The sequence below is a fragment of the Plectrocnemia conspersa genome, unplaced genomic scaffold (assembly GCF_051122295.1).
Source record: "Plectrocnemia conspersa isolate PC_06_02 unplaced genomic scaffold, ASM5112229v1 ptg000004l, whole genome shotgun sequence".
In the NCBI taxonomy this organism is placed as follows: Eukaryota; Metazoa; Arthropoda; class Insecta; order Trichoptera; family Polycentropodidae; genus Plectrocnemia; species Plectrocnemia conspersa.
Window position 1 is genome coordinate 2,608,283 of NW_028277168.1, and position 576,716 is coordinate 3,184,998.

The 576,716-nt window shown below is 32.2% G+C and overlaps 23 protein-coding genes, 5 long non-coding RNA genes and 4 other non-coding genes across 66 annotated transcripts; 17 read left to right on the top strand and 15 right to left on the bottom strand.

Annotated features, from left to right (window-relative positions):
- Positions 1 to 2,473: 2,473 nt before the first annotated feature.
- Positions 2,474 to 4,739, top strand: LOC148235627 (uncharacterized). The gene is made up of 4 exons (XM_088184741.1): positions 2,474 to 2,556; positions 2,698 to 2,753; positions 2,829 to 2,904; positions 3,511 to 4,739. The coding sequence occupies exons 1-4, from the start codon at positions 2,529 to 2,531 to the stop codon at positions 4,518 to 4,520; spliced, it is 1,170 nt and encodes a 389-aa protein (XP_088040867.1). The 5' UTR covers positions 2,474 to 2,528; the 3' UTR covers positions 4,521 to 4,739.
- Positions 4,740 to 5,511: 772 nt separating this feature from the next.
- LOC148235628 (solute carrier family 41 member 1-like) lies at positions 5,512 to 63,736 on the bottom strand. Its single transcript, XM_088184593.1, has 12 exons — positions 63,649 to 63,736; positions 33,315 to 33,440; positions 17,169 to 17,296; positions 14,603 to 14,707; positions 14,469 to 14,535; positions 14,260 to 14,372; positions 11,513 to 11,657; positions 11,294 to 11,440; positions 11,068 to 11,221; positions 8,084 to 8,289; positions 7,860 to 8,008; positions 5,512 to 7,276 (listed from the first exon to the last, which is right to left on the bottom strand). The coding sequence occupies exons 2-12, from the start codon at positions 33,436 to 33,438 to the stop codon at positions 7,109 to 7,111; spliced, it is 1,506 nt and encodes a 501-aa protein (XP_088040719.1). The 5' UTR covers positions 33,439 to 33,440; positions 63,649 to 63,736; the 3' UTR covers positions 5,512 to 7,108.
- Positions 63,737 to 68,333: 4,597 nt separating this feature from the next.
- On the bottom strand, positions 68,334 to 81,950 carry LOC148235629 (uncharacterized). Its single transcript, XM_088184688.1, has 15 exons — positions 81,893 to 81,950; positions 76,174 to 76,331; positions 72,457 to 72,635; positions 72,291 to 72,391; positions 72,143 to 72,214; positions 71,627 to 71,786; positions 71,470 to 71,558; positions 70,609 to 70,787; positions 70,405 to 70,462; positions 70,185 to 70,340; positions 70,012 to 70,121; positions 69,743 to 69,901; positions 69,187 to 69,677; positions 69,030 to 69,111; positions 68,334 to 68,953 (listed from the first exon to the last, which is right to left on the bottom strand). The coding sequence occupies exons 2-15, from the start codon at positions 76,312 to 76,314 to the stop codon at positions 68,951 to 68,953; spliced, it is 1,980 nt and encodes a 659-aa protein (XP_088040814.1). The 5' UTR covers positions 76,315 to 76,331; positions 81,893 to 81,950; the 3' UTR covers positions 68,334 to 68,950.
- A 17,537-nt stretch (positions 81,951 to 99,487) lies between these two features.
- LOC148235630 (uncharacterized) lies at positions 99,488 to 109,323 on the top strand. 2 transcript variants are annotated; one of them, XM_088184689.1, is made up of 9 exons: positions 99,488 to 99,677; positions 99,743 to 99,907; positions 100,672 to 100,836; positions 100,905 to 101,078; positions 102,524 to 102,822; positions 105,327 to 105,459; positions 105,528 to 105,647; positions 108,116 to 108,688; positions 109,025 to 109,323. In XM_088184689.1, the coding sequence occupies exons 1-9, from the start codon at positions 99,596 to 99,598 to the stop codon at positions 109,276 to 109,278; spliced, it is 1,965 nt and encodes a 654-aa protein (XP_088040815.1). In that variant the 5' UTR covers positions 99,488 to 99,595; the 3' UTR covers positions 109,279 to 109,323. The 2 variants fall into 2 exon arrangements, with proteins under 2 accessions (XP_088040815.1, XP_088040818.1); XM_088184692.1 differs by lacking the exons at positions 99,488 to 99,677; positions 99,743 to 99,907; positions 100,672 to 100,836; positions 100,905 to 101,078; positions 102,524 to 102,822 and adding an exon at positions 104,450 to 104,525.
- LOC148235631 (uncharacterized) lies at positions 104,971 to 106,249 on the bottom strand. Its single transcript, XR_015809371.1, has 3 exons — positions 106,118 to 106,249; positions 105,887 to 106,048; positions 104,971 to 105,104 (listed from the first exon to the last, which is right to left on the bottom strand). It is a non-coding gene; the product is annotated as an uncharacterized LOC148235631 (long non-coding RNA).
- On the bottom strand, positions 109,269 to 112,987 carry P5cr-2 (Pyrroline-5-carboxylate reductase-like 2). Of its 2 annotated transcripts, XM_088184693.1 has the most exons (8): positions 112,830 to 112,987; positions 112,507 to 112,756; positions 111,904 to 111,982; positions 111,325 to 111,395; positions 111,079 to 111,261; positions 110,804 to 111,013; positions 109,510 to 109,714; positions 109,269 to 109,409 (listed from the first exon to the last, which is right to left on the bottom strand). In XM_088184693.1, the coding sequence occupies exons 3-8, from the start codon at positions 111,971 to 111,973 to the stop codon at positions 109,333 to 109,335; spliced, it is 816 nt and encodes a 271-aa protein (XP_088040819.1). In that variant the 5' UTR covers positions 111,974 to 111,982; positions 112,507 to 112,756; positions 112,830 to 112,987; the 3' UTR covers positions 109,269 to 109,332. The 2 variants fall into 2 exon arrangements, with proteins under 2 accessions (XP_088040819.1, XP_088040820.1); XM_088184694.1 differs by having other exon boundaries at positions 112,507 to 112,987.
- A 1,553-nt stretch (positions 112,988 to 114,540) lies between these two features.
- On the bottom strand, positions 114,541 to 116,204 carry Uch-L5 (ubiquitin carboxy-terminal hydrolase L5). Its single transcript, XM_088184301.1, has 2 exons — positions 116,008 to 116,204; positions 114,541 to 115,914 (listed from the first exon to the last, which is right to left on the bottom strand). The coding sequence occupies exons 1-2, from the start codon at positions 116,101 to 116,103 to the stop codon at positions 115,030 to 115,032; spliced, it is 981 nt and encodes a 326-aa protein (XP_088040427.1). The 5' UTR covers positions 116,104 to 116,204; the 3' UTR covers positions 114,541 to 115,029.
- A 2,384-nt stretch (positions 116,205 to 118,588) lies between these two features.
- Positions 118,589 to 142,360, top strand: LOC148235634 (uncharacterized). 7 transcript variants are annotated; one of them, XM_088184209.1, is made up of 27 exons: positions 118,589 to 118,795; positions 122,754 to 123,852; positions 123,925 to 124,014; positions 125,162 to 125,347; positions 125,424 to 125,564; positions 128,545 to 128,677; positions 128,738 to 128,852; positions 128,917 to 129,019; positions 129,088 to 129,260; positions 129,331 to 129,551; positions 129,625 to 129,782; positions 129,854 to 129,942; positions 130,211 to 130,354; positions 130,414 to 132,299; positions 132,362 to 132,549; positions 134,240 to 134,383; positions 134,454 to 135,922; positions 135,988 to 136,064; positions 136,133 to 136,216; positions 137,752 to 137,834; positions 137,904 to 138,002; positions 138,097 to 138,285; positions 138,372 to 138,449; positions 138,519 to 138,567; positions 141,399 to 141,500; positions 141,564 to 142,094; positions 142,158 to 142,360. In XM_088184209.1, the coding sequence occupies exons 2-27, from the start codon at positions 123,547 to 123,549 to the stop codon at positions 142,205 to 142,207; spliced, it is 6,888 nt and encodes a 2,295-aa protein (XP_088040335.1). In that variant the 5' UTR covers positions 118,589 to 118,795; positions 122,754 to 123,546; the 3' UTR covers positions 142,208 to 142,360. The 7 variants fall into 7 exon arrangements, with proteins under 7 accessions (XP_088040335.1, XP_088040332.1, XP_088040336.1 ...); XM_088184206.1 differs by having other exon boundaries at positions 118,589 to 118,738; XM_088184210.1 differs by having other exon boundaries at positions 118,589 to 118,738; positions 134,457 to 135,922.
- Positions 142,361 to 144,895: 2,535 nt separating this feature from the next.
- On the top strand, positions 144,896 to 178,585 carry LOC148235635 (membrane-associated guanylate kinase, WW and PDZ domain-containing protein 2-like). 8 transcript variants are annotated; one of them, XR_015809395.1, is made up of 20 exons: positions 144,896 to 145,254; positions 165,622 to 165,830; positions 169,842 to 170,037; positions 170,220 to 170,428; positions 170,501 to 170,622; positions 170,691 to 170,826; positions 170,946 to 171,192; positions 171,260 to 171,400; positions 172,481 to 172,680; positions 172,754 to 172,848; positions 172,915 to 173,016; positions 173,093 to 173,234; positions 173,306 to 174,018; positions 174,079 to 174,295; positions 174,359 to 174,489; positions 176,696 to 176,871; positions 176,942 to 177,037; positions 177,275 to 177,467; positions 177,541 to 177,660; positions 177,728 to 178,585. XR_015809395.1 is itself a non-coding variant. In XM_088184809.1 (20 exons), exons 2-20 carry the CDS (start codon positions 165,722 to 165,724, stop codon positions 177,898 to 177,900), a joined length of 3,504 nt encoding a protein of 1,167 aa, XP_088040935.1. In that variant the 5' UTR covers positions 144,896 to 145,254; positions 165,622 to 165,721; the 3' UTR covers positions 177,901 to 178,585. The 8 variants fall into 8 exon arrangements, 4 of the variants coding, with proteins under 4 accessions (XP_088040935.1, XP_088040936.1, XP_088040937.1 ...); XR_015809396.1 differs by having other exon boundaries at positions 176,696 to 176,865; XR_015809397.1 differs by having other exon boundaries at positions 172,754 to 172,839.
- A 55-nt stretch (positions 178,586 to 178,640) lies between these two features.
- Positions 178,641 to 209,000, top strand: LOC148235636 (trehalase-like). 3 transcript variants are annotated; one of them, XM_088184988.1, is made up of 11 exons: positions 178,641 to 178,775; positions 185,943 to 186,064; positions 196,114 to 196,678; positions 201,261 to 201,511; positions 201,575 to 201,730; positions 202,430 to 202,595; positions 202,775 to 203,285; positions 203,348 to 203,518; positions 206,751 to 206,966; positions 207,035 to 207,300; positions 208,517 to 209,000. In XM_088184988.1, exons 3-11 carry the CDS (start codon positions 196,527 to 196,529, stop codon positions 208,629 to 208,631), a joined length of 2,004 nt encoding a protein of 667 aa, XP_088041114.1. In that variant the 5' UTR covers positions 178,641 to 178,775; positions 185,943 to 186,064; positions 196,114 to 196,526; the 3' UTR covers positions 208,632 to 209,000. The 3 variants fall into 3 exon arrangements, with proteins under 3 accessions (XP_088041114.1, XP_088041116.1, XP_088041115.1); XM_088184990.1 differs by lacking the exons at positions 178,641 to 178,775; positions 185,943 to 186,064 and having other exon boundaries at positions 196,384 to 196,678; positions 207,035 to 207,305; positions 207,851 to 209,000; XM_088184989.1 differs by lacking the exons at positions 178,641 to 178,775; positions 185,943 to 186,064; positions 208,517 to 209,000 and adding an exon at positions 208,174 to 208,429 and having other exon boundaries at positions 196,384 to 196,678.
- Positions 209,001 to 211,267: 2,267 nt separating this feature from the next.
- LOC148235637 (uncharacterized) lies at positions 211,268 to 360,617 on the bottom strand. 2 transcript variants are annotated; one of them, XM_088184987.1, is made up of 8 exons: positions 360,452 to 360,617; positions 329,714 to 330,377; positions 225,073 to 225,208; positions 217,450 to 217,589; positions 214,414 to 214,511; positions 214,242 to 214,331; positions 211,735 to 214,168; positions 211,458 to 211,651 (listed from the first exon to the last, which is right to left on the bottom strand). In XM_088184987.1, exons 2-8 carry the CDS (start codon positions 330,075 to 330,077, stop codon positions 211,605 to 211,607), a joined length of 3,309 nt encoding a protein of 1,102 aa, XP_088041113.1. In that variant the 5' UTR covers positions 330,078 to 330,377; positions 360,452 to 360,617; the 3' UTR covers positions 211,458 to 211,604. The 2 variants fall into 2 exon arrangements, with proteins under 2 accessions (XP_088041112.1, XP_088041113.1); XM_088184986.1 differs by having other exon boundaries at positions 211,268 to 214,168.
- On the top strand, positions 259,843 to 265,783 carry LOC148235638 (uncharacterized). Its single transcript, XR_015809369.1, has 2 exons — positions 259,843 to 261,558; positions 261,659 to 265,783. It is a non-coding gene; the product is annotated as an uncharacterized LOC148235638 (long non-coding RNA).
- LOC148235639 (uncharacterized) lies at positions 277,856 to 279,924 on the top strand. The gene is made up of 2 exons (XR_015809423.1): positions 277,856 to 278,073; positions 278,829 to 279,924. It is a non-coding gene; the product is annotated as an uncharacterized LOC148235639 (long non-coding RNA).
- LOC148235640 (uncharacterized) lies at positions 299,967 to 309,345 on the top strand. The gene is made up of 2 exons (XR_015809421.1): positions 299,967 to 305,864; positions 306,528 to 309,345. It is a non-coding gene; the product is annotated as an uncharacterized LOC148235640 (long non-coding RNA).
- On the top strand, positions 327,983 to 329,358 carry LOC148235641 (uncharacterized). The gene is made up of 2 exons (XR_015809422.1): positions 327,983 to 328,795; positions 329,013 to 329,358. It is a non-coding gene; the product is annotated as an uncharacterized LOC148235641 (long non-coding RNA).
- A 2,231-nt stretch (positions 360,618 to 362,848) lies between the features above and the next one.
- On the top strand, positions 362,849 to 389,443 carry ClC-a (chloride channel protein 2). Of its 7 annotated transcripts, none has more exons than XM_088184993.1 (20): positions 362,849 to 362,949; positions 380,701 to 380,851; positions 380,921 to 381,043; positions 381,612 to 381,740; positions 381,894 to 382,027; positions 382,087 to 382,243; positions 382,905 to 382,993; positions 383,090 to 383,211; positions 383,284 to 383,385; positions 383,453 to 383,555; positions 383,621 to 383,752; positions 383,821 to 383,983; positions 384,049 to 384,279; positions 384,339 to 384,442; positions 384,514 to 384,633; positions 384,707 to 384,787; positions 386,410 to 386,506; positions 386,656 to 386,984; positions 388,384 to 388,650; positions 388,722 to 389,443. In XM_088184993.1, the coding sequence occupies exons 1-20, from the start codon at positions 362,893 to 362,895 to the stop codon at positions 388,890 to 388,892; spliced, it is 2,862 nt and encodes a 953-aa protein (XP_088041119.1). In that variant the 5' UTR covers positions 362,849 to 362,892; the 3' UTR covers positions 388,893 to 389,443. The 7 variants fall into 7 exon arrangements, 4 of the variants coding, with proteins under 4 accessions (XP_088041119.1, XP_088041121.1, XP_088041118.1 ...); XM_088184995.1 differs by having other exon boundaries at positions 383,512 to 383,555; XR_015809425.1 differs by lacking the exon at positions 386,410 to 386,506.
- On the top strand, positions 372,179 to 372,295 carry LOC148235643 (U5 spliceosomal RNA). The gene has a single exon (XR_015809472.1). It is a non-coding gene; the product is annotated as a U5 spliceosomal RNA (small nuclear RNA).
- A 1,652-nt stretch (positions 389,444 to 391,095) lies between the features above and the next one.
- Gadd45 (Growth arrest and DNA damage-inducible 45) lies at positions 391,096 to 393,606 on the bottom strand. The gene is made up of 3 exons (XM_088184996.1): positions 393,305 to 393,606; positions 391,972 to 392,191; positions 391,096 to 391,889 (listed from the first exon to the last, which is right to left on the bottom strand). The coding sequence occupies exons 1-3, from the start codon at positions 393,370 to 393,372 to the stop codon at positions 391,671 to 391,673; spliced, it is 507 nt and encodes a 168-aa protein (XP_088041122.1). The 5' UTR covers positions 393,373 to 393,606; the 3' UTR covers positions 391,096 to 391,670.
- Positions 393,607 to 413,512: 19,906 nt separating this feature from the next.
- On the bottom strand, positions 413,513 to 413,584 carry TRNAA-UGC (transfer RNA alanine (anticodon UGC)). The gene has a single exon. It is a non-coding gene; the product is annotated as a tRNA-Ala (tRNA).
- Positions 413,585 to 414,316: 732 nt separating this feature from the next.
- On the bottom strand, positions 414,317 to 414,388 carry TRNAC-GCA (transfer RNA cysteine (anticodon GCA)). Its single transcript has one exon. It is a non-coding gene; the product is annotated as a tRNA-Cys (tRNA).
- Positions 414,389 to 414,734: 346 nt separating this feature from the next.
- TRNAN-GUU (transfer RNA asparagine (anticodon GUU)) lies at positions 414,735 to 414,808 on the top strand. The gene has a single exon. It is a non-coding gene; the product is annotated as a tRNA-Asn (tRNA).
- A 7,672-nt stretch (positions 414,809 to 422,480) lies between these two features.
- On the top strand, positions 422,481 to 499,986 carry LOC148235648 (protein Fe65 homolog). 3 transcript variants are annotated; one of them, XM_088184267.1, is made up of 15 exons: positions 422,481 to 422,631; positions 425,273 to 425,716; positions 458,005 to 458,062; positions 458,488 to 458,677; positions 484,437 to 484,608; positions 486,529 to 486,585; positions 489,788 to 490,032; positions 490,105 to 490,312; positions 490,383 to 490,575; positions 490,835 to 490,962; positions 491,174 to 491,373; positions 492,833 to 493,035; positions 493,105 to 493,281; positions 493,344 to 493,568; positions 496,808 to 497,247. In XM_088184267.1, the coding sequence occupies exons 4-14, from the start codon at positions 458,527 to 458,529 to the stop codon at positions 493,530 to 493,532; spliced, it is 1,923 nt and encodes a 640-aa protein (XP_088040393.1). In that variant the 5' UTR covers positions 422,481 to 422,631; positions 425,273 to 425,716; positions 458,005 to 458,062; positions 458,488 to 458,526; the 3' UTR covers positions 493,533 to 493,568; positions 496,808 to 497,247. The 3 variants fall into 3 exon arrangements, with proteins under 3 accessions (XP_088040393.1, XP_088040394.1, XP_088040395.1); XM_088184268.1 differs by lacking the exons at positions 422,481 to 422,631; positions 425,273 to 425,716; positions 458,005 to 458,062; positions 458,488 to 458,677 and adding exons at positions 467,200 to 467,329; positions 481,573 to 481,789 and having other exon boundaries at positions 496,808 to 499,986; XM_088184269.1 differs by lacking the exons at positions 422,481 to 422,631; positions 425,273 to 425,716; positions 458,005 to 458,062; positions 458,488 to 458,677 and adding an exon at positions 467,200 to 467,329.
- A 6,324-nt stretch (positions 499,987 to 506,310) lies between these two features.
- On the top strand, positions 506,311 to 517,450 carry yem (yemanuclein). Of its 2 annotated transcripts, none has more exons than XM_088184547.1 (14): positions 506,311 to 506,464; positions 510,024 to 510,143; positions 510,223 to 510,333; positions 510,680 to 510,835; positions 510,908 to 511,063; positions 511,122 to 511,254; positions 511,331 to 511,439; positions 511,506 to 511,682; positions 511,759 to 511,926; positions 512,000 to 512,080; positions 513,157 to 513,255; positions 513,334 to 513,474; positions 513,537 to 515,202; positions 517,172 to 517,450. In XM_088184547.1, exons 1-14 carry the CDS (start codon positions 506,348 to 506,350, stop codon positions 517,226 to 517,228), a joined length of 3,291 nt encoding a protein of 1,096 aa, XP_088040673.1. In that variant the 5' UTR covers positions 506,311 to 506,347; the 3' UTR covers positions 517,229 to 517,450. The 2 variants fall into 2 exon arrangements, with proteins under 2 accessions (XP_088040673.1, XP_088040674.1); XM_088184548.1 differs by having other exon boundaries at positions 511,334 to 511,439.
- A 1,445-nt stretch (positions 517,451 to 518,895) lies between these two features.
- Positions 518,896 to 519,756, bottom strand: LOC148235650 (uncharacterized). The gene is made up of 4 exons (XM_088184549.1): positions 519,618 to 519,756; positions 519,390 to 519,544; positions 519,206 to 519,331; positions 518,896 to 519,134 (listed from the first exon to the last, which is right to left on the bottom strand). The coding sequence occupies exons 1-4, from the start codon at positions 519,685 to 519,687 to the stop codon at positions 519,039 to 519,041; spliced, it is 447 nt and encodes a 148-aa protein (XP_088040675.1). The 5' UTR covers positions 519,688 to 519,756; the 3' UTR covers positions 518,896 to 519,038.
- A 1,356-nt stretch (positions 519,757 to 521,112) lies between these two features.
- Positions 521,113 to 528,854, bottom strand: LOC148235651 (uncharacterized). 2 transcript variants are annotated; one of them, XM_088184550.1, is made up of 11 exons: positions 528,248 to 528,854; positions 527,048 to 528,181; positions 524,058 to 524,147; positions 523,258 to 523,393; positions 523,101 to 523,195; positions 522,918 to 523,042; positions 522,448 to 522,850; positions 522,228 to 522,381; positions 522,024 to 522,146; positions 521,778 to 521,963; positions 521,113 to 521,718 (listed from the first exon to the last, which is right to left on the bottom strand). In XM_088184550.1, exons 1-11 carry the CDS (start codon positions 528,752 to 528,754, stop codon positions 521,534 to 521,536), a joined length of 3,138 nt encoding a protein of 1,045 aa, XP_088040676.1. In that variant the 5' UTR covers positions 528,755 to 528,854; the 3' UTR covers positions 521,113 to 521,533. The 2 variants fall into 2 exon arrangements, with proteins under 2 accessions (XP_088040676.1, XP_088040677.1); XM_088184551.1 differs by lacking the exon at positions 524,058 to 524,147.
- Positions 528,855 to 529,488: 634 nt separating this feature from the next.
- LOC148235652 (dnaJ homolog l(2)tid, mitochondrial) lies at positions 529,489 to 536,743 on the top strand. 2 transcript variants are annotated; one of them, XM_088184753.1, is made up of 10 exons: positions 529,489 to 529,674; positions 529,755 to 529,966; positions 530,037 to 530,276; positions 530,347 to 530,515; positions 533,202 to 533,296; positions 533,431 to 533,589; positions 533,685 to 533,756; positions 533,831 to 534,044; positions 536,312 to 536,455; positions 536,524 to 536,743. In XM_088184753.1, exons 1-9 carry the CDS (start codon positions 529,563 to 529,565, stop codon positions 536,449 to 536,451), a joined length of 1,413 nt encoding a protein of 470 aa, XP_088040879.1. In that variant the 5' UTR covers positions 529,489 to 529,562; the 3' UTR covers positions 536,452 to 536,455; positions 536,524 to 536,743. The 2 variants fall into 2 exon arrangements, with proteins under 2 accessions (XP_088040879.1, XP_088040878.1); XM_088184752.1 differs by lacking the exon at positions 536,312 to 536,455.
- Positions 536,744 to 538,075: 1,332 nt separating this feature from the next.
- Positions 538,076 to 539,588, bottom strand: RfC4 (replication factor C subunit RfC4). The gene is made up of 5 exons (XM_088184754.1): positions 539,462 to 539,588; positions 539,019 to 539,404; positions 538,741 to 538,962; positions 538,442 to 538,678; positions 538,076 to 538,366 (listed from the first exon to the last, which is right to left on the bottom strand). The coding sequence occupies exons 2-5, from the start codon at positions 539,385 to 539,387 to the stop codon at positions 538,136 to 538,138; spliced, it is 1,059 nt and encodes a 352-aa protein (XP_088040880.1). The 5' UTR covers positions 539,388 to 539,404; positions 539,462 to 539,588; the 3' UTR covers positions 538,076 to 538,135.
- Positions 539,589 to 541,858: 2,270 nt separating this feature from the next.
- Positions 541,859 to 545,591, top strand: Hinfp (Histone H4 transcription factor). Its single transcript, XM_088183876.1, has 6 exons — positions 541,859 to 542,103; positions 542,177 to 542,351; positions 542,490 to 542,743; positions 542,822 to 543,040; positions 543,758 to 543,966; positions 544,746 to 545,591. The coding sequence occupies exons 1-6, from the start codon at positions 541,921 to 541,923 to the stop codon at positions 545,464 to 545,466; spliced, it is 1,761 nt and encodes a 586-aa protein (XP_088040002.1). The 5' UTR covers positions 541,859 to 541,920; the 3' UTR covers positions 545,467 to 545,591.
- A 5,735-nt stretch (positions 545,592 to 551,326) lies between these two features.
- Positions 551,327 to 553,922, bottom strand: LOC148235655 (uncharacterized). 2 transcript variants are annotated; one of them, XM_088183878.1, is made up of 7 exons: positions 553,693 to 553,922; positions 553,480 to 553,613; positions 553,316 to 553,401; positions 553,187 to 553,233; positions 552,967 to 553,123; positions 551,924 to 552,631; positions 551,327 to 551,858 (listed from the first exon to the last, which is right to left on the bottom strand). In XM_088183878.1, the coding sequence occupies exons 1-7, from the start codon at positions 553,786 to 553,788 to the stop codon at positions 551,602 to 551,604; spliced, it is 1,485 nt and encodes a 494-aa protein (XP_088040004.1). In that variant the 5' UTR covers positions 553,789 to 553,922; the 3' UTR covers positions 551,327 to 551,601. The 2 variants fall into 2 exon arrangements, with proteins under 2 accessions (XP_088040004.1, XP_088040003.1); XM_088183877.1 differs by having other exon boundaries at positions 553,190 to 553,233; positions 553,693 to 553,921.
- A 2,200-nt stretch (positions 553,923 to 556,122) lies between these two features.
- Positions 556,123 to 558,186, bottom strand: LOC148235656 (uncharacterized). Its single transcript, XM_088183879.1, has 8 exons — positions 558,134 to 558,186; positions 557,948 to 558,037; positions 557,732 to 557,872; positions 557,222 to 557,353; positions 556,929 to 557,152; positions 556,636 to 556,817; positions 556,398 to 556,569; positions 556,123 to 556,337 (listed from the first exon to the last, which is right to left on the bottom strand). The coding sequence occupies exons 2-8, from the start codon at positions 558,023 to 558,025 to the stop codon at positions 556,223 to 556,225; spliced, it is 1,044 nt and encodes a 347-aa protein (XP_088040005.1). The 5' UTR covers positions 558,026 to 558,037; positions 558,134 to 558,186; the 3' UTR covers positions 556,123 to 556,222.
- A 2,058-nt stretch (positions 558,187 to 560,244) lies between these two features.
- On the bottom strand, positions 560,245 to 565,301 carry LOC148235657 (putative RNA-binding protein EEED8.10). 5 transcript variants are annotated; one of them, XM_088184774.1, is made up of 12 exons: positions 565,227 to 565,301; positions 565,098 to 565,149; positions 564,935 to 565,023; positions 564,718 to 564,854; positions 564,560 to 564,645; positions 564,459 to 564,502; positions 564,236 to 564,392; positions 562,712 to 563,422; positions 562,438 to 562,643; positions 560,954 to 561,094; positions 560,756 to 560,885; positions 560,245 to 560,680 (listed from the first exon to the last, which is right to left on the bottom strand). In XM_088184774.1, the coding sequence occupies exons 2-12, from the start codon at positions 565,138 to 565,140 to the stop codon at positions 560,655 to 560,657; spliced, it is 1,770 nt and encodes a 589-aa protein (XP_088040900.1). In that variant the 5' UTR covers positions 565,141 to 565,149; positions 565,227 to 565,301; the 3' UTR covers positions 560,245 to 560,654. The 5 variants fall into 5 exon arrangements, with proteins under 5 accessions (XP_088040900.1, XP_088040903.1, XP_088040901.1 ...); XM_088184777.1 differs by having other exon boundaries at positions 565,086 to 565,149; XM_088184775.1 differs by having other exon boundaries at positions 565,211 to 565,301.
- Positions 565,302 to 568,158: 2,857 nt separating this feature from the next.
- Prps (phosphoribosyl pyrophosphate synthetase) lies at positions 568,159 to 569,237 on the top strand. The gene has a single exon (XM_088183857.1). It carries the CDS (start codon positions 568,161 to 568,163, stop codon positions 569,193 to 569,195), a length of 1,035 nt encoding a protein of 344 aa, XP_088039983.1. The 5' UTR covers positions 568,159 to 568,160; the 3' UTR covers positions 569,196 to 569,237.
- The last annotated feature ends 7,479 nt before the right edge of the window (positions 569,238 to 576,716 follow it).

Below are 576,716 nucleotides of genomic sequence, written 5' to 3' on the forward strand. Positions count from 1 at the left end.
GCGGCATATTCAAACTCACAACGACTTTTATAACTTTAAGTGTAACAAATGTGATAAGGCGTTTAATTCTGAACGCAATCTTTCACTGCATATGAATTATCATAGCGATTCTGCCGAACATAAATGTGACGAATGTGGTAAAGCGTTCAAGATTAAAAGTCGCCTTTTGCGGCACATGATGATTCATGTCAACTCTTACAACTACGAATGCGACAAATGCAGTAAAGCGTTTAAAATTAAATGGCATCTTACGCGACATATGAATGAAGTTCATGGCGACTATCACAACTTTGAGTGTGACAAATGTGAAAAATCGTTCAGGACTAAACGTAATCTTATGCAGCATATGAATTATCATATCGATTCCGGAGAATACGAATGCGACAAGTGCAGTAAGGTGTATAAATTTAAAAGTCGTCTTCTAAAGCACATTATGATTCACATGAATTGCTATAATTTTGAATGCAAGAAATGTGGTAAATTGTTTAAAATTAAATCTAGTCTTACGCGCCATTTAAATGAAATTCATCATGAATCTTATGATTTTGAATGTATCAAGTGTAAAAAATTGTTTAAATCCAAACGTAGTCTTGTGCGTCATAAAAACGAGGTTATCTGTGATTCTTACAAACAATGACTTCCCTAAATTAATTTCGCAATGATTTTTATCTGTAAATTGTTATGTACCTGTACTAGTACTAATCTATAAATGGTTTTCCAGAATCCCATTTAAAATATGTTGCTTCTAAGAATGAATATCTAAAAAAAAATGTTGTTAATGTTTGCCATATTTCAGAGTTTATTTATACATACATATGTGCATTTCTGTTAATTGTTATTTGCTTAAACTAATGTGTTGAATTTTTATATATTTTTTATATTATCTATAACCCTCAGGGTTTCCACAGTAATAAATGATTTTTTGTATATAAAACATGATACTTGTAAATAAAATTAAGAATCTAAATAAAAAAATACATAATAATTATGTTATGTCTAAGATGACGCTTTTTTATTTGGTGTGGGCCGATTCAATCCCTTAATTCGTCCCTGATGGTAACCCTAGAGCTTCAACAGAAAGTAGATGTTGTGATTTATTTGGAACATTGTTAACAACACCTCTTGCGACAGTCGAAGCGAATGGTAGTGGAGTTGTGATTCCATTAAACGTTGATGCCGGTGTATGGGGCCTTTTTATATGTTTATTATGACCAAATCTTGGCGACACTCTAGTAACATTAGCGTGACGAACTCTCTTCAGCTGGCAAATTTTGCCAGGCTCGCAACAGCCGGTTGCGAGCCTGGCCTATTTCCTCGTTCACCGAATATCATTTCATACTCAACATGTAACTGTAATAACTTTTCAAAATAAAACACTACTGCAGCGGCTCAATCTGTGTCCAATTGCCACCCTTCGTCTCCCGTCACCAAAACATCAAGCGGCCATTGTGTAAATAAACGTTTACTTTCATTAGTCTCAAAGATCTGTTGAGATGGCCATCCCAAAAGGGTCAAGGTAATTAACCCATCGTATTAAAATAAATGTTTGCTATTTTTATAAGCATTTGATTTTACGTATTAGTCGTGTTGCATCAAGGATCAAGAGAGGACGTCATTCACATTTGTATTTAATCTGAGCTATATATTTTTTCAGGTATTTAATTGTTATTTACTTTTTTGGCGAACGGATGGCAATTACACACAGATTTAGCCACTGCAGTAACATTTTTATTAAAAAGTTTATAATGCGAGTGAACGGTGAACGAGGCACCACCGGCAGTTGTCTTTCCGTCGAGGTTAACCAAAATAATGTGTAGCCCTCCGCCGCCATCACGTTAATGTTACCAGAGTGCCGCCAAGTTTTAGCCATAATAAATGAATATATAAATAAGCTCCAGCACTTTATTTATCATTATTATTCTTAACTTTCACGTGTATATGCTATACCGATTTGTCAGAGAATTTCGCCAAAGAGAAATAGGTGAATATATCGGCCGGTGAGTATATCCAGGCCTGCTGAAGGGGGGGGGGAGAAAGACAAATTCCCAGAGCCCGTTCTCTTTGAGGGGCTCGACTGGAAAAATCATAGCAAGAATATATGTATAAAAAAAATAAAAACCGACCTCAAATAAGGAATCTGAACTAAACTACAGTTGTTTGAGATGTACCTATGTACTGATGTATTACAGGTATAAGTTCCTTCAGCCCTTTTTATACATAAAAAATACGTAAAATGAATTTACAACTAAATTAATTAGCAAATGTTTATAAATTAACTCACTACTCAAAGTATTAACCTGTCTCATTGCCACAAAAAATATATAATATAGTAAATCAAATGTAATTATAATTAATAAAAAGTAACTCACGGTAATATTTATATTTATATATTTTTTAAATCAATGAATATAAATATGTATTTATTTTACATCTATATTTTTTCCGCATGCTCGAAATTAAAAACGTTTTGGCCAAAGTTTGAGCGATTTGTTGTTTGACGTTTGACAGTAGTAGACGAAGTCTTCACAATGTCATTCCCGATTTTTATAAAAACCGGTATATTAATAATCATCATTCCTATTTACTTGTACAAATTATCTAGTTTTACTATTTATTGTATATGAACATAAAAATATGTTTATAATATTTTTATTATTAAATTTCTTATAAGATACCATTAACTCGCTAACTTTATAGAACCGCACATACAAGATGACGATGAAGCGTGTAATCTCATAGACTGTAAAATTAAGGTAAATTAAATTTATGTAATTTAAATTATGAAAAAGTTGAAAATATCAAATTTTTTATTTCTTGTATTTTTGTAGCTTGAAGATATAAAGATAGAGCACGATAGCGCTGAAGAATGGAACGTTAACGAATTAGACGATACGATCGAAACAGGTTATAAATTTGACTCCGATTACCCTGTACAAAAAAGATAACTCGATTTATTTTAGATAAAAAATTACATGCTTTTTTCAGCTTTTCATTGAGCAAGTTCTCGTTTTTTTGAAAAAACATATTTTTTATTTGAACTAATCGTTTAAAACATTTATTTTGACTAAACTCTAAACATTCATTATTTATTAGTTAATTCTTTAATTTGCATTTTTTGCATTATCAAATTTCAGTACGGGTATAGTTTATAAATTCACTTTAAAGTTTGTTGTAGTCACCTAGAAAGTAGATGAAAATACTTTCTGGTAATTATTACATCCTCATTTGTAAGAATTACCCCTTAATAAGATTAAAATTATTTAAAAAAAAATTGTTGATATTAAAAAAAAATAACCATACAGTTTAAATCAGTTTTTATATCTACAATAAAACTGGGTTGAATATTTTGTTGTATAGTTTTATTATATCTAATAAAATAGCCATATGTTAGAATATTTTATAGTCCCCCAACTACACGCACCCAAATAGCACGTTCTCAATTTACCGTGTTATTGGGGGGGCTACTGTACTTTTTTCTATACTTATGTTTATTTAAATTTATTGTTTCAGAAATACATGATGTTAAAGATATACTTAACAGTAATAATATCAACCTGAATATTGTATCTAATCGACATTCAAAAAATATTAATGTTAATCATGTTAATAATAATAATACTAGTGCCAATGCAAACAATGATTCAAATAATTTTGAATGTGCCGAATGTGGAAAAACTTTCTTATTTAAATATCGTCTTATTCTACACACAATGATCCATGATGATTTCAAATGCAACAAATGTGGTGCAGCGTTCAATATTAAATCTCATCTTACTCATCATATAAACGAAATACACGGAAATTCTCATAAATTTCAATGTGATAAATGCAAGAAATTCTTTAAATATAAATATACTCTTTCAAAACACATCAAAAGTCATATCGGCAAATACGAATGCGATAAATGCAAGAAGGCGTTCAGTACTTTAATTGACCTTTCACAGCACAAATGCAATCCTATCGATTCCTATAATTTTGTATGCAATAAATGTGATAAAACGTTCATACGTCAATCTAGTCTCAGACGTCATATGAACGAATCTCACCGAGATTATTGTAACTTTGTATGCGAAAAATGTAAAAAATCGTTCAAGTCTAAACGTACTTTTTCAAAGCATATGAGTTATCATATTGGAGAATACATGTGTGATAAATGCTATAAGGCGTTCATGAATGAACGTGATCTTTCACAACATAAGTGCGTTAGTAGTACATCTTATAATTTTATATGTAAAACGTGCGATAAAGCATACAAAAATAAATCTAGTCTTAACCGCCATATGGAGCAAATTCACCAAAATTGTTACCATTCCGATTATGAACTTTCACAGCATATAGATTCCTATAATTTTAAATGCGATAAATGCGGTAAAGCGTACAAAACTAATATTAGCCTTAAGCGCCATAAAGAGCAAGTTAACTGTGACTCTTACAACTTTGAATGTTACAAATGTAGAATATTATTCAAAACTAAACATAGTCTTTCACTCCACATGATTAGTCATATTAAGAAATATTAATGTTTTAATTGCGGTGAGGCCTCGATAACATTCTGAGGCATGTGTATGCTTATAATTTTAAGTTACAGATTCCTATATTTTTTAATAAAATAATGGTAAAGCCTTCGAAATTAAATCTAGCCTTATAAGGTTCACATATTTGTATCAGGGTTATAAAAGATGTAATAATTTACTATTCCAATGTATTGTTTTTATTATAAATAAAATTATTTATCATTATTTTGCGTTTTGTCTCTGCACATTAAATATTATCTAATATAATCAAGAACTAATTAAAAAAATATTTACTAATTAATTGTCAAGACTACCCATAATTGTTGCATGAAATTAGTTAAAACGGTTATGAATTTGTGTTTCGAATTCTCTAATGTAAAATTCTCCAAATTTTACATTAAATAATTCATTATTTTATTATACTAATTTATTGAACTGGTAATTGAATTCACAATCTCTTAATGTTGTAATAAATTATTTTTTCTGCTATCTGCTATATTTCCATATTTATTGTGTAGATATTTTGAGTAAGATTAATTAATGTTAGACGGTACCGTCGAAACAAAAAGCATTTGTTTAGCTCAACAAAGGTTTCGTTTATAGAGGCTCACACGGAAACTATTTTTCTCATATTTTTTACGTACCTAATTATAACAAAATTGTCATATTAGCCATATAATAAATAAAATAAAATAAAACTGCAGGTTTCATTCATCTCCAAATTTATTTAAAAATATATTTATTTACATTACAATTTGTCTAGTATTGCAACTAAGCTAATAATTTTCACTTCACACTCTTATGTATCACAATTTTTCACTATTATTTGTTTATTTTTTGTTATTAGTACAATCTTTATAATTAACATCTAGTTTGTTCATATTGCACCATACCATTCCAAATACATTATAACATTTCTCAGGTGTATATATTTAATAATATATTATTTTCAGTAGTCAAGTTTCGTATTGATTGACTATAACTATTTTTCCTTCTCGATTCTATGGTATACGCATAAATTACATTTACAAAATAATGGAACGTGATTATAGTTTTTCATTTTAATTTATTAATTTTATTTTATTCAATGCGTTGTACATGTATCAACATACGAATGGCCATCTTTGCCTTTAAATCCTAAGGCTGTTATTTATTTAGTGACTATTTAGGCGGCTTATATATACGTTTATAATACTGTAACGACGCGTACTATTATATTATACGCTTATTCTTATCAATCTAAAGTTAAAATAATATTTTTTTATATATTGACAATGACTATAACACAATTTGACTTGATTCATTTTGCTTCTCGATCTATTTTTATCATATTTTAAATAATAACAGGCACGAAAGAGGTAGTTAATGAAAACAATGCAACTGTGAAGATTCTAAAGAATAATAAAAAAGATCAACACTAACATTTATAGAGAGTGTAGTTTTAGATTTACGGCCTGCGTTTCATTACAAATATATTTTTTTGTAAAAATACATATTATCTACGCTCATAGGAAGTCTTTTCTTTAAGAATATATATATCTTTAAAAATATTGTCTTTCAACTCACATTAAGTACTTTTATTTAATTTTGTGTTAAGTTAAAATCAGAGTCTGATTTTACGATATGTCATTTAGATGTATTTATCAAAACTGATTGACTCTGATTCAAACTTATGAGTATCATCAAAGACTTAATATCATTACAAAAAATATTAATTAGTGCATTGTCATCAATTTTATGTAATACACAAAAATCATTAAAAGCCACGCTTAATAAATGAATACAAAAATGACATAAAAAAACTGATGACAGCCGAAATTTTTCAGACTGTTAATTAAATTTTTCACTTGGTGAGATTCAACTAAAAACTAAACAATAAAAAGCTCATAGTTAAAATTAAAGATAATCGTTAAATTTAATAAAAACATTGATAAAAAAAATCAATTTATACATTATTAAAGACTTAAGGACTATAAAATAAATTATTATATAAAGAAAACAACGTTCTTAATTAATTTAAGCAAAGTTCAAATTAACAGCACAACCTTTTTTTAATAAAAAATATTTAGTAGCAAATTTTAAAAGGAAAATACATGCACAATTTTGTAACAAAATAAATTATCACAAACAAACGTATTGTAACATTTCTTTCTAAAGTGTCAAAGACCAGCTTCGACGTAGCAAAAAAAAATATATAACCCCAGTTGAATTTTTTCAATATGATTGTATCCATACACTATAAGGCTCAATCAAGACTACAACTATACGACATGTAATTAAACAATAAATAAATAATTAAAAAATACAGTAACTATATAATACACAATAAAAAAAGTATATAACATTAATATACATATGATAATAATAAAAAATGATAAAGCTGATACTCTTCTTTATATTGACTATGTGTAGACACAAAACGAAAGGCCATCCCTTATATTTGTATATATAATTTTTGATAATTGGCATATACGATCCTCAAAATCAGCACCAAGGTTATCCAATAGTTTTAAAAAATATATATCCACTGTCTGAATATATCATTTTGTTTAGATTATTATCTTATTGAATTATTATCGTTGAATCTGCGCGTTTTATTCTTCGCTAGATGCATCCACTAATATGAATGCAACTCCGAGGAAAATTGAACCGAGGAGATCACCTAAGGATGTCAGGTAAGGAATGGCAGAATTGTCTGGATCCATCTGGCACTTCCACATCTGATGGACGATCACGTGAGCTATGTAGAGTAGAACCATAACCTTAAAAGATATTTTTTTGATTATTACTGCATATAAATGAGGTACTTTATATTTCATATCACATAAAATAACATGAAAAACCTAGGAAATAATAATATTAATTATTTACTCTAGATAGAAAATAAAGAAATCATTGTTCCATGTGAGATTTTAACCCACTACCTTAAATTTATAAACAATGGCTTTCACCACTGTAATTTAATTAATTGATTATTTTTTTTGTTATAGTCGCTTTTATTATTAAAACAGTTAATTTACTGTACTATAAATTGTGTAATATAATCAAATTGTTCATAACAAAAATACTACATACATATATATACTTTATATAATAATATTTTAAAATGTACGAAACACAATGCCCGACATCTATTCTTATTTGTTTATAATGATTATTTTTGGATAAATATTTATATTTTTTAAAACGCATAAAAGTAATTTATTGTAGTTAAATAATGAGTTGTAAGTTACACTAATATAGCTAGTATATTAACCCTTTCAACGCAAAGCCTAACATATGATGAGCAACATATTATACTCGTAAGCATTTTTTAAACATGAAAAATATAAATAAATATTTTACCTGCAATGTAGCGCACACCACGTAAGCAATTCCAAAGCCAGCTGAGATAGTAACGACCGAATTAGCCATATAATCGGCGGCGAACAAGAATATGATTTGACCGATAAATGCTAACGCTATGAGCATCCTTGCAGTTTTGGCAGACGGTGCTACAATAAATTACAATAGTGTTAAAATCAGATTGATTAGTACAAGAACAGCATTTTTTTAATGCATGTACTTACTTTCGAGTAGCAGAACTTTCCACGGCCATTCCCAAACTTTGGATTTCTCCGGCAGCAAGCCGGGAATAGATCCCCTGTGCAAGTTGGTGGATATCCTCGAGGATTGTACAGATACCAAGTTTCCCCCTATACCGTTTATGATCGGTTGAAATACAACAAACTGTTCGAACCTGTCGACAGCTTGATCGAGGACCATACCACCTAACCTGTTAACAAAAAAATAAATAAGTTGAAGCATGAAAAACAATAACAATGTGTATTGAGATTTTTGCTTGCTCTATTCAGTTTCTTTTAAAAATATAAATAATTGTTTTTGTTGCACAAGCAATTTCTGGGTTAACAACGCTGGTGAAACCGGCGTATGCAAATACCTTTAACCCTTTGTTTGCCGAAATCCAAAATATCAGTTTTTGCTATGTTAGCATCATTGAAGAATCGAATACATCTCAGTGGGTTTAATGGTATATGCTTCAGATTTATTTTTATTATTTTTTAATACTGATCTTATAAGGCTCAGCAACCAAAGGGTTACAGCAGTGCTACTCAGATTTTCTCATATAACAAACTGGTATTTTTTTCACTTCTAGTCAGGGACCTTAATATATATGCATTAATTTTTAAAAGTTATTTTATTCCAAGAAAATTACAGAAAAATTCTTGCATTTAGTTGGTCCGACTTAACCTTTTAAACGCCGCAGACTATTAATACAGGCTGCGAATTTTCTAGCAAAAACAAAATCTATTGAAACCATTTTTTTCGAAAATGTATCGATGGTTATATTATGATAACATATAAAATAAATATACAATTTTACATGTGTGTGTCGAATTCAAGCCAAGGTTGTCACATATCTAATAAAAAAATCAAATAATAATAAAATATTGTAAAATATATATTTGAAAAAGAATTTTATTTGTTTTTTTAAATACAGACATTTAAAACCTAATAAAGGTCATCTAAATAAAATCGGCTTGTTTTCAATACACGGACAAAACGTTTTTAGAAATTGCTCTCTTGAGGCATATTTGTTTAATATATCTATTGGCCAGTGATTCCCAGCCATTTTGTGTTACTTAGTTTTTTAGGCTACTTACTCCCAGCGGAAGTTTTAAAACCTAAAATGCGTCTGCACCGAATTTCCGGCGGATGTGTAAAATATATTTTAACGAAATACTAAATAGCCCGTGAATCGTAAATATATTGGCTAATTGTGTTAGTCAACTTGTTTCAAAATGGTAGATATTGAAAAAATATTAAAAAAAACTGTATAAAATAAAACTATGTTTAAAAAAATTTAGAGAAAAAATAGAGGTATTTAAAAATGAATTAAAAACTCCAAGAAAAGAGTAAGGGGATAAAAATGTCTTATAATCGAATTTTTTTTACATACACCGAAATCTACTTAATTCTTGCGGACTTTTTCGGATGGATTTTTTATTTATTGGTTAGCTTTTAGCTTCTGTTTTGACGAATTTTAACAAAATTAACATTTTAGTTGAAGTTTTAACATCTGGTTTGGATTAAAAAAAAAACAGACTTGCTTGTTGATCAGAAACAGTGAACACCCCATGAACTCCTCGACACATTTACATTCAAACAACCTATTTTAGTATATAATGATGTAACACAATAATTAGCAGTTACAGAAAAAAATGACCTCTTAATTCAAATTGTTCGAAAGATATTCTCTGTAAAATTTCAAATATCCAAGATGAGCTCTTTTCAAAACTCCGTTTGTCAATAAAAATATGATTGGTTTGTTTATAAACCAACTTTTAAATATACAATTCTTGAAAGATTAAGAATCGCTGGTACATTTTTACTAATATTTTAGAATATAGGTCTATAATTATGTTTAGTGTTTCAGTCAAATCGAGAATTTTCATTTCTCAAGAAATTTTATAGAGCATTTTTTAATACATAAAATTTAATTTATACGAATATTTTTAAAAGGTTTACAACCATTGCTCTTTTTATAACGCTGCATGAGTGAAGGCAGGTTCATGCCTAATATGCATACTTCTAGGAAGGTCTGAGAATGACAAAAAATTGTCAATTCATTTGCATATTCTTATTAAATTGCCTATTGATGTTTCTCACAATGTGCTCAACACTTCAAGAAACTGTTCTCACCGAAAGCCTGATGGATTGAAATAAGGTTTCAACTAGTGTTTCTTCTCGAGAGAAATTTAAAATCGAGAATACTTATATCTCGAGAAATTTTATAAAGCATTTTTTATTATATAAAATTTAATTTGTACGAATATTTTCAAAAGGTTTGCAACCACTGCCCTTTTTATAACGCTGAATAAGTGGTTCATGTCTAATAGGAATACTTCTTGGAAGGTTTTAAGAAAAACTAAAAATGACAAAATATTTGTAGCAAATTTTTATCACTTGAACTCGCCTTATTTTTGCTTAAGTAATAAAGACACTCAGATAAGAAAACTTTCCGAAGGTGTTCAAGGTGACCAACATTTTTTTTTACGTTTTTCATTACTTTAACCGGCCGGCGGCTTTATCTTTGCTTTGGTGATCTAAGAACACGTTCCGATAAGAAGAAATTATGCATGGGGATCAGCAGAATGCAAAACGATTTCGGGCTATTTTTCTTTTTCGTTAATCCAAAAAGGTTTTTTTTATATTGTTTTTGTAAAGTACCAACAGCTGTTATTGACAATTCAGCTGTTATTGAAAATTCAAGAGAAATTATTTAATGAAAGAAACCAGACATTGATGTCATTAATTAAATATTTGCTAAATCCAGAAACTATCTCCAGTCAAAAAAATTATTCTTCAAAAGCAGAAATATGTAAAATAGATTATTTAATGGCTCGACTTATTTTAAGAACCCTCGCGATTAAATCATTAGAATCCATTAAAGAAATTGAAAATTTATATTGTATAGCAAGAGTGATCCTCAAATCAAAGTCCATACTTGTAGAAAAGTATAACATAAAATATGATTATAAATTAGACTCACCCGCTAATGAACAGGGCGCTAATCACAGGCGTCCAACCGGTGTATAACACCGACCTGGTGTATTTATTATGAAGCACAACATACACCCACACGGGCAAAATCATCAAATATAACGCTAGCACTACGCACGGTAGCCATATATTATTGTCGAACACTGAAACAAATAGAACATGCATAAATTTAATAATATTATATAAAATATTTTATATAGTCGATTTATACTCACTTAATACTTTATGTAAATAGGAAGCCGTGATGGAGAGTACCGAGATTGAGACGACGTCTCCGATGGAAGCGGCCAATGGAGTGGCTAAATTATCGGGGTTCATCTTGAACCTGTGCGACAGTATGATAACGGTGACAAGAACGAAATCTGGAATCAAAGATGGGCAATGAATCGGATACAAAGATGCCGATAGGCGATTCAGCATGACTAAAAAATCACCTAAAACGAAACAGGTAGTTGTGGCCGTAAAAACGGCCGACGCCGTCAGCAAAAGAGCGTTGTTTATGCTGAACTCTTGATCGACTATAGCGTTCACGGCTATGGCGAACATGGCTACTATAATTGCGGCTACTATGGCTTGAACCTGATTGAAAAAAATAAAATAAACAATTAAAATTATGCATGTAATCATATAGAGGTTTAAGAACATTCATCGTTGATATAATTCAATAGTATTAAGTTTAAAAAAAATGAGTCAAGGACGTCAGGTATGGGAATTTATCTCCCCTTGAATTTGACTAGAAAAATGCATGTCATTTAATTAAATACTATGAATCTTAATGAAATCGTTAGAAAAAGCTGCGATGATTCTAAACCAGAAATCCTCGGAAAATCTAAAAAAAATATTTTTAATTTTAAATATGTCATTTCAGTGAAATCATATCGGAATACATTTTCACCGGTAGATATATATTTTTACCAGTGAAAATATAATTTATCTGGCAGGTGCTAGTAAATAGTAAAATATACATTTACATACTTATCATTATGAATTTTTCAATGAAGTTATATTTTCACTAGTGAAGTCCAAATATATTTTTACCAGTAGATACATATTTCTACTAGCGAAAATATAATTTACTGATAGGCGCTAATATGCTGCTCTAAAATGTCTATTAAACTAAATTTGACAGTTGCGAAACGTCTATTTTCTGTTCAAACCCAAATCTAACGTAATGAAAGTTTTAAAACTAATTATAATTTTAGATCTTTCATTAGGTCAAGACCAAAATACAAACTAAGCCAACTCATCTCAGGGAAAATAATTACAGACAGACATTGCATCTCACATATTGCTCTATAGTTTGTCTGCATTTCAATATTACACTGTTTTAAAAATATTATAGCTATCCTTACCGATATTACTATGGACTTCTAATATAAGAGGGCCGATCAAAGTATATACAAACCGAATTTTGGTCAATAGGAGGGCACAAAAACAATTATCACTTCGCAGAAGTCAAAAATTCACGGCAAAAGCAATAAAATCGTGTCGGCGCCGTCGCAGTAGGAACGCTCGTTACTGAGCGTTCCCTCTGCGATGGCGACGGCACGATTTTATTGCTTTTTTTTTTTGACTTCTGAGAAGGGATAATTGTTTTTTGCGCTCTCCTATTGGGTAAAATTCGGTTTATATGTTCCTCATTAAATTTGTGATATTATTATAAAAGTCGTAGTGTGAACGCCAGATTACTAAGCGTTCCCACTGTGACGGCACCACCGGCACGATTTATTACTTTTCACGTGAATTTTTGACTTCTGAGAAATGATCATTTTTTTGCGTTCTCCTATTGGTCAAAATTTGCTTAAGATATGCTTCATTGGTTGTAATATTGTTATAAAAATGTATCTGACAGGTGCTAGTAAATATTAATATATACATTTACATATTTATCATTATTTATTTACGTGCGATCTATAAATATTACAGGGAATGTGTATTTTTTAGTAAATAAGTCCAAATACATTTTAACCAGTAGATATATATTTCTACTAGCGAGAATAAAATTCAGCTGATAGGTGCAAGTGAAATTATACACTGCTCTATAATGTTCATGGAACTCAATTTGACAGTTGCAAAACGTCCATTTGCTGTTCAAACCAAAACCTAACCTACACAAATTAACCAAATCCAACTTGTTCTCAAATTAATTATAGTTTTAGAACTTTCATTAGGTCAAGTCAAAAATACAAACTAAACCAACTCATCTCTCAGGGGAGTATAAACGGAAGAAGAAGTACACAGATGGAACAATATTTATAGGAATATTGCAGAATTTAAAATATAAAGTCAATATAATTTTAAAACAGAATATCGATACAATTCAAAACCGAGGTTTAATGATGATGTTAAAAAAGAGATGAATCATATAAAATATTTCAAATAAAAAAAAAAAAAAATGAGTAGAATATAAAGTCTAATGAAAAATGTAAAACATACCAACAATGTAGAAATATGGCAGTCAAAGCATTAAGAATAGCTAAAAAATGGTATAAAAAGTCGATAAATGAAATAAAAAAATGTCCCAAATAAAATATGGAAAACAATAAAAAAATTAATTAATCCTACTCAGAAAAACGACATAATAAATATGGAGATTGATGGAAATATACATAAAAATCCTCCTAAAATAGCATAAAAATAAATACATACTACATTGAGAGTATAGAAAAGATGAATTCAATAGTTTAATAATTTAGTAGAATACAACAATGAAACATTGAATGTAAAATTTAGTAAATTTAAATCAATATCTTTGAAGAAGTTCACAACATAATTTATAAATTAAAACAAGGAACCAGTACTGATGTATTTAAGATGTGCTTGGAAAATACTTAGAACTAAATTGCATTATTTAGTAAATAAAGCACACTCCGAAGGAGAAATACCTGATAATTTTAAGATTGCTACTATTATACCTATACCTAAAATAAATAATAATAAAAAGGTTGAGGAAATGAGAACAATTAACATGTTGCTATGTATAGAAAAGGTGATGGAAGAAGTAGTAATGAAACATTTAAAGGATTTCATTATTTCTCAAAATATTCTATGTGAACAACAGTCGGGATTCAGATAAAAACATTCCAGAACATTACAGAACAAGCGGTTATTATAAACAAATCCATAAATACAATTCTATTTAATTTTCTTTATACGTCAAGGTTTCTAAAATAATGTATACCTGAACTAGAGATATATTTCCGATGACCATTGTAGTAATTTCTTTAATGCACGACATATTTCCAAGGTTCGCTTGCGTTGAAAGCCGCGACGCTAAGCACATATCCAGATTACCTGAAAAATAAATAAAATTGTTTTCATTATGTGCGGAAATTCCCAAATGAACTAAGGTATTCGATATAAAAATTAATAAAGAATGGCATGTTGTACCTTTTAGGCCTGATAACGATGGCACTAACACAAAAATGGCAGACACAGCCTGAAACACCGGCCATGACTGAAAGAAATAAACACTATTATTAATAATTCCCAATATACTATATTAAGTGTAAATGGATGATCACCTTCGCCTGATTCAATACGAGACCTGCGCCAATTGTGCCTATACCCGCAATGAAAAACGGCACCCCCACCTGAATCAGAGTGCTCCACCATTTTTCTTCCTTACCCTGAAACGAAAATAAATAATAAATAATAATAAGCGCACATAGTTCACATTCAGAGTGTAGAAGGAATAAATCCAAAGACAAACACTTAACCGTAAACGGTAGATTTTTATATTACTGGTCGTAAAAAAAAGTATTGCCGTCATAAACTTCCATTTTGAGACATCTACGAGGGATGTTCAATAAGATTTTACTTATAATAATCACTTAATTAGGTTAAACGTGCAATTTAATTGTGGCATAACCTATTTATTTATTTGATATAAAATCGTAAAAATCAATATCTTACATAAATTAAAAAATAAATGGGAAATTTAGAATGAAAAACCCATAGTCTCTCATTTTTTGTATTTTCTTGCAGTGTCTTTATTCTAATTCATAGTAATGCATTTAATAAAATAAAAAAACTTATTTGTTTAATTTATATAAAATAGTAGAAAATCAATATCATACATCAAATTAAAAGATAAATGGGAAATTCAGAATAAAATACCCAGTCTCTTAATTTTTTTGTATTTTTTGCGGTGTCTTTATTCTGATTCATAATAATGCATATTAAAAGTAGAAGCACAACTTCATATAATAAATAAGTGGCGGCTAACATGTGTTACACAGACGAAAAATAACGGAATTTCAATGGTGCGTCAAATCAGCAAGATACGAGATGATTAATTAATAAAAAAAATCATATAAATCTCGGAACTCTGTTTATCTTAAAAAAAGTTACAAGTTTCTAAAAACATATCATTTGGTATTTACTTTCTCAAACAAACACAGTAAATTGTTTACAAAGCATAACTTTCTCATCAATAAAATGGGGGTAAAGTCCTAAAAGTATTTCGCGCTGCTGTTTACCTATTATAAGTTCAGCGTACAATAAAAAAGATTTTCTGTAAGAAATGTATTCTGGGTAAACAAAGTATATTCAATTATTAACTGCTATAAAAAAAACGGTGATTCATATTTATCTGCTATAAAATCGTAAAAAAATAAAAGTCCACATTGAAAAAAGTAAGAGGAAAACTCAGTATGAAAAACCCCATAAGTCTTTCAAACATGTTTGGTTCAACGCCATTAATATTTTTGTATATTCTCATCAATAGACGGCAAAATCTTAACCCTAAAATAATTTTGCGCAGCTGTTTTTTGTTATATGTTTCACGTGCCAGAAAAACGATATTTAACGCATACAAAATTGCGAATGTGGGTGTATGTTGTAATGAATATGTGTTACTAGAAAAAATATATTTTCACTGGCATCTCAGTGAAATCATATCTCCGGTAGATACATAATATATTTCTACTAGTGAAAATATAATTATTTTGAGAGGTGCTAGTGAAATTATATGCTGCTCTCAACTGTCATTTAACAGGCTCTAAATATTATGAAAAAGAGTTTTAAATTTCGTTTAAAAAATAGTTATAGGACGACACATCACACGTTAAGGTCAAAATGTTTCGAATGTACGCGTACCAGATCATCCGCGCATTGAATAAATACAGTTTCACCAGTGAATTTATAAATCAATTGTTTCATACATTTTAACTGGCCTAATTAATAAAATTATATTCATATATTTAAAATATGACAGTTTCGAAACTTCAATTTGTTGTTCAAACCCAAACCTAACCTAAACGAATTAACCAAACCCAACTTAACAAAATGTTAATTAATTCGTTTAGATTAGATTTGCGTTTGAACAGAAAATGGACGCTTCGCAACTGTCAAATTGAGCACCTATCTGTTAAAATATGTTTTCGCTGGTATAAATATACTGGTGAAAATGTATCCGGATATGATTTTACTAATACAGTTTATGAAAATATATTTATACGAATACCTGTATATAAATTGCTTCATTCTATAAATAAAAACTCGAAGAGTAAGTTGCAAAAATCAATCTCTCAAACGTTTATACTTCAGAGCCCTTAACATGTATGAAGTTTCTCATCAATTGGTGAAAAAATCCTAATCTTAAAAGGGCTACGCGCAACTGTTTACTTAACGTATGGTAACGCATACCGAAAAACGATTGTAGTTGTATATAGAACATAGATATTCTTAATTATATCAATATTCATGTGTTTTTTATGACTCGTATTTTACGGGTCAGAATTTTAATACAGTTGTGGTCAGAATTTACATTAAAATGTCAGGATATAATATATATATCAGGATTTTTAATTATTAATTATTATAGTATATTGATTGGTATTTGTAAAGAATAGCCAGTATTTGTATTATATGATCTATACTTCAAGGTCAGTTTTATGTTGACCGATGGTCAGCATAATAGAGTTTTAGGGCAAACTTGTTTGGTTGGGCTCGCAACATTGTTAGATATCAGCACAACAAACCAAGCGTGCTCTTCGACGCCGCTCTGTCGTTATTCCCGCTTCGTTCGTCGTTCTAAATATCGATCACTGACACAAGATGTGCTTAACAATGTGTCATTACAATTACCTGTTGTGGATTATGGTCTATTGGTAATTTGTTGTTTTCTATGTCACCGTTGCCGCTGACTCCCGTAGCGCTGGTGGTCGCTGAGCTTAGCGACACCATGTCCAGAGTGGAGTTGCTGCCCTTCTCATCTGAAATGCATAATAAATAAAATTAATTTTTTTATAGTAGTAGGAAGTCTCGAAATGGCGTGAGTTCCGTGACAGACTCTCGCGTATTGAGTCAGCGTCAGACCTCGCCCCTATCGATCCAAAACGTTGCATTGTTATGTAAATTCGGATGTGAGACTATATAGGCTCGAGGTTATTATAAAAGGACGTTAGACAGATAAATCCTAATTAGAAAAGATTAAATATCAACATTACTTCCTGTATTAATTAACAATACACGTGTGTTTAAAACTAGGCAAGTACATTTATGATTCATAAGTTAATTAAGATACATATTTAACTGAACTTTTTATCAATGAATTTCCAGTGAATCATACTTTGTCTCTTGAATGACGTCGATGAAATGTAATGGCACGTTTAATCAAGGTCATTGATATCAGTATTGATAGAAAATTAAGAGTGCCAATTGGAAACGTATTCATTTATATATCATATTAAAATCACAACATGACAATTTAAAATATAATATAAATAATTTACAATTTGGAGTATTGTTACACACTGTGACGCTTTGGACTAACGCCTGTCAAGTTAAATCATAAAATAAAATACTCTCGGTTTTAATTGACTATCACAAATCGGCCATTAATCAACCGAAGCAAAACAGTAGTATTAAATGACAAAATCGACTACATCGACTAAATCGATTGCAATAATACCGGTATTAACAATATAAAAAACAGACCATACCGGTATTAACATTATTATTATTATTTGAATTATTTTATCGAAAATTTTATTTTAATTATTGCATATTTATTATTCATTTTAGATTTATCTCTCGTATACACCGTCAGTGATTTATGATTATTAGAGTTTTGCTCGCTATCCATCGGTTGATGGTTAGCATCGCTAGCAAGAGATGTGAACAGATTTGATTAGATGATTAATTTTTATTATCGATTTAGAAATAGCAAAAAATATTTATTTTTTACTTTTGAAAATATTAAAAAAACAAATTCTGCATGTACAATTAGCTAATTCATTAATAGGAAATTATAAAAAAATTATTTAAAATTTTATGATGCTTTCAAGTTTATAATCCACGGGAGTTGGACAATTGTCAGCACATTATAAACTTTCTGTTAATCCCTAGACTCATAGTAGAAACACATTTTTGCTGTCAACATTATATTGGGACGGGTGAGTCGTTTTACGTGTTTTTACGAAAAGCAAATTTATATATTAAAATTATCTCACCCTCACGGACAAAAGGCGAAACAGGAGTGATTCAGATATATTTCTTTGCCTTTTTTTCTATCTTACTTTGGTTTCATGACAAAATTTATTCTTGACTGTGGACTTTAAAATTTATATATTATGACTAAAATTAAATCTTTCTTAGCTACATCTTTAAAAAATTACATTAGTTTAATCTGCTGTGTAACATCAGACTGCTAATCCGTTTTTTTACGAATATTTTTAGCCACCGTTGTAATTAATTTTGTTAAAAAAAAATATTTTACGGTTGAAGTTTAGTACGTTTTTTATCTTTATTCTGAAAAATAAAATTCATTTAAACTAAGAATCAAAAAATATTATAATATAATTATACATATTGTTATATAATATATTTCATTTCTATTATAGTAAATTTCCAAGTTTCGTTTAAATATTTGCACTAACAAACCTTTAATCTTTTAATTTATAAATGTATTACTTAAAGAATTATTCTTAATAAAATTTAATTTTAATCATAAAATTATATTTATAAAACTTTCAGTGTCCACAGTCAGTACAAAATTTTCTAGAATATACATAAATACATTAATGTTTTAATGAATAAATATATACAATATATACATAAACTGTTTATAACAATTACACATAAACAGTTATTTTATTAGGTAATTAATATTTATTATATATTAAATTTATTAATAATTTTTCTATAAAATATGAAACAATGGATGCATTGATATTTTTAAAATATTACTTTAAAAAAAAATAACAGCAATGATGAATTATCTTTTTATTATTCATGGGGTTTTCACTGTTATGACTAACGCTCGGTCGCACCGAACCTGTCCAGCAGTTACACGACTTATTATAATTTATAATTATTTTATTGGAATATCAGATTGTCACATTTGTCTTTGCGTTTTTTCCTTACATTTACAAAAATATATAACTTTTTATAAATTAACGGTAATTTTACCATTATTTCAGTGTTTTTTTTATAAATAATCGTATTAATGCTGCTATTTAGTGACAGGATATTTTTTATTTCGATATTTTCAACCTTAACTCAACTATGGCAGTGGAGATAATATAATCTCAGTTAGGCTATATTATGCTTATGAGTTTCAACTCGGTAATAATGCAGTAATAGTTGTTAAAAACACCTGTAATGCAATGGGCAAGTGTCTAATGCAGTTCTAAAAATTTCGTTTTGGGAATTTTGACATTGAATATCTACGCAAAAGCGGGTAGTCCCTACGGGTTGTTAGTGAGGATATTAGGGCTGCCATCAAAGCAGGTCCCAGATTAACGTTTGGCAATTTTCAAAAATTACATTTGGCTTAGTTCTAAAAAAACACTACCGGATCGCTAATGCACGCATTCGGTAGATAATTTGCCTAATTCGTGGATAAAGCAACGGGCTTGCACTTTTCATGAATTGGGCTGTTTTTTTGGCTATTTCACACAATAAGCGATTTCATATATAATAAATATTTTTACCATTGTAACTAACATACATTCAAGAATATTTTACAAAATTTCATCAGCTTGATTATTTCTATAATCTAAAATATGAATTAGATAGATACAACTATATGTGATACAATAATCTCTACGGTTAATAAATCAATTGGTTGCAACAAATTAAAATAAGGTTAGTAAAGGTGGAAAACAGTTAGAAAACATGGAGCTATAATGGTAACACCGAGGAGGAGCGGCAGTGTAGTACTCATAAACGTTTTGCCGTATAAATATGCAATTATTTGCCTAATTAATTCATGAACTAGACAAATTATCTTCCGGATGCATTAATTGGCAATTTTTTGCTTATTTCACGCAATAAGCGATTTCACCCATTCGGTTCAACATACATATATGTATATCACATGTAGTTTAAATTTCCATTGCTATTTGATTTATAAATAAAACATGAATGTATATATTACATATGTAATCGATTTTTTTTATTACATTACTAATAAAAAATTCTGTACGGTTCAATCAATCACAGTTATTCATATAAAAAAGTTGCTTAAGTAATCAAAAAATCTTTATTGACATAATGACATTGCATTATAATATGAAAATCGAGTTAAATTACAAACTTGCACATCTTTAATTACCGCAAAGTCGTTATCTAACTGTTTTTTAAAGAAAACACACTAACTCGATATTTAATAACAAAATTGCGTAAATTAAATTTTAATTATGACAATTATTAATAATAAACATAAACACGCTGGCTTATCAGTGACGTACTATTGTTAAATTGCAATCTATTACTATATCCTGTTAATCTGAACATTTTTATAAAAATATTAATTTAATATTTTTAATAACAATCGATTTGAGAGTGAGTTTTATTGTCAAGAACTAAACATTGTAGTGTGATTACGGAATTATATGCTACACGATTTATCGTTCCACAAAAGCTAGTAAAACAATGGCTTCGGTCTATACATTTTGAGATTAAGTCTCAATTCCCAACAATTGAGATAAGATAATAACTCAGTAATCCGAGGCGCAGTAGTTTATTCATAGAAGAAAGGCGAAAGTTTAATATAAAATTGAGTAATAAAGAATGTTGACGATCGCTGGCTTGATAAAAAAACAGAACTGAGGTTCGCTTCACGAAAGATACATTGTCTTTTAAGTTTAAAGCATAAATTATGCCTTTAACAATATGGTGTGGAGTAAATTTCATTGTATCACAATTTAGTTATGAGGTAGTGTGACAGAATTTTAAAAAATCGGTAGAATTTGAAACAAATATTTTGCTAAAATTACATAAAAATATGTATACAAGTATATAAATTATTCCTTGACAAAATTAATTATTGTAGAAACTAAGTTATGCATTAAATTAACTTTTAAGAAAATTTAATATAAATTTAATAATACGGTATGTATCACAAAATAATAATATTGTAATTAAAGTTTGCAAATATTTGTTATTTTTAACTATAATAAGAATATAAACACACAGTTTTAATAATGAATATAAATTCATACACACCTAAATCTATGTTATAAAAAATCAGTAAAAAGTATCAATACAATTTATTTTTATTTTAATAAAAATAGTAGCTTTAAATCAGTACTAATTTTAATAACACCTGCTGCTCAAAAAATACAACTCGATATGGTAAAAAAAATATTACCACAATAAATAAACATTCATATGATTTAAAAGATAAAAAATGAAAAATCCACAGCTGCACAATAACTAGGAAATATGAGTAATTTTTGGAATTTCGTATCTTAAAAAGATTTTTTATTATTATTATTTTTGCTTGTCGGTTTATAATTGTTTTAAATAACATAGAATTTTCGCAAAACACAAATGGACTACCTGCATTGTTAAAAACAGAAAGAAATCTAGGTATTAAAAATATCAAAATCAATATAAATATAAAGAAATAATTGTACGACCAAATTTATTCGGTATTTGCGTCTCTAATTAATAAATACATATTTATAATATAAAGATATATTTTGAAAGTAAAATTAAATACGTTACTTTTTATAGACACGTCAAATAAAAAATCTTCATTAAAAACGTATTACGGATATGTTATAAAAGCATGACATTTAAAATGTCATATGTCAATTACGTAAGTATTTCCTACGTTATGTGCAAAGAAATATTTTACAATTATATTATTACAAACACATTATACAATAACCCGTTGAAATAACAATGCTACAACAAAGTTTATTTATACCACAGTTAGATCATATTTTCTAGTAAGTCACTTTAAAAAATATTTTAAATAATCTACGTCACTAATTAATTTATCCAGGGCTATTCAAATTGCATCTTGCGGCTGTTTTAAGAGGCACACCTCATTACTTAGTAACAAAAAATAATTTCAAAATATATATGTTTAAAGAAATTATAGAGTTGTGTCGGGACCACCCGTAATCATTGCATCGATTGTTTAAAAGCTTGTAATACTTTTTGTTTTATTTTTGAGTCCTCTGGACTATCTATGAATAAGCTTTTTTGTCGTCAGATTTATATATGCGTCAGCGGTATCCATGAACAGTTTCAAAACAATTGTTAAAAAATCGTGAATCAAAAACTTGGCTACCAAGCATTCCCGGATTCACATTAATTTAAATAACAATGATTTTAAAATCACAATATCAAATAGTCTGATTCTGTCCCGTAGCTCGCATTGGTAGCATATAATTCTCAATATAAACGTGAACACGACTCTCATAAGGAATATTCTTCTTTTAAAAACTTTAGCTAGAAAATTGCTCTACTTTTAAATAGCACGAAAATCACTTCGCTTCTGATTTGGAATAAACTATTTTATTTTAATAAAAACATTTTGATAATGATTTCAGTAATAACCAGAAATATTTTTAAGTGTATATATAAATATATACAATAGGTTGAGAATAGATGACGTAAAAAAAGTGTCAGGACCACTCGTAATTGTCGCGAAGGACTTGTTAAAAGCTTGCAATATTTATTGCTTTATTTGTCTCTTAGACTTTCTAATAAATATTTTTTTTCTCCTTGGCGTTTTATGAATGATACTACATATCTGAACTAACAACCATTTAACGATATATATTAACAGTTTCAAAGCAACTGAAAAAAACAAGGGTCAGTACGTATCTTCGTTAGCAAAACATATTTTTAAGCATACCCAGATTCACATTATATTTAATGATGATGTTGCCATAGAGAATCAACGTTAATTAGTAATACAGTCTAATAATAAATGTATTAGATCAGGGGTTAGCAACCTTATCAGATCCGTGGGCCATATTCAGTTATTAGTTATGTTTACCGAGATGCAGTGAGGTTATCGCAATTAATTAGTAAATCGCAATCTGATCAATTCCATTGGATGATTTAAAATATTTTAAAACTAAAAATGGCAATAGATTTTTTTTTATAAACTGCTAATTTTTCTGAATAAAATTAGTCATGAAGTAAAAATTTTTTGCAGAAGAAAATAAGATATGGAAAAAAATTTTCATTTAATTATTTTATAACAAAAAACATTTTTTTTAAAAACTTAAATTTTATGATTTGTCTGATTACTACTGCGTAATTGTCGATAACTAGCACCTATTTTTTTTATTAATATTAATTTATTAAATGTATGATAACAATAATTTGCGAAAAAAATCATGCATGTAAATTTTAATAAATATATATGCCTCACTTTATAAAGTTGTCATAAATTTACGTTAGTTTGTAATATTATATTTTATAAAAGTAATTAGTAGCATAACCCTTAATGGGTTCAAACAATAGAACCGTTTCTCATACATATCATGCATTGATATTATTTTATATTTAACATAAGATATATGGTCTTAACACTAGTGAATGCACTGTAATTAAAATTAAACGAGACACTAAAACGCACTTAATGTCATCTATCACACACAATTGTGACGTTCAACTTTCAACAATAAAAAAACGGTAAACTATTGTTACAACATGTTGACACTTCTTCATCATTTAGAATTATAATTTAATTTACCGCAATGTGTTGTTAGTACAGCTTTAGCGAGAAAGCACGCGTCATCGCACCAAGATACCACATTGTTCCCTTCAATGGTTCAATGATAGCCAAAAGTGGAAGATACGGAAACTTCGAGATGAGCCATGAGCATGATGAAGTACGAGACTGTCACTGGACGCATCTTTCAGACGGTCTGACATTGAATCTTGCCACTGACACACGATCCCAACTTTGACCTCCAGATCAAAACAGGCGATACCCAACGCCTCGTGTACTTTATACAACGATATACGTAAATGAACTTATGATAATGTACTTTCTTTGAAATTGAAGCATACTTTTGAATGCTTCAATTTCAAAGAAACAAGCCGGACAAGAGAAGTCTCGCGCCTGCTCTTGTCCGGCACCCAACGCACGCAGTTATCTATAACCATTTCTTAAAACATTTTTTTTTATTTATTTTATTGATTTCATTTATTGATTTTGTGGCCTTATATTTTCACATTTTTATTGATATAAATAAAAATAATTTTGCAATGTTACTTTTTATATGACATTTTTAAGGCGCACTCTATTTTCTAAATGAGATAATCGCAATATCCCTTATCTGTAAAATTTAATGGATTGATGAAGCTAAAGACATTGTTTACCCGACCGCAAATATCACTCGCGACAGCCTAGGTAGGAAGTCGGCTCTAGGCTTTACTTTAAATAAAATTTGCTATGCGCGGTAAATGCATATATATATAATGTTAATGTAGTTTAAATAAAGTCAAGCTAGGTCGTACATAGTGACATATTAATTATAAGTTGTAATAAAAGTTATAATTTATAAAATTTATGTCACTAATTTACAGACTGATTTTAGTCTGGTGTCTCACTTTCTTCCTTATAGGCGTTGCTTATATTTACTTCATCTTAATGCATTGGGCTAACACTTGTTATGTTTCAACGAAAAATTTACAATAAATAAATAAGTTATTAATTAAATATAAAAACTAAATATGTATAGTATTATTAACAACAAACCACGAAAGCAAAATTAAATTTTGTTACTTTTAATTAATTAGAAGTAACAAAATACATATAAAAAGTATGTGTTTATTTTCGCTAGTGTTTTGAAAGCAAAATAAGATCCTGCATTTATACACACAGGAAACGGGCCAGACATTACATAAATAAAATTATATAATTACAAAATAGTGTTACAGTGAATTTTTTTATTTATTATTATTTTACATTATTTAAATATAATGTTTATCGGTGGTTTCTACTATGACCGAAATTCACAGAATTCGTTTGTTGAACGAAACAAATTGTTGGAAAGACCCACCCTTTATTATAGTGTAAACGTTTATCCCAAAAACAGGTGTGCGTAGCTATGATTTTATTTCAATCAATTCAATAATTCGATCGCAGTTAATTTATTTCTAGTTATTTAATTTACATGCAAATCCACACAAAACAAACGCCGATACGGATCCGATTTTTATGTATATCAAATTCGTTCCATATATTATTAGCTATTGTATATAATTATACAATAAATTCGATAAATTAAATATTTATAATGTTATGCAATAAAATTATGCATTTGCCTTTTGACGCCATCACTGTTCAGTAATTCGCACAGAATTGTCTAATGCAATTTAACGATTATGAAAGAAATTATTAATTAATTAAATAATATTTTACAGAAAAATAATCGATTTTTTTGTACTTATTGATTAAATAAATTAATATCGGTAAAAATGAATACTTTAACCATTTTTATAAATAAAACATTTTTTTTGAACATGATTTTTAAAAACAAACACTGTTTTTAAAAATCATCTTTTAATTTATCGACAGATAAAATTCTAATCTGTTTACATTCAAGAGTCAGCGAATATAAGCAATGTTCAACGCGTGATCGCCGAAGTGAAAAGATAGTCATTGGTATCTTGTTTATATTATAGTTGTTCACGTGATTTCTACGTGTATTTTTTATGTCCATCGACTATTTAAATTTAACAGGCCGAATTACTACGCTACTTTTTAATGTTACATGAAATTAAAATATAGACTAAATTAATCTGATGGTAAATATTATTTTGTTTCATAATACACTAGTTAGACATAGTTTTCAAAGATCATCTTATCTCACTTTGTGCGAATCTGCACTAATAATTGCTCTCTAGATAAATAATATTATTGCATTCAGCCATGTGAGCATCATAATCAGTTTTTAAAGTGTGATTTCAAATACAAACACTGTTAACCTCTGCCAATCGATTGATCGGAGTTTATCGACATACTAAGACGTATAGCATATAAATGTATGATAAGCTATGTATCCATCGCATTTTGCGTGTTTCAAGTGCGATTATTGAAAAAAATGTGCTATTAAGGTGTACGTGAAAATATTATAAAACAGACCTTGTCCTTAAATGATAACGATTAAGTGTGGGTATGAAATGCAAAAAATCAATAACGTTAACAGCGACGATTAGTGAAAAATGCTAGAAATGTATATGTAACATGCGTTTTACCATTTCAATGCAATTTTAATCTTATCTCTAGTTGAGTGAGTAAGCCTCAAATCTCGTGTAAAGTCTGAGAAGAATTGCATACCGTGACGGTATTATAGTATTAATGGGATTTTTGTGGTTAGACGTGGAAATTAAAATTAATGATTTTTTTAACAAAGAGTTTAATCAACCGCATTTAATTTTACAATTGATTAGACATAAAATTCATTATACTTTATATACTAAATTATTGAAGAGGTGTATCTGTCGAATGATTATTTCATCTCAACTGGAGTTTCACAAGGTTGCAACAAAATGACAATGTTGATCGATGATATAAAATTAAAACCAGTAACTCAATTAATAACTAACTATTTGTATAATCCTTTAAAAATTGTTAATTACTGTTACAATTTTCACTTAACCATTTAATTAAGCAAAATATGCGCACTTTTTATAATTTGACATGGATTTGGCAAGTGAGTCAAAAACGTTTGGAAACAACTGGGTGAAGGCAAAAAATCTTTCCAATTTTATTTTTTTATTAAATTGCCTATTGGTGTTACTCTCAATGTGCTCAACATTTATAGCAACTGTTTCAACCGAAAGTCTAATATATTGAAATAAAGCTGCAACAATATACACGATTTTATTAATTCACAATCGCTGAATGCCGTAATTACACAAAATATTCGCTATTTTTAAAATTGCACTTGTTATAATTTGGCATAATGCGTCTTGGAAAAACACGGATTAAGCAAAAGTGCCGAGAGTCGAAAGAATTATAGAACCACTGGGTGAAGCCAAAAAACTATTTCCAATTCATTTGATTTTTTTTATTATTAAATTGCCTATTGATGTTTCTCACAATGTGCTCAACACTTCTAGAAACTGTTCTCACCGAAAACCTGATAGATTGAAATAAGGCTGAAACTAATGTTTTTTCTTGAGAAAAATGTCAAATTGAGAATTCTCACTTCTCGAAAAATTTTATTTAAAAAAAATTAAATTTGAACGAATATTTTTACAAGGTTTGCAACCGCTGTCTTTTTTATAGCGCTGCATAAGTAAAGGCGGGTTCATGCCTTAAGATCTGAGAATGACAAAAATTTGTTTACAAATTTTGAACACTCGAAAACACTTTATTTTTGCTTAAATAATAAAAGAATACACTCAAATAAGAAATTTTTCCGAAGGTTTTCTTGCCAGATGTTTGAAAATATGCATACTTTCTCGGAAGATCGGAAGTATTTGAATGGCCAACAATTTTTAGCGATTTTTTATTACTCTAACCGGCCGTCGGCTTTATCTTTGCTTTGGTGATCTAAGAACCCGCTCCGATAAGATGAAATTACGTGTAGAAATCGGCAGAATCCAAAATCATTCAAGGCTATTTTTATTTTTCTATAATATAAAAAGAACTATCGAAATTAGAAATTAGAGAAAGAAATTTCTTTTAGATTTACAGAGTAGTGTAAGAAAACCAACATCTTAGAGATGAATGGAGAATTCAAAATATTTAAATTGACGAGCAAGAAAACAAATAATTAATATTGCCTGTTTGTAGCCTTGTTATCGATTAAACCAACATTAACACAAAACTAGAGAAATTTTATCACTGCCGAATTTTTTAACATAAAAAGAACGAGGATGTTTACTTCTACTTTAGATGGCATATGTTTTTTAAAGGGTTATTTAAATAATAATATGTAATAATGTATCTGCAATACTTGACTGTATTACATACATTTTTTGATTCATAAAAATAGACTCGAAGATAATTCTCGACTTCATAAAAGTGAAGTCAAGAATTTTCATTTCTCGAGAAATGAAAGTCATCAAGAAACCATAATACCTATCTGCAACAACATACACGACTTTATTAATTCACCATCATTTTATTTTCATTAAAAAAATCAGTTTTAAGCTTTTCTGATCATTGCTTTTATGCAAATAGTAAATAACGTGTCGAGTGCTTAATCTAGTAATGACGACGTATATTGTATTATTTTAGTACAGACATAGTGTCATCGCGCAATAAACATAATGCTTTGTCATCTAATTCGATAACAAAATAATTTACATTTCACTTTGCTTTAAAAGCATGATGTTTGAAGTTTACTAGTCTTTTTTTCTGGCTTTGACAATGACACGACAAATATACGCAGGTAATAAAATGAGAACAAAATAACGCAAAAAGCTGAAGACGCTCTCGAACTGCTTAACGTCACAACAGAATGCGAAGCAATAGGAGCACCACATACGATCATATCTCGCAACTCCTTAACTTAACGGTTGACCGTTTCGTTATAGCGCATAATTTTTAATTTTAAAGAGTGAAAATGTTAAATCTATTTTCAGCTCGCGAGCCGGATTTGGCCCACGGCCCGTAGTTTGCTGAACTTTATGCATATTTATACTAATATGCGTTTCATATTTTAAATATAAATCTTTAGATACGTAAAAAAATTAATGAATCAAAATTTAAAATAAGATACCCATCTCGCGGGGCGGATTAAAATTGATTGCCGATCATTAGTGCTAGTGGTGTTTTCTTATTAAACTTTGAAATATGTTTATTATCAGTAGACAATAGGGAAAATATCTTGAATAAAAGAAAAAAAAACTTTGAAGTCTGATTTGATAATTTATAAATTATCATAAGATATATTCAGGTAGGATACGGTATAGTAATAAAATTGCAGTTAACAGATTATTTGATATCTTAGGTATCTTATTGAACATGTGATTATACAGCATGATAAGCCAGTAGCTAGTGAAAAAGGTTAATGTACTATCAAACATGCAGATGATATTCCGTGTTTCGAATAACACGAAGCAATTATTTGCATCTTTGTGGCTTTTTGTTTAGTTATACATTATTTACAACACAGATACTTATAAAATGTACTAGATAGGAGCTTTTCCTAAATAATACAGAAGTAACTTTTTCCCATTCATATATTCAAAGTTCTCCAGAAATTCTGTATATGATCGCATTTCAATTTCGTTACTCAACGTATATGTAAATTTTCTTTGACAAAGAAGAATGCATTATGGCACGCTCTTCAAACTCCGTAAACTGTTTAAAAATATACCGAAAGAGACATTTTCCGCATTTTCAAAATGTTTGTAAACTAGTAAAATCTCGTTTTTCTCAAATGTGTCGAATCGTATTTTTCCTTTTATTATTAAATATTGTGCCCGTCAATCAAATGGCAATGTGTTTATGGAAGATGCGCTCTAGCAGTCATTGACAGAATCACATGTCGCGTGCGGTTCAATTGTTCCAGCTAAAAACTACAGTGCGGTTACTAAGTAAGTTGTCCGTATCAAATTGGCCTTGCACGCGAGAACCGTCCGGCACGTAATTAACGAAAATTATGTGCACTCGTGTGACGCAAAGACAATAAGTGCTCCTTTTATATAAACTTCCGCAAGGACTGGAACATATTAGTTCATCGGGTCATTGAGAGGAATCCTAGTAAGACGGCAGTTACAATTATTATTTTTTTATATTACAAATTATGGCTAAATATGACATATTTCCATTGCATCCTTCAAAGACTTAATCACTAAATTTTATTAATTTAAATATTTTGGGTAAGAATTTATTATTTAAATATTACTAGTAGAGTACTTCAAATATCTCATCTAGGTCCCATATTAATTTTATTATTTATAATTATATAATAATTATAAATAATAAAATTTATGCTTTAGTGTTGATGGTGCTTATATAGCAAAATTTTATTTGTATAAAATTATAGCAATAAAAATGTTTTATTTTAAGAATTAATATGTCTCTTTAATAAGAAGTCAAGAATCGTCTTTCGATCTTGTCACCAATACAATAAGTGAATTTTGAAAAGGCCTTTGACAAGGTTTGTCATGTGTTATTATTAAAATAATTGTCAGACCTCGGTTACTCGGATGATTTAATTCGGTTATTCTCTAAGTAGACAGTTTGTAACATATGGCGGCCGATTGTCGAAAGAATATTTCCTCAAGGACATTATTAATGACATAAAAACGGCAATTACAATATGCAGATAATTTAAAATTGTTTAAATGCATTCGATCTGTTGCGTGTCTTTCTCTCTACTTTTACATATTTAATTTAATTAATCGTAAAATTGCTTTAACCTGTTAAAAAGTGTTGTAATGAATGTCTAAAAATTATAAATTTCTAACATAACATTTCACAGTATTTATTTAAATAACACTAGCTTATCACTTTCTAAGGATAATTAATTATAGATATGACAACAAATTAAATGGGCAATAATATGATTATGAATATATGTTAAGTATAACTTTATCATAAAAGGTCAGTAAAACTCCGATTAACGCTATTAACTGGTCATAGCGAGAATATGAAAAGTAGTTCATATTTTTATTTATTTTTACAAAATTTCATCATATAAATATTTAATAGTAATTTTATATTTTTTTATAATTAAAATAAACGCATATTATTGCTCATAAAATATCAATATGCAATTGAAATATTGTATTTAAAATCATAATATATTTAAAAAGAAATTAATGACATTTTGATAATTAAACATTTTTTCTCTATGATTTTTAATTTGTTTTGAATAGTATTTGCCATTTTGAAACAAGATGGTGGTTTAGGCTTGCCACCGAATTGAGCCTAAATACTTTAAAGAAATGTTTGAAACCACAGAAGTTTACGGGTCCTCAAAAACTTTTATATCCCATATAAATGACACATTAAATCTGTATTATATAATATTTTAATTTCTATTATAACACATGATTATCCTCCGCACTCTTTTATTTAGGATATTTTTAATTCCGTTAAAAATATATTAAACAAAATGGAGCAAAATTAGTTGATATATTTATGATTATTTTAAGAAATGTTTTGCTTCGTTAAATTTCATTATATCCCATATAAAAGATAATTTTTATACATAAAATAAATATATCTTTATACAAAAACAATTCTATTATAGAACCGATATATCCCGTACATAATTAAAAATATCAGTAAAAAGTAATTTTTTTACGAAGTTTTTATTTTTTTTAATAGTACTGACCATTTTTAAACAATATTAATAATTTAAAAAAAAATTCAATGTGATACTATTAAAACTACAGTGTCCTCAAAAACTATTTATAAGTTTTATTTTTAAGAAAAGTTTCATGACGATTTGATTAAAACTACGCCTGTTATCATTTTGTCAAAAACCGTTGTATACCATATAAAAGACAATAATTAAAAAAACATTTTCTTTTTATCGTTTATACAATATAATTTTTTATATATATATATATATATATATATATATATATATATATATATATATATATATATATATATATATATATATATATATATATATATATATATGTATATAGTACACACCCTCGATTAACGCGGTAGATGCGTCCCAGGAAATATCGCGTAAATCGAGGTATAGAACGCAGTAAAATAATAAGTGAATTATAACCACGTGTACATTTTACCGCTTTTTTACTCATAAAGTAAACGAGAAAAATCTGCACTCTAAAAATCAACACTGCATTAGCATTGGAAGCCTTTTTTTATTAAATTGGCTATTGATGTTTCGCACAATGTGCTCAACACTTAGAGAAACTGTTCTCACAAAAATCATGATTGATTAAAATAAGACTGCAACTATTGTTTCTTCTCGAGAAAAATGACAAATCGAAAATTTTTCTAAAAATTTTATAAAGCATTTTTATTAATTAAATTAAATTTGTAGGAATATTTTTAAAAGGTTTACAACCACTGACCTTTTTATAACGCTGTATAAGTTAAGGCGGGTTTATGCCTAATATTTTAATAGGGGTCTGAGAATGACAAAAAAATTGCTTACAAATTTTTAACACTCGAACTCGCCTTATTTTTGCTTAAATAATATTTCTTTTTAAATAATTCCCATATATACTAACATTCTGAAGACATATTTTAGATCAAAAAAAGTAAATCATTAAGACGGCGAACTAACGGCACAATTACAATTCATCTCTGCACAAGAATTTAGCGGAACCAAAGCCAAAGTAATATTTACAAGAAAAAATATGCACTGCTAGTTAATTCACAGGTATATTTCTAAACAGTATAAATAATAATAATTAAATAAATATTTTATCAATATCCAATAGATTTGCTGCTGCTTAAAACAATATGATATAAAAACATATACGATGTATTAAAGAAAATATTTTTATATTAAAATCATATGCCATAACTAGAATATTTTACTAATCAATGTTAATGTTTTAAATAATTATTTACACATTAATCGATCAACCAGATTATTATAACTTGAATTAAAGTTGCGATTTGTTGAAATTTAAACCTATTAAAATGTATCTGTTTATATTGTCTTATGACAGTTGCGCCACAGTTGGTACCGAGCACCGGCAAAAATAGCATGCAAGATCGTCTAAACTAATTTACTTCAATAATGCAACGATAACAATAGTATGTGTATTATTCTTGGCAATTCGTATGGTACTAAAGTAGTATTAATCATTGAAGTTCAAAGTCGCAAAAAGTATATAGAACAACATGCACTCGCAATAGTCGATCGAAATGAAAATGCATTCAGAATTAATAATTCAGCGAGCAGCGTTGCATCTGTATATAATTAGCATATCAAATATTGATCCATCCAATTTAATAATAATAAGATCTATATTCACATAAAAGCGTGTTAGAGCGACATTTATTTAATATAGAATTATACCTTTTTGCGACCTTCAACTTAAAAAAATTGTATAATAATTACTCACCGCTGATGGTATAAATGCTTATTCTGTTATCAGCCGGGCAATTGTTCTCCTTTTCTTCCCCGGTAGTTATGGGTAGTTGCTGGTCCAAATCTGGCAACTTAGGGACGTTCGAGTCTCCAACCATTCCTGTGGAAAAACAGTAAAAAAATTAGAAAGTGTTAACCTCAGAATCGATCGTGTGACATATCTGGCAAATGGCCATGTTCTATGATAGTATAACAGGCCAGGGAGGCAATATGTCCAAATCTTGATCGATTGGGAACGGATTAGGTTTTGAATTGTAAATTGAATAGTAATCACATGTTGAGTCTGTAATTGTATTGAAATAAATCATGTCCTTTGATTAGAATAAAAGCAAATAAAATTGATTAGAATCTTCTCAGGTAAATAATTTTTAAATTGACTATTTTCATACATATGTACATATCTAGCATTTAAGATGCAAAACAGTTTCCAATTTAAAAATTGCTTATAAAATAAATATTTTCTTAATAATATCGTCGGGACCACCCGTAATCGTTGTAATTAATTTGCTATTATAAAATTAATTGATTTATTTGTGTTCGTTGGACTTTTTTTCTATGTGGGCGTAAACCAAACGATTTTGTATCTAAGACATACATTAACAGTTTCAATATCACTTACTTGAACAAAGGCACTAAAATATCGGTGCATATTTCCGCCGAACATGTATTAAGCATTTTATAAATTCACATTCCATAGAATGATGACTGATTTTACTATCACCGTTACGTAGTAATACAATACAAGCAATAACAAAGAGTCTAGTTCTACCCTGAATCATCTAGATTGGACAGAAGATTAAAAATTTAAAGAAGCGTTTGATCCCCCCATTTTGAAAGGTATATAATAACCCGAACATGACCGCACTCAATCACTTTTTTCCGGAACTTCCTTCAGTCATTTTCTCAAATTTGTTATTATAAATCATGATGGTCAGATTTATAATAACAAATTAAATAATACCAGTAATCATTATTAGTGCCAAATTTTGCCACCGAGCAGGTACTAAATACAACATTCAAAGTTGCACATTCTATAGGATAATGTTTAAAATTATATGTATTTTAGTTCTTTAAAAATTTAATTGGGTTTTATTATTATATAATATTTTATTAAGAAAAATTTTGGTTAACTTATACTAATTCGTTGATTTTTCAACGGGCACAACATAAGTACTAATATAATGAAGAACACTTAGCTTCGCTCAAGGCTTATTTAAAACATTAATATTCGCTACAATAAATCAGCTGTGCATTGAAACATTAAAAAAATAATATAGTTTGTATGCACTTGTATTTGATTTAAATAGACACACTCATAATCTCGCGCTACTCGCTCACAATCTATAGCACAATTAATATTTATAAGATACGTCCGCTCGTTATTGAATCAAATTTGATTCGAATCATTTCTATATTGATTCATAAAAATAAATTGATTACGCAGTGTCAAAATATATAGAACCATAAAAAAAAACGTTCTTTTGGATATGAAAATATAAAATGAGTTGTGACCGCGCAGCGAGAAATTTATTAGAAAAATATCAACACCACTCTCATAACATATCAAAAAAACAGATTCGTCACTACCAAAGTATGTGTCCGTGAAAAATCTGACTTCGTAAGTTTTTCGCAAACCGTTTCTGTCAGTCACCAGCTGCGATGCAAATCTGACGCAAAACCTCAAATTAAAAATAGCGTATATGCACAAAACTCACGTGGCGAATTTGGTTTGATTTATTTTTTTACGCCAAAATAACCGTCGCTTTTTAGCACAATAGCACAACATATTTGTGTAATATGTACTACGAATATATCCATACATATACTATGACATATATTAAGTCAGGAAAACTAATCAGAAGAAATATAATAAGACAATTGCTCTGTCGGGCCATTAATCACGAGACAGATTGCCGTTAAATACCAATAGCGAATAATTAAATAATATATGTATGTATATAAATCTATAAACATTTGTGGACTCAGTTGGTATGATTTTTAAATAAATCAAAAGTATGCCAATAAGTTTAATCAGTATTGAATCAAAGAGAAGCTATATTATGCGTGTAAAAATAATATAATATAACAGCTAACTTAAATAGCAATATAGTTAGTATTACATAGAGTTTGAGAAACTGATGAATGCACTGTCTCTGAAGCAATATGTTTTGATTTGCTATAAATGAAGCACAGCTATATCCATTATCAATTAATGTGTAAGAACAAACGTTCATGAACACCTGGAATAGTATTGCATTTTAAAATATGTAAGTAAATATTTGAAAAACAACGAACTTTTAAGAATATATTTAAAGAGTTAGTAATCATTGCAACGAAATAAGTCGCTAAATGGGTAATAAAACAAATAGATTTGTGTCTCAAATGTAGTAAAAATCAAAGCACAACAAAGAGCTATGCATTATAGTGTATTATTATTATTAATTATATTATTAAAATTATATGCGGATGTCAATTAATAGTATTTAATAATAGTTCCGAAGCAATTTGCACTAAAACAGAATTTTAAATATACCGTTATACACGCCAATAAGTTTGAACATATATGCATTAGACAAAAACAGAGAGTCTGGTTCCGCCCTAAATTATCTACATTGATCAAAAGATCAAGGACTGAATTTCCCACTATTCATAGATGGTATATAATAATATTATCTCAAATAAATTTTGAAAAAATTACTTGAGCAACACAGGCATTTATTTTTTTTCTCAATATACCCGAGTGCTGTATCAAAATCCATGATGCTTTATGCGCCTTTTTGTTTCGAAATGCAAGACAATAAGACGCTTCAACAAAAAATTGCTTTTACGCATTCGAAAAACATTCACGAATATAATGTTCATCGGCGGTATCTACTAAGACGGAAATTCAAAGAATTCGTTCATTAAACGAAACAAAATGTTGGAAAGAGCATTTATAGACAAAATTAAAAGAAAGCGCTGCCCATCACAATTGCAAACCCAAAATTAAGCTGCGAGTAAAATTGCAGATGGAATGGAGAAAATTGTATCCGTCAACCCGCAAGTCATTAGTTGGCAATATGCCAAAAAGGGTTGCAGCTGTAATTATAGCTAAGGGTGGCCTACTAAATATTAAAAATAATCTTAAAATAAACACGCTAAGCAACCTTAGTCGGTTTTTATTTATATTTTTATGATTTTTTAAGATATCACACATTTATTGGGGTGCTCCATTATTATGGCCAAGCCGACTTGATAAGGAGCACAATTCTAATCTATTAATATTACTTCTACAACTAGTAAATCTATTTTTACTTAAGACTACTATCATTTCCCTATTTTGTAATTTTGCAACATTTGTTTATCTAATTTATTAATCATATATAATATTGTCGCACAATAAGTAAAATGGGGCTTAATACTTAATAATTAACATATTTTTCATTTTAGATATTATACTTTTTTCTTTTTTGATAATATATTACTATTTTTCTACTATTTTTTTTGTATATGTAATTACAATGATCCTTAAAATTTAATTTTGTATCTACAATTACACCTAAATATTTTATATTAGCAACTATTTCTATAATAGAGTTATCTATAACATTTATTTATCATTATTAAACCTTCCGTTGTAACCTGACAGGCGTAAGCCCAATGTCTTACAACGGGGTAAATCTGTACAAACTGAGTAACTCAATCATATATAATGAATACATACAAGTAAGTATTAATCACCATAATATATAAATAATTATAAATGATTATGTATAATATTATTAATGAACAATAGATGTCACTGCAGCTGGGGCCGAGTCTTTTATAATAGCGCATTTTTTTTAAATAAAAATATGAGTGCCGCTGCTGTGGCTCGAACCCGCAACCTCAGAGACGTTACGGATTACGCTATTCCGTCTTTAATAACAAAAAAAATCATAAAAATATGCCAATATTATAGTGTCTCAAAAAATATTTAATGATATTAGATCAGATCTTACAAATCTTGCAAAAATAATATTCGACAGTCGGAGTCTGAAGCAAACTCTGCGAATACGCATTGCAAACAATATGTCTGATAATGATTTATGTATCACATCACTCAAAATGTAGCAGTAATATTATGTTTTTAAATAATTAAAATATTTAATATTTCTAGTAAAAATCATATGGTGAATTAAGTAGTCGGCAAAACAAAATTATCTAAAAATATGTTAGAAAGATAAAAGTAAATATGGAACATTTATCACAGCTAAACAAAGCAGAATATGCGGCACTTAGAAGGTTAACTAAGCAATTGACAATGCATTCATTATATATCCGCAAACGGTATTATTACTTAAACAATGCAATTTATGAATAATCGTTAAGTTTCAGTGAATCCCTTGACATTTTTAAGTATACTACTAAAATTTTTTATATAGATTAAATAAAGAGAAACAATAATAATTTCGTGTTACATACTCAAATTATATATTATAAATAGTCAATGAATTTAATCACTTGCCTGGTATTTATTTTAAATGTTATAATATAAATAGTAATGTTTTTATGGCAAAAAAAAATTTTGACGAAGGTGTTGCGTAAATTTACAAGTGGTCCGGAAATAAACACAGGTTCTTTATCAATAAATATAAAGGCGTGGGTATTTTCGGTAACTTCATTATTAACTACATATAATATGTGTTTAATTATATTTAGCATCAATAAATAAATATAAGGCAAAGTTAAATTAAAAAAATATAAATATGTATGTTTATGCAATACGTGTGAATAATTTATACAATAATATAAAAATAAATAATATTGTTTCAAATGGCAAACTTAATGTTCGCACATATTTGTAAAATATTGTGTAATCTGTCACAACAGTGTCAAAATATTGAAATTTTACTTACTTGCGATTTTTTTGGATCCGTCGGTGAAAAAATATTAAATTTCTATTATTTTTGAAAATAATAAAAATAATTAGCACTAAGTATCACAGCCACTTATAATTTATACTATATACGTATATAAAAAAATCTCCTATATTATTAAATAATATTTCTATCCCAAAACTAACACAAGAATCGGATAGCTTCGAGCGGCTCCGACAAAGCAAAAACCGAACCAAAATTCTCTCTTCACATATCTAAAAATAAAAATAAAACAAAACTTAATGAAAAATCACTTCATTTTTATCAAATAAAGAAATTCTTTATGGATTATTAATGTTTGTTTGTTTATTTATATGATTTGTACCGGCGAATGTGAAATTGCTACTCTCGCGACAGTTCTTCGCAAACGTTTCTTATGCACTACCAATCGGAAAATGAGCCGACTAAAGATATACCAATGGGTTATCTTGCCGATATGACACGACAGGCGTTCTCAACACGTGGGCTGTGCGATTAACATCTAAGAGAATTGGCACTTCTTACTAATATATTTTTTTTTATTTTTATTCAAAATTTTATGAACTTCATGAAACTCAAGTATTTTATAAACCATTAAACAAAAAAATTGTGAAATCAAAATATTAACTAGACAAAAGGATATACAATATAATATTATAATAATTAAATAAGTATAAATCTCGCTTTCAGATATTATCTAAAACAATATGAATTGATAAGATATTTAATTCAATTTTGCTAGGAAAATAATTAGCTAATTTAAAATAAGCACCATTACAAGTATATGTTCCGGAGCTGATAAAATCTAGGAATGCGCATTGTCGTGCAAGAGAACTGCACCTTTTTTAATTTCCCAGATGTGAATTTTGTCGGTATTTAAGCAATAACTCTCAGTTGTAATTGTATCGTTACGATTAATAAAAACATTTGTATAATTTCATTACAATAAGCCAGATAAACGCCAGAATAACTGTCCAGAGAGTCCAGATTCGGGATCGATTATTTTGATCAGATTTGGGTGTCGGTGTGAGCAAGCCTATATACAAATAATTTGTCTACCGGGCTACTCTTTATAAGCGAAACCATTGTGGTCACTTTCGATGATGATAAAATGGAGGTTGTAACTGCATACACAATTAATTAAGAGATCACTCTAACTACCATTTCGAGCAAAAAATAGATATATGTATCAACTCGTCTCGAAAATAAGGCCTTACAAATAAATATATTTCATTGTTAGACCTTATTTTCAATATACGTTAATAATTGCTAAAAATTTACGGACCATATATTAGCACATCCATCCCAAGACGTTAATCACCTGAAAAAACTACTATTTTACCCCTCACAAAAAGTTCACCCCTTTGTTAACGATCGCTAAAAGTGACCAGCTAGCAGTTTCACTTTTGATATATAAACATATTTCTTGTGTGTTCTAAAAGCGATGCAATTGGCCCACCACATCCACATCTGTGATTCAGCAACATAACATATGGCACACATGATCACAGAGGCAGACGGAGGAAGCCGCTTCTTGGACTCAACACCAAATAAGTATTAAACCAGCAACGTAAATCTATATAATTAATTATAAATTATTATGTGTATTATAATCTATAATAAATATATGTCGCTCTGCAGTTGGAGCCTGATTTGATTAATAGCGCATTTTTATAAATAAAAATAGGCTCGAACCCGCAGCCTCTGGGTTAGTATTCAGGACCTTACGGATTACGCTATTCCGACCTTATGTTGCTTTTTTATGAATAATGGCTTCTGAAATTCTTGGGTGTTCTATAATGTATAAATCTTGGTAAAATATTGTATATTTAACATCAAATACTATTGCGATAATTTAACCGTTACATGAATAAATCATCTCAACGTTTAAAAGATATTTTATCAAACAAAGTATTAAAGATGTATTTGACAAAAAATCTCTATATAAAATAAAATTCTCCACGAGATTAAAAATTCGCTTATATATAAGCATATCGAATTCATTGGAATACGGTTTTTAAGATCTGAAAAAACATAATTTTTAAAAATTGTTTCGGTGCGATTTAGTAGGAAATTATTTTAATAGATGCATATAAAATAAATAGAGAGATAAAGGCGTGCGTTTTGTACGCCCTTGTAAACTCACTCACTTAACACGCGAGTGGGCGAAAGGGAAAGTATCTCACCGTACGCGCAAGACATCACTAATAGCACAAAAACAACCATTAAGAATCTCCAGAATTAGCTGCAAAAAATCTGCGCGATACGGTGATGTACACTTAGTGTACATGGCTTAAAATATGTATACATTAGTGATTTAAAATGAGAAAAATATAAATATTATCAATTATTACAATAATTATTATATACTCAAATTTGAAAAGTTAAAATTATTTTAATAGTAAAGTGCTGAAAACGAGTTTTTTAGACATATTTATAGATATATTCAAGTATTAATACGACATGTATACTCAGTATACACTAATAAAAAAAAATACGCATACTACGGTGATGTACACTAAGTGTACATTATGTAAAAATGTATAGAAATTGGTGATTTTAAATTAGAAAATATTATCATTATTATCACGTAGTCCTGTGCATGCGGTTTTATCAACAAGGAATCGAAAATGAAGCAAAAAGCTTGTAGAAAATTAATAAAAATGAAAAAGATTATAATTAAATTGCTTTATAAATAAAATTTTAAAATCGCCAAAATCTCAAATACATGACATTTGATTTTTACAGTAAATTGCATAAAAACGCATTTAACAAGTTCTTTATTTGTTGATTCTACATAGTTTTCAAGTTTATTTGGAAGAGTGCAAATAAATTAGTCTAGTGAATACTTTCTCTCTTTGGACAAAAATGTTTATTAATATGCCTTAAAATAATTGAATGTTTGATAAAAAATAAAAACTATATTTAAATGCATTTTTTTGCTGCTCCTGCCAGTTACGTAGATTGTCGGTAACATATTTATAATTTATCTCAAACGTACGTACGTCGATGAAATGATGAATAAACCGAAAAATTTCTAATACATAAACATTAACGCGGACAAACAGAAGTATTGCATTATTCATATTTTTGTATTTAGAACAGTTTAAGAAGATAACACAAAAGAAGAATGCGCCGCGAATCGAAATGTCCAGACACATTTAAGGAAAATAAAATAATAATAATCACTCGACTAATTTAATGATTATAAAAATTCGGGTTAAGTGAACTGCTACAGGTTGAAAAACAACTGTGTGTTTATTCTGAATTTAAACGGCAAAAATAAAAAGGAAGTGTATACAGTGAGCAATGTATTGATACAGATTGTAATGATTTTATAATTATTTAATAATAAATTTGGTTATTATTAGAATCAAACAATAATTGTTTTAAAGTGAACTTCGTATTGTGTCACTTTGTCGTATTGACAGTTGTTGGACAAAAATATTTTTCAATTGAGTCGTCCAGTTTCAAAGCAGCACATTTGTATCAATTAGTGCTTGATGAAAATTGTTGAATACAAAATTAAAATAATAATCAAACTTTTATTGCTGCATTGTAATGAAAATATATTCAAAATACAAATAATCATAACTAAGTGTAAAAATGTTAGAGATAAAACTAGGGCTAAGAAACGAAAACACTTATATAGTCAGATTTTTATTGTTTAGTTTATATGTTTAGTTCATAATAAAATAATATCAGCAATATTCAATTTAAGGTAAATAACAAGGGGGAAGTAAAATATACATTATTTTAGAGGAAATCAGATCTTTCTTTAAAAACATATAAAATTAAAGCTGTACAGCGATTATTTTCTTAAAATGTGTATAAATAGCTTTGTGACGTTTTTCAATGGCCGATCTATCGGCTTCAGATTTTCTAACTATTTTTATGATAATCGTAATTTGTCGTGCATTTATTATATATTAAACAACTGAAGTAGGTTATTTTACAAGTATTGTATTATGTGTGTGCCCAATAAAAGTGTACACGAGCAACCGCCCGGCCAAATGAGCGAAAACAAGAGAAGGTGCACAGTCGGGAATGTTCATTAAATTTTCATATATTTTAATACATATAAGATATTCTCTACAAGCTGAAATAACTCATTATTAGAGAATTTTCAATACATAATATGTACAACCTAGCTCGATTTTAATTAATCATCACCATGTTCATCCATGAGATTAGTAAAATTTAGCTAAACCTAATCTGTGATGATCGATCGGAATTATATTTATATTATAATCACTAATTCCGATCTTCCAGGCACGATAGAAATTTATAAAACACTATGATCCATATGGGATTTGAACACAGATCTTATTTTTTTGAATAGATAACTATATTTTAATAAAATGTATATTTTTATTTTTCATTAATAGCGTATTTTTATAAATAAAAATTCCCGCAAAAGAGCCCGCAAATTCATAGTTACTAGTCTGAGACGTTACGGACTACGCTATTTCATCCCATTATTAATATGTAAACTTTAGCATAACAAAAGAATAGTAAAAATCGGCATTTTGGATCGGTCACGTGGATCTTCGAAATCTACTAACTATCACAAAAAATATTTTAACCCTTGTCTTGTCTATATATTATTAAAATACTGCAGCATTATCCTTTGTAATTATTTGCCTACGCGTGCAACTTGAATTTTCACAAGGAATCGATAGAGGTGGAGCTAAATTTTAACTTGATTGTCTCCCAATTAACCTTGTTTCCATTCGTCCAAGCTTCCGCGAAGGACCAGTATAAATGACACTTGGTTCGTTCATTATCCCTGAACTAATTCACACCAATTACTGACAATTTTCACAACTGCATTTATTCATACATATCATTTATTAAATATTCTCTAATAATGTGACGAAGATTTGTCTTCCACAAATTTACTATGAATATAAGTTTACGTCAGCATAATAATTACGCCTATCAATCAATAAACAGTTTAACCGTCAGACCGCACTTTAACACAAAAAATTGTCGGAAAGGCATTATTACTGAATTACACATTCCTGGGGTTAACTACGTTACCAGATACAGAATTTTTAATATATCGTTACACATATCATACAGTGTCTATTAATAAATTCGAATTTACTGGTACAATATATTTGAATTGCACATTCCAGAGAATAGCTACGTTGACTAATCTATCGTTACGTTGTTACTCAAGACAAAGAGTTCAATAAAATCGTTATTGAACAAAAACAAAGAGTCTGGTTTCACCCCCAAATCATTGCCATTTGGAAGAACGGTAGACTTTCCTATATTCCTCGATGGTATATAAGTTATAACACTACCAGATCATCAATCAATCTTTGATCACACTATCACTATTACATCCGATTTGGAATAACGAGAGTTAATCCGAACACGCACCAAGTAAAACTAAGCCGAATCGACGTGCGATATATACTAAAGTGAGTTATACATATAAAGAACTTTCAATAAATTATTACTACTTGCTAATTTTTCAACAGGTGAGATTATAGTTTATAGTATTTGTACTTTTATCGCGCATTCGTCGTTTGATTAAATATAATCCGTTAATGATTGCTAATGCGTCTAGTGATATTACCGTCTCGTAAAATTATTATTATCAAAATTATTATAAATTTAATTAGATCACAGTCTGTCGCTGATTTTTGTCGTCGAGTGCGTTCAGGGTTCGAGGGTTGTTCGATAAGTCTTATGAAATACATATTTGACATGTCGAAGCGTTTCTTCCTTTTCTGGCATTCCGATCACGCGCGTGTGACGATTTTCCGGATCAACAAAGACATTAAACACGCGCGCGTGTCGATAAACCGAAAAAGCACGTTTTCTTTATCCGCGGGTCCGGTAGGCCAGACCACGATCTGAAAACTACCACCGAAACGTCAGATGGCCAGTTGGACGCATTTCACGCAGAAGACCGTCATACATGATACGAAGATTAGGGCACAATTAGGTCACTTGATTTAGTCTAAATCAGAGCTACATTAGTTTTTGACCAATACAAGTCAGACTTCGAATAAATCAATTCGATTATCACAGATAATGTTTTCTAAGATTTTCCTAATCTTACTGATGAATTTCGTGATGATGATAATGATGTAATGAAAAAATATTTTCACCTGAAATCGCTTCGAGTAGATCGTTTTAATGTACTAAGACAAATAGAGAAGTTGAGTCTTAAGTTCAATATCCAAAAGTGTGCAATCTAATAAGGTATTAATTAAACAATAACAAAGAGTCTGGTTCCGCCCTGAATCGAAAACTAACAATGACATTTAAATATCGGTGCCAAATGCAATGCATATCTATCTATATTTGCTAAATATTCATTCAAGACATTTTTTTGGCTCGTATTTTTCGGGTCAGAATTTATATTAAGTGGGCCAGAATATAAGCAGTCAGAATAAATATAAGATGGCCAGAATTTAAATTGGAATGATCAGAATATTTTTTTTTAGTCAGTATTTATAAATAATAGCTAGTATTTATATTATACGATCTGTAATTTTAACCTCAAGGTCAGTTTTATATTGACAGATGGTCAGCATAATAATACATGATCATTATAAATGTGTTTTAGAGCCAACTTATTTTATTGGATTCGCAACATTGTCAGATTACAGCAAAACAAGTCAAGCATGCTCTCTGTCCATACGTACATACAATTAAATAGATTCATGGGGTGCTCACTGTTCTGAACCGCACCTAACCTATCCATCAGTTTAGGTTCCAGATATTTTGTAATATATATTTAAAATTAATTTATTGCCCATTTATTTATGTTTATAAGTGTTCTATTAGATTTTTATTTTGATCCAAAATTGATTTAAATTCTGACCATTTAATCTGTTGCCATTTTTTATTTAATTATAATATCTTTATAAGACAATAACAAAGACTAGAATTAGCATTTGTCTTACCCTATATAAGCCAGAATTAATTTCACTAGAGCTTGAGTTAAACAGAACAGAACTACCACTTCGCTTCCAGCTTGGAATAAACGATATTTTAGCCGCACTAACGATCATTTAGACGATTTGAAAAATAACCTCTTATTATTGCACGAATTATACGGCAAATTAAAAAATAAGTTATAATCAAAATACCTTGTATTTATAAAACTAAACACGTGTACTGTAAGATACGGTAAGAATTTCAATAATCCAATTAAAAATATGCAAATTTAGCATAATAAAGAGCATATGGACGATTGACGAATCTAGGTCGGCAATAATGCTGGCTCCGGGGAATTTGGTGGGCGATCGACGAGGCATGAAGGGCAATGGAGAAGTAGGCAAAACTTTTTTGTTCCAAAAATAATGTTGTGCGAAAATGTTTTACGTGTATTATTTTCATAATAATGTTTTGCATAAAATATAATGTGTTTTAGGATATTTTTAAAGTGGCCGCTGTAATCGTTTTAATTACTTACAAATTTTGATTATTTTTAAATTGCGAATACTATTTTTATAAATAGCAATTCTAAGTCGCATTTAATATTTTATAAATAGCAAATATTTTAAACTTTTTCTTTATAAGCTTAGGGGTATGTCTAAGAAATACTAAAATACTGCATCAAATAAGTACTGTTTGAACTATCGTTTGTAATTATTCGACGGTAACCTAACATGTGGTCACCATGAAACTTGAGCTTTTACAAGGAACGGATAGAAGTGGAGCGAAATTCTAACTTGATTGTCTCTTAATTAACCTCGCTCCCATTCGTCCACTTGCTTACATCGTTCATCACTACCGAATTACTCGGCGAACTGATTCAACTTAACTGACAGATGAGAAACCAAAGATCAAAGGCACTCGATTTTTACAACTGCAAGGCTCTACGACTCTTCTCATATTGCATTTATTCGATGATATATGTATATAATGAGCTATTTAAGCTCATAAAGAATATATTATATATATTAAAATAAAAATAAAAAATTGCGTTGAAATTTGGTTTCTACAAATTTACTAATAATATGAGTTTACGTCAGCATAAAAATCAAATAGTTACTAATCTGCAATTATCAATTGATTAATAGTTAAATTGTTGGACCGCACTTTAAAAAAATATTTGTACATACATATTTCGGTAAATTAAATGAAAATGATTACAGTGATTTGAGTGTATTTTATATTTATTTACTTGAGTGTACTTCGAATTTACCTTATCGATTTTAAATGAAATTTTCATGAAAATAGCCTTAAACTAGCATTTATTTTCCATCCATGGCCACAAAGAGCATTATATAACACAAACTACAGCGCCGTACGGTAGTTATGCATTTTAATTCATTGCCTTATTATCTAAAATATTTGTAATGCAAATCCGGAATTTAAATTGAACCAAATAAAATTCAAAGCTACGGATTAACAACAACAAAAAGTTCGAGCTAATCTATTTGCGATAAAGTAATAAATAACATTCTAAAAGACAATTGCTTTACTCAACGTTTTGTAATTGTCACTGTTCTATTTGTAATGAACATTGATTACCAGATAACAATTTAACTTAACGATTTAGAATAATAATTATTATAAACGATGAGAAATAATGATGATCGTTTTATAATAAATATAATTAATCGACGCCGTGTAATACCGACTTTCATGTGACAAAATGATCTTGTATATAAAAATGTAAACATTTATACGAACACAGAACAGTTTCAATGAATATATTAACTACTATAAACCACTACATATTTATTTTAACGAAAAAAGACGATGACAAATATTTTGGAACAATAAAACTGTGTTCTTTTGTATAGTATTGAGCACGCAATTGACGCACTTTGTCCGTGAAGTTTACATTGTAAATAAAAAACAGTAACATGCTACTGTAAAATGTTGACAATAATTAGCTGATACCATAGTAAAAAGCAAATAGCCCTTCAATTCAATGACTATTGTTAGCAATTAACTATTGTCATATGTCAAATAATTAGTAAAGACATTCATTATATTAGTAGAATATAAATTCCAGTATGACTGATATATTGTCAATTAAATTCCAGTATGACTGTTCTATTGTTCTATTGTATCAATATTTTTTTTAATAATTTTCGTGAATTACTACAAGACTATGATATAAATGTAATTACACTTCATAGTACAATTTTTAAGAAACTAACCTCAGCTTAGAAAATAACAGTAACGGTATTAATAACAAAATCCAGAAAGGTTATTTAGAATCATACAATATTATATCAAAGATAATATATTTTTTTCTATTTAAATAATTATTTTTGCTATTTATACAGTGCTACTAAAATTGAATATAATTTATAATTAATATTTACTATTTCTATTCTAAATATACACTCCGATTCAAACTACGACAGTTATCGTGTCTTCAAACACCTTTATATCCGACATACATACTTAAGAATAATACGTATGTATTATATATGAAAATAAAATAAAAAACACTTTTTTTCAACGAAATTTATTTTTTTATTTTTTATTTGAAACATATTAAGCTGGCTTTGTCGAGATATTTTTAATAAAAGTAAATTCAAATGTACAGGGTCGGTCATTTGTTTTTGAACTTTTAAAATAACTTCTGGGCGGAAACCGCGTGCAGGAGAGGCGCGCGGAGAATTGGTCCTTAGAAATTTAGTCGCAATGGATCGCTTAACGGGGGGAACAAAGCATAAAATAATTTTACAAAAACAACGATTCTAATATAATTGTTCGGCGTCTTGATATTGACACTCAAATATTGATTAAACAGAGTGAATCAATATCCGAGTGTTAATTTACTTAAAGTTTTTTTTGCTTTGAAATTTGAAAAACTACAGTTTAAAAGAATAACATATCGTTAATAAGTATGTCTATGAGATGTAACGGTTTTTAAGAACACAATAACTACTGAAGTTTTATTCAGATCGAAATTAAATATATATTTATTTTTATTTTTTATTCTTTATTACAGATATGACTATTATGACTTGACGGGTTTCCCTAATACGTCATGCTACTCATTATACAAACAATAATGAACATAAGCACTATCCCACATATTTTTTCCAGCTCCTGATAGCTATCGTCGAAAACATATTTGGGTTTGGAAAGCTCGTAAAGAAGCTGGATGGCTCGTGCAAGAGGAGCGTTCTCAAACGCCGATGCAAAAATAGAACGCGATCGCGCATTGCGGTTTGTATCCTTAGTAATTATCGGACGGTCACCCACAAATGACCATCTTTCAATAAGTAATGTGACGGAGGCAGAGCTAAACAATAATATGATTTATATAATAATACAATTTCATGCTCTTTCATTCGCAAAAGGCAAATATTTATTCAACAACGCCATATTTATTTTATATCAATAAATTCTATATTTTGTACAATATTATTAAACAGTTCTTTCAGCTTTTAACTAACTGTATATCTCATCACACGACTCAGCCAATATTCTAGAAAATACTAAATAAATTTGAGTTACAGTGTTGCAAATATTTGATATAAAAACTCAATAAGCATAGGAACAACATACATTCCAAATTATATGAGAAGATATTTTCCTTTAGTATTTTGTATTATTTCACAGAAAAAGTTTGGATTTTAACAGAAGAGGAATAACTTTCAATATGCGAAAAAACTACCTCATGTGTAAAAAGATTTATATTTACAAAAGCTGACTTTTTTGAGATTTTATTTAAATAGCTGATACGTACTAAACCTATGTTTTAATTTTTATTTAGGCACAGGGAAAATTTTCACGAAATTAACCATGGGTCACGCAGTGAGAAGCTTATTTTTTTCCAAATGCTTATAGTACAGGTTTGCACTTTTTAAATCGCTTTTGAGCGGGAACCGAGCGATGAAGCGCGGGAGTATGGCTCTTGGAAATTTAGTCGCAATGGATCGCTTCATGGGGGATTCGTTAGCCTGTTATTAAAAAAATGTAATCCCAATCAAAAATCCTTACACTATAACTATTAACATATTTATTTACTAAAAATAAATAAATTTTCAGGTTTTCTATTAGACCGTGCAGGTTTAATTAACGATCTGGTCTCCTGATTACAAGTATTTAAAACTTTTTCATTCTAATTTTAATGCACGTATTCATTACATACTGTAAGTTCATATTTGTTTTAAGCAATAGTAAAAAAATCAATGACAAAGAATAATTTACTCACACAAAATACAACACATTATGATTATCAAGTATTTTTCCAGGACAATTATTATAATGCGGGACAATACTATAATCCGGACATAGTCTAACTTTGTATTTTATGACTGATTTCTATTTTTTTAAACATATGAAAATATATATATATGTATATTTTGTTCGTTTTTAATTAATTTTAAATTAGTAATATGAATGTTATTTTAGTTATAAATGAAAAAAGTGTATAATAATAAAAAAGCGCAATTCACGCGTTGTCACTGGTTCATTAACCAGTTCTTAGACTCAGTAGTATTTTTTGACGCTACCATCCAGATTTCAAACATCAAACAGTCCACTATTATCCAACATGACGTATAAGTCAATGGCATTTTCAGAAATAATAATAGGCCAAAGTCTGAAGTTAAATGTGTGAAAATTCCAATTTTCCACTAGATACGTATGTAAAACAGCTTCATGCGTGACATTTTTCTGTAACATTGGTATGTTATCTCAATAGATTGTATTCCACACGTAAAGGCGATTAATTGACAGGATATGCAAAGATATGTGTACTATACTCAAATATCTAAGGTGAAGATCGTCACGTATCTGACAAAATGATAATAATATGGCACGAGCTGATATAAACTTTAATTAGATGAATCTTTGGCGTTTTGTTACACTTTGAATATAATATCTTTTAATTGATATGATTGACCTTTTTATTCACAGGAACACAACGAGCAATTGCACACGTCGATCAGATTGTGTAATATAAAATTAGCAACATTTTTTACATTTTAAAATCAAGATTAAAATTGACTATGTGGTTGACCAGATAATTCAGTTTAATTTCATTTATTTAATAACCAAATAAATGAGAAAATACCATGTCTTTAATTTACAGACCTCCCTCCACATCCATAAAAACTAAATTACATAATGTTGTATTATATGTAAATAATGAAATCTTTGGGTTGTCGGGATCACCCTAAATAGTTTAAAATATTTTTTTGAAGTAAAAGACACTTTTAAATATCCACTACTCGTATCCGTTATTAATTGGATCGTTGAACCGTACTTTAACAACAACAAAAAATATCGAGCTATAAACTACTTTATTAGATTAACAGGATTTCGAATGTCTTATTTGACCGGTACATATTCCAAATAGTTGGATAAAATCTGTATTAGTTAAAAACACTAAATAAATAAATGTATATAAAAATAAAATATGAATCTAATTCAAAGATACTTTAATTGTTAAATGCACTGCTAAATCAAACTCACTTTGTGAATTTTTTTAAATATTTTTAAAATTTATCCCTTAAAATATAACAGTTTTATCAACACCTTTCAAATGCGTGTCAAATTAAGCTAAAGTTTTTTTTATATCAGCAATATAATAATTTTTTTTATTAAAATATCCTAAGTCTTCGCTTTGATATCGTCACAAAAAGGGCTAAAAGGGTGTCTTAAATCTGATCTATTTACTATATTTTAAGAATCATTCCGTTGTAACCTGACAGGCGTAAGCCCAATGCGTTACAACGGGATAAATCTGTACCAACTGAGTAAGTCAATCAAATCTACAAGTAAGTATAATAATAACCACATCTATATCAATAATTATAAATTATTTCGTGTAATATAATTTATAACCAGTAGACGTCACTGCAACTGGGGCCAATTTTTTTTATAATAGTGCATTTTTTATAAATAAAAATTCGAGCGTCACTGCCGGGGCTCGAACCCGCAACCTACGAACCTCGAAGCCTGCGAAAAATAACTGCATATACTTTAATTGTTTAATCTGATCCAACCATCAATAACACTAAAACTATAATAGTTCAACTCTATAGAGATACAATGATAAACTTCTATTTACTTTAAAAAAATTAATATTACTTATTAACTGTTTTATTTATATAAATAATGTAACATGTTATTATCGTAAAAAAATTGAAATATAATTGTAAAAATATTTTTTTATCAAAATGATCTTCAGATGTAAGGCATCTCTAAAAACGATGAATTTAGACGAAATTATAAAAATAGACAAGAAAGGTTTAATGGAAAAAATACTGCTTAAATCAGACTCCTAAAGTTGCACTGTGTATATAGTTAGTATTGCTCTGCAGATGCGAAAATATAAATAAAAAAATAAATATTATAATATATAATACACCAAATAATTTACACTAAAGAAAACTGCTAGAAATATTATACTTTAGTCACATAATCCAAGGCTTAATCACAGCAATCTTTGACATGTAAGTTAATCGTTTTATAATTTACAATGAAATCAATAAAGGGCCTAGGTACATTAAAGAAATCTTAATTGCCAATTATTCAAATCAATTTTTCGATAAGATATAGTATGTGGCAGATAATGTAATACAGTGATGTATTTTTTATAACGCCAAATTTCAATAAAGGGCTACTGGTACTACAAATGTATTTATATAAAAAAATCATATAATACTGTTGCAATACCTATGAAAATAATATAATATATAATTATGTAACGTAAAGTTGTTACATGATTTTATTCATTGGTTAAGGACATTTAAGATAATAATAAATCCATTTAGATTTATTGTAATATATTAAATAATATTAATAATAATCCTACCGTAACAATAAAACATAAAAATCTAGATTTTTTCATATTAAATGATATTAAAATACACACATAAATAATGCAGGATAAAAAACATATTGGGATGTATTAATAGTTATCATACTGTAAGATTAAATTTTATTGTAATTTTAAAGCATAAAAATGTATTTACTGATTAAAGCGATGACAAAGGATAAAGCGATTAGAACGTCAACGATATTAATCAATAAAGGGGTATCGGACTAATCAAGGTGACAAAGTGAGTAACAATTAACCTTTTACAATATCTAAGTAGTTCAATTGATAACTAAGAGATTAATAAAGAGTTCGTATGTGATTCGAATTAACCTTTCAGATACCGTGCTAAATATATAGTAGCAACAAAGGCGTATCAGTAAATACCAGGATATAAAAAATGTTTTGGATTATCTTCAGTATCAGTATCGTTGCATCAATCACGTGTTTACATTGATTTTATGAATTGTATTCTTTAGCAACTTAATAGGGCTACTAAATTGAGGTGAAATTGTTCTGTGAATTTAAAAATTGAATTTGGTAGCATATTACTTATTTTCAATAAAAAACATAATGGATTTAAAAAAGTGTAAAAGTCGATAAAATTAATTCCTCGTTTCAAAGGATGTTGTCAGTTGTAGCACGTTCATTTAATATACTTAAACATTTTGCACGCCGTTAGAATAGATCGTAGATAAAGCTTGGCCTGAAGTTTAGTTAGAAACATGAGCTTGGAAGTGGAAGAGTTAATAGTGAAGGAGTTAAAAGTGCAACTGAGAGATCTACATAAGAAGAGAGAAATATAAAGATTCTTTAGGAATGTAAAAAACTTCACAATAGTAGGCGCGTACGGTGAGCTACATTCCCTTTCACTCGCTCGCGCATTAAGTGACGAGAGTGAGTGAGAAGTGGGCGTGCGGAACGCATGTAACGCACGCCCATATCTCTCACGCGAATGAGCGAAAGGTATTGTATCTCACCGTACGCATCTGGTTAGTATTACTTCAAAAAGAAACTTCTCCAATGTTAAAAAATTAGTCTAAGGTTAATTAGGAAGATTTATGTATATAAAAGTATAAAAAAAAAAATTTTAATATCTATTTAACTTAGAACATTTTTTCAAACACATTTATGGTTTTTTTAATTTTTAATATACCATAAAGACTTTTTAACTAAGTTACAAAATTTTTAATTTTTTTACGTTAGTTACGATTTTTTAATAGACGCCATTTTGAAACAAGAAAGCGGATTTGAGTGACTACGAAATATTTGTAAGAGCTACTCTTAGAACAAATAATAGGTCGATATGATAAAAAATACGGCAGTTATTTTGTCTTCATTTGTATCTAAGGCAAAAAAATAATGGTGATTTGATTTTTTTGTGTTCTGAATAGCCGCCATGTTGTAAACAGATGGCGGATCAGACTAGCTAACAAACTTTGCTTTAAGAATATATTTTATGACAATATTATCATTTTTTAATTTTTAATTTTTTTGAATAGTCGCCATTTTGAAATAAGATGACAGATTAGGTTAGTTTCCTAATGATAGAATTATAATTATAGTGACGATATTTATCTATCATAATCCAGTAACCGTTGCAACAATTAAGTGGCAAAAGACTTGCTAAAAGAGTTTCATACAACTAAATGATTTGTGTCCCTTGATTTTTTTAAGAAACGACGCTTTTTTTCGTCGGTGTTATATAAACGATACTGCGTATTTTAGTGGACATCCATCAAACAATATTAACAGTTTCAAATCAGGTGAACTTTACTTAAACAATTGCACTATATGATGAGAACAAGTACCAAACATGACGGCGTAGCAAATAATTTTATTATAGTATGTATTTGACAGCAACAAATAGTCTAGTTCTGCCCCGAATTACCGCATTGAAATGGAAGGGAAGTTGAACTTATTTATTTAGGCTGAAACTCTGCCGTACTGAATTACTTTATTTTATACTTCAAACAATAGCTTCATTCAATATAACACGATGAAGCAGCTGTTTCACATCGTTAGGTTTCGCAAGCCTACTTAAGAACAATAATATTTGATTGTGCTGCGGGTATAAATAATATATAATTTAGTATGTAGTATTGAAATACTACCAAACAAGTTCATTGTTAAGACCAAGTTGTAAAAAATATAGTTAAGGCCAAGAAAAACGGTTAACGACTAATAAGCGCGCGATTTGAATTGGCATCTAACACATATTTAAATAATAAATCAAATTAAATCCATGCAGATTGGCAAGCATTATATGTTCAATATAGATATTCTAATAAATTGCTTGATTAACTAAGTCAGTTTGAATCAAGCCTTGAAAGATGCATAAGACATCGAACTCTTATCAAAAATACAATCACTGCAGTTTGTCACGCGTGCAATCAATTCATAAAGCAGGAAAAATCTGACAAAACACAGGGGGTTTCTTCTCAGATAAACAGGTGACCGATTCGGTATGCAAGATTGATTCTCTTCGATTGGCAGTTGCAGCACGATCACAAAGCCGACGGTATTTCCCCGGATTTTATGATATTCCGGATTGGAAAATAAAGTGCATCCTTTATCCGCAATGTCCTCAAAGAATGGCAATATGGTTTATTGTGCGATCGGTTGAAAAACTGCTAAAACGAATCGAGCATTGATATTTGCACTTTTGTTTTGACACATCTACATAACTTCAAAAGTGCAATCGCTCATTGAAAAGTATATACAACTGAGTTGAGTGTACTGTTGGGGTTTGAGTCAATTGCACAATAATTAATGTTGATTAATGTTAATTGCATAATCAGTTAAGTACAAAGAGGCGGGATGAATGATGTGACGTCTAGAATCAATATCAGACATGTAACTTACTTGTAAAAAAACATTGTATTTTATCGGTCATTAAAGTAATATTTATCTTTTTCAAGTTGAAAATATTACGTCATAAAAATTGCTTTATTACAAAATAAAATAATATTATATTGTAATGTGTTTTTTTTTTTATAAATTCGTGCGTTTTATATTTAAAAAATATTTTCTAATATAATAGCAACAATTGCTAAATAACAAATTTTCCACATATTTAAAAAAAAACAATAAAATTTTCGCTGCAATGTATTAAAACAATTTGTTTATTAAATATATATTTAATAAACAAATAAAAAAATGGTCTGTTGATTTTCAAATATAAAAATGGGTGTTGATGCAACATTAGTATTATTTGTTGTCAACGAAGTTAAATATTATATAATAATATGTATACACTAAGTGGTCAAGGCCACCACGTGCTTAGAAACAGCATTATGTATGATTGTAATGAAAAAATACCGTATCTAAATAATTCGAGATATGGTAAAAATGAAACTTTTCTTTGTATTTCATTGATTTTAATTTGAGATTTATTGTAAACAATAAAATCATTTTTTATTTATTTAATACACATACTTTTTTAATTATGTGTTCTTGTAAAATTACTGATTTATTATTATTTTATCAGCTTCTAAACAATGAGACAAATTTTCTTGCATTTTCATTGTTTGATATATCAATTAATGATAATATAATGCAGAAGTATTTTCCACTATAATAATAATATATTAAATATTTTAAGCTATTTTTAATTCTCATAAACGGATTTATAACATTAAATTGTTCATTTGTATATAATTTAACTATTACTCAAAAGATCTATAAATAATCGATCTTGAAATTAAAAACGATAAGACGCTTTATCAAAAGATTATTTTCGGTAAAGTTCTAATTTTAAAACTCGAAATGGTTTAATCTACATTTTATTAAAAATAGTAAACAATGTTCATTGAACACATCTGTAGTATTAAATTAATCTAATGATTAATACAATATCTGTTTGATAATCGGAAAACCCAACAGATAATTTTCTTAGAATATATCTTGAAACGTTGATTAATGGAAATAATAACGTTAATAAATACCTGCATTATTAAATTTATCCTAAAGTTAATTTATCGATTCGAGAGATGATGCTAGTTAATTTATAATATTAACACAGCAGAAACTTTAAGGAATTAGCCATTTTTCGTCAATACTCCGTCATGCCAATAATAAATCATTCAGCCCTTAGATTATGTACATCTTGCACTTAAGCCTACAATTACATTTTTAAGCGACCTCAGATATAGGAAAAAAATAATTAACGATGCGATAAGATACGTTGATTTTAATCCAAAGTACTTACTACGCGTCAATTTTAAGTATTGATTACATTTCAGATAGATCTGATGACAAAATCAATTTCGCATATAGATTAATAAAATACGCATACATGTACATAGTATCTAATTTTTAAATATCAGAATAAAACAGGAAGCTTAATCGTTAAACTATTTGGGAAATCTGATATCGGCTTGTAATAAATAAATTACGGTTCAGTTGTGTTTATCGATTAAACAATGTGTGGTGAATTAAATTTGTACTGTGTCACGTCATGACGTCTGTAAATATTGTTTAGCAGAAAAGAACATCGATAAAGATGATTAAACGTGGTTTGTTGCTTATGCAATGCACGTGTCTCGTCTATAGTGTAATTGACTTGCTCGCCGATTTAACAATTGAACCATTTTCATACTTTATATTGTACTAACTTGCTACGCCCAATTTTGTTATATACAAAAAATATTAAAAATACACAGCGCGCTCATCATGCTACTCAATCATAAGGAGGCAACCATAATAAACAAATTTTGATATTGCGTCACACATGAAAATTAGTTGTCTAATATTTAAACTATGCAGATTTATAAAATATTAAAAAAAACGAGGAAAACGATTAAATATATTATACCCCCCCCCCTAAATAAACATAGACATACACACAGAAAAGAAGCTAAATTACTATTATATATAAAAAATATTTATTTTTAAATCTCTGTCCTGCGATTGGACAGTCGCCTTGAGGGACAGTAACGGTATATGTAAGTACACAGGGCATTATTATTTTTTTTGTAATGAAATTATTACATCATCGCTCTAATCAATATTCTGTATTAGTTTTATGAATAATGATTTACATACGTAACCGTGTAGTAAGATTTTTTTAACATTCCTCAAAAAACTGTTGTAAAGCAAAATTTAATTAATGCAAATAGTCGCTTAAATATATTTTTTTTATTATTAGAAACTGAGTACTACTAAAAATGAACAAAAAGTTTATATTAGATTAAAATATATAGTCACATAAATTATTATAATGCAACAAAAACAATGCACATTAAAAATCTCAGGAATACCATTGATCGTTGCAATTATTTTTTTGCAAGAGCTTACTAAAATCATATCGTATAAGCGTCAAATTTTAAAATCATATTCGAGAGAATATAAATTAAATAGTTCAAAAGCACTTTCAAAAATAGCCTGAACCAATAATATGGTCGGTGTCAAATACAAATAAGGGTGTTTCTTTATTCCATTGAGGAAACCAGCAATATTTTTATTTTTGCCGACTGTCCTAGGAATGCAAATTCACACCTCCGTACAATATTCCCCTGGCCGTACTCGTTTTCTATTTCTAGTATTAAATCTATTAACTATCTCTATATCTAGTATTAAATCTATTATATATATATAAGATTATGATTTTTTTATAAATTTATTACAACATGTAAGAGTTACTAAGATATATCTTAGTGATTTTCGTTCATCTTTACAAAGAAACGAGTTATAAAATTATTTGCGAAATATATGCAATTTTATATTGCATGAATATTTAAGTAATAATTTAAAAATCTATATATATCAATGAAAATATTGTGTAACGATATCGACATTGAATAATTAGTAAAGCTGTCAACAACAACAACAACCAGCAGATAACAATTAAAGAATCTAGAAGTTTCCAGAGTCGACTTTAGATTACATATGAGTCCGGAAAATTTTGACATGTGGTTCGCGTGGTTACTTTTCATGTTTTTCTCTTTCTTCTGGAACTGACTGACAACACAAAACGAGGTTTATATAATTACACGTATATTGTTTACTTATCGAAAACTGCTTACGTGCCGAAAAGATTAGTTTTTCAATGCCGATCACGCATAACGCACCATTGAGTCTGTCAATCAAGAGGTGTAACTCTGCATACAGAATGTTCTAAATTTCTTTGCTTCTATTTTTCTATTTATATACATTTGAAGGCCATGTCTAATTTTAAATATTATAAATTTTGGATTATAAAAGAAAATGAGCGCATATCTTTAAAATATTTTTTTAAAGGAGTGTGAAAAATTTTTTCACTACGCGACTAATTCACATTTTCTTTAGAAAATCAATATTAAAAAAAGCATTTCAAAATTTATATTAAGCATAGTGCAGAGTGCACTGAAAATGCTATCATAAACATATTAATACTTTACAGGCCGGTGACTCAAATATGCGTTATTATAAAACTAATGTGTCATTTAATATCGGTAAAATCACCATGAATATTTTTTTATAATTAGCCTCGTAAAAATCATTATTTAAAACCTCTATTGAAACTTTTAAAGTTATAAAATAAAATGTATGTATATATTAATATATAAAAAACAGATTCAGCTGAAACACACTGAAGTCAGTGCTTTAAGAAATATTTTATTTTATAAATAAAAATATTTTTTTAATTGAATCTAAATCTATAAAATATCATAATCGATCGAGACGATTAAAAATAATTTAAAAAAATGCTGTGTTATGAAATATATAGATCTACTATCAATATATTTGTACATATACTTAAATGCATATGTACACTTCGATTATTTTAAGAATGTATTACCAGCCGAGAACGGTAATACGCATAATTTTGAATTTAGCTAAAATTATTTACTGGCATAATAATGGGTAATATAAGTGACTCGTAACGTGTATGTGATCAATACAAGTCATGCGCATGTCTTGAAATATTTTTGTCTCAATCGATAGATTCTTAGATATAATATAGCATAGATATATAAATCAAATTAATTATTGTTTCGCAACGCAGATATATATCATATATTTTCTATTAATCTAATAGTGCGTTCTATTTTAAAAAATACACGATTATTTGAATTTCATTGTGTTTTATATTTTTGCAATGCATTATGAATATTACCATTCCAATTTGTATAGCTTTCGACAAACTTTTTTAAACTTTCTTAAAAAAAATAGTTTTAAATACACTCGCTATTTATATTAAGCATCAGAGCACATAAACATTTTTTAAGAGAACAGAGCTGAATAATAACAAAAAAAATATTTTTAAATTATTGTATGTACACAGAGAAATGATTATTATACATTAATATATATAATTATAGCATAGTAAAAGAGGCGATAATCGTACCTTAAAATTACAATGACAATTTTATAAATATAATTTTATGATTTAAATTAAATTCTTTAGAAGTTTAAAGAATAAAGGTGTATCAACCAATGACTCATGAATCACTGGTTGTGAATAATAACAATATAATTAAATGCCATTTTTTGTGTACAACCGTCCTCCGAACATGCCGTGTGTATTTTTTGCAAATACTCGCATTTTATTTTTTGTTTAACGGTAAATGATTGAGTGAAACAATACTTTCGGACTGTTAAATAATGATATAATGTCCCTTTTCGATAATCTTTAATTGCGTTTTGAGAAATAGAAGAATAGCTGGAGAATTTTGCATATTGAAAATTGTATTTGATATGAAAAAATCAAATATTATATTGAAATAACAGGTTCTGCCCAGGTCGGAAGCCCTAGTCTAAGCTTAGCCAAAGGATCCCATTATTGCTAGCATCTATAAATATTATACTTTTGCTAATAAAGATAATCTTTCGAACCATCCTGTACTCGTAACAATGTTTATATGCGTGTGATACAGATTTCATTGATCTGGTAACAAAAAGCATGTTTCTTTTATTCATTTTTTTAACAAAACGTCTCCAGAATGTTAATATTTATGTATGTGACCAAAGTATCAATTATTGCTTCCGTGCTGTAAAGGTTAGGCGGAACAAAGTGCAAAAGTTTCGATTCCGTGACGTCACGGGGATTTGAAATTGGCGTTGTGCGTCACATACTAATTCAGTGACGTTCAACGTGCCAGGAACGTACCAGGCGCAATACTTTTTGGAATTATCTGAATCTAATTAAAGAAATAAGACAAGAGGCGATAAACTAAATTCAGAAAGTACAGCAATACACTAAATAAAGCCTTGACATCAATACACTAGGCTGGAAGTCGCTGTTATAATGTGTACTACTTTTAAAATTTGCCTATTTTAAATATGTTTTCGCACTTTTGTCGTTTTGCAGTAGTTGGCCCAATTTGTTTAAGACGACAGGATGCTAAAATTTTTCTAATCTTGGATAATTTGGCACAAATTGATATTAGGGATAAGCGTGCGGACGAAATGATAAGAATGTGTTTGTGCAATTAATGAATAAAAAGCCCATCTATTTTACAATTTAATCCAATACGAAGTTAATTTACTTTTTTAAGTCGTAGAAACTTTTAAGTGAAGTTTACAGTTGGAGAATGTTATATGATATTTTTGGTAATTGAATCGCTAAATGTATAAAACATATGTATGATTTGATATTTAAATAAGTTATTATTGAATCAGTAGAAAAAAATAATTTATGTCAAATGTTTCATCTGTATTTTTTACAATTTTTCTATAAAAACACTTAGTAAATCAATAAAAAAATAATCTCTACTATACTAGATCATATATAATATTTCCTAATAAAAATCAGATTTTGGCGTGGCACGGAATTCCAGCTCATTAACAGGCTGTCAAACAAAGACAATTAAATATTAATTAAATCATCATACTTCGCTAAATCATCACGTGGCAGAGCCTCACGTTTTACACCTATAATACTAATTTTAACATTATTTCTCACCTTCACTATAAAATAAACCGTGGAAGCCTCACATGTGCGCTTATCCGACGGATCTAACAATCAAGAAGTGTAGTACTATTATATTTAACTAAACAGGTTCTCAACCCTCCATATGTAAAACTGCAATGAATATAAACCAGTATATTTTACTGTTATAAACTTGAATCTGGACCGACAATGGTGCGAATTTTGCAGCCCATTAAAAGTCGACGCTTACAGAGCGACATTTACATTACAATACAAATATGTTTTAAAGCATATTCCAAGAAAATTGAATCAAGTCGTAACGTATTGAGTGAAGGTAATTTAAGCTTTAACAAGAACAATATCTAAACATCTGGAAAACACGCAGATTCTGTGTTCATTTTTCGTGCAATTTTATGTCGTCACGTATTACTAGAATAATAGGACTAATGTATGAGCATTTTCACAATATTGTTAATAACTCTTAAGTTTCTTATCGTTTTATAATTTCCATTGTTATTTCTAGTTATATAAAATCAAAGTCATTATTATCACCTTCTGTTAAAAATAAACACTCCATAGATCTATGTAACATTAATTTTCTGTTATAATTATAAAAATTAATATATATGTATATATATTAAATTTATTCACCGATTCTCAATATGCGATTCTTGAGACATAAAATTGCTTACGAAATATATATAAAGATCATCACTATTTGAAGCAGAAATACCCGATAATTTAAGGATTGCTTCAATTATACCTATAGCTAAAATAAAAAATAGTAAAAAGGTTGAGGAAATAAGACCAATTAATTTATTGCCTTGTATGGAAAAGTGATGAAAAAAGTAGTAATCAAATAATTGAAGGGTTTCATTATTTCACAAAATATTCTGTGTGAACAATAATGGGTATTCAGAGAAAAACATTCCACCGAGACTGCATTACAAGTAGTGATAAATGATTGGTTATTGGCCAATGATTCAAATTATTAAAGCAGTTTTCTTGAATTTCAAGAGAGCTTTCGAAACAATAGACAGAATATAATGTTAAATAAATTAGATATTTTTAATATGGTTTAATAATTATGTAAAAAAGAAAAAGTAAAAATTTTAAATAAATTATTCCTACTCCAAAGAGAAAATAATCACGGTGTACTACAAGGGTTCAAATTAGGACCATTGCCATTTATAATATATATAAAAAATAAATAATCAGTAATATAGAAAAATGTAAATCTGCTTACATGTAATAATGTTAAATAATTGTAGATAACTTAAATTATGAATTAAATCTATTAGAAAAATGGCTATAAATAATGTACCTTAACTAAATGAAAATAAAATTAAATAATTGATAATATAAAATATTTAGGAGTAATTATAAATAAAAAAACAAATTTTATGGAGCATTGTAATAACACAATCAAAAATGGAATATATAGTATATTAATTAGGATGAGAAATATGTTAAGTATAAATACAAAAAAAAATAATCTACAATAGTATTATATTGCCCCACTTCAATTATTGTGCAACAATAGTATACAATATGTGCTTAATAAATTAGATAAGACGATGTTGTAAAAATTAAAAAATAGTAAAATGATAGTAGTTTTAAATAATAATAGATTTATTAGTTGTAAAAGTATGATTGAAAGTTTGGAATTCTTGGATATTCAAGAAATGTTTTAGTATTTATAAATACATAAGTTAGAAAATAATATGTTACCACGGTGTTTTAATAAGAATTCAATAATAAATAATGCTGTACTTAGATTTATTACTAGATAATTTAAGGATAGTGTATGGAGGTGGGAATTTGTATAATAATATTCCTAGGACAATCCGCAAAAATAAAAATGTAGCGGATTTCCTCAATGGAACAAAAAAATACATTCTTGCATTAAGAAATAAATTATTTATTTAAGAGTTCAAACAATGTTTCTTAATTTTAAAATACGTGTCTCATTTTATTATTTAATTTTAGTAAGGTACATATAATTATACATTACACACAGAAAATTCTCTGAGTCTTGCTTTTTAGAAAATGTTATGGTATGACATTTATTAATGCTTAATGTAAATTTATTTACCTAAAAGATGAATACTCTGATGTATTTGAATATTTAAAATCGTTTTGAGTGAACAATTGTTGTGTGTATGTCATTTATAAATATAATAGAAGAAACAGCAACAATAGTGGATCAAGATTTGACCTCCACAGAATTTTAAGTATTGTTTTTGGCGAACGACTCTCGAATAAGTATGGAATTATTCATTTACTAGAATTCTATATAATACATATATTTGCCTATTCATTTCGAGATATTGTATCATCTATGTTAAAGATCATTGACATACAACTTGTCAGTTTATATTTTGTAGTATAATAAATAATATAGAAAAACAAATTAATTAAAGGTACACAACCGGATTATTTTAATTACACTTAAACACTATTGCATAAGCTGCTTATACGCAGTTTAGTGTCAGTTAACTAAAAAAGTACAATTAAAAAATAGTTTAACATGAAAAGTCGGCCATAACCCCGAACATGAAAATTGCGCAATTATCGATATTTAACTTAAACTGACATAATTCGTTCAACATTTTCATTATTTAATTTAATTACAATTATTAAATCGCATTTTATGTGTGAATCGATTCAAATAATTTGAGCTGTCACCTTTGACATTTAACTCGGGCTGGTGACATAACCTCAAAATGATACGTCTCCAGGGATGAAACTCTTAAGGGTGGTCCGTCAAAGGGTTGAAGGTAGGATTAAATTAAAGAAAACTGACCACATGTTCGGCTCGTGTCGTCGCTCTGCCGCCCTCCGGTCACGTGCGGCTCTCGGGGGCGGCTGACAGACGAGTCGGGCGCGCATGCGCATCGTCAACCCTGTTGAAGGGATGATGGCACACAGCACGGCGAAAAGCGGCCATGCACTTTTTGCGATCGATGCGCAATTAAATCAATAAAAACTCAACGTACAAATATTTTAAAATATTATAGTTTCTTTGTTTCAAAACAAAACTGTTCGAATAAAAATATATATTTGAAATGTATGATTCTTTTATTCACACGTAAGTTCCCTAAACTTTAATTAGAATATATGCTATTTTTTATTGAAGTTTATATGTTTACATGTTTTATTGACAACTTTTATATATTGTATGTATATACAATATATAAAAGACATGGCCATATTAATAAGGCACTGCAACAAATGTGTTGCAAAACCGTTAAAATATAAATAAAAAAAATCATCGAGGTTGTTTAAAGTGCTTATTTTTAATATTTAGTAAGCCCACTCTTAGCTTTAATTACAGCTGCAACCCTTTTTAGCACAGTGTCAGCTAATGACTTGCAGGTGGACGGAGACAATTTTTTCCATTCCATCTGTAATTTTTCTCACAGCTAAATTATGGATTTGCAATTGTGTTGGGCAAGCTTTGCTTTTAATTTTGACCATAATTTCTGTATAGAATTTAGGTCTGGTAACTGTGCTGGCAATTCTAAATGCGTCAAACTTTTTGACGCGAGCCAACCCCTGCTTTTTCGCGAAGTATGGCATGAAGCGTTGCCTTGCAGTAATCGGATGATAGCGGGGTCTGTGCTTGGAAATATTTTCCTGTAGGAATCCTTAAAAGTGAATTCCAACATGAAATATAAATGTCACTTCATACTACTCTCACAAATGTACAGGTTTCCTACCCCTGCTGCTGCCATACAACTCCAAACCATAACGCTTCCGCCACAATATTTAACTTTGGGTACTACGCAATCAGCAAGATATTATTCTCCAACTCTTCGACTACAAAAGGATCCCAATAAACCTAAAAAAAGTATTAAAAATGATGATTGTTTAAAAAAATTACAGATTTAGAAATTTTAGTTCATCAATAACTATTTAATCGCAATAACCACATTATTGCCGTAAATCTCTAAAACGTATTTAGCATGTTATTCTTTGCCTGATTCTAGATTCCCCAGCCGTTTTCAAACAATAATAGTATTTGTTATTATGTTATATCATTATAGTAATAAATTAACTGCATGCGCTAAGAGCCACATGTGGCTCGAGGGCCGTACTTCACCGAGATCTAGATTAACTGATGCAACAAAATTATTACCGTTAATTTACACACTTGAAGGATTCTAACTAGATTTTTAAGTTTTAAAAAACAACAATGTAAATTTCAATAGGCAACTAAATATTATGCACATTTTCACAAATGCTATAGTGCGTTTTATATATTTAACTTCTTAATTCTCTTCAACATCAAAAAATCATTCCTTCTTAAATTCCATGGAAATTTAAAAGATACAGACTAAAAATTAGTTATGCATATCAGAGAATTATTCATACATAAATATATTAAAATTACAATAAAAATAATATGTATATGTCACAAAAATATTATAAAAAACATCTGTACGCAGTGTGTTTTTTTTTGGAAGCACTTGCTCGTTTAAAACGTTTTAATTGGGTAAAGTAAATATAAATAATACGGAAGTTGAATAAATACTACTCATTTCATAATGACATAAAATGAAGAACGTATTTTATTGTTTACAATCTGCTTAAAGAATAATCTGATTCACGTGAAATAGCTTGTAGACAAAATACAACGCATTTTTAAGACCGTAATAATCGTAAACTTAATTATGATTTATGAATAATAAATAAGTTATTAATGTTTTCAATTAGAATTATCACTTATGTGACATAAAAAATAAAATGTGCGAGTATTTGTAATTATTATTAACATATTTTCCGACAAGCTACAACCACTGCTTGTGTCAACGACCGTTTTATACTTATTATATGCGCATGATTTAAATATTATAAACCTACCAATTGATTTGTTGATCGATAAGCTGAGGAGCAAGAGTGATCAATAAGAATTCGCTAAAAAAAAGTTGACGCTAAATGTATTCACTTATGCATTGTGATTTATCAACAACATTTAGTTGCAAAAATTTTTAGTGATCGCCTGCATCGCTCATCGCAATACATAATTACAACAGTTAACAAAATCAGAGCCTGTTGTTAGGATCGCTTTGCATTTAAAGCGACAAAGACAAGTTTGCGATTCCCTACAGAAGTAAGTTGGCTGTCAATAAGTTCATGTTGCAATCGATTGCATTTTGTTTAAAAACAAAGTTGATTCATTGCGAAAAAACTTGAATGTGCACCCATAAACTTGCGCTATACGCTTATAAGATAAATAATACATTAAAGTAAATTTAAATAAAACGATCATAGTTTGGCAGACATAATTTATACGTTTGTTATTAAAATATATGTTAATGAGCAATGGACGAGGCACCACCGCCCGCTGTCTTCCCGTCGAAGTCCACCAAAAGAACGTGTTGCTTTCTACCGTCGTCACTCCAGTGTTACCAAAATGCCGCCAAGTTTTTTCCGTAATTAATGAATAAATAAATAGATAAATATTCCACCACAGTAGTATTTTAATTCATCCCTTCCTTGCTATGATTACTTACCGTTATATAACTACATTATTCTTACATTTTTTAAAAGCCTAAATCTGTGCTAAAATTTGCCACAAAGATCATAAAACTAATTAATTTATGTTCCTCGAATTTACTAAGAGTCGGAGTCGGATAAAACAAGCAATACGTAGTTATGCATTTATAGTTCCCAAGAAGATTCACTTAAAACCGATTAACCTTACTTTAATAATAAAAAAACAAGTGTAGTGCAGAATATATTCACCGAGCAGGTACCGCAGCACCAAATTGCACTTACCAAACTACGTTGTTAAATATGCTGATTTCAAACCTATCGTAACGCCGTTAAACATGATTAGATATGTATTTGACAAAAGCAAAGAGTCTGGTTCCGCCCCGGATTATCGGTACACCGCCACTCAGAATAACAAAAGTTTAACCGAACTGACAAAAAATATAGATACGCCGAATCGACCGATAAACTATTAGACGCCTGAGAACATCATCTACTCGTTTTTACCGTTAATTTATATAAAAACTTTGTTCTTTTAAAAATAAAGGAGCGCGCCATCCAGTTTTTTAAATGCAATTAAATAATAGCAAAAGTGTTCAATAATATTTATTTCCCTATTATACAATTTCTTTGGAGGAAAAATACAATTTTATTTACACGATTTACCATTAACCCTTTCTTATACACTAGGCTTATCGTCTATGCCCAACCTCTTACATGGGTTGTTGCGAGTGGCAGTGTTCCGGTTAGGTAATCCGACGAAACTATCGATAGTCTCCAGCATCACTAATAAATTTAAGGTAATTTTCAACTATTTATATAACTTATAATACAACCATATGAGCAAACGATTTATTTTCAACCAAATATTTAATTAAATGAATGCATAAACACAGTTCATGTATTATTTCTAAATAACTTTTAATTTTTATTAGTTATTACCGCAGGCTACTTAAAATAACTTTATATTATAAAGACAGCAAAGTCGATATTGAGATATATCTAATTTACAGACGAACTGTACGTTAAAATACATTTGAACATACTTTTATATCGCCTTTTTTACCTATGTAGAATTGCAGGAAAATATTTACATTTTCATCTCTATCACGTTGAAGAAGTGCATATTTTTTATGCGCAGTTTTCTGATATCAATCAAATTAGTCCATGGACAAAACGCATTGACTATTGTTATCTTGTTTTTATTATTTTTTTAAGATAAGTTTAACGTTCGGCATCAACACAAAGCATTCCTAACCAATTCTAAATATTTGGCCTTCCGATGGTTGCGTGTCCGTGACCATCGCATTAATTCTATTCTTAGATTTTCAATCTAAAACAAACTTAATTCCCCATTCCTATTTTTTTGTTTCAATTGCTTCTATTAAAGTAATGTTGATTTTTTACGTTTACTCTATTCTTAGATTTTCAATCTAAATCATACTTAATTTCCCCCTCTTCCTTCTTTGTTACAATTGCTCATACTTTCTACTGCTCAATTACTGTTTCAACTAAAATTTACATAAAAGTGAAAATTTAAAAAAGATAAATTGCTAGAACACGGTTTTTAAATAATGGTGTCGCATTATCATATATTATTTGCGACATTTTAGAAGAATTGTAAAATTTCACACTTCATTATAAGTTGGCACACCTGCATCACTCACACCACTATAATCAATATTATTATATTTTAAATCATATTGGTGGAAAATCTATATGTATTTATTGTTTAAAATTATTTTATTTTAAACTTTTGATCATTAGCAACATATTTATCAAAATAAAATACTGGTCCAAAATGTTTGTCTTTAGACTACTGAACATTATTTTTAAATTGCATATTAGGTTACTTTCAGCAACAAAGCTATGTACATACATTTGAAATTGTTGCGACCATAAACTTTTCATTTTTAATAATTATGTAAATTTAGCCTCAAAACTGACCATAACCAGAATCTCAACTTCAAATAAATAAAATAAAAAAACTCATTATCATTTCCAACTTTATTGTTCATAATTGCTCTTTTAAAAAAATACAAACTGTATACAAAAAGGATCACTCTTAATCTATGGTTAAAAATCATACTTAAACCTACATAAAAATGCAAATTAAAAAAACAATTATTAAAATTTCATAATTAAAAACTCATTTATAAACTTAATATTGTGATAATTCCAGCGTAAACGACAATAAAAGCGAATTCAAGAATACGTCCCTTTTTGTATTGGAATATAAACAGGAATCTAACGATAATGAAATGAATCCTCCCCCTCTTTTAATGAGTCAGTCGTTATTTTCTTGGTATACCTTCATTGGAAACAAATTACAAACACCTCACGTTAAAGCCTTTCCAAAGCGACGACTACAAAGTCACATAATAATCCTTTTACATAGTAATAACATCATAAATATATTTCTCCCCTATTACATCTAATGTGTCATTAAAAATAACAAAAATGTACTAATATTCTGTATATTTAATTAATAAATTTGATAAAAACATATTCAACATAATCATCTTTGAAGTATTGTATTATTCTTCATTCCTTCCATTATGCAAATCAGCGTTGAGAAATTCTATTATATATAATTCCATTAATTGAAGTTACTGAAAAAATAAATTAATTTATAAAAATATTATGTTTATATATTAGTACAATATTTTAATGTTATATTACACTTACAACAAATCTATTAACTCTAGCCGTTGAACTGGTTTTAACGATGCTGTTTGTACTCCTCATAGACTCAAATTTGTTACGGATACTAAAAAATCACATTATATAACATATTAGACATGGTTTGATTAAAATGATTAAAGTAAAACTTTATTATATTTACCTCTTAGCAGTCTCTGTCTGCGATTCATCTTGCCCGTCCATATTGGTGTACTCAAAGATCACAGAAGCCGACTGATTCAACTTTGGTTCGTGATCCACCCAATTTTCAAATCTATTCCTGAGATTCTTAGCTTTGGCTAACACTTGCGCCTGCTTCAATACTTCATCTTCATTGCTGTATTTCTTAACATTTTCCTCTTCCTCCTCTTCTTCCTCTTCATAATCAGAATATTCTTCATCTGTGTAATCTTCTCCTTCGGAAGAAGACGGCGCGTGATAATCTGCACCTGGCGGTGGAGGCGTAAAGCGTTTTAGCGGCTTAGGACCGTTTCTCTGATCCTTTTTGAGATCTTCTTCCATCTGTTTAAATACGTTGATCATCTTGGAAGCTGTGTGACGCTGTTGAGCGAGTTGAGAGTCGGTAACTCCATTTGTGTCTACTTCTCTCACGATTGTCGGATCGCGGTATACCTCTTGCTCGGGAGAATCTCTCTAAAAGTATGACAAGGTACAAATTATCAATTGTCGGTATTTGATATTTGTTGTCTTTAACTTACTTTGCCTAATTCTTTCGGCGGTGTCATTCTAAATTGTTTGCGCACTGCTTGTGGCTGATACGTCTCAAAGAACTTGAACTTGTTTGAAATATCGCTAGTTTCAATTTTAACGTCTTCCATCCTGTCGTCAGCTCTAACCACGTCTTTGGGAATGAATTGCTGAAAAAATAATTTGCATACTATTATTTTCTAAATCATATACAACTTGGTTAAATATAATATATAAATAAATACACCAATCACTCTGCTTTTCTTCATTAAATAATTACCTTTTCCTTTCTTCGAGGTTCTACCGCCTTTGGTGGCGGTGAAAGTGGACCGGAACTCATGATATTAGCATCTATTTCTTTGAATATAGACCGTGATTTTTTACTGATTCCTGCAAAACATTTTATAAGAATCTTTCTCCATAGCCATAATCATACTTTAAAACAATACGTACCAGCATTGAAAACAGCACTATCATCAAACTCCTTCTTTGGCTGTTCTTCATCGTTATAGAACGCTTCACCTTTCTCGAACTTTTCTTTTATTGAACTAGTACCTTTATCAGTGTCCAATTGCAATTCCTTAGCGATCTTTTCAGCGGACGTAACACCTAAAATTCATTTACTAATATAAACTAATTTTTGATACAATAACAATATTTAATTTACACTAACTTTGTTCGCTTTGCAGTACAGACTGTTGATACATTTCCTTTATTTTAGCTTGTTTGCCCTAAAAATTGATTATATTATATAGTACACATTTAAAGAATGAATTTATTAGCATCAAAGCCGAGCTTAGGTTAGGTTAAGTTAAATATATTACAGTGAAAAGTAACCCAACCTAACCTTAAATCCAGCTATGAATGATTCTATTACCATAAATAGCCTACTCCTTATAGATTGGATTTCTTGTTTGCGCTCCTCGTGCCTCTCGTGGCTGTTTGCATCGCCTGACTCAAATTTTCCTAATATCTCAGACATGTTGCAGAACGATACGGGTTGTTCTCGTTTTGCGGTCTGCTTGTAAGACTTTCGCAAAGCCGCATCAGGATCATCTTAAATCAATAATATATTAATATTATTTTATACAACAACATTGAAATGACCGAAAGATAGTCAACTTGCGCCATAAAAAATATTATATCATAGTGTAAGTGAATGAAAAATTACAAGCTAAGTTTAGCTGTATCATTTATTTTTCACTATAAGGTCTTGTTGGTATTTTACCAGAAAAAAGCATGTGATTATATGTAATACCATGAATCATAATGAAACCGTAATATTAAAAAAGACCACTGATTGGCCAATTTTTTCTTTAGCACATTCTTATTGAAACTATTTTTATAAATAATAAAATTTAGAATCATACAGCAAAAAAATATGACCATTTGTTAGAAATATTAACCAATAAATTAAATTACGTAATTTTGTTTCGTTTTAGTAAATTATTTATTTAATATGGTTTAAAAAATTGCCCAATAAAAATTGACTATAAAATATTTGTGTAATAAAATAATACATACACATAATATTATACATTTAATGAAAAAAAATAATAGTTTTGTTATTGTTGCTATGTCTGGTTAATAGTTGTAATCTTTTAAGAGCTTTACTGATCATTTGTCAAAAAGTTACTGACTGTTTATTATTAAAAGAACTGAACATATAAATTGTCGCCTTAAAAAATGCGCTTGTAATTTTATATGTAAATTAAGTTATATTACTAATGAAACTCACCATCATCTTCTTCACTTGAGCTTGGTTCAATCGGAATACCGTTGAGATAGTCATCCGATATACCAATATCCATACCTTTTGACTTGAACCTAAATAAAAGTATATTATTAGTAATTTTTATAGAAGATGTACAATTTATTAGTGAAATGATACAGACTTGGCTAGTTTTGAAAGCAAAGTCGAGCTCTTGTCTCTAGCCAGTGGATGCTCCAGCGGTTTTTGTTCCCGCTCTTGTGGTCCTTGCTCGAACATTTGAAACCTTGATTTGACATCCAACGAAGACAACTCTTCCAAGCCTAAGTCCGATTTACTAGAAGCTGAAACGTATTAACTATATTACTGCACTTAATTTATACATTAAGTCACTGCGAGACAGACTTTCCAAATTCAACAAAAATATATAATGTCATTTATACATAGATAGCGCAAATACATAACATATTCTACTTCGTGGTCATGAATGTCATAAGTACACCGACATACACATTTTATAAAATATGGATTAATTCATGGATAAAGATATTCATATTTTAATTAAATACAAAAATGCGTAGTTAAAAATATTGATTCACTTTTATATTTATTTACATAATGTTCCGATTTCAATATCAAGAAACATTGAAAATGTGTGATTTTCAAGTCTGTCCCCACAGTATTTGTTCAAATGATTTACCTCTGACTACATCTGGTGGTAATTCTTGCGGATTACTTTCGCAGATGATTAATTGTAGTTTTTTTGGTTTTTCTGAAATTAATAATTATTGTAATTTAATTTCCAATTAGAATACTAGCGCCACATAATATTTGAATAAGGAACTGACTTTTTTCTTGTTCGTCTTCCTCGACGACCTTCGGTGCAAAGATAGATTTGAAATGTGGCTTGCAATATACATTACTAAGATGACTTTGGAAGTTCTCTAGACTGTAAAATAAATAGAAATATATTAATCTCTTTTTAAAATATGTATAATAATAGTAAATACTTACGTTAGTAATTTGTTGCATTCTTTGCAACGGAAGCACTCCTTATGCCAAGACAACTTCTCAGTTTTGATTCTTTCCATGGCGTAAACGGTTTTGCCGCATGACTGACAACTTGGATTTGCCTCCGTAGTAAGAACTCCTTCATGCTTTATCTTCTTTTGTACTTTTTGAGAACTACTTTTCTGAAAAATTAAGTCAGAATCATTAAAGTTATGCAATCTTATATAATTTGTATTTAAAAATATTTAAAAGTTAAACATAATGTGTCTTCAAAATACATATTATGATATACAAAATCAGAGTTTCCGCATTTATAACATCTTTCGTTTTTTAGTAGTGAAGGGATGAAACATTGAAATTTATCGACAAATAAAAAGGAAGTACAGTGACGCATGTTTGCTACTACAGCAAGTGTATGAGTAGATTAAAAAGTTATTAAACCACTTAAATTGGCTCAAGTTTGACGAAGAGGTGTACCAGGTGGTGCACCACATGCACTTACTATTAAGAAAATTGTATTGAATACAATGGAGACTTTTGCGTTTTATAAATTACTAGATAGAAAATATTTAAGGCTTCTCATTTAATTCACAATCATATATACATATATAAGGTGCTTAGATTTTGAAAATATCAAAGGACACTAAAAATAAAAAGTTCATCTCGTAAAGTTTTGTTCAAGGAGGACAAAGAACAAATTGCTATGAAACCTAAAAAAAGGAAATAAATGTCATAACGAAAAGTTTTGTTAAAAAACATCTCGAAATTTTTTGTTTGAGAAAGACAAATTGCTACGGGGGAAAAAATGCCATTTGGAAAATTTTGCTTAAAGGGCATCGCTTATAAGGTAATAATATCATTCGCCTTAGATTCGCTATTAATATTATGGATTTTAAACAAAAATTTCCGTGACTTTTTTTAGCTCTCATTAAAAAAATACCAAATGACCTTTGTTTTTTTAGAGCCCGGGTCACCGAACATTCTCGAACCGGCCCTGCCCCCGTTATTCATAGTTTCCCGAGTTTCTATTTATATAAAAATCAGCTTTTTAGATAGTGCGGTGGATACTATCCGAAAATAGATGATTTGCTCTTTCTCAGAAAGCGTTGTTTATGGCATAAAACGCACGTTTTAACAAACTTAGAGAGTAGCGTAAAATGTTTATTTATGATAAATTATATTGAACATTTATAATAAGATTACAATATGGCGACAAGACGTCCTCTACTGTCCTTTATTCTCCTCGAATAAAAATGTCTGAGGGGACCTTTTTGTGCTTTCGCAACATTCTTAATTGAACAACAATTTCCTAAATAACCTTTTTTGTAGTGTACTTTTTTGATATTTTCAAAATTTGACACCTTACAAAACAGTGTAATGACGTTGGCCTTAATACACATGTTGTTGGCCATGACCCACATATTAAACTTGTGTCTTTTTCCATTCATAAATATATATATATTTTATTGTATTTTAAGAGCTTTGAGAGGATGAAAAAATAATTATAGCTTAACTTTACAATAATATCCAGGGCAATTCCAATTTTACTGAACACTCTTTTGCGAATTTCTAAGTCAATAGTTTTTTTAAATATTGCGTGGGAAGAAATTGTCGGACTTATCCATTATTTAAGTCCGGTTAAAAGGGGACTAATGGGCTAGATTTAATTAGAATCAGAGCGGTTATTGACTTTCAATGCAGGACAGCAACAAATGAACGAAATCAATAGTGCTGACGCAAATAACGAAAGAATATGCACTGAACCCTATAGATGCTAAACAACGATATATCGTAGTTTGTCGAAAAACTAAATTAATTTGTAAACTTGCTACCCCGTTAGTATGACAATGATATGAAACAGTTTTTGAATGAAATTAATCATAAAAATGATAGGAAGAACCGATGAATGTGTGAAAAAAAAATAGTTTTTAAAAGCACCGTAGCATACCGTAGTAAACAAAAGAGTTTAAATGCTATAAAAAGAGCCAGCGGATAGCTAGCAAACATTTTTAAAATATTGTCACAAAATATTCCCAATTATAAATTGAAAAACATTTCAGATCACATACGAATAAAAGAGACGTTGGTCTCCTCCCATTTAATTAATTCCACATCCTAACTTCACTGAGAACTTCCACTTCAACGCTGAGAAACGTTACTGATCCATGAATCAGTGAAAGTGTTTAACCAGATATTCGATACGACATGGAGACTACGACGTAAACGACATAACACGTTTATATACATAGTATATCGATAATAATTTACTAATACCTGAAAGACCTGAATTTGAACAGTAGCGGATCTAGGAAATTGGCTGGGCAGAGGGCATTCATAATTCATTCCCAAAAAATAAATAACATTTGTTTCAACACGTGTTTCATATGAACAAATATTTCTTAGAAAGAGATTTTACAGAGCGTCTCCACTGCGATTTTATTGCTTTTGACGTGGATTTTTGACTTCTGAGAAGGGATAATTGTTTTTTGCGCTCTTCTATTGGTCAAAATTCGGTTTAGATATGTTTATTTGATTCTCACTTATTTAAAAAGTCTTAATATGAACTGAACATTTTCACTGCGATAGTGACGTGAATTCTAATTTGGGAGGGGGGGGGGCAGCTGAGGGCATTTGCCCCTCCCTTTAAATTTGACTAGAAAATGGATGTCATTTAATGAAATACTATGAATATTAATTAAATGGAATTATTTTAAAAACTACCACTGACTCGCTAAATTTTGCCCTCACCCCCTGGAAGAAACTAAAATAACGTCCCTGTCCGCCAGTGGGTTTGAATACTATATTTTTTTAATTTTTATTACATAAAAGATATTCTATATGAGCTGAAAATAACTCATTGTTAGAGAATTTTCAATATTAGAATTGTACGACCTAGCTCGATATTCATCCGTGAGATTAGGAAAATCTAGGTAAACCTAATCTGTGATGATCGATCGGAATTAGTATACTTATGTAATAATAACTAATTCTGATCTCCCTGACACGATAGAAATTTAAAAACATCCATATATGATTCGAACATAGGTATTTCAGGTCAATAGTCAGAGACTCTAATATTTTTAAATTTCTATACCAACGATTCTAGAACATAAATTCCGATCTTTTAAATTAAAAAGATAAGAATTAGATATTGTTATATACTTATAATTCCGATAAATCATCTCGAATCTGGATTTCCTAGATTTTCCTTATTCCACGAATGAAATAGCATTATGTCGTGCATAGTTACATCTACTGATCAGTTAGTTGTCTCACTGCTTATTTGTAAGTGTTGATTTTTTGATAAACACCATTGTAACGCATTGGGCTAAGCTCCTGTCATCTCAAAACGGAATTTATAAATACACGAATAACGATATAAAAATTCTCTAATAATGAGCTAATTCAGCTTGTAAAGAATCTATGTATAATATAATCACCTAAACTGTGAAATGTAATTAATACATGATTAAGGCAACGATCCGGACTGGCAAAAAAGCGTTTTATATCAATGATTCGCCTTTTAGCTTCCAGTAGCTTTGATCTCCTGGGTTCAAATGTTGAATATGATATAACTAGGTAGTAGCAAAACCAAATCTAGTAAGCCACAAATATTGTATTTTGAAGCAATTCCTTAATGTATTTAACTCTTCTTTCAATTTAAGTTATAAATATTTATGACTTTGATATGTATTAAAAATCTTATAATAAATTTCTTACCACTGTATTCTTCTCTTCCTTCTTAGACTTCTTCCTGTGCAACGAATGTGACTTCTTGACGGACACCGTCGATGAAGACTTCACCTCGGTGAACGTTTCCGTGTGCATCGTAGCCGTTTCCATAACCTGAGACGACTGCATCTTGATGCTTTCACAAACTATCCGACAAGAAATATCTTTCATCAGCCATCGTCAAATAGGAGTACATACTTCCATATCAAATGTTAGGGATGTTAATTAAAAATATGGTTAATTTTTTAATACATTTATTATAAGATATGAGTTTCATCTTTATATAGTTAGTCAAAACATTCATTATTATACAGTTATATTTGGTTATTTTATACTAAAATACAAAATTGGTTGGATTATAGCGACGGACGAGTGAAACATTGTCTTAGATTAGATTAGATTATCATAGATGTTTCATTTGTCTTACACTATTATTAGTACATATTAGTCTTAAGTTAAATATATATTTGTTACATCGAAAATAAAACGCGCTCCGTCAAAGCGTCTGCAGATAACGTCCGACTTCAACAGCCGTACGTAACATAAATAAAAATGAAAGGAAGATGCGTCTAAAACACACTCCTCGTTACTGTGCCACAACTGATGGGTGTAAAAAGAGAAACACTGAAAAGCACAGACTAAATAAATATATATATACGCTCGTTCGCAGAGCCGTTGATATGTTGCAGTTACTCGATTCACGGAACACCCTGTAAGAATTTAACGACCCGAAAAATTATATCGAATACTCTGGCGAAGGAGCGTGTACAGAAAATAGATTGATTCCATTGGCAGACCACCGTGACTAAACTATTCTCAATTTGCAAATGTTTTCAATACCCAATCCTCTACCTACAAGGTCACAGCTTCTTCCAATCACAATTTTTCTATCACAATGGATAATATATCCGAACATTTATATATGTTTTCATTACAAACATCAATATAGTTTAAGATAAACAATAATAGAAAAATACATATATAAATATGTATATATATATATATTACACATATAGATTACATTTTTCATTCAAATTATACAATTATTGATCCCAAATATTAAAGTCAGAGGGCAAACATTCAAAAAGATCTTTATATATTATATAAAAGACTAATGAGATATTTAAAAAATTAAAAATTGGACTACTACGGCTCTCAATTTTTTTAGATTTAAAGATATGTGTATCATTGAAACTTAAATTCAGATCGCTTTCAATAAAAATAATGCAATTCTAACAAAAAATGTCTACACATGAAAATCATGATATTTATCGCTGTGTGGGCAAATATTTTTGACTCGTATTTTTCGGGTCAGAATTTATACTACATGGGTCAGAATTTTTATTAAAAGGTCAGAATATAAGCGGCCAAAAAAATAAAAGATGGTTAGAGTTGATATTACATGGTTAGAATTTAAATAGGACTGATCAGAGTATATATTCAATGGTAAAAAATATTTTGACAGATGGTCAGAATCATTTTTTTCAGTTGGCGATAATGTTGTTATTGCTGTAACGCTGAAGATTATTACAACTGGCCAATTTGTCATTGGGCAAAATATTTTTTTATTAAAAAAATTATATACGATTATTTTTGTTTTTTGTTAAATTAAATAGCTTCATTGAGAGTTATTCATGGGGTGTTCAATGTTCTGACTAACATTCGCTCGCACACAGCATGTCCAACAGTTGCGAGCGAAATATTTTATAGGATATTTATAAAATAAATAATTTATTGCCCATCTATATTTATAAATGTTAAAATATTTTTAATAATTTACATGATCGTCCTATATTTTTTTTGACCATATGCTATTTTTATTCTAACCATTTTATATATATCCTGACCTTGAATAATTATGATCATTCATTGTTTTAATTATGATTGTCTTCAAACTTTATTTTAATTTAATATTTATTCTGACGTTAAATAATATAATTATGACCAGACGGTTAATAAAATTCTGACTGAGATTTGCTTATTATTCTAACCATTTAATTTATTGCCCATATTTTTTCGCTTTGCAAAATATTTTAAACGCGAATTTCCAACCATTTTATCATTAACAAAAATAAAAAATAAAAAATTGGAAATTATAGTACCTCCGCATCACAAAGGCATTATTAAATCTGTGTGATACTGAAATTCTATAATTTTTTAGCTTAATATATTTTTTTAATAAATAGTCTGAAAAATATTTAGAAATATTTTTTCAGACCACTTTTAATAATAAAAAATGTGCTTTCACTTTATGTGATTTCTACATCGAAGCGCAAATTATAGATACGCAAAATTAGTTAATGACGGATAAACATGTCGCGACATGTTTAATCTTCGCTAAAAAACACTATTACATTAACCCGCAATTCCGAACCTATTTTTTTTCATTTTGAAAAAAATATTTTCTGATTTTCTAGTCATGTGTGTTATTTTAGTCAAATTTATGAACTTAGAACCTAATTCTCAGTTAACCACGAGGCGATTCCATAAAGAGCTTAACCGCTTCAGATCAAATCGTTCACAGACATCATATCAAACGGACGAGTTATAAAAGAAAAACACACGAACTATTCGGAATATTCTTGTGTCTTCTGTTTCAACTCATCTGCCTCATACTTTAATTGCCTGTCGAAGCGACGGACTACTAAGGAGAAACTCTCTACGAAATCGTTTCTTGGTAACCAAAGTATTTCTAGTAAATAATATACAATTCCGCAATTCTCACCGCGTATAAGCAATAAGATCTACATTCCACGGAAACGATCATGATATTCAAAGGATCAAACTCGCTTAGGTCTTGAAAAGTCAATTTCTTATTTTAGTCCGTCTGTAACTGAAGCAACACCATTTGCCCTATTCCATTTTTTTTGCTTTTTAAAATCTAAGATGCATCATGTTTTATATTTACAACGGTTCATGATGAATGTCAGATTTCAAAAGCAAAAGAGCCACTATTAATAAAAATAAGACAATTAATCAAACTCCATTAAAATCTACAACATATCACAAAATATAGATTTTCGCCATTTCCTTGATAACTGCCATTTCAAGACCTAGAACGAGACTGATCCTCTAAATAGATCATAGACAACTATCTTAAGAACGAAGATCTTAACACTACGCCTCAAACATATATATACACAAAACCTGAGATTGCTGAAAATTGTATGAAAAATACCAAAAACACGACCCCCAACTGACGAGCGTTGGTCCCGAAAAGAATCTTTGAATCGACCACTTTCTAGTTTTAACAAAAAAATCATCAACAGCTTCGACAAGATAGACCGAAACGAATTTATAGAACATCGTCCTGAAACGCTGCATATCATTAACTAATATAAAAGTCTTCAAAAAATAAGAGAGCGCCTCAAGAAAATTTCTACAAAACCCATCAACTAGGCTTACTGTATCTTAGGCGTAAATACTTTTTTTAAATAACTAGAAAATAAATCGATGTCAATGATTCTCCGCGAAATCGACGCTCGACAGTCGAGGGTTTCATATCGTAAACTACATATTTCGAGGAGTCATTCAACGCAGCGCCTAACTGACCATTCAACGCCCACCTTGAAATCAAATGTAAATAAATCTGAAAATAGTTCGATAACAGCTATTAAAATCAACACCAACCCATTAACAAGGATCGTCTCTATCCAAATCAACTATAAATATTGTATTTTTAACGTCGCTTCGGCGTTTTTGTTCACGCATTTAATGAACATATGCGTAAAATGTGAGTGGCCATCTTGAGCTTGAAAAATAAATACATCTTAAAATCGTCCATCAACAACATCGAAAAATAACATCAATATATAGATCCAAAACCACTCTGTCTAAGTCGGCTATAAAAGTTGCGCTTTTAACTCTGTTTCGAAGAGAAACGAAGCATTTTTTGTGCGAGTTTTTGAACGGAATTGCAAAACAATACAAAATATGTATACATCGAATCTCAATCAAAATGAATGTTAACTCATAGTTTGTTCAAGATTTTTCCAGAAGGAATTTTTTGACCGCACTCTGCGCAAACTCATCTTTGTCTCTATTTCCATACATTTCCGCATACTCGACAATGTCCCGAAAAATAAGATGATTGGGTGCGTAAGTCGGGCACGTGCTTATTTATAACGCGCACTGCTACCAGCAGGATGATTCCCACTGAGTGATTCACTGGATCTATTTTGGACGCCGGTTTGCGGAATTGAAAACAAGTACGGTGACCGAAACGACTTGGACAAAAAATCCAAAACATTGGATTCATAATCTGGTTTGAAAATTCAAATCACTTAAGAGTTGATCTAGTGATTGAAAAAACAAATCTCTAAAAAGAGGAGCTACCGCTGAAGTGGCACTTTATGAAATCAATTGTTTGTTCAAATGATGGTCTGATTTTTAGTAAAATTATATGAAACGGAATTAAAACGTTGCATTAGAATCATTGGCGTTCAGTACCATTTGGATCGATTATCTAGCAATTGAAAAACCGAATCACTAAAAAGAGGAGCTACCGCTGAAGTGGCGCATCAAATGTTGCGACGCTTCAGTATATGCAATTGGTTGTTCAAATGATCTGATTTTTAATAGCCGAATCATAAAAAATGGAGTTGAAGTGTCACGTTAGAATCACTAGCATTGAGTATATACACTGACTCTCTTTTACAGTTATTGGTTGATAATTTCACGAACTTCGTTCTTATATGATTAATTAAAATACATAAATTTATATTGATAATCTAAATCACTTAAAAGAGGAGCAATTGTCTAAGCGCCGCATTTTAATATAAATGAATGTGAAAATGTATCTAAAACAACACAATGCGCAGGCGCTTCGGAATACCCCTCTTTTATATTTATTAAAGTTAATTTACCCTAAATAAATATTACTGTTACAATTTTTAGGTCGACGATCAAGAATCGAATACCTAGACCGATTATATTTATTGGTTGATCACATCGAACACATAGGATTTATTACATACTATAAATATTAGAATGAAGTGCATGCAGCTGAAACGCCGCATTCGACCGAATGCGGCGTTTCACAAATATAAAGCCGCGCATGGAGATGTTTCGTCGGGTGAAATGCGCGCGTGTTGAACATAAATTTTCCGCGAGTGAATAATGAACGTATTTCGAGCAAATCTATATTAATTTTGGGCGAAAGCCAGTCGTCGCCATTGTGTGTTGTAAAAAGACATGGCCGTCGTCGACCGGCGTTGTGACCAATCGATCCGGGGGGTACGGGGGTGCATGTGCAGTGTGCCAGTGCGCATCGGAAGTGCGCGCCGCATCGATCGGAAGTCCGGGAGGCGGCCATGTTTTTTTTTCAGCGAGCGCAGTCGACGACGTGTCTGAGATAATAGTACACGAAGCACAACGCGAGGAGCGACAGGGCGACGATCAGACGCGAAGGCGGTGATCCGCGTGCGGTATCGGCGCCTTTATGGCGACCAACTGCAAGTAGTAAATGCAGCATATCAGAGCGAAATACATGTCGGCGTTCTGAAACACGCGGCTCCGCAGCAACGAAACGTAAAAGCAGTACATGCATAAGAATACGCAGACGATTTTCATGTCGTTAACACTTCACAGCACATGGCCGCGAACGCAGCGCTTCGGTCCACTCGGCGGCCATTGATTTTCGACGTTCGCGAGCGGATGTTATGCGTTTTTATTGTGTTAGTAAGACGGGGCAGGGGCGTCGACCCACCGTTGCGGAGCGGCGGGGTCGCCGGCCGGCGGCGGCGGAGTCTTCTGCGCGAATGCCCGGATGAAACAGGATCCAACGCTCAACCCAGGGAACTCTGGAACTGTTCCAAGCCTCACTCGGCGCGAGACGTTTTCCTTTTGCCACTCTGAGTAATGCATTTTCGAATTAGATCGATTGCTATAGAATCGACTGTTAATCTATAACAAATATGCGATTCTGCGGTTCAGAGGTGAATCGTCGCAAGTTAACATTTTACATATACTGACATTTTAATAATTAGGGTTGCCAGAAATTGAATTTTTTTATAGAAATTTATTATTTAGTTATCGCCAAGGGCGGCTTTCGTTGAGTTTACTTTTTTAAGTTGTTTTAATAAAGAATAAACTTTTACTACATGATTTATTTATAACAAATCAGACCGTCGTGAACATACAGGTTTATCCAATGCGTCAAACATTATACATACATATTCACACACACTTTAACAAATATATTCTTATTGCAAATGCACGCAAAATGTTTTTATAAAATAAAAAGTGGCTCACACGCACAAAAGAGATGTGCAGCATCCCAAATTAATTATTTCAACTCCTCGTAGCCAGTGGTGTAGTGGGACCGAAACGCACTTTTTTCATGACTGGAATTCGAGCTTCCTACGTTGGTAACGCTGTAAATCAGACAACTGGCAATAATCACGCGTGTTCAAAGTAACTAATAGCTAGACTTTTTTCTAATTAAAATAAATTTAAAATAAAGTGTGTCCCAAGTTAGAAGCGAAGCAGTAAAAATATCAAGTTCTGACGAGTGGACTTAATCAACAAAGCTCAGCTATTTTCTGCGTATTATCAGAAGTTTAGAAATAATGTTTATAATTTGTATTTACATATTTATAATTTTAGAAATAAGTAAAAGTATACTTAAATCATTATAAATATGCATTTTAGATATTTCAAGATTTACTTTAAAGCTTTTCATTACTGTAATTATTAAAAAAAAAGTTAGAGACTAGTTGGACGAATTAAATTCTGGTTGCCTTCTTATTAAAGAGATATATAATATATTTAAATAGTTGGCAAGTTCTTCGGACTGTAATGCTTCTTTTACATTAGTTTTATATGCATTCAGAATAAACATAAATATTCTTGCTACGCGGCTAAATTAATTAGGGTAAATTTGCAACTTTAAAAGTGATTTTTATTTTATAAATAGTACTAAATTTGTGTGCATTTGTTGAATGTTGTTTAGTAACATGTAAACATAAATGTTTAAAATAAAACCTTAATTATCAACTTATTCAATTTTTACCACAAACTGTTCGGTCAGATTGTACGATTTTGCGGTTGTATATTTAGAAAATTCTAGTTTCAAAATGTTAAAACGTAAGTCATGTATCAAAAATATTTGTTGCAGCTTATAGCAAAATTTGCCACTGGACTGTCTTTCTATAAAACACTAGTGAGTCTTGAGACAAAACCCCCAACCTAATAATAAAATAATAAAGAGACATTTTATATATTTCCTGGTAGCTGCTTTGACGAATGTTGAAAGTGTTTATTTCGACCAATCAGTCGTATTGTCAATCTCCGCCCCCTAATTAGCGTCATAATTAATAAATGAATGTTGATCAATAATTGTCTTAAGTATGCCAATTCCACAGAGAAGTTCTAGAACTTTTCCAATGAAAAATGTGTATTATAACGTCTTTTGAAAGGTACTTGTAAACGTCTCTAATTTATATTTTCGAAAATCTATGACGATTTCTCTTAATGATTGATTCATAAAGCGCTTTTGTTTAAATTACGCTTTTTAATACAAAATTACATATGATCGCCACTGAAAGTTTCACTCTTATAATTTTTAGACGAGATGCCTTTTAAGTTCGTCATCTTCTACGTACGTATTTTTTTCTTTACAGCTGAAGTTAATGATTCATTTTCGCTCGTAAACCGTTTATAACTCTTTATATGATTTTTTCATTTACATACATTAAAAAATATATTGTGATACATCGCAATTTCTTCTGTAATATATTTTTTAATATTCCATTGTAATGGTATTATCGTTCGCATTTAAACCAAATTAACCGCAAATGATTTGCAATTTAACACGTGTATGTATATTGTTTTTAACTACACAAATATCATACTTAAGGATGTGAAATGCACATATGTACATACATATTATGCGCGCAATTGAAACTAACTAAAGTTCAATAATAATATTTTTAGTAATATGGTAAATGTCATTTTGATTGATAATTCTAATTATGGATGAAACGCAAATATAAAATATATTATTTATACATGTGTGCTTCTTAATCTAATGAAAATAAGATAAATATTTAAATTTTATCTATTTTATCCAATATATTAACCTTGAACAGTATAATACAATTATGTTGAAAGTATGTGCCAAAAAGATTAGTTAAAAATATTTTCACTGCTATTCAGATCAACACCCGTAACATAATTAGTCATTTTCTATTTTTTTAGATGAAGGTCAGAATAAAAAAAGTTCATTCAACATTAAATGAGACCTTCACCTTAAACTACATACATACTTTTTTTCTACTGCTTATTTTTACCCAAAAATAGATTGATTCTATTAATGTTATGAGATTTGTTTAGAATCACCTATATTGTATTGTGCGATACCTATGTCTAATTTTACAATTGCAAAGATCTTGTGTATTTTTTTAAATCATAACAGCTCGATATATGTATATACAATTTTTGTAATAGTGATATACATATACATAGACAAATCGTATCAAAGATCAAGTTAAACTCTTAAATTAAAGATCCACTTAGCTAAAATCTCGTTATTTCAAGTAAGAAGCTAAGTGTTAGTTCTGTACTATGGCTTATATATCTTTACGAAATGGGGAGAAATCCAACCAAAGCATCGTCATCTTTTGAACAATGTCGATGTTTCGGAGCGGAATCAGACTCTTTGTTTTTGTCTACCAGATCCAAAATTGGATTATTTAATAATAAGTATTAGGGTGAATAGTCCGGTGCATTTCGGTACTATTAATGTATACCAATAAAGGACATCCGTCTCATTGTCTCGCATTTCGAAACAAAATAAAGGCGAATAAAGGACCATAGATTTTGGATCGGCACTAGTCACTCGGTATATTCAGAGAAAAAACGAGTGTTGCTCAAGTATACAAATTAATTCATTATAAGATTTCTTAAATTTTATTTAAGCGAATATTTGATCAATTATTCGAATATTCATATATTGTAGTTGAAAATCGGGCGAATAATTCGAATAATCGAATATTCGAATACTTGATTACTCAATCATCAAAAGGATCGTAGATACAAATACTACATGAGTAAATCAACTAATATAAATTTATCTATCACATCAAAGTTGATTATAAACTAATAAATTTTACATTATAATTTAGATATAATATTGCGTTTATTTAAATCTCGCGCATAAATGGGTAAAATAAAGTGAAATAAAAATTTAACTCCTTAGATCTTTGTTATCTAATAAATTAATAAATGTAACATTAAGTTTATGCATAAGAGGTGTTTTGAGTTAGGTTTTACTGTAATTTGGTTTAAATTTTAGAAGACGAAAGGTAGAAAAAATGATCTCTATACGAACAGGGGTACGGCTGGACCCCAGATCGGGCCGTCCAGATGCTAACTGATGATATTCGCGATAAAAATAAAAAGCATTAAAAACGAAACGTGGTTGCGACAACTTGAAAAGCTAAAACCAGCAAATAATTTAATATAAAAATTAACTAAATTGCTTAAAAGTAAATACACAGAAATTCAACAGTTAAAAACTAGAAATATCATAGCTGATACGGATCAGTGTAAGGTAGAGATGTTAGCTGACACTTTTTTGTGTCGTACGAACATACTCAAAATTTTAAATACTCTTAAACTGAAACCAAAGTAAATATAGCGATGAGAAAAGTATAATTATGCTGTAGATAAGGATTTAATTCGCAAAATAATTTCACGGGAAATTTTAAATGTTGTTAAAAACTTGAAAAATAAAAAAGTCTTGGAATTACCAGATTTAAGCGTTGATTAAAACCTTCCTAAAATTTGCATTCATTGATAAGCAGACATGATTAACGCCTACTTATTTTTTGGGTATTTTCCAACCGGTTGGAAAACCGCTAAAATTCATCTGATAAAATATCGATAAGAAACGCCCTCAGTTTACCACTTTATAAAATATTTAAAAAAAAAACTATACTGACACATTAATCTTATCTTTATATCGGTATACTCTATATTTGTGTAATATATTATAAATTAAACCGCTCTTCTGACTAAATAAGTCACATTAAAATCCGAAAAAACTAAACACACTTTAAATTTTATACATATGGATAGGTAATTCGGAATATTAATAATATAAAATAATATTTAATATAAGAACAAATATAAATAAATTCTAGAATAATTGTATTACAACTTTTAATCTTTCTTAACTTTTTTAAATATTTTTCAGTTCACGTATTAATAGATTACATTTCCTAGAAAGACCCGAGGCAAACGGAGTGTACCGACCATTGCATCCCCTAACCGCTTTCATTCTGATTATTCATCAGGAAACCATAAATAACTTGGCGCTAGGTTTTTCCAACCAAAGTTAACAGCTCAGATATGAAGGCAAGCGGGTCATCGATTTGAATCTTAGCCATCTACATTTTGTAGTTGCAACTCCAGTCTTACTCATTATAAAATGCTCATGCATTTTAATCTCGCACAAGATTTCGACATATTCTCGAAATCAAACACACTGCTTAATTCGCATTTAGCGAGAATGAAGGTTCTATCTTCATAGATAGATATATTTTATATTTCATACATGAAAATAGGAAGCTTTTTAATCAGATGTCATTTTTTATTATAGTTCGATAGATTTTGACGTCATATGTTTACAAATATATAATGGCTTCGATACCGTTTGTTTCGATAAAATAAATTCTAAAATCGCATTTGTAGAATGCAATACACCACTGCACTGCACTGTAACATAAAATCAATACCATTTTCCTATTGAAAAGCGCTTTCCCGTTGCAACCGAGTGCATTTCCGTCCATTGAGCTTTGGAGCAAAGCGACATTCCCGTTACATTCCTGTCGAGCAGCGGTTCACGTTACCTTTCCAATTATTAATAGGTGGCGCTCTATAAATAGGGCGAATATTCACGAATCGTCACAGCGGCGACTCCCGTGCCACGCGTCCCGGAACACTTTCACATTTATTCCCATTTATTATCAGGAATTTCCACTGGCGCCGATGAAAATATGATAGAAACAACATCGCCCGACAGAACGTCGGCGTTCAAACGGCAAAAGGGGGGAAATCCATTTTCGTCAGGTTGGTAGCACTGCGAACACCTTTGCATACCAAACGCGAATAATATGGGATAAGTTATAAATAGTTTCATTATGCACGCCGCTCGTGTAGAAGGAAACGAATATTGAATGACATAACAGCCATATTTGATCCAAATATAATATACAAACACTGTACTCTGATTATTCATGCATTAATAATTTCAATATTTTTAATAAATTACCGCTGCGTTGAAATCAGTTGTGAAAGAACTGTTAAAGGGGTCATAAAACTACTGAATTTATGTATCTAGAATTTACTAAAAATACGGGTTTTTGTCAGCTTACAAACAAAAGAGAAGTATTGCATATGCACGCCGAGGTCCATAACGGTTATAATAGTAAGCTGCACTAAAATCGCTGAACCGTACATTAACAAGAAAGGCAGATAAAATATGTATTTGACCAAAACAAAGATTCTGTTGCCGCTCCGAATCATCTGCATTGATAAAATGATTAAGCACTGAAAGGGGCGCTGAACTTTCCCCCATTCTTCGATAAAATAAATCACGTTTAGATATGTTTGTATATAATATTTAAGAACCACTGAAAATAATATATATTTTTTTTAAATAATATAAAAAAATAGCTATAAATATTATTTTCCTACTCAACAAATATGTCTAATCTATACACGTTAAAGACACTTTATTTGTGCATTTAATTCTGAACACTGTTCTTAAAATTTCAATAAAATTAGTCAGTATAGCGCTATGTTTTACTTTGACAATCATTTATGACGCATTGGGAACATCTGTCATGATGGCCAACTTTGTAATAAAAAATAATAATGTGCAGCAAAGAGAAATTAATAACAAGCTAAGTTGTTAACTGAAAGTTGTCATATGACAACTTACTAAATTGTCTTCGTCCATTTTCTTGTCAATTAAATAAAACGAACGTGCTTCAAATGACATCATATCTTAAATCTATAAATTGATTATATTGATTTTTACATTAAAATCAGTGTTTTGAAAATCCATTTTAATAATGGATTTTCTACTCATATTCCAAAATCGATCAGATGCATCACATCACTGATTTTATAAAAAGTTGTTAAAGCTTATGGCATAGAGGTTTTATTCAAAAACTAAGCAGCATACTACATTTACAACAAATTATTCATAGTGAAACAAAATAATGAATATACTGAATAAAAATAAATAAGAGCTGGAGTGCTATAAGGAAGTGTCCTAGGGCTGATACTCTGTTGTACACATATGATTTGAAATCATACATCAGTCCTGGCAGTATGAAAATAAACTACGGCAACATTTAGAATCATTTGTAAATGCAGCTAAATACTTTGACATTTGACCTTGGACACAAAAATGCGGTGAGAAGAATATACAAAAAATAAGAAAAGAAGAACTTGAAATAAAATATAGAAACCTATTGACTTATGAGAGAAACTCCAAACTATCAATATACAGCAAAATCAAGATATATACGGGAATAAGGGATTTGCTAAACAGTGTCACATTAAAAATAATCAAAATAAAGGGTTACGAAACATTGTGAATGCTCCGTGGTATGTTCGCGATAGAAACATACATCGTGACTTAATTGTCAAAGACGTCGCTAGTTCTATAAAACGTTTTGCTGCTAAATATGAAACGTGGCTCCAACACCACGTCAACATCTAGGCAGCAAGCTCCTCAATGTGGACAACTTGAAATGTTAGCTGAAGAGGTCAAAGCCCTTTTTTCTCACTTAATCCAGATCGATATAGTCTATTCCACTACCAAAAATCAATTGACATTTATCATAAGCTAAGGTTTTTTATAGCTACTTGAATAGCCAGCTGTCTCATCTGGAGTACCACAGGGATTCAATCTAGATCATTCGCTCTTTTTGCTCTTTATCAACAACATTCATCCGGCTATAATAACTCGAAATATGTATTATATGCTGTTGAACTAAAAGTGTTTCAGAGTATTCGCACAAATTCCGATTCACTATCTTTACAGAAAACCCGAGAGTCACTGTGGAGGTAGTCAATCGGCAATCGATTACCTATAAAACAATCAATTTAACAGGTTCGCTATCTGTTAATAATTTTACATAATTTTTGGGTTTAATACATTTTTATGGTACTAAGTTATTACATTAATCGACAACATTTTCAGTTTCTTAAAATTATTATCTTAAACTAGATTATTAGGCTAATTATTTATAAAGGAAAAGTTGATAAAAACCTCTTTAAATCGACTACTTTTTAGCATCGTAAAGTCCCTTACCCGGTGAAATGCTCTGAGTTTAGATGGAGGTGTTTTAAACAGAAATACGTCCGTCGATGATTTGGTAGTGACGTTCAATGATTTTCAATGCACAACGACAAAGTCTGCGATAAGGCGTCGATGATGCTCAGTTTCGTTATGCGGAGCGCGTTCCACTTTAATAATTTATTGCCTCAAGTATTGCTCCATTGTATGTAATTAAAGTGAAGCGAAGTACTTATTTTTGTTGGATTGAATTCAAAGAAAACTTTGAGCTGTGGGGTTTAGAGTGCCCTAAAGAGTCGCGATCGCATCCCTTATCCTTACCCGTAAAGCTATTATTGTTTTTTTCTTAAATGTTCAAATGTTTAATTATTATTTATATAATGTTCATCATGACGCATTGGGTAAGCCTGACAAGACAAGTCATGATGGTCAGATTTGTAATAAAAAATAAATATAAAATAGTAACCCTCGATGTGTGATGTGTGGGTAAAGTGTTAATCTAATGTCAGTCGTTGGAATAGCTATAAAATACACAATTGCTATTAAACAATCACAAACATGATATTTGACATTCTGGTTATTTATTAGTCGTAGTATATGTCAATTTCACTGTTACCCATCTAACACTGAATTTAATGTGTCTCAAAAATCGTTTCCAACGACTGGCATTATGTAAGTCGCTGGAAACGCAATTAAATGGCTTAGAATAACACTCGAGTTAAAAGGTAAAAAAAGAAACATCACGAAAAAACAGTTGACACGCTGCAGCGCTAAAAGAAGCTGTTATCCCACGCTATAACAACACGAAACTGTGAACAATTTCAGGAATTTCAGATTGTTGCTTTTAGAGTTCTATCACTGCTTAAAGTGGTTATAAAAAACGATCTAGTGTATTTGGAACTAAAGTAAACATTAAATAGAATTGATTTTTTTTATTCTGATTTTTTGCTTCTACAAAATTTTGTACTCCTTATTTATCACATATAGACTTAAGCATGACCAAAACATAAATATATCTTAATGACGAGAGCAAGGGACATTTATAATTGAAACCACTAAGGACCAATGGGGTTATTCAGCAAAACCAGCTATAGTATTAGTATATTTAAAAGTCCTTAACAGTAAAATTAGGCTACCAATCTTCGGTATAAGCTGTGCTATGGCAATCCAAAATTAAATAATTCCTTATATCATTAGAAGCTTTTTTTACGTCCATATCATGGTTCTTAAATAAAATGAATGTGCTGCAACTAATAATATCTCTTAAATCAAAAAAATGATTTCATCGACATTTATATTAATTAAAGTAATATTTTGATAACCCGTTACTGAATACATATTTTATAATTAACCGATCTTGTATTCCAGAGCTTTTATTTTAGGAGCGTTATTGCAAAAAATATATTAAAATATGCTAGTGTAATATAATGAATGACATGTGTAGAAACACTGAAATATCATAGCGCACGGGCGTGTTCTTAGACAAAAATCTGTATCTAGTACTATAAAAATATAATTATATAAACATTTATTCAATAACCATGATATTTTTACTGATTAATAACATATGTTTAAGACATATGGAAGATACTACATCTTCCAGCTAATTTATCACAAACACGTTCCCCCTAGTTTGACTCTCCGAGACATTTTTTCTAGCTCTTGTGCCAAATAAACAAAATTCTTACCTCTGGTCCACTCCAAAATACCATATTTATGATTTCCATGTACATTAGATGAGAATATAGACGATATCCTAATTATAACTTAATCGCTTAAATCCTTTGTGCCAAAAATACTACACTACGTGAATGACGCTGCATTTCTGAAGGAAAAAACTTTTCTAAAATACCCAAGACCGAGTCAGCGTTGTTTGTTTTTATTTGTTTTTTTTTTATGCGTTCGACACGTCTCTTATTTAAGAATATAGGACGCTTCCGAATCGCATGACCTAGATATAATGACGAATTTTCACCTAGAGATCGCAGTAAAATAGAAAACTGGGACAAGGTAGAAAATATAAAAATACAATGTAAAAAGTACAAAAATAATCTAATACACACAGTGCAATTATTGTGTGCTATATTTGTAATGAAAAGCTTAGATCATTCCAGATGTGCTTTTGAACTATATTGTTTTCCATTGTCATCCAAAACTGTGTTGATAGTTTTTTTTTTTTAGGTCATCGAGATAAATGAACTTTCTTCACGTATCACTGTTTACATTGTAAATCTAACCCTTCGTTTAGATATTTATTATTTTTTTATTATTAGGCGAACCTATCCATTATTATATCAAATTTATTTATACAACGATAATTGTACACTTTCTGACCACACGATATGATTGTGATAAATCTATGTAGCGCAACACTAGCAAACGTGTTTTAGAATACACATGGTTGCTACTTTACCACTCAATTTAGATAAATGTTTTATATAACAATCAGGTAATGCTAAATACGCTGCTATTTTAATATTTATTAAACTTTCTCTTTGATCCTAGTTTTTATACTAATTATTGTAACATTTTGTAGAGACTTCGCGAATACGTGTTAAAAGCGCAATAAGGCAAAATTATGTTCCGACGTTCGAGTCAGGGGGTATATTATTGTAAATACAAAGTTTGCTGTTATTGGTATCATTTAAGGTGACCAGATTTTAAAAATATCAAAGGATGACACTAAAAATAAAAAAGACATCTCCGAAATTTTGTTTAAAATCCATTTTGGAATATTTGTTTGAAGAAAACAAATTTCTGCGGAAGCTAAAAACGTTCATTTCGAAAACGTTTGTTCAAAGCCTATCTCCGAATTTTTTGTGGGAAAGATATTGTCACAAGGACTCAAAAAATTATTTTTAGAAATGTTTGTTCAACGAGGATAAATGAGGATGTCAATATTTAACTTATATTATTTAAAACCTTGTGCAACAATAAAGAAATGTTTCCGTGGATGCGACATTATACTTTAGGTGTCTCAGAAGTGGATTTGATCTGGAAATGGACCAGTAGATGCGAAGAGAGAAGTGGCTTCTTCGATCTTCACTAGTATGAAGCTGAGTCGGTCTCATTTTGGCTGTAGTCCAAATTGAAGAGCTCCTGAAGTTTGAATGCCTTGAGCTCTGAAGTGAAAGTTCAAAAGAAGTCTATGTATGAAGTTATTCTCCATAGGGCATTTTTCAGTAGGACGATCAATTACAGTTTTTTTTTGAAAAAAATCCGTTGCTCGCTATAGCAGATTAGGAACGGCCGCTTCGAGGGCAAACCCGAAAGAGCACATTTTGTCGCAACAGATTTATTTATGGTGGATACTTTGTGGCTTTGTTTGATTTGAATTTGCCGTCATTTGTGCAGTAAATGTTGACAGCTGAGAGCTTAGGGTTAGTAAAAATAAATAATAATCATAAATAATCCTATCCTATGTAATATATGATTCAATAAATAAAAATAACAATCTAAAGACTAAAAAATGTGTTTTCTATTTAAATCAATTCTTGCGTTAATTTTGGGACACATTAAATAAACGTAAGTTTTGAGAAAAAGACCCTTTCACACGTGGACACCTGTGTGTGGTCGCCACACCATTTATCATTTTTATGTCAGACAGTGCGGACTGTACGTGACAATAGACGGAATAAAATAAAAGTATCACAATAGTAATTCGACATTTTATGCAAGTGTTATCATCATATAACAATTAACATCACTTTAGTATAAACAATCTCTCAGTGATCATAAAAGTCCAGTAAGTGAACAAGCTAATATTATTAGTCGAATTGCGATAATAAAATGTGGGTGGCATCTGTGTGGTTTATTGTTTTCCGTGGTCGTTTCGCAACAAATAAATATTCTTTTAATGACGTAGAACATTTACAATAAGATCACTTGCGTGTTTTTTTTCTGGTCGTAACGAAGACTTGTGTGTGGTCGCCACAAGATAATTGGTTCAATTGTCTAGACTTAATGACTCGCCGATATATGCATATTTTATGCTTATCGTGACGATAGGAGATTCTGAGGGATTTGCGGCCTCATGTGGATTATAAACAACAGTCCCTCGATGCCTTTACACAGAAGAAGATTTGTGTAAATGTGCAATTTTTGCTAAAACTTCAATGGTTAAAAATTCACCTACAACAGGAACGTTTATCAGAAACTTTCACCAGCCTTGGAACTAGGGTTTCTTATAACCCAGAATTTTTAAATTTTAATTCCTGTGTACCTGTTATATATTAAACCACATAAACCCCAGTGACTAACTGGTGATTAACTTGTTGATTATTTTTTTAAAACAATTTTTTAAGCAAATTATATTTTTAAAACAAAATAGTTAATTACTTACATTTTTTTCAAATCATCATTTATCAGTAAACCAAGTATTTTATAATTATTCTCAGAAAGAGATACTAGCGCGTGAAGATAAATAACAGGTAACTCACTAATCAGTCGTTGGTTTTTAAAGGGTTAAGATGGTTAAAGTTATTTGAAGTAAAAAATACACATTTGTTACATTATATCAAAGGGGTTTTTTAGTAATTCATAGCCTTTATCAGAGAATGCTTTTCTAATACACGTACTCTTTTTTTCTTCACCAGCCAGATAAGCTACAATTTTTATAAATAGACTGAGTGATTTTCTATTAGTTAAAAAACAAAAGAAAACTATTTTAAGGCGAAATATCAGAAAGAAACACAGAGCACTACAATATTCGTCCAGTCGACTATCACGAATGATATTACTGAATTAAAATTATCACTAAAAGTTCAAATCGGTTCATTGTTCATAAGCTTTTAAATTATGATGTGGCTATTTACACTTACTGTAAGTACGAAACGCCCATTAACTGTACAAACCCTAACCTAACCTAACAAAAGCTCTAAGACTAATTATAATTTTTGTACTTCCGTTAGATGAATTCGTTTAGGTTAGATTTGGGTTGGAACAGTAGATGCAATTATCCAGTAATTCGTACATACATTAGGTGCAAATATCCACATCCTTTAAATTGTGTTGTTTCAATTTTCGAACCACTTTTTTCAATTTTTAAAGACATCTTATCTGTCAGTAATCAAGTAAATAATCACCTACGTGTCGAAGCAAAAGAATTTTTAATCCCTACTTATCAATTAAAATATTAAATTATCGCGTATAGAGACATAAAAAACTATAGGAAATACTCGGGAATCATATCCCAGAACAAGCGAGACAAAAACTTACTTGAAATGCACGATAGTTGATACGAATCTCACTTGAAAAAACAGACTCACAGATTTGAAAAGCTAAGGAAGCAGCCGCTTCCCTCTTCACGTCAACGCTGGTCCAGCTACAAGACAATTGTACGTGATTAACATAGTGATTTCACATTAAATAATAATTTAAAAACTAATTACCTTTGCATATAGATTTTTTATCAGAATTATTCCTATAATATTTTCTAGCTATGGTGACGGTTGTCTGATACATAATTGATTTGAATAATCCGACCTTATGTTTCCTCTTTTCCCGTTCTAAAAATGTCATAATCAAAATAAAGTAATTGAATAAAATTAAATAACAAGTTATACTTGGGTTTAGAATATTGTTAAGCGATAAAGCATTTCCTTTTTGTGATAAATACATCATTATCGACTAGCAGTGAAGTCCGGAAGTCCGGTACAGTGTTAATACGAAAATTTTGACGACGGATTGATAATATCGTCTAACGATATAGAAAACGAAAACAACTTGGACCAGTGAAACAGTTGTGACTTTATTTATAACTGTCTTAATTAGTATTGCGTTTCTAGAAAATCATGATGTATTGAAAAAGCGATAAAATAAATCAATACCAGCCATTGAAAAAGTCCACAGCAGCTAATATTAACTCAGAATTATGAGTAATTTCTGGAGTTTTAGCAATTACAAAGTGTTTTTCCTGTTATATCAATGGCTGCTGTGAATGACATGAGAATAAAAAGACTAATTTTGCAAAACAAAAAAGGCACAATGAAGCGATAAGTCAGGTTAAAAAATATAGCGCACACTTTTGGAATGACAATATTTAATTTGAAAATAAAAAATATTTCACTACAGATATAAGCGAATATCAAGACAAATTTTGGAATAACGAATAGTTGGAAAAAGAGGAATATATTCGGGGACTATTTTTTCGTTTTCTCTATGTAATCAAAATCTAGAGTAATAAAAATATGGTGAGAAATAGAATTGCAACCTTTAATAAGTAGAGAAAAATGCTCTGACAAAATAAAAATGTGTCTCTATTTTATTATAATTTATATTTTTTTAACTTACTTTAAATGGTTTTTCAGACACATTTATTTTTCACACAGTTTTTAACGCTACAGTTAAATCTCGATAGCTAAGTGTATTTTCTGTAAATAATTGATATGAATCTGTATTAAAACGTATATTTTTTTTATTTTTCTTACTCTAATTTTAAGGACAAATTTTACATAAAATATGTTGTAACCTAAGAGACGTTTTATTGTTAAACTAATAAGCAAATTATTTGCTTACCTTTACAAGACATAATAAAAATACTGGAGAAGAATGTTTGTTTATAGAAAAAAAACAAAGCAAATATTATATAAATAACTTACTTGGAAACAAAAAAATAGAATTTTGAATGTTGTTTTAATCTATATATAAAATGTTTAAAAAAAAACATATTTTTCTAACTTAAATCAACGACCCTGTAAAATTTATGCGTAGATTCCTAATCCAGACAACTGCGCAATAGTGACTTTTTCTGAACAGAAAATACGTTAACTATGCGGTTTTATTACAAATATTGTCTATGCATAGATCGAACATTTATTAGTTGATGTTAGTTTCAAACAAACTATACATCTCAAACAGGACAGTGTTTTAAACTCTACAAATTTGTATCAATACGGAATAAAACATATATAAATACTACATGCCAAACTTCAATTAGCTTTAGTGTCCGCTCTCCAGAGAGGCGCTGTGCTGGCGGAATCCAGGAAACGGCTATGTCATCTGGTGTAGTGAGATCGAGCGACGACCTGGTGAGCATTTCCCGCACCTCTTCTAGCATAGCGTTAGCAATGCAAGCGCCATCCTGGCGATATTTGAAGGTTGCATTGTCAAATTACCATTTCTGCACCGTCCTAGTATTCCTTCAATCACGTTGGGAGTCACCACTTTTGCGTCCACTCGTCTTGCGACTCTTTAAATTTGATCCCAACATAGCTAATGCGTTGCTTTGCCATATAATATAATATTTTTTAAGCCTTCGTGAGATGTCAGGTCTTGCGAATGAAATTTTCTGACCAGTCAAAACCAATCATATCTGTTAAGTCTATCCAAAACAATGCTGTCTTTACTGCTATACATGACACATATCCTTCATATGATAATAAGTGATGCTACTCTTGATCAGGGCCGCCAAAAGCGAATGATTCCGAACCTAATGTCAAAAATAGCATTTATATATTTTTTAACATTGTAATATAATTTCTTGAATAAATAATAATAGATACGAGTTAACCCTTTCAATGCTACAAATAAATATAAAAATTAGACATATAATATTTGTCTGATAATTAGTCGTGTTTTCTTTGCTGCTCAGTGTTGCCATATAGTGAATTTCCAGTCCAGGTCAAAAGCAATAAAATGGTGCCATCGCGGTGAAAACGCTTGATTATTAAGCGTTAATAATAAGACTTTTAATATTAATATTACGAGTGAGAATCGAATAAAGCACATCTAAACCGAATATTGACCAATATGAGAGCGCAAAAAACAATTATCACTTCTCAGAAGTCAAAAATTCACGTCAAAAGCAATAAAATCGTGCCGTCGCCGTCGCAGTGGGAACGCTCGTTACCGAGAGTTCCCACTGCGACGACGCCGATACGATTTTATTTGCTTTTGACGTGAATTTTTGCCTTCTGAGAAGTGATAATTGTTTTTGCGCTCTCCTATTGAGCAAAATTCGGTTTGACTATACTTTGATCAGCCCTCTTATATAAGAAGTCCATAAAAGATTGGCAAATTACCATTTTTGCACCGTCCTGGTATTCCTTCAATCACGTAGGGAGTCACCACTTTTGCGTCCACTCGTATAAAATATTATATTTTAAAAATATAGTGTAATATCAAAACGCAGACAAAGTATGGAGCAATATGTGAGGTGCGATGTCTGTTTTTACTTATTCTTTAGCTTATTTCTGAAACTATAATTAGTTTTAAAATTTTAGAACTTTCATTATATAGCAATCTCAAACAAAAAAATTAAGTAAAATGTCTGTTTATAAACATTGCTTACAATTATTATTTATTATTACTTTAAAAAATAATTATATATTAACTTGTATTGAATATATGTACTTGTGATATAATAGTTTAATTTTAGATAAAGCAAACATGAAGATAAAAAGTTCAGTCTTCACATCTGCATTTCTAATCTCATTAAGGCAAATCTCTTATCTCTCAGCAACCCTTAACACAAAACATACAATTAACTATGGCAGGGGTTAGAAAACTTTTTTGTGAAAATATATTTTTTTTGTAAAAATATAAAATATTTTAGGCTCGGCCTGCCAGAAAGCAAAATTGAAGTATTGAATCTAAAATTTATAATTGTAGCATCTATTTGCATATTTGTTACGATTTAATCATAAATTGCTCAAAATACGTGTTTCTCCTAATAAATCTTACTTATGAACAAATTTTTAATTGCATTTTGAGATAACATTGCATAAAACTGGGTTTAAAGTTCGTCACTTCCTATCGTCAATATGAGATTAATGGTGTTCAATCAGCGTCAGTTGTTCTTGAAATGACTACTGCAGTCTCAGCTATATATATGGTTATAAATAAATGTAAGTTATTTATATATGATTATAAAAACAATGCATCATAGTTATATATATGTTGCATTGTTTTTCTTTGTAGTTTTAACCAATTACGGTCCGTTCACGCGTTTTCGAGTGATACAAATAATGGAACATATGCTTATAAAAATATCGTGCTAACGTAAAGAAGATTAAAAAAATATCGAGAGATGGTAATACATATATATTTATAATCATTTTTATAAAAGTCACACTTCCACAAAACACTTTAAATTTGGCAAAAATTACGGACCGGAATGTATTTTAAGATAAATTTGGTAAAAAATCCTATGATATTTGCAGCAAAAAATCGAAAGCCATTTAGTATTCGATAATAGTAGGTAAGGCCGGATTTATTCTGTGATAAAAATTTCAATCGTTCCTCTAAGTTCAAAAAACTTGATTATGTCTGAGCCATCGAACTGCTGTATAGTAGAGCAAGTCCGGATGTTCAGCTTTAAACGTCATTTAGGAAGAGGCAATGTAGGGACATTTTCCCTGCCTCGAATTCGACCAGAAAAATGCGTGTCATTTAATGAAATAATATGAATTTGAATGAAATCAAAATATTAAAAAAAAACGATCACTGACTAGGCAAATTCCCCCTTCTCTCCTCCCTGAAAAAATCTGAAATGTTCTCTAAGTGTTATTTGTCTTAAAATATAATAATATATCACACGGAATATGTCATTTAAATTTTAAATGGTAATGTCACTTTTGGGCTTTTTTTGACATAAACAGGTAATAAAATAAGAACAAAATATCGCAATAAGCCTTACACTAGGCACTGAAGACAGTGTCGAATTACAACTGCATGACGTCACAGTGGAATGCAAAGCAGTAGGAACACCGCAAATAGGCACATCTCACCACTATTTATCTCTACGGTTATCCGTTGTGTTATAGCACATGCCTTGAAATTTTAAAGCGTTTTAAAATTTAAAATCTATCCCGTGCCGGATTCGGCCCGCGAGCCGTAATTTTCCGATCCCTCAACTATAGTTTGTAAATCCTTGAACCCGTTGGGACTCAATGTCATGTCAAGCCGCACAGAAAAAATATCATCTGTAATCTGTGCAGATAGCTGTAATCTGGTGCGCATTATTTTTATAAAAAAATCTCTACAATACACCACATTGAGCGGGAAGTGCTCCATCCGGTCAACAGGAATATCGGCTTAGTGCCTAACCACTGTTCTTATGGAGTAGTTGTGTTTATAATTTTAAAAAACGATAAGATGGCTGTGAAAATCAAGTGGATTCTGAAAGTGTACTTGCCCCAGTTGATCGTTTTTGTGTTAGTTTTAGATCCTAAGTGTGGTACGTACCCTGAAAAATATCAAACCCTTGTGATGCTGGATAATGATCTCAGAAATACTTTACAGTCCTCGCGAGGTGCGTCTACACTAATATCGAAAATGGAATTGTAAAGTCCAAGTTTGGGAGTAGGGTCGTTAGATATAAATGCTCTCCAGGCTATGAAATCTTCGGGAATAAGATTATCACGTGCAAAAATAGTAATTTCGATTCTCCGCATCCGGTTTGTATCAGTGAGTATTCTAAATAACTACTTTGTACCACATAAATAAGACAAAGCGTTATTTTATGACTTTATAACAAACTTCTACAAAAAGTCGCTTGGCTTTATGATTAAAAAATGACTTATTTATAGAGAAATCTTTAAAGATCATACCGTAGTGTAGTGTCATTTTTAGGCTTAATGCTTTTTTAAATTTCTTGTTATATTAAATATTTTTACAATCATAGATATTTATAGTATATTTTTATAAAGCATTAATAATACGTGAACTTTACCTAGATGTAAACTGTACTTCGATTATATAAAAATATTAATTTAAAATAAAATTATGAACTAATATGGTGTTGTTGTATTTTATAAAAACCGACAATTGACAATGTTTTTTTAAGAAAACAATATATTTCTATTAAAAATGGCTCTAATAATTAAACACTTTTTTATTACTGTCATTAATAACATTTTAGAACAGTTTTTGCCACAAAAATATGATTAGGTTATATGATATATGATTGAATTTATAACCTGCGTAAAATGTTGTGCTTTAGATAAGTACTATTTAACAACAAAATGCTATATATTTACAATATTATAATTGCAATTATGTACAAGGAAATCCATAAATTAAAAAAAAATAAAGCGATTTTCCAAGAAAAATAAAAATGCTCTGATTCATCAGAAGGATAAAGGATTATTATTAATATAAATACTGAACAACCGCAAACCAAAAACCATTAAGGTCAACGTATTGTATATTTGTACTTTTTAAATCACAAGAACCCGGATGCGAACTATTACCCAATCCAAAAAACGGAGCAACGAAATACTGGAGAAAAGAATCTATAGCCTTGTTCTTTTGCGATCCTGGTTTTAAGCGGAATGGAGAAGAATTATCCTATTGTAATGGGAAAAAATGGAATGGCACAGTACCTACTTGCTCAGGTGAGTTCATCACAAAAAAATTCTTGGCATTAAATTATTCACCGAATTCTAAAATATATCAATTTTAGCGACACTCACTGATAATGTTAAGTTGTCTTGCGACTTTGAAGACAATAGCCTATGTGGTTGGAGGAACGATCCAATCCACGATTTTAATTGGAAGTTACAAAACAAGTATACTCCTAGTTACCACATATATACAGGCCCTGCATTCGATCATACATACCAAACTGAAAAAGATGGTAAGCAAAACGCGGATTAGTTTATCTTAAAACAAGTCATTGTACCATTTAAAATTGAATTACCTTTTTTAATTTTATATTTATTATTATCCGTCTACGCTAGACCTTTAAAGCTGGTTATGTATATACGAACACTCCAGATATGTATATATATCTTATAAAAAAAAATCAGGCTCTTTGTATTGCTTAGTGATGCTAGAAACCATCAATAGTCTCTCGCGACAACTTAGGTAGGAGGTCTAGTCTAAACTCAGTCCGCGACCAAAACTCCCCAACCCTATGTAACAAAAAATCATTATTAATATTATCAATTATGCGATCTTTACTTATATGTCTTACTATATTCATGAAGCAGAACAATATTTTTATCTCATTCAAAAAAAAACATAATAAAGTTGTTACTATGTAGAGCTCAAATTATTTTTTTAAATTCAGATTAAAATGTAATTAATATCCTAGCAAAATTAAAAAAAAATCATTTACCAATGCATTTAATTGACATTTTTAAGCAGATAAATTAAAGAGTAAATCGAAAGTGAATGTATTTAGTAGTGTGAGCTACTGTTTTTCAACTAATATTTTGAATAATTTAGGGAGGAATGACTATTTGTATTCTGAGCTGAAAAGTTATTTCCTAAAGAATCACAATTGCATCCCTTATTCTTAACCATTGCGGCCAGGACGTTAGCGCTCGAGAACGCTCTACTTACATTCATTAATTTTGTATATTTGAATATGATCATAATTTGTTCAAGTTAAATTAAGATTAAAGTCAATGAAACATGTATTGGGTTTTGAGGCCAAATAGGTGTCACTTTACAGTTAAATAGACGCCGTAAAAGATAACAGTTAATTTATAAATTACCACAAGTATAGAAAAATATAGATGCCGCTATCAGGCGGTGGAGTTGAAATGGCAGGTCTTTAATATTAATAGTAATATTTTTATCAGCTGTGGTTTTGTGGTGATGATATTTTTATTGGCAATCCGCTGATGTTTCTGATGTTTACATAATGAAACTTCTCAGATCAGGATGTTTGCAAACCAGTTGCATCGCTTCTAAGACACACCCCCGAAATGTGTCACGCCTAAAAAGAAACGGTCTAAGAAGCAACTCAGGCGATCAGTAACAAAAGGGTAGAAAAACATATTTTCTAACACGCGTCCTTTCCAAACAAATAGTAGTTTTTCGACCGTACTTATTCCATGAATTTAGAGTCGATCATTTCAAAGAGCTCCTTAGTATGTTACTTGATTTTATTTTAAAATATACCTTATTATTGCTATATAAAAAATGTGAATATGTATTCCTATATATAAATATATTACTATGGTTTTGAAAGTAGTTTTTTCATGATCAAATATTTAGGATTTTTTTTAAATGGTAAAGCGACTCATGAACCACGCTTTAAATCACAATTTTATTGAATTATTTTATGATTAGGATACTACATGTACGTCGAAGGAGACGACACCAAAGAAAACGATACTGCTCGCCTTATCTCTCCTTTGTATCCACCGTCTCTGACTAACAACGGATGCTTCGTATTTTTCTATCATATGTATGGAAGATCAATCGGCACTTTGAGGGTATACCAAATACCAGAAAGCATAGAATTGAGCGATGTGGTTGATTCCGATAACAACAAGAAGAAGTATACCATGTTCGAAAAGTCTGGTAATCAAGGAGACGCGTGGTTTCGTGGGGTTGTTGATCTAGACGTATTCAAAGAAAACTTTCAGGTATCTTTAATTATTATATATGTTTAAGCCTTAAAATGATATATAACTTAAAACCTATGTAGATGTTAATTTAAATAACTAAGTCAGATTATATTTCATATCATATCTACAAATTATATAAGTTTATATAAGAGACAAGATTTATTTATTTATTATTATTTTAATTATTTATTTAGCTCAATAGCTAATTGTTTATGCATTAAGGAAATAAAATCAAATAATATGAAAAAAATATAATCATGACAAAAATGGCATTTTATATATATATTTATATATATATATATATATATATATATATATATATATATATATATATATATATATATATATATATATATATATATATTTTATGCGAAATATTTTAATTTGGCATTAAAAATTATTAAAAATATCTACTCATAATATTTACGTGATAATTAGTCGTGTTTTCTTTGTTGCTCAGTGTTGCCATTTAGTGAATTTCCAGTCCACGTCAAAAGCAATAAAATTGTGCCATCGCCGTCAGCTTGAATATACTTTTATCAGTCCTCTTATATTATAAGTTCATAATAATATCTGTAAGGATAAGCTAATATATTTTTAAGACATAGTGTAATATCGAAATGCAGACAAACTATGGAGCAATATGTGAGATGTGATGTCTGTCTGTGATTCTTCGGCTTATTTTTCCCTGAGAGATGAGCTGGTTTAGTTTGTATTTTGGACTTGACCTAATAAAAGTTCTAATAATTAGTTTTAGAACTTTCGTTAGATTTGGTTTGGGGTTGAACAGGAAATGGACGTTTCGCAACTATCAAATTGAGTTTTATAGACATTTTAGAGCAGCATATTAGCGCCTATCTACTGATGTAGAAATAATCTACTGATGAAAATGTATTTGGAATTTACTAGTGAAAATATAACTTCACCAAAAATACACATTCACTCTTACATTTATACATCAGATGTAAATAAATAATTATAATATGGATTTTTAGATTTACGCGAGTATAATTATTTTTTAAATCTCGGGATTCATCGCGATTTATGCTTACTTGTTGTATGCTATATTTCGGCCGTGATTTTCCGGCCATGATCACAGTCGCAAGCAATTCGTGATCATGGCCGGAAAATCACGGCCGAAATATGGAATACAACAAGTAAGCATAAATCGCGGTGAATCCCGAGATTTAAAAAATAAATAATTATAAATATGTATATATTACTATATATAGAATAGTTGAAATTCTATCATTTTACTAGCACCTGCCAGATAATTTATATTTTCACTGATAAAAATATATATCTACTGGTGAAAATATATTCCGATATGATTTTACTGAAATGAGATATTTTAAAAAACATTTTCGGGATAGATTCGAGACTGTTTTTTCTAGATTTTGAATAATAATGTTTATTGTGGAAGTACTATCCAGAAAGTGGGTGCTTTTGAAGGCAATGTTCCGCTCCTTTTATTTATTGTATGTATAAAAAGGGCTAAAGGAACTTATACCTCATATACTAAACATATATATTATACATCAATACATACATCTCAAACAGCTGTAATTTAGTTCAAATTCATTATTTAAGGTCGATTTAAACTTTTTTTATAAATATATTCTTGCTATGATTTTTTCCAGAATAGGGCCCTTGGAATTTGCCCCCTCTCGGCAGGCCTGGCTACTCCATGAGATATTATTTTCTCCTTCCTTGGAATATGCGTAATTTATTTTAACATTACTATTACTTTTTCATGGGTTTTGTTAAGTGAGTAATTTTTGTGTAAACTTATCTCAGAATTTACAAATTCCGTATTTTAGAAAAAAAAAATAGCAAATTATAAATATAAAGCTATTCTTGTCTAGACTAATTATTTTACAGATTCGTAAAACAGAACAACTTTTTTACTCCTCCCAAAGTAATTTAAGATACTGACTAACTATTCAATGCATTACTTTAATAACATTTTAATGCACTGATTTTCGATTTCGCCATAAAAATATAGTTTTAATTATGGGAAAAGAACTTTTTGTCTTAATATACAGGTTCTATTTTATTCTACTCGCTAATTTTCAATTGACCAGGAAATTTGTTACATTCCTCAGCATGTTGTGTTGTATTCATTCATCATTGATATATTTTCTAATCAAAAAAATGTTGGTTTACCTTTGCTTAATTAATTAAACATAATCTTTAGTCCGTAAAGAGTTAAAGACAAGTTGACTCGCGGCGATTTTGATGCTGTGTTCGGACTTAGAAGCTCTCAAGAAGATTTTAATGCCAGACACTCGCATTGAAATCTGAAATTATTTAACGTGTTACTTTGACAGTTAAAAACTTTGATATTACTTTGCAAAAATTAGATGCAACATGAACAATACAGGAAAAAGCTAAATATTAGCTAGAGCGTTTTCTTCGGTATGTGTGCTTACGGAGAATTAGATTCTTTTTTACAAAACGCAATAATCCCTCGTGCGATTCTAAAAAAACTTGTAATTGAATACTTATATTTTATCTAATAGGTCATAATAGAAGCAGTACGTGGTCCAGGAATTGTCAGTGACATTGCAATTGATGACGTTGAAATAATGCAGGGTGAACGTTGCGTTCAAAATAAGCAAGCACCAGTAGCATCTAATCAGAGTACCGCAAGAGGTATACATTAAATTATATTTCAGCACATACTATGCCAATACATTTTTTTAATTATAAATTTGTTTTAGATTCATGTTTAAATCGCTGCGGTTCAAAATATGATGCTCACTACTACGAATGCGAATGCAATATATGCTGCTTGGACGACAGTACTTGCTGCGTAGACTACAAAGAAGTATGCCTTTATGGTTAGTACAAGATCACATTTTTTCTGATTTATTTTGGACATGCCCGTTACAAATATCGTTATAAACTCTCGGTCGTTCTTATACTACTGGCTTCCGTACTGCGCGGACGTGGTGGTAAACCTACGTATTCCGCAAGAACTTTACCATCGCAGGAACATAAGAACTTCTTCGCAGTTTTTATATAGTAGGCTTTTTTACAGTGATATGAAAATTGTGAATAGCCCTTTTTATGTTTTTACCTGATGTTCTAAAAACGGTGGGAAGATCAGAATTTCTTGTATGTTTTACAATTCGTCTCACAGTGGCTTCGAAAGCATGCGTTCGGAAGCATTATCAGCTTCTTTTTTCATAAAACAGTGTACGTTATAAACTACGTTTTTCTCTTTTCTGTGTAAAACCATCTGTAAATGAAAATTTACTTATGTACATTACTGAAAATTAATTACAGTAGAATAATTAAATTTGCTTACTGTAAATCACTTTCAAGGCAGGTTGTTATTTTGGGAGCGAATGGAACATGGAGCCTACGCGGAGAGCAAGGGCCGACTGACGAACCAATAGCGTGACGGTATTGATAATCTCCCCGTCGCGCCTCACCCCTTACCATCAAATAGACCTATAAATCGTTCACTACGCAACCTTATCGCCAGCGCCCTTTTTACGTGACGGGACCTTTTTGTACTTATAATAATCTTTTTAGATTATAAAAAATTATTATTCATAACGATTGTTTTATTAATTTATTTTTTCATTAAATTAAATATATTCATTGTACGTTGATTTTTTCAATGTCAGCTATGAGGAACTGGTCCGAATCATATAATTTATATATTTTTTAATTTTATGTTTATTTTTGACCATATTTTTTTAAGTGCTATCAAACATCCACCACACAGTGGCGTAGCTATGGCGGGGTGGAGGGGGCGGGCCGCCCCGGGCGGCACTTGCTTGGGGGTGGCATATTCGTCTAATGTGGTTCTTAACTGCGAATAAACTAAAATTTATGTAAATCTACGAATAGCAAGAGCTTAACAATAATCAAATTATTATTCTAAGAAATGCTGATTTTATGACCCTGCAAAAAATGTATGGGGGGGGGGCAGCATTTTTAAGGATTGCCCCGGGCGGCACATACCCTAGCTACGCCACTGCCACCACATAGTTATAAAACCACTTATTGTGTTTTGGTTCATTTTTATGTTAAATAGAATTTCTTTAATTAAGAGGATAGGAGCAACATAAAGCATACATCATTCACCCCTTTAATTATCTTGACCCAATATTGTGGATTAATTTATTCGTTAGCCAATCTTCTCAAATATGATAATCCATTGATGAATCGCTTAATAATATATGTTTATAATCAGACATTAAGGAACTTTATTTTTTTATCTATATTAGTATTGCAGGGAGTATAACTTGGCTTTTACCCGTTTATTACATTTTATAATAAATGTTGAACTATATAAAACAATTATTAATAAGATAAGTGGTTCCATGTTAATAAAATTGACTATCATATAATAATTATTTGATTATATAATTTTAAATAATTATTTGATTATAATTTTTTTTTACTAAACTAGTTAAGAAAATAAATTTAGCAAAGTTTGAAACCATTTATATTTATAATATTATTTGGCTCGTATTTTTCGGGGCAAAATTTTAATACGGTTGTGGCCAAAATCTATACTACATGCGTCAGAATTTATATATAATACAAAGCTCAGAATACATCAGCCAGAATAAATATAAAATTCTCAGAACTTATATTAATTGCTCGTAATTTATATTTAACAGTAAGAATTATTTTGACAGATGGTCAAAATCATGTTTTCAATTGGCAATAGTGTTATCGTTATTGCTGTAACACAACAAGCCAAACATGCTTTCCGCCGCCGCCGCTCTGTCGTTATTCCCGATTCTACATATAATTAAATAAACCAGCTTTCGGTACCTCAGGTACTTCGAGTCTAACAGTTTTTGTACAAGCGAGACATTTTAAAATATATTTCTAAAATAAATAATTTATTGCCTATTTATATTGATAAATGCTATAATAATTTTTTTTAATGCGCATGATTGTCTTATATTAAAATTCTAATTGTCCTATATTTTTATTCCGGCCATATGCTATTTTTATTCAAACCATTTGATATTTATTCTGACCCTGAATAATATTTTTTTTATTTTTAATACATATAAGATATTCTCTATGAGCTGTATTAGCTCATTATTAGAGAATTTCCACAATAATCATTTAAAAACACTATGGGATTCGAACACATTGTCTATCGTGATAGAACTAGGTTGTTAATAAAATTCTGAGATTTTATTTTTATTCTAGCACAAAGTAGTTTTCAATTCTGACCATTTAATTTGTTGCCATATTATTTCATTAGCGACTAAATTCATAAATTATTTTATAATGCCACATGAAGATTTTCTAATATTTTCCTTTATTATAGACGATTCGTCGACGACAGCTTCAATAATTTGCGGGACTCCTGAGAGCGGATATTCAATATCTACAGACCATCCAATGCTACCGTCTCCTCAAATGTTGGATTGGACTACGGAATCCTCGACCAGCGTTAAAGCAAATTCATCGACAACAGAAACCTCTTCATCAACTATACAAAATACACCAATAACAAACAGTACTACAACCGCAAAGACTATACCGACTACTATAACTACTACTATGTCTACAACTAAAACTACACCTGTCAAACTATCAACGACTTCAACGATTACAAAAGTGACTACTACACCAAGACCCATCACTACAAAAACGACCACGACTGTTGTACCTTCTACTACTACAATTACTCCAAACACAACTAAACTACCTCCATTGAACAATACCACTAGTTTGTTGCCTAAGCCCAGTGATAAATCTTCAACTAATGCAACTAAAACCATCTGGACATTTGCATTTTTGAATACAACTGTCAAATATATAGATACTACTAAACCGTACAAGGAAGTCAATAGGCACGAATATGGAAAATACAATGAGAACGTCAAATACGACCAAGGTAAATATATAAATATATTTTTATAAGCTGCGCAACGAGATTTTTGTTGTTATAAAGCCCAGTGAAACACAGTAATCTTAAATAAAAGTTTCTTTGATATCTATATAAGAGTTGAGATGCAACTGATTGTATTTTCTAGGTAACGTGTATTAAATTAAGCACATTATAAATTTACTGAGAGGTGGAGATGACAATTTATAGAGTGCACTAGACAGTCACGATTGCGTCCCTTATTCTTGCCCGTTGCGGCCAGTACATGCATTTCGCTTGTCACACAATAGTCTTTACATCTATAGATAATTTATGTATGATTAAATAATCTTTTTTTTATTATAGACGCTCACGAACCTGATTCGAGTCCTGAAGTTAAGAACGAAAAATCGAATCACTCTACAATAGCCATCTCCATCTCCAGTGTAATTATAGTCATTGCAGTGGCTGTAGCTGCTGTATTTGCAGTTAAAAAACTGCGCAAAACTGCTTACAATCAAAGGACAATCTGGCGACTTCAGCCAAGAAGCCAACGCAGTCCCAGTTCTTCTGATATGAGATTCTTGGTGCAAGACGAAGAACTAGAGCATGACTACTGATGTGATTTTATTTTATTTGAGCTATAATTATATTTTTTCAATATATCATTTTATTTATTTGGATCCTGAAGCCACTTGGCGACACCTTTCAGTAGCAGCTTCCACTGCTCCAATCACAGCTCCGCGGAAAGCTAAAATATAAAATAAAATAAATATTAACGCATTGTAGTGACACTGTGCATCGTGATGGTTGATGTGCTTTAATTGTTATCAACGAGCACTTGACCCCACCGTTCTTCTCCAAGTGATGAAGACCAGCAGCTGTCGAGCCGGCGGGACTCGTCACGTTGTCCCTAAGTTGCGCTGGATGAGTTTTGCTATCGATCACCATCTTTCCAGCTCCTGCCACAGTCTGAGCGGCCAGCTTCAAAGCCAAATCTCTCGGAAGACCCATTTTGACACCACCGTCAGCCATAGCTTCTATCATCATGTACACCTTAATATTTAAAAAAATAAAAGTTAAGAAGGAACCACTGGTTAGAGGCCCGAGCTGGGAGATATTTTCCCTTTCGCTTGCTCGCGTGTTATGAGAGTGCAGCCGCACGCTCTTATCTCTCATTCACTATCATCACTTAACACGCAAGCGAGCGAAAGGGAAAACGATCTCACTGCTCGGGCTTGACTGGTTGGATCTATATTAGATGTTCACACACCTACACTAATAAGTTTAAGTAGTAGATATTTATTTACTTATTAATAACAAAAGCATATACAAAAAGTTCTCGCCACGCTGCTAACTGAGCCTCGATTATTGTATATATATGTATGTGACCATCATAAATCAATGCAAGTAAATTGTACAAGATACGATATAAATTAGTCAAAAAACATATTTTTCTTATCACCACCAGAAAAATACGAGGATAATGTAACGGCGATATGACGCTTAAATTTAAAATCGGCGCAATTAACGCTTTAAAACGAAAATTAATGTTGCCCTAAAAGGAATGCATTAAATTTAGTATCCTTTTGACCTTTACTAAAGAAAAAATATCATATTAAAATGAAGAAAAAATTCATAATCTCTATGATACACTTAGCTTTTCGTTAAAGAATATTTGATACCATGTATGCACAAACTAGCTCGATTTTTAATTTTACATTACGATATTCATACGTGAGATTAAGAGAAATTAAGGAACTAAAATAAAACTGTAATGACCGATAAGAATTAGAATTATAATTTGCACAAATTCCGATCTCCTATAAACAATAAAAATGTATAATATTAGTATTGGGATTCAAACCCAGTATTTTTGGTATTATATGACGACATATATCAATGGTAAGTAAATAAAATTGATTGATTAAAAAACGTTACTTAAGAAAAAAATGGTTTCGGATAAAATTTTGATATCGTGTGATAATCGATCTTTATAAAACGAGGAGTTTTTCTGAGTACAGTCATAGAACTATATCTATATTTTCACTAAAGAGCCGCGCGTATGAATCTCTAGAGCCGCATGCGGCTCGTGAGCCACATTTTGCAAAATCTAAATAAAAATTAATTTAAAAAAATGCTTACATAAGCTGGTCCAGATCCACTCAAAGCAGTAACAGCATCCAACATCGATTCTGGCGCTTCATCGCAAGTTCCAACAGCCGAAAACAAATCTTTTGTCAAAGTAATATCTTTAGCGATTGCTTTAGCTCCTGTCGATAGCACAGAAGCTCCTGTCCTGACCATAACAGCAGTATTTGGCATCACTCTTACTATTCTGCATCCCGGTAGTTTCTTTAAATTAAAATATACAAACATTATTCAAGTACTGATCAAAAATATTTAAATTAAAAACTCACATCTTCCAAATTTTTAAGAGTCACTCCCATAGCAATGGATATGAAGAGCTTCTCTGTGATATTCTTCACATTCTTCACTTCATCCAATATGATGGGTACAATTCCTGGTTTCACAGAAATCAGAACTACGTTTGATTTTTCAACTACTGGTATGTTTTCAAATACGGCTTCAGCTCCTAAAGCCTGAAATTTATTATATATTAAAAACATTTTGGTCCCATTTAGATGAAAATAACTTGGTACAACCTTAAAATCTGTAGCACTCTTTAGATCTGATGGATGGACACTGGCTATTATATTTTCAGCAGTTACTAGCCCTATTGAGTATAAAATATTAAATTTAGTATCTGAAATTGAGTGGAAATGAACCGTAAGTCAACTTAATCTATTTAATGTGGTTTTTTTTTTTACAAATTAGAGGCACACTCTGAGAGAAGTTAATTTCCATTTACAAAAATCAGTATTTGCAAAATCCCAAAAAAAATCCAAAAGATTTTTAATAATTTGACTTCATTAAGATTCGTTGTATTTTTCAGCCCAAATTCAAGGGTGGGCAAATACCCTCACCTGACCTGTTTAATGCCCCCCCCCCCTCCATTGAATCTTAAATGTTCAAGTACGACATAAAAATATATTAATAACTGCACAACTTGTACGACGAATTTCAAAATGATTAAAAATATTTTTTTTACATCTAATGTACATCTCACAAGTTACGAGTCGTGAATCATCATGTTTGGGGTATAAAAGAATAATTTAAAGAATAATATTAATAGCTATAAGTGACTTACGACATTTTTTATGACAAAATTCAAAAATACATACCAGCTGCCATAAATCCTTTAGCTAAAGCATTAGCCATACATCCACCTCCAAGAAAACCAATTTTCAGCATCTTGCAAGCCTTTAAAGATTGCACTTGTATTAAAAATAGTTTAATAATATTATATAAACCTAAATTGAGCACGGTTCAATGTGCAGTTGCACTGACCCATTAAATTGCTCAAGAATTGCACAGGCAATACGTTTATTTCTTAGAAAAATATAAAAAACTATCAATTTTTTCAAGATCAATTACTCGGGTAAAAAGACTAATTATTGTATTTATATTCTAGCAAAAGTAAATAAAAATAGTTACGCTCAAGTTCTCGTTGCACAGCCACATTAATTGTAATATTTTTAACGAGTTAAATAGCTGCTTTTGAGATGAAATTCTAAAATTTCTCTAATATCATACTAAAAATCCTAATTTATATTAAATTTAATAGTGTATATTATTATTATTCAAAACAAACCATTTTTGCTGTATAACCTCACTTAAATATATATTTTTTATATTACAGTTATTATTAATTATCATTTTAAAAATACATACATATAATACTAATTTTACAGATATGTTATACATAAATTATATATTATAATCACTTTTTAAGTACAACGGAATGCTCAAGAAGCAATTGATCTTCTTTCAACTCGTTGACTACTCGAACGCAACTAATCATTGAACGAGCAATATTTCTTATTAAACTCAAACGTATCTAGTTATTATCAGTGATACTTGTGTTTGTGTTTGTGTAACTTATATGTTTTATATAAACATATATCTTACTTACATACGATAATATTAAGATAACAATTTCATAATAGGTACATATGTGCAAATTTATTGACGTATCTATACCAAAAATTATTGTTAAACATAATCAAGATAGAAGAAATAAACATTAGTGAATTGTTAGTATGATAACCTTCATAAACATATTATGGCAATATAAACATAATACACAAGTAGACAACGTAAGTATCACATTTATAATTTGCTGCTTAATTATATTGTTTATGATAAAATTATAAGGTAGGTTCGGTTAAATATAGCAACTGAGAAGAATTAAAATTGCTACGTACTAAAATTTGTTCAAGCAATTGAAGATATATTACAATAGTATGTTATCAATCTGACCTTTTTCATTGATATACGAACAAACGGGGATTACTTAGATAATTGATTTATGGATATTTTTAACTCAATATAAACAATACAGTTGCTATGTAGTATTTTCTATATTACTTTGTTTTTATTAAACAAATTTTTGAATACTGTTTATCATATTCACAATTTTTAAAAATAACAATTAATTGCTATCATTTGGATATTAAAATTAAATATTTAAATATTCTTATAAAATACAGAACGGAAAACAGATAGGCTTCCAATGTATTTTCGACAGTACTAAGCTTATTGCATACAGAATACTAACATATCTATATATGGTGAAGAAACTAGTCTTAATAAGATAAGTTGAGGCAATTGTTTAAGACAGGTCCAGAAAGTATGTAAAATATTTTTCAACTCTTGATGTCATATGTATGTCATACTCCTTTTATTTTATACATTTTCAATTATTTAAGCCATCAGATCCGCTGATTACATAGTCATCTTCTGCTTAAAGTAGAGAAGGCATAAATTCACCAAAAATTATCCAAAATATACAATGATAATTAGATTAACAGACTTGCATACACCGCCATGTTGTATTTTTTATGTAATAAAATAAAATGAAAGAATCAAATATAATAAGTAGGATAGGAAATCGATTCAGCGGTATCTAAAACGAGCGTTCCCACGACTTTATTGCTTTTGACGTGAATTTTTGACTTCTGAGAAGTGATAATTGTTTTTTGCGTTCTCCTATTGGTCAAAATTTGGTTTATATATGCTTTATTTGATTCTCATTCCCTTGCGACGACATGATTTTATTGCTTTTGTCGTGGATTCTAAGCAGATACACCCTTGAATACTCTTCCTAATTCGACACTGAGGGCCCATACGCACTGTCGGCTAGCCGCCGGCGACTGTACTTTATATGGTTTTAAATGGGTGCATACGCACGCAGGCGCCGAGTCGCCGGAGCGTCAAGCGCGATCCTGTGCAGAGGTGATGCACAGGCGACTTGCCGGTCGCGGCAACCTATAAAAGCATGGGTTTAGATGAGTGCATTCGCACGAGGAGTGACTTTCGAGGCGACTTATACATCATTCACAGATAATGGCTTCGACACAGAAAAGCTCATCGTAGAAATTGAAACCCAAATTGTTTACAATAATTTTATATGAATATTGATAACGAAAAAAAAATATTGTGAAATAATATGTATAATTATATTATATTATTTCTTGCTTCTCGATTTATTTAATGAATTTAGCATCTAAAAAATTGTGTGAGATATATACATTTATATTATATTTCATACGGGGAAATTGAATATTATATTGAAGTTAAAATAATATATTTTTCTCTTTAAAATTAATATTGCAATTTCTTCGCGAATGTACTACCCGACCTTGAGTCGCTCGGCTTAGCCGCCTAGCCTAGCTACTTGCGTTTTTGAGCCGGCGGCTAGCCGACAGTGCGTATGGGCCCTGATGCTCGATACACAAATTAAATGAAAATCAAATATATTTTTAATTAAGTTTTTATTCCAAATTTTCATACAAAAAATACTTCATGTCATCAAATTAAATTAAGATTCTTGAAAATACTTTTTTTTATATTTACATCATTGATTATTGGTTTGGCTATTTCTTTTCACATAAAGCGCAATTCTTCCAAATATACATAGAAGCGCAATGAGTTATTAGATTTGTAAGCTTTGAAGCATGAGTGTATTATTTATAATATAAATATTTAATAATTCCCAACGTTGCACCAAAATTGATAAAAATAAAAATATTATACAACTTAACTCTTATTTTTTTTATTATATTTATTTTGAGATCACAAAAGTAATAACCAAATAATTTCATGATTGATACACAATTTGAGCAGAATTAGTTTGTTCGTACTTGACAAAAATATAGTTTAAGCTAAATATATATAGAATAGAATAATTTTTCAATGCGTATACAATAGCTATAGTGTGGAAATATATAAGCGTTTTAAAGTACGGTTTAAACGTCTAACTTTCTGACGACTTTTTGCATGGCTTTCTCTCTAGCTTTCTCGTACAGCGGCATCAGTTTGCCTTCTTTAGCTAAAATTTTTAATAGTTCAACAATAAACGCTAAATAGTTGTGTTTTCGCCTGGCTATCTCGGCTTTGTTTTTCCTAGACTTCTCTTCTTCGGTGCCGATTAAGTCTCTGAGCATCGCCAGCTCTTCGTGCTGTTCGCCTGTCTCCATACCCTTTTCAACGATATCTTTTTCTATGCCGGCGATCTGTCTCTCGTATAACATCTTCCGATCGGAGACCATCGCCATTAGATTGAATCGTATCTCGCCTTCGTTATACTTATCGATTCGCTTCTGGATCACGTCTGTGAATAAATCTATCCACGTTCCGCCTTGAGGGACGGCTCCGAGATCGACAGGTCCCTCTTTGAGTCCGTCCAGCTCGTACAACCGACCTTCGATGGGAACGTAGCCGACGAAATGATACGCTTCGTCATCCTTAGTTGCAGTTTTCGGATCGCATTCGAATAAAGTTTGCCTAGCGAACGAATTGTGAGCAGCTCGTATCAACGAAGAGTTGGTTAGAGCTAGACCTTTCATATGCGGATCGAAAGATTGACAGAATTCGCGCAGTTCGGACAGCGGTGCGCCTAATTCCAGATCGGGATGTTTGCAATTGAGCAATAGATTGACGACCGCTTGAGTGGCGCAAGCGTTTTCGGTGACTTGGCGAGCGAAGAAGATGGTATCTAGACGAGAGTCTCTCACTATGGAAGCCGCAGGCTCGCTCGACGTTTCGGCGCCCCACTTGAACAAAAATATCAGACCGTGGACTTCTCCGAGCTGTTCGAACGCGTCCGGAGTCAAGCTCCATAATTCTACGACCTGAAATGTACAATATGCAACAATTAATATGCGAAATACAAAATAAAAATTGTGCAAAACGGCTTTGCCAAATAATTAGTGTTTCGGTTGTACCTCGACTCCTTTAGCTCCGAATTCGCGAATCAGCTCCGAAAACACCGCCGGATCACTCTCTATCAAGCTCCACTGACCACCGCCTTCGCTCGCCATGTTTCGCGCCGGTTAACCAAACTGACGGATCAAGCAATTGAAATCGCGACCATGATCGCGACGATGAAAATACAAATTATTATAAAAGTCATCGATTTATTATTATTTTTTAAATAACGTATCTTAAAGAACATAAATATAATTTTACAAAACATAAAAATATTCTTTAAAGCATAGTTCACCCTTGATGTAAAATGATTAATAAATTAAATGTAGTATCATGAAACAAATTAAACATTAACCGTTATGATTTTATTTTTTTGCGAAGACAATTCTCTTACAGCAATTAATAACTACCCTATTTTTAAAACAAACTTTTTTTTCAATTTTGTAAACAATGACCGTATGACCTAACAATTAACGGCCTACTTAAATAATAACTTTTTACAAAAAAAAATGACTTTAAAATAAAATAAAACACATAAAAATCGTGGCAATGGCCATGGTATTGGTTTTTATGGAAAGGTAATTTTATGCCATATCGCGTCTGGTTCGAATAAAACGCAATCTGAAAGTACAATTTTCGACCACTTTTTCGAGCAGCTGTGGTCGTATATCGGCAATAACGCGGTGAATTTTGGCTTCCAAGTCGTCCATCGTCTCTGGTTTATAGGCATAGACTAACGACTTTTCATATTCTCACAGAAAATAATCCAAAGGTGCTAAATCACACGATCTTGGAAGCCAATTCACATGTCTATTATGCGAATTTATTGGCTTGTCGAATGTTTCCTTCAATAAATTGATTGTGGTGCGCGCTATGTGGCATGTTGCGCCATCTTGTTCAAACCAAAGCTCTTCTATATTATTGCCATTCGATTGTGGAACGAAAAAAATAGTAATCATGGATCTATAGCGCTCTCCATTGACTGTAACGTTCTGGCCGGCATAATTTTTCAAGAAATATGGACCAATGATTCCATTAGTTCATAAAGCACACAAAACAGTGACTGTTTGTGGGTGTAAAGACGTCTCAATAATGGCTTTTGGATGTTTTTCACTCCAAATGCGGCAATTTTGCTTGTTGACGTGGCCATTCAACAAAAAATGATCCTCATTTTCACAACAAAATTTTGTTGGGAAAATGAGGATCAAGAGCAATCTTGTTTTCGGTCTATTCACAGAATGTAAGACGCACACGATGGTCAAGCGGCATTAATTCTTACATGAGCTGGATCTTGTAAGCTTGTAAACTAAGATCTTTCTACAAAATCTTCCATAAAATGGATGGACACAGCTGCAATTGCTACGTACGATGTAAAATCTATTATTATAGGTCCTCCTTAATACTACGCTCCACAGCAGAAACAACTTCTTTGGTTCGCACTGTACGACGTCTCTGCGGATGCGTTTTATAAATTAGAGTATGAATGCTGCGAAAACGATCAATGGTTACTTTAATTACTTGCTCGAATGGACGTAGCGGATGGTAAGTTTCGCAAACTGAACCACCATTTTCGAAATATTTTTTTTATAATTTGTAAGCGTTGTTCTGGCGTAAATCTATTCATGGTGAAATGGCAAACCAAACTGATGGCAAATCAACTGTCAGCAGTCAAATTGGCTGTCGCTGGAAAAAGTGTTGCCAATTGATATACACGTCATCTTCATAATCTGGATGGTACGAGCCAGGAGAGAATCTATACGAAAAACATTTTAGCTCGCAGAAATTTGTTCTCCTCATTAATAAAACCAGAGATAATTTTTAGCGCTGAACTTCGGGTCGGTCCTGGTTATAGAGATAATTAAAACACATAATATTATTTTTTAAATATATACTAACCTATCCAATGCATAGACGACAAAAGAGTGTTGCTGTTTTTTTACTATTTTGATTTTATTAAGATTCATAGTATTTTACTAAATTAAATGCATTTTTCTAGCTAAATTTAAAAGTGACAAATGCCCCTGCCTGTTTACTTCTCCTCTAAATGACGTCACTGCCAGCCCTACTACACCACTGACTGAAATGGATTTCAGTAATGATTTATTACAAAATAGCAAAAAGTAACATTAAATTTTTAGGGTTATATACTTATATATTTTTGTTTTAAATTCTAACAATAAAAGCATGGCAAATATATAATAAAATTCAATTAAATGTATTACGAGTCAGTTGATTTAATTTAATTTTAAGCATATACGTTCCATTGACCCAGAGAGCATATATGAGTCAATATATGAAATATTCAACAGAATCAAAATCAGACATTGATTATCCTTCATCACTTTTAGAGTTGCCTGCTCGTATGTGTGTTAAAATAATAATAAGAAGCAAAAAGAGTGTAAAACATGCACATTGGCTTCCATATAGACTAACCTAACCTAACTAACGCACCGTCATTGAAAGCTTCCATTTTAATTTAAAGTGATTATATTTTGATCGGTGGTAATATGTATATTGATTGTATGCGTTTATTGAGTGGTTTGCGACGTAAGCTTATGCGCATTATCAGCGCACGGGTCGTTTCGAGCAGCTGGCAACACTCGCGCGGTCGGTTTTGGCCCTTGCGCTGGTGGTCGCGGCCAGGTGCTCCTGCGCCCGGTGGCACGGTGAGCCTAGGCCCCTGTCGCCCTTGACGAGCCTCGCCGGGCCGCGCTCGTCCGTCGTCGACCGCGCACCGGCATGCGGCAGGTGCCCCCGCGCCCCCGACTCGACGCCCCCGTCTCAGCTGTCATCTCTCAACTTGACGTTAGCCGATGCCCCCCCTCCGCCCTTCGCGCACCCCCCGCACATCACAAATTGGTCTCGCGCTCGTGCCGATCGTTAGCGGCGCGTCTGTGTGTGCGTGTGTATATATAAACATGTCTCGCCGAAATTTGTTATTGCGCCAAACGTCACTAATTGACACGCATCGAAAAAAATCGTGTGCCGTAATGCGCAAAACTGCCGTTTCGTGCCCGAAATAAACTATACAGACAAAATCTTGTTAAGTTATGAATACAAAAATCTCACTCTTTGTAACATTTAATAGATCTTCTAAGGCAAAATCTGCTTCTTTGAAATCACTGATAGATTTGAGTTTCGATTTCTGTACTGCAGACTCTTAATTAATTCTTCTTCGTCTAAAAAACAACTTGTACATAATTGATTATTTTTCACAAATTTCTAGTATTGCCAAATGCATTGAATATCGACAAAATAGTTTCCAGCCTTTTGGGACTACTATTTGAATATCGATGTATTACATAATAAAAAAATATATTATTTGCTCCTGAAGTTAATAAAAAAATAACAGCAATAATTACATACTTTTCATTCCGTAACTTGTTGCTAAATTCATAAAAAGCGGTCTAACATTGCCTCCATTGTGTTCCATCTGGTTTTCATGTCTAAAATGAGGTTCAATTTTTTTTCTCAAGTACATTCATTGGTGATTTCTTGAAACACATCTGCATCTAAATCTATATCGAAATCCTCAAATGATGCATCGCTTTCGTCGATTTCCTTACTATCTTTTTTACATATAGCACTGCAAAGTGAAGCCCGTGGTTGTAGCGTAGTTGCTGATAAGCTTACCAAATTTTAACATCCAAACGAAGATAATTTTTCACTCACTAACTTGAAAATATTTTCTACATTGCAACTTCCTTGTATTGTTATCATTCCAAGATTTTCTATCTTCTGTAAATAATAAATTTGGACATCCATGTATCTTCTATTGTTTATACCGGTCTATTTGTCAATGGAGACACTAAACTTTACATTTTTTACTAATTTTGTTTTTTATCATTGTAAATGTCCATCTTAGTTTCATAATATCTATTTATGACCTCTGTCAGATAATGCTTGTCTAACTAATAACTAACCGATTTGCTTATATATTAGTCGATAAAATTTCTCGAGAAAAAACACTACCTACAAGCCCATTAAAAATGTTCTTTCTTCAATGATAAAGTCCCATCTGGCAGTTCTCGCCTTAGTAGCAAAAGCCGATATTGAAATTTATGAAAATTCAATTTTGGGTATGGCAATGGTCAGAATTTAAATCAACAATGGGTCAAAATAAAAATCAAATCACAGTTGAAATTTTATTAAAATCCTAGTCATAATTATATCATTCAGGGTAAGAATAAATATCCAAAACGATCAGAATTAAAATAATGAATGGTCATAATTATATTATTCAGGGTCAAAATAAATATCAAATGGTATCATGTGAATAAAAAAAATATTATCACATTTATAAATATAAATGGGCAATAAATTATTTATTTTAGAAATATCTTATAAAATATCTCACTGACAAAAAGGACAGGTTAGGTGTGAGCGAGCGTTGCTTAGAACAGTGAACATCCCATGAATAACTTAACGAATCTATTTAATTGTATGTAGAACGTGAAGATATTCAAAGCGACGAACGAAGTGGGAATAACAGCGAAAAGCACCCTTGTCTTGTTGTGTTGACATCTGACAATGTCTCAAGCCCAACCAAATAAGTTTGCCCTAAAACACCTTGATAATGACCATATATTATTATGCTGACCATCTCCTAAAACTGACCTTGAGGTTAAAATACAGATCTTATGATATAAATACTGACTGTAAAAATGATTCTGACCATTTGTCAAAATAATTCTTACCGTTGAATATAAATTCTGAGCAGTCTAATTTAATTTCTAACCATTAAATATTAATTCTGACTATCTAATATTTATTCTGACATTTTAATTTAAATTCTGATGACAACCGTATTAAAATTTTGACCCGAAAAATATTAGCCTATATATATTTTAACAAGTTTCATATCAGAACTTCTGAAAAAACTTCAATACCCTCGGTTAAAAATTGTATCCATATTAATTATTTTATAAACAATTAGCTAAATAGATTATTAAAATAAATAATATAAGTTGATTCATAAGTAATGTCGTATTTATGTAAAAAAAAAATATAATATTTTTAATAAAGTTTATACATACTCATATTTTTACACGATATTCCAAAATCATGCAAATAGAATAAACAAAATAATTCACCACTTACTTTGTTTACAATATATGAATATTGTTTAAAAAATATATATTTGTCAAAATTAAAAACATGTTTATATTTCGGATCTTCATTGCTTGTTAACACTTTACAGATTGCTTCATAAGATTCCCATGTCATCTGGACGAAGTACCGTTACACGAAATAGCATGCTTTATCTCTTTCTTCGTTGCGTGCGACACCCCTCCTACTTTTATTTCTAGGGTATCGGCGTCAGTTCTGGATTGTTAAATGAATAAATTTGATTAACCTACAATACCACTAACTTCATTCCATAATTTTGCTACTTATGCATCTGATTTTTTTAATTTTGTGCAGAATTTCAAAGTTTTTTTAAATAAAATTAATTATTATAGTCATTATTAAATGTGTTCCTACTGCTGTTGTTTCTAAAAGCAATAAAATATTTTTATTTATTATAAGAAAAGAGCATTATTATATAATAAAAATAAAATGGTGAATATTTCTTTAGAAGCGCAGGGTAATACCCCCACGGTGTATGGCTGAGAGGCAAATAGTGGATTCTAATTAGAATGTAACGGTAAACCGTCGAGCTCGATAGGGAATCTTATGATGCTTACAGATTGATGACTTATTTATAAGTCATTTGTAAAAAAATTAAAGAGCCGATGACGTAAATATGCGTCATTAGTAAAACATTCAATATTGTAAAAGATACGTAGAGAATTTTATGTATATTCAAAAGTCATCAACTTATTTAAATAATTAGCTTTCAATGATCATAAGCTTATAATGGATATTTTTACTAACATTACACTAATTGCTCGATTATTAAATAAAAAAACATTTGCCTTATACACGAATTTTTTACAAAAAATCTTGAAATTATAACGATTACTTCAAATTTATATGTGAGGTTGAAGATTGATATCTTTGAAAATATCTTGATATTGAGCTAATTTTAAACTGCGATCCGTATTCTACCATAATTACTTAAAAATGAGTTATTTTCAAAAACTTTCTAATAAAGAATAAATTCTTTAAATCAAATTGATTTCGCCTGTGTGATATTTTTTAAAAATAAGTTTTATTAATATTTATAAACGTATAAGTTTATAAATATTGTTATAAAATAATTTTATATATTTTTAATAAAATTTTGCGAAAAATCTTGCGAATTTTGCGAAAAACTCAAAAGATTTAGGATTCGGAAGATTTTTTTTGAAGATGTATCTAGTGTCGTCTACATAATTTTTTTTAAATATAATAAACAGATTAAATTTTTAGTCAAGTTTATGACCAATAATCTGTCTTACTATTTATAAATATTTCTTGTTTTAAACAATTAGCGTTTAAACAATCTTCCTTACATTCAGGTACTTCTAAAAATACTTTATACGCTGTGATCCTTTATTGTGTTATATACGAGTACCAATAAAAATCAATAAGATGACTGAACAGCAACTTTTTTGTTCTATTTATTTCTTCACTTTCATTCATTCATTACATTTATTACTACTATATAAAATAAATTAACCAAATATTATAGCTTAGAATAGAATTATATTATATCTGAGTTAAGTTGATTGATGACTTTTTTAGTATACTAATGTTTTATGAACCTTTTCTGGCTTCATAGTTTATTTTGTATTATTAGTTTCATAGTAATATTAAAATACATTATTTATCGTTGCAGGTTACGTTTGCTGCAATTGAAGATATCTTGCGAGGATACGATCTCTTCTCGGGCAAATTTCCATTGATCCTCTATCTAAGCATCACTTAACCTTTATTAACAAAATAATACATATTTATAATTTACCTTTTTTCACATTAGTCAAAATTATACTTTTATTATTACATTATATAAAATAAATCACCCTATTTGATATAATTATTTAATTCAAGGACTATCATAATTTGTATCTTGTAATTTATGTACACAAACTGTGCGCCAAAAAATAGACTTCTGCTCAACTCTTCCGTATAAATAAATATATATACACATATAAATCATATATCGTACCAAAATTATATGTTCGCAAAAGACTGACAATTTCACATTATTTTATTCTTTATTTATTTACGCATACGCCAATTTTAAGTTAAAGTTTATATTTTAATTGTATCAATATTATTTAAATTAAATATTTAAAGGATCGTAAGTTGTCTTATGATATTCTTCGGTTCTAATTGTATATGTAAAATATTTATTTTGAGCTAACGTTTTTTTTTTTTAATACGTACATTTTTATTTAATCGACTACACATTCATGGAAAAAATAATAAGTGTAATTGTGCGCAATCCGATGGAGCCGATAGAACATAATATGTTTATAAAATCTCTAAGAAAAGAACATCTTCCTTTCGTTTGTGTGTTTAAAGAGTTTTTGTAAGGAGCTATAAAAAAATATTATAATTGCGTTTATTCTATTTATTTATTTTTATATTTTTCGTAATCAAAATTTTATTTCAATCTTATCTCTAAAATGGAAAACATCCCCTCGAACATATCCTATCGAAACATGAAGTCCCGTAAAGATAATCTGATCACTCGCAAACATGACAAGAGTCCCGAGAAAACCGCGCGCACCGGCGCGAAGAAGGAGCCGCCGAAGATCAGCAGCGGAACTAGGAGGCTGCAGGATGTCCAAGAAGACGAACAAACTTCGATGGACCGAATGGACAGGCCTAAGAAACTCTTGATGAGTCAAAACAAATTCGGTATGGGAAAGCGACTGGAATTTCCCAAAACGAGGAACTTGCCTATACCTTCCGGAAGATTTACACATCAGGTTTTTGTCTGACACATTAGCGTCGACCTCGGAAGTGTTTGTAGTGCTAATGTTTGAATGTGTATGTTTCAGTTAACACCCGTTAATCATCACGTGCAACATCATATTATCGAACATCACCAGAAAGAGAAGACCGTGCATGGGAAAGAGAAAACTTTTAAAGTAACTGATTGATCTTAGGTTTTAAATCGGATTGTCTTACATATATTTTGGACCTAATCTTTAATTATTAATGGTCCACATAATTTTTAAGCTTAATCCCCCAAACTTCTCTTTTTTTTCTGAAACAACTTTGTTTCGTCAACATTAAAAATGGTCTTAGAGTAATACTGTCCTATTATTTTCTTTTTTTTCGAGGAAAAAAAGAACAGTTTCTTGATTGGAACTGACTTTCAAATTCCATTATTTTCCAGGGCTATGGAGTCAGAGTCGTAAAAAATCGATCAACTCCTACTCTTTTTTTTTAACCCTTTCCACACTGACCAATAATTTTTTAATTGTTCGTCTTGCGCTATGTGTTTTAAGTCGCTAATATAAAGTATACAAAAGTTATTATGCACTTAATCAAATACCCAACAACAGCACATACAATGGCGCGGCACTAATCCTAAGAAATATTATTATAATTATTTTTTGTTCTTTCTTCTTTGTTGTTATTTACATGAAAATAAATAAATATAATAATTTTAATATTTTAAGATTATTTTATCAAAAATTTTAAATTCGGAGTCGAGAAAATTTTCCAACGACGCCAAAGCTCTGGTGTTTTCAGTAAAATATACTAAATGAAATATTATGAAATTGCTTTCAAATAATGTTAATTACTTTTTGGGCTTCTGTATTTTACCAAACCAACTGTTCTACAAGTTTCTCTCGTTCTACTCTTAAGTTTCCATCCAACGATGATTCATTGCTATGTGTATTCTTAAACGAACTGATCACTGATTTCGAAACTACTGTTTTTGAAATGGAAATGAATATTTCGAGATACTTACATACTTTTTTAGGGTTTATTTATTTATTTTAACCCAAAGAAACAGTTTATTACTATACAATACAAAACTAATGAATGGATTCGTATAGAGAATTTTATTTGTGAGAATTAGAGGTATATTTTTTTAAATCAATATATATATATATATAATAAAATTATAACTTATATAACAAAAGTTCATAAATCATATTTACTACTTTTATGTAATTCATTATCTTGTAACTAATATTCCACATTGTAAGACAACCGTATTATTATTATTATATTGGTAACTCAATCGTCGAGCGTGAGAACTAATTTTAAATTTCATCTCAGGTCTTGGTGCCACCTGCCGAACCTGTAGTTCAAATAGGTCAACTTCCCCACCTCAGAGATAAAAAATCCGTCGCCGGCACTCAATCAGGACAACCGTACAAACTGCAAGATCCGTACTCGGCGCTCTCTATCATCTGCACCAAGCAAAACAACTATGACGTTCTTAACTCTTTGTCGACGAGTGTCGTAAGATATTATCGTTATCTATTCTATACATACATGTCTTTAAAATTGGATAATATAATTGTTTCATTGCTTTCAGGCTGGACCCGTTGTGGGTGGCTACAGGCGCCGGGGCTCTGGTCAAGCGCCCCCGCCACCCCCCATGCCGGATCTCGACGCTAGTGGAAACAAATTGGTCGCTCGTCTAGAAGACGACGCCTTTATATCGGAACAAGATCTGGTGAGTAGTTAATGTTTTAATGCCATTAGATTGAAAATAAGACAAAGAATTTTTTTTAGAGGTTATGTGAACTGTGATTAGTGTCTAAAATATTTTAAATTAATTATTAAATCAACCTCATGTAGTGATTAAACACACAGTGCTCAAAGAGAACTGAATTTAAATATAGGAATAACCATTGATTTTGCTATGATATTGTCAAAGTAGATTGACAAATCAAAGTCCGAGAAGTATTAAATTCAAAAGAAAGGTTTCCAGATGTCTGAATTTCTGCTTCATTATGAAGCTTTTTTTTTATATTACCTATGAGAAGAATACGAGTTCACTGCCTCCCAAAAAATCAATGATAGATTACCTTCCAAGAGTAAAACCATAACATTCTACTTTAACTTGATGTAACAGCTTCGTTGTTCAAACAGAAAATAAGAATGAGACTTGTAACAATAGCGAAAGCTCCAGAAAAACGCTCATTAGTTTTTTTTTTTAAAAAAGATTTAGTACATATATTTTGTTTGAATTTCGGGATAGCATTTAAAACATATCATTGCATTTAGTTATCGGTTTTCAACATATGGTTCGCGGAATGAAAAAGTAAATGTTTGAACAAGTGTTTCTCGAATTTTTTTGCAGTTTTAAAACAAATTGTGTTTATATTTAACTTCGTTAAATATAAATATTTATTCTTGAAAATATGTTTTTTAAATTTAAAAAATAATCAATACCTCTCAACTTTATTTTTTAATTTTAAAATATGTACTAGTGATTTCTCAACTTTTTTTATTTTAGTATTTAAGTTTAGAAGATAAAAAAAAAAACATTTTATTATTTAACTTTACTTAACCATTTAAACACCAGCGACTAATAGTGTGTCACCTGTTATTTCTCTTCACGCATCAGTATTTCTTTCGGAAATTAAATATAAAATACTTGATTTACTAATAAATGAAGCGATTACAATAATCTTGACTAATTAAATATTTTATTTCTTTTAAAAAAATAATCAACAAGTGAGTCGCTGGCGTTTATATACATGATTAAACTTGTATTTTAGAAATTTTGGTATATAGCCGATGGCTCTCAATCTTTTTCCTCATTTTAAAATAAAAATTCAAATAAAATTTATTACCCCAACTTCTATTAACCCTATTAGTGCCAAGCTAAATTAGGTGGTGTATGCTAAAAATGCTTAGCATTTTTTTGACAAATATAAATTATTTAAAAAAATATTTCTGAATTTTTTTTTTTTGTGTACCACTATTTATTATAGGAGCAAAATTAAATCCAGTTTATACAAGTAAATACACAAAAAGTATAGAAGAAAACTATTTCATAATTTACAAAAAATAAAATACAAAACTAGAAATGGACACTCAAAGGGTTAAATATACTTGAAAATATACATATATTTGAACATTTTTGAGAAAATCACTAGTGTATATATTTTATTATATATTTTAATCTATAATAAAATTATATATTTTAATCTATTTACTAAAATTTTGTAAATGTATATTGCCATATTTTAACTATACGTTGAAATATAAATATATGATCATAATTTTTTGCCTTTAACCCTTTCAATGCTACAGACGTCAGTTGATTTCAACATAAGATGTTCCACCAGTGATATGGACATCTACTGACTTCAACCATTTTATGAAATTTAGGGATGTCATATTGAAAAAATAATTAAATAAAAAATTTTAACATTTACATATTTATTTCATTTTCGTCGTTGCGCTCCCATACAAACTTTGCACATCAGTGCTGCCATATGTGAAAAAACTCCTGGATCGCAAGGAATTGCTGAATTTCTTATCACTTATCTCATTAAATAAGTTTAGTTTTAATCACACGTGCTTGCAATAAACTTGAAGAAATTCAATGAAAAAATTAATAGATTCAGCCAGTATGTGTATTTCCTTTGTCGTGATTATTGCATTTCTATTTTTTTATTGTTTTCAATTATTATTTTTTTATAAATTTTTAGTAGTGACTTTTTATAGTATTTTACCATATGTAATAAGTGACAGCAGTTTCAGATTAAATTGGAGAAAAACAAACAAACAACAAAATAAAATGTATGATAATAAAATGCACTTTCTCAATTTTACGCATAATTGAGTGGAGAAAGTTTGATATCCAATAACGATTAGTGGAAAACTGATAACAAATACCCTATGATGGATAATAACAATCAAAATACTGATAAGTCACTACCTGCTTTCTTACCTGTGTCAGTGGCTACCCCCACTTAAATAATTAGTACAGTCTTTATTTTAACTTTGCCTTTCAACATGGTTGTATGTCTATCAGACTGATCTAAATAAATTACTATTTTATATATATATATATATATATATATATATATATATATATATATATATATATATATATATATAAAAATTTAATAGAAATATTATTTGTTTAGTAATGTTGAAATATTAATCAATTCTAATGTAAATAAACTTTAATCTTGATCGATCGAACAATTACATTTTTACATTTTTTTTTTTAAATATTTTAAATCATTTTTATATATATATATATATATTTATTACTACTTTTAAATATTAACTAAACTTTAGTTCAAAATGATTACTGTTATATCCCAATTAAAAATAGTGAATATTTTGTGTTAAAAATATTGAGACCGGAGCTTGTTATGCAAAAAGAATAATATAAAAACAATTTGACCGTCCCTGTCACTTTTTTAATACACGCCCGTGTTATTCGACTTAGCGAATTATCCAATTGAACCACCGTGTCGAGAGTAGCTTCCTTTTGCATTATTGTTATTTTGCAATCTACGTTGAAACAGTTTAGAGAGGGACTCCTGTCAATCTACTCTATTTTTAAACAGACAATTTCATCAACGAGATAATAAACTGCGTCCATAAATATATATTTCGCCCTGATCCGAACCACACGTCGATAACCTGCGAAAGGTCAGTTTTTAATATTCGAATCGCGCTTCCAGGAAGAGAACATTGAAATCGAAGAGAAGGGCCTTCAAGGTGCTCACAGTCCGGGACCTCAAGCCGTCGGCGACGTCTCCGATACGTCCATATCGACGACCGGACAGACCGACACGGCGAGCACGGATTTCAAAGGTATTCCTGATATAATTTATATGCAATATATGTGAATATTAATTTGCAATGTATCTGCAGAACTGGTTTACGGCCCAATTTACGATCTAGAAAAGCTGGAACTGCAAAAAAAGTTGGACAAAGCTCAGGGTAAAGAGGATGAAGAAGAACCAATTGGAGTTTCACCGTGTGGAAGGTTTGTGATACTCACTTTTGGATGTTCTGTATCGATTCTAGATTCAAATAACCGATATTTTTAGGTTTTTCAAGTATGACAAGGAAGTGGGTAGAGGATCTTTCAAGACGGTCTATCGTGGTCTTGATACGCAGACTGGAGTAGCAATAGCTTGGTGCGAATTATTAGTGAGTTGAATTTTTACAATTGAAATAAATATTAGACTTTATAAACTAACGTTGAATCGATACAACAGGAGAAAAAATTGAACAAAACTGAGAGGCTGAGGTTTCGAGAAGAAGCTGAGATGCTAAAAAAACTACAGCATCCAAACATAGTTAGGTTTTTCAATTATTGGGAAGTGACGGTGGCCAAGAAAAAGAATATAGTTCTTATTACCGAGCTGATGTTATCTGGAACTTTAAAATCGTAAGATAAAACTTTTTGGTCGATATGTCTTTGTGACGGTTGTGATTTAATCGTTTTTCTGTTTTCTTAGATATCTACGTCGATTCACCAAAATTAATCCGAAAGTTTTGAAATCGTGGTGTAGACAGATTTTAAAAGGACTGAATTTTCTACACTCTCGGACACCGCCTATAATCCATCGTGATCTGAAATGTGATAATATTTTCATCATCGGAACGACAGGTAGTGTTAAAATTGGAGATCTCGGTTTAGCTACACTTAAGAATAGAAGTTTTGCTAAATCTGTGATTGGTAAGTGTTTTGTTTTAAATTTTTATATACAGTTGTTTTGAATTAAAATGATTTGATTGTATGTTTTTTTTAGGTACACCGGAATTTATGGCACCCGAGATGTACGAAGAACATTATGATGAATCTGTAGATGTGTATGCTTTTGGAATGTGCATGCTAGAAATGGCAACTGGAGAATATCCGTATAGCGAATGCAGTGGACCGGCTCAAATTTATAAAAAAGTTGTTTCTGTATGTGATGTTTTTAATATAGATGAAATATCAGATTTAGTCTTGTGTGATGTATTTAATTATTTTTTTAGGGAGTTAAACCGCAGAGTTTCGAAAAAGTTCAGATACCGGAAGTGAGGAACATAATAGAGTCGTGTATCAAACCTAATCGTGCCGATAGGTGAGATGACTTTTTAATTATATTTGTAACAATAACATTACCTGTCATTTTGATACAGCCGTCTTTAAATTCAGTTTTTGCGGAGTTAACTTTTTGTATTTCTAAAATGTATATATCGATCAAAATTGGTAGGAGATTCTTAAAGTTTAGAAATAAATCTTTTAAAGGAACGTGGCGATGCATTAACATAAACATTGAAAGACGAAGCAGGTTAATGTCATATTGATAGAAGTTTCAAGTTGAATACTATTTTTTGTTGTTTCAATAGACCTGCCATGAAAGAGCTGCTCAATCACGAATTCTTCGGAGAAGATATTGGACTCCGCCTCGAGCTCGTTAACCGTGATTTAGTCATCAATTCGGACATCACTAACGTCCAGTTTAGACTGAAAATAATCGACCCTAAGAAACGGTACGTAAATTATTTAATAATATGTATGAGCGAAGTTTTTATTGCTAATTTAATTGCAGCTCTTATACTCACCGAGAGAACGAAGCTATTCAGTTTGAGTTCGACATCCTTCATGACGATTGTCAGGGCGTGGCCAACGAAATGGCTAAAGCCGGACTCATCATGGAGGAAGACACTAGGATCGTCTACAAGCTACTCAAGTCGCAACTTATAAGTTTGAACAGAGAAAGAACGGAGAAAAAAGCTCAACTCATATTCAATCAAGAGTTGGGTATGGCGCAAAAGCAGCAGCAGTTGCTCTTGGAACAGCAGCTGATTCAGGCGAAGATCCAAGCCGGCATACACGGCACGGAGATTATGCATGAACAGTCAGATATGTACGCTTCTCCGAATCATTATTTAACATCGCAGATAAGCGGCAGCGGTACGCCTTCTCAGAGTTATCCGCCAGGCCCTCAACAACCGTTGCTGCAAAATAATCAACAGCACTGGATCGATCAACAGCATCAATTTCTCCAAGCTCAACAAAACGTTCTATTACAACAGCAACTCCAACAACAGTTGTCTGTCACGGATAATAATCATTTCCAACAGCTGCTGCATCAAAATCTGATACAGCAAGCGAGAATGTCGCCGTCTTTATTAAACGACGATCCCATGCTCAATCCACAACAGCAGCTATTGCTGGAGCAAACAATACCGCAGCAGATACTTTTAGATCAAAGTATTCCGCAACAGATAGCACAAAATGTCATGTTGAAAAATCAACAGCAATTTATAAATCAACAAAGTTTAATGACAGAACAGCTCTTGCAGCAAGAATTGCAGAATCAGCGTTTCATCGTTCAGCAGCAGCAAGCGATGGAGCAACAACTATCGGCTGCGTCCGAAGAAATCCCTCAACAAATGGATCCAAACAATCAAATGCATCAACTACAAAACGTCTTGACACACATCATTCAAACTCAAGATAATACGTTGATGAATAAGAACGTGGATGAAATCGACGATAGACACATTATCCAACAAACTGTGCCGACCACCATTGATTCGAAGCAATCGACAATCCACTCGGGATCTTCAATCGGATACGGATCTCTCGATTCTCCGTGCGTCTCTCAACAAAAACTGCCTATTCTAGCTCTTCAATTATCTTCTCAAAAACAACTGCAACAACAAGCTTTAGTTCATCAACAGCTTTTAGCTCAACAAGAACTCTTGCAGCAGCAGGGACATCTCCAACAACTGAATAACTTTCAGCAACAAATCGCTCAACAAGAGCTGCAGCTCCAAGCTCAACAGCAGTATTTAGATAGGAAAAATATGTCTTGGTTGTCCAATCAAAATTCTTACGGAAAACCTCAGCAAAATCTAGTCTTTGATCAATCTCAAAATAACGTTCCGTTGATGAATACGTTGGAATTGCAACAATTAGCTCAGCAACAGCAACAGATCATCCATCAACAGCAACAACTGCTGCAGCAACAGCAGCAACTACACCAACAGACGACTTTTCCTCTCCAAAATAGTATTAACGCAAATCAAAATTATATCCCAAGCATGGACTATCAACAGCAACAGCAGCTTTTGAACATAGCTTACTCGGATCAGCAGCAACAATTATTGCAGAATTCGAAGGTGGAAGATATCAACAATCAGATAATGCCTCAGCAAATAATCGATAATCAAGTGCCTCAAATGAGTCAAACGAGTATCAAATCGAAGCCAGACAGCCTATCCTCGTCGATCGAGCATTCTTTGTCGAGAACGTCGAGTCATGAAGGAAATGCTATAGAAAATTTGCCTTTGCCCGCTTCAGAAGAGCTCGACGGCATTCCGAATCACAACAACGATTATAAAGAACAGTTCATGACACCCATGGCCGAGATGCCGGAAGAGCTTGCGAAGAATGTAGTTGAACAACCAGTCGCACCACCCGTCGAAGGTACGTGTTTACACATTATATATTATGCTGAATTTATACTTAATTTATTTTATCTTCTGCAGAAAAACGGAGAACTAGCAAAAAGCGACGTGGAGGGGAGCGGAGCGGCGGAAGTGCTGGTATTCCTCGACTGAGCGTTTTAACCGTGGCCGGAACGTTGGTGGAGTGTCAGTTAGAGTCCAAATCTAAAACAGTCACATTCAAATTCGACGTTACCGATGTCAATCCAGAAGAAATTGCCACAAATTTAGTAAGTAGTAGATTTTTTAAATTTTAATTGTAGTAGTTGCTGCCTTCACTATAAACATGATATAAAATGATGTGTGCAAAAGACATGTCATCGTGAATAATTTTTCCAAAATATATGTAGCGTATTTTTCGAAAACTTTATTTTATATAATTAAGAGATATTAATCGACACATTTAAATGGTACAGTATCTGGTTTCTATGAGTCCAAAGTCGAGAGTTGCTTCTTTCTTTAACACATTGAATACCGTGTGCACAAATTTGTGCTTTTTGTCATTTCAACTTCATATAACAAAATCACACGCTAAACTGCAAATTTACTGTAACATATTCATTTAGTGCTTAAGCCTAAAATGTTACTAAAATAATTGAAAAAAATCGATACCCGAAATTCCAGAGGCTCAAAACTCGGGGTAAAAAAATTTCGTTTCAAGGCAGTGTTCACAGATTTTTTTTATGAATATATCCCACATATCATATATTCGTAATAAGTCAGCGTTGAACCGATTTTATTGCTTTTGACTTCTGAGAAGTGATAATTGTTTTTGCGCTCTCCTATTGACCAAAATTCGGTTTGAATATACTTTGACCAAAACTCTCTAAACTATTAAAAGTCCGTGGTAATATCGCTAAGGATAGCTATCCTATTTTTTAAACATTGTGTAATATCGAAGTGCAGTCAAACTATGGAGCAATCTGTGAGATGTGCCATCTGCTTATTTTCCTCTGGAAATTGTGTCTGATTAATTCATGTAGGTTAGGTTTGGGTTTGATCAACAAATGGGTGTTTCGTAACTGTCAAATTTAGTTTCATAGACATTTTAGAGCAGTATATAATTTCTCTAGCCCCTATCAGTTGGCATAGTTTGTATTCTGGACTTGACCTAATGAAAGTTCAAATTGAGTTTCATAGACATTTTAGAGCAGCATATTAGCGCCTATTAGTTAAACTATATTTTCGCTAGTAGAAATATATTTCTACTGGTGAAAATGTATTTGAACTTCACTAGTGAAAATATAACTTCACTAACAAATACACATTCACTGTAACATTTATACATCACATGTAAATAAATAATGATAAGTATGTATATTACTACGTATGGAAAAGTTGAAAAAGCACCTGCTAAATAAATTATATTTTCACTGGTAAAAATATAAATCTACCAGTGAAAATGTATTCCGATAAAAAATCGGAAAAGATTCGAGACTGCTTTTTTTAGATTTTCTTTGAGATGTAACCCGAGAATTTTTGATTTAGAATCAGAGATATCATTCAGTTTTTTTTAATATTTCCATTTCATTAACACTAGATTTATTGCACCCATCAAATTGACTGGTTTCTGACTTGTATTCTGATTTAATTTGTATCAGACAGTATTTTTTCTGGGTTACAGTATCAAAATTGAACGGTCGTGTGAATCGACCCTAAAGTGTTAAAAATAAAGAAATTATTGTAAAGGTCATAATCTGTAACGTTTTTATTTTTTAAATATGTATATTTGGTGATTCTAAACATTTTTTTTTATTTTATTGGTACTGGTATATGATAAATACACATATACATTATTGATTTTATACATTAAAGCATTATTATAGTCTTGCACCTATTTTATATCTAAATATTATTTTAAAATATATGTTAGCTTACATTAATATAAACGTAAACTAATCGATTTAACTATTGTTTCAGATATCTAACACACTTTTACCTGAATCTCAAAGTGCTCCATTCATTGAAATGGTGAAAGATATTGCTGCACAAGTTACTGCTAAACCGGATGTTGTGCCAGTACTCTCGTGGCAACCAGCGCTACGACTCAATTTGAACGATAAGGTTAGTTAATATTCTATGAGATGAGTTCAGTTGTGTGAAACATATTTATACAATTATATTATTTTACAAGCAGACAGATTACGATTCTGAAAATACGGAGAAAGAGGAAAATCTAACGGACTCAAATCAAGATAACTCCGAATGCACCACGCCGACGGCGAGTCACGAACATATGCTGATATCTGATCTGGCATACGATCCGGTTCCCGTGATCATGAACACGGAAGATCTGATCGCGCCACTGAACTTGGACTCCACGAAAACTCCGACTAACGACGTGTTGCGAAACCAAGTAATTTCTCCGGACGATAAGTTAATTTTGGAACCTTCGCCGCCGAGCACCATCGTCTTGGAGGCGAAAGTCGACAGTTCGTCTAAAAGCAAAGTCGAAAACACTTCACCGATAAAAACCGACGGCAATACGACACAAACAATGATTCCTAACACCATTCCATTAGATTCTTCGAAAGCAACTCAACCTGCGGACGTTTTAGTTAAAGATTTAGTTAAACCGAACGATGCCGACGTAACCAGTCTAGAGTTAAGTTCAAGTTTAAATGTTCCAAAATCAGAAAGCGAAACGGAGAATAATAGTCATAACGAGCATTTATCTACAAGTAATCCTAGTCATTTTAATAATCTTCTTGAAGCAGTGATAAATTCGTCTAGTTATAGTGTAATTGTAAAAGATTCTAATCAGTATAGTAAGATTATTAATAATGTAATTGAAGATAAACCGAGTGATATACAGAATGTGCCGCCTCGAGAGCCTCTAGAAGTCAAAGATAAACAACCGCCCAGTAGCGGTGAAAACCAAATAGATTCAAAGAGTTTACACGTGGAACCGGTGAAAATATCGAGGTTCTTGGTCAGTCCTGTGATTCCGAAGGCCAGCATTGTCGATAAGGTCGACTCGATACCTGAAAAGGCTGCGGAGATTAATAGTAAAACGGAAGTTGAGAAACCACCCGAAGAGGTGAAACCGCCCGAGGTGAAGAAGTTCTCCAAATTTAAAGTCAGCAAGGTCAACGAAGACACGTTGCGAGTGTCGCACGCAAAGATGAACGGCGACTTGCACAAGCACGTCGACAGCGTGGAAAGCGGCGCTACCGAAAAAGTAAACGATCTTCTCAACACTTCCCCGAACATTATAACGTTCAGCGAAAACCAAAGACGGCCGACGCCCAGTCTGACTCCGCAGGCATCTCAAATCAACAACATCGCCAGTCAATTGCGGCAGGCCGATCTCCAGAACTATCTAAACTCGCAGAACATTTCCAACTTGAACACGCAGATGATAAACTACCAGCTGCAGGCAAACCAACTCGCCGCTGAACAACTGCAGCCAAACTACATGGCGCCCCTGCAAGTCTCCATTTCGAACCAGCTGCCGTTTCCTAATCAGATGGCCGCGTTGAACATCACGACCAATCAGCTGATGGCCGCGAGTCTCGGCACGGTGCCTTCCGATCAAAACATAGGGATCGGACAGACTCCGATGATGACTAACGAAAATATATCGCGGATGCTGCTCAGAGGGTATTGCTTTCACTCATAATTCTTGTGTTTTCATTGACGATTTTTATATTTACTTGCATTTACAGCCAACAGACTAATCAACAACTTCTGCAAGGCGTTTATCTTAGGAATCCGCAATCGCAAGGATTATTACGATCAGCGAGTGAGTATAGATTGTGTTATTGGCTGGATTGTGATTGAATTTTCACGTGCTTATGCTTGTATTTTTAGATTTATATGACTTAACGACGGCTACTGGGTCTCTTTCGGGTTCTCCTGATTTACTTCCTCCGTATCACCAAACTAATCTCGTCGGTGAGTCACTATGTAATTAACATTTTAAGTTAGTTTATAAAATATTTTATTAAAAACATTAAAGTATATTATAAAGAGTCGTAGCTCTTAAATTTTGTTAACGTAAAAAGTTCAGATATCATCAAGAATAGATATTTAACAGAAAATTATTTTAAGTGCATTTAAATAAATACTTAATTCATTACAATAATAAAAAATGAGCATTGAATAAATATATCTTATGTTCAATAAAAAATATTAGATTGAACAGCATTTTAGTGTGCACTAAAGCGAATGATTTGTGCATTAAAATAAATAAGCTGTCCATTAGCGTACCTTTGGTGTAGCCGACGACTGAAGTTAACTCCTTTCTGGTCATATCCAAGTTAACTCAGAAAATTTTTTTTGTGAATTATCTCAAAAATCAGCAAATTTTTGGAGAAAATTATTATAACATATGTTTATACCGCTGCATAGGAAAGGATGAGTCTGTGCAAGAAATTTTTGAAGCATTTTAAAAAAGTACTGTGACTTTAAAGTAGTAAAACAGCATTGGGCATGGTTAATACATTGATGAGTGACCGCTTGCTAACACACTGAGTGTCCGTTGGTCGTATTAAACCATTTGCGTAAAGTAAATCTTGTTGCCAATTTATATAATTCTTATTAATTGATTCTTTGCAGAGAATTATTCATGGGGTGTTCACTATTCTGACTAACACACTTAATCTGTCCAACAGTTAAATGAAAAACTTATAGTTAACTAACATTAATTTTTCCCATTATGGCCAATGACACTTGGGTGTGTCACCAAGCGGTCACCCATCCACGTACGACTACTCCCTGATTTATTTTACTGCATAGATCATTAATTTTAGTGCACACTACTAATAAAATATTGCTCAATCTAATATGTTTTAATTGAACATACGTAGATATATTTATTTAATGCTCATTTTTTATTGTTGTAATGCACAAACAATCTGTTTTATGGAACAAATATTTTATATATTGCTCATTTAAATTGTCCTCGTTCTTAAAAATCAATATGATGTCAATGTTTAGTGTGCCCAACTTGACCAACAAGAAAAGTGGTGCTTAGAATTTTTATTGCACCTTCAATGCGCACATTTCACTCTACCTTCTTTAGTTTATGCAACCCTAGCGATTTTTTTCTATAACTTACTGTAAATTCAATATAAAATAATAATAAATAAATATGGAAACATGTAAAATTAACTCACTACTCAAAGGGTTCAATTTATGTTTACTCGCACAAAGTATTATATAGAACACAAAGTATTCGAGTTATTTAATTTATTGTAATAACTCTAAATGTGTTTTTTTATGCTATGAAAGAATGAAATTCGAAATATCTTATATCCAATTATTTAACAACCAAACTTAGTTGATCTCTTTTAACATCTCTTGAGGTCATTGTAAGATTTATCCGATAAATTATCATTTGTGAGTCACCAGATGGTCTCAATATATATAGAGATAATGTCATAAATATATATATAAAGCTATATAAAGTGTTTAATTTGCTTTTTAAGACCAAAGAAATAGAGGACAGCAGAAAGGACAATCATACGACGCTTACCTCCTAGCGCTTCAAGCCAAACTAGCATCGATATCGGTAAATTTAATCATTTAACATATTCAATCAAGTATGTGTATGATCTATCGTTGTTTTAAAATTAAACAGGGTCCTTTATCGCCTCAATCCCCTTCTGAAGTATCTTGTAGTCCGTTGTTATCGCCGACGTCGAGGCCCACCGGCACCCAACCGCTCGAAATAGACAAAGTTAGTACGGATGCGTTAAAAAATACATGTGGTTATTAATAAATTACACGTGTAAATCCTCTAATGTTTAATCTTGTGTGTTGTTTGTATATAGCTCCATGAACACGTAGACACAGATTTACACCATCATCACCACCTCCACCACCATCACCACCATCAAAACCAACAGCAAAAGATCAGGAGAAACGTTGCACACCTTGCGGACCTTGAACACGAACTAGCAAAGATCAATCAAAACTATCGCTCCCACCATCACAAACCGGGCCTCTCGCTAGTCGACAAGGTAAAGTGTAGTTCCGCCGCGGCGTTTTTGTCGACGCAGCTCGGCGGCACTTCGCTCAAATTGAAACGTGTTGTATTAATCGGCAGGTCGGCGGAGTAGGAGTGCATGCCGGAGTCGCCGATAGCGATCTTCTCACCCCGCCGCCGCTCCCTTCGGATCATCATGTAAATATATGCCGCTGGAGATAAAGTTAATCGTTAAACGTGCTAATGAATGAAATGTTTTGTTTCTAGGAGGAAATATTGCATGACAACAGTGTGGGTTCGTTGCATCATAATAATGGCAAGCTTTGTTTTGTTTTTATTTATTTCATATTATTAACCTTTCTAATTGAACGCATATTCGGTGGGTTAATCGGATACCATTTGTATGTGACGCTTATCAGTCGAAGCATAATCATCAATGATTATGATGTAAAATACTCTTACCAAACTTAAGTTGGTTTCTATTTCATTTGGTCTCCATTTCAAAAACTACTATTTAAAATATAGTAATTAAATAGTCAATACAATACACTTTCAAATATAGACATAAAGTCAAATAAATGGCTTTATGTCGTCTGCGTTAGTTCGACTAAAGCCAATTAATTGACTTCCGCCAGTGATGTGTTATAATTAATTGTACCAGACTGTTCCACTTTTACTTTAACTGTAATTTTACTTAGTTATAATTGTATTTAAGTAAGCAACCGAATTAGTAAGATTTTTTTATAATATTATCTATAAAAGAAGAAGTTATTCTGAAAAGTCAATGGATTAAATGTAAGAAACTTTCAGATAAATTGAGATGTAAAGCCAAAATATTGGGTTTGAGTCGTCCGGGTTAGTATAATTATTTAACTTTCCACCGGTAATGTTCCATATGTATTTTACCAGTTTTTCTTCAAACGAAACTTTTTTTTAGTAATTGAATTTGTATGATTCTCACTCCAAATTGCACACTTTTTTAAATTATAGTATAGTTAACCCTTTGGAGTTTTTTGTCTGCACATGTATTGAACTACTGTTTTTACTGGCGCTTTTATGTCCATAACGTCTGGACATTTTTTCTAGTGTTATTTAAAATTATATCCTAAAATTAATAATAATATAAATAAAACGTGTTTTAAATATTTCATTTATTACATAAATATCTCTATATAATATAATAAAAAAAGAAATTAATTAAACATATATTATAAATTATAAACTTTTATAATCTAATTTGATTATTATTAGTACATTTCTTGAATTAATATCAATTAAATTCCGCTCAATTATAAAAATTATATTTCAATAAATAAAAAAATTCTAGTAATAAATAAATACAATTTAAAAAAAATATCTTAAATAAATATATAATTTATCTTCTAAAGTTAATTCTGCCAAAATATATTTTATTCCATATAAAATAATTGAAATAGTTTTTTTTTAATTATATTTTAATGATCATTAAATATATTCATTCAAAATGACTTGGACTCGGCAACATTTTGGACTTCAAAGGGTTAAAGTATTATCGTATGATGCATAAAATGAGTATAAAATAACCAAAAGCTCTCTATATTTATTACCGGGGTTGTGGAGTCGTTTCAAATTTTACCGACTCCGACATATTCTTGTGGTCTGGCTCCAATTTCAACAATTTAAATAAGATTTTTTGCCAGCATATAATTAACCTGTTCAACGCCAAGCAAATTTTTATATTTATAATTATCCACCATATATCAAAATGGCCGCTACTTAAAATATTAAAAAATTTGCAACTTCGTCAAAAAATCCTAGAGAAGAAAGTAAATATATCAAAATCGTTTTATAATATAAATAAAATTAAAATTAAAAAAAATCTTTTTTTAATAAAAAAAAAACCTTTTTTTTAATAATTTTTATGCGATATAATGGTTTTTGACAACACGATAACTGCTATAGTTTAAATCCTATCGCTATAAAACTTTTTTTTTACATAGACCTTGTAAATATCTCAGCTAAGTTTGTTATCTTGTTTCAAGAGGCAACTATTCAAAAAAATAAAAAAAATTCACTCTGTTAAACAAAATCCTACAGTAAAAAGTAAAGAGCACAAAAAAATTATTTAATAGGAAATAAAATAAAATAATAACACAAAAGTGTTAAAATAAATTATTACAATATACTAATACAAAAAAGTAGTAAAATAAATCAAAGCAATAAAACGTTGAGAATCACTGATTTTTTCTATAATATACTATAAATGCAATATAAAATAAAAACAAATAACAATAGAAATAATTATGGAAAAATATATAAAATTAACTCACTATTCAAATACCCACGGAAAATGTATCCTTAATTTAAAAAATATAAACTGCCCCAATACAAATTTAAGAGTAGATTTTTTCTGCCACTAAGATGAGATAACTCACTAGTTATTAATTTTATCACAGAGTGTATTGTTTTAACCTTTAGGTTGCCGGAATCCGTTATATCGACTTTTGCTATTTTATTGAAGAAAGAATTGGATTTTAATGAGCTTTATGGTATATGCTTCATTGGAAAAGAACATTAGTTATTATGTATTACATTGATATTTTGATAGTAATACCAAAAGGCTCGGCAACCAAAGGGTTGATTTTTTCTTGTGTTTTATAAAATCAGACAGTGTTTTATTACATAAAATTTTATTATTTTATACTTATGGAGTGTTTAAAAACAATATTAAAAGACGAAATATGTTCAATTTAATATTTTAATTTTGTTGATAGATAAACATAATACACCATTAACAAGTACATGATATCATTACTTTACCTGGTTGTTCTAGAATGTATTACTAGCCGCAAACGGTTGCATACATTTATACAAAAATAATTAAATATGAGCTAGATATATATAAAACTTAATTAAAAGTTTGGTTAAAATTAATAAAACACTTTTACATTATTATATACTGAAAAAAATCATACAAAATGCCATCTGCACATATTTTTTACTGATAATTCTAGAATCTTCGTAATACTTAAAAACCGGAAAGGTTAATAATATTTGCGTTTTTTTATTTTACTTTATTTTCGATAATTTATTTTGCAGTAGTAGTACGAACATAATTTTATTTCAATGATCTTATTTTGCTTTAAATATTATTTTTTACTAAATAAGGTGTTGCAAGTCCATGGTCTTATGGCGGTCTCGGATTGTTGCCAATCGCTCGAGGACCAGATCACGATCTTTGTATGCTGGATTCGCATTTACCATTCCAAGGTATAACAAAACTTAATTTTATCCAATTAAAACAAATTTATCAATACGGTTTAATTTTCACAGGTAAAGGAGGTTTGAAAATGGACTTGGACGAATTGTCGTGTGCCGATAACAATTCTTCGCTGGAAGAATCCCCCGACACGTTCGTCATCACCGATCCTCAGCGTCTCAGGTCGTATTTAGTCCACGACCCGTTCGACCACATTGTGGCCACCTTCATAGATCCGGCAGAAATACTAATCAACCAAAACCTCAAACCGATCGAACCTCTCACGGAAGAGGAGCTAAAGACGAAAGCCACTTCTACTTTGGTCATCGATTCGGCGAGAGACTCAAACTGCTTCGTGATCGATTCGAGCATGGATCTCTTGTCGCATCCCGATCATTGCTTCTATCCGTTCGTAGAAAAGGTCGGAAGTGTTAAAACGCCGGGCTTGTACGAGCGAGACGCTTTAAAGAGTTGGGGAGAAGGAATGGGCGAGACGATAGAGGAAAACGTGGAAGTGGACGAAGGCTGCTTCAAGCAGGACGAGATTACTAACGGAGATAATATCAACGCTTCTGTTATTATTACTGAATCGCTTACGGAAAAATGTAATTAATTATTTTTTCAACTCTTTTTTGCATTCATTAAAATATATTTTTTTGCCCTTACAGATGTATGCAGACAAGTCGTGCTACTCTCTTTGACAACTGTAGAGTTATGATTATCCCATGATTTTAACAATGATGAATCTACTATTTGCTATTATTAGCTAGTTGCATCTAATATGACATGCATATTTCAATATTATAATCATTATATAATGTGTAATATTTATTATGTTATATCAAATTATAAACATTTAATATTTAATTAATTTATAGTGTTTTATTAGCATTTAATCCTGTATGTGCTAATTTTAGAGATGCAAGTAAGAAAAAAATATTTCTTAACAAAAAATTGTTTTACTTCGTAACTATATATATATAAAAAAATACATTAATGGTTTTAATGTGTCCACCAACTGCGAGTACCTGGATGAGAAAACCCACGACTTTATTATAATTTATTGATTTTCGAATTACACTATTTTATTTATAAGCTTCCTTGCGATTTTAGAGATCGCTAAGTTTTATGAACAAGATGATTAAGTTTAAATCTTTGAAAAACTACAATAGAGAAAATATCGACATCCAGGGCCGGCTCTGGCGAGTGCGGGGCCCTACTCAAGAAAAGAAATGTGAGTCCCCCCCCCCCCCAAATGTTATACAAGGAATACAAAAATTATTCAATATTAGCAATTCGACACTGATTCTTCAAAATCACAAACTAAATAAATCGGTCGTAATTTCCAATATCAAAGTAATACATTTTAGAACTATATATTATAAAGCGACTAATGCAAATACATAAAAAGTTTTCGAATCACAGCTAACAATCAACGTATGTTGAAATTTGAAACGCCTGTTATTTTCGAAACATTCTGTCAGAAGAAAACACAGGATCGAGCATCTATATCGTAATGGGTCATAGTTTTTTATGTTTTCTTGATTTATTGCGACGAAGACAAACATTAATGGAATGTATCATAAAAACGACGCAATCAAGTTGTTCTATCCCTTGTTTCTTTTACACAAAGGGTTCCAAGAGCCCCATAAAATTGACGATAGAGTTTTGGCGGAGCGCGAGACCGGCTTTATCTAGGTATATGAAATTACAAAGTCTAAAACGACAATACCTACCCAGAGCTCGCACAATTTGTTTTCATCGTGTTTTTTATAAGAATAAAACGCAAGTGAATCGGTTGCATATGCTCAAAGCCCGACCTGCCAAGGGTATTATGATCTCATAATGACTCTTATACTTTTTTTTAGTTCATGAACGCAATACTATACAATTTATAAAACATTTCTTAGATGCACATATGTTCATTCTTACCCTACGGTAACACATTAGTGCTTGTCATGTTACAATTAATGATTCACAAAAATGAATTTCTGTCACTGTCAACGATGTCCAATTGGATGCGTAGTTTGTATTTGACAGCTAATTATTAACAAAGAATTTTGCCACACTTGACGATTATTTTTAAATGACGAATATTAACAATTAAATTTGCGTTAAAAGTGAAATAAATTGCGTTGCAGCCAGGGACATCATTTCAAATTTTTCCAAGGAGGGGGGGGGGCAAAAGTTGGCCAGTCAGTGGACTAAGATAGTCCCTGTTTAGTCCACCTCAAAAGCAATAAAATCATGCCGTCGCAATGGAAACACTCGGTTATCTAGCGTTCATATTACGACTCACAACAAGTAAGAATCGAATGAGGCACATCTAAACCGAATTTTGACCAATAAGAGAGCGCAAAAAACAATTATCCCTTCACATAAGTCAAAAATCCACGTCAAAAGCAATAAAATCGTGCCGTCGCAGTGGGAACCCTCGTTACTGAGCGCTTGTTTTTTTGCATATGGCTTGGTTTTTGCACCACGATAACGTGCCGGCTCACACTTAACTAGTTATGGGGGCCAATATAGATTTGTTATGTCCAAAACTGGTCGGCGCTGAAGTAGCATTGTTGTGACGGTTTTCGCTCTCTACCGGCAAGCCCGCAAGGGTTCGGACGCGTGCCGTCGTGCGCGCGCCCCTTACAATGTAATCAACTGTAACCGTCAATAAATATACTACTGCGGCGGCTCAATCTGTATCTAATTGCCACCCGCCATCATCACCGTCCCAAAATAGTAATTCAAGAATTTTTAGGCAAAATCACACCGTCTTGATGCTGCAACAATTTTTTCGTGTTTCCGCAGATGAAAACAAATTGAACACTAATATGTTGTTACGCTGGTGTAGGGATTACGCTGATGTAGTGATCTATTTATATTTATTTAGGTTTCTTTGTGGCCAAAACTTGGCGGCACGCTGGTAACACTGGTCGTTATTTGCTTATCATACGTCGAATTCTCTCTCGACTATGTACAACCTACGGTTACGTGCCCCCGCCCCGTACAATTGTAAATAACCACGTAACAGCTCCAAATCTTCAATAAAAATACTACTGCAGCGACTCAATCTGTGTCTAATTGCCACCCGCCACCTCCCGTCGCCAAACTGGTATATGTCTATTTAATCTTGTAGGGACAATACAAGAACAAAATAAATAAATAAAAAAAATAATAGTCGTTATTTGTTTTATCATACGTCGGATATAATAATATTATGCAGTTAATGCTTAAAGTATATTTTGTTATAATATGTATTTTTCATTTATTTTTAGACGGCATTTTATGGCCAAATTGGCGAAGCAACAATCGCTGATTTGAATTTTGTTCGATATTACCCGCTGCGCAGAACGGACTCGTCTACCAGTGCGCAGTGGTGCGGTCGCGGCGTTCGCGCCGCATCTGTGACGAGTTCGGCCGCGACGTCGCGCGAGCGAGGGGCGAGCGCTCGGCGGCGTAGTCACCGCTCGCATAAAACGGTCGACTGCGACGCGAATCGGCTCAAATAGGAACGCATGATACACTTAGCAATATTCGAAACGGACACGTATAACGTCACCGAAGCGAGCGACGTTCCCGAAGACGCCCCCCGCTACGTAAACAACTCGAGTTCAACTTTCGAACAAACTTTCCCGCAAACTTTACAACGTTATCAAAGTGAAAATAAATTTACAATACCACAAGTGTCTCTGTGATACATGAAAAGTGCTTTATTTGTGCATTCTGTGCTACGTTTGATCGAATTCACATCGAGAAAGGCGATGAAAGGTAATTGAAAGCCCTATATTTTTGTTTACCTATCGAATTAATTGCCATGTGAAAAAATATAAAATCCGCCATTTTGAATTTGATTTTTTTAACGGCCAATTAATGCAAAACCGTCGATTAGGGGGTGCCGCGCGCCTCGGTTTGGGCGCCCGCGCTCCGTTGCACCTGTTGAGCCACTTCCGTTTGTTCTCTTCTCGTGCTTCGCAGAGTTGTTTGTCGTTGACGCGCGACCGATAAAATAATACTCACAATACGCTCGTCTAATATTTTCCTGTTAATATTTGCATGCTATACCAACGTTTCTCAACCTTGCGCAATCCCAAACGTAAAACGCCCGCGGCGCTTTACGCAATTGAAAAATACTTTTTTCGCGTGTGACAAAATCAGCTGTTTGATTTTGACAGGTGCAGTTCACGCCCATATTTACCCCCCACCATTGCTGCTCAAAATAAATTACCGCCATCTTTAATTTGTTTGACGTTTATCCTAAAAACTCAATTTTTCACTATTGTTTACTTTTTTACTACTATATGTATTCAATTTTTATGGCTTTTTGATCTACAACAGAAACTTTTAGATGTAAGATTATTTATAAAAAAATTATAGATAATATAAAAATTTGCACTGCAGTATCAAATGCACTTTTTTAAATGCATAATAATTGATTTTTTGTGGTTCAACATTTTTTCTTCATAAAATATCAGTTTGAAGTAAACTACTTAAAAATACGCATTTTGATGATGTTTTAAATTAGCATATTAAAATGGCAACAAATTAAATGGTTAGAATTGAAATCAACTTTAGGTCAGAATAAAAATGAAATCTGACAGAATTTTATTAAATACTGGCTATTCTTTATAAATACTTACATGATTCTGATCATCTATCAAAATAATTCTTACCATTTAATATAAATTCTGACCACAACCGTATTACAATTCTGACCCGAAAAATACGCACCCAAATAAATTATATTCAACTTATGTCTAAATAACCAGAATAATTATAAAATTTAAAAAATAGGTATTTCTGTATATAAAAGTGTGCAAATATAATAACGGTATAATAGTTATGCTTTGGTTTAAACAGCACGGTAAATGTAGTGTGGAGTAACAACTGGTGGTTTTTGAGAGTGGCACCGTGCTAACTAACAAGTACAATTTTTTTATATTTTTATATACATAATTTTAATAGAACATTTTTACTTTTTTATATATGATATTTTTTATAGAGTAACTTTTTTTCTATTTTGTATATAGATTTTCTAAAAAAGCCTTCTTTAAATTTTTATTTTGCTTTAATTTACAAAAATAAATCTAAGAAAGAACGTGTAAATTTTTTTACAGTGGAAAAGATTTTTATGCAATGTATCTTAAAACATCTTTAGGTAATCTAGAAAGCTACACGAACAAAGGTTCGGCTAAACAAAACATTGTGAAATTGCCATTTCGGAACACCTAAGAATTGTGCACAATAGCCATGGAGACTTTAGAAATCTATAATGTATAATTTATTATTTCAACATAAAAACTTGTTAAACCCTTTGTTTATAAACATCGAAGTATTATGTTGCCATGTCTATTTCTGATTCACTAAAATAATGAATGAAATGTTAATCCTTCAAATAATGACTTATGTATGTGACGTCTAATATAAGCGTATGTGACGCCATATTAATTTTCTCGGGCTAATGTATATGCCTTGTTATGAAATACCACATTTGGGAGGGTCACCCAATCAACCAGCACAGTTGACCCAAAAAATTACATAATGAGTCGTTCAAATTGATTCTTGCTTGTCTGCTGACATCGTGACTCGTGAGCACCTTGACTCGGAAATGTTTCACTGATCCATTTCTGGTCTTCAACGAGCTCTTTGTATTCGGTGAGTTGACCTTCTGTGTAAAAATGCGAGTGTTGTATCAAAGTAAACGATATCAACATCTGCTGTTGACCCCTTTGGCATAAAAATGCAAATAATGACATATGATTTCGGTTGAAAATAGATAAAATACGGATGTTATCAATGCATAAGCATTGAAATGTTGCAATTCGAATGTTAGAGATAATTTATTGTAATAAGTAAAAAAACTGCTATGTTAGATGCATACAACAACAATACGAGGATATGTGCAATTACATGTTAGCATATATGAATTTTCTTCGACCATTAAACAACGGAAAACTTTACCATTATTATGGTATAAATTACAGAATAGTAGTATGGTTATCGAATGGCTTTGGCACGATGCGAAGCACAGTCGCATAGATTTTCATTGAAGTGTACATCATAATAATTGGCTTCTCTATTTGTATGGCCTCTCTAGGTGCAATTTACGAAACTGTGAACATAAAATAAACCGTAGATAACCAATAGAGTTTAGTAGTCGCGTGAAAAATGTGTATTATGCCATACGCTTTTTTTATTCTTTTGTGTTCCGTTCGCGATGGGTGTATAATAAATATCCAGAAAGACAAAGCCAGGAAGGTCCTTTTTTGTGTGTTTCGGTGACATACGCGTTTTCTGTGTTGTCTATTGATTCTTTGGCGGAACATCAGTTTCGGTGATACTGCCGGAAAATTTACAATATGCCGAACGATGCGATACGCCCGAGAGAATACTAAAAAAAGTTAGATACTAAAATTGTTATTGTACAAAAACATAGACGCAATTGTATGAAAACAAAAGTTCGAAGTATCTTGTAATATGTTTATTGCCAAATAGTTCTAATAAATTAAAACCTAAAAATATTGTTTTATAGATACGAAAGTTACTTGAATAATCAATATTTGTGCTTTTTATGCGACGACAATAACACCTCCGCGCGAATGCAAAGCTCTGTCTCCCATCTTAGTGGCAATACTAAATTGCTAGGGAGGGAGTACTTTTTTTAATATATAGATTTCAATTCAATTAATTTTATTAATGTGTTAGATGAGTCTGTTTTTTAAGTATGTGGTTCAATTAAAGACAATGCCGCGTGCAATAGAGCACAACCGTCAGAGCATACTGTTTCTATTTAGTTTTAATGGCACACATGAAAATCAAGTCTCACATAAGTTTATTGAGGAAAACGGAAGCTTGCCAGTCAAACTGATGTTTTTTGTGATAGCTATGGAGATAGCTGGAACCACTATCATTTTTTAAATATATTTTTATATTTAATAAAACAAGAAAATCTGTTGAATTGTGTTAAGTCCTAATCAAAAGGTGGTTCGTTTGGTCTCGTATTATTACAACTAATCTCGTATAATTCTATCCACATTTGCGATAATAATACTTGTGTTTGAATATGTGATGTGTAGCATAAAATATGCTCAATGCCTTTACAATTAAAATATCTTTTATGCCTCAGCAGCATAATGGTACTACATAGTGGGCCATAATTTTTTGCACTTTTTAAATCCCTTCTGAGCGGAAATTTGCTCCTTGGAAATTTAATCGTAATGGATCGCTTCAAGGGGGATCAAAACGCATTCTGCGTAAAACAGTTTTACAAAAACAACGATTCTTATGTTATTGCTTCGCACTCACTGCCCTTTAAGTGGCGTAGCTAGAAATGTTGCGCCCTCGTGCATTAAATATGCAAGGTTTATACATAATTGATTAAATAAAAAATAATATAGAAATAAGCTCACCGGCTTTAAAATGTATTCTTGTTTACGAAATCACTAATAAGTTTCTTAATTTGTATTTCGTTTGTAGTTTTAATGTTTGAGAACCCTAACCAGTGAAACGCTTCGTGGAATCTCGTTAGAGTTTTAATACATTATTTTATATATGTTGCGACAGACAATAAATGGCAAGATGTTTTCTCCGAGTGGTGGTGGAGAAGCTGGCGGAGGGATGTGTGCGTCCTTGATAGTACGCTGTCCGCGTGTTATATACTCTGATTTTGAATTTATGTATTCCTATTATTATATAATTCAATAAGATTGCGACGCAATTGCAATTCTGCATCGTTAATAGTTCATCGCCCTAAAATCGTGATATATGAACGTTTGTTTATACTAAAGCAATTAAAGCAAACAAGGGATCGATTCAGTATCATTCGCTTGAACGAAACGATAAATCGATGGGACACTTGAAACTAAAAACAGTACTATACTTGTTTTCTTTGTCACAAAGAGATGTTGCGTCACATGTTATATCACAGGTCGATCGAAGGGACAAATCGATGGTGTACATGTTACCTTATGGAATGTGTCATAAGGAAATGCGTCACGTGTGCAATGTATATAAATATGGGAATCAAATAAAGAGAAGACACTTGATCTTGATCTCGGAGAGAGAGAGAGTGACGGTCAGAGCCAATACAAAAGCGTACTCATTTAAAACAAATCGTTCGTCCAGCCGATTCCTCCTCCCGGGTCCTTAACACGCGGGCGGCGGGCGTTTGCTTGTCTTTTCGAGTATCTGCCGGTGTCTGTGAGTTACTGCTCTCTCCTCATCGGAGTCCTGGGCTGCAAAGCTTGCTGACCAATCACACTCATGCAGCGATCATCCAGCCAATATATGTACTCATTTCTTAGAACAGATAAATATGTATACGCCTTTAGAAAGCGACATGCGCTTGATGGGCACTGTCCAAGGTCGTATTCTATTACAACGGATATCTTTTTTGTGGTCCATTGTTTCCTTGTTGATGGTTGATCATTTTGGTGACAGTAAATTAACGCAAGTTTGTGAGAAGAAGGCCCTTTTAAACGTGGGCATATGTATGTGATCGCCACATAATCTTTTATTATTTTTAACTTTCTAAAGGACAATACAAATATTATAAACACATAATGATAAGTAATTCTGATAATTGTCTTATGGACATATTTTCATTGAGGTATTTTTCAATAGTGAAGTTAAGTGAATGAACTGGGCATTAAATTGTTTTGAGAAAAACTGAGTTTCCAAAATATTTGCTTCTGATGTATTTGTGATATTCGAGGTTCAAGAAAACTGAAATATTTTTTCACTAACTGCATTCCTTGAAAGCGACTTTTCAATAATATTATAAAATACATTAACTCGGAATAATTGTTCACTATTTTTGAAACGGTAGTCAGACGTTTACTCACCAGCAAGACGTTTAATAATATTTTAACGTTTGCTTTCAAAATAAACATTACTGGCCATTTCATTCGCTTCATATGAATTTCGTAATTTACTTGTATTCCCAGTTTTAATACCAAAGTAGCTTCATCTAAAATAAGATTTTGAATCATAATTTATTTCACTCATCACTTAAAATAAAAGTACACATATAAATAGTTAAAAGTGAATTAAACATTCATTATAATTTAGGGAATTTAGAACCTAACGAGATCACTGGTAGCTTGTACGTCGATTGTTATCTAGTCAATTAAGTAAAATAAACGTGTTGCAACTAGCATCATTACTTAAATCGAGTAATGACTAGATCTAAATTATATTATTTTTTATAAAAAAAGTCCGTTGAGCTACAAATTCGCAGCAGATGTTTTGTTAAAAATATAATGCCTTACTTTTTTGTGAGACAGGCAAACTAATTGTGTATTAATATTTATGTGGCTTGACGTAGTTTATTTATGATGATTTCATAACTTAAGTACTACTTCACTGATAATGTTTAACACTAGTTAAACATTAATAACAACCGCGTGATTTTTACAGAAGAATTTGCTTCAGTAATACAATTATGACGTTTTACACAAACATCTGCCAGGCATTTGAAGGATACACTGATATGTGTATTTATGTACTTTGCAATAAAAATGTAAAGTTAACTCGAATGTGTTTAAATGTACGATAGTATAAATTGAGAAATATAATAAAAATGAAAGTCAGATGAAAAGTTGTTGAGAAAAATAATTTATAAAACCATATAGCTTTTTTGTACAACTGTGCGTCCGAGCGATAATCTCCTCGCAGAATAGTAAACAAAATAAAAAACTGGGATCGAGAGTGGAAGTCGTTCTCGAACGAGTATCTCGAGAACGACTGTCGAGAGATCAAATACTGTTAATTAAACGTAAACAATACGCCGCTTCTGTAAATACATTGGAAAATTATATAAATTACACAATTTCTCTAATTCGAATTCTCGCATATTCGAGGACCATTCAGATCTTCAGGAATTCGATTTTATTTATAAACGCAATTAACATTTTTGGAATATCCTGGCGTTTAGTCGATCCATCTTTTCTGCGGTATCCCGGTACATTGTGGCGCTTGATGTCTTTTAACTGCGGTTAACCACAGATCTGTTTGCTACGAAATGTTTTATAAAATCTTGATGGTTAAATGTTAGCGATTAGCTAATCAGTTCGCCCGTTTAGACGCCACCTGCTACTTCTCAAGGCGTCTTAATTATGAATTATGTTCCCATTCTAACGCTCCATTATCTTGATTGTATTCATGACACCTCATTATATTCACAGACCCTATCGCGGATGCTGTCAAAATTCAGAAATATCAGAACTTCGCCTTCCGTGACTGGCAACCATAGCGATAACTGGTTAACTACTCACACCAAATTGATGAAAAACAAACAAACGGCTCCACATTTCAACTCTCACGAATGCAACGCTTTTCTAAATATAGATATCTAAACCCGCCAGTCTTCAATTCCGTGCTTCTTTTTCACTCGCGAGTCTCGCCCATCATCTTTTAATCAAAAATAATTAGCAACAAAAGTAAAAACACGTCTCAAAGATTGTATATTACATTCCATAAATTACTATTAGATGATTACAAATTTATCTAATCAACTTGAGATTTAATAAAATAAGTTTAACCGAAAATTGCAATATTTTAAAGTTAAAAGGCACGCAACCAATTGTAATTGTAGCATTTTTTAACATATCCATAATCTAGATAAAGCTCCAGTGTTTAAAACCAAATTGTATGGAAGCATTTCAGATGATTTCAAATAAATTATTTATTGCTACTTGCCATAAACGTTTTATAAGTAGTATTTATGTACACGTACAACCATTACTGACAATTAAAGTAGAAGCTGCTGCTTTTTTCTAGACTCGCAGATAAATGATTCAGCGTAAGTTTCGCTGGATTTGAGTTCTTTCTGAGCGCTCGTTTATTTTAAATCGAAGCGAAGTTCTGAACGGAAGTAGAAGTTAAAATAAAGTGATTCTATGGTAAAGATCGGAAAAGGGGAGTAATATTTTTTTATGTTTTATTATTAGACTTTCTATATGTTCAGAATGTTATTCTTTGGCATCAGTCGCACAGAGGCGGTATTTTTACAATAATTACGCTGATTTTCTATTGCATTTTTATTACTTTTTGGCATGCCACTAAAACGCCATTTATTTGCAAATGCTTTTAAAAGTCAAGACCTTCTACTAAAGCATTTTTTTTAAATCATTGTAATTTTAAACATACATCGATCCTTATGTCAGTTTTTTTTAAGCAATATAATTACCCATATTTTTTACTTGAAATACAGATTTCAATAGAATTTAAGACGTGCAAATTTTATAAGACTATTTTTAAATATGTAGATATTGAAATACATATTTTTGACAATTACTGCTATAAAATATGATATACGTATGTTGCCGCTCAGAGAGATATTTAGCGTTTTTAGCCATTTTCCAACTTAACTATGTATATACAGGTCAATGACTTAATTATGGTTCATTTGTAAATAAAATATCGTTAAGAGCCGTTGACGCCTTTATGCGTCATTTGTGTATTACCAAAAGCGATTATGTCGTTATTCCCGCTTCGTTTGTCGCTCTGAATATCTTCGCGTCCTACATACAATTAAATAAATTCGTTGATTCATGGGGTGTTCAATGTTCTGACCAACGCTTATATATATTTTTATGAGATATTTCTAAAATAAATAATTTATTGCTCGTTTATGAAATTCATAAAAGTTATATTTTTTTTAATTCACGTGACCATCCTATATTTTTATTCCGACCGTATGCTATTTTTCTTCTATCCATATGACGTTTATTCTGACCCTGAATAATATAATTATGATCATTCATTATTTTAATTCTGATCGTTCTATATTTTTATTCTGATTATAGAAAACTTAACTTTTTTGTGTAAAATTTAATGAAATAATACACAATCTTTTTTCACAATTTTTGCTATTTAAATGCGATGTAGATATCTTGACGCTCAGAGAGATATTTCGTGGTTTTTTTAATGTCACAGTGTAGCTTTTTTCTGCAGTTATTAATAAAATTATTTTTATTGTTTTTAGACATTTACCAACTTACAATATACAGCCCAATGACTATTATGTCACATTTGTAAATAGAATATCGTTAAGAACCGTTGACGCGTTTATGCGTCATGTGTATAATACGAAACGCGATAATTATTCTATTAAGCAACTGACGTAATTCCCGCTTTATTTGTCGCTCTGAATATTTTCGTGTCTTACATACAATTAAATAGATTTGTTGAGAGCTATTCAATGTTCTGACCAACGCTTGCTCGCACCTAAGCTGTCCTCAACAGTTTTGATGCGAAGGAGATATTTCTAAAATAAATAATTTATATGATCGTCCTATATTTTTATTTTGACCTTACGCTATTTTTATTTTAATCATTTGACGTTTATTCTGTCACTGAATAATATAATTCTGTTAAATTAATCTCAGGCAAATCTAACGGTACTTAGCAATCCCCAGTAAATGATTTATACAACAGAGTAATGACCGCGCCTTTTTTTTGTGATAGAGATGGCTGGCGAAGCGAAAACAAAAGCAGATATTACATACACGAAATTATTTCTACTATTTGTACATGTTTATCTCCATTCAGACATATCTTAACCCAAATAGTCGTAAGTTGAGACTATTAACCAAAGATAATGGATGACTTAGAAGCCAACATTCGCCGCGTTATTGCCGATATACGGCCTCTGCTCGATAAAGTGGTCGAAAAATGGACTTTCCTATGCCCGAAATCATATTTATACACTAATGGCAAAAATGATCTTTCGATTTTTATATGTTTTATTTCATTTCATTCACTTTTTTCTATATCACTTATTACTCCAATTTACCAAAACAATTGTAGATTTTTTGTGACAATACTGCTATAAACTAATTTAGTTGCCAGTTGCAATGTTTCAGCAAGTATCACCAACTGCAGAGCAATAAAAGTTGGGTACTCCAAATGGGATTTAAATCTGATTTATTTTACAAAAATATGCATTTAAAAACACTCGTATCTTTAAATTTATTGAAACCTTACACAGCATCAAGGTAACTGGCTTCAAGTATTTGTAGGCTTTCTAATCGCTACGACCAATGGATTTTGCCTAACCCTGACGAAATTCAGGGGCAGTGTCGCATGGCGTAGTGATAACACGGAACGTCGTCATACAAGTACGCACGGGGGTACACGATGGTAACATAATAGTATAATATGAGGCATTCGGCTCGTCAAACTCTTCGAATGAAACAGGTTTTCTCAATTGCGCGAATAGTATAGTGGCAGAGGCGGCTGCGTGCAACGGAAAGGGAAATAGAGCGTACAGAGTCGAGATACCAGCCAGAAGCAGCTTTCGTCCTCGATATCGAGTGTCGTTAGCTCAGAGAGGCGTAGTAGTAATTGGTCCTCAAACTATTAAAGTCCATAATTATTAAGTCAGTTAAGTGGTGCGAATGAAGCATCACTTTCTACTGACGAAGCACGCTTTGAGTCTTGAAAGGGCATTGCCACTGTGTGTACCATAAGTAAACGGAAAGATTTTATGCATCTGAATAATAAATAAAAAAATACTACTATAAAAACTTGAAAGGCAACAACTTGATCTACTAGTTTAGAGCAAATATATTTTATTTTAAAAATTTGGTAATACCGGTTTAGAATCCACGTCAAAAGCAATAAAGTCGTGCCGTCACTGTCGCAGTGGAAACGCTCAATTTACTATCATCCCTGGCATAAATGATATAGTGAAAATGTTGTTGAGCGGTATCGCCGTACCTGTACGGCGATCGATATTTTTGCTTTGAAGTACCATAGATAGTCATATATAAATATACATAATAAATTAACGAAATTTAATAATAGTAGTGTTAAAATAAATTATTAACACATACTAATACAAAGATAGTAATAAAAAAAATTTCAACAAATAATTATGGAAAATACGTAAAATTATTTACTCCCAAATGTATACTAATAAATTAACTCACTACTTAAGGGTTACGATAGATCAATGACTATACCTAATAGAACTGTGTTTGAATACCGTATGAACCCTAGCAATTTATTTTGTGCCTGGGAGATTGAAATTAATAATTGTTATATGATTAAATAAAATTCCGATTGCTCTAATCTCACAGATAAAAATCGCAATGTAAGCTCATTAAATGTTCTCCTGGCTTTTTCGATCCTGCATTTAATCTCAAGTGTGTGGTCACAGTCTGTCTGTATGATTTTTTTCTTACAGACAGATAAAACAACCATGACTCACTCCTCTCTAAATTTCCATATCTTCTGATGATTCGTGGTTTACTTTAACTCTCGCTCCTTATTGCCACTAAAGCTTTCTTGATAGATTTTGTCAAACGCCTTCTCAAAATCGACGAAAATAATTAAATAATCACAGCTCGTGATTTTTCTAAAAAAAAAATCAGTAAGTGTGTTTATGTATTTTTATAATTACTCATGTTTAAATATGTCATAGATTTTGACATCCTCGCGTTAAATAAAAAGAAAATGAATTTAATCAGAACATATGTTCATGTAGTTGACATGAACCGGTATTATATATCTCTGCGTTATTATAACCGATACATTGTCGGCATGTACCGAATTGCGTATGACTATTGTGTCCAGTTGCTCATTTGCATGCCTTTCAACGTTCAACAATGCACTTCAATTTCCTGCGGGGAAAAACGTGTGCATCCCCTCGACCGGAACTACCCGCACATCCTGCTTTCAACCCTCGGAACGAGATTAAAAAGATGCACGTGCCACAACTAGGTCACCAACCCTACGATGCTAATGTCGTCTCACGTCTCGTTTTAATTCATCAAAGAAAAAATAATCATAATCAAGAAACCGTTTTGTGCGAATGGTTTTAATTTACGCTCGAAAGCCTACGCGGCATCCGACGCTGAGTTGCAAATTACTTTTTCGAATTCTGTGTTTAAAATTGTGGAAACGGACAAGGTTGGATAAACACGCTGCGAGGGTATCTTTTGTGGTCGAAATATATAAAAAAAAACCTTCGACTGATTACAGAATCATCGAAAATATTGTATGCATAAGCAGTTTTAATTTCGTATACATAATTCAATTTTTTTTTCTAGACTATATTTGTGAAACATCTAAAAATGATAAATATACACTTAAACATATGTGTAATATTATATTACTATCAAGTTAAATATTTTAGACTTGAAGCCACAAAATACGCATATATGCGTCCTCGGACGCTAATGAGTTAATTCAGAAAATTATGTTTAATAAAGCATATGATGAAACCGATACAAGTTACATCAATATACATGAAACATCAAAGTATTTTTTTTGTTAATATTTAATAATTAATTTAATTTCTTGATAAATAAATAAGTGCTAAAATATAATGTGATAAACTATTGAGTACTGTCTGCAATTATTTATTTTAACACATTAAACTGTGTATTTCTGTAAAGATTTCACTAATATCATGTTAACTGAAATAGTCTAAAAAATCGATATTTTTTCTCCTTAGTGTATCTGTTGGCCTTCCCCCATACATTCATTAATCCTTAACTTATCTTAATGGTCTTCCGAAGTTTTGCCGCTATTATTAGGTCCTGAAATGGTATCGATTTGTTTAAAGTACGTCAGTGGCTTTGAAATTAATTTATTATTTTATAGATACGCGATTATAGAATCGAATATTTGAATACCGTATCTATTAAACCGTTTTTTAATCTAATTATACGTCATTTGAATATTTGTTCTATTCATTCATATTCGTAGTGGAATATTTTTAATTTTTAAAAACATAAAAAAACGATTAACTCTAAAAACTTCTTACAGCAGCGCAGGTAGTGATATTTTTTTCGTTGATGAAACGCTGTATTATCTACAGCTCAATTATATAATTTTTTTGTGTTATGAAATTAGCTTTCCTATCATTATTTTTATCAATCATGACCATGACAACTAATAGCTGTCAAACAAAATAATCAACGAAAAACACCTTGTAATTTCCGAAATTCCAGAAATTACTCACATTTCTTAGTTAATATTGTTAATCTGTATTTTTTTTAAATAACTGGTGCTTATATTTTAATCTATTTTAAATAAATATGATTTTTTAATGATAAGTAATCCGAAAGTATTTATTTTTTAAACTTATAACCAAAAAAATAGCGGTTTAATATTTAAAAAAATGTAATATTCATAATAATAATAATAGTAAATTTCAATATGTCACATATTTTGTAGGGGGTTTTAAAATTTATAACTTAAAATTATCCACAAAAAATTGTAACGCACGCCTGTTTTTGAGATAAGCGTTAAACGATAATAAAGAGTGGGCCTTTCCAACATTTTGTTTCACTCAACGAACGAATTCGGTGAATTTCGGTCAAAGTAGATACCACGATAAATGTTTTTCGAATGCGTAAAAGCATTTTTTGTTGAAAAAAGTGTTGTTGCTCAATCAAATTGCATCATTCTAAGATTTTTTCAAATTTAATTCTAAATAGTAGAAACGAATATTCGATTAAGAACCTTAATCATGATACACGTGATGCATTAGTCCAGCTTAAATAAAAACAAACTACAGAATTTATCTTTATAAATTCTATATTTTAATATCTTTTAATTATACTTATTTATTTTCTGATATTTTTGTTTTATAATATTTTGAATATATTTCCTCCAAATTTTGGCTATGTATAAAATAACCATTTCTATTTTTTTGTCAATAAATTTTTATTCATTACAGTGTATGTATTGTGTATGTATTTTCTCAAATATAATACATATTTTTTCGTGCATTTTATTATTTATTTCTGGTAGTTTTACCAGGAATACAATATTTATAAGCAATGAGATTAAAAAGTAATCTATCATATTTTTAAACATTTATTTACATATTAAAACATTAAATATCTCAACATCCAAGGACGGTGAAACCCAGTTAACCAGTTTTTTAATTAAAAAAAAAAAACATTTTTTGTTGGCGGTTTTTTGTAAGACTTATTTAAAATACACGTAAATACTTTGTTTCACTCAACGAACGAATTCTGCGAATTTCGGTCATAGTAAATACGTCCGATAAGCATTCTAATGTTTTTCGAAGGCGTAAAAACCATGTTATTTTTCGGACGGTTTTTTGAAAGCCCAAGTTAAAAAGTACACGTGAATACTATTCGATCGTTTTATTACAAATTTTGTTCTATGCCTCGATTTATAAATTGAGGGACGAGTGTATTGCAAAATAAAACTTGAATTAATGAAGAATTAAAAACATGAAATTGTCATATAAAAAAACAGTGTCTAGTCATGCATAAAACATGCATTATGTTAAGACTCGTTTGTAGTCAAATTTACTTTAAAATCCTAGCCTCTAAGATTAATTCTAGGCGTCTGACGCGACTCTATTCCTCCAGCGTAGTCGCGGTCTTCCGACTACTGTCTACAAAATGTCCACAAAAACTAAATTTACACTTGAATGATGTTAATGGAATTGAAAAACGCGCATCGGATTCATGATGCGTCCTCAGATATGCGGATGGTTTGACGGTATCCGCCGCCGTTACATGACGTTGATATCTTGTCAATCCGCTTTTTGGATCGGTATCCTCCCCGTCTGATTTATTGCACGCTCGGTGCGACTATCTGCTGCAGAGTGCTCAGAGTGAACGGTTCGCAATAATTAAGATCGAATCGTTGCGCCATCGATGAGCAGTCAGCCGGCGACAATTATTAGAAAGGTCGCCAATTTCGATCCAACACGAAAGTGGAAAGTCTGGTGGATTCAGCCTTGAGCCTCTCGAACCGCTGCTATTTTAAATGGGCAGAAAGCAACTGCATCGACTCCCTCAATGATCGAATCTTGGTCCTTCACTACAATATATGAGGGCTCTGAAACCGAAAATTGCGATTTTATCTATGTTGACTTACTTTAGTATTGTATTGAGTGTTTTTTATATATTTCAATAACCCTCAAGCAGAGACGTCATTTTGGGGGAGCAGGTGGGGGCATTTGCTCCCCCCCCCCCCCCTCTATTTGAATTTTCCCAGAATATGCTTGTCGTTTAATGACATCGAAATATTAAAAAAAAACGAGATTTTCCGCCTTTAAAAAGTTGAAAATACGTCCCTGATTCTAAACCAGAAATTCTCTGATTATCCTTCAAAAAAATCTATCCCAAAAATAATTTATAAAATGTCATTTAAGTAAAATCATATCGGAATACATTTTCACCAGTAGGTGCATATTTTTTATAGTAAAATCATTTGTTTTTAACTTTATCATTATTTATTTACATGTGACGTATAAATGTTATGCCTGCACTACACTCTCTGGAAAAATATAATCTCTCGGAAGTTGTCCTAGGTTACCGAGAACGGGAGGTAAAGTGGGGGTAATTCAGTCGACTTGGCCAGCTTCGAGCGCTTCCGAACATTGTCGGCATTATTTCCGAGTCAAAGGGACCGAAGTTGGAACTGCTCTTTCGAGCGCGAGCGGTGAGAAACTTCCCCTTTCGCTCTCTTATGTGTTAAGTGACGAGAGTGAGAGAGATAATGATATGGTGTTTCGCAAACTAGATAGAACGAGTAACTCAGTTCAATTTTAGTATGCGCGTAGGCGTCCTATAGCTAACACACATGTCGAGCGCTGCATCGTGGTCACGTGGTCAAGTTATAATACCACATGCTTATCGGGGACTTCAACAGACTCTTTGAATATTTTAGGACACCAAAAGGGATTAATTATATTTTTGATAGTATATTCTTCTAACAGATATCGTTATTATATTTTTTTTCATATAAAATTAAATAATTAGTGGTACTTGATTTTGTTAAAAAAAAATCGTTTCGAATATCCTTATGTATTTTCCTAGATCGGTTTATATAAATGTCACACCATAACGAATTCTTATTTAGAATCGATGTTGACAAATTCTAGGATAGTCACAGATGTGGTGTTCGTATTCTGAAGTATCATTTTTATGCCTTATGGCATTTTGCAAAAGCCGACAAAGATTTTGCGTAAATTGAATATTTACGACCGAAAAGTTTTTATTGATATTGTATTGGTGAGTGCCCACACAAACATTTATAATTATTAGTAGCGTAATTTTAATAATATGACAATTTAAAAATTGCGATTATTTGGCACTTTTTTCGATCGCGCGCAATTATACCGGCTGTACGTGACAAAAGCCGCCGTCCGGACGGCATATGAAATTTGCGACAGTGTGGTCGCTTACTTGAAGTCGTAGATCTTGGCCGACTTCAGTTGTAACTTCGGTTCGGACAACTTTTTCGGTTATATTTTCACTAGTGAAGTCCAAATATTTTTTCACTAGTAAATGTATATTTCTACTAACGAAAATATAAAGGCGTTAGTGAAAGTATATATAGTTTTAGAACTTTTATTGGGTGAAGTCCATAATACAACTAAACCAACTCATCTCTCAGGGGAAAATAAGTGGAATAAGAAGTACACACAGTCGTCGCATCTCGCATATTGCTCCATAGTTAGTCTGCACTCGAATATTACAATATGTTAGCTATATTTATCGATGTTACTACGGACTTCTGATATGAGATTATTGATCGAAGTGTATTCAAACCGAATTTTGGTCAATAGAAGGGCGCAAAAACAATTATCACTTCCCAGAAGTCAAAAATTCACGTCAAAAGCAATAAAATCGTGTCGGTGCCGTTGCAGTGGGAACGCTCGGTAACGAGCGTTCCCACTGCGATGGCGACGGCACGATTTTATTGCTTTTGACGTGGATTTTTGACTTCTGAGAAGGGATAATTGTTTTTTGCGCTCTTCTATTGATCAAAATTTGGTTTATCTGTTCTTCATTCGATTCTTACTTATTGTAAGTCATAATATTGTTGGAAAAATTCTTAATATAAACACTAGATAACCAAGCGTTTTTTACTGCGATTTTCACGGCACGATTTTATTGCTTTTTACGTGGATTCTCAAAAGAGACGCCCTTAAATTTGTTAGAAAAATTTATTATAAATTAGTCATTTGATAAAACAAATCGAAATATTAAAAAATAACCACTGACTAACCAACCTATTCCATGGATAAACTGCAATGAGGTCCCTGTGTTACAATTGCAGTTCTAAATTTATCCTGATTCTTTAAATAAAATTAATTTGCATTAAGAAGCAAGAAATAATATAATAAAATTATACATATTATTTTTTCAAGCAATCATAAATAGTTTATCTTGAGAAACTGTATATTGTATACATTAACCATATGAAAAATACACCCGCATATTATTCAGTTAAGCTCTTATAAATGTCAATGAGTCTAATGCCTTTCGCTCGAAGGTACGGAAACTCTGACTCAAGATCTGGGTTATCCACGTTCTATTCACATATCTCCTAGTCAGGTTGAATGCGGTGTTTTTCTTCGATTTGCCTTTGAAAGTCGCCATTTTTTGCAGCTCTCGGCAAGCAAAATCTAGCTGCGACCAGATTACGTCACCACCTCGAACTGCTCAGTAGGACACACGCGAATCTCTCTCTCTCTCTCTCATTTTCATTTTCCCTTTTTGATTTTCCTTCAGATAATAATCGCTCACGTGACCTCACGAACTCTGCGAACAACGAAGGTGGTTTGTGGTTAGTCACTCCGGCGCACACTTAGGCACACTGTATGTAGTATACCTACCTGCGGAGCAGTCGGTCAGGAATTCCGACTATCTCAACCGTCAAAGCACAAAAAACCTGATCCGAATGTATCGGGGTTAAGTTTTGAGTTAACGTCCGCCTCGGGAGCTGTTGAAAATTGAATGGTTTTTGCCTATCGATCCTCCGGTTGTTGCCAATAAAAAATGGCTATCCAAAATCCCTTAATTGTTTGGATGAAGTGTAACCGTTTCGAGCTACAATCCGTTGACCTCTGAGTCACATCTTGTGGTTGCCTACTTTTAAAGTACTTAGATGCTAGTTTTTTATGTCAAGCTACGAATGACAAAATCAAACATTTTATCAGTGCCATCGGTTCAAAACAGTAAAAAATATAATGTTTATTAAATTAAACACCAAGCATCGTTTTGTGATATCTCAAATCGCAAAAGATTGCTAATTTCTAAAAAAAATATTTGTGACGTTAGTTTAGCAATTGATTCTCAGTGTGTTGGTAATTTAAAATAATTGTTTCAAATTTAGAAATTCGTTGTTTATGGCTATATTGTTTTGTTGTGAACTTGCGTATGTATGAATGAATGGAAATTGCTCAGTGGCGTTCAAAAATTTTAGCGATGTAATAAGAGTTGTAGTTGTTTAAATATCAATTAAATTTATTGGGTCAGTGATTGTGTTGAAAACAGTAATTATAAAAGGGTATGTTTTTTTTAATTTAATAGTTATTTATACTTATTATTGCTCTTAATTTATATAACCAATTAGTGCAAAAATATTAATTATTTGTAATAATATTTTTTTTAATTTATTATTAATTACTTTAATAATCTTTAAAGTTTTTGAATTTTATAAAATATGCATAACAAAATGATATACGAATTACTGATAAGTGAGGGCTTGAAAAGGAAAGTGCTTAATTTATTATTACATACTTAAGATCAGATGCGATTAAATTAATTCAGTAAAATTGCTGGAACGTATTAAATATATAATTTTATCCACTTAACTTGTTAACAATAATTGATAATGCTTAGAACGAATTTTATATACAACGGCTGTATATGTTTTGTGCGAATTTGCATGTAAATTAAATAACTATAAGTAAATTAACCGCAATCGAATTATTGAACTATTTTTAAAAATCTGCGTTTTGACAGAAAAAATACAAAAATGTTTTACGAGCTTCACAAAAATTTGCGACGTGCACCTGTTTTTGAGATAAGCGTTAAACAATAGTAAAGGGTGAGCCTTTCCAACATTTTGTTTCATTCGATGAAAGAATTCTACGAATTTCGGTCATAATAGATAATGTTATTAAAGTGCTTTATATATCGAATATTAAGTTTTAAAATTAAATGGCAAATGTTAGTATTTCAACAGAGAATATAATATGCGTTGTTAGATATTATGCGATTCGAATAGTACATCGTTACAACGGGTTAATAGCTGAAATGGTTAATAATTGATCAGTAACTTGAGACAAAATTATGGACTACTTATTTTGCTACTCATCATGAAAATTTGGCATTTTTATTTATAAAAAAAATTTAAGGTAGTTCAATTATTTTTTATTAAACTTTTCTTTATTTAACTATATATTTGATCGATAAAAAAAGGTTTACTTAGCCGCACTAATTATTTTTTCACTGAAAGTTTATTAAAAAAAATAACTGATTTAATCAGATTTATGTTTAGAAAAAATGTAATAAAAAAAGTTTTAGTATTGTCACTAAAGCGGCTTATTAGCCGCAATCGGAGCTTTACTGACCATTTGTCAAAAAAAATGCTGACCGTTTTTAATTATTAAATAATGTTGCTTATAGTTTTATGAAAAAGTTACTGATTATTTAATTTGTTGCATTTTCTTAACTTCCAACAACTTTTAATTATTAACTGACCATATATTAATGCTATTACTGACCGTTTCATTCTAAAATTACTGACCATTTTTTTTAAAAAGGTAATTAGATTTAATCTAGATTGATTTAGATCAAATTATTATTTTTTCATTTTATCGCTAAAATAAAAATATAAACATGCAGTCTTTTAAAATAATCATTTTAATTTAACATTTATTATCACTATTATGAGTTAATAGCCTCAAACAAAGACTTACTGACCGTTTGTCACAAAGTTACTAACCATTTATAATAGAAGCAAATACATATATGTTAAAATTGTAAATTTTAGAAAAAAAACGTTTTTTTAACTCATTTCGAGATTATATCTCAAAGTTTTTTTAAGCACAGTTCGTTTTTGCATAGACAATAGTATGCAATTTTTGTGTTTTTAATAGTTACGGACAATCTACAAAATCTACTGATCCAATAATTTATATTGAGTATTTTTTCTGTTCTAAAAATTGTAATGGTGGTTAATGATCAAATCGATATTTTAGCAAAAAGTATATATTTTTTGTAATATACTTTCATTGTATATGGTGTTAACATTTTTTTTTTAAATTAATCAATAAAATCTGATTTTTAATCAAACAAAAATGAGGCACGGCCAAAAAAATACTTTATTGAAACTATTGTTTATAAATTTAACATCAACAAATTTCGCGCTACTCAAACTAATGAAGTGGTAATTTAATACAAAAATATGTAAATCTGTCAAACAAAAAAGTTTGCACTGTGCGACAGTTGATTAATTATGTAACACAAATTTTGCGCTGCGCGGATTTTTAATTAATATTTAATTGACGTACCTTATAATTTTATTTAAATAAAATAGCAGTTTATTAATAAAACATTCCTAATTTTAATATTTATATTAAATCTCCATATTTTCTGGAATAAAAATATACCAAATTTTCAACCAGTTCCAATCTATAATTCTCAAAAAAATTAAATGAATTATTATAATTATCTTAGTTTGCTGTTAAAAAAAGTTTTTTTTACCGTTTTTAAATTAATTAATAATTTTATATACATTGACATCGAACTGATGTCACGCTGCGTTTACGTTCTTCTGACACTCACTGACCTCATTTCGAGCGTGTACGAATAATAGCTACAAATGCTAACATTACTTTGAAATTTGATCAATTTTCTGATTGTGATACTACAACCAGTTTTGATGTGACTCAATATTTTATTTGTTTGTTTTGAGAAGCATGATCAACCTTCGATTTGTCATCGAGTCAAGGATAATTCCGTCGACGTGTGGTGATTCTCGGAATCGTCCGCGAGCCGACCTTCGCGTCAGCTGTGACTCAAACAGGAGAATGACCCTAGGGTCCAAACACTGGTCGTTTCTCTCGACCCGTTCCTAGCCCGCGTGTAGGCGCACAACTCTTTCGAGTGTCACATTTGCGTATTTCTCTCCGAATAACTGTATCGCGATCTAGGCCCATTCATTGTTGTGTTGTTATTATCTTTTATATATCCATTGTCTCCCCCCTTTCCCCTCATACGAGATTCCCACACTTATGCTCGGGCAAGTTAACTGCTTCGGCTGTTTATCTCACAGCCAATTATTGCGAGCGTATAATAAACATAAATATTTTTCATAACGTACTGTTGTTTCGTTTTTCAGAAGTGCAACTGTGAAAAACCATGCGCGAGGTGGAGAGATGATGCAAACTGTGTGAAACTCGCACAAAGATGTAACCGTGATTGCGACGAGGCGCACTAGTATGGCCTCACAGACGACGGCTCATAATCAACTGCAAATGTCCGATTCCCAAAGGGATCATGACAAACTGTCGACGGGCGGCTTATCTTCTGGTGGACTATCTGCTGCTGGTAATTTTATTATTTTATAACTGGTAGCTTTCTATGAACAAGCTCATCAAAAATACACATTCTACCATCTTTCTGATAGCTGAAGTATTGAAGAATTCCTGAGACTCTCAAATCTCAATAGAAACGTATCGTCTGGCATTGTCCGGTTAAAACAAAATGCCCATTCTATTGGCTAACTCTCCTTTGTGTCGATTTAGTCAATTGTCAGCAGTACTTAGTGGAATCTTAGTACTAATATTTACAGATATTATTTAAAAAATAGAATAAATCAATAGCTGCGTCTCATACTATACAATACCCTTCCAATACCAACGATCTATATTGATTCATCGCGCTGACCATATTTTTTTTGTAGAATCTGGATGACGGCGGTTCAGAATACTGCGTTAAGAGATCCGAAGGGATATGAATATACTACGTGGTAGTTCTAACTACTTAATAGTTAAGAAGACGATGCTACTGTTGATATATTTTTACTGAGAAAATAGAATCAATTTTACAGCTGATACTATAAAATAGAAAAGTTTAGATAGCACCGTGAAAACCGAGAACAAAATAAACGATCTATACAGATTATTTGGTAACCTCGAGTACTGTTGTGTAGTTCATGAATCGAAGAATAATAAGTTCCTAATGTGAGCAAATAAAGTCGAAGAAGTAATTTTATTGCGCTACTGTCGTTTCTATTTTTATATTTTTCTCATGATTTTTATTTCCTTACATGTGATTATATGTCCCGATTTTTATAATAGCACTATCTGTGACTTATTAATAATTCGATTTTATTTTATTTTTGGCGTGAGAATTTTGGTTCAGATTTTTTTTCAATAGATTGTTTTTGAATAGAATTTTTAATCGCACTATTCTTGTAGGACTTTCTTGAATTGTGACGCACAGATAAGTCATTTTAGCCTCTTCCGGGGTAAGGGGGGGGGGGCAAAAGTTGACCAGTCAGTGGTCGTTTTTTTTATTGTATTTCGATTTTTCTGGCCAAATTCATGGGGGGACAAATGCCGTCGTGATATTGCTAGTGATACCCCATTGTAACGCATTGGGCTAATCCAAATCCCAAATCTTCGTATTATTTTTACAAATTTAATCATCAAGCGAGCAGAGCCACAATAAATAAAATCATTTATCTTAGATCAGAAAGATCATTTCATATTTTTTCAGAGGGGGGGGGGGTGAGGTCAAATTTGGTCAGTCAGTGGTGGTTTTTTTAGTATTTCGATTTATTTAAACGGCATCAAAATATGTTTAGATATCACGTCAAAAGCAATAAAATCGTGCCGTCGCCGTCGCAGAAGAAGCGCTCGGTAATCTAGCGTTCATATTAAGACTTTTGATAACAATATTACGACTTACAATAACTGAGAATCGAATGAAGCACATATAAACCGAATTTTGACCAATAGGAGGGCGCAATAAACAATTATCACTTCTCAGAAGTCAAAAATCCATGTCATAAGCAATAAAATCGTGTCGGCGCCGTCGCAGTGGGAACGCTAGGTAACGATTTTATTGCTTTTGACGTGAATTTTTGACTTCTGAGAAGTGATAATTGTTTTTGCGCCTTTCTATCGATCAAAATTCGGTTTGAATATACTTCGACCAAAACTCTCATATCAGAAGTCATTAATAATATCGGTAAGGATAGTTATCATATTTTTAAAACAGTGTAATATCAAAACTATGGAGTAATATGCGAGATGCGACTTCTGTCTGTACTTCTTCTTCTGCTTATTTTCCCCTGAAAATTTTTTTTTGTACTTTTGCAACTATAATTAGTTTTTGAGCTTTCATTAGGTTTGGTTTGGGTTTAAACAGAAAATGTACGTTTCACAACTGTCAAATCGAGTTTCATAGACATCTTAGAACAACATATAATTTCATATCAGTAAAGTTATATTTTCGCTAATAAAAATATAATCTACTGGTGAAAATGTATTTGGACTTCACTAGTGAAAATATAACTTCACTGAATAATACAACCATTCATACATTGCATGTTAATAAATAATGATAAGTACCTAAATGTATATATTACAACGTATAGAAAAGTTGATTCATATAATTTTACTAGCAGCTGCCAGATAAATTATATTTTACCGGTAAAAATATATATCTTCCAGTGAAAATGTACTGTTTTTTTAGATTTTCTTTTAAAGATAACCTGAAAATTTCTGTTTTAGAATCAGGAACGTGATTTCAGATTTTTCGATGGAGTGGGGGGGGGGGCAAAAGTTGGCCAGTCAGTGATCGGTTTGTTTAATATTTTGCTTGCATTAAAATTCATATTATTTCATTAAATGACATGCATTTTTCTGTACAAATTCAAGGGGGGGGCATATGCCTCTTACGCCCCCATAAATCACGTTCCTGGTGACGCATTATTGATAGGTGTGCGCGTAAATGAAGGGTGCATTTATTTTGGAAGAATGTTTTTTTTTAAGCTTATCAACGATTTGAGCAACATTAATTGTTTTAGATTCTCGTGGATTACATTAAAATATTATGATTATACTGTGGAACATATTTAATTAATATAAAAATGTTGTTATAACGATGTATTTTAAAGTTGAAACAATTATATTTTCTGTACTAAAATCGCTATCAAAAATGTATTTTTTTTAGAAAATGTAATATTAGGGAAAAATTAAATGTGCACGGATTTATGCGTCCTTGGGAAATTGCTGCACATATTTTTACTTTTTCTAAAAAAACGGAATAATTTGTATATGCCACTTAATTATTGCTCTTCAATTTAATAATGTGTCAGTGAGATGGCAATTAGTAATTATTATATATTATAATTCTAATCAATAATCACAGATTAGGTTTTCCTAGATTTTTCTAATCTCACGGATGAATATTGTAGATTTTCACTAAATTTCCATAATTCGAAAATAATATTTTTTAAGCTTTATTACCCGGTTTTTAATATTAGAAATAATACTCAAAATTTTAATTATACGATTAACATTTTGATTTGAAATCTCATTAGTTACCAATAAAACGAGATGAAATATTTTAATAGTCACTACCTATACACTGCCAGTTAAAAGTTTAAGAAAAACCATTTTTTTTATGATTCTTTTATTATGCCTTAAATAAATAAATAAATACAAAATTATATAAGGGATAAAACATATATTTTTCATTAAAACTTAGAATTACAAATTTAATTATTGGGCGTTGTAAGTTTTCTATTTCATTTACTAGATATTAGTATATGCTAATATATATTATATTTGACGTTATCCTAGGTCTTCCTGGACGATTTCCATCACGAGTTAGTCCTGCAATGCCGTCTAAAAATCATGCAATGCCAATGTTGAATTTTGCTCTCCATATGAAGAGTAATAATTGAAGCTCTTTTTTTAAGTGTCAGATTATTTTTCCGCTCTATATAGCAAAAGAATTTAAACTTGAACATCAGCAAAAGCAACGCGTGTAAAAGGTCCATTGGTTTCAATGAAACTAAATTAAAACCGAAACAAATAGCTTCGAATGCATGTCAATAAATGTGCAGAGATAAAAAATTAAACGAATCATTAAACCTTCATTGGCATCTGAACCACTTCAGTTACGCTTGTCCGCATTTACGCTTTGTAAAATAAGAAAGAGCGATTAAAAAAAATGTAATATAATATTATTATGGTAAATATAAATATTAGTTCATTCCTTAATTTGGTATATATATTTTTTTATTATTTAAAATAAATAAGGGTGAATTAGTGACATGAACATCATTGCGTGCAAAAAAATAATAAGATATATTACAGTATGTGTCATCGGCTTTAGCTGGTGAAGTAAAACTTGCCCTATTCTACGTAATAAAAGAGCGGACACAAATTTAAAAATATGTAGCAACTGGAATAAGTCACATTAGTTGCTTAAAAATAATGTTACCCATTTTAACTTAAAATAAAATATTTCATTAGTTTGGTATAATCCATGTGTGAATGTCTGAGAACAAAACTTACGTACAAATAAATATTTTTGTCTTAGGATTATCAACTGTAGGATCAGTTTCATCGGCGACAACAGTAGCTGCTGCTGCAGCTGAGGAAAGACCATTAAGATTCGGAGGCAGTTCTTCGTGTTCTTCTACAAAAGTCGATAAAGAGGATGACTTTACACTAGGTGCTCTTCCTCCTTTGTGGGAGAAAGCTTATACGGCCAACGGAGAAGTTTATTTTATTGAGTAAGTATTAAATACTTAAACTATCCAATAACTCATCTAATTACACTCTACCATATTTACATTTAGGTGACATTTACATTACATTTAACAATACATTATCTGATGACAAGTGCTTAACCTTAATGAACATGACGATGATACAAAAACAACCGTTTATTTAACACTTTATTTTCTTTCTTTAGTCATAATACGGGTACTTCTCACTGGCTCGATCCTCGCCTATCGCGGTTTCGTAAGAAATCTCTAGCCGAATGCCGAGAAGACGAACTGCCCTTCGGATGGGAGCGAATAGAATGTCCTCGGTACGGAGCCTACTTCATTGATCACGTCAACAGACGCACCCAGTATGAAAACCCAGTTTTGCAGGCAAAACGAAGCATGAGGGCCAGCGGTGAGTACAAAAATAAATGTCACTTAGACCGAATTGTTAATAAATTTAATAACGTGAATTCGGTTTGATCAGATTTGGGAAGCGTCGAGAGGGAAGTTGACAATGAGGGTTTAGCTCTACGTTCTATGCTTTCAAGGGACCCGTCGCAACTCACCGGACATAGATTTACAGTCACTCTATTGAAATCCTCACAGGTTCGTCTCTATTATAAATACATAAATATATTTTATTTTTCTTATAATTTTTTTTGTGTATAATAAAGGGTCTCGGTTTCACTTTGGTTGGTGGCGCAAGTGATACTGTCGACGACGCTAGCGAGGTACAGTCCTCAGCCGTATTATGCGACGACTTCTTACAGATCAAATCAATCGTTCCTAACAGTCCGGCGTGGCTCGATGGTAAAATTATATTTTTATATGTTACTAATATTCATATACTTCAATCGATTGTTTTATTTATACATTATTATAAATAAAATCAATCATGATAGAAGCATTCATTTCTTATTATATTTTAGGTGCTTTAAGAACGGGAGACTTATTAGTTCGAGTCGGCAGCACTTGCGTACTCGGCGTAGGTCATGCTAGAGTCGCTAGATTATTTCAAGACATTCCTCCGGGAACTTCAGTCACGTTAGAGTTATGCAGAGGGTATCCGTTACCGTTCGATCCGAATGATCCTAACACCAGAGTGCTAACGACTGTAGCAGTCGAAGGAGGTAACTCTTCGAGGATGAGGCACTTGACCGACGAGTTACGAGAAAGGTTAATTGAAGGAAAATTAATGTCTTATAGGTGTATGATTATCTTATTGTTTGTATATTCGTTTTAGATTTAATTTGGACGACGGTGATAAACAATCGCAAAACAGTAGCTTAGATAGAACGAGCCGATCTGCCATGAATCGTTCTTATGAACGAGAACACTTAGATGAACCTGAAGATATACTAGATAGAACGAATCATATTGATAGGTAAGATTAATACATTTTATCTCGTGTATTTTATTTGTCAAAGCACCATTGTTCGATTGTTGCTTTCTACTAGACGATTATGTAGGTAATTGAATAATGGCAACAATTTAAATGGTTAAAATTTAAATCAACGTGCGTCAGAATAATAATATAATCTCAGTTAGAATATTATTATTTAGGATCATAATAATTTATCAAATGGTTAGAATAAAAATATTATTCAGGGTCAGAATAAATATCAAATTAACATCTTACCATACGTCAACATAAAACGGACCTTGAGGTTAAAATACAGACTATATCATATAAATACTGGCTATTCTTTATAAATACTGACTAATGAACTGTAAAAAAAAAATTCTGATCATCTGTCAAAATAATTCTTACCATTTAATATAAATTCCGACCAATTAATATTAATTCTGAGCAACTAATATTTATTCTGACTGATGTATTCTGACCGTCTATTAAAAATTCTGACCCGAAAAATACAAATCATTTTTTTATACGGAGTTGAAATAATTGCCTGGCTATTCTTAATAAATACTGACCATCTGTCAAAATAATTCTTACCATTCAATATAAATTCTGATCATTCCACTTTAAATTCTAGCCATTAACCCCTTCCCGTTCATGCCTTAATTAACTCGGAAATTTGTATTTTGTGAATTTTCATCTCAAAAATCAGCAAATTTCTCGAGAAAATTATCATAGTCTTTTTTGTTAAAATTTATATTTATATGAATAGTTTTAAATGTTTACAATGGTTGTATATTTTTATACCGCTGCATAGGAAAGGGTGGGTCCGTGGAAGATTTTTTTTACTTATTTTTAAAAAGTTCAATGACCTGGTAGTTGTTAAATATAAATTCTGACCATCTTATATTTATTCTGGCCGCTTATATTCTTACCTTTTAAAATTCTGACATATCATCTGTGGAGGGAAGGAGTTTCTAGGAACCTAAACATCTATCTTGTAATGCGGTTCTTATCTAGTTCCAAAAGCTGTGTTTATCTTCATCGCTCGCTAAAGTATAATGATTCCTAATATAATTAAACATAACGTTATATTTGTTTTAGATCTTTTGAACTCGAGCATCGAATGAGTCAACTCAATAGATCATTTGACTTCGATAGATTGACAACAGTACGATCCTCTGCTGCGAATAGATCATACGATCTTGACAGTAGGTCAGATCCGTTAATGATCGATAGATTACCGACTCGATGTCCCTCAGCCGATCATTTACTCCTAGATAGTGTATCGAGTCCTTATATGCGTAAGTAATTCACACTAATCTCTGTTTATACGTAATAGAATCAACACTAAATTTATTACTATTATCATTTTAGAAGAAGGAGGTGTTCTTAGTCTTCGATTGATGAAAGGCGCCGCCGGTTTTGGATTCACAATAGCTGATAGTGTTCACGGGCAAAAGGTTAAAAAGGTATATTTAGATACTCTTATTGTTTAAAGTATGTATAATTCTAATTGTTGTTTTTTTTAAACAAAGGTGCTCGATCGTGTCAGGTGTGGTGGACTCCGAGAAGGAGATTTGCTCGTATCAATCAATCAGACTTCCGTGACTAACATGTCACACGCTCATGTTGTTCAGGTATGAATTCCAATTGTTTCGTATACTATATTAATAGATTTGATATAGTGTAATCAATCCTGAATTTTTATCGTAGGTTTTAAAAGATTGCCCTCAAAAAAAAGAAGCTACCATCAAAGTCGTCCGAAGACCAGGATATCACTCTAAATCTACAGCGACAAACGGTCAAACTAAACCAGCCGGAAACACCAAATCAAAATTAGCCAAAGACATCACAAGTGAGTATATATTGAAAGGAGCAAAGTATGCTTTTAAATGACATTCTCTTTAATATTGATTATTGTTTTAGATCTATTTAGAAGTAAGACGCCGACGGCAGATCTGTACAGCACGCAACAGAAAGAAGTTCTACCGTCTCGACCGAAAACTCCATTAGTCGACACCAGAAACATGAGCGCGGCAGATAATTATATAAATTTAGGCTTAGGTTATAGTCAAGAAGATTTGACTTCGGCTTCGGGTCTGAATCCGCAACAAATCTCTCCAAATTCATCGACTTCGTATAAATTCTTGAAAAAGCGACGGAACAGCACTAATCTAAACAATCCGCAATCATTGCAATCGATACACAACAGTTCGAACAGCATCGCTCAAAACAGCGGAAGTCTAGATATCAACTCGAACGGAAATATAAATTCGTCCATGAGGGGAACACCGACACACTTTAGAGGCCCGGGAGTCGGAGCCACGATTAACGGGAATGGTTCAATTGATGATCAAAACGATCGAGTATCGGCCGTTTTGCCTCTAGTTCAAACAATGACGTTAAACGAATCGAACATAGCAGCAGCGTACGGATCTGTAACAGCTAATAACAATGCTAATAGTATAGCCGGTGAATCTAGCGACAACGGAGGCTTTTTGGAAGAAGGACCGACGGCGTCGGCTGTGTCTGTCGGTACCGGTGGTAGCGGAAGAGGATCTGCAGCTGGATGCTTTAGCTGCTATAATCCAGGATCGACGGATTCACCATTGGTTACTAGAAATCATTCACATCAAAAGGTATGCATAAAAAAATATAAAGAGCTACAGATATATTTTTAATCAAATCAACTGTTACAGAATCTATTATTGACATCGTCTCGTCACAATTACGATGTAATATCACCCGTTCCTGCAAATTGGGGTCCGGTCGATATGAATAATCAGATTGAAGAAATTATCGATCCGGAAGCGGATCTAATGGTTGTATTAGCGCGTGGGGCAACCGGATTTGGTTTTAGAATTGTCGGTGGAACAGAAGAAGGCTCACAAGTGGCCGTCGGAAACATTGTTCCAGGTACTATATTAATTTATAATGCGATAGAAAAAGGTTTTATATTAATATTAATTTATTTCTCAGGTGGTCCTTGTGATTGCGATGGGCGGATTTGTCCTGGTGATTTATTGACGTCTGTCGATGGAGTCAGCACTCTTGGAGTATCACATAGAGCTGCCGTTGCGAGTGTTTGTAGAGCGGCTGTTAATGGACAGGTTATTTATTTTTAACGTTTTAGCTTTAGAATGAGCATTTCGTGACCTTGTGACTATTATCATTGAGAAAGCAAGATAGATTAGGAATTTATGCCGTTTTAAAATATTCCAAATAATAAAAAGACTAGATAAGCAAAATGGTAATATAATATATTACACATATCCCCGTACTCTTGACAAAAGACGGATTGCCGGCCGTCAAACTACTGAACTATGTTAAGGTATTTTTACCTGTTTCGGATAAAAATATCAAGAAATGAAAATCCTTTTTTTATATCCGTGTGTAAAGGTTCTCGTGAATAATATTATAATATCTATGGCAAACGATGCACAGATGCAAAGAGTGATCTGAGACAGGGACGTCATTTGGGATGGGGGCAGATGCTTCCTTTGATTTTTTTCTTTTGCGCTTAGTAATTTATTTTGGTAATATTTTATTCTAACACATATTTTGTTTTATTTCTCAGAATTTAAAACAATCCAGCGAAGATCGAATTATGTATTATGAATCATTATTTCTATTGTTCCATTTTATTGTCATTATATTATTAAAAACGGATGCAATTTAACAGGGAATTATTTTAAGAGATATGTGCATTAAAATAAATACTTTGTTCCATAAAACGAATTATTTGTGTAAGGTAAATCTTCGGATTTTTTCTTTGGAAAAAGATTCGTTGCAGAGTTATTCATCAAATAATATTCTGACCAATAGTAATGCGCTAACAACCTGTTTTATGAAACAATTATTTTATATATTGCTCATTTAAATTGCCCTCATTAATTTGGGAATTTTGACTTTATTGCTGTGACCGCCTAGGATTTAAAAAGTTAAATGCCTGCAAAAATCTCTTGGAACTGCTTAATACTGTTTCAATTGGTGCTTTAAGCTTGAACTCAAATTATACTGATTAGATTAATTACATTTTATATGTTGATGTACGTAAAATATAAATTAAAAATTTTACGGATTTTTTCTTCGGAAAAGGATTTGCTGCAGAGAGTTATTCATGGGGTGTTCATTGCTTTGATCAACGATAATGCACAAACAATTCGTTTTATGGAACAAGTATTTTATATATCAGTCATTTAAATTATCCTCTGAAAAAACTTGTTTTTTCGAGAAAATGATCTAAAAAAAATTTTTTTATTTTTTTATTGTTTATTATTTACCTTAAAAATACATTATTTTAAACAGCTTTTAAAAAATATTTCAGGCATGAAATAATATCTAAAAGTTAAAAAGTCATAACTTCGTTAAAAATAATCTTAAGTAAACAACGTTTAAAAATAAAAATTAAATTAAATAAAATAATAAAAAAAATGTTCTTTATATATTTTTTTTATATATGTTGAATATAAAAAAATTGAGATCTAATCCGCTATCTTATTTCAAATTTTGTAAAAAATCTTAGAAAAAAAATTTAAATGGTAAAATTGATTAAAAAAAATATTTTTTCAATTTATTTTAGCTCTGTTTAAAAGAGCCCTAAATAAAAAGGTAAAGTTTTATAATATATTAAAATAATATAAAATTAAAATTAATAATTCCATTGGAATTCTAAGGGTTAAATATGGCAGTCAGAATACAAACTTCTCAGCAGCATAATAGGCTCATCAACTAGGTTTTTTTGCAGTAGTAATCCACTTTACTTAAGGGAATTATTTTGTTTCAAAATGGTGCCAATTCAAAAAATTAAAAAGATCATAACTGCGTTAAAATATCCTACCTAAATAGTAATATGTTAGCTAAGTTCATTAGCCAGCCTGATCTGCCATCCTTTAAAGCCAATTATTTGACAAATGTTTTGAATATAAGACCATCCTTCCCATCTTGCTTTCAAGTAGTTATTGGCTTCAGATGCATGTATATTTATAATTTTATAAATAAAGCAAATTTGTAACTTCAGAAAAGCTTGATAATAATTTTAAATGTCATGTATTAAACATGAACTAAAGATATTTTAAACTTTACTTAATTTTTTACCTAAGAAAGAACTTTCTATCCCTTTGGATATAAGCAAAAAAATTATACAAGCTTGCAAGAAGTACTTCACCAAACCTAAGCAGAAAATTATTGGATTGCAAATCCTTTTATATATTACGATAGTATTTATAAATAAAACAACTGGGACTAAATGTTATAATTAGTGAATAGGAAAGCAATATACATATGTTCTAATATAATTTATTTTAATGTTTTCAGGTCACGTTGGGAATAAAAAAGAACCGAAACAATAACATGATGATGCACAATAACACTATAATGCCAATAAGAAATCCTCAACAAACTTATATTGCACCCATTCAACAGAATCACCTTCTTCTCGATAACGGACACAGTAACTCGGACGATCCTGGTGGCAGTTCTAGACAGTACATGTAATTTTTAATTCTTACATCATATTGTTATCATTTCAGCAGTGTATATTTATAATCAATATTTTTACAGGCACTCAAATTCCAATAATTCCGGAAGTCTATATTATAACTACTATCCTGAAAATAATTACGCTCTAAATGGGAATTCGTATTCAGGGCATGAAAGGTAATAGTAATCAGTAATAAAAAATGAGCAATATATAAAATAATTGTTCTATAAAACGAATTGTTTGTGCATTACTGTTGGACAGATTGGGTTTGATCAGAACAGTGAATCCTTTTCCGAATACATAAATGCACAAATAATTTGTTTTATGGAACAAAGTATTTATTTAAATGCACATATATTTTTAAATAATTCCGCACCCATAAAAATTGAATTGTTTTTATTATGTTTTTTTAGGCTTTCATCTCACGCAAATTATGACCAACCTGACGGAATATCGCCGTACTCGCCTTACTACAACCAAAGCAGTCCCGGTTACCGCTTGCCAGTTTCCAGCTTTCCGAAACCAGCATCGCAAATGCCTTACTCGTCACCCCACCTCGGCTACAGTGGCGACTCTGGCTTGAGTGACGTTGGTAAATTAAAAATTGTATAACACGCGTCGGTATTTATCGCTTTAGATTCATTGAACTTGTATATAACTGAACAATAACGTCCCATAGGACAATACGGAAACATACCAGCCGGAAGCGTCCCCTACGATGTGGTAGTACAGCGGAGCGAGAACGAGGGATTTGGATTCGTCATAATATCGTCGACCAACAAAGCGACTAGTTCTATAGGTATTGTATTAATATAAAATTCAGCACTTGTAAATTTTAATTAATTAATTATATGATGAATCTTCAGGTCAATTGATAGCAGGATCACCGGCAGCTCGATGCGGACTTTTGCACGTCGGCGACACTATTCTTGCCATTAATCACTCACTGATACGTGACTTACCACACAACGATATAGTTACACTCATAAAGCACAGCGGATACAGTGTAACGCTCACAATCCAAAGTGCGACACATTGAAAGTTATAAAAAAAATGTTTATTATTTATTACGGGACCAAGATTAAGGTCACATTATTATAATCATTAATAATAATTATTTTAAGATGAGTTTATTATTAACGATTAACAAAAATATATCTTTAATGATCTCCCATGTATAAATTATCTACTTAAAAAACTCATGTGCCTCTTTTCCGTTCCAGGGTTGCCGTGTTGGCAACCTTGTATGTAAATCGTAATGAACTAACAGTAGATCATAATGTAAATTATACATAATTATAAATAGATCGCTCTTTGACTACATATATACATTTATATATAATTGTACATTTTATAATTAATTAACTCCCCCACGATCAATTATTATGCATGTGTAGGGTAATGAACCAGAAGACTGTTAATTTGTTCATCGTGCCTTAAATCGGATTTTCAAATATCAAATGTAATTTGTATATATCGCATATGTTAAGACAATGATTGTATTTTTATAATATAATGCTTGGCGAATATCACTTAATTTTTGTTATACTTATGTCGATTGTAAGTTGTTACATATGTTTATTATATTATGTATTATTTTTAAACCCATATAATTTATTTTGAAATGAATTAAAAAACATGTTAAGTAATCGTTGATATTCATATATTCATTTTATATACTGTACCAATGATCTGCAATAAAATTTATTTGATATATGGCCGAATTGTAATGTTTTATGACCGACCTCTTTCCTTTGAAAAAAAACACATCCTTTTGACAGTCGCTGCATTCCTTTCGTAGTGGACGTGTTAATAAGTCGTTTTCTCTCCTTGCCATGGAAGTACGTTTGAAGTAATGTTGGACGAAGACCGGATTTAGCCATAAGCTCGATGGGCGCATGCGCGGAACGAACGGTAAAATATTTAAATATTAATTGATAATGGACAATAATCTGTGTATTCAGACGCAAAAAATAAATCTAAAGCAAAATGATCGTAAATTTACATTCATAAACCATCGCACAGTTTAATGTCACGTTCACGGTTATTGCTATCGATATTATGAAAGAGCGGCGGCAAACATTTTGTCGCTGATTTGTATATGCAACACGTGTTATTTTGCCAGTCATGCATAATATGCAAACACATAAAGATCATCTGCTTTGCTTTATCTACATCAATCATTTAATTAAGATGAATGTACAAACGACGTTCAGTCGTTTTGAACGATTTTATATCATTCTTATACGAATCTGATTGTAAAATAAAATTTAGTTGGGAGCATAGCTAAATTTATTATAATATATTATTGTGTAACAAAAATTACGCTTAATTTTTTTAGGCAACAGAATTTAAATCAACTTTGAGTCAAAATCAAATCATTCAGGGTCAGAATAAATATCAAATAGTTAGAATATCAATAGCATACGGCCGGAATAAAAATATAGGACGATCATGTGAATTAAAAAATAATATAACATTTGTGTATATAAGTAAGCAATAAATTATTTATTTTATAAATATCTAGCTCACATTAAAACTGTTGAACAGGTAAGGTGTGAGCGAATGTTGATCAGAACATTGAACACCCCGTGAATAACTCTCAACTACTCTATTTAATTGCATGTAGGATGCGAAGGTATTCAGAGAGATAAACGAAGCGGGAATAACGACAGAGCGGCTGCCGAGATCACGCTTGGCTTATTTAAGTGTTGACATCTGACAATGTTGCGAGCCCAAACAAACAAATTAGCCCTATAAAACCATGCCTGACTATCTATCAACATAAACTGACCTTGAGGTTAAAATACAGATCATATTATATAAATACTGACCAATGAACTATAATAAATAATGACTGTAAGAAATGCTTCTCACCAGTCCAATTTAAATTCTGATCATCTAATATTTATTCTGGCCGCTTATATTCTGACCTTTTAATATAAATTCTGACCCGAAAAATACGAGCCATTTTTTATACGAAATTAAAAAAATCACTATATCATAAAAAAGGACAAACGCTAGAAAAATAATTCGCACGAACTCGCATACAGTGTAACCGCGACCTTAGGTTAATTTCAAAATTGCAACCAACGAGCAAATAAACATCGCAACCACTCCAGGGAATGGGCTTACTTATTTATAGCAATTGATCATAGAGGGCCGCCAGCGAAACGACCGGATCTCATCAATTTCCAATTTGCCAAGAACCTCAGCTGCTCCAAGGGATAAATAATCCAGTTAGAGTAGGTCAGGAGATTCCTGGTGCGCAATCTTCGACAGGATGTACAATGGAGATGCGCATTATAAGTTCTCTAATAACCGGTTAAAACTTGTTAGGATATGTGCAGTAAAATAAGTCTTCAATGCGATCAAAATGGCATCGTTTTTTATTTCAATATAAATAATTTTACATGCATACTAATTGAATATAATATATGTACACGTTATTGGTGCAGTGGCGTAGCTATGGGGGGGCGGAGGGGGCGGGCCGCCCCGGGCGGCACTTGCTTGGGGGCGGCATATTCGCGATGGGATCGTCTACTGTGGTTCTTATTGGTTACTTATATACATTTACGAATAACAAGAGCTTAATAATAACCAATTTATTATGTTTAGAAATGCTGATTTTATGATCCTACAAAAAATGTATGGGAGGGGGCGGCAATTTTAAAGATCGTCCTGGGCGGCACATAGCCTAGCTACGCCACTGTATTGGTGTAAAACCATTTTCACGTTTACTATTAGTTATTGACTACAATTTGCTAAAAAAATATATTTTAACCTTTCACGTCCAAAGGCATATATGTAATGCCCAATATATTTTCTATTTTCTGAAGCCATTTTAAATGACATGATGATAAAATTTCCAGTATTTTATTTAATTAATTGCTCAGAAATACTTCTATCAATATATTATATAAAAAAATTAAGTAAATTCTAACCATTTTACCTGGAATTATCAAATTACTAAAATTCGTCTTAAATCTGTTAATCCATCGATGGATTTTGGAAACAATTTTTTGACCAGTTTGGTTCCGACTGTAAATTAAAAAGCCAACATATCTGTTATAATTATAATATTGGTTGACGATACCTTTTCGTTTTCTTTTAATTTAGTACTACTACTCAAGCTCGATTCAGTAATAAAAAGAAAACGACAGGTAACCGATTGACGCTATCGTGAAATTGCTTCAGGCGATGCGCTGTTGCCATATGTATGCGTTTAATGAAATTTTCCTTCATTTCCATAGAAAGTCGAGTAATCATTTTCAATTGACATTTTCTATACGTTTTATATATGCATGTGCGACGCTGCTGCCACCTGACGTCGATTTGTCGCAACAATATTTTTTAATTCAAATTGGGTGTTGGCGAACTCTCGAAAGTGAGAGGCGCGTTCGCAGACTTATCTTGGCTTGCTCTGTCCAATGTTGCAATCAAATTTTCATATCGAAGGATCGTGAGTGCGATCGAAATTAGTTTGCGCAACGGTGAGATTACTGAATTAGATTTACTGTTTCTGACGTCAAGCCCATAGTCCAATTAGGTTACAAAATCATTTTGAAATGTCAGACGTTCGTGAGAAAAGTAGCGACAGATGTCGCTAATTTTCCAAATTGGATTTAACACGTTAAATTGCGGCCATTTATCGATTAGTATGTTATTGCCAGGATTACTTTAACCTTAAAGGTTATCGAACGTATAAATCAATTTATTTAATTACAAATTTCAATGTTATTTTTTTATTGCATTTTAACTTATTTTTCTGACATAAAGTTAAATAAATATAAATTATATAGTATTTTTTGATACGCTAAATCAGCGCTGTCCAACTTATCTTAGTCCGTGAGCCATTTTTTCTTTTACAAACAAAAATGTCTGAAGTGACTCTTTTTATATTTTAGCTCATTTTTTTTAATTTCATTTCAAAATCATGAATTGGCAGTGCTGCGTTAAATCATTTTTACTGTTACACTAAAATATATTATTTCAGTGTACGTGTTTTGTAGTGATCAACAAATTGTGAAACCCGACATGTTACGCGTGCGACAAAACGTCACAGATAAAGAGCCTGACGAAAAGTTCACGGTTATTTGATAAAAATATCAATAGCTATGACTTGTTTTTATCACAGTTTAACAGTTTTACATAAAAATGATTTAATATTAAAATGAAATATTACATTTGAAACATTACAGGCTGCTGACGCACTTAAGCGTCATTTTTTCTTTAATGCCCTTTTAAAGCACATCAAAATCTAAAGATAAAATAGCGTAGCGTTCTATGTGCTAACATAATATTCATTTTTGAGGCTATATTTAGAAAAATAAGCGTAAATGGTCCGTTTTTTATAATATTGTTCCCTAATCGATCCAGCTTTATATATAATTAATTGACGTTATAAGGTTTTTGCATAGATCAAAAATTACATTGAAAGGATCGACTGCTGCAAAAAATCTAGAGGCGGCTATTTAATTGATATTGTTTTTCAAAATTAATGAAATACATAAAAAAAATCTGAAGATATTCTTAAATTTGTATTTTTTTTTAAAAAGTTCGGAAACTGATGCTGGATCACTCTTTCGATCCATAAACTTTATTTTTCATCAGTTTACTGTTTGATTTGAGGATCAGTAGTCGTTGTTGATTTAATATAACCGCTATAATATGAAGTTGCTAATACTGTCATAGATTAATGCTATTTATGGTAAAAATGTGGCCTAAATACCCAGATGGAAATGATCCTCAAAAACGCCAATTGTAGAGAAATATTTTTCTTAAAGATAGGAAGAATTTCCAAGAAGCTCGAGGGCTTTGGAATGTACTGCTCTCAAGACGTTGAGTCACACATTGATATTCCGAGTAATGTGCATATACAAATAGGATGTGGATTAAGAAGAACCGTTCATGTGCACTTGCTCCCTGGTAGAAATACTTGCTTTCTGTTTTTAAAAATAAAATAGCATTGCTGATTAAAATTAATAGTTGAGTGTTAATTCGAAAACTTCTGATCTAAAGTATCATTAAATCTATGAATCATCTATTCACATTTTCTCTCATTATAAACTGCCAGATCGACCACTTTTTCCACTCTAAACCGCAATCGTCGTGCAGGCAATTGTATAGGTTAATTATACTGATTATTATTTGAATCCACTAGCATAATTGTGCAGCATAGATATCGACGTAATTGCAATCGCGAAATGCAATACTGCATGCGGGGCGCGGGGAGGGCTGGGAAGGGGCACGACCAAATCGACCAATCGCAAACAGTTGCCAAGAGGCTCGACTCCAGCGGCGCGCAACCGACTGGCACGCGGACTAGAGAAACTGGTTTTTACAAGTACATTCTTAGAACTATCAATTATAATGTAGGTTGCATTCCAGTCGACATACATAATATCACATTATGGCAAAAAATAATTTAATTATTAAATTATTCGTTGCTGCGTTTATATTATTTATACATAAATATCTTTATTTTTTATTTTTCAAGTTTTGTGTTTTACGTCATTTAAGGTGAAATTGCGTCATTGTAAAACACACCTACTTTTGCTATCAGCGACATAGAACATTTGGTCGACGTTTCGCTATTTTTTAAAAATAATCACGCTTTATTTATCTGTTCAAGGTTCATAAGTATATTTTATCTTAGAATGGTACTTAAATTTGTATCTCTGCCTTTATGACTTGTACATATGTTCAGCGTATCAAGCTGTATAAATAATCTCTGTGCTCTATTTTTTATAAGATCATACTAAAGGAAAAGTGTGTTAAATAATATGTTTTCATCTCATTTTATCGTTTTTTGTGACATTGTTTTGGTAGGGACGTGATTTCAGACTTTTCAAGGGAAGTAAAAGTTGGCCAGCCAGTAATGGTTTTTTTAATGCATTTTTATGCCCAAATTCAAGGTCCGTCCCTAATTAAATTCCACATCAAAAGCAATAAAATCGTGCCGTCGCCGTCACAGTGGAAAAACTTTACAACAATATTACGACTTACAATAAGTGAGAATCAAACGAAGCATATCTAAACCAAATTTTGACCAATAGAAAGGCGCAAAAAACAATTTATAGTTATTCAATTTAACTACAAGCATTTTAAAATTTATAGTATAAAATAACTACATTGTAGTTGTTTATTGCATTATAATTAATAATTAAATTTAAAAAAAAATCGGCGAAAACAACTGTATGGTAACCACAGAACAAAGAATATAATGGTAGGTAACTAAAGTGTGCATAAAGGAGCGACGAGGTACAGAGAGTAAAATATATGGTTATCATTAAACTATCACCAAGTCGCTCTACTATCTCAGTAGCCCAGTTACGAACTTTCTCTCGACATTCGTATTCATCCAAATCCCAAATCTTCGTATTATTTTTTCCAAATTTAATCGGCAAGTGTGCGGAGCCGAAATAAATAAAATCGTTTATCCAAGATCAGGAACTTTATTTCATATTTTTCCATAGATACGGGGGGTAGGGGGGCAAAATTTGGTCAGTGATTTGTCGTTTTTTAATATTTCAATTTCATCAAGATTTATAGTATTTCATTAAAGGACATGAAATTTTCTGGTCAAAAGCGAAAACTCTCGGTTAATTAGCGTTTATGATAAGACTTCTTATAACAATATCACGACTTACAATAAGTGAGAATCGAATGAAAGAACAGATACACCGAAACTGAACGCTCGTTACCGAGCGTTCCCACTGCAACAGTGCCAACGCGATTTTATTGCTTTTGGCGTGAATTTGTGACTTCTAAGAAGTGATATTTTTTTTTGCGCCATCCTATTGATCAAAATTCGGTTTGAATACACTTCGACCAATACTCTCATATCAGAAATCCGTACTAATATCGATAAGGATAGCTAACATATTTAACATAATGTAATATACAAATGCAGACAAACCATAGAGCGATATGCGAGGTCTGCCTGTACTTAGTGAGAGATTAGTTGGTTTAGTTTGTATTTTGCACTTGACTTAATGAAAGTTCTAAAACTTAGGTTTGGGTTGGAAGAGCAAATGGACGTTTCGCAACTCAAAGTAAGTTTCATACACATTTTAGTGTAGCATATGATTTCACTAGCGCCTATCAGTTAAAAAATATTTTCGCTAGTGAAAATGTATTTGAACTTCACCGAAAAATTTATACATGTAAATGAATATATTACTACGTATGGAAAATTTTAAATCGTTTAATTTTACTAGAACCAGTCAGATAAATTGTATTTTTTATTAGTAAAAATATATATCTACCGGTGAAAATGTATTCCGATATGATTTAACTGAAATGACATATTCTTAAAAATATTTTAGGGGTATATTGAAGACGGTTTTTTTTAGATTTTATTTGAGGGATAACACGAAAATTTCTGGTTTAGAATCAGGGACGTCATTTTAGTGTTTTCAGAGGGGAGGGGAGATAAAAGTTTGCTAGTCGGTGGGCGTTTTTTTTTTTAATATATTGATTTCATGCTTCTTATATCTATCACCGTAAACATTGTGTTTGGCAAGCTCGATGAGAAGCTGGATAACTGGTATAAATAGAGTATTCTCAAATGGTTAATTCGCTACTCTCTTGGGCACTTTACAGCCCGTATTTGAGTCACTGAGTATCGACAGATTGTCGATACCACCCCATTAGAAACATCAATAAGTATTTTATTGAAACGTATTCAACTTTAAAAATTTGAAAAAAGCACTAAATATAAAATTGTTAAACAAAAAACTTTTACTACCATTATCTTCTTGTAAAATAAAAGCTGTTATGCCATACACAAATGACTCGCTTATCCATTTTCACTAATAACACAGCACCATTAATTAGTTCTTATAGTATAATAAATTACAGAAATCCTCACAGAACATTTTTAAAATATAAAATTTAAATTTAACAATATAAAACGGAAGCCATAAAATATTAAGGATTATTTCATAAATAGCGATAAATAACTAATAAATTTATTGTTGCATGTTCAATCTCACACGATGTCACCATTTTTGCCATTCTCTTAAAGAAAATCAAAATCAATTGGCTAATTTGTAATTTTATTTTATTCATTTCAAGTAATTTTGTTGCGGCTCTTGAACCACCAGTTGGCCATGAATCGGTCCGCAACAGCTGCTAATGTCACTTTGGCACTACAACACGCGCCTTGGACGGAAGAGCACGCAATCGACGGACAGCATGTAAGTTCGCTACTGTGACGTTTTTTGTCGTTGCCATAGTCGTGAATCTCTCAAGGCCGCGATCGCGATTTTCTCACAAGTGCTGCAATTTTCTGTAACTTCCGACGCGTTTTCCGGCCGCCTCAAGGTTTTGCAAACGCAGCAATTTCAGCTCGGAATCTAGAGCATATTCACTCTGTCTTGCACATTTTTTGAAATAAAACATCTAAAGAACGATAGTAGTTGACGACTTTTGTACTACTCGCGCATGCGCACTAAATTGACTTATAATTTTATTATAAATACTTTCATAATACACCTAATGTCTCTACATTGTATTATATAAACAATGTATATTCGTACAATTTATTTTTGTCTGACTGATTTTTCAAATTCATTACAAAAAACAGCTGTCAACTGTCATATATTTATTTATATTATTTGACAAATAATTTTTACTAATCTTAGCTGTTGTAAAGTTAAATATTATCTTATGATTAGTTTTAGCTTTAACCTATATCAAAATAATCCTCAACTTCTGTCCACGTTTACATGACCAATTTATCTACGAAAGCCAAAACATATTCTACTTTTATATATTGCTACAATAAATTCTCTTTAGCTTAATAAACAACTAAAATATTATATAAATTAGTGTAGATATAATATATTTATAGATAGGTATTTATTTTTTTGTTTCTAATGTTACATTCTTGAAGAATTGTATGAAATAAGTGACTATGTATAGAAATAAAAAAAAAATATTTGCTGCATCAGTAATTTAATTTAACTGCCAGTAGTTTTATAATTTAAATAGTCAGTTGTTAAACGGTCACTAATTTTATTAATTTTTTTAATCATTTACTGTTTATTATGTTGTTATAGTCTTAGTGACATTTTAAAGTCACTGGTCATTTATTTTTATTAATAACTGACCGATCAACAACAATGTAGCTGACAATTTATTAGTCTCAATTTAATATATAATTGTAAGTAATTATGCAAAAATAAAATTAATTACTTTTGCTATTTTCGCTCTGATGGTTTAATAATATCAGAGCTTTACTGGCTGTTTGTCAAAAAGTTTTTGGCCATGCATGTATTTATAATATTACTGACCGTTTTAATAAAAAGTTATTGACGATTTAATTCATTGCCCTTAATAATAACCGACCGTTTGAATTTTTTCTGTTGTTAAAACATAAAAATATCAATGTAATATTAAAAAAATGACCCAAAGAACCCTATACTTTTCTTTATTAAAACTGCTATTTATAGGTTTAACATTTAAAAAATTTGCGATGCGCTGCGAAAATACTTTTTTGTATTTTTTTTTATCTTAAATGCTATTTTGACCAAATGTTAGCATTTTATCATACAATAATATGCGTTGTTAGATATGGAATGAAGTGAAATTATTAACTTTTAGCATTTTATCATCCAATAATAAAGAGATATTTTGACCGAATGTTAACATTTTATCATACATTAATATTCATTACTAAATATGGAATGAAATGAAATTATTAACTGACAAAATTTAGTTTGCTGTCATACTTTATTGCTCAGTATGAACAGTCTGTATTAAAAAAAATATTGACCCTATTTGACAAAATTAATGACTATTAATAATTATTAACAGAACCTGTATTTATTCTATTTAATTTGTTGCTCTTCAATAATTACTGACTTTTTATTTAATTTACTGATCCAATAAACATTGTTTTTTTTTTAAAAATAAACAATAATTCTAATTGTACTATAATTTTATGTGTTATATTACTATGATTGGTTAATAACTGCAATTTGAGCTTGATTAACCGTTTATGATAGTGTTACTGACCATTTATAATCATTACCTGACCCTTAAATTCATTTTAAGTTACTAAAATTTTAACTTACTTCAATTACTGATCCAATAAGTATCGGTATTTTTTATGAAAAAAATAAACAATACATCTAGTTGTAGTAAAAAATATTATTTATGTTAATATGACGCAATTTGAGTTTGATTTACTGTCTATGACGAAATTACTGACTATTTAATTAGTTGTATTTTATTAATTACTGACTATTTAAGTTACTAACATTTAACTTAAATTACTGATCTAATAAATATTGATATATTTTTATTTTTGCTTTATATATATAAACATAATGCTTCGTATTACAGTATAAATTTATATTTTATTTTACCATAACTGGTTAATTTCAGCTCTATTTACCGTTTATGACAAAGTTACTGACTATTTATAATTATTTATTTTGTCATTTTTTTTTCTTTTATAATTTTTGACTATTTATTATGGTTACTTATTTTTTTATTAAACTTCAATTACTGATCCAATAAATAGTCAGCCCATTTAATTCATTGTGCTTAAATAATTACTGACTATTTATTTAAGATTCTGAAAATTAATTAAACTTCAATTACTGCATATAACATATTTTGCATATAAGTTTTATGTCCTTAACTCTTTGAGTGGTGAGTTAATTTACACACATTTTTTATTTGTTAGTATGCAGCTGAGAGTGAGTTGAATTTACGTATTATTTCAAAATTATTCTGTTATTATTTATTAAATTATATTTTATATTTATAGTACATAATATAAAAAATCAGTAATTACTAACGTTTAATTAACTTTGATTTATTTTACCGTCTGTATTTTAATATTTAATTTAAATTTTTTCTATTATTAAATTTTGTTCATTTATCTTACATATTTTTATATATATCTATTATTCGGTTTTGGGTATTTTTTTTTAGCAATTCAGAGGCTCTCAATATTTTTTTATAAAATATTTATTTCGTACTCTATAATTTATGGCTATTATTATTTATAAAAATTATTTGCGTTAAATCAAATTACAAGAATTTTTTTATTTTAGTTATATATGTAAATATAAAATTAGCTGGGGTTCCCTTAAAACAGTAAAAGTTTGACCGCCGTACATGTACGGCGGTACCGCTCAGGGTTAAAATAGGTCTATAGCAGAAATCTTCGCTTTACTGACCTTTGTGAAAAATTACCTTTTTAATTATCTATTTATTACTGTTATTTTTAAAAAAAAACTGACATTTAAAATGTCGCCTTATTTTTTCAGATTTTGCTCAAATTTATCGCTAGAATAAAAAAAATATATTTTATTTTAAGGATCCATATACAATTTTTAATTCTTTTTTTATTTTAAATATTATTTGCTTCGAGCAAAACTTCGAAAAACTGTAGATTCATTCAAAATATTCATTGATTTTAATCATATAAAAAGTTTACCGTTATAATGTAAATATTCATCAACACTAAAAAACAGTATAAATGTTTTTTAACTGAGTAAAAAAATCTCAAAAAAACTAAACTGCATAAAATAGAAATTGTTTGTCATGGTTTAAAATTACAATAAAAAATGACATAGAAATCGATTCTATTTTTTTGATTCAAGGACTACAGTATCAGAAACTTTATTATTAGTAGGTATATAATGTTAATTTAATTAAACGTGACTTATGATTTGTTTCATACGTATAGTTTTATCAAAGCGTGACGATTAATATAAATTAATTAATTGTTATATTATAGAATACATTCTTTAGTATAATTGGAACAAACGAGATGAGTGTTTTTGTCGAACAAGTTGCAATTATAAATCTATGCGTCATTGATGTGTTATTTGTTGAAATATAAATGTTACAATTAAATCTATTAATATAATCATCTTGTTATCGGTTACATATCTTTTGACTGAATATTTAGTTACGCATTCAATATTGTTTGTTTATTATTGTATATGGTAGGTACTACAAGCGTCAAATTATTGATACTACTGTATTTAAAAAACGTATTTTTAATCTTATATACTTTTTATATATCGTATAATGCTATGAACCATATCATATAATATTAAAAAAAACAATTAAATTAAATTTATTTACAGTAACGATAATGCAGGTAGTACAAAACAATTTATTATTATAATATAATGAAAGAAATTTAAATTACATATAAATATTGAAATTTTTCAATTATTATATGTATGTATGTACCTACATACATATATTACAATCTATAATTAAATCACAAATGTTTTGTAACTAGGCGAATTGATTGCAAGCTTTTTGTCACAGTTTTTATTGAAAAAATGAATTACATTTTTAAGTTATTAAGAAATTGTTATACTGACAGGCATTCGATTCACTTTAAAATGTTTGCCACATCTAAATAAGTTCATAGCATATGTAAGTGCAAAAAAGTGAACAAATAGCGCAATAAAATGCGCGTGCCACTGCCAGTTTTACGGATTAAATTAACCTAGATTTTTTGTACAGTATGTTCTTTTATTTTGATGATGGCCATTATATAGGATGATCGAACTTTAAGAAAAAAAATACACAAATTTAAGGATATGTTTGGATTTTTTTTATTAATCGAACATTTGCTCATAATATTATGTACGAATTTTACAAAAAATTGTGACGCATACCTATTTTTAAGATAAGCGTTAAACGATAATAAAACGTGGACCTTTCCAACATTTTGTTCCGTTCAACAAACGAATTCTGTGAATTTCGGTCATAGTAGATTCCGCTGACAAGCGTTCTATTCACAAATGTTGAGAAAGAGCATCGCATTGTTTCGCATTTCGGTTGTATTTGCTTAATTATATAAATTGTTTCATTCTAAGATTTTTTCAAATTTCGTTCGAGATAGCATAAACTAATTGGGCGAATAATTCAAATATTCGGATATTAGATTGAGATCCCTATTCCTAAGTCATCGACGATATAATAAAAAAAATGCTTATTGCTAGAGGTCGATCAGCTAGATCGTGAGGTTAGATTGAATATGATTCGTCATAGACAAAATAAGAAATACTCCGCGAAAGTATTTCTATCGCGCACTGCTTAAAGCAGATAAATTTCGAAAACCTTCCGGGATCGTTGATAAGAGAATTTTTACATTCATGTGGCATGTAATCATGATTTTCTTAGCTTAGGCCCGCAAGGTGAGGAGGTTCGTTACGCTTTCCAAAATTTATAAAAGACATGTTTGCTTTTGAGTATTGCGATAAATCCATAGAAAATCATTTTATATATATCCCACCGTACGTGCAGTCTCGTTTCCTAGGGAAGCATTGGTTGAACACACCGTAAATTTCGACATAAAAAGCGGTAAGGGTTGCGTCTATATTGTCGCAATCATAGACTCGCGTCCAATTGCATTTTGTCCAACATGCTATTAAGTAAGTAAAAATTGCCGCTTAATATTTGTTTTGGCAAACATAATATTTTTCAAATATGTATATATGTTTGACTATTTTGTTTTATTAACTGTTTATATATATATATATATTATTTATATTGTTTTTTATTATTAATATTAATTTCGGTGTTATATTAAGTTGCACGATATTAGTAAAATATTTTAATGCGTTTGAAGTTTTAATGCGAACTTACGATTATGAACTATGTATCTCTAAACCGGAAAGTACTATATTTTATTTTTATAAATTAGTTATTTTGTTGATTCCGACGAAAATTCAAAATATGTATATATTTTAATTTTATTTTTTATATTAAAAAAATGTCGAAAACAAAACAACAAACTTACCTACCTACATTATATTTTTTGTAAGTTACATTTACCTATAAATTTGCAGCCGAACGTTCTGTAAAAATGCTATCGACAAACTTTGATAAGTATGGTCATCAGACAAGTTGGATTTTTTTGAGGTTTGAAAATCCCTGTTGAAACCCTTTATCGTAAAGGAAATGAATTGTGGCTTTATAAACCGGTGAAGTGTACGCTTACCAGAGATTGATCGAACATTTTGTCAAAAAATAGTAATTCACCAATAAACAGAGATTATGTAAGATATTTTATTAGCGTCTTTTGCTGCCCCTGTTATTGTTCGTATTAATAGCATCATTGTCTTGACCCTAACCGGATAACTTATCAGATACACTCAATCTTCCTGCAGTTATCCTGATTGAGCTAATAATTGGATCACGTGTGAATCGTATGAAATCCTCGCGTGAAACTGATTGCCCTATTGCGGGACGGTTGTCCTTCTATGTGCATTCACGTTCACGTGCTGTTTATTTTTAAACACTTTGTATTTGCATTGTTAGCACAGTGTAGTGATCCAGACAATCGTGGAAAATTTGCTTGACGTATTATATTGTTAAAAATATACAAACTACGTCATAAGGTCATGGAGACGAAAATATTTTTGCGAGATTTTAAAATAACGTAATAAGTATTTCGACCTTTTAGTTAGCTTCGTTTTGCACGTAACATTTTATGTAACTTTTAATATATTATGTACATATGAATGATAAAACGATGATAAGCGTAATGATATTTTGTATATATATATATAGGTATATATTTACTATGTTTATAAAAAATATATTTAAGCTTAATTAAAGTGTTGACGCACTAGAAGATTGTGATAATCAGGACCACCGAGAGCGAACCCGAGGCCTGGAAAAACAACGATTCCGGGCCTCATGGCAAAAATGGCATTTTATGTATTTTTTAACATCGTAATAAAATTTCTTGTTTCTATGTTACAAATTAATATAATAATTAGCTACCGTTGCGACATATTTTATGCGAATTATTTTTATTAGGCATTAAAATTATTTTAAAAAATCTGCTCACAATATTTATCTGATAATAAGTCGTGTTTTCTTTGCTGCTCAGTGTTGCCATATAGTGAATTTCCAGTTGAGGTCAAAAGCTATAAAATCTTGCCAATAGGAAGGCGCAAAAACAATTATCACTTCTCAGAAGTCAAAAATTCACATCAAAAGCAATAAATCGTGCCGTCAAAAGCAATAAAATCGTGCCGTCAAAAGCAACATGCAATCTTCTGGCCAATTCTTTTTAAAATCCACGTCAAAAGCTATAAAATCGTGCCGTCGATCCTTCTGTATTGCCTCCCCCTATACATTTTTTGCAGGATCATAAAATCAGCATTTCTTAAAATAATTAATTCCTGTTCTTAAATTATTTTAAGCAAGGGCAGTAGCTTTATTATGGTGCTCAGGAGATGCAAGAACGGATTTATTTCTAGAATCTCATTGATTTTTATTTCACTTCATATAGCATATTAAATTTATAATTCGCCATGACTATATATAAATCATAATATCAAGTGACAATAATTGACTTTAGAGATGAATGCTTCTCTCATTGTCAATTTTATGGCAATGAATAAAAATAATTTAATAAAAAATATTGCCATTAAAGGAAATATAACACATTCAATGTTTTATATAGTATGGTTGCCTCCTTATGAGCGATAAGTGAAATGTTATTGATATTATAATGCATATTAGGCATTTTAAAGTTTAATGGCTCAGCTAGTATATTATGAAGATGGAGCATTTCATTTTAACCCTCATAGCGTTAGATTTTAAGGCAAAATTCTTGAAATGTGTAACTAGATTTTTGAATACAGTAGTACTGTGTTTTTAGCGCTACTCTTACGTCTAAAGTCCTTGGTGTCACCTCTTTGGCATCCTAAAATACATTCCTACAGTGCATCTTGACCGAATGGCATTATGTTTCGGATTGCTCAAATGAATGTCATCTTTCGCGACGCGAAATAATAACAAAATCGCCATTAACCTCGAAAATGTGTGTTAACTCTGAAATGACACTTTTGATTTTCACGCTCCTGAAAACTTAACGTGAGTTGATTTGTTACAATACAGAATTGGCACTTGACACGTTTTAAATCGCCCACTAAATAGTTTCATTGTTTAAAAGATAAGAAGACCCAAATATATTTTTGAGTTTATAGCTGTTTTCTATTTTATGTCATTGAAGTTAATCATTTTTTCAGCCTTATCTGTGCGGTTTTTGGATGGAGGCTAGGTCAGAAATTAAAGTACGACACCAATGTCGACCTAAACTATGTAGACGTAAACACGAATGGATAAAAAAATGTAATGCGTAATCTGTTAAGATGGCGTCATTGAATCAATTATTGGGTCAAATATTGTTTTATATAAAACGACCATATAACATATGATTATAGGCTCATTTCAGGTGCATCGTTAGTTTCTTAACCCTTTCAACGCGAATGGCTTTTATAGAAGTCATCTAGAAAAGTGCCATAAACCTTTGAGCCTAATAATATAGTTAATTGGTATAATTTATGGCTGTAAATCACTATTGAACCATAATATTAAAAAATATATGAACCATAATATTTCAGCATCAAGCATCAGTGTCAAATTAGGAAGAGTATTCAAAGGTATCCCTGTTTAGAATCCGCGACAAAAGCAATAAAATCATGCCGTCGCAGGGGAATGAGAATCAAATAAAGCATATCTAAACCAAATTTTGACCAATAGGAGAACGCAAAAAACAATTATCACTTCTCAGAAGTCAAAAATTCACGCCAAAAGCAATAAAATCGCGCCGTCGCCATCGCAGTGGGAACGCTCGTTACCGAGCGTTCCCACTGCGACGGCGCCGACACGATTTTATTGCTTTTGACGTGAATTTTTGACTTCTGAGAAGTGATAATTGTTTTTGCGCCCTCCTATTGACCAAAATTCGGTTTGAATACACTTCGATCAATACTCTCATATCAGAAGTCCGTATTAATATCGGTATATTTATAAAACGAAGTGCATACAAACTATGGAGCGATATGCGAGATGCGACATCTGTCTGTATTTCTTCTTATTTTACCCTGAGAGATAAGTTCTTTAGTTTGTATTTTGTTAAGTTCTGAAAATTCAGTTAATTTTGAAGCTTTCATTAGGTTAAGTTTAAGTTTAAAAGCAAATTGCTGTTTCGCAACTAAATATTACATTACCTTATAATTTAATTCTGCTATTCGCGAGGAAATGGACTTGACTCACATTTTACTTAATCGCATTCGACATTGACAACCGACACTAACACCTGATTTATATTTATAAATTGATATACAAATATAAATTTGTACAATAAACAGTTAAACTAACTCGAAATATTGCAGAGGTGTATCAAATCAGTAGAAAAATTGTCATATATAGAGCATTCAACTAATACATAAATTAAACTTTAATATAAACATCAACATCTTGGGCATCATTAACAGCGCTCGACTCATAACAATGCATATTGTCTTTCCAGGTTACAAAAACAACAAAGACATTTGTTAATAAAGGCGCATGTTACTGACGAACAATATTTATGGCCACTGAGTCATTATGGTTGCCCACCCCTAATAATGTCCATTGTCAAGATTTGAATATTTTTACACAAGCGCTATATAAAATGATCGCACGACTGCGACTCATTTTTATGACAACTAAATCAATAAGGTTTAGTAAAATAAAGTATCAAAATTTGAGGAATGGTAAAATTAAATCTGTAAAACGTAATTTTAGATAAGCGCTTAAAGCAAAAAAGTAAATGTCAATAACTAGCTATATATTAATTTAATTAATTAATTAGAATGACATTTTATTAGTAAAAAATAAGACAATTATATTGACTACTGTAATACATTTTCGATTATATAATAAATTAATTTACGAAAAATATTCTAACTACGCAACAAAAAAATTTAATAAAGTATAATTTTCTAAATCTCATCTGCATTGATTTGATCAAATCGATATCTGACTATTTTCTAGGGACGTTATTTAGGGGGGAAAACAGAAGGAAGTATTTACCCTCTCTTTAGCGAGAAAAATTCATGTACTATAAATTCTTAAAAAAACTGAAATGATTCTTAACCAGAAATTTTCGAATATCCCTCAAAATAAAATCTAAAAAAAGCAGTCTCGAAAATATTCCAAATTTTTTTTAAAATATATCTTTTCAGTGAAATCATATCAACGTACATTTTCATCGGTAGATATATATTCTTACCAGTGAAACGAAGATTATCGTCTCCCGCATACAAAGTTTTAAAGACTCAAATGTCACTTTATTAAGCATTTTTGATACATATTGTTTTTTGTATAATTTACTTCTTTTTTTTATCAAATCAGTGCTGAGATCCGCCATAGTTTTTTTATTTTTTCAATGTCAACTCATGACGACTTTACGTTTCAGCTTTCAGAGCTACGCAACTGTGGCCCAAATAGGCCAAGACGCCAAGAGCTTCGTCATTCCATTGGACCATCTCTCCTATTCATCATGTGGAACATCATAGATCCAACGATCATTGATCTACCGACGTGATCGTCGATCGGACACATACAAGAAAAAAATGCTTAAATAAATTAATTTTTATACCTGTGATCCTAAATATTTTAATATAAAATATACACACAACTCTTATGTGCTACATTAGTGTATTTAAATACAGTGTATAATAAAAGTTGATTTATAATCAATTAAAAAAACATAGTGATCGAGTGGTACAAATAATGTGATATCAATAAAAAAAACACGGCCTTAAGTAATTGTGATTCTAATTAATTTATTGTGATAATAATAATAATTTAAATATATATTTATATAAAATGTGTAACTTTGAAAAAATGGATAGTGGTTCGTTATTAAAGTGGAGCCGGGCGATGCCGGGCGCCATTTTGATTTTTGCCATTTTGGCGGAATCAGTGTTGCCAGTGGCGAGAGCTGAAGACAGAAATCACCTCCCCCCCACGTGCGAAAGGTTTGTTCATTTATTTAATATTTAATCTAGTATTTATGTCAAGCTACTCAAGGCTACGGGGCCACTGCCAAGAAAAGGGCAAAGTTGTGAATCGACACATTGTTAGTGGTTGTTATATAAATTTGGCGGCTGTTCAAGTGCGAAACAAGCTGAACACTTAATATGTAACATTAAATTTCCTTTTAATAAAAAAAATGTTATCCCCTTTTAAATGTTCTATTGAAATTCTCTCCCCTTTTGCTCTTCCTCGTATTCAGGTAACGTGTCCGATTTTTTAGTTTAGTTTAGACTTGACCTAAAATTGTAATTAGTTTTAGAACTTTCATTAGTTTAGGTTTGGGTTTGAACAGCAAATAGACGTTTCGCAACTGTCAAATTGAGTTTCATATACATTTTAAAACAGCATATAATTTCACTAGCGCCTATTAGTTAAATTATATTTTCGCTAGTAGAAATATATGTATATCTACTGGTGAAAATGTATTAGGCGTACCCTAAAAAAACGACATTTTTTTACTGAATAACTTTGACGGTCAGTTGTGACTTATTTGTTGTACAAATCGCATGTCTTTCTTTCGGTAGTGTTTGAATTAACATCTAGAAAGTGCGTTCCCAACAAAAAACACCCTAAGTTTCAATGGAAGATTTCATTTCGAGTAATGTGTTTTTATGCATTTGTATACTATATGAATTTCACAAAAAAATTGGCAACCACAGCAACCAAAAGCATTTGTTCCGTCTATGGTTAAGTTTTACTGATTCGCTAATTTAAAAAATAGTTCAAAAGATTTAAATCTGGAAATTTTAGTTTGGAAGACAAGCCTAGAAGTATGACACAAAAAATCATCGATGATACCGCATAGCTGCAGAAATTTAAGCCATTATAGAGATGTAGATTTAGGATATAACAGATAATACAGGATATGCATGGTCTAGTATTCAAAGAAGACGTAGAAACAATGCTTGTGTGTTCTACTAAGCGACGAGAACAAGGCGACGCGCCTGCCTCATACTGCGAGAATCACGCGAGAAAAATTAATGTTCTCGAATGGAAAACTGTTGCTCACAGCATAATTTAGTTAGTGAAAAAAATTAGTGTTAATGAAGTTAAAACGTTTCCTTCTGAATATTTTAACTCACAGTCAGTTTTTACAGATCTGAGATTAAAAACTTACCTGATAGATCTAAAAAGGTTGTATCTGTCGATGGAGATTACTCTGTTATTAAAAAATAAATTTGTTATTGTAAAAATACATTTCATTAAAAAAACGTCCAAATATTTTAACTTTACTAGTGAAAATATAACTATTTTTACATAAATAATGATAAGTATGTAAATGTATACATTACTATGTAGAAAAGTAGAAATCATATAATTTTACTAGCACCTTCCAGATAAATTATATTTTTACTGGTAAAAATATATATCTACCGGTGAAAATGTATTCTGATATAATTTCACTAAAATGACATATTTTTAAAATAGATTCGACTACTTTTTTTAGATTTTCTTGAAGGGATAACCCGAAAATTTCTGACTTAGAATTAGGGAAGTCATTTCTGATTTTCTCAGGGAGAGGAGGGAAAGTTGGCCAGTCAGTGATTGTTTTATTTTAATATCTAGCGTTTTTAATAATACTGTATGTAACAATATTACGACACATAATAAGTGAGAAACGAATGAAGTACATAAAATCAAATTTTGACTAATAGATGAGCGCAAAAAACAATTATCTCTTCTTAGAAGTCAAAAATCCACGTCAAAAGCAATAAAATCGTGTCGTCGCCGTCGCAGTGGGAACGCTCGTTGCCGAGCGTTCCCACTGCAACGGCGCCGACACGATTTTATTGCTTTTGACGTGAATTTTTGCCTTCTGAGAAGTGATAATTGTTTTTGCGCCCTCCTATTGACCAAAATTCGATTTGAATACACTTTAAACAACACTTTCATATCAGATGTCCGCAGTAATATCGGTAAGGATCATATTTTAACATTGTAATATCAAAGTGCAGACGAACCATCGAGCAATATGCGAGATGCGACTTCTGTCTGTACTTTTTTTCCGCTTATTTCCCCCTGAAAGTTGAGTTGGTTAAGTTTATGATTTAGATTTGCCCTAATTAAAGTTTCAAAATTGTGATTGGTTTTAGAACTTTCATTAAGTAAAGTTGGGTTAGGTTAATTTGTGTAGTTTTGGTTAGGGTTTGAACAGCATATTTGCGTTTCGCAACTGTCAAATTGAGTTTCATAGACATTTAGAACAGCATATTATTTCACTAGTGCCTATCAGTTAAATTATATTTCCGCTAGTAGAATAATATAATACATTATAATATATAAATTATATATCTACTGGTAAAAATGTACTTGGACTTCTCTAGTTAAAATATAACTTCACTGAATAATACAACCATTCATACATATATATCTACCGGTGAAAATATTTTCTGATAATATTTCACTGAAATGACATTTTAAAAAATATTTTCGGAATAGATTCGAGACTGTTTTTCTTATATTTTATTTGAGAGATATCCCGAGAATTTCTGCTTTAGAATTAGGAACAAAAGTTTGCCAATTAAAATGTTAAAAATAAATTCTTAACTGACTCTGGAATACTCCCTTATTAAACCAAAAAAAAAACATAATTTAAAAAAAATGATTTCACAACTCAACGAGCAAACAAAATCTTATAGAATTATGCCTGCACTACACTCTCTGGAAGTTGTCCAAACCAAAGTTACAGCTGAAGTGGGCCGAGTACGACTTCGAGTAAGCGACCACACTGTTGCAAATTTCATATGCCGTCCGGCCGGCGGCCGTGAATTACGTCCGGACGGCGGCTTCTGTCACGTACAGCCGGCATATTTGCGCGCGATCAAAAAAAGTGCCAAATAATCGCAATTTTTTAATTGTCATATTATTAAAATTACGCTACTGATAATTATAAAAGTTTGTGTGGGCACTCACTAATACAATATCAATGAAAACTTTTCGGTAATAAATATTCAATTTACGCAAAATCTTTGTCGGCTTTTGCAAAATGCCATAAGGCATAAAAATTACACTTTAGAATACGAACACCACATCTGTGACTATCCTAGAATTTGTCGCCATCGATTCTAAATAAGAATTCCTTATGGTGTGACATTTATATAAACCGATCTAGGATAATACATAAGGATATTCGAAACGATTTTTTTTAACAAAATCAAGTACCACTAATTATTTTTTAATTATTTAATTTTATATGAAAAAAATATAATAACGATATTAGAAGAATATACTATCAAAAATATAATTGATCCCTTATGGTGCCCTAAAATATTCAAAGATGTCAGTAAGAGTCTGTTGAAGTCCCTGATAAGCATGTGGTATTATAACTTGACCACGTGACCACGATGCAGCGCTCGACATGCGTGTTAACCATAGGACGCCTACTGAAATTGAACTGAGTTACTCGTTCTATCTCAGTTTGCGAAACACCATATCATTATCTCTCTCACTCTCGTCACTTAACATGCGAAAAAGCGAAAGGGGAAGTATCTCACCACTCGCGCTCGAAAGAGCAGCTCCGACTTCGGTCCTTTTGCCGACAATGTTCGGAAGCGCTCGAAGCTGGCATAGTCGACTGAATTACCCCCACTTTACCTCCCGTTCTCGGTAACCTAAGACAACTTCCGAGAGATTTTAGAGCGGGCAGAACCGAACTTGACCGAAGTAACCCACTATATTCTCCGTCCTTGGCCAACCTTGGCCAACTTCCAGAGAGTGTAGTACAGGCATTAGAACACGAAATTATTGAATATTTATTGAAGGCTAAATGAAATATAATAAAAGAATAAAAAATCAATAGTGTTCACTGCATGATTTTATTTAATAACACTGAGCATTTAAAAGTATTGAGCCATAGATTAAGTTAAGACGTTAAGAGAATAGACGCCAACAAACACTCATGCTTAAACAATGCCGCAGCAAAAGTGTTAATCGATAGGAAAAGTATTTTTAATATGCTCGTCTAAAATATTTGTTTGTTTGCTTCGTGCGAAATTTACAAGCAACATGACGATGTCAACTCAAAACGGAATACAGTTACTGAAACCTTGAAATATATTTTTAAAGTCGTGTGACAAAATAGCAATTAATGCCTCATATTTTTCGCTATTTACGTAGCTTTGTTCAGATAGTATGAAGTTACTTTTCTTATTCTAAGATGATCAAAATTTCAGTTAAATTTAAATTGCTGATTTTCACAATGTTTTTTAAATAAATAAACAATATTTTTAATATATAATTTACAGTAAACAACACAGCTTTAAAAATAAATATGTTTCATTATATAAAACTGTTTAATAAGCGAGTAAATTTCGTATTTAAATTCAGCCGCCACATAATAAATTATAAACTAACACATACAGTTTACTTAATCGTATGTTTTATTAGTTTACTATGCAATACGTTGTAGTATCTAGTTCGATTCTGCTAATTGACTATCCATTAATTCACTGCCCTACTTAACTTATATCGAACTCTTAGTTATGTAACATTGGTTTTATATATGCGTTTTCATTATTATTCCAGCAAAATCTATTGCCATGGACCACTGCTGGACACGGTGCAAATGGCCAGGATATTTAAAGACTCCAAGACCTTCGTTGACATGAAGCTGAAGCAACCGCAAACAGTGACGCTGCACCTCTTCGACTTGATGATGAACAGGACTTTGGGAACTCCCACTAAATCTGACGTGGAAGAGTTTGTGACTGATAATTTCGATCCGGAAGGGTCCGAGTTTGAAGATTGGAAGCCGAGCGACTGGAAGCAGAAGCCTGGTAATTATATGGCAGTGTATGTGTTGACATGGCTGCGTCGTTTATTAATAATTTTATTTCTAGCATTTTTGGGACGGATCCGTGATCCGCTGTTGAGACAATGGGCTGAAGACCTTCATCGTTTGTGGCTCATGCTCGGTCGCAAGATGAAGTCCCAAGTTCGTGCGAACCCTGAGCTTTATTCCATCATCTATGTTGATAATCCAGTTATTGTACCGGGTAATTATTATTTTTTACATTAACCAAATTTAATCAAAACATAAACAGAAAATAAAATGCTTCTTTATTCCATTGAGGAAATCCGCTACATTATTCTCTGTACATTATTCCCCTGGCCGTACTCATTTTCCTATACCTAACTATCCTTAAATTGTCTATTTCTAGTATTTAATCTATGTACATATTAATTTCTTATTAAATACTTATTAAAATACTCTGATTTTCTAACTTATATATAAATACTAAAACATTCATCTTCAATATTTCTTGAACATCAACTATTCCAATCTATTAATCATACTTCTACAACTAATAAATCTATTTTTATTTAAAACTACTCTCATTGCCCTATATTGTAATTTTTGCAACATCGTTTTATCTAATTTATTAAGCATATCAAATATTGTTGCACAATAATTAAAATAGGGCAATATAATAATTGTAGATTATTTTTTTTATGTTTATACTTAACATATTTTTCATTTTATATAATATACCTATTTTTACTATTTTTTTAATTTTATATTATTAACTATTTATATAATAGTGTCGTCGACAAAAAGATGTATTCTACATTTTTTTATATTATTAATTATATCATTAATATATATGTAATATAAACAGCAATGGTCCCAATTTTGCCCCCTGTGGTACACTGTGAAAGTTAGCTTATATTTATAATACTATTATTGTAATAAGGTGGAAGATTTCGCGAGTTCTACTATTGGGACTCTTATTGGATCGTAAAAGGACTATTACTATCTGAAATGACGCAAACCGTTCGAGGAATGCTTGCCAATTTTCTACACATCGTCGACACAATCGGTCATATTCCAAACGGTGGAAGAATATATTACAAAATGAGGTAATTAAAATTACTATTTTTATTTTTATCAATTCCTTGATGGTATTCCAATACCCACGGAGTCTTGAACGGGTATTGGAATACAATCTCTGTATAACATACTTGTTTTAGAGCTTCGAAATGTAACCGTGTTTCCCTCCTTCGGTCTATTCCTTATATTATTAATAAATATTTTACAGATCACAGCCGCCTATGCTCGTACCAATGATGAAGACTTACGTGGACGAAACTGGCGATCACGATTTTCTAAGACGCGCCATGCCGATCTTGGAGAAAGAGTTCAGATTCTGGATGATGAATCACTCGGTCAGCATTCAAAGGGACGGCGTCAGTTACAGACTGGCCAGATACGGAGACGGTTCCAAGGGTCCCCGTCCAGAGAGCTACAGAGAAGATATCGAAAGCGCTCAGTCGTACGAATCTGTCAATAAGAAAGAGTCATACTACGCAGAACTAAAAGCAGCCGCCGAATCCGGATGGGATTTTTCGACGAGGTGGTTCATAATGAACGGCACGAATAAAGGAAATCTGACCAATCTGATGACTCGGTCCATTATACCGGTCGATTTGAATTCCATTATTTGTTGGAACGCTCAATTGATTTCAGAGTTTCATAGTATGCTGGGCAATCCGGAAAAGGCGACTCACTATAAAAACATAGCTAATGAATGGATGGAAGCTATCGATAAGGTTAGTTAGTCATCGTGGTTTTTTTATTGTTTATGTATATTTTACGGTATGTTATGTTTTAGATATTGTGGCACGAAGAAATAGGAGCATGGCTCGATTACGATATACATAACGCTCAAAAGAGAGACTTTTTCTATCCTTCCAATATAGCACCTTTATGGACGGGAAGCTACGATCAAACTAGAAAGGAATACTACATCAATAGAATAATGAAATATTTAGATAATACAAAGGTGTGTATGATTCCATTCCAATTATATGTAATATTTAAAGTTAAATGTTAAGACCAAGTCGTTAGTATGATTGTTAAGGCCAAGAAATGAGGTTAACATTTTATTTGACATTTCAAATTAGTCCAGGGCCGGCCCGAGGGGCAGGCAGTACAGGCGATCGCTTGGGGCGTCTTGATACCAAATAAAGATGTAGTATTCACTTCAAATTATCAAACAATATTGTTAAATAATATAATCTGATATTATTTGTCGCGCTGGTGCGCTGACCTAAGCGATTCGCTGTAAAGCAATAAAAACATACATATATTATTTTTATTTGATGCGAATTCAAGAGGGTAGAAGCCGTGAAGTCGGGATGTTGAAAGATTAACAGTATGAAGAGGGGAACACCGACGGCGATTAAACGACTAAACTTCATATATAACGGTCATTGATTGGCTAGGTACATTGTTCCATATTTTTTAACTTTATATAAATCGAGCATCATCAACCGTTCGCCGGTTAAGTTAGGTTTGCTATCCCAATTTTTAAACTGCATATAATCCGAACATACACCTGCTACAATCATATTTTTCTTCCAACTTCCTTCCTGGTGTCTTCCAATTCTGTTGAAGGTGGAGACACTCTTCTTGGAAGAGGTTGTAGAGCTCTCCATTGTTTTGTATACGCCAATCGTATATAGCGCCATATATCTTGCGAAGCACTTTTCTCTCGAATATGTCAAGCAGCCTTTCGTCGGCCCTGGTTAGTGTCCAGCTCTCTGAATCGTATGTCAAAATTGCTCTGATCAGCGTTTTGTAGAGCAATATTTTTGTATGACGAAATCGTGTCTGTGATTTGATTTGTTTTATTAGGCTGAAATAGTATTTATTTGCTGACACTACTCGTCTCTTGATCTCCTTGCTAACATAATATGAATTATACATATAGTGACAAATCATAATAAGTATTTGGAAAGACAGATACTGAAAAAACAGATACAGACAAGACTAAGAGAATAAATGATGTATAAATCCAGAAATAAAAACAAAATACAGTTAAAGTAAAAAATAATAATAATAAAAAAATACTATGAGAATTTTCTGAGAAACGCTACCATTTATAATTTGATTAGAGACGTTGTTTTATTATTTTTAAACTCACTATTTTTTTTATGCAATAATGTAAATTAAATATAATAGACATAAAAAATATTTTAAACCACTAAAACACTGCTCGTGATAGATCCAAACTCATTATGTATTCATTATAATTGCTCTTATTCATCCTGCTATTACAAATTAATTTTATTACAATATTTTTAGTCTCTTGTTTATATAGTAGTAGCACGTTGCTGTTTAACTTAACTTTCAACTTAAAATATTACTTTTAGATTAAATAGATTTTATGATAAATTAAATATTTTATTGTGAAGACCTATTTATTCATTATGCCAAAAATTAGGTAGCACTCTGGTAATACTGACGTGACGGCGGCGAATGGCAACACATTCCTTAGCGGATCTCTCAGTAGTCGGTCCGTGAAGCAGACAATTAATTTAATGTTTTAAATATTGCAAAAAAAGTTTTTTCTTAATTCCTGCAATCACAAAAGTAGCGTCCGAAGCATATGCTAAAAAAATATCGCCTCAAACTACCATTTTGTGACACACGAAACGGTTTTTGTACGGGTTTTTTGTCATAATCTACCAGGAGTGCATATGAGTGAGAAGGTAGCTGACAATTAATTTATTATTTTAATTATTAGGAATACTATTTTTTTCAATATTTGCAAATTATGCACCTCAAGAGTTGCGTCAAAGCATATTCAGAAAGAAAAAACGCTTCAAACTACCGTTTTTGTACGGGTTTTTTGTCATAATCTACCAGGAGTATAGAATAGGTGAGGAGGTAGTGGAGCTAATAATTTATTTATTATTATATATTATATATTTTGTTCGCTTTTGTTTTTTTGTTAAAAGCTCGTTTTACGCTCTACCTGCTATGAAATAATAGTATCTATTTACATATACATAAAGCCTATAATTGCATAACCGTAGTTCTCAACAGGTTCGACCAATCAGAAAAAAGAATTTAATTATTTAAAATTCCCATTGAGACGCATGATCTTAGAAAATGGTTACTATGTACATAAATAAACAAAATACACAAGTCTCACTATCGAATGCGTGTATAATGTTATTTTTTTAAGTTTAAGAGCTTACAAGATTAATCATAAAATATAATTGAAATAATTCATATAAATTAAAAAAGATGGTCGATAACGCAATCTGTTGATGAAAGTATTTTCCTTTTTTTACCGATTATAATTATTCGAATTGCAAATAAACCAGGTACGTGTTAACGGTAAACATGTTATACGTATTTAATATTACATATGAGGATTGAAAGTTAATGTTGATCAAACTACCTAAACGCTAATAAAACGTATTTTTTATCTTGTGATATTCTGGGATTTGTCATGGCGAGCGCGTAACAATGATTATGATGCAGGCGGTTATTTAACTGAATAAGTTTGGTTCCATTGCTTCTGAAAAATAATTATGAACCATAAAACTATGCACAATAATTAGAATCTAAGCACAATATTCCCACAGAGAACTGATAATGATTTGACATCATTTTTAAATTAATTTTATAATCGTCCTAAAATATCAGTCGTGGGCGCTTGTCTTCTTTATTCTTACGTTTATTGTGCCATATAGTGATAATCAGTGACTGCTGGTCAAAATAGAAACAGGTGGAGTCAGAGGCCAAAAAATTATATTTATTTTTTATCAAACTAAACATAATTTGTGTTATACATATAGGGACAAATCATAATAAGTTTTTAATAAAGATAGATACTGAAAAACAAAGACTCAAAAGTGTACTCCTTCATTTACCGAGATTTTCAGGATACTGGCTCCTCAAACTAGACACAACCGACATGTATTTTGTTTCATTGATCTTCAACCTCATTTTCCTGGCTGATCTCTGTAAGGCTAAAATAAAAGAAATTTCTTTCTCTAATTGTTGCGCCAATGATTTCAATTTTACTAGATCAAGAGGGATTACATGTACTATAATATACAATCATTCTATGGCTAAGCTTGGATAACATATGTTATAATTATATACTGTCAGATTTTATAATATAAAATACAACACTATTCTTTAAAATCATAAATAATAAACACTATATTTACGTTCTCCAAATATGATACCATTACAGATGATTATAAATATTTTAGGTTGATAATTACGCCGGTGGAATTCCAACGAGCGTCGAACACTCCGGAGAACAATGGGACTATCCAAATTCATGGCCGCCTTTGCAGCACATGATCGTTTCAGGACTACGATCGGCCGGAGTTCCAGTAGCGACCAGATTAGCGTACGAATGGGCCTCTAGGTGGATCCGATCTAACTTCCTAGCGTGGCAAGAGACTCATTCCATGTTTGAAAAAGTACTTTAAACAGATTTGTAAGTTGATTACGTTGAATTTATGCGTGTTGAATGTATATTATTTGTTAGTATGACGCTACCATCGCTGGTGGACACGGAGGAGGAGGTGAATATGAAGTGCAATTGGGATTCGGTTGGTCCAACGGCGTCATAATGGATCTGTTGAGCATGTACGGCGATACTGTGATGTCCGTGGACGAATTCGAAACTACAAAGGAGAACTTAAGAAACGAGGAAGACATAGAGACGGTGAATAATACGAGCGCCGCTAGCGTGAGCAGTGTCGTTACGGCGGTTCTAGCGTTAACGGCGTCGCTAGCAGCTGGAATATTAGGGTGAGGTTAGTATCGAAAGAGTAAGTTTTAAATCAGTATCGGGCAGAATATACATGTGGTACTAACTGATTTGCTTCTAAAGAGTCTGGTTAATTTAATTATTGTGAGCCGTTTCTCTTGCAGATGAATTTCTTAAGGGCAAGTCTTTACTTCAGTCATTTGGCATATAACTAACTGTGTAAAAAAATTATAAGTCTATAGAAAAAGATTTGGGATTTGTGTTGCAATATAATTAACCCTTTAAATGCCAGCGACTTTTTAGTGAGTCACCTATTTTTCTTTATGCGTCAGTGTCTCTTTTTAAAAATAAATATAAAATACTTGGCTTACTGATAAATAAAGCTAGTAGAATATTTTTTTATAATTAAAAAAATTGTTAATGATTTGTTAACTTGTTTTAAAAAATTAATTTGTTTAAAAAAATAATAATAATAACAAGTGAGTATTTAAATAAATAAATGTCAGAGAGTAATAACCCGAATCTGATTTAAATTTATTTGTGTTATGTTTTTTTATGTTCTTTTAATAATATATTCTTATTTATTTTCAGATATTTTTAATAACATTACGTAGTGTACTTTGCAGTATATTTGAAGTGAGACGAAACTACTTTTATGCATGCTGTGATGGTCTTAAATTTATAAATATATACATATGAAACACGTAGTTTTTTGTGATTGTACACATTCATAGTTTTACGCTTCTTGATGTGATTGCTAATATTTTTTAGTATTTATTGTCACAATATTATACATTCGAATTTGTGCCATGTATATAATGTTCTGTTCCTAATAATTGTTGATTTTGTTAGTCCAAAGATTTTTATTATTGCAATGTTTGTGATAAATCTTTATTTATTTTTTTTCTTTATAGGATATGTTACACTATGAGAACGCTAAGAATAACAATTAGAATTAAATATTTTACATAAATAAAAAAGCATTTAACGTGTGTTTTTTTTATATATTTTAAAAAATCAGTATTGACTAATGATAATTTTAATGCATGATTTTATACTAACAAGCTAGCGATATATTTATAGTGTTTTTTTTTTATTTGTGGATCAATGTAACGAGTGATTTATTTGCTTTAATACATTATGTTTAAAATAAATATTTGTTGGTGATAACATTTTTTTTTAATTTGCTTCTATTGCTTAATTCCTAATCCCGCTTTCAACTTCTAAGGAATTTTTAAAACTACTTTAAAATTTCAGGTTTTTAACGTACCGCAAGCGCCAGGGACCCGGCGCTGTACGACCAGAAGGAGTGCGCTTACTCAGAGACAGCAACGGAGCCGCGTACACAAAGTTGAAGACTTTGCGTAAATGAATCCGAGTGACTAAAATCAAAAGCTACCTCTTTTCGACGGTTGCCCTCTGAGATTAGATTTATTCGATAGACTGATAGACTTTTTTGTATAATAAAAAGTTAGATATCGCCTTTTAACACGAGACCGTCCTTAATGTTTAGATTTTATATCTAGTCCATATATCGAAAACATTGTTAATCTTAAGCGAGCTCCCTATTAGATTAATGATTTATTTATAGTCAATTTAATAAATTAGTTTTAATAGTCAATTTTATGCAACTTTTTTTCATCCCTACGCTTTCTTATTGTTGCATTTCGAACGCGGTTTCTGGGAAATCATCATTAATGTATCATACATCGAAGCTGAGATAATAAATATTTTAAACCTATTCTATTATTTTATTTGTGTTGAAATAAAAAAATATTATAATTTTTGGAGCAAATATATTTTCATATTAATATTTAAATATACATAGGGGGCACGATATATATACATACAAACGCGTGTATACGCATTAGTACACATATATACATACAAATTTAAAAAATATAATAAGGAAATAATTACAAAGTGTAAATTCTACGTAAAATATCACTTAATGAAAAATTATATTATTCATCGTCATCATATAATGAAGAGAGACAAAAAAGTAAAGTCAATAAAAATAATAAATGATCTTCAGAAATATACATTTTTAAATATATATATGTATAAATTTAACAACATAATTTACATAATTTACAAATGCCCGTCGTCATCTCGTAAACACCGCAGACGCATTATACTAATACATAAGAATATATGTACATACACACAAACCGATGCACTCGAAAGGCAACGATACTTAGGCCAAAGTGATTTTTACGTTAATCGTTTATATATTCGCATACTCAAAATATTATTTGTTAATATATATATATATATATTTGTATACTGGTGCATTTCATTATACAATCTTCGTATTTAAAATCATGGCACAATATTATACAATTCGTTGTAGAAATAATAAAAATAGAGAGCAAAATATATAACATGCAACATGCAAGGAATGATTAATGGCGCATCAATACGAAACGGCTATTGTAATAACTATTTGGCACAATGATGCAGTGATACTTTTTTTTTAATTAATAAACATCTATAGAGACATCATCAATTCAACAATTCATTTAATGTGCTACCTATATAAATTTATTATCGGACATCTATAAATATATTCATAATATATAGTATAAAATTGTATTTGATTCCGTTTCATATATATTATATATATATATACATTTATTTGATCAATATTGAATTTGTTATATAATCAAAAATTCGCCATACTAAATCTCATTTAAATATAGGTATTTCGTTATAATCAATTTCAGTACAATAACGAGTTTCATTTAATATGTATATATAAATCTGAGGTGAAAAAGATAGAGCCGTCTAAGCTTAGTGTATATACAAATCGATCTCAAAATGAATATTTGAAAGTCGGGTTTCATTGCGATTGAGACTTACTGTTCGATATTTCGTCAGCGATGGACCTGTCATGATCACGAATTTGAATTCTTCGAGTTCGTGATCATGACAGGTTCATCGCTGACGAAATATCGAACAGTAAGTCTTAATCGTGATGAAATCCGGCTTTCAAAATATGTTCATATCAACAAATAGAGAGCACATATATATATATAGTTATTGTATACAAAATAAAATTATCACAGAATTTTAGAAAAAAAATATTTATACATATATGGATGGAAATAATTCATATTGTTGGATGGTGTACATTCACTAAAAATGTCGACCGACGTTCGCTAGACTTTGTAAGCTTACAAATGGACACGTAATGTTTGTGCGAAACACTATATCGTAAAATGTTTCTTATACTCAAATCTATATATGCTTTCGTATCATTGAGAATATTACATAATAAAACATTAGAGATACGTTTCCATTCTTAAAATTTACGTGGACACAATCAACATATATTTAAAATTTATATAGATACATATATAATCCGCACGATCCGATGCAGAATGAGGTATGATTTTATATTTACGGCATGAAAAGCCATTTCCGTTTATTAATTGATATACACATACGATAAAATTAAGTATTGTTTCAAATCTTATAAAACACTATTAATTTAATAATGCAGTCTTCAAAAATCTCAAATCCATACACGAATGAGAGTAAAATGCAAAAAATTGCTACCCAAATAATATAATAAGTAAGAAAGGGGACAAATCAGAATGTTTAAAAAGATGTTTCACAGTCTTCCGTACGAGATACTTCGGTACGAGAATATTATTAGATAAATAATAAAGCATTAAAAGATCACTATCCCCTCTCCTGTGGCGTTTATAAATGTAAAATATTCAATGCAACGTTAAAATTAACCTATCGTCGCCTATATACAATTCACATAATGGCAAGTTGTATTTCAAAATCACTGTGCATGTTATTTTTACGTTAGACACTTTATTATAAATAATAATAATAATAATAATAACTATGTTTAAAAAAAGTTATATACTATCTGCGGGCGCAATCTGAACCTTAATCCTAAAAGTAACAGGTAGTTAGTTCCGTAAGCTCCGCAAAATTTGCCGGAAGTTTGCGATTATTCCGCGTCACTTGTCCGTCGGCAGATTCGTACGTAACCATAAATTAATTACAAATATACACAGTTCGTTTCTTAAATGTTAATAATACTATCGTTTCGTATCTCTAGACGAGGTCCTCGTCCGAGAGGATCGCCTCGGATCAGAAATCCAGCTCGCCGTAGCTGGACGAGGGCGAGGATCAAGTTTGCGGATCTTCGAGCGGCCTGAATCTGACGAAGCCATCCTGCGCGACCAGCATGCTGCCACCGCCGCCTCCGCCTCCTCTGTCGTCTCCTTCGGGATGATGTTCGGCGTTCAGATAAGCGTTCTGAGGCTCGTACGCCCGCGCCGGTCCGCCTTGCCCGTTCATCGCCGAAGTGAACGTCCTATCGTTAGGGTTGTCCGAAAACCCGTAGAGGTCCGTCGACTTTGGACGCTCCTGAAAGAAATTGTTTGCATTCTTACCCCTCTTTTGAGAGCCACTAGAGTTTATCACAGAAGATGTGGGTGAATTGTTTCTACCTCGGCGCTGAGAGTCTCTGCCTTGAGCCTTCGCCGACGGCGGCTCGTAGTAGTTTCTGATCGGATTCAACGTTTGTATGCCGGACGTGTGAAACGATCCGTTATCGGACGGATATCCGAACTCGCTCGGATCGTTTAAATGCGGATGATAATGACGAGAGTTAGAATCGTAGCCCATATTGCCCAGCGTCATACAATTCTGTTGGTTCTTCTGGCTAGAATTCTGCTTATTCCTATGTTTCTTTCTAGGATTACTCAGATTATGTCCGCTATTATTGCGGGACGATAATCTATCGAAAGACAAGTGTTTGAAATTATTCTGAGATCCTCTCACCGATCCTCCGTTGCCGCCGTACGCCATCGAATTCTTATGATTGACGTCTCTGACGAAATCGGAGTTAGTCCCGTATTGAATCACGTTATACTCGTGATCGATCGGATCGGATCCGTTATCCATGTTTTGAATAGTCGGCTCGCAATTCGAATAATGCTCTTCGGAAGCCGATAAATTATCAATATACCCCTGCATATTACCGTTGATGTTATTCTGATGACTCTTGATCAAATGATTACTGGCGCTCTGACTCGAAGTCGCGTTACTGGATTCGGTAGAGCTGCTGTGCGCTGCGTTAGCTATCGAACTATGACCCGAATAATTCTCGGCTATCGAATTATTATCGCAGTTCACTGCCAGCGAATTAATCTGAAACCGTTGGTTTTCTAATCCGGTCGAACAGCACTGATCCGGCGGTAATTGTAAATGCGGACTCAAAACTCCGGCGTCATAAATGGGCTTACCGGTTCTTAAAGTATATGTATGCAAATTAGTATTAGTATTGCAAATAGCCGGATAATCCGATTCGAATTGTTCGTTACTCGAGCTAGCGGTGCAAGGGAACAATCCTAATCCAGATATTTTATGATTATCGCTCTTCTCGTGCTGCAAGCTCGTTCCTAATCCGACCTTCAAGCTCACGACCCACGTAATAAGAGATACAATACTGATCTCGATCAAACGCAAAGAAAACTGATATCCCCATTGCATCCAATTGAACTTAGTCATATTAACCTGGATATTAATACCGAATATGCCGTACACTTGTAAAACTGCCAGCAGTATAAACACTAGAGCCGTCGCCAAATTAATATGTATGGCCTGATACAAATTTTGAAATCCTTGTATATAAGAATGAGACTTCTTCTGTAAAACTTTCTTGAGCGCCATATAAACGTACAAATAAATAAGACCGAGAGTCAGAGAAACTATCACGTAAAATATTTGACACACAAGACCCAAGATTCTCTTTTCGAGGCCGTCCAAATCCTTCTGTATACTGTTCATGTTCTCGATCATATGTAATATAATACATAGCATAATATGCATAAAACCACCGATAATGATCGTTCTAGGACGGACGATCAATGCGTAACAACTGTTCTTCAAATTCACACTATTGATCAATAAGAAGAGAATAGTGGCCGCAAACGCAATGCTCAAAAATATCTCTGGAATATGCAATAAAATATCGCTCAAGAACACTGGCAGCGAATTATTGATATTATACGGATCGTAACACATGTAGAAGATCCTCATGAGACACACCAGAACCAATATCAAATGAAGTATTATGAAATAGTATTGCGTGAACAAGTGTGTGAATTTGTTATAGCATATGATTTTGAAAATAGAATACACGGCCAAGATCGTAAATAATACAGTGGCGGAGTATATATGCAAGTTCCATGCTATACCGTTCATTCCGCTTTGATTTCTGTACGATACTGTATTCCCATTTTTACTAGCTTTCGGTTGACTTTTGCTGCCTTCTTTATTAGCGCTTGCGTAATTGTGAAGCCTCTCGGTGGACAACTCGACGTCTTTCAACACAAAAGTTGTAAGAGTGGCTCCGGTCTGATCCGAATTCAATTTAGCTCCGTTATCGCCGGAATTATTATCCGAATCGGCATTATCAGTGTTTTTATTAGTAGCGAATTGGAGATTCCTCCTAGTGTTCGATTCACCGTTCGTATCGACCAACAGAGGCCTATCTAAATTCATGTCTGGATCGATCACGGGTTGAGCAGATCCTTCGGTGGAAGAATCTTTATCTAAATTGAATCCTTTATCGGGCGTTCTAGCACCTGTCGACGGGATATTCGGAACGGTTTTATTTCTCGAATTAGTCTCGGATCTTCCGACGTCTGCATTTTGATTAGTCGGCGGCTTTCCGGTGAAAGCAGTATTGCGCAGAATAATTTCAGGAACTTCTTCCTTGCGTCCATTCGAACCTGATAGTATTCTCGAAATCGTCGTTATTTGAGATCCGAGATTGAAATCGGTGAAATTGGTTTGCTCCGGAGAGCTGATGGCGCCTTGAGAGCGAAGATCGTCGATGGATATCCCAGATGCGTCGATACTTCCATCTGAATTGATCTGAAAGTGACAATAAATATTAATTAGTATATATTAGAATAAAATAGTTTTAAACAAAAATATATATATATACCTTTTGGCTTGGCGTGTTCAAGGCTTTCTTCTTTTGGTGTGGGTCATTTCCAGGCACTGGTGGCGAAGGTACTTGCGGAGTCAGCGGTCCCTAAATAAACATTAAATTATTATAATAGTGTACATAGTCAAAATGCTTTCTATATTGATTATAAATTAATTAATTAACATACTTGACCCGGACGAATAGGAATCCTATCGTGACCCGGTATCAACGAAGGCGGTGGAAGAGGACGCCTGTTGTTATAATTACCGCTATCTGCATTTGTACCTAAAATATAAGAAACAATCAGTAATTTATATTTTTAACTACATTTTATACATACATAAAATGTTTTTATTAAACTTTGACCCTTTACACTCCAAAGACATTTTCAAAAGTTTTTCAGCAATTCCGTGTCATTTTCTATTTCAAAAAACTATTTCTTCTATATTCTATATTTATATGAAATAAATTTATTTTGGCATATTAATTTTAAAAATATATATTTTTTTAATTATATCTTAATTTATTTTTATTAAAATTAATTAAAGAAATGTACTATAATATTAATATTATTAAAATATAAAATTTTATTATTTATAAGAATTGTTTAATTAAATTTTTATTTTATTAAATTATAAAGATATTTATATAATAAGTAAAAGATTTAAAGCACTCGATTTTCTGATTTATTTTATTAATTTTAAGATATAATTTCAATTATCTTGAGAAAAAATGTCCAGATGTTATGGACATAGGAGCTGCCAGTAAAAAACAAAGAACTCCAAAGGGTTAAGAGGTTAAGACCGTTCCTTTGTCAACCCACATGATTTCTCATAAAATTCAAAACATTTCACTAAAGCAAAAAAATGAACTCAAAAACTTAAGGGCCTTACAAATCGATGAAACTACAGACATTAACAACAAAGCTCAACTAATTTTATTTTTGCAAATCATTAGAGGTGATAAATCATAAGTCAATTTATATTTTGCTGTGAATTAAAAATTGCACCTTCTCACTAATAACATTATTATTGTATTATATTGTTAATTTATTGTTACTACAATAATAATTTGTTCATTTTTATTCCTGCTTACATAATTGTGTTGGGATTTTTATTTGGTATGCTGCAAAATAAATTCTCATCGCTCAGTGTGTCATAAGGTAAAAAAAATGATCTGACACTGGTTTAAACTGATTCATATGTTATATTGACCATTTTACATAATAGTGACCATTTAAAAAACAAGTTTAAAATTATATTTTTCAAAATAAAATTTATCTTGATTTGAAAATAGTCTTATAAACGTTTAAAACTTTTCTGCATTTATGAAAGAAAGCATAAAAATTCGACACTTTGACATTGATTCTATAAATCACATATCGCACCCTAAGAATAATACTGTAGTGTGTAAAACTTTGCATTTTACAGGAGAGCAATTAAAATTGTGGCGAGTGGCGACAAAATGTGCTTTTAGGAAGCGGATATGGACTGCTTTCCAGGAAAATTTCGGTGAGTCTTCCAAATCCATGAAGATTTGGTTCTGAGTATCGGTATATATTGCGCCGGGGCTTCGCCCTTAGCTGGTCGGGCCCATACAGGCTTCTTTAGAGAGCTAACGCCACTGTGTTTCTCAAATACAGTGGCGGAATAACCATTGTTTTATATTTTTGTATGTATGTACAGCTGTGGGCAATTGTAAGTTTCATAAACAATATATCACGAATTTTAATATTAAAATGTATTCTTTATCTATTGTCGCGAAACAGGAATTCTAGAGGATGCAAGGGAATGGTCCGAAGCGTATGACATCTGCTCGAGAAGAACGCAGAATAAAGGATATCATAACAAATATCGATTCAAAACTGCTGCTAAAATACAAACAGAATTGCAATCTACTTCAAACTCGAATACTTTGAGACGGATAATGAATAGACTAGTTTGATTTAAGCTGGATTTAAAACGCGAAACATAGGAAAAAAACACTACTGAGAAAATGGAAAAGAATCGTCTTGAATGGGCAAAAGCTCATCGCCATTGGACCGTCGAAGATTGGAGAAGAGCGACTTCTCCGACGAATCCAAATTTAATCTGTTTGGAGCAGATGGTAAACGACTGTGCGCCGTAGAAAAAGCACAAGATTTCATCCCTTATGCATTAATCGATTCATCAAGCACTCACTCTATGTTATGATCTGGGGGTGCATGACAGCTTATGTGTTGGGCTCTGTAAATTTCAATTGAATGCAAAAATATATAAATTGGTGGTATTCCAACCCTTGAAGAACTTTCCCAACATACTGCTGAATCCATTTTGCAAGACAATTTTGCGCCATGCCATCGAGTCCAATTAGAGTTTTTACATTCAAACTTTCACTAAATTAATCCTCTATCTATATATTACACAATTCAAAGAGTTAATGGGAATCACATCATTAGCATGGCCAGGAAATAGCCCCGACCTGAACCCAATTGAAAATTTATAGGCAATCATAAGACAACAATTAAAAAAAAGGTTAAAAAATTTAGCCAAGCTGAAAAAACATGGCATGGAAGTGTGGGAAGAGGAGATCGATCTTAAAATAATTGAAAATCTGTATTTATTAATATGTGAAATTATGTCAAAATAATTTTGTTAAGATGTTATAAGTGTTTTATTTACAAGCTTCTAATTTTTAAATGTCCTCTGTGATACTGCTTTCTATGAATAGAATAAAAAAAAAGTCGCGCGCACGTGTTGAGTTGGTGGCTCGCCATTATGCACTTGCTGGGACGACGAAAAAAATACACCTTTCTCAGAATTGATACAATTATACGTTCCTAATTTTACAATACCCGTATTTTTTAACAATAACCACCATGTCAACTTTCAATTAGCCACAGCTGTATGTACGTGGCAAATTACTGCTGCTGTAACTTAGTTGCGACACTGAATACTTAAACTTAAACAAAGGGTGCGAAATGTAGATAATATAGTTGAACTTGCATCAAACACTTACCTCTACAAAAACACTAGAATGGTGTTTTCAAATATTTATTTAAATTAAAACATCGTACGTATGGGGATGGCTAGTAATACAAAATTGATACTCAATGGCAAGGGTTAAACGTTCCTATAGAAATAAAACACCAATAAAGCAATTTCTCGGAACTCAACCGTCCACACACTCGTCGCTCTCGTTTCAACCCACTTTTCCTGAAATATAAAGTAGCTAAGTGACTCACCCTTGAGCGTCGGTCTGTCCGCAAATGGATTTTTGTAGTCCGGCGGCAACGGAGGCGTGAAGAAGGTCCACGACGGTGGCGCGTGAGAGTGAGGAGCCCCCGCCTTCGACAAGATCGCCTCGCCGTGATGAGGTGGCAGCCTGAAAGAAGCGAAATATTGCATATTAATTCACGAGCATTACTTAATTCCGCAAGCACGTTTCGCTTTCGAAAGGCTATATATGTTATGCATGCACTACTACATCAGGTATTTGGGTGTGGTGAGAAGGTCGAACGAGGCTGAGGAGCCTCTCACTATCTATACATAATATAATATACCGTAACAAACGTGGGAATTGTGCAACGACTGAACAACAATGCTCGGACGCGGAGACAGTCCAGCGTTTGCGCAACTCTGCGAGAAGTCAAGAACTGTCTTACTGATGTCGCTCGGCGGCATCGTATTAACCCCCGGTCAGATTGTGAAAGATCAAGGAGGCGTCGCGGCCGTTTTGGTCGCTCGTTTATCATAGATCTTTGATAATTAACAACATTCCTAATAGAGAGAGGCGAGGACGCAACCGGGCGTTGCTTATCTGGCAAATTTATTGCATTCGGTGAAAGGCGCGAGTAGCGCATATGCGGTGGTGTATTGCACGCAAACCTTGAGGATGATCGCCTCCATCTAAAGGCCCTACATGGCTTTGTTTCTCCTAAATTCAAATATGTTTTAGCCTCGATCTTATAAAGCAGTTAACTACATACAAATACAAAGACCAAAAATAAGAAATGTTAAAGGCAACCCCTTTCATATATTATAATAGATCAATCACTAAATAAAATATCTGTTATATTTAAAGCATAAAATGCCAAAGTAGAATATTTTTCTAATAAAGACGTATTCTATTAATTTCTAATGCTTCCAATTAAACATAAAAAAAAACAAAGTTTATTTATGAAATACAGTTTAGAAGAATTAGATATAAGATCCCATATTTTCTTGACACTAGTTTAACCCTTTGTTTGCCGAAATCCTAAACATCGTATTTTGCTACTTTGGCGAGAATCGTTGGATTCGACTACGTCACGGAAAAAAGAATCAGATTTTTTTTTATTAGCTATAGGCTATAGGAAAAAATATTTTTTTTTCAACATACATATATTTTTTATTATGTGATACACATAGATATTTTGGCTCGGAAACCAAAGGGTTGAAGTAAATTAACTTTAAAACAGTGCATCTATCTAATGCACGAGATTTGTGATAACGATAAAATTAATTTAAACGTTATTAAAAAATTAGCGTAACCCCAAGAAAATATAAAAAAGCCAGTAGTAAAGATAATCCAAATCTGAGAATGCGATAGAAAATCAATACCTTCTATATAAAGGCCAAATACCTCAACGTTGTCGTGACGTCACGAGCGTCAGGGCAAGCGAGAAGCGTCAGAGCCAAAATAGTAAAACATGATAGTTCATCCCCATTGATTTTTTGATTTGATAATGAATATGATTTTGAGCGTTATGCGCAAAAAATCCGCCGGAGCTAAATTATAATTAGTATATATTAGGTTGATGCATAAGTAACGTTTTTTTAACTGTTTTAATATCTGTGCTTAATGTTGTTTCTTCTAACATTTTTTTAGTCTATCGTCAGCGGTTGAGGTATACAGAGCCCTTGTGATTTTTTTTTATGTCAGAGAAAAAAGTCCATATTCGACATTTTTTACTTTTATTTTTTTTAAAGGCCATAATGCAACATTGGCAACCAAAAACATACGTGATGTGTACGGCAGAGGTGCTATCGATGTTCGAAACAGTCAACGATGGTTTGCTAAATTCAGATCTGGGAATTTATCAACAGCTGATGAAGAAAGAGTGGGGCGCCCTTCAACCACCGATAATGATGTTCTGAATGACATACTTGAAACTGATCTCCGTCAAAATACCAGGGACATCGCAATGAAGATGGGTATAATTCAATCTACGGTGGTGAGGCATCAGAATCACAGTGGAATGGTTTCCAAGTACAACGTTTGGGTCCCGCAAACCTGCTGGACTGAGTTGCCACATGTGTTTCTTTGTGTGCGAGACAAAAGCATGAACTTTTTTGCTTCGAATAGTGACTGGGGATGAAAAATTGGTTGTCTATAACAATAAAACTAGGAAGCGACACTGGGTCAAGCCAGGACAAGTCCCAATAACCACTCCAAAGGCAGAACATAAAAAAAAAAATGCTTTGTGTTTGGTGGGATATGAAGGGTATTACTTATTACGAGTTATTGCAACCTAACCAAACAATTAATGCTAATAGATATTGTGAACAGCTGCAAAAATTAAACTCGGCACTCGTAAGAAAACGACCTGAACTTAGCAATCGCAAGGGTGTCATCTTTCATAATGACAATGCGCGGCCTCATTCTGCAATGATGACACAGCATAAATTAAAGGAGCTCAATTGGGATGTTTTAAAGGATCCACCTTATTCTCCTGACTTATCTTCTTCTGATTTTCACTTGTTTTTATCTCTACAAAATTATTTAAATAGAAAAAAAAATAATACAACAGATGAGGTAAAAACAGCACTAAATTCGTTCCTTGCATCGAAACTTGAAAGTTTTTATTCTAATAGGATTAAAAAGTTGACAGAAAGATGGGAGACAGTCATTAGCAGTAATGGAAAATATGTAGTTGATTGATTTAATTAATTTTATCTAATAATATTAACTTTTGTTTTCTTAAAAAAATACGACGTTACTTATGCATCAACCTAATATAATATAAATTATAATCAGTATATAAACTTCGATAAAGTATACAATGACTAGACAAAATATGCACAAATTGAGTTTTAGTTGTAGCTTACAATGCTAAATTTCGTGTATACTTTTACTAGATACTATATGCTTTAACTAGCGAGTGTGTGAACTCTCCGACGTGAGCTAGTTACATCGTTAACGAGCAAGATTTGACAAACGAGCATTTGAAAGTGACTTATTGTATAGGCAAAAAAAATAGAGTTGATCAGAACAGTGCTCTCTGAAATAAATCTACTTAAAAAGAGGATTAATTATTTAACCTGACAAGCGCAAGCCTAATGCGTAATATAATAAAAAAATAATGAATACCTACAAGTAAATATTAACCACCAGACTGAAAAAATATAGGAATCGGTGACATCTATATTAATAATTATAAATTATTATGTGTAATATAATTTATAACCAATTTATGTCACAGTTTTTATTACTATCGCATTTTTATACAAATAATAATTCGAGAACCGCTGCCAGGGGCTCGAACCCGCAACATCAGAGTTACTTGTCTGAGACGTTACGGACGGACTATTTCAACCTTATATAAATTGGCAGCAATATCTACCTTAAATAAATGGTTTAAAATACCTATTGAATACATAAATTATTTAATTTTAAATACTTTGACTAACATCGAATAGTTAGAGCATACAATAACTAACTACATTGTTCATATTCTAAAGTGATTTGACAACGAATACATTAATGCATTTTTAAAATTCACACTTTGCATGTAACAATATATACAGGTTTGTTCATTAGCAATTACTATTTACTATACGGCAATATCGTATAATCATAGATCTAAAAATTTGTTTCTTTTTCCGGAAAAAAAACAATGTATATTGTAAAATGTAACAAAGTTAAGAAAATACGGCGTATTATACATTTTTTACTTTAGTTTGATAAAAAGATGTAACGTAACTTTCGAGTGTGTGAAGTTTAAAGCAAAATAGAAATGGTAAGTACTGATTAGAAAAGTATTTCATTAGAAGTGTCGTATTTTTGAGTATAGGGAAGATTTTTACTCACGACCGTATGGCTAATAAGATGCTTTAGGGTGGAAACAGACTATGCTATTGCTTGTTACTTATCTAATAATTTCTAATAATGCATTTCCTTGTTTATGTCCATTTTAGAGTAGTCCTAATCCACCCAAATAGGCAATCGACAATTCACAAACAACTATGGCAAATGATCATGGTTTTTTGCGGCATAAAATATTGATCTTAATGTTTTTCATTTCCCGATAAATGAGAAATTTGTCCAATTTGCACATATAAATAAATATTTGTAATATACGGTATATATTTATATTATTACATTAAATAAATTTGTATCATATATGTAAAATATTTTTACTGATTTAATTTGCAAAAATTTAAGTAGTTATTTATTTACGTAAATTTTATTATAGTTAATAATTAAAATATTAACAAGCGCAAAGAATGGTACAACATTTATTAAAATATGCATAATTCATTTTATTTAAATTCCTGTATAATATAATTCTGACTAATATATTAATGCATGTTTAATTAACGATCACTTTCAAAAATGACAACATAATATTGTACGGGTTGATTCAATTCAAGTCTCCTATGTTGGCAGCACTGTAAATCAGACAGCTGTCAATAATCACGGGTGTTCAGTGGCAAACGTTAGTTTGCAATAACACATTTACAAAATGTATCTTGTATTTCAGTTTCGTGGGGTTTGAAGAGTTCCTGAAGTTGGTTAGAAAAAGTGTTAGCTTTTTGCTTAATATCTCTCGCTCAGTTTTGATTGGCGGAATACAGGCTATAGGTCTTTTTAACATTTTCGTTGCTTTCCATAAAAAATATTTAGGTAATTATTAATCGAAACTTTGTTTAGTTTCTGAATGCTTCGTTTCAATTGATGCTCCTTATCACTGAGAATATTTTTATCATTAGTCTCTGTCTCTGGTTTGATGCGATATTATCAAATAGGCTGTCCCTAGAAAAAAGTGTTGTCAATTCCAATATCAAACCTCTAAACAAAAGCACCATTTTTGTACTTTTGATATGAGAGTATTGGTTAAAGTGTATTCAAACCGAATTGTGGTCAATAGGAGGGCGCAAAAACAATTATCACTTCTCAGAAGTCAAAAATTCACGTCAAAAGCAATAAAATCGTGTCGGCGCCGACGCAGTGGGAACGCTCGGTAACGAGCGTTCCCACTGCGACGGCGTCGACACGATTTTATTGCTTTTGACGTGGATTTTTGACTTCTGAGAAGGGATAATTGATTTTTGCGCCCTCCTATTGGGCAAAATTCGGTTTATATGTTCCTCATTTAATTTGTTCGTTTTACACAATTTTTTCTAACCAATCTCTTAATTTTGTATAGAGTTCTAAATCTCGATTTACGCGAATTATTATTTATTGTAACCTATCATCCATTTGTGCATGTGTTCTATGCCTCGATTTATGCGAATTCGATTTACAGAAAATGCGACTGCGACGGCACGATTCTATTGCTTTTGACGTGGATTTTTGACTTCTGGTAAGAGATAAATTTTTTTGCGCTCTCTTATTGATCAAAATTCAGTTTAGTATGCTTCATTCGATCCTCACTTATTTAATATGCCGTAATATTATTATAAAAAGTTTTAATATGAACGTTATACAACCGAGCGTTTCCACTGCGGAAACGATTTTATTGCTTTTGACGTGAATTTTTGACTTCTGAGAAGGGATAATTGTTTTTGCGCTTTTCTATTGGGCAAAATTCAGTTAGAATATGCTTCATTCGACTCTCACTAATAAGTCATAATATTGTTTAAAAATCGCTATATTTCTACAGGCATGATTTAATTGATTTAATTTGATCCGCTGCAATGCATGATATTCAATGAAATGCCATGAATTTTAATGTGGATGTTATTCACTCAAATGCGGTAATTTTGCATATTGGCATAGATATTCAACCAAAAATGAGTCATCGTTGAACAAAACTGAGCCACGATTTTCAAGCATTGTTCTGGCATAAGTCTATTTATGGTGAAATAGCAAATCAAACTGAACCCAAAATTGCTATGCACTATGGCGAATCAAATCAATACTACGCTACACAGTAGAAACAACTTCTTCGGTACGCATCATAAGATTCCCTATCGAGCTCGACGGTTTACCGTTACATTCTAATTAGAATCCACTACTATTTGCCTCTCAGCCATACACCATGGGGGTGTTACCCTGCGCTTCTAAAGAAATATTCACCATTTTATTTTTATTATATAATAATGCTCTTTTCTTATAATAAATAAAAATATTTTATTGCTTTTGGAAACAACAATAGTAGGAACACATTTAATAATGACTATAATAATTATTTTTATTTAAAAAAACTTTGAATTTCTGCGTAAAATTAAAAAAATCAGATACATAAGTAGCAAAATTATGGAATGAAGTTAGTGGTATTATAGGTTAATCAAATTTATTCATTTAACAATCCAGAACTGACGCCGATACCCAAGAAATAAAAGTAAGAGGGGTGTCGCACGCAACGAAGAAAGAGATAAAGCATGCTATTTCGTGTAACGGTACTTCGTCCAGACGACATGGGAATCTTATGAAGCCTTCGGTACGCACTGTACGACGTCTCTGCGGATGCGTATTATCAAGTAAAGTATGCGTGGTGCGAAAACGATCCATAGTTATTCGAATTACTTGCTCGGATTGACGTTTATGTCGAACTGAACCACGCATTATTCATTGTGGAAAGGCAAACCAAACTGTACGCAAATCAGCTGTCATCTTTCATAAATGAAAAATACCAATTAAAGTATAGCAATAATTTTATATATCATAAAAATGCTAGAAGTAAAGACAATCGCCTATTTAAATAAGACACTGTATATTTTATTTGAAAAATGATTAGTTTCATGCGTTTATGGAGCCATCTAGACATCGTTTATAACTTGAATTACACCTCATAAATTTAGAAGCTGCTCGATAAGTACCCAGGAGTCGCTTGGCAATTGCGTATTTGTCAAGTGATAAAAAAGATCTGCTCTCTTAGGAATGCCGTCGACTCGAAAATAATAATAGTGTTCGATTTTTGACCTACGCCCATGCAAGAGTGTGAAGTATTTATATGACACACAAACAGTAAAGCGCGCGCGACTCGCTTCGAAGCCGTTTAATTATCGTCGTAAATTTTAGAGTTAACCTATTGGTCTTTGATTCGAATTGACTAGGAAAACCGCTAAAATGTATGTACATTCAAACGTTAAATTTATTATACATCGCGATTCCGACAATCGACAAGGATAATCCCGGTTTTTAGCCGCTTTATAAATTAATTCCGACGATTGTCGTTCACGCAGTAAATAATCGACGCGGATTAAACGGATCGGCATCAACAATTAAATTATCAATAATTTACAATGGCATGCCGAGCCTATTGTCGTTGTTTTATGATCCAAAACATCACAATCTAAATAATAAACAATAAGCCCTAAACACGACTATGTAGTAGTTTTCTCACAATGCGCCGCCGCTACGGAGATAACTCTCACGGATCTCCGACGCGGTACAGCCTCCGCGTGCCGTTGGAATAGTTAGATCGTCGCTGTAACCGATTTTTTATAGCACACCGCTATAACCGGGCCGTATATATATGTATATAAAAATAAACCGTTCCTATCGATCGTTCGTCGTTCGGCGAAACGAGATTATCCCCACAGTCGCAGAAGCCGGTCTCTCTTCGTCTCGGTAACCTCGCTACTGGATCTCGTTAATTGCGGGAAAGTTTAATTTAACATATGCCCCCACATTTTATTTATTATTAATAAAATCTCACCTGGGCTTGTGGTAAGTGGGGTTGCTGTTGGTCTTCAGGATGTCGGCGTTGGGCATCGAAGTCGGGAGCGCATGATCCCTCTCCAGCTCCTCGCCGTAGCCCTCGAGCGGCAGGTGCTTTCCAGGTATTGGTTCGACTGCAAACAAAAGAGAAGAACTTTATTAGTACGATGCAAAAATTTGCTAGCGACCAGGTTGCAGGGTTGCTAATTTAAGAGTTGTTAGAATTTGTAATCAGTACGTGGCCCGAATCACAATGTGCGAATAATAATGAAGATGCTCGGTACCGTAGAGCGAATCTTGGAACCTCGTACCGTAATTGGGTCTCGAGATTTTATTTTTATATTAAGATACATCTTTCTGATTGTATCGTTTTTTTTATTAAAACTACATAAAACACTACAACAATTGATTTAAACGGTCTAAAACGCTTTCATTTCTATCGCAATATTGGCCGGCAAACTGGTCCAATTTTACTAATGGTGAGCCATTATGAATATTAGCTTTTCGATCCAAAACAATTTAATGGCATATTATTTAAATAGCGCTAAGCACACTCCACTGTCAACCGTAATGTAAAATGATTACTTCCATATATATACTATATAATCGATATCATTATATTTAAACATTTTTACAAAGAAGCATAAGACACTTTCTTGAACTTTTACTTTACTCACTTTATTTTAAAATTTAAATGATATCTATTGATTGTAAGGTATAATAATATTGTATAACACATCGGGCTAACATCTTTCATGCTACAAAAATGCTTTTTCATTCAACCCAACGAGGATTAGAATTATTAAAATGGGTTAACCCGATCAATATTGCACACTAGAAAACGTTAAAAATGCTACAACCGTTTGCAGCGACCTATTTTTTTTAATAAAAATATATTTTTTAATTTTTTCGTAAAAAAAATGTGATGGACGCATAATTTTCATATATTTTTAACCGTTTTAATCAGGGCTGTGGAGTCGTTAAAAAAAACACGACTCCGACTCCGATTCCGATATTTACCAATAACACGACTCCACTCCGACTCCGACTCAAAAAAGTTCAATTTTATCAGGTATTTTTAGTGTTCTTCTACACGTTTTATATTATTACACATTCATTATTACGCAATTAAATTTTTATAAATTTCGTAATTTAAAAAAATGCATTTTATATAAAAAATGTTCGGGGTCGCTCATTTTTCACGACTCCGACTCCGACTCCAACTCCGGCCAAAACACCACGACTCTACGACTCCAACTCCGACTCCGACTCCGACTCCACAGCCCTGGTTGTAATCGTTCAGAAAATCTTGTTTTATTTTAAACAAAATTAGATTATCATCTCTATTATTTTATTGTTGTCAATTTTAATTACACTAGCCAAAGTTTTAGGAACAAATCCATAACAAGGTTATGATTAAATTAACACTATATGTGCTAGGTGTGGATAAATCCGAATCGCATTCTTAAATGCGAAATTCGGATTTGTCTCATGCTCAATAAAAAAAATTAAGTGCTAAATTGATTTTATTAAAAAGTAAAAAATAAAATTAAAGATTTAATCTTGAAGATGAATATAGATGCAGCATAGAATGAATTTAAGCATATAAAGAAAGTAAATCTTTAAATTTATTTTTTACTGTATACCTAATTGACTAATTACATGACTTTTTATGAAAATTAATTCAGCACTTAAAAATATATGTACAAGTCTATACTATTTATGAGTTTTACCATGACGAATATTTGAGTCATCGACCAGTAACGTATTAATTTGGAATTTGTTGCAAAAATGAAACAATGCAATGTTTAAAAAAGGTAAAGTGAAAATGTTTTTAATGAATTACTTACACTTAATTTTGTTAATAATTTTCAAATTATTTTAACCAATATTCAAACATTTTATTCAAGAAAAATAGTAAAGCTAATTAATCCGTCATTTATTTTCCGCAAATATCAGTTAAATTTTATGCCTGCAACCTTGGCCAAGGTTGGCCAAGGACGGAGAATATAGTGGGTTACTTCGGTTGAGTTCGGTTCTGCCCGCTCTAAAATCTCTTACAAGTTGTCTGAGGTTACCGAGAACGGGAGATAAAGTGGGGGTAATTCAGTCAACTTAGCCAGCTTCGAGCGCTTCCGAACATTGTCGGCATTATTTCCGAGTCAAAGGGACTGCTCTTTCGAGCGCGAGCGGTGAGATACTTCCCCTTTTGCTCTCTCGCGTGTTAAGTGACGAGAGTGAGAGAGATAATGATATGGTGTTTCGCAAACTGAGACAAAACGAGTAACTCGGTTCAATTTCAGTATGCGCGTAGGCGTCCTATGATCAACACGCATGTCGAGCACTGCATCGTGGTCACGTGGTCAAGTTATAATACCACATGCTTATCAGGGACTTCAACAGACTCTTACTGACATCTTTGAATATTTTAGGGCACCATAAGGGATCAATTATATTTTTGATTGTATATTCTTCTAATATCGTTATTATATTTTTTTCATATAAAATTAAATAATTAGTGGTACTTGATTTTGTTAAAAAAAATATTTTCGAATATCCTTATGCATTTTCCTAGATCGGTTTATATAAATGTCACACCATAACGAATTCTTATTTAGAATCGATGGCGACAAATTCTATGATAGTCACAGATGTGGTGATCGTATTCTGAAGTATCATTTTTATGCCTTATGGCATTTTGCAAAAGCCGACAAAGATTTTGCGTAAATTGAATATTTACGACCGAAAAACTTTCACTGATATTGTATTGGTGAGTGCCCACACAAACTTTTATAATTATCAGTAGCGTAATTTTAATAATATAACAATTTAAAAATTGCGATTATTTGGCACTTTTTTCGATCGCGCACAAATATGCCGGCTGTACGTGACAGAAGCCGCCGTCCGGACGGCATATGAAATTTGCGACAGTGTGGTCGCTTACTCGAAGTCGTAGATCTCGGCTGACTTCAGTTGTACTTCGTTCGGACAACTTTCAGAGAGTGTAGTTTAGGCATAACAATGCAATGTTTAATAAAAGGTAAAGTGAAAATGTTTTTAATGAAAATATTTCGTATGCTTTACACTTAATTTTGTAAATAATTTTCAAATTATATTGACTAATATGCAAATACTTCATTCAAGAAAAATAGTAAAGCTAATTAATCTGTCATTTTATTTTCCGGAAATATCAGTTAAATTTTACACTGTATCGCGATTGCATGTAAAGTAACTAAAAATGTAGATAAGTTTAAATTAATATTTTTAATAATAGTGAGTTGAGTTTAAGATGGTTGTATAAGGCTCGTTAGTTTCGACCCATTAGTTTATATAATCGAGCTTTCGATTCAGTGCAATGCGCGCGAGTCTAGGCCCGACCTCCTACCTGGGCCATCGTGAGTGATTGGTGGAGTAGGAGTCGTAAAAAATCGACCGACCCCGATTTTTTAACCCTTTCCACCCCGACTAATAATTTTTCAATTGTTCATGCGTTTTAAGTCGGTAATATCAAGTAAACGAAAGTTATTATACACTTAATCAAATACCCAATAACAGCCGGTGTCATCACACGTAAACACATACAATGGCGCGGCACTAATCCAAGCGAATGTCATGTTTCTACACTGATCATATTTACATATGATATATTAAAAATAGTATGTATTTACTAATTACTACAAAATAAAATAATTAAATATATATTTAAATCAAAAAGTCGGAGTTGGAGTCGGTAACATTTCAACGACTCCACAGCCTTGGTTATCAAGGATGAGGGTTGATGTAGCGGTCAGTCACACATAGGATTACACACAAAATATTAACCAGCCAACGATTAATTAAAGAGTCGTAGAAATGACTGGTTAATTTATCATATTTGAATAGTACCCGGGGATTAAAAAGTTAAAATAGTGATAATGGTAGAATTTTAAATACTTATCATGTGAAAAAGATACATCTTGCTTTTACGGGTAATTTATCAAATGAAATGCAAAGCACGATTTAGTGAATAATCTGTAACAATATTTTGGATGATTTCCAAACATAAGCCATTGAGCTGGTGTTTTTAACAGGAGAAACAGTCAAAACAAAGTTAAGAACCAATCTAAAACACGAAATTTTACAAATTACAATAAAAGTTTCTAAGATGCTCGATTTTTTTATGAGAAACGCGTTTCACTTTGACGATCCGTGTCTAGGATTCTCAATTATTCGTAGTTTTAAACTATTCGAATATTAAATGGGATGAAGTATTCGAATGTTTTTTACCGATATTAATTTACTTTACCAATTAGTGTGAAAAAAATTGGTTAATAATAATTTTATAAGATATGCATAACACAATGCAAAATGCCTAATTTATTATTACATACTTTTTAATCGGAAACGTCATTTTAGCAACATCAATACAGTAACATTTTAAATATACATTTTTATTGAATTTGATTAATACATAATGCGGATTTGAATTATTGAACGACAAATATAAAAACGTAACACAAACTTCACAAAATTTGCTGCGCTCACCTACTTTTGAGATAAGCGTTAAACGATAATGTACTATGGGTCTTTTCAATAATTTGTTTCTTTCAACGAACGAATTCTGCGAATTCGGTCATAGTAAACACCGCAACAAACGTTCTATGCTTGCGACCAACGGCTGGTTTTGCATATTCATATATTTAATATCAGATGTATTATGTTTTCAATGGTCTTTATTTAAATAAATAAATAATAATAATACATTTAAGTTGACAGCGTAACTAGATTTTTGGCGATTATCAAATACTGGGAATATTGTCTACAATTGTAATCAAGTACACCCATATCTCGCTTTACGGCCTAGATACGTTCCACGAAACTTGGCCGCAAAGCAAAAAGCCGTATAACGAATCAATTATTCTAATACAATTTCATACAAATTCAATGGGATCAGTTCCAAATTTGTTAAATATGTAATGATTTATCATTTAAAATGCATTTTATCTTTTTATTTCATTTAATCAAAAATACATACATAACAAGTACTTACATTTGTACATAAAATAATAACAGATTCCAAAAACCAACAATAATCCATAAACAAAAATGAAACAACTTCATGTTACATAAAATATGTGTATGAATACATATGTACATAATTTTTTTTAAAATGGCTTTAATCTGAAGACGATGAAGAAATGGTAACCTGTAGATCACTGTCGTTCTCATTTTTCGCTGGTAAGGGTGGGCCTGGCTTAAAAAAATTGTCCAACGTTGTTTGTCTTGCCTTTTTGTCTATTTCGTTCTTCAGTGATTAATAACAGCTAATGGCTGAGTTAATTCCTCGAGAAACTTCAGCGCTACGTTCGACGTCAGGATCGTTTTTAAGGAAGATGTTTATTCCTTGTTCGAAATAGGAAAAAGCTTTTGACAATTTTTTTGATGTTAGCTGTTTAAATACAACAGGCTCTGTCTCTTCATCAAATGCCGGTTCTGCTTGCAACTGAATGAGCTCCTTATATGAAAGGGGTTCCCTATCAGCTTCAAGTAGATCAAGCACATCACGTTCGTTCAAACCTTCAAAGCCAAGATCATGTGCTAGATCCAAAATGTTTTGCCTAATTTCAGGATGGCAATTAACTACTGCATCAGTACTTTTTACACATTCTGGCCATATTTTTTTCCAAACATGGTTCATTGTTGTTAATTTTAATTCCTTCCATGATTCACTGATGATGTCAACAGCATCCTTGATGTTATAGTTTTTCCAAAATGTTTTAATTGAAGATTTACCATCGGTTTCCCTTATAAGTTGTCGGAAAGTTCGGCATAGGTAATATGCCTTAAAAGTGGCTATTGCGCCCTGATCCATTGGTTGGATCAGAGCTGTTGTATTTTTCGGAAGGTACTCAATCATGACATCTTCAGATAGTTCGGATAAATTAGTAGGATGCCCTGGTGCATTATCCAAAATTAGCAAAGCCTTGTTGCTTAAGTTATTGTCTCGCAAATATTTTTTCACTTCTGTGCAAAAGTGATTTTTGAACCAATCCTCAAAAGTAGCTTTAGTCATCTGAGCTTTCTTGTTGGATCTCCATATGACGGGTAATTGATTTTTATTTAGTCCTTTAAGAGGCCTTGGATTTACGGACAAATATATTAAAAGTGCATTTGCACCAAGTAGCAAAGTTAATCGTTCTTTAGACACCTTATAACCAGGCGCAGATTTTTCGGTTTTTGAAATGTACGTGCAATCAGGCATTCGCTTCCAATAAAGCCCTATTTCGTCTACGTTAAACACTTGTTCAGGTTTATGACCACCTCTTTCAATAATTCCCTTTAAAATTTTTTAAAAAATCGACATCGAAAAAAAGTTTTTTTGCCGTTATAGCGAAAGATTTTAGGCCGTAAATCGAAAACGTGCCTTAATTGAAGAGTGCCGTTATAGCGAAAGGCCGTATAAAGAGCGGCCGTATAGCGAGGTATGGGTGTACCTGTGTATAAGAAAGCAAAATTTGTCAAGTACAATTTAAATCTTAATGTATATTTGTATTAAAAATACTGATTGATTTATATTTCTCCTGATCAAGTGAGATGAAATTAACTAGGACGGTGAATTAAAAATATTTTACGAATAAAACCACTCGTCGACAAGATTATTTGCTAATTAATCATTAAACATTGTTTTATAGCACAATTTCTTAGAAAATGTAATACTGTTTTCGTTAATTAACGTTTTTGATTACCCACACACAGCGTATTTTTGTTAACCTACTCTTGACATAAACACGAATGTTTTCCTTATACATGCCAAAATAATATATTACCGTGTTTATAGCGAGGTGGTGAAAATAATGGTGAATATTCAGCCCGTCCGAAAAATTTAATTACGCATACGCTGGACCGTACCGCAAAGATATAGACCGCGCCCGTCCTAATCCCATATCGAAATTTCTACTCAGGTATGCCGTAATACAGAATATGTTAATAAAGTGCCTTCCCAGGCAGTAGCACACGTCAAAACTCGCACATACGCGCCGATAATTGGATCGTATCGGTTATACTAATTCCCGTCGTGCCGACTCTGGGCACACATTCGATAATCCGCAAAGTCGCTTATTATTCAAAGCTCGGATATTATTCACCGAGCACATGTGTACGTACGTACGTATACGTACATAATCCGACCTGATCCCGAATATTAACAGGTGAGCGAAGAGGATCGAATTAAAGTTATCGCGACTTTGAGATCATGCGTGTGTGCGAGCGAGATAAGGAACTCGAGCAAGATAAATACTATCCCGGAGGGCAGAAAAATTGAGTGCCACGGGAGGTCCTGCCGGGGTATCCTAATAAATATATCGACGTACCGAATTACACCTGAGGCCGAATAAAAAAACTGTTATCCCCGGGAGTTTATTTACGAAAACGTCGATGTTTTGCCGTTGCCGGTTGTTGTCGCTGTCAACGCGCCAATTTGCTCGGCATCATCCGAAACGGACCACATCTGCCCGCAGGAGGGCTGATCCCGAAATAAGGGCGCTAAGAGGACGTGGGATACACATGTTGTCAAGAGAGGCGATAATGCAGGAAGTGCCACCGTTTTTATCGAAGCCATTCCTACCGCTGATTTACACATGTGTACAAACACCGCAACGGAGCTTACCGCGTTCGTTACGTCAAACCCTTTTCGGCATCGCGTTAAAAAAATACGCATTCATTTAAGTTATTCGTTGCTATCATAACAGGACAGCAAAATTGAAAAAAAATTAATACTGGTTATATGATAAAAATCAGTTCAACGACTTACCACAAATGAGTGGATAATTAATAAAATAATGCGTAATAGCTTTCCCCATTTCATATAAAAAATCACATTGTTTTAAAAACATGCGGAGAAGCAAATTCATAAGTAAGAATAGATTTCCTTGACTTTAAATGAAAGTTGTAACGGTGCATCAGAACTTACTGTCTTCTCGAGATGATCAGATGTATTAACAAATAAACACCAATATTTATCGATAAAATAGATTGATTATGGGTGTAAATCTTTAAGGACTAAATAAAGTTACATTTAAATGTTCAATAAAATAAATAATTTGGCATATATTTTGAATTTAACATAATAAAACACAGTATATTTAATACCTGCAAATATTTAAAAGCTGACATTTTTCAACTTAAAATTTATTTTCAAGTCTGTGTAAAAAAAATCAATTAAAACAAATATTTAAGAAAAAACAGAAAAGAAAGAATTGTAATAAATTAATAATTGACTTATCATCTAACTACAGTAAAACATTTTAAAACTAGTTTAATAGTAATTTCTTCGTTGATTCAAAAATTCAAAGCGAATCTTTGACAAATTTAATTTAAAAAAAAGCGAGAGAAGCGAAAAGATAACAACCTTAATTACAGCCGTAATTTAATCCTTTGAGCGATATGGCCGTACATGTACGGTGGTCGATCTTTCGCTGTTTTAAGTATAAAATATATTTTGAAATAATAAATTAAGAACATCAGATTTATATAATATATTTTTAATTTACGTTATTTCAATAGAAAATAATACTAATAAATTAAAGAGTACGAAATAAATTGTATTACTTTTATAAAAAATATTGAGAGCCTCTGAAATGATAAGAAAAATCCACAAAAGGTTTAAATAAATTATTAAAACAAACAGTAGTAAAATAAATCAAAGCAATAACAGAAATAATTATGGAAAAATACGTAAAATTACCTCACTCCCAGGTGTATACTAACAAATTAACAAATGTATATAAATGAAGTCACTATTCAAAGGGTTAAGAACACCAAACCAATTATGGCAAACAAATATTTAAGAGCATATGTTTATTACGCATTGAAGATTGTTATTGTCCACTGACTCTAAAAAATAAATGACTATGTTTTATAGTTTATTTAACAAAAAAATTGAAAATTAAAAAGTATGTATGGAAAGACAACGTAGTTATTTCCTGTAATATGGTAAATATATTTTTTAATTATTAAACTACTAAATACATTTTATTTACATTGGTAAAAATGTAAATCTACTGGTGAAAATGTATTCCAATATGATTTCACTGAAATGTCATATTTTAAAAAAAATTTTTGTGATAGATTTTTTTTGAGGGATAACCCGAAAATTTTGGATTTAGAATCAGGGAAGTCATTTCAGGTTTTTTAATATTACTATTTTATGAAGATTGAATGACATCCATTTTTCTGGCCAAATTCAAATGGGTGAAAATGCTCCCCCCTTTCTTTCCCAAATGACGTCCCTGCTTTTTTATTACGTATTAATTAATACAGTGAAATCTCAGTATAGCGAAGCTTACGGGACCGAAGAAAAAAATCAAAAACTGGGACACGATTTTATTGCTTTTGACGTGGATTTTTGACTTCTGAGAAGGGATAATTGTTTTTTGCGCCCTCCTATTGATCAAAATTCGGTTTGAATACACTTTGATCACATCAATAAATTTTAAATTAAATAAATCTCTCATATTTTTGCGCTTCGTGGCTGTTTAAATTTAATATAAATGATATTTGAATATTTTTTTTTAGTAAAACGCTTAAGAAGTTCCGGCACCTTTTTTGTTTAAAAAAATGCCCTGGTAATAAGTAATAAAACATACATTTGATTATTACCTAGCGAGGTTATAGATATTTTATTAATATTATATTAGGACTAAAATACATTACAGTAAAAACGTAGTTTACGAGTGTTTTTATATGATGTTAGAATTACAAAGCACTTTTTTGTTTAAAAAAAGCCCTGTGTATAAATAATGTGTGGGCTCATAACGCACGCGCGTGTTCTAAGGCAAGAAAAGTACCTCAGTACTATCATTATTATTTAAAAAAAACTTGATTCGATTACTATAAAATGTTACAATATGACAATTATTAATGCAGCGTTTAATAAAAAGTCTAAGTAAACAACTGCTATAAACAGCAGTGTACCAAGATTCTAGAATAGATCCTTGTAGCACTTGAGAATCATAAACAATAAATGAAATGAATGACCTCTCCCCTCAATTGATAAGACTATGTTGCATGGAAGAAAACAAAATTGTATATTAGAAAACACCGGCGATTTATGTACGTGTGTGCCATATGGCAAATGATTCAGCTTTTGAAAGTGTTCATTTAAGATTTATGGCCGTTGCTGTTTGCAATTTTTACTAGCTATGACTTTTTGAGCTCGCTCTCTCGATTCAACTGCGCGTTATATAATAATTCGCAATAACAACGAACAATATTACACTATAAATAAATGTGATGCTGCATTTTCGCGAGCGAAAAGCCGCCGCGGCGCCTGAAGGGTTAACACCTACAAAAACAATCTTAAAACATAACGACATGTCACATAGTAATACAATACAACACAACGGCGTCGTTTCGGTTCGACGGGCAAATATTGTCTGTCGTCACACCCTGATTAGCCCGCGTCGAAGAACAACGGATTGAAAATTATATTATTTTACATACGTACAACTGCATGCATTAGGCACGAGGACGAAATTAAAACGATCAAAAGCGAGATCACACGTAAGGGATTTAGCGACCCCGTTTAATTTGGCCGCCACGTATACGTGAGTAATTTTTTCCTGGGCATTGCAGAGGTTCGTAAGCGTGCACCGCGAAAATTTATTTAATTCTTGAACGTGTTAACATAAAAAATTATCGCTGATTAAAGAAAACTTTTTCGATGCAAGGTATAGGAGATGTATGTAATACATGAATAATGCTTCAAAAATGGCACGCGTTTGAGAGCCTCTGGTGTATTGTATATTCAAAAGGTCGACAGCGAGAAAGGGGTGAAAGATAAAATTATTAAAATTAAAAAAAAAAAAAACGATAATTACGAAACGAAATTCTGCCGCAGCGCGCGCTTCGGGTTTTTTCGCAAAGAAAAACAACACCTTTGGCTCGGCTCGTGAAAAACGATTATGGCGCGAGCATAAAAACGATATATTAGTCGACGAGAAAAACTCGGTTAAGTTTAGCGGGGGTGGCTAATAAAGCTTCAGGGAAAAGGCGAAACGGTGCGTGCGTATGTGTGCGAAGGTATACGTTAACTACGCAAAGAGACGTTTCTCTCGCGTTATAGATCTCACGACAAAACGCGTATACGCAAAAAATATTTATTATATTTACTATTTCGCTTCCATTTTTTCATCCCTGTGTTCCCCCTGCTGCGTAAAACGCGATACTAATGAGGAAATACAGCGAAGTTCCGACGGAAAACATGTAAAACACGCATTAACCCGAGTAGGGCATTAAATTAACGGCTCGGGGATTGTCGTCAGTCTAGTTATTTTTTTAACAACAAAAAAGACTACGTTACGAATAATCGATTATACGTTTATATAATAAAAGTTAATACGTGTGACATATCAATACGTAAGGGGTTCGAAACCGGTTATTTTTACCGTAACATAATTTAAAACGCATTATGGAATAATGGTGGGAATTCTACGTTTTTGTGGTATTCATTTTTTTTTATATCAATTAACTTAATTGATATTTTAAACTCTGAAGATGGTGGATCGTTGCTGAATCGTGTTACGTACGTACGTTTTTTGAACGGCGTTCCTATTGCAAATGCGATTTATCTTCGCTCAAGGTAACAGAGAAACTTAATTGATAGTTTAGCGAAGATCTATGATGCGATCGACTATTATTTTTATGGATAAAACGAAGGACGAAAGCATAGTCATCGATCATTTTAATAGCAATGAACGTGAAAGAACAATATATAATTGGTGGGATAAAATATACCTCATTTTTATCAATACCTAACCTTTTTTTAAATATGTTTTTATTAAATAAATGTTTGCATCTCTTTTATTATGAGATAGTACTTGATTATTTTCAATTTGGATACACCAAAACATGCCCTAAAGCATCCATGGTTTCAAAACACCCGCGAGCACTTTAGTAATAATGAAATTTTTTATAGATAATAAGGTATAAAATTTCTGGATCTCACATCAAATTCTAAGCTTCCGTAGAAATTTGATTTTTTTGTCGTATTTTATCTTAAAAATAAATTACCAATTAATAAATCAAAAATAAGGCTGCAGTATCGTATGCTTCGTACATAAGTACCCTTCAAAATATTTCATTAAGAATCGTGTCAAATGCTCGATGGTTTACCAAACACTTATCAATCAAACTTATACGAACAAATTAAGGGTGGTAAAAACGGTGATGTTTGTCAATACAGACATTCATCAGAACCAATTAAGCAGAAAATAAACATTAATTACTGTATATGTTTAATTTAAAGTTAATATAAGCTCTTACGTGAGACATATTTAGGTGTTTTTATTTATTAAATTATGTATTTTTTTATTTATTTATGTATGAAACAGCCTTAGAGTAAGTGTGCGTATGGGGAAAATATTTTAATAAAAAAAACCATTGATCCTTATAATTGTGTTAGGATGAGTAATATATATTATTATCAAAACCATACATTAAATACAAAAAATATAAATTACGTGATAAAAATATGTTCTATGCTAAAACTAACTAAACTGGGAAATCGCATTTTTAGTTTTAAATAGATTAAAAAATCATTGAATACGCATATATTTAGAAATACGTCGTAGTAAAAAATGAGATATGGATATTCAGCAAAAGCGGACTCAGAGAGCATAGTAGATTTTTGCACCGAATTATTTTAGATACTCAATTCAAGTAATTGGGCGAAGAACTCATGCTAAAAAAATTTTTACAATGCAAAAAAAGTGCACGCCGCGGTGATGTACACTTGGTGTACATGTAAAAATTAACACTTTTGAGTTGAAAAAACACGTATAACATTACAAAATAATATCGATTATTGTAAAACAATATTATACATGCTTAATAAATACGATGCTGCAAAAACACCAAATAAGGCAATGAGTAGTTATATACAGCTGTGGCCAATTGAAAGTTGACATGGCGGTTCTATTTTGCGGACGTATTTTGATTATTTTATCAACTTTGATGCATTTTTTACACGTTTTTGAAATTATAATTGTTGACTTTCTTTAAAACTGTTGAAAAATACGGGTATAAATATTTTTTTTATAATAAAACTATTAAATTTAAATACCTCAGCAGGTAAAAATCATGCTCGATTTAGTGTTAATATAAATAATATAATTTGCTGTATTATTAAAATCAAAATTATATGTAAATGTATATATATATATTGCGTTTATAGTAAATTATAGAAAAAAAATATTCTCAATATTTTATTGCTTTATTTTACTATTTTTCTGTATTAGTATGTTTTAATAATTTATTTAAACACTTTTCTATTATAAAATTTCGTTAATTTTACATATTTATTATGGTTCGGTGATTATTGCGCAAACGAAAATTGCGCACAGCGAAAATTTCAAACATCTAAGATTATGATAAATAATGTCTGTATCATGTTTGAAATTTAAATTAGTATAATATACTTACATTTCCTATAATTACACATTTTTTTACTTAAAAATAGAGAAAAATATAAAGCAGTTGGAATTAAAAGTAAAATATATTTGACAATCACCTTGTTCGGAATATTCGCTGTATGAATTTTTCGTGTGCGCAATAATCCGGTCACAATTTATATTATTCAGCTATTTTTCATAAAATTAATACAAAATATTTTTTGTTATATTAATTTATTTTGTACTTTTTAATTTTTTGATATTATTTTCTATATAATTTATCATTGACTTAGATTAAAATTAAAAAAAAACATATTATATAATTATAATGTAAATCTGAAGTACAACAAAACAGTGAAAGATCGATAGCCGTACATGTACGGCGATACTCCTCAAAGGATTAAGAAGTGATTTTCTTCTTATTTAACCAATATATCTGACTTTTTGTGGAGATGGGCAGCTGACAAATTTCAGCAACGAAGTGCATAAATATCTTTATTGTAAGTGGAGTTTTATGTGGAAATTAACTGGTTCGAGATTTCTACTCAGAATTAAATTCAAGATGAAGTGAGCATTGGTTAATATACTTTCCTCTGTTAAATGTCAGCTATGAGGAGCTGGTCCGATTCATATCATTCAATAAATATTTACACACGCATCGTTCGCCTCGTCGGCATAGTTAGCGGTAAAGGTGGAAGGTGAAAGGCAGGAGGATATTCCCACTGATTTCAAGAATCAATCACGAGACGTAACCACGCATGTAACCGCACGCCGGCAATTTTTGAGATCGAAAGCCCGGAATTGAAACCGTCTACGTAGATTGGCGCACATTCCGAGGCAGAGCCGCTCCGAAATTGGCAAATTCCGCGCCGGGCCCGGGTCCGGGGAAAAAAGCGAAAGCGATCCAATTAAAAGTTTCCCGACGCGAAAATTTCACACGTGGACGCTTATGCGCGCGCGGCCGCAAAAATAGCGAGCGTCGAATTTCGCAGGAAAAATGTCGGGGACCGGCTCTCTCCTACGGTGGAAAAAAAAACGTTGCGACACGATTAATTATCCACACGGGTGCCGTACCCGTATCTGCCGATCGACCTTTATCCCTGTCGGATATTCCCCGCAGGTCCGAAACTTTTCCCCGCTCGGCAAAACGACGGGACGATGCGTATGCGAGTTTTAGATATAATTCTATTCTTACATCTAAATGATTTTTAGCGTAAAAGTTATATTTTTTAATGGGAAATTTTAGTAAAAAGCAACGGCGCTCACTACCTGAAGCGCCGATAAATTGCAGCTGACGCGGCGAAAAGCATCTCATTAGATAGACTGGACACGTAGTTGGTTGTGAAATATCAAGTAGCAGAAAATATCCAAGATAGGAATAAATTCTCGAGAGTCCTATGTAATCAGAACTGACGGACCGATAAAGAAACGAAGAAGGAGAGGTTAAAACTTCCCTAATCCTAAAATATCTCACTGTCACAGTGAATCAAGACGGAATATAAGCTCGCGCGCGAGACTCGCACTATATACTCGTAAACCCCCTAAAAGCAAATTGAAAACAAAAACATTGCATTTAAAAATATCCCAGGGTCCTCTTATTAAATATTTATCTCAAAAATAGCCATTACATAATAAATGAGAATAGATAGTGCGCCCTCGGACTAAATCGAAAAAAAGGCAAAGGGGTTAAAAACAAGAAGTAGAAAAAACAGACATGATAAAACCGAACGCAGATCAATTGTAATAAACGTCGAAAGAAACGGGGTCACGCAGATCCCCCAAACGATCTTACCGGAATCGTCTTTATTTTATCGACAATTCTCTGTTATTGCTCGGAAAACGAGCGTTCACCTTTGTCGCAGTTTCCGCGGAAGCTCACATGCGCACACACATAATTCGATTTGAGCTTTCGAATTTCCGAATTTGCGGGCAGCCCGGCGTCATTCCGCACCGCCGCAGGAATAATTTCATAGCCGCGCGAGCACGAAAATCGGAAGAAAAAGACCCATTATGCTATATGTACGTATCTATCTTCTACGCATACGTACAATTATCGAAATGCGGATTTTTCGAAGAGCGAGAGAGGTGGAATGGAAAAAAGTACGCCGACCGAGACCTATCGGATATCGCGGTCCGTGGGTGACTTAATTGATAGGCCATTACCAGTTCTGGACGGAGAGGCAGCCGAGAAGAACGAGAGGTCCATAATTTACCTGTGCAGCGTCTCTCGACACCAGCGGGGGACCTCACCTCAGCTCGACCGCGCCCTCCGCAAATAAAATAATGGAAAGAAAAATATTTTCCATCAATCTTTTTTATTAGGCGTCCCCGAGCGCGTCTCTCTCGCTCGGTATCGATTGCCTTTCCGAATTGAAAAGAATTTAATAATGACGATCGAGCAAACGAATAAGAAAAAACACATGTGTGCTTAAAATAATTTCCGGTTTCGATACGGTTCGATGTTATAATTCATGCGGACGGTTTACGCAGATTATAAATTTTTATTTGAACGGCTCAAAAACATAAATGCTCATCATGAACTAAAAGCTGAAATTCTGTAAGACGAAAACAGTACCACTTACTCAAAACATAAAATTGCCAATATAACATGTTAGTTCATGAATTTTTTCAATTCTCATAGATGAAGAGTCATTTTAGCATTTACAGGCGGCCCTCGACTTTCGAACGTTCGACTTTCGCACAATTCGCTATTTCGCACATTTAAAAAAAAAATTTAAATTTAAATTTTTTTTAAAAAAAAATATATAATATTTCCACAATGTTTTCAAAAAAACATGGATGAAATGGAAAATCTTTGTCATCGTGGATCGATGACCAACATCAAAAAGATGTCCCTCTGACTATTTCAATTCTTCAAGCAAAAGCTCTTAGTTTGCACAAAGATTGGAAGAATAGATTAAAAAAAGATTTTAACACGGTTTTTCAAGCAAGTAACGGTTGGTTTTACAATTTTAAAATGAGGTATTCTTTTCATAATATTAAATTTACTGGAGAATCGGCTGATGCGGATAAAGATGCTGCAAAAGAATTTATTTCCTAATTATCCAAAATTATTGAAGATGGAGAATATTCCTCTAGCCAAATATTATATTTAATGTAGATGAGATTGGTTTATTTTGGAAAACTCTTTAACAATGAAAAATATGAATGAAGCCTTTACGCACCTTGACAAATTTTTAAATATTATGGAAGATTGTGATCCCAATGGAGAACGTATATTTCAAGTGCGTAGGGCAATCAATAAAACATAGCATGTTATAAAATACTATATGAAGAAAAGAAAAAGAATAGTGGAAAACATTTAACTCTTGATAACTTTTCAAAGGAAACACCCGCAAACCCCACTTAAAAGTGTTTCTTAAACGCCTCTTTTATTTACTTGATAAATAAATATTTTAAAATACACACAATTTCAATTTTTTTTACTTCCCTCGACTTTCGAACATTCAACATTCGCACACATTTGCAGGAACCAATTATGTGCGAAAGTCGAGGGCCGCCTGTAAATACTATCAAATGAAGTGAAACTAAGAGAAAGATGAATTTGTGTTTTAAAGATGCTCCGGATTATCTAAACTTAACCGGTCTTTCAGTTAGTTAAAAAAAAAAAAAAAACCGGCTTTTATAGTTTTATAAAAAAATTAAATTATTTTAATATACTCAAAAGTGTACTGTAAATCTCGAGAAAGTACACAATTCCTTATTAACAATTAAATTAAAATCAACCGCGAGTGAACGTGTTTTTAGCGTCGCAAATATTTTTTGAAGTTTGATTTTTTTAAATATTATTTTGTGAAAAATAAATAAACTGCAATACATTTCTTTTTAATTTCTAATATTTTAATGTCGTTTAATAGTTTGTGGTGTTTTTATTTATTTTCAAAATAATAATCCATTTGCATTTTTCTTGTAAATAAATTTGTTTTTGTCCATTATTTATAATTTATTTGGTACATGTACTATGCACAAAAATAAAAAAAATAATTAATGTATGTATATTAAAATTTTTATGCATAATATTAAATATTTATTTTTTAAAACATACGGAATATCTTAATTGTTTGAGGATGGTTAAAACCGGTTAACCGGTTTTTGATTCGTAAGAAAAACTAAAACCGTTTTTTTTGTCTATAAATGGTCTTAAAATTACCAGCATTCAAATATCATTTAGTGTTTTTAAATTTCTATAATTTCTGAAAGAACGGAATTACTGATCCCAGATATTTCTAATTTTAAACGCGTAAATCGACTTAAGTTGCCTAACTGTTTTTTACGCAAAAAAAAACGATTTTTTAAAAAAAAAACTTTGTTTTTGTGAATAAAAATAAAATTTAATTTTAAATAAATAAAAATCAGATAAAATTAGTAGATCATATTTCAATATTTATGACCAATTATCCGCTCGAGCGTTCCCACTGCGACGGCGTCGACACGATTTTATTGCTTTTGACGTGAATTTTTGCCTTCTGGGAAGAGATTTTCCACCCTCCTATTAACCAAAATTCGGTTTGAATATACTTTGATCAGCCCTCTTACAATATAAGTTCATAGTAATATCAGTAATCAATCATATTTTTAAAACATAGTGTAATATCAAAATGCAGACAAACTATGGAGCAATATGTGAGATGCGATGTCTGTATTTATTTTTCCCTGAGAGATGAGTTAGCTTAGTTTGTATTTTTGACTTGAACTAATAAAAGTTCTAAAATTATAACTAGTTTTAGAACTTTCATTATGTTAGGTTCTGGACAACTGACAAATTGAGCTTTATAGACATTTAAAGCAGCATATTAGCGCATATCAGTTAAATTATATTTTCTCTGACAGAAACAAAAGAATCTATTGGTGAAAATGTATTTGGACTTTACTAGTGAAAATATAACTTTACTAAAAAATACACATTCACTGTAACATTTATACACCGGATGTAAATAAATAATGATACGTATGTAAATATATAGATTATTACATACAGAAAAGTTGAAATTATATAATTTTACTAGCACTTGCCAAATAATTTATATTAAAAATATATATCTACTAGTGAAAATGTATTCCGATATGATTTTACTGAAATTACAAATTTAAAAAAATATTTTTTCTACATTTTATTTTAGGAATAACCACATGAAACTGAGTGTAGTATTTATTTCTTTTGCTGCATTAAATTCAGTTGTCAAATATTCGATCTAAATTTTCAGATCGAATACCTAATTTTACTGCTACTAATACATTCATTGAATATTTCCTCTCATGTCTAATATATTTTAAATGTTCAAAAAGCATTAAAGTCAACAATAATTTGCAAACAAATTTTAACACAAACGGAGGCGCATCAAAAAATTACAATTTGTTCCTTTGAATATTAATGTTTACTGTGAAAGTAATATATAGAAAGTGGGTGAGTTTGAAGGCAATGTTCCGCTCCTTTTATTTATTGTATGTATAAATAGAGCTGAAGGAACTTATACCTGAAATACATCCATTTGATGTCGGTTTTTACTTTTTTTATACATACATATATCCTTGCTATGATTTTTCAGATTAAAACAGAATAAACATGAACGAGCCAAGATTATATATAACTTTATTAATAACATTAAGAAACAGAATAAACATGAACATGAATGTGTGAAAATCTTAACCTACCCAATTTAGTCTTGAGCCATGTAAAACTTAATCAAAAACTTTTTTAATACTATTTAGATTTATTATTAAATATTTCGTTATATTTAATTTAATACAGGTTTTGGCAATATAGTTTGCCTTAAATACGTACATGACTTTGTAACAAAAACTAGAAAAAATATATGCTAAAATACTATTGGGCATTGTGCGGCGATGTTATCGCGTATACGTAGAAGACAGTTAAGTGTTTGTATGATATACGTAAATGTGGAGATACTACTAAAAGCTTAAACAAATACGCAAAATCGCACCTGGTTGCTTCTTTATATGTTAATATATTGGGGGTACAATTTTTTTTCTATTTCAAAAAAGTTTGGTGACTACTAGTATAATAATATTATTTCAGTCATTGTTTATTGCAAAACATACATTGAGAACAATGCAAAATATCAAGCATCCATTGGAATTTAAAATACAATATCAAGTCGACATTCTAAATCATCATAGCAAAAATATTCACGTGGAAGTATTTCTACCACTCGTTCTTCTAATTTAATAAGAAACCTATTTGTTTTGGCAAAAACGTCAACCATGGGATGCGGACTCGCATGTGTATGTATGTGGAAAGATAACGTGACGCAAGCGCGAGGCTCGAGGATGAGAGGAGTGCGCGGGAGATAATAGGAAATTTGACAAATGGCGCGTGAAATTCGAAAACAATACACAGATTTAATGTGTGCTTAATCCCCGGCGATAAATCGCGGAAGGTCGAGCCGGGGTGAAAACAATGTGTATGTTGCGAGCGCGTTACATTATTACGTATGTATCGCACATATATCGCGCATTGTATGTACACGCTCGAGTAATAAAGAGAAAATTTGCTCTCGTTTGCAGAAGCTCTCGGCTGGATGAGACGTGCGAGCTTTCCACGTGTCTAAGGTCAACACACGCGCGCACAGACGCACACAGACGCACCCGAAGGCGAGAAAAACCAGCAAACGCGAAAAGCGCTAATGAACGCTTAGGAGCGCTTTTTGTCTTTGTTGGTTTCCACTTTTTATTCGAAGCTTTTTTAAATTGTTAATATATTCGCATTACCGTGGACTTTTCCCAATATGTTGTATATTAAAAAATGTTCAACGCTCTGTATGAAACAAAATTACTATTAAACTTGAAGAAAGTGATCGATCAATATGTATAGTAAATATGGTTATATCAACCTTCTACGGCAAATGTTCTCATATAAACAATATTAATAAAATTTGTTAAATAAACGAACATAAAGCGATTGGAAAAAAAGAGAACCTATCAACAATCCAACCCACGTCTATCCACTGAAGCTGAAAGAGCGTTTTTGCTGACGGATTACCACAAATTTTGCTGCTAGAAAAAGTAAAACAATAACATACTTCATAGTTCACGCAGCGGTAATTTTGAAAATATATATTTTTGCTCCATTTAATAATTTTATATTAAATTTAAAAAATACTCACGAAACGTAATAGGTTTGCAGACAAGGTACAGTCCGTCCAAGATATGAACGCTCATCGACATAGTGTATTGGTGAGAGAATATAATAGGGTGACCTTGTGAAATTACAAGTGTAATTAATTTTTACTTTTTTAATTTAATTTGCTGAGGAAAGTGTAAAATATCACTTATTTTATTTATTTATATACATATTTAACTAAAAAACATGAGAGCAGTTTTGGTATCACTCTTCAGGTTGAATATCTGTTTAATATAATATTTTTAAAAAATACCAACAGGAATTGTTTTATTGATTACAAAATACCACAACATGACAATAATTTATAATAGAAATATAACACATTATAATTTTTAATTTAATTTCCAACGTATGGTCACCCTACCCTTAAAACAGCCCTGATTTAGTATTTGTAACGTTCTCCTATCGGTGTAAACAAATTCGCGGAAAACTATGTATGTATGCATGCATGCGTACACGCACCCCTATTTCCAACTAACATCTTGGACGGGCTATACTTGATACAGGAAATTTCGGAATTACAGTTACTGGAATGTTGACGTATAGGCGCTAATATAGATATTTCATATTAAATTATTTTAAAGTTACACGTGAGGCATATTTATAATAAATAATTTTGGGATGTCAAAGTAAATCTATTCTAGTATAGGAGCTACAACATTAAACACTTTAAATAATACTCATGGTCTATTTTCATATTTTTTGTATCGAACGGTTTCATTTAGAGGCGGAGTTTAACAGTAACGCTATTGGATCTAGCTTGACACTCTCTCCAAGCTTCTTTTAATCACTAGTCGCGAATGCGATTTTGTTTTAGTTATTTATGACCGTGCCTGTAACCATACAATAAGAATGTGTTTTGGTGATTATTGAGGAAACAAAAATTCCGGACAACAAATATAGACAATTGCGAACACAAAAATTCCGCACCATATGAGATAACATAAACAATAAAATAATAGACATAAACATCTACGAAGAAACTGGATTTAAAACTTCAATAAAAACAACGTCGACACAGAATGAGAAAAGCTTTTCAATCTCTGGAAATTTCATGTCGAAAAAAATAACAAGATTATCGGATAAATCTTGAGAATAAATTCTTTACTAAATTTGCCGATCATTGTTCTTCAGAATATTTATATAACATTTTTTCATTTTTTTGTAAATATTATTTGTGAATCATTTATAAAAAAAGTTTAGTCTCCGTTTATTTCAGTATTAAATTTAAAATATTCTAAAAAAATAATGTACGATATTCTCGAGATTTTTCGAGAAAATTAAATAAAATTCTCTAATTCTCGAGATTCACTTAATTCGAAAATTCACAATAACTAGTCGCATATGCGATTTTGTTTTAGTTATTTAGTGACCATGCGTATAATAATCATATGATAAGAACGTGGTTTTGGTAATTATTGCGGAAACAAAATTCTGGACAGCGAAAATTGCGGACAACAAATATAGACAATTGCGAACACGAAAATTCCATAGCACATGTAACATAAACAATAAAATAAAAAACACATGACAATGTATACATTTACAATAAGTAATGAAGCGCAAAAATATAATATGTATGTTAGCTAAAACCCGCAGTTATTCTAATTTGTCAGAAACAGTGAAACATGTGTATTTAGTCTTTCATACATCTTATTTTTTTAATTCTAAGCGGTGTCATTTTACATTTGATGGGGTTTTTTGTAGGGTGATCGGATTATTGCGCAAACGAAAATTGCGCGCTCAGCGAAAATTCTGAACATATTTGAATTAAGCTGCTTTATATTTTTTTCTATTTTTTATTTAAACATTTGTATAATTATATGAATGTAAGTGTATCATACCAATGTAAATTACTAATATAATTTTAAAATATTTTTAAAGCATGATATTTTTTAATTATATATAGATATTATTTTTTTATATATTATATTATAAATATGTATATATTGATCATCTATCTCTGTGCGCAATTTTCTATTGCGCAATAATAATCAAGTATCATCTTATCATTCATGTCATATATTTTGTTGTCATTTATGCATATTTCAATTTTTGAATTAACACATTTTTATTAAAAAAAGACTACTGTTACGTTACTATTGAGTTTTTCAATTTTATCAGAGTAAACTAATTCATATTCATTAAAATATAAAATATAAATAGAACGAAAAAAATACAAAGTAGCGATTACTATATAATAGTTCACTATTTGATTGCAATAATTATAAAATATTCTTTTTCGGTATTATCAACACACAACTATGTTGAAAACCGCAGCTTTACCGGGATTTTCGGGTCCGCAGTTTTTGTGTTCGCAATTTTCGTTTCACCGTTGTTAACCGTTCTAAACGAAGTATCCGTCTTACACATACCTGTCCAGGTCGATAGGTCAGTTCCATTGTCTCTATCGCGACGTTAACCATGGCTTTTCTGGCTCCGTTACCACCAAAGAAGAGCAGCATTCATAAGTTTTTTGTGGTATAAATGTATATCATAAAGGTCAAAAAGACGCTCATCATTTCGTACAAAATAGCACTGAATTTAAAATATCATATGAATATCCGATTCTGCGTATACATACAAAAAGCCGACATTGATATTGAAGCTTGAAAAACTCAAAATAAGCATAGATACGAACGAGCGGCAGTGCAGCAAACTCCAATAACGCCAAAATTGACTATATTGGATCGCGCGTGTTTACCCCGCGAGTACAATGTGTGTGTATAATACACACATACACTCGAACGCGCTTGTTTGCCTTCACGGAGAACTTATTAAGGAAGTTTTGGGCGCAAAGGGTTAAAAGTCGATCGCGCGTTAATTGCGACGAAGACAAAGCCATCATTATATATGTATATATATATATATCATCCCAAATGTCACAATTGATCTTACGCAAAATCGTAAAGCATGGGAAACTCATAAAAGTTTTTATGATCGAAAACGCATGCGATTAGCGCAGAATCGTAGTCGATAGTAAATCTGTGAGTTTCGCAACTAACGCGAATTTGGCAAGCAACGATAGAAACGTGTGTGTTTTATTATTGTGCATATTATGGAACAACAATGGTAGGGGGGTCGCAGTCGGTGGTACTAAAGCGGGCGTCGAATTGCGAAATACGCACATTAACCAACGCCCGCAAATTGATGTGGCCTCTATCGTGACTGTGAATAATGGCACGAACGCGAGAGGAAAAGTCGAAAGATTGTTGTTCTTTTATGGATATCCTTTTCGAAAAGATCGAGAGGTCTACAGAGAGAGAGAGAGAGCGACACCTGTGCGTTTTATATCATAGATATATTTTATAGCTCGACTCGACGTCGACAAATTTCTCATTGTTTAAAAAGTTTCGAAATCGGTCGGCTGGTCACGTATAATGATCGCTGTTGGTAAATCAAATTTATGAAGGATAAGAAAAAGTTTTAATACTGTATTTTTGGTTAGAGAATAGTCGAAATGACAAAGCACACACATATCGCAAATAGACACAGTCGACGGTTTCAGGATGTATCTGATACAATGTATGCATGTACACTTTTTTTAACATACACACACAACTGAACCGGATAATCTACAAAACCTGATTTAGGTATAGATAATCTACGGTAGATCTGATCTAACATTCGAGTGAAAAATGTTAGACCACACAGAATTTAAAGTTTGTCAATAGCATTCGTAATCTGAGGCCAACTTGAATTTGACATTGTAGTACATGAATATGCATGTCCTGATTTTCCATAGCAATTTATCATGGTAAAATAGACTTACGGAGTCATACTAAGCTATTTTTAATGATGATTCAACGTAGTGCAACAATTTTTCTTGATGTCTTATAAAACCGTTAAATAACGTAAACCTGTGCAGTGCGTTAAAACGATCCTAAATAGCACTGCACAATTTTTTTTCCATTATGGCGACATTACTGAATAATTATTTGAAATTAAAATCCGAATTTTATTTGTATTATTTATTTTCATTTCACACTGTGAAGACAGGAAGCGAAAATATTACTTTACTCATCGATTAAAACATTTTTTTTGTACATGCGGTATGTATTTTTATTATAATAAGATATAGACTTCATCCATAATTATTTTTTTCTAAAGCCACCTGAAGCGGTCAATTTACAAATAATTTTATGACTTGCATAAAAAGTCTTAAAATCTAATATGTAGCACAAACATCATTATCCATTTAAATGCCACTCAACTTTCAACTTAGGTAAATCAAAATCACCATACTGTGTTTGTAAGACGTTACAAATATATTCATGATAATAAAATATTACGTTAAAAAACGGTCGACCAGTCGCCCGTGAAGCTATTTGCAATCGCCCGCGTTTTAATATAATTTTTATGAAGCAACAGTACAAATATTTAAATGTATGCATTTCTTCAGTAACAATATTAAAAAATCAAATGGTGACACAGGATTTTTGACAAAATATTCTTACCTTTTCCTTGAGTGAGTGGAAGTCAAATTTAACCTTTTTAGTGCCAAGCAAAATTAGACTGCATATGCTAAGAATGCCTTTTTTTTACAAATATAGATGATTTTATAAATATATTTAAAAAAAAATATTCCTGAAAATTTAAATTTTTTGTGTCTATTTAGTATAGGAACAAAATTAAATCCAGTTAATACAAATTATTTCATAATTTAAAAATAAATACGAAACTAGAAACGGACACCCGCGTCCTAGCGGCATTCATGTCGTCGTTCATAAGCGGACACCGGCGTCTTTAAGGCATACATGCGGTTTTATTGAAAAAATCCTAAAATTGTAACTAATGAAATAAGAAGACTTACAGAAAATGACTGCCACGATCAGTAAAAAAACGTTGAAACCAATGTGTGACTTTCCAATGATTTTCGCTATATTATATTCACTAAATTTATAATAAACAGTGGCTGCGTGACCAATAACATATCTAGATTTCTAAAAAAAATATGAGCAAAATATTGGCGATTATTTCAATGAAATAAGTGGTACCCGTTTTACACGGTTTCGCTTTAACGCGTTCAATTTTTTTTAAATGTATATATTTATCGATTTAAATAAAAATGCATAAATTAGTAACATATTATTAAGTAATAGTAAATTCAGAAGAATCTGTTTCTAGATACGACTCTGATAATAATGATTTTAAAGAAATTCTAAAAAATCAACAGCATCGACTATTGTTATCTTTTTTTAAGTACATTGTTAAAAACTGTAATTTAGGGGGGGGGGCAGGTTGAGGCTCCCCCTTTTAAATTTGCCGAGAAAAATGCATGTCATTTATTAAAATATTATGAATTTTAATTGTCCACTGATTGAGCAACTTTTGCCCCCCCCCCCTCCTCCTGTAAAAAGTTGAAATAACGTTCATGATTCTAAAACAGAAAGTCTCGGGTTATTCCTTAAAGAAAAATTAAAAAACAATCTCGTATCTATCCCGAAAACATTTTTTTAAATATGTCATTTCAGTGAAATCATATCGGAATACATTTTCACTGGTAGATATATTTTTACTATTGAAAAAAAAAATTTAAATTAATAAAAGTTCACGTGTGAATAATATACATAACAGGTGACAAACCTGCCGTTTAAAGGATTAAGGAAACATCAGTTTATTAGTAAAACAATCCAAATTTTATCGTTGCGCGACTAATTACACTTTTTTTAAAGGAACGTTATACATTTATGAGTTAAATATTATAAACTTTCACGCCTGAAACTGACTGGATAGAAAAGGCGTCTGAGGCTCATCGGTCGAACTTTAGTTTATTCCAATTCGGTAGCGAAGTGCTAGTTCTTAATGAATTTTCTTACTGAAAGTATGCGGAAGAGTGATTCAATATGATCTACTCTAGCTTATAACACCTTCAGTAGTATGACCAATCTCAATCTAATAAATCACTTATTAGACTGTGTTTATAAAATTGGCAACGTTCTCATTCTATGTAATCTTCGCATCTGTTCAGTGGACTCATTTATCATTTGGAACCGAACCTTTCCTTTGTTACTATTCAATAGATGTAAGTTCAATAAGGGATGATCTTGAATTTAAAACAATATTTATTTTTTACTAATGTGCCATGAACGTTATTAAAATTATGTTTATGCACATATTTATGTGTCTCACGTATTTTAAATAAATTTTGTGTTGTGGGTGAGAAGATGTTACGGAGCACTGATCCCACCATTTTATAAAAGCTATACGCATTATTTTTCAGGAATACGTAATTCGCAATTCAAGAGCCCGACAGAACGTAATTTGCATGTTATTACGATTTCGTCGTTATCAATTTCTAAGAACGTAAACATAATTACATTTACAATTTCTTCACTGAAAAAATGCGACATGGGGTGGTATCAACTTATAATCTGAACTAATCGCGGCATTACATATACACAAAACCAATGAAATCGATAGCAATATTGAATATTTCATCACCAATTTTTTTTCCGCGTTACTTTCAAAATCCAATCGTATTTTCCGATTAGCATCGCGGGCATAAATCCGCCACCCCGATCGTGCAATACCATCAATTAGGCAGGCGGAGCCGTTAATAGGCTTTCATGATACGCAAAGGTGTGGGGGGTACGATCCCCGATTGTAATAATTAAAATTACCGTACTAAATAAAAATTATGAGACAAAATGACAATGCGACTAACGAATGAAATTCCGGCGAAAGCCAGAGATTTCCCCAGATTTTCCGCTCCACAATGCCGGCGGTGAATTATTCAAAGCCGTCCGAGTCTAAAGAATCTAAAGTGAAATAATAAAATAAAATTTAAAAAAAACACCCCAATTAGCAACCTCCTGCTCGTCCCGCGACGCGATAATAATAACGCCGCTCGAGACGAATAACAAAAGGAGCGCCCGCTATACGCAAAACTGCTGTAAAATGGCTGTTAACTTTCACGGCAAATTTAACGTTTTAATCGCCCGGATGATCGAAAATGTGACGTCGAAAATGACAATAATATGAAGCGTGCGACGGGACAAGCTTTGCCGTTTGAATTTTCAACAAAACTTGAGAATTGAATCAAAGCATAATCTCCATAAAGCTGTTAACCGAACGGAAACTTTTGTGACATGCGAGCTTATTCGAGAACTTTGACTCGAAAATCTTAATTTATTATTCAAGGCTAAATATTAGCGCCAAAGTTATATTAACTAATTTGTGCATCAAACATATTAAATTATAATGCAAATATAAGTAGTATTTTAATTAAAATTGCGGTTAAAATAACAATAGCAATGTTTTAAAACACTGTTATAATATTAAACAATATTTAATAACAGGATAAATTAATGAATATACAAGAAAAGTTAACGTACATGTCAAAAACTAACTTGTTATGTGCAGTTTTGAATTTTACATTGTTTTTAACTTTTCTGTGCGCTTTTTTCGTTTTAATTAAAAAAGCGAGTCGGTCGATATTTAGAACGGTGCATTGAAACGACAGGGTTAAAAAAGTAACATTCGTGACAGGTCCGAGAAAAGCATAAAATATTCAAACGAATAACTTTTTATATAATAGGAATATAAAAAAAGCAATTAACACACTTTTATATTTTTGAAAGACACAACTGAACAAAAACAGCATACATAAAGCGATAATTTCTTGCAACAGATTATGAGGGTTTTATTGTGAGTATTATTTTACAAAACGAGCCCATCGACTAAATAAAGCGTATACCTGGAAGCAGGGGTTCGGGATGCTCTTTGAACGCCTTCACACTACCATACCACCAAATGGCCAAACAATGTACGATTTTGCAGAAATATTTTTCTATCCTCGGAACACTTCTTCTTGTGTTCTCGGAGGCGTTCGCTCCCGAGCACAATAGCGAACAAGAACAAAGATATAGACCCCCATAAGCGGAACGATTCGTCACGCGAGAAATTGGTTATTTTCGCCAATTCGCAAACGCTTTGCTATTCCGAGACTACATAAACGAGCAAAGATCCAGAGACACGGTCGTTTTACGGCTATTGTCATGATGGGGGAGTAAATCATTCGCCGCTTGCTAAATAATAAGCTGCTGATACAATGGAAGCACGAATATTGAATGAATTATTAACATTTTCGGGATAATGATGTACCATTGGCCGATTGTTTTATATGGACAGTATAGATACATTCAATCCAAATCAGTTTATTTGTATATATTGTTCACAATATATAATGTTACAATATCAGATTATTATTTAGCAAATTTAAATATAACTTAATTAGAAGATTGATTTTAGAAACCTGATATTATATAAAAGTACACAAACGTCAATAAAATGTAGTATCTTATATTAATAATAATAATTCCAACTACCGTGTGAATTCCGCATTCTCAAGATTACATCGGCTTATTTTATTTTATTTTTTTAGATTAAATTAAGACCATCGTGGCCTAACAGGTTGCATCATAAGATTCCCTATCGAGCTCGACGGTTTACCGTTACATTCTAATTAGAATCCACTACTATTTGCCTCTCAGCCATACACCGTGGGGGTGTTACCCTGCGCTTCTAAAGAAATATTCACCATTTTATTTTTATTATATAATAATGCTCTTTTCTTATAATAAATACAAATATTTTATTGCTTTTTGAAACAACAATAGTAGGAACACATTTAATAATGACTATAATAATTATATTTATTTAAAAAAACCTTGAAATTCTGCGCAAAATTCAAAAAATCAGATACATAAGTAGCAAAATTATGGAATGAAGTTTGTGGTATCAAATTAAATTAATTAATCAAATTTATTCATTTAACAATCCAGAACAGACGCCGATACCCTAGAAATAAAAGTAGGAGGGGTGTCGCACGCAACGAAGAAAGAGATAAAGCATGCTATTTCGTGTAACGGTACTTCGTCCAGACGACATGGGAATCTTATGAAGCTAACAGGTTACCCCAATGCGCCACGATGGTCGAAAACAAATTTTAAATTCATAAAACAAAAACGTATATATACATAAATATAACAATACTTAAACGTACCAAAAAATTATAAAATATCAAAATTAAATGATACAAACTGGATCAGATCCTCGTAGCTAACATTAAATAAGTCAATATGTAATGTCAGCGTATTAAGGAGCCGGATGGCCACAGCTATAGGCGAGTCGGCAAGTGCGGATGTCCTAGCCCCAACGGCCATCAAAAGAGGTCGCGATCGTGATTCTCGAAAATGTTCCGGAACCCAAAACTGGAATTCCTCGAGAATAGCTGGATTGTCGACAGCACCTTTTAGTACTTTGAAAAAATGCTTAGCGACATACAGCTTTCTGCGAGAACTCAGCGAATCATATCCCAACGCACCTAAAAGAAAGGCGCTGGGATATAAGTACGGATAATAACCAAATGTCCTTTTGTAAAGGTATCTTAAATACCTTTTTTGAATTTTTTCTACTAAAAGGGAATATTTGGCTATTCGGGGATTCCAAATTATAGATCCCGATTCAAGAATGCTACGAACTAAGGTGTCAGAGGATGCGGATAACTGACGGATCGTCAAAGTGAAAGGCATTCCTCATAACAAAGTCGAGCATCTTGGAAGATTTATCACAGATTATGATTTGGTACTTTTTAGTTTTAGTTTCATTTTTATTTTAATAGTGTGGATTCGTGATATAATATATAATATTTATTTAGTCGGTAGTTCTGCTTGATTTAGGTCAGTAATTTAATGAAACGGTCAGATTTTTTTTATATTGAACGGTCGGTTAATTGTTGACAGATGATTGATTTTGCTATCTATTTCATTATGAAATAGCTTTAATTTTAATAATCAAAAATCGAATTTACTCATTGAAATGGTAAAAAGTAAAATGTTTTTTTTACACTCAAATTTGACAGTTGCGAAACGTTCAATTGCTGTTCAAGCCCAAACAGGTTTGGGTTTGAACAGCATGGAAAACAACGTGTTTTTTAGCGTGGCGCAATGCAAACTAACAAGTACTGAAATTTGTTAAAATAATATAATTAAATTAACCCTTTCTACTGAAATCACGTGTGACAGGCGTGATAACTTTCGTCGCGTCATTTCAATGATATTATTATTAATTAATTATTATTTTTTATGATAAATTTAGAGTTGATACATTTTACAATTATAAAATAAAAAAATTATCCTATTTTAAATGCGAGCGAGTCTCAACAATTGATGCCGCAATATAGTGCAAGTTGAAACAAGCATTTTTGGTTACCATTATTACTATATATTTTTGAAGAATAGTTATAAGCAAAATTTTAATTTTCGTTTATATTTGTGTGATGTTATGTTTTTTAAAGCACTCTTTTCAATCATCTGAAGTGATTTTAATATAAATTTACTTGTAAATCCCCAAGCGCAATTAGATGATTATGAATATGTGCATAATAAAAGTGTAGATAATTACATTTTAAGATAGATGTGTTTTACTTAAACTTAATATAGTACACTGTCCATTTAAAATTCACGTATTGACTGTAAGCTACTGACTCTTTATAATAAAAATACTGACCAATTATCTCAAATTTACTGACCGTGTATCAAAATGACCATTTATGTTTCAATTGACGGTAAATTAATAACATCACTGACCGCTGCATGTAAAAGTTACTGACCGTTTAATTTGTTGCGTTGAAAAAATAACACCGGATTGCAACAAAAAGTAGCCAAATTCGCGTTTTCTTTGTTACCTGCTGTTAGAATTAGTTTATGAACCGTAAAATTTGAGAGATTTTTTTCTCAATACTGAGTACAGTGGAACCTCGCTCGATTCACGAGTCACTTGAGTTTTCGAGATACGAGCTATTTTTTAATTTGGCTCGACATACGATCAAAAAAACGTATTGCGTAACTTCAAAACAAATTTTATTTTTATTTAAGTAGTATGTATTTACCGTTTCAATTGCCATTAATCTATTTCAATTTTCCTTATTTAAATGAATTAATGACATTTTAATTCATTTCAATAATTTGAGTTACGAGCATCGTCACAAAACATTTTTTTTAAATAAGTTAATTAAACACTAATAGTTTAAGAAAAAAATCAAGTTTAAAAATAATAGCATAGGCAAGAAATATTATAATTAAATAAACATAACAGTAACTGCATTAACATATATCTTTGGTAAAACATTGAAAACCAGTTTTCAATTTTTTTAGTATATTTCTTTGTGATGAATGGCAGACTTTGGATTCAAAATCGAAAGCCCAGGCTAAAAAATCGAAAACAAAGAATCAACACTGCCCTGGGTACTTACACCTACCGACACATCACTCACGGTGTACGACTGGTCACAAAAAATTAAAAAGGCGTTGAACGATGTTATACTGCACTGACTATTGAAAATGAATAGACTAGATGTTTTGTGAGATTATGTGAAATGTTAATATTGTATCTGTAAAGTTTTGCGTCACCCTCAATTTGTAAGTCATGTGTATCTATTTTTAAACATTTTCCAAAAGTGTACAACTAATACGGATTAAGACAACATATGAACACGTATTCAGCCAATAATTTAATTCATATTGAATAACGAGTTATATATACGTATATATAATTATTAGAATAGTATAACACTATTAGAAAATACATTTAGTAACCAAAAATCTTAAGTTGGCAATTTTTATTATTATTTGTATGATTGCGCTAATACAAAATTAAACTTAGACCCCCCAATAACACGGTAAATTGTGAACGTGCTATTTGGGTGCGTGTAGTTGGGGGGCTAGAAAATACTCATACATTTTTTGCAATACGTATATACAAATCAGGCGCGTGTGATGAGATATCCTCCATTTGGCTCGCTCACATATAAATTAACGGGTGCCCAAATAGCACGTCCCCTATTTACCGTGTTATTGGGGGGGTCTACTATACTTTGTAATGTTTTATTTTATTCCGTACTTCAAATATTAATGGTAATAAATAGTGTAAGTAGTTCAGCCGCTATAAATTTAATTCGATCCTCTACTTACTCACTACGATATTTTGGTAAAAATATTATTTTAATGGAAAAGGCAAACCATAGATTCAAAGGATATAAAGTGAGACGTTAATAACGCCGACTAATGACGCGTTTATCATAATGATGAAACCTTCGTTCGAAGCCAAAGTTCAATTGCAGCATAAACAACCGTGAACCCAGAGCTATCACCTCTGCGTACAGCTAAATGAAGTGCTTCACGTGATCGCGCCGTTACTTCTCCCGCTCTGCGTACTGACGGCATCCAATTTTCAGCGATTGCCACCTTTACGTCGACTGATCCAACCCAGGTGGAAGTGTTATCTCGCGGGTCGTAAAATAAAAATATGAGGCTACCCACCCCCGACGCCGGCATTTGCATGAATTCGGGACGGGGGGCTGGCTGTAAGAAGTGAAAGTAATGTGAGAAAAATACAATGGCGACCGAGGGGGCCCGGACTAGTGGGGTGGACGTAGACAGGCGCAGGTACCTAGCATGATACGTAGAGTATACACACAGGTGGTGTCGAGGAGGGTCGGAGGTGCGCCGGTCACGTATCTGGTACGAGGCGAGGAGCAGGTTTAGGCCACGGCGGCGGCGGCGGCGGCATGGTCGTGCGGTGTGTGAATCGACACGGAACCTAATTATCTCGCGAGCAGAGGAGGATGTGGAGTCGGTGTGTAGATATTTTGTAGGCAGAAGAGAATAGCTATTTTGGCAATAAACTCAATTTTGTTGCGGTGCAACAATGGAACCGACAAAAAAGGCGCTGCAGACGACAGACGACGACGCGGAAAGCGGACGACAATGATAAATCGAAATGGTGTCGTGACGTAGATTGAACTTTCTTACGGGAGAAAAGACAAAGTTGTTGTATATATTTAAAAAAATGTAATAAATCATCTCATACTGTAAGATTGAAAATAATGATTATTTTGTTTCGATGTATACAAAATTAGAGAATTCCATTGTGGTCAAGTAATTACATAAACGGACAGAAACGCAAAAAAAAATGGCGAAACTAATTTTCAGCAATGAAAAAAACAGCAACTTTAAAATAGTATTTTTCTGAATAGTATATACTTATTATCATTACATACTTTTCAATGAACATATACATTCATAACTATTTTTCGTGTATTGCTGCGAGCGTTAAGAATAGAACGGACCATTTTTATCTGAATTTTACAACCTCAAGTAATTGCGAAAGTAGAATAATAAACCTCTAGAAAACTAGAAATTTTAACCTCACTCCAAACACACAAGAATTTTGCACAAAGCCATGCATATAAGCCATCCATTATCAGCAATTACCACAACAAGAAAACTCTTTTTTTCACAAGTTTTGTAAAACATGCATAGAAACTACGTTATTATCGTTGTATTTATGGTATGATCGCCCACAAATAGCCACCTGGAAGTTACGCTTTCACTATGGGGTGTACCGGAGGCAGAGTTAATACTTGTTCTGGTTCATACATATTAAAAAACAAATATTGTTGACTTTATAATAGTCGAATTTAAAAACTTGCTGCTGCTCCAGTGTGTCAGTGATAGAAACATTTTTTTTGTTGTGTAAAATATACTGATAGGCAGGAATTCTAACCACCGTATCTAATGAGCATATTATTAATTCAAAAATCACATTTTATCAAAATACAAAATTTCAATATAAATAATTTAACAAAAACAATTACCTGTGGAGGGCATGCTCTATCAGCTAACGTAATTGAATACCACTGTATTTAATATTTAACCAATTGCTGCTAAAAATAAATCCCACTCATAAAATTTCATTTAAATATAATTATAAATGGTAGCATATCTAGCTAGGTTTAGAAACACATTGGCGTAGCTATGGGAGCGGACCGCCCAGTGCGGTAATTTCTTGGGAGCGGCATTTTCGCGATGGAATGACCGTTCGTATAGTGTGATTCAAAAATATATATTCACGAAGAGCTGTGAAAGCAATGAACAACAAACAGTTTAACAAATGCTCTAAGTCAAAGAAAAAAGTCGAAGTTACGCCAGATGTTCATCATTGTTTATTCGTGTCGAGCGCGTGCTAAAATATATTATATGCAACCATTACTTAAAAACCTTAATAAGACCATTAGTTAAAAACCTTAATAAGCCCATTAGTTAAAAACCTTAATAAGAAAACATCAAATATTTAAAAAAAAAAAGTGCTAGCTAATTTAATAAGAAACAAAAAGTTTTTTTTTTCTTACTTTTTTTTGCCCTAAAAAATAAATAAATAAAAGTAAGAACAAATTAATAGATACCCAGGTAAATGGCTTTGGCCAGGAACTGGAAAAAATAAATATTAGACACTGTATATTATATGCTTATTAAAAAAAACATAATTTTATAAGCATATATGTGAAGTGTATGCAGCGTAGCCCAGGAATGTTTTGGCATATTAAAGACATGCATTAAGTTGTAGATTTATAGGAAGGTCAGATTTTATATAAGGGTAAAGTTAAGGATCGCCCCGTGCGTTACAAAGACTTGCCAATTCTACAATTCAATAATAGTTTAACTAATTTTAATATGATAAAGTCTTCTAATGTTAGATATAGAAAAAGCTTTCGAGACGAGATGAAATGAAGTATACATTTTTATTGTATATCAGTATAAATTATACATTTGAGTGCAATGTAGTATATTATCCTTTTGAAAGTTTTTATTTTGTAACATTAGATATATGCTAGCAAAAGTTGTTATAGGGTAGAGTACACAGTATTTACCAAATTTATATATATTTTAATTAAAAACAGGCTTGCGCCATCTAGTTCCGCTACATGGCGCAATTATAAAAAACTCCCAGACTGCTTTATATTAAATTCATATTTTTTCAAGTTTTTTTGTACATTTTGTATCTAACTTATTAATACACACTGTTAAAATTACATAATTTTATCAAAATTGCATTTAAAAAACACCATTGTAGCAAAATCTACAATACGATGAAAAAGCAATAGTATCTCTCTAATGATCTATTATCTATCAATCAAAGCTCCTTAGTTTTCCCAATTGGTTAGATTAAACGTCGAGATAACTCAACAGAACCGACCCAAACCCGCAAATTACCTGCGTAATCCTAACCACATACAGACAAGCGCGCAGATGAAGATACCTGCGAAAAGGCACACGAAAAAACAGACTTTTAGCAGCTGACGAAACATATTGTATCCCAAAGTAAGATTAAATATGCATTACAATTTATCAGCTTCCTCCGTACGTTGCATATATTTTCATTAGGCAACAATCGCGCATGGCATCAATTGCCCTCGGATTGAGCACGTCCCCCGCATAATTCACAAGATTATTATTACACATAAAATTAATTTGAACTTCCTCATCAGACAATCGCATTCCATGATCTATTACAGTCCATTAAAAAAAGTTTTACATCGTGAACAAAGCGAGCAGTTAGCGGTTGCACCACACGAGGCGCGGATTGAATTTTAAAATTTGACAGCGAATAAAAAAATCACGCACACTTTCTAACGTAACGTCAGTCAGTGTTGTTTTATTAAATCGTCACGAAGTGATTTTTTCATCTGAAATCAACACACTCGGTTAAAAAAAACGTTCTAATTTCAAACAAAATCGTGGTACAATTCAGATGCTCGCATGAAATTTGAATCAGTACAAAATACGTTAGCGGTGACGCTAATTAACCAGAACAACGATTGTGATTAATTGTTTTCAATGGAACGTTTAACCGACGTTCGCATCGAATCAAAAACGTTTGACAAATAACCTCCGCAAATTGGTTCAAATTTAATCGATTCAAAAGATTTTTTCGTTCATCGAATAATATTAATGAAGTGTTTATCAAACTATAGATGTAACCAATTGAAAGTTTCATAGGCATTTCACGAATACTATTATTAAAATATATTCTTGCATTTTTTTATGATTAAGTGCATATGTGGTAATAATTTACAATATATTTTAACATGTAAATCCTCTTCAGTTGCACGTTAGTCTCGGTTATGTAAAGACAAATCCAAAATCATGGAGAGATCTAAACAAATGTCGATCACAGTAAAAGCTTAAATAATAGCATATTTCAAAGAAAAGGTTTAAATTCTAAAGATAGCGCGAAGAGTGGGGTTTAGTGGTTCTGCTATTCAAAAATTTATTTTAAATTATGGCGAAGCAGGAATTCTAGAGAGGGTGCAAGGGGGTGGTCTGAAGTGTACGACGCCTGTTCGAGAAGTCCGCAGAATAAAGGATATCATAAAAATATATTGATTCAAAACTGCTGCTGAAATACAAACAGAGTTGCAATCTACTTCAAACTCGAATATTTCGAGACGGACAGTGAATAGACATTTGGTTGAAGCTGGAAACCCAGCAAAAAAAACACTATTTACTGAGAAAATGAAAAAGCCTTGATTGAGCAAAAGCTCATCGCCATTGGACCGTCGAAGATTGGAGAAAAGTGACTTTCTCTCACGAATCCAAATTAAATCTGTTTGGAGCAGATGGTAAGCGACTGTGCGCCGTATAAAACGCGAAAGATTTCATCCCTTATGCATTAATTAATCGATTCATCAAGCACTCATCCTATGTGGGTGCATGACAGCTTATGGATTGGGCTCTGTAAATTTCGTCCAGGGCAATTGAAAATTTACAGAACAATTAAGAAAAAAATTATCCAAGCTGAAAAAGCATGTCATGGAAGTGTGGGAAGAGGAGATCGGTCTTAAACTAATTGAAAATTTGTATTTATCGATGCCAGGCTGAATACAAGAATTTATTAAAAATAAAGTGAAATTATGTCAAAATAATTTTTAGATGTTATAAGTACACTCATACCTCGCTATACGGCCGCTCTTTATACGGCCTTTCGCTATAACGGCCCTCTTAAATTAAGGCACGTTTCCGATTTATGGCCTAAAATTTTCGCTATAACGGCAAGAAAAGAAGTGAAAAATATTTTCGAGACAATAACCTAAGCAACAAGGCTTTGCTAATTTTGGATAATGCACCAGGGCATTCTACTAATTTATCCGAACTATCTGAAGATGTCATGATTGAGTACCTTACGAAAAATACAACAGCTATGATCCAACCAATGGATCAGGGTGCAATAGCCACTTTTAAGGCATATTACCTATGCCGAACTTTCCGACAAATTATAAGGGAAACCGATGGTAAATCTTCAATTAAAACATTTTGGAAAACTATAACATCAAGGATGCTGTTGACAGCATCAGTGAATCATGGAAGGAATTAAAATTAACAACAATGAACCATGTTTGGAAAAAAATATGGCCAGAATGTGTAAAAAGTACTGATGCAGAAGTTAATTGCCTTCCTGAAATTTGGCAAAACATTTTGGATCTAGCACATGATCTCGGCTTTGAAGGTTTGAACGAACGTGATGTGCTTGATCAACTTGAAGCTGATAGGGAACCCCTTTCATATGAGGAACTCATTCAGTTGCAAGCAGAAACGGTATTTGATGAAGAGACAGAGCCTGTTGTATCCAAACAGCTAACATCAAAAAATTTGTCGAAAGCTTTTTTCCTATTTCGAACAAGGAATAAACATCCTCCTTGAAAACGATCCTGACGTCTAACGTAGCGCTAAAGTTTCTCGAGGAATTAACTCAGCCATTAGCTGTTATAAATCACTGAAGAACGAAATAGACAAGAAGGCAAGACAAACAACGTTGGACAATTTTTTTAAGCCAGGCCCATCCTTACCAGCGAAAAATGGTGACGACAGTAATCTGCAGGTTACCATTTCTTCATCGTCTTCAGATTAAAGCCATTTTTAAAAAAAATATGTATGTATAAATACATATATTTTATGTAACATGAAGTTGTTTCATTTTTGTTTATGGATTATTGTTGGTTTTTGGAGTCTGTTATTATTTTATGTACAAATGTATTATATGTACTTGTTATGTATGTATTTTTGATTTAAATGAAATAAAAAGATAAATGCATTTTAAATGATAAACTATGTTACATATTTAACATATTTGGAACCGATCCCATTGAATTTGTAAAAATTTGTATTAGAATAATTGATTCGTTATACGGCTTTTCGCTTTGCGGCCAAGTTTCGTGGAACGTATCTAGGCCGTAAAGCGAGGTATGGGTGTATTTTATTTACAAGCTTTTAATTTTTAAATGTCCTCGATATTGCTTTCTATGAATAAAACCAAAAAAAGTCGCGCGCACGTGTTAAGTTGGAGGCTCGCCATTATGCACTTGCTGGGACGACAAAAAAATACACCTTTCCCAGAATTGATGCAATTATACCTTCCTAATTTTACAATACCCATATTTTTTAACAGTATTAACGGAAAACGAAAGTTAACAATTATAATAATGCATCAAAGTTGATAAAATAATCAAAATACGTATAAGAACCGCCATGTCAACTTTCAATTGGCCACAGCTGTAATTGTGAATTGATACATAAATATCACATATAAAATAAATCAGAGTTTGTCTGAAGAAATGTCTTTCAATAGGAAGTACAAAAATGTAATTACGTGAACCGAGTTCCATACAGATTTATTATATACAAATCCCTATCTCGGGTTTGGGAGTGTATAGACACGGAAAAGCGCGCTCTATTGACACAAATATTTTTTAATTACGAACGCGCTATTAATTTCTACCCTCGCGGGATTAATATAAATTTCACGGCTGACAACGCTGTGGAATTCGTTCGAAACGCGAGACCCACCTTTATCGGCGGACACAATGAATGCAATAAATAAAATAAATAACGCCACGTCGATCGATAGCAATCGATCGATTAACTTTATTATTACTTGCGACAAATAAATAAATTGAAAAAATCATCATCGCCCGGGCCATATGGGCCAGAGAGCGGCGGTCGCTCTGCGCCTCCTATGTGTACCTGAGTCATCCGATAAAAAAATCTCGGGGCCCGAGAACTGACCCGATAATCAATCTTTTATTCGTGAGGGAAAAAACTCGTGATACTCGCATTCCCGTCTCACTAATTTCCCACTGAAGCCCATATTCAACGGTCGGTAATTTGATCTCTAAAAATCGGGTTTTGTTAAGGATGCCAGAGCCAGCGCCCTTTCACGATCGGAGAATATCGTTTAATTAGAACGACGATATCGAGAGCGGTGGAATGCAGGGCGAAAATCATATCTATAGATCGAGAAGATGAATTATTAAGAGCTGCGATCACTTTTAAATGCTTTTAATACAATAATCCAGCGCAATGATAATAGCCGTGTGCGGTCGGCGGACCGCAGCTTGACCGCATCTGACACATTTTTTTATTAATATTTATTGTATTGTTTAAGAATGCTATTCTGTTCAAAAATGGGCGGAAATTCCTCTTAAAACCACAAGTATTCTTTATGAAGATATTATTCGCGGTAGGTAAAGCTTGATTAAAGTGCAAGTTAAATTTTTTTAATTAGTATTAGCAAACGCGCTGACTCTGACGCAATATGTTTTGATACAATGTACACATAAATTGCAAAAAAAAATCTGGCTAAATCGCTAACAAAATTTATTTTCGATCAATAGCGGCGTGTTGTCGTTTAATACAGTTTCACAGTATCTAATCTAATCTATAAATTTAGCAGTTAAATGCCAAACTATGTTTGATGGATGTATATTGACTTAACTTATCAAAGATAAGGTTATATATTTTTAAGGGTGACCGATAGAATTACTTATACGGAAACGAAATCTTGAATTGCTACTAATTCTATTTCTTCAGCTACCGTTTCAAGTATTACTAATTGTGAAATTGTAAAACCATAAGTCCATTTCAAATGGATTAATAAAGAGTGAAATAGTATGATTCAAATTATTTAGATTTTTACTAGCTCGCTACTGTGAAGCCGCATGCGGCTCTCGAGCCGCAATTTGGCTATGTGTGGTTTATGAGATGTTATTACACGCATTGCGCGTATTATTTAAAAAGATTTCTTTGCCCAGTCGTGCATTCCAGGCATTCGTTACTGCAAATTTATAATCCCACTGATGAACAGTTTGTTTTGCAACTCATAGCCAACACGCGCCGTTATTTCTCGGTCCATCGGCTAACGCTATTAGTTTAAAATTATTGTACACGATTGAGCCAAAGCTAAAAAACGCACATAAAACATAATTAAATCGAATCGACAACGAATCGAATCGGTTTCGTTTTTGGACCGAGCAACAAAAACCAGAATTACGGAAATAAAGCGCGCGATTCAATATTTTATTTACGTACACACAGAGCGTGGATTTGACCCATCAGTGGGTCAACGATCCGCCGCGTTTTTTCTCTCCAGATCTTCGTAATCTGGTGTGTTGCGCCGTGTTTCCGCAGCATTCGCCGCGCTTCTATCCACAAAATAGAGACGCCGCTCTTTCTTCTGGGAAAGCGAGGAGGCTTCGAAAAAAGCCAAACACGCGAGGTATGCCCGTCCGAGGGACGGAGACCCCCGCTGGTCGGAGGGTCCGATACACGGCCAGACGGTCCCTGCGGACGCCGAAACTGCGAGCGATATGACCCCGTCGCGCAATAAACATCTCCGCTTGGGGGAAAACAACGACACGATCCGTCGTTCGTTTGTTCAATATCGGATTGCACTGGAAACGAATGACGGAGAGGTTGAGAAGAAAAAAACGGCACGTAAATAAAACGCAAAAACGGCGCTGAGGAATCGTGTTGCGGTTCTTGTTAATCACATCTCGACCGAAAAACAGACGTGCCGCTGTGCCAATCGACAGATCGGAAGCAATTACCAATACAAAAACGGAAAATAATGAACCTCAAATTAGCGACCAGAAATATGTTCCTGGGCGAGTTTCCGCGAACCTATCAAATCACATATTGTGTATCGAAAATAGCATTATCTATTCACAATAAATCTGTTAATTGAAACGATTCCATGAAAAGTTTTTTTCATCCATGTCCTTTACGCTTTCTCTGATACTTCGAGAATTACATATAAGGTAAGGTATTGAAGCGACGGGATTATCTGCGGGCTCACATAGACTTAGCGGAATTATCGCGGCGTTTACTCTGGGAAACCTTGATCGTGAAACAACCTAGTATTATTCTTCAGGCTTAATTGCCAATCAAATCACTAAACGAAAACGCGGCAATCGATAGGAAATTAAACGGATAAAATTAAAACTTCCTTTGTATTAATTGCGTTTATATTTAATACCACCGCATAGTGTATGTTGTTGTTGTGTATACATTAACATATACACACATAAGTGTGTATTACTTTAATTGTGATAGGGGAACGGGAAGGGCTGAAAGCCGGAGGTTTACCTAAAACTCTAAATACCCCGGTGTCGGCTTTGCTTAAAATAATAGCAATAAATCTAATAATACACTTTGTATGAGTATAGGGTTTAATAATACCTATGTTACGTAATACATTTACCAACGACGCGGTATGAATGTTTATTTTTAACGCGTATGCCTTGAAGATTTTATAACCAGAATATAATATCTTGTACAATAATTAAGTGGTGATATATAATATGATAATCTAAAAACGTATTTTTAACACGTGTATCAAATCATAAATAGTTTGATATCCTGTGATGTACACCGAGTATACATATCATCTTATTATGTGAATATCTCAATAAACATGCCGAATAAAAAGTTCATATTTTTTATGTATTCCTTTGATATTAAATTAGATAATTACAATATAAATATAAATATTCTGGTAAATAGGCATCAATTACGCGTTGCGTACAGAAATTATTTTAGTACAATTATCTGATTCTCAAACTTAATTGACTCATCGCCCACTTTTCAACGAAAATTTTTTTCATCGCCCACTTCTCTACTCTATTTCTATCTCATTTAATAATAAATTGTAAACGTAGCAATGCCCTTATATATTTTTTAATTTTACCGAAATATTTATGTAGCTTGTGTATTTTTAAAATATCAAATAGCGAGTTTGCAAATAAATTATTTTATAAAATTTTATAAGATTTTCACTAATATCAAAACAGAATTTTTTTGCAAATATTAATTTAAAATGCTAATTTGCATTAAATATACCTTTCCTACATAAAAAATAATAAATATTATTTATAAAAATAGTATTCGAAATTTAAAAAATCTTAATCGTTTAGACCTAACCCATAGGTATTTACATTATTATAAGTATAAAATGCTTCAATTTTTTTTGCCCCCCAAATTCCACCAAAGAAATTAGTCCATCGGCCATTTTGAGAGCCTATGCTCTAAATGGTACAATGAGGAAATAATCAAAGTATAACTAACACATGTATATGGTAGCTTGTTTTGATTTACACAATATATGCTACGACAAAAAGGGCAGTTTTGCTATTAACATGAAGCGGAAGTAAAGCTGAAATAATTTTGTTCTAGAACGAATCAAAAGGTGCGGTCGATACAGGCGATCTTTTATAAATTTATGGATTAGAAAATAAACGGCAAAAGTCAACGTAAATATTTTATAAAAGTTTAGTTTTAAATTAACCAAGCCTAATAAGCGAAAGTGTAAAAATTCATTAAAAGTGGAGAGATACAATAACGCCGTACATGTACGGTGGTAAATCTTTCACTGTTTTAAGGTACCCCAGATATATATTTATCAGTGGCGTGCCGTCCATAGATGCGGTAGATTCAAAACGCCACTAGCATGAACGGTTGATGGCGAGCGACTCAGCCGATCACGTGATCAACGGTGCATGCTGGTGGCATTTTGAATCGATCTCATTTATGGACGGCACGCCACTGATATTTATACATAAAAAAACATTCAATTTGAATTAATGTAAACGAGACGAACGATACGTGTGTAAATATGTATTTATTTATTGAATGATAAGAATCGGACCAGCTCCTCATAGCTGACATTGAACAGATGAACGTACCATGATAGCGTATTAAGAAGCTGAAAGTCTACTATTTCAAAACCCGTAGATAGAAATTCTAGTATAAGTATAACTTGCTACAAGATACAGCGAAACATAATCCAAAGCTTTTAATAAAAAGGCATGGGATAGAGGAAAGGATAACCGACTCTCACTTCCTCTTGAACGTAATTCCGAGGTCGTAAATAGAAAGTTTAATTTGAATTAATGTAAATTATAAATTCTATCGAAAATAATACCAATAAATTTAGGAGTACGAAATAAATTAATATAATGAAAAATATTGAAAGCCGAATAATATGTAATAAATATGTAAAATAAATCAAAGCAATTGAGAATCACTGATTTTTTTCTATAATTTACTATAAATGTATTATAAGATAATAATAAATAAATAACTCACTCGTGGGTGTATACTAACAAATTAACAAATTTTAATATCACGATTTTTTACATGTACAGTCGGCCCTCGACTTTCGCACAATTCGCTATTTCGCACATTTAAAAAAAAAAACATTTTTTTTTTAATTTTTTTTTTTTTAAAAAAACGTTCTGATAGCGGTGAATCTTTTGCATAAATCGGACGTTCGTATGATACAAACAGGTCTACGATATTAAAGAATACGTTCAAAATTGTGGAAAATAAAGATATATTTCCACAATATTTAATGATATGTTTCCAAAAAAACACAGCCAAAAAAAACATGGATGAAATGGAAAATCTTTGTCATCGTAGATCGATGACCAACATCAAATATATGTCCCTCTGAGTATTTCAATTATTCAAGCAAAAGCTCTTAGTTTGCACAAAGATTGGAAGGATAGATTAAAAAAATATTTTAACGCGGTTTTTCAAGCAAGTAACGGTTGGTTTTACAATTTTAAAGTGAGATATTCTTTTCATAATATTAAATTTACTGGAGAATCGGCTGATGCGGATAAAGATGCCGCAAAAGAATTTATTTCCTAATTATCCAAAATTATTGAAGATGTAGAATATTCCTCTAGCCAAATATTTAATGTAGATGAGACATGTTTATTTTGGAAAACTCTTTAACAATGAAAAATATGAATGAAGACTTCATACACCTTGACAATTTTTTAAATATTATGGAAGATTGTGATCCCAATGGAAAACGCATATCTTAAGTGCGTGAGGCGATCAATAAAAACATAGCATGTTATAAAATACTATATGAAGAAAAGAAAAAGAATAGTGGAAAACAGTTAACTCTTGATAACTTTTCAAAGGAAACACCCGCAAACCCCACTTAAACGTGTCTCTTAAACGCCTCTTAAACATCTTATATTTACTTGATAAATAAATGTTTTAAAATACACACAATTTCAATTGTTTTTACTTTCCTCGACTTTCGTACATTCAACATTCGCACACATTTTCAGGAACCAATTATGTTCGAAAGTCGAGGGCCGCCTGTATACTGAGTGTACATCACCAGCACTATTAATACCGTTTTTAATTTATTGTAGAATATTTAATGACTCAAAATAATTAGCCGATTGAACCGCAGCACAGTGCGGTATGAATCAATTTGTCGGTTTTACAACGCGATGCTTTCGCTCAATCGGCAAACAAATTAAGACCGAATCGGGTTCGATGCAAACATCGTAAAAGTGAATACATATGTTATGCGTCGGTCCACACACAAAGAGAATTAATTTCCCGGCACTGAAATAATTCATTTTAAAGACCTGTAATATAAAGCCGAGCGAGCGGAGAAAATTAGCCAAGAGAGTCTCTTGTATAGAGTAAGAAAATGTGCCGAAATAATGAATACACAACGACGTGAAAGGCCCGCACGAACCCTTTGTTTAGTTGTGATTGAATCTCGCGGAGGCTTTTGTTGGTGCACACACATACACACATTGTGGGAGGTGTGCGGCCAATGGCGTTCGCAGGACCTCTCCTTCGCCCGGACCCTTTGTTAATTGGCTCCCTCGAATACACACAAAGTTATGTAAGAGAGTCGGTCGCCCACGCAAGAAATAATAATTTCAATAACTGCGTTAATTGCAACTCAGTATCATATTAATGTATGTTCAAAGTGGCGGTTGAACGCAATCGACTCGCATGTACATACATACCCTCGGGCGCGTGTTTATTCAAACACGGAAAATTCAAAAACTGAGCCTTTCGCAGAATTTTTTATCGGCAACAGACACGTGTAAATAAATGAAACGAACATTTCATCGCTACGGATAAAGTAAAAATATGGAGATAAAAAAAAACAATGCCAGATAACGTTGGCATTACAAAGTGAAATCCTTTTGACTTTTAATTTGTATGTGTATTTAAAAATGTATGTAAACATCGCGAAGCGTTTAGGAATTCGGATGCTATTTTACAATGGCATAGCATTGAATTGAAATGCGTCCGAAAAGGAACCATAATCCAAGATACGAATAGCGCCGCTTCTCAAACGATCGAATGGAAAAAATGCTATAAAACGCTTATGCAAAAACCAGTATATTCATTAATATTCATAGTGTCTTTAATGCTGAATTAGCAATTTTACAACTGATCGGTTTGTTTCGATATGAAACGTAATGTGTTTTTTGCGTACAAAAAATACGCACGTGAGTAATAAAAAAATGTAGTGGGTGCGCTTTTGACACGATTTAATGACGCTACTTTATGTTAAACTAATCAAAGGCGTATACAGGTGGCACATTTAGAATTACATTATTTTAAACAGCGAAGGGTCAAAGATCAAGAGAACGAGGGGGGGCGTAAAATTAAAACAGCAAGTCAGATTTTGTGTGATTAAAAATATGTATGAAAACATATTTAAATTAATCGCGTTCAAGTAACTATATAAACATAATGAAATAAAATGATGTACAACGAATATAATATCAAATATCGGGCATTATTATTTTAAGTTTCAGACTCTCGGTTGACTGTAACAATATTTTGAATTCATAAGAAATACTTTTAAAGCTGATTTACTTAAACTTTTCCCAATTTTGCTCGTAGCTATTCAAATACATAAAGCCAGGTTTGACGGAAAATGTAAAATGCTAAAATATCAATACAGATATAGTATATATTTGTATAAAATAGAAACCTTTCATGTATTTTATATCAATAAAAATATTTTAAATAATGTTAAAAATTAGTTTCATTATCATAGTACAAATCCTGATTTTTTTCTACGAGACCATGTTTCCGGTCTGAGAAAAAAAAACAAATTAAAAATAATTGGGAAGCACCGAATTCGTACAAATAAACGATCTACGAGATGCACAAAAACTCAGGTAAGCGGACATAGTTGCACGTGCGAAATTTTCAAGGCGAGCGAGACTCGAGGGAGTCTGGGCTCTTTTGTAGTGAAGCACACGCAGACGGTCGTTCACATAGCCGAGGCGAGTTAGCTCGGCTCTGGTTGCGGCCCTGCTGCTCTCCCCGGATAACAGTAAACGATAGACATTCTTCGACAAGGCCGTGCACAGCTGGTGTCGTCGTGCAACAACCGACGACGATGACGAGACGAGTCATCTCACAAAATAAAAAAAATAACGCCTACTTCGTATGCGTACCACATCTACGCACTCTTTCTTACCTATGCGAGTACATCGGGGATTCCGTAAACCAGGGAGCCATTTTATAATAGTTACGCATCGTTGAATATAAATGGGAATATTGTATGGGATAAATAAAAAAAACATCCTAATAATAATTGGACTTTAAGTTTTAATTATTATTAAAACTTCTGAATCAGACTTGTGGTAGAAAGTAACTGTATGTTTGAATCATTCCAGCAATCAACGATTACATAAAAACTTCCAAAGAGATTTTCGTTGAACATTTAATGATTCTTAAAGTCTATATACATAATTGCATACATATATATACTTTGCTAATAATTGCTATTGTCATTTAGAACATTATTTTGACTAATATGTTCCGTTAATTAGAATATTTCATTGAGGTTAATTTGTACCCTGTTCCGGCTTACTGCATCAGTTTTTTGTTCGGTGAGAATGTTTTAGCAATAAATTATTTTATATAAGAAAAAATATTTTTCTTCTTCTTTAATTGATATTTAAGTTTAATGCATGGTAGAAGTACGCTCGGGAGAAGGATGCCGGTTTGTTATTGTGTGCGTGTACATGTATATGAGAGGGAGAAGCGATGTAGCGTGTACTTCCTTGTCTCGTTTTCTCTTTTAGCGAAAGCGACTAAAGTCACCCAATTGATTTTTTTATCTCTACGCAAAAATCAGTAAAAAAAATGCTTTTCAAGAAAAAACTTTTTTTTGTGAATAAACATAAAATATCATTTTAAATGAATAAAAATTAAAAAATCAGAACATTTAAACACAGTATCAAGGTAAAATTTACATTTTTTTTAAAAAAACAATAAAATATTATTTTTGATTAACGCGTTCAAAGGGTTAAGGACAGTCGCTGATTCGTCAACGCTGATATTCGTCATTAAAGTGCAGTGTGGCACAGAAGTTCGATCTTCTCTAGTGATTTATTTTAAATAATTTTGTGTTGATATTGATTTAACCCAGATATGCTCACTGTCCCATGGGTAGGTCACTAAACTCGTGCCACTGTTTTTTATTTATAAATAAAATTTCTTGGGCATATCTGGGTTAATTGATATCAAGGCTTCAAATACACACTGTAAGTTATTCGTTCTCTTACCCGTGGATTAAAATATTTTAATTATTTTTCCATTAATCCGTACGTTGATGGTTTTTTTACACTATTCTCTGTAAAGCTTAAAAAAGTTTCTTATCGTTGCGCCAATGATAATTTCTTTATTTATTCAATGGATTCTAATGATTTCATAGAGTCATCGAGTCATTAAACTAACTGCGAATAATTTCTTTCCCCATTTTATATCTTTTTGCTTTTGAAGAATAGCTAAAGACTTCATTATTTTTTTGACTACTTAAAAATTTTGAGTTTTGCAAATATTTAATTAATGTCTGGTTTCTTCGATTATATAATATATTTTTAATTGTCCGTTGAAATTTCCAGCTTAGCTCAGATGTATGTATGTTAAATAAACATATATTTTCTTTTAAAATAAAATAATTAAATATTCTGAGCGAAATTATTTTGAGCCACACAGTTCACGCACACAATAACAAACCGGAATCCTTAATCCGAGCGTACTCTAATTTAACGAATTAATTATTTTCTTACTTTTAGTGTATGAAATGTCGGTTTTTAACTATTTTAATGCCAAGCGAAATAAGGCGGTGTGTGCTTAAAAATGCCAAGCATTTTTTGGAAAATATGGAAGTATTAAAAATTATTTCTGAAAATTAATTTTTTTTTATAGGAACGATATAAAATAAAGTTTATACAGGTGAGTCTTAAAAAATAAAATGAAAAAATATTAAACTGCGGCATTACGGCATTAAAACGGTTAAAAACAGTTTTTTTTTAAATAAATAAAGACCGAGTTTATAAATAAAAATAATTAATTCATATTAACTTTACGACATCCATCATATTTACTTAAAAATCAAATCAAATCATTGAAACATTCGCTTAGATATAATTGTTTTACATTAATTGAATATCTAAACTACTTTCATAGAAGAGTAATATAGAGAAAAGTTATAAAAATATAACAGTAGAAATTTCACAGACTTTTTAATGCTAAAAATATCTTCGGTTTATCATCGAAGATCTGCACGTTTAGTTTGTAAAATAAAAAATGATGCGAATTTATTTTGCTATTTTTGTAGAATCCATAAAACATTTCGATGAAGAAATTCTTGTATGGAAACAGATTCAGACGATAAATATATCGGATATACTATTAATGCGCTCAAAGAAGCCATGAAGTCATTGAATATCGGTAAATACGGTATAAAATTGTTTACATATATTTTAATATCACTCGTAATCGTTTGGCGGACCTTTAACCTAAGATAACACGTCTATATTTTTTCCAGTGTACATATAAATGTCAAAATTTGTAAATATCTGCCTGATAAAATCGTATTAACATGTTTCCATCGCAAAAAAATTGATTTACAACAATTACTTCAAAAGTTATTATCAAAAGGTATATTTTCATAAAAAAAACAGCTTGTGCATAGAATTAACAGTAAAATTCAGCGGTCTGCTAAGTGTTATTAAAAATAATAATAAAAATACTAAATTTTGAACCATTAAGAAAACATTTCATTAATTAAGCTGTATTTTTTATTTTAGATAAATTATATATTTAGTTTTTATTCCAGATAAATTATATTCGGGTTCGATGAAAAATGATTGATGAAAAATGCTATATTGATTATAAATTATATTGCACATAATAATTTATAATTAATAATATATAAGTCACCGACTGCTAGACTTTTCAATCTGATGGTTAATATTTGCTTGTAAATAAATATGTATTCGTTACGTCTGATTGACTTACCAAATTAGTACAGATTTACTCTATTGGGCTTACGCCTGTTAGGTTGTAACGGAAGGTATTAAAATAAATAATACCTAATAATATATTTTGGTTAATAATTCTGAAAAATCCAAGATTTCGAAAAGTTGTGTTCAAAAAGACAGTAGTTATATATGTATATATATATATATATATATATATATATATATATATATATATATATATATATATATATATTTTATTGCTGTTTTCCACTTCCTATAGCTATTATAATTCGGTATTTTGGAAAGTTTTTGCGAAAAAAAGTCAATAATTAATCGGTTAAATTTGTATTTAAATATTAGTTAATTATTATTTATATTAAATATATAATAATTTACGGTCCATTGCACGCATTGAAAAGAAGATTAACCCTCTTGCTTCGAGAGCGCAATATGTATCGCTAAATCAAAATATTATGCTCCAAAACGCAAATAACAAAGCGTAATTGAAAATATAAAATACAATGATATATTGTATGTATTATATATATACAATATATTATATATATGTAAATTAATTACGATACAAATACGAAAAAAACACGAAACTCTACCGCAACTAAAGTTAAGAACACTGAAGCGACATGCTAATGTAATTTATGACAAAAGAGACCACAAACAAAAATATTTGAATACGTACATAAAAACAAACATGTTTCAAAAAACAACCTTCATTACATTTCAAAGTTCAGAAAGACGCATTTCGTATACTTAATATTTAATAAGACGAATCTTTGGAATAAATTAACTCTTGTAAACTTCAGTATCAAGGGAGGGCAACTTTGTTGGTAAGAGTAAAAAGTTTAAACTGCCACACAAGAGAGTAAATAAGCATTCAACAATTTATCCGATAAGCATTACTACGGCAAAATTGCACACGCGGGTACTAAAAGGGTCATAAATATATTTGATATAATTTGCAAATGTAAAACGCAAACTTTATTGCTACAATTAAGTACTAAAAGACGATGCGTCCGAAACGCGACGACGGGTTTAAAATAACTTAACAATCAAAACGCGCTAAACGACAATGATTAAAGTTATTACGAAAGGTGATATGCCAAGGCTGTTTGAAGGCGAGAGAAAATCGTGACTGTTCCAGATATTTTTTGAACGTCGAGGAGAGAGAAAAAAAAAACAATAATATTACTCATACAGAATATTATCTACGCTAGTTTCTAAAGCGGAATTGACCACATTATTAGACGCGTTAAAACAAAGAGAAAGCCACTACCGCTAACCGACGAAATTATTCTAAAAACCGCTTCCCTAACTGAACCCACCGCCACCCCGCACACAGTCTAGCTAACCTCGTTTCGCGCCAACAATTTATGGCAAACTTTAACTTGGCGAAATTAACCAGAGAAATATAATAGAAGAAAAAACTCGAACCCATCGATATCGAAATTCGCGACGGTAAAGTCGGAATTTTGCATGCGACGGTATCGAAAACGTAACCGTAGTCGCGGAGTGCACTAAAATTGTTACGGCATGCCGTTTTTACTGCCGTGCAAAAGGTTTATGGGGGTGTTTATAACTGGGGCGCGGAGCGAGGTGAAAGGAACAGTTCCCCGGCAATCATCCCTTAACTTTTCGAACGCCGGGAACATTTAGCACTTCCTTATTTTTTTTCTTTCGCGCTTTTTACGACACCTTCCATTTGCAGCCGTTTTTATGGCCGAATCAGGTGTTAAATCCGACGTTCAGAGATCGAACCGCGTCGTGTTGTATGCGCATAAACACAAGCAGACAACCCTTCATGATAAAAAAATATATACGTAACATAGCGCCGCTCTGGTATCTGGTTCAACCGCACGCCTCAATGTAGGAACGTTTTGCCGCTGGTTATTGGTAGGTCATCGTCACACGGGGTGGCACAGTAGAACAGGTGTGACCGTCGGATGCCGCGACACAAAAGCCCGAGTGCAAATAGTCGTGTGCTGAACGCGGCAGATGCTGCGTCGGGTTTCCAAGAAACCATACAGCGCCAAGATCATTTTATATAATAGCCGGCGACATTCTGGCAAATTGATAGATGGGTCAATGGTCAATATTGGCCTTTAACGGCCGAACCCTCCCTCGGAATGTTACACACCATAAAAATAGAGTATTGTAGTAATATTTTCGCAAATAGCCATTGTTAAATTAGAAACTTTTTAACTGCACGGCCGTCGGGCAACAATCGCACTTTTATTATTATTAGGAAATATAATTGTGACATTTGCATAAAGTTAAAACAATTATAACCGCTTCAATTGCCCGATATTAGGGTTGCCGGCGCTGCCGGGGTCGTGTTCTGGGATTTTATGCTTTCGTCCTTGTTTTTATTTAAAATTTTATACGCATATTTAACAATGGGTAATGATAATGAGATTAAAATAAAACTCTCCGGAGGCGAAACGGAAAATATCATAATCGCAGTGGCCTAAACGAAGGCGAAGTAAATTCGGATAAAGGAGAGGTAATGCTATAATACGTTTTTCTTCCTCTGCGCGCAGCAACCGGATTTGAGATAATTTCTTTTAAAAAATCCTACAACCAAATCCTCTTTTATAATAATGTGGACTCAAAAGCATGTTAATTTGGATATAGATCGCAAAAAAGAACGAATAACTTCATTAGAACAGTGAAAAATTATTATTGCATATACATAATTACTATTTCGTAGCTGTGGCCAATTGAAAGTTGACATGGCGGTTCTTATATGTATTTTTATTATTTTATCAACTTTGATGCATTTTTACACGTTTTTAAATTTATAATAGATACTGTAAAAAAATATGGGTATTGTAAAATTATGAATGTATAATTATGTCAATTCTGGGAAAGGTTTATTTTTTCGTCGTACCAGCAAGTGCATAATGGCGAGCCTCTAACTCAACACGTGCGCGCGACCTTTTTTATTTGTTCTATTCATAGAAAGCAATATGGAGGACATTTAAAAATTAGAAGCTTGTAAATAAAACACTTTTATAATTTCTTGTATTCTACCTGGCATCGATAAATACAGATTTTCAATTACTTTAAGATCGATCTTCTCGTACCACACTTCCATGATGTTTTTTTATCTCAGCTGCATTTTTGACCGTTTTTTTCTTAATTGTTGTTTTATGAGTGCCTATAAATTTACAACCAATTTATATATTTTTGCATTCATGGTGCCTTGGACGAAATTTACAAAGCTTAATCCATATGCTGTCATGCATCTCCAGATCATCACAAAAATGCTTGATGAATCGATTAATACATAAGGGATGAATCTGTTTTTTTTTCGGCGCACAATCGCTTACAGATTAAATTTGGATTTGTCGGAGAAAGTCACTCTTCTCCAATCTTCGACGGTCCAATGGCAATGATCTTATGTCCATTCAAGGCGATTCTTTTTCATTTTCTCAAAGCCAGCTTCAATCAAACGTCTATTCACTGTCTGTCTCGAAATATTCGAGTGTGAAGTAGATTGCAATTCTTTTTGTATTTCAGCAGCAGTTTTGAATCGATATTTTTATGATATCCTTTAATCTGCGGTTTTCTCGAGCAGACGACATACGTTTCCGACCACCCCCTCTCTAGAATTCTGCAATTTTTTAATAATCTTTCGAATAGCAGAACCACTAAACCCCACTCTTCGCGCTGTCTCTAGAATTGAAACCGTTTCTTCGATATATGCTATTATTTTAGATTTTACCGTGATTTTGGATTTATCTTTACATAACCGAGGCTAACGTGCAACTGAGTTAAAATATCTTGTAAATTATTCCCACAGCTGCACTTGATCATAAAAAATACAATAGAACAAGTTTTAAGGAAAGAATATATTTTAATAATAGAATTCGTGAAATATTGCCTATTAAACTTTTAATAAACCACAGCTGTAAATTAACGCATATTATTTTATTAATAATTAAATATAAACCCTTTCTTCTACCCTCATCATAGCTGTAAAATAAAACAAAAAAGAGCAAGATCGAGGCTACACAGGGGATGCTCGAGTGGCAAAGTATGTTCTACAAGCCCATTATCAATATATCAACGCCTTCGATTGTATTTATACGCTACACGAACCCAGATTAGATCAGTGGCAGCACGTGACAAACTGACTCGCAAATAAACCAAACAACACAAATTAATTATTAATCAACGCGACGATACCGTTTCGACCCGATCGCCCCTAAGTGTTGTTTCATCGCTCGAACGTCCTAATACCTTAATAATGAAGGTGTTCGAGACGGCTTGAGATGGGTCGCAGATCCGCAGCATAATTAGGGACCGGGCTGCGAATTTCGACTCCCGGAGAAAGCTAATCATTACGCGCGCGGAAGAAGAGCGCACGTGTGCGTAGGTGACAGACACGCCATTGTGTCGGCGCGTTGACAAATTCCGGCAATATAAACAAAGTGCCCCGAAGGTCGGGCTAAGATTAATACCGATATTATCGGGCCTCTTCGCTCCGAACGGAGAGCAAAGGGCGGACCGGGATGACAAAAGGGCGACAAAAGGCATTACTATGATACACCACGCATTTGCGCCGCCGCCCCTGGGGCTAACGCACAAGAGAAAAATAACATTTGCCGAACAAATCAAGTGGAATAATATTGAACGCGGACACGATACCGCTGCGGGTGTGTGCGTATATCTGGAAGAGAAATGACATTAATTTTCGTTCTAAACATACGACCGTCGTTTATCACGGGAAAATGCGATATGTGTACTTTTTTGTTTGTTGTAATCCGATATTGTGTGTGTGTCGTCAAAAGGCGTGGGGTCAAAAGCGGTTTGTGTTTTTTAACGTATGCAAAGTTAGTTCGATCACACAATTATCCAAGGATCGGCGAATAATTTACATTAAATGCTATCATAGGTACACAATTTCTTAGAAACAATTTTAAATTTAAATACGATAATCGTGCTATATTGTGATTATTAAATAATTATAATTTCAATCGAACATCACAGATTGGGTTTTCCTAGTTTTTCCTAATCTCGCGGATGATGATGAATTAAAGATGAGCTACATTTTTTTAATAATGAGCAATATTCACATATGCTAAAAAATGTTGTTAAATTTGAATAATTGCATATATGATATCAACAATAATTATCTAATAAATATCTAAATGTAGTAATAATTGTAGAATTTCAGGACTAATTTAAACTCAGTATTCTTTCTCAGTTTCCAGTGACTCAACATAAAATTGTTAATATTTCTATGAGTTAACTTTAAAATTTGTCGCAATTTAGACCAGATGTTCAACTGTGCATTTTATACGTACAGTCCGTCCAATATATGAACGCTCATCGTCACAGTATTAGTGAGAAAATATAATAGGGTGACCATGTGAAATTACAAGTGCAAATTTAATTTGTTGAGGAAAGTCTAAAATATCACTTTCTTACTTATTTTGTTTATTTATATACATATTTAACTTAAAAACATGATAGCAAGTTTGGAATCACTCTCTAGGTTGAATATCTGTTTAATATAATATTTTTAAAAATACTACAGGAATTGTTTTATTGATTACAAAATTACACAACATGACAATAATTCATAATAGAAATATAACACATTATAATTTTTAATTAAATTTCCAATGTATGGTCACCCTACCCTTAAAACAACCCTGATTTAGTATTGGTAACGTTCTCCTATCGGTGTAAACAAATTCGCGGAAAACTGTATATGTATGCATGCATGCGTACACGCACCCTTATTTCCAACACAACATCTTGGATGGACTATACAGTTATCTAATACAAAGTCTGTAACTTAATACATGTCTTTAATATGGTAAAACCGAAGCACCCGGAAACAAATTATATGCACATAAAAAATGTGAAAAACAGTTTTCAAGTTTCAAAAAACAATTGAATTCGATTCTGAGAAACTAGCCAAATTTATGACCGGCCAGATTATCAAATCAGCATTTATACATATCCAACTTATTTTTAGCGCATTCTACACGAACGGTTCTTCCATAGCGAAAATGCCGCCCCCAAGCAAGTACCGCCCTGGGGCAATCGGCTGGTGAAACCACTCTATTCAATACCACTATTACTTCTAAATACTGAAAATGGCAGATTGGTAGCTCACCGTAGAATTCCTATGGTATTCGTGTTGATAACGTTAATAACCGAAGCTAGTAGCGTGGCGTAAGTGTATTAAATATGTACGACCTTTCCATCTTCCCGTTCCAGCTCGATCGGAAAAACTGATTAATTATATGGTATATATTTTTTGGGAACCTTTCTCGCTACATAAAAGGTTAGGATTAAGCAAAACGGGAGCGATGGGATATAATTTACGGACCTTGATCGATTACGAGGAATTATCTCCGGGCAATCAAGATCGACCAGCCAAGTGAAAATGGGTTAGGCCCTACGAGAAAACGGGTCGGCTCCGGGATTAGAACCCCCGAGAGCGTATCAGCTTATCCTCCTCGTGTTTAATGTTTTGACTGTAAAAATGTGAGCAGAGAGCGTAGATTTTTATTAGGGACGCTGCCGCCGCTGACATAATATTTTGTAGCATGGTAATAATAAAATTTCGTGGCATTGTAATTAACCAATTTTATTAGAAAATCGATCTTCTCCAAGTGTAGAAAAATAACAATTATGTGATATGTTTATTTGATTATTGTAGAGTGCTTTTGTGATAATATAATTAAATTATGCGACAACGTGCCGAATTTCGCTTTTGATATGCAATGGCTTTATGAGCAAAGCGCACGGCAAATGTGTATATAAATATAATTTCTGAAATCACCTCGTCGAGGTTTCCCGTGTGATTGCAGTAGTACGCGCCATCAAATTACACGCGTTTAAGATAATAACAATGATGATGGATGGCCGAAAATTTAGGTTAATATGAGAAAAAATAACGAACGGCCTGCGAGAGAAAAATATTGAGTCATCATTATTATATCGTTTAGGCGAAATTGGTATTTACGTCTGGCTGTTATCCTCTCCTCTTATACTATCCACTCAGTTTTTCCGTTCGGTTGTGTAATTTCCTTTTATTATTTTTTAAAGGCTAATTGCCGCCGCTGCAGAAAATAACATCGTCGAAGGGTCCTCTCGCTCGGAAGGGAGGGCTTTACATAATTAAACCAACTAACCGAGTGCGATATGGCCCTCGGCGCTGAAATTCGAGCACTGAGAGTAAATTAGCAATTAAGTAAAAAGCCTGTGTAATACTTTTATCATTAGGCCGCCATACATATGGACGCCCGGAGAGCAGAAGCGTCCCGCGGACGTGTTCGAGATAACAATTGCGGCAAAAATGCCATTTTTATATTAAACACGACCCATCGGTTGTTTAGAAAATTGTTCGCAAACTAAAATTGAATTTTTCATAAAGCACGCCACGTCGCCCACCCGACGACGTAATTCAATTCGCAACTAAGTATTCTCAGATTTAATTCCGAGCACCGTAATGGAAGGATACAACAATAACGCAGAGTCGTTATAAGGACGAGAGAGAGTCCTGCGATAAACACGCGCATAGACAATCGCCATAAATCACACTGCTTCATTGTTAGCGCGCCGCGGAATGATATATGGAATTGTTGTAAATTCGCACTATAATGCGCTCGCATTAAATATAAATCAATTTCCGATATTTACATATAAACCAATTTCCTCTGCGCCTTCGTTAAACACAATGGAGCGCTGAGATTGCGACACAATAATACGAGCATAGATATTGATACCGAAACTCATCAAGTGCTCTATGTATCTCGAAATGGAACTATTATCCGAAAACCACGATGACTGCAATTTCGCCGATGACATATTCGCTATAAATTAACATTATGTCATACACGTAAGCAAGACACAGTGCCTCAAAGATACACATGATGCGATACATAATTTTCAGACTATACTACATATCCGCATTAATCAACGCTAATGCTGATCGGCGATTGCCGAAAATGGCTTTGCGGGGTATCGAACTTTTTGATTTGTGAAAATTGCCTTCCATATACACACTGCTATTGAAAAAAGCTATTTGAATCGCGTGGGAAGATCGAAACGGCAAAATTATGAATCGCAGCGAAAACGCAGCATACAATCGGCCAGATAACATTGATAAAATCACGCGTCTTCTACGTGCGTGGAGTTGGAAAACAGGAACTAAAAGGTGAACATTATCTCGCAACAACTATACATTAAAGATGGACTAAGAAGATTTATGCGCGGGCCGTCCTCCTCGAATTGTTTGAGCTAAATGTGCGGCAGTTAAGATAAAAGCTTCTGTGAGACCGATGGTGACAAAACAAATGGACGGCGAATTATTGATGATAGGTGTTTTCCATTAACACATTGCATACCACGCATTATTCTTAAAAATGCAGCCGTGCGGCCGGGCTTATTTGAACTTATTTTTTTAAACAATCATAACTTTTTAATCAGTTATACAGTTTCGTAATGTCTGAACTACACTCTCTGGAAGTTGGCCAAGGACGGAAAATATAGTGGGTTACTTCGGTCGAGTTCGGTTCTGCCCGCTCTAAAATCTCTCGGAAGTTGTCCGAGGTTACCGAGAACGGGAAGTAAAGTGGGGGTAATTCAGTCGACTTGGCCAGCTTCGAGCGCGTCCGAACATTGTCGGCATTATTTCCGAGTCAAAGGGACTGCTCTTTCGAGCGCGAGCGGTGAGATCTCGCGTATTAAGTGACGAGAGTGAGAGAGATAATGATATGGTGTTTCGCAAACTGAGATAGAACGAGTAACTCGGTTCAATTTCAGTATGCGCGTAGGCGTCCTATGGTCAATACGCATATCGAGCGCTGTATCTTGGTCACATGGTCAAGTTATAATACCACATGCTTATCGGGGACTTCAGCAGACTCTTACTGACATCTTTGAATATTTTAGGGCACCAAAAGGGATTAATTATATTTTTGATAGTATATTTTTCTAACAGATATCGTTATTATATTTTTTTCATATGAAATTAAATAATTAAAAACTAATTAGTGGTACTTGGTTTTATATCCTTATGTATTTTCCTAGATCGGTTTATATAAATGTCACACCATAACGAATTCTTATTTAGAATCGATGGCGACAAATTCTAGGATAGTCACAGATGTGGTGTTCGTATTCTGAAGTATCATTTTTATGCCTTATGGCATTTTGCAAAAGCCGACAAAGATTTTGCGTAAATTGAATATTTACGACCGAAAAGTTTTCACTGATATTGTATTGGTGAGTGCCCACACAAACTTTTATAATTATCAGTAGCGTAATTTTAATAATATGACAATTTAAAAATTGCGATTATTTGGCACATTTTTCGATCGCGCGCAAATATGCCAGCTGTACGTGACAGCAATAAACGTCAAACTATGGATCGCATAGTAATAAAAAAAAAAAAAATTTATCTCCAGAATCACTAAATATATAGTAAACCCCCCCCCCTCCCTAAAAATACCAATCCTAGAATGAAAACTCCGTATTATGAAAAATCCATACCTCACAAACATAAACATTAAATTTCATTAGTGTTAAAATATATAATATGTATAAATAATAATATAATAAGTATTTACTGTAATGGAGGTGAGTGTGCGTTTTTTATTGTATTTGTTAGTAGTTGAAATAAATATGTTTGTTTGTTACATTGTGCAAATATCAAACAAAATATCAAGTTGCACGGTGGGGTGCCGTGCGACTAAGTGTTGAAAAATATTTAAATACATTTTTATTTTATTGGTACGCGATTCACTGTTTTATGATAACTGATTTAATTATTATGTGTGATATATTCATGAAAAAAATCTGTAAGCACTGCCTTGAAACGAATTTTTTTTACCCGAGTTTTGAGCGTCTGGAATTTTGGGTATCAATTTTTTCAATTATTTTAGTAACATTTTTGGCTAGAGCACTAAATGAATACGTCACGGTAAACGCGCAGTTTAACGTCGAAAAGCACAAATTTGTGCACACGGTATTCAATGTGTTAATTCATTGCAAGTGTATGTAATAATTACACAATACAATGTGATTCATTATTCTGGATAAACTTCCGACCTGGCAACACCTTGCGGGAAAGTTAAATTCGGAAGCGCGAGGGTTAAAGCGATCAAAACTACCGAAATATCATTTGGAATTACGCCGGCAGACCGTGTCCGCCCCTCGTGTGAAGCAAGTTTAAACAAACACGTACGCGCTGTACATCTATCTATCTACATACACGCGAGCACACAATATGAGCCAGAAGACGAACAGACGATTAGACAATGACCGAAACTTGACGACCGTACTGTGTTTATATAAAATGGTATGTTTATCTGTATACACATTATAGATACCGAAAAGGGGTGCTCTTGCGCTGGCTCCACGCGAGCGAAGAGTCGCAGGTTTTTTGTGACGTACACTGTTTCTGTAGTTGCACAAGTATACACAAGATCTGTCATGATACAATCATGATTTGAGTTTGAAGCAATTTCAAGGCAATTCACAAGTAAATTTCTGTCCAGTGATTGGTCGTTCGCGTGAGGGGTGTACTGGTACGTGTAGGTACATGAGTTTTAATTTATATTGTCTGTGAGATCATATTACTTTGTTACAACACACTGCACACAAAAATAACAATTTCAAAATACCAATAAAACAGAAAAGCAATGGTCACGACAAATGAAAATCTGATCATGTCACTGTAATAACGAAAATAAAAACCAATATACATATAAAACATAAATCGTACATGAATTTGAATTTTTTTATCTTTTCTCCAGAGATGCCACTATATTTCCTTCAATTATGTTTTCAATATGACCCCTATAAATATCATAAAAGAAAGGGATTTTTAAATATACATAATCAAAATATGTATCACCGTATAATTAACTTCATATAAAAAAGAAACTGCGCTGATAATGATAATTAAACATCGACATTTACTACCAAGACTATAAAAAAAGATATGTATTATTACACAAAATATGTTTAGAGACTTTTCACCAATGCCATAAGAGCACCGGTGTACACATTTTAAACTAGTTTTTACAATTAATTTTATAAGTTGGTTCTTGGGTAACATTAATCGGAATATTCATAGAAACAAAACATCGTTTTTTAAAATAAAAGTGAAATAATCTGGAGAATGTTGTATAGGTGGCACAAGTTTCGAGTTGGTTGGAGAACACTTTTTTCGACTATAATAAAAAATAAAATTCCGACTAAAGTGCTTTTAAGCCAACTAGCATATTTCTGGCCTTATCATATACAAATACAAATAAACACATATGTTCAATTAATATTTTGCAATATCTTATATATATTGTTTTCGAGCAACCGATAATCTGTTTTGCTCGAATTTGTATCGAATAATACATGAAGAATGAAATCGTTTCATTCATCGTTGCTGAGGCAAATCATCAATATTGCTTAGCAACTGAAAGGTCCACAAATGTATCACACAGATATAAGAAATCGATATGGATGAAATGGATACAATTTTTTCAGATTTTTTCATGACGAGGAATTCGATATGCTCTTGGATTTTTCAATTTACGGAGACTCGATGTAAAGTATTTTACGAATACTGAATTTCTATGAAAATTAAAGCAAACTAATTTTGACGACAAAATTACTATTTTTACGAAAAAGATTAACGTCGCTTGAAATATAATATCTTTACTTTTACTCTCGTAGTCCGTAGTTCTGCAAATGCAGTCATCAAATCCTTTCGCTATTGACCACTTTAACCTAATCTTTAATTAGAAACTTGAGCTAAGATAATATATTCGGACACTATTTAACGATTCAATATAAATATATGCAGATATATTTTTTTAAATGCGTTATAAACACAATCAACAACTACAATAATAGCGCAATTTTTAAGTCCAGTCTTTCCGTTCTATTGCCATGCGCCACATACGGGGCTCAGACGCTACGCAACCGTAATGCCAAGAGACACATATGGGGCATTTACAGAATCAGTTACTTACGCTACGAAATAATAATATAGTCAGCTATGGAGAGACCTTTAATATTACTACCGCTTAAATAGCCGTCTTAAAAATATCTAATATTAATGTGTTTATTTTCAACCACTAACCACTTGCGCCTCTCAAATGTCTTTGTAACGAATACTGAAATAACGAAATTCCCAGTATAACGAATCTTTAATTTGTCACCCAAAAACTTTCATCCAAAATGTTTTCTTTGTAACGAATACTGATCTCAGTATAACGAAATATTTTGATTCGATTACTTCCCCTAATTCAGTTCGTCTTTGACTGTGTGCTGTGGATGTGTTCACAAGCGACATTCAAAGTGTTTCGCCGAACCTCAAACTGTTTTTATAAAAGATGTTTTGACAAGTTCTTACATATATTTTTTAATTATAAAAATAGCTGGCATTGGCGTCGTGTACTACGAAAGATGCAGTGGCACGAACACAGTTAAATAATATAAATTATCTACCCAAATTCAAATAAATAAATAATATGAAGAATTTTTTGTTTCGTTACGCAATAAATGAGTCAATAAAAGATGATGCTTAGATGGGCTAAACAAATCGAAATAGGTATGAGCGGGGTTTTTTTATCATGTAACGCGGTGGAACGGCGTTCCGGCACCTTTTTTACAGTATTCTTAATGTTTAAAAATACATTGACATTCTGCGTAATCTTTCATTTCTTTTTTTTTACGTAAATATTACGTAATTATTTTTTATTTTACTTATTTTTAAGTGTAAAAGTTTAACCCCAAGTTTTAAAATGAAAGAAAATTTCGGTTACTTCTCAATCGCCGGTCCCATTAAAAATAACCAAAACAATAGCAGAAACGACGACAGAAATAATGGAAATGTTGGTATGATACGATTGGATACCAAATATGGAAAGATAAGAAGCTACAATTAATTAACGAATTTTTTACAATATTACGATTTTAAATGAGTAAGAATCATATAAAGAACACCTAAACCGAATTTTGACCAATATGAGAGCGCAAAAAACAATTATCCCTTCTCAGAAGTCAAAAATTCACGTCAAAAGCAATAAAATCGTGTCGGCGACGTCGCAGTGGGAACGCTCGTTGCCGCTCGGCAACGAGCGTTCCCACTGCATAATTGTACAACTGCAAGTGATAATTGTATAACTGCAAGTGATAATTGTTTTTGCGGCCCTCCTATTGACCAAAATTCGGTTTGAATATACTTTGATCAATAAATTTTTAAATAAATATTTTTTTTATGCGCTTCGTGTCAAAGGAAAAGCTGCTTTAAATTTAATATAAATGATATTTTTTTAGTAAAACGCTTGACAAGAAGTGAGTTCTGGTACCTATTTAGTTTAAAAAAAAAGCACTGGGTATGAGCAAGGTCGGAGATATATGGAGGATGCTCGTAAACTTATTTTAGATTATTCTTATGTCGTTCGTGTTATATATCATTATTTTCATAAACACCGAAGCGCGTTTGTCTCATTGATAAGGGCGCGAGCACACGTAATAAATAACGTAGTTTTCGCGCACGTCGCTTTCCGCGTTTTTCCATCCGTCACCGTGAGAAATGACCCCCTGAGCGACCGCGTTCGTGACTTATCTGTCTCGCGGCGGAGACAATAGCGCCGCGCCCGACCACCCCCAATTACCTACCACGCGAGGCGTGTTTTTTCCTCCAGGGGCGATGTCTCACAATTCCATTTCCCGATTCCTAAGACGGAGTGGGCAGATCGGATTACGCGCCGATTATTTATCGCGTCGCCATCGAAACGCGCATTCCTGCGGGAATACGCGTCTACTAATCGCGAAATAAATTTCACGCATTCGTAAGAGGTTTAAAGAAGAGAAAAACCCCTCAAAATTGAGTGGGCGTATGAATAGCGACCGATATAAATAACGACCATCAAAATTGGAAATAATCCTACGGGAAAAAAAAACAGTGAAATATAATAATATTTTTTTTACTTAATCGGATTAACTCAAGTAGCTGGGTATCACGCATGAATTATGCAAAAACCATAACAGTGAAAATTTCCACTTGTCATAAATTTAAAATTGAGGCTCCGGCGTGGATTGGGCGGAAGCGTTAAAAACACTTTCGTGCAATTTTCCACGGCGCAGATTGCGAAAACGCGTTACTTACTGTTTTTATACCGGAGCAGATTTATAAGATCGTCCCTAAAAACGTCGCCACGTAATATAATAACGTAATTCGAAAATGAATCAGTTCGCTCGTATACAGATAATTTATTTTACGATGGTCCGCCCAAGTGCTTCGAGTGCGAAATCTCGGGTCAAAATCGACTCGTATTATATAATGCTTTGTTACACACACCTACAAGAGAATTTCAGCTTGTTTAACATAAAAAGCGACCTGTGCGTATTTGACCATGAGGTTTAAGAGAGAACTACTATTATTTAAAATTGCAACTTCCGGCTGAAAGTGGACCTTTGATATAACTTCACCGGAGCGGAAATGAAAAAATTGACCACAACTTCCTTGCTAAAAACAACATCGAATGAATTGAAAATCAAAATCAATACTCCGTCGAAGCGCTTACATAGAGTCGCGTCTGGTTTTGACGAAATCGCTTTTAGAGGAATGGGTTTTTTATCGCGATTGCGATACGCGTTAGTTTACATAAATATATATATAAACGATACGAAAACGCTGATCCAATTGAAGTGCATGTTTAAATTTTCGCATGACGTCGGCGTCTTAGGGTGTGGCCCAAATTCGAGCGTGCACGTCGCAAGATAAACATTAAGTCTATGTTTGTTGGACCTCAGCCTAAGAAGTAGAAGATTTCCCCTGCGTGTGCAATTCGAATACTACTGTACATGACTTAATTTCAGACTAAACAGCGAAGAAACGTAGTCGATCTCCAATGCGATCTGTGTCTCCAGCCACCCCCCGCTTTACAGTACATACATCTCTTTGAATGCGACAGGAGTTAGAGTGGCGAAAGAGAGGGAGCCCGACTCGAGAGGAGCCAGCCACTCGAGGAATAAGAGTTGCGAAATCCGCATTTAAATTTTCGCAACCTCCCCGTCGCGCACAATACCACCACCACCACCTTTGACCCGGCGCCAAATTAAAAACGACACCGCAAAGCCGAGCTGAAATACGTGTGTACGTCTATCCGAACTGACAAAAGCGAAAGCGGGCAATAAAGTGTCCAAACGTCAGGACGCGATACGTATCTCTCTCTCCGCTCTTCTGGTCCGGTCACATTTATATACCGTCGCGTAAATACGTCGCCGTCACGGGAGTCTTTTGACAAACGCGACGGGACTCAGAAAAGATGGATTCATTTTTAATAAATATTTTTTATCAGAAATCAAATCGCCGCCCCGATGTAGATTTTTGAAATTTCGATACGTTTCCATAGTAGCATCCGAGCGCCCGTCATTTTTGACGGGCGAATATATAAGTGGCGTGGAGGAGACAAGTCGTAATTTAAAATTTAATAAATAAACAGCGACGTAACTTCGTCAACGAAAAAAATACAAAAACGTTAAATCAAGCGATCAAATAAAAACTCATTTATTTCGACGGACAAACGGGTGAAAGTGGCATATTTACAAAAAACCGTAGTTCAAAGATTTATAAAAATCGTTTGCGTTTATGGTTGTCGTTTCTAATTTTGGAACAAGAAATAAAGAAAAATGTCGCCAATTTGCCTTACGTAAAATGGAAAGAAGCAGTCATGCAAAAATATTATAATTTAATCCATTACTAAGCAAGATTGATAGATTAAACCGTCTGAAAAATCATGTAATTATTCAACATTAAAATGAAGGCAAATTGTTTTTAGGCTCAAACGTGTGGGTTTGTACGATTTTTGCATAGAAGCGCGCCCATTACGTTGAATTATATGTGACATGTTGAATCCATGATGAATAATTATTATTGTCGCATAAATATTAAATTTAGAACCTATTTTAAGAGTTCGATTATTGCTTGTTTTTCATACTAAATTATTTAATAAAATATGTAATATTAATTATAGTTTTAGAACTTTCCTTAGGTCAAGTCAAAAATATTTCTCTCAGGGAAAAATAAGCGGAAGAAGAGGTATAGACAAACGTCACATCTCGCATATTGCTCCATAGCTTGTCTGCGCTTTGGTATTTCACAGTTTTAAAAATATGATAGCTATCCTTACCGACATTACAACGGACTTCTGATATGAGAGTATTGGTCAACGTATATTCAAACCGAATTTTAGTCAATAAGAGAGTGAAAAATCAATTATCACCTCTCAGAAGTAAAAAATTCACGTCAAAAGCAATAAAATCGTGTCGATTTTATTGCTTTTGACGTGAATTTTTGCGCTCTCCTATTGGTTAAAATTCTGTTTGGTATGTTTCATTTGATTATCACTTATTTTAAGTCGTAATATTTTTATAAAATATGAATGCTCGATAACCGAGCGTTTCCACTGCGACGGCACGTTTTTATTCCTTTTGACGTGGATTCTAAAACAGGGACGTTATTTGAGGGGGGGGGGGCAGGTGGGCGAATTTGGTCATAAAAATACATGTAATTGAATGAAATACCATGATTTTAAATATGTTTTGCACCCCCTTAGAAAAAGCTGAAATAGTGTCTTTGAAATTAATCCGAAAGAGAGTTAGTCCTCAGATCTATGCTCAAAATTTCCCGAGTTGATACAATTTAAATATTTAAGTCCTCCGACGTATAGCAAAAGAATGAGAAAATAAAATCTAAATGGAAAATAAGCAGAAGAAGTCTAATCTAATGGCTATGCAATTTGAGAGATTGGTTTGGTTGCAATTCCGCTGAAATATTCCGTGTAGCAGTTAACAAAATCAAAATTGACAATTTGATAGCCAACTTTCGATAAGAAGTGGTACAATTAGATAAATAACATTATTTAAAGGTTTTAAAATAATTAGGGAAAATTGGTGAAATTGCATTCATTGAATTTTTAGGCGATATTTCTAAAATATGGGAAATCATACCTCATTTCATTTAACAGAGTCACTTTGAGGTTTATCTTATATTTCACAGCGGTATTTCATTGGCTTGCGCCGAGCAAAGTTGTCATATTCGTTCCAACTACATACTTAATTGTTATTCCGACACTCGCAGCGCACGGACGTCTTCATATTGATATTACTATACGTACGTAAATGATAACGATTGATAAATTATTGATTTTGATAACTTATAACTTTCACTACCTTAACATAAAATATATATATACAGTAACATTTCAATTTGTTTAAGCTAAGTATATTGAACGTATATCGGCATTTTGTAATTCAGAGTAAGCACCCAAAGTTGTTATCTCTTTTTAACTTATGAAAATGACGAAATGGGTAGACCTCAAAGTGACTCTGTTAAAAGAAACGGACGGCGCAGCGGTATAAAACGTAAGTTTATTTTTTTTAAATTCATTTATATCAATAATATAAATAATTTTACATACATACTAATTATATATATTCATATTCATGTTTACAATTAGTTCTTAGCTATAATTTGATAAAAAATAAGGAACGTTTGTGATTATATTTAAAGGGAAAAATTAAAATATAGAGAGGAGTAATTATAATTGAATCGAATCCGAATCTTGTACTTTAAATCAAATTTATGGGAGGCGTACACCCAAAGTTGTCATCTCTTTTTCACTTATGAATAATGACGAAATGGATAGACCTCAAAGTGACTCTATTAAAAGAAACGGAGTATAAATATTACTTAAAATGTATTTTATAAAGCGTATTTCTTTAAGATCTTATTTACTGTATTTTTTTTGTGAAAAAAATCGTTATAACAATCCTATTAATTTATAACAATCGTATAAATAAATTGCGGTCAATTATATGTATATATATTGTTATCGGAAAACTGAATAATTTTCATCCATGTCCTGAACATGCATCACTATAGCTATTATATGTAGCTGTCAAAACCAGCCATATATAGATATGATCAAAATATATGTACATATTATATATATATATATATATTGCAAACGAAATAAGTGACTTGTTCTATTTCTGAATTTCGTTTATGACTAATATTCAAAATGACATTTACTGTATATCAGATTTGTGACTTCATAATAGACGGCACATACAAGTATTCCTTAATTTATCTAATCCACAAATCTCACCTTATGAACGTGAAAGGTAAAGGGGAGGAGATGAGAAGTTCAGCCTTTCAACAGCCAGTTTAAGAGACAATAATTGAATTGTATAGACCGAGGGGGGGAGAAATTCTAAAAATATACATAGCAGAGCAATCCAAAGGTCAAAAGCGCCCTTATCCGATCGAAATTCATTACGGACCTAGACCTAAGCGCACGAAACGCAAATCGGATCATTCGCCAAAAGCAACAATATCGAAAGCGATTTAACTTACATCGATATGCGATAACAATACCGTATTGTTGTTCGAATAACAACGAGAACAACAAAGATATAGCGTTTCCGCGTTTTATGGGCGGAAACTCGATATTAGACTAGTTTCTGGAATATGGCAAAGGGGTAGCGAACACCCCTCGCGTCAAACGGGATTTAACGAAGCGGTCGGCTCGCGCTAATAATATCAATCGCGGTGCCTCCTATTTTTCGACCTTATCCAAAATTCAACAGACTACTCCGCCACCGACGCCGCTATACGATTTCCAATATCTAATACGTAACCATGGCGTCGTTCTCGGCATATGGCACACGTCAATTTGTGCGCAAACCCGAGAGAGAAACTCTCAGAAACTACACACGCATACATACTTACAACATAAATATAAACGCACGATACATAATAACCGCGCGTATCGAATCGGATTCGCGTTTCGAATCCGATTCGATCGTCTAAATCTAAAATATATACGTTTTAATCTTAATTACCTGAGTCGGGTAATAGTAGTAACCGGCCGAAAACAATGAGTTTCGGGGTTAAGCCCTGATTAGAGCAAGCCGCAACCGAAATATATTTATACGCAGCCCCTTAATCAATATTAGGGGCGCGCAAACGTTCCGAGACTTAAAATTATCTCGTTTAATAATTTAAACCACCGCTGGGTGAGAGAGAGAGAGCGACTGTCTGGGCACAAAAGAAAGCTCTCGAGACGCGTAGCTAATTTCTCGTAGTCGTCGAATGGCAAACGCGGGGCGGCGGATGGATGAGGGTGGGTGTTGTCGGAGAGAAGATAGAGATTAGTCGATGTAAACACGCGCAGAGTGCGCGAATCGATTGGCAAGTTAATAGAAGACCGAAATCACTTGACAGACACCTCCACAGAATGTTTAAATGAAGTTAATTATATAGAGACATCCGAAAACAAATAAAAACATTTAATTTCTATGTAACAATTATTGTATGTACACAAACCGAAATTCTGTCAACGACAGACGCAATTTAGAACATACATAAACATAAATTTATGATTATAAAAAAAAATTCATGCTTCAATATTATTTATATTTACGATTTTTTTTATCGATTCTGAACACCTACATTATTGAAAATACACAAATTATCTCTTATTAAATATTGTTACATGTGATATTACACGCTGTAATGCTTTGGACTACCGTTTTTTATGTTATAGCTGTAGATTGAAATAATAAAAACGTGTTCGACGCCGGGGCTTCGCCCTTAGCTGGTCGGGCCCACACAAAAGGCGTCATTCAAAGATGGACTTATAGAATTTTCTCCACTACGCTGTTTTCTTATTTTCTATTATTTTTTAATAAAATAAACACAGCTATTGTTCAATCTTTCATAAGGGCTTCTAAACCGGTTAACCACTTTTTTAAGATTATTTTTAAATTAAATAAAGAATATTATTTTTTTCTTAAAAAAATATAAATAACGCACAAAATTAATAAATAAATTAATAAGCAAAGCGACTGCCGTTTCTTAGCAAAACAGTTCCAAAAAGGGTTTCTTCAGATTATATTTTTTTGTGCAAGACTCGGCCAATAGCTAATTGTCAGCTGATTAAGCTAATATTAAAATAACCAATATTCTACGGCCGTCAAGTACCCTTTCAATTATGTTGGAGATTAGAAACATTGAGTATTTAATTGACGCATTAGTCTTTATTAAAAATATTTAAAAAAAAAAATAAACTGCGATCTTCAGAATTCGTTTAATTGTTCGTGATATTTTTGTATTATAATATTTTGAATATATTTCCTTCAAATTTGGTTGTGTATTTTTATTGTCAATAAATTTGCTTTTGTCCATTATAATGTATTTTTTATTACAAATTTTTAATTTATTTTGTACATTTACAACAATGCAAATATTCATTGCATATTTCTAGTTATTTCATCATGAACACTATATATTTAAAAGCAAAAAATAGATTGTTTAAAAAAAAATTTAAATAGATATTTACATATTTATGTTTTAAAATAAAAATAAAAAAATATTTTTATTTTCCGAGGACAGTAATGATTTGTAAAAAACGAAAACCGTTTTTTTTTCGGACGGTTTTTTAGAAGCGCTATTCTCACTTTGTTTTACATTCCGACAATTTGAAAATATTTAAATCCAATAAGTGTTTCGGTCTTTTACCGTTCAGGTTCGATAAATATTTTTTCACCCTGCGAAAATTAAAAATCTACAAACGATCTTTCAAAGGCACCTCACAACCATATACAGTGAAATCTCAGTATAGCGAAGCTCACGGGACCGAAGAAAAAAATCGAAAATATAAATAATATTGAAGATTCGTATTCGTTACAAAGAGATTTCACATTTCGAATTATATATGACACGCTTCGTATATCACAGAATATGGATCAGTAATATTGAATCTTATTACCATAAAATAGTCTCTATTATTAGAATAATAAATTTATTTATATTTAAAGAAATAGTGATATTTTTATTTTGAATATCGTGGCGACTAATATACGAGAGAAAGGGATGACTCATCGAATGTGTTTTTGGAACCTCATCCTTTCCGCCAAATGTCGGTGATAGCCGCGCTACACAGCTTTGACTTGGGACATCGAACCCCTAGACTGCAGCCATTACAGTTGCATCCACGGAGACCCATAGACAGCTGTCCTGCACACCGACAACCAATGTCACTACGTTCTCCAGAGGAACGACGATAGAAGTGATGGAAAGTCGAAAGTAAAAATTTTATGTCGCATTGGCGTATTTATAAATAAATAAATATTGAGATGGAACGCTCGATAAAAACGGGCGGAATGTCTCTGAATGCCGAAAAGCTCTTGATTGATGAACAGATATTGCGCGACGAACACATCATCATCAAGCACGATTCGCTTCGGAATGGCAATTTCGCAGGTAGCGTAACGTACCTTGAAGGTTAAATTGCTGTTTTTTAAACAAAAGCAAATTCTGCGAACTCGAGTAACATGATTAATCATCAAGCGAAACTAAAGTGTAGTTATATAAACATATCGTACAATAAATTCATCATCTATCGATTAATTTTATATGGTGTTTTATCGCGATGTGAAAGCAATAAACATATTAACTATGATTCATCATTCCTTTCAAATATAAAATGAAAAAAAAAACAGCACATCAAAACTGTTTGCAATCAGGTATGCGCAAATATTCAAATCCGTCCATCCATCATTCAAGATCAACAAGATTCGACACAATTTTACCATATTCACGTTGAAAATACAGTGACTTTTAACTCTGCGTTTGTCAAGAGAAACAATCGAATTATACGGCTTTTAACGAAGAAAAAAATGCCGAAAATTAGACGAGCGAACGGTAATGCCGATATATGGACTCTGGTAATTACATTTCGACTTTCACTCGCAAAGAAATAATTCTAAAAGACTTTTGAGGGGATCTATCCTTCGGAGAGGCGGCGAGCATTCCGCGAAGAGCGAATTGATTTAAATAAAACATATTAATGGGAAAGTTCAGAGGGGGAAAGGTTCCCTTTTATACGCCTTACTTCCTCGGTGATTATTTTAAATCTATGAGTAGATTAATTAATTCTCTTTATATAAAAGCTAATTGAAAATGTATCAAAAATAAGTAACAATGGCAGCTATAAAAATTATTATTTTAATGTTACAACAGAGCAACAATCAGCACATACGAGCAGGTATTGTAACAACACTTTTATAATAAAAAATACAAGTCAAATTTAAATATGCATAGTATACTTTTTTTATTGAGATCATATTATTTTTGGTTCACAGAGGTGTGAAGCAGGAGTCATTCACACAATCGCCGGACTCAAAACTACTACCGGTGCCAAGAGAGGAGAGACGGCAGCCGAAAGGCAGACAATGGGAGCAGTGTTGGCCGAAATACAGTCGAGGAATGCCCATCAATCAATCGCGTCAGCCGGCGGCTCGGGTTCGGTTCCGAATCGTTAAATAAACGAATTAAATCATCTGACAAGAAAAAAGAAATGATATCGCCGCGGTGGCTGCTGGTATTTAAATTAGTCATGCGACGTCGTCAATCAAGCGCGGGATGACACATTATATATCCCTATTTGCTTTGTTTTTTAAACTAAATAATAATCACACTCCACCATAGTGACATACTGCCACTGTTTTGGAAACGAATGGCGTTCTCTTTATAAAGGTGAGCCAAAGAATTACAGGACACCGGTAAAGATAATTAGTTGTGGTGTTTTCTACTACAAAATAATTTCAAGAAATGTTCCACGGCGTATCTACCGAATCTGCTGAATGAATCTATATATCATGGGTGGAAAAGTTATTCGAAAAGAAAAGCGATATTCATACATATTTTAATGATAAAGAGACATTAAAGATATTTTTTAGAATAGCTTTAATTGTGTTCATTTGTGTAATAATGGGTGGTAGGATGACGTAATGTTTTCACTTTGAGAAAAAATTCGCAGGTAGTTATCTCAAAAAACTGTATATTGCATAATAAAGCAGTTTTCTGAAGATTGATATATTCTACTTTTTTGGGCAAAATGTTTCCAAAAGTCAGAGATGAGCTTATATAGTATAGTATTGGCCCTAAAACATTTTCCTACAGCTCTATTGAAGCAACATCAGCAGTAACAAAATGATTCATAACTTTTTTAATTTCTCAAAAGTATTTTCAAAACCAATGGAAATATTCTTCGTATTTTATTTTTAGCATTAAAAAAAGTAGTTAATCTTAATTTAGGCTAAAGCTTTAATAATATTTTATAACATCCAGAGTGCCAGATTTTATGAAGCGGGAATAACGACAGAGCGGCAGCAAAGAGCACGCTTTGCTCATTGTATTGACATCTGATAATATGGCCCTAAAACACCTTGATAATGTCAACACAAAACTGACCTTGAGGTTAAAATACAGAGCATATAAAATAAATACTGGGTATTCTTTATAAATACTAAGGGGCGTCATTTCAGTTTTTCCAGTGGGGGGATAAAGTTAGTCAGTCATTGGTCATTACATATTTTAATATTTCCATTTCATTAACATATATTTTTGGCTAAATTCAAGTGAGTCCCTTCTTAAAATCTACGTCAGAAGCAATAAAATCGTGCCGACGCCGACGCATTGAATAACAATATTACAACAAACAATAAGTGAGAATCGAATGAAACATACCAAACCGAATTTTGAACAAAAAACAATTATCTCTTCTCAGAAGTCAAAAATTAACGTCAAAAGCAATAAAATTGTATCGACGCCGTCGCAGTGGGAACGCTCGGTAACGAGCCTGTACTTATTTTTCGGTTTATTTTCTCCTGAGAGATAAGTTAGCTTAGACCGTATTTTGGACTTGACCTAATTAAAATTTTAAAGCTATAATTAGTTTTGAAAAATCATTAATTTTACTAGCACCTGTCAGATTTCACTGGCAAAAATATATATTTACCCGTGAAAATGTATTCCAATATGATTTCACTGAAATTACATATTTCAAAAAAATATTTTCGGGATAGATTCGAGACTGTTTTTGGTTAGATTTTCTTTGAAAGATAACTCGAGAACTTCTGGTCTAAACCAGAATCAGTTGTTTCTAGGGTGTGGGCAAGGGTTGGATAGTCAGTGGTAGTTTTTTTTAAATATTTCGATTTTATTACGATTCATAGTATTTTATCGAATGACACGCATTTTTCAGGTCAAATTCAAGGGGAGAAAAATGCCCCCCCCCCCGCCTACCCCCAACTGACGTCCCTGTAAATATTGAGTCTTAAAATAATTATTATTAATATCAATTCTGACTTTTCCGATTATATTCTGACCTTTTAATTTAAATTCTAGCCTATGTATAATATAAATTCCGACTCGAAAAATACGAACACTTATAGATATTTAGGATTTTGACATACTAAAGCCAGTGCTCTGCTTCATTATTAATAAGTAGGGATTCCAATCCCGGGCCAAAATTTTGATCCCGGGATTTCGGTATTGCAATTAGTCGATCCCGGGATCCCGGGACCAGTCCCGGGATAATTTTCGTGTTATTTTATCGATAAAAATAATTTAAAATGAATAATACAATATATTTTTACATCTGTTTTTTGTAACGTACAATGTATAAAGGACGTATAATTTTAGTCTTGGGCTTAAAATAGAAAATAATATAATAAAAAAAAAAGGAAGTTCTTATATATTTATTTGAAAAGAAAAACATGAACTTTTGACAATGTATGTACATAGGTATGTACATTCATAGACACAATTAATTGAAAACATTATTTTGAATAAAACTCACGAAGTAACATCAAAGCATCAAGTGTTTTATCATTTATCCTTGATCTGATTTTGGTTCCTAAGCAGCCTGCTGCTGAAAAAGCACGTTCAGACTCACAACCTCAAAGATTCACAGATGACACGTGCAACTCGCGCAAGTTTGTACACGAAATATAACGATGTTGTCAATAATAATTCGATTGTGCTTGATAAATCAATTAATCCGAAAAATTCGGGATTATGTTTTATAATCCCGGGACTCATCGGGTATTGAAAATCGTTCGGGATCCCGGGATCCGGGATCCCGGGATTGGAATCCCTACTAATAAGTTTATGCAATGATATTTGAGCTATTCAATAAAGTGCATTTTTGTTGTGATTTTTTTGTAATTTTGTGCAGAAGGGCGCAGAACGCGTCGTTGTCGCTACGCGCGAGCAACAGTTATTATATATGAAATCACTGCTTCTTAAATGGCGATCAGTGTTAAATTATAATGGTAGCTATATATACAATATACGTACATGACTTCGATTTTTTCACTGTGCTCATAAAAGGGTGTGGGTATGAGGACACAAAGGTATGTGTGACAAGGCTGTTAGTCAAGAGTGTAAAATTAATTTAATTTATGCATAAACAAACAAGTCAATTTCATATGTATATTTAAATTATACATCTTTTTTATTTAGAAGTATAGAAGCATTTTCGTTGTCCTTTTTGTGCATTTAAAAGATTTGGCAGCATGCTAAAAAATAATATATGTAATGGAAATGTTGTGCTATGCGACCATTTATAAAGCAATTTATGGAGGAAAAATAAAAAAAAACTCGATACACGGATTAAAAATTCATAGAAGCGCAAAATAAAAAAAAATCCAATTGACTAACACTACTCCCGGTGGCCATATAAGTGATTTTGTAAATTTCAAATATATTTTTATTTTATGAAAGATCCTCTCATGGCGCAGGAAAAAGTTAATCAAGAGTTTCGCGAGCGTAGACATCAGAAATACGTGACGTGAGAGCTTTTACGACCCTACAAAAATCATACTTTTTACTACTATACATTGCAAAATAAATATTAAACGTAAATTGTCGTAGCCGTATAAATTTGTAGGTATGTCGTAATATAATACATTGCCCGCTTACACAATCTTTTCGGTTATTTGTCAATTTCGGGTCAACTTTGCATATCGAGCCCCGTTTAGGGAGTAGAGCGAAATACGGAGAAAGCCCGGGCCGGGACGCCCTATGGGCGGTGTGAGTTTTCCGATAATTAAACGAGGAGAAATAATTAATGCCGCGTCAAGGGTATCTATCTCTCTCTCCCGTCGACCGATACTAAACGATAATGAAACGTGTTTTCATTAATAAATAGCCGTTTTATGCTAACGCAAAGCGAAGACGTTTCGTAATATTGTTTGATTTGGCGCTAGGGAAAACGATTAAATCTACTTTTACTCAGATTGTTAAAATGAAAATAAACTTTTTTTTTATTGTATGAGTGTGTATCCACAACAATGCATTCCTGAGTTATTAGTCTATATATAGGGAAAAAGCTTTCCGGTTAAAATCGCTTCGTTATACGTCATCGTCCTGATGATGCATCGCTGATAAAAGTACATCCCGAAATATAATACCCGCTTATAAATTGTGGTTATTAATAAATTTAATACGACCCAGCGGACGGTAATTCATATTAATTTAAAGTTGTTTACCTTAAAATTACGTGTTTTTAGGAGCGGTAAATATTGACAAATTAATTAACCTTAATCACATTACTTCTATTTCTGTATGCATACAATAAAATACACACACGTCTATTCCTAAAACATATTAAAGTTAAACGACACGACACAAGACTGAAGCAGATCACGTGCGAAATACACAGATGAATGTTAAAATTATCAAAAATCAATCTAGAGATTACAAACTAACACGAGACTATCCCGGATCATTTTTAAAATTGAAATACCGCATCTGAAAATTCCGGTCGGTTTACGAACCTCGATAATTGTCTTGGGAATGTTGGTGAGATAGAGAGAAAAAACGTACGACAGACAGCTGATGATGAATATGACGAACCGTGCGATGCTGCGAGCGATAAAATGCGACGGCGTGGAATTCGAATCCGGGGCACGTTGCTTTACTTATATAATACTTCATCCTGCTCCACCTCTCCCGGAAATGTAAACGAGAAAATTTATATCCACACACACACATGGGGCGAAAAACATTTAACATATTGCCCCGGGAGCACCTCACGTCTGGCGGGACGCGAGGCGCCCCCGAGGGGCGCAGCGCCCGGGCGTCGGGGCGGAAAAGAATCCCGGGGCATTATTAAGAAATTCCAAGTCGAATCGAAAGAGCAATAAACTTAAAGGGTGCACCTAGAACGTATTTTATTTCATTTGTGTACAACGCAGACCTCAGAATTATTTTCACTGGACCACGACTTCAGAGCCTCCAACAAATAAGCTAAATTTTCTCTGTCCGACTAAAAACTCCCCTTCACTGAATGGACAACTATTTAAATTATAGCAATATCTGTCATAAAAAAATTATTCCAGAACAAAATTTTCGGGGTTTGTGACTTATTCAGCCAATTAGTACCATCCCTTGGTGAAAGCTTTTAACTTACGGGTGGCCATGTGTGGGCGATCAACTGATAATTTCATTTATTTATTCTAAGCATATTTCGTTGCAATATGACAGGCTTTAACCCAATACGATACAACGGGGTAAATACAATCAAATAAGTAGTGAGACACCAGGCTGAAAAGTCCGTAAATCAGTTACATATATTTTATTTAATTTAAAGTACTATTGCAACTTACAATTAACATAGGTAAATATGCACTGATTTAACTTTTCATTTGAAAGATTAGGAAAATTTAAAAACAATTATAATTTTATAATAATCATTAATTCCGATCTCTTAGACACGATAGAAATTGAAAAACTCTAATGTATTTTGAGCAATTTGCTATAGATGCTACAATTCATATTATATGTTAAATCATAAAATATACAAATAGATGACAAAATTGTAAATTTTAAAGAAAATTACGACTCTTTTAGAGATGTTTTTTAAATGCTTTCGGAAGAAATACCTTTTTTTTAATCCTTTTTATGCCAGAGTGCCGAAAAATCTTGCCTTGCACTTTTAAAAACAAATTTATACATATACGATTTTTTTCGTCGTATATGAGCTTCTTCAAAGTAAAAGGGATACATTTGCTGTATAACCGTGTTTAATGTATTTTATGACGTTTCTTAGTATTTTTTTGTGTGATAAAGCAAGTAGTCGCTAAGCAATCTTTTTTTTTTAATGGGATGCCAAGTAATACAAGATAATTCAGATATTTTACAAATCAAGTTCAGACAATGTTCGAAAATTGGTGAAACTTTCAAATAAAAGGGAGAAAGATTGCTGCGTGTGCAGTATTAGAAATAATAAAAGGGGCGTTGCAAAGCGACGCAGAACTCGAATAATATGTTCGAAACGTCAAAGGGGCATCCATAATATATGCCTCACTGATCATAATTCTAATTAAAATAAGTAGTATTATATGATATATAAATAAAATGTTTTGCAAAATTTAGGCGAATTAAAAAATCTGTTCCTTAGTAAAATTATAGTAATTGTTAAAATAGTAATATCTGTTTCTTAGTAAAAAAATAATAGTTGTTTATGTATAGAAAGATTGTTATAAAAAACTTATTTTTTAACTAAGAACCCCAAATGAACCCTCATTTTAAAAACAATTAATCGAAATATGAACATCGAACAAAAGGATAACAACGCCTTTTGTAAAATCAATAAGTGTTTTTAATGCTCTCAAAATATATTGAGTTCAATTAAAAACAGTAATTTAATTTATTTAAATGGTTAAGAATTATTAAATTTTTTTGTCGTAATATATTGATAGAAGTATCTGTGAGTAACTAATGAAATAAAATAGTTGAAATTTTGTCATCAAGTCATATAAAATATATTTGGCATGACATAAAAGCCTTTGGAGACTGCAGTGTTAAAACCATTCTGGGCATGACATACATGTCTTTGGAGTTCTAAAGGTTAAAAGGCGTTTCTAGAGTTATACAATAAAATTAATGAGTATCGTTCAAAGAACCATAATCTTGATAAGCGTTTATTTTCTGTTGAGAATTGTTATTTTCCAGACATCAATAGAGCTTATTACCGAAAAAGAGGGTCGTTTTAGTTTAAGGGGAATTAAATATAGTTTGTCAGAAATTTAACCCATAATCGATGCCTTTGCTTTATACAAATTTTCAACAATGAGAATTGCGGTTCTTGTCGTATCTTTATTTGTATACATATAATAAATGAAGTTGAACTATTGTTCGTATATTGCTACATGTTTATTTATGTACAAAGTAAAATACGCTATTAATACTGAACGTTCATTATATATCTACTTATCTTAACTTCAGAATTTGTAAGATTTTTATCCGGCACTTTATTTATGTTTTTTGAACAGCAGTAGCTGTTTGTATCGTACCTATCTACCCCCAGAGTGGTATAATTGCGCTGGATCCTCTCCGCTTTATTGTCGCTGATTTATTACTAACAGCTCACTAAAGATTTACTTCCTCCGCAACTTCTGCAAGTCTGGATTTGTCTCAGTTTCTTTCGCAACAACCCCTTTCGTTCCACCTCCTTTCTCTTTTCGATTTATTTTTTCGCCTTTCGATCGGACGTGAAAAAACGCATCGTCAGCGCCACTATATCTCCCACAACGGTACATGTTTATTATACGCCCTAGTTAAATCGATCGCATCGCATCCACGCTAATTTTCCGAGAGTAACAGGTTATGTTTGATTGCCGTTTTGAGCGCTCGCGACTTTCGCGAAGTCGGTGTTTGCGCTTCTCAAACACATGGCGCGTTTTATGTGTCTTTGCTGAAACTTTTGCAGATCGCTTCGCAAGCGGCGCCGGCTTCTTAATTCCGACTCGTAATCGTACACGGATAGATAGATAGTGGATGGGAACACATGTCGTAGAATGTGAAAGTTGCATAATACGAATGGATGCGCCCGATTCGAGTTAACTTTCTAGCGCCGCGTGTGTATGTAATAGTTACGCGGTCGGATGATGCATAAACTGGTAATGTTTACGCCCGCTTTATGCAAATCGAAAAAAAAATGAGAATGCGTGCGAAAGTGAAGGCGGGCGCGCAATATGAGCAACGCAGCGCCGCTCCTCGATTATCGAAATTATAAATTTTAAACGCTGTTTCGATTTATGCATGCAAAAGTATCCCTTTGATATCCGAGAATTATTTCCGATAACAAAAGTTTCTTCCGTTGAACGTATTTATTATCTAGCAGAAGCATATCATTTACTTGTATATCGGGAAAAGCTTTGAAAGCTTTCCTTGCGACTTTGCTTTTTAAGTTCAAGAATGACATATAAGTAATTGAAGTATTTTGAGTTTACGTTGAACATTTATATCTTAAATATATAGCAATTTATATGCTATACCAACATTATCTCGCGGTTTCACTAAGCAGAAAAGGAAATTCTGGAAGTATTTCATCATTTAAATAGATCAAAATTCCTCAGCAGCATTATAGACCTACCAACATTTAATTTTTTTTGTTTGAACATAAGTACATCATTATTAAATTTTTTTACTATGTATGCACAACCTAGTTTATATTTAATAAATCATCCAATATGCATGTGTGAGATTATTCAAATCTAAGAAAACTTAATATGTGATAATAATCGATTGCTATTCCAATCTCCAAAAAATATAGAAATTTAAATACTATTCGAACCAGATCTTTTAATGCTTAAAATAAATTGTTCTGAAGAAATTCATTTGTACAATTTTGTTAGGGTTCCAGTAGCGGCCACAACAAAACACAAGTGAAATGTTCATTTGAGACCACCCAAGTTTGGTCACAATAAGACACACAAGAGAAATTAACAATAGTCACGCCGATTTTCGTAAGCAATTATCGTTAATTACCATAACACAAAAACTTTTTTATTTATGAGCTTTGAGACAATAAACAATACTCATTGCCTCGACACAGAATAGTATTGCAGTACGTGTCAATTTTTATTATAAACAGTATGAAGAAACTGTGGTATAAGTTGTTGAATAATATAATAATAATATATTTTAGCATTTTAAAAAAAAATGCATACTCTGTGCAAACAAAATTGAAGTGAGCTTAAATTCCAAATTGTGAAGTTGATGTTGACGGATCAATTGTTATATATTTATTATTTTGAGCCCAAACGTCGCGAGTAGGGATTCCAATCCCGGGATCCCGGATCCCGGGATCCCGAACGATTTTCAATACCCGATGAGTCCCGGGATTATAAAACATAATCCCGAATTTTTTGGATTGATTGATTTATCAAGCACAATCGAATTATTATTGACAAAATCGTTATATTTCGTATACAAACTTGCGCGAGTTGCACGTGTCATCTGTGAATCTTTGAGGCTGTGAGTCTGAACGTGCTTTTTCAGCTGCAGGCTGCTTAGGAACCAAAATCAGATCAAGGCTAAATGATGAAACGCTTGATGCTTTGATGTTACTTCGTGAGTTTTTTCCAAAATAATGTTTTCCATTAATTGTGTCTATGAATGTACATATGTACATACATTGTCAAAAGTTCATTTTTTATCTTCTCAAATAAATAAATAAGACCTTCCCTTTTTTATTTTTATTATATTATTTTCTATTTTAAGTCCAAGACTAAAATTATACGTACTTTATACATTGTACGTTATAAAAAACGGATGTAAAAAAATATTGTATTATTCATTTTAAATTATTTTTATCGATAAAATAACATGAAAATTATCCCGGGACTGGTCCCGGGATCCCGGGATCGACTAATTGCAATACCGAAATCCCGGGATTAAAATTTTGGCCCGGGATTGGAATCCCTAGTCGCGAGGATTATTTAGGCTGAATGTTTTATTTTAATCGGAAATAGTCCTTAAGTTGTACGATAGATTTTTGCAATACATTGTTCATACTGAAGGTGAAAAATAAAAAAATAAAGGTATCTTCGGATTTCATTAATTATGAAATATAATATGAATGTTGGTTTTGAGTTGTCCTTGAATGATCTTAATGACGAAATAATAAAAAAAAACAACCGATTGGTCAACTTTTACCCTGACGTTCCTGATTCTAAACCAGTAATTCTCAGTTTATCCCTCAAAGAAAATTTTAATAAAAATTCTCGAATCTATGCAGAAAATATTTTTTTAAATATGTCACTTCAGATACATTATATCGAAATACATCTTCACCGGTAGATATTAATTTTTACCAGTGAAAATATAATTCAGCTGGCAGGTTGCTAGTAAAATTATATGATTTCAACATTCCCATATCTAGTAATATATATATTTACGTACTTATCATTATTTATTCACATGCGTTGTGCAAATGTTACGGTGAATGTGTATTTTTCAATAGTAAAGTCCAAACACATTTTCACCAATAGATACATATGTATGTCTACTACCCAAAATATAATTTCACCGATAAGCGCTTTTGAAATTATGTGCTCTAAAATGTCTATGAAACGCAATTTGACAGTTGCGAAACGTCTATGTTCAAACGGGAACGCTCGGTAATGAGACTCACTGCGACGGTACGATTTTATTGCTTTTGACGTGGATTTTTTACTTCTGAGAAAGGATATTTGTTTTTTGCGCTCTCCTATTGGTCAAAATTCGGTTTAAATATGTTTCATTCATATTCATATAGAACATTGCTTCGAGAAATATCATACGATGGACAAATTTAAGTATAGAAATATGTAAATAATGTACATACATAAAAGTAATAAAAACAACAACAATAAATTCCATGCGATTAAAAATATGTTGAGAACCATTGGTTTTGTGTGAATTACAATAGTGAACATTAACTAAATCTTATTCACAAGGATAGAGCAAAACATTTGTTCTTTTATCATTGCATTCTTGGGTGTTTTTTTTTCAGGTAGTGGTCCCAACATCTGTAATTGGTACAGGGTATAGCATAAATATATGATATATAAATAATAGGTAAGAAGCCTAATTTTTGTGATTAAATAGTTTGACCACAGTGGATTCGATTAGAAAAAAGGCATTGTTCGGTATAGGTTAAAAATACATACACTTGATTATGTCGTTTAATCTAATCAAACAATGAGTTTGATCATTTCATTTCCATGCGACATTATATTCTTTATTCTTTGAATGCTAAGCAACGATATATCGTTGTTCGTAATAACAACGGTAAATAAGCTTGCTACTGCGTCAGTGGTATGTAACATTTTTATACATACGTCTAATTCATTCGTAAAAATCTGACAAAAAGACAAGAGCGTCGTCGACCTTTTACAGTCGACTAGAATACATTTTGCGCGATACGAATATGAAACACTCGAGCGACGGCATTTGCATGTACGTACGTACACAGGCAGCATCTCTCGCAACAAAACGCACGAAGGAATTCATTGAATACGACCTTCCAATAAGGCATTAAGGACCCGCGATTGAGTGCGAGCGAGACGGGGGACAATAAAAAAGATTCGATCGCGAACTTGAACCGATTCGCCTCGGCCATAAAGTAATACGCCGCCGAGGCAACGAAACGACCGAATAAAGCCTGCGTCGGATCTGCGTTTATTTCCCTCCGCGGCAGAAGAAGTGATTGCGTCGGTTACAACATGCAGCGGACGGACACGCTCTCTATATACCTACGCTATAAAATATTATCTTACGAATGGGAATAGATATAGGAGGTAGTCGCGGACATGCTCAAGTATCGACGGGCCTCGGGGCGTTCTTATCAGCGAATCGAGTGATAATTGCGCGAGCCGAGGGCGTTCACACTTAACCCCGGGTCACCCGGTTTGTCGTATCGGTTCGCGAAACGAGCTTTTTTACTATTATAATGACCGCGTATAGCCAGCCGCTGAGAACGCACACACACACATACACACAAAAGAATTTCGCAACGTCTCTGTGGGTGTGGATAGTATGTATAGCCCTCCGCGAAACGAATCGCACACGAACCAAACGACTACGGTCCAGTCCGCTCTCGCGGCCATCTCTGAACCGGAGTTTCTCAATCGGAAAGATCGACCAAGGCGTCGTTAGATAATGCTATTAGACAATTCAGAAGTATTAAATCAGCTAATACAATGATTAAAAAGAAAAGCTAAAAGGTACAACATACATACATATCAACTTGTATATGTATGTATTTGAAATGACCCGAATAAAGTGAAAGTTAATATAATACTATTTTTACTTCATTGGGATATCTTTATATATTATAATACACATCAGCTAGATATGTATTGTTTATACTTAATAATAAGTTGTGGTTCCGGTATTCGCACACTCACTAGCTGCGGTACCTCACGATAGTGAAGGACCGACAGCTAGTATTTGGTATAAAGTGAATCGGTTTTTTTATCTTTAATGAAATATATATTTCCTATTAAATATAAATATGTACAATTATCCAATTCCATTAGTTTTTGAATGGTGAAGAAAGTAATATACATTTTTAATGGTAATTTCGTTATTTGCGGATATCAATCCAATATCCTGATTATTCATATATTTTACAACTACACCTTAATGAAATAATAAATTGATGCAATAATAATTCTATAATAAACAATCATATTATTAAAGATATAGCTATAAGATACTAAGTTTATTATTTTATTTAACTTTTGATGAACAATTGGTACTAATTCATAATACGTAGAATTAGATTACTTTACACGTGTATTATATACTGTTAGTCCAATATATTGATATATAATTTCCGTATCTAATCAGCAAATTATTACATCAATCGGTAATTACTAATACAAAATATATTAATTATAAAGTATTCTAATTGCATTAATCAGCTACAATTCTCTACTAGACAATTTGAAACTTTATATATTACAAAACAGAAATTAAATCAAACTTGGTTCAGAATGAAAATCAAATCTCGGTCAGAATTTTATTAGCAGCCTGGTCATAATTATTTTATTCAGGGTAAATATCAAATGATTAGAAAAAAATAGCATACGGTCAGAATCATACGGTTAGGGTAAAAATATAGGACGATCAAGAGAATTAAAAAAATATTATAACATTTATAAACAATAATTATTTATTTTAGAAACATATTTCAGAACATTGAACACCCAATGAATAATTCTTAACGAATCTATTTATTGTATGTAGGGCGCGAATGTATTCAGAACGACAAACGAAGCAAGGATAACGATAGAGCAGCGGCGGGAGAGCGGGAGTGTTGACAGCTGACAATGTTGCGAGCTGAACCAAACAAGTTGGCCCTAAAACACCTTGATAATGCCCATGTATTATTATGCTGAATATTTGTCAGCATAAAACTAATATTGAGGTTAAAATACAGATAATATAATATAAATACTAACTTAAAAAATGATTCTTAAAAACACTAGACACATACGCCAACAAATTTTATTTGTTGACAATAATAATTCCAATTACCATGTGAATTCCATGTTCTCGAGATTACATCGGTTTGAAAATCAATTGAAAGTTTCAAGTTTTAATTGAAAATAAATTTACATTTCTTAGATTAATATTAAAATAATTTGTAGTCCCTTTTATTTTATAAATAAATTAATATATAAATAACTGCAAAAAGTAAAGTCAAGATCAGTACATTAAAATCAAATTAATTTACTTAGGCTCAACTCAAGCATAGTTCAGAACTTCCAGGAAGCTCTTGTTTTTTTCTGCGAAATTTGCAATGTTGAAAAAAATGTTGATAATAAGATTTCGAGATCTATCCGATATGAAATATTTCATAAAATATGACTAATCTATATTTTTCCCAGCGACCAGATTTTGGGTTCTAATTTCAACATTTGGGCCTCACTCTTGAATTAAAAATGATGTCTAGTCACTCTTTAGGACCCTGCTAGATAGATCTTTCATAGAATGCCATTTTAAAAATTTAAAAAGAGGACACTAAAAAATGTCACCTCGGACATTTTTATATTTTCTTGTTCCGGTTATTGAAACGCGAATCTTAAGAATCGGGATTATAGACATTAAAAAATTTCCAGAGGTCTACTTGGAAATTTTGAAGGATCTACTAATACTAAGACTGATAAAATATAGTCACCACCCGGACATCTCACCTTATTTATCTTTTATCTAATATAGCTCATTCTTTTTTATACCTAATATTAACGACCCAGCTCGATTTTAATTAACCATCTCGAAATTCATCCGTAAGATTTGGAAAATCTAAGAAAATCAATTACATAATTCCGATCTACCAGACGCGATATAAAATTGAAAAAAAAAAAGTTAAAATGGGATACAATTAGTTCTTTCTAGTATTAATCAGTGACTTTTATACCACTGTTCTATTGTGGTGGTGTTGCTTGTTTCACGTTGAGTAAAGTTATACTTGTCAACTCTTATTGAAGAACCGCCTTTCGATCTATTCATGTAAATATAACAAGAATGGCTTTCTCGAACTTATCTTAGGGTTGTTTGCATCCCTAACAACGATAATAAATTATACTATTATGGATGGTTTTATAATGATTTATATTTATAAAGTATTAGTACCATCTTCTTTTAAAAAAATTGTTTTACATGCAGAAGTAATCAATATACAGAACCCCAAAACCCTTACTGCGGTGGCAGCGCGGATCAAAGGGAAGGCAAATTGCAGTCGAGACTAATTAATTGATATTCGCTGTAAGGAATTGACACGGGCGAAACTCAAAATCGGAAATTATGAACGGGTTCGCCCTTTGTGAAGGAAGTTCGTAATTATAATGAGCTACTTTTAAATGCGCCGCGCTTGTGAAACGCAACCGCCTGTCATAATCATAAATAACGAAGTTTCGTCGATTTACGTTCCCTCGAAAAAAAGTTGCTATATCATGAATTACTTTTATCAGATACTAATCTGGCTTAATGCATTTTACTGGCCTAATAAGCACTTTTCCAACTAAGATCGCGTCAATCTTTTCAAGTTTTTTAATTAAAAAAAGCCAAGAGTTGTACACTGGTGTTTCGTATAACAAAACTTTTATCCGCAATTATATCTTCTAATTGTTAAATTTATATTATATTAAACGTAAAGTTTTAATTGGTGCTCGAATGGCGTGTACCCACTTGTCGGTATGTGTCTTACTTGTCAGGTGGTGGCACAACATCGGCGACAGTAAAGTGTATCTATGTATTTTATCTTACTCAGATATATAGCGTGTAGATTTATCGGGTAAGTTTAAAACAGCATCATTGCTTTGTGTTTTAGGAGGCTAACTGTTAAAACATGGACATGTAGTGTTACATAACCTCTCTCCACCTCACCAACAATCTCAAACAACACTAAACATAATATTCGGCCGGTTGCCAAAAAAGTTTATGCATCTCTGTTGTAATCCATGTGCATTAAATGTAATGTATGCACATAAATAACATATAACTATTTTTCTCTAAAAATAAATATACGTTACGTAAAAGCAAACAAAATCGCAATATATCGTATTTGTATCCTACTGAGCGTTGGGATACTATTCATTGCATTCTCGGCGAATAGGAGCAGTGTCAACAATCCGTCAATGCTCGGCGATTTTCAGCTGCGAGCCTTGGAGAGTTGCGATCGCGTCCCTTATTCTTTACCGTCTCGGCCAGGACATCAGCGCTTATGTTGCACGTATATTTTAGATGCGCACCAGAATCGTTTTTTCATATTTATTTTTTTAATAATACAAGTTGATACAATTCGAGTTTCCCATGTTGACAGCACTGTAAATCAGACAGCTGTCAATAATCACGCGTGTTTAAAGTGTCAAATGTTAGTTTGCAACAACACATTTACGAAATGGATCGCTTAGTGACCGCTCAACTCATTAAAATTGTTAAATTATTCTACAGAAAAACAATTCTGTACGAACTGTCTATCGAAATTTACGGAAAAATTATGGTTAATTTCATTGTCTCACTGAGCAAATAATTCGCACCGTAGTGAATAAATTTAAAAAGACTGGAAGCGTTGGAGATAGGGGTAAAGCCTATGCAGACTCGGAATTGTCAGTTCGCAACTTTTGGGCTTCTCTTATGGCTCTCTTTGGAGCATTTTGGATCTGGACTTACACCCGTATAAAATTATGTACACCCGTATAAAATTCAGATAACGCAAGAACTGAAGCCATGACAGCGAAGAATTTACGCAGATTTAGTGTTAAGAGCAGCAGGAATTTGATGCTGATTTTTCAAAGAAAAAATACCGGTAATACCGGTATTGTCTGTATTTCAATAATATTTTGTTCTGTTTTTTAATTTTCAATACCGGTATTACTGAAAGAAAAACAGTCAATACCGGTATTATTGCAATCCCTGCTTGCCACACATCGGGTGCAATGTTGGATGTTTTACGTTAAAAGTTCCCAGGTCGCATTATTTTACGTTTTAGTGACGTCACTGGTCGTTAAGATTATACGATTTACCGCCGTTGAATTTTTTGTGGGGTAATCGTGTCTACGCCGACAAACCCGAAATGTTTGAGCACCTAAAAACCAACATTTAACTGCTTAAAATCTACGAAAAAGTTATCGAAAGCATCAGCTAATAAATAAATTAAATACAATCAATAAAAAAAATCTGAAGATATCCTTAAATTTTTTAAAGTTCGGAAACTAAAGTTGGAACACCTTTATATGAAACATAACACGATTAGATTTGTATTAAAAAAATAAATTAGGGCGATATTCCCTCAATTTACAACAGAGCAAGAACTGATCCACGGGAAAGCTTTCTCAGTCGACGACAAAGAACATAAAAAAGCAGTATTACATTTTCTATAGTGTCCTCGACTTTTGCAAGTTACTATGTGCACATACGTGTGTCTTGTATCGCCTTATCTTGGCAAAACTAATATTTTAAGTCGATACACAGTCAGACATACGTGTCTATAACATTGACGTGACTTTGCACAACGACAGCGCGTTTGAAAAGCTTCGAGTAAAAAAACACAACACTAAAATACATACCTTGTATCTATATCAGTATTCACAGACATAACTGAGCATTAGAATACACTGCGTATATTAAAAAGAAAAAAAGAAAAAGAAAGTGACAGCGACGAAGGAATAATCTCACCAGTGCGAGAACGACTCCTGTCAGTCGGTATCTGCGAACGGCGAATATAAAAGATAGATCATCGATTATATCTGCCGCCTGAGGGGATAAAGATAGAAAGTGTGCGCTATTTATTACGGTGTTCCTTTTGTATTCGTTGCTGTATTTGGAGAGATGTACGTCTTATATGCAGATACGTCTTGATTCATTCGGGCGTTTTGTGTGTTTCCATTTCGAGATTAACTCCACAGTGCTTTGGAGTGCATTAGAATATGATACGTACTTTCGAGATGATCCAAACTTTGAGCGATTTAATTAGACACAGTCCTTTCGTTTGGGTGGCCCTTTATGGGTTCGCACAGACCGACGTAACCGCTTTTTTACATAATTAACCGCCGGATAAGAGGTGATCTACAGAAGGTGGGGACTCGGTCAACCGGCCCGGTTCGGTTTAGGCTAGAAGAAGAGCTGGACGGAATCGAATCACGCCCAAGCGAGCGGAGCGAAGTAGGCGAAGCAGGAGAAGGAGAAGAAGAACAGAACGGAGCAGAAAGATAAGTAGACGAACAAAGCAGTCTGCGGTTTAAACCGGTTTCGACGCATCGCACACCTTTGTCCGCGGCTCGGTTCTTACGTACGAGAGCGCCATCTAATGCTTCTAATGATTACACGAGTATTACATTTTTTCTTTATTTAATCGCCGAATAGAAAGTGTCGAGCGAACAATACTTGCAAATTCAAAGACAAAGAGATTACAATAAACGTTATACTAAAAGGTAATCACGACGGGCTCAAAATACTTCCGACCTTTTCGACGCGTGACGCTAACCCAATAAACGCGTATTATATAGGATAATATAAAAAAAAAAGTTGTGGGTCGTATAGTTTAGTTAGCGAGCAAAAGAATTCAATTCTCACGATTGTATAGAGCAGCAGCAACAGCGGCGGCGGTGGCGGCGTTACTTTCTAATTCTTAACGGTTGACCGGTATTCACCCGGTCGTGATAACCCACCCCTTTTTATCGTTCGAATGCCGCCGGCCGTCTTCGGTCGTTTACTTTAGTTTTATATAGTACACACGAATCAACGTCGATTCGAAAGAATCGGACTTAGCGCTAATTCGGCATATTTCCGAGATCAGGAAATAATGCACAAAGGCGCGCGCGTTATCAACGCCGCCGTGGGAAACTTTTGTCAAGAGTGCGCAATCGGCGTAAAATTCGGATGGCGTGAGAGAGCAATAAAGAGCCGAGAGGATAGAGCCTTATCCGCGGCCATTGTCCTTCGCCGATTTCATTAGTGCCGCTGCTCGGCGGCGGCATCCGGACCGAAGAGAGGAAGAGGGTGGCGGAAAAATTACCATTTTGTAACAGTAGTTCGCAGTTTTTGCAGAGATATTCGCCCGCTCCGGAGACGTAGAGAAAGAGCCTGACCCACTTTCGATCCGCGATCCAAACTTTGGATTTATACGCGGCCGGGATTGCTCCGCTAAGACGCTGGCTGCTGCAATTGAAAATAAAACCCAGAGCTCCAAATCGATTAATTAAATCGAGACGGCGAGAGCGGCAAACTTGTATCAAATAATAATAACGCAAAAGGAAAAAATAATGAAATAAGTTTAAAACAATGCGAAAAAGAAAGTTTGCGACGTGACCGAGGGGAGAGAGGCACCGTCCACCCGCAATTATCTCACTGGGTCGCAATCCGAAATTTGTGATCGTAAAAGTGTTTCGAAAAGGTTTATGTAAGCGAGTAGCGGGGCCCGGGTCAAAAGTTCACATTTCACGGCCCTGGCTCGTACTCGGCCATATCTCACCGTTACCTTATCGCGGCTAGAGGCCGATCTATGGGACATCTGCCAGTTCCCGAGAACCGCTACCGGCTTATCTCGGACTGCACAAAACGACGAATAATTGAATCGACACACGCTAGCGTTTGCGCCTCGTAAACATAGGTTAAAACACACGAAACACGCCCTAATTTCGCGTGTATCGCGAAAACGAAGTGTGTTCGATGCGCGGAATATATGAGGGTGTGCGCTACACACAAAAGCTTGGATTTATGATCCTGTTTGCGGAATGAAATAGCTCAAAAACAACGGCGGAAATTAACAAACGTTACACGTAACGCGCGTAGGGGAAGAACTGGGTTAAACCGACGCTTATCTAAAACGTGGAAAAATATGTACGACGAAAGGTACATTTAATATTCTGAGCCGATTCAATTTATTAAAAATATTTTATTTCACGCCTTAACAAAATAATTCTTCGCCGAAAACTTTGTAATATTCTTAAAATTTATGAATAATTACATATATTAGAAGAATATATTTTCACTTAAAAATATGAAGGTATTCGATTCATGATAACAGATACCGGATGAGGAAATAAACGTCGCATAAAATATTCTTCTTAATTTCCGCCATGTATGACAATTTCCTTAAGAAAATAAACTAGTGTATAGCAAATCATTTTTTATGTGACGTCTACTTCCTTATCTGTTGTCTGAGATTAAGAAATTTTGACTACAATATATAATAATATTATAATAACTCCCGTTATCGAACGACGCCGAGCGGCGGTACACACGAGCTCTATTGATGGCCAGGATCATATCGATGTGGAAAAAAAGTAAAAAAAAAAGAGGCAATAAGGAGGATTTATCGGCACCTGATTTTTACGCAATAAATATTAGTTTTATTATCAACGAAATTTGACAAAAGTTAAAATAATGCATTGAACACCTGGAAGTGTAAGTATGCTATAATTATAATTATGTAAGTGACTGACTTTTTTTGCTACCTACTAAGAACAAATTTTATTAGGATGCTTAGTTTTACTAAGATTTTTTTACTAAAAATACGCAAAATATATTTGTTATAACCTATTCACAAATACGATAGAGATGACACCGCTAAAAAGTAATTTTAAGAAATAAATATTAGCTTAGATAAATAACAAAGCAAAAACTATAGTTTCTTAGAAAAGGAATTTCGTGGATGCTAGGCGAAAAAGGCATGGTAGTAATAATTAGAAACACTGAATGGTAGTTTTTAAAAACCAGATATTTTTTTATATAGTATGTATACATTCGCGTTATTTGTTAAAATCATATGAACATTTGCTTCGGAATAAAATATTTAGATAAATCGAACACGACCGAATTACTTTGACACATCTTGAATTTTATAGGAGTAATCGAAAAAATAGATAATAAACTGATTAAATAAATAAACATTTTTAATCTTAAGCTAAACGTTCTGAATTCGTATATATTTACAAAATACAGAATTTTCACATGGAAATCTAGTGTATTACGAGACTCAAAACATATTGCTTACAATATACCTAAATTATTGTATAGAAATAGATCATAATACCTGAATAAATAATATCAACTATAAATTTTCGATATTAAATGAGCAAAAAATAGTTTTTCTTACTTGTAATTTAAATAACATAAATTTAATTACGAGAAGTTTATATACATGGGTGTGACAAAATAATTGGACCAGGTATAATTTTTAAGTAAAAACAACTTATTTTGACACATTTTTAATTAAAAAAAATATACTCTTTATACTAGCTATTATAGTTTTTTTTGGTCGTAAGCACACGTTTACAATGAGTTTTTTTATTAGCATTTGAGGATTTAAGAACTGCTCAACATTTTTCTATTGGATTTATATAAGGTGAATTGCACGGCCAATGTAAAATTAGTATTTTTTTACCGATTTTGCCTTGTAGCAAGGAGCTTGAATAAATATATTATTATTTTTAATGTTTTTGTCAATAAAATATGGGTAAAAATAAGCATACGTTTATGCACATTGAATAGCCTTTGATCAATCTGTAACTATCGTATCCTTAATCTTTTGGGTATACATATATTCATTATATTTTTTTGTTAAAAATCATCGCCTACTAACGAGTTTCAAATCTTTTAACGCCCATTTTCTACATTAGTTGCTTGCAAAATATCAAATATGTGATATTTTAGAGTGGTCCAATTATTTTGTCACACCCTTGTATATAGAAAATCAAAGTAGTTCATTGAACATTTTTTTCTAATTAACAAATAAAACAATATTAATTTTAGAAATTATTAAAATTAAAATATACCCATGGAGCACTAAGGCAATAAAACTATTACACCAATAGTGAAAGGGGCGATACGATAATAGTCTCGATACCTTGAGAACAAAAGATCAATATCTACACGTGTGTTTACACATTCCGGACTAATTTAAGAGCACGTGGTTGTTTAAAATAAATATACTACAGTATTTTGACAGGCGGATGACAATAAGACACGGATTGGGCCGCTGCAATTGTATCTATCGAAGCTTGTCATTAAATGTTATGAATGAGATCGGCGGACGAGGCGCCCCCGGTCGTCGCTTAGCTTATGGCCAAATAAATCGGGCCCCATTGTACTCCAATATAATTTCAAGAATGCGTATTTTTCTCGCTTATTTAGCGTATAATCTACGTCAATCAAACCATAATGCTCCATTATCGTAGTGTATGCATCAGAATTCATTATTGTATGGCAAGAGCTCTCAAAGTAATTCCTTCTCGTTGACCTAATTTGACACTACAATGCGTATATATTATATCCGCAAATCCGGCATGCGATGCGCCTTAAATTACTGCTAAACCCTCTCCAGTAGGATCAAAGCCACTGTGTACGGAAAAGCCAGAATGCTTGCGATCGTATCGCGCGAGAGACCGGGAGGAAGCCCTCTCACTCTCTCTCTATTCATTCATGCGCCGCAGACGTACCGAATTGCCCCTTTAACGCGCGCAATAATAATTTGTATCCCTAACCGACTGGAGATAATAACTTAAAAGTGGCAATAGCGCTCCGAACCCATTGTTTGAACGGGAAACATCCAGTTTAACGGTTGCGGCATTACCGTATATACGCGATAAACGTTATGTAACGTGTAAATCTTGAAATTGCTCCAAGGATGCGTAACGAAAAATTAACGCTTACGGACTCACGATTCTATATTTTCATTTAGGTCAACGGTTCATAAGGAACGTGCTTAAAATTGAGAAGGGTGTTAAGCACTATTTTTTTATTAAGCGATGACGAAAATGTCGGGACCATCCGTAATCGTTGCGACGAAATCAGTCGCAGAAAACATTTCATCGGTACATACAGTTGTGGTCAATTGAAAGTTTCATAAGCAATATTTCACGAATTCTATTATTAAAATGTATTCTTTCCTTAAAACTTGTTCTATTGTATTTTTTTATGAGCAAGTGCATATTTTAACTTGTAGGGCCTCCCCAGTTGTACGTTAGCCTCGGTTATGTAAAGACAAACCCAAAATCATGGAGAGATCTAAACAAATGTCGATCACGGTAAAATCTAAAATAATAGCATATCTCGAAGAAAAGGTTTCATTTCTAGAGATAGCGCGAAGAGTGGGGTTTAGTGGTTCTGCTATTTGAAAATGTATTAAAAAATATCACGAAACAGGAATTCTATAGAGGGTGCAAGCGGGTGTTCGGAAGCGTATGTCGTCTGTTCGAGAAGACCGCAGAATAAAGGATATCATAAAATATATCGATTCAAAACTGCTGCTGAAATACAAATGGTTGCAATCTACTTCAAATTCAAATATTTCGAGACGAACAGTGAATAGACGTTTGGTTGAAGCTGGATTTAAAGCGCGAAACCCAGCAAAAAATAACAATATTTACTGAGAAAATGAAAAAAAATCGCCTTGAATGGGAAAAAGCTCATTGCCATTGGAACATCGAAGATTGGAGAAGAGTGACTTTCTCATACGAATCCAAATTTAATCTGTTTGGATCAGATGGTAATCGACTGTGCGCCGTAGAAAAAGCGAAAGATTTCATCCTTTATGCATTAATCGATTCATCAAGCACTCACAAAAAATACATTGATGCAATTATACATTCCTAATTTTACAATACCCGTATTTTTTTAACAACATTAACGGAAAATGAAAGTTAACAATTATACGTATCTATTATAAATTCAAAAACGTGTTAAAAATGCTTCAAAGTTGATAAAATAATCAAAACACGTATAAGAACCGCCTTGTCAACTTTAAATTGGCCACAGCTGTATCTCCGTCGAACAAATGCACTAAAACAGATACTAGATTCACATTCTATAGAATGAGAACTACGCTAAATTTTACTGATATTAAAATCACAGTTACGCAGATAGTTTAACAATATCTTTATTATACAATTAATAGTTGATTTGCCGCACTGAATATATAATACAGTAACTACCACTTCGCTTTCGACTTGGAACTACGCTAGAGTCAACTCGAAAAAAACACGCATATTATCAGTGCGTAATAACAGTTTTGAAACAATATTTTTCAGAGCAAAATTTAAGCTCCAGACAAACTTTCTTAATATCACAACACAAAGGACGATCGGCTAATCTTACTAGGGAGCCGAAAAATATTATTATAGCCCTCGGCCGATTCGTCATTATGAAATTATACTCGGGGTCGTTAAGGGCGAGCTACAAGCGGGGGCCAATCGGATTTTTCAAAGTCGGATAAAGGAGACGCGGAAGAGAGGGGGGTAGGTTTGAGACTTCAAAAACAAGACGTTGCGCACAGCAGGATGAGGCCGTAAAACGATACTTAGCCGTCCCAGTTTTCGGGCCTAATTAGAAGACATTACGAATTTGCCCGCTCCGGCGGCGGCGACGGGAAAATTTTTGTCAAAGCTGAAAACTCATTTAGATGCTGAGAAGCAAAATAATTATATTCGTCTCTTGTGCGAGAGAGCGCCCTTTATCGCGGGCACGTAATCAACCGGTGCTTTTGTCGAGGAAACACGCCGTTGTGCGCATAACAATCTGACGAGTTTGCACGGCGGGGGCAATTGGAAAAATAATTCAGGGGGCGGCGGCTTTTCGCGATTTTTCCGGGAATTAGTCGAACGAAAACAAACGTAGGTGTTAATGGGTCGATTTGAAGAAGGTAACAATTTCCTAATGAAATTCAGCGTGTCACAAAATGTTTCTTTTTATTGTGCTGATACCTGATAATTCGCACAAAAATACATTAAATTACACACAAAGCGCAAAAGAATAACATCAAGGATCACCGTTGATACGCATTTCGAAAAAAATCCAATACGCTTCCGCTCAGAAGGACATCAGAGGGGTTAATCCCGGATAATTTGCGAGTCAAAGGGCGCGAGGATTTCCAGCGGTAAAAAGGAGATGATTAATTTCGTGTCCTTCTCTTCGCCGCCGAGCTTCGAAATTTCCTCATTCATTATCAAGTTTGCGAATTAAAAATTGGATTTTTAATAACGTTGTAAAAAAACCGACGATGATGGCATTTTTTATATTAATAGCCGGTGCTATGATTGAACGATGCTATATTTCTCGGGTCGCTGATTGACTATTAAATTAGTTAATTAGCGAATGCGGACTGGTTACCGTACTATTTTTTTCTCGCTTAGTGTAGTACTTAGCGGGTTAAAAACAGCGCTATCGGTCTCATAATTAGTACGTTCTCAAATTCTCAGGTTTCGCAAGGGGTTAAAACAGGGGTAGGGGCGATCGACTCAACAATTACAGAAGCTTGCGTTTGTATCGGCTTTGTCGAGATTTACCGCCCGGCGGCGATTCCCTACCTCCCCGCCAGAAACTTTTAGCCGAGAGCAGCCGCACATAAATCGGCGATATGAAAAATTATCTCGCCAGAAAACGCTCACCGCTAATGGCCGCCTCGCCAAATGGACGCCGAGATGGTTTTTGGACACAACATAAATAATAACCAACAAAAGCGCGTCCCGTGCGTTCGAACCCGCGCTCGTCGGCCCGTGAAATTGTATGCAGAGACACAGGGGGCGGGCGATACGCGTTATAATACATACACACATACTAACACGCCGACTGCTCTTTCGCCTAATTGATTCGACTCAATTATAAGGTGAGAGAGACACGAGAATCGTTGTTAAAGTTCAAATAGAATGAGCAACATTAATTAGTACTATTTAAAATAACCAAGACATTCTAAAAAGTTTACCCAAATTAAACATGATACGTCAGCTCAAACAAGCATAAAAATACATAGCGCAGACCTAAGAGATGTGCATCATAGCACATAAATTGTTCCAGCTCCTCTTAACTATCGCCGAAAACATCATCGAGTTTGGCAAGGTTGTAGAAAATTTAGATAACTCGTGTTAAACAACACTATAAAATTCCCCTAGAAAAAATATGTTCAGTTACTTATACGAATCGAATTTTATTAACGTTTTAACACAGTGAATACCATGTGAACAAAATTGCGCACTTTGTAATTCTAACATCATATAAAAACACTACAAAAATGTATTTTAGTCCTAATATAACATTAACAAAATATCTATTTCGAATGTATGTTTTATTACTTATTACCAGGATTTTCTTTTTAAGAAAAAAAAAACGGAACTCACTTTTAGTCAAGCATTTTACTAAAAAAATATATGGTAAAAAAAAATCAATTATATTAAATTTTAAGCAGCTTTTCCTATGCCACGAAGCGCATAAAAAAATAAACAAAATGTATATGTGAGATTTATTTATTTAAATTGATTGATATGTGAGTATTAATATAAAATATATTTAAACCAAATTTTGGTCAATAGTAGGACACAAAAAAATTATCACTTCTCAGAAGTCAAAAATTCACGTCAAAAGCAATAAAATCGCGTCGGCGCCGTCGCAGTGGGAACGCTCGGTTATTATTGTTTTGGTCCTTTTTGTGTTCCGATAATGGTTCGACTTTTTTATTTTATTTATTTACGTTTACTGATTTTATAAATGTACATACATATATTATCACTGTAAAAAAACGATATTTTTTTTCGGTATATATCAGTAGCGTACAATGATTTTTTATAAACTGAAAAATTAACATTTTGAATTGAAATCGGGTATGTGCGTATTTATTGCACTAAAACTAAAATTCACACAATATCGGTATTTTGATAAAGAAATTACTGTAAAAATGAAATAATAATATAAAATCATTGACACTAAATACTGAATTTTCAACATTTAAGGCAATCAATAAATAAGAAATATTTTTATTATAAAAGTTCTAAAACCAGATTTTACCGTTTTCTGAAAATACTGGAAATCGAAAACTTGATTTTTTATATATTCAAATTTTTTGCCATTTAAATTCGAACGCATTTTCTTCTGAAAAGTTACCGACTGAAATATGTATAAAAGGGTGAAGCAAAAATCGCTTTACTACTAAAACAATTAATAACTTTTACGGAGCTATACATATATTATTTTAGTTTTCCTTCAGATTGTAAAATGGTAAAGTTAGAAAATATATAAGCGAGTAACGCGCAGCTTATTGAATTTTCCATTGAGCATCAAGCGGTTGATTGTTTCTAACTTTCTTTAGTAAATTAGTAAAATACGAAAAACGTATATATTTTTTGTAATAAATCAAATAAAGTACACCCAGCGATATTGGTATTGATTTTAGGTTTTTAGGAACAAAGATTGGTGAAAAATCGAGGACATCCATTCGACGTTGTTCTCAAGAGCTTTCCAATTTGTATAGTTAACCCAGTCTATGCGAAACGGGGGACGTTAGTACCCCACCATTTATGTTTTTTGTCATAATTTTTTAATAACTAGTATTATTTAAAAAAAATGTAATACTGTAATAAAAAGCTACAAATATCTTGTAATACTTTTTGGTCGATTTTAGTATTAAATATTAATTTAGTGTTTTATGTCCCAAAAACAATTATAATGTAGAATTAATTAATGTAATGAGCAAATCTTATTTTTACGCGAGGTTAACAAAAATTTGACTACAATCCTGAATGTAAGAGTTTTGGGAATGCATTTTTTATACCTACAGCCCGCTTAATGTTTCTGTTTGTATTCAAAAGACGCTAAGAGAGACGTCAAATTTAGAATATGTTTATTAGAGACGAAGTTTGTGAATAAGGTTTTAGGGCACGGAAAATCCCAGTCGTCCATCAACGCGAATTACACCCTCTCAACGCCCGTACTTTTTTGATGATGATAATGGGAATACAGCATGGCTCGTATTTTTCGGGTCGGAATTTTAATACGGTTGTGGTCAGAATTTATATTAAATACGTACATTTATATTGAATACGTCATTCAGAATTTATATTAAATTTTAAGCAATGTTTTGCGTCTTGAATTATTGAATTGGTTAAAATAAAATCTTTGCGTCTTGAAATAAAACGTAACACGAATTTGTGACGCATACCTGTTTTTGAGATAAGCGTTAAACGATAATAAAGGGTGGACCATTCCAAAATTTCATAGTAGACACAGCGGATAAAAGCATTTTTTTACCAAAACTAAAATAAATGTGCATAAATGACCGTGGATTTTGGAGCTCAAGCATACAAATTGTTTAATTCTAAGATTTTTTCAAATTTAATTCGAGATAGTATAAACCTAGTTTTGGGCGACAGAGACCGCGTAATGTTGAAAGATTTTTAACAAGCGTGTTTCACTGAATTTTATTTTTGAGTGTATATTTTTTTCGTGGAATGTTTGTAAATATGAAAATGTATCCATTAAAATACGTTACTGTGTAGTGATCTTTTCCAATTATTTTTGATTATTCAGTTACAAAGTATAAATAAAAAAATATTTTAAATAGATTCTACTTATGTTAGAATTATGGGCCTTCTCTCTCTTTCTCTGTACATATTACTACCGATTGGCCTTGAATATGTGAGCTTTCGCCCTCTCGCACGCGCGCGTCGATTCGAATGTATTTCTTTTAATTAACTCCCGACCGGGTGGTGGGTTTTGTGGAGGATGTGGGTTCCGGGTGGAGATCTCGGAGATCAAAAACGAGAAAAGCCCTCTCTCTCCGACGGCCGCCCACTGTAAATTACCCACGATACAGATAAGCCGGCAATAAATATGGGATGAAAGAAGTGGGCAATGCTGTGCGGATCGGCAATATATCACAGATTCAGCAAAATACGTAAAACCTTTTGATAAATCGGCGGAGCAATAATGCATAAGGCGGTATATTTTCAATCGTGAGGGAAGGAGAGACACCTCGGGGTAATTGCGTGCGCGCGGTTTGTTAATAATTTTAATTCTGAAATAATAATATAATAATAATATAAAAATACGAGCGTATTTGAGATTGAGAATAAACGACCGTAAACACACACGATCCACTGAAAACTATAAAACGTATACGAGGTCTGGATATGATCGGCGCCGAATATTCGAATCAGCGATTCGGACCATCGTAAACTTTATGTGAAATATAAGGCTACTTTTAAACGCGCCACTAATTGCTCCATAATATTTTTACGGGTATGCGAATATAATGATATCCCAGATATAAAACGGGCCATAAAATAAGGGTCGCATACCTAATGCGTTTTAACTATTCATAAAAAATGTTATTTATTAAACACAAACGGCACAAATATGAAAATATGTTTGCGCAAATAATAAATCGTCTCATTAAATACATCAAATTGAAAGCTTGCAGGCGAATTTCTTTACGTTTTCATTTTTCTCCTTTTATACGCGTTGAAATGCTAAAACGAAAATTTTACATACTGACAGGGCAAACACGCGAGTTAAACAGAATTTATTGCATTTACATTTATATGTATAGGGAAAAAAAGAGGAATACGCAATAAAGGCGAGAGAAAAGCAAATACGGGGCTAATGTACATATTAATATTTTCGCCAAAGATTTATTGCCGCAGACGCACAGGGCGGCGCTTTATTGGTAGCGAGTAGTGTGTTTCCACGGCGAACAATACCTGAAAAGGAATAAACTTTTTCACCCCCAGCGAAACGCCATTAGGCACGAAAGAGCGAAAGATCTTAATTAGGCAAACTTGCGAAATTTAATATCGAACCCGAGGCGGAAGTTTCCACATTTGGATCAGGTCGAATGTTTGTTACGGCATAACAATTAAACGCAGAGATGATAAAATTATCATATCGTCCTTCGGGAGCACTCTCCCGGGACCGGTATTAAGCGTCGTTTTTTGGCGATTAAATTAGCGCCTATTAAGATGAACAAAACGGAAGTAATAATATAAGTATAGTAATATAAGAGAGGGCCATAATTCAACGACATCTATCCGAAACGCGTTGACAATAAATACAAAGTGAAATATATTACGTATATTTCAAAGAAATGATATATAGAACGCGGCGAGAGAGCGTATGAATCAATTGAACGAGACGCGCGTCGAGATGCTGCTTTCGGGTGTGAGAGGGTTAAATCTGTCCCATAATTTAATACGAAAACATCGACCGAATTTGCATGCTGAATAAATCACTCACTTCGAGCGTTAAAAATTAACTTGATACACAATTATCGCACGCACTCGTCCGCCGCGAACTTTGCGATAACTCTCCTGTTCCTAGCTGGCAAAATTCGGGGAGAGAAAGTTACTTTTGTTTACTCGCTACGTCAAATTATACGCCCTCGGCGGCGGCACAACCTTGTGTATAAAGTTTCACGGCGGATTCAGCGTAAAACAACGACGCGAGTCAGGGTCAGGCCGGAGATGATCTACGATTCAATTTGCATTTTTCTCAATGCTGAATTAAACTGCAAAGTTGAACGCGCACTCGGCGAAACTGACATAATTCTCGTCGTAATGTGCTTTACTCGCGTTTCTTTAACGCCTTTCGTATCGCCTTGCCGAGGTCGTAAACAGTGACGAGCTTCCAAGAGAGACTAGCTCGGTTGCTAAACTTTTTCGCAATTTGTGTTCTTAAAAAATGTTTAAAGTTCAACTGTTACATAATAGCAGAAAACGCTCTAATGAAGTAAAACTGGTTACATAAGAAACGCTCGTTCGGATAATACTTGGATTCTGATTGATTTCACGCACCTATAATCGCAAAACGCTCAGGGCGCTTTTGGCAAGATCGATCGCTAAATATGACCTGGCAAATGACACCTGTGTTTTATTAAGTATTTCGATTCAGCTGAGATAGAAGGTCGTCGACTAATATCTCCCATTGTCGTTGCAGTTACGAAATCGACTAGCTAGTCACGCCTAGTGACTATTGTTGCCAAATAAAATTTACGATAGATAAAAAAATTGACATGTGCGGGAAAATGGTTAAATGTCGAAAGACCTATAAAATAAATCTTAAGAAGCCGTAATCATAATATATATAAATATTAAAATATATATATATACACACTCGTGTATATGGAGCCACACGTACAAATAACGTTAGCTTAGTCCAATAGCTCGTGTTCGAGTAAATCGAATTAAGAATAATGAGTATCCGAATACGTAGTCATTGAGTTAACTTGTAATCAATCGATCGACAAATCTACAAATATTTATTTGCTCAACGTTCAAAATAAGTATATTTCAGACAAAAATAATAGATTTCATCAACAATTGATATAAAGAAAAATTGACTGGAAAATCACATCTGGCAATTTTAATTGATAGTACCCAATTCTTGATGTTTTTGCCATAGATCATGATTTAAATTTGTAATTTATGTATAATTTTGAAAATATAACTTGATGATAAATGAGTGAAAAGTTGATTTTATCTAATGAGTACAAGCGAGATTTTATAATCATTAGTGACGATATTCAAGGTATTTATAAAATAAATGGATTTTACCATAGTACCTAATATTTTTATATATATTTTTACAGTATTAAATTTAAAAAATGGAATAAAGAATGTATTTTTATATAAATTCAGAGGTATTAGTAATGTTTATGTAACGATTAAATCTTTGCATTCATATGAAATTAAATCACAATAGTTTCATAAAATCTTATTTCTTAAAATGGCTCGTATGGGGGTCCGATCGAACTGATACATCGGTTTAAATTTTAACGAAAAAATCGCTATTCATGAAACGTTTAAAAGCCTAAACTACATCCAAATAAAATATAAAAAAAATAGTTTTTTGCTTCAAAACAAGCGATGTATCAGTTCGATCGGACCCCCATACGAGCCATTTTGAGATTTAGAGCAAAGATAATTTAAATAAGATGGAGATAAATGCCTTTATTCTATAGATAATTGGCAACAGATTTGGTTTAAAAATTAGATAATCGTTTAAATATATAAATCCAGGAGGGAAAATCAGGACTTCGATCAATGATTGTAATAAATTAGTTTATGTAGTGCATATTCGCTTTCCTAATTGTAATAAAGAAACCTAGATTTCAATATGTATGTATACATATTTTTTTTATTTTTTTAAGCATCATAAAATAAGTTTTGCTTACAGAAAACAAAGAAATTTTTCGACATGTGACTCACATCATATTCATAAATCCCTAACTTTAAAGGTCTCTCGAATTTTTACCGCTAATATATGGCCGTGGAAAGGCATATGTTAAAAGTAGATTGGTGGGTCCGAGCCGTATTGAAACAAAAATCTAATTTTTGTGTTATTGGATAACAGTTTGGTGATTACTGATTATAAATTAAAAACAATTTTCATAAAATGCCACAATTCTGCCTTCACGACCCTGTTAAATATAGCAAGTAAGTTAATAGCAATAATTATAATTCCGATTGATCACCACAGATTAGGAATAATTAAAGTCGAGCTATGTCGTTCATATTAGATATTCAAAATGTTCTAATAATGAGCTACTTCAGCTCATAGAGAAGAAAAATGGGGTCTAGCCAGGGCCAGCTCTTAGCATACGCAACCGATTCCTTTGCGTAGAGCACTGAGCTCAAAGTAAAATTTTAATAAAAACAGACGTTAATATTTTTTTTTAAATTACAATTCATATAGCTATATTTCATTTTCCTAAAAAACACGATGAATTCTGGGGTCGGTTTTGCCGTCTCAGACTTCGTGAATCTGTGTAAAATTCGCATACGTACACAGAGCCGGCCTCGCGATCCACCAAAACTCCATCGTCAATTTTGCGGGGCCCTTGGAGCCCTTTGTGTAAAAGAAACAAGAGCCAGAACAACTCGAATGTGTCGTTTCTATGAATCATTTTTTTCATGTTTCGGAAATAATAGGCGTTTCAAAATTGTAATATACAATGACGAGCCTCTTTTTCAATTTAGCAATATTTTTACCAAAGAATAAATTTATTAAAGTATATAATATATAGTTACATAATGTATTACTTTTTATGCAGTATGTGTATTTACTTGTGATTTTGAAGAACTACGTAATTTTAACGTAATTTGGGGGGGGGGGGGGAGGGATTCAAAAAGCGAGCATTTTTCTACTTTCCGTCTGCTAGGGTTAAACATGATAACGGTTTTATGAATTTTACTTTGTTGTGTAAACAATTTTTTTTTAGAAAATTAATATATTAAGGTGAATATATTTTTTTTAAATACTGCGTAATCAAATCAAAGTTAACTATTAAGTCGCACTTTGCTAATATGTGGGGGAGCACCTATTTATGCTATAAATTATTTAAATATTATTTCAATAGATTAAAGTGTTTTTCAAACTTAAATTATATAATAAAAAAAATATTACAAGGCTCAAAAGCATATGACGCCTTTGGTGCGATTTTCTTGATGACATCTATAGGTGTCATCCGCGGTCAAAGGGTTAAGAGTCAAAAACTGACATTTTACAGAGTAAAATCCGAGATTAAATAGGCCGCGTAGAGGCGAAATTTTCCAATAAAAAATTGTTTGAATTTATATGATATATAGTTTAGGGACTGCGGGCCGTACGTTAACCACTCTCAACTTTAGCGATCGATAAGTAATTACCGAATGACGTATTATGTAGTCTTTTAACGTAGCAACAACTTTAACACTAAAAGTCGCGAACTACTCATGCGGTGTTCAAATTTAGTTTAGAACTTGTGCAATTTCAGCGAACAACACGTTATGGGGAGATTAAAATTTACCACGGGCACGCTAGTGGACATCTAAAGTTCACAGATTCGATCCGAACCGTAGATATGCAATTATGAAAACTCACCTCCTTCTTCGGGTATGTTGAGCAGCTTCTTGGCACCCGGGCTGGTGCCTCTGCTGTTGGCGTAGGCCCTCAGCAGCGTTTCGCTCATGGGACGCGGCGACGCTTCTGCGGCGCACAAAACCAGAGCCAGAAGGAAGGCCACCTTCCAGCTGGACATCTTGAAACTATCACTACACTGAGAGGGCGGCAGCCCTCTGTAAAGTCGATTCACAATAACTAAGAACGGCCTAACCACACTCGCGACGAATCCTTCGCTACCGAGCGAAGGTTTGTTTCTTCTCCGCCAGCTGGAGTCGTGCTTTCTGTCCATGCCGCACAGCCGACGGCTGGCACCCTCGTCCTTCTGCTGCACGGCTTGCGTCATGTCTGCGCAGTCTTCATGCACGCCACGCCAGCCAAACAGTTTATGATGAACGCGGCGTTCGTAAACAGTCTATTTTTGTGTCACGCCCATCCTGTGTATGCGGTGGTGCAGTAATAACAAATGTTTTTTTAATTATTTATTTAAGTACGTCGAACGTATAAGGAACAGATATTTATAAATTAAACTAATTTGCGCACACACACCGGTTTCGTAATCACAGATAAATTAAAACAAAAAAAACATCGACACAGACGAGTCAATCTTCTCGATCGGTATCTTGGTAACTGCTGAGATGCGTATCTGAAATTATAAAAAAAGACACATGAGAGGCAGTCAGAGCAGACGAGAATTTTTGGAGCTTTCGCAAAGCCACGCAAGTACCGAGGCAGGAAAAAATGAAGCCGTCAAAGTGAGACCCGGCGTCGTATCGTATTTCGCCATTTTTGCCAGGCACCTGGCGGTCGAGGGTCAACGCGCCTGCTCCGACGAAGAGCGAGCAAAAAAATGTACTCACACACACAATACACGTTTGGCAAATACGAAAGGTAAAATCGCAAAGAACAGGTAAACTGGATTGTGCATTTCCTGCCATAATAAACGTATCGATTTACTAGGATCTATTTCGCGTCGCTTCCGGCTGCATTGTTATCTAGACACAAGCATAGTCTGTACTATCCTGTTTTTGATCGATTCGAGCTTTTTCGGTTGAACCGCGAAGCCCTGTTTCGAAATTGAAGACATTATATAAAAAAAGTGCAAATGTCCACTTTATTCAAAATTTGTTTTATCGTGCTGGGAATTTTCTACAAAAGGAAAAAAACAACCAAACATTTTATATGAAGAATTACTAAACAATGCATGTATAAATTTAAAACTGAATAAAATTCTTCATTAAAATTTAAAAAAGTTAAAATAATCGGTAAAATATTTTTTTTGTGTATTTCGTGTAAATATAAATAATTTTTTTATATGTCTAGTTTTACTTAAATGGGAGTTAGTCACAGACACAAAAGTGTAATTAAGAAGAAAATAAAATTTGAGGATATATGTATGTATAATTCTAGAAACTGTCGACCCTTTTTTGCACAAAGGGATTGAGCAGTCCATATTACAAAAACGCCGCAAAAACACAAGCGCAAACGCATCACGTACATACACAGAACAGATATTTTCTAGCCTGTGCATGCATATCATGTTTCTGTAACATAAATAAAATTTCGTTTTCATAAAAGTCGAGGGGATACTAATTTATTACATTACTCAAAATAATGCAATATGTACAAAAAAAATCTCTGACCACATGAATTTTAAATTTGAAAAACACATCAGTTGCAAATCGTCATTTGAATAATTTAGATGTGATTTTTTAGCACCTTACATTTTGTAATGCAAAGTTATTCGATTAATATAACTGATTAACCAAAAAAACACTTTTTAAATAAAGGTATTATCTTATTATTAATGTAGGTAAGAATATTCTCGTGAGTATTTAAAAAATATTAATATTTAAAAAGTGAAAATCGTTTAATATTAAATATGTAACCAAAAAGTTGGAAATGCTTTTTTTACGTTAAACTATTGTTAATGTTGCAGTATTATCTGAAAAGCTTGGATTATTTTATGCAATAATCGATTATCACTTGATTGTATCGAACACATTTAAATATGTGCTAACTATATAATAAAAAGTAAGTAAGTTATTAATTTTTGTATAAAAAACTAAATTTATTTTATTTACATATTGTCTCTGTTGGTTCATTTTACCGCTACTATTTACATTTTGGCGAATTTTAGGTAATAAAATAAATAAATAAAATCATATAGTTATGATTCACTGTGAATGTATCATATTTATTATCAAATAATTCATATTTATTATCAAATAATTAAATATGATTATTGATTTTACATATGTCGTAGGTTACGATGTTTTGAAAATGTAGAATGAGTGTTCTTACCGATGTACCAAAAGATAGGTACAAAATTATTTTGAAGGAGAGTTTTTTATTCCATAAAAAATACTCTAAAACCAAATTTTAAAGCTTTTATGGATAAGCATTACAAACTTAGGCAAATTTTGATGTACAAAATCGATCATTTATTCAGGGCTGTGAAGTCGGAGTCGTAAAAAAATCGACCGATTCCGACTCCTTTTTAACCCTTTCCACTCCAATATTTTTTTAATTGTTCGTCGCGCGCCATGCGATTTAAGTCGGTAATATGAAGTAAACAAAAGTTATTATACACTTACGTAACAGCCGACCGGCCGGCATGGTCACACGTAAAACACATACAATGGCGCGGCACTAATCCTGCGCGGCACTAATTCTACACTGGTCATATTATAAATAGTATTTATTTACTAATTACTTTCACACCTAATTCGCTAACACATCATCTGACTCACATCCTGTCATAAAAATTCAGAACTCGACAACCTTTCCAAAATTGTATAAAAAAAATTATGAATTATTTTTTGTTCTTTCTTCTTTGTTGTTATTTACATGAAAATAAATAAATAAAACAATTAAAGGAGAGTTACTATATTGATACATTATTTCTGGGCCTTGGGATCGATTTAAAATTACTAAAATATTAATCATCCTACTACAAAAAACTTTTGCGAGCATATGATGGATCTATTCCTGTGAAAGCTCAAAAATCTGATTTATTAATAAGCTTAACCTTCAAGATCCAGCCAATTTATTTTTTATGAAAATTTACCATCGGACAATAATATAGTGGAATATAATGAAATAGATAGTGTAGGTGTCTCGAGTGATGAAGATTAATGCTACACATTTATAAAATATTTATTGTATTATTTTCTAATAATTTTAATTATTGAATATATTCATGCATGTACATATATATTTAATAATGTTAAGTTTAATCGGTATATATAAATAAATGAAGTTTTATAGGAAAAACAGACAGTGTGCTATTTTTATTATAATATTAATTTATTATGTTTTGTAAAAAAATATTTTTGTGATCATAGTTGTTCTACAAATAAGGTCGTATTAGGTTGCTTCATAATTTCGTTAGTACACAACACAATTACCTTCTTAATCGTTTAGAGCGTAGCAATCACCGTTATAACTAACGACTCAAACGGAACGGATATCGAGTGGCAAAAAAAAACAACCACGTTAAATGAACGATGCGTGAGATACCACTTAAAGTTCCACTAATTCGAAATAGTTTAGACATTACCGTTATTGGGACGATTCGAATTCGACGGAAAAAAATGTATAATTATCGCATATTTTTAATATGTCATCTGCATCCGGGATGACCAACAAAAGAAACGATGAATCAGACTATGACAATGGCTCAAGTGTCACACGTACAAAGTATGGGAAATTTCGTGGTTTATTCAACACAAATTGTACGCGTCTCTGCGATCAATTTATTGTTTCAGTAGCTACAATGTTCAATATTGAACTTGAACGATTGCTTTTATAAAAAATATAGCCGGAGTGGTTAGGTTATCGATAGCGATATCGTGGATTGAAACAAGTTCAACCACCTCGATCGTCGATAATAATGTCAATCCAATGACGAGAGCTATTAGTCAATAGATTTTTTCGTTCAACGTAACGTAAAAAACTCGAGCTTGACCTCTAAATGCTGACAAATATTTATTTTATAACTAGACCAAATGTTCAATTTACCGAGGGTAAACGTTTTCAAAGAACGCCCCTCCTATATCCCTCCCAATACAAACATACCCGATTGATCGTTGTTTTTAACCTCTCCGGCGAATTTATATGTCTAATAAAAAGTGTTCGGCGTATAATTCCAATTACACCTTTAACAAATAACGGTTTGATGAGGGAGGAAAAAATATGCGGGACTAAATAAAATCAACTAACGACCCACATAATTTTTAACGATTCGATTAAAAACGAATCTCTCAACTGCGTGAAAAATGGGTAATGGTAAATCTGAGATTAACCCTGACATGCGATTACGTTTTTTTTCGAAAGATGAACAAATATAAACACGTTGATGATGGTATCAATTTTTGATCTAATGCTACAATGTAAGAATCATAAACGTAAGGAGCGATAAAATCCTCTCATGCCAACTAACGACCCGCATAATTTCGAGCTATTCGATTAAAAGCGAATCTTTCAGCGGGCGTGAAAAGTGGACTTTTTCACATTTGAGCAGACACGCAAAAAAGGGACGATTATATCTTCGGTGCGACCCGATTCCTTCATCTGAGCTCGAAGATTGGATTATGCCGCCCGTAGGGTGCGTTTGAACTTTCTCTACGCACATAGCCGGGAGGCGGGACATGGGTAGCAAAAAAAAAAAACGTATTTTTTCCGCCGCATCGTGAGGAGTGTGTACACATTTGCAACGCAAATATACATACACAACACGGCAGTTTTGTAATATTTTCACGCGAAAATATTCAGTAACCAACTTCTCTCCTCGAAGAATGTTCTTTCTTTGTTGAAACTGGATTAAGAATTTCGGGCCGTCTACTTCTCTTCTCCCGGTAAATTTTCAACCATTGAAATGTTAATACCGAGAAACCCGAAGAGAGAGAAGAAGAAAAAACACCACAAACGAAACGTACCTATCGCGGCACACCTTTTCTTTTACACAGCGCCCCACTATTGTTGTAAAAATCTCCACTTAATTCCTCGGAGCGAACCACTCCGTAAAAATGCCATCCCATACTACGTATAAATACACGAAAAAACGGATGAAGCGTAACGATCTCGAAGGGAAAATAAGATTATTTTTGCAACGTGCGAAATAAATTTGTCCCGTGCGTAAATGACCGTAATAATTTTTAATTTCACTCACCTTGCAGTTATATCGAGACACTAAATAACAATTAAGAAGCATAAATTACAAGGCGGCATGGCATACGCTCTGAGTTATTATTATTTGGAAAATTGTAAGCATTTAAATAAATAATATTATTTTGCTAATACTACCACCGACCTGGGGATGTTATTTATTGAATTTAGGCTGGGTTTAAATCAGCGCTGTCTAGCTGGCGGCCCCGAGAACCAATTCATATTTTTAACCCTTTAAACGGCAGCGACTTATTAGTGAGTCACTTGTTATTTCTCCTCTCGTCAGAATCTATTTCTAAAAATAAATATAAAATAATTTATTTACCGATAAATTAAGCTAATACAATAATATTTAATAATTAAAAAAAAACTAAATTATTCGTTGACTTGTTTTAAAAAAAATTAACAAGTGACTCACTGGTGGGGTGCTAGCGTTTAAATGATTTTTGAGATACTAGATGTATTAACATCAAGTCACATAAAAATATAGTTCTCTGTCAAGAACTGAAAAAACAGTCATCAAATGTATCCCAGTGGCTTTTGGTAGGCTTTCTCGACGAAATATTTTATGAACATATATCGATGATCGGTAACTTTCAGCAGCTGGTTATAGATTGTCATAGAGTCGCGATTGTGTCCCTCATTCTTTCCGTTGTGGCTAGAACGCTAGTGCTCCAAAACGTTTCCCTAGCCATTTAGTTTTTTAAAATATATATTAGTACAATATTTCATGTGCACTTTTAGTAAGAATACATATATGTTTAAGGTAACACTATTTTATATAAACGCCTTTCAAGTCATTGTGAACAAATTATAATAAATATTAGAAGTACCAGAAATAAATGGCGTATTTATAAACTCGGTTAAATTTCAAGCGCATTGGCTAATCGAAAAGAATGGATATTTGGACGCTGCATGAACTATCTGAGGACGAGCAGAGAATTACGTACAATTCATTCACGTCAAGACAAAAAATTCCATTCATTTTTACATAAATGGAACGAGAAACTTGACAATGTAACTAGGAAAAAATCGTGACTTTTCCGAATCAAATATCTATTACACTGTAATAGATATTTGATTCGGGCTTTGAGGTTGTACGCGGAATATTTCAATATAAATTATAAAAAAGTAATAAAACGATTACTGCAGATTATTGGATGCTGTTAGAGAATATTTTCAATTCCAAAAAATGTTTTCAAGATTTTGAAAACATCAAAGGAGGACACAAAAAAAGGGCATTTCACCAAACATTTTTTGCTCGTTGATAGAAGCTGGTGAGAGCTAAAAAAAAGGTCACCTAGGATTTTTTATATTTTTTTGTACTGGTACTTTATAGTAAATATTTATGACAAAAATTCTAACATCACAGTACAAAATAGCGTTGTCATTTTCGTTGTTAATATTAATTACTGTACATACTTTAACAATGTTTGCATATATTTACGTTTGTGTGTACAACAGTTTATATATTTTATTAGAATAAAACCATATAAAAATGAAATAGTTTTTGAAGCACGTTAAAAAACACCCCAAAGGTGCGAATGATATGCAAAATCCCTAATAGACATGGTTTTGGATGCGAAGTTGCGTTGGAGAGAACGCGTAAAGACTAAATTATCGCTTTGGAATTTTATTTATATAATTTTTTAATTTATATATATATATATATATATATATATATATATATAATATATATATATATATCTATATATATATATATATATATATATATATATATATATATATATATATATATATATATATATATATATATATATATATATATATATATATATATATATATATATATATTAAATTGGACGTATTGGAAAATACGTATTGGAAAATACGTATTGGAAAATACGTATTGGAAAATACGTATTGGAAAATACGTATTGGAAAATACGTATTGGAAAATACGTATTGGAAAATACGTATTGGAAAATACGTATTGGAAAATACGTATTGAAAAATACGTATTGGAAAATACGTATTGGAAAATACGTATTGGAAAATACGTATTGGAAAATACGTATTGGAAAATACGTATTGGAAAATACGTATTGGAAAATACGTATTGGAAAATACGTATTGGAAAATACGTATTGGAAAATACGTATTGGAAAATACGTATTGGAAAATACGTATTGGAAAATACGTATTGGAAAATACGTATTGGAAAATACGTATTGGAAAATACGTATTGAAAACATCCGGGAAGTTCCAGAAATGCATGCGCTCGGGTATAAGCTGCGCTTGTTTCAGCATAATAATGCCGAGGCAGAAATTTAATTAAATGTTAAATATTATAAAATGTCTCTTCTGCTATCCTTGAACAGTTTCGAAGTAATTTTGTTCTAATTCCCTAAAGTTTACATCGCAATGTAATCGGATTAGCGAAACTCTTAATAACGTAGTCTTTTTAATACAAAAAGCTAACGTAACTGACAAATTCCCTTTATAATGAATTTGTGACTAACAACGATACTATAAAAATAATATATATAAATCATTATGTCCACACGATGTCTGTCCAATGTTTATTTAATATGAATAAAACATAGTTGTTTATAAATTATATTTTTGTCTATCCTGTAAATTTGTCATTTTTGACTTATGTGTTTTAGTCAGTCGACCCTAATTATATGATCCTTCAGCATGAACAATGTATCGCAAAAATCTATCGTACAACTGATTAAAATAAAACATTCAGTATAATTAATTCTCGCGACGTTATAGACTTGGAGTAAGGCGCAAAATAATAAATATACAATTAATTCGTCAACATCAACTTCACGATTTGGAATTTAATGCTTTCAATATATTGAATTGAATGGAAAACAGTAATTTAATTTATTGAAAGAAAATATGCAGGTAAATATAAAAACAAAACTTTTTAGATTGAGAACCATGGATAACAATTTACACGTCTAGGTTTTGAGCGGCTGGTTCAGATTGGTCAAAAAATTGTTTTCAAAATCCATCGTCAGATTTTACGACGAATTTTAGTGATTTAACAATGCCATGTAAAATGGTAAGGAAAAAGTAAACCTTTTTACCGTAATCTAATGAAAAAAAAATACTGGAAATTTTTATCATCAAGTCATTTAAAATTGCACAGGAACAGGAACTTTGGGCTGTAATGGTAAAACCATTTTGGGCATGCCTGAGGTCTATAGATGTGCTATTGTTACAGAGATTTTCGCCGAGCAGTACGCTTCCTGATTTACCCTTTCTTCACTCACTCGCGGCTCTGATGCGGTGTTAAATAAATTAACCGAGAGTCTGGAACTTGAATAAGGACTGTTTATTCCCGCCGAAACGATCGGCGATTCGTCTTGCGCGTCTTAACCGGCGCCGACAGTAACTAAGGGCCGCGCGAGGTTTTCCTATTTTTACATAACTCCTTTTGTGCGAGCGCCAACGCGAAGGATCGCATTCATCATCTTTTTCTATACGCGCTCGCGTTTTCACTTAGCGCCTTTCTTTCGAAAAGCACAATGGACTTTTTCCTCTCGTGCCGAAAAAGAGAAGAAAAAAATAGGAGAAGATTCAAGTTCGAAAGAAAAAAATTCGAGAATGCAACCGTAAAAGTTGAGGGCGGCGACGCGGAAAACGCGTCCCTTGTTCGAGACGAATTTTATCGACTTTTTTACAGAGCCACAGTGTGAATACATTTGTCGAGGGAAAAAAAGTGAAACCTTCACCATTACACGGGGGTTAACTGCCGAACTGACGATTTTTTCATTCAGTATCTAACACACATTGGCGAGTCTATATAGTGAGACAGACGATAAATAACACTACTTTTAACCTCACGTGTATAAATCATAGGAAAACACCATCACCGTTTCACATTTTGATATCCAATTTCCGCCCTTTTAAAACACACATTTCCCTCGATATGCTAATATAAATCACAGCCGCCGACTCGTGAATCTTATTTTTTTCTATCTCGAATGTGAGAAAACGTCACTTGAGCGTCGCTTTGGCGGATTCGCAATTTTGTATCAGATCAATGTTGACATTCCCAAAGTCACCCGCCCGCGCAGAAATTGAAAGCCTCGTGCCACCGGTGCGTCTCTTCTGTATACACTCTTAAGCGCCATAAATATGTATGATTCCCAAGTCAGCCAAGCCTTATGCGGATCAAAACAAGCCAAATCCGACGATAATCAGATTTAGTTCTTCGTTTTCAGGTGTATTTGGATATAGTTATACGTAATATATATATATATATATAGAAATAGGTGCGTCTGGTTCGACATGGCTTACTGCACTTTTCATCTGCATAGTATTCCCACAAAAGACTGCTTTCCAGTAGCTTCCGCGTTCTATGCACTGAGAATAATTCAAGTCTACTATTTTCTAATAACGTTAATGGAACCGAATTTGACTAGCGGATACTTCGAAACTCATTTTGCGGCCGAGCGTATTTAATATAAAATACAGACGGTAAAGCCCCGTATTCGTAACCATTTTTTCAATTCAAAACTCAATGCATCAAGTAATTTCCATACATTACAAAAAATCTATTTGTATGGCTCAGTAGTTTCTTCCTCCAAATCTTTTATCAGCCTAATAATTTCATATACTTTGAATGAGATTGTTTCAGATTTGTTTTTACTATGGTGTTATATATCAATTCAAGCAGTGGTACTTATAGCATCTAGATAAAGTGAATTGCCTTAATATGGCTCTTCAATCATTTTTTTGCAAGCTTTGAATTAACGGGGTTTCACTGTACGCACACACACTCTCGACCGCACATAAGCTGGATGTTCACTCTTCGCACGCCGGTCACGTTCCGGAGATCAATGCGGGGAAAGACGCGGTGTTTTATACCGAATTGTGTGCATTATTAATAAACCGCATAAATTCGTAGGTACAACAATGAGTGGGCAGAGAACAAAGGACGTCTCCGTCTTCGGTCGTCATCGCCGCGGGAATGGAATGTCATCTTCTCCGCGCTTATTTTCATACAATGGCCGCTGTCCGATAATGACTTTTGTGATCGGCGGAGAGAGAGAGGTAGATAGAGGCAAACTAATGATACACACGACGCCTCTAGAGAAGCACACACTCGCCGTTGGAGTGATAGGTTTAGCGTGACCGAGTTTTTTGGAATCTTTTTCAGGACTGAAAGAACAGATGCTTCCAAAAAGTTCAACTAGTAAAGAGCGCGCGCCTCATTTGAGTGCCAGATTATGACAAATTAACTTTACAAACGGCGCGTCAAATTGCCGCTCTAATGATTTGATTAATTCATATCGCCGGAATAGTTTTTTCTACATAGATTTCTCGTGTGAAGGATTATTATTATTACTACGGCACAATATTATTGTTTATGATATGAATTTCTAACTTCTGAGAAATGATACTTTGGTATTTCACTAACAAGGCAATAAGTTAAGTCGTGCCATTTTCGAGCACTAAGACTAAAGTTGTTTTTTTTAAGGTTGAATTTCGAATTGTCAACACTTTTTTCAGCAACAGCCGATTTGCGCTCAGTTTGGTTTGCCATTTCACCATGAATAGACTTACACCAGAACAACGCTTGCAAATTGTGCAAATTTATTTCGAAAATCGTGGTTCAGTTTTGTTCAGCGATGACTCATTTTTGGTTGAATGGCATTTGGAGTGAATAAAATCCACAAGCCATATTTCAATTTCATTAAAATTCATGGTACAGGCGGCCCTCGACTTTCGCACAATTCGCACATTTAAAAAAAGAAACATTTTTTTAAATTAAATTAAAAAAAAAAAATTATAAACATGAGTGAGAAACGGAAAAACTTCAGTGTTGATACGAACAAAAAGAAATCAAGGACTCGTAAAGTTCACACAATTCGAGACAAAGATGGAAATTATGAGACGTTCTGATAGCGGTAAATCTTTTGCTTCAATCGGACGTTCGTATGATACAAACAGGTCTACGATATGTTCAATTTTGCAAAAAAAATATAATTAAGAAATACGTTCAAAATTGTGGAAATTAAAGATATATTTTCACAATCTTTAAAGATATGTTTCCAAAAAAACATGGATGAAATGGAAAAATCTTTGTCATCATGGATTGATGACCAACATCAAAAAGATGTCCCTCTGAGTATTTCAATTATTCAAGCAAAAGCTCATAGTTTGCACAAAGATTGGAAGGATAGCTTAAAAAAAAATTTTAACACTGTTTTTCAAGCAAGTAACGGTTGATTTTACAATTTTAAAATGAGGTATTCTTTTCATAATATTAAATTTACTAGAGAATCGGTTGATGCGGATAAAGATACTGCAAAAGAATATATTTCTTAATTATTCAAAATTATTGAAGATGGAGAATATTCCTCTAGCCAAATATTTAATGTAGATGAGACAGGTATATTTTGGAAAACTCTTTAACAAAAAAAATATGAATGAAGCCTTCACGCAGCTTGACAAATTTTTAAATATTATGGAAGATTGTGATTCCAATGGAGAACGCATATCTCAAGTGCGTGGGGCGATCAATAAAAACATAGCATGTTATAAAATACTATATGAATAGTGGAAAACAGTTAACTCTCAATAATTTTTTAAAAGAAACACCCGCAAACCCCACTTAAACATCTTATATTTACTTGATAAATAAATATTTTAAAATACACACAATTTCAAATTTTTTGTACTTCCCTCTACTTTCGAACATTCAACATTCGCACACATTTTCAGGAACCAATTATGTGCGAAAGTCGAGGGCCGCCTGTATTTCATTGAATGACATGTATTTTTCTAGCCAAATTAAATGGCGCATCAAATTGACCCACGTCAAATATTCATATTAGGATTTTTTAAATTATATAGAGTCGAATAAAGCATATCTAAACCGAATTTTGACCAATAGGAGATCGCAAAAAACAATTATCACTTCGCAAAAATCAAAAATTCACGTCAAAAGCAACAGCACGTCACAGTGGCATAAAATTATCTTTCCATTAAAATAGATGTCACCGATTCCCAGACTTCAGGTGGTTAATACTTATTTTAGGTATTCATTATGTCTGATTAACCTACCCAGTTAATACAAATTTAACCCCGTTGTAACATATTGAGTTTAAGCCTATCAGGTAACACCCAAGAATTGCACAATAACCACGCAAAATTTAATAGAACATAAAACTCTTTAAACCCTTTTTATAAGCTTGAGACCTGAGACAATCATGGTTATATTTTTAACTCTCACTTAACAGCCAAGTCACAAATATAATAGCAATTATGTATATTATTTAATCATTTGATGTAGTATAAGCTTTTCTTATTTTAGTAGTGCATATATGCACACAGCTAACAATAACATTTCCGATAAAATAGATATAATCATTTGGAATTATAACAAATTACTATCACACATACGCGATATCATTTGAAGAAAAAAAAAGGTTCATGCTGATTCGAACCCGTGACATGTAGGTCCGTAATCTATCGTCCTGGTTTTTCACTATAGAAAATAAACGAACTACGACAAAAATTTATTAGTCGTGCGCCATTAGTTTACTTCGACAATTCCCAACCTGGGAGCGGCGACCCGAATTTATATAGGTCAACGTTAGATTTGTAAGGGTCGCCAAAGACAAAATTGTTTTATTTACTGTTTATATATCGCACACTTACCGCGTTATTCGAAACTTAAGGAAACTCCTGCGCGAACGTTACTTTTTTTTAAATTGAAGCCGCTATGCTAAACTTCATTAAAACGCTCATAAATTATTTGGAGCGCAATTAAGTGGCGACATGTACCTTATACATTTAAAATAGCTCCCAGGCAGTATGTAAAAAAAAGCACTCCTTCAACCCTCCTACTATCTATCTCCTTGGATCAGTGTGTATCATTTTTCTTCTCTGAAATCTGGCCACCCCTACCTAGAGAGATCTACATTTGAGGGGTCACGTCAATTTCACATTTATAAAAAAGAGGGGTCGCGGTCGAAACGAGTGCGCATCTGACGTTGACGAGTCGCTGCAGTGCCATATTGTCGAAAACACAAAAAGTACTACCTAGCATTATTATCTCGTGGCACTACCGAAACTTTATAAATGATTCAATGGGTAGATAAAGAGAGAGAGATCCACTCTCGAAATACCACATGTGGTACGATTTTTAGTATTCAACGGCGCGCGCTATATAATTGGTTATTAGCGGGTCATTAAACATCCCCTTTTTAAATATTATCTTCTGTTCGCGTTGGGGTCGTTCTCGAAATTGGACGTCCCCTATTATGCTTACAAGACCGTGTAACAATGTTTATTTAAAACCTACATATATTTCGACCGTTTTATGTTTATATTACGTTACTTTGAAGATTAGAAAATATTTTGTTTTAAAGCCGCGTATAAAAACAATTCTGCTTTTATAATATAATAAATAAACGTTTTATTTTATCTGATGGGTATTGCCTACTCTATATTTCCGCGCCAAAAGACTAATAACAACTTTAAATTGCCTTTTACAAAGCTAACACAATACATTTTAGTGATACGAAATCTGCTGAAATATGAACATAACATTTACAAGATACACAGACAGTTCGACGACGAAAAAACCCACCATTCAGTCTGGCGTATTTCCGTACCCGTTTATTTCCAGCTCTTCCTGACATGCTCACCGCTGTCCACAGCATCCGAAATCGGTACGCTACCCACGCGAGCGCTACTTCCTTATCTCGAAATGCACATTAGATATTAATTCGACAATTGGCCGTATGGAGGAGGAGGACTGGAAATCTGGAGCGCGCAAGAAAGGACCCCGGGGTTAATCCCGAGACCTTCCAAGTAAATTGGGCGAGTCTCTCTCGAGATAAGTATCTCTCTTTATTATATTTTACTCCGAGAGGAGGGTTGCTTTGTTTGTTTACTCCTGGCCGAGGGCTGCTCTTCTCGGTTCTCAAGGATGATTTATCGCGTCTCCGCGTGTACGTCTAAAAAATATCATATTTAGGAACATTATTAACGCATTAGTCCCGGCGCGCGATAACCCTTCCGCCGCGAAGTGAATTCGGAACGAGCGTCCCGCGGGATTACGCTTTGTTCTTCTTTATTTTCGCTGCGGGGACAATGGGTCCGAATACGAAAAATCGCCGACGAGCGCATACAGAAACGTGTGTATATTTTACGGGCGCTTTTACGATAATAATATATTATTACGACCGCGCCTAAAGTCGTTTCTATATAAATCGCGACTAATCAATACGCGCCGAAGAACACCATTGCAGCGACGGCTCGCTAAAGAAAGAAAGATCGTAACCTTAATCCGCAAAGAGTTAAAATTATATTTTCTTGCATAAAAAGCGTTGTTAAATTAAGCAAAACTGCAATAAACGGCTTTATGGCAACATTAAACCGTATCACTCGAAAGCGTTTTTTAAAAGCAAAATAAAATTTTCACTCACAAAGATATGATTTATTACACATTAACAAAATGTTAGTCTCGACTCCGGCAAACATACGTGTTAACCATATATCTTACGAGCGCAAAAGGTTAAGTTCGGGCCTACCATATATTAAATTAGGTGGATGAAACCGACGCTCAATCTGATGTGCCCATCATAACAGCTCTAACCCGCTGTTATTTATGAATGTTTTGGGATTACGGTGTACGAAATAAGATATGAAATTCGAAACGTTGAATTAAATTTCTGCAATTCGATATGAAAACTGATGCGTTTGAGCAATTACGCGTACTGATAACTATTTAAGTTAAGTTTTAATTAACCTCAGCAATTTACTAATTCAAGTTTCATTGTTTACCGAAACCGTCCAATGTGTCATCGATGTCTTCTCAAACATAAAATATTTTTAAGTAATCTTTCAAACCCATTAGTTTATACTTCAGTGATGAAATAATGCAACTTAGAAGAAAAAACATGCCGATCAATTTAAAAAATAGTGTTTAAATACGAATAAATAAGATAAACCACATAGTCAAAATCATAATGCTATCATTTATAATTCAATTTGAAGAAAAAGACATTGTATAATTTTTTACCATACTTTATTGTGCGTACATGCAGTATCTCTTGCCAGTACACGTGAAAGCGTGCGAGCGAGATGCGCAAGCTACAGATTTTATGAGACTGGGATTTATTGTTAATAGTAATTAAAAACCATTTAGGAATAATACCGGTATTACAGAAAAAAACCCGTCAATTCTGGTAAAACATCATTATTATTTTAAATAATTAATAATAAAAAAAGCTCCATGTTTTACTATGTTTATGTACTGATTAGCAAGAACCAAAGATTGTTTCGATATATTAAATATTAAAGTATAATATAATAATATTATGCAGTATTTACATATGTTTACGTGTTTTAAACAATAAGAAGCGTTTAAGCAATTTTCCTTACATTCAGGTACTTCTTAAAATACTTTTTACGCTGATTGCGTTATCTACGAGTACCAATAAAAATCAATAAGACAACTGTGTACATTTCTTTTTTCACTTTCATTCATTCGTTACATTGTCGAAAAACAATATTTTTTGAAACAATAAATCTAAAAAAACATAATGTTTGACAAAATATCGTCTTTCATCGACCGCTTCCAATTTAAATAAAGTATATTATTATATTACTAACCATTTTTTGTCAGATACGATTATCCAAAGAAGCTTATAAGAAGTGAGTGCGTACAAAATTGAAAATTTGTTTTTTCAAAATGCGACATATTTTATCTAAAAACAGATTTTTGTGATATTTATGTGATTAGAAAGTGGTTTATTAATATATTTTAATTATTGTACATTTAATATTTATTTGAAAATATCTCAATAATATTTATCTCTCGTATATATATTTATTTATACTTATGTTAAACGTTAATTAAATTTAAGTTATAATTTTTTATGTGATTATACAATAAAAAACGTAAATACTGCATAATATTATTACATTTTAATATCCTACTTAGGTTAATCCCCTAAATTAAGCATAATTTATTCTCCTCTTTTGCTTTTAAGCAATATTGGCATCGTCAAAAATGCACCACTGATAAAAGTAGTAAGTTTCCAAATTCCCGCACTATGATGTTTAGCAGCAAAGGATTAAATAATCTGATTTAACAAAACAATATTGATTATTGCAAAAAAATCTAATAGCGAAATAGTAGCAGTGCATTGAAACAGATATAAATATATATGTTTAAAAATAAATTTATTTAGCAACTTCAATGTTTCAAAAGCGATTAAAACCAGAAATTAAATTATTTAAAAAAAAATGGATTTAGTTGTTTAGGATTATTTAATTGCTAGAGATGGAGCAACTGTTGTGAAAGTTGAAAAGTGTTATGTACGTTGCAGTATCTCATGCACTTAGCATCAATAATTTAAGGAGTTATTGGCGGACATTGATTTTCAATGTAGACATGTTACATTTTGCCATAAATAAATATATTTATAAAACGAATAATGAATGAGAGCAACCACATTTTATACACAAAAATATATATCATACACTGAAAATTGGTAAAAAAAAAACAATTATTCTCGACTATTGAACCGAAAGATTTATTATTATACATTCGCACAGATTTAAAACTCTCAGGACGATAAGTCACCGTCGAAAGGATTTAGCGGGATCGAAAAATGTCGAAAGCCTCTCTTCTCTCGTTCTACGTACATACCTGTAGATATATAGGCGACACAGTCGAGAGGAAAAATGGCATAGAAATAATTATTCTCCCGAAATTGTGCGCACATAATAATAATAAAAAAAATACCAGGGTACGCTCCCATTGAGAAGGCAGCGGGTCACGATCAATCTATAAGGGGGCACGAAATTAATGGCGACATTCCAGAGCGTCACGCGTGCGAGGCGTGACGTGACATTACGAAGGGTTAAATTCGGTCCGACGAAATTTGAAACAAGTTCAACTTTTAATGCCGAATTAAAGCGTCGACTCTCAGAAAGTTCATCAACTAACGCGGGATCGAAATACACTCTAATGAGATCAGAGTCGTATTTTATGAGCTTTTACCGCACGTTCAATTGAATTGTATCGGCTTTCGCCGGCGAAGAGAGACGAGAGCATATGCATATGAGCTCATTCGAGTAACATCACAAGCCGACTGTCGGGGCTAATTTGGTTCTCAGAAAGCACTAAAGTTCTTTTAATTGAGTCGTAAAGTCGAAGATCAACGGTCAATCAATCAGTGGAGCAGTTCATGAATTTTCATTGCACTTGAAGCGGTAGACCGCTTCCAAAAATATATTAATCGTCTAGGATTTCTGTAATAAATTGAAAGAAAAATCAAATATATTACATATAAGTAGATCTGGATAGCAAAGGAAACAAACAATGCAACTCTGTCCGACATAATCTTTTCAATCGTTAGAAAAAGCGCAAGTATATGTATAACAAAGACACGTGAACTTACTTAGGCCAAATTATTTACTATTATTTTTTTACGGTTTGAAACGAGGACGATTGAATGTAACGAAGTCACAGAACAAAAATTATGAATATAAAACTACGACACTTGTTATAATTTGATGGGCGTTCAGAGTCGACAACATTTGCTTTGCTAATAAATTGTCTATTGATGTCACTCACAATGTGCTCAACACTTTTAGCAACTGTTCTCACTGAAAGCACAGTAGATTAAAATAAAGCTGCAACAAGAATACACTACTTTAATAATTTGCTACCGGTAAAAGACTTTATGTTATCAGTTAATAAATAAGCTACACATGGATTGATTTTAGTAACTGCCTCATTTTCGCGAAAAATGCGTTTTAAACTTTTCTGCAAGTTGTGAATTTTGTGTCGAGTCCCATAGTTAAACAATCTGCATAAATTATTCGCTGTCTCTGGTTTCAGTTTTTGTGATATCTGAATTTTACACGGGTTCAGGTGCAAGTGCAAATGCAAAATACGCCAAAAAGAGCCATAAGAAAATCCCGAAAGATGCGAACGCCGAGTCAGTAAGACGATGAAATTGATACACGGTTCGTATAGAATTGTTATTTCTGTAGAACAATTGAATCATTTTAACGAGTTAAGCGATCCATTTCGTAAATGAGCTGTTGCAGACTAACACGACACTTTGAACACCATGATTATTGACAGTGCTCCCAAAATAAGAAACTCGAATTGGATCATACTGTGCCCTTTCAATTAAACTTGCATAATCTCTAAACACAATCTTGCAATCTTTCTAATTATGAATAACGATGAAATAGATAGATCTCGAACTGACTGTGTTAACGCAAATAGAGTATAGTTGAAAATCGTGTGAATAATTCGATTGAGAGCCCAAAGTACAACGCAACAAAAAAATCAAATTAACCCCAATGAATATATTCGTCCAAATAATCCAACTCTAAGTTACGTCATAGTCGAAATTCTAGTGTGCCTAACAGATGCGGTTTTAAACCCTACATTTGAAGTTTTCATCCTGTTTTTGTCTTTCTGCGGTATCTTTGGCAACTGTAATCTGGGTTACCCGCCCGCTTACATCAGTACGATCACCCCAATTAGTGCATTTTAACGAGGCTTCACTGTGTTTGCACACGTAGGACAACCACACGTCTCCATTGTGACGGAGCGCCGCCGATTTTTCGAGTCCGTATCCCGCATTCTCCTCCCCGGAACGGCTGGCGAAAAGCCAGAATTTCCCGTTTTTGGGATATTGTCCCGCTTTGAAAAACCACTGTAACGGCATCTACATTTCGAATTAATTCTGGCACGATAGTTATCAAAGCGATTTTGCAATAACGACTTGTGTATGTGTAATAAATGCACATACATATGCATGAATGTTTGCGTTTATGTGTTTGTCGTACGTAATGTCGCGGCGGTAGGGTGTACGAAAAGCGCCACTGTAATCTAATATGTGAGCGTACAATAAATGAGCTAAAACCGACTTAATTCGGTCGAGAGGGCTTTTAAAATTTATTTGTTGTCTATGTGGATTAATGCTGTTTATTAAGTATCCAGGTTAGCCTAATTCCCATCGGACGGAACGTCGGCTTGAGGCGAGTTTAGATCAGGACTATATACAAATTGCAGCTCGAAAGCTTCTTTTAAAATAAATATCAAGGATTCGAATTATACAAATCGTAAATCCGATAGATTTATTTGAGTTAACTGTATTATAAATTACTACAGCAATAAATAACTTAATTATCTAGGAGTAATAAAAGTAGATATATTATACTAAGAATGAATTACTAGCCGTTGCCCAGTAAGGCTTTCTCTTACCCATCTACCGATACATATAGGTTTCAAAGCTATGCTATTGCAGATTATGAAAATTACTATTACAAAAAAGTAATCTTACCCAATGCTTAGCACTATAATGGCCGATGTACCACGGAATTATTTATTTTATTTTGTTTAGTACACGAACGAGATGGATGTACCTTCATTCTGTTCCTTAGTTGTTAAAGTTTTATGTCTCGCACGTAAAACTGCCAGACATATGTAGTATAATTGAGAGCAATACAAAATTTAATTTGAGTACAGTATGTACTACATGAACATTCATTGAAGTGTGATCAGCAGATTGCTTTTGCATAGATCATTAACTAAAACATACAATTACCCGAAAATTGATCTATTATTTATGCCGTAATAGTTTGGCAGCCTTCCCGCTATCATCGCCACGATATCCATGTCGATACTCGAGATTCGCCGTAATTCTGTAATCGATCGCAGAAAGAGCGGCCGGCTCTAGTCGCCTGATATTGGATTACCGAGAATAACTTACGAGGTGCTCCTTCGCCGCCGAAAGACAGCGAGCGCCTCAGATCTCGCGAGCAATAATAGTGGCATCGAAAGAGCAAAGAAAAACTCGATAGCGAGCGAGTGTATAAGGTTACACGGCGCGTAACTAAATAAAGTCCCGGGAAATACGCAGCGCATGAGGGCGGACGTGAGAATTTTCCCGATTACGGATAATGCCCCGGGGCCGACCGGAACTTTTTATTCAGGTATGCCATGATAAACGCAAATTAAGTCAGACTCGCTTTCCTTGCGGACTATGTAGTAGCTGCGCCCTAATGTTTATAAACTATATTAAACCTACTCTCTCTAGAACGTAATATTTTCCGGTGTATACATATAGTAGCGCGTTTTATACACACCCTTTGTCGGCCGCGGCTCCTTTTCCGCGAAAGGAGTTAATGCGCTTTAAAAACTCCGGCCAGCTGTTCCCCCTTTCTTTTGATATTTTACAGTCTTCAGAGATTTGGTCGATTACGGCTGGATGCTGCCGGCACGCAAAATGTATACAAAACACTGCTACGGCGCTGCGGAGATCCGCGGATTAATTGGGTCACGCAATCCCGCTCCTTCGTTTTACGCCGAAATGCGCGGATTTATTACGACTTTCATTGGCATCAATTAATGTCGGCAATCTTTCATATCTGGACGGACGAGCAGGCGGATGTCAATGTTTCCATGGCGGGAACGAAAACGTTATTTTTGATATTTTAAGCGCTTCGGGTTCAAATTAATTTCAGAACGAATTGACAGCACTCTAGATTAATATTTTAAACGTGTCTAATTGACAAGTGTATCCCATAAATATGAATATGATGACAGCTAGTTATTTTAACTGCTTTATATTGTCCAATCACAAAAATCGATCCATTCGTATTAATGGACTCGCCAGTGTATATAATAATAAAAATGCTTCAATAGTTAACGTATAATATATTTGACTGTAATCACTTACTATCTTAAAAAAATATTATTTTTGCTGAGCCAGATTTAAATATTTATAGAAATATTTGGAGAAGAAAAACTAAAATTATATGGTGAACTACTAAATGACTTACTGTCATTGCGTCTATTACACCGACAATTAATAGAAACAGCGCGGTTGGTTAACCACAAAATATAAAAATTTAATATATAAACAAAAATAGAAATCTATTTTTATAAATAGCTAGTATTCCAAAATCAGCAACAGAAAATAACATTGCTATTTTCACACTATAAAGATATTTTGCGTTACCATACTAACTGTAAATTTAAGCGCAAAATGGGAGTATTTTAACACTCCACGCTTAATCCTACTTCTTGCACTTGACCTACACATAGAACCTCTCCACTGCCCATGCAGTGTGTCCGCGCGTATCCGAAGATTTAAAGTTACAGAAACGTTACAGGTGAATAATATTCGATCGATTTATCACAAATTTCGTTCTATGCTTCGATTTAAGCGATATTTCCAGGAACGTATCTATCGCGTATTATATGTGTAACAAATATAATTTATTATTTTCATAAAATTAAATTCCACATATATTTTCTAATGATATAAAAGTTATGAAAAGTTTATGAATAGCACCTTATTGATCAATAATTAAAAACGCATTAGTGCGGGAATGGTCGTTAGAGTGTTATGATAAAATTTACGCGTTAATTAGCGGGACGCAATGTTCAAAAACCACTGGTTTTATACACCAATGCGTGACATTTTGTGCGTGACAGAAAATTTCGGGTACTTCTCAATCGCCGGTGCCACTAAAAAAGGACTAAAACAATAACATAATGGAAATATTGATATGATAAGAAGCTACAATTTAATTTACCACTTTTTTACGATATTACAATTTTAAATGAGTAAGAATCATATAAAGAACATCAAATTTTGACCAATGGGAGAGCGCAAAAAACAATTATCCCTTCTCAGAAGTCAAAAATTCACGTCAAAAGTAATAAAATCGTGCCGTTGCCGAGCGTTCCCACTGCAACGACTATCACTTTCAACGGCTAATACTTTCATATCAATAAATTTTGAAATAAATAAATCTCCCATGTAAATTTTGTTTAATTTTTCTGCGCTTCGTGGCAGAGGAAAAGCTGCTGTATATTTAATATATTTTAATATAATATTTTTCAGTAAAACGATTCACAAGAAGTAAGTTCCAGCATTTTTTTTGTTTAGAAAAGCCCTAGGTTTAACTGTCAAATATTCGCGTTTTTGAGCGTTGCGCTCCGCTGATTAACTAGTATCCTACAAAATCAGTTGGTCAGTTGGGCTCAGCTGAAAAATTGGATTTTAGTTTTAAGAAACCAGTTTTCGATCTTAAGCTAACATTAAAATTAAAAAAGGTTTTCTTTGTTTAAGAAAGAAGGATAAATTGCTATGGGACGGAAATTTTTGTTTAAGGACATATTGCTGCGAGAGCTAAAAAAATTCGAAAGTTATTTCGAAAACTTTGTTCAAAGGCCTTCTCTGAATATTTTTGAGGAGAAAAACGATCTTTTTAGAAATGTTTGTTCAACGATGACGATCATCTGCAAAGGAGGACTTCTAGTCACCTTAGAAATGTATTAATTTAGCATTGAAAAAATCCGATATATCCTACTTTTGCAAAAAATTACAGATCCGATTATAGACGAAATAATGATAAACGTAATGGTATTTAATAGTATTTGATACGGAAGAAAATATCTTTTTATACGAATGTACATTCATTTGTTTATTATGTAGCATTTAAATAATAATTATAAAAGGCTCGACGCAAACAAAAACAAACGCAAGGAAGCCACCTTGCTTTTGTATAATAGAGTGCAGTAGAATGAAAACTCTTTTCTTACTCTGAAAATTTGTGGACCTTATCTATAAATTCAACAATAGTGGTTTCGACCCTTATTTGGAGCTGGATAGTACGCCCAAAAGGATCGGCAACCAAATAGTTAATCGTTTGTATCTTTTGCTCAAATTGTGAAAGGTTTTTCCCCTTAAATTTATTTAACTAGTAACGTTTGATTTTCTTTTTCAATATATTGTATTTAAAAAAACACAACTAATACAGTAATATAACTAGATTTTTAATGCTTCAATCCAAAACACAATATTAATAAAAATTATTTGTTTTTATTATTTTTTTCCGCAACGAGCCAATTTAAGTTTATCAACATTTTACTAAAACTCGCAGTTGAAAATGTTGAGCGTGAATAGCTAAGATTAAAAATAAATACTGTGCATTTTTAGCGGCACAGCTAGAACGCAGAAGTGCGGGACTGGTAGTTAGCGTTTTATGATAATATTAATATATTGGTTGTGCTTGAATTTAACATTAGCTGAGAAATTGGATTTTGTTTTTAAGCAACCAGTCACATCTTCAGCATCTAAATATTGGAGTTTGGTATTTTGGCAAAAATGAATCTGATGATAGAAGAAAATAACATGTTTTTTTACGAATCTGCCTAAACATATCCTAGCCACGCAGCTAAAAAATACGTAAAAAAATAGCATTCTATTTTGACAAATTTTAGCAATGAGCAGAAAAAAATCGAAAATTAGATGATTTAATGCATAATAATTTATTATACTGAAATCATTAATTAACTTTTAATTTAAAAAATATTTATTTAGAAAAAGTTATATATTAAATAATTCAAGATAAATTAACCAATAAAAAAAATTACGTACTCCGGAAACATTTTCGTTACAGACTCAATATACATTTCCTACTGTTTCGACAAATTGCCAAGATTGAGTTGTCGATTCTATGAAGACTTGACGTTACATATGTATATAATTCACGCTACTGTATCATGTCATTTTGGATTACTTTATTCTGCTTCCGAAAATATACATCCACAACAATACTGCTGCAATAAGAAACCTAGAAGACTTTGTTATTTTTCAAAAATACGCTCGATTTCACCCAAATTATACTTATTCTCGAAAACTTCACCCAGCAATCCCCACAGCGGCAGTATGCTGCATCGCAATCGTATGGCGAAAACTGGCCTCGTAAACGACATTATGGCTTACGGTCGAGAGCTAGAGTGAGATCTTCCTCCACATTATTTTCAAACACCTAAACGCTCCCGATACGGTCGCGAAAATGAGCCGTTTGATTGATGAAAGTTCATATTTCGCACGAAACCCTCCGCCACCGCCGCGAATGAATATTTAATCCTTTATAAATATTTATGCCCGTTTTTTACGCGCTGCGGCCGAGCCGCGTTACAACGCAAATGTATAATGCAAACCGAAAAATTTGTATAAAAAAACGACATAACAATAAAGAGAGTATAATATACATGTATGTATATATGAGACGTTAAGCTGCAAAATCAGCTAACATACTTACATAAAGTTAGCTACAAAACATATAAAAAATTCTTACTGCAAGTAATAGTAGAAATAAAAAAGATTACAATTTTATTTTTGTAACGATATTTTTTAAAAAATACATTAAAACCTATACATAATTTTCATCACCAGAGCGCGCGGATTTTTTTTGTACCGCAAAGGGAAGGATGAAATAGTTTATAATGGAATTTGAAGCCCAACGACTCGTACGTATGCACGCATGTAGCGTTTAACAAAAATATATTGATATTGTGTAATGAAAACGTCGACAGAATCCGAGCATATGGGGTCAATTTGTCGGATATTGCCAAACCCGTAAGCTGTCGACGGCGCTACTAAATTATTAACCCTTGCCCGACTAACTGCAGGGGGAGAGCAAAATAGACAAGGCCATTAAGGGTGTGTTATACGATAAAAATTGGACATGTGCGCGTTGCATAATTCGCAGTGTTTTCATAATGGGGGTGGTGGATGGGATCGATCGAAGGGTTTCGGTAATTTCATGAATTTATTAATCCGGATTCGGTGTTGATGTTATAATAAAACAAAATGGGAAACCGTGCCGAACGTTTCGTAATAACGTTAAAATTCATGCGAATAGCTCCGACAATTAAACGCTATGCTTGCCCATAAAATAATAAATTCTAAAACGATAAAACATATAAAAAAAAAACGCTGATATAAAGACTACGCTGAAAATTTACAACCCCACTCTGCGTATTGTAGAATATTCATCGCTCGTAAATATTCAATGATTGTTTCATTTGCTGGACGAACTGGAAGTGGTTTCTTTTATTGTTTCACATAAAACATGTCAGCTGAATGACTCTCTATTTCTTGACAAATGTACTCCACTCGAGTTCGAGTTTGAGCGTTAAAGCCAGATTCCAGCTGAGTACGTATTCAAAACACACATGATGAGACTCAAATTTTATTTACGAATTAAAATTTATATTGCCATTTATACTTGATTCACCTGCTAATTTGTCATCTCAGACAAAATAAACAGGAACAAACAAATCAAAAGTAACAACCAATGCGAGAAAATCAATACAAATTATATTTATTTTATACATATAACTATTATGTATTATATGTATAATTTAGGCTCAAGATTTCGACTTTGTCCCGGATGAAGATACTAGCAGATCAACAAGCAGTCTCTCATTATTTCTAATATTGATCATTCAATTATATTTTTATTGTTGTTAAGTGAGTCATCGCCAGACAATGCATAAACAAGGTGGTCGAAAATTTGTTTTTTTAATGACATTATTTATTTTAGTTATTATCTAATTTTCAATCATTTTGCCAATAGGCATAGTTTAACAAAAATTTTACTGCTAATTTTACAATATCAATACTATAATTTAATTTCGCACCATATTAATTCATATAAAATTAAATCATGTATGTATATTATACTGAAATACATTTAGGTGCGAGGGGCAATCTTTCACGCAACAACGAAGGGCAATGCTTGAATATTGTTTCGTTAGTAACACATCAACGATTCTGCTTTATTTGGAGTACAATAATGTATGTGGCGTCCCAGCAGAGTTTATGGAAGGGTATGCAATCATAATTTTTGTCGAGTTTTGGGTGGTCGTTACGACTTTGAAAACGCAACATAAACGGACCGGACTAAATAGGTGCATCAAATTTTAAACAAAAACCCATCACGCGGGACATGTTAACTAACTCGAATCGATAATTCATACGCACAAACGCGCCAGTCTTCGAATGCCTCGCATTCCACTAGGATCTCTCTCTCTCTCTCTTCTCCCCCCGCATAATAAATACAATAATACACCATCGAGTGAAACCTTTTCCCGGCTATCATATTTCAAGCCGGCCTATTAAATTAATAACAAACACAATGCTAGCCGTATTACACAATGCGAGCTTTGTGATTCAAATTCGACCCTCTGCGACATCGCGGCGGAGGACAAATTCGTCTCGATACGTGGAAAATTCGTCTTTTATCTCGTTTCCGATCGATCCGTACAATTAAATTAACCCGTTCGCTCATCCGCGTTTGGAGCGTTTACTTAATTTATACCGGCCGGCTTATGTACGGTTGTTGCGTAAGTCGAGAGTTAAGGCCCGGGCAGCCGCAACCCCACTGGGGAGTCGTAAACGATACGGGTTAATCGAGGTAAAAACGCATTTGATAAAATCAAATTTGACGACGGTAAAAAAAAGAGAGATTCGCCCGGAAGGAGGCGGACGTACGGTGGGTACATTTTTTTCCTCGGAGGGACGTCGAGGGTCAATCGAATTAAAAAATTGGGGTGATTTTTTTAAAAGGTACGGCTCGATCTGAAAAGAGCACCCTATTTTTTAATACAAATATACAAAGAGGTGAAAATTAAAATAATATATTATATATTTTAATTTAAAGTTTAATAAGTAATAACCACACTCACCATCAATTAAAGTAAAAGCATTTGAACCTTACTTCCAAGGATTGCGATAACGTAATAAAATCAGACTTATTTCTTAAAACATAAAAAAATAATGAATTCTCACATGAAAACTTTAAAAAATCCAATATCAAGAGTTCTAGTTTAAGAAGGGTTTAAAAATCAGAAAAGAAACGAAAGGTTTTGGAATCAAACGAAAAGTTTGATGCATTTAAAATACTTATAGAACTTAGTAATCAACTTCACCTCTTTCTTTTTTCATCTTCGATAAGTATTGTGTGATACTTTGCGGATATTTTAACTAAGTAAATTAAACGAATCTTAAAAGATATAAAAGCTTACTTTTCAAGATGATTTTTCAACAAATATTTGAGACGTGTAGACAATAAGTACAATTGGATAAAAACACTATTTGCTAAACCCTTAAAATATGATCATATTAAGCGGGTAGTTCACATAACATTTAAAAAAAATCATTCATAAATTTGGATGAAATGGTAATCAAAACATGCACGACAGATCAGTAGTATAATTCATTGGGGTTCGAATCCCACATGAATTTCTATCGCGTCTGTGAGACTTGAATCAGTGATTAATATATAATCAAAGTTTAATTTTTTCTCGATTTTCCTTATCTTTCGGACGAATAGGTGGTGCATATTGAAATTCAATAATTCTAATCTGTAATAATGACTAACAATAAATATAATGGAAGTCATTAGTTTACAGACTTTGATTTCAGTTTGGTGTTTAATCCGTTGTAACGCATTAGGCCAAACTCTGTTATGTTACAACGGATGTTTTAAAAACCAAGATCTTTTGCGATAACATACACATGCGAAACATAATTTTCATCGTTACTGTCGCTGAATTTGGGGGTTGTAATATATAAAAATTTATGAAGCATGAAAGTAGGTAATTCGAGCGTTTTCTCGCTTTGCTATTATTTGAACTTTCGCATAAAACGGAAAAAATCTTTTTTTAGATGGAATATCTGTCAATTATCTATATATATTGAGTTTTAGATGTGTGGAAGTTGTTTTAAGTACCAGCGTAGATACGAGCGACACATTTTGCGTTATATTTTAATTATAATAATATTACAGTTTTTATAATTTGAAGAATATTATCATTATTATTGGTAAAAATAGCTTATATAGTATTATGTCAAATATTTTTTGTCTCCCATTATTTTACAAAAAATTAAATTTTGGCCTTAACAGGTGATATTTGAAAATACAATTTAACTGATAGGCACTAGTGAAATTATATGCCGCTCTAATCTGTAGTTAAAACTCATTTGACAGTTGCTGTTCAAACCCAAAACAACCTAAACGAATTAACTAAACCCAATATATGTAATATAATACGTACAATTTAAAAATAGTTTGAGAACTATTTCACTACATTGCTTGAACTTTTGCATTAAATAATATACATTTATAAGCACGGCGCCACGCTCACGGTTTCGAAACGTATATTTGCTGTTCAAACCCAACCCTAATCGAAACGAATATAATAACGGTATAATGGTTAATTTGTTTAGGTTTGACCTGCAAATGGGCATTTCGGCGCAATCGTGAAATTGCGCCGAAATAATAAACAAGTACCAAACACAAGCAATGCATTTCGTATATTAATCCTCAAAACCAGCATTTTTGGCACTAGTTAAGAATGACGGCGCTACATTAAAAAACCAATGGTTATGTACTTCCCGCTGCGTAACGTTTTAAAATTTAAGGTTAGATGCAAGCGAGTGTTTAATACAAACATAATAACGATATAATAGTTTGAACAGCACCGTAAACGAAGTTGGGAGTAACAACCGGTAGTTTTTGGGCGTGAAGCCGTGCCTAGTAACATGTACCCTAAATATTGATATTTTGGACTAGTATTTATTATCAATAGTCAGTAAAATAAAATAATTACACACTGAGAAAATTGATGAATTAGAACAAATTAATCAAATATAAAAAACAGCAATAATATTAGACTTTTTTAATAAAAAAAACTACACAACTGTAGCAATAAATAAGCTATTATCTAACTTCGACAAAACGATTTTCCGTCCATTTTTTTGCTTCGAAAGTCGACGATAAATCTGAGTCAAAACTTATAATCGGTATTCACAGATACATTTTTTAAAAATAAAGTGAACAGCTAACCAATACTGTCCTGTGCCTTTACATGTGTAAGGGCATCCCTCTCGGCGAACAACTAATCACAATACAACAATTTAATCTTCAGAGAATGAATATCAGGCCTGATTGATTATATGAATCTAGTCTTACCTACGGTTTTATCGCACTTTGCGCTCAAAATCTCACGCTTCCTGTTCGTAATTTGATAATATTTTTTCAGGAAGCGCAATATTATGCCGTCGGCTAGTATAGGTTAGGATCAGTCGGGTCGAACATAATACCTCATGGTTCTAAAGGTAAGAGCATATGATGACGAAAATAAACAGACTGTTCAACGAAAACTTATAGGATCATAGCAAATTTACGTAGTCATAATTTTTTTATAATAAAGGGAGTTGTTTTAAGCGGCCAGTGTATTGTTAAAAGAGGTAATTTTATCGTTTTCTTACTGCACTGCTTGAACTTTTAAATTTAAAAAATAAATTAGAAATTGAGAAAATCTGTCAAAACAAAATTTTACATTTTTATAAACGGCAATGTTTTGACTTGAAATGTGAGAATACGATTTACTGCTAAGAATGTTTAGCCACGGTCAGAATGTATATAAATTGTGCGAAATTTATATTCAATGATAAGAATTATTTTTACAGATCTGTATGTTAACCTCAAGGTCAGTTTTATTTTGACAGATGGTAAGCATAATATTACACTATCAATGTGTTTTAGGGCCAAATTGTTTGGTTAACACAAGAAGCAAAGCGCCGCCGCTCTGTCGTTATTCGCGCTTCGTTTGTCGCACTGAATACCTTCGCGTTCTACATACAAGTAAATAGATTGGCTGAGAGTTATTTATAGGGTGTTCACTGTTCTAACCAACAGTTTAGGTGCAAGAGAGATATTTCTAAAATAAATAATTTATTGCCCATTTATATTTTTAAATGTTATACTTTGTATATCGGATGATCGTCCTATATTTTTATTCAATCTATTTGATCAGATTTAGGGTAAGAATAATAAAATTCTAACTATTTAATTTGTTGCCTTTACTTATAAAAGAAAATATGTTAGCGATGTCATTTTTTCGTTATTTATGTGGATAAACAAAGTTTTTACTATAATTTTGTACTATTTTTGTTCTCTCAATATATAATAACGTGTTCAGTATGGTCTGACAAACCATTATTATTAAAAAATTGAATCAATAAATAAGGAGAAACGCATTTTATTTATGATTTAAGCCATGTTTTAATAATGTTCCTCGGTATTAAAATGGATTGGGTATTTTAACATTATTCAAGTCGTATACTAGTCAAAGAAAAAAAAGTGTCAAGATAATATTTTTTGAGCGATTTCCCTGAATAGAATTTTTTAAATTTGAAAATGTCGTTGAACATAAGAATAAATACATAAAAGATTTAAAAGGTAACTGCAGACGAGTCGATCGAGCGCTTCTAAAACGCTGTTTCGCGGAGAAACCGGTATGCGGGGGCAGCGAGCGAGCTTTCGGCCGCACACATTTACAATCGAAAACTATTTGATACGTTTTCTTTTTAAATTCGGAATAAAACTCGATCAAATTGTGCAACTCGATCGCGATGCACAAACCATGGTCACAAATCACGGTGTTACGGCCGACTAATTTTCGACTGAAAACAAACACGGCGAAAGCTCGCGACACTTTTGCAACACGAAACAACGAAACAACAACCGCTCCAACTTGATCCGATGACTGGATGACACAAAAACAACGGCGAAGACGATCGAGACGAAGACGACGTACTCGAAGTCGAAGTTCGCGTCCCGGCCGATCGGAATGCGGCGCTGGAGCGTGCGTTCGTTTGGAAACAATGCCCTGTGTATTATGGGGGCGCACTTTCGAGGTTCACGTACCGCTCGGCTGGGCTACTGAGGAGGTCCGGCTCCGCCGAAAGGCGCCGCCGACATCGCTGGGGGCGGGGCGCGGAGCCCCGAGGGCGAAACTCGGCTCGGATCGGCGCACGACGACCGAATCACTGACGCACTGACGCCCGCACCGCTGCGAGGCAGGGTTGCCACTGCCGCGTGCGCTCGCTTCTCGCTGCAGCTGCCCGCTTACGACCGAAGTCTGCCGACTGGCAACATTCGACGCCGAGCGAACGAGGCGACCCCTATTACTAATTCCGACAACTATTAATTATTCAATCGGTCTCTAATATTACGACAATGAGACCGTTTATAATTGTACGATTCGTCACTAACGCGTAATCTACTTCTGCTTAATATTAATTAACAATGAGCTATTGATTGTTAGCAAATTTAAATGAAAATATAAATATTTTATCTCAAGGTTTTATAACACGTTTCTTCTTACATTTAAATTTAAGCGTTGAGTGTTGCTTCTATTCACCCTTGAAGACGGATCCCTTTTTTTCGATTCTTAAAAGAAAACGTGTTTAAGATATATTATGATATTGTACAACAACAAATATTTAAACGACATAAAAATATTCCTTTAGATATTCACTTAAATAAGACAAAATAAATGCACAAAAGTACATGAATTAAAAAAACAATAAACATAATGATAAAGTAGTTAAAACACTAACTTAGTCATAATATAACATGTTTAAAAATAACTGTGCAGTGATTATTTTTGTGACTGTGTAGTTATTGTTTTCCATCGACCATTTTAGAGTGGCATGGGCTAGATCACCGAGAACTGAAAACCAGTGATATTTGTGTCGAAATGGTGTAAAACGTGCCGTAGAATAAATAAGCTAATTCAGCGAGTGAAGAACATGTTAACTGCGCTTCTCTATAGATAAAGCAACCCGATTTGCTAGGCTAGAATGCGGGATGCAGAAAAAATGTCATCTCGGAACTTTTTGTTCATTTAGAGATGCAGAGGAAGCTAAAAAAAAGTAATCTCGGAAATTTGTCAAAATGCGGGATACTTTCCGAAATGATATTTAATGCGGGACGAACAACTCAAATTTAGGACGTTTGGTTACTTACAAATAATTTAAAGGAACTCTGTTGAATTACGTTCTTTTTACGTTCTTGCCTTAAATGTGTTTGCCTTTTGGCGCTGTAAATTCGAGTGTTTTTTATATTTTAAATATATCAACATTTGAGTTTATGTTATCCACGCACTATATTAAATATCGTTAGTTATTTATTATATAATATTATCAGCAACGTATTACATATAGCATTACAAAATTTATTTTAGTTTTAAAATTTTGAAAAAAACAAAATGCAGCAGATATTTATTAATTACTTAAAAATCTGACTATTGCAAATTGGCAGATTTTACCAATGCGTAAATAGTGCAAAAAGCCCATATTCTACATATATAAACAAGGCATTTTAAGCTTATTCATATAAAAATTTATACTAATGTAATTTCATTAGCATACATATATATATTAAGATGACTAGATATTGAAAATATCAAAGAAGTATACCAATAATAAAAAGGCTATTTCGGATTTTTTGGTTCGAGGAGGATAAATTGTTGCGGAAACTTATTTCTAATATTTTTGTTCACTTAGGAATGTTGCTGGAGCTAAAAATGGCACACTAGGTATGCTTATCGTTCACAGTATACGGCTTCTGGAGTATCATTATTCATCTCAGAGAGCCTGAAAACTTTGGATTCGACACCAATATCTATATTCCTACCGATAGAAAATCATGTGTACTGAGTTTGGTTCAAATTGCTCCAGGCGTTCCATAATACATATACATACATATACATATTTATCCATTATTTTAAATATAGATAGAGAACTAATTCCAACCTCACAAAAACTAGAAATTGAAAAACAGTAAAATTCAAAGAACTCTAGTTATTCAGATAATAGTCGCCGACTTATACCATATCGTTATGGTTTAAAACTGGCAATAAAATTTTAAATTGTTTATAAAAGCGTTACGTAAATTGGTCTAGAAAATTTAATTGAACTAAATATCTACTGCACACATAAGAGTTTTTCTGAAAAACCATTAACCATTAAAATTACTAAATAAATAGTGTTAAAAGTTATAAGTAATTTGTGTCTAAATGTATGTTTAAATAATATTTTTATTTTCATTGTGTTTTTTCCGCTATTATGAAACAATAATAATAATATTTTATTAATATATAAATAAAAATCATTTAATTTTAATGAATAATAAAAGTAAAATTTAATGTTAATTTTTTTATTTACTGTTTTTAAAATAAATTTTTTAAAAGTTTTATGGCGAGTGCACATGCGGATGCATTTCGCGCACTGGCAACACCGGCGGAAATAACAAGTTGTCAGTTGTACTCAGCTGTTGACGGGTGAGGTTCTGCCGGCTTCATTATGGCGAATCCAGACACTTCGGATGAGGAAGGCGGACTCGGTTATCAAAATACTTTGGTAATTATCAATATTCATATTTACTCTTCCGACCTTTACATTATCTGACATATTTCCATACAAAAAATGCTTTTTATTGACACGTTTGCACAATTTATATCTTCGTAATTAATTATCGCATATTATAAACATAACATATGCACATTCAACATTCAACTATCAACTATCAAGATTAAACTTTTTCATAATCTGAAACTGTCGAAAAAATTACGTTAACAAGTCACTTTCTAATGTTACAAGGATTTCCAAGAAACGATTGTACAAATAAACAAATTCGTTTCAATCAAAATAAACTAAAACATCGCACATGAGTCATAATTCATGATTCAATAACATGATTATCGATACCTTTAAGTGTCTCTTGTCTTTTTCTATTATCGCCTATCTTTATTGTATTTATATGAGATATATATATATGTTTCATAATAAACAATCGAATAACTGATATGTTCATTTGAATTATACTATACTTTTGTATTTTTTACTCCATATATTAACTAAACTTTGAGCATTAATATTATTTTTAGTATGCAAATGCATTCTACACATAATTTAAATATGAATGTGTCATTTCAGCACTTTGCATGTTATGGATTAACGAATGTCTAGCGTCACTAGTACAGATTATTCACACTTTGTACCAAAAATGTATGAAACGGTACGTAATACATGTCCGACCGTCGATCTTGTCTAACATTTTCAAAGGAAACTGACTTCGATTGATAAATGGTCATAATCTTTGCAGTGGAATGAATAACCTCATTCAATTTACATATTATACTGATTATGTTTTAGAGCATGTGCGTAAAACATGTCATGGTTGACGTAGAACAAAATTGAGGACATAATGGTGATGACCCTTGTCCGCTGTATCAACCTGAAGGGAGAGGATCGTACGAGTGTTCTTATCTAATTTGCAATAATTATATAATATCTTCACTTGATGGATGAACAGCATATCAAGGGGTCATTTAGAACGAGACTAATGCTCGCTCAGTGTTTCTGTCTAATGATAATGACCAACTTTCTTGTTCAAGTCTTCGTTATATTATACATTTTACATATATTTCAAAGACTATATTATGTAACAAGATAGCTATTATATCTAAAATAGATACAATCAGATCTTTGTAAAAATATATAATTATTATATCTATTTGCTGTTTGATGTTTGAAACTTGGCAAAGGGATTTACATACATAAATTTAATCTATTATAATATTTTTATAAATACATACAATCAGAGATTCTCAACCTTTAAGAAAATATTGAAACTACAATTGAATATGTATAGATTTGACAACTATACAACAATTTTGTATTTTTTTGCCATAAAGATATAATTTATATGTGAGCTTACATATGTATTATATATTCATTTTACACAATAGTGTCATTTTTAAAAAATCATTGATTGTGTAATTTATTATGATGATATTAATTGCCCATTTTTTGTATATTTAATATTCAAACTGCAATATTAGCAGCGATATATTTTTTTAACATAGATTTTTCTTTTATTTAAAAAAAATATTGCGTCGTTGTAATTGTTTGTAATACATATTGCTTGTTGACATTTTACTTCAATACATTTTTGGGTGTATTGATTCTCGATATTCCAATAATTAATGATTCTAGAACAGAAAAGATTTATTTTTGAATCGAATTGTTACTGAAGATGAGAAGTGGCTCCTTGACTTTAACACACGACGTGGTTTGATGCCAATCGACCCTCAATTCCAACCCCGAGAACAGGATTACACCCCAATAAGATAATGTTATATATTCGGTGGGATATAAAGGGGATAATTCATTGTGTTATTGGATTATATGCAAACAATTACGACAGAAACGTAGTGTGCTCAGTAAATTCGTTTAAAAGCGACTCAGATAATAAAAAAACACCTTCTATTATAATTTAAAGAAGGGTAGTTTTATACCAAGACAGCGCTCGCCCTCATGTATTCAAGAAGTCGATAGAAAAATCAATGGATTTTTTTGCGTACTCCTTTCTCATCCACCGTATTCTTCAAACATTGCTCAAAACGTATATTTAGATCCCTGCAACAGAAAAAAAAATACATACAGCATGTCTACATCAATAAACGATACAAATATAATTTTAAAAATCGCTGATATTTTTGTGTGGTTATTTGATATATTGATACACATTATTTGCTGAAAGCAGAATCTGATGACTTTACCTATTTTTAATTGGTTCATATGAAAATTCGTGACGTGTCTGAAAATACACATATCAAAGGGCTTTCGAGCATTTTCGACTAATTGACACGTGCTAATGGACTCTGTATCAAATGTCCGATGAAAAAAGCATGGCAGTTTATTTTTGGTGATGGCTCAATTTGCGTTGTCCTGGTGGTTTCTCGCGTTAAGAGAGCAACGGTGATTTCCCATGTGTGAGATGACGACGCAAATATAGCCCTTGGCATAGTTAGCGGTCTCAATTTGCACGCTTAACATTCTGAGAAACGTTCGAGCGATGACACCTCGAACAGGAGCGATGGTCACTTGGCGACATCGATAGGTCAGTCAGGCGCATTGATAACAAATATGGAATTTTAATTATCAGTATAATGACGCACAATAGTGTCTAGTTCGTATTGTTTGAATGTACTATTTAAAATATTTAAAAGGCCGACAAACAAAGTAAAATTCAATAATACGCAAGTGTAGCGCAAGATTATGAGCTTGAAGCTCGAATTTATGAGCGCATGCGTAGCGCAAAAAACCGTCGACAGACATATATTGTAGTAACTAGTTACTACAGTTGTTTTTTAGTCAAAAATATTAAAAGTATCAAAAGCTTTTTCGATATCGAGCTCAATTTAAATTTTAATAAATAATATTTTAATTTGAATAACTTTCAATATGTTTTAGCCAATTATTATAAATTCAAAATCTGCAATTCTCCAACTCGTGTCTGGTTGAAATATTATTTTTATAATGTTGAATTATATACATTTATAAAATAGTATTTAATCGGCTTAAGGAGTTGTCCACACAAACTGTAAGTATTTAAGAACCCCGCTTTAAATGAGATTTACTAAAACAAATTCGACCCATTTAGTTGAGTGGTTAAAGCCTCGTTACTTTTTAGAAGCGAGCGATTAACGCCACTACAGCTCGACAACGTGTGAATAAATTGCCAGGGGAGTTAAACTTTATTTGTGTCGCTTGAAATTAGCGCGATTTTTTAATTAAAACCTAGCTATTTTAGATTTCGCTCAAAATAGCAATTATTTAATATAATAGTCTTTTGTTGTTGTTAATCAAATATAGAGTTACATTTTAGATGCTGCAATAAATATATATATATATTAAACCCTTTGTTCCATGGTAAACTATAATGAAATTTCTATATGGCTTAATTAATTCCTTATTTTCATAATGTTGCATATTTGTACTAAAATAGTTTAAATTTGATTTTCAATATATATTTATTATTATTTTTTCATTACTATATAGAGAAATATTTTTCTGACTTAAAAAAAAAATTAAATTAAGGGTTAATTTTATTGTATGTAATATAGTGATGAAATGTAACTGTATGTATTTAATTTCGTAAGTAACGGCTTTATCAACAACGTATTTGTTATTTTTGAAATTTGTTTATATGTAACCGTATATATTCTTTCCCTTTTCATAGCAACGGCCTTAGCAAGTAGCGTAACTACCGCCCGGGCAGCCTAAGCAGCCTCCCAGAGATCCGGGCACAGTATCATATCTTAAAAATAAATCTATGATACACTATTTATTGTTTCCTTTAACTATATCATCAGGTCTTGAAAATAAAAATCATGGTTTTTTATCATGCCATTTTTTAAATACGTTTATTTAAATAATATAAACAATTGAATAGACATACTAATTATATATAATATTACTGCTTTATAACCATTTTCATATTTTCAATTAGCTATTTGCTTAATTTAATAAAAAATAAGAATATAAAACAAAAAGTTCATGGTTAAATTTAAGGAAAAAATTAAAAAAATATCATGCCATGATATATATTATTGATACTGAAGTCCTTGTGTTTTTTGATGTATTTAAATTATCAATTTAAATGAACGCCGTTATGTCATATGAGATTTTTTAGACAGTCTCTAGCATCCCCTTGGTATATACAGTGAAATATCTTTGTAACGAATATCGAAATAACGAAATTCCCAGTATAACGAATCTTCAATTTTTCTCTGAAAAATTTATACAAAATGTTTTCATTGTAACGAAAACTGATTATTTTTTATTTTTTTCACTATTTAAAAAAAAATTAATAACTAATTTATAAAATATTACATACCTATATTATATTAGCTGTAGTACAATTAGTAAGAAGTTTATATCGAGAGTCTTTTATCCTCTATCTTTAATTTTAAAATGCTTCTTTTAAAAAATCATGGCAAAAAACGGTGGGTGTGAATAAGTTGACAACTCAAGATGCACGAAAATTTATATTAATTTTCCTTCCGATTTGCTCCGACGAGATCCGTCGCACACGGCGTGACAAGGCCAGAGAGTTTGTTTTTTTTACCGCGAATGCCGCTTCTATATACTCTCTGTTCTGTGGGTACAATCTATTCCTGCGAATCCCTGTACTCGTCTATGAAATTCATCAAATCAAACCATGATGACAAAATTCATGATTCAACACCTTACGGAGTTGCTGTGTACAGCCCTAACAAACTATGCTTGGCAAAACAAGTCCAGACCTACAAATTCAATAATTAATTCACTATTTAATTTTAATTTTTTTATTTGTCCGTTTGCTGTTAAAAATAGTATGCATCTATACAAATATATTTATGTAAATATAATTTATAACTAATATTTTTTGATTCCATCAAAAAAAAATTATCGCGTCTCCGGTCTTTGAGATGTGGCTCGTACTGGCATGAAGTTTGACCATCCCTGGTGTATAGCATGCCGCATATTATTTATTTAAAGCTTTAAACCACCATCCTTGATCAATCAAACAGGCTAATGGTTTCATAATAAGTTTTGAACATTTCCTGAAAGTATCTTAATTCCGATCAATTTCATTGTAATGCCTTTTCTTCGCTATCCTATCTTAAAATTTTAAAGTTCTCGAGCGTGCACTCGTCTCGTATATCGCGCGCATAATCTGAGAGGATCGCGATATATTACGTGGTGGAGTTTCGAAGTTCCATACATGATTTTTCCGACAGAGAGCAGAATCAAAGTCGGCCGGAATACTAAAATTGTCGTTACACAATACGTGAGTCGCGAACAAATTGCGCCCGTTCGTTTTATGAAATTCAACTTTGCCAGGGCAAACTCTCGTAAAACGGTCCTCTCTGTCGAGATGGATGACTGGGAAAAAATATATATGAAAAACACGCTCCCTTTGAGAGAGCATAAGGGAAAACTTTTTACGGCCCGGTCTCGCGAGGTACTTTGGACATTTATTGAAAATTATTTTTGCATACCGAGCGAGCGAGATGAAAAAAGCAATGATATCTTGTAGTTAAACTTTTGAGATGGCTGTTAAGACATTGTGGGATTTTTCAAGTGTCTGTACTTTGTGAAGGTTGTTAATGTTATGCGCGTTTTGTGACGGCATTAAATCAATCACTTTAACACACATAAATCTTATCATTATTGTTATTACAAACCACAAAACAGATTATCTGCATTATTTTTTCTATGTTGTATTTCTACCGCTTCATCATGATTCATGACATAGACTTAGCTGTTGTAAAACACTAGAAGTCTTTATAATATTTAATAACTTAGCTTTCAGATTCTATCATATCATCATCATCAGTGTGTTGAGCGTGTTACATAGAATTATGATTTTATTTTAAATAAAAATTATTGTAAGACGAAATTTTATTCTTTGTATAGAAGTAAATTACGTTACCAAGATATTATTGTAAATATAAATATGTATATCGATGGCTTAAAGTGTAAATTTGCTAACTCCACTTTTGGGTGAAAATAACTCATAAAATTGTTATCAAGAAAAATGAGATATTATTTTATTTTCCTATTTTAAAGTTGTCTTATCTAATTTTTTGTTTCTGCTGTAAATTAGTCAAATATTAAGTTATCAATTTTACATTTTAATATTTTAAATACATATGTGTAATATTTACGAGGATATATCAGGGGCCAATGTATACCCCGGTTCGGAACGCTTGAAACTTTTTTGTCTTCCTTATGGTTTTAAGTATAATTGGCGCATATTACATATTCTGCATAACTGACTTAACTAAAAATATATAATAGCTTAATTTCATGTTTTTTTTGAAATAGCTGTTTTTGAGTCAATTGCTCTTTAGTTTGGTATTGAACCAGGAGAAATATTTTTTATTTGGGAGTGACATTTTTTCTTAAAATATTTATTTATTTTAAAAAATATGTATTAAATATGAGCAGAAAAATATAGGATATGTTATTAGGTGTATTTTTAAGAATATTTTAATGCCGGAAGAATTTGGTAAATTGCTGTAAAAAAAGTTTTTATTTTAATTTTTATATTATTTTTTAAAAACATTTTTTGCCTTTTTTACTTTTGTCTCTATGATCTTTTTAGGTTTTTTAAATTTTTACATATAATATTATTTTTTAGTATTTTTTTTATTACTATTTTTAAACGCTTTTAGCTGTTTAATTTTTTCTCTACATTTTTTTAATAACTCCCATTTTAAAACAAGATTGACGAACTTTAGCCGAAATACTTAAGTGAGCTATTTTTAGAACAAGTTAATATCAATATGATTAAAACTACTGCAATCATCGTTGCTTCGTTTTTTTTTGTATCCAACATAAATGACAAAACATGTAAAAATCCCATTTTTTTATATTGTGTCGTACTTTTATTTCTATGTTTTGAATACCTTTTCCTGATTAGCTTACGAACTACATATTTACAAGGGGGACCCGACAAAGCCGCGCCGGACAATCCCGCGCCGACTAAGCCGCCCCAACATAGCCGCGCAAGACAATCCCGCGCAATACAACCCCGACATTGCCGCGCAAATCAAAATTATAAAATTGAATAAAATGAAAGAAAATGATTTTTTTAATTCTAATTATTTTGTTTTGTGGACAGCTCTATCACTAGTGATTCACTTTTTGAACAGTTAGTCATAGATTGGATGATGCTGGACAGTTACAAAATATACCGAAATGAAAATAAATCAATACAATATCATTAAAAAAAAGTTAGGTTGTTTGGTTCTACAGTGAAATCGGCGCGAGCGGTAGCGAGACGCCTCCCTTTTCCTATATATATTTGTAATTATTAATAAATAAAAACCATGTTATAAAATGAATTTTGTTTTGACTTTGCGCGACTATGTCGGCGCGGGATTGTCCTGCGCGGCTTTGTCGGGGTGCCATTTACAAGAGCTATTTTTAGAAAAAGTTTCATATCGATATTATTAAAACTATGAAAATAATCGTTTTCTCAAATTCCGTTATATCCGAATATTTTAACTCACAGCCAGTCAGTTTTTACAAATGTGGAATTAAAAACTTGTATAAAATTGTATCTGAAGATGGAGATTATTTAGTAGAATAATATTTTTTTTTGGTAAAATACTTTTCATAAAAAAAGCGTCCTTTATTTTGCCTACCCTTAGTATTACTACGTATGGAAAAGTTGAAATCATATAATTTTACTAGGATCTGCCAGATAAATTATATTTTCACTGGCAAAAATATATATCTACCGGTGAAAATGTATTCCGATATAATTTCACTGAAATGACATATTTTAAAAAATATTTATGGATAACCCGAGAATTTCTAGCTTAGAATCAGGAACATTTTAGATTTTTCCGGGGGGGGGGGGTGCATATAACATAAACAGAAAATAAAAAAGATTTTCAATTATAATTTATTTCTTAATGCGGGTTACACAGTATTTCATTAAATGGCATGCATTTTTTTGGCCAAATTCAAGTGGGGCAACTGGCCGCCAGGATCATGCGATATAACGCACCTAAAAACCAACATCCGCCATTTAATTAATATTATTTTTCATAATTAATGAAATAAATGTTCCATTAACAAAAATATCCGAATCTATATTTAATTTTTTTTTCAATTTAAAAACAGAAGTTTGATCAACTTTTATATATGTATCCTTCAGTATGAACAACGTATCGCAAAAATCTATTATACAACTAAAGAACTACTCTTGATTAATAAATAATATCCGTAAGTTCTATTCCACTAAGAATCGTGTCAAATAGTCCTTGATTCGTCTGTAGCTCGATTGTTACACAGTAATTTAAAAATAGATACTCTTATCGAATACTAGATATTGTATTTTATGGATTGGGATCAGACCTTCCAGATATTTATTTATAAAGTTAATATGACATTGTGCTGCATTAGTTAATACATTTTATTCTAATGTCATATTATTCACACTATATCATAGCATTTCACTCGTGCCACATTTCGGCCACAAACGACACTTCCTGTCCGTCTCGTCTTAACGCTGTGTTCAAGTGCTGTGTCAGCCTGCCATACACCAATTATGTACACTTTGTTTCTCTTGATAAAGTTTAATATGTCGGTCATTTTGGCATTTGTGCATCCTGTCTAGCAGCCGAATACCGATTCGATCCATCCTCTATCATGTAGTGTCACAATAATCTCAACGCGTGGCACTTCCTTAAGTAATCAAGTTACCGCGCAGCGATAATTTTTTGATTCAACACTTTTTTTTATTAAAATTTAGCATATGGCCTTCGAATCCTGCATGTTCAAGTACCCAAAACAAAAGTGTCACTATTTTTTTTAATTTTTTTTAAGAAATAAGCAGTTTGGAAACTCATACCATTTTTTCCTAAAAATTATATTTCAGTTATAAAATCACATGATAATGTTTTTTTTTTTATCTAATACATATATCTTATAACTTACTACTCCGTATATTTTATATATAATATCGGTTTTTAAAGAAAAATCATAAAATTTCTCACTACCGGTTCTTCATAAATAAATAGTATAAATAAAATACACATAGGGTCACGAGACAAACGTTTGGGAGCCACATAAATATAGATTTTTTTATTTTAGATTTACTTTTTTTTTATTTTTTTAGTAAAAATTATTTATACAAATTGAATACTTGATTTTAAGTAATTTTTAATTCAGCCGCCTAGATGTCACTATTATGTTTCGCTTTTCTGGTTCGCTTATAGTCTTGGTTTTATCCCCTCATTCTTTACTCTGGTCTCCCTTCAAAACGAATAAATCTTTCGCCTTTTACTAAAGATTTCCGTGGAGGGGGGCACTCGAACGAATCTTTACAATTTTTTGTTGCCTGTCCTTCGGGACGGGTCTTTAAAATGCCACAATAGTAGAATTACCTTGCTGTGGAATCACAGATGGCTTAAAAAATCTCAATATAAATATAACTACTGCTACAAGTGGAAGTCAGCTTATTATTATTATTATTTTATATAAATAAAATAATTCGATTTTTGACATTGATATTTAACCCACTATTGATTATATGAAGAATTAATTTCAATTATTGTTTGATGCATTCTCAGTTATTGTTTGAAGAATGCTTATATTCTTAATATTTAGATTTAGTTATTTATTTATTTTACATAGTTTATACTGGACGAGTATAAAATATTTCCTTAATTACTTAATAATTATAAAATAGATATAAATATTTTTTGCAATCTGTCTTTTCATCCTGACATTCAACAATGCTTCCATCATTAAATCTCGCGTGGGTGAATCGCCCATTAACGATTCATCAGCACAACTGTAAATCAATATTTTTCCTCTTTAATCTTCCAGCCGATCTCTCCATAATCAATTTACTGGACAATTGTCGTATTTCTCCAGTCTTTACTTGTATTTCCGTCTTGTAATTTCTACTTATTCCTCGCTAATTTTAATTTTCAAGTCTTTGTGAATATGTTTGAGACATACCACGAAGCATCCAATATCACTTTTAACGTTTTATTTTGAAACCTCTGAATTATTAAGTTCGAGTAGCTAGTTGATCCCCAGAGTTGAATACCGTACATTCAACTTGGCTTAACACATTGCATACCAGGGATTATTACTAAAAATGCTTATTTGGGTAAATTAGAACCTAAACTTATTTTTTTAAACCATCATAACTTTCTAATAAGCTAACGTTTTAACGTCAAATTTAAAATACAGTTTCGTAATGATCGTTTTTTTCTATTCACAATGGTAAAATCAGTAAACGTCAAAGTGTGGATCGCGTACCAATAAAAAATTATGTTAAGAATCATTAAATATACATATTTAAAAAATAAATACGATACAGATTATGATAAAATAATGATGAAATATTTTTACTTATTTTCAAAACAACAAATATCAATCTTTCTGATCTCTAAAATCAATTCTTTATTTTTAACACTTAACGGTCGATTTACGCGACGATACAACTTTGATACTGTTGACAGCGAAAAAATGTTGATCCTAGTTTCTCATGCTTCATATCAATAACAATGATATACTTCAGTGGCTCTCAACCGGTGGTATGCGTAGGTCCAAGTATTAGCGGCAAACTTCATATTGGGGATTAATGAATACACTCGAATGCCTTAAAACCTTTCCGAATGAATTCGTGCCAGATGTTTGAAAATATGCTTACTTCTCCGAAAATCGAAAGTATTTCATTTTATTTTGCGATTTTCTATTACCCTAACCGGCCGGCGGTTTTATCTTTGCATTGGTGATCTAAGAACCCGCTCCGATAAGAAATCGGCAGAATGCAAAATGTTTTAAGGCTATATATTTTTTTTAGATAATACAAAAAGGTTTTTTATTATTGTTTTTGTAAAGTAGCAACAGGTGTTATTGACAATTGTCTCACGATTGTTATTGACAGCTGAAGGGGCCTTCATTTTTTTTGTTAAAATGATTGAAAGATACAAATTCTGAGCTGAGCTCGAAATTTTGACTGAAAAATTATATAATCGTAGAAACCAGACATTGATGTCATTAATTAAATATTTGCAAAATCTAGAATCTTTCACCAGTCGAGAAAGGAATGACTTCTTTAGTTATTCTTCAAAAGCAGAAATATGTAAAATAGGGACAAAAATTATTCGCCGATTATTTTATTTTATCCATAAACAGTTTTATTTAAAAATCACTGAAAAGCATATCCAGCATCGTTATCCTAAAAAAATACTTTTTTTAATTCTCTATGATATCTGATATAGTTAATCATTTATATTACAACGTTATTAATTATGTTACGTCGATTTGTTTTGCACATAAATTTTCAACGTGCAACAAACAGAAATACAAACAACATTATTTTCATGATTATTATTCAAACTTTTGAGTAAAAATATTTAACCATATTTTTTACCTCTGCTCAATCTAACAATTCCGTTTTTTTAATAGAAAATTGTTATTATTTATTCCAAAGAATATTTCAGTGAAATAAATATATTTTCCTCTAGACAAATTCTCAACTGTTTCAATGTAAGATTTTTTATTTTCAAGTAAAATAGTGCATAGCTTTTTTATACTAAATCATAATTTTTGTATATTACCTTTAATGTTGTATTCCTTAATCACTAAAATATTTTCTAAACAAATAACAGCAAGTTGGTTTTCCTATATGCACAAAAATAATAATCGCTTGTACAAGAATTTCAATTATTGCTTTTGTTAAATGATTGATATTTTCGTGTGTGATTTTCTGTCTTAATTATTTCTCAGTAAGTGGTTCCAAAGTTCGATGCCCGGCAGTAAATACAGAGTCCATCATAGGTCACGCTACTTTTTTTGCGTACAAATAGGTTTATTTTGTCATCAAAATTAGGGTTGCCAAATTACATCTGCACATATGTAGGCCTAGGGCTTTTTTTTAAACAAAAAAGGTGCCGGAAACCACTTTTTGTCGAGCGTTTTACTAAAAAAAATCATATTTAAAGCAGCATTTCCTATGCCACGAAGAGCATTAAAAATTAAACAAAATTTATTGATATGAGAGTGTTGATTAAAGTATATTCAAACCGAATTTTGGTCAATAGGAGGGCGCAAAAACAATTATCACTTCTCTGAAGTCAAAAATTCACGTTAAAAGCAATAAAATCGTGTCGGCGCCGTCGCAACGGCGCACTGCAACGGCGACGGCACGATTTTATTGCTTTTGACGTGGATTTTTGACTTCTGAGAAAGGATAATTGTTTTTTGCGCTCTCATATTGGTCAAAATTCGGTTTAGATGTTCTACATTTGATTCTCACTCATTTAAAATCTTTAAAAAAAAAGTAAAATGAAAATAATGACGTCATATTTACGTAAAAATAAAGAAATGAAATGTTACGCAGACTGTCAATGTTTTATAAACATTAAAAATACTGTAAAAAAAGGTGCCGGAACGCCGTTCCACCCAGTGGCGTAGCTATGGTGGGGCGAGGGGATATATATATATATATATATATATATATATATATATATATATATATATATATATATATATATATATATATATATATATATCCACGAATAGCAAGAGCTTAACAATAACCAAATAATTATTTTAAGAAATGCTGATTTTTTGACCATGCAAAAAATGTATAGGGGGGGGGGCGGCAATTTTAAGGATCGCCCCGGGCACCACATACCCTAGCTACGCCACTGGTTCCACCGCATTATATGACAAAAAAAGCCCTGTGTAGACCAATGCATAGCATTATGCGAATTCTTCAACAGTGAGGATTATTATTTATTTATTATGTATGTTTCATAAAATTTGAGTTGTGAACTATCTTTTGGAATTATGGGGCTAAAAAAAAAGTTCACTAAAGATAATTAACATAAAATATTTCACGAAAAGCACTATTAGACCTATTAAAATATATTTTTAATTAAAATAGTCTTTTTGTTATAAGGAGCATTATCATATAGCATTTCGTAACATACGGTCCGCCTGGACACTGAAAATATCGATCGCCAAAAGCGATAACAATTGTTTTATGTTGTGTCAATAAATATCGATAAACCTGGTAGCTTGACCTATCGATCTTAATTATAAGACCGCAAACTTTTTGCGATAAACTTTGAATCTGGAGACTAAGTAAAGTCGCCGAGTTTCTTAGAAACTTTCATAACCATCCGTAAAATATAACATAAATTTAGTGGCATCAGTAAGCTTTATCGAGACTCACAATAGTTCACAAATCAAGTGTCTAAATATACATCGAAACACGGAAGCAAAATATGAAAAAATGTGTCTTCGAAGCCAATAAACAACATCAACTGGTCAAGAGAAAGAAAAACAGACACTTCCTAATAGGTATTTCACGGTCAATTATACAAATCAATCTAAAAAAATATCTTTAAAAATAATCATCAGGATATTTGTGATAAAGACAAAAATATGATAATTTAAATATTTCAAGTTTATAATTTGTTATGGTTGAATTGAGGCAAAAGCACAAAATAAGCATAGAGACATCTAAATGACAATATATAAAATATTTCAATTTTTTCTATCAAAAATTGCTATTTATAACAACGTTTTTTTATATTATTTATCTGCAATATGCATGTTTCTGTTGATGTTACTTTAGTAAAAAAAGCGTTGTTTTTTAAAACAACGCTTTTTGTAAAAAAAAACGGTGTATTTAAATATTTAAAAAAAATGTGTACACCGGTGCTCTTATGGCATTCACGCTCACAGTTAACTCTTTGAGTAGTGAGCTAATTTATACACATTTGCTATTTTTTTATTATTATTCATCTGAGCATGAGTTAATTTTACGTATTTTTATGTAATTATTTATGTTATTTATTTATTATTATTTTATACTGCATTTATAGTAAAAAAATAAAAAAACAGTTTTATTTCTTTGATTTATTTTACATATTTTTTATATATTATTCACTTCACAGGCTCTGAATATATTTTTTATAAAATAAATACTGTGAAATCTCTTTGTAACGAATACAACTAACGAAATTCGCAGTATACCGTATCTTAAATTTGTCTCCGAAAAACTTTCATACAAAATGTTTTCATTTATATAACGAAATATTTTGATCCAAATTTGAGAATAATATTAAGATTTCACTGTATAAAAAATATTTTTTGTTATGTTCTTTAATTTCTTTTTATTATTTTTTATAAAAATCATTTACATTAAATCAAATCAAAATTAAAAAAAATATTATTTCTTCAGTTATATATTTAATATATTACTATTTTACTTACTTCAAAACAGTCAAAGATTGACCACCGTACATGTACGGCGATACTGCTCAAAGGCTTAATATTTATATAGTGCATATAATTAATAATTATTATACGTCAAAATTCACTTTAGTAACTAATTTAAAAAAATAATTGAAGTTTCAAAATAAAATAGTTTTTAAATATTTTTTTTAATTTTAATTAGCTACAATTATATTAAAAAATATTGCCTGCGCAGTATAACACAATAGCCTAAACTTTTGGGTAGCTATTATTTTGAGACAAAAATTTGTTTATTTAGAACGATAATCGGCGCCTGGGTAGTCAATGTGTTAAAAATATTGTTATAGTTATGTACTTAGATAGCAATAGTCTTTGTATTATAGCAAACGAGCCATTTATCATCCAAATTTATAACTTGGTGCAATAAATAATGAGTCCTTTGTCTCAACAATGAATAACTGCTCGAATTCTTGCATATGGCGATAGTTTATATGGAATTTCCATTATATTCTCTTTGCCGACGATGCCAATGAACTGTTATTCTGAAATTTCAATACAATCCTTTATTTTTGTAGTGTATTTGACTACATATATGTATAATATATTTTTTCGTCATACGCATGTGATTTCATCAAGAATCTAAAGAATGAAACGATTTCAAGGTTTGTACATGCAAACGGAACTTAATACTCACACACTACCGTTTTATGTTTACTGTAATAATTTCACGATTATCGCCGACCGCGTCATCCATCCCGAACAGTGGTTCTCAACCGTCGTTATCGTTATAAGACGTAGGGTTTTCCTCTCGTAGGAAACGAGGTCGTTGCGTTTTATGGCTGGATATCTTGGAACTGCGCGGTTATAAAACCATTTCTGTCTGTCTTTGCAAAAAATAGTAATATTGTATATACATATGTATGTAGCGAAATTCACTATAACATATTCACAGGAAAAAAGACGTTAAAATAGAAGTAGTAATAAAAAAAAACATTTTAAATTCAAATAATTATATTATGAAAAAATGTTCACAACACCTGGTGATCAAGTAAGGTGTAAAATTAAAAAAATTAAACAAATATCAATGCTAAATAAACCGAATCTCATATCTAGTATAAACTTGTGCCAAATATGTCATTTTTTTATCCAGGATTGGATTGTAAGATTATTTGATGTTTTAAAGTTTTAATAAAAAAAATGTTTATAATTCCTGAATTAATTGTACTTAAAATCACACAAGTGTTTTGTATTGTTTATAAATTATATTGAAGGATGAAAAACAATCATTATTTTATAAAAATGTGCATTTTATGTATTACGTGCCTGCGGTTTTGTATTAAATAAATTAAAATGTAAATAAAATACATATATGTACACAATAAGCAATTTTATTGTATATATATAACATAATTTATAGTGGTGTTGATATGAGTTTAATATTTGTATGTCAACTCTTACATAAATAAATAAATTTAAAAAAATATTCTGGGCTGTGCAGAGAGTTATTTATCATTCTTTATTTGATAGCTGCTCAATTCCTTGAAATTAATTCAATTTACATGTAGCTAAAGCAGAAACGGCCCTCTAATAAAAACTTGTGACCCACCACCAAAGTTATGCTTTACGAGGTGTTTGACACAAAAATAGGAAAACTGTAGTCCGTAAGATCCAGACTGGTAATTGAGAGGCCACGGGCTCAGATCCCCGCAGCAAGCTCGATTTTATGTTTATAAAAATTTGCTATTAATAAAAACCTGATCTAATTGCAAAGTGACATCTATTGACTGTAAATTATAATATATATAATAGTTTTTTAATTAATTAGGTCACAGACTTCCAGACATTCAGTCTGGTGGTTAATACTTATTGTAGATGTTCTGTATGTCTGATTAACTTATGCAGTTTATACTGATTTACCCCGCTGTGACGCATTGGGCTTACGCTTGTCAGGTTACAGCAAAATATAAAAAATGTAGAATCTAGGCATGCCAGCTGATTTTTTGAAAATGCACTCATTAATTCGCATTTTGCACTCACAAATTCACGCTTTCTGCCCATTTTAAGTGTAACGGAAATATTTAATTAATTGATATTAAACCACTGTGAAACTTAAGACGTAGTAAAAAATCAGAAATATCAGATAATAAAATAAAATAAATAAAAATAACCGTATAAATTAACCGACTCTAGTATAATTGTTAGAAAGAAGTAATAAATAACATTTTTGAAATGCAGAAGACATTTGCAGGCTCGCATCAAATTAACTTTCCCTCCTCACACACAAATATAACAATTTTTTGTATCTTATAAAAATGGATAAAAACAACTGACGGATTTAAAATGAATTAAAAATTATAAAATATGCATTTAAAAACAATAAAACTAATATTTTTGCTATTTTGTTGATAATGCACGCCCCCACTATGTGCGCCGGCGCTGAAATAAAAGCCCAAATAGGGTATGGTCGTGTTTGTTAATGAGCTGGCTGCCTATGTCTAAAATTTGACTATGACTAAGGCTCAATAAACACTAGTTTTAACTGCGTTTTGCTAACTGAGTTAAATCTTTCACTTGTATTAGTATTATATAAGTTGTATATTGACTTTCTGAATATTCATTGTATAATAAGACACACATGAGCTTATAAAACTGTCTTGAGAATAATTTTTAATTTTTTTTTTAAAAGTATATTGTAATATCAGAAAGTTAAGAAAGGGTGTTATTTAACATATAATTATTTTGAGAGATATGTGCATTCAAATAAATACTTTGTTCCATAAAACGAATTGTTTGTTCATTTATGTAAGGTAAATCTTTGGATTTTTTCCTCGAAAAAGGATTTGTTGCAGAGTTATTAATAAGGTGTTCACTGTCCTGACCAATACTCGCTCGTTCGCACCTAATCTGTCCAACAGTAATGCACAAATAATTCGTTTTAAGGAGCAAATATTTTATATAATGCTCATTTAAATTATTGTCATCGTTAAGAAATGAATCTTACATAATTGTATAAAATAACTGTAATTTTTCGGATGACGCTCCGTCACATCTTGCAAATTGACTATATGTTTCTAAGTTACTCACAGGTAAACTGCTGCATAATTTTGTGCGCATGGCATTGCTTCAGATTCAATTACTATCTTGATTTTAAATATAAAAAAATCGTACTGCGTAAACACGTACATATCTATAATGTAATAAAGAAATATAAATATTATTAAACCCAGCTTTATTTTATTTTAATCTCACTTTTTACTCTTAAGCGTATTGTCTGTTTAATGCAAAATCTACATATTATTTAAAACTACTTTTCCACAAAGATCCAATGAGGGCAATTTTTTCCAATTAAAAGCATCTTACCGTCCCAGTTTGCTTCTTTGTTTGCGTTGCTTTATCGCTGTACTAAAATAATTTTAGATTATCTGATATCACACGATAACCGGAATCCACTTAATACAGTCGAGAGTAATCTCATTGATTATAACTTTTACTTAATTACACATTATTAAAATGTTATATATGAATTTTAAATAGATGTATGGTCGCTACACGAGTGATCTCGGTAGCGCAGCCCGTGAAGAATCCAAGAGACTAAGAAGGTTAGAGAGGCGGAGAAGAAAAGATGACCGAGCCCGTAAGAAAGAACTCTCGGCGACTAGATCAGGAAAATTCACTAAAGCACTAAGTATATTTGTGAAATTTATGCTGAAATATATAATTATTCATGTGCTAAGATATGCTTTGTTCTTTTCAGGATATTGTTGGAGTCATACTTTTGCACGCTTGGGTGAAGATTGGGTGTTTTTAGCGCTTTTGGGTATCATTATGGCGCTTCTCAGTTTCGTCATGGACCGCGGCATATCAATGTGTAACAACGGTATGTATACAATGGTATACACAATATAATTTAACGACCGTTAAATAAATGAAACTATGATTAATGTTACTATCGTTTTAATGCATTCAAGCTGTTGTATAATATTGGTACGTAAAATATAATATTTATTATTTCTTACCATAATAAAAGTAATTCGTTGACTACAAGATGTCTGTATTACATATTGTAAATTATTTGATACATAGACATCTATGAGCAAAAATTAATCGGTAAATAAATATAGCGAAGCTTAAAACCTATAATAAAATACTTGGTATTTCACTTGTAATTAATTATACATGAATCTGTGTTTTTATATGTATACATACAAATATAAAAAGCAACTTCATGGGTAGTGGAAGAGGGTCAAGATGTAGATCAAGTGCAAGAAGTGCGAATAAGCTATTAACCCATGTGGTTATACATCGCCACGCTTTATGCGTGAAACCAAATATGTTTAATTTGAAGTATTTAAAAAAATGTTTTTTTTAAACAACATAAATCGAGGGATAAGTGTATATGTACGTAAATAGTATCAATAAAATTTTATTTTATATTTATGTTACAGCAAGGATATGGATGTACCGTGATATAGCTGGCGATATAGTTACTAAATATTTAGCCTGGGCGTCATTACCAGTATGCCTAATATTGTTTTCTTCGGGATTTGTTCACATTGTAGCACCACAAGCAATAGGTTAGATTTTAAAAAAGAAACAAAATATCTTTTTCCTCGGTGCTCCACCACAAGCAATTTCCTCTTTATCCTGTTTTTCTCAATTTTTTTCCAGCATCCATTCTCCTTCATCAATTTTCGGTCCTCTTCAAATAAATATAATTAATAATTTAGGTTCTGGAATCCCCGAAATGAAGACGATATTGAGAGGAGTGCCATTGAAAGAATATTTAACGTTTAGAACGCTCGTAGCCAAAGTCGTCGGATTGACTGCGACGCTTGGGAGCGGAATGCCATTGGGAAAAGAAGTAATTATAATAATTGAGAACATAGTTAAAGTGTGATGTTTTAATAATTTATGTTTCAGGGTCCGTTTGTGCATATTGCATCTATGGTCGCTTCGCTACTCAGCAAACTAGTCACGTCTTTTCAGGGTATTTATGAAAATGAATCTCGAACTAGTGAAATGTTGGCTGCGGCTTGCGCCGTCGGCGTCGGCTCGTGTTTTGCAGCACCAATTGGAGGTATGATTATTTAAGGGCTTATAAATTAAACAAAACTGTTATGAATCAATCAGATTCATGAGAACATAAATATAATATTCAGACTTATATTTGTGTTTAATTGCACAGTTTTGGTGGATCTAAATTGTTCAGCATCATAATAGGACTACCAACCTTGAGGTTTAGTTTGTGCTGTGATAATCGGGGAACAATTAATGAAATTTAAAATAATATTTTTTTTTGCTATTCAAGTTGATGAAAGCATAGACATTGCTAATTTAACTATTTAACTTATTATTGCGTTGTATTTACATAAGAGATGAAGTTAAAAAAATGAGTGGGGAAAAAGCTAATTTAGAGCCAATTGCGTTATTGTTTAGCTTCACTTTTAATACAAAGCCTAACTTTCAAGTTGTGGTCAACCTTCTGATAATTTTAATATATGTGTATATACACAAGGCCATTAGTATAACCTATCGAAGTTTATGAAAAAAACGGTTTAAAGAGTTTTTATGTTGTGGTAATTGATGATAATTAAGCCTGCATGAATATTGTGTATATCTTCTTATGTACTGTTAAACAAAATTTTTGTTGTTGCAGCTTTCTAAATGCCATTGTTAAAACTCTCACAATATTATCTAAGAAAATGATTTACATATTATACTATTTTAAAATTTTTTAGGTGTTCTCTTCTCCATCGAAGTAACAACCGTTTACTTTGCAGTCAGAAATTATTGGCGCGGATTCTTCGCTGCCGTCTGTGGCGCAATGGTTAGGCAATCATATCGATTCATAGTCCTAGCACATAGATTAGCTTCAGAACGTTGCAATTTCTTTACAGAAGCATCATTATTCGATAATTTGTAGGTGTTTCGTTTGCTCGCCGTTTGGTCCGGTGGCGCTCATACCGTAACGGCCATGTTTCCGACAAACTTTCCCATGGACTTTCCGTTCGATCCTCAAGAACTGATTGTGTTTGCTTTGCTAGGGTGAATATTACATTTAACAACTTATACAAACACGCAAATCGAATATAATGAAGACTATTGTAATACATTCAGGGCTTTATCTGGTTTGATTGGAGCTTCGTACGTCTGGATGCATCGGCAATACGTAATGTTCATAAGAAACAGTAAAAACATCAATCAATTTCTTCAAAAGAAGTAAGTATTCAGTTGAATCATTTCATAAACGACTTGATCGAACCATCTAATTTTAGATTTTTTTCAGTCGTTTCATATATCCTGGAATAATCGCATTAATCGTAACATCTATTACGTTTCCATCAGGACTTGGGCAGTACATGGCAGCGGACTTAACGACTCACGATCAAGTCAGTTCATTTTAATACAACTCTAATCACAAATGAAGTATCTAATCATGACTGAAACATTACAGGTAATGAGCTTATTTGCAAATTTCACTTGGACGTCTCACGATTTAAATGTAGATCAAATGGAAATAATGAAACATTGGAGCACCCCTCATTCTGGTTTATTCGTGAGTCTTTCTGCGTTCATGGTTTCAACGGTTTGTACTCAATTTGTCTATATTTTTAACTTAACGTCAACAGTTGAAACATTATATTTTATGCATAGTTTCTTTTAACAATCCTGGCATCGACGATTCCTGTACCGGCCGGCGTTTTCATCCCAATGTTCAAAATTGGCGCGGCCCTTGGACGAATTGTCGGCGAATTGGTTCACATCATGTATCCGCAAGGTCTCAGATTGGGCAATTATATTTCTCCGATATTACCAGGTATTTTTTATATTGATCTATAAGAATCTTGTTATTCAAGATTTTATTTTAGCGCATATTTTAAGGTGGATACGCGTGCGTTGGAGCAGCTGCTATATCCGGAGCTGTAACTCACACAGTTTCTGTGGCTGTTATTGTGCTTGAAATGACAGGTCAAGTCACACACGTCATTCCTTTAGTAGTGGCCGTTTTGGTGTCTAACGCTGTAGCATCATTCTTCCAACCGAGCGCTTACGATTCTATAATATTGATCAAGAAACTGCCTTATCTACCTGATTTGCTCACTGGACATACAGGTATATTCAATTTATTTTTACATCATAAAAACTAAATAATAATCATGTCACTTTTTAAGCAATGTACAACATGAACGTTGAAGACTTCATGGAGCGTAACGTCAAATACATCTGGAATAAGATCACATATCAGAAGTTAAAGGATATTTTGAAGGAGAATAAAGTATTTTATTTTAAATATCAACGATAAAGAATCTATAGAATATATTATTAACGTTTTATTGTTCATTTTAGCATTTGCGTTCTTTGCCATTGGTCGACTCTCCCGAATCTATGGTACTCTTAGGATCGGTGCAACGAGCCGAATTGGTCAGATTGATTGATAAACATGTGGGTCGTGAAAGAAGATTACATGTTTGTATTTATTTAACATTTCATGTGCTTTTTGTTTTATTATAATAATCTAAATGAAGGAATTCATCTTTAGGTGGCAGCACAGTGGCAACAAGAAGCAGCCGAAAAGGCTCGCGAAGAACAAAGAAGAAAGCGAAGACCCTCTCGCTTTGAGGTTGTATTTTTTTCATAATATAAACAAATCAATCACTGCAGAATATGCTTCAGTCCAATGCATCTACAACTTTTTTGTATATTTTGTGATAGCGAAAGTGTTCTAATATTAAAAATAATTATATGAAATCTTAACTATATGACAAAAATCTTCTTATATAGTGTAAATAATATAAATAAACACTCAGATCTATGTGTAACGCGTAAAGTTAGTCTCGAGTGAAGTATTATTTTTATTAATAATTTAGAACTTGGCTATTTTCATATTTTTTTTCATAGATGTCTACATATAGCACCCTAGTAGTATTTTGATATATTAATAATAATTAAAATATATTTGAACACGTATATATGAGAAATATGCCTTTGGATGTATGTGTTAATATTTTTAGATACAAAATTTTCAATTATAAATTATTTTTAATATTTACCCCTCCAATAACATGGTAAATTGTGAACGTGCTATTTGTGTGTATGTAGTTGGGGGACTAGAAAATACTCATATAATTTTTTGCAATACGTATGTGTGGTGAGATATCCTCCCCTTGGCTCGCTCACACATAATAAGTAACAGGCACCCAAATAACGCGCCCCAATTTACTGTGTTATTGGGGGTCTATTGTATTTATTCTTATAGTCTTACATTAGTCTCAAAGTCAAATAGAAGATCTGGTTGAATTCTTGTATTCTAATGACTTCTTAAAAGCACCTGCTTTTTCAGTCTTTTAAGGGACATATCGATACTTGGTGTAGCTCCGTATGGTGCGAGTTTCGCTAAACTCTCGTTTGTTCCAAGTCGGAAGCGAAGTGCCAAAGTTCCTGTTTTCGATCCAGGGCGGAAACAGACTATTTGTTATTGTCTACTAAGTATCAAGTTAGACTATCCTTTGCGTAACGAGAATAATTAATCAATCGTTTTATTTAGTAAAAAAAATACTGAATTCGTTCAGATCAAACTCAAAAATAACTACAGTGGTACCTCGGTTTTCGTTGACTTCGGTTATCGTCGATTTTTTCCGAGAAAAAATTGTCTTAGTTTTCGTTGGTTGCCTCGGATTTCGTCGGCGTTAGCTTACCAGTGTTAGTGTTTTTGTGCTTTTTTTTATTGATTGCGAGTGTTAATACATACTACAAATAATTGCCTTGGTTTTCGTCGGTTTCGGATTTTAACGATTGTTTTCGAACGAATTATCGATGAAAACCGAGGTACCACTGTATTTCAGACTTGAATTATTTTACTCAGTGTGCAATATATGTATGTATGTAAAGTGGGCATATTTTATGTATTTACGAGACATTTATTCAACATTTTCGCTGGTAACCTTTTTTTAAGATCCTTAACCGATTTATCACTATCACAATTATGGCAACTATCTCTTTTTTAATATCCATCGACTTTTTAATAGGTTATTGAAGAATCTCGTTTGCACTTTGAACTTTTTTTGTACATTTAGTAATTTTAAAACTATAGATAATCCAATTTTGTTAAAAATGTGACTGAAGCCTCTTCTGCAGTGACTGATTCACTTATGAACCCATTGACTCACTATATAAAGTCTTAAATTTAAAGATGTGTTGGTTGAATTGCAAAATTTCTTCATATTTTAAATAACGTTAATATAGGTGTCACCGGCGCCTGACATTTTAAAATTGCAAGTTCCCGGATCTCTTAAACACGGAACGTCCACGATGAGCACCGACAATACTGGTTTATTACCTGGTGAATTTCATATTTATCTATCGCAGTGGCACTATTATTACACTCTTATCGCTTATTCACCGAATCGATTCATAACCATCTGCTTTGTTTTCTATCGCTTATTTAAATAAACTCAACCATGCAAATATTTTCACTAATTCACTTTTCAGGCGCACTCTTCAGACCCAAGTCGATCCTCAAAAAGACCAACTCGTTCACTCTGATGCGCCCTCAACTGTCTCAGAGCGCAATGACGTCGCCGACGAGTCCCATGCCTCATTCTTCGGTGTACAGCACCGTAACTGGCGCCGAAAGTAGGATTAGGATGGCGTTTGATGCCATTTTTAAGAAATCCACTACACTACAAGACGTGAATCCTGATCCTGAGAGCGGAAATGCAGATCCTGGAAGTCCGAGCGATGGCGCCGATGAATACAGTCCTCCGCCTACACCTATGAGTACTACTAGAAACACATTGATCAACAAGAAAGTGCAGTTGGTAATTGTTTATCCATTTTAAAAGCACATAATTTTTAAATGTACCATGTAACTCAATAAAACGTCTATTTTATCATAAACCATTAGGCACCTGTAATGCATCTCAATGTTTTTGATTGAAAATTTTGAACTCCAGATTTGAATTCTATGTCTATATTAGTTTCAAAATGGCTTTTTCGGTATAAGTTTGTGTATTAAGGTATTGGACAAATTGGGAAGTTTTTTATTGTTAGATGGATTTCTTAAGAAACATGTGGGAATAAACCATTTTTGAAGAAACATTGGCTGTCATAATTGTGATTATATTGACATGAAACTTGCTTTAAAAATACACTTTGTAAATATCCTATTTAGTTTGTCAGTCAAGCTGATCTCCCAACTTGTTTCAAAATGAAGGCTATTTCAAAAATTCAAAAACTCCATTAAAAATAATCTAGACAAAAAAGTAGAGGTAAAAAATATTCTTCTGTCGTTAATGTTTTATTAAACAATTTTTGGACTCGATAACTGCCGTAGCTTAAATCATATTCCCACGAAACTTATTCTTCTTTTAAATATCTAGACTAAAAGTAGATCTTAAAAATATCTCAGCTAAATTCGAAAGCTAGTCTAATACGCATCTTGTCTAAAAATGGCAAGTATTAAAAAAAATTAAAAATTCGTAACCTCGTTAAAAAATATATTAGAGAAAAAAGTAGAGCTTTAAAATACTGTACAATAAAAATTAAAATATTTTTTTCTTTTGAAGTTTTAAAAATATGTTGTTTCAAAATGGCAACTATTAAAAAAAATCGCAATTTGTTAATAAACTTAAAAGAAAAAATTAGAAATTAAAAAAAAATATGTAATAAATTTAAAATAATATAAAAATTAAAATTAAAACTATTTTTTTTATATACTGAAATCTACCTAGTTCTTGCAGCCTTTGCCGGGTAGATTTTTTTTAGTGTGTACGGTTTAGTACTGTAGTGTTGCTTTTTCAACATTAGTCTTAAGTCACCATATTTCAAAGGCCTTTTTATGAATCCAAATCTTATATAGCAATTCTCACCATACATAATAGTGCAATGTTCGGAGTTGAAACAGTAACGCGAGTTGTTTTTATGAAGCTTAATTATGCACTACCTATTAATAAAAATATCTCTTAAGTGTAGTTTTTGATAAAATTTGATTCTGTTGATCTTATCAGATATTTTCAAAATATGAGTATTATTTTAGAGATGACGCTATCCCATTTTTTATTCCCAATTATATGGTACCCTTCACCGTGTAACTACAAACAATGTTTTTATTGCTCATTGCCTTGGCATCCAAAACTAAGTTTTGGAGGATCTAAATTCTTCAGCAGCATAAAAGGACTACCGCAATTAATTTTTATAAGATTATATTTTTTATTTTAGCCTGGAGAAAGAGTATGTGATATGTCAATTGCCGAACAACGCGCTTGGGAACAAGGAGAAATGTCTCAACCTGCCGATTTCATGAATATGAGAGACACTAAAAAAGCCTCTGGAGACGGTTACGTTTGCCGCGTTGATCCAGCTCCATTTCAACTAGTCGAAAAAACGTCATTGTTGAAGGTCCATTCGTTATTTTCGATGGTCGGTGTAAACATGGCGTACGTGACAGCTATCGGTAAACTTGTCGGAGTAGTCGGATTGAAAGAGGTAAATATAAATTTAAAATTAAGCAAATATAAAAGGATTTAATGCATAAATAGTCATTTGTTATACTTTAGCTTCGACGTGCAATTGAGGAAGTCAATAGTGGAACTTTTGTTCAACCGCAACCGCCACCAGTGAGCGACGAAGAGTCGCCATCGTCGATTGTTGAAAAAATTCCTTTGGACGATAGTACAATACAAACCAAAGAAGAGACTGTACCTCTTGCCACAGCACAACACGAATAGATTTAAATTTTATAGATCATTGCTAAAAGACAATAGTAACTTAAGATTAATTAAACCAAACAGAATCTCTTTAATTGAACAAGATAATAAAGTATATTGGAATTGATTCAGTATTATTTTAAACAATTTTTAATACTTTATAAAATACAAAGAGTGATAATCCAAATGTTTAGTTTAAGATTTCTAACATCAATATATTTATTATAAATGACGGTCGTTTATATTAATGTTATAACCATTAATGTGGTTAAAAATATGGTTTCACTTTATATATTTAGTTAAAATGTTGACGTGTATATTCTTTGTTAGTAGTCTGACGTCTCAAAAGTTTTTATAAAATGTGATTTAACAAAAGTCTATTTTAATCTAACGCAAAGGCTGTTATTATTTTATTGTCGTAGCTTTAACAAGACTGTCGTTGTGTATGTTGTATTTTTAATAGTTGCGCTTTAAAACATTCCGATTACGATAAGAAATTTTGGATAGTCAATACTTATGTGTGTAGTATAAATGTTTATGCGAGAAACGTTTAATAAATTATTTCGTTTTAAGAGCGTTTTATTTTTTTATATGTATTATTCGGCATCATTATAATTCTCTATTAACATTTTTTCAGTCATCCCTACAAAAATTTTGATCTTTTTTGCTGTCGCAAGAACAAGATTCTTATGTAAAATGACATAAGAATTGAGTTATTAAATTAATAGCAATCCCCTAAATAGTCGATTTTGCTTAAAAAATATAATAAGAGAGTGGAGTCTCTTTGATCTCTGATCTGCTCGTTCTTGTTTATCTGAATAACGCTTGGAGGAATCAGAGAAAAAGCAGTTACTGATATAAAAATATATTACGTACGGTTGAATCCCGTATATTTATCTAAAACACTTATAATGAAGCAAGACTATTTGGATGTTTTATTTTAACTTTGACTATCATAACTTTGACTTTGATACTATTAGATGGTGACGGGTTGCAATTAGACACAGATTGAGCTGCTGCATTAGTATTTTTATTTTTGAAATATAGTTACAATTTTATATTTAGAATATGAACAGTGCATGATGCAGCACCAGCCGTTGCGGGTCCGCTAAAGTTCGCCAAGAGAATGTCGCGTCATGTCAATCTTATCAGAGTGCAGCCAAGTTTTGGCCATAATAAGACCTATAAAAATACAGAAATAAATGGGTAAAAATAAATATCTAGCGGTTAAAATGCATTTTAATAAACTCCTAAAAAATATATTCAAAACTGTTTTTTTAGGTTTTCTTTCATTAAATGACATGCATTTTTCTGGGCACATTCAAGGGGAAGGGGACAAATGCCCCTCCTCTCCCCAATGAGGTCCATGTTATTAAGAAGTGTGGTTTAGTGTCATACGAGCATATCTCTATCATAATTTACGGTCTTAGCAATGCAAACTCTTTAACCCTTATGCAAATTATTTTTTCTTGAATGCCCAAGTAAGAAGCCCTAATCCGTCAAAATATCGGATCGTTACGTGCGCTTGTAATAATTTAAAATATAAAGCTTTAAAATAAATTGACATATAAAAATCTATACAAAAACAATTGCTTAATATTTTTTTACAAAATTATCAACTTTTATATGGTAATGATAAATAGTAATTAGCTATTTGGCTATATGTATTTTTTGATATAATCTTACGAATTTTTCAAATATTTTTTATTAATTAATAAAATAATTATTATCTATTTTAATAATTATAACTTACAATCAATAGGTGTCACTTTATAGCTTGGCTGGTTATTCTCTAAAATACATTTTATTAGACTTTTATCATTACATAACCGTATATTTGCAGTCAGTATTTTTTTCTCCAATGTGTAATCCAGGCTTCATTACCTGTTCAGCGAAGATACTAATGACAAGGTATCAATGCAAGTGTAAAAAGACAAGGTACAAATGCAAGTGATTTGAAACTGTTAATGGCTGTCAGCTTGGATACGCACTTTGTTTTGTAGAAGATCCAAGAAACGTAAATAAACCTTTTGAACCTATTAATCTTATATTATTTCAACGATTATAGGTGATCCCAACAAATTTAATAATAGTAATACAAATAAAAAATCGATTAAATTTTGCAAGCCAACGGTGCAACCGAATCCAACATGTAACTTCATGTAAGAATTATGACATAAGTTTGATTTGTTTTAATACAACATTAAATAAAACAGTACAAATATGTAATTAAATAGAATTTATTAATAATGATTAATTTACATAATTTTATTTATATTTTTAAAGTTGGTTTTAACAATAAATATTTTAAACATATAGTTCTAGTGATTTATACATCTACATACAAAGTAGCGAAATTACATTTAACAATATGTACATTATTGCAGTAGATATACATATTCAAATTTGTAAGAACTTATCTTATTCTGCTAATAGCTACCTACTATCTAGTTTAAAAACATTTATCTAAATATTGCTTTAAATTGTAAGTATACAAGAATATTCACGACCCGATTTCGTAGTAAATTTATATTACACGAACCGGTGCTGTGAAAATTTACAAGCTATTTGGTCCATTCCGGATCATTTGATATGTACAAAAACATCTCCTCGTCATGATCTTTAAGATGACTTACAACAGTTTTATTAAAGAAATTTTCGAGTTATCAGAATCATTTCAATAAAAAAGTCATCGCCTTAACACCAATCTATCCAATGACGTTAATAAACATCAGTACTCCAAATAGGAGAACTTTGAATTCAATATTAATTCCAACAAAACTAATACTAAAAAGACGTTCATTCCTCAGGTAGCTTAATGAGTGGGGTGGTTTGCAACTTCCAATTGTTTTCGCAGTGTTCCGCCAGCAATTTTTCCGACGGCGATAGATAATCGGAGTTAGATTTTGGAGATTGGTCAATGTATGGATCCGAATACGGAGCATGGATCAAAACACAGTTGCAATCGCGAGCGTTGGATCCCGGTAGCAACTTGTGAAGTTTTTCAGTCGAATCGACCTAAAGAAATAAAAACATTCATGAGTAATTAATATAAATATATAAATTATATAATGAAATAAAATATTTCATGTTAATTCACCTTCACTATGTAAATATCGTTCTCTAAACAAAATGCTTCTAGGAGGACTTCTTGCATGTGAGTAGCAGCGTCCTGGTATTGAGACGGAGCCATCAAACAAAACAAAGCTTCTCCGTATTGATTGGATAGTCGCTGAATAGCCGGTAATAAGCCAATTGTTAAGCGTTTCTCAGCTAGAGCTTGCCAAAGTACTGATTTGATCGCTAACCGTACTCCCTTGCTGTAAACAAAAATAATAATATATTAATAAGGAAAGAAACATGATAACAATAGTGCAAATAGTTGTAAATAGTAAAAAAAAATGAGGGAAATTAGACGTCTTTTCACCCGTTACTATAAAATCTTAATTTCAAATATTAAATATTTTAAAATTAATGTTGCAATGATTTAAAAGTTATTAGTATATAGAGCGTATTCGCAACTATTTATTAATGTTATTAGATATTAATGTGTACGAGTAGTTTTTTCTATGAATTGATTCTAATGTAAATAGGCTTTCAAAGTGAATATGTTTACAGAATGGTAATTTATATTTGACGTATCAGTTCTTTGGAATAAAGCTATTTACTTTTGTATCGATTAATATTTGATTTTTACTTTCCTTTAATTTGAATAGAAAAAAATATTATTATATAATTAGTTATTTATCTTTATTGTTGATTTAGTTCTAGTTATTTTAAAAAAAAATGTTTTTTATTTATCAAGATATTTAATTAGAGCAAGGGTTGTGGAACTTTTTTAACTATTACTCCAAGATATATTTGATTAAACGAATATCACCTCCCCGGGTAAAAGATTGATGTAAACTTTTTTTTACCTCAAAAATTTTATTTTTATACGTTTTGTTTTTAATTTTTTTATTTAATTTATTGATATGTAATTATATACATTTGTATTTGGATATTGCCATATAAAATATACTATTCTTGCTTGATTTGCATTAATTATGAATAAAATATTTTATAAGCAAATAAAACTAGCGTCGTTAAAATACACAAGTATAAAATTTTAATTGCAATAAAGTGACGACTTCGGCGAATCGCGCTTTATCGATCCTCCCCTTTGACGATTAGCATAATTAAAAAATGAACGCGCTCCGTTTGGCTGTTATCGATTGTGTTATGGCCAAGTCCATTTTATAAAATTCTACGAAATCGGATAAAAATCACTTAAATGCGAGCGCGCGGTAAGGTGTTGTGTTACACTTTATAACGATGCAACATTAAATTGCACAATGTTATGAAATACTTTCTTTTTAAATTACAAAGTGATTTTTATTTCACTATTTGCACAAATATTTATTTTTAATTGATCTTAATCTAATATGACCTACCACTTTCCAAGTGCTGAGGTGAAAGTCTCCCTTGCGCCCATCATCGTGGTTTGGTCTTCGAGACACATCTTGAACTTTATTGTAATTGATTTTTCCAAAGGACTAATTGTTTGCCCTTGACTTTGACTGCAGGACACTTAGTGTAGTTGCGACACCTTAGCGCGATTACACTCGTAGTACAACACTATTATAGCACAGGTCACGAAAAGTCACTGATTGATTGTTTACGTACGAACAAAATAATTCACTAATCTTTACACGTCTTTATTGTTTTAGCTTTGGCTGCTGAATGACTCGCCTCTGCGGTTCCGTTCAATTTATAGGCTCACGCGAAGGCCGCAGGTCGGAAAAGCAGACGAAAGCGGTGACCATGATGTGCGCGTAACTCAAATAGTAAAATTATATTAGCGCCACTATGTGAATCGATTATATTAACGTAAAATAAAAACAGTTATATTATTAACGAAAATCGAATTAGGAAACATGTGCTTGATACAAAAACAATTCTTGGTAAAATGGGTTTTGGGAAATAAACAATTTTTTTCTGTTTTTTAATCAAATATATAGGTTGTCACAAAAATATATACAAACTTAATTACGTCTCTATCTAAAGCAAAAGGTTAAAACTCTAAATTAAAAAATACATTTATTTACTAGAAACCTGGCCATCATGATATGACTTTCCATAGTACTTTTCCTGTTATAAGGGGTCATTTATTAAAAAAATATTCTTTTTAGTTTAAGTTGTTTTTTGTTGTGAGAACAAGTACGAGGAGAGTTGAAGACATGTATTTTGAACAAGAACACCTAACCAGCGTAAACCAAAAATAATATTAAAAATGGCTCACAATAAAACGAAAGTACCCAGAATATTAATATAAACAATTCGTACATACTATGATTTATCATTTTTTTAGATAAATTTGTGAAGTTCGAAAACCAGTTTTTTAAATTTTAAAAAGCAGTTTGTAATTAATAATCAAAAATATAAGCTGTACAACTTCCGACATATGTAATTGATTTTAGCATAGCATTATATTTAACATATTTTAATTGACTGAGAGGAATAAAAAAATATGTAATCTGTGAAAAAAAGTTATAAGTAAGTATAAAAATTATTTTTTATAATAAATGTTTTTCCATATACAAACTGTAATATCTTTTTAGTATAAATAATATAATACCATTAGGGTCGGTCGGTTTTGTTTAATAATTTGTAAATATAAAATTTATATGTTAACAAAAAAGAAATATTATATTTACTTGAAATCGCTTTAGATACAAGCGTATTTATTGATTGTACCAAGACTAAGCTTCACAATTTTTATTCTTAAGCTCAATATCTAAAATTCATGTTGAGACAAGTACATTTCGATAAGAAGTCTACATCGTTATCTGGTGTCATTTTTAACTGGAAAATGGGTGTCCATGTAAAGATTAATAAAATAATTCGCAAAAATAACATTTTCTATTTTATTTGATAGTATTGAGTCTACAGTTTGATTCTAAATTTAGCTTTTGCTATTGTTAAATTTGAAAACCATGACTTGACACGTGTGTTATCGTAAAGGGTATTTTAGATAAACTTGAAAAGATAATTTTTTGGTATATGAAAAATAAAATTTAGTTAGAATTAAAAGTTTTAAAACATTTTCCATATTTAATAAAATCATTAAAGCGTTCCCTTAGGAATAATAGTTTTACAAGCATACAATTTTAAGGATTAAAAGAAAATAAAATTGTGAAAAACAGTAAAACTGATATTCAAAAAAAATCATTCAGCCTTGAAACTAACTTGAAAATGTCCAAAATTCGCGACTTTCAAAGTGTTAGGACAACTTTTCTCTATATTTAGAGAATTTATAAAACGTTTCAATAAAGCAATTAATATATGGAAACAGATTCAGATAATGAGTGTATCAGAGAAACTATTTATGATGGCATATGTAAATATGTATATATAAAAATAAATAAAATCTACATCTAGGCCGATACATTATTTTCTATAATATTGTATTGTGTCAAAAGCAAATTTATGTTAGGCGGTTGTCATAATGTTATCAAATTTCAAGAATTATGAAACAAGGTTGATTTTGCAGCACGAGTCTGATAAATGTCGATTTAATTTATTGATAACTGATAATCTACGTTAATCTTTTTTCCTAAAACATATTTTTAAAAAGATAACATACAAATGCTTAGTATTGCTCATCGGATCCAATATTATGTACTGTAAAATATTTTATTAGATAAAAATGAAACAAAGTACAATATATTGATCGCATAATAACAAAATTATTATTAAAATCTAGTGATTTAAGCCTGACAGTGTAATTATTTAAAACCTCTTTATTTTTGGATATTTCATATATATTTTTCTTTTCTTTATTAAAGATTTTCTAGTACTATATATGCAGCTTGATTTTAATTCATCATCACAGCATATAACCGAATTTGCGACAACTTACCAGATACGATAGAAATTGCAAAACAAGTGAGATAAGGGTTCAACATCATATCTTTCAGATGCTAGTTATCGTCTTACCGTTTTTAATAACATCTTCTTGCACAAGTTTCACGTGAATGTCTATGTGAATTTCAATTTATCTATCATTTGGAATTAATCAAGGATGTCGTTTTTTATAATAAGAGCATTTATTAATCGCTCTTCTGGCGTTTTAATAAGGTAACATTATGTATTATTAACCAGCACGATAGAGCAGTGGTGTAAATCTGGTGGTTATTAATATCTGAAACACATGGGTTTGCTTCTCATACGTAATTATTGATTATTTTATAATTATTTAGATTTTCCTAAATAATTATATAATAATCAGTTTGTAATTAATAATATAGTTGTCATTTTTTTACAGACTTTCATTACAGTCTTATATCTCTCTTTACTTAATAATTGTTGATTGTGTTTACTCCGTTGTAACACATTACGCTAACGCCTGTCATATTGCAACGGAAGATTTACATAATTATATAGAGAAAATTCACGGCCTCAATATATTTTTTTATTAATATTTGTTTTACTTCCGAACAACGCATTGTCACCGTACAAACTTGTACAGAGTCGGTTGAACCTTGCAGAGGGAATTTCCGAGAACGACTCGAGACCAGTTCGGAGTAGAACCATTCTGTGAATCAGCCATCCACACACACACATAAGCATTCACTCGACTCAACCATGTGACACACATACGCTTGTTTTCTGAGGAAATCCCCGAGCACTGAGAATTCGGACCGACCTGTGGGATTTTCACCTGCCGCCAACATGAAAAACATCGTGTTTTTTTACAAAAGAGAACATAAAACGCACAATGTTGGCCATTTCGGAAAAAAAGCACGCCAGCGTGAATAACAACCAAAAAAATATCTACAGCTTCCATTTTCGAAGAATTCGTTTTGTTTATGAGCAAAATGTTATTGTTATTGTATTATGAATTTGCGTATTAGATGAGATTTTTGTGTATGTTTTATAATCGTTGTTTAATTGGGTGTGTGGAATAACCGAACGAATAAGATAAAAATGTGAAATTATCAGGAAATGTTTATTTGTTTTTAAACAGAACTGTAATGATAAGACGAGTACTGATTTATGATTATGATAACATCTCATTTAATTACATAACAATGTATTTCATAATAAAATGAAATATTTTTTAATGTCGATCAAATGGTGAGGGAGAGGAAAGATTAGTATAAAATGTATAAAACGAAATATATTTTTTTTAGTAAAATTAAAACGTGTGCTAGGAGTGTTCCGTTTCGATTTCTATCGATAAACATATGTATATTATTTGTTTGTTTTGCTTGTGCTTAATATTAAATAAATGTAAGATTATTATTTGAAGACCCCCCCCCCAAGACAAGAACACGTTACTGACCTTTTTATTAAAAAGGAGTTATACTATCCCTTAAATTTTATTTTAAAACTAATTTATGAAATTAAATTTCGATAACATATTTTAAAAGTTCATATTTCTAGTGTTAAATTTTGTTATAGCTACATCATGATATAATGCACTTCAATGGTTATTACTGAATATATATTTGGAATACTTCTATAAAAGTACATAGTTCTAACCAGTTCTTCCTAACTTGCTCAAGCTTATTTTAGTGAAATTCCTTAAGTAGTGTTGTACTTAATGTATAACACTACATTATATACGTTTCACAAAAGCTTTGTTCTGTATTTAAACAAGGAATTTCGAATCATAATATATTTAACCGCAAAATCATTATTGTAATAATGCAACTTTCTCATCCAGGTAAAAATATTTATACCAATGTTATTTAATATCTATGCTAATGCATAACACATATGGCAACATTTATTTAAATGCGCTATTGACGTTTGTCAAAATACGAGATTGTTTTTTTTCCCCAATACGTAATAAAAACAAAAATTTCGGCCATTAAATACATAATTGAAATTCAAAAATCTGCTTTGTTAATCGATTGCATAGACATAATAACTTATATAATAATTAATAGTATTTTTTAAGTTTGACGTGTCATTTTAATGTTGAGCTAAATTATTTATTTAAAAGGAGGAGGGGAGAAAGTAATTTATGGCTGTATTAAATATATTTAAGAATAACCGCCTCGCCCAATCGCATCGATTATTGCGCTAAAAAGTTAACCTAGTATCAAGTTCAACAACCCCTTATCAATTAGAGGGCGTTCTGTGTCCAATGTCGAGAGACAATTAGAAAATTGAGTGATGAAACACGCAATCAGCATTGCTTCCCGATGTTATGAGTACATCGTCATCTTATGTAAACATGGCAAGATTCGCATCAGTATTATTATTGTCAGTTCAAAATAACTGAACAAATTAAGAACAATCCCAATTCTTAGGAATGTAAATATTTTAAAATTGTAACTTCGCATAAATATTATTCATAATATTTGATCACACATTTCACTCGTGGCAGATAATGTTCCATAAATTGGCGACTTAATTCTGAAAATCGATTATTAGGACACTCGATAAATCCACTCGACAGCATTTTGGGATAATATATGGGCTATATATTATTATCGGGGTTTTCCCCTTTACATGGAATACCAGAGTTCCGAATCTGTGAACACTCTAAGATAAAACCATTGGATTACCCAGCTTCATTAAAACATAAGGATAATAAAAACTGATTTGGAATTTTCAGCATAAAATACTGATAATTCTATTTATAACCGAGATATAAAAAACAATGCAAAGACTAAAAATATATTATAATTTCATTATAAGCTCATGCTATCATTTTGTGATCCGATATCGTTATTATCACATTTTAAATTCTATTGATACAAATAAGCTAATTATCTCAAGACCAGGATTTCGACTCGTTACACAACACTGTGGCGTAACTTAGCAACCGATCCGTGAAATTTCATTAAGCTCTGCGGGGAAAACCAGCAGTTGAATAATTTCGTTTACCTACGTTGTAAAACGCGCTTGTCGAATGAAAGTGCTCAAGTACGTATATATGCATAATATGACGTGAGAGGTCCCGCGTACTTGATTTTGCAATCGTTTCTAAATTTATAGTCATTGATAATAAATTGTCCTATCTGCAGTTATTTGCGTGTATCTGGGGTGGCTCCTGCATAATCACGTTTTATTAAACGATTCAGACTCCCGTGTTACGTGGGAAGAGAATTGTTTTCGAAGGCCCGTAAACGTGAATACTGTCATGAAAATACGTTACGTGACAACGCGTGGATAAAGATGCTCTTGAATGAAAACCGACGTTCAATTTTGCAGGGACGTCATTTCAGCTTTTTCCAGGGGGCGGGGGGTGGAAAGTAAAAGTTGGCCAGTCAGCGGTCGTTTTTTTAATATTTCGATTTCATTAAATTTTAATAAATTTTTCCGATCAATTCTGTTTAGAATCCACGTCAAAAGCAATAAAATCGTGCCGTCGCAGCGGTTATCTAGCGTTCAATACAATATTACAACTTACAATAATTGAGAATCGAATGAAACACACTAAACCGAATTTTGAAAGCGCAAAAAACAATTATCCCTTCTCAGAAGTCAAATATCCACGTCAAAAATTCGGTTTAAACATACTTTGATCAATACTCTCGCATCAATAAACTTTGAAATAAATAAAGCTCCCATATCAATTTTGTTTAATTTTTTATGCGCTTCGTGGCACAGGAAATGCTGCTTTAAATGTAATTTAAATGAGTTCCGGCACCTTTTTTGTTTAAAAAAGCCCTGGTTTTAAGTATAATTGGCCGCAAATTACATATTCTGCATAGCAGACTTTTTAATTTAAAACCTTAAAGACTTATATAGCCGCGCAAGGTGAATTTAATTTTTTTTCGGTGCGCACTGTACGACGTCTCTGCGGATGCGTATTATCAATTAAAGTATGCGTGGTACGAAAACGATCCACGATGGATGGATGTTTATGTCGACCGTAAAATAGGACGTAGCGCACGAACTGAACCACGATTTTGGCGTAATAAGTGAGAATCGAATGAAGCACACTAAACCGAATATTGACCAATCGGAGAGCACAAAAAACAATTATCACTTCTCAGAAGTCAAAAATCCACGTCAAAAGCAATAAAATCGTGTCGGCGCCATCGCAGTGGGAACGCTCGTTACCGAGCGTTCCCACTGCGACGGCGCCGACACGATTTTATTGCTTTTGACGTGAATTTTTAACTTCTGAGAAGTGATAATTGTTTTTGCGCCCTCCTATTGACCAAAATTTGGTTTGAATATACTTTGACCAATATTTCATGTCAGAAGTCCATAGTAATATCGATAAGAATAGCTATCATATTTATAAAACAGTGTAATATCTAGCGTATATTACTAGCACCTGCCAGATAAATTATATTTTCACTGGTAAAATTATATATACATGTATACCAATGAAAATTTATTCCGATATAATTTCACTGAAATGACATATTTAAAATAATATTTTTTGGACATTCATTTTTTTAAGATTTTTTTTGAAGCTGAGAATTTTTGGTTTAGAATCAGACACGGCAATTTACCTTTTTCAGAGGAAAGGAGATGAGAGGCAAAAGTTGATAATTGTTTTAATATATAATAAAGATCGTGCAATTTAATTTCATTAGATTTTTTTGTGAGGGTTATGTTAATATCGTGTCTACGCCGACAAACCCGAAACGCTGAAGCACCTAAAAACCAACATCCGCCAAGTTATAGCCGAGATACCGCCAGAATTGTACGTAAAAGTCATCAAAGCTTACGTCGGAAAGATCAGCTGCAGCAAAAAATCTATAGGCGGCCATTTAATATATATTATTTTTTATAATTGATGAAATACATCAAATGTTCGATTAATGAAAAAAAATCCGAATATATCCTTAAATTTGTGTGTTTATTTTAAAAGTTTGGAAACTGAAATTTGATTACCTTTATTATGCTTCAGCTAGTAAATAGAAACATTTTTATTAAGTAAGGTATATATTTTTTGATAAAAATATACTAGTAGTAGAACAACAAAAACAGGCGATAGAATATATATGAAAAATGTGTAATACCTTTGAAAACAATATCATTTTATTATATTTTCACAAGCAAAACAGATCATTGGGCTTTTCCAAAAACAATATTTCCCAATAGCATGTGCAAAACAATATTGACTCAGTCTTGAATAACCAAAGTGTCCATTTTTACTAAAATATATAATGCATTCCATACGGATACAAATATAGTGATTCACAGAATTTTGTTATTCTCATTGAGATAGTAAGTAACACAACTAGTTTTGCGCTTTACATAACACATGAGTCAGCGACGCTTCCATAAATTATTAAAAAAAATCTAGTCTACGATACTGGACTTGAGTACACATGGCGTGATAGACAACACATAATCTCACAAGGTGTATGAATTCCGAGCACAATCAAGGTCCATAGCTGGGCGAAAGTGCTACCAGGTAATAGCGATTGACCTCTGGAATGTACAACGGAATGAAAGCAGTCGAAGTATGCCACGGCTACTATGCGATGGCATCCGAATAAGGCTTGATGCAACTGGTTATTGGTTCTCTCTTGGCGTTTTTTCTCTTTCGCTACGTTGACGCCATTCGTGCAAGAATGGTGTAATGTTGGTGAAATGGGAAATGTGCTTGGGATGTAAGCTTTGGAATTTCCATACAATATCGATTTTAGGAACTCAGCTATTTTTTAAGGATATTGTTGAAACTTAAAACCAAAGAGCGATCTTATAAACAAAAGATAATATCTCAATTTAATAAAACCATAGTAACGGTATCCAATAAATATGTTTTTTATTTATTCTTTTCCTCATTCATTTCTTGATTTTTTTTAAATAACTAGTATGGATTATTTATGTATAATACAATTATTTATATAAATTGGTGGGTTTCGATGAAGCTCACCAATTTTATGTTAATATTTTACCTGTCTGTGGCTGTGAAGGTTTCAAGGAAGGTCTCAAGTCTTCGATAACACTCGATGATTCTCCTCGGTCTCCAGGTTTAAAATTTATTGCGGAAATCTTCTTAGTAAGCTCTCGGTAACTCCAGTTTCTAAATATATTGATAAAACTTATTATTGCAAAATAGTAAATAATTATTATTTCTACCAGCTAGCTGCAACTCGAGTTATCAGTATCCTGGCGGACCGTGTGGTACGAGATGATATGTGATAATGTCACCCGAACAAAGGAGCCTCCCCTATTCCTCCTCATTCATATGGAAAAGTATAAACAGGTAAGCCAACACATAAATAAAACCATTATGTTAAAATGTTTCAAAAGTAAGATTTTTATATCTTCCAAAAAGAGTAAAAAATCATAGTAATATTTTAACTATAATATGACGACGTAAATTTTTTATTAAAATGAATATTCTCGATTTAGATGCTTATGAAACACAATTTAACAATTGCGAAACGTCTATTTGCTGTTCAAACATAAAATAACTAACCAAACACAATTTAACACTACGAAAGTTAAATTATTGTTTGTTGGGTTTGTTTAATTCGTTTAGGTTGAATTTTGGTTTTAACATTTTAGCCTTAACAGCTGTTATGTAGCCATATATTTATATTCTGTTACACTGAATCCTTGAAATTGATTTTTGTTATGTTTTGTGTCGATTTGGCAAAGCTTCATTGATGCGTAAACTAACGAGTCGTTGATCTCCTCCCATTTTCCTATAATCAGGAAAATGGGAGGAGATCAACGATCGTCATCTTCTGTGAATCGTTGCTGGTTGGGAATAATAGGACTAGGTGATAATTCAATAAGTCTGCCAAATATTTAATTTGTAGGTTTTTCTACCTGCTCAAAAAAACGGTTACGAGCTGGCCCTATTTTATCTATTTGACAAATATTACAAATATATATTACTAGTCTATGTTTATACGCCGTTTTATACACGTGCATATGATAAAAAAAAACCATTTACGATTTATTAAATAGATTTTGTACTAGATAATTGAAATGCATAACTTAAAAATCACTTTCTTTTATTATTTATCATATACATAGTTTCTTAGCATTTTGCACAATCAGTACAGAGAATATCTCATGTTTAAATATTACGTAAGAATCATTTTGTTAAGCTTAAAAATTATGGCTATAATGGAGTTGCTATATTTGATCGCTTTAGCCTACGAGTCACAATTATACATACATATTTATATAAAGGCGGACGACGCCCCGCCGGTCGTTGTACTATAGTTGCACAAAAAAGTGTTTGCTTTTAACACCGCTGCGTCTTGCCAGAATTCCTAGCTTGTGTCTAAGTAAATAAATGCGGCCCCATAAAGTTTTGGTCGGATTCTGTCGTGATATTTGATGTACAAACCACAGAATCACAAATCCAGATTTGTCTTTCTATATACAATATTGCTTAAAATTAAAAAGGATTTACTCTGCGTTGGTTAGTTTGGGAATATTAACATTATATTGCTATTTTTATTCAGTGTGAAATCAATGTTGCCAGTTTGTCGTTTTTTTAGATATTGTTATATATTTGGGTTTATTCATAAATCACTCGTAGTTTGGGCAATAAATTCTGCATTGGTAAGACGTGAAATAACGTCTTTACGATACAGGGTCAATCGGGAATTTCAAGGGATTAGCTAAATGCATATCTTAACGGCTGTTCAAATTGACAACGGATTGCAGATTGGGATGTTAAAATAAAAGTTGCTAATTTGTTTATTTGCCAACATTTCACGCAACACAAAAAATATTATGTATGGGTTTTAACCACCTGCTCAATTTGCTATAATTTAGAGGTCATTTTAATGAGAATTTCAGACAAATAAAAAGAGAAACCATCTCGTTTTGAAAGTAAGGCCTAACATTAAGTATTGTAAAATAAATATTGGGGCTATACAAAATATATATGAAAAAATTATCCTTTGTGTGGAAAGGATGCGTGATAGACAATGTGTTCTACCTGGCGCAAAGTACTATTGTTAGTCTACCTCTTTGTTAACGATTGCCAGAGTGGCCGTCTAAGTCGCTTTTACTTTTAAGGCGTAAGCACATTTCTTATATGTATCTAAGAAGCGATGCAATAGCGCCTATATTGTCACTTTCATTCAGAATTCGCTTCCGACAACATTTCAACAATAACTTATGCTTAAGACCTTCGATTTAGATACATAAGCGTTCATCCAACTGAAGTTCTTCACGTATATTTGATTACAATATTTATCAAAATTATACGTGGACTGACTTAAAATTGTTGCATAATAATCGTTTATAACAAATGCATAACTTTGTCTTCTGTATAAAAATAAACAACCTGACAAAATTTAACTTAAAAACACTTCTGGTGCTCCCTGTTTTTGTCTTGTAGAGTGAGCTATGGAAATTCCGTCTGGAGGGTTTTCAACACTTGTAACGATGAAAACAAAATCTCTAAATCGATTAGATATCCAACATATGCACGTTGCTTTGTCAAATGCCACTCCAAATTTAATGTTTTTATTCAAGATAAACAACATTGACATATGTACCTAAATAAATATGGCTTTGTATGTTTTATGCATTTTATAATTTTGTTTTTTTTCTTTGCATTTAAGAACTTAATTTAAGAAGAGGTTCGTTACTTTTATCGGACACAGCAGCTTAAAAAACCTTGATCTATCTAAATGCAACAGTATGTACTTATTTACAAACAAATTTTTCATTATAAAATTTAGAGTAAAGCAAATCTATGAGCAACTATATAAAATACTTTGTAATCACTACTGACGTACGTATCTATTATATTTGTATATTAGATTTATTATTTTTGGCTATTCGCGTATATGTTCTTAGTATGTACGTCTAGGCATTAAATTCGATTATATTTTCCCCAAATCGTTTATCGGCAATTTGCGCTGCTGTATAAGAGGTAGGGTTGCCAAATTTATAGGATTTTTTTTCAATATAGGAGCAAATTCATTCAAAGGTTCTTTTTTCTGAAATCTAAGGAAAATATATTAGTTGGATAAACAGAAATAAATAAAACATTTCTTAGACTGATCATTTTTTATCGATTAAAAAAGTTGGCAACCCTAGTTAGAGTTCAGAGCTTCATCGTCACGACTCACGACGAGTCAACATAATTGCAAGATCAGGTTTTATATTATTTTGACTTTTGGTAATGGCGTTTGTCCTGCGTGCGTCAGTCCATGTTGTGACGTATCTCTGAAGACGTTTAGGTTTGCTTGATTGCGTTGATGACAGAGATTCCGCAAAAAACGAGGAAGATATTATGTACATAAAGTTGTTCCAATGCGTAAACATGTGTATACAAAACATAAATTACGTTCAAGACGAATCTTGCTATGAGCGTGTACACCTTTGAGTCTTCGGTCGTTAGGTAGACTTTGTCTCTTATACTTTCATATTAGAAACTTTGGTTAAGATTTCTAAATCATCGTTATCTTAACATAATATTTATGTAATATAAGATAACTAGATTTTGAAAATATTTAAAGAAGACACATAAAATAAAAAAGTCATTATTTCTGCGAGAGATAAAAAAAAGTCATTTCGAAAATTTTTATTTGAGGAGGACAAATTCTTGAGAGAGCTATGAAAAAGATAATCACAGAAATTTTTGTTTAAAATCCATCTCGGAATTTTTTGTCCGAGGAGGATATATAAAATCATTTCGAAAATGTTTTGAGGAGAAATTGCTACGGGAGCTAAAAAAGATCTTTTTGGAAATTTTTGTTCAAGGAAGACAAATAATGTAATAGGGCAAGGCACCGCACAGCGTGAATTTTTTGGAGATTTTATTCAGTGGCGTAGCTAGGGTATATGCCACCCAAAGCGATCCTTAAAATTGCCCCCTCCCCATACATTTTTTGCAGGGTCATAAAATTAGCATTTCTTAAAATAATAAATTGGTTATTATTAAGCTCTTGTTATTCGTGGATTTATATATGTTTTAGTGCATTCAGGGTTAAGAACCACACTAGACGATCCCATCGCGAATATGCCGCACAAGTGCCCCCTCCGCCCCCCCCCATAGCTACTCCACTGATTTTACTTGAAGAAAACACCGAGGTACATTACATGATTTTTTAACCTTAATCACATGTTAATAAAATGTAATATATAGTCGGTTATAGAAAAAAATGTAATTATTTTTATTTACTATAAATTTTAAAATTATTTGCGAAAGATAATTGATAGTATTGCTGTTTGATATCTAAATGTATATCAGCTCATGTTTTAAATGTAAGAAGGGAGCAACTTAGTTTTTGCTTGGGGCGCTAAATAAACTAGGCCTGGCCCTGATTGTTAGATCTTGTTTGGTTTAAATTTGCCGATATTTACAGATGGTCGTAAAATGTATGGATTTATGACGCTCTTTAGGCCAAAGAAGTTTTGTTTCTCACGCTCGGTGCAATCAATTTCAATCATCGCTCCGATGAGTATTTTGCTCATTCTAGAGTCCCATAGGTATTCAATTTTGGTCTGCTGCTCTTTTTGTTTTTTATTAACGAGATATATGCGGCAATGACCTGAGTGTTTCAGAGTATTCGCACAAATTTAGATTCACTCTATTTATAGAAAGACCTGGAGTCGCTGTGGAGGTAGTCAATCGACAATCGACTACCTTTCAGTATCGCAAGTGTTACGTTTTCACATTTTCAAGATCCGCTTTCTCGGCGAAATTATCTTACAGTTTAGGAGGACTTCTGTTGACGTTCGATTATGGACGAAGATTTTGTATGCATATCGGCAAAATTTGCGGTAAAGCGTCGAGAATGCTCGACTTCTTTATGCGGAGCGCGTGTCACTTCAATATTTTATAGCCGATTCGCTAGCTCGTAGCGTTCTCGAATTGTCTGGAATCAAAGTAAAGAGAAGTACTCATTGTTGTTGGAGATAACAAAATACAAATATGGGTCGTATCCGTATTTTATGTTACACGTGTAGAGGATACACATGAAGCGCTTTTTTAAGTTGCTAAAAGGCGGTGCCGATTTCGGCTGAGGGCTCTAGAGAGTCGCGATCGCGTCCCTTATTCATGCATCATTGAGAATGCTTTTCTTGCATGAGTCTTCCAGCTTCTCAAACACAAGGGGGTTTTCAGCGATAGCAAAACGAAGCTGGACACCGAACAGTACAGGGTTGATTTGGGGCGGAACCAGACTATTTGTTATTGTCTAATATATTTTATTACACTCTTTAACGTATTGTTAATTGATACTTATGTATATAGTATAATGCAGAATTATATTATTATTTTTAGTGAAACTAAGTATATAACAATAATAAATATTATATTTCATGCTATTTATGTACCAATTAGTTAAAATTAGTTTAAAAAATACATAGTCATGTGTATTTTCTATCTGGTAGTACATTATTCAATCATCATAGTTAAGTATAAAAAGTAACCGAAGTAATACAAACTTATACTGAAAATATACGATTTTATGTATTAAAATATTTATAAATTTCAGTTGCTTCTATTAAAATCTATGGTGCAATTATTTTTTTGCTATTTTAGGATAGTAATCATTTCAGTATTTAGTTATATATTATTTGAATTGGATCTTATAAAATATCCTGATATTAAAATTTTCATTGTTAGAAATAGTATTTGTTGTAATTTGAAGTTGTAGAATTATCGGATAATGAACTCCTATATGTTGATTAAAGTTGTTTAAAATTTAACTTATTAGAACACACGCGACAATAAAATTGTTTTGTATTGGTAATGATAATTTCAAATACCGTTTGAATTCCACATTACCAAGATTACATCAGTTTGGAAATTGGAGTTTTTTTACAAATAGATTAACTTTTCTCAGATAAATATAGTCGTAAATGTTTTTTATAAACAACTAACAACACCATTTTTTGTATATTATTGAATGAATTTAATTTGCTTAATAATATTACTCAATTAAACTACAAACTCCTAAAATTTATTTTACGCATTTGTGTAAATATAATAAAATAAATAAAATAATCAAAATCTATGCGACAATCTAGTTTAACCCAACTAATAGAACCCAAACAAGATTAGTTTGTTCAAGGTCTTTGATACACTTCGCGATAATGATAATATTATAGTAAACTTTTATGTACTAGGTCAAGGCAAAACAATCTCATAATTTTAATATAATTTTAGCACCACTTAAACCAAGAAGTATTTGGGTTTTTTATAGTAAACAGAAGTATTCTTGTCTGGATTTGTACAATTCATACGTGTATGCCAGCACGGCGTGTTCCATTTATATCGGCACATTAGATTTTTTTAGTGTTCTAAAAATTCCCTAAAAATCTCGCGGTTTCGAATCACGAGGAAGCACGCGAATGAGGCGTCATCCGAGGAAAGTCCAAACAAAACAGTCCCCCAGCACGAACTGGCACGAGTTATCATAAGAGGAAAATCACATGTGAACAACAGAGAGGCGTGTGGCAACTTGTCAAGTTGACGATTAAGCATAACACGAAAAACACTTTATTTTTGACTTCAAAGTTTAAGCATTTGTTATAAATAGATTTGCTATTTATAAAACTATATGTTAAGGAGACATGCTCATTCACATTCGGGAAAATCCAGAGGCATAGTTGCTTTAATTTAAGTTAAGGTCACACGGGACAGTCCCTGATTCAATAATTATGTACCATATTATTAATAATCCGGGAAAATCTTCGACTGCCAAAATCCCCCGAATTCGTCTCGATTCGGAGCAAAGGAAGTGCTTTGCTCCACTTACATATGCGAGTATTAATTTTCTACTAAGAAATTACCTAAAAATAAATAAACGATAACTGCACTCGAAAGAGTGACAAAGTATTCAAATGAACCTACAAAGTATTCATATAATTTCACTAGTGCTTATCAGTTAAATTATATTTTTACTCGTATAAATATACATCTACTGGTGAAAATGTATTTGGACTTCACTAGTAAAGATATAACTTGACCGAAAAATATACATTCATTGTAACATGATATGTATGTGAAAGTTGAAATTATAAAATTTTACTAACACCTGCCAAATATATTTTATTTTCACCGATAAAAATATATGTTGCAAATTAATATGATTTCACTGAAATGTCATATTTAAAAAAATATTGTTTGTGTTAGATTCGAGTGTTTTTTATTTTCTTTTAGGGATAGAATCAGGGACGTCTTTTCAGCTTTATTAAGCGGGATGGGGGGGGGGGGGGCAAAAGTTGGCTTGTCAGTAGTCGTTTTTTTAAAAATTTAATTTCATTAAGATTTATAGTGTTTCATTTAATTACATGCATTTTTCTCACCAAATTCAAGGGGGGGGGCAAATGTCCCCTCCTCCAAATGCAACCCTGAATACAATTTAGCGTAATCTGATGACGTAGCAATACAATATACTAAATATCTCACTTATTATTATTGTATTACCCACTTTCTCATCGCGGAATGTCTTTATTTTTACCGTCTTTTAATTTTAATTTTACCGTCTAGTGACTTTTATTTTTATAATTGACTTGTTATATTATCATTCTGAAAAGACATAGATAAAATAGTAGTGGATTCTGTAACATTTTCTTAACAATAATATTTATGAAAGGATTCCAAAAATTCAACAGATAATTTTTAGGCCCGTTTTGGTAAATATAGGACATTCTGACCGGTATACATTAATTTGATATTGTTTTCGCTCATTTAACGTAAAAGCAAATAGCTCCATATTAATGTTTTATTACAGCTGAAAATCGGATGCTTTGGATTTTCCTCTTATCTTTATTTACGCGAAAAACCCAGATACTTTTGATTTACTCATTTACATAAGCATTTGCATTAAAATACAAAATATTCCGTCTCGTTATTGTTATGTTTTTTATAAAGGTAAATACCCAACGAATATTTGCATTGTACAACCACAAATAGACTTTTATTGCTATTTGCCTTTTATACTACACCTATGTATTGAACAAACAGAATTTTAGTAAAACTGCCAACGCTATCTATGCAAGTCACACCTTTTAGGAGAATCCTTTCGTATATACAATATTATTGCTAAGAAAATCCCCGACTTTTTTAACTATGAAGTTACTAGAAATATAATGCAACAAGTCAATTATAAAAATAAAAGTCTCTAGGGATTAAAATTCGAAAATATAATTTAATTGATAAGCGCCAGTGAAATTATATGCTGCTCTAGAATGTCTTTGAAACTCTATTTGATAACCGTAATGACTGTACTTACAGCTTCATATATTATGTCTTCTCCAGTGGTCGTTCTTTTCAATGACTAAAAAGGCAATAATTCTTCTAAGATATTAAAGTATATGTTAACTCCTCGAATAAATATCGCCAATTGTGCTGTATCTGAAACATCCGTATTTTCATCCAAGGCTATCGAAAATGCCTTTAATTTATTACACCTCTCTTTCAAATTTGTTGTAATGTAATGTGCTATAATCTCTATTCGCCGGACAACAGTACGTCTTGATAAAGATATGTTTTTGAAATAATTTTTCTTTTTGGGACATATTATACTTGCAACATCAAGCAGACGTTCTTTTACAAATTCACCTTCCCCGAATGACTTAGATTTACCTATTAGCGATTATTTCGCATACAATAAAACTAGCTTTGACAATGCAATTGTGTTTTTAGCTTCTAAAAAGTTTTTTTCAACTTTTCGTGTCTGTCCAGCAATATTTTGGGAATTCGCATGCTTCGAAGTAAAGTGTCTCTTCAAGTTAAATTCTTTGTTGGCAGTAAGTGATTCTTGGCACAAAAAACAGACGAGCAAAACTTTATTCAGAAAGAAGAAATAGTCTTCCGTCCACTTGTCTTGAAACTGACATTAACTTGTCTTGAAAATAATGATATCACGCTACAAATTGGTCGTACAGTTTTACATCATCAATGACAACACCTATTTTTGGCAAGAGCTAAATACAATGAATCAAATATTCATATTTGTATTTATTGTATTTTTAAGTAGCATCCATAAGATCCATTCAAAACACTAACTCGCACAGTTGTTATAGACATTATTTTTTAATTGGAAAAAGAGTACTTGTTCTCCTTTTGGATACCATATGGTAACCCAAGTCATAGAAGAAATGAATAACTGACCGATCGTGACCGAGTGAAATGCCTTCCTGATAACAACTTGAGTGATGCTCTTCAGGGAGGGCTTACGAGCAGAAAGGGTTAAGAAGTAATTGACATAAAATGGATTTTTGTGTGTAATATTTTTCTTATATATATGGTACTGGAGTTACACAAAAGAGTTACAATATTTTTTATAATATATAATATAATAAATTGCCATTAAAATTTCTATAAATTATACTAAGACAAATTGAGGAAAAACCTTAACTATATCCACTACTAGATTAGATATAAAAAAACTAATTATTTCAAGTAATTAAATAAAATAGAATTAATATTATATTTCAAATTGGAAAAAATGAAAACTATTTTAATTATTTTATTTAGCCAAGCATCAAACCAAATTACTATTATTTACAACCAATAGATGTAGAATAGTTTTCTTTATATTTTACACTGTATTAAACATAGGTTAGAATAGATAGATAAATAATCACATCTATTGGTTGTAAATAAAACTAATTTGGTTTGATGCTTGGCTAAATAAAATAATTTGTAGCAGTTCTCATTTTTTATTTTTTAATAAAAAATATTTAGTTGCTTGATATAATAAGTTTTTTAACTAATCTAGTAGTAGATATAGTTAAGGGTTTTTCCTCAATTTGTATTAGTATAATTTATAGCAATACATATTGCTCTTTTGCGTCATATATTTCTAAGGAGTCAAATGTAAATTTATTATTTATATAAATCTATTATATATTATTATAAATATCTTTTGTGTAACTTTAATACCATGTTTATATAAGAAAAGCTTAATGTCCTTCATCAACTCTAAAATGTCCTATTTTTTTGAAAATTTTTGTGTAGTATAAAAGTAATAAGATCCGCCCCCTTGCATATTGAAGATTTATTTTTAAATCTATATTCAGAAGAAGATTTGTGGTTCACACATTCTTTAATGTCTGTATTTCAAGCAAACATGGTATTTGCAGAGCAGGAAAAGAACTCAGTACTGGATCAATGTATGATACCAGTTGCTGCTCATTCATTCTAGTCAATCAAAAAGATAATGAAAAGAAAAACTGAATTCATGTCAATAACCACAGCACAATGTTGATAGTTCTAGTATGCTTGGAATCAATAAATATATACATATGTAATGATAGCAATATTCCTGCCTTATATTTGAAGTCGGGAATATATTTACTCATACAATTGCATTGATTTGTTTTATCACTTGAAGTGGCTTCAATCCCCAATTCACATAGCAATAAATAATTCGCAAAGACGGTTGTTTTACATGACAGGAATTAAATAAATACTTATATAATAGTAAATATTATATCGCGGTACCCAAAATACAAGATTATAAATTATATTTTTTTTATAAATATAATTATATAACTAGTATTTTAGTACTTTTAAGATTACTGAATATAATAATTTAACACATAGAGTCAGAATGTTGGAATTTTGCACATAGTCATGTTTCTATTACAATGAAATAAAAGTATTAATGCTTTTAATGTTAAAAATCAATCAAACATACATAAATTTTTCTTAGAGTCGAATTTCAATTTAGAATAAAAATTCATACATTTATCATCAAATATTTTATATAATTGATATAATGAATGATATATTACTGGAATGTGATCGAAAAGTAAGCGCATCTTCCAGGCCTTCGCTTTCCTTTTGTAGCTTGAGTCAATTTTTGCATTTTGGTTTCTTTATATTAGCGCTCTTGTAATTTGCTAAATTTAATAATTTGGATTATTATTGTTTTAAAATCTACAGCAGTATGAATGTGCTGTTTTTGGAATTGTATAATGTCAATGAGCTTTGTGAGTATTCATCTCTAAAGTATGAGAGTTTATCACTGAACGGTGACAAACTCTCATACTTTAGAGATCATCTGAAATTAAAGATATATCTAGCAATTGTTTTATATTTTAAAACGTGTGCTTATTACGATTTATACATATGTAGTCCAGCATTTAATTATTTTTCAAAACCAGCTCCACCGACTTCAGTGTGTATAAAAACAACGCCAAGGCCTTCCCAACTAAGATGGAGAGTACTGTAGGGGGCCCTTTACATATATTTATTTGGGTTTTATTATAAAAAAAACTAGGCGGCACTTTGGTAACACTGGCGTGACGGATACCTTCTCTTGGCAACTTCAGTGGGCTCGCACGGCTGTGTTGACCCCGCGCACCGTCCACTCACACTCATTATTAAATCCAATAAAATGCTACTGCAGCGGCTCAATCTATGTCTAATTACCATCTGTCACCTCTCGTCGTCAAAGTAATTTACATCGAAATGGAACACTTTTTGTTTGATCTTGTATATTTGACAATCAAACAATTGTCTATGCTCAGAATTTTCACCGTGGGGAACTTTTGTGTGCGCAATATTCCAGTCATTTTTTATTTATGCGGAATTGTTACATATGTATGTACATACCAAGGTTTACATTTAAATAATAATTTAAAAGCGCGTAAACATTGTGGTACAACAAATGTATTTTAAATGGTAGAGCTACAGAAATCACATTGTGGAGCCGTGTAACTGTTTTTAATTAACGATTGATAATAAAAATAAAATTTTGTATCGACTTTTAAAGATGCAAAAAGAGTGGAGATGCCGGGGATCGAACCCGGGGCCTTTCACATGCAAAGCGAACGCTCTACCACTGAGCTACATCCCCCTTGAAGCTGTGTTGCCATTTTATTCAATATCCAAACGTTAAATATAAATTTATTTGTTTAGATTACATAAAAATAATTGTATGTAGTAAAATATAGAATAAAATATAGTATTAATATTCAAATCATACTTTTATTGGATTGGCAAAGATATTTGTTAGCTATACCGAAAAATGTTAAATATATGTTACAGTTATAAAGTGACCAGATTTAAAACATATGAAAGGACACTAAAAATTAAAAGGTCATATTATAATTTTTTTGTTCGAATAAGATAAATTGATGCAGGAGCTAAATAAAAGGTCATCACGAACTTTTTTGTTTAAAGGCCATCTCCAAAGTATTTTTGAGGAGAAATTGCTAAGGAAGTTTAAAAAAAAAAAAAAGTCATTTCAGAAATTTTTGTTCAAGGAGGACAATCCTCTTCAAAGGAGGTCTGGTCACTATACAATAATTATCTCGCATCAGGCTATTTAGGCTTTATTTTAGTAGAATCCTAGTAATTTTTAAAAATAAATACAGCTTTAAATCTCATTTTAGGTAGATAGAAATCTATTTAGCAATGTTTTTAATATGCTCAATTACTTTATTATTGAAATAGTACGTCTTCAAAATGTAAATAAAATAATTTATAGTAATGTGACTGTTTATTGGTGTGTAGGGTTTACGAGTTTTTATATGATATGTAATAATGTAAAGTGTAGAAAATTAAAAAAGTAATGCAAAAAAATATCAGGGGACACCCGGGTTTGAACCGGGGACCTCTCGATCTGCAGTCGAATGCTCTACCACTGAGCTATATCCCCTCATGACGGCGCAGTTGAAAATAGTGTTCAACTACCAGTTCTATCGCGTGACGTAGCATAGCAAAGTTTAAAATATTATATTCATTTTTATAAGCATATCCGTTTACTTTATATTTTTATAAGTTTATGAAATCAAATAAAGTATTTTAACAACTACATTTATAGCTTTAAATAGTAATTTTCGTTAAAATTATAAATTATTGCATTTTAAAATTATATTTGGATTGCATACTTTTAGTAATAATTTATATATTTTTTTTATATGTTAAATTGTAAGGTAATATTAATTAAAATCGTTAATAAATGCGTTAAGTACTTATACAAAACTTGTGTCTCGCGAGCGCAGGCCTCCGTGGCGCAATTGGCTAGCGCGTTCGGCTGTTAACCGAAAGGTTGGTGGTTCGAGCCCACCCGGGGGCGAATCATTTTCTTATTTTTATAATTAATATTATTTGGTATCGTAAGTTAAATATTTATAAAATATTTTCCCATATTTTTTTAATATTAATTATCGGAAGATTTAAAAACGTCACGCGTATTGCAATAAAGGTGCTTCTACATAATAAATAGTTTCTTCGGCAATTGAATTGTCCTACATTAAATTGGTTACGGGGCGAGAGAGGGCAGGTGAAGGCGAGGCAGGGGCGTCCGTGTAAGGGAAACTAAAAATCAATACCTAGAAATAACACTCATGAAACGCGCCACACTCGCATGAGATGATGCATTCGGTGTCTCTATACAAGAAAAAAATGTACATATTATATAAATAAAAAGAGCGAAATAAAACAAGTATACAGGAGAGACCACTGTTCCTTTTGGTACGGTGAATATTCCGGACAAGATTTTTGCGGATATATAAATATTTTTAATCAAATTTTGGTGAATAGGAGAGTGTAAAAAACAATTATCCCTTCTCAGAAGTCAAAAATTCACGTCAAAAGCAATAAAATCGTGCCGGCGCCGTCGCAGTAGGAACGCTCGATAACGAGCGTTTTTATTGGTTTTGACGTGAATGTTTGACTTCTGAGAAGTGATAATTGTTTTTAAGCCCTCCTATTGACCAAAATTCGGTTTGAATATATTTTGACCAATACTATCATATCAAAAATCCGTAGTAATATCGGTAAGGATAGCTATCATATTTTTAAAAGATATTGTTATATACCTGAAAGATGAGTTGACTTAGTTTGTATTTGACCTGACGAAGGTTTTAAAACTGTGATTAAAAATGATATCATGAAGGGTTTGGTTAATTATTGTAGGTAAGGTTTGGGTTTGAACAGCAAATGGACGTTTCGCAACTGTCAAATTGAGTTGCATAGGAAATTTATAGGAACATATAATTTCACTAGCGCCTTTCAGCTAAATTATATTCTTGCTAGTAGAAATATATATCTACTGGTAAAAATGTATTTGGACTTCACCAGTGAAATTATAATTTCACTGAAAAATACACATTCACTGTAACATTTATAGATCACATTTGAATAAATAATGTATCAAAACCAGACATGTCAATTTGTAATGTGTTTGACAGGGCTGTGGAGTCGGAGTTGATGGAGTCGGAGCATTTAAGTGGAGATGTAAAAAATCGACCGACTCCGACTCCTTTTTTACCCTTTCCACCCCAACCAATATTTTTTTAATTGTTCGTCGTGTGCTATGCGTTTTAAGTCGGTAATATGAAGTAACGACCACAGGTCGCCGTGGTCACACGTACACATGGCGCGGCACTAATCCAAGCGATTGACATCCAGGGTCATGTTTCTACACTGGTCATATTTACATATGACATATTAGAAATAATATGTATTTACTAATTACTTTCTCACCTAATTTGCTAGCACATCATCTGACTCACATCCTGTCATAAAAAATCAGTACTCGACAACATTTCCAATATGTATAGAAAATTCACGTTAATTGTGTACCAAAAATTATTAATTATTTTTTCTTATTTGTTGTAATTAACATGAAAATAAATAAATTATTAAAAATAAATTTAATATTTTAAGATTATCTTATGGAAATTTTTAAATTCGGAGTTTTGCGAGAATGTCGGGAGTCGGTAGAAATTTCCAGCGACTCCATAGCCCTGGTTTTTGAGTAAAATGACAAAAAACCATTATAAATTCACGGTTTCTAATATATTGAGTTCTAAGATTATTTTCAATAAAATGTTTAGTAACTTATGCTATGTAATTGTAATCAGATATTTTGATTTTAATTTCAATTTCAATTTTGGACTTGTCTTTTTTGATACTGAATTTTGCTGTCATCACACAGCAATCGGTCGGAGAAAAAAATAAGACTTGATGTAACAAGTGCTTCAATTTTTTTATGCGTAATATTGACGGTTCTGTTTGGTTTTAATATTACAGTGAAAAAGTGGTCATGTCTGGTTTTGACACTAGGCGTCACACATGCCAGATAAATTACATTTTGACTGGTAAAAATATATATCTACCGGTGAAAATGTATTCCGATATGATTTTACTGAAATGACATATTAAAAAAATATTCGAGACTATTTTCTTTATAATTTCTGGTTTAGAATCAGGGACGTCAGCTCAGCATATTTTAGGAGGAGGGTGCAAAAATTGGCCAGTCAGTGTTCGTTTTTTTAATATTTCGATTTTATTAAAATTCATGGTATTTCATTAAATAACATGCATTTTTCTGGCCTAATTCAAGGGTGTAAAAATACCCTCACCTGCCTCTGCCCCAAATGACGTCCTTGGCTTGTGGCCCACCAGTTAAATTGTGCCCCACAAACCTATAAACTACAATATTTCGTACTGGTTCAAAAATATATATTTGGGATCTAATGGAAATTTAAGTACAATTCAATCGCACGGATTTGTCCGAAGAAGCATTGGTATAAGAAGCAAGTAGTTTTGGTTACACAGTCAAAAAATCGACATTTCCAATCTATGCTCGAAGAAGTAAAAAACAAAATATATCGCAGTTTGAGAAGGAGCGCTCTTCGTACAACATCGTACCCTTTTGGTACGTGCTCCTTCGTGTAGACGACAGCACCTATCCAAAGAAGAGGGTGGAGTACAAGAATCCATGAGCCTCCCGTCCCTCCCTTTTAATATGATCCCACTTTCCCTAATAAAAAGATGGTGCGGCAGAGTAATGGCTTGTTCCACTCGTGATCCAAGCTTCTCAAAACGCTATAAACATTTTTTATAACTTTTCGAACCACACATTGTGTTTGAATTGAGCGCCATCGATAAACGTCAACGATGACAGTTCGATCGAACACGGTCGGTGCTGCCATTATTGAAAATATTTTTAAGGGGAATTAATAATTTAATTAAAAAATATATTTTATATACAATGCGAATAGTGTGTTGGCAAACGTTGGTAGATGTCAGCCGAGGTTAATGGAGGCCGCAGGCTGTTTTACCCGCGGCCCCTTTTTTAATATATTTTTATGCGAAATCAACAATGAACATTCTACGTAGTGGGATGAAAGGGAGAAAATTAGAATTTCCACCGATTGTTCCGCAGGAAGTTTTTAATGGGACTGGGATAAACAGGTTCGCCGCGAAAATGAGAGCACGAGCGCCGACACAATTTAGGGTCGAAACGCTAAAAATTATGGGGTAGCGCTCCCGGTCGTTACACGCTTTTATTGTGTGTTCAACCTTGAATAAATCATGAAAAACCGTTAATTATGCACGCGATCGATTTGTATTCATATCCATTCTACCTGTTGGAATTTTGTTCCGGTTTTTGTGTAATTGTAATCAATCGACTACTAAATTTCAATTAAGTCTGCGTCAGAGTTAGCGGAAATGTTAACGGCGCGCACTCAAATTGGAATTAATCTGTCCCTGTTGACTTTAATTTGGTTTGTTCTGTAATTTAACGCAGCTGGCGTGTACTAAAAAACAATATTTAGTTGTGTTAGGTATTTGAACGTGTGGAATTCCGTAATACATCTGGAAACATATATAAGATATTGAGTGTGGTTTTCACTGATCAGCATTATTTTAATGAAACGTTCAATTAATTAGTGAAGTATTTTTATAAATAAATACTGATTCTGCTGCACTTTTATGTTCTGAACTTTTTGCGATTTTGCTTAATATTTTTAGGATCCCACAACTAGGGGTTGCAATTCGATACTACTGGTATTACAAAATGAAAAATTCCATTTATTTTTTAAATAATTACATTTTATTTGTTGATAACAATATATCCATGGCTTAGAACTACAATAACGACGATGTCCATATTGCTTGAAAGCAGAAGCAAATAATAAAATTATGCTTATTGCAGAGGATTTACCTAAATAGTGTTATAGGGATTTAAAAATAGAATAATAATTATGAAGTATTTAGGTATTTTTTTTAAATTTTAATCAACGTTTAACATAAATAAACATAATAATAATTTAGACCATTAACTCGATACCAGTGGAACTTGCACCAAATTGACACAGACAGTTCAGTATGACCATAGACAAAGTTCTAATAATACAAAAGCCAAGCAGCCTTTCCACGTCAATCGTTAGATTTCATCTAGTCACATCTGAATCGCTAGGACCTAAGTCGAGTATTATCTAGTAATAAGTTATAAAACAATTAAAATATTGCTGTGTTATATTTTAGACCCAACTAAATATTTTACTGTTACTAAATATTTGTATGTCATATCACGTAGGTATATTGTACTTAAAATAAAGAATATTTTTGCATGAAAAAATATATTTCCAATACTTTTCAAACGTTCTGAATAGAAAATTATTGTCTGTAAATATATGTATATATTATACATATAGCAGTATATAGTATTTAAATTATAAAAGCTTTTATAATATTTTTACCAATTGTTTTAAGTGGCTGCTGCAACTGAATGTGTTTAATAAAAACTGTTTTATTAACGACAGTAGAAAACACTTGGTTTTGATTTATTTTAAAGCACATTATAATGAAATTTTCCAGCGCGGTCGTTAGTATGCAATGCCTTAAGTGAATTTCTTTAATGCGACGCCGGATTCCTTTGGGAAATTTGCTTTAGTACGTTCTGTGTTAAGATATTATAATCTATGTGATGTCTTTGATCGTATTGATTCAAAATTCAATATTATGCAAAAACGTGTCATTAAGGTTCAACCTGCGAGCGGGGGTCACCTTTCCACACTGATCGATAAACGTTTTATTGGAAAACGTTTACGGCGATTACAATCGTTTTATCTTAGTCGTTAACAGGTATTTAGACGTTTTGGTCAATTACTTTAAAGTCATTTGTCGTTAGAAAATATAAATTAGGACACGAAAAAGTTCTCTTTATTTTTTTGTGTAAATTATTATTTTAAACAACCTATAAGAGCTCTTATGAAGTCCTACTTGTACAATAAATTAGGTTTTATTCCAAAATAACTTTTCATTTTGTAGCCCTCCAGAACACTACCGATGACTAATAATGAAATCCTTAATTAATAAAGTAATGAAAGTATTTTACAATAAATAATGTTTTTATTGCTTCAACCTATAAACTAGTTCATACATATATTTAATTTAAACTTACATATTATAGTGGGGTTTTCAACCACCTGTGCAATTTGTTAAAATCATTCTAATGATTATTGAAAACAAAAAAGAGAGATCAAAAGTCTTGAATATCGGGTAAAACATAGTATATTTGCACAACAATAGGAAAGAGATATTGTAAATAGCATATCCGCTTCGAGACGTTAATCATCCATAAGTACTACCGAAAAAACTACGCTTTGTTTGGAAAGGACGCGCGCTAGCTAAGCAATGCATTTCCTGCGCATAATACTGTTGTTCTTCTACCCTTTGTTATTGACCATCGGAGTGGCTTTTTGGACCATTTCTCTTTTTAGGAATACATTTAGTTGGTTTGATGTTCAAGAAGCGATGCAATTGGCTTGCAAACATCCTCATTTGCAATTCAACAGAGCTGTTTGCTGAATTTAATACAGTGGTTGGTAAACATTCCCAAATGTTTGCCAACTCTGCCCTATAGCAATCGTTTCATTCGGTGTGCACAGACTTCATAATGCATATTTCGGCATTAGAAGTTTATTCTTTCGTTGGTTAGTAAGCAGTGAGTGCCTATGTCTAATGCTGCGTTAGCTAAGCTCATGCGGCACCCTCTTTTCGAGCTCAGCTAACTTCTTTCTTCTCTCATAACGTCTTCACTTTATCGATCATAGATAAAATAAATACTAATTAACTACATTTCTAGAGCTTAGTAGCATATACACTTGTATATGCATATAAAAGCTTCTCTATCTCTTCTTTTACCGTATGCAGCCACCATCACATCACTATGGTCGATGCAGCACAATTATTCAAATAGTCGGCACTGTTTTGCTGAAAGGTAAAATTCGCAAAGGTGATATCCACGTAGCCATTATGCGGTTTGTCGTAAAGCGGCCGAGTCGTCGTTATTATGTAATGCTCGTCGAAATGGCGTATTTAGGTGCCATTTGTCAAAATGTTATTACACATTAAAACTCCCCATTGTACGAGAGACCCCACATCCACTTCAAAGGTCGAATCGATTTCGTCTCCGCATACATGCATGCGCCCAAATAAACACACAACATGCTATTACCATATACAAGTAATCTGAGATTCACTCGAATTTTGCGAGGAATTTTCATTTCACCCAAAAATGTCAATAATGTCGGTTCATGAGCTGTTTATTTTATTTTATTTTTAGAAACTGAAGATATTATTGGTACTATAAAAATATTTTTTTATATCTAGTTTACAGTTATTTCTATAACACATCAACCCAAAAATCATAATCAAAACAGTGCAATACTTATAATGAAGCAATGAAAGGCAGCTTAGAAAGCTATCGTGTTGACTATTTTATACAATAGCAGTATTTTTTATGTGGCAGTGTTTTTTTTATATAATCCATAGCAATGGATAAAACACAGACGTTTGCCGTAACATAAATAAGCTAATAAATATAGGATAAAGCGATGAGCGAATGAAAGTATCTTGGACCTTGGGTTGCCCAATTTATGGGGCCATAATTGGAGCGAATATAAATTTTCACCTGCCCCTAATCCAAACGTGGTATTTATGTACATAAGCATATGTATATGCATATATGTAAATATAATATTTTATTTGCTGTTATTTATTTTAATTTATTCTTATAAACAGTACGATAGGCCAGTGGTGTAATTCAGGGACTTACACCTGAAAAACCTGAGTTACTCACTAATGTTTAAGACGTCGGTAGTTCTTCATATAAAATGTTTGAACATTGTTTGTTTTTCCTAAAGTGGTGATTTTTATCTGCATTTTTTTGTGACAATGGTGGTTTTATGTTTTTTTAACAAGGCTTATAAAAAATGCCCAGCACTAAACATTTTGACAATAAAACAAATTTCAAAATAAGTGAACATTGCCACTTTTTCATGTCTCAATTGTTATACGATTTATTTTCGAGTGCTGATTACTTAAGCGCTTTTGTATTACTCTAAATCACGTAATTTATAAAGCGCATTTGTGTAGGAATCCCTACAACTCGATCAATATTTGTAATTTGGACTTGACACGTACTTGTTCTAAAATATAAATAATTGATTACATAGTATTTTATTTTAAATTTTATTTATATGTTTATTAGGCATTAATTGCTCCTGAGATTTTATTTTTTATCCCATTTAGGGCAATTTAACCCTGTTTCTCTACTCCTGCTCAAAATTAAAATCATTCATTAAATGTTGTATACATATTTGCTGAACAATTTTATGCATAAAAAACTGTTTAAAAAATATGCGTGTGTTTTTTCTGCCTCGCTTACGGATTCGCGAGCACGCCATTTCCGAAATTATTTTCCGACAATCGCGTGTACGCAAATCAGCGCCGCTCGAAAAGTTTCCATTTTCGTCCTTATAACGTTGACACGTTCTCATGCCGGCACTTTGGCGACAATCGTGTTATTTTTTCCTTTATAATCCCGATCACGAACCTCGCCGCCACGCTTCGTTGAGTTATTTTCAATTTCGCGTTTCGCGTCCATGGCCGAACTTTGACGGTCATAAGTCAGCGAGGGCAATAAGCGCGTTCGCAAAGTTCGGAATGAGAACGCGAGGGGTCAGAGATATCTCATATCGTGTGCGTGAACGCGCGCGTGTGCGTGAACGCGCGCGTGTGTGTGAACGCGTGCGTCGGTGTGCGCGAAACCGCAAGTGGTGGCTTTTGTGCTGATGCAAAAGATGAAACCGCAATAGGGTAAACAGGGAGTCGCGGTGCGATTGTTTATAGAGAACGTTTGAGAGCATATTAAATTTAAAATTCAGTGAGTGTTGCCGCCGGGTTCGATCTCGGCGATGCGAGCGCCGCGCGCGGCCCTTTCATTGCGCATGCTCACAAAAGCAGCGGTTGGTAACCCTTACGACGCATGTTTATTGTCCAAATAAAGAAATTGGCAATTTGTTTAACATCAACTTGAGCATTACCGATGTATTTATTATTGGGTTGAGACAGGGATTCGCAAACTTTTTCAGTCAGAACTAGGGATTCCAATCCCGGGATCCCGAATCCCGGGTTCCCGGGATCCCGAACGATTTTCAATACCCGATGAGTCCCGGGATTATAAAACATAATCCCGAATTTTTCGGATTGGTTGATTTATCAAGCACAATCGAATTATTATTGACAACATCGTTATATTTCGTGTACAAACTTGCGCGAGTTGCACGTGTCATCTGTGAATCTTTGAGGCTGTGAGTCTGAACGTGCTTTTTCAGCAGCAGGCTGCTTAGGAACCAAAATCAGATCAAGGCTAAATGATAAAACACTTGATGCTTTGATGTTACTTCGTGAGTTTTATTCAAAATAATGTTTTCAAATAATTGTGTCTATGAATGTACATACCTATGTACATTCATTGTCAAAAGTTCATTTTTTTTCTTCTCAAATAAATATATAACCTTCCCTTTTTTATTTTTATTATATTATTTTCTATTTTAAGTCCAAGACTAAAATTATACGTACTTTATACATTGTACGTTATAAAAAACATGTAAAAATATATTGTATTATTCATTTTAAATTATTTTTATCGTTAAAATAACATGAAAATTATCCCGGGACTGGTCCCGGGATCCCGGGATCGACTAAATGCAATACCGAAATCCCGGGATCAAAATTTTGGACCGGGATTGGAATCCCTAGTCAGAACATATCTAATATTTGCACTTAAGTTATGTGCTATATATGATTGTTAGTTCAGGGTCGTCATTTTGTCCCCCCCCCTGAATCTTAATGAAATTGAAATATTAAAAATACGACCACTGACTAGCAAACTTTCTTTTGCTCCTCCCCCCCCCCTCTCTCCCTGTAAAAAGCTGAAATGACGTCCCTGATTCTAAACCAGAAATTATCAAGTTAACCTTATTTTTTTTAAATACAGTCTTGACTAGGTCTGTTAAACTCCATCAATGGTATAGACCAAAAATATAAAATTTTATGTGGGCAACAAAAAAATTAAAAAAGGTAACATTTTTGTTCGTAAAATGTCTGAGAGTGAAATATTTGGGTGGGGCACTTGCCAGAGCCTGCCTTGGGACCATTTGAATGAATTATATCCTAGTAATCTGTACTCGCTTATAGAGATATCTGAAAAATTTCCTCTGAATCCTTCTTATTGAGTTATCATTAAAGAACTAACATATTGTACAAAATGTGAATCGTAATGTGATAAATATAAAATATCGGCTTAAACGTCGCTCTAAGTCTTCGATGTCTTTTTTAAAAGCAGCAAATTCGCATTTGTGCGAATATTCTTAAACACTTTCAGGTCATCCGCATTTAAAACATATTATTTTTGTTCCTAATGATATGGTAGAACAATAAATATTGTAATAATATAATGCCTTCGAGAATCATAAGAAATTAGTTACGATGAAACGACGTTGACGAAAACCGTGTTACTAGTCCACTAAAGCCTGCTGACAGTGATTATAGATAGACTTGTCAATTAATAATTGGGGTGATTTTTACACAACTTCACGAATCTGGATAGGATGTATTTTTAGTGACAAATTGCAATATATTATATAGAGATCATAAGTTTTATTGACTTCTTAAGAGACTGAATATATTCTTCTTCTCCCACGGCACTACAATGGGTGGTCGGTTTTGGCCATGTCCGTTAGAATCTTCCACCCTTTTCGACCCGTTGCTTCGATTCATTAATCCTATTTGGTTTTTCTTCCAGAATGTCTTGATAGTGCATCATCGTGTCTTTGTTTCTTAGTTTTTCGGTTTGCCACTTTTTTCTCTTTTGTCCTTCTTTTTGTTAAATGATAGATATCTTTTGTTTCAATTTAACTATTAAGTAATGGTCTGAATCGGCATTTGCTCCTCTATATGTGAATTTGCTCTTTTTTTAGATATCAGCACATGATCTATTTGATTGCATAGTGTGCTACCCGGTACTTTCCACGTACTTTTATATATGTTCTTATGTGAGAAGCATGTGTTACTAATTAATTACCTACCTCCTTGAATTTGGCTACAAAAATGCATGTCATTTAATAAAATACTATGAATCATACATAATGAAATTGAAATATTAAAAAAAATGACCATTGACTGGCCAACTTTTGCCCCTACGTCTGAAAATAGCTAATATGACGTCCCTGATTCTAAAGCAAAAATTCTCGAATTACCCCTTAAAGCAAAATCTAAAAAAAGCAGTCTCGATTCTATCCTGAAAATATTTTTTAAATATGTCATTTCAGTGAAATCATATCGGAATACATTTTTACCAGTGAAAATATAATTTATTAATTTATTTGCTAATAAAATTATATGATCTAAGTTGAAATGTCTCCAGACAGAATATATATTTAAGTTATTTTTTTAGTTTTATTTAGGTAACCACGCGTAGACGACTCAATCGACTATATGAACCTTCTCGCGCAGCTTTCATCGTTCGGCCAACTGTTGCATCGACATCTGCGCTTTCGAGCGGCGCACCGTTCTGCTCGCGCGCCGATGGTTGCGTCTCCGGCCTAAACCCCTGCCCGTTTTCCGACAGCGGCGGACAGTGGGGGAGGACATTTCCGCGGATCGCGCGCCCGAGGCGGGATAATTTTCCACGCGGCGCCCCCGGAAGAGGCTCATCTCGAGAGGCTCCGCCCCAGCCCCGTGCCCCTCCGCTATCTCGGTGTTGCCAGTGCGCGACGGTCACAGTGCGCAAGGTTCACTCAGTGCTTCGATTTTTTTACGTAATTCCATCCCCGACGAAACTTTGACATAACCGCGCCGCCATTGTGCCACGAGGACGCCCAACAACTACACAAAACAGGTAATTGCTCCATTACATTATAACGCGACACAATAACCTACCTCCGGGGGTGTACCTCAAATGACGTCACGCGCTCTCTCTATGTAACGCGTGACTCATTACACCCCCACCACATTTTCATATTATATCGATTGTCGAAAACGTGGTCACGTGACTTTTGTATGATTGATCGCTTTCCGATTGTCTCTTGCGCGCACACATACTCACGCAAGCGCACACAAAAATACACTCACACGCGCGCGTATGCATCGTATTTTTTCGGTTGTAAGTATTGATGTCTTGTAAAATTAATCTAGGTCAGTGATGCGCAAACTGTGGATTTGTTACATGCACGCGCAATATTCTTACGTCAGCGGTAATCAATCGTCAATACTGGGGAATCTGATTCTCACTTTTATCGATACAATTTCAGTGCAAAATGGAATATTGTTATCTATGTAATATAAACGAGCCCTTGTAGTATGTGTGAAATGTGTAATAAACACATTAATTAGATTCTATCTTTGTTCTAGAAGCTAGAACAAAGATTCGTATAAACCAGTGCTGCCAGTCCTTTTTGTAGTTGTGTAAAAACAATATCTTAAAATCATTGCTAAAATTGTTATTCAACAAATGTATCTGAAAATATTTTTTAATGGTTAATAAGTAATGCATAAATTCTCTATATTTTTAATTTGCTTTCGACAATATTATTAGCTCTTAAAGTGAATCTATAAATTTAATTTCTAATGCAAGTCCATAGCCATTCTATGTTTGTTAACTGAATGTAATAACGTTAGAATCGACTTCTGCTAAGAAGGTGCACATTAGTAGGGATTGTAATACCGGTATTGGAGCAAAAATCGACCTTCAGTACTACCAGTATTACAAAATTAAATACCTGTAGTATCAAAAAAGTCAATCAAAAACGATGATTTTCTAGACTTATTTCAATAAAAAATATTTTTTTGGCCCCCCGTATTTTCAAAAAAGGATTTTGCGACAATATAGTAAATAAATTAAAGTGAATTATTGAATGAGATAAAAAGGTTTATATACACATTCGTCTCATTGAATTTTATTCGTACACGTAAACAATACGTATAAAGTATTTTTAGAAGTACCTGAGTGAAAAGAAGATTGTTTAAATACTTCATATTGTTTGAAAACGGATAATTCGTTATAAATGTCGATAACTTAAGTCAAAATTTGATCTGCATGTTTATTATATATAAAAAATATATGAAGACGACAATAGTTACTACATCTTCATTCAATATTTTCAAAGAAAAAATTGAACTATTCGCAAAATTCGCAAGCATTCAGTTCGACTTTGAATAAATGGACATTATTTTGTGTTTTTTATTACTAATTAATAAAAAAAATCAATACCGGTATTGGTTGTGTTTCTCTTAGTAATACCGGTATTGAAAATTCTGTTATTATTGCAATCCTTATACATTAGTGTACAACAAAAGCAGGGACGTTATTTTGGAGAGGCAGGTGGGGGCAGTTACTCCCCCTTTGAATTTGTCCAGAAAAATGATTGACCTAAAATGAAATACTACGAAACTTAATGAAATCGAAATAATAAAAAACAACCACTGACTGCTCAACTTTTGCCCCCTCTCTGAAAAAAGCTCCCGTAAACATTTTTGTATATATATTTAAATATGACATTAAATAGTTTAGGTTGCGAAAAAATTATATTCATAAGCATATCAAAACCTAATTTTGACCAATAGAAGAGCGCAAACAACAATTATCCCTTCTCAGAAATTAAAAATCCACGTCAAAAGCAATAAAAACGTGTCAGCGAAAAATAACGAGCGTTCCCACTGCGACGGCGCGGGCACGTTTTTATTGCTTTTGACGTGTATTTTTGATTTCTGAGAAGGGATAATTGTTGTTTGTGCTCTTCTATTGGTCAACATTTGGTTTTGATATGCTGCAATTCGATTCTCACATATTGTGAGTCTTAATATTGTTAAAAAAACTCTTAATATGAACGATACATAAACGAGCGTTTCCACAGCGATGGCCACGGCATGATTTTATTGCTTTTAACGTGGACCCTTTATAAATAGGGTCTGCTTTTAATTTGGCCAGAAAAATCCATGTCATTTAATGAAATGTTATAAATTTGAATGAAATGGAATTAATAAAAAAACGACCACTGACTAGCCAAATTCCCCCCCCCCTCTCTTTAGAAAAATCTAAAATGTCATATGGAACGCCAACGGTCTTTCGCAACACACACAAGAAATAAAAATAATTTTCAAACAACAAAATAGACCATTGAAAAAATATACTATTTTGTTGTTCGAAACTTTTTTTATTTCTTGTGTGTGTGTTGCGATAGACCGTTGGCATTCAATATGGCAATATGTAGTAAGTTTTTTATAAGGGATAATTGTTTTTGTGCTCTTCTATTGGTCAAAATTCGGCTTAGATATTTTTCATTTTATTTTCAAATGTCTTCTCTGATTAAAAGTAAACATTTATGTATAAATATTTAAATGTGACCTTGAATTAAATAGCCTTAAATATTTTTCGGTTACAAAAAAATATATACTGAAAGCCAGATAAAATTATATTTACATGAAAATTGAAACCATGAAGGAACGAGTTTTATTAAACATATAAATAATTTAAAAAAAATTGCGAACGTACATAAAATACATTCTATATGTTAAAAGCTTTTTTATTTGAAAGTGAAAACAAAAAAAAAGAATATAAATATTCAATATAAAAACTTCCTCGATTTTTTCGCAGCATAATTTTTGATAACATTGACGAAATTCATGGCGTTTGATATTTAGCTTTCTATAGAAAGAATTGTTAAAGATGTAAATCGGTCTTGGCTCCTCGATGATCGGAGATAATTTTTAATTACGTTCGGCTATCGATTACTGGGGGTTTCAATATAATTTGTAATGCTATTAATAAATTTTGGTATACTTCAAAAATATTGTTTTTAATGATAAATTTCATCGACTTTGAACAGTCTTCTTGTTTTATTGACCGGAATATCTTGATTTCCAGAAACATTCCATTAATATCACTAAGTGTAAATCTTGACAACATAATATATATGATCGGTCGAATTAGTAATTTTATTAATATATAGAAAAGCAAATATGTCTTGGTGATTTTTAAATAATGCAAATTTGTTTTTAAAATATGTAATCTATTTCTTAGAATTATTACTTCTTTTGTACACAACATATAGATGCTTCAATAAAAAACATTGACTATAAAGTAGTGGAACCAAAAACTCGGAATTCGCTTAACGATCAAAACAAATTATAAAAAAATACTCGCTCAAGTTGTTTAGTGTTCCGTTTTATATAAAGTTTGTACTGTAGTAGTGACTATCTATGAAACTAGAATAGAAATCGACTAAAAACATCGGTGAAATAAGTTGTCCCCGTGCAGCACACTATCGAATGTTTAGGTCAGATTTCAGCTGGGTTGGTATGCAAGCCGAATTACTCTGAATTACTCTGGGTCGGCCGGCAATATATAATTCACTCGCTGACCCACCAGTGGTGGAGATTTGTGAGAAAATATTAAATATTGAAACCGTTATTGATGGGTTATATAATATAAATGTTGCTAACCTTATGGTATCTTGACGATTTGACAGATAATATAAGAACCTGAATTCTAAAACTAAATTTTGCATAGTAATTGTTTTCCGAATCTTGATTTAAATATTAATTTTTATTCGTTTACGATAATGTAAGCGAATGAATTAATCTCCTGCTTCGAAAGCTAATTTTATAATTCGAGTCAGTGCTGCTTAATTGGTAGTCCATATAGTCTGTAATTTCAAATATAAAGTATAGAACTTAAATTTAGGAGGATTAAAAAAACATAATATCATTATTTATTATGATGAAGACAAATTTAGAATATCGAACTAATCCAATGTTTTTATTTTATGATTTTTTCTATGCTGATTTTATGCTAATCAAAATTTTTTATCATAAAGAAAATCATTAATAATTTGAACAATTTTGATGCAGTTTGAACATATTTTATATTTTTTTCTGTGTAGAAAATCATATATCACATGTAGAAAATCATTTTATTTTCTAATGACTTTACAGTAGACATTTAAAACAAATTTAAAATTTGGATCTAGTATTTCAACTTCAGTGGATTTCATTAAAAAGTTGCATTTTTTTGTATGTATTATACAAATCAAAGATCAAAGTTATGAGAAAATCTCTTTCATAAAAAGTTAATAATATCTTCATTAGACTCAGTGGTTCAATAGAAATTTTCATAGAAGTTATAATTTATTAGAATATTAAAACCTCCTTCATTTTATTGGTTCCCTTTTTATTTATATATATTTATATTTTAATTTGTATTATTTTGTTATATATAAATATATAATATAAAACATATATAGTTTTTATTTAAATAAGAAAATTTTATATGTATATAAATAGTACACCAAGAATACATTTTAATGAATCACGTGCTTTATTATATTACACGAGGCACATGAAAAACGACCCCATGTATCCCTAGATGTAATATTATTGAGACGTTGCCAATGCGAGGATATTGAGATTGATGACATAGCTTAGAAAAACCCTATATGATTCAAGTCAGGTTTCCCCTGAAATATTCTTGAAAGGGCATCTTTTGAAGATTTAATTTCAAAGCGCGTGGGCTTAAAAAGTTGGTTCAAATATACGCGAAAAACTTTATCGATGTTTTATATAAAATATATATTACTGCTTTATTAGCTTCCGCGTGAAGCCGTGCAAGTAACCATAAGGTGATCACTCAAGTTTGGTAATATGTTAAAAAAAGTTTTACAGTTCTTAGCGCTTCCGAACTATTTTATTTCTGAGGAAAAATATTTATATTTAACGGCCATTTTGAGTCTAAGCGTTTAGATATATGTGAATTCACTACGATATTGAAACTTTGACAAGAAGTCTTACATATTGCATCTTACAATATAATTTAAATAAATTAGTGATGATTTTTTTATCCATAATTATCTTATTTTACAGAGCCTTTTCTTTATATGTTTGTATCTGGCATTGTCCGGGTTTTATTTTCTATTTTAACGTATTCTTTTCAACACGCTTATTACTTATTTATTATAGCATATTGAAAATTAAGGCTGATTAATTAATTAAAGACTAAATCATTTCCTTAATTATAACCAACAGTTTACCATACCAAAATCACTGCTATCGTAATCCAATTTATTTTGTCTTGCGTTTTAATTGAGCTAGACAGAAATACATACTTTGCGAATTATTGTATAGAATTATAATATAAAAAAACATTTAGAAACCATGAGCATCTATATATACAAAAGTTCCATAATATAAATACAATTGGCATTTGAATTCCAATAAAGATGCCTATATAATATTATTGTATCGGCGTTCGCTACGATATTGCAGTCCTTCGAATATATTGAAGGTCAAAATTCCAGACAAATTTTTCAACCGATTTGGAAACTATCTGAAATTCCAAATCGACCATTCACAGCTGGCAATGTATTGCACCCCTTCCAGATATTCCATATTGCGATTTTATAATACAAAGGATCCGAACCGGTTGCTAATAACGCCTCGCCAAGGTTTATAGGCCCATTAACGGAACAAATCGCTCCCCTCATTAAAACAAAATTACCTCCGAAACCAATTTTAATTTCACAGAAACGACCCCCGCCCCATCGTTCTTATGGGGGGGATGGTTCGAGTTTGGAAATTTGTATCGCTTTCGATTTAATTTCGGCCGGAGAGTTGATTAAAACGAAACGATCCAAGGCTGTGTGATGCTCTCTGGAATGTCTGCCTATAGTCAAAACCTTCATAAGAAAAGTATGCTATAGTCGGACCAGGAAGTCTATAAAGTGTGAATATGTAAAACAACATTCTGGCAAGAATTACATATCATTCTGAGATAAACTACCACTAATTATTTTTTAAATATTTAATTTTATATGAAAAAAATATAATAACGATATCTGTTAGCAGAATATACTATCAAAAACACAATTAATCCCATTTGCTGCCCTAAAATATTCAAAGATGTCAGTAAAAGTCTGTTAAAGTCCCCGAAAAGCATGTGGTATTATAACTTGACTACGTGATCACGATGCAGCGCTCAACATGCGTGTTAACCATAGGACACCTACGCGCATACTGAAATTGAACCGAGTTACTCGTTCTATCTCAGTTTGCGAAACACCATATCATTATCTCTCACTCTCGTCACTTAACACGCGAGAGAGCGAAAGCGGAAGTATTTCACCGCTCGCGCTCAAAAGAGCAGCTCCGACTTCGGTTCCTTTGACTCGGAAATAATGCCGACAATGTTTGGAAGCGCTCGAAGCTAGCCGAATCAACTGAATTACCCCTACTTTACCTCCCGTTCTCGGTAGCCTCGGACAACTTCCGAGAGATTTTAGAGCGGGCAGTACCGAACTCGACCAAAGTAACCCACTATATTCTCCGTCCTTGGCCAACATTGGCCAACTTCCAGAGAGTGTAGTGCAGGCATTAGATTTTGAACAAAATGGATGGTTATGGGTGGCAATTACACAGATTGAGACACTGCAGTATTATTTTATTGCAAGCTTACATGGTTTACAATCTAGTTACGTATTTAAAATAATGTGATCGACGGATGAGGTACCACCGGGCGCAAACTCCCGCCGTGGTCCACCAAAGAATGTGCTGCTCTCCGCCGCCGTCACGTCAGTGTTACTAGAGTGACACCTAGTTTTGGTCATAATCAACAAATTCCCGGGGCCCAACTCTGGAAAAATCATAGCAAAATTAAAAATCGACCTCAAATAATGAATCTGAACGAAACTAGTTATTTGAGATGTACCTATATACTGATGTATTTCAGGTATAAGTTCCTTTAGCCTTTTTTTATACATATTATACAATAAATAAAAGGAGCGGAACATTGCCTTCAAAAGCACCCATTATCTAAGTAGTGCTTTCACAATAAATATTATTATTCAAAGGGACAGACAAAGCGGCTACGTTTGTGTTAAAATTTGTTTGCAAATTATTGTTGCCTTTATTACTTTTTGAACGTTTAAAAAATATTAGACATGAGAGAAAATATTTAACGAATGTAAACTAGTAGCAGTAAATTTAGGTATTCGATCTGAAAATTTATTCAAAGATTTTTCAAATTTTAATTGAAATAGTATAAACGAATATTTGATCCATTAAACGAATATTCATATAGTTGAAAATTAGGTGAATAATTCGATTGAGAGCCTTAGATATTGATTTCTTGTGACATTTTCCGGACAGAATTTTTGATGCCTTAAGGCATATATGTATGTCATATAAAAAATTATCTTACATCTACAATATCATGCTCAATATAATTTCTATGATGGTTTACCTTTTTGGGATGGGGTGGTGTCGACAATCCAACTTTGATTGCAAGAAAGAGTCACGATTGTATATTTTTCTTGACTAGTCGGAATTAGAATATCTGATTCAAACATTATACAAAGTTTTCAATTATTTATGTTCAGTTAAATGAGGTTCGTTTTATAAAATACAACAATTAAATTTTCACAACAGGATTAGATTAATACTTTTTAAATTGTTTTATTAAAATATATTTTACACTGGTTAGTATTAGTTCCCCGGATATGAAGAATAAAAAAATATATTTTTCAGTGCCATATTATTGTGCTGCCATGTTTTAAACTGTCCCCATAAACATATCGCAACAGTGTACTTATACTACAGTACATCTAGCAAAATCGTCCATGCAGTAAATAATAAAACTAAATTACGCTCGTATTCGCACACGGGAAAAGCTTACATGAGGCGTTTTCCCTATGGCCAAAGAGGGGGCAAAGAAAAAACTAAGAAGCGTTCGTGCTTTATGTGTTTTCCTAGCTTAGTCAAGGGCGCATAGGTATCCCCGAACCATGGCGAAGTGAAGGTCGTAAAACTCGCATAATGTTAATAATAAATTGCTCGGCGAACCCTTTGTACCTCTGGCGTCGCACCCCGAGGATTGATTACCATCTCGCTGTTTGACCCACATCCTCCTGCTGCTTTTCCGGGTAAATTCTATAAGAAATACTCGAACTGCAAACTATGGGAAGGACGACAAATCCAGTACGATGACAATAACCCATTCCACTTAACTCAGTCGTGATTTAATTTTCTTTGAAAAAATATATAGTAATTTCTATTATTTGTAGTAATATGAACATAATTAATAAAACTATAGGAGATGCGTATATAAGTTTTTCACAATGTCGCGGTTTAACATTAAAAGCCATTAAGGCTTTAAGACTTTCATAAATACTTGAATACAACTTTTCTTTCAACAGAAAAGATAAAAGCCTTTAAATAAATTAATAGCAAATAAGACCTCGTAAACTGTTCATTGCACAAATGTAAATTATATACAGATAAAATTTAGATCTTAGTTTAAAATTCTAGGTTGAACTAAACAATAAGTCTTTCTAGGTCTGGCTCGTAATAAATATCTGTTCGCTCTCTCCCCTCAGTCTTTAAGTCGAATACTGATGCGGCAAGACTTTTATACACTTCTTTTTAGAATCTTGTACAAATAGGAGAAAATGTTTATTTGTATTAATGACGGTGTTGATAAACTTCGCCTTTTAATATGCAACTCCTCTAATGAGTATGAATCCCGGGTGGCCATCGGCATATTATCAGCGAAACCTTTGTGGTCGCTTCCCAATCATGATAAAGGATACGTATAACAATACTGAACATGATCATGCGTATTGTTTGACGTGTACCTTGAAGATCATTTATAAATTGTGAAAGTATTTAGAGCTGTTAAGTACTTTTGGTTGCAATAATTAGCACTAATAGTTTCTGAAAATCAGTGTGGCATTTTTTAATCGCTCTTCAACTCTTAGGTGTTCTGAATACATTAAAATCTCAGTATAGCGAAGCTTACGGGGCCGAAGAAATTTTTTTTTATATTGAATGTAAGGAAGATGATATATTTTTATTTTATTTTTAATTACCATATTACTACAGCAGAAAAATAACCTCTTACAAAATTGGCAGATTATTTTTTTTCTCCATTTTTAAGGATACTGTAATGGACACAAAAAAAATTGTTAAAATTTTTTTTAGTAAAAAAAGTCATTCTTAAATTCGGATCAAAATATTTCGTTACAATGAAAACATTTTATATGAAAGTTATTCGGGGACAAATTTAAGATTCGTTATACTGGGATTTTCGTTATTTCGGTATTCGTTACAAAGAGATTTCACTGTATAGCGGTTTTTTTGTGTTTGATGATGAGCGCTATAAAAGAATCATAAAAATATAATATAATAATTAAGTCGGGCAACTTGTTTCGTACATTTTATTATATACTTTCTAGTTTCTATGCTTTGTATTGAGTTATTATTAGTTAAGTGTCCCATTTTTAAAGAGTTAAAATAATACTTGGTTATTTTGTTGTTCAAAGTCTAAAAATTAGGACAAAAGTGTAATTCGGTTACTCTGAGATTTATTGTGACTTTTTTTGGCTCACGATGCAAAGAAAATTGGCTACTCTTGATGCACCACATAACTATACAACAGTGTTCTAAAACCGGGGTCCGCGAATCGCCTTATAAAAAATACAAATGTAGAAAAAAAAATAGTAAAATTCAGAAACCTAGTTGGTTTACGTAGCGTAGAAATGGAGAAATATCAAAAATTAAAACTGATTTTTTATCGGGTACGCCGAATTTTCTAATCATCGATAGGAAATCCAAAAATCTTTTTATTAATATATGTTAACAAATGTTTAAACTTAACGTAGCATAGAAAAATAAAACTATTTTTTTAGTTGCGGATTTTCTGCCCAAACCCAGAATTTTCTAATATTGTTAACAAGAGCTTATAATCGTAGAATTCAAAAACATAAAAATGCAAAAATTTAAAAAAATAAAACCGTTTTTTTTTATTCGATTTTTCCAGCGATTTTTTGTGCACACGTCGAATTTCCTTATCGTCAATAAGATGTTATTGCTCTAGATAGCGTAGAAATTCAAAAATATTAAAAAATAAAACTGGTATTTTTTTGGAAATTTTTAGCAGTTTTTTGCGAACACGCTGAATTTTCTAATTTGTCGATAGGGAATTAAAAAAATCTTCTCATCGATTTATGTTACCAAATGTTTATATTTGTAGAATTCTAAAATTTTATTCAACTACGCAGCATAAATATAAATACAGAACTATCAGATAAGGTTTTTTTTTTTAATTTTTTTTCCATCGGTTTTTTTACGCACACGCCAAATTTTTCGTTTCTCTTCAAAACAAGCTGGAATTTATCATAAAAATTTTGTGCACATGCCGAATTCTGTTATTTAATAGATATATTTAAATAAATATTAATATATATTGACAAATGTTTATACTTGTAGAATTCTTGTATATTATTGACATACGTAGCATAAAAATGCAGAAATCTCAAGAAATAAAACTGTAGTTTTTTGTTATTTTCTAGCGGTATTTTTTTTAATTTTTTTTTAAATTTATTTGAATTAAAAAATCTTCTCATCAATTTATGATGACAAATGCTTATACTTGTAGAATTTTAAAATCTTATTGATTTATGTAGCATAAAAATTTAGAGATATCAAAAAATAAAACTGTTTTTTATTTTGATATTTTTCAACAGTTTTTTACGCACACGCTGAATTTTCTGACCGTCAATAGGAAATTAAAAAATCATCAATTTATGATGACAAATGTTTATATATTACTTGTAGAATTTTTTTTATCTAAGTAGCATAGAAATTCATAAATATCCAAAAAATAAAACTTATTTTTTTTTTGAAATATTTTTACAGTTTTTTTGCGCAAATCTATAATTTTCTAATATTGGATAAAAAAACAATAAGCTTTTTATTTAAATTTGTTAACAAGTACTTATATTTGTAGAATTCAAAAACATAATTAGGCTATCTAGCATAGAAATGCTGAAATATCCAAAAATGTAACTGATTTTTTTCAGAAAAATAAAACAGGCTAAAAAATTTTTTATCCACAAATTTCACCGCAAACATCAATCTATCAAAAAGCTAAAATTATTAAGCGTTTTTCTTCAAAACAGGCTGAAATATATATAAACCGTCCACATATTTTACAATCGATTTTTTTGCACACAAGGAGTATTAATTTTTTTATTAAACTATGCTGACAAATACTAATATTTCTATAATTATTGAATATTATTGATCTTAGTACCTAGTATAGAAATGCAGAAAACTTAAAAAATAAATAGGTTATTTTTTATCGGTTTTTTGCGCACACGCCTAATTTTCTAATCGTCGATAGGAAATTAAAAACGTTTTTAAAAGAGAATAAATCAACTTTAGGTGATTTTTTCGAATGCTAATTGGGTAGCAAATCTCACTTAACTTAGTGATACATTTGCAAATCTGAATAAACTCGATCTTTCTCTATAACGCCAAGTATTTGAAAGTCTTTAATTTAATAAAATATGTAATACAAATAAAAATACATTTTATGTTACTAAAATACTACACTACACTAAATTTTTATGCAATAATCAAACCACAAAAAAAAAAAAACAATTTTAGAATGACTTTTTGGCCCTTACATGAAAAATAGTCAGGAACAAAAAGCATATTAACTGTTATGGTTGTTTTTGATATTGATTTTCCATTTGATGTTATTTTTCCATTTTAATAAAATATGTTTTATTTTATGTGTACTTCCCTATATATTTTAATATATAGTTTGAGGAAAAAGGCTAAATTTTGAAAAGAGTGGTTCGCGAAACTTGAGATACATTGTAAGGGGTCCGTGATACCGAAAAGGTTGCGGAACATTGCTATACAATATATTATATTATAAAATATGATAATATCCAAACATATATTCCATCAATATCAGTATCACCCCTTCAATCCTAGAACTTTGAGTTGGAAAAAGGGATAAAGCCCACATAAGAAAATCTAATATTATTATATAAGGCTTTACAGTGTGTAAGTATACCTTTTTAATATAAAGAAAAATCTTTGCTTGTGAAAACAACGAGTTTGGCAGTAAATATCTATAATAGGCATGTAAGCCATATTTTTTCACGTAAATCTATTGTTTTTGTGTTGACAACCATTTGTTGACTAAACTCATTCGGCGAACTGCCAAATAAAAAGCGGTTATGCAACCGAAAGCGTATATTTTCACCCATTCCAAGATTTTTTATTATCGAAATTCTAGAAGCAAAATTTATACCATACCTAAACTTCTCTGAGACACGAAAAGCACATTTTCGCTGCAAACATCCACAGCACACGTCAGCGCTTCCACTAAATAGATAGACCGACGAAATTTTTACGTTCCCCGCAACACTAAAAAGTTCGTCTATTTAGGTAGAATTTTTATGGCTCCTTCTCCGAATGCATGATTTACGTGACGTTGCTGTCGCGCACGTTGTTCTCACCCTGATTGGGCGCCGCGGCGCTTTCTTTTATGCAATTCATTATTTTCTGTGACTAGGGTACGCGCTCGGGGGCAGAGGGCGAAGGTAATTGTTTTAACCTTTTCGTTGTGGTGTGTGTGTATATATATATCTCTCTCTCTCTCCCTTGTCCGACGACCGTTTTACGGTCGTTTTATGGGAAAAACGCCGCCGGGCAGGGATGCCTCCAGCCGCACGTAAAATTTTAGGACTAATATTAATAATTCAATAAAAGACGAAAACAATTGTGTTTTATGAACGGCGTCGATCATGGCAATAAAATGTCTTTGATATAATTGTTGAGTTGCCTTGGTTCAGTGGTTATGAATTACTCATAGTGATTCTCTTTTATAACTACTATTATATACACTTTCAGAAAAGGCTAACGTCATTAATAAAACTTGTTTAATTGTTAATAAATCACAATGTACATTACGACAACAATGGATAGTCTTCAGAGGTCTTGTAGTTGTGGCAGTGACGGTGTATTGGAGGTTGGTTCCTCTCTGCTGTGGTGCTTATATGGTAGAGTTTCTCTCTGGTCTCAGACTTCCGGCCCATGTCTGACCTCTCTTCAATGGAGACCAGTCTTAAATATCAAGGGTTGCAAAGCTGACGAATCTAGCCAATTGTTGCACTCGTTTCTTTGAGCAACGAAATATGTATACGCCTCTAGAAAGTGACATTTGTCCATCCTTCTTATGTAGAATGGTGCAACGGGAATATTGTCTTTACAATGCTTTTTGTCTTCTGGTGATATATTTCGCAACAAAGAAATTTTCTTTCAATGCATCGAAAAGTAATTGCATATTATTTATGTGAAACCATTTTTTTTGGACGTAACGAGGGCTTTTGTGTGATCCCATCCTTAACACTATAGTTTTTACTTTATTACGAATGATCATCTTTGGTTAGAGTAATTACTGCGCGAGTTTTAAGAATAAGATCCTACACACCTGAATACATCTTCTTCAAACAAAGGCGTTTATTTTATGAAATGAAATACATCTCATATATATTATAAAAAAGTTTTATTTGGATTAGAAAAAGAAAAATAGCCCTAAATCGTTTTGCATTCTACCGATTCCCGTGCGTAATTTATTCTTATCGGAGCGGGTTCTTAGATCACCAAAGCAAAAATAAATCTACCGGCCGGTTAGAATGATAGAATAATAGAAAATCGGAAAAAATTTTTCATAATTCCAAGAAATATGCATATTTTCAAACATCTGTCACGAACACCTTCGGAATGGTTTCTTATCTGAGTGTCTTCTTTTATTACTTAAGCAAAAATAAGGCGAAAGTTCGAATGCTAAAAATTTGTAAGCAATTTTTGTTATTTAGACCCCTATTAAAACTTTTCAATAAGTATGCATATTAGGCATGAACCCGCCTTTACTTATGCAACGTTATAAAAAGGGCAGTGGTTGTCTACCTTTTTAAAACTATTTGTACAAATTTACTTTTATATAATAAAAAATGCTTTAACTGTGTATCTTCCAACGTGTTATTTTCTATCCCTTGTTGTTATTAACCAAGGGAAAGAGAAAACATAGCTTTAAAAATCACTCATTGTCAAAAGACAGATTGTGAAAAAAAGAGAAAAAATATTATTATATAATTTTATAGGAAAAAACTCTTAATAAAATTGACCTAGTTGAATATAATAAATACATAAATGTGACGACCGTTGCTACGTCAAATGAGATAACACCGTTTTTTGGTACAAAATTAAAAAAAAAAAGGTTATTATTATATATAATACAACCATTATCGAAAGAAATTTCAGTGAGTCATGCTTTTCTGAGAGCTCTTTGATTCCGAGAAACGTAATTTGCGTTATAAATGTGTTTTGCGATTTAAAAAAGTGTGAATTGCGTCTGCACCGGCAGCCATTATCCTGTAATAAATATTATAAAGTATAGTTCGTTATACATAAAATATGTAGACTGGTTGGCGTCACGTAAATTGTTACGTATTTAGTATGGTTTTAACTGTTTCTACTTAAAAATCATTATATAGGTTAGCTTAATTGATATTCAGGCAAAATATGTTATTTGTATGATAAACAAATATGGATTTATATGTATCAAAGATTGATGATACAATAAAATATTCACGATACCGACTAAATGGCCTCACCAGTCTACAAAGGGTAATCACGTTATAACATGACATAAAAATAAATTTGTACTAATGGTTCTCAAATTTCCTATTAAATAAATATATTTGAAATAATTCTTTCTTATCATAAACCGTATCAAAATGTAAAGCAATCGGTTTAAACAGCAAACATTGTATCACATCGAGCCAAATATACGATGGTCATATTCTGAATTACAATTGCCTCAATAGGCGTACTGTTTTATGGTCGTAGTACATGTTTGAAAGATTGGCCCTCGCCTTGCAGTATTCTCCGCGAGATTGAAAATCGAAGCCCGATCCTAAGAATTGCAAATCTGGCCGCGTTCCAAATGGAATTTCTAAGTGCACACATATACACACTGCGGCCCGCGTATCTTTCGCATAAATAAGCAGCAGGAAGGGGCGACTTTAATTTTAAAAGTGTTCGTACTCCGTGCCCTTAATACTTAATACCGAGGGATGCTGTTTTTCTTCTTTCCAGAGTATATATTACGCGCAATATGTTATATACATGCAAATTATATAAATATAAATAAAAACGAACGCCCAAAGTTGCACGTCGAAGGTCTTCGGCGCGACCTGCTGACTCTCCTTCCTATCCCCCATGAATATTCATTATTCGAAATTGTTTTTTCTGAAAGAATATGGCGCCGGATGAGGTAGACGTACCCATTTCCCGGCGAGCTGAGAAAATTTCACCCGCAGCGGAAATAAGCAACAAAGTATGCATGGAACATGTGGAAGTGTGCTGTGAATAGGGTAGCGGAGAGACAGATTTCTGGCTTATCGGTTGTTGTTCGAGTGTGTGTCCGATATTTCAATTCGCAGTCGTGCCGGTCGGCAAATAATGGCCGAGGTGGATGGGCATCGATTTCCAGGGTTGGAGGTGGAATAAAATTAATGTAGGGCACCGCAGGGAAATCAGAGTAGGCACCTCCGTCGGCTGCTGAATTGCTAGCCAACTTTTTTGCACACTATTCTACCTAATTTTATCTGGCTATACAAAAGGTTATATTTATACCATTTCTAAAATAAAATACAAAAGTAAATATTTGGCATATATATTCGTCCCAATTATGTACAGTCAGTTCTCGAGTTACGACGGGATTCCGTTCCACCACCTTGGTCGTAACTCGAAAAGGTCGTAAGTCGAAAATCATACAAAAAATAAATAAAAACAATGCATACATGCGAAATACAAAAACCACTTTTATTGTTAACTAAATACTTTTTAGCAAATATCTACATAAATAATTTATTTATAAGAATTGATCTAGAGTATTTTTATCATCTGTGCTACTGATATCCATTGTTAATTCTTGAGATTTTTCAGCGAGTGCAGTGATAGTGCTTGTTTTTCTTAAAAAAACGTCCAGGTTTGTTTGTACAGTTTGTTGTTTCTTTTCTCTATAAATTTCATAATAACACGCAAGTGCTTGCTGAATAAAGCCGTGTACCCTCGAAGATCTATCGATGTCTTTGTCCATATTTTCAATTTTTTAATAGCATCATTGATTTGGCTAAAAGCTGCAGCCGTGTCTTTTAACACAGATTTTTTTGGCGGTTCTTCGAGTTCATCTAATTCTTTTAGCTCCATTACATTTTTTTTCTGCAACTCGTTGTTCCTCAATCTCAATCAAATCTTGGTTTGTGAGTTCCTCAACATCATTTTCCAAAAGATGAATTACATCTTCATTATCAACTTCCAGATTAAGTTGTTGAGCACATTTTACAATAATATTTGCTATCTCATATATTTCCCCTTCTTTATTAAAATACATATTGTCATTATATCTTTTTAAGAGTTTGTTCCATATGCCGTTCATACAATTCGTCGTTACTTTGGACCATCCTTTTGAGATATTGTTTATTGCATGAAAGATGTGGAGGATGGCCTGGAGCGTTGTCAAGAATCAATAAAATTTTAAAGGCTATGTCGTTTTCATCACAGTTCTTCTTTACTTCTGGAATGAAACAGTTATCAAACCAGTCTTGAAATTATGTATATGACATAAAAAAAATTTTTTTTTACAACTTTTTTTTCGTCATAGCTCCGAATGGTCGTAAGTCGAGGTGGTCGTAACTCGAGAACTGCTGTATGTACCATTTTGATCGATGGCTTTTCTAGTAGCTAAGTTTCAAGTTCGGTTCGAGTACAATTTTCTGGTTTATAACATTCAAAATTTAAGATTAATATTAATAAAAGCATAAGATACATATAGAAAAAATATAAAAAAAGTAGGGAAATAGAGCAACAAAAAATATATTTTATGATTATTATTTCGCGTAATATATTTTTTGGTATGATATAGCAATGTTCTTATAGATATTATAAATTATAAATTATGAAGTATTTAGGGTTATTATAAAAATGTGCGTATAAGCTAAATTATATTATTTATATCGCTTCATTTTTAATGCGAAGATACGAATCAATTCTCATGTATAGTCCGTTTCTTTTAAAGCAGTCACTTTGAGTTCTATCCATTTCGTCATTATTCATAGGTGAAAAAGATATAACAACTTTGGGTGTATGCCCCACTAATTTGCTTTTGGGTATACATCACACTAATTTGCAATTTGATTTAAAGTCATTATTTATATATTTATTTAAATTAAATTAAGACCACCATAACAGGTTACCCCCAATGAGTCACGATGATCGAAAACAATAATTGTATTATTTAATACACAAAATATATACATATATATATACGTATATACATAATTAAAATACAATAATACATAAAATCACTCCGAAAATTAATAATATAAACAATCACTTCGGGGGTTCCTCAAGGATCCAATCTGGGCCCTCTGCTTTTTGTGCTATTTATTAATGACATAAATACAGCATTTACAAAATCAAATTTTCTTCTGTACGCAGATGATTTAAAATTATATTTGTTGTGGACTCCTTCTCTCTACAAAGTGATTTAGACTCTCTATCGAGATGGGCTTCCGTTAACCGTCTGCCCTTCTTGATCCCATTCGCCATCAGCTTATTTCTACCATCTCGGTGGTAACATTTTGACTAGAGAAACTTCCACGGAATCACTTTCGAGAGCAAATGGAGGTTCTCTCTACACATACACGACGTCTGTGATAAATCTTCCAAGATGCTCGGCTTTGTTATGAGGAATGCCTTTCACTTTGACGATCCGTCAATTATTCGCATCCTCTATGACACCTTAGATCGTAGCATTATTGAATCGGGATGTATAATTTGGAATCCCCGAATAGCCAAATATTCCCTTTTAGTGGAAAAATTCAAAAAAGGTATTTAAGAAACCTTTCCAAAAGGACATTTGGTTATTATCCGTACATATATCACAGCGCCTTTCTTTTAGGAGCGTTGGGATACGATTCGCAGAAAGTTGTATGTCGCTAAGCATTTTTTCAAATTACTAAAAGGTGCTGTCGACAATCCAGCTATTCTCGAGGAATTCCAGTTTTGGGTTCCGGAACATTTTCGAGAATCACGATCGCGTCCTCTTTTGATGGCCGTTAGGGCTAGACGTCCGCACTTGCCGACTCGCCTATAGCTGTAACCATCCGGCTCCTTAATACGCTGGCATTACATATTGACCTGTTTAATGTTAGCTACGAGGAGCTGATCCAGTTTGTATCATTTAATTTTGATATTTTATATTTTTTTGTTATGTTTATTATTGTTAAGTATATATACGTTTTTTTTGTTTTATAAATTTAAAATTTGTTTTCGACCATCGTGGCGCATTGGGGTAACCTGTTAGGCCACGATGGTCTTAATTTAATCTAAAAAAATAAATAAATAAAAATAAATACTGAATCCAGACCCATTAGCAGAGGGAAGGGGGGGTCTAGAAAATTTTGAAAAATCGTTTTTCTAAATAGTAAATATGGTTATTTTAAAAACTCACCCCTTATCAGCTCCGATTGCAGATTGCTACAATAAGAACATAATTTAAATTATAATGGGCGTGTAACAACAATTACAAAATCTTATAACTATCCATTTCATTAATAAACTCTAATAAAATGAATGTGCAATATAACGGTTTAAAATTTTAAGCTTGGAACGCAAACGGTCTTCGAGAGAGACAGCATGAACTTAATCAATTTTTAATATTTGAATACATCGATATAGCTTTATTATCTGAAACTTATTTAAAAGCATGGATAAAAACATTTTTTGCGAATTATTAATCATGGATGCTGGAGATGGAACTGCAATATTTATAAACTCAAATATAAATCACAGTGAAACCATTCAAAATAATTACGCTAATTTAGAAGTAACAACGATAGAAGTGCGAATTAATTTTTAGGACTCGATTTTAATTCATTTCGTATATATGTACTCTCCTAAAACATACTACACAGTTAAACTTTTTAATTATATAAGGCCGACTTTCGCAGCGGTGGATTTTAACTCAAAACACCACGATTGGAACTGTAAATTAATAATAGCTTCTGAGTTCTAAATTCACCTACACATTATTCTATACGCGGTGCATCTAATATATTAGATATTGCCATTTCAAAAAATTACCAAGTCCAAACAACATTGATGTTCATGGTGATATTCTTATTCATCATAAACCACCCTAATAAAATTTAACAATATATCTCTAAAATACTATGGGGCTTCTCTTATTACATTAAAAGTACTTAAATAAATCTTTTACCGACCGAAATAAAAAATAAAAATCATACAAAACGCCCGTGGCAAAATTATCGCGAAAAATTACTGAAAAAACGCGAATGAAAAATTCAATTGAAACATATTTCTACACGCACTAACCCTTTGCTTGCCAAGTATTTTAGTATTACTATGAAAACATTAATGTATTACTTGTTAAAAAATATATAGTTGGAAAAAATGTTATTAATCCATAAAGTAAATACATACTTCAATGATGATGTCGAATCCGGCAATTCTTAACAAAGTAGCAAAAGTTGATATATTGTATTTCGGCAATAAAAGGGTTAAGTCACACTGATGCGATGCAATTATATTTTACAAATTTCAACAACGGCGCAGTAATCCATTTCCTACTGCGCTTGTTATGTAACTGCAATCACTTCTTGTACGCATTGCTGTAACGAATGCATAACTACTTTCATATTTAATTATGCCCTTTTTCTGAAACCATGATTTTGTTCTTGCCCATTGAGTATATTAAGCAGGGCTGTGGAGTCGTCAAAAAAAAACACGACTCTGACTCCGACTCCGATTCCGATATTTACCAACAACACGACTCCACTCCGACTCCGACTCCGACTTCGACTCCGACTCAAAAAAGTTTAATTTTATCAGGTATTTTTGGTGTTTTTCTACACGTTTAATATTCATACGCTATACACATTCATTATTACGCAATTAAAAATTCATAACTTTTATAATTTAAAAATATGCTCGGAGTCGCTCATTTTTCACGACTCCGACTCCGACTCCAACTCCGGCCAAAACACCACGACTCCACGACTCCAACTCCGACTCCGACTCCGACTCCACAGCCCTGATATTAAGCGTACAGCAATATTATAGTTTTGGCAAGTCGTATGTCGGACAGGAAGGAAGCACATACCGCATCCACCTAACTTGGGGCATGGGTTCAGACCGCAACGACGATTTAACGCGGAAGTCCTGGACGAGTGAAGCCGCGTGATCCCGGTAGTCCTGTGGGTCGTAAAGCGCCCCGACGAAATTTACTACCGTCTAGACGCGACTATGTTTCAGCAAATTTGTTTGGCAACCCGCTTTTACGCCATTTTAACAGCGTCTCCCGGCCGCGTGAGGCTTTAACGCAACTCAGAAAACGCGCTGAAAATCTGTCGATTTTTAACGACCTGGCAACACTTCGTCTGCACGCGATAAGTTTTCAAAAATACTTTGTAACTTTACGCTTTAACTTTACTGAAAACTATGATTTTATCCGAATTGATAATACTAATAAAAATGAATAAATAACTCGAGAAGATACCCAATACATGAACGCCGGGGCGCGCACATGTGCGCGTTTTGACTCTTTACTTGCCGCCGGGGCACGTACACATATGCGCGCTTAGATATTTTTGAATGATAAGAGATGTTTCTATTACGACTTAAAAAAATATTATTTAATTTTGTTCTATTTTTTGCGTGATTAACTTTTATAAATTTTCATTACCATTTATCGAGCAGGAATAAGTGTAATATAATTTATGGCTTTTGTGAAAGTAACGAATGGGATTTAAGAAAAGGTGTTTCATATTTGCAGCTTCATTTTTTTGACACACTTTTATTAATGTTTTAATTTAAACAAACTTTGTATAATACTTAGCTAGCTGTCGGTCACTCACTGTCGCGAGGTACCGTAGCTCGTTATACTTAAATATTGTCTTTTTAATTTAGATAATAATTATTTCGTATATCTTAGTCCACTATTTTGTTAAGATCATATTCGCACAAGCTCGACGCCAGTAATGCATAACCCGCGGCCTGCAAATGTATATTCTGCGATCCGCCACCCTTTCGAAAAAGAGCATATCGGGCAAATTCCTCACCCAATTGTAATATCGATATGTTATTTTACAGTCAATAATTTAACAAAAATAACGTTTTATCAACACATAAAATACTTATTTTTACTTTCTTATTTATTTTTACAACTTTTCTTTATCATTTATCGAGCATTAAAAAGTGTAATATTATTTCTGACCTTTATGAAAAAGAGAAAAAGGGATTTTTGAAAGGGTCTTTCATATAATAAATTTATATTTATTATATTATAACAAATTATATAAAATTTCGAACTTAGCTCAGGATTTATATTTTCAAGTTTTTAATTTTTTTGTCTTAACAAAAAAATTAAGGCCCCTTCGGCTGTCAATAATAATCGTGATACAATTGTCAATAGCAGCTGTTGCTACTTTACAAAAACAATATAAAAAAAACATTTGGATTATCGAAAAAGAAGAAAAGCCCTAAATCGTTTTGCATTCTGCCGATTCCCATGAATAAATTATTCTTAACGGACCGGGTTCTTAGATCAGTTAGAGTAATAGAAAATCGCAAAAAATGTTGATCATACAAATACTTTCGATCTTCCGAGAAAGTATGCATATTTTCAAACATCTGTCACGAACACCTTCGGAAAGATTTCTTATCTGAGTGTCTTCTTTTATTACTTAAGCAAAAATGAGGCGAATGTAAACATTTTTTATCATTTCCAGAACTCTATTAAAACCTTTCAAGAAGTATGCATATTAGGCATGAACCCGCCTTTACTTATGCAGCATTATAAAAAGGGCAGTGATTGTAAACCTTTTTAAAATAATTGTACAAATTTAATTTTAATAATAAAAAATGCTTTATAAAATTTCTTGAGAAGTGAGAATTTTTGATTTGACATTTTTTTTCAAGAATTTTTTGAATAATACTCAATAAGAAGCATTAGTTTTCCATTTTTTATTTTATCTATCGACTTTTCATACAATTTTTTATATTCTTAATATCTTAACTGCCATATATCTACTTTGTTGGTATGTTTTCCATTATTCATTAAAAACTTTATGTTTTGTTTTATTTGTATGATTCATCTCTTCTCTTGATACATATTTACCCCATTGTAACGCATTGGGCCTACGCCTATAAGATTACAGAAACAATAAAAAAATACAATTAATAAATTTACTAATATTTAAGTTTAGCCAATTTTAAAATCATTAATAAAAATATTACTATTTCACCTCACAACTCACTTCATTACGTTCCATATTAATCTTATTGTTTATTGTATTATTTAATTGCTTTATAAAAATCTATGCATAGGTATAAAGCGTATCGCCAAGTTTATCCCGTATTGTACAGTCTGGTCTTAATAGAATTTTGCGCAAATGGCGATGACTCGCCAAAACTTAAAATCAATAGATCTGCAACTGTGTGATTCATTCAGACTCAGGGGGAAGCCTTCCTTAAAACGCGTAGGCAGATTGTGGAACAATGTGAAACCACCCCTGAAATTTCGAATCCATAACGCGACTCGGATTGCCAAGAATTAATTATAAGCGCCTTTCCGAAAGCATCCGTTCGTGTGTTTCTGGAACTATTTCGATTCTTGGTGAACTATTTTGCGGCCAGCCCGACTTTCATATCTCGAAATGGCAATGATTAGAGGAGAAATCTCACGCGATCCCCAAAACCCGAAACGGGTCACGGCTTTCTCACCTTTCCGCAAATACGAGATTCGTTTCCGCGGAACTTTTCGTTTATTCGTTTAACAATTCCTGGGGGATTTTCGCCGCTGCGCAAATATAATAGAAACATACGCCAGATATTCATTACTCCATAAAGCGCGATCATAATCTAGAATCTGGCGAATTCGCCATGGAAGTATTGATCTCGTCAGAATTTGGCTTGAGCCGACCACACAGTCAGTGCTTCGTGACCTTTTTGGACGAAAGCCATTCGGTGTGTGTTTATATGCAAAGTCTGATTGAGTTCTGGAAGGCACCTACAGCTCACGCGGCTCAGATAACAACTATTAATCTCCGGTTAGTTGGCAATTGTTCGACTAATGACGACGCTAATGTGTCTGGGTTGCTTTGAAAACAACGGAGAATCCCAAAACTTCACCATTTCCAAACAAACATACCACACCCTGTTTTCGAGGCAACAAGAGACCTTTGATTGATGACGGGTCTTGGAATGGTTTTATTTTAGAATCGTTTGCTTCGCCTGGTCGATAAATTTATTTTAATTAAGGAAAACCGTTTTCTAGCACTCTAACTACTTACCTTAATGTATGTATATGGGGAAAATTGCACTACTCCTGTGCTTTTTCTTCATTTACGGCGTGCGGAGTTAGCGCTTACAGGTGCTTTAGAACGTTCGGAGAAAAACAACGTTTTTCCTTTTACCTTTTTTGCTCTCCCAAGTCTGGACTGAATTTTATGGTGGTTTCAAAGAGTTTATGCCTTTCTTTTCAAACGGCTCTGCTCTCGGCGTATCATAGTATCTCGAATGCAATCTAAAATACATAACACAATGCAGCGTTAAGTCTCGACCGAAGAAAACAATTTTCAGTTGCATTTGCTGAATTAAAAATATATTTTTTTACCTTCTAAAATGTAGAAATTAATCAAAGTGTAAACCACTATTTTACTCAAAATTAGAAGGATAAACTCATGCTAAAAAATGCTTTTCATCGTTAAAATGGCACATAACCATGATAAACCTTTTAAGAGTTCAAGTTAAAAGGTACACACTATAAATCATAATAGATTAGAGATTAGGGTTTATTTTCAAAACGCCGTCCAGGGTTCTCAATCGAATACTAAAAAATACGATTATTCGAATTATTAGCCCAATTTTCAATTTTATGAATATTCGAATAATTAATCGAGTATTGGTATAATATTTATTTATACTATCTCTGATGAAATTTGAAAAATTTGTATACTTCAGAAATACAAGTAGACGTTCCTTCTCTCAATATACCCGAGTGACTAGTGCCGCTCCAAAATCCATTGCCTTATATGCGCCTTTATTTTGTTTTGAAATGCGAGACAATGAGACGCTTTTAGGCCTTTGAAAAACATTTGTAAATATAATATTTATCGGTGTGTCTATTATGACCGAAATACGAACAATTTGTACTGATTAAAAGTACAAAACAGTTGCAACTTTTTAATTTTTTAAATTAAAATAATTAGTTTTGATACTTTTTATTATATTTTTAAACATAATGTATGGATTACTCAAAGCGTATTTTAGACTTAATATTATTATATTCGTATATTTTATCATTTACTATTCAATATATAAATATGTAGTTTAAAATAACGAATTCTGAAACTCTTATGATGAAGCAAGAGTATGTCTTACGGGTGGCACTTTATAAACTAAAGCATTGTGGTCGTTTCCGGATGGTAGCAAAAGAATACGTACAACAGTATTATTCGGTACATGAGACAGTGGCGTGTTTGGTATTTTATTGCTCTGATTAACGTTAATGGTTTACGAAAGTCTGCATAGCCAGTGTTCAGCTGCTCTTCAAATTCTTAGGTGTTCCAAATGACGATTTCTCTCGAGTTTGGTAAATCACGTTTGTTCAATTATCGCTGAAGTAAAAGAAACATATGCCTATGCCTATTTTTTCTATTTTTTTATCATCTACTTATTTATTACACTTTAAAAATATAAATTGTAATATATTTCATGTGGCGCATTTTAACTCGTTTAAGACCATGCAATATTTACACTAAACTCTTTACGAGAAAACTGCAATATTAATCGAAACTCTGATCTTCTATTTTCCGCAATAAGCACGATTCTACTATATACTAGCGACTTTTAAAAAGAAGTTTCAACAGGTTACATTACATATTTATATAACAGAACGTTTGTGTAAGAACTAATTTATCGTCTGCATTTATAATGAAATAGTTTACGTATAAGTCGGTGAATAATATATGTTTTTCAATTACTATGATGTTTATGAGATCGGAATTAGTGATTATTAAAAATATATGATTTTGGTCGATTATCACAAATTAGATTTTCCTAGATTTTCATAATCTCGCGGAGGAATAATTAAAATAAAAACAAAGCAGACCGTGCATTTATTTACATTTATTGATTATAAGCTATAATTTAAAATTAATAAAATAAATATTATAGACTTTCTGACGTTTCAATTTTTACTTAATAGTTGTTGATTGTGTTTACATGGTTGTCACACATTAGGTTAACGCCTGTTATAACAAATATTTTATAAATATTGTCGGCCTTTTGATAAATATTACTAGTAAGTTGCTTTAAGAAGTTTTTTTAAATTAATAATAAGGTCATAAAGAAGTACAAGACCAATAAAAATTGGTGATTGTTAAGTTCAGTATTTAATTATAAAACTTTAAGCAACGACGAGAGGTCACATCGCCGCGGCACTAATGCTGAAAAAATTGACCCTCGGAGGTACGATCGATCCAAACTTGTGACCTTACCGTGCACGACCCCGGCTTACCCTTTATCAAATAATATATATATAAAAAATACACAACATTGCCGCACACATAAACACGTTAAATAAATAAAAAAGCAAGATACGCTCGAAAAAAACGGAGATACGCTCTCGAAAGTTTCGGGGAGAAAAAATACAGTATCGGAAAGTGTTCACGTACCACCCACAAGGTGCGACGGAAAACATTGCGACTGTGTCTATATTTTTTTCGATATGAATTGATCTTTACGATTGCCTTATCCATAATTTTCTGGCCTATATATTATAAATAAATTCTAAGAACCTCATTACAATTTCAATCACATTAAAATAATAGTCAGTAAGAATTTGTAAATTTGTTAATAAACCTGGTCTAGACTTTGAAGGACCGACTAAAAGCACTATTCACCGTTAAGCATATACTTTACACAGTCTAAGAAGGTACTAAAGAATTCGAAAGCTTTGCGTGTAAAACATGACAAGTCAATTCACGGCTAGTGTGTTTCTTTGAATCAATTTAACATAGATAAAAGTTTGTATTTTGGCTGAATTCTTCAAATATCTAAATTTAGATTTATAAATTATAATTAAAGACTGCTTTTAAAAAAAAATATTCATAGAATACAAGAGCTTTAATTTTATACTGTTTCGAAAAAGCAAAGCTTTTCATTTTTATATTATTTTATATGTATCATTTTTATATTATTTTATATGATACAATTAAAAATCAGGACTTTTTATCTATATATCATCAGTCGATCATGCTGGTCATATGTATGTTAAAATATCTTTTAAATGACATATCCAAAATTTATTAATTTAATATTTTCTGTTAAAGTGGGGTCCAACGATTTTAATGCAAATTGCCTTTCTTTGGCATTATTGATATTGATAATGGATCTCAGCGCGAAAATGTCAAAGGAAATGAAAAATATGCTCATTGCCCTTGACATTCTTACTTACATCTTGGTCTTAACAACTAACATAGCGGCTATTTGTTAATGCTATATACTTCATTCTATGTTTAAAAAAAGCATTTTATAATGATAGATACATACAATGGATATACATAGAATATTCGTACTTTACTATGTCCTAATGGATTGTAACACAATATCATTAAAAGTAAAGACAGGTTCGACAACGTTTTGAACCGAAAGTTCTTGCACGGACCCACCCTTTCCTATGCAGCGGTATTAAAATATGCAGCCGTTATAAAACATTTAAAAATACTCGTGCAAATTTATTTCTTTTTAAATCTGTTCTGAAATTTCTGGATGGATTCAAAACTTATGAATCTATCATAATTTTATTATTAAAAAAAATAGTTCAATTTTCGGTAGCAGTGATTTACTTTGATACGCCACATCAGGAAACGGTTTGAGAGGATAGCCGTATCATATGAGCACTGGTCCCAGGGCACTACCTTGAGGTGCTCCATTTAATATCTTCCTTATGTATTTATGTAAATCTAATTGCTTGATTCTAATTAATATGGCTATTACATAAAACTTTAACAACAAACTATACAGTTAGGTATTAGTCTTCTCATTTTAAATTCTAGCTCTATGTGCCACGCACATTAAAGACTGGAGCAACGTCCAAGAATAGTTAGTTTATAACTTCCTCTATGATTTAGTGCTCTTAATATTAGCTTTAGACTATTTAAATTATAAATTTATGGCTATAGCAAAACTTAACGATATCAGAAAGTTCAATGACATGGGAAAAAGAGAGATCTTGAAGCCTTATACCGTTTCTCATAAGTCTATGAACTTTTGTGTCGCAGTGATCGCACGTATAAACCCTTCGACGGTTGGCCTTTTGACCCCGTCGGGAATAATACCATAGGTAAAAATTAAACATTGCGGGTGTATGTGGGTGTTCTGTTTGGATCGCGTGAGGCGCCCATGAGTCGGTAGGCGGTTAGGCGCCCACCAGTCTGGTGCTGGTAGCACCCTTCCATGGCTGTGGAAAATTTTCCTCCGATGGAAACACTACCTATTGTAATAATGTTGGCAGTTAAAATTATTTTCGTCCGCTGCGTAAATCGAATCGAACGGGGTTACGTATTACACGTATGAATATTTCACGTGGGAGTTTACGTGACCGCCGTAGTTCCGGAATTATGTAACGGGATCAACATGTGCGGGATGTTATTTTATTTTTCAGACCAGATAAATATATGTATGAATCCATGATGTCGATCTGATAGGGAGCTTCGTTAATTGGGCACGTAATCGCTGTAATTTGTGGGTTTATGTTTACCTTTGCGAATGGATAGAATACAATATAATCCTGATTAAAAATAAAATGTTTTGTTGAAATAAATATTAGTGATTAACTATTAAACTGAAATATAAATTACATGCAAAGTATATATTTAAATGACCAATAATTTTATATTCTAACCGGCCGGCGGATTTATCTTTGCTTTGGTGATCTAAGAACTCGCTCCAAAAATCAGAAACTACGCATGGGAATCGGCAGAATGCAAAACGACTTTTAACTATTTTTGTTCGATAATCCAAATTGATTTTGTAAAGTAGCAACAGCCGCTATTGACACGATTATTATTGACAGCCGAAGGGGCCTTAATTTTTTTGTTAAAACAATTGGAAAATATCAATTCTGAGCTTAGCTCGAAATTTCAACGGGCAATTAAAGAGAAATTATATAATCTAAGGAACCAGGCATTGATGTCATTAATTAAATATTTGCAAAATCCAGAATCTTTCACCAGTCAAAAAAATAATGATAAATTTAATTATTCATCAAAAGTTGAAAATACACGCAAAAACAATAATCACTTCTCAGAAGTCAAAAATTCACGTCAAAAGCAATAAAATCGTACTTGTGCCGTCGCAGTGGCATAGTTCTCGAGCTGACTGTGTTAACGTAAATAGAGTGTAGTATATTTTATTATTATTATTTATTTGCGTAATTTCGCACGAGTAATTTTATTTGATTTAAGTTGCGTAAATACAAAAAAAAATTTGTAATTATTCCTAGTTGATTTTGGTAAGTCATAAAAGACATTTAATTAATTTAAAATATTTATTTTAATAATCACTTAATGTATATATTTAATTAAATAATTTAATTACCATTAAATACAATATTAATGGCATATATTCGTAAAGTATTAAGACTATTTATTTTATTTAAAATTTATTTATTATTTAGTGATTAAAACTTTAAATCAGTACAAAGTTTTATTTCATTTTACCTGCTGTCGAAAATACTATAACTTGGACTTAAATTTAAACATTATTTGTATTGATTTAAAAAAGACAAGAAATTCAATATCTGCTGTTCAATATTAATTTGAAAATATTTATTTGTTTTTTTCTTTATTTCTTTGTTTGTCGGCTATTAGTTGTTATGGTAATAGATATAATAAATAATCAAAAATGGACGCAATTGCGCTGTAAATAATGCAGTAGTGCATCGGATGGGAGGATGACTACTTAAGAAATAATACAAAATTGTTTTAGTGAGTTCGAAATTTTTTGATATTAAAAATTTAAAAATATTCCACCACAAATAAAAAAACTGGCAAATATATTCTATATTCAAATATTCGGATTAAATTTTCTATTCCAGCACCTTGCGGAAATTAATGAGAACAATATTTGTCATACAAATAGCAATGACATATAATCCTTTGACCGCACACTTGAATAAGTACCATTATATTGTTAAGTGGTGACAATCGGTTATAGATCTTTTGCCTGCAATGTTAAAATTTTATGGTTTCTTCTTTGCCTTAACTTACGTTTAAATAACACTTTTTAACATACATATGCTAGATTGTGTTAGATTCTCTACAGTTTATTTGCACTAGTCAATCTCTTTTTGCCATATTTATTTTTTAGTACTGCAACTCAAGTTTTAAAACAGTAACATGTAGCTTCTTCAGAATTCTAAACTAATTTTGTAGATAGTTTAATTTAAAATATATATAAAAAAAGTAAAAGAAAGAAACTTACAACATTAACATTATTTTTTTTATAAAATATATTTATTAATATGTATATTGTTTTTGGCTTATCGATAAATTGATGAAGTAATATAGTTTATAGGTTGATTTTTACTAAGAATCATATTTTTTTTAATCGACGCGACAAACGGTAGTGGATATCCGAGCGGATATCCACGAAACGGTATCCATTAACAGTTTTAAAACCGCTCTAAATCACATCAAATTACTATTAGGTTTTTAAAATTGTTTATATTTAATTACTGTACACCAATAATTTTTCATAAATTAATTATTAGATAACGAGCAATTTAGGTAAATTCAGAATATGTGAAATGTTTTATCCATACATTTTGTATTGTGTTACACTAATCAGTCTACCGACGCGGCTTAAAAATGGCGCCGCTCTGGCAAATTACTTTCCAACACCCGACGCCAGTAACATTTTTTATTCTCACACACATAATGTATGCAAAACGGCGCCAAAGTTCGGATTTTCACCGCGTGTCAGTGGCGGCGCGCAAGTTTAAAACTAAAACGGCGCGCCATAACAATTCGGAATAAATTTATCGGATCGCTTAACCGTAATGGCGGCGGCTAAATCTGATAAACGATCGGGCACGCCATCGACGCGATGGAAATTAATGGAAAGAAATGGCTGGAGAAGTTAACGCGACGAAAATGGCCGCCGACGTTTGATCCGTATCGAGCGTCGTATGTGCGCGATAAATCCTCGTGGCATTCGTGTGTTCAATGCGACCCAAATGTTGGGATATTTAAAAGTCTTTTGTGCGTGGGTGGACCTTGTGATTAAGTTAATAAATTTACTATAGAAAGCTACTACAATCATACTGTGCTATACTTAGATGGATCATTTGTGGCTCTGCGTCGTAGTGTCGATCGTATCTAGACTAGAGTTAACTCCTGGTGGTTTTAAGGTGATGTCTGGACTGTACTAAATATGAAAAAGCTTCTTAGATGCACAAGTTTCGGGAACTTTTAAAAACTGAAATGATCTAAAGGTACAAATCTTTAGTAGCAGTTTGGTGAGCCCAAGATCTGAATTGAAATTTCTTATGTTATGTTTTAACTTTTATATTATCGTCTCATCCACCATCTTCCCAATTTCAAAGGTTTAGGAAATAATGAAAAATCTTGAGTTTTATTTCATTGAAAACGAATATTTAAAAAAAATAATAGTTCTCAGCGTCAATTTGCGTCGGATGGCTTAAAAGTCATTTGCTTCACTCAAATTCCACCGTTAATTGCGTGACAAAAATAAGCGATAATTTCATTATTTGTAATTATATAAATTTAATCCACTTGACCATTATATTTATATATAATTTCAGTGGTACATTTTTTGTATCATTAATTTGATTAATGCATAAATTGTAAATGATTAATAACCTTTGATTTATAATGGTTTGCTTTTCCAGCAGTATATTTTTCCATCGGTCCGTAAAATTGTATTTCAATCAGTATAATTTATGCACTTTAATCAGTGCTGTCTTTCATGCCAAAAGAACGTATTCAAAAGACTTATATTATAATATATGCACTTAAGCATATGCATTATTATGTAAAAAATACAATACATAACTTTAAGAATGAATTGAATATTATACGAATTTAAAAAGGAAGTAATGCGACCACCGCGACTAAAATATAAGTGGCAAAAACGCGGAGCAAGTTTTATTCTGGAAATTCATCTACAGAAGATGAGTTGCAATCGTAGTTGTTAATGATCATTTATGATCCTTGCATGGATCTACGCAAGAATACAGCGCGTGACCCCCCCCCTCCTCCACACAAAAAATAGATTACGTAATGAATACAAAATTTATTCAATAGTATATAAAATACACTAATATTATTGTAACTACAAATGAAATTTCAAATAATTTCAATATAAGCACGACATTTTGATTCTTCAAAATGACAAGTAAATTAATTGCATATACGTCATGCAAAGTAACTAGATTATAAAATAAATCGTTTGTAATTTCGAATATCAAAGTTATGTCCTTAAAAAAGGGGCTAGACATAAAAAGTTTTCGAATCATTGCTAACAATTAATGTTGAAATTTGAATTATTTCCGAAACATGGACTGTCAGAAAAAACATTGGATCAAACGTGCGTCTTAATTGGCCATAGTAGAATGATATAGAAACGACACATTCAAGTTGTTCTGGTCCTTGTTTATTTTACACAAAGGGTTTCAAGGACCCCGAAAAATTGACGATGGAGTTTTGGTGGAGCACAAAGTGCAAAATTTGATCCTAGAAATCGCACAATTTTGATTTATCGTGTTTCTTAGGAGAAACAAATATTTCTATAAGAATTGTAGTTTCTGATTTTGTGATAAAAATAATATTAACATCTGTTTTTGTTAAATTTTTATTCCACCGATTATGGATTACGAAACTCAAAGTTTAGGTTTCACATGATTTGCCACAAAACAAGATGTAGATCGTTGATTGACAGATAGAGAATATTTTATTTATTATAATTATAATTCTAGACAAAAAAAAGTATAGAGGTCAAAAATGTTTTATAATAGATTTTTTATGAAAATAAAATATAAGAAAAATTCTTTTTTACTCATTTTTATATTTAGAAATTTACCTAATTCTTGCGGCCTTTGTTGTACAGAATTATTCTTTTAAATTTACTTTCACGCCATTTAATATCATATCTTTTTGTCCTCAGATTTCTATACAACGATAGAAGCGCACTTCACTCGAGTGGATTAGCATTGAAAAATAAGGTACAACTTGTTAGTTAATTAATATTATTTAAAAACGAAATAGCTCCGTCCGTACGGTCTTGACTGGTAATCCAGAGGCCGCGGGTTCAAGACACGACAGTAGAATTTTTATTTATAAAAATGCGTTAATATTAAAATCAGCCCAGTTGCAAAGCGACATATATTGATCATAAGTTATAATACACATAATAATTTATAAATAATTATATTGGTGTCACTGATACCGAGACTGAAAAATCTTGTCGTCTTAATACTTATTTTTATGTATTCATTATGTCTGATTGACTAACTCAGTTGGAACATATTTATCCCGTTGTAATGCATTGGGCTTACGCTTGTTAAATTAAACGGAATATTAAAAAAAAACATCTCGTTTGATAATTAATTACTTATGTACTTAAATTATAATATGTTGGTTCTTTCAGCGGATGTCGCGCTAGTGCGGTGGGTGGTGGGGGGCTGCGATGCCCTGCGGGGGGGTGCTGGCCGCCTCGCCGCTGTCTCTGCGAGCGATCGCGCCCCCAGCGGCTCCGCCCGCCAGCCCGCCGTCGCTCTGCAGAGCCATGGCTGCGCTGGCTCACCACCACCACCACGACGAAGAGGACATATTTCTCGGTAACGTACCCGTTTACTTATTCTTACTACTATATCAAATAAGTGCGGTTACATTTTTCATGGAATAGGCAAAATATCTACCGAGTTAATGAATCAAGTAGCATTCCTTCATAGTATTTATTTACTGCATTTAAAAAAAAAATAAGTTCAACGAGCACGAAAATTGAGTATTTATCTATGTTGACTCTCAATAGAAATGTTGCTTGATATTATTAATAGATGCGCACACATCAAGGTTATGTCATCATAGCGTCAGTTATTCGCATACAACGACCGTTTGGACACGGAGGCTGTAACGAGCGGGTAATAATCATAGATCATATCCCAATCTCATCATTCGCTGGTCTTGGTCAATTATGACCCTATTGATGACAAATTGTTGTCGGTACAACAAGCTATATGAACAAGGCAAGACAGCTTTCGCTTGCGAAACAAGAAAAACAGTGGCGCTATCTAGTAGCGGATACAGATAACATAAATACCGGTGACGCTATCTATCTTAAAAGATACCAAGTTGAGAAATAAAAAAAAATGTACTGCGATTTAGTTAGTGACGAGAATTAGGGAACGTTATTTTAAAGAACACCGTACACAAAAAAAATCATTATATTTATCTTAGTTAAATTATTGCGGTCGCGCAGTGAAGAATTTTTATTGTATTTTATGTAACATTTAATTAAGTAGACTGATAATCAAATATGTGAATATAACATATACCACCCTTCCAATTTTCGCTCTCTGTTTCTAATTTCCGGTTTGATATTGCAAATCTCCGGTATTTAACGAGGCGACAGGACCACTATGTAATTTTATATAATATAAGAACACTCAGTGTTAAAAAGCAATCAAAACATACTTATATATTAATCATAGTTTATTTGAAGAACATTTATGGCTCTATAATTTTTCCAAAAAAGTAGTAAAAAATTGTATAATACTAAGTTAAGAAATGCTTATTTGAAACTCCGTGCTAATTAAAATAAGGTGTACAGCCATATTTTGACCACAAATTAAAGATAGCTGCTATATAATTATTATTTTGTAAGTTATTTTATTTTTTTAGATTTTTTTATTTTAAAATATTTTTTAAATATTTTTTTGTTTTGGCGAAATACTTTAAAATCATTCCTAATTATATATGCTTGATTGATTACATAATATACAATGATAAACAATACTTATTCAATGTTTTTTGACATATTTTTTTAAAACGTGTGTTGTGCACATTTCACGAAAAATTTATGTTCAAATACGTAGCAATGTGACATTACTAACTTACGCAATTTTAATGAGTAATGCTGTTTATGGTTTCGATGCCTGATTGCAATTATGGTACTAAAGATAGTCAGAAGAAAGATTTTTAAAATTAGCTGGTTAAGCCATATATGGCACTGTATGCGGTAAGGCATAGTTTCTTAACCGGTGGTCCGCGAAGATTTTTATGATCGAATTTTATGCTGTATTTTATGGATTTTTAAATTATATTTTTTGTTACTGACTGGTTTAATATACTTAAATATGGTTATATCAGCATACTGTGTTGCAAAATTAATTGTTTTGAATAAAAAAATCAATTATATAAATATTTATTATTTTATTTTAATGTTGATGGTCCGCAAAACATTTTTTTATTTTTTTGGTGGTCCGTGGATCTAAAAAGGTTAAGAAACTATGCGGTAAGGGATTAATGACACGATAATTGCCGTAGTTTTAATTAGATCAGCACGAAACTTTTCTAAAAAAAATTAAATCGTAGTGAAAAAAAAATAAAAAGTAAAATATTCTATCTATATTAAAAATAAAAATTATTATAAAAACTCTTTTTATTCGGGAATTTTCCTTTTTTATTTTTTTTTATATTTTGATATGATTTATTTGACGTATATATTTAGATTCTTTGGTATATATAATAGAAATGTTGCTTGATATTATTAATAGATGCGCACACATCAAGGTTATGTCATCATAGCGTCAGTTATTCGCATACAACGACCGTTTGGACACGGAGGCTGTAACGAGCGGGTAATAATCATAGATCATATCCCAATCTCATCATTCGCTGGTCTTGGTCAATTATGACCCTATTGATGACAAATTGTTGTCGGTACAACAAGCTATATGAACAAGGCAAGACAGCTTTCGCTTGCGAAACAAGAAAAACAGTGGCGCTATCTAGTAGCGGATACAGATAACATAAATACCGGTGACGCTATCTATCTTAAAAGATACCAAGTTGAGAAATAAAAAAAAATGTACTGCGATTTAGTTAGTGACGAGAATTAGGGAACGTTATTTTAAAGAACACCGTACACAAAAAAAATCATTATATTTATCTTAGTTAAATTATTGCGGTCGCGCAGTGAAGAATTTTTATTGTATTTTATGTAACATTTAATTAAGTAGACTGATAATCAAATATGTGAATATAACATATACCACCCTTCCAATTTTCGCTCTCTGTTTCTAATTTCCGGTTTGATATTGCAAATCTCCGGTATTTAACGAGGCGACAGGACCACTATGTAATTTTATATAATATAAGAACACTCAGTGTTAAAAAGCAATCAAAACATACTTATATATTAATCATAGTTTATTTGAAGAACATTTATGGCTCTATAATTTTTCCAAAAAAGTAGTAAAAAATTGTATAATACTAAGTTAAGAAATGCTTATTTGAAACTCCGTGCTAATTAAAATAAGGTGTACAGCCATATTTTGACCACAAATTAAAGATAGCTGCTATATAATTATTATTTTGTAAGTTATTTTATTTTTTTAGATTTTTTTATTTTAAAATATTTTTTAAATATTTTTTTGTTTTGGCGAAATACTTTAAAATCATTCCTAATTATATATGCTTGATTGATTACATAATATACAATGATAAACAATACTTATTCAATGTTTTTTGACATATTTTTTTAAAACGTGTGTTGTGCACATTTCACGAAAAATTTATGTTCAAATACGTAGCAATGTGACATTACTAACTTACGCAATTTTAATGAGTAATGCTGTTTATGGTTTCGATGCCTGATTGCAATTATGGTACTAAAGATAGTCAGAAGAAAGATTTTTAAAATTAGCTGGTTAAGCCATATATGGCACTGTATGCGGTAAGGCATAGTTTCTTAACCGGTGGTCCGCGAAGATTTTTATGATCGAATTTTATGCTGTATTTTATGGATTTTTAAATTATATTTTTTGTTACTGACTGGTTTAATATACTTAAATATGGTTATATCAGCATACTGTGTTGCAAAATTAATTGTTTTGAATAAAAAAATCAATTATATAAATATTTATTATTTTATTTTAATGTTGATGGTCCGCAAAACATTTTTTTATTTTTTTGGTGGTCCGTGGATCTAAAAAGGTTAAGAAACTATGCGGTAAGGGATTAATGACACGATAATTGCCGTAGTTTTAATTAGATCAGCACGAAACTTTTCTAAAAAAAATTAAATCGTAGTGAAAAAAAAATAAAAAGTAAAATATTCTATCTATATTAAAAATAAAAATTATTATAAAAACTCTTTTTATTCGGGAATTTTCCTTTTTTATTTTTTTTTATATTTTGATATGATTTATTTGACGTATATATTTAGATTCTTTGGTATATATAATTATAATAAATAATTGTTTTGGCAATCTAGAACAATATATTTTTCACTTCTGTATCATAAATACATTTTTTACATCAAGTATACATGAGGTTAGATCTTTTTGTTGTTTCTCCGTCTTTAAAACAGATCTTATAAAATTATAATCCTTTAATTTTCTCTGGATTAACATTTATAATTTGAACATATATTCTTGAGCATTATATTATTTACGTGAAAAATAAATTATGATTGTATTATGTTACGGAACCCTATCGTAATCATAATCAATTATATTAATAATATATTTATTAATTATTTTAAAATATGTGAATGATCCAAGTGTTTAAAATGTTATTTTAAATTTATTATTATCTTTGTATGATTTTTTTATTAAAAAAGATGTAGATATATGGAACTCACATTTAAAAATAATAAAAGTAAGCCTTATTTTTTCTTCTTGATAGAGACATATGTTCATACCCATAAATATCCATATCCACAATTTTTCATGAAATACGTACAAAAGTATATCGTAAAAAAATATTTATGACGTATAATATGTGTGTGGGGAAAAATAGTACTTGAATATTATTTGAGATTTTTTTTTATATTTATAAATAGTAATTTACAATTTTAATATTTTTTATGACTCGTTATAAAGCGCTATGAGAAATAAAACGTTGTTACGCATCGCTATGCTTGGCGCACGATAATAGATGGCGCCACTGGCTTTGGTTTTTCGCAAGCGAAAGTCTCGTCGCCTCGTTCATATAGTCTGCTTTCGGCGTTGAACATTTGTCATCAATAGGGTCATAATTGACCAAGACAAGCGAATGATGTGTTCGGGATATGATCTTATGATTACAACCCGCTCGTTACGGTCACCGCGTCCAAACGGAGGCCGTATGCGATGAACTGACGCTTTGATGACGTAACCTCTTTTAATCAAACTCAAAATTTCTCCACTCAGGCGAGCGTGTAGGAGTAACTAGTTTACGACATCACGTGGTAGTGACATCTTGCTAACGACATGCGATGTAAACTAATACGCATCTTGTTACTCGCGAGATTTATTAGTTACACCTGTCAATATTATCGTGGAAAATAATAGAAGGCATATCCAACTATTGGCACGTTTCATATTTAGTTATAATTATTATTATGTAATATGCTTAACATTTTATTCGATTTAATACTTTTTAATTACATATTACTAAAACTGCTATCTTATGTCGGAATTACATCTTTTAATTAGTTTTAAACGTCAAATTTGAAGTACAGTTTCGTAACGATAGTTTTTGGATTAAAAATGGTGGAATCGGTAAACGTCAAACTGTGGAACGCGTACCAATAAAATAAATTTGTGTTTTAGTATCACCAAATATGAATATTTAAAAAATAAAAACAATACAGATTAAATAAAATACTATTGCTTATTACAAAAATATATATATATACATTTTACTTATTTTTAACACTTCACGGTCGATATACGCGGCGATATTTGCACAACCGTTAATCGTATTATCATTAACAATGACTGGTGGTATGCGTAGGTATTACCATATCCCAGATTAGGAGTTAATCATTAATGGATAATTTTGAAGGTTATGTCGAATATATATCGAATGTTACCTCAGGTCACAAAAGAGATGACATTAAAAAAATATCTTTATTTTTTAATAAATTTACATGATTTTTGGGAGTAATATATTTTTATAATATTAAATAGTATTTTATACATATTTTTCAGTTTCTTAAAATTATTATCTTAGTGTAGACCAGTGGTCACCAACATCCGGCGCAAAAAAGATTTTCATCCGGCCCTCCAAAAATTCCCGATTTCTGCGTATAAATAATTCATATAGGATATAATAATTTTATAGAATTTTGTTATTTGGTTGTGAATTCACGACAGCTATATTTCAATTCATCATTCGAAATTTGATTAGGTAGTAGGTAGTAGACCAAAAGTAAAAAAGTTGGGTATTTGATATAAACAGAGTTTTCGGAGAATTCCCCGGACACTTTTATTTATTGAAATTCTAAGAACGTAGTGCAGGCAAGATAAAAAATGGTAGTTCAGTCAGCTTTTCAAAGTTTGCAGTGTACACATCGCTTGATTATTGTGATAGTTTGAAGGGAATAGTGATAGTGATCAGCGTTGATTTCCCTATTTGAAGTATGTTATGTAAGTAACTCCCACAATTTTTATAAAACAGAATATGCAAATTTTGTGTTTAAAATTTAGATTAAAATTCATTAAATTATAGTGCCTCATTATAATGATGTCAAAGAAAATGAAATTAGACGCCGAGTGTCGCGTATTTAATGAGCAGTGGTCAATTCGCTATTTTTTTGTGAAAAACAGAGACATATGTATGTCTAATTTGCAATGAATTCTAATTGGATTCTTAAAAGAATTCATTTTTCATCCCAGGTTTTTAAAAAAATAATCCGGTCCTTTTCTCAAAAAAGTTAGTGACCACTGGTCTAGACTATTGAGCTATTTATAGAGAAAAGGTTGACAAAAACCTCTTTGTAGATCTGATATTTTTAATTTAAAGATTTAAAAAATATTTTTTTTTAGCAATTTTGGCGATTTTCATTTAATGTCAGTTATCAAAACACATACTTTTTTAACTGCAGTTTTACCGGGAATTAACTGGAAGTTTAAGAGCTTTACTTTTACTTCACAATCTGGTGCAAAATACCGTAAACACACGACACAGCTTAATAACTTTACTGTTGGAAGTAACAATTGATATTGTCATAAAATTTGTTTTGCTTAAATTTACACAAAGTTGCTAAAACAACAATGGCTCAATCACATTTTGTTCTAGCCAGTCTAAGCTTTAGATCGAAAAGCTTTGATATCAATTCACATTAAAAATCTGAGGTTGTGAATAGCAATAGTTGCTTCCTTAGCAGCAACTTATAATTTCATCAGTGCTTATCGGTTAAATTATATTTTCGCTAGTTGGAATATATATTTACTGGTGAAAATGTATTTGGACTTAATTAGTGAAAATATAACTTCGTTGAAAAATACACATTCACTGTAAGATGTATACATGGCATATAAATAAGTAATGCTGTTTTTAGAAGTATAGAACTTTAAAATGAAATAAAACACTATAAAATCATAGCAATAGCCATGGTATTGGATTTATTGGAAAGATAATTTTATGCCATTAGTGTTTAAAGATGATTTCGAGCATACGGGCGCCACGGCTGGCTCGAATAAAACGCAATCTAGAAGTCTAATTTTCGACCACTTTTTCGAACAGCTGGAGCCGAATATCGGAAATAACGCGACGAATGTTGGCTTTCAAGTCGTCCATCTTTCTAGTTTATTGTCGTAGACCAGCGACTTTACATATCCCCACAGAAATAATCCAAAGGTGTTAAATCCAACGATCTTGGAGGACAATTCACAGGTCCATTGTGGGATATTATGCGCTCATCGAATGTTTCCTTCAATAAATTGATTGCGGCGCGCTGTGTGGCATGTTGCGCCGTTTTATTGAAACCAATGCACTTCCACAATAATTCCATTCAATTGTGTAACTAAAAGTCCGTAATCATAGATCTATGGCGCTCTCCTTTCTATTGACTTGAGCGTTCTGGCCGGCATAATTTTTGAAGAAATTTGGACCAATGGTTCCACCAGCCTACAAAGCGCATTAAACAGTGCATTTTTGTAGATATAATGGCGTCTCAATAATGGCTTTTGAATTTTCTTTACTCCAAATGCGGCAATATTGCTTGTTGACGTAGACATTCAACCAAAAATTTTCGGCCTATTCACCGAACGTATGACGCACACAATGGCTTCGATTCTTGCATGAGCTGGATCTTGTAAGATTGTAAACCAAGATCTTTCTGCAAAATTTTCTATAAAGTGTATGGACACCGCTCCAATTGCTGTGCACGATGGCGAATTAACTCATTCGGGTCCTTCACAATACTACGCTCTACAGCAGATATAACTTCTTTGGTGCGCATTGTACGACGTCTCTGCGGATGCGTATTATAAATTAGAGTATGCATGGTACGAAAACGATCCATAGTTATTCGAATTACTTGTTCGGATGTACGTTGATGTTGACCGTAAAATTGATGTAGCGCACGGTAAGTTTCGCGTACTGAACCACGATTTTTGAAATAAATTTGCACAAATTGCAAGCGTTGTTGTGACGAAACCAAACTTATCACAAATCAAATCAACTGTCAGCTGTCGAATTAGCTGTCGCAGGAAATGGTGTTGCCAATTAAAAAAACAAACCTCTAAAAAAAACACCTTTATATATTACTACGTTTGGAAAAGTTGAAATCATATAATTTTACTTGTACCTGCTAGATAAATTCTACTTTTACTGGGGAAAATATATATCTACCAGTGAAAATGTATTTCTATATGATTTCACTGAAATTATATATATTACCAAATATTTTCAGAATAGATTTTTTTTTAGATTTTCTTTGAAAAATAACTCGAGAATTTTTAGCTTAGAACCAAAGACGTCACTTCAGTTTTTTTAGGCGGGGGGAGGCAAAAGTTCACTCAGTGGTCGTCTTTATAATATTTTAATTTCACCAAGATTCATAGTATTTCATTACATATTATGCATTTTTTTCCTGGACCTGCCCTGTTTTCCAAATGACGTCTCTGCCCTGTGTACTCACATGTACTGGCACGTCCCTCACGGTCTATGACCGATATAGTGCACAGACACTTGAAAATAATAGATTGTAAGGTTAATATTTTTAATCTTGCTTTTTAACTTTCGAGTAGGTAAAGAGCAGTTTATTATCAAAAATCCCAACCGATTACGACTGTCCATATTCCCAGTGTTGCCATGCATCGGAAGCCGTCCGCTACACCAGCGCCGCCGCCGGCGAACGTCACTCAGTCGCGCAGCAAGCGCGTCGGGGGTGAGTTGTGTGTCGCTCGCGCTTCCCACCCGCGCCGCGCTCCGACGCCGGTCCGCCGCTCTGTATGTCTCCGCGAGCCGCGCTCTCTTCGACATGGTGTGCTCAGGTTGGTACCGAGCGAAAGAGAAGCGAACTCGACACATCCGAATATCGATCTGCCGCTGCTGCATTTCCCGTCGGTTGCACTCCGTCTGGATCGATGCGCTTTTCAGAGACGGGAAAAGTCTCGCGGGGCGATCGATCAAGCGGCGATCCGCCCTCGGGGCTCCCTTGTGCGGCTTCCGCGACATCTCGAGTCCCTTTATCTGTGAACGTACACATATATAATATAATATGTACAATACAATGGAACTCGAGTTGAAGCGATCGATCGACAGTGGCTGGAAAATCCAGAGGGTTTTCCGCTGATGCTAGACATATCGACGACAGACATTACTAGTTCTTCTTTACGTGCCTTACTTTGTAACAGTATCAGTTGCATCGTTTATGTATATATGTACAATAGAACCTCAATTGAAGCGATCGATTTAAATTAGCCGGAAAATCCGCTGATATTAGTGCGAAAATCGTTTATGTTTATGTACAATGATTTAGTATTTACTGACGATGCTAGATTGCTAGACCTTTCGACGTCGGACGCGACTAGTTCTTTAGACGCCTTCATTTGTTCGGATGATAAACGAATTACTATGTGACAGTATAGTAAGCTTACTAAGAAATTAATTAAAATATACCTTTTACGTTGATACAAAGAATGAAAACCTTTTCCATTGATTCATACCCATGAACCTATGTACTCAATTATATCGATCGATCGATGCTAGCTGGAAAATACAGAGGGTTTTCCGCTGATGCTAGCGCGATGTTTTTGGAGAATTCAGACTATTTGTTCTCATAGGTGATTAATAATATTCTCATATGCCATCAAACTCAGTCGCGATTCTTGAAGTACTTTTCATAAACTAAGCGACTAACTATCTAAAATAACAAGATATGTTTATTAAAGAAGGATTTTCTAGCTGCTTTCTAAACCAATGAAATGAAATCATTCAAATTAATATGCTTAGTTATTTTTTTGCACAATGGAACTTCAATGGAAGCGATCAATTTAAACTAGATTGAAAATATAGCTGAATTTTCCGCTTTTCGAACTCAATATTTATGGCAAAATTGCTGTTATATCATTGTAAATTCTGGGTAGAAACATATTTTAACTCCTGACGAATATTATACGTTAAAGCTATTTTTATAAGCTTGCGTGAATGGACAGACTATGAAATTTTCGCTATCACGCAAAAATGCGTGAATGGACCCTAATGTGTTAATTTAAAAATAATAGTTTCATTTCAATTATACATGCTACCAAAAAGACTGCAACTTGGTATGCTAAAAAAATATTATTATTATAAACTGATTTAGACAGACTTAAAAATAAAACATTTTATATTGAAATGGTTAAAAGAAATAAAAAAATCAATACAAATAATTAAAAAACCCACAGCTGCATAATTTTAACTCTGAAATATGAGGAATTTCGGCAGTGATATAGTGATTTTCTTTATTATTAGATGTTATTCCCATTGCCATTATAAATAACATAAATATATAAAGATAAATTTCGCAAAACAAAAAATCTTTGGGCTGCGTTATTATAATACACACAACTTAAGAAACATCAAAATTTTAAATTATTCCACTACAAATATAAATTAATAGTTGGAACTTCAATGGAAGCAATGAATTTAAACTAAATAGAAAGTTTGAAAGACTTCAGCTCAATATTTTAGGCGAAATTGCTGATTTAACATTATAAATTCTGGGTAGAATCTCAGAGTTATAAGTATTCTAAACATTAGACGTTAAAGATATTTTTATAAGTTTGTGTTACATCATTTTTATAAATTCTGGTTAGAATCAGAGAACTATTAAGTATTCTAACTCCTGATGAGTATTATATGTTATTTCAATAGTTGATAATTATAACGATTTTTACATTTTGTTTGTGTTTTAACTGGTTAAAAAGTTATAATATATATCTAAGGGCACTTCAATTGAAACGATTGATCGACGCTAGCTGGAAAATCGATTTTGAAAGGCTTGTTTAGACACTTTGCTCTAATTGATGGTTAATGATATATAGGACAATTATGTAACACCTTTCCTTATGATTATATTGAATACATGTTGCACTCCAGTCTCAAAGGTTATGGCAAAAATATTTGAAATTTTGCTCATAAATCAGCGCATTGCGCTTAAAACATTTTTTCGCAGCATAACTCACAACTCATTTTTAATATAATTAGTGAAGTTTAGGTATTTTAAAAAAACAGATAATAATTAATATCGGTTATTTTAAAATATTATTTTTAGATACTCAACGATGCCATTTTTAATATATGTATAAAATTATTTTATTGATAAACGTACATACGAAATGAAATTGAAACTACTGGTTCTTTTTTTATGCATCTGTAAAGTTTGCTTTTATTAGTCACTTTTCAATAATCTGCATTCAATGAACTATATACTAGGTTTAGATCTTAGCAGATGATATTATTGTTTTATCTTGTTTTATATTAATATTTACTCTGATAGGCTATCGAAGATTATCCATGGTTCATCAGTGTATATGTATCAGTGAAGTTCTACTTTTATAAATATAATATAATAACTGTTTTAGTGAATCATATCCAAATATATTTTCATCGTTAGATATACATTATATTTCTAATAGCGAAAATATAATTTAACTGATAGGCGCTAGTGAAATTATATGCTACTCTAACATGTCTATGAAACTCAATGCTGCGAAACCCAAACCTAACCTAAACGAATTGGTTTAATAAAAGTTAAAAACACTTTCATTAGGTCAAATTGGTTTTGCTTAGGTTTGGGTTTAAACAGCAGATGGATATTTCGTGAATGTGTATTTTTCAGTGAAGTTATATTATTACTAGTACAGGTGGGTCTCAAGTTTTTGCACTTTTTAAATCGCTCCTGAGCGGAAACGGCGCGGAAATAGGTCCCTGGAAATTTAGTCGCAATGGATCGCTTCACGGGGAAACAATGTGCGTTTTGCGTAAAACAGTTCTTATGTAATTTTTATTTCGCTAGGGTGTGCCATAATTTTTTGCACTTTTGAAAATTCAATAAAAAAAACATACGACCTGTAGTTTTTTTTTTATTGATTTTTAAAAGTGCAAAAACTTGTGACTCATTACGTAAACATGTGCCGAACAATCACATAAGAATCATTGTTTTTTAAACTGTTTTACGTAGAACGTGTGTTGTCCCCCCGTGAAGTGATCTATTGCGACTAAATTTCCAAGAACCAAACTCCTGCACGTTGTCGCCCGTGCGCCCCTCCTTCGCGCGGTTCACACGATTTATAAAGTGCAAAAAGTAAAGATAATTTTACTAACGTATCAAGCTGCATTTATTAATTGCGCTGATGTTCGGAATATTTTGGCCTTAACAGGTAATGTGTTGCTCAATAACTATTTTTAAAATGAAATTTGTTGGTGGCATAGAGGATTTAAAAAATGGCGTTTACAACGGCCAGTTGAAAGCCACCGCTTATGTCACTTTTTGCACGTTTTATGCCTGTCAAAGAACAGCATCTTAGATAAATTATATTTTCACTAGTACAAATATATATCTACCGGTGAAAATATATTCCGATATGATTTTACTGAAAATATATTTTCGCTAGTAATACACATTCAATTAATTGATCAGCGATGAGCTTGTTAATTTATTTAATACAACATCGGTCATGATATGTAAGGCATCGTGTTTTGTACATTTTATAATATCATTTTTAAATGTAAAGATTTAGCGAAGATGCTCATAAAACAGTCTTGATGCTTGCGCACAACATATCTATTGATTTTATCAAAGACAGTTGTTTGAACTTGAACAAAAAAGTTATAAAAATACCATCGTTTTTCATTCCTAAAACGATGAACTAAACATGGTTGGTAATAATATAGAATACGTTTATTCTGAGCGATACTTAAAAATGTTATCGAAGCTGAACGAAACTATTTACTAAAATGCAAATAATTTGATTGCCTAAAGAAAGTGATAATTAAGAGATTGCTGTGTATAGCAAATACAACTTCTCACAATGAAACGAAACAATGCGTCTGAAAATTCCAGAAACGTCCGGGCGAAAGTGACTTTGTTTCGTTTTTTTTTATTTCTAGCGATCGCGCAATCGATGTAATTTCCCAACGCAGATAATTCCTCTTTATAATTAGTTTTATCCATAAGAAGATTATGAGGTTGAAGATTGAAAGTGAACGCTAGCACACAATGAACTCCTATTGCGTTACTGTCAAAACACGAAACGAGCACAAATCGATAACTCCAATTTTCGAAGAACGCAATAGAAGGTTACATATGTAAATTTACTGTGGTCAATTTCGAATCGAGCTATTGGAACAATAAGTTATTGTTAGCTTTATAGCTTTATTGAAATTGCGTCTATAAAAGCTGTTTCGATTTGTGGTTCTAAAAAAAACTAGTCGGTTCGTTTTCGTGGCTCGATTTACATGTTTATAAGCAATGGCAATGATCGTTTAAAACATGATGCAGATGTGGAATAAACATGCACGTCAAAAAATAAGCACATCTGAAGTGAAACGCTATTCCAATCGCACGCAAATGAGCAAAAGTCAGCATAGGAATGTGTACATTTGGTAGAATGTATTTATTTATCAGATAGAGACGAGACTGTTGTATTCGTTTTTTTATATTAACTCTCTGCGGGCGGATTGTGGATGAACATCCGCATGGGAATTGTCGTGAAAATCGGTCCACTTAATTATGAATCATAATTATTATGCCGTGAAAATAATCTTATTTTCATGCACTGTAATGTGACTTACTGAATAAAAGTAGCTATCGTCTTAAATAATGTTTTATTGAAAAGAAACTTTATTAGATCATACATTGGAATTATTTATTATAAATTTTCATTTTTATTTTTGTTTCGAAATTTGTTTGTTTTTATTCATACAAAGTTTAAATCATAAACAGCTTCGAAAACAGACCTTCAAAAAATCAGGTTGAACTCTTCAGCATTCTTTTCGCGGTCTTTGCTATTCGGTGTAGTTCACTTATTAATAATTCGACTGAACTCTAGTTCATTCCAAGTCAGAAGCGAAGTGGTGGTTCTTGATGTAATTCATGAAAGAAGTCAATTTAGTACGGCCGTGTTCAAGCTTACGTACCCCTTGATAATTGGGGGAGGTAAACGGCCTTCGATTCTCGACAATTCGGGGGCGGAAACAGAATATTTGTTATTGTCCAATAAATATTTATTTGGTTTATAGTCACGTAACAGCGGTTCGTATGTTTGATACCTATGGCGGAGATATGCAACGGATTATTTTTTGCTCGGTAATGACTATTCGGCTTTGTTCGTGTCATTTTCAACCGTTTTATAGATATCCGCTCAGATACGCTGTCATTGAGAAGAACCCTCATTCGTAAAAGGTCCAAATAAATCAAATGGTTAGTAAAAGTTTGTCGCAATAATCACGGGTGGTCCTGACAAATTTATTTATAATATTTTTAAATTAATTTGGTCATAAAATGCGATATTTATTCGTCCCAATTTTTTTAGTATTTCTACAATAATTAATTTGTAAATGTATCTTTTATTTAACTTGAAGCTCTTTTATAGAATTACTGGGACTTGTTAGCGAAAAACTGATACAAATAATTTTGAAAGGAATTTAAATCTAGTATATAAACATTAGTAATTGATTAGATGGCACACAAAATCTCCGGATTGTGAATATTCCCTATCAGTAACTTGAAGTGCTTTACAATGTACACTCGACAATGCGACTCGGGGAATTCATACCCCAGCAGAGTTTTACGCTTGCAATTCACGCCCAGCAATTTACCGCCGCGTCAATTGATCCCATAAACATTTTATAGCATATAAATGATCGCTAGTATATTTTATCGCGAGGCAATACATATAATTTATATAAATTTATTGGTCATTTTAAATTGAAAATAAGTTTACATATTTTACCGTCTAGAAGCAATGATATGTGTTTATATATACCTCGATTGACAGTGTGGCAAGTCTATTTTTTTTAAATAATATATATTTTAAGAGTTTGCTGTTCTAAAATAACTATGCAACTCAATTTGACAGTTGCTAAACATCCATTTGCTGTTCAAACCCAATCCTAACGTAAATTAATTAATATAATGTAAGTTCAAATACTATAATTAGTTTTAGTACTTACATTAGATTAGGTTTGGGTTTGAACAGCAAACGGACGTTTCGCAACCGTAACAGTGAAGTTATATTTTCAATAGTATAATATAATTTGGTGCTTATTTTTTAATATTTAAATGCACAAATCATTCATTTCATTGCACACTACATACAAATAAAATATTTTTATTGAACATTTAATGCTCATTTTTTTATTGTTGTAATGCACAAATAATTCGTTTTATGGAACAAAGTATTTATTTAAACGCACATACATATATAATATAGGCCAGTTAAAATGTATCAAACAATTGACTTATAATTCCAATGGTCAATATCAGTGAAATTGTATTTAATAACTGCGCTATGTCTAGAATTTATATTAAAAGATCAGAATATAAGCGTCAAAAATAAATACCTATTAGATGGTCAGCATTTATATTAAATGGTTATAATTTAAATTTAACTCGTCAGAATTTATATTTCATGATAAAAAATATTTTTACAGATGGTTAGAATCATGTATCATTGTGTTGTCATTGCTGTAATACTAAAGATTGCTACAACTCATTCGCATGTCGGCATTTAATTTTCATTATAATTATAAAGGTGTTTTAGGGCCAACTTGTTTTGTTGGGCTCGCAACATTGTCAGTAGCAACACAACAAGACAAGCGTGCTCTTCGCTGCCGCTCTGTTGTTATTCCCGTTTCGTCCGTCGCTTAAATACCTTTGCGTCCTACATACAATTAAATAGATTCATTATTCAAATGGTGTTCAATGTTCTAACAGTTTTGTTGCGAGCGATATTTTTAAAATAAATAATTTATTGCCCATTTATATTTATAAATTTTATATTTTTTTTAATTCACATGCTCGTATTATATTTTAATTATGACCATTCATTATTTTAATTCTGAACGTCCTACATTTTTATTCTGACAGAGATTTAATTTTTATTCTGACGTAAAGTTGATTTAAATTCTGACTATTTAATTTGATGTCAAAAATAATACCTGCTTTTAATTTAAAATGACCAATAAATGTATATAAATTATGTGTATTGCCTGACTATAAAATTTACTACGCACAGCGAAAATTTCTAATCAAAAATAATCAATAAATGTATTTTTAAGAATACGTAATTATATTATATATAAAAAAATAATGTCTATATATAACAGATGTTAATATGATTTTATTTAATAATATTTTACAAAATTATATTAGTAATTTACGTTGGTATGATACACTAGCATTTACTATAATTACACAAATTTGTACTTTAAAATAGAGGAAAATATTAAGCAGTTGGATTTAAATGGTCACCAGATTCTAATACTGTGAGTTTCATATTTTATAAAATAGCTGACATTTGCTTTTGTGGGAGTTAATAATTCAACTCAATATGCTGTAAGACTATGGTGAACAGATTTTGCGATCAATTGACGCGGCGATAAACTGCAAGCTATTAATTAACGGCGGTAAATTGCTGGCGGTGAATTACGAGCGATACATTTTCCGGACCCCGTCCCAGTATACCTTGTAGGTTTTGTGAATATTTATAATTTCTCGTGTACAAGTATCTGAGAAACAATTTTTGGATCTTTTCTATTAAAAAACATGCTCAAAGGTACTCATACAAGGCATACAGTGTCCTCGAACTGCTCCAATAGCAACTATAAATTCGGTCCACTGATTTTTATAAAATTAATTAGGAAAGCATAGCATGTAATAACGAATGTTTAAAAATTCAGGACGCACTGAAGACAACAAAATTTTATTGAAATGAAAGCTGTGTTACAGAACGTGAATTTTTAGGATATAGGCTGATAAACTGCTGTTTTACGTTAATGCCATGAGGTTATTTTGGCACAAAAAACAGCGTTTTTGTGAAAAATATGAAGTTTTAATTCGGCCCATGACGTCTCTGGTTCAGACCTTTCAGTGCTCTTCCGGTTGCTTCTATTTTTAATCTCCTGAAGGAATCTTTATTTGTTTGGAACGTAAACGTGTAATTAAATTTGTCATATTTAATTGTTAAAGCGTGATACAAGTATGTATTTGGGACTTAATAAAAATATGTGTTCCAGACGTACTTTCAGAGGGAGTCCGACAACTCATTATTAACCTTTACCGAACAAAACATTTTTTTTATTGAATCCACTGCAGCCCAATTTATTTAATCATAATTTAATCAATAAAACTTCTTATCTATTATATTATCTATATATGTACATATATATATATAATTTATTTAGGGTATACCCTGATGACAATTGATTCGTCAACATCAACTTCACGAATCAGAATTCATCTTATTACCGTGATATATTGCTAGAAGTGTCTTTGATTAACTAATGAAATAAAATACTGAAAATTTTATCATCAAGTCATTTAAAATGATATACATTCCTTTGGATTTATAAATTTTATAAGTCGTTACGCAAATAATTATTATAAGAAAAATAGCATTGTCTGTTTCTGTCCCGAAGCACCGCATTGGTCTGAGAGTCGAGAGTGTGAAAAAGCGTAGCGACTCCCCTATCACCATAAACGCGAACACGCGCTTGAGAATTGAGCAAAGTAGTCTAATTAGCCACTGTTCCAATGTGCCAAAACTATGTTTTTTATACTATAACTTGTACACACTTTTTCTCGTTGTGTTATTCCATCTGATATTGTATTGCTTTTTCTACTTGTATATGTGCATATGTATTAGGTATGCCTCGTTTGTGAATCAATCCACGACGCAGTGTGCTCAAGAAACTGTTAAACTGCCGAACGATCGATTTCTTTACGGTACCCTAATATTTATACGAAGTCTTTCAAGTGTACGTGCGAAGCGACGATAGAAAGTCTGTTCGTGAAAGCCGAAACAAGTACATGTGAAAAAGTTTTTGTTTTCAAACGACACGAGTGTAATATAAGTACTGCTGGCTGTCGCGATGAGATCGATACGAGCCAAGCCAGGCGGCGGTGTCTCCGCTCTTTACTTCATCTGGTGTCTTGCATTTTTAAACGTTCGCTCCCCAACCCTTCACGCGCCCTCTGACTCTTAAAAACCGGCTCGGCTAATTGACGAGCGATATTTTGCATAATGACTCGATTGCCGCCGGGCCCTTTGACCGAAACTCGGTGGCAGAGGAATTAATTAATTCCGGGGTCGAAAAAGTTCGTCCCTTTCGTCGCCCGTAAGAGGTTTTCGAAACTCGCACTTTTCGCATCCCCGTTAATTGCGCCCTTTTTGGCTCGTAATTAGAAGTAATGCGTCGAGTTCGCCCCGGGTGAAGAATAAATTACGCGGTATCGCGATTCGCGGAATTGATTCCGAATCTGGGCATTCGTCGCTGGAAAATTTGCTACGAATCGAGTTCGTCGAAGTTGTGATATCGATTAGGGCACTCTTTGCTAAACGATGAGTCAAACTTTTCAGGAAGGAACTGAGTCGACTGGCAGAGTTATCTAAATATCGATCAACCAAAGACAGCTTACTTTAAGACTGTAAAGGTGTTTTTTTTTCTCGAATTGACAACACCTTTTCCAGCAACAGCCTTTAACAGCTTTGTAGCTGACAGCTGATTGTGCTCAGTTTGGTTTGCCATTTTACAAAGAATAGACTTATATCAAAACAACGCTTGAAAATTGTGCAAACTTATTTCAAAAATCGTGGTTCATATTACCGTGCGTTACGTCCATTTTACGGTCGACATAAACGTTCATCCGAGCAAATAATTCGAATAATCATGAATCGTTTTCGCACCACGCATTGATAATACGCATCCGCACAGTTTGCACCGAAGAAGTTGTTTCTGCTGTAGAGCGTAGTATTGAGGCGCCGTCGTAATGGGAATGCTCCCACCGCGACGGCATGATTTTATTGCTTTTGACGTGGATTTTTTACTTTTACGAAGTGATAATTGATTTTGCGCTCCTATTGGTCAACATTTGGTTTAGTTATGCATCATTCGTAATATTGTTATACCGCTAGATAACTGGGCGTTTCCACTGTGACGGCGCCGACACGATTTTAAAGTTCTGTACTTCTAAAAAAACACCCTTTATAAACCAGTTATCTGCTTTTTCATACATACTGACGAATAATTTCTTTCTTCAATAAATTTGTTGGTAAGGTATGTAGAAGTACAATATAAATAAATAATCAAATTTTCCTCTCCAGCAGTCTTTTCAAGTTGTCCACATTGAGGAGTGTGCTGCCTCGATGTTGACGTGCTGTTAGAGCCTCGCTTCATATTTAGCAGCAAAATGTTTTATAGCACTTGCGACGTCTTCATGACATGACATTAAAATAAATAAGACATGCATTAGCGTTGGTGTAGTTTACGCAATACATATATTAGATTGTGCAATATTTTATTTGTAATGTGTTTTAAAATGATTGATTTATGCATTAAAATATTAAAAAAAAGTATTTAAAAAAACATTTTTAATAAAAAATATTAAATTATGCCATATTTTATTTGTAGTGTGCACTAATATTTTTTTGTCAATATATATACTAATAAAATTGTAGATTTAAGAAATATTAATATATTTTATAATTAGGATATTATATAAATATTGCTTAATTAGTCTTAGAACTTTCATTAGGTTAGGTTTGCGTTTGAACAGCAATAGGACATTTTGCAACTGTTACAGTGAAGCTTTATTTTCAATAGTATGAATATAATTTAATGCTCATTTTTAATATTTTAATGCACACTAAAAATAAAATGTTGCTCAATCTAAGTGTTTATATTTATTTAATGGTATTTTTTATTATTGAAATGCACAAACGAAGTATTTATTTAAATGTACATATCGTATTTTCTTCTTCTTACGACTTGAATCGTCATAGTTTACGTAAAATTATACATAAGCTCAGTCAGTACGAAAGCCAACAGTATAAGGACGATCGGTTATAAGTTTCCCGCTTGACATAAATTTGTAACGGGCATGTCCCAAAAAAATCAACATTTATTTTTACACAAGTGAATTGAGTGTCAGTGAGGTTAAAACATCTCTTGGCAGTTGAAAAGTATTTTGGATCACGATCGATTCGATCTGCAGAATTAAAATACAAATATATATGAATATATTTTAATGGAATTTTCTGACTTAAAAATCACAAATTAAAAAAATTATAATATGGATTATTATTTATGCACAGTGAAATTAGAGTATATGTCGTTTTTTAAACATAAAAGATTTTTAACTAAGATAATTATATTTTCATATCGAGCATAATAATAAACATGCTTTTAATTACGAGGTCGGTCGACGAGAAGATTAATCTATCGTCGACCAGTACCACCTAGTTGACGTATGGATCACTGTTCGTGAGCCACAGAATGAGTTCTGTAGCCACCGTATTCACCAGATATTTATATTTATCGTGATTTTACAGTTTTACTCAATACGCCATGTAGGCATGTGTACAAAAAAATTGTTTTAAACGTGTCTTATTATTAAAAATTCACTCGAAATGTTGAATTATATAAAAAAAAATATGCACCATCCCACATAAATTGTTTCAGTTCATCATAGCATTCGCCTAAATCGTCCTAGTATTTGGCAGTCTCGTGTTCATATAAAGGCACAATTTCCCCTGTTACAAATCATGTAATGAGCTTATGAATAATTCATACACTAGTGTTCTTGAAAAGTTTCTAAATACTCTTCACTAAAATTACTCACTTCTTAAAGGCGATGAAACTGTTTTTTAATTATTCTTTCTAAAAAATGCTAGTTTTACAGCTACAATTACATTCGCAGAGGAGAGTTTTATCCATATACATACACCTCCATTAACTTTGGAGTAAATCACACGTAATTATTATATATACATACTTAAATTACCACTCTTCATTGCAGTATAAAAAAGATCTGAAAATTTGTGAGAAAGGCGATGTATATCTTGTATTAAATTATATTTTTATATAATTTAAATTTCTCTGTTGAGCAATTTGACATTGTTTAAAGACAATGAATGATGTGAATATTTTTGTATGGAAGACAAAGGTGGAGCATTATAATATTTTAATAGAATGTGACGTTACTTAACAGTATATTAAGATAACTCATTAATTAAATCGCTCAAAATAGAGTTGCCGTGTTCTAAACACGTCAAACTGTAATAATGTCATGCCAAATTTGGAACAATCTTACCTCCATTAACAAGGACGGCTGTGACGCACCAGACCTTGATAAATGAACATCAAACATTATTATTCGTAAATTTTGGGTCTAGATAATCTTAGTATTTGTAGACACGATCACGCCTAGATGACTCTAATAGTTTTTTTTGTTATTTTGTATAATTTCGCATAAACGATAGCGTAATAACAAAACTTACATTTTTATGTTAATGATAAATACACCAGAAAGGAGCTGGGCCGCGTTGAAGATTATGCAAAATAGTCTTCTCGCTCATATTATCGCACTCACGACTCTATATTTTTAAATCTAAGAACTTCTCGCTGATCAGCTAAATAAAGATTTTTCTCTGCGCAAATAAATGTTTCGTATCATTTTCTTTAACTAAAAAAATATTTTTTTTAATGAAAATTCAAGAATATATCACTGCGTGGCACTTATTTATAATATAGAAAATCAACTCTGAAAAAAGCTAAAAAAATATTTTTGCTATGTTAAACTTAATATTTTAGTCCTTGGTCCTTGGTCAATACAAAGCTTAGAAGCTTAAGAAATTTGATCACCTTATGTAATTTAGACTCTTCGGGAGTATTTGAGTGATACTTAATCCGAGGCTTATCAATTTTAAATGGCATTATACTATCCTCCATGTAATTAACCCTTTGCTTGCCGAAATCTGATATATCAGCATTGAAAAAATAATCAGCTTCAAAGGTAATTGACGTTTTTTCTAAACATATTTTTATAGTAATCTCAAAAGGGATGTGCATAAAAAAATAAAAATTTGAGCACACGTTAGAAAATTGGTTTGAACACAGTTTTTTATTTAGTACCAGACCACAATTTACTTTTTCCTTTATTTTGATATTTGAATTGAGGATCAATTTTCATACCCTACAAAACTGTTTTTTAACTGATGATTATTTTTTAATAATAGAGCCTTTAAAACTAAAAATATAACTGATAACAAAAAAAACTTGAACCACTAATTTTATATAAAAAAATCAAAATATTTATTTTTAACGTTTAAAAGTTGAAAGCACCTGCCTTTTTATTTATAGTGTTTTTAGTATTTATAAAAATGAATGTTACTGGTATTTTTTTATGATTTTTGCATAAAAACAGCTGCTATTAACCCTTTCGTTGCCGAAATACCATATTTTTTGCTATTATGCAAAAATTAAAGAAATTTTTTTATACATTTTTAATGTGCTTCAGTGGATAATGACTCATTTGAGAATTTTGACTAATACTATTTCCAGGAGACATACGTTCTAAATGAAACCCTTTGGCTGCCGAAATCTTATAAATCGGCTTTTGCTACTTTTAAAATTTATTTTTAGAGGTTGGAAAGTCGTCCATTGTTTTTATTATTAAATTTCATATTTAGAAGAAAAAAGTCTAAGTATTTAAAAATATGAGGGACGTGGCAAAATTTACAATCCTAATAAATTTGTGTGCGCAACCAAACATTGATATTTTATTAAAAATAGTAAAAACAATTTATTATATGAAAAAAATAAGATGAATGTACTATGTGTTTTTAGTAATAAAAATGGCAATTTTATAATGAAAATTAAAAATTTCATGATGCGCGGCTTAAGAATTTCTCGTTATTTTAAGACTAAAAAACCGGTCTTTATAATATCTTAGTAGTAGCGTGCTAGAATTACAAAGCAAAATTCCCTGTGACGAATAAAACACATTCTGCTCGACTTTTCTGGAAGGCACTGTCTTTTGCGAAACCGCACAAGTCGTCAATGTTGCCAAAAGGCGGAAATTAAAAGAGTAGCGACGCAACCGACGAGAAGCGTAGCGCGACGGGACGTTACATAAAAGTCTTATCCGAAAAAAATTCGACTGTGTCGACCGCCCCCGCTAATCTTGGATGCACGCCGCTGCTTTCTCGCACTCCGTCTCCTGACTCGCTCGAGTTGTGTTCTCTTCCAGTCTGCAAGTGACGAAGGCGACTAGCTGAGTACAGTAGTGTGACTTTGGACAGTGAACAAAACAGTGATTTCTCGGGTGGTGGCATACATGCCGACCGCCCTGCAGATCGCCGCCCTAGTGGCCGCCCTGGTGCTTCTGACGTTGTGAATCATCCCTTCACTGGCGGAGCCGCTGCTGCTTCTGCACGCCCTCGTCATGGTATTTCACCAGACCACCAGTGAGTATAGAGACGCGTCGCTAGCTCTAACTTCTAACAAACAAACGCTCACCGACTATTTACATTCCGCCAGAATTAGGCACGCGCTGCATTTCTGCTTCTTTAGGAGATGACTAAGCTGCCGAGTGTACTTTACGGATTTAATACCGAATACAACTCATTAGTCAGACTTAGCAAATACATTACTGAATATGGTAAATTAAAACAACCACTCGAAGCTGGACAAACATACATTTAATGTTTATTTTAATCGCTTTTATGACTAATAATTGCTATTTATTTAGAAAGCTTGGTGTAAAAACTTTTCAACAGTACTGAATTTTTATGACAGTTTATTAGATTTAACATATGTAGAAAGCAGATATGAACTGCTTCTTTCTCTTTAAAAACATTTCATGTATCACTATCTATTCAGGTTTTTTTTATTGCATTTCATATCACATTAATTGATACTTTTATGTACAATCTCGATAGTAGATACATATGTAAAATAAAGTTTAACGTCTTCATTAGATTCGGATGGCAATCAATGTTATATACATATAGTATGAATTATATATACATATATATCAGTGTAAAGGGTGGCAATGTTTTAGCAGCATCCTAAAGAATAACTAAGAAAATTTTTAAAAACTCGTTAGTAACAAACTATATGTTTTTAAATTTAATGTAGAATATATTTAATTATTTACATGGTAAAAATCATGTATTCATTAGTATCTTAGTAGTGCTTATTTATAGCACTTATTTATAATAAATATTTAGCAAACACAAATTTATACCAGGAGAATAACATCTACTCTATTATTTTCATAAAATATCAACATTACTTACAAATAAAGTAGATAATAATCAACTATTTTATGTGTAATATACGATTTAAAATATATAAATGTAAGTTAAAAACAATTCATATAAAATAATAAAATATATTGAATTTATAGATCACCTGTTAATAATAAATTGTAATTTTTACATTGTATTATGACATATATTTTATTTAATAATAAACTATCATTACAGTTGACAATTAAAATGTGTCACTAAGTACGACCTAGCTCGATTTAATTTTAACTTCTTAGTCACGATATACATCCGTAAGATTAGGAAAATCTAGGAAACCCTAATCTGTGATGATCGATCGGATGTATAATAATGTAATAATCACTACGATTTTTCAGATAAGATTGAAATTAAAAAATAGTATAGTTTAAAAGGGATTCGAACCCAGGTCTTTCATGGTTCGGTCATTGTTATGCAAACGAAAATTTCATAAATCAAAAATTCTGGTCATAGATGATCAATATAATATTTATATTTAGGAATAGATCAATATATCTATATAAAAAAATAATGTTTGTATATATAAAATATGTAGATATAATTGTAATTTAAAAATATTTTACATTTATATTAATAATTTACATTGGTATGATATACTTTTATAATTACACAAATTTTTACTTAAAAATAGAGAAAAGGATAAAGCGGTTAGAATTAAAGTAAAATATATTTGACAATCAAACAATCACATATGTTTAGATGTATGCGCAATTTTTGTTTGCGCAGTAATCCGGTCATCGTCTTTCTTGTATTAGTCACCTTAAATCTCCGTTCTCTACGTGTATAATAATTACACGAATGCATATAACAAATTTTGCCATTTATTTGTTTTTTGTCAAAAAAGATTTGTAATAATTCTTTGGGGTCCAGCCGTCCCCCTGTTCGGACAGCATGTATTTTATCTAAATAAATATTATACTAAAGTTAACAATAGTTTAAGCTTATAGTACTGAAACCTTGAAAATGGAATCAATGGGCTATAGATAAATTATATGTCGCGAGAAATATCATATTTTGCATATTGCAGAATATAAGAATCGCTGAGAATAATATAAGCAAACTCAACATATGCATGTTTTGAGATTCATTCTTTAGTTCGTAGCTTTTTTGAATACGGTTTCATTGTCTGGAATCTTAACGAAGCGAAGAACGTCTTGCTGTTAGGAAGGATTCAGATGAAATTTCTCAAATATCCATGTAATGTACTTTTGCTACAAGTGTTAGGACAATTTATTGCATAAAGATGACTGCGATTGCGTCCCTCGTTCTTATCCGCTGCGGCCAGGACGTCAGCACTCGAAAATGCTCTCATTTCAAGAGCCATCTAGTTTCTTAAGAAGCTTGCCAGACACATTTTTTTATGTTTGAATAAGTCGCTGATAGAATACATTCTTAAAAATTGATAATTGATTCCGTCGCTCAGTTTAACATCGACCATCAAAATAACGGATGCGATCACTCCACTTATTCTTTATCTATAGTAACATAATACATTCTCTTCAATGTCTAATCACGCCTCGTACATTTATTTTCCGCTAATTCGCTTTCGCTCGTTCGCTCCACTTGTCCAAAAAAAAAAAACGACGTTCGCTTCTTTGCATTTTCAATTATTGTGCCCCTTTCTAGGCGCTTGTATACAATTACCATCTGGATCGCCCGAATTAGACGTTCCGTGAAATCGAACCGCAGATTATAATATAAATACCATCAGGCATCTGGCGCAACATCCTAGTGGGCGGAACGCGATTAGATTATCATTATTCTTTGTCATCTGTGTACTTACCGAATGTTCGTCTCTTTGCAGAGAACGGTTTGCTGTCCTACGAGAACCCCAACTACCATCTGGATCCGGCGAGGTTGGACGATGCCCTCAACAGAAACGCGGCCCTCGCCCTTTACGGGGTCACGCCGAGGACCTTGCCGCTCATAGGAACGAAGGATGGGTACGATCCCGATGACTTCACGGACAATAGAAGGTAAACATCTTGCTACACTCCCACTCTTTAAGGTCCACAACTTGAACTATCTGTAGATTCTTCTCCATCAAGTGCATTATACCTAGACTAATGGTCGAAATATAGTGTCTTCAATTCAATCATGTCCGCAAATTATATCATCAACTCAATCCAAAACAAAAAAATGGCCTTGTGTCCAATTAAAATCACACAGTTTTGACTCACGTTATGCTCAAGAGTGCTAATTAATTATGTGAAATTATGCATATTTCAGTTCCAACAAAATCAAATTGTCGAAAAAAGAAGGAGGTAAACATTTTAATCTGATCTTGATAAAAAAAACGTAGGCCAAGATTGCCTTTTTGAGATAGAAAACAACAAAAAAACAAACAGGCGTTTTATAACGCCTTGTGTTTGCGTATGAAGTATTATAATAAGGCAAGGGGAAATAGCGCAAGGACGCCAGACGGACCGGTAACCCTAATTGCTTGAATATATTTATGGGCACGGAAAAGGTTTTTGCATGCAAAAATGTTAGGCTATATTAAAATTTCGATTAAAATTCTCTTATATCCGCTTAAAGTTTCTCGAGTTTTTTTTGTCAATATAGCACATTTTTTGCTTCAATGGTTATTACAAATTACTCTGGTTTTTAATTGTTAGCCACTAATTGTAGAGCTTGAGAAACCCAATTGTTTCACAATTAAGTGATTAAAAGTCTCGATGATTTTTCTAATTTTCTAGTCTTAAGTTATAAAAGGTTTAGGTGTTGTTTAGCTTCTCTCCTCGAGGAGAATTCGGTGGCTTTTTCTTCGTGCGACTTTAAACGTTATCTGGGTTCTAGGTGTTATAAATATACAGATAATGTTATCACTTAAATATCCTTTTATATATATTATTATATTATTGTTTATGTTATCGTAGGATATTTCTCAATTTTTATGTAACCGTATAAATAGGCCCGACCCACTGGTAAGAAGGAGAATCAGAGTGGGATTTGTGAACGGAGGCCAAACGCTAGACGTTGCTTCGACTGTAAATAATTAATTCAAATATTTATTAGAGACAACAAATGAAAAAAATAAAATAATTACAATAAGTGAATTAGAACATTATTTTTGCTCCTTTATGACATAGGGACCAAGAAACACTTGTATTTTAGCCCAGCTTGACAAGGGCCAAAATTTCTAAACTTTCAACATAAAAAAAAATATAATCAGTTTGAATTGTTTTACTTCTGTTTTTAAGGTAAGGTAAGACGTCCTCAGTTGAAGAAGATTATCCTCAAAATTAAAAAAATACTTTTTTGCGCTCTTTTTTTGTGCAAAATGTTTTTTTTAAACTTATTTTTAGTGTCCTTTGAAATTTTCAAAATCTGGTCACCTTACTATTTTAATCATTTTGACGCATTTTAAATAACCTGTGTTTTAATAACTAACTAAAAATGAATTTAAAGAAGTGCTAAAAAATGGTTAAATGTCTCAGTTAAGTGTGTCAACTTGTTGACGAATCCCTCGAAATGCGCTCTAAAACATTGTGCAACTCCCCCAAAGTTGACGGGTCATCGCGCACCGGGCGACCAAACCTGGGTCAACGCGCGCGCCTCGATCCGCGATGAACGTCAAAAGATACGCACGTCCAACGCTACGCATCAAACGCTCGTTACATCGAATTGATTAGAATTTTTTAACGAGCGGTCCTATTCCGTCACAATGCGGATTTTTCCTCGTCGATTCCGAATCGCGTGTGTGTCGTCTCGGAAGCGCCCGACGGGTGGCAGGGGCGGGGGAGGCGTCGCGGCGCCGGCCTATCGATCTCCACGGCGATGACTCACGCCGCTCGCGCTGGCCGAGTGTTTATAAACAACGTCTGCGCTTTTTCGGGCTGGTAACACCGACTGAAATGGCTCGTGACTCAAATTTTTCTTTTTTTGATCCGCAGGCGCGAGAACCTCAACGGCAACGCGGAGTCGCCGCTCGGGCCGTCGGATCTGCAGATGTGAGTATCTGATTAATAATTAATATAACTAATCTATAAAACTTGAAATTTTCAAAAACATTTCGATCTTCAGTACAATTGCAAGAATCCAATTTAGGTCCTATGTTCATACTCTCTATGAATGACATGTCATTGATAAAGACATAAAAATACATATGTAATTTAGACAAAGTTTGCCCTAATTTTTGAATAAAATAAAATAGTTTTGATTGGGTTTTCCTATAAATTGATTAAATTTTTTAATCATACTTTCCAAATCGTCATTGCCACATCAAAAACTCCACAAGGTCCTAATCTCGGCTTATTAAATTCCAAATTCTTATTTTTCCGATGACGTTAAGGTATCCATTGAGGATTATAAAAATATTCGATTTGATGTTGAAAATCTATTATTTTTTAGTATTAAAAATGTCATTCCATGACATATTCTAAAACAAAAACACAAAAATGGTAACCAATTTGGGTGTCTTCTTTCATTTTCATTTAGAAAACATATTACAAATTATATAAAGTATCATCGTGGTGCAAAATCCAGAGTTGTTTGTCCTCAATTTTAGTAGTTTTTTTCAGATCACTTTATGCTTACGTCATAAAACTGTAAAGTAATACATCTTATTGCCCTTAAAACCTATTTGTGAGAATCGTATTGGACTCTACCGGTATAATTATGATGATCAATTGAACTTGACGTGCTTTTTTGGTCATATTTTTTTTTTTAGAATATTGTGGATAGTAAAATAAAAAGTTAATGTAATTTTAGAACAGAATATCGATTCAACACAAAACCGTGGTTTAATAATTATGTTAATGCTTTAATTTAAAGGGAAGAGATGAATCATATAAAATATTTCAAATAATAAAAACAAAACGAATAGAAAATAAAGTTATAAATGAAAAGTGAAAAAAATGGTATGAAATGTCGATAGATGAAATAAAGAATGATCCGAATATGATATGGAAACAATAAAACAATAATTAATCCTATTCGGAGAAACGATAATAAATATGGAAATTGCTGAAAATATATATAAAGATCATATGATAGCAGAAAAATGTATTATTGTTTATAATATAACGAATTAAGTATAATAGAAAGATGGTTAAAAAATTATGTGCTTTAACTAAATGAGAATAAAACCAAATGTATGATTATTAATAAGAACATAAAAATTAGTTATAGATAACTCTATTATAGAAATAGTTATATAAACAATTTGTTATGTTATATTAGCTAAATAAATTAATAAATAAATCTCTTCATGGTCAAACTAATATATCATAACCTGTTGCTTTGCAAGTCACCAGCGACTTCAATCGACAATAACTAAGTAATTTATTTATGATACTGCTTCTTTTGAAAATTGAACGAAATACCAACTTCTTCAGCAATCTCCTTAATAACAATTTGGCGATTACCTAGCACAATGTCTTCATTTTTATCACATTTTCATTAGTTCTCAATGTAAAAGACTGACCATTTCTCTTGTCATCTTCGAAGTCTTTGCAGTCCTCATAAATCGTCTGGACATGTCCTTTTCACCACTTCACTGCTCTACAATTTATTCCATTTGTAATACAAATTCTTTTTCCGTCATTTTCAAAATTAGAAACCGCCGAGCGTGACAAATGCCAAACACAATTTTTAACCATTCTACCTTACTATCATCTACAGCTTTTTTCTACTAGTAAGCATGTTACTTAACAAAGTATAAGACATCCACTTCTATCACACGACAAGATTTTTTCTTAATGTTCATCTATTCTTCAATGTTGATGTTTCCGTCAATTGCTTTTATAAATAGTATAACTAGCGTATAGAGAGACGTTTTCTTTAATGCTTCCTTCTTCTTTTAGTGCCACGATAAAAATCTGCAAGGACTCAAAAGACTTCAAATATTTTTAAAGACATTCTTTGTCCGTTGCGAATGTACAGCATTGGCACCCTTTAAAATAATGTGTAACTCTTTACAAGTGCATAATCTGACCGAAATATTTTAGCAGGCAACTTTAATCATAATGTTGCATAGTACCCAAAGTAAAATATTGTGGCGGAAGCGTTATGATCTGGGGGTTATATGGCAGCAGCAGGGTTAGGAAATCTCTACTCTTGTGAGGGTAGTATGAATAGTGACATTTATATTTCGATGTTGGAATCCACTTGAATGGATTCTTACTGGAAAATATTTCCAAGCACAGACCATGCTACCATCCGATTCCAGCAAGAAAACGCTCCATGCCATACTTTGCTAAAAAGCAGGGTTTGGTGCTTTTAGTATAGCCTACGCTCATCAGACCTAAATCATATAGAGCATTTATGGAAAAAATAAAATCAAAGGTTGCCCAACACAATTGCAAATCTAAAATTAAGCTGTGAGAAAAATTGCAGATGCAATGGAGAAAATTGTCTCCGTCCATCTGCAAGTAATTAGTTGACAGTATGCCAAAAAGGGTTGCAGCTGTAATTATGGCTAAGGGTGTGCCTACTAAATATTAAAAATAAGCTTAAAATAAACACTGTCGATTTTTTATTTATATTTTCACGATTTTTTAAGTCATAACACATTTATTGGGGTGTTCCATTATTATGGCCAAGCCTGTATAGCTCTTTCAAGAATTCCTTAGCATTTTTATTAATATTTGTGGATGATTTTACATTTACCAGATTATTGGAAAGGCAAAGAAATAAAAATTGTTTCTATTTTTATTAGCCTTGTACCTTTATTATCCAATGGTTTAACATATGAACAATATTAAAATGACATAACCACTGTGACAAATTATTTGGAAGCTAAAATAAGGTCATACAAAAAATTGTAAATGTTCAAAGAAAAGTCTCATAAGTTGAAGTATTCCAATATTCTTAATTTGAGTTAATTATTTGCTAGATGCATTGCTAGTCTCATAATTCACTCAAAGCAAAGACCTGTCATGTAACTTTATGACGATTATTGAACAATCTCCACTCAAAATTGATCTACTAGTTCTTATTTTAAATGAAATTACTAAATTACTGTGAAGTTACGTCAATGTTTTTTGACCTTGAGACGAAGGGAGGTTTTCTAGAAAGTTCAACCTCTTTCCCGCAAAGTATCGAAATACATAGAAAACCCAACTTTTTTCTTACTAATAATTGATTTTATTGTAATAAAATCTAATAGATGTTGATACAATAAATAAACATATGTTTCGTATTAATTTTCAGCTTGACAGACAAAGAATATAGGGAACAAATAAACGTTGGCGAGGATGAGTCTACGCCGCCGGAGAAGACCAGCGCCGACTTGGCCGCCTCCGAGAAGGACGAAATTCCGAGAACGCCGGCCGGGCCCTTAGGCGACTTATACGCTGTACCCGTAAGACGTCGCCAACCTAAAAATTATCAGGCCGCAGATCCGTCCCCTTCGGCCGATTACGTCTCACTACCTCCCGGCTGGGAAAAGCACGAAGGTGATCATCAAATTCTGATACACTATGGATTACATATGATAAAATTTATTATCTGTTATTTTCTTTCTTCAGATAACGATGGTCCTTATTACTGGCACATCAAAAGTGGCACAATCCAAAGAGAAGCTCCGACTGTGGTCAGCGGCGAATACGACGGAGAATTGGGAAGCGAGGTACCTAACGATGGGGTGATGACATCGTCTGTCATCCGGAGTACTACTAGTTCGGCTTTAGATACAGAATGTGACGACAGGAAGAGAAGAGAGGAGTTGGCTTTTAAGTATGATTTTTATAATTGTATATGTTTAAAAATTAAGCAGTTACTTTATATTTTGTATCAATCGTTATAGGAGACGAAGTTATCCGGCGAGACCTGAACCTGATTCTAGAGCTATTAGATTTTTCGTAAGGTCTCTAGGCTGGGTCGAAATAGCCGAAGAAGATTTGACACCGGAACGAAGTAGTCGCGCTGTAAATAAATGCATTGTAGATTTAAGTCTCGGACGTAACGATTTGTTAGATGTAGTTGGGCGGTGGGGAGATGTGAGTATATTTTATTATTCTAATATTACTTTATTTGTGAGGGATGTATATTATATACAAATACGTACACAGCATATGAAGAATTTTGTTTTGCTTGTTCTCCAGTTTACTGTAATAGATATAAATATGTAAAGCTGTGTTATTTTGAAGCCGTGATAGATACATTTATAAAGTGCGTCATTGATAGTAAATAAAATGCATTTCACACTATTTTAATTAAATTTACAATGGTCGTTCAAATATACGTTTCTATTTTCAGGGAAAGGATTTGTTTATGGATTTAGACGAAGGCGCTTTAAAATTAATGGATCCAGAAAATCTTACAACGCTTCACACACAACCGATTCATACCATCAGGGTCTGGGGAGTGGGCAGAGATAACGGAAGGTACGTTCCAATTTATTGCATCAATTTAAAATAAACAAAAATCACCACATCCATATTCAAAATTCATTTCAAAAATCAAAATTAACGTTAATTTAATGTTTTTCCTTTTAACTTTTGGGCGAATTAACGAAACTAGAGAGAGGTACGTATTGAGCGATAGCAATGCGTTGCTTAAAAGGACTGCAGATCTATAATTTTTCTCTCTCTTCAGGGACTTTGCTTATGTAGCTCGGGACCGATCTACAAGACGTCACATGTGTCACGTGTTCCGCTGCGATATACCGGCCAGGACGATCGCTAACACATTGAGGGACATATGCAAGCGTATCATGATTGAAAGATCGTTACAGGGCCCTCCGGCTCGTCCTACTAACTTACCGACAGAGCAGCGACGTCCTAAACCGATGCCAGGTAAAATATTCGCATATCCATAATACAGTTTGGTGAATAATACTTGAAAGACCTAAGTTTTAATCCCATATAGACGTGTTGATTCAATTTCTATCGTGTCTGGGAGATAAGAATGGCAACAAATTTAATGGTCAGAATTTAAATCAACTTTGGGTCAGAGTAAAAATCAAATTTCAGTCAGAATTATATTAACATCCGAGTCATAATTACAATATATTATTCAGGGTAAGATTAAATATCAAATGGTTAGAATAAAAATAGCATATGGTCATATTTATATTATTCAGGGTCAGAATAAATATCAAATGCTTAGAATAAAAATAGCATACGTTCAGAATAAAAATAGAATACGGTCAGAATAAAAATATAGGACGATCAAAGTTAAAATATTGAATGGTCATAATTATATTATTCAGGGTTAGAATAAATATCAAATGGTTAGGATAAAAATATAGAACGAAAAAATTAAAATATTGATTGGTCATAATTATATTATTCAGGGTCAGAATAAATATTAAATGGTTAGAATAAAAATAGCATATGGTCAGAATAAAATATAGAATGCTCTTATGAATTAAAAAAAATATTACATTTATTCATAAATATAAATAGGTAATAATTTATTTGTTTTAGAAATATATATATTATTATAAAATATCTCGCTCGTGAGCGAATGTTGTTCAGAATCTGTTCTGACCAGCAATCGCTCATGATTAACTCTCAACGAATCTATTTAATTGTATGTAGGACGCGAATATATTCTGAGTGACGAACGAAGCGAGAATAATGACAGAGCAGCGACGGAGAGCATGCTTGGCTTGTTGTGATGAGATCTGACAATGTTGCGAACCTAACTAAACAAGTTGGCGCTAAAACACCTTGATAATGACCATATATTATTTTGCTGATCATCTGTCAAAATAATTCTTATCATTTAATATAAATTCTGACCAGTCCAATTTAAATTCAATCCATTTAATATAAATTCTAACCATTTAATATTTATTCTGACCTTTTAATATAAATTCTGACCTATTTAATATAAATTCTGACAAGAAAAATACAAGCTGATCAAAATTATTGATTATTATGTAACTATGATATCATTCTATCCTAACAAATTAGGTTTTCCTAGATTTTCCCAATTTTAGGGATGAATATCTTGATGATTGATTAACATAAAATCAAGTAAAAATAGTGACACTTGTTTATTATATATTGGAATAATAATTTATAATTAATTATATATATCACTAATTTACGATTTTGATGTATCACTACTTATTTAGTAGTTGTTGATTGTGTTTACCCAGTTGTAACGCCTGTTATGTTACAACGGAAGATTTATAATAAATGGCTAATTTTACTATTACACGATTATTGTAGGAATATTTAAAATGAATCTTCTAAAATCAGATTTGTATATGTTAATTAATTTATTATATTTGTACTATTTCAGTTCAATCATTCCCTACACCAATGGAAGAGCCGAAAAAGGTGTTGCGTGGAGTATACCTTGGAAGTACGGAAGTGTCTCATGCGACCGGAATGGAGGTATTGAACGACGCAATCGATTTACTATCAGCGACAGTTCCACGCGAATTGTGGAAACCCGTCAACGTGGCAGTTGCACCCTCGATGATATCCATATTGCAACAAAGTGTACGTTATCATCATATCATCAATCATCTCAAAAACACAAATTATCTATATGATCAATTCTCGTTTCAGGACGATACCATCGTAACCGAATGTAGAGTCCGCTACTTGTCGTTCTTAGGAATAGGGCGCGATGTGCGCCGATGTGCATTCGTGATGCACACTGCTCAAGATTTGTTCGTAGCGCACGTTTTTCATTGTGAACCTTCTAGCGGTGCTTTGTGCAAAACAATAGAGGCTGCTTGCAAGGTTAGTTCAATCAATGAACTATGTTTGATGTAAGGTTAATATTTTTTAATTATAAATTTCAGTTACGATATCAGAAATGCTTGGACGCTCATCCAGGCGGTGCTCCCTTGCCGGCGCCGACTTCCCGCAGCAGCGGCAACGGCGGAAGCAATCGTAGCAGTAGTGTAAATAGTTCTGGAAATACCGGCGGCGGCATCGGCGCCACGCTCAAGTCTTTGGTGGGGTCGTTAACCGCTCGGAGAGCCTCCTGAGACGAGGCCTTACCGATACAAATCAATGAACGAGAAGTGAGGACTTTTAAATGATTATTTTAAAATCTGTGCTATTTTTATAAATTATTAGTGTTGTAAAACAAAATACACAGAATATGATGTCTATAGTTACCTCTAATTTCTAGCTCGTTTCATTAATTCCTCTACATAATTAGGTGATAGTTTCAGACAGACAATGTTTCTCATGTCTTTACAGCTAAATGTTGTATTTCCCCTTCAGTATCTGTCCCCTCCTTCGCATAAGTGCTGTATTTGTATATTCTCTGCTAACCTTAAGTTTGGCTTTTGCTTACTTAATTTTAAGTTTATTACTGTCACTAATATGTTTCCTGATGTTGATACATTATGATCCGCTGTGGTCGCTGAATTTTTAAAATGTATATATTTCTATGTTTTGAGGAAATGTGACTTTTTTGAGCTACCAAAATAAATATATTGTCATCTCCTGATAAAAGTTTAGGTCATTTTATTATGTTAAAATAATATTTTTAAGAGCTTACGCTAAATTATTTTTAACCCTTGACAAGGTGTAAACAAAATGATCGCTTAGTTTCGGTGTCACGCGAAAATGCGTGAACGGATCGTAACGTGTTAAGGTTGTATATATATATATATATATATAGAAATCCTGGTCAGCAAATTTTTTTGTTACAGGCCACAGTCTTAATCTGGAGCTTATGCATAAAAACATTTATGCGCATTCTTAAAGATTCTATGAAATACGATTCCTTTTTAAGATGAACAGCCTTTCTTTACTGCGTATTGGTTAAGTGATATTGAGTGTTTTATGCAATTATTTTAGCTCACTCTTCAAAACTTCTAATGCTCATTATCTCATGTTTAAAAATCCATTGTGCTCAAATGGTAATTACTTACCAAGGTGACCTTTTTGGACCAGGGCGCTGAATATTCTCGAGATGAAAATGACTTGAGATTATTTGGGACCACGTCCTGAAAAATGTTGTCCTTGAAAAATTTTCAAAAATGAAAAATGAACAAAAATTCAAGATTGAATAAAAATTTCCGTGATGACCTTTTTTTTTCTTTTTTTACTTCCGCGGCCATGTGGCCTCCTTTATCCTCCTCGCAGCGCCGGCTCGCGTATGTTCAGCACCCCGATCTCTAAAAAAAAAGCTAACGTCATTTGGAAAATTTTTATTTGAGGTAAACAAATTCCTCAGAGAGCTTAAAAAAGGTCCTCACTAAATTTTATCTTCGAGCTAAAAAAAATTTTGATGTGAAAATTTTATTCAAATTCCATCTTCAAAATTTTTTTTAGGAGATATCGGTACTGTGTTAAATGAAATCAAATGGCTCCCCTCTTGGGGCTGACACCCCGAGCGACCGCCCGTACAGTCGGCCCTGCCTCCACGGAGACAAAAATTTCTGAGATGGATTTTGAACCAAATTTCCATGAATTTTATTTTTTAAGGTATCATAACAATTTGTCCTACTTGAATATAAATTTTCGAAATGGCCTTTTTTATTTTTATTGTCTTTTAATATTTTCAAAATCTGCTCATTTAAGTATTTTTATATGTATACCATAAAGAAAAGGGAAGAGTTCAAAGTCCCTATGGATTGTGACATGCATTTTCTTAAAATAATTCTGAATTAGACATCGATGCTAGCTGTCGCTCACGTAGAATCTTTGCACGACAATGGGTTTTTTGCGCTACACAGTCATATATTCACGCTTTGCACGCATGATATAATATAACAAACAGCACTATAGGTCAATAGTATAAATCATTAATCCATACCTACCTGAAAGACCTGGGTTTGAATCCCATATGGACCCTAGAATTTTTAATTTATGTTTTGTCCAAGAGCTTAATAATTATAATTCCGATTGATCATCACAGATTGTGTTTTCCTAGATTTTCTTAATCTACGCGTATGATTATTGTGATGAGTAATTAAAATAAAATTGTGTTAGGTCATATATAGCAGCGGTCGCCAACCTTTTGAATCTTGCGGATCACTACTATGATTTTTTCATACATGTAACATTCTAAATATAAATGGTTCTCGTTGTTTTTACACTCCAATTTATAATTGATATCATTGCTGGATATATAATTATTAATAAAATAACCTTGTTTAAAAAAAATAATTAATCACATATATATTCATTAAAAATGCAAAAAAAAATATATTTGTGCATAAAATTTAATCAAGTTCACATAAATTTGTTAACGTATACGCAAAATCTAATTGTCTGCAAAGTATGTTGAACTTTGGATTCTGGACCAGGGTTGACGTGAAGAGGGAAGCGGCTGCTTTCTCTAACTCATCTGTTGATAACGGTGGTTTCTCTTGATTCGAGTCCGTACAATTAGAAGTTATTGATATGTTGTCAGAAGCAAGTCTTAAACTATGTTCGTAATTTGAGCACTGTGTGTCTGATTTTATACACATAGTCAGCCTGCTATCACAAACAATTACATGAATTATATTAGCTTATTCACTTAATGTACTTTTTTATGATCATTGTATTCGAGTTTAAACAGGTCGCTACCTGTTATCTGAATAGGCTTAAAAAGACCATTGAATATTATTAGCAAGTGTGAGATATGGCAACTTCGCAACTAGTTTTTTTTATTTGATATATTATGCAGTTTCGAATTATTTTATTCCGTCTATTGTCATGTATGGTCCACACCGGCAGCGTAAAAACTGATAAATGGATTTATATCGCTCTTAATGCATTAGAAGGTCATGGTGTCAATTTCAATTAAATGTAAATCCTTATGATGTAAATGTGGATCCGCAATTTTATTAGAAAAATATTAAACAATTATCAAATGTTTATCGTTAACTGACAAATCTTGGAATCTTAAATTATTTTGCAGCTGAAAAATATAATAAAAATAGCTTGATTTAATAATTGCATCGCTGAAACCAAATATTGGTCAATGAACATGCTATTTAATATGTATATATAATAATAAAAGATTTTAATAATCACGAAAATTGTCAATATATTAAAATTTGTTCGCGGACCACTAAAATTCTTTCGTGGACCATTGATATATAGTGACATATATTGATTGTAAGCTATAGTAATAAAATAAATGTTTCAGACTGATGTCTGCATCGTTGTAATGCCTGTTTTATAAAATTATTTTAAATTTATTTTATAATACATGAGAACAATAATGTTGTATTTTATATTAAAAAACAGGCAGTATTAATTTACTATCAATACATATTTAAATTATTTTTTTATCTTCTTTTTCTTATTTTTTCAGATTATTCCACATAGGCATCTACAGTCACCGTTAACACAGCACCATAGCGATAATCTACGTTCTCTTCTAAGCCCGACACTAGAGGCACGTCGTATTCCAGCATACAAAAACCTAACTTAACACGGATCTCTTTGATTAGACGCAGCTCATAAATTAAGTGATATTAAATCTTTTATTAATATGTATTCGTTGTCTAGTATCTCGAGTTGTTTTTTTTATATAACCGCATAATCGAACAATGTACATTTGCAACGTGATCAGTATTCAATGTTTAACGTATAATTATGTTATTATAACTCATTATAATATTTCAATTGTGCAAATTATATTAATTAATTTGACATTCCTTTAATGTTGATTCTGATTTAATATAATTGTATGTCGCCTGGACGTATGTATGTATGTAAATTTTTCAAAAGCAATTTATATCTATTTGATGATTTTGTCGTTTTAATGTTTACATATTTATATAGATTATGGTTTACGATTATGTATCGATAAATTTTATATACGTAGTTGTTAAGCGTGCTGGTTTCAGGGATTAAATATTGTGAATGTAAGCGTATAAACGAAGATTGATTTCGTTATGATGAATCGATTATATGACGCGGGACCCATATAGATGAATTGTAAAGCTTCATATTATCTAAATATGTATATATATATTTTCGTTTCACAGATAAATGTGTATAATGATAGACCGTCTTTATTAGCTTGCGGTTAAGTCGAAAGCCTCTCGAGCCAATCAATGTTTAGATATTAATGTTATTTTTGTATGAATATCGTTATATAGTTACCCGCTTTTTTTCAAACCTTTAAATTGAATATACACTGCCGACTGCCTGATTGAATAAGTAATCATTTCCGTTTAAAATATTATAAAAATACTCCGATATGTACAGTGGAGGCTTGTGACGGGAGCCGCTGTTGAAATGCAGCATCTTTAAATATAAATCACAGGTCTCCACTGCACATTTATTATTATTTTTTGTATATATACATATAAAAATATATTATTATGATGTGAGAGAGTATACCAAAGGTTCAAAAGTGAAATTAATATAATATATACGCATTAATTATAAGTTTACGTGCAAATTTTGCTGATGTTTGCGACCGATGTTATACAAATATTATTATGATTTGATGGCACTCAGCGTTGAATATAATCTATTTGTAATACTTCAAGATGTTTGTATAATGAAAATTATAGTAATAGTGGACAATAAAAAGCTTCAATGTTGGCAAGTGGTCCCCAAGGATTGGTGATTTTGTGCGATTCTCGAACGTCGCTTTTGTAAATTTTGATTTCTCACCATAACCTGTTATCGGAGATGGTCTGGACGCGGTACTAATTCATCTTAGAAATGCATCTAAAATTGGATATCATTATGGTCTTTAAATCTGTCCAGCTTAGGGTTTACGGATTATAAAATGAATAATCCTGTTTATGTGTCGATATATTTATGTTTCTAAATCAATGTTTTTTATTGGAATTTTTCGATTATTTTAATCCATAAGTCTATTCTGACTTAAAAAAATTTTAATGACTCGTGTGTTTTATATTATCATGACCCAGTGTCTCAGATATTTTACATTCTGGTTTGGTCCCAAACGCTATTTAGAACTTATCGAATGCATAATAATTTTTTTTCCAAGTATGGCTTCAGAATCAACTAATATTTATATGAAAAGTTATTTTTAATCTTTAAGAATAAACCATTATTCTATATATTAATTAAACACCCGTGTGACATCGATAAATGTGCAGTACTTGTTCAATTATATATTCGATTCTTATTAACCCTTTAATTCCCGAGTCTTTTGGAATTAATGTTATATATCGAAGTATTACATAATAAAAAAAATGCTATTTGCCGCTGAATCAAACACAGCCCATTAAAAATGAATCCGATTCTTTCTTCAAAGATGACGTCGTATCCGACAATTCTCGTCAAAGTAGTAGAATCTGATATATCGGATTTCGGAAACCATATGGTTAATTTTAATCAATACTATATTCTAGTCATTTTTGTTTTATTAAAAAGATCTATCAATTCTCTAGGCCATCTCCGCTTTATCTTAACTTCTATTTGAAAAGCATGCGTGTCATCGATTCGGTAAGATGTTCTTAAATATATAAATGTATATAAATCAGCTGTTCTCAAAATGATGTGTAGAAGTGTTATATTATTATTATTATTATTATGTATATTTAAAAAAAGTAAAATGATGTTAGCGAGCTCAATAACTGTTGTCCTACACCTATTAGTTAAGGTTTACGAGACGTATATACAACTGTTTGAATTGTTATGGCATAAAAAAAGAAGTATTTCGAATCACTTCTTTACACACAACACACTAATGACTGACCAAGTAGAGCTTAGATGCGAAAATAAAATAAAATAAAAAAGCGACGCGTAATAAACCACTAGCTTCTGTAACTTTGCAAAATGTGCTTAAAATAACTAAAATGGGTGTATTTTTAATTTAAAAAGTTTGACGATAGTATGTAAGGGAACATTTTATAGAGCAATTTATGTAAATAATTGTTGCTAGCTAAGCAGAAAACCAAATTTATATGTGGAGGAATAATAAATCTCTATATTTACCTGCAATACATATTATAGACGTAACATACCGTATTTTGAACGTAAGTATAAATATTTATATAAATAGGTGTGTCACACAGTTTATTTATCCATACGACACAAACACACACACATTCGGGAGTTTGATGTAATAATCTAAATGTATGTATGTCAGCACGGAATGAGCGCAGAAGGTGTACGGGTTTCATTTTTGTGAAACGGAATTCTCGCTTGCCGCTTGACGAATTATATGAAAAAAAAAACGTAATTGCCACGTGTCTTAATTAGTTGTTGTTTCTAAGAGAAGATTTTATTTATATTGCAATGTAAATGCATAAGTATATTTATATATATTTACGAGAGAGATATTGCATTTCTAAATTTATTATATTTTACCATATCAAATATAAAACGATATTAATATGTATGTGCGTGTGCATGTACACGTGCGTGTATACATTATTATATTCATGTCTGTGTATGTGTGAATGTACGTATGTATGTATATGAACGTTTGCTTGCACTTGTCAACATATTCTGAATTTCTTATTTGCCTATTGTGAATAAAAAATGCATAGTAATTTTTTCTTTTGTGAATTTTTATTGTTATTAAGCCCAGATTGTCCTTAAAATATTATCCTTCCTATAATCTTACTTTAAGATAAGACTGGTAAATTAAAGCTGAGGTGTTAGTTGATTTATATCTCGATACGTAACTGATCCATTATTTATAGATGTGTACAAAAGACACCCTAATTCGTAAAAAAAGTAATATTTAAAAAATTGAGAATTATGAAACAGTAGCAGTACTACCTACATAAACAAAACAAAACATTTGCTGCCCCCCCCCCCCCCTTTTATTTTGGCTAGAAAAATGCATCTCATTGAATAAAATATTATGAATTTTAATAAAATGGAAATATAAAAAAACGATCACTGGCTTTTTGTCTATGATTTTAAATCAAAATAAGAAAATCTAAAATAACAGTCTCGAATCTATCCTGAAAATATTTTTTTTAAATATGTCATTTCAGTGAAAAATCGGATTACAATTTTACCGGTAGATATGTATTATTATTGAAAATATAAATTATCTGGCAGGTGTTAGTAAAATTATATACATTTACATACTTACTTTTATTTATTTACATGCGACGTATAAATGTTACAATGAATTTATATTTTCACTAATGAAGTCCAAATACATTTTCACTGAAATTATATATTGCAATAAAATATCTATCTAACTATTAGACAGTTGCGAAACGTCTAATTGCTGTTCAAACCCAAACCTAACCTAATGCAAGTTCTAAAACTAATTACAGTTTTAGAACTTTCATTAAATCAAGTCCCAAATACAAACAAAGCTAACATATCTCTCATGAAATGTTTGATGTCTGCACCTCGATATTACACTATGCTTTAAAAATTATAGATATTACTACGGACTTTTGATAACGCAGTGGGAACGCTCGGTAACGATCGTTCACACTGTGACGGCGCCGAAACGATTTTATTTCTTTTGCCATGAATTTTTGACTTTTGAGAAAGGGTAATCTTTTTTTGCGCTCTCCTATTAGTTAAGATTTGGTTTGGATATGCTCCATTGGATTATTACATATTGTAAGTCGTAATATTATTACTACTCTAGAATAATATAAATTAACTAGCTAGAAAGATTTCACAAAATACTTTAGAATTACATTCGAGGGAAAGTGGAAAATCTCTTTACTTTTTTTTGTAATAAGGAACATATTTCAATATAACTCATCGTGATTCAACAAAAAGGTGCGATTTAACAGCAAATTATTTTAAGAGTTACGCGCATTTAAATAAATATTTTGCTAATTTATATAAGGTAAATCTTCGGATTATTTATTCGGCAAAGGATTTGTTGCAGAGAGTTATTTATGGGACGTTTACTGTTCTAACAAATGTTAGCTTCCTCGCACCTAATCTGTCCCACAGTAATGCGCAGACAATTCGTTTTATATAACAAATATTTTATATATTGCTCAATTAAATTGTCTTCATAAAAAATATAGTATGTATTTTATTATTAAAATGCTGACTAAATAATAAAATACATGTGTTTTAAGAGCAAAAGGTAATATATAAATATTTTTTATGATTTTAACTGCACCATTAAATGACATATGTATTTAATGACATAGTATGCTCACTTTGATGGAATAGAACAAGTTTTACTTATGTCATAATCTGAAACATATATTATCTATTTAGATTAGTGGTATAAGTGTAGAAAGAAATGATTTAGGATAATTGGACGCGCAGCGATAAATTTTACGTTTCCCCCCCACAAAAACGTTAATTTACTTGAAAAAAGCCGCATAGTGAAAAATTCCAGACTTTTTTTAAATAATAATAATTATTATTAAATGCACTTTATTTGCCCGTGCAGAAAGATATTTTAGGTTTTTTTATTTTAAATACTATTTTATTTTAATAAAAAAAAATTAAATTTTTTAAGAGTTGTTTTTAATTTATAATTTATTTAATTTAATTAACTGCGCAGCAAAATATTGAAAATAAGATTTTTCGACTTCAGAGAAACTATTAAATCTTATAAGATTTCTAGAAAAAAGCACCTTACAACTTAAAATACTACATTATTATAAGTAAAATGACGTTTCCTCAAAATGTTTGTCCTCTTTTTGTCCTACTTCGTTCTCCTCACATTAAAATATCCGAGGTGACCACAAATAAACAAAATTTTCCGAAATACCTACTTTCATTTTTTTTTTAGTTGTCGCAGGATCCTTTAATGAACAAAAATTTCCTAAACTACTTTTTTAGTTTTCGTGGCATCCATAATCGAACAAAATTCCGAAATGGCCGTTTTTAAGTGTCCTATAATATTTTTAAAAACTGGTCACCTTATTAAAAGAAACATTACAATCAATGGACAATGAATACCATTCATTAAACAACCAAATTCTTATAAAGCCTGAAAATAAATCACATCATCCACAGATCATGAATAATTAATTATCATCCACAGTTAATCCATTTATATTTTAGCGACAATCTAATATGGAATCATGTTTTTATGATGTGCTAAATTTTGCACGATCAATAAAACACGACGCCGATCCTCGCGATTGACATGTGAAAAATTTAATTAGCGCCATTTCGTCGGTGTTGCCATTGCTCTAAAATGTTTTCACAACAATGTCGCGAAATGAATGAGTTGCACAATTGCATACGTATTAAATATTGTTATTAGAAAGAATAAAACTATAGAGTTTTTACTCCATGAGATAAAATAAATTAAATAATTTTATTAAAAATATATTATATAAGTCAGCGCTGTCTCACTTCTTTAAGTCCGCGGGCCATTTTTTCTTTTGCAAGCATTTCGGGGGCCAAAATGTCCTTTGCTGTTAGGAGCTAAAAAAACTCACCTCAGATATTTTTATTTATTTTAATACCCCATGCCTGGGTAATTGAACAAAAATGTCTGAGGTAACTTTTTTTAAAGCTCTTTTTTTTATTTTCATTTTAAAAACAAAAATAAGTTCGTAGGCCGCTAAAATTAATTCTCGGGCCGCCATAATTACATCATTTACATGTGTCATAATTTTGAATGAAATTGCTTTTATGTGTTTTTGCTTTTATGTGAAAGAGTTTTTCTTTTCTTATTGAACTTTTATTTCAGTAATATAAATAATTTTACAAACATATTTATTATATTATGAAATTATGTATATAATATACAAATACATGTTATATGTTTATAGCCATTTTCATGTTTATAATTTGCTATTAGCTACAATTATATAAAATATAGAAATGTAAAATAAAACGTTTGGTGTATTTTGCACATCTAAAATTAAATTTAAATTAAGTTAAGTACTATGTAAATACAATTAGAAAACGGTCACATTTATTGAATAGATATTTCATTGTACCTTTTTTCACCACGATAATGCAAGACAGTAAATCAAATGTAAAATTATACAACCTAAGATTTTTACCCTTTTCAAACCCTGCAAAAATACATTAACGGTAAAACTGTGTATTCAATAAAATAGTTCAAAACTTGAACTCGTTCCAAAGCCTAGATAATAAATAAGTCGAACAAAATATAATGCTTCAGAAATTTTCTCTGGACTTTTGGTCAGGCAAACGAGTTTCGTGTATATATTCATTGCACAATTACCATTAATGTAGAGAAATTATTTCTATACTTTTATATGTATCTTAACGACGGTTATTCTTAACCATAATAGCTCAGTGGTTATAATTATTAATATTGTTTATTGACCTAGTTATCTCTCGAGTGTTGTGAATTCCCAAGACAATTTATTATCTATAAAAGATTTTCAAAAGCGGCTCCCAAGTTAATGAAATGGAAATTATTAAGGAAACAATTGAAAAATCATATAATCTAAAACACAAACTATGAAAAAGGTATTATATCATCAAATTAACATGCGTTATAAAGTTTATTGCAGTAGTGTAATTATGAACACTGATGTATTATATTGCGACAGTTGTAGAATAATTCTATAACACAACTTACACATTTGACCGCGTCGTAAGCGATTCATTTTTGTCACGAATTAGATCGGATTTCGAGAATTGTACCGCTTTGGTGTAATTTATCAAGTCAATACAAATTTCGCCATCGAGTAACGCGTCGGTCTGTGACACAGAACAGTCATTCTGTGCTCTGTGAGAACGTTTAACATGGACTTCAGGTAGTCACATGGATTTATACGTGAGCTGTAACTCTCGGACATCCAGAGTACGTGTCACCATTTGATATTTTATAAAGTTTTATGTCTAATATTGAATTCAGAGGTAAATATACATAAAAGACCAGCGGTATATAAAAGTGGTGGTCAACTTGTTTATTATCGGGATCGACTTTTTAGATAAAAAATAGGCACGAGCTACCTATCAAATTCCCAAAATATTAGGCATATTTCAGCTCGCTGGGCTAATCGATAATAAAAAGAGGAAGGCTAGGTACAAATGAATTCATATTAAAATCGAAAACTTTTTATCATGAAAAACACTAAATTGTTGAACGAAATTTGATTTTGCTGATTTGGGTCATATATTGACCCTGTGTTTGTTGTAACGTAAAATTTATACTTTTTTTTAACGGTTATTCATTAGTAAAAAAATCTGCAAAAACCATTCTAATTAAAATAAATCATTAATCAATATCACTGACATCTGACGATTGATCCAATTGTAAGGAAAATAAAACACGGCAATAATTATATTTTATGAAGTGTTGATTTAAATTTTTTCCTATTTTTTTCTTTACAACTTATAGTTGTGTTTTGTTGTACATATGTATGTGTGTATATTAATTTTTTTTTTTTTATTTTACTTTGCTTTTTGAAGTTTGCAAAGGGTGAATATACGACTTCAATAAAGGTTTCTTTAACAATTTCGTCATCGCAAAACGATTTGTATTTTTTAGCTATTTGATAACTCGTTCGGAAAGAGTGCTCGATTGACTTTGAAAATATCCTTTGTTGCGTAATTAATCTAGATTTTAGTTATTGCAAATTATTTTTCCTTGTTTCACTATTCATAGAAAAATCAGATTTAACATGTTACGTGTTGAAATAGCGCTCCGAATTTCCTTTGCTTGGTTATTGTGACGAAAGCGCCACATATCAAACACTAATGTTTCTCTTGAATCATGACGAGAAAATAGATTAAATCTTAATATATATTATACGTTTTTGTCTTTCTTGTATTATTTATGAATATATTAAAAAGTATTATTAATAAAATACACTATAAGTAGCAAACAATATAACGTTAATACTTATTATGTAAATTTAACCGCGACAGCGTGGCACATAAACAGCCACTAGGCCGCAGCTCGCAAAGCTAACTGGCAACATGCTGATTCTCTTCCTACTTTCCACACGACCACTTTTTCCCTTCACCTTCCCACTAAGCTCGTTACTAGCGTCAGAAACATGACGTACTTAACCATATTTTAACTATTATTAAGAAAATTAGATTAAAATTTAGCATGAAACGTATTGAGATGGCGCTCCATATATCCTTTTGTATGTATTATGACAGAAACTCCACAAATATAAAAATCCACGCGATAAAATATCTCTAACATGCTTAGATATAATTTATATAAATGACAAACAGGATTAGCAAATACATATTTTGATACGTTGTTTCGCAATCGACTTGTTAGCCGGGCTTGGTATGTATTACCTGAAAGACCTGTGTTTGAATTCCATATGAATCCTAGTGGTTTTCAATTTTTATCGTGTCTGGATATTGGAATTATTGTTTATTATACAATTACAATTCCTATCGATCATCACAGATTAGGTTTTTATAGATTTCTCCCATCTCGCGGATGAATATCGTGATATATAATATAATCGCACTAGATTACTGATTATATATCTACATACTTTGGTTTGAGTCTGATATTTCACTACTTACTTAAAAGTTGATTGTGTTTACTCAGCTGTAACGCCTATCATGTTTCAACGGAAGATTTATAATAAATAAATAAATATTCTATTCGTATTCTAGTTTATTTGACTGGTTAATCCTATATCGTTATTTTGTTCAAATAAACATTTTAGCATGAGATTCGTATTTCACGGTAAAACGCGGGCGACTGCAAAAAACTTCGCGGGCGACTGGTCGACGCATTCCAATATCACTTATAGTAGTACTAAAAGAAGAAGAAGAAGAAATATCACTCGTTCATTCCTTATGTTTTCGTCTTAATCGCAACGCCGTTCTCGTGTTTCATTAGATTAAAAATAATCGCTTGTCATTGCGTAATACTCAAATTGTGCAATTGTATTTTTGAAAATAGAGCCACGCGGCTTTCGCGCAGGGTGGCAACCCCCGCGACGAAAGGTGCGCGCGCACCCAAACAGATTTGCAAGATGGCGACGGCTCTCCAGCCGTGAGCATGCGGCGCCGCACGGCCGGCAAGGGCCGCGCGCCCAGGATCCACCTAGAGCTCTTCCTCAGCACCGAGCGGGAGTGCCCCGAGTTCAACTACAAGGACTTAGTGCACCAAGAAGAGGTCAGCCCCCGACGCCCCTTTCGACGATCGGCGACGCCTTCGCGTCTCACCGGCCGCCATTGAAAACGTCCAAACGTCATTAATTCTAATATCGTTTCGATTCGCTCTATTTGTGCGCGAAGGGTTCCCGCCTGGCCTACGTGCCGCGTCCTGCAGTTCCTGCCATAATAATTGCACGCTTTCGCGAAACGCGCCGGCGCTTTGTCGCCCTATTTATATCTTTTACTTTTTTATTGTCAATATTTGGCCCGCAATCTCTGACCCGTCGGCCATTAAATTTTACTATTTTTTTTATTTTTATTCTATTTGACCACGATCAAAATGGCGGATATGTAAACAGGATTTAAATCAATTAGCCGTTTCTTGCTACTATTGGTATTGATCCACATTTAGATTCATTAATATGCAAATCAACATTTGCATAACTTTTATCTAAAACACCCACGACTGCATTCAATGTACTGCATTCAATTCTGTTTTGAACTGATAGACCCGAAAGAGATAAAAGTGACTTTCCCACCTAATTCGTTTCTGAAATATGTTTCTATATAACAGTGGTTTTTAACTCATATTCCACCAAATAATTATTTTGACGTTTCAATGCCACATCCTACCTAAACTAAACATTCTGTAGGCTTTTTGTTTTTTTAGTAGTTTGGTCTGGGCAGTTGCTCGCCTGATATCTTCAGAGTTTTGCAACAGTCGGTCTATAAGATTGCACTATTTCTTCAGGTGTAAACTTTAACATCTTGAAATTAGGTGTTAAATATTTAAAAGGGTAGAAGGATTCTAATATGATTTTTTTGTCAGTGCAACAAACAAAACTCCAATAATAGTGCCCAAGCAACTGTATATAAACCGTGGAATCTTACTTTAAGAAATTGTTGAATAATAAATCAAAAATCTATCTTAGTTTAATACTTCAGTTACATCAATCACATAACTACAACTATTGTATTGAAGAATATATATTGCACTGTAAATTTACAGAGCAACGCAGCAGGAGAGATGGTATTTAAATGTATCGATGATTCAAATTTGCTTGTCTCTTGTAGTCTGCATTATTTTTAAGCTGAGAAAATGACTCCTTAATATTAAAGATGATTTGATTGTCAAATATATTTTACTTTTACTTTCCCCTTCAACGCTCTTGGATTTCCTGTGATAAATTAACATTGACTAATTTAAAATTACCAATACTTACACTGAAAAGCTATATATAATATATTTTTAGAAGGCTTATGCCATGCAGGCATTTTCCCCGTAATTCGATTTTGTTTAAATTGATAAGAAATTAATTTTTCAACAGCTTTTTTAATAAATGGAATACTACGTAAAGAAATCCTCATTAAAAAAAATTCAGACGTTGATCTTTGATTCATATTTGTGTTATTTCGAAACAATCTGAAGCAGTAATTCCACAATTTTAAACATATTTCATAATTTTATTAAACATTTAAAATGAATGATTGGCTTAAGTCATGCAATGACTGATTAAAGCAAAAATATTAAGTCAACGAGAGTTTTTATTCCTTTTTGCTTATATAGACACTGCAATTTCTGTTTTTTTTTATTGATTGACAAAGGCAAAATATTGACACCTAAACGGGAATAATATTGATAAAAATCTTTTAAAACCTAATTGTATAAAAGTCAAGGACTGCTAAAAAACATAATATATATTATCCAAAAATTGACGGTAAACGATATGTTTCATTTTTAAATTGTATACATTTCCAAAATTCATTGATTGATTATGCTGATTTATGTAACATTTGGAGACCTTGATCTTCTTGCATCTCAATTAATTCTAATTCTCCTGATACCGTTTTAGAAAGTAAACATTTTAATAATGTAAAATTAGGTTTCAAATGGTTTTAATAAAAATGCAATTGATGGTTTTAATTCTATTAAATTTTCAAAACGTTCTAACAGGTTTTTTAATTTTATTATATGATGGCTGTAGGACGAATATCAGATTCTGAAACGGCTTTTTTTTAAGAGAGGAAAGTGATTGAATGTATTTTCTATTATATCCTTTTGGAAAAGTTGTATTTTTCTTTTAAAACTGAAAATGCCCTGACTTAATTCTGAAATACTCTTGTAATCATATTATATCGGTGAAGAACATTAAGTCATAGATCCGTGCATTATCTTTTAATTGCGGATATAATTATTGCTTTTTTTCATCTAGAAAGTCAATAATAGGTTTCAAAAATATTACAAACCTGTTCAATACATTGTACGTTGATAACCTACATGACTATACAGTACAAGTGATATTTTGCATTGATTCGATTAAAATTTACGATTTTAATGAGCAGTGTAAACACGTGATTAAAATTAAAACAAAGTGTTTGGCGATAAGATGTTCCCGATGCATACCAGCTGAATCACATTACATAGGTTTCGAGGGTTGAACCGAGGCTAACGACTGAACGAATTATCTTCTGGGGTTCGAGTGTATTTACAAAATTTAGAAATTTTAATAAATAATAAATATTTTCTTATTTATTAGTTGAGCCATAGTAAAGGTCTTAAAGCTTGCTTAGCCACCGTTGATACCTAATTTTCACACGCTTCTGACAATAAGGACAATAATTTGTGAAAGGTCTAAATTTTAAGGCTCAAAATATATTTGACATGATTTTTTTGTGCTGTTTCAGTGGCTGTTATCAACCATTGTGTTCCTGTTTTGGCACAGCTATTACATAGTTCTCTGTATTTACACAGTTTATTTCTTCATGTCATGCATATGAGAATCCCAATGATTTTATCTCGCTAAGATCTTATTAGATCTATTAGTAATTAGATCAAACAGTGTTTTGCCTTGCGTCTGATACCTTATGGACCATACTTAAAAATAAAACGAAAACAAATTGAAAATGTATTACTTGAATGTATTTATTTTTTATAATCGGTGTACTTAGCATTAACAAACATGTGTTTGCCGATCTTAGCAGGAGACTCCAGATGTTTGTACGATTTTAGTTTGAAAGTGAAAACTTTCGATTGCATATTTATGAGCATCAGAATATTATACAACTATGCCCTATTTTTTGTTGGAGACTCAGTGCATATAAATAAATTCACGTGATCGCTAAGAACAGGGCGGAATTAGAACAAATAAAATAACTATAACGGTATTAATTAAATAAATAAAAGTACAAGTACAGCAAATAAAACATATAAAACTAGAACAATAGTGAAAGGGGCGATAAGATAATTATTTTGACAAACGAATCTCAAGAATAACAAATCATTACTAACATGTGTACTTCTACATACCGGTACCGCCCCTCAGGGCGATCGACCGATCACAGGGCAGAAACATTAAACAATGTTTTTATGCCTGACTTAGACTAGTAAAATACACAATAATTGAAAAGATAAATTAAGATATTAGATTTTTTTTATTCTATAATTAAAAATCTATAATTAAAAGCTAGAGCCCAGTGTATTTGAAAAATTTGAGCAAAAGATTTCCAAATTCCGTGTAAAATGGTTTATATTCATATATACATATTTTTTATACTAATAAATATTTTAATATTTTCAGAAGAAAAAAGAAGCAGAAATTGAAAAGAAAAAGGGGGGTGCGCCTAACGGAATCTGGGACACCTTTTCGGATAACGACGAAGATGTGGAAAAGATTGCAAAACAATTTGAGCAGAAATATGTAACTTTTTAATATCAAACATTAGTTTATTATTAAATAGATCAAACAAATTTATGAGTTTCTGGCTTTCTAAATACAGGGCAGTTCCAGTACATACGGCAGATCGAAAGGGCGAAATAAACAAGACGATTACGCGGACATCGGAGCAGGCTACGATGAAAACGACTCGTTCATCGATAACACAGATGGAGTAAGATTGTTTAATAACGTTTAAATAAATAAACAGCTAGATCCACGCATATGAAGTTAGTTGCAAATAAATAATGAATATTTTATTAACTAAACTTGGCTAAATTTCTTTACCGATTAATTTATTATTTTACATGTGATATTTTTGTATAAACTATAAGTGTATGTTTTATGAATGTATTTAAATTATATCATTTAGAAAAATGTGTTTTTAACGGTGTTAACTCATCAGCTCATAAATATTTAAGATTAGATTCATTTTTTAAATTTAATTATGAATTATGAATGAATTATATTTTATAGTAATTAATATTTTCCTATAAACTAATAATTTTATATACTTTCAGTACGATGAAATAATACCTCCAGAATGCGATACTGCGTGTGGCGGGTTCTACATTAACAGCGGGTCGTTGGAGTTTAAGAATGTAAGCGGAGTCGGTGCGAGTGTCGTAGACGGAGCCGGCGGTGACTCTTCACCAGCTCACAAAAAGACCAACAAGGTTTTGTTCACATTCCGTCGGTGCTTATTATACTCGATTATGTATTAATGTATCTTTTCTTATCTTATATAGCGTCCGTTGTCGTCGAGTGAAAGTGAAGAAGAATCATCGTCGTCCGACGAAGAATCCGAAGGTTCCGTAATTGAGAAAAATCCGGACACCGACGCTAAGGAAGCGAAGGCTAACTCAGTTACCGATTCGGATAAGTCTGGAGAAGATCAAAAGAAGGTACTTTGTTGGGATTTTTTGGTGAAGGGTTTATTTTGATGCTCAATTCTATTTACAGTCAAAGTCCGAAAAGTTAAAGGATGAATTGCCACGGAAGAAAAGAAAGAGCTCGTTGGAGGGGAGCACCAGTAGCGGTCAAGAAACAGCCACCAAAAAGCCTCCAAAAGACATCACAGAGAATAGAACGAGCGGTATAATCTTAGTTATTAAAACAATAACAGTAATCTCCGAGCACTTATGACCGTAAACTACATATTGCATTTTCAGCAGTCGAAAGCAATAATAACGAAGGAAGCACAGACTCTCACTCGTCGGATTCGTCCAAACCACAAGTTGTTCCTAGTTCAGATAATCATGCCAGTTCCGACAGTTCCAGGTATGAAATGCTCGTAATGTAGGTGTGTTATATGAGATTATATATCATTTTAATCGCATCATTCAGAGACACTGCGTCAGCGACGTCGGTCACTCTGCCGACTCCCGCTCCGCTTATCATGCCTACTGATCTATCCCCGGAGACGACGTTACTCATTAAACGGCTGAAAACATTAGCTGATTCGCATTTTGCGGCTCACACCGGAAAACTATCGGGCACCGAAGTTAACGATATTATCTTAGGGTTAGTGTAATTAACATTTACATCCGTAAACATCTTGTAAATAGTCAAACATAACTATCTCCGTCTAATATTTTAGTTTAGAATTACAATGTAAACGTGGCAAAATATCACCGAGGTACCGACACGGTGTGTTCGCATATGCGGCTCAGTTATTACGTCGCGGAAAAGCGGGACTGTTGCAGCGTGCTCGGAGACTCGCTGAGGATCACCAACGTAACACAACAATCAACTCCCCTATTGAAAAGTGAGCCTCGGAAAAGTGTAAATATAGAATACGCTTTTAAAACTATGAAATATATTCATTGTTCATATTACAGACTCAAAAGTATTATTGAAAAGATGAAGCCTACGCTGCTGGAGCAGTACCGAATAGAAGCACAAAAGATTGTAGAAATCAAGTAAGTTCACATACATTGCCTATGAAAAAAACCATCACTGCGGATTTGAAGAATCATAATTTTTGACATACATCTTGCTGCTATTTCTTTCGTCTTTTAACATTGGTCATATACTTATTTTTCTACAATAAATTATTACCTATTTGGATATGTTAACTCGTTGCTTTCATTATTCAATATGAATAAAAAGCTGCCAGAAATACCATTCGAGCAGATGATTTTGTCTGCTACTTAACACTCAATGCTATGGATGTCAATTGATGTTCAAGCAGTCTTCCAGTATTATATATGTTACAGTTAGTGCTAAATTTCGATTGAGTATACAATGACTAGACAAAGTATGCACTATGAGTTTTAGTTAAATGCTGCATTTAATGTATACTTTCCCTAGATAATGCATGCATTGTGAATGCTTTAACTAGTAAATGTGGGAAAATTTACCAGTCCAGTGTGTACCTACTTACATAAAATATACAAAATAAGTGATTTCTCCAAAAAGTCATTCATTCTATGAAATATGTATTTACTCAATTATTATACTCTATTTGCGTTAGCACAGTCAGTTCAAGAGCTATCTATTTCATCATTATTCATATTTGATCCGACTCGAGATTATTTTTGCCAGCATATCATTTATAGAAATAAAAATTAGGTCAACAATTTTTAACAAGATTATAATAATATACATAATATACCTAAAGTAAAATAAAATGTTTTCTTTAAATAAAACGATATATTAAAATAAGTAAAAGTAACAAATTTAATAATTGTACTCGCAAGAGAAAAAGTTTGTTTCGTTGGTTTTATTTTGCCAGGTTGACTAAATCTAATCTTAAATTTTTAACCTTTTCCATGTGTAATTTAAACTGAATTAGATTTTAAAAATAAGATTCCTTCTAGTAAGTCAATGTTTATGGAAGCTCTTATATCAGGTTTGATTATTTTAAGCGTGGAAAATAAATGCTCTTCAATGCACTCAATGTGCTAAAGAAAATTATTATAAAAAGGAGTCTATTGATTTTTTTATGACCCCTAATATTTATAATATAGAACAAATATTTTTTTATCTTTTGTAGTAAAAAAATTGCAACTCATAATTCTACACAAGAGGACGCCAACAAACTTCAAGAACGCAGATTGCCCAAAAGAAGATTTCCATGGAACGATCAAGTCAGGTAATCGTCACTTATTGCAATATAGAATAATTTTATAATATATTTTACGGACATTAATTGTGTAATTGTATTACTTAGATCTGTTTTACAAGAAATATTACAAAATCGAGGAATGGATATCGAAGACGGCAAAGAAGCGATGCAGTTTCTTCAAACTGGCGTTTTGCCTTTGTTTCCTCCCGGTTTTGTAAGAATGCCGACTTTGCTTCAGCAAGTTAGGTAAAAACTACTTAGACTATCGATAAACATACTTTTATATTCATGATCTTATCGTTTTGTAGAAATGTCAAACCCTCGAAAGCACCGGACGCAACGAAAAAAGCGAATAAGTGCGATCCTAAACAGCTCAGTGCGGCAACCGTCGCCGCCAAACCTACAACGAAGACCACCGTTGATAACGCAGAGCTTGAAACGCCTCAAGAACTGGCGAAAACTCCCGACGGTTTACCCGCAAAGAGCGATCGCGTGTTGAGCGTGGCCATCGAGAGGATAAACGTGAACACACTCGACAGCGATAAGCCCGAGAGCTTCAAAGTGCAGAGTGACAGCGTAACCAGTTCGCAAACGCTACCCAATAACGTTTCGATATCGATAACCAGTGTCTTCCCGAAAAAATGTGATAGTGAAAAAACTGCTAGTGCTCCTAAAGTAACCAAACCGGTCACGCCCGTCGAATCGGTAATAATAAAACCGTTCTCGGACATTCCGAAAGACAATTTGCAATCGCCGCCGAAGAGTATCGATCCGCTTAGCGTATCGCCCGGCGCCATCGTCAGCTCTGTGATTAAATCAGTCGCCGAAAGCGTTTGCCCGAACCAAGGCGTCGGCAGTATCAAAGTGAAGCCTCCGAGTTCGCTCTTCGATAAGAGCACCATTGCAAAAATAATATCCGGAAAAAACACAGACACCCCGAACAAGACTCAAGAAGGTATTCAGCAAACGCCAGATAAGATATTCAGCAAACCTAACATACAAGATTGTTCACATTTAATCAAAAGAAAGTCCAGTAATGTACCGTCGCCGACTACAGTGACTTTGATGCCGGCGAAGCAAGAATTCGCGAAACCTACCTATAAAACAGATCATCGAAATAGCGTGCATCAAAAATATGAGTCAAATTTGAACGGTAATAAGCCGAAGGATATTTCACCGATGCTGCAAAATGAACAAAACCACAGTTTCTTGAAGCCGTCGTCTTCTAAAGCGACCGAGCATCCGCACATTCATACAATACAAACGGACAATTCTAGTCACATTTCAGCTCAGAGAATTGTTAAAAAAGCGGACGATTTCGACATTTACAATTCTAAAAACGTTACTTCCAAAACTAGCAACTACGATTATAAAAAATCGCCCAAGAATAGCCCTGCGGTATTGAATTTGGATGACAGTAGCAGCGACGATTGCGTCGAGATTTTGACCGACGAAGAAGGCGTCATCAAACAACCGACGCCTCCGAAGCCCGTCGAAGACTCTAAGAACTATAATAAATACGCCAAGTACTTCGGCGTCAAAGAAGATGTGAAAACTCAGCCGGAAGTCAATGTAGACTACATGAAGAACAAGAGCAACAAATGGTATTACAACATGATCAACAATCCGCAATTACCGTTCGTGCCCAACGACAACAACGGCAACAAGAGCAGTGGTGCCAAGAAGGTCCACTACTCGCGCAGCTTCAGCGAGCCCGAACACAAGAAGTCGAAACACGACGACTCCAAATCGGAGCACGCGCAAAGTGAGGGGTGCGATGAAAGGACTCCGAAAATTAGTGTTAGAAACGATAGTGTTATAAAAGATGCAATTAAGTCTGATAGGATTATAGATATAGTGCCTGACAAGAGTAGCAATTTGTTGAATATCGAAAAGGACATGGTCAACAACGAAAAGGATAACATGGATCAAGAAGATTTCAATAGAGTTATGCAAGATTTAAAAGAACTCCAGGTACAGTGTTCGATCATTCATACGGGCATCACTCGACTTACCCGATAGCTTATTAAGGTGGACTTTCGCTGCGATCTTCCTGAAGAGAGCTAGATTAATGTGTGTGTGTGTGTGTATGTATGCGTAGAGACGACCCGGAGAATTGCTGGAACGATTTTTCCCCCCTAGTCCTGCCTTTTAAATCTATTTTGAATCACTATTCTTGGAATAGGCATATTAATTATCTTTTATAATTTCTCGTTAAGCATTTACAGAGGATAGTTTCAATCAAAAAATATGTAATGAACTTGTCATTATATTGATAAAAATCTTTCTCGTTTGAAATTAATTTAATTAATACTCTTCTCAGACTTCTTATTGTTGTTTTATTGGCTTTATAGATATGCTAAATAAACTGCAGTTTGTGATATCTGATCGTTATTGATTAGTGGGGATATCCTGAGTAAATACTTTTATTGTAAAAAAAGAACGAAAATTCCTCATTGCCATAATAAATTATATAATCCTCATAGAGGAAAGAAATTTCAAATTAAAGAACAATGAAATTACTTTTTTTAACCCTTTGGTTGCCGAGCATTTAATGATTATTATCTAAATATCTATGTATTACATAAAAAAATTATAATATATATTTGGAAAAACTGTTATTTGCTTCCGAAGCAAACACTTGACATCCTATTAAACATATGTCCGACTCTCGTCAGATCTAGCAAAGGCCAATATATCGGATTTCGGCAACGAAAGAGTTAAAATGTCTAAAACAGTAATATTTCTTATATAAATAAAACAATGATTTCTGTGCGTGAAAAAATTATATTTATGCTTTTTAACTGACCAATGAAATCTGATTAAAACTACGGAAGTTATCTTGTCATATTTAATTAAGGGAGGTTTTGTGGTCTCCTGGTGATAGTTTAAGAAAGTTTTTCAGAAGAAGCAATAAGTAGTATTACTATTGAAATCTATTTAAAAAAAATTATTGTGGGAATAATACATATTATGCATAATAAATTATGAAGTTTTCTTTAAATATTTAAGTAGTTTTTAATAGGATTGTAAATTTTCATAATTATGTATAAAAAAACTGGTATTGAAAATAGCCCTTTCACAGTTTAGTACGAGTTTGAGTTTTCTTGTGACTTGTTTCAAAGAAACAGGAATTAGTATATAGTATCACTGAGATAAATAGAAATGTTGTATGTTAAATACTGTGATGTATTTGCGTTAAATGTTTTTTATATTGATACATTATCAATAAAAAAACATTTTTTTTAATAAATATCAACTACTTGATGAAATTATTAAACTGTGAAAGGGCTAAATGCTAAATAATAGAGTGAGTCGAATGAAAAGCTTAAAATTGCGATAGAAATCTTGAATGTCACTTCAGCGAGTGAGTAGGAGGTTCCAAAATGATTATGTTCTATGACAGACTCCTTGGGCAGGTCAAGCACTCCAGAATGGACTACAATAGTTAAAGGATTGTACATTTTTATAAACGTTGAAGGACTATGACTTTTGCTCAATAAATTATAATAGTAATTAAAGATTTTCATTTGACCCACTATTATTACGGTAAATAGCGTTCAAGTTAAATAATAAATAATGGCACAAGTCTAATGTACAGCATCTGACTTGAGTAATTGAATTTAAAGTTTAAGACGAAGGTTAGTTACGCCTTATAAAGGACAGATGATATGAAAAGCAATTCTCAAAGGGCCAAATGCAAAGCATATATCGTACTGCCTCTAGGTCATCTCTACTATACATTGAGCGATGCTTGTGTATTATTATTTTCTTTAGCTTCTATCTGTATATTTGTTTTTCATTATTCTTCATTCTTCTTCGTATGTGTGTCCGAATGTGTACTTTGCATTAGAAATCGTAGTCCGCGTGAGTGAACGAGAGAAAGAGACGCTTGTCGAAGCTTATTGTTCGACTTGAAATTAAACGTTGGTATTAATTTTAGGATTTACAGATGCAAGGTGCTCACCAAAGGCTCTACGATGATTCCGCCAATAGTTAGTGAATTGTATTTCGATTACAATTTTTTTTTATTTATTCGTATTATGTTTAATATATATATATATTTTTATTATTGATATAAAAGAGTTATAACGATCAGGATTTATGCTTAAATTGATCATCATTCAATTCATAATTTTCACAATATTTGTATATTTTAGTTACATCTTAATTTAACTGTATATGTGTTTATATTTGATTAAATAAATTCTAATGAAATTTTTATCCGGTTTTTATATTTTTACACGCCTTTATAGAGTTGTACCATAAAATAGACTTTGTGTAATATCATACATTAGTGACGTTTAGAATCAATATCAGACATTTAGATTTTAAAGATCATTTAATTGTATTGATATAAAAAACTGAAATGAGTAACAAACTCAGACAAATAAAAACAGAAATCAATAACCAGCTTTTGGTTATGTGATCTGCCTTTATTTTACAGAGTTTGCTACTTTCGTTGATGTCACTGGTTATATCAAGTTCAATAAAGTTATTTTCATTCTCAGATATATTATGTCCAAAAGTAAAATTCAATTAATCATCATTTTAGGATGTCGTTAAATTTAACACATTGAGTTTTGATTCTAGATGTGACAATGTTTATAAAAGCACAAATTTGTAATCTTGGTTGAGTTTAACAAAAAGCTTTTCGTGTTTAAAATGAGAAATTTAAGTCATCAATGTAATTTTTGTTTTAAAAAAGTTTCACAAAATTCTTGTTTTAATGAACTATGAATAAAGCTTAATAAACGTCGATTTTAAATCCTTTCTACTGTTATATTACACATTAATACAAATTGATATTAATCGGATTTGAAAAGCTTTTGTTATAAATTCAACTGATGATTGCCGATCTCTTATTAGCTTATAAATTAAAAAATATATATATTAGTATTTTTATATAAAATCTACATATATGTATGTGGGTATTTTTCTGTTTCCGCTGAGACATTACTAAACCGATGTGGCGTTCTAATCAATCATAACATATTGTGTCAAAACTAATGCGTTCCACAGTTTCTAAAACTGTGTGTAATTTATTACTTTTAATATTATATAAAATAAATTAATAAACATGAACCTGATTTTTTCATTATTACGTAATCATTTATCATTTGTATTTTATTTTGTAACGCCACCAGCATGCATGGTTGATCAACTATAAACACTATCACGTGATCGGCTAAGTCGCTCGCCATGAACCGTTCATGCTGGTGGCGTTTTGAATCTACCGCATCTATGGACGGCACGCCACTGATTTATATTTATATTAAAATCAAATCCCAAGGTTTCGTAGAAAGCAAATACTATATGTATTACAATTATTATTCATTTTATCATTTAAAAAACATTATATTAAGATTATTTGCCAAAATACTAAAAACAATAATAGATCCATTAACACAAAAATTAATATTGATGGTTACTGATATCATTCCCACTTTTAACGATTAAATTATTAGTTTTAACTAATAATCATTTATAAAAAAAATCATTAATTCCATTCCATGAAATCCATTAATCCACTCGTGATTACGTCAATTAATAATGTAACTTTATCTATGACTTATTATTGCTTTCAAAGTTGTGTGATGATGTCACTCTTAACACATGTTTATATAACATTATTTATTAAATTTATATTAAAATCAAATCCTAAGGTTTTGAATTAAAAATATATTTTAAAAAGCAAATAATACATGTATTAAAAAACATTATATTAAGATTATTTGACATAATACTGAAAACAAGAATAAATCCATTAACACATAAATTGATATTAATGTAAATAAAATATAATTATTTCAGTTAAATTTAAAATCTGCAATTTCTGGAATGTGCGTTCTCAAGCATCTAACTATATAATCGGCGGTTTCACACTCGTCCATTTTTGTAGTTGCCTAAAATTAATAAAAGTAATACTATTCAAGTGATCACAATGTATTATTTACCAAATTCGTAATACACTTACTTCTTTCTCGCACGCGTTTGCTATCTCCTTCATGTGATTCATTCGTTTTACGTCGACTAATAAAAATGGCTTAACTGCATTCACAAAACCCTTCTTTGAAAACTTTTTATCGGACATGATACCAGCCTGATAAAAAAAATCAGTGATAACATAGAGTTAAAAATACTTTTTCTAACAACTTTACCTTATCCAAAATACAGGCTATAGCGCATGCAGCTTTTCCTTTATAAGGCGGACCGTGTCTTATGCTATTCATTTCTTCAATGGTAGCTCCTACGGACTTCATGCAATGTTCGCCAAGTTTCTTTACTCCTTTCTTCATTGATTCAGTCAATATATCTATCAATGAAATACAGAATCACAAGCCAACAATATCGGTCAATAGATATGTAATATAAAATTAAATTCTTACCCATCGGCTTTTGTGGTAATGCCATAGTTACAGATATAATTGCGAAAACAAATACATAAAATGACCTCATTTTTATCTAAATTATACGACTTGTTTTCATGAAACTCAAACAGGTTATGCCTAAAAAATCATGCTAAATTAAGTACAGAATTGAGTCATATATCGTATTTATGTATGTAATTACACAGATTGATTATTTGATAAAATGATCATGATCATCATCATTATGGTAATATTATGTTTATCCACTTAACTATTTTGTTATTTATTTTATATGCAAGTAAAATAATGAAAAGCTATTGTTTTGGTTTACTATATACCATTTTTTATCCAGTTTTAATTATTAAGTTTTATATAATAAAGTTACTAAAAGTTATGAATAAAAACACACTTGAAACGTGTAATATTAATTAAAATTGATTTATGCTACTTTTTGAATAAGAAGCTTTATCTATTTTGTTGTAGGCTGGAGTGTAGTCCAAACTCACACACCAGTATTTCCAAACTACTTTCAATCTGGTGTATCACAATACACCACTTTGAAAATAGTTGATTATGTTACCCTGGTTGTAATGCATTGGGCTACTGTCTGCTGTGCTGAAAAATACATATTCACTATAACATTTGTACATAGCATGTAAATGTACATATTACTATGTATGGAAAAGCTGAAATCATATAATTTTACTAGCACCTGCCAGATAAATTACATTTTCACTTGTATAAATATATATCTACCAGTGAAAATGTATTCCAATATGATTTCACTGAAAAGAGATTTTTAAAAAATATATATTCAAGACTGTATTTTTTAGATTTTTTTAGGGATAACTTGAGAATATATGATTTAGAATCAGGGACGTCATTTCAAATTTTTCCAGGGAGGGGGGGGGGGTAAAAGTTAGTCAGTCAGTGGTCATTTTTTTAATATTTTAATTTCATTATGATTCATAGTATTTCATTAAATGATGCATTTTTCTAGCCAAATTCAAGGAGGGGAAAATATCTCCATTTGCCATTTGTATGGTCCTTTTATGCGAATGAATGATAGCAAAGAGTCTGTTCGAAGCATGTAAAATGAATTTCTTAACCGCTTGCTTCAACGAGTACAATTATATTGTTTAGTGGCGTTAAAGTTATACAATACTTGGGAAAGGGTATCATAAACGTCCATTGCTTATGTTTTTTAAAGTCTCGTGATGATTTCTAATTCTGATGAAGTTCTAGCATACCACGTTTTGTTTATATAATGCGGAATGATCTTCTAGTTTTTATTTTAAAAAAAATAACAGTTTTCATTACGTTAAACTAAAACAATTCTTTAGAGACAAATTGTAACTATTGCTCCCTTAGGTAGTTTTGGCCCTAAATATTTGCATAAAATAAACATATTACACTTTAATGCAATGACAGATACTGTTTTGCATTTAATATATAATTTTATATAAATATATGTATATAAAAATGCTTTTGGGTTAAATTAATAAAACATACATGAGCACAACGTTTGTTTAATGACTCATAAAATTACACATTAAAATTTTGTAAATTACATCTAATGGAATATATGACCTACATTAAACATAATTGTGAATAAAATGTGTTTTCTAATATAATCTCTTCAAAATAAAACGGGGTCTTTTCATACCCCACAAAATATTTAATATGTAATTTAATTATATACAAAAAATATATCAAATAATAAATAAATAAAAATCAGTCAATAAATTATAATCTCATTATATAATATACTCGAGTGTCAACAATGATTATTAAAATATGAATAAATAATTATAAAATAAAATTTATATATCATTCAACGGTTTTCGTAAAACTCATGACATTCGATAGACAGGGACATACAAATAATCACAGCTTAAGAATGTTAAATTTTTGATTAATACTGATTTTTTGATTTAAGCCGACGGCGGTGGAGTGGCGACTGGAGGTCGAGAACTGCACGCTTTTAAGAAATGATGTATAAATATATCCAGCAAGCTAAAGACGATATCTCTGTTGATGGTTTTGTGATCTATTGAAGACATAAGCATTTGCAGAGCATCCGATATCTCTTCTTTGCCGAAGAGATTCACAAATGTACCTTTAATAACAATTTCATATAAGTTATAAATTGGGTTTTATATATTTTATATATTTTACTTGGTATTTTATCTGATATGATTTGGCACAATTCCTTTAATTCAGTATCAGGATATTCTTGTGGAGATTCGTTTGTCAGATTAGTTTCTTGAGTCTTGGACATGATGAGAAACTCGTTTATAATTAGTTTTCTAAGATCGACGCTTAATTGCGTCAATTTTTCTTCAAGGATCTTCTCACCGGTTTCTATCAAAGAATTTATAATCAATAGATTTTATGATTTTTGTTCATATTTATTTTGTTTACCTCCAAATGTGACGTTAATTGATTTTACGACAGCATCTTTCTGCATTACGCCTCCCAAAGTCACCGAGATTAACTCAACGCACATTTGCCACAATGGACACTTCTTTACTAAGTCTGATTCATCTATAAATCATAAAATAATCATTTGATTAAAAAATGTAATGAGCATAGATGCTTATTTTAAATATTTATATGAGAGCGTACCTAATTCATCCTGTATTGGATTTGTCGGATCTTCTTGAATGTTCACCTCTGAAGGAATGCGGAATGTGTTTATCATATCCAATGAATCTTGAGCTGCCTCTACGACGCAATAACCACGTCTCTCCACAAGCAAACGTCCGATCAAAACGCTCAACTAAAAATAGATTATCCATCATATCATAGACAAGGAATGTGAACCGTAAATCAAATTTTATATTACATCTTCTTCCCCTTCAACAAACGTCCAGTTTCCCGATGGTGACGGTTTCAAAGAATTTTGTCCTTCGACAACCACGCCGTTATTTTCCGTCGAGTTAATTAGCGCTTCGGACACCGTGTCTCCTCCAACGGCTGTCTTAATCGTGTTGAATACTCCAGTCACAGTTCTAGTGAACAATTTATCGAGTCTTTGGATGTTGTTTTCTTGAGCTGCCGGATTGAATGACTTGTGATTCAAAACATCTTCGGCTTCCAAAGAGTTGGATATGTTCGGTGAAATCATTGTAAATTCGCTCTCAGATTCAACACTGGATAAATGATGATCCGTAAATTCTCTGTGTGTCGAACTATGATCCTCCTGTTTCTTTCTAATATTATCGGTTAATAGAGCGTCTTCGGCGGTTCTAAAATGAACTATGAATTAAATCCTAATCTAAAAAAATAATTCTACTATTAAAAGAGAATGATTACACAGCGACATTCTCGGACTTCTGTTGCAATAAACATCTCAATTTGGCAATCGTTGATGATAGATTCTCGGCTTCTTCGTATTCGTAATCAGGCGAATCTTCGTCAAATATATCCACTGGTGAAATCTAAAATTTAAATTTAAAATGTATGCTTTTTAAACATCTCAATGATTTAATAACCAACCTTTATGCTTTCTTTTATGTCTATGCTGGAAATGTCGATATTTTGTTGTCTCGGTAAATGTGGAGATGGAGATGCGTGAGCTGATTTATTTTCATCTAAAATAAGTTTTGAAATGTTACAGTTTCATGCCAAAATCTAAATACAAGTATAATAGTACCTTTTTCAAAGAATTGTTGATCATGTTTCAGAGTTTCTTCACTCTGACTATTCTTTCTGCTTATAGACAACACTTGTCCGACTGTTGCGACTAAATTATTAGTCTGATTAGTACCTTTCACAACTTTTTGTGCGTCCTGAAAAACATATACATATAAAGCTGGATATGTATATAAATTTCAAACCTATATTAAATCACATAAACCAGCAGTTCCCAAAGTCTAATTCTCTAAAATTCGCGAATGAAATACTTATTAAAAAAAAGTATGTGCTTATGAGTTTTTACAAAACAAGCTTATTGGACCATAATTTAAATAAAACACCTAAGTAGTTCTAAAACGCGTTGAAACTAATTTCGCAATTCAATATTTAGTGTCAGTGGAATCACACAGCACAAACTAATCCTCGAGATTGATAGCCTGATAGTGATTGATCTTGATCGGAAAATTTAAGAGTGACAAACTGTTTATTGCTAAAATTCGATTGACGAATAACATAAATTAAAGACGCCGCATTACAAACGCTCAAAGTAACTAATGCACACACATACTGTTGCGCTCATGTAAGGGCTCACGCTACACAAATACAGCCAAATCCGCATTAAGATTTTCATTATATAAACAGCAGTTATTGTAAAAATATCCTAAAATTTGATACACACAGCTAGATATTTTCTTTAAGTAAAAGAACAATTTTCACACCACACGGCTTAATGTTGTACAAAATATAAAAGTATACCTTGTAATACAAAACAAATATCTAATTTTATCACTTGAACATCAACATATTCAATTTACTCACTTGAGTGTCTTGCAACCCAGGCAGTCTCAATTTTTTAAAACCGGCTAATCCACGATCCAAAATTCCTTCCATTACACCGGCCGCTTCGTCCTAAAACCATAATGATTCCGTGTTATCAATTATCAAACAATTAATATAAGAAACACCCAGATCCGCGTGGAACGCATGAAGCTAGCCCCGAGTAAAAAAATATATATTTAATGAATAGTTTTAAAATTGTGTAAAAAAATGTGTGTTTGTCTTAATGTACAGATTACGAAATGGCTCGTATTTTTCGAGTCAGAATTTTAATACAGTTGTGGTCAGAATTTATATTAGGTCAGAATACATCGGCAAGAATAATTATTAGATGGTCAGAATTTATATTATATGCTTAAAATTTAAATTGGACTGGCAAGAATTTTTATTTTTCAGTGATTATTTATAAAGAATAGCCAGTAATTATATTATCTGTATTTTAACCTCAGAGACAGTTTATGATGACAGATGGTCATTATCAAGATGTTTTAGATGATTGTTGATTGTCAGATATCAACGCAACAATCCAAGCGTGCCCTCCGCTGCCGCTCTGTCGTTATTCCCGCTTCGTTCGTTGCTCTAAATAACTTTGCGTCCTACATAGAATTAAATAGATTCGTTTAAAATTATTTATAGGGTGTTAACTGTTTTGGCCAATGTCCGAATGTTTAGATGCGGGTGAAATATTTTATAAGATATTTCTAAAATAAATAATTTATCGCCTATTTATATCTATAAAAGTTATAATATTTCATTCTAACCATATACTATTTTATTTTAACCATTTGATATTTATTCTGACCCTGAATAATATAATTATGAACATTCAATATTTATATTTTGGTCGTTCTATTTTTATTCTGACCGTTTGGTTTTTTATTCTAACCATTTGATATTTATTCTGACCTTGAATAATATAATTATGACCATTCATTATTTTGATTCTAATCGCCCTATTTTTTTATTCTGACCATATGCTTTTTTTTATTTAATCCATTTGATATTTATTCTGACCCTGAATAATATAAGTATAACCATTCATTATTTTGATTCTGACCATCCTATATTTTTATTCTGACTGTATGCTTTTTTATTCTGACCCTGAATAATATGAATATAACCATTCATTATTTTGATTCTGACAGTATGCTATTTATATTCTAACCATTTGATATTTATTCTGACCCTGAATAATATAACTATCACCATTCATTATTTTAAATCTAATCGTCCTATATTTTTATTCTAACCCTGAAATAATGTAATTATGATCAATTGTTAATAAAATTCTGACCATTTAATTTGTTGCCTTACGAAATTACTAATACTTTCTCAATGTCTTAACGCATTCGAACATCTACTACCCCTTCCCTTTCGGGAGAGGGTATATAAAGACTTAAAAGCAAAATACGGCAGCACACTCTTAAGTTTTCGAAGGAGCATAGGAACATACAGATTCAGATGTTGCATAGCCCCAAAAACAAAAAAAGTGGTGACCCCCTTCTTTGTTTGCTACACATTGGATAAAGGTAGTCTAAACCTTGAAGGTAGAACGTAATTACCCTCTCCTTGGTTGTGAAAGGCTTGCCATCGCGATTGAATCAACTCGAGTTTGTATCTAATAAGTCCTCTGCTAATACTATGAATCGGCCATATTTGATTCTCAAACCTACCACCAGAAGACACAAATGCTAAAATATATAGTCGCAGTTAAGACACCCTCGAGGATGGACGAACGAATTATTGATCGCTTAGGCTCAGAGCGCTCGTAAAAACCACAAATACACATCTAGGCTCTGTCCTTGGTAAGTCTAGTCATTCCAAAAGGCAGCTCTGCAAAGATTGATACCCATAGAATTGCGATATTCAGATTACGTTTCCAGAGAGCCTGTGCTGACGATGACCAATGTTATTAGAACACCTCCCAATGAAATGAATTTTTCAGGGCAACAAATATCTGCTTTCCTCCAACAAAGACGTCCTTAATTAGAATCCACGTCAAAAGCAATAAAATCGTGCCGTTGCAGTGGAAAAGCCTGGATATCTAGCATTTATATTAGGACTTTTTATAACAATATTAAGACTTACAATAGGTGATAATCGAATTAAGCCTATCTAAACTTAATTTTAACTAATAGGAGAGTATTAAAACAATCATCCATTCTGCTTTTGATGTGGATTTTTGACTTCTGAGAAGGAATAATTGTTTTTTGCGCCCTCCTATTGATCAAAATTCAGTTTGAATATACTTGGGCCAGTACTCTCAAATCAGAAATTCGTATTAATATCAGTAAGGATAGCTTATTTTCCCCTGAGAGATGAGTTGGCTTAGTTTGTATTTTAGACTTGACCTAATGAAAGTTGTAAGCCTAATTAGTTTTAGAACTTTCATTAGGTTAGGTTTAAGTTTGAACAACAGCATATGAGTTTACTAGCGCATATCAGTTAGATTATATTTTAATCATGTAATTTTACTAGCATATATTTTCACTGGTAAAAATATATATCTACTGGTGAAAATGTATTCCGATATATTTTCATTGAAATGACATATTTCAAAAAATATTTTCGGGATTATATATATTAATATTTTGATTTCATTAAATGATATGCATTTTTATGGCTAAATCCCTCCCCTCCCCCGCTCCCACAAATAACGTTCTTTGTATAATTTCATTAGCGTATATCATTAAATTATATTTTTGCTAGTAGAAATGTATGTATGTATATACAGGTGAAAATGTATTCAGATACTATTTTACTGAAATTGGAACATCTCGGAACACTGGTGACCTGGCGTGATTATAAAACGCGCTGACATTATGGAGATTGCCTGGTTGGCACTTATACATTATACAAAAAATTAATAAAAAAAAGCTTTTCGGTAATTTATACTACTTTTATCGTACTTATATATTAATTTTTCAATGGGTACAATACTAGTTTATTAAAATTAAATAGTTAAAAATTACCTGAAAGTCGCCCATCTTATGCTTCGCTTGGTTAACTGTATTCTTAGATAAATTCTGAAGCTCTTTCATATTCTGCATGCTCAGCGGTTTAGAGATATTAAAATGGGGATGATGCGCATTCTTCGGAGGACTTTCCTCACTTAGCTCCATGTCTATGTTGTCTTCTTCGCCGAACCATAAAGTTTGAGGCGTTTTGACGGCGGCATTAGCCGACTGCGGATTCAGACTCCATATTTCGTTTGAATCGCTGGCATCAGATTCCCACAATCTTCCCAATCGCGATTTAAATCCCATCTCTCCGTCCAAAGACGCTAAAAGATCATGACCCATACTGACACATTCCAAATCTACGTCCGTATTCCAAGTTTTTACTGCTCCTTCGACGACGCGGTCGTAAATTTTTACCTCATTAGCATTCTTTGCGTTGAAAGGTGTACCGAATCCATTCTGAGGTGTTTTGCTTTCGATGTTGATCGGTTGAGATACGTTCTTCGGTTTACTTTCATATATACTAGGAATAACAACAGATAACTGATTCGATTGATCTTTGCTTTCAATTTTTGGTAATGAAATTAAACTTTTAGACATCATGCTAGAAAGAGCTGACTCTACGCTCGGTTTTAACGTGGGAGTGTTAGATTCTTGTTTTATATCGTGCACTTCAGATTTTTCAATCTTTTCCGTGTCATATTTTGATACAATATTGGAATTGTGCGCCTTTGCAGGATTTAAAATAATGTCAGGCTTTTCAGTTGTACAAATCAATTGTTCGATCCGGCGGCGTAACCATTTAGGATCGGATAAGCAGTTGTTAACAAAATTATCGAGCCGTTTAGCTAAAATAGAAGATAGAAGCATAGCGTGAGGAGTGTCCCAAAGTTCCCACGGTAGAAGTTCCTTCAACATGGCTCTTGTTAAAACCAAACAATGATTTTGACTCGACTTCTCTTTCTGTGTAGCTTTAATTACAGATTTATGATTGGAAGTTGGATGAGAATATTTATAATAATCTTGAACGTCGCCTTTGTTGAACTTTTCGAATCTCTTCGACGCTTTTTTATATTCTTTTGAATGACGCAAAACAATAGTGAGCGAGTCTGAGCTTAAACGTATCATATCTAAATTGGAAGAAGCCTGAAACACGATTAAAATTAGACATAAAATAATATATTATATAATACCAATACATATAATACATACTTGAAATATTTTGAGCACCATCTGATCCAATAGCTCCTTACAGCCGAACGGAAAAGCAACTTCTTTCGATACGTATTGTGAATACCACGACCAAATATATTTCCTCTCAATTACGCTAGAAATCATTTTGGATATAGCGAAATCGTCTTCGATCTGCAACTTATCTTTTCCTCGCTTATTATCGCTTATGAGAATGCAATTTAACTTTGGAAAGATGGGTAAGATATACTTCCAAGCGAAATATTTATTGGAAAACTTTTCAGTGGCGTTTTTTGACGGTCCATTTTGAAGTAGTAGAATTCTAATTTTGATACAAGAGATCCATACAAACGAGACGATAAGTATCAAAGCATAAAACGTTAGCCATAAGCTTAGGTATATTCGCTGAAGGGTCGCGTTCAATAGCAATATCAGCACTAATGATATTGAAGATAACAATATGGTTCGCTCGCACCAGTTGCTGCGGCTCCACATTTTGATAATTCCGCTTATATCACCGATTACCATTCAAATGATGTGTTTATAGCCCATATTCAGTGTTGTGTATTTTTTCAAGTAACAGCGATTGTGACGAGATATGCGTTTGACAATGACAATGTTGCCACTTGTAAAAATACTTTTGACAGATGCTTATTATGATTCCATTTACACTCAAATTCAAATTCACAAACATACTTTTAATTATCAAAACATCATTTTCTGGTCTATTGAAATGCACAAAAATCTCTGAATAATTATTAGTAAATCAATTTTGTTTTGGATCAGTTGATTTCTACAAAATGGGATCACGGGTCACTTGGCTTCTATAAAATGGGGTCTTGACCCAAATGAAGTTAGAAACCAATAGCGTAAAGGCTCAACAAATCGTCAGCTAAATGAACTAAAATTAGCCATTATTTTATTGCTTTTCTTTTTTTTTTAAATATAGAAAGTTTTTTCTATATTTAACATTGAAAGGTCCGTACTCGTTTCATAATAATATTAGTGTAAATACGCCATGGCAAACTAATAAGTTAATGTATCGTCAAGTAGTTTTTGTGAAAGTTAAACTGTTACTTGCAAGACAGGGCTATTTTATTTTTGATTAAAATTAGAGGTAAAATTATTTTTACCTTATGTATTGATTCATGTTGATGTTATAACTTAAAGGAATTGGCATACCACTAATAAGCACTGAGATTTGATTTTTTATTTTAGAAAGGTGCACAGCATAAAAATGTTAGGGCCTCCGGGCTGGCAACACTTTCTCAGACGTCAAGCAGTAGTGCCTCGCCGTGAGTCGGTCTGTCGTCGGTATTTTTCGGACTCGCCGAAAATGGGGGCGCGAGGATGGCTGTCGCGCGGCTGGGCAGTGGCGCTCGCAGCCCCCCGGTTGTCTCGCTCCCGCTGCATCATATCCATCCCCCTTAAGCCTCATATCGCAGCGGGTAACCTCAATCGACATTGTACATAACCTAAAAATAATATCTCCGAACTAATTTTACCAAACTTTCTCGAACGTTCGCAGCCACCGCGGCTTCCAACAAGTACTTCCACACGTCCAGCTACATGTTCCAGGCGCGCAAAGACTATTACCAGATACTGAACGTGACTAAAAACTGTTCGGCTAAGGACATCAAGAAATCGTACTATGAACTCGCTAAGAAATATCATCCGGATACTAACAAGGAAGACCCCAATGCGGCGAAAAAGTTCCAAGAAGTATCCGAAGCTTACGAGGTAACGTCATATTTAATTATTAGCGATTTTAGCAATAGTATTAATAGTATATAAGTTATTAATTTATTAGGTGCTATCAGACTCGACTAAAAGAAAGGAGTACGACACTTACGGCGCTACGTCGGAACAGATGGGAATGGGAGGCGGCGGTCGAGGCGCTCCAGGATTCGATCAATCGTGGCATTTCAAGAGCAGCATCGATCCTGAGGAGTTGTTTAGGAAAATCTTCGGCGAAGCTAACTTTAAAGGGGGATCCAATTATTATGACGATTTTAACGAATCTCAATTTGGATACGGCGCCGCCCAAGAGGTTTCATATACAGATTTATCTATTTGAATATATCTTATGTAATTGCTTTTGTAACGAAAATGCGTTTCAGACTACTTTACATCTGAAATTCACTGAAGCCGCACGCGGTGTCAATAGAAATGTCAACCTCAACGTAGTGGACGTTTGTCCTAAGTGTCAAGGCCATAGATGTGAGCCTGGAACTAAACCTATTAGATGTACATATTGCAACGGAACTGGCATGGAGACCATATCTACAGGTTACGTAATTTTTCATTTTTTATATTCAAAATCATTTTTAATTAATTCAAAACTTAAAGAGTCTTTAAGTTTAATTTATTATTGGGGATATGTTCTGCTAGGTTATAACATTATAACTCTCTTGAAATATTTATTGGGCTGGTCTGAGTTGTGTTTATCAGGAGTCCTAATATAGTGAAATTACACCGTTAAGATAGTTCTGCAAATCTTTGTGTACATACATATATCTTATACTAATTTTTTTATTTCACATATTAAATAGTATTGCATCATGCACAAATTATGCCTAAAACTAGATAAACTACTTTGTAATAAATATGTCAGAAAACATATGGGTACAAATAATAAAATTAACAATAAAAGACGGTAATGTAATAATCAAATAAATGAAAACCTGAACGTAAAATGACTGCTCATTTGGCAAATATATTAAATGAAATGTATGAGGACAAAAAATACCAATGCAATTATCAAGTGTGCAGTATCATGCCCTCGTCATGCAAGAAAAAGGGGAAAAGAATTTGCAGAAGGAGGCAGACTTTTAATTTTTAAAATAAATATTTTTTTTTTTTTATTTTGAAGGTTAATATAGATGCATAAAGGAATAACTATATACAAATAAAAAAATTGTAATTAAATCTTCAACTTCATTTTTTATTGGATAATTGACTCATTTTGTGACTTTTTATGAAATTTAATTCCGCACGTAAAGGGTTAAAATAAATAGACTAACCATTTTCGAGTAAATTAGACAAACAAGTAAATAACTAATTCAATTTTTCAAAACTATTTTATGACACTGGTAATCTTCGCAGTGGAAAAAATGTTTTAATAATTTAAAAAATAAAAATTAAATTGTCAATAAAAATAGAATATGGTCAGAATAAAAGTATAGGAGGACCAGAATTAAAATAATAAATGGTCATAATTATATTATTCAGGGTCAGAATAAATATCAAACAAAAAAAAATAAAATAGCATACTGTCAGAATATAAACATATAGGACGATTCATGTGAATTTAAAAATATATAACATTTATAAATATAAATGGGCAATAAATTATTTATTTTAGAAATATCTTATAAAATATCTCGCTCGCACGGGTTAAGTGCGAGCGAGCGTTGGTCAGTGAACACCCCATGATTAACTCAACGAATCTACTTCAACCAAACAAGTTGGCCCTAAAACACATTGATAATGACAATGTACAGTAAACCCCCATATAGCGAAGTGTCCTATAGCGTATGCGACAGTCCTTATAGCATAGTTTTTGTTACTGTTTGTCCCTTGACTTCGCTAGACGTATTCTGTGACGGGCGAAACGCCGCCGCGCTATAACGTTCCAAAGATATTCATCAAAATACAGTAAAAAATTATTTATTTTTGTATAGCTATGGAAAAAATGATGATCAAGCAAATCAATGTACACGTTTTTTAACACATTATATATACACTCTTCAGAGGATTTCAACGATTCTAATTTTTTATAATAAAACTATTTAATTATGTAATACATATCTATTACAAATCTAAAACAGTATCAATGAATCATAAAATATATTTAAATATATGATATAAGTTACTTTATATCCAACATTGAAATTTTGGTGCATTTCAAATAATACGTAATCATTCTAAACTTAAGCTAATTTTTTATTTCAAAATATAAATGCAAAACCTATGTAAATATAATAATTTATTCAATATTATTGTTCCACAGAGCGATCTGTTGAATTAAAAAAATAATTAGAAAAATGTCAAGCGCCATATTATAAAATTCGAGAAGAAATGCAGGCAAAAGGCAATAAAGAAAATTATCCTATTATTAATGAAAGTCATGATGAAATTATGGTATTAAAAAAGTTTCGATGAAACATGATATTAGATGACACTGACAGTAATTAAATGCATAATTATACAATTTAAGATGTTTAACTTTTTTTATTTCTACCATTATTGTTTTTTCCTAATATAATTAATAGGTTTTTATTATTATCCTAAAATAAAACATACTGCAAAAAAAGTTTGATAATTTATATTTATTCATTGTAAGCTTACGCATTTTAAAAAAATAGCTCTAAAAGCTGTTACGTTTGACTCCCCTGGCATTCGCAAAATCAAGGATATTCTTCACGGGCGTGTCATTTAATACATGAAAAACGGGAAATAAGTTTTATTTGCTGATTTTTTTAAATTCACAAAATATAGTTGAAAGAACCTAACCTCAAATTTTGTATGCTTGCCTAGTCCCCTATAACGAAGTCCCAATCTACGCTATAGGGGGGTCGACTGTATAAATAATAAAACTGACGTTAAGATTAAAATATAGATCGTATAAAATAGATACTGACGAGTGCACTGTAATGAAGACTGATTTGTGTAAATAATTCTAACCATTTGATATAATCAATGTATTTATTATAAATTTTACTACAACTGTATTAAAATTCTGAACCGAAAAATACGAGCTAAGAAATAGTAATATATTGTTTGTGCTATAGACTAATAATGTTAACAATAACGTCGCACAGGGGTTATATCTGGATGGCAGAAACATGACACACATGCTGTCCCATCAGCCTGTAGTGTTAAAATGAATTGTTCATATATCGAAATATAACCGACTACTTAATATAAAAAAATGATTAGTTGGTGCTTATGTTTAATTTTTATTATTTTACAGGACCTTTTGTAATGCGGTCCACCTGTAGATATTGCCACGGCTCTAAAGTTTTTATCAGACATCCTTGCTTTGAATGCGAAGGGAAAGGACAAACGGTAATTTCATATTTTTCTTCTATAATAATAACATTAAATTTTGGAATATGTTATGAACGTATAGCAGTTGCAAAACAGTTCAAATCTCATTCTATAAAATAATGAAAATTACATTATTAAATGTATTATTTTAGGTGCAAAGGAAACAAGTTACAATTCCGGTGCCGGCTGGAGTCGAAGATGGACAGACGGTTCGCATGTCTGTCGGTAATAAAGAAATCTTTGTGACATTTAGGGTAGAAGCTTCTAATTATTTCAGACGAGATGGACCAGATATCCATACAGATTGTACGGTAAGCATTTTTTCTTATTTTGCAATATTAAAAGTTTGTTTCTAAATCAAAAATAAAATGTCAAGCACTTTATCTTATAATATATGTTTTAACAGGTTTCTGTGGCTCAAGTGATGTTAGGAGGAGCCGTTAGAGTACAAGGCTTATTCGAAAATCATACCATTCAAGTCAGTTTGATCATATAATGACTATTACTATTTATAAAATTAATTATGGTTTTATAGCGTTGTTTTAATTTTAGATTACACCGGGAACTTCATCTCATAGCGTCATTCGTCTGTCCAACAAAGGCATGAGGAAGGTCAATCTGCAAGGCTACGGCGATCACTATATTCACGTCAAAGTGGCCGTACCCAGGATGTTGTCAAAAAAGCAAAAGGCTCTAATGCAAGCGTACGCTGAACTCGAAGACGATACCCCCGGACAGATTTACGGCGTGACTTATGACAGAGACGGTAAGCCAATCAAGTCATCGGTTGATACGACACCGAAGGAAGAGCTCGGGTTTAGAGAGTACGACGGGAAGATTGAAAAGATATCTGGGGAAAACCAAGAAAAAAAAGAACCAAAATTTGTCGAATATATAACAAATGCCAAAAATTATAGAAATCTTATCCTCGGCAGCGTAGTGGCGCTCGTTTACTGTGGTATATTGTTTTTTAAGACGGAAGTTTTAGAAACAAGAAAGTATGAAAAGCAATCAATAATCGAAACTGACCCCCGTTCTGTATTCTACAAAGATCGAATTCGATATAGGGATGATGTATAATTTTCTACGTAATGTATAAGGGCTCCATAGATGCTTGATTTTTCATGATGTAATTCCAGGGGTTAAAATAAAAATATCATTGAACATGAATGATTGTAGAAATACTTTTTTTAAATTGGAATTGTAATACAGATGACAATCAGAAAAAAGTGTACAGAAAGATGCAAGAAAAATAAAAGTAATTTCGGTAACATATGTTCTATTCCTTGAATATATATATTTTTAACCTTCTCACAGTTTATTACATAAAAGATAAAAATAAATATTTTGCTATCTTACATGTGATTTATATACATTATTTTTTTTTATATTACACATTACAGACCGCTTACTCACTTATGCGTCATTTTTTAAAATACTTATTATGAAATTCATCTTTTTATATTAATAACAAAATATTTTATTAAATTAACTGACATTAAACTAGTAAATATGATCTTGATCAGGTATATCCATCTAAGGACGAAGCCCTGGCGCTCTCTTTAATGCACGGTAACATTCTTACTCTGGACCATTTAAACTAGTACTCCTGACCGTGGCCCTAATTCATTATTTGACATTTGGCGGAAGGAAGGGTATTCTCAGAACCAAAACTTGTTAAATTTAGTTGTCTCACTGAATTTTCCATTAAGAAATCACTATTATCTCTTTTTATCTCGTTCTGAGAAGCGGTTAGGCGTTAAAGAAGGTCGCCACAATAGATTATATATAATATATGTATATTTACATAATATTCTTAAGAGATTATTTATTTTGATTATACAAATATTTAAAACCTTTGAATGATATCATTATCGATAGCATTTAACTTTCTTAATGTCTCGCTCGTAAAACTCAATCGTAAATTTTTAAATTTAAAAAAGACAATGTGTATAAAAACCTTCGTTTTCACCAAGCTGTATAGTGCTAAGAAATATTAACATTTAAAAAATATACTGAGATAACATTACAGGTGCTAGCCCAACACATTACAACTGGGTAAGAAATTTAAAACTACAAGTAAACATTGGGACAATATCGGTCTAAAACTGATATTATAGCTTTCATTTATTAGATGTTGCTATGCGGCTTAAACTTTTTTATATAAATAAAAATTCAATTCTGGCCTTCGCATGTACATACATCAAATCACAAAAAATGTATAATTATGCAAGCAGTATATAAGAATAACAGAAATAAAATATAAACGTCCAACTGTCACTCAAACTGTGAAAGGGTTAATTACATTTAAGTACATTATTTTCTTGCATTTGTTCATTTTAAAATGGGCTTTTTTCCTCCTAACTAATACAAAAATGTACGTGAACATTATACATACATACATTAGATAAAATATAATTTGGCCTTAAACCCTTTTACTGCTTTAGTGAAAATTTATTTAGTATCAGATGTCATCATTGAAAAATCAGATACATTTTTAATAGTATGTAAAGTATTTACTTCAGAGGCAAATAGTATTTTTCATACATTCATATTTAAATAGTATGCCCAAAAAGCTCGGATATTAATGGGTTAAAGTAAATTTACTCTTATTGAAAGTGTATGCAATTTTCTTATTAATTATTTTATTATTATACTTATGTTTTTATCTAGAGCTTTAAAAATATTAACTAATAATAGTAAAATATTCTCTGAGAATTGTGTCGTCGAATAGAATACATTGACCACAAATGTTAATCCCTGGAATGTGTATTTTGTGTTTTCGTGGACAATTTTGTTTTTAAAACCTTTAATTTATAATTAACTTTCAAAGAAAGTCCATGTCCTAGTGCCCTTAATAATGTAGCATCAATTTTTATTTATTTCTAAAATAATATGTGATAGTGACGCATTGTAGTAATAATTTGTTGAATAAAATATTGTTGTTAAAATGAACCATCTTCTATTCACCCTAAAAATTACTAACAAATGTCTGAAAAAACCTTACATTTTTTCTTTTAACGTTGACCGTAGGTAATAAAGTCAGTTCGAAAAGCGAATCGAACACGAAGGGCGCTAGTTCGACGTCCAATCAGACACAATCGGGCAAAAGCGGAGATGTTAAGCGAGAAAATGAAGGTTTTGTCAGCAAATTAAAAAAAATGTTCAAGTAGAACGGCAAGTTACCGCAATCTATATTATTGAAAAGATTTATATATCTAATTGAATTTTTTTGATGGTTCTAGGCGGAAAAGTGTCAGTAGCCGAGCCAGTCGATCTGGTGGACGCTATCAAAGAAGCGATGAAAGATAAATTATCTTTGCCGAATGAAAACAAGCCGCCTGTTGACGAAAAACAAGAAAAAGTCGACGAACAGCCTTTAAATAAAAAAAAAATAAGAAAAGAAACAAAAATCTAAAATTGTACGTTGGTTTTTTATATTTGTAAATATATAATTATGTGTACTAGTAGGTGTTAATTCGTTATATATTTAGTTGAACCTTGCACTTCGATTTAATATTATAATAATCGAATCAACTGATTTTACGCATTAGTAGTGATATTTTTTATCTATAAATGAAAATCTACACCAAAAATGTAGCCATTCCAAACATAGATTCTAAACTCTAAACAACTTGGACAAATAAATGATTTATACAAAAAATTGGGTAATGTTTTTATTTCAAATTGAATATAATAAAACGGCCAACCGTAAATTTACTGAATTGCAAGATATGACCGCATGTGGTGCTCCTATTGCTTTGCATTTCACTGTGACTTCAGTGCCCCGTGTAATATTTTTTGCGATATTTCATCCTCATTTTATTTCTCGTGGACGTTTATCACGTCACTGTCGAAGCCAGAGAAGAGACTAGGGAATTTCGAATGTCGTGATTTTAAGATAAAGCAGAGTATGAATTATTTTAATATCGAATTAGATGAAATGCATTGTTTGTTGTACGATGACCTTATATTGACCCTATCAAGTATGCGGTAACATTGTTCCTTTGGACGATCTAAACTATTACTCATGACCGTGGCTCAAATTAATTATCTGACATCCGGTGGTGAGAACGGTGTTCTCAGAACCAAAACTTCTTAAATTTGGATGTCTCACTGAAATTTCCATCGAGTCGCTATTATCTCTTTATAGGAAGCGGTTTTCTATCTCGTTCCGAGAATCGGTTGGGCGTTACAGAAGATCGCCACAATAGATTATACAAAAAATATGTACAATAGACCCTCTAATAACACGGCAGATTGGTGTGGTGAGATATCCTCCCTTTGGCTCGCTCACATATAAAGTAACGGGTGCGAGTGAGAGAGGATAGCATGCCCTAATATGGACATGTCATTTTCTAACATTTTGTCTCACTGTTTAGATTAAGTTCGCCCTCTCTATTTGTTTCATTACTCTATGGCAGGGGTAGCGAACCTTTTCACGTCGGAAGGCCGCATTAAGTTAGTTCCAAACAAAAAAGGCCGCATTCAAAAAATTTCAATTGATGACTTCAAAATCGGTACCAGAAATTTTGGGAACATATCATGGGTTGATTACGCTCTTTTTTCCAAAAGTGCATATAATTCTTTGATCAAAGAAAATACATTTTTATTTATAAAAAAAAATTCTGACGTCAGTCAAAAGGCCACATGCGGCCTTAAGGCTGCAAATTGCTCTTTGAGCTTGAAGTTTGACCATCCTTATAGCTGGTATATTACATATTCGTTTTAAGGTTTTAAAAAAATTGATACAATATAATAAGAATAAGTTATTACGGAATGAAACGCGAGGTATTAATATTAAAAGTAATAATTTATTTATAAAATTAAAGTATTTGATTGTTTAGAGATTATTCATCATTTATTAACGTGAACGCCTCCTTTAGCGGCGTCGCACAATCTAGCCAACAAACCGGACATTTGCAGCAACGAGTTCAACCCCTCGATGATTCTCATGTGAGCGAATCCTATTTCTTTTATGAACGACAACTTCAACATCTCGTCTATGCTCAGATCTTTGCACACTCTGAATATGTTGCCGATTATATCTTCCGGTGCATAGCCTAACTTCCACAATTTAGCCATAATCTAAAAAATATAAATAAAAGACATTAATAAAAAATAGTAGTAAACAACAACGAAGATGATATTAATAAGATATACTTTAGAAGAGCTGCGAATATCTCCTTGGGTGCAATACTCTAACATTTCTTTAACGAGAAGCGGATGAGGTTCGTCGCATACTTTAAAGACGTTTTCTTCATTAATATGTCCGAAACCGTTGAACGTCGATTGTAAGTTGTTCAAGGCTTGTCTCATATCGCCTTGAGACGTAAATACGACAGCTTTGAGTCCGTCTTCGGAATAGGAAACGTTTTCTTTTTTACAAACTTCTATAATCTAAATACAAGGATCGAACGTTAATTGAAAACGAACCAAAGTCGTTAGCCGATAATCGGTACCTTAGCTAAAATTTGATCATCTTTCAATTTGGAAAACCTCAACATTGCACATCTGGACTGAATCGGTTCAATGATTTTTTCGCTGTTGTTGCACGCGAGTGCGAAGCGAGTTGTGTTGCTGTACAATTCCATGGTTCTCCTCAAAGCTTGCTGAGCGCCTTCGGTCATGCTATCGGCTTCGTCCAATATGATGATTTTGTGACGTCCGGGCGGCAACGTAACCTTAAAATTATACACCATATTATAATTATAGACTCTCTCGCGAACAAAAAATGTACCTTTTGCTGAGCGAACATCTTGATTTTGTTCCTCACTACGTCGATTCCGCGATCGTTGGAAGCGTTCAATTCGAGGACGGCTTCTTTATATGCGTTTCCCAATAGATGTCGAGCCAGACACAAGACTGTCGTCGTCTTGCCGACTCCGGGAGGTCCGGCTAGTAGTAAATGTGGTGCGTTACCAGTCCGCGCGAAAGCAGCCAAGCGAGAAACGGTCTCTTCGTGTCCGACTAATTGTTCCCATTTCTGGGGTCGGTGCTTTTCAACCCACGGCACTTGGCGATGCCATTCCTTCTCCTTCTCCTTCTCCTTCGGCGGAGATTTCGCTTTGTTGTCGTCCACGTCCATTATGACCACGTCGTCTGACATTTCGGTTCAATATAAAACTGAACAAAATCATCTTACGCATAGAAGCAACTTGTTATATCATATTAAGTACTTACGCGTAAAACGTCGAACAATATCTGACTAACCTAACTGTCACTAAACTAATTGGCGCCTCTTTTCCAGTGTTGCAAGCTTTTATTTTATTTTTATATTTACAATTGTGCTATTTTTTGATAATATGCTCAAAAATAAAACGAAACTAATTAAGACTCCCCCCTTGAATTTGGCCACAAAATGCATATCATTCAATGAATTACGGGTTTTAATCAAATAAACCTGTGAAAATATCATCTTTAACAAAATTATTTTATTTCCCAACACACGACCAGGAACGTCATCCAAGGGGGGGCAGGTAAGATTTTCCTCGCTTGAAATTGGCCAAAAAATACAAGTTATTCATTTCCAAAAAAAAAGGAGTTGTTTTGAAAAAATGGCAAAATTTCGAGATTAAAAAATATATAGAAAACAGATTGACACGTTCTTAGCTACAAACATTGTAAGCTGTTTCGCATACTGTCAACATCGTTATGTTGGGCTTTGGATTTATAGCTGGCCATGCACAGTCGGGCCCATTCGATAGATCTGCCCGTCGCGGGTGCTTGGCGGACAAATCCGATCGTGTGTGGTTAACAGCGTTTTTGTAAAAATTTGCCCCTTAAGTGATTTTATGAACCAGGTCATTTCCACTCGCCTTTACTAATTTGCCAAAGTTGCCGCCATCGGTAAACAATAAGGTATGTCCTGGTGTCCCACGGACATATCTGTACATGTATGCTAAAGCTGGTCGCAACGCATACACGCGCGTGCACAACGACAGATTGTGTGCTTGGTGATAAAAGACAGATTTGTCTGTACGTGCTTAAAACGGACTGGCAGATCTGAGCATCCGCACCCGATGGTTAACAGTATTAATTTATTAATTTGCATTAAAGTTCCCATCACCGGAGAACGGCTAAATGAACATTTAGGTAATAAGGTTATATTACTTTATGACCCATCAGTCACTCAATATTATTTTTATTATCGTTGACAATGTTTTAGGGACCGTGATGGTGACGGGTGGCAATTAGACACAGATTGAGCCGCTGCAGTAGTATATTTATTGACGATTACAGTTGTTTACATTGTAAAAAGAGCAGACGCGAGAAGATGCGTCCGCACCCCAGGAAGGTTGCCAGTGGAGAGAGAGAAAACCGTCACGCCAATGCTACTCCAGCGCCAACCAGTTTTGGCCATAACAAATCTATATTGGCCCCCATAATGTATTTTTGAAATTTTTTTATCAAAGACAGTGAGACATTATATATTGTAAACTAAATTCGTGTATTAAAAATTATTGTAAACCGTATAATTGATTACCTTTTTGACGCCAATCGCCATTAGTTATTCTTCTAGTACTATATGGATAGGGCATCATAATATTTTATCACCTAAAAACACACTGATGTACGAGATATATTTTTGTAAATTAATACAAAATATTTTGTTTTTATCAGGGCTGTGGAGTCGTTGAAATTTATTTTAGAATTTAAAAAAATAAAAAACAATCTTAAAAATTTTTTTTTCAATTATTTTATTTATTTTCATATAAATAACAATCATTTACGTGATTTTTGGATACATATTGGAAATGTTGTCGAGTTATGAATTTTTATGAAAGGATGTGAGTCAGCTGATGTTTTAACGAAGTAGATACGAAAGTAATTAGTAAATACATAGTATTTCTAATATAACATATGTAAATATGAGCAATTTAGAAGCATGACCCTGGATTAGTGCCGCGCAATTGTATGTGTCTACGTGTGACCACGCCGTTGTTGGGTATTTGATTAGGTGCACAATAACTTTTGTTTACTTCTTATTACCGACTTAAACGCATGGCGCACGACAAACAATTAAAAAAATATTGGTATTTAGGTTTCATTATTCCCAAAACTTGGTAGCACTCCGTAGAAAATGTGCTTACGTCACGTCAGTGTTATCAAGGCTTTAGGCTGTAGGGGGTTCGTTTATATATATTTAAATTAAGGTTTTATTATGGACAAGGCTTGACGGGTGACAGACTTCTCTTTGCGACTCTGTGAGACTCGCTCGCCGGTGCGGGTCCCGCATACCGTTCACAGTATATAAATAATAAAGAACACATAACTTTAAATCTGTAATAAAATACTGTGTCTAATTGGCATTATATTTTCACTAGTTGTAAGTCGTATTATTGTTATAAAAAGTGTTAATAAATCGAAATATAAAAGAAACAACCACTGTAAAAAAAGTCTTCGAATAAACTGTAGTTAACGATGGTCCGATTTTATTCGGTTTTGGTATGTTTCATTCGATCCTCCCTTAATGTAAGTCGTAATATTTTTATAAAAAGACGAGTCCCTGACAAATTGATAGATATCGTAGTTAGAGAATAGTAAAATTGGATACAACAAAAAAAGGGGCGACAATTCAATCGTTATGGCCATATACAGTTTGACAGAACGTTATTTTTTCGTCTCGCGTTCGATGCGAAATGAAAATGGAGATGGAGAAAGAAACAGGAGCAGGAGCAGGAGCAGGAGCAGGAGCGGAACGCCCAGCAATAGCAATAGCAAAACGCACTAAAGCCAACATATTGAGTTGCCAGAAATGGCTCGACGCAAATGCGGTGGATCAAAATAAAAAATGTAGCGAGGTACAGGTGGATTCTGTTAAGGTGCGCTTTTTATTTTTAACCTTGCCTTGTTAACTTAGTTAATCCGCAGTCCTAACGTTACTTTCGCGTTCAGTTTCAAACTAGGAGTCAAAAGTCGCTGAGGAAGAAAAACGTCAACGAACTGCAACTTCATTTAGACTGCGAGTGGATCAAATGCTGTTTCACCACAATGTTGTATACTAAATTTCAAAAACACGTGCAAATGCACATCTCGGATGTTTCTATTAAAAATTACAACACTGATGAAGGTGAAAATATGTTTATTTCATTTTTATTTTCAAATTATGTAGACAATTCCATTTCTTAAGCCTCGTATTAAACGTCAATTAAATTCGCTTCTTTGAAATATTTTATTAATAATATCAGTTAATATTTTGATGAATTAGGTATATACGCTTGCTTGTGGGACTTGTGTTGCTTCGAAACAAACAATTCCGAAGAAATGGAACGCCATGTCAACTTTCACGCTTATCACACGCGATTGAAAGCCATCGGACTCGACGTGGAAGAACGATTTAATCTCGATAAATGCAAACGCGATTCTAGAGAACGCAACCAATTGCCCGAGTGTCTGTCGCCGTTCACGTGCTTTTGGAAAGAAAATAGCTCGAAATGCAGTTTAAAATTTCCCAGTATTCAGGTATTTCCCAGTATTTAGTCTACAAGATAATATTTTTGCCATTCGCCAGCCTCATAAAAATATTCTACTTAATTTCAGGAGTTCATCGATCATATCCAGTGTCATATAATAGGCGTAGATGCGGAAAAAGGTGGCTTTTTCCAATGCGGCTGGTTCGGGTGCACGAGTAGAGTCGCTACACTCAATAAATTGAAGCTGCATTCGCGGCTACACACCAAAGAGCGAGTTGTCGCATGCCCTCAATGCGGAATCAGTTTTGCCAACAATGCTGGTTTTGAAGATCATTGCACTCGACAGGTAAAATATACGTTCATTTTACACTCTTTTCATCTATGCATGTACATAATATAAACTACGAGAGAAGCATTCTTGTGACTTATCATATGATAAGTTTTGTTCCTTTTTCGTCATTGGCTTACTTAGAAAGACTGAGAAATCACCGTTATAAAATTTCAGTCCCCACGAGATGCACAAAGATGCATTTAAACAAGTGTTAATAATTCCGAACCATATTCGGAGCGGGTAAATTACATAATCCACAACTAGAAATGACAAAAATTAAAATACAAATCCTGGGTTCGTAAGTAAAGCAAAATGATTATTCTAAAACTAATCACATTATTCAGGACACTTGAACAGCAAACCTAAATCTTGTAGCTATTATTTTAGAGGAAAACCTTAACAAAGCCGTAAAATCATTACGAAACTCACGGAATAAATATTTAAACATAAGTATACACATTTTTGGGTTCAAGCTTCAGTACTGACTAGAGCATCCAAATACCCGGCAAATTTCATGACCCAGTTCTCGGATATTTTTCCATTACTTAACCTGATAGCTGGTTCGGTTCCGGTAATTCATTTATTGATTTTGCCGTGCGGCAGAAAGCTGCATCTTGAATAAACAGGCTTTACTATTCTCCGGATGACTTTTAAATGTATTACGATGTTTTATTCTCATTGGGACTCTGACGTTTATGTCTGGTTCTTATTTAAAATATTTTTTTGTTACAGTCGAAAAATTCTGCCGAGCACAAATGCGAAATTTGCGGAAAGTTCTTCGGCTCTGAACGACTATTGCGAAAACACGCACGTCGCCATATAAATTCATTCAAATGCACTTACTGTGATATGACTTTGCCTTCTCCTTCAGCTTTGTCTAAACATATAAGATACTGCCACCTCGACTATCGACCGTTTGCGTGCCACTATTGCAATTACAGGTTTGTATATGATTTTATATTCAAAATTAAACAAAAACATTTCGAATAGTTGCATAAACGTTCATCCACAATTGAAAACCTTATATGAAAAAGTTCCAATGTCTTTTTTATTGTCAAAATAGATAGTACTGAACATTCTGTACAAGCTTCGTTACGGAAAAAAATAAAGGCAAAAAAACAATCAATGTCCAAACAATTTGTATGAAGAGTTACCAATGTCCTGAACATCGGTGATTCTTTACATTAAACTGACTAAACAATGCATGTATACATTTAAGACTGAATGATAATATATGTATGTCTTCTTCCTTAAAATTTAAAAAGATTAAAACAAACATTAAACTATTCACAAAGTTGCAATAACCTAACCTCAAATTTTGTATGGGTGCTTAGTCCCCTATAACGAAGTCCCGATCTCTACGCTATAGAGGGGTCGACTGTATAAAATAGTTTAATTAAAAACTGGATATAAATTTATTATGTTTTTAACGTATTAAATAAAGCATTTCTTTGTAATCAAAGAAGAAAATTAGTTTTTACTATCTCCTGTAAAAAATGATTTTTGTAACAATTATATTTGTACCTATGTAGTAATTAATAATTTATCCCCAGAAGCATTTAACATTTCTCGTCTTGCTTCTTTGCATCAAATGGGATATTACTGAGTATGTCGGCGAACTTATCTGCAGTAAAAAGTGGCTCATAATTCGTTAATACATTTTATATATACTTCCACTTGATTTTTGAAACAATATTAATATTTCTTATAATGATTACAGAGCTGTCAGCAAAGAGGACATAAAAAATCACATCCGTCGCCATGAAGGGTTAATCATCAAGAACAGTTCCAAGGTCACCAACGACAGTCTTAAAGACGGGCTCTATGCGTGTCACTGTTGCGATCAGAATTTTAAGCAAGGTTACAATCTTTCGAATCACCTCGTCCAAGTTCACGGGTATAGTCGTTCGGCTGGATTTCAGCGATTCAGATACAAGCGATCTGAGGACGGTTTCTATAGATTCATTCCCATCAGATACGAAAGCGTCGAAGTATGCAACGAAATCATAGCCGGACAGAACGAGAACAGCGATCAGACTTTGACCGACGGCGATGACTTTAAGCTGGTTCAGTATGCGTCGGCCGATTTTGAGAAGCCCGCATCGTTTGCGATAATACTGTCGTCGATAAAAGATCAAGAGTTAAAAAAGCTGGTAAACTCTAAGAGCAGCGATGAGAATTTTGAATCTGCGAGAAGATCCTATCAGGCGAACCCGGAAATGAATACAATCGGAAAGAGAAAACGAGCCCCGAATAAGTCTTTTATACCCGCTGAACTGAAAAACAAAAGATTAAGAAACTCTGAGAAGTCTTTGAAAGGTAAACAGGAAACGCCTGCGAAAATCGAAGCTAAGAGTATAGAAATATCTATTGCGGAAATGGATCATGATGGAAACATCATAAAATCTCAAGTTTTGAAATCAGAAGAACTAATTATTTAATGCCTTTGAAATATTCATTCCGTTAAAAATAAATTTCCATCGAGTATGGATTTATATAAAATATTAACATTTATCTGAAATTCACATCTGTATAATTTGAATAAATTCTATTTTTTTCAGCATAACAATTATTTTATAACTAATAACCGATGAGAAAACTTCTACTTCTGCTCATTTTTCATGCACATAGTCAAACAGAGAGCTACAAACTACAAGCATTTTACTTATTTTAAATTGTTTTTAATGGTAATTAAGAAATATTTTATAAATAACAATAAAAATATGGTTCGAATATCTAATTTCAACAGTTAAATACTAAACTAGATAAAAAAAATCAGAACTATTAAAAAATAAAATTTAATAACCAAAAGCTTGAATAATCACTAGCTGCGGTACCTCGCGACGGTGAGGGACCTACAGCTGGTATAATATATTATTGTCCTTTCACCTTGCATATTTTTTTATTGCTAGTGGAACGCCTCTCTCTTGGTCGTCTACAAGTTAAATAGCATTTTTATCAGAAAGCAGATTTAGTCAGAATACATACATCTTCCACCCGGAGCCGCCGAAAGCGAACTCAGGCCCGGAGAAAACAATGATTTCAGGCCTCATGTGCAAATTTGGCTTTTTATATATTTTTAACATCGTTATATAATTTTTTGATAAAATATTATTTACTACGCTTACTGGAAATGGGGCGAGAGTAATAACGCAAGGTGTTAGTACAGCAGCTAAAAAATTAGCAGATACGACAATGAGCAACCCATCACAAATCAGAACTATAATTCTTAAAAATGCTTCTTTTGCGATACGAGGAATGCTTCCAAAGTCTATGCATAAGGTAGTCCCAATGAGTCCTGATTTTAGGGAAATAATAATTATTCCTGAAGAATATTTAAATTAACACAATTTGAACGTTTTCTTTTAGCTGAATCTAGATCAGAACAAGCGGATCCAATAAGAATCTTAATTTTGGGTCGTAAAAGTCATGTAATGTGGAGCCAAAGCATGAAAGACTTATTCGTAGATGGCACATTCTTTCTCCCCCTTTATTTTCTCCTTTTTTTGTGATTTTGGCTAGAAGAAGAAGAAGAATAGAGATTCTGTTTCATTTTGTTTATTACTTAATAAGACTCGTGAAACATACATAAAATTATTTTATATGATAAATTAAATGGGCCGTTGATTTTGAAAGTGGGGCAAGTCCATATTATTTTATTGTTGGATAATTAATGGCTTGCGTTTGAACTGATTTAAAAATATTACTAAGCAATAATTTAATATTGTTTACGGTCTTTTTTATAAAAAATTCATATGCAATAATTATATTCGCGTTATTTAAACAAAAAACATGTTTTTTATAGGGCCCGATGGACTTACCCCACTTTTAAAAGCAATGATTTTATGAAAATATAAATGCATAATAGAAAAATTACAAATTTAACTTTGATGTCTTGAATGGTAAATGGTGACATAAAAATAAAATATAAATAAAACATTTTGTTGAAGAAATATTTATTAAAATTATAACTTTTGTTTTAAAATACAAAAAAAAATTAAATTACTTAGATGAACCTAATGGGATGTTATGAGTGTATTTATGTCCGGCTCAATGTTTGTGAGTAGCAACCGCAAATCCCCATGAGTATAATACTAATTTCTAGTCAGTTTCTTTTTTGTGATAAGGCTCATAACGGAACTGAATCCACGTTCTACCAAATAGGAAGACTGAACCCATAATGCTGGATATAAAATTGGGATCTGTTTTTGTAACCAGAACGTTGTCGTATCCTTGTTTAAACATTGGTTTCAGCTCCTAATTTGTGGATAATTCAATAAGTTGCTCCTGTATTAGTATGTATTCATCTGTATTTGTACTCTGAGTTTGACTACTTACAAAAGGATTCAACACCCAGTCGGGAATATCCAAGTGAAGAATGTCTTCAAATCTTTGGTTAAGGTCCGAATGAAGCGACGTTAAATGTTAATAAGCAAACAAATCTTCATCTCTATTTTGCAATTTTGAAAGATTGGAAACTGAGAATATTCTCCTCTTCCCTAGTTTTGTTTGTACAGCAAAAGTTTTGCAACAAACGCAGATATTACACTTTTAGTTTTGATTAAATTTAATGTGTCACCTTGTAGTTTCAAATTAGTCTCGTTAAATCTAGCAAATAAATCAGTCACATAAGAGATGTCATTTTTTGAGATAATTAAATTGTGACGCAAATTATTGTCTTTACTCTCCAGGAATTCTAACACTGAATCAAAGAACGAATAGAAGCGATCCAAACATGCACCTCTAGATAATCAACGTACTTCTGTGTTAAGTAGTAAACGATTATAGTCGTCATCATTTTCCAAACAAAGTTGAGCAAATAATCTCCCATTCAAGGCATTCCTTTTGATTTTATTAACTGCTCTAATGACATAATGTAGTGATTCATGCAAACGTTCACTAAGGTGTTTTGCGACCAAATGATGTCGATGAATGACACAATGTACCAATAATGCATTCGGTATAGCTTGTTTTAAGTATGCCAGAAAGCCTCGGTGTCGTCCTACCATTGCCGGAACACTGTCAGTAGCAACGGAGATGATATCAGTCAAGGGTATAGCTTTTACATCGAAAAATCTTTTTAATTCAATAAATAACGTTTCACCTTTCGTATCAGTTTCCTAACAGTTAGAAAATAACAATTATTGTTTTTTTATTCATTGTTATTTATTTTAACTTCCATATTAATAAAAATGTGTCACAATTTTTATATTTTATATTAAACCTTGCGCGGACCCTCTGACGTTGTTCAGGGACCCCCAAATCAATTTTAATTTTCCACGGACCCTCTGAATGGTCCCCAGGGGTCCGTAGGGACCACTTTGGGAACCACTGTTCTAGATCAACATATTATACATACCAATTTTAGAATGTTTTACGAACGCCTATATATGCATGTCGCCAAGAAACAATATAACTCCACTGATTTTTACCTCCGTTTGGTGTCGGAAGCGACAGGACCAATAATTTTACCGAAGCATGTCATCGGAGACTGCAATTGGACTTTGATAGTAGTTCAAATCATCCAAATTTATGGATTTTTATCAATAGTCTCAGAAAAATCCAAAAAATCTATGAGAACTATAGCAGGTTTGAACATCAGCGCAAATGTAAATGTTACGAAGTTGACCAAAGAATTTTTATGAAGGTTTTGAGGTACAATAGAGAAAACATCATAGAATACTGACGTGGTATTGCATATGAGTTATAATTTTAAAATAAAATGTTTTTCATTTAATGTATATTTTACTAATATTTACAATAAAGCCAAGTATGTAATAAAGATAGGTTATTTAATTTATCGCCCAATTGACCGGAATGGTCTGATTGTCGCATATCAAAATTTACTGCTACTAATGTATTCATTGAATATTTTCTCCTACTTAATATGTTCAAAAAATAATGAAATCAACATTAATTTGCAAACGGAACTGCGTCACAAAAATACAATCTGTCCCTTTAAATAATATTTATTGTGAAAGTACTTACTAGAATATGGGTACTTTTGAAGATAACGTTCCACTCCTTTTATTTATTGTATGTATAAAAGAGAACTAAAGGAACTTATACCTGAAATACATACATATGTACATCTCAAACAACTAGTTTAATTTAGATTAATTATTTGAGGTCGGTTTTTACTTCTTTTTATAAATACATTCTTGCTGTGATTTTTTACAGTTGGCCCCCAGGAATTTGTCCCCTTTTTACAGGCCTGTGCGCATGGCACATGCCCTTAAACTAAGAGATTAGGAAAACGGCTGAAAGTAGAATTAAAAAAAAAACAACACAACCAATATGAAAGGAAGAAAAATGAGGTAGAGTACGCTCGGGATAAGGATGCGCGTTTGTTATTATGTGCGTGAACTGTGTGGCTCAAAACAATTTCGCTCAGAATATTTAATTTTTTTATTTTAAAAGAAAATATATGTTTATTTAACATACATAGATCTGAGCTAAGTTGGAAATTTCAACGGACAATTAAAAATATATTATATAATCGAAGAAACCAGACATTGATGTCATTAATTAAATATTTGCAAAATTCAAAATCTTTCACTAGTCAAAAAAATATTAAAGTCTTTAGCTATTCTTCAAAAGCAAAAAGATATAAAATGGTGAAAGAAATTATTCGCAGATTGTTTAATGGCTCGACGACTCTATTAAATCATTAGAATCCATTGAATAAATTAAAAAATTATCATTAGCGCAACGATAAGAATAATATTTTTTTAAGCCTTCCAGAGAATAGTGTAAAAAACCAACAACGTACGAATTAATGGAAAAATAATTAAAATATTTTAATCCACGGGTAAGAGAACGAATAACTTACAGTGTATATTTAAAGCCTTGATATCAATTAACCCAGATATGCCCAAGAAATTTTGTTCTCTTAAAATTTCATTTATAAATAAAAAAAACAGTGGCACGAGTTTACCTACCCATGGGACAGTGGGCATATCTGGGTTTTAAAGCAATATCAACACAAAATCATTTAAAATAAATCACTAGAGAAGATCGAACTTCTGTGCCACACTGCACTTTAATTGACGAATCAGCGACTGTCCTTAAAAGAGAAAGCGAGACAACGAAGTACACGCTATATCGCTTCTCCCTCTCATATACATGTACACGCACACAATAACAAACCGGCATCCTTATCCCGAGCGTACTCTAGTACGTTAATGCCTGCACTACACTCTCTGGAAGTTGTCTGAACCGAAGTTACAACTGAAGTCGGCCGAGACCTATGACTTCGAGTAAGCAACCACACTGTCGCAAATTTCATATGCCGTCTGTCAAGTACAGCCGGCATATTTACGCGCGATCGAAAAATGTGCAAATAATCGCAATTTTTAAATTGTCATATTAAAGTTACGCTACTGATAATTACAAAAGTATGTGTGGGTACTCACCAATACAATATCAGTGAAAACTTTTCGGTCGTAAATATTCAATTAACGCAAAATATTTGTCGGCTTTTGCAAAATGCCATAAGGCATAAAAATTAAATCCTAGAATTTGTCGCCATCGATTCTAAATGAGAATTCGTTATGGTGTGGCATTCATATAAACCGATCTAGGAAAATACATAAGAATATTAACAAAATCAAGTACCACTAATTACGCTTTAATTATTTAATTTTATATGAAAAAAAATATAATAACAATTTGTTAGAAGAATATACTATCAAAAATATTCAAAGATGTCAGTAAGTCTGTTGAAGTCCCCGATAAGCATGTGGTATTATAACTTGACCACGATGCAGCGCTCGACATGCGTGTTAACCATAGGACGCTTACGCGCATACTGAAATTGAACCTAGTTACTCGTTCTACCTCAGTTTGCGAAACACCATACCATCTCTCTCACTCTCGTCACTTAACACGCGAGAGAGCGAAAGGGGAAGTATCTCACCGCTCGCGCTCGAAAGGGTAGCTCCGACTTCGGTCCCTTTGCCGACAATGTTCGGAAGCGCTCGAAGCTTGCCAAGTCGACTAAATTACCCCCACTTTATCTCACGTTCTCAGTAACCTCGGACAACTTCCGAAAAATTTTAGAGCGGGCAGAACCAAACCCGACCGAAGTAACCCACTATATTCTCCGTCCTTGGCCAACATCCAGAGTGTAGTGCAGGCATAATATTGCCGTATTATAAGAAGCCAAAAATGGTTAAATAAAACATTTGTTTTAGATTAACAGATTAGCAAATTCAGGAAAAAAAATATACCTGGGCAAGCGTGAACGCTGTGTAATAAAATTTAGATATTTTCAACATTTACTTGAAAATAAAACGCATGTTGCCAAAAACATTTAAATATTGTATTTCACTAATTTTACAAAGATGATTTACAAGTTGGTTGTAGTAGCAATTTGACACCAGTAGATATAAAAATGACATTCTCCATTTTTATTCATTCTTTTAAGCCCATCTAATTCGCTGTAGATATTTACATGGTAATAGTCGTCACTGGTCATATTCAACAAGTTTTATCTTTGTAATAATGGTAATGCTGCATTTAAGTAATTAAATAGTTATTATTTTTTTATGCTAGTAAAAAACTCATCATTGAAATTAATTACAAACATATACAATTGTATCCGTTCCCCAAGGACTTTTGTAGCGCATCATTCTCGAATGCTTACATGCGTGTGTAAACATGTTACAATAATAGAATTCAAATATACGTGGATCATCTTTGCTCATGTGATTGCAAAGTATTCTTAAATTGTAATTTTCAAACTCCATGCCACTGCAACTAATGCCGGTTATTTCCATAATTTTTAAATTTTTTAATGACAATAAACAAGTAACAGTTTTTTTAGTGATATCTGTAACAATTTACAAAGTAATTATGCTTTAAAAAAATAACAAGTATTTCATGACAGTTTCTCACCTGTAAATTCGCTAATATTGGTTATCAGCAGGTTGGTCAATTCGGTGCAATTTGAGATAATCTTCATTAATAACTCATCATTGACAGCTGCGAATGAATGCAGCTTAAGTGTTTTCAATTTTTTCATATCTGCTATTGGCTCCAATCCTGAGCTCAAAAAATAAACTCTCAGATTGAGAGATTCAAGTTGTGGAAGCAATTTTAATATGTTAAATATATAAACTTGATCAGAATCCGGATATTCTAAGCTCAAATCTTTTAGATTACTCATACACAAACATCTTTCAATCGACAGAATATCTTTTAGAAGCGATCCTGACATTAAGCTGAGCTTTGTTAAATAGTTTATGTTCAAATGTTCTAAATATTTTGTTGACGATTGGTAATCTCTGATTACTAGTATTTCCAACTTGAATGTGCAATTTTTGAACGTTTCATCATCTATATCACAATTAATAAGATGTAGGGATTTCAGATCGCTCCATTTACTCAAGAAGTCATAGCCAAATGATAGAAAATCGACAAGCAACAGCTCGTTAAGATTGGGACACAGTTTGGTAATCATGTACGGTGTTTCGCTTCCATAAAAATTAGGTCCGTTTAGGTGTAAAGTTTTCAAATAACGACCAACTCTAAATAATAATAAATGCAGCTTGTCTCCTATCAATTCGAGGCTGTAACATTCGCCTGTTTTTAATTCAACGATACCTGGAAAAATTTTGACATTAAATTAAATTAAAACCATTTCAATACAACGATTTTTAAAACAATGTGAAATAAAATGAATTATTAGTCGTTTTCAACAAGAAATTTAAAATTTAATAATATAACAATCACTCAGCCTTATTTATAAGACATTGCAGTTAGTTGCGAGTGAAATAACGAATATTTCAGAAATAGTTTTATATATAACCAAATCTATTTACTAATTTGTATGTATGTAAAACAGATTTAACAAGAACCATAAACAAATCAAATTCAATACCAATTGGTTCAAGCTCTGATAAGTTCACACCAATTACGAAAGCAATGATATCAATTACCTTTATACTTTTCGCGGACGAGATAATTCCAGTGTTTGCTGACTCTTTCGGATTGAATCAATTGTTTCAGCGACAGATAGCTGAATATTTCCATAAAACAATATTCGTTCAGTACATTCAAAATATTATTTTCGTCTTGTATATTCACATATTCGTTCTGAAAAAGAGACATATAAGAATATTGTCATACGATTAATTAAATTTCATCTTATATAATTACAACTGTTGTGGTATTCGATGTCGGTAGTACACTTTTAAACATATTTCCTGAAATATCACATTTCAATTTTTATTATACATCTACATAAACATATAATATATTTTAAACTTAAAACATTGTAAGCTATACCAATTTTTGTATTTTTTTGATACCAAAAGTATGCTGAGGAGACTTTTAATATAACATCCTCGATTATGACTTCCTCACCCATAGCTCTTGAAAGAGACAAAATAATTTAATTCAACTGTAATTTTAATTTAAAAGTCAATGTTTTGCGATGCAACAAGTCATACCTGCTCGCTTCCGAGGAATTGTCATATGTGATCAAGGCATAACTACCACGCTCAGTGATTCGAGACTGTTTAAAGGAATAATCGACGATCGTTCCAAAGCGGCCGAAATGTTGGAAAATATCTTCGCTCCTTATCTATAAAGTATTTTTTATTTAATACCAAATTATTACGCAATATACATATATATCTACTATTTATATTCGAGTATCTTACTTTATTTGGGATTCTGGATACGTATATTGTGGTTATTGGTATGCCTTCACTTGTATACGTTGTATTGAAAATATCTATATCTTCATCTGAAGACATTATGTCTTTATGTCCGTAAGCAGAATATCTTTCTAACTCAGTTAGCTCACTAAACAGTATTGCGATACAGCTCGTCACCGACCAAAACACGGGTAATTCCCTCGAAAACTTTGGGACTACCCCAAATATGGGAATTTTATTGCGTATTTTAATATACTATTTAATAATTGTTTTACTACAAGTAATAATTTTTAAATTAATAAATACATAACAAAGTTATAATCTTTATTTAAATATGTATTTTTTAATTATTATGTGCTATTTGATAAGGTGACAAGATTTTTAAATATCAAAGGAGAAGACAAAAAATAAAAATGCCATCTTGAAAATTTTTGTTAGAAAAGGACAAAGAAGGACAAATTGCTATGGACCTAAAAAGGTTTCACGGAAATTTTTCTCCAATAGATTGCCGCGAGAACTAAAAGAAATAGATAAGTATTTACGTATAACTGAAATATTTCGAATAATAAGAATTATAAGACTGTACTTTTTAGTGGTACTAAAAAAAAAAAGTTTTTATACTGGATAATTTTGACGGTCAATTGTAACTTGTTTGTCGTTCGGGTCGCATGTCTTTCTTTCGGTAGTGTTTGGATTAACATATGGAGAGTGTGTTACGAACATAACAACAACAAAGAACACCCCTAGTTTCAATGGAAGATTTCGTTCGGAGTAAGGTGTTTTTACGCACTTGTATGCCATATGAATTTCACAGCCAATACAGAAGTTGACAGATAAAACAAGATTTTTCTGGTCTAGCATGAAAAGTAGTAAAAAATATTTGGAAGGCGTGGAAACAATGTGTGGGTTCCACACGCGCTAAGCGACGAGAACAAGGCGACGCGCTTGACTCATACTGCGAGAATCACATTAGAAAAAATTGATTCTCTCGGATGGAAAACTATTGCTCACCCTCCATATTCTCCCGATATAGCACCATCAGATTACAATAATTAATCTCCACAACATAATTTAAAAATTTATTACTAGTGAAGTTAAAACATTTCTTTCTGAATATCTTAACTCTCAGCTAGTCAGTTTTTATAAATGTGGGATTAAAAACTTGCCTGATCGACGAAGGAAGGTTGTATCTATCGATGGGATTATTTTGTAGAATAATATTGTATAAATACTTTCCCTTAAAAAATCGTTCTTTCTTTTAGGTACCCCTAATATATTACCTTTTAGTGCAAGAAATAAAAAGAATACTAGTCAAAACTTAATTTTAATTTGACTTTTAAGCAAAGAGGTCTTAAATCCAGTTTAATTTATTGTACAAAGGAAAAATATATAAGAAAATTTGGAAGAAAAATAAGTATGAAGCCGTCAGGAATCATTCTGCTCAATATAGTTTTTAATTCAGATTTCTTAAATTATATTTTTTATGAGCCATTTTAAATCTAGAAGTGGATTTTAGATTTCTATTGTATAAATATATATGTTCGTTCTGGCATATTCCTCCAATATAATCCCGTTTCATCTGATCAGCTGTATACCCACCCACTTCTATAATTTTTTAAGTTTCTACACCGGCTGATGCGCACTGGCTAAATTTGTCAAACCATTCACCAGAGCTAGTGACAAATTTATCATCGTTTTTATTGACTCCTTCCATTTTTTAGTATTTACGCCTTTAGCACACTGCAGCGAAAGCTAAACGGAACCGGACCGATACGAATAATATATATGTATATATATTTATTTATTAAAATTATGACCATCGTGACCTGACAGGTTAACCAAATGCCTCACGATCGCCAAAAGTATAAAATATATGCGTGTATGTACGTATGCACACATACAAATTCATATACGTATGCACACACACACATATAATAAAAAAACAGATCACCTGCATAGTCCCACACAAATTGAACCAAAACCCCATATGTGGATTTGAAAATGTCAATAGCTCTATGCATAGTATTCAGCAGACGAACAGCCATTGCCAGAGAAGAATTGGCAAGTACTCCAGTTCTTGACTTTATAAGCAAGAACAGTGGACGCGACCGAGAACTATAACCACCTTCCGGAGCCCACATTTGGAGCTGCTTCACGAATTTTTACATAATTATTTCTGTTATTTATTTATTATTTTGTGGGGATCCTATTCTTGAAACTCGTGTTAAAATCTGTGACCAAAATGGCAAACAAGACAATACTTTGGTCACAGATTTTAACGCGAGTTTCAAGAAAAGGATCTTCACAAAATAATAATGTAAAAATTTTGCTCCATAAAATGAATTATTCATATGTAAATCAGTTGAATCAACGTCATATGTAAATCAGTTTAAATCAATCCAATAATCGGTCGAACATACATAAAAATAATAATTTTCTTGATACTTTATTTATATACTGCAAACGAAAACATTATACTTAATTCGTATTTGTTATATACAAGAGTCAACAAATTTTATTCTAAAAAGTGTTATCACATCTCACACTCTTCAGTAGAATTCACTGCTTTTATTGCCGAATAAATCGCTTTCTTTTGTATTTTGGCGAGAATTTTCTTATCGTGGAAGGAGTGTATATGCATATTTGTTCTAAAACATAACACAGTTAAAATCACTAGATAACATGTACAAATACAAAAATTTAACCACCTTCTCACAACGTCGTTTCCATTGGTGATGCAACAAGCTGGACATTTACGATCCCTGTAATCGACGCATCGCCATCTTCTTATCTGACCTTTGTTACTTCTACTGAATAAATTATACATGTAACGGTTCAAAATCAATTGGAGCGAGCCGCGGCTTGAAACGGTGTATTGTACTAAAAAATTAAAGAAAATATTTTTAAAAATGTCTCTAGACCGTTTCTATTATTCCAAATACAAACCTTGACTGTTGGCATAATTGTACAAATCAGTAGACATGTCAGACACGGGTGCCAATTCAAATTTGTTCTCAGCACTGCCGATAATCACCGATTCTTTCAATGTATCATTATGAATCATGGTTTCATCTAATGAATCTATAGAATTGTCCTGTGAATTTTTGCTAGTTTCTGGTAGATTTTCGCTTAAAATAAAATTAAAAATAAGAGATAACGTCAGGAAGTCTTCTTAGAATGTATTACAGTTGGAGCAAGCACTGAACATAATATTTACAAATATAAATATATTTCCTTACTTTTTGACGGTATAACTAGACGATGGTTTATTTTTCAAAGCAATCTTTTTTTCAATATTAGAAACATTTTCTTCCAAGCAATCGGTCGATGCTGATTCTACTGAACCAATTTTTATAGTAGTATCTTGTATGATGTTAATTTTTTTTAGATTGGGTTTCAATTTAATGACATCATCGCTACTTTTTATTTCCATACTGTTATCGATAATTTCGTTGGTGGCTACCTGTTGTGTTTTAATATTTAATTACACATTAAATACACACTAATAATAATAATAATAATAAATACAAACCATATCGTCTAATCCTTGGATTTGCAAGGACTTGGCGAGGTTTAGAAACATTTCTAAATTATCCTCAGGAATAGCAACTTCGCCGGTGTATACGTATTCCAATAAATTGCATAATGTCGGGTATGATACATTCTAAAATAAATACTAATACTTTAATAATAACACAGATCTTGGTCCACTGATATTATTTTGAAATAATAAAAAGTAAAGTCTAGGAAGGCGAGATAAAGGATGACTCATCGACGAGTCATTTAAATCTCCGATCTTGTTATTTTGTTTAATAATAACTTTACTCTCATTTGGTAGTGATCCTAAATGCAAGACCATCAATTCGATTAAGAATGTCATTTCAGCTTTTTCCAGGGGGTGGCAAAAGTTGGACAGTCAGTGGTCATTTTTTGAATATATCGATTTCTGTTTAGAATTTACTTTTTTGAACTTTTAAAAATGTCTGGCACGGATCAACCATTTTCACATGAATTTACAAATAAATAATAAAAAATCACTAACGTTAAGAAAAATAATGGGATGTTGAGAAGGAGCAGATTTAATCAAACTTTTGATGTACGGACTGGCGATGCCCAAAACCAGCTGGTGAACTTTAACTAGGTGTCCATCGGCAGCTAGCGTCAAATCAACGAAATCACCATTCTGTTAACAATAAATAACAAGTTAGAACCAACGATGAACAAAATGACGCAGATAATCTCAGATATAATAAGTAACCTGTTGCGAGTAACTGAATCCAGATTTCATATTGTCATAGTACAAGGGCCAACTGAGCGATATTTGAGGTTCTGCCATTGTAATTTTTAACTATTGACAGTGATAGATTTTGTATGATATAAATACATCTTTTTGAGGTTATGGTGATTCTCATATTATAAATATTATATACACAATTTCACTTACTTTAGAACAATTTGTTATTCTGTATCACACTGACGGGAAACCTTCAGCTCACTGGCAGCATTTATTGTTGACGTCCGTTTGTTGCCATATTGAAAAATACATTCTATATTTTTCAAGTAAGAGATAAACAGTCACTTTGCAACGTTGTAACACTGGCTACAAAAATACGTAAATAATCGTTTTAAAAACGAAAAATAATCGTTTATCAGTGTCGTCGATAACACTGAATAAAACACAAAGATGTTTGTGGAATAAACTCGCGCATGGCGAGATTTAAATTTTAAAACGTATTTACGCATCAAAACATTGTTGGTCAGTTTCGTAGACGTCTACGTCAAAAGCAAAACAAATGTTTATAACCATTGGTTTCTAAGCGTGGCACTGATATAATTAACAAGTACCATAATTGGATACCTGTTAATTAACACGGCGCGATGTTCAAAAACCACTGGTTTTATCCCTCCGTGGCATGGAACTCTACCGTGGCGTTTGTGCTCGCATGCGCGTCTACTATAAGAGCAAAGCATTCGGGCAGGTGTCAATTACACAGATTGATCTGTTGCAGTAGTATTTTTATTAAAGTAAGTTGGATTTACTTTTTTTTACACGTTTCTTTATGACCAACAATTAATTTTAATCTACATTTAATAATTTATGTTTTAACACTATGGTCACTGATTGGCGTTCAAAAGTTTTCTGTTCTACGCAATCACTAATCACAAATGAATTCCAAAAATGAAAACTAGAGCAATTCACAGGGCTTACTCCTCTTCAGCCGTCTTTTCAAGTTGTCCACATTGAGGAGTATGCTGCCTCGATGTTGACGTGTTGTTGGAGCCTCGTTTTATGTTTAGCAGCAATATGTTTTATAGCACTGGCGACATCTTCAACACCTAGGTCACAGTATATGTCTCTGTAGAGGGCTTATTTATATATGTATTTATTTAGGTTTATTATGGCCAAAAATTGGCGGCACCCTGGTAACACTGGCGTGACGGACCTCTTCTCTTTGCTACTTTAGTAAGTGCGGGCCTCGTGCACCGTCCACATACACACTCAAGTTTTAACATGTAACTTTTCCAGTAGGAATCTAATAAAGTGGATTCCAACATTAAAATATAAATGTCACTATTTATACTACTCTCGCAAGTGTACATGTTTCTTCGTTTAAAATGAGACATCGTGGGAGACCACTTACCGGATTAAGGTACTCGCTATAAATCATAAAGGATTAAATATGTATGGCTTTAAGAATAGATCAAGTGCATAGCCGTTTCCAATCTACCTTATCAATCTCTAATTGTTCGTCTCACTGATAACGGGCGGACTACAAGATGCATCATGGAGGGGCCATGAATATCAATACTGGGAACCTGGCAATCACTTTCACTCAGACAATTCGTCTTCAAGATACCTTCAACATGGACAGCAACCGATTAAACTTCGAATTAGTAAAGATCGAAGAAACCGCCTGTTTTTTTCTTTTCATCCACTGGTCCAGCTCGATGTCCGGAATCCAGAATGACTTATTTCAGAGACGTATGTAACCCACGGATGCAAATAAAGACCTGGACTCTATAATCCGAACATGATATGTTGTGTTTTTGTCTGTATATAATTAAATTTAAATAAAATCGAAAGATAATAAAACATTTCTTTCCAATAAAATTTTACATTATTATAATTTATTATAAAATAAAAAAATTTCTTATACTGAAATTATATTTTTGATATATTTTTTTCGTTATACTGAAATGATATTTTATGATATATTTTTAATTACCATATTACTACAGCATCAAAATAATCTCTTACAAGATTGACAGATCGTTTTTTGTCCATTTTTGAGGATACTGTAATTAACACAATAAAATTTGTTAAAAAAATGTTTTATAAAAAAAGTTTGAGGAACGGCGAATCACTTTGAATATCGTTTGTGAACATATTCGGCACACGACGAGTTAAGGGCGAACTGAATACGTAGAAATATGGTGTCAAGTTTTAACATCATTCTTAAATTCTGATCAAAATATTTCGTTATACTAAGATCAATCTTCGTTACAATAAAAATATTTTGCATGAAAGTTTTTCGGGGACAAATTAAAGATTAGTTATACTGCGAATTTCTTTATTTCGGTATTCGTTATAAAGAGATTTCACTGTAATGTATCACTGATTACGACGATTTATATTCTTAACATCATCATAAAATCAAAAGTTTTTCAATTTGAAGAGAAATAATTTAACGGTATTTATTTTATAAAATAAGCACAATTTTTTCATTAATATGATTTGATATATTATATTCAATATGTAAATAAAATTTGGATCTAAATGTAAAAACATTTAAATTCATATAGTTTACAATTAAATTTTAAATATTTTTAAAACAATATAAACAAGCATGCAACAATATAAACAAGCATGTAACTTTAACAACTAGTGGGAAAATATCTATTTGAATTATTGTTGTTTTTTAGGATGAATATCTCAGTTGTGCTTCGAGACATAGTAGTCAAAACTAAGAGTCTAAGGAATTATCCGAATCTGTAAAAATTTTATGTTTAATGACATTTACTATTTTAATTTACTAACTATTAAAAAAAAGAAATTGAATATTACCAAAGTAATTGAAATCATCTCCTTCACCAATATCATCTGTGTCATCAAATTCATCGCCGAAATCCGAAAATATCCATTCTTCACCATTTTCTTCGAATTCTAGATTTATGCACCTACATTCTTCAATTACCTGTAACCGTAATTAAATTATTAAAAAGCATTTTACTTAAATAAAAAGTTTATCTGGTAAAAACTCACATAATCGATAAACATTCTTGTAACTTTTAAAGTGATTCGATTAGGAATGCACTCGTTTTGACTAGCGTTTGTATGGATTATACTGCTTATTTTATTAATAATGGACGAATTTATATAATGATTCTCATATAAATCTACAAACTGAAAGTAGAAATTGTCGATTATAAATCCCTAAAAAATAATAATATCATATTTGCAAACAGTGGTGGATCGTTAAAAAAAACGCGATGCTAGACGGCGTTCAGATTTTTTAGCTTTCCCCCCCCCCCACCCAATGGAAAAAGCTGAAATGACATCCCTTTTTCAAACCCAGAAATTCTTAGGTTATTCCTTAAATAAAATCTAAAAGAAAAGTCTCCAATCTATCCCGAATATATTTTTAAAAACATTTCAGTGAAATCATATCGGAATACATTTTCACCGGTAGGTATAAATTTTTACCAGTGAAAATATAATTTATTTGGCATTTCCTATTAAATTATATGATTTCAACTTTTCCATATATACATTTACATACTTATAATTATTTATTTACATGCGATGTATAAATATGTATTTTTAGGTGAAATTATATTTTCACTAATGAAGTCCAAATACGTTTTAACCAGTAGATATATATTTCTACTAGCGAAAATTTAATTTAACTGATAGGCGCTAGTGAAATTATGTGCTACTTTAAAATATCTATGAAACTCAATTTGAGTTGAGAAACGTCCATTTGCTGTTCAAACCTAAACCTAACCTAATGAAAATTAAAAAAAAAAATTATAGTCTTATAATTTCCATCTCAGATCTAAGTCTCGGAGGAAAATAAGTGGGAAAAGAAATACAGACAATACAAATTATAAAACTAATTATAATTTCTACTTTCATCAAGTCCAAAATACAAACTAAGCCAACTCATCTCTCATGGGAAAATAAACGGAAGAAGTACAGATCGACGTTGCATTGTATTTTAAAAATATGATAGCTATTATTACCAAGTTTACTACTCATTTCTGATATGAAAGTATTGGTCAAAGAATATTCAAACCGAATTTTGCAATAGGAGGGCGCAAAAACAATTATCAATTCTCAGAAGTCAAAAATTTACGGCAAAAGCAATAAAATCGTGTCGGTAACGAGCGTTCCCACTGTGATGGCGACGGCACGATTTTATTGGTTTTTACTGGATTTTTGACTTCTGAGAAGGGATAATTGTTTTTTGCGCTCTCCCATTGGTCAAAATTCGGTTTACGTGTGCTTCGTTCGATTCTCACTACTGATTTTATTGCTTGACCAATTTTTTAATATCGCATAGGAGATTACGAAAAAATAAAAAAAATGTTTCGGTTCCAAGAATCCCCTTCCCTCTGGCAGATATTCGGATTAGACTGTAAATGCTTTCGAGCCACGGTTGAGCAGTAAAAGTTTTAGTCGTCCCTGAGGAAGGACATATCTACCGGTCGAACGAGACACCACTGATGCGCAACCAATTAAATTACTTCAATTTTAGGGCAGGACATAAAAACGTTACAAATGGCTTCTTGCGATAGCGAATTGTTACACCTGAATAGCAATTTCTTCAATTTGCTTTCTCTTCCGTGCTTGCCCAACTCCATAATCGATTCGCAGACATTGAGGCCGCTAAGGTTCAATATTTCTAAGTTTTTCAACGACCATATATGGCTAATACCCTTTTCAGTTAATTCTGCAACAGTGCATAAAATAAGTACATTTAATTAAAATAAAAAGGTAATTATTTCGCAACCTTATCACCTTTATTGAATTGGAACTGGTCGGATATGTCAAGATCTATCAGCTGAGTGCAATTTGCACAAATCATCGATATAAATTCATCATCGACGGCAGTGTTGGACTTGACTGCGAGCGTTTTTAAATCTTTCATGTTCGCTATCGGTTCCAATCCCGAGCGCAGGTTGAGCAAGTTCAGCTTGAGAGACTCGAGTTGAGGAAGCAATATCAAAATGTTGGAGATAAAACCGTCGGTCGCAACCTGGATAGACTCCAAGTGCAAATGTTTTAAATTACGTAGGTATGCGACACTTTTAACTAACTGATTCACTTTTATGGGCGTGTTTATTATGGTGAGCTTCTTCAAACAGTTTGTGTTTAAATTTGTTAAGAAGTTACCGACCGGATTTTCGGTATCATTGATCACTAGTTCTTCCAGTTTTAATTTGCTATTTCTGAACGTGTAATCTTTTATGCCTTTACACGAATGAAAGCTCAGAGATTTGAGATGCTTGCATTTATGGATCACATCATTCCAGTTCTCCGATTCTAATTTGAAGACGTACAACTCTTGGAGATTAGGACACAACTTGGCGATGATGTACGGAGTTCTATAATCGAACATGGACATTTCGGTGTCTATGTGTAGTGTTTTCAAATAACAACCAAACTTTTTTAATAAACTGTGCAAAACGTTGGTGTATATCAACGTGTTTGTTTTAAATTCCAACATACCTGTGAATAAATTAAAATTAAATTTCATCAAACAAAAAATGAATTAATGATTAATAAAGAATCACCAAATATACATATTTAAAAAATAAATATATTACTTCTTTTTGAAACAACAATATCAAACTTTGTGACCTCTAGAATAAATTCTTTATTTTTAACACTTTACGGTCGATTTATGCTGTGATATTGGCACGACTTTGATGCTGTTGACAGCGAAAAAATGTCGATACATCTTAATATGTTTTGATCGCAGTTTCGAGATTTAATGGTGAAAGAAATCTGTTTGTCTGTTACATTGTGCAAATATGAAAGTTGCACAGTTGGGTGCCAAGTGAATATCGCAGCTAATCCGGTCAAAAAAGATAGAAAGCTGAAATGTTGCACAGACCTTTGTTTCGACGTTCTTAAGGCAGGCTGAAAAGTGTCATAGGATCCAGTCTATGTAAACTACAGAGACTGATGCCTGGTACATTATAAGTAATAAATATTTTTTATAAATAATAAAATAATACATTGGTGTCCATACCACCATTGAGGTTAATGCAATGTGCGTTTTTATTTAGCCAGGGTAGGCCTAGTCCACATTGTAGCGATTCAATTGTTTGAACAACCTGCTAGTGAACGATATCAGAAGCTACTAATCAACACTTATCGGCACTTCAATTGAATTTCACCAATCTTGTAGAAAATTGTGAAACATGTAATGACAAAAAATTTCAGCTCTCTATCTTTCATTTCGAGATTTGGTCTTATTGACCGTAAAGTGTTGATAAATGAAGTTGAAATGACAAAATGCGGAAATGTGATAATTACTTTTATATTTTTCGTGTACAAGAAAATTCCAGCGTTTGCAGACTCTTTCCGATTTAATTAACTGTTGCAGCGGCAAATAGCTGAATATTTTCATAAAACAATATTCGTTCAGCACGTTTAAAATGTTATTTTCATCTTGCAGATTGACACGTCGGCGCTGGAAAAAAACATATTGTAATTAATAAGATGTAATTAATAATTATTTGGCTCATGTAATAATTACAATCTTGGCATTCTTTGCATTTCTACTGTTGAAATTGGAAGATCCTGAAATGATATAAATAATAATAAAGGTATAAATTGATATAATAGTTGGTATTATACTCCGTTTTGGCGTTTCTTGATGCCAAGAGTCCGCCGCGGCCACTTTCAACTGAACACCGTGCATTTTGATTCTATTTTTTCTAGCTCTGAAAACATTTTATTATAGAATGAGCGAGATGTATTTTGAGTAAACGTAAAGACGACGAGGCGGGACGCACTGTAAGGCTTCGAATATACTTTCATAGGTGATAAAGGCAAAAAGGGCGGTCCCGGCGACATCCGGCGACCATTTGATGAAACAATCGACGATCTTTCCGAAGCGGCCGAAGCATTCGATAAAATCGGAGCGCTTCACCTGTACAAGTAGAAAAAATAACTAATAAAAAATAAGTAATAAAAAATACGCAAAATATAAAAGCGATCAAATCGACTGACGTTTGGGGGGATTCGAGTTACGTGTATTTTGGTGATGGGCACGCCTGCATTTGTGTGCGTTTTACTTTCCGGCACAAACGAGGAGTGTCCTGAAACGAGACCAGACTCCATCATATAACGTCACCGTATAGTATGTTGATTGTACGCGTACACATTCACTGACCGGCGGATTCGAACGAGAATATCATGCACTCCCAGTTGGACATTTTTTCCAACTAAAAATTCAAATTTATTACAATAATTAACAACAAATGTATAAATATGTATATATATTACGTATTTCAAGATGTACGATATGCCAAATTAAACGATGACCAAGAAGGACGATCGAGCGAGAGTGTGAACCGACATTGCACTTTTTAACGACGACCGGCCTTAACGGAAACAAATGCGGCCATGAATTAATCTTTTATTTTCATTTCATTTAAATATAATAAATACACATTCGTCAGCATCTAAGTCAAACAAAAAGTTAACCTAAGCGATTCGATGAAAAACAATAAAAACATGCAATTCAAGACAAAGATTAACAATAAAGAAAGAAGTACACTGTTCCATATTTTTTAACTTTATATAAATCGAGCATCATCAACCGTTCGCCAACTTCATATAAATACAATTTTCTTTCCTGGAGTCTACCAACTCTGATGAACTTTCTCCTCTAATATGTCAACCAGCCTTTCGTCAGCAATGATATTGTAGAGCAATATTTTTTTGTTAGCAATTTGTAGCTGTTAACAAAGTTCCGAGGTATATCATGTTCAGGATACTGTCTCCTCAAACTAGGCATAACCGACATGTATTTTGTTTTTCTTTTATTGATCTTCAATCCCATTTTGCTGGCTGATGATTCAATGGCGTTAAAGGCTTCCTTTAGTGCCTGTTTTGATCTCGCTACTATATCTATGTCGAAGATTTGTATCGATTTATTATACACACTGCCGGTTGTATCCAGTTCGGCATCTCGGATTACTTTTTCTATGGCAATGTTGAACAGATTTCACGCTAGATCATCGCCCTATCGTAGGCTGTTGAGTTTTCACAAATATATCATTTTGTACTCTCACTTGCCATTTTATATCTCTCATTAGTTTTTTTGGTACCCTTACTGTGTACTCTTTAGATATTTCACGCTTTAAAATCGCAACGAAAAAAAAACTACAATTTTTTAAATACCCACAATCGCAAAAAAGAGTATTTATTTAATTGAATAAATGATAAATGAATAAATAATTCATATACATATGTATATATTCAAATTTAGCAATAGCGAAGCATTGCCAGGTCCGCTAGTACATATATTTTTACATAAGATTTCAACTTTCCATACGTAGTGATATATACAGTCTTGGCCATAATAATGGGGCACACCTTAAAATAGTGTGTAACTCTTTACAAATGCATAGTCTGACCGAAATATTTTAGCAGGTAGTTTTAACCGTAATTCTGAGAGATATACAAAGGAATTTGTCGTTTTTAATTGTTCATTTGAGTTTTAAAGATTTCAACCTTTAAGTACGTTGCATCTCGAATATTGCTCCATAGTTTGTCTGGACTTTGATATCACACTATGTTTTAAAAATATGATACCTATCTACCGATATCACAACTGACTTTTGAATATTGGTCAAAGTATATTCAACCCGAATTTTGGCAAATAAGATGGTCAAAAACAATTATCACTTCTCAGAAGGCAAAAATTCACGTCAGAAGCAATAAAATCAGTCAGAGATAAAATTATTCGTGAAAACTTTTGTCCCCGAAGATCTTTCTACGTCGTCTTCGCCAAGTAGTACTCGTAATATTGGACGAAGACGTAAGTGCAACTCTTGTTCTGGTAATAAAATTACGCATGTATCGCGTTTTGTTTGCCACAGAGCTGTATGTCAAATGCATAAAGTAATAAAATGCCCGGAATGCTAGGCAATTGGATTTTTTTTAATTTCTTATTTTTGTATGTTATATGTTCACAGATGTTAGTTTTATTTTAAGTAATTTAGATTTAATTTGTATAGACATGTTTTTTATAATTTATTTTTTAAGAAAAAAATGTAAAAAAATATATTGTGTTTTATTGCGAACGTTTAAGATGCCGCGCGTGCTTGACGTCATCGGGTCTGAGTAGAAAATGGGTTTGTGTGCATCCACAAACAGTGGCAAAAAGGCATAGTGTGGTCTCGTTTTACGCTCGATTAAATATATTTTGATCTCTCGATAGTCAATAAGGTAAATTAAGTGGTTCTTGACATTTTATTGTAAGTTTTGTATTTACGTCTCACTTTTATCAAATTATGATTATTTTATTTACGTCTCACATTTATCATTATGTTTACTTGCTTGAATTATATTTAATATTTATATTATATTTATTGATAACGCAAATTCAGTGGTTCTCAATATTTTATTATAAGTTTTTTATTTACATCTCACTTTTATCTACTTATGATTATTTTATTTATTAATATTTGATGCCTTGACCTAATAAGAGTTCTAAAACTATAATTTGTTTACGATCTTTCTTTAGGGCAAGTTGAGTTTTGTTAATTCGTATAGGTTAGGTTAAGTTAAACATTCTTATATCTATGGATCAATATGCGTGATATGACGTCTGTCTGTACTTCTTCTGCCGGTTATTTTCCCCGGAGAATTTAGTTGGTTTAATTATTTTGTATTTTAGACTTGACCTAATACAAGTTCTAAAACTATGATTAGTCTTAGAACTCTCATTAGATTAGGTTTGAATTTGAACAGCAAATGGACGTTTTGCATTTATCAAATTGAGTTTCATAAACATATTAAAGCAGCATATAATGTTACTAGCGTGTATCAGTTAAAATGTATTTTCGCTAGTAGAAAAATATACATTCACTCAACATTTATACATCGCATGTAAATGAATAATAATAAATATGTAAATGTATATATTATTGCATTCCCTTTCGCTAGTTTACGTGTTAAATGACAAAAGTGAGTGAGAGTGAGTAAGTGATATTTTTTTATATTTCGATTTGAAAAATTTGTAAAATTTGTAAAAATGATTGAGGAATATAGGTTTTTGTAAATATTAATATAAGCATATATTTTATATATTATTATTATTTGAAAACATAGAAAAGTGAATATATTCGAATACACACTTTGTAACGCATAAACAATTAGTTGTATTAAAATGTCGTAAGTGGGTTTTTAGTCGAGCGGCAACACCGGAGACGGCGCGCACCGGCACATGCTCGCGCGTCGAGTGTCGCGCAGGTCGCGAGACCCGGCAGCTCGAGGGCCGCCCGAAGAGAGTCACTGCCGCAAGATGCCCAACATCAAAGTGTTCAGCGGGACGTCGCACGCCGACCTGGCGCAGCGCATCGTGGACAGGCTCGGCATCGAGCTGGGCAAGGTGGTGACCAAGAAGTTCTCGAACCTGGAGACGTGCGTGGAGATCGGCGAATCCGTGCGCGGCGAGGACGTGTACATCGTGCAGAGCGGCAGCGGCGAGATCAACGACAACCTCATGGAGCTGCTGATCATGATCAACGCGTGTAAGATCGCGTCGGCGTCGCGCGTCACAGCCGTCATTCCTTGCTTCCCGTACGCGCGTCAGGACAAAAAAGACAAGTCTCGCGCGCCCATCTCGGCCAAGCTGGTGGCCAACATGCTGTCGGTGGCGGGCGCCGACCACATCATAACCATGGACCTACACGCCTCGCAGATCCAGGGCTTCTTCGACATCCCCGTGGACAATCTGTTCGCCGAACCGGCCGTGCTCAAGTGGATCAAGGAGAACATCTCCGAGTGGAAGACGAGCATCGTGGTGTCGCCGGACGCCGGCGGCGCCAAGCGAGTCACCTCCATAGCCGACCGGCTCAACGTCGAGTTCGCGCTCATCCACAAGGAGCGCAAGAAGGCGAACGAAGTCGCCTCCATGGTGCTCGTGGGAGACGTGAAAGACAGAGTCGCCATCCTCGTGGACGACATGGCCGACACGTGCGGCACCATCTGCCACGCCGCTGAGAAGCTCCTGGAAGCCGGCGCCACCAAAGTGTACGCCATCCTCACCCACGGCATCTTCTCCGGCCCGGCCGTCTCGCGCATCAACAACGCCTGCTTCGAAGCCGTAGTCGTCACCAACACCATTCCGCAAGACAAACACATGAAGGACTGCAACAAGATTCAGTGCATCGACGTCTCCATGATGTTCGCCGAAGCCGTGCGCCGGACGCACAACGGCGAGTCCGTCTCCTATCTCTTCTCCAACGTTCCGTACTGATTTTTTCCTGTAAAAGACTATTAAAAATTGTATCGATTAAAACTTGACTTTTATTTTCCTATTCTTTTCTTTTTAGACACTATAACATCAGCAGAGATCGTCGACCCAACATTTTACTTTTCAAAAGGAGAATTAGACCGACTACTTCCTTTGGAGAAAACTTAACAATAATATTCGGACGGGCACTATGGAAAATAATCTCAATTTATTTCTGCGTCAACTTTTCAGATCGGATTTTATCAAATCGTCCTGAAAAATTACACACTGCACTTGCTCTTATTAAAATTAAATTATTTCACACATATCTAACTAATTCCTATAGTATACTTTAAAAAACCGGTTTCGTCTATAATGGAACAGTATTAATATTAACAATCAATTAAAATCTCTTGCCATTTTTAGACTCAATGACTTGATTAAGTTTTTTTAGTGACTGTTTTATTGTAACATGTAGTATAAGATGATCGGAAAAAAATTGTCCTTTTTTTCTGCATTTGTTTGACAATTTCAATGACCTTTGAACAAAATTTTCAAAATGCCCTTATTTTTTTAGCCCTCGCAATAAACTGTCTATATCCTTATTGAACAAAAAATTTGCGAAATCTAATTCTATTTTTAGTATATTGATATTTTCAAAATCTAGTCAGCTTAATTATTAATGAAGTTGTATTTTCAGTAAAATGGTATCTGAATACATTTTTATCTGTAGATATACATTTATTTCTATTAGCAAAAATATAATTTAACCAATAAGCGCAAGTGAAATTATATGCTGCTCTAAAAAGTCTATGAAACCAGGGGCTGCTGGGGACATTTTCAATATTTGTCGATAATTTTTTGCGCTCTTTTATTGGTTAATCATTGAATCGTAATAAATTTATTCCTCGGTAAAAATATTGTTAATTTTATAGTTTTTAAGTCAAAAAATTTAATCATTGCCAACAATCAAAATATATATTTGAAACACCTATTATTTCCAAACACGAAATATCAGTAGAAAACACATGGGCCATAATTTTTTGTGTATTTTATTGCGACGAAGACAAGCGCTAAGGAATGATTCATAGAAACGACACATTCAAGTTGTTCTGATTCTTGTTTATTTTAGAGTACGCTCGAGATAAGCATTCCGGTTTATAGTTGTATGCGTGTACATTCTAGCTCAAAACAATTTCGCTCAGAATATTTAATTATTTTTTTATTTAAAAGAAAATGCATGTTTATTTTACATACATTTAAGATATTACAGAGTCCTAGTTATTTCCTTGAATTGGGCGGAAATTGGGTTTTCTTTTCCGAGTTTAGATATTATTATAAAAATAATAAATTAACCTAATCGAAAGACAATAATACAATTAATTTAATTTTCATAATAATTGTTACCTATCTTTTTAAAATAAATTCTAGAAAAGAAGATTCCTTGTCACACTGCACTTCAATAATAAATAACAGCGATAACGAATGTCTTTAAAAGAGAAAGCGAGACATACGCGCCTATATCGCTTCTCCCTCTCATATATCTGTATACAATACATTCACAAAAAGGAATGCTTATCGCGAGCGTACTCTACATAAAGGGTTCCTTTACAAAAATTGACTATGGAGTTTTGGTGAAGCGTGAGGCCGTATCTACCTAGGTATACAAATTTTACAAAGATACACAAGAGTCTGGCAAAACAGACTCCAAAATCGCACAATTTTGATTTTTAAGTGATTAAAAAAATATGAATGTCTGTTTTAATTAAATTATTTCTTTAAGCGTGGTATGTACTTTTTTTAAAAAAAAACTACACCACTGGCGATCAATGGTCGCATTCTTTATACTTCCCCCTTGAAAGAAGCTCGGGATAAAATTTATAACCAAATATGTTATTGCTTAATTCCGCCTCCGATACATCCCTCAGTGAAAGCGTAACTCCCAAGTTGACATTTTATGGGCTACCGTTCAATAATTACAAAGGATACGTACAACAATGCTTATTCGGTGCGAGGCCATACGATTTCCTTCTAGACGTGCGTCTCGAAGTTTGGGTTAAAAGAGTTTTTATGAAGTCATTCGGTAGCAGCGTAATTGGTCGGTCGTTCGGTCGAGTTCGCGTAGATCAATATCAAAACAAAAATTGTGGCAGTAACTATAGCCAGTGATTCTAAGTTGAAAACATTTTATTAATATTATTTTATATATAGTAGTGTAAATAAATATAATATAATAATGTAAATATTGTATTATACACAATGCATATATAGCGAACACTATTGAAAAAGTTCAATGAATTAAAATCGGTACATATCAACTTCACCAATAAAAATATAACTGATCAATTGCAAATTTTCATAAACGGCAATACTATCGCATTTGGAAAAACTGCGGTGGAAGGAACATATCAAAAAGAAGAATGAAATATATAAAGCTATAAGCTATATTGGCTTATAGAAGAAATTCCAAACTATCAAAATACAATAAAATCAAATTATACAACCAAATCCTGAAACCAGTTTGGGTCTACGGTATACAACTCTGGTGGTGTGCCAAACAGTTCCATGTTAAAATGATTAAAAAGTTTCAAAATAAAGAGTTACGGAACATTGTGAATGCTCCGTGACATGTTTGCGATAGAGACATGCATCGTGCGTGACCTTAGTGTCAAAGACGTTTTGCTACTAAACATGAAGCGAGGCTCCAACAGCACGTCAACATCAAGGCAACAAACTCCTCAATGTGGACAACTTAAAAAAACGTTTTAAAAGGACTAAATCCTTCGAACTTTTCTAGTTATCATTAATAAAACTCATTTACTATTAGTGATTGTGTAGTGTAGAACAGAAAACATAGTGCTTAAAAATATAAATGATTAAACGTAAAGTAAAATTAATTGTTGGTCATAAACAAGACCAGTTTAAATTAAAAAAATTAAAATGTTGCGGTAATTTATGTTAATTGCCGGCCTTTTAAAGTCGGCGTGACTATTGTGCAATTATTGTGGTTTCACCAATGCTTTGTGTGGTTAAACTCGTAACTTTACATTTATAGTTTTAGATTGAAAAAGTTCAGGGAGAGAGATATCTTAAATTTATAAAAAAAGAACTCTTCATTTAATCTGTGTCCTTTTCAAACGATATGTGAATAAATAATATAATCATTTATTCACTAAATAAATACAATGAGTCACTAAATAAATTATCTATGTTTGACTTTAAAGTTTTGAAAGAAGATGTATCTGATATTAAAAATAAAATTAATACCGGAAGAAAGGAAGAGACAACATATGCAATAATTGCAAAAAATAAAATGGAACTAAAAACGACACCAACAGCAAAAAATACCTCAACATTACTCGTATATCCAAAATATATAAGTATAAAAACCTCGCTGGATACAAAAACGACATCAGAACTAACAACCCTTCTATACATATGATTAAAATAAAGCAATTGATACTGAAGATATTGATAAATGTGTAAAATTAATTAACCAAAAAATTGGTGCTTGCTATAGGATAAACAGACATATACTTATCAAAACTGAACGAGTATTTATAGAGTGTACTTCTTGCGTTGTCGTTCTAAATTCTGTGGATATAGACATACAGCCAAATATTGCATAGAATAATCGTCGACATGCCACCATTATGCAAAACAATGCACAGGAATGCCCTCAAATAAACTCTCCGCAAAAATGTGTAAATTGTTTAAAAAAAACATGGATAATGATGTCCAATATATAATATATATTTAAAAAACATATAAACTCCATTGATTATGGCTTTTAACTTCTAGAAGCAAATTTAAATTCTGATGTGGTTATACATAATGAGTAGTATAAGTTGAACGATAAACTGTGTTCACTATTAATGATTCGTAACTCCATATTACCTACCGTAGCATTAAATCAAAATTGAAGACATACAATATATAATTAAAAAATTGATTCAATTTGTTTTGATAGTGCTAATTGTCATAAAAGCTAATATATATATATACGTAACTCTAAAACATACAAAGATATGCAAAGATACATGCAGAGTGATTTGATCTATGTTAGTGAATAGATGAGATTAAACAAATTAACAATAAATGGAAAAAACAAATGGTTAATATTTAATGGTAATTTTGATATTACGATCACTGTGAATAATTCTCTAATTATAAAAAGTGATAATATAAAATTCTTAGGTCTACTTTTAGATAAAAAATTGTTTTATATTGATTATATAATAAAAAAATATTACCACTGTCAAAAATTGTATAAAGGTTTCAATATATATTATCGTATAAAACATTTTTTATACACCTATTCATAGTCATATGTAACATATATGTCTTGCGTTTGGGGATTGACAAGTAAATTGAAATTAAAATCACTTCAGGTTATTCAAAATAGTGCTATAAAAAATGTTAAATTTGCCTTTCGATGCTCACACGAAAGACATAGTATATATGAAAAGTAAATAATAATAAAAAAAATATGTTTTTGAGATAAATTTTGTATTATCTCCGAAATAGCAAATTGTACGAAAGTAAAAGACCGACTGTATATTTTTCGCTTGCTGATTCGACTTAAGCTTACAGAAGCTTGGTACTGGTCGGTTTTATACCGGCCACCGCTACGCTTTCACACGTAAACTGAAGCAATTGAACGCACGCGAGAAAGTCGTGATAACACTCGAGTCACGTGTCTTTTCGCCAAGTAAAATATGATAAATTTTGAATTAAAAAGAATTAAAAAATAAAAAAGTATCCTATGATTTGATTAAAAATATTTTAATATTGATCTTCAATATGTGGGTCACATTTGAGCCAAATTAAAATGATAAAATTAATTTTATTTTTACTTTAATAAAATATTTACAAAGAAACTCAATATAAATAATAAAAAATGCTGCTTTTGAGGATTAGCTGACGAAAGGCATTGATTTTGTTTCTAGAAAAATAGAGATAATAGTTCTGAAAAAATAGATATTTAAATTTAAATAAATTTAAACTGGAATTAAAATTTTTCAGTTCTAAAAAATATTTATTTATACGTTTTATTTATTTATATACAATTATTAATAATATTTTTATGTAGATTCGCTGCAGAGATTATTCATGTGGTATACTAATATACAATTTTATTTTCATTGGAAATGAATGTGTTCAAACTTCCTTGTAAACCGAAACAGAAGCACTACAATTCCTGCAAGAACATGTTTTTTGTGTTCACTGTTCTGACAAACGCTCACTCGCTACCGCTGTTTAAATTTTAAAACGTATTTATGGAGCAAATACATAGATTAATTTAAAAATTTAAATGTTTAATTGCGAACGTGCGGTAGCGGGTGAGCGTTTACCAGAACAGTGAACACCCCATGAATAACTCTCTACAACGACTCTACTTAAAAAGTCATTTATAGTTTTATTTAAATAAATAAAAATAAATTTGCTCTCCGATAACAGAAAAGTACCGCATTTGTACCGTACTTATTTGTATTTAGTTCGTGTTTAGCACATAGTTGCTGTATAAATATGTTTTAAAATCTAAACTGGTTAGGTGCGAATAAGCGGGAGCGAGTGAGCGTTTGTCAGAACCGTGAACACCCCATGAATCTGCAACGAATCTACTCAAAAATGTAATTTATAATGTATAATAAATAAATAAAACGTATAAACAGAAAATATATATTTTTAGAATAAATTTGACCTCCGATAACAAGAAAGTACCGCATTTGTACCGTACATATTTGCATTTAGTTCGCTTTTAAGATGTTTCTCGCTGACGATAAACGAGTCTATAAATTCTCAACTATCTCGTTGACATTTGACATCTGCGACGCTGACAAAATTGATTGTTCATCACGGCCATTTTTTACTTCAACCGAAGGCCCTTATGGGAATTAGACTTAAACCAATTCAATGAAAATATTTGTTCCGTTTGTTTGTTTAGTTTTTGCACGAGAGTGCGTCCGATCAATATTTACAGTCGTTAAAGCGGCATTGAAGATAAAGAAAACGAGATAAAGAGTGCATTAATGTCGAGTTGAACTATTTTAGTATGACGTTAACGATTTGAGCGAATAACAAATAAATATGACCGCCAGGGTTATCTAATAAATAAATAATGGTATTGATCGTAACGGTCATCTGAACGTATGCGCTGTAACAATAGAAACGAGTTGCTAGATAAAATTTATGAAATTTTATGAACGTAGAAAATTAGCATGCTACTTCGCTCGGTGACCTGAATAAGCTTAATAAAATAAAAGCAGCCGAATTAAAATTCTTCTATGAACTTCTAGAAGGCAAAAATATAATTTTAAAGGAAGATAATTTCAGATAATATAGGACTGTTTCGGCAGCGTAACGGTTAATAAATCAGAAGCGGCGGTTGCCAAACCACTTTTTTTGCTCGGCGCGCAATTTAATCGTTTGTTTCAAAGCACCTAAAAAATTAAAATGGCGCGTGGGCGATCAGTGAGCGAACCGGTTATATTTAGGCGGTTTCGAGGTCGGTAGGGTTTTAGATTTGACATGAAAATTTTCCGTATTTTACTCCAAAATTCAATGTTAAGGTTATACAAAATTAAATTGTATGTGGGAACCGCGTGTCGTTATTATGGCAACACATCGAGTGAATATGCAGTAAAACCGGTCATTTAAATTTATTTCAAAAACAAATTCATTAAATAAATGTTTCTCCAATGTATTTTTAATGTATAATAAATATTACCAACGTCAAATCCAATTATCATGGCGCATTTGATTTATCCATTATTATTGAATTTAAAAATAAATATATTGAGGGAGAATCTATGTTGTTTATTTTTGATTCAGCCACCATGTGCCACCCTCGTATATAATAACGATTCGTACTGGTATTAAGAATGTCGGTGCTACGCTCAGAAACCAATGGTTATAAATTCTCCTTTGCGTTTAGCCCTAATGGCTACGAATGCGGCCAGCAACGTTTTAAAATTTAAAACTTTTTTATCACCGTTTTTTATTCCCCAAACACTGGTTACAAATCACAATTAAACGTTTATTAGTATCATCGTGTGCTATTCATTGTTATTTGGTGTATTTATAATTATATGAATATTGCAAGGCAGAATTAAATTTTAAGTATTTGGTTCCAAACAAAAAAACAACACATAATCTTGAAGCCCGTTTTGGTAAATATAGAACAATGGCGGATTTTCAATTTTTAACTACAATAAGACAATAGGCAGGAACGTCATTTGGGAGAGGCATTTGCCGCCCCCCTTCCTCCCACTTGGATTTGGTCAAAAAAAGCATGTCATTTAATGAAATACTATGAATTTTAACAAAACCTCCCCCCTCTGGAAAAATCTGAAACGACGTCCCTGATTCTAAACCAGAGATTCTCGGGTTATTCTTCAAAGAAAATCTAAAAAAACAGTCTCAGATCAATCCCGAAATGATTTTTTTAATATTGCATTAGAGTTGAATAATATCGGCGACGTTGCAGTGGGAATTTTATTTTTTTTGACGTGAATTTTTCACTTCTGAGAAGGGATAATTGTT

Bases quoted from the DNA above. Each gene is read 5' to 3' on its own strand.
- LOC148235657 (XM_088184774.1), bottom strand. From the start codon at position 565,140: ATGTCCAACTGGGAGTGCATGATATTCTCGTTCGAATCCGCCG. The intron at 565,024-565,097 runs GTCAGTGAATGT...GTCTCGTTTCAG, and splicing joins ATTCTCGTTCGAATCCGCCG to GACACTCCTCGTTTGTGCCG. The intron at 564,646-564,717 runs GTGCGTCCCGCC...AAATGTTTTCAG, and splicing joins AGTATATTCGAAGCCTTACA to AGCTAGAAAAAATAGAATCA.
- LOC148235651 (XM_088184550.1), bottom strand. From the start codon at position 528,754: ATGGTAATCGGTGATATAAGCGGAATTATCAAAATGTGGAGCCGCAGC. The intron at 528,182-528,247 runs GTATGTATTATA...ATCGTGTTTCAG, and splicing joins TGGTGCTCAAAATATTTCAA to GCTTCTTCCAATTTAGATAT. The intron at 522,382-522,447 runs GTAATATAAAAT...ATCTATTTTTAG, and splicing joins TTGTTGAAGGGGAAGAAGAT to TTGAGCGTTTTGATCGGACG.
- Prps (XM_088183857.1), top strand. From the start codon at position 568,161: ATGCTCGCGCGTCGAGTGTCGCGCAGGTCGCGAGACCCGGCAGCTCGA.
- LOC148235655 (XM_088183878.1), bottom strand. From the start codon at position 553,788: ATGTCTTCAGATGAAGATATAGATATTTTCAATACAACGTATACAAGT. The intron at 553,402-553,479 runs GTATGACTTGTT...GTCTCTTTCAAG, and splicing joins AATTCCTCGGAAGCGAGCAG to AGCTATGGGTGAGGAAGTCA. The intron at 553,124-553,186 runs GTAATTATATAA...TCTCTTTTTCAG, and splicing joins CATCGAATACCACAACAGTT to AACGAATATGTGAATATACA.
- LOC148235635 (XM_088184809.1), top strand. From the start codon at position 165,722: ATGGCCTCACAGACGACGGCTCATAATCAACTGCAAATGTCCGATTCC. The intron at 171,193-171,259 runs GTTAATTGAAGG...TATTCGTTTTAG, and splicing joins ACCGACGAGTTACGAGAAAG to ATTTAATTTGGACGACGGTG. The intron at 176,872-176,941 runs GTAATTTTTAAT...ATATTTTTACAG, and splicing joins GGCAGTTCTAGACAGTACAT to GCACTCAAATTCCAATAATT.
- RfC4 (XM_088184754.1), bottom strand. From the start codon at position 539,387: ATGTCAGACGACGTGGTCATAATGGACGTGGACGACAACAAAGCGAAA. The intron at 538,679-538,740 runs GTACCGATTATC...CCTTGTATTTAG, and splicing joins ATGATCAAATTTTAGCTAAG to ATTATAGAAGTTTGTAAAAA. The intron at 538,367-538,441 runs GTATATCTTATT...TATATTTTTTAG, and splicing joins ATATTCGCAGCTCTTCTAAA to ATTATGGCTAAATTGTGGAA.
- P5cr-2 (XM_088184693.1), bottom strand. From the start codon at position 111,973: ATGCTGAAAATTGGTTTTCTTGGAGGTGGATGTATGGCTAATGCTTTA. The intron at 111,396-111,903 runs GTATGTATTTTT...TATACTCAATAG, and splicing joins TAAAGGATTTATGGCAGCTG to GGCTAGTAACTGCTGAAAAT. The intron at 109,715-110,803 runs GTAAGCATTTTT...TTAAATATTAAG, and splicing joins GTGGATCTGGACCAGCTTAT to GTGTACATGATGATAGAAGC.
- Uch-L5 (XM_088184301.1), bottom strand. From the start codon at position 116,103: ATGGCGAGCGAAGGCGGTGGTCAGTGGAGCTTGATAGAGAGTGATCCG. The intron at 115,915-116,007 runs GTACAACCGAAA...TGTACATTTCAG, and splicing joins TCGGAGCTAAAGGAGTCGAG to GTCGTAGAATTATGGAGCTT.
- LOC148235628 (XM_088184593.1), bottom strand. From the start codon at position 33,438: ATGGTTGGAGACTCGAACGTCCCTAAGTTGCCAGATTTGGACCAGCAA. The intron at 11,658-14,259 runs GTATACATTATT...TTTTTCAATCAG, and splicing joins GAAATATATCTCTAGTTCAG to GTTCAAGCCATAGTAGCCGC. The intron at 7,277-7,859 runs GTAAAATATTTA...ATATCTTTTAAG, and splicing joins TGGTGTGCGCTACATTGCAG to GTTATGGTTCTACTCTACAT.
- LOC148235636 (XM_088184988.1), top strand. From the start codon at position 196,527: ATGTGTAACTTTGAAAAAATGGATAGTGGTTCGTTATTAAAGTGGAGC. The intron at 202,596-202,774 runs GTAATTAAAATT...AATATTTTACAG, and splicing joins AGAATATATTACAAAATGAG to ATCACAGCCGCCTATGCTCG. The intron at 203,519-206,750 runs GTGTGTATGATT...TAAATATTTTAG, and splicing joins AATATTTAGATAATACAAAG to GTTGATAATTACGCCGGTGG.
- LOC148235650 (XM_088184549.1), bottom strand. From the start codon at position 519,687: ATGAGGTCATTTTATGTATTTGTTTTCGCAATTATATCTGTAACTATG. The intron at 519,545-519,617 runs GTAAGAATTTAA...TTTCATTGATAG, and splicing joins ATTACCACAAAAGCCGATGG to ATATATTGACTGAATCAATG. The intron at 519,332-519,389 runs GTAAAGTTGTTA...TTTTTTTATCAG, and splicing joins TAGCCTGTATTTTGGATAAG to GCTGGTATCATGTCCGATAA.
- LOC148235627 (XM_088184741.1), top strand. From the start codon at position 2,529: ATGTCATTCCCGATTTTTATAAAAACCG. The intron at 2,557-2,697 runs GTATATTAATAA...CTAACTTTATAG, and splicing joins CCCGATTTTTATAAAAACCG to AACCGCACATACAAGATGAC. The intron at 2,905-3,510 runs GTTATAAATTTG...TTATTGTTTCAG, and splicing joins AGACGATACGATCGAAACAG to AAATACATGATGTTAAAGAT.
- Gadd45 (XM_088184996.1), bottom strand. From the start codon at position 393,372: ATGTGTCTCGAAGACCAAACCACGATGATGGGCGCAAGGGAGACTTTC. The intron at 392,192-393,304 runs GTAGGTCATATT...TTTTGTTTACAG, and splicing joins ACCTCAGCACTTGGAAAGTG to CAAGGGAGTACGGTTAGCGA. The intron at 391,890-391,971 runs GTGAATTAACAT...TTATTTCTTTAG, and splicing joins ACGATATTTACATAGTGAAG to GTCGATTCGACTGAAAAACT.
- LOC148235630 (XM_088184689.1), top strand. From the start codon at position 99,596: ATGGCTGTGAAAATCAAGTGGATTCTGAAAGTGTACTTGCCCCAGTTG. The intron at 101,079-102,523 runs GTAAGCAAAACG...TTTTATGATTAG, and splicing joins ATACCAAACTGAAAAAGATG to GATACTACATGTACGTCGAA. The intron at 105,648-108,115 runs GTTAGTACAAGA...CCTTTATTATAG, and splicing joins CAAAGAAGTATGCCTTTATG to ACGATTCGTCGACGACAGCT.
- LOC148235648 (XM_088184267.1), top strand. From the start codon at position 458,527: ATGCCCTGCGGGGGGGTGCTGGCCGCCTCGCCGCTGTCTCTGCGAGCG. The intron at 490,313-490,382 runs GTATGATTTTTA...CAATCGTTATAG, and splicing joins AGAGAGGAGTTGGCTTTTAA to GAGACGAAGTTATCCGGCGA. The intron at 493,282-493,343 runs GTTAGTTCAATC...TATAAATTTCAG, and splicing joins CAATAGAGGCTGCTTGCAAG to TTACGATATCAGAAATGCTT.
- LOC148235656 (XM_088183879.1), bottom strand. From the start codon at position 558,025: ATGGCAGAACCTCAAATATCGCTCAGTTGGCCCTTGTACTATGACAAT. The intron at 557,873-557,947 runs GTTACTTATTAT...TATTGTTAACAG, and splicing joins GATTCAGTTACTCGCAACAG to AATGGTGATTTCGTTGATTT. The intron at 557,153-557,221 runs GTTTGTATTTAT...AAAACACAACAG, and splicing joins TCCAAGGATTAGACGATATG to GTAGCCACCAACGAAATTAT.
- yem (XM_088184547.1), top strand. From the start codon at position 506,348: ATGCGGCGCCGCACGGCCGGCAAGGGCCGCGCGCCCAGGATCCACCTA. The intron at 510,144-510,222 runs GTAACTTTTTAA...TTCTAAATACAG, and splicing joins AACAATTTGAGCAGAAATAT to GGCAGTTCCAGTACATACGG. The intron at 513,475-513,536 runs GTAAAAACTACT...ATCGTTTTGTAG, and splicing joins ACTTTGCTTCAGCAAGTTAG to AAATGTCAAACCCTCGAAAG.
- Hinfp (XM_088183876.1), top strand. From the start codon at position 541,921: ATGAAAATGGAGATGGAGAAAGAAACAGGAGCAGGAGCAGGAGCAGGA. The intron at 542,104-542,176 runs GTGCGCTTTTTA...TTTCGCGTTCAG, and splicing joins TACAGGTGGATTCTGTTAAG to TTTCAAACTAGGAGTCAAAA. The intron at 543,041-543,757 runs GTAAAATATACG...TTTTTGTTACAG, and splicing joins AAGATCATTGCACTCGACAG to TCGAAAAATTCTGCCGAGCA.
- LOC148235637 (XM_088184986.1), bottom strand. From the start codon at position 330,077: ATGACGCAAGCCGTGCAGCAGAAGGACGAGGGTGCCAGCCGTCGGCTG. The intron at 217,590-225,072 runs GTGAGATTTTAT...CGCTTCTTTCAG, and splicing joins CCCACTTACCACAAGCCCAG to GCTGCCACCTCATCACGGCG. The intron at 214,512-217,449 runs GTGAGTCACTTA...CTTATATTTTAG, and splicing joins GGACAGACCGACGCTCAAGG to GTACAAATGCAGATAGCGGT.
- LOC148235629 (XM_088184688.1), bottom strand. From the start codon at position 76,314: ATGCAGTCGTCTCAGGTTATGGAAACGGCTACGATGCACACGGAAACG. The intron at 72,636-76,173 runs GTAAGAAATTTA...TTAATTTTTCAG, and splicing joins AGGAAGAGAAGAATACAGTG to AAAAGTAGTTCTCAAAAAGT. The intron at 70,788-71,469 runs GTGAGTTTCATT...TATTGATTTAAG, and splicing joins CTCAAGTGAAGAAGATGATG to ATGATCCTGATGCGGCTTTG.
- LOC148235652 (XM_088184752.1), top strand. From the start codon at position 529,563: ATGGGGGCGCGAGGATGGCTGTCGCGCGGCTGGGCAGTGGCGCTCGCA. The intron at 530,516-533,201 runs GTTACGTAATTT...ATTATTTTACAG, and splicing joins CATGGAGACCATATCTACAG to GACCTTTTGTAATGCGGTCC. The intron at 533,757-533,830 runs GTCAGTTTGATC...TTTTAATTTTAG, and splicing joins TCGAAAATCATACCATTCAA to ATTACACCGGGAACTTCATC.
- ClC-a (XM_088184992.1), top strand. From the start codon at position 362,893: ATGGCGAATCCAGACACTTCGGATGAGGAAGGCGGACTCGGTTATCAA. The intron at 383,386-383,452 runs GTAAGTATTCAG...GATTTTTTTCAG, and splicing joins AATCAATTTCTTCAAAAGAA to TCGTTTCATATATCCTGGAA. The intron at 384,788-386,409 runs GTTGTATTTTTT...ACGTTAATATAG, and splicing joins GAAGACCCTCTCGCTTTGAG to GTGTCACCGGCGCCTGACAT.
- LOC148235634 (XM_088184209.1), top strand. From the start codon at position 123,547: ATGGAAAACATCCCCTCGAACATATCCTATCGAAACATGAAGTCCCGT. The intron at 124,015-125,161 runs GTAACTGATTGA...ATTTCATCTCAG, and splicing joins GGAAAGAGAAAACTTTTAAA to GTCTTGGTGCCACCTGCCGA. The intron at 142,095-142,157 runs GTAATTAATTAT...TTGCCCTTACAG, and splicing joins TGAATCGCTTACGGAAAAAT to ATGTATGCAGACAAGTCGTG.